Here is a 576,716-nt window from a genome sequence, read left to right on the forward strand (position 1 = left end):
TCTTGAGTTTTGGCTCCCTAGAAGCCTGAAAATGACTATAAAGATGCTCATTTTAGCTCCAAAAGTAATGATCCACATCTGAAAGTCAAAATTAGTTGAAAGATGGAAATTTTTAAAACGGACCATTTTGGTCATCTCGAAGCAATTTCGACAGGTCGCGGGTCATCGATCGTTTAGCATGAAAAATTGAACGTTCTCGCATGAACATTAATTTACTCTAAATGTTGTTTATATCTCTTCCCGCAGTGAATAAACCCGTTTTAAGCCCTCAAAGTAGGCATTTGGGTCCTTTTAAGTCACTTTTACCCTTTCGCCAATTCTTGAGTTTTGGCTCCCTAGAAGCCTGAAAATGACTATAAAGATGCTCATTTTAGCTCCAAAAGTGATGATCCACATCTGAAAGTCAAAATTAGTTGAAAGATAGAAATTTTTAAAACGGACCATTTTGGTCATCTCGGAGCAATTTCATCAGGTCGCGGGTCTTCGATCGTTTAGCATGAAAAATCGAACGTTCTCGCATGAACATTAATTTACTCTAAATGTTGTTTATATCTCTTCCCGCAGTGAATAAACCCGTTTTAAGCCCTCGGAGTGGGCATTTGGGTCCTTTTGAGTCACTTTTACCCTTTCGCCAATTCTTGAGTTTTGGCTCCCTAGAAGCCTGAAAATGACTATAAAGATGCTCATTTTAGCTCCAAAAGTGATGATCCACATCTGAAAGTCAAAATTAGTTGAAAGATAGAAATTTTTAAAACGGACCATTTTGGTCATCTCGGAGCAATTTCATCAGGTCGCGGGTCTTCGATCGTTTAGCATGAAAAATCGAACGTTCTCGCATGAACATTAATTTACTCTAAATGTTGTTTATATCTCTTCCCGCAGTGAATAAACCCGTTTTAAGCCCTCGGAGTGGGCATTTGGGTCCTTTTGAGTCACTTTTACCCTTTCGCCAATTCTTGAGTTTTGGCTCCCTAGAAGCCTGAAAATGACTATAAAGATGCTCATTTTAGCTCCAAAAGTGATGATCCACATCTGAAAGTCAAAATTAGTTGAAAGATGGAAATTTTTAAAACGGACCATTTTGGTCATCTCGGGGCAATTTCATCAGGTCGCGGGTCATCGATCGTTTAGCATGAAAAATCGAACGTTCTCGCATGAACATTTATTAGCTCTAAATGTTGTTTACATCTCTTCCCGCAGTGGATAAAGCCGCTTTAAGCCCTCGAAGTAGGCATTTGGGTCCTTTTAAGTCACTTTTACCCTTCCGCCAATTCTTGAGTTTTGGCTCCCTAGAAGCTTGAAAATGACTATAAAGATGCTCATTTTAGCTCCAAAAGTGATGATAAACATCTGAAAGTCAAAATTAGTTGTAAGATTGAAAATTTTTAAACGGACCATTTTGGTCATCTCGGAGCAATTTCATCAGGTCGCGGGTCATCGATAGTTTAGCATGAAAAATCGAACGTTCTCGCATGAACATTAATTTACTCTAAATGTTGTTTATATCTCTTCCCGCAGTGAATAAACCCGTTTTAAGCCCTCGAAGTGGGCATTTGGGTCCTTTTAAGTCACTTTTACCCTTCCGCCAATTCTTGAGTTTTGGCTCCCTAGAAGCCTGAAAACGACTATAAAGATGCTCATTTTAGCTCCGAAAGTGATGATCCACATCTGAAAGTCAAAATTAGTTAAAAGATGGACATTTTTAAAACGGACCATTTTGGTCATCTCGGAGCAATTTCATCAGGTCGCGGGTCATCGATCGTTTAGCATGAAAAATCGAACGTTCTCGCATGAACATTAATTTACTCTAAATGTTGTTTATATCTCTTCCCGCAGTGAATAAACACGTTTTAAGCCCTCGGAGTGGGCATTTGGGTCCTTTTAAGTCACTTTTACCCTTTCGCCAATTCTTGAGTTTTGGCTCCCTAGAAGCCTGAAAATGACTATAAAGATGCTCATTTTAGCTCCAAAAGTGATGATCCACATCTGAAAGTCAAAATTAGTTGAAAGATGGAAATTTTTAAAACGGACCATTTTGGTCATCTCGGAGCAATTTCATCAGGTCGCGGGTCATCGATCGTTTAGCATGAAAAATCGAACGTTCTCGCATGAACATTAATTTACTCTAAATGTTGTTTATATCTCTTCCCGCAGTGAATAAACCCGTTTTAAACCCTCAAAGTGGGCATTTGGGTCCTTTTGAGTCACTTTTACCCTTTCGTCAATTCTTGAGTTTTGGCTCCCAAGAAGCCTGAAAATGACTATAAAGATGCTCCTTTTAGCTCCAAAAGTGATGATCCACATCTGAAAGTCAAAATTAGTTGAAAGATGGAAATTTTTAAAACGGACCATTTTGGTCATCTCGGAGCAATTTCATCAGGTCGATCGTTCAGCATGAAAAATCGAACGTTCTCGCATGAACATTAATTTACTCTAAAAGTTGTGTATATCTCTTCCCGCAGTGAATAAACCTGTTTTAAGCCCTCAGAGTGGGCATTTGGGTCCTTTTAAGTCACTTTTACCCTTTCGCCAATTCTTGAGTTTTGGCTCCCTAGAAGCCTGAAAATGACTATAAAGATGCTCATTTTAGCTCCAAAAGTGATGATCCACATCTGAAAGTCAAAATTAGTTGAAAGATGGACATTTTTAAAACGGACCATTTTGGTCATCTCGGAGCAATTTCATCAGGTCGCGGGTCATCGATCGTTTAGCATGAAAAATCGAATGTTCTCGCATGAACATTAATTTACTCTAAACGTTGTTTATATCTCTTCCCGCAGTGAATAAACCCGTTTTAAGCCCTCGGGTGGGCATTTGGGTCCTTTTAAGTCACTTTTACCCTTTCGCCAATTCTTGAGTTTTGGCTCCCTAGAAGCTTGAAAATGACTATAAAGATGCTCATTTTAGCTCCAAAAGTGATGATCCACATCTGAAAGTCAAAATTAGTTGAAAGATGGAAATTTTTAAAACGGACCATTTTGGTCATCTCGGAGCAATTTCATCAGGTCGCGGGTCATCGATAGTTTAGCATGAAAAATCGAACGTTCTCGCATGAACATTAATTTACTCTAAATGTTGTTTATATCTCTTCCCGCAGTGAATAAACCCGTTTTAAGCCCTCGGAGTGGGCATTTGGGTCCTTTTAAGTTACTTCTACGCTTCCGCCAAATCTTGAGTTTTGGCTCCCTAGAAGCCTGAAAATGACTATAAAGATGCTCATTTTAGCTCCGAAAGTGATGATCCACATCTGAAAGTCAAAATTAGTTGAAAGATGGAAATTTTTAAAACGGACCATTTTGGTCATCTCGGAGCAATTTCATCAGGTCGCGGGTCATCGATCGTTTAGCATGAAAAATCGAACGTTCTCGCATGAACATTAATTTACTCTAAATGTTGTTTATATCTCTTCCCGCAGTTAATAAACCCGTTTTAAGTCCTCGAAATGGGCATTTGCGTCCTTTTAAGTCACTTTTACCCTTTCGCCAATTCTTGAGTTTTGGCTCCCTAGAAGCCTGAAAATGACTATAAAGATGCTCATTTTAGCTCCAAAAGTGATGATCCACATCTGAAAGTCAAAATTAGTTGAAAGATGGAAATTTTCAAAACGGACCATTTTGGTCATCTCGGAGCAATTTCATCAGGTCGCGGGCCATCGATCGTTTAGCATGAAAAATCAAACGTTCTCGCATGAACATTAATTTACTCTAAATGTTGTTTATATCTCTTCCCGTAGTGAATAGACCTGTTTTAAGCCCTCAAAGTGGGCATTTGGGTCCTTTTAAGTCACTTTTACCCTTCCGCCAATTCTTGAGGTTTGGCTCCCTAGAAGCTTAAAAATGACTATAAAGATGCTCCTTTTAGCTCCAAAAGTGATGATAAACATCTGAAAGTCAAAATTAGTTGAAAGATGGAAAATTTTTAAACGGACCATTTTGGTCATCTCGGAGCAATTTCATCAGGTCGCGGGTCATCGATCGTTTAGCATGAAAAATCGAACGTTCTCGCATGAACATTAATTTACTCTAAATGTTGTTTATATCTCTTCCCGCAGTGAATAAACCTGTTTTAAGCCCTCAAAGTAGGCATTTGGGTCCTTTTAAGTCACTTTTACCGTTTCGCCAATTCTTGAGTTTTGGCTCCCTAGAAGCCTGAAAATGACTATAAAAATGCTCATTTTAGCTCCAAAAGTGATGATCCACATCTGAAAGTCAAAATTAGTTGAAAGATAGAAATTTTTAAAACGGACCATTTTGGTCATCTCGGAGCAATTTCATCAGGTCGCGGGTCTTCGATCGTTTAGCATGAAAAATCGAACGTTCTCGCATGAACATTAATTTACTCTAAATGTTGTTTATATCTCTTCCCGCAGTGAATAAACCCGTTTTATGCCCTCGGAGTGGGCATTTGGGTCCTTTTAAGTCACTTTTACCCTTTCGCCAATTCTTGAGTTTTGGCTCCCTAGAAGCCTGAAAATGACTATAAAGATGCTCATTTTAGCTCCAAAAGTGATGATCCACATCTGAAAGTCAAAATTAGTTGAAAGATGGAAAGTTTTTAAACGGACCATTTTGGTCATCTCAGATCAATTTCATCAGGTCGCGGGTCATCGATCGTTTAGCATGAAAAATCGAACGTTCTCGCATGAACATTAATTTGCTCTAAATGTTGTTTACATCTCTTCCCGCAGTGAATAAAGCCGCTTTAAGCCCTCGAAGTGGGCATTTGGGTCCTTTTAAGTCACTTCTACGCTTCCGCCAATTCTTGAGTTTTGGCTCCCTAGAAGCCTGAAAATGACTATAAAGATGCTCATTTAAGCTCCAAAAGTGATGATCCACATCTGAAAGTCAAAATTAGTTGAAAGATGGAAATTTTTAAAACGGACCATTTTGGTCATCTCCGAGCAATTTCATCAGGTCGCGGGTCATCGATCGTTTAACATGAAAAATTGAACGTTCTCGCATGAACATTAATTTACTCTAAATGTTGTTTATATCTCTTCCCGCAGTGAATAAACCCGTTTTAAGCCCTCAAAATGGGCATTTGGGTCCTTTTAAGTCACTTCTACGCTTCCGCCAATTCTTGAGTTTTGGCTCCCTAGAAGCCTGAAAATGACTATAAAGATGCTCGTTTTAGCTCCAAAAGTGATGATCCACATCTGAAAGTCAAAATTAGTTGAAAGATGGAAATTTTTCAAACGGACCATTTTGGTCATCTCAGATCAATTTCATCAGGTCGCGGGTCATCGATCGTTTAGCATGAAAAATCGAACGTTCTCGTATGAACATTAATTTGCTCTAAATGTTGTTTACATCTCTTCCCACAGTGAATAAAGCCGCTTTAAGCCCTCGAAGTGGGCATTTGGGTCCTTTTAAATCACTTTTACCCTTCCGCCAATTCTTGAGTTTTGGCTCCCTAGAAGCCTGAAAATGACTATAAAGATGCTCATTTTAGCTCCAAAAGTGATGATCCACATCTGAAAGTCAAAATTAGTTGAAAGATGGAAATTTTTAAAACGGACCATTTTGGTCATCTCGGAGCAATTTCATCAGGTCGATCGTTCAGCATGAAAAATCGAACGTTCTCGCATGAACATTAATTTACTCTAAAAGTTGTTAATATCTCTTCCCGCAGTGAATAAACCTGTTTTAAGCCCTCAGAGTGGGCATTTGGGTCCTTTTAAGTCACTTTTACCCTTTCGCCAGTTCTTGAGTTTTGGCTCCCTAGAAGCCTGAAAATGACTATAAAGATGCTCATTTTAGCTCCAAAAGTGATGATCCACATCTGAAAGTCAAAATTAGTTTAAAGATGGACATTTTTAAAACGGACCATTTTGGTCATCTCGGAGCAATTTCATCAGGTCGATCGTTCAGCATGAAAAATCGAACGTTCTCGCATGAACATTAATTTACTCTAAAAGTTGTTAATATCTCTTCCTGCAGTGAATAAACCTGTTTTAAGCCCTCAGAGTGGGCATTTGGGTCCTTTTAAGTCACTTTTACCCTTTCGCCAATTCTTGAGTTTTGGCTCCCTAGAAGCCTGAAAATGACTATAAAGATGCTCATTTTAGCTCCAAAAGTGATGATCCACATCTGAAAGTCAAAATTAGTTTAAAGATGGACATTTTTAAAACGGACCATTTTGGTCATCTCGGAGCAATTTCATCAGGTTGCGGGTCTTCGATCGTTTAGCATGAAAAATCGAACGTTCTCGCATGAACATTAATTTACTCTAAATGTTGTTTATATCTCTTCCCGCAGTGAATAAACCCGTTTTAAGCCCTCGAAGTGGGCATTTGGGTCCTTTTGAGTCACTTTTACCCTTTCGCCAATTCTTGAGTTTTGGCTCCCAAGAAGCCTGAAAATGACTATAAAGATGCTCATTTTAGCTCCAAAAGTGATGATCCACATCTGAAAGTCAAAATTAGTTGAAAGATGGAAATTTTTAAAACGGACCATTTTGGTCATCTCGGAGCAATTTCATCAGGTCGCGGGTCATCGATCGTTTAGCATGAAAAATCAAACGTTCTCGCATGAACATTAATTTACTCTAAATGTTGTTTATATCTCTTCCCGCAGTGAATAAACCCGTTTTAAGCCCTCAAAGTAGGCATTTGGGTCCTTTTAAGTCACTTTTACCCTTTCGCCAATTCTTGAGTTTTGGCTCCCCTAGAAGCCTGAAAATGACTATAAAGATGCTCATTTTAGCTCCAAAAGTGATGATCCACATCTGAAAGTCAAAATTAGTTGAAAGATGGAAAAATTTTAAACGGACCATTTTGGTCATCTCGGAGCAATTTCATCAGGTCGCGGGTCATCGATCGTTTAGCATGAAAAATCGAACGTTCTCGCATGAACATTAATTTACTCTAAATGTTGTTTATATCTCTTCCCGCAGTGAATAAACCCGTTTTAAGCCCTCAAAGTAGGCATTTGGGTCCTTTTAAGTCACTTTTACCCTTTCGCCAATTCTTGAGTTTTGGCTCCCTAGAAGTCTGAAAATGACTATAAAGATGCTCATTTTAGCTCCAAAAGTGATGATCCACATCTGAATGTCAAAATTAGTTGAAAGATGGAAAAATTTTAAACGGACCATTTTGGTCATCTCAGATCAATTTCATCAGGTCGCGGGTCATCGATCGTTTAGCATGAAAAATCGAACGTTCTCGCATGAACATTAATGTACTCTAAATGTTGTTTATATCTCTTCCCGCAGTGAATAAACACGTTTTAAGCCCTCGGAGTGGGCATTTGGGTCCTTTTAAGTCACTTTTACCCTTTCGCCAATTCTTGAGTTTTGGCTCCCTAGAAGCCTGAAAATGACTATAAAGATGCTCATTTTAGCTCCAAAAGTGATGATCCACATCTGAAAGTCAAAATTAGTTGAAAGATGGAAATTTTTAAAACGGACCATTTTGGTCATCTCGGAGCAATTTCATCAGGTCGCGGGTCATCGATCGTTTAGCATGAAAAATCGAACGTTCTCGCATGAACATTAATTTACTCTAAATGTTGTTTATATCTCTTCCCGCAGTGAATAAACCCGTTTTAAGCCCTCAAAGTAGGCATTTGGGTCCTTTTAAGTCACTTTTACCGTTTCGCCAATTCTTGAGTTTTGGCTCCCTAGAAGCCTGAAAATGACTATAAAAATGCTCATTTTAGCTCCAAAAGTGATGATCCACATCTGAAAGTCAAAATTAGTTGAAAGATAGAAATTTTTAAAACGGACCATTTTGGTCATCTCGGAGCAATTTCATCAGGTCGCGGGTCTTCGATCGTTTAGCATGAAAAATCGAACGTTCTCGCATGAACATTATTTTACTCTAAATGTTGTTTATATCTCTTCCTGCAGTGAATAAACCCGTTTTAAGCCCTCGGAGTGGGCATTTGGGTCCTTTTAAGTCACTTTTACCCTTTCGCCAATTCTTGAGTTTTGGCTCCCTAGAAGCCTGAAAATGACTATAAAGATGCTCATTTTAGCTCCAAAAGTGATGATCCACATCTGAAAGTCAAAATTAGTTGAAAGATGGAAAGTTTTTAAACGGACCATTTTGGTCATCTCAGATCAATTTCATCAGGTCGCGGGTCATCGATCGTTTAGCATGAAAAATCGAACGTTCTCGCATGAACATTAATTTGCTCTAAATGTTGTTTACATCTCTTCCCGCAGTGAATAAAGCCGCTTTAAGCCCTCGAAGTGGGCATTTGGGTCCTTTTAAGTCACTTTTAACCTTCCGCCAATCCTTGAGTCTTGGCTCCCTAGAAGCCTGAAAATGACTATAAAGATGCTCATTTAAGCTCCAAAAGTGATGATCCACATCTGAAAGTCAAAATTAGTTGAAAGATGGAAATTTTTAAAACGGACCATTTTGGTCATCTCGAAGCAATTTCATCAGGTCGCGGGTCATCGATCGTTTAGCATGAAAAATTGAACGTTCTCGCATGAACATTAATTTACTCTAAATGTTGTTTATATCTCTTCCCGCAGTGAATAAACCCATTTTAAGTCCTCGAAATGGGCATTTGTGTCCTTTTAAGTCACTTTTACCCTTTCGCCAATTCTTGAGTTTTGGCTCCCTAGAAGCTTGAAAATGACTATAAAGATGCTCATTTTAGCTCCAAAAGTGATGATCCACATCTGAAAGTCAAAATTAGTTGAAAGATGGAAATTTTTAAAACGGACCATTTTGGTCATCTCGGAGCAATTTCATCAGGTCGCGGGTCATCGATCGTTTAGCATGAAAAATCGAACGTTCTCGCATGAACATTAATTTACTCTAAATGTTGTTTATATCTCTTCCCGCAGTTAATAAACCCGTTTTAAGTCCTCGAAATGGGCATTTGCGTCCTTTTAAGTCACTTTTACCCTTTCGCCAATTCTTGAGTTTTGGCTCCCTAGAAGCCTGAAAATGACTATAAAGATGCTCATTTTAGCTCCAAAAGTGATGATCCACATCTGAAAGTCAAAATTAGTTGAAAGATGGAAATTTTTAAAACGGACCATTTTGGTCATCTCGGAGCAATTTCATCAGGTCGCGGGTCATCGATCGTTTAGCATGAAAAATCGAACGTTCTCGCATGAACATTAATTTACTCTAAATGTTGTTTATATCTCTTCCCGCAGTGAATAAACCCGTTTTAAGCCCTCGGAGTGGGCATTTGGGTCCTTTTAAGTCACTTTTACCCTTTCGCCAATTCTTGAGTTTTGGCTCCCTAGAAGCCCGAAAATTACTATAAAGATGCTCATTTTAGCTCCAAAAGTGATGATCCACATCTGAAAGTCAAAATTAGTTGAAAGATGGAAATTTTTAAAACGGACCATTTTGGTCATCTCGGAGCAATTTCATCAGGTCGCGGGTCATCGATCGTTTAGCATGAAAAATCGAACGTTCTCGCATGAACATTAATTTACTCTAAATGTTGTTTATATCTCTTCCCGCAGTGAATAAACCCATTTTAAACCCTCAAAGTAGGCATTTGGGTCCTTTTAAGTCACTTTTACCCTTTCGCCAATTCTTGAGTTTTGGCTCCCTAGAAGCCTGAAAATGACTATAAAGATGCTCATTTTAGCTCCAAAAGTGATGATCCACATCTGAAAGTCAAAATTAGTTGAAAGATAGAAATTTTTTAAACGGACCATTTTGGTCATCTCGGAGCAATTTCATCAGGTCGCGGGTCATCGATCGTTTAGCATGAAAAATCAAACGTTCTCGCATAAACATTAATTTACTCTAAATGTTGTTTATATCTCTTCCCGCAGTGAATAAACCCGTTTTAAGCCCTCAAAGTAGGCATTTGGGTCCTTTTAAGTCACTTTTACCCTTTCGCCAATTCTTGAGTTTTGGCTCCCTAGAAGCCTGAAAATGACTATAAAGATGCTCATTTTAGCTCCAAAAGTGATGATCCACATCTGAAAGTCAAAATTAGTTGAAAGATGGGAAATTTTTAAACGGACCATTTTGGTCATCTCGGAGCAATTTCATCAGGTCGCGGGTCATCGATCGTTTAGCATGAAAAATCGAACGTTCTCGCATGAACATTAATTTACTCTAAATGTTGTTTATATCTCTTCCCGCAGTGAATAAACCCGTTTTAAGCCCTCAAAGTAGGCATTTGGGTCCTTTTAAGTCACTTTTACCGTTTCGCCAATTCTTGAGTTTTGGCTCCCTAGAAGCCTGAAAATGACTATAAAAATGCTCATTTTAGCTCCAAAAGTGATGATCCACATCTGAAAGTCAAAATTAGTTGAAAGATAGAAATTTTTAAAACGGACCATTTTGGTCATCTCGGAGCAATTTCATCAGGTCGCGGGTCTTCGATCGTTTAGCATGAAAAATCGAACGTTCTCGCATGAACATTAATTTACTCTAAATGTTGTTTATATCTCTTCCCGCAGTTAATAAACCCGTTTTAAGCCCTCGGAGTGGGCATTTGGGTCCTTTTAAGTCACTTTTACCCTTTCGCCAATTCTTGAGTTTTGGCTCCCTAGAAGCCTGAAAATGACTATAAAGATGCTCATTTTAGCTCCAAAAGTGATGATCCACATCTGAAAGTCAAAATTAGTTGAAAAATGGAAAGTTTTTAAACGGACCATTTTGGTCATCTCAGATCAATTTCATCAGGTCGCGGGTCATCGATCGTTTAGCATGAAAAATCGAACGTTCTCGCATGAACATTAATTTGCTCTAAATGTTGTTTACATCTCTTCCCGCAGTGAATAAAGCCGCTTTAAGCCCTCGAAGTGGGCATTCGGGTCCTTTTAAGTCACATTTACCCTTCCGCCAATTCTTGAGTTTTGGCTCCCTAGAAGCTTGAAAATGACTATAAAGATGCTCATTTTAGCTCCAAAAGTGATGATAAACATCTGAAAGTCAAAATTAGTTGTAAGATGGAAAATTTTTAAACGGACCATTTTGGTCATCTCAGATCAATTTCATCAGGTCGCGGGTCATCGATCGTTTAGCATGAAAAATCGAACGTTCTCGCATGAACATTAATTTGCTCTAAATGTTGTTTACATCTCTTCCCGCAGTGAATAAAGCCGCTTTAAGCCCTCGAAGTGGGCATTTGGGTCCTTTTAAGTCACTTTTAACCTTCCGCCAATCCTTGAGTCTTGGCTCCCTAGAAGCCTGAAAATGACTATAAAGATGCTCATTTAAGCTCCAAAAGTGATGATCCACATCTGAAAGTCAAAATTAGTTGAAAGATGGAAATTTTTAAAACGGACCATTTTGGTCATCTCCGAGCAATTTCATCAGGTCGCGGGTCATCGATCGTTTAACATGAAAAATTGAACGTTCTCGCATGAACATTAATTTACTCTAAATGTTGTTTATATCTCTTCCCGCAGTGAATAAACCCGTTTTAAGCCCTCAAAATGGGCATTTGGGTCCTTTTAAGTCACTTCTACGCTTCCGCCAATTCTTGAGTTTTGGCTCCCTAGAAGCCTGAAAATGACTATAAAGATGCTCATTTTAGCTCCAAAAGTGATGATCCACATCTGAAAGTCAAAATTAGTTGAAAGATGGAAATTTTTAAAACGGACCATTTTGGTCATCTCGAAGCAATTTCATCAGGTCGCGGGTCATCGATCGTTTAGCATGAAAAATTGAACGTTCTCGCATGAACATTAATTTACTCTAAATGTTGTTTATATCTCTTCCCGCAGTGAATAAACCCGTTTAAGTCCTTGAAATGGGCATTTGCGTCCTTTTAAGTCACTTTTACCCTTCCGCCAATTCTTGAGTTTTGGCTCCCTAGAAGCCTGAAAATGACTATAAAGATGCTCGTTTTAGCTCCAAAAGTGATGATCCACATCTGAAAGTCAAAATTAGTTGAAAGATGGAAATTTTTCAAACTGACCATTTTGGTCATCTCAGATCAATTTCATCAGGTCGCGGGTCATCGATCGTTTAGCATGAAAAATCGAACGTTCTCGCATGAACATTAATTTGCTCTAAATGTTGTTTACATCTCTTCCCGCAGTGAATAAAGCCGCTTTAAGCCCTCGAAGTGGGCATTTGGGTCCTTTTAAGTCACTTTTAACCTTCCGCCAATCCTTGAGTCTTGGCTCCCTAGAAGCCTGAAAATGACTATAAAGATGCTCATTTAAGCTCCAAAAGTGATGATCCACATCTGAAAGTCAAAATTAGTTGAAAGATGGAAATTTTTAAAACGGACCATTTTGGTCATCTCCGAGCAATTTCATCAGGTCGCGGGTCATCGATCGTTTAACATGAAAAATTGAACGTTCTCGCATGAACATTAATTTACTCTAAATGTTGTTTATATCTCTTCCCGCAGTGAATAAACCCGTTTTAAGCCCTCAAAATGGGCATTTGGGTCCTTTTAAGTCACTTCTACGCTTCCGCCAATTCTTGAGTTTTGGCTCCCTAGAAGCCTGAAAATGACTATAAAGATGCTCATTTTAGCTCCAAAAGTGATGATCCACATCTGAAAGTCAAAATTAGTTGAAAGATGGAAATTTTTAAAACGGACCATTTTGGTCATCTCGAAGCAATTTCATCAGGTCGCGGGTCATCGATCGTTTAGCATGAAAAATTGAACGTTCTCGCATGAACATTAATTTACTCTAAATGTTGTTTATATCTCTTCCCGCAGTGAATAAACCCGTTTAAGTCCTTGAAATGGGCATTTGCGTCCTTTTAAGTCACTTTTACCCTTCCGCCAATTCTTGAGTTTTGGCTCCATAGAAGCCTGAAAATGACTATAAAGATGCTCGTTTTAGCTCCAAAAGTGATGATCCACATCTGAAAGTCAAAATTAGTTGAAAGATGGAAATTTTTCAAACTGACCATTTTGGTCATCTCAGATCAATTTCATCAGGTCGCGGGTCATCGATCGTTTAGCATGAAAAATCGAACGTTCTCGTATGAACATTAATTTGCTCTAAATGTTGTTTACATCTCTTCCCACAGTGAATAAAGCCGCTTTAAGCCCTCGAAGTGGGCATTTGGGTCCTTTTATATCACTTTTACCCTTCCGCCAATTCTTGAGTTTTGGCTCCCTAGAAGCCTGAAAATGACTATAAAGATGCTCATTTTAGCTCCAAAAGTGATGATCCACATCTGAAAGTCAAAATTAGTTGAAAGATGGAAATTTTTAAAACGGACCATTTTGGTCATCTCCGAGCAATTTCATCAGGTCGCGGGTCATCGATAGTTTAGCATGAAAAATCGAACGTTCTCGCATGAACATTAATTTACTCTAAAAGTTGTTAATATCTCTTCCCGCAGTGAATAAACCTGTTTTAAGCCCTCAGAGTGGGCATTTGGGTCCTTTTAAGTCACTTTTACCCTTTCGCCAATTCTTGAGTTTTGGCTCCCTAGAAGCCTGAAAATGACTATAAAGATGCTCATTTTAGCTCCAAAAGTGATGATCCACATCTGAAAGTCAAAATTAGTTTAAAGATGGAAATTTTTAAAACGGACCATTTTGGTCATCTCCGAGCAATTTCATCAGGTCGCGGGTCATCGATAGTTTAGCATGAAAAATCGAACGTTCTCGCATGAACATTAATTTACTCTAAATGTTTTAATATCTCTTCCCGCAGTGAATAAACCCGTTTTAAGCCCTCGAAGTGGGCATTTGGGTCCTTTTAAGTCACTTTTACCCTTCCGCCAATTCTTGAGTTTTGGCTCCCTAGAAGCATAAAAATGACTATAAAGATGCTCATTTTAGCTCCAAAAGTGATTATCCACATCTGAAAGTCAAAATTAGTTGAAAGATGGAAATTTTTAAAACGGACCATTTTGGTCATCTCGGAGCAATTTCATCAGGTCGCGGGTCATCGATAGTTTAGCATGAAAAATCGAACGTTCTCGCATGAACATTAATTTACTCTAAATGTTGTTTATATCTCTTCCCGCAGTGAATAAACCCGTTTTAAGCCCACGGAGTGGGCATTTGGGTCATTTTAAGTCACTTTTACCCTTTCGCCAATTCTTGAGTTTTGGCTCCCTAGAAGCCTGAAAATGACTATAAAGATGCTCATTTTAGCTCCAAAAGTGATGATCTACATCTGAAAGTCAAAAGTAGTTGAAAGATGGAAATTTTTAAAACGGACCATTTTGGTCATCTCGGAGCAAGTTCATCAGGTCGCGGGTCATCGATCGTTTAGCATGAAAAATTGAACGTTCTCACATGAACATTAATTTACTCTAAAAGTTGTTTATATCTCTTCCCGCAGTGAATAAACCTGTTTTAAGCCCTCAGAGTGGGCATTTGGGTCCTTTTAAGTCACTTTTACCCTTTCGCCAATTCTTGAATTTTGGCTCCCTAGAAGCCTGAAAATGACTATAAAGATGCTCATTTTAGCTCCAAAAGTGATGATCCACATCTGAAAGTCAAAATTAGTTGAAAGATGGACATTTTTAAAACGGACCATTTTGGTCATCTCGGAGCAATTTCATCAGGTCGCGGGTCATTGATCGTTTAGCATGAAAAATTGAACGTTCTCGCATGAACATTAATTTACTCTAAACGTTGTTTATATCTCTTCCTGCAGTGAATAAACCCGTTTTAGGTCCTCGAAATGGGCATTTGCGTCCTTTTAAGTCACTTTTACCCTTTCGTCAATTCTTGAGTTTTGGCTCCCTAGAAGCCTGAAAATGACTATAAAGATGCTCATTTTGGCTCCAAAAGTGATTATCCACATCTGAAAGTTAAAATTAGTTGAAAGATGGAAAATTTTTAAACGGACCATTTTGGTCATCTCGGAGCAATTTCATCAGGTCGCGGGTCATCGATAGTTTAGCATGAAAAATTGAACGTTCTCGCATGAACATTAATTTGCTCTAAATGTTGTTTACATCTCTTCCCACAGTGAATAAAGCCGCTCTAAGCCCTCGAAGTGGGCATTTGGGTCCTTTTAAATCACTTTTACCCTTCCGCCAATTCTTGAGTTTTGGCTCCCTAGAAGCCTGAAAATGACTATAAAGATGCTAATTTTAGCTCCAAATGTGATGATCCACATCTGAAAGTCAAAATTAGTTGAAAGATGGAAATTTTTAAAACGGACCATTTTGGTCATCTCGGAGCAATTTCATCAGGTCGCGGGTCATCGATCGTTTAGCATGAAAAATCGAACGTTCTCGCATGAACATTAATTTACTCTAAATGTTGTTTATATCTCTTCCCGCAGTGAATAAATCCGTTTTAAGCCCTCAAAGTAGGCATTTGGGTCCTTTTAAGTCACTTTTACCCTTTCGCCAATTCTTGAGTTTTGGCTCCCTAGAAGCCTGAAAATGACTATAAAGATGCTCATTTTAGCTCCAAAAGTGATGATCCACATCTGAATGTCAAAATTAGTTGAAAGATGGAAAAATTTTAAACGGACCATTTTGGTCATCTCAGATCAATTTCATCAGGTCGCGGGTCATCGATCGCTTAGCATGAAAAATTGAACGTTCTCGCATGAACATTAATTTACTCTAAATGTTGTTTATATCTCTTCCCGCAGTTAATAAACCCGTTTTAAGTCCTCGAAATGGGCATTTGCGTCCTTTTAAGTCACTTTTACCCTTTTGCCAATTCTTGAGTTTTGGCTCCCTAGAAGCCTGAAAATGACTATAAAGATGCTCATTTTAGCTCCAAAAGTGATGATCCACATCTGAAAGTCAAAATTAGTTGAAAGATGGAAATTTTTAAAACGGACCATTTTGGTCATCTCGGAGCAATTTCATCAGGTCGCGGGTCATCAATCGTTTAGCATGAAAAATCGAACGTTCTCGCATGAACATAAATTTACTCTAAATGTTGTTTATATCTCTTCCCGTAGTGAATAGACCTGTTTTAAGCCCTCAAAGAGGGCATTTGGGTCCTTTTAAGTCACTTTTACCCTTCCGCCAATTCATGAGTTTTGGCTCCCTAGAAGCTTGAAAATGACTATAAAGATGCTCCTTTTAGCTCCAAAAGTGATGATAAACATCTGAAAGTCAAAATTAGTTGAAAGATGGAAAAATTTTAAACGGACCATTTTGGTCATCTCGGAGCAATTTCATCAGGTCGCGGGTCATCGATCGTTTAGCATGAAAAATCGAACGTTCTCGCATGAACATTAATTTACTCTAAATGTTGTTTATATCTCTTCCCGCAGTGAATAAACACGTTTTAAGCCCTCGGAGTGGGCATTTGGGTCCTTTTAAGTCACTTTTACCCTTTCGCCAATTCTTGAGTTTTGGCTCCCTAGAAGCCTGAAAATGACTATAAAGATGATCATTTTAGCTCCAAAAGTGATGATCCACATCTGAAAGTCAAAATTAGTTGAAAGATGGAAATTTTTAAAACGGACCATTTTGGTCATCTCGGAGCAATTTCATCAGGTCGCGGGTCATCGATCGTTTAGCATGAAAAATCGAACGTTCTCGCATGAACATTAATTTACTCTAAACGTTGTTTATATCTCTTCCTGCAGTGAATAAACCCGTTTTAGGTCCTCGAAATGGGCATTTGCGTCCTTTTAAGTCACTTTTACCCTTTCGTCAATTCTTGAGTTTTGGCTCCCTAGAAGCCTGAAAATGACTATAAAGATGCTCATTTTAGCTCCAAAAGTGATTATCCACATCTGAAAGTCAAAATTAGTTGAAAGATGGAAAATTTTTAAACGGACCATTTTGGTCATCTCGGAGCAATTTCATCAGGTCGCGGGTCATCGATAGTTTAGCATGAAAAATTGAACGTTCTCGCATGAACATTAATTTGCTCTAAATGTTGTTTACATCTCTTCCCACAGTGAATAAAGCCGCTCTAAGCCCTCGAAGTGGGCATTTGGGTCCTTTTAAATCACTTTTACCCTTCCGCCAATTCTTGAGTTTTGGCTCCCTAGAAGCCTGAAAATGACTATAAAGATGCTAATTTTAGCTCCAAATGTGATGATCCACATCTGAAAGTCAAAATTAGTTGAAAGATGGAAATTTTTAAAACGGACCATTTTGGTCATCTCGGAGCAATTTCATCAGGTCGCGGGTCATCGATCGTTTAGCATGAAAAATCGAACGTTCTCGCATGAACATTAATTTACTCTAAATGTTGTTTATATCTCTTCCCGCAGTGAATAAACCCGTTTTAATCCCTCAAAGTAGGCATTTGGGTCCTTTTAAGTCACTTTTACCCTTTCGCCAATTCTTGAGTTTTGGCTCCCTAGAAGCCTGAAAATGACTATAAAGATGCTCATTTTAGCTCCAAAAGTGATGATCCACATCTGAATGTCAAAATTAGTTGAAAGATGGAAAAATTTTAAACGGACCATTTTGGTCATCTCAGATCAATTTCATCAGGTCGCGGGTCATCGATCGTTTAGCATGAAAAATTGAACGTTCTCGCATGAACATTAATTTACTCTAAATGTTGTTTATATCTCTTCCCGCAGTTAATAAACCCGTTTTAAGTCCTCGAAATGGGCATTTGGGTCCTTTTAAGTCACTTTTACCCTTTTGCCAATTCTTGAGTTTTGGCTCCCTAGAAGCCTGAAAATGACTATAAAGATGCTCATTTTAGCTCCAAAAGTGATGATCCACATCTGAAAGTCAAAATTAGTTGAAAGATGGAAATTTTTAAAACGGACCATTTTGGTCATCTCGGAGCAATTTCATCAGGTCGCGGGTCATCAATCGTTTAGCATGAAAAATCGAACGTTCTCGCATGAACATAAATTTACTCTAAATGTTGTTTATATCTCTTCCCGTAGTGAATAGACCTGTTTTAAGCCCTCAAAGTGGGCATTTGGGTCCTTTTAAGTCACTTTTACCCTTCCGCCAATTCTTGAGTTTTGGCTCCCTAGAAGCTTGAAAATGACTATAAAGATGCTCCTTTTAGCTCCAAAAGTGATGATAAACATCTGAAAGTCAAAATTAGTTGAAAGATGGAAAATTTTTAAACGGACCATTTTGGTCATCTCGGAGCAATTTCATCAGGTCGCGGGTCATCGATCGTTTAGCATGAAAAATCGAACGTTCTCGCATGAACATTAATTTACTCTAAATGTTGTTTATATCTCTTCCCGCAGTGAATAAACACGTTTTAAGCCCTCGGAGTGGGCATTTGGGTCCTTTTAAGTCACTTTTACCCTTTCGCCAATTCTTGAGTTTTGGCTCCCTAGAAGCCTGAAAATGACTATAAAGATGATCATTTTAGCTCCAAAAGTGATGATCCACATCTGAAAGTCAAAATTAGTTGAAAGATGGAAATTTTTAAAACGGACCATTTTGGTCATCTCGGAGCAATTTCATCAGGTCGCGGGTCATCGATCGTTTAGCATGAAAAATCGAACGTTCTCGCATGAACATTAATTTACTCTAAATGTTGTTTATATCTCTTCCCGCAGTGAATAAACCCGTTTTAAGCCCTCAAAGTAGGCATTTGGGTCCTTTTAAGTCACTTTTACCGTTTCGCCAATTCTTGAGTTTTGGCTCCCTAGAAGCCTGAAAATGACTATAAAAATGCTCATTTTAGCTCCAAAAGTGATGATCCACATCTAAAAGTCAAAATTAGTTGAAAGATAGAAATTTTTAAAACGGACCATTTTGGTCATCTCGGAGCAATTTCATCAGGTCGCGGGTCTTCGATCGTTTAGCATGAAAAATCGAACGTTCTCGCATGAACATTAATTTACTCTAAATGTTGTTTATATCTCTTCCCGCAGTTAATAAACCCGTTTTAAGCCCTCGGAGTGGGCATTTGGGTCCTTTTAAGTCACTTTTACCCTTTCGCCAATTCTTGCGTTTTGGCTCCCTAGAAGCCTGAAAATGACTATAAAGATGCTCATTTTAGCTCCAAAAGTGATGATCCACATCTGAAAGTCAAAATTAGTTGAAAAATGGAAAGTTTTTAAACGGACCATTTTGGTCATCTCAGATCAATTTCATCAGGTCGCGGGTCATCGATCGTTTAGCATGAAAAATCGAACGTTCTCGCATGAACATTAATTTGCTCTAAATGTTGTTTACATCTCTTCCCGCAGTGAATAAAGCCGCTTTAAGCCCTCGAAGTGGGCATTCGGGTCCTTTTAAGTCACATTTACCCTTCCGCCAATTCTTGAGTTTTGGCTCCCTAGAAGCTTGAAAATGACTATAAAGATGCTCATTTTAGCTCCAAAAGTGATGATAAACATCTGAAAGTCAAAATTAGTTGTAAGATGGAAAAATTTTAAACGGACCATTTTGGTCATCTCCGAGCAATTTCATCAGGTCGCGGGTCATCGATCGTTTAACATGAAAAATTGAACGTTCTCGCATGAACATTAATTTACTCTAAATGTTGTTTATATCTCTTCCCGCAGTGAATAAACCCGTTTTAAGCCCTCAAAATGGGCATTTGGGTCCTTTTAAGTCACTTCTACGCTTCCGCCAATTCTTGAGTTTTGGCTCCCTAGAAGCCTGAAAATGACTATAAAGATGCTCGTTTTAGCTCCAAAAGTGATGATCCACATCTGAAAGTCAAAATTAGTTGAAAGATGGAAATTTTTCAAACGGACCATTTTGGTCATCTCAGATCAATTTCATCAGGTCGCGGGTCATCGATCGTTTAGCATGAAAAATCGAACGTTCTCGTATGAACATTAATTTGCTCTAAATGTTGTTTACATCTCTTCCCACAGTGAATAAAGCCGCTTTAAGCCCTCGAAGTGGGCATTTGGGTCCTTTTAAATCACTTTTACCCTTCCGCCAATTCTTGAGTTTTGGCTCCCTAGAAGCCTGAAAATGACTATAAAGATGCTCATTTTAGCTCCAAAAGTGATGATCCACATCTGAAAGTCAAAATCAGTTGAAAGATGGAAATTTTTAAAACGGACCATTTTGGTCATCTCGGAGCAATTTCATCAGGTCGATCGTTCAGCATGAAAAATCGAACGTTCTCGCATGAACATTAATTTACTCTAAAAGTTGTTAATATCTCTTCCCGCAGTGAATAAACCTGTTTTAAGCCCTCAGAGTGGGCATTTGGGTCCTTTTAAGTCACTTTTACCCTTTCGCCAATTCTTGAGTTTTGGCTCCCTAGAAGCCTGAAAATGACTATAAAGATGCTCATTTTAGCTCCAAAAGTGATGATCCACATCTGAAAGTCAAAATTAGTTTAAAGATGGAAATTTTTAAAACGGACCATTTTGGTCATCTCCGAGCAATTTCATCAGGTCGCGGGTCATCGATAGTTTAGCATGAAAAATCGAACGTTCTCGCATGAACATTAATTTACTCTAAATGTTTTAATATCTCTTCCCGCAGTGAATAAACCCGTTTTAAGCCCTCGAAGTGGGCATTTGGGTCCTTTTAAGTCACTTTTACCCTTCCGCCAATTCTTGAGTTTTGGCTCCCTAGAAGCATAAAAATGACTATAAAGATGCTCATTTTAGCTCCAAAAGTTATTATCCACATCTGAAAGTCAAAATTAGTTGAAAGATGGAAATTTTTAAAACGGACCATTTTGGTCATCTCGGAGCAATTTCATCAGGTCGCGGGTCATCGATAGTTTAGCATGAAAAATCGAACGTTCTCGCATGAACATTAATTTACTCTAAAAGTTGTTTATATCTCTTCCCGCAGTGAATAAACCTGTTTTAAGCCCTCGGAGTGGGCATTTGGGTCCTTTTAAGTCACTTTTACCCTTTCGCCAATTCTTGAATTTTGGCTCCCTAGAAGCCTGAAAATGACTATAAAGATGCTCATTTTAGCTCCAAAAGTGATGATCCACATCTGAAAGTCAAAATTAGTTGAAAGATGGACATTTTTAAAACGGACCATTTTGGTCATCTCGGAGCAATTTCATCAGGTCGCGGGTCATCGATCGTTTAGCATGAAAAATCGAACGTTCTCGCATGAACATTAATTTACTCTAAACATTGTTTATATCTCTTCCTGCAGTGAATAAACCCGTTTTAGGTCCTCGAAATGGGCATTTGCGTCCTTTTAAGTCACTTTTACCCTTTTGCCAATTCTTGAGTTTTGGCTCCCTAGAAGCTTGAAAATGACTATAAAGATGCTCCTTTTAGCTCCAAAAGTGATGATAAACATCTGAAAGTCAAAATTAGTTGAAAGATGGAAAATTTTTAAACGGACCATTTTGGTCATCTCGGAGCAATTTCATCAGGTCGCGGGTCATCGATCGTTTAGCATGAAAAATCGAACGTTCTCGCATGAACATTAATTTACTCTAAATGTTGTTTATATCTCTTCCCGCAGTGAATAAACACATTTTAAGCCCTCGGAGTGGGCATTTGGGTCCTTTTAAGTCACTTTTACCCTTTCGCCAATTCTTGAGTTTTGGCTCCCTAGAAGCCTGAAAATGACTATAAAGATGATCATTTTAGCTCCAAAAGTGATGATCCACATCTGAAAGTCAAAATTAGTTGAAAGATGGAAATTTTTAAAACGGACCATTTTGGACATCTCGGAGCAATTTCATCAGGTCGCGGGTCATCGATCGTTTAGCATGAAAAATCGAACGTTCTCGCATGAACATTAATTTACTCTAAATGTTGTTTATATCTCTTCCCGCAGTGAATAAACCCGTTTTAAGCCCTCAAAGTAGGCATTTGGGTCCTTTTAAGTCACTTTTACCGTTTCGCCAATTCTTGAGTTTTGGCTCCCTAGAAGCCTGAAAATGACTATAAAAATGCTCATTTTAGCTCCAAAAGTGATGATCCACATCTGAAAGTCAAAATTAGTTGAAAGATAGAAATTTTTAAAACGGACCATTTTGGTCATCTCGGAGCAATTTCATCAGGTCGCGGGTCTTCGATCGTTTAGCATGAAAAATCGAACGTTCTCGCATGAACATTAATTTACTCTAAATGTTGTTTATATCTCTTCCCGCAGTTAATAAACCCGTTTTAAGCCCTCAGAGTGGGCATTTGGGTCCTTTTAAGTCACTTTTACCCTTTCGCCAATTCTTGAGTTTTGGCTCCCTAGAAGCCTGAAAATGACTATAAAGATGCTCATTTTAGCTCCAAAAGTGATGATCCACATCTGAAAGTCAAAATTAGTTGAAAAATGGAAAGTTTTTAAACGGACCATTTTGGTCATCTCAGATCAATTTCATCAGGTCGCGGGTCATCGATCGTTTAGCATGAAAAATCGAACGTTCTCGCATGAACATTAATTTGCTCTAAATGTTGTTTACATCTCTTCCCGCAGTGAATAAAGCCGCTTTAAGCCCTCGAAGTGGGCATTCGGGTCCTTTTAAGTCACATTTACCCTTCCGCCAATTCTTGAGTTTTGGCTCCCTAGAAGCTTGAAAATGACTATAAAGATGCTCATTTTAGCTCCAAAAGTGATGATAAACATCTGAAAGTCAAAATTAGTTGTAAGATGGAAAATTTTTAAACGGACCATTTTGGTCATCTCAGATCAATTTCATCAGGTCGCGGGTCATCGATCGTTTAGCATGAAAAAATCGAACGTTCTCGCATGAACATTAATTTGCTCTAAATGTTGTTTACATCTCTTCCCGCAGTGAATAAAGCCGCTTTAAGCCCTCAAAGTGGGCATTTGGGTCCTTTTAAGTCACTTTTAACCTTCCGCCAATCCTTGAGTCTTGGCTCCCTAGAAGCCTGAAAATGACTATAAAGATGCTCATTTAAGCTCCAAAAGTGATGATCCACATCTGAAAGTCAAAATTAGTTGAAAGATGGAAATTTTTAAAACGGACCATTTTGGTCATCTCCGAGCAATTTCATCAGGTCGCGGGTCATCGGTCGTTTAACATGAAAAATTGAACGTTCTCGCATGAACATTAATTTACTCTAAATGTTGTTTATATCTCTTCCCGCAGTGAATAAACCCGTTTTAAGCCCTCAAAATGGGCATTTGGGTCCTTTTAAGTCACTTCTACGCTTCCGCCAATTCTTGAGTTTTGGCTCCCTAGAAGCCTGAAAATGACTATAAAGATGCTCATTTTAGCTCCAAAAGTGATGATCCACATCTGAAAGTCAAAATTAGTTGAAAGATGGAAATTTTTAAAACGGACCATTTTGGTCATCTCGAAGCAATTTCATCAGGTCGCGGGTCATCGATCGTTTAGCATGAAAAATTGAACGTTCTCGCATGAACATTAATTTACTCTAAATGTTGTTTATATCTCTTCCCGCAGTGAATAAACCCGTTTTAAGTCCTTGAAATGGGCATTTGCGTCCTTTTAAGTCACTTTTACCCTTCCGCCAATTCTTGAGTTTTGGCTCCCTAGAAGCCTGAAAATGACTATAAAGATGCTCATTTTAGCTCCAAAAGTGATGATCCACATCTGAAAGTCAAAATTAGTTTAAAGATGGAAATTTTTAAAACGGACCATTTTGGTCATCTCCGAGCAATTTCATCAGGTCGCGGGTCATCGATAGTTTAGCATGAAAAATCGAACGTTCTCGCATGAACATTAATTTACTCTAAATGTTTTAATATCTCTTCCCGCAGTGAATAAACCCGTTTTAAGCCCTCGAAGTGGGCATTTGGGTCCTTTTAAGTCACTTTTACCCTTCCGCCAATTCTTGAGTTTTGGCTCCCTAGAAGCATAAAAATGACTATAAAGATGCTCCTTTTAGCTCCAAAAGTGATGATAAACATCTGAAAGTCAAAATTAGTTGAAAGATGGAAAATTTTTAAACGGACCATTTTGGTCATCTCGGAGCAATTTCATCAGGTCGCGGGTCATCGATCGTTTAGCATGAAAAATCGAACGTTCTCGTATGAACATTAATTTGCTCTAAATGTTGTTTACATCTCTTCCCACAGTGAATAAAGCCGCTTTAAGCCCTCGAAGTGGGCATTTGGGTCCTTTTAAATCACTTTTACCCTTCCGCCAATTATTGAGTTTTGGCTCCCTAGAAGCCTGAAAATGACTATAAAGATGCTCATTTTAGCTCCAAAAGTGATGATCCACATCTGAAAGTCAAAATCAGTTGAAAGATGGAAATTTTTAAAACGGACCATTTTGGTCATCTCGGAGCAATTTCATCAGGTCGATCGTTCAGCATGAAAAATCGAACGTTCTCGCATGAACATTAATTTACTCTAAAAGTTGTTAATATCTCTTCCCGCAGTGAATAAACCTGTTTTAAGCCCTCAGAGTGGGCATTTGGGTCCTTTTAAGTCACTTTTACCCTTTCGCCAATTCTTGAGTTTTGGCTCCCTAGAAGCCTGAAAATGACTATAAAGATGCTCATTTTAGCTCCAAAAGTGATGATCCACATCTGAAAGTCAAAATTAGTTTAAAGATGGAAATTTTTAAAACGGACCATTTTGGTCATCTCCGAGCAATTTCATCAGGTCGCGGGTCATCGATAGTTTAGCATGAAAAATCGAACGTTCTCGCATGAACATTAATTTACTCTAAATGTTTTAATATCTCTTCCCGCAGTGAATAAACCCATTTTAAGCCCTCGAAGTGGGCATTTGGGTCCTTTTAAGTCACTTTTACCCTTCCGCCAATTCTTGAGTTTTGGCTCCCTAGAAGCATAAAAATGACTATAAAGATGCTCATTTTAGCTCCAAAAGTGATTATCCACATCTGAAAGTCAAAATTAGTTGAAAGATGGAAATTTTTAAAACGGACCATTTTGGTCATCTCGGAGCAATTTCATCAGGTCGCGGGTCATCGATAGTTTAGCATGAAAAATCGAACGTTCTCGCATGAACATTAATTTACTCTAAAAGTTGTTTATATCTCTTCCCGCAGTAAATAAACCTGTTTTAAGCCCTCGGAGTGGGCATTTGGGTCCTTTTAAGTCACTTTTACCCTTTCGCCAATTCTTGAATGTTGGCTCCCTAGAAGCCTGAAAATGACTATAAAGATGCTCATTTTAGCTCCAAAAGTGATTATCCACATCTGAATGTCAAAATTAGTTGAAAGATGGAAAAATTTTAAACGGACCATTTTGGTCATCTCAGATCAATTTCATCAGGTCGCGGGTCATCGATCGTTTAGCATGAAAAATTGAACGTTCTCGCATGAACATTAATTTACTCTAAATGTTGTTTATATCTCTTCCCGCAGTTAATAAACCCGTTTTAAGTCCTCGAAATGGGCATTTGCGTCCTTTTAAGTCACTTTTACCCTTTTGCCAATTCTTGAGTTTTGGCTCCCTAGAAGCTTGAAAATGACTATAAAGATGCTCCTTTTAGCTCCAAAAGTGATGATAAACATCTGAAAGTCAAAATTAGTTGAAAGATGGAAAATTTTTAAACGGACCATTTTGGTCATCTCGGAGCAATTTCATCAGGTCGCGGGTCATCGATCGTTTAGCATGAAAAATCGAACGTTCTCGCATGAACATTAATTTACTCTAAATGTTGTTTATATCTCTTCCCGCAGTGAATAAACACGTTTTAAGCCCTCGGAGTGGGCATTTGGGTCCTTTTAAGTCACTTTTACCCTTTCGCCAATTCTTGAGTTTTGGCTCCCTAGAAGCCTGAAAATGACTATAAAGATGATCATTTTAGCTCCAAAAGTGATGATCCACATCTGAAAGTCAAAATTAGTTGAAAGATGGAAATTTTTAAAACGGACCATTTTGGACATCTCGGAGCAATTTCATCAGGTCGCGGGTCATCGATCGTTTAGCATGAAAAATCGAACGTTCTCGCATGAACATTAATTTACTCTAAATGTTGTTTATATCTCTTCCCGCAGTGAATAAACCCGTTTTAAGCCCTCAAAGTAGGCATTTGGGTCCTTTTAAGTCACTTTTACCGTTTCGCCAATTCTTGAGTTTTGGCTCCCTAGAAGCCTGAAAATGACTATAAAAATGCTCATTTTAGCTCCAAAAGTGATGATCCACATCTGAAAGTCAAAATTAGTTGAAAGATAGAAATTTTTAAAACGGACCATTTTGGTCATCTCGGAGCAATTTCATCAGGTCGCGGGTCTTCGATCGTTTAGCATGAAAAATCGAACGTTCTCGCATGAACATTAATTTACTCTAAATGTTGTTTATATCTCTTCCCGCAGTTAATAAACCCGTTTTAAGCCCTCAGAGTGGGCATTTGGGTCCTTTTAAGTCACTTTTACCCTTTCGCCAATTCTTGAGTTTTGGCTCCCTAGAAGCCTGAAAATGACTATAAAGATGCTCATTTTAGCTCCAAAAGTGATGATCCACATCTGAAAGTCAAAATTAGTTGAAAAATGGAAAGTTTTTAAACGGACCATTTTGGTCATCTCAGATCAATTTCATCAGGTCGCGGGTCATCGATCGTTTAGCATGAAAAATCGAACGTTCTCGCATGAACATTAATTTGCTCTAAATGTTGTTTACATCTCTTCCCGCAGTGAATAAAGCCGCTTTAAGCCCTCGAAGTGGGCATTCGGGTCCTTTTAAGTCACATTTACCCTTCCGCCAATTCTTGAGTTTTGGCTCCCTAGAAGCTTGAAAATGACTATAAAGATGCTCATTTTAGCTCCAAAAGTGATGATAAACATCTGAAAGTCAAAATTAGTTGTAAGATGGAAAATTTTTAAACGGACCATTTTGGTCATCTCAGATCAATTTCATCAGGTCGCGGGTCATCGATCGTTTAGCATGAAAAAATCGAACGTTCTCGCATGAACATTAATTTGCTCTAAATGTTGTTTACATCTCTTCCCGCAGTGAATAAAGCCGCTTTAAGCCCTCAAAGTGGGCATTTGGGTCCTTTTAAGTCACTTTTAACCTTCCGCCAATCCTTGAGTCTTGGCTCCCTAGAAGCCTGAAAATGACTATAAAGATGCTCATTTAAGCTCCAAAAGTGATGATCCACATCTGAAAGTCAAAATTAGTTGAAAGATGGAAATTTTTAAAACGGACCATTTTGGTCATCTCCGAGCAATTTCATCAGGTCGCGGGTCATCGGTCGTTTAACATGAAAAATTGAACGTTCTCGCATGAACATTAATTTACTCTAAATGTTGTTTATATCTCTTCCCGCAGTGAATAAACCCGTTTTAAGCCCTCAAAATGGGCATTTGGGTCCTTTTAAGTCACTTCTACGCTTCCGCCAATTCTTGAGTTTTGGCTCCCTAGAAGCCTGAAAATGACTATAAAGATGCTCATTTTAGCTCCAAAAGTGATGATCCACATCTGAAAGTCAAAATTAGTTGAAAGATGGAAATTTTTAAAACTGACCATTTTGGTCATCTCGAAGCAATTTCATCAGGTCGCGGGTCATCGATCGTTTAGCATGAAAAATTGAACGTTCTCGCATGAACATTAATTTACTCTAAATGTTGTTTATATCTCTTCCCGCAGTGAATAAACCCGTTTTAAGTCCTTGAAATGGGCATTTGCGTCCTTTTAAGTCACTTTTACCCTTCCGCCAATTCTTGAGTTTTGGCTCCCTAGAAGCCTGAAAATGACTATAAAGATGCTCATTTTAGCTCCAAAAGTGATGATCCACATCTGAAAGTCAAAATTAGTTTAAAGATGGAAATTTTTAAAACGGACCATTTTGGTCATCTCCGAGCAATTTCATCAGGTCGCGGGTCATCGATAGTTTAGCATGAAAAATCGAACGTTCTCGCATGAACATTAATTTACTCTAAATGTTTTAATATCTCTTCCCGCAGTGAATAAACGCGTTTTAAGCCCTCGAAGTGGGCATTTGGGTCCTTTTAAGTCACTTTTACCCTTCCGCCAATTCTTGAGTTTTGGCTCCCTAGAAGCATAAAAATGACTATAAAGATGCTCCTTTTAGCCCCAAAAGTGATGATAAACATCTGAAAGTCAAAATTAGTTGAAAGATGGAAAATTTTTAAACGGACCATTTTGGTCATCTCGGAGCAATTTCATCAGGTCGCGGGTCATCGATCGTTTAGCATGAAAAATCGAACGTTCTCGCATGAACATTAATTTACTCTAAATGTTGTTTATATCTCTTCCCGCAGTGAATAAACACGTTTTAAGCCCTCGGAGTGGGCATTTGGGTCCTTTTAAGTCACTTTTACCCTTTCGCCAATTCTTGAGTTTTGGCTCCCTAGAAGCCTGAAAATGACTATAAAGATGATCATTTTAGCTCCAAAAGTGATGATCCACATCTGAAAGTCAAAATTAGTTGAAAGATGGAAATTTTTAAAACGGACCATTTTGGTCATCTCGGAGCAATTTCATCAGGTCGCGGGTCATCGATCGTTTAGCATGAAAAATCGAACGTTCTCGCATGAACATTAATTTACTCTAAACGTTGTTTATATCTCTTCCTGCAGTGAATAAACCCGTTTTAGGTCCTCGAAATGGGCATTTGCGTCCTTTTAAGTCACTTTTACCCTTTCGTCAATTCTTGAGTTTTGGCTCCCTAGAAGCCTGAAAATGACTATAAAGATGCTCATTTTAGCTCCAAAAGTGATTATCCACATCTGAAAGTCAAAATTAGTTGAAAGATGGAAAATTTTTAAACGGACCATTTTGGTCATCTCGGAGCAATTTCATCAGGTCGCGGGTCATCGATAGTTTAGCATGAAAAATTGAACGTTCTCGCATGAACATTAATTTGCTCTAAATGTTGTTTACATCTCTTCCCACAGTGAATAAAGCCGCTCTAAGCCCTCGAAGTGGGCATTTGGGTCCTTTTAAATCACTTTTACCCTTCCGCCAATTCTTGAGTTTTGGCTCCCTAGAAGCCTGAAAATGACTATAAAGATGCTAATTTTAGCTCCAAATGTGATGATCCACATCTGAAAGTCAAAATTAGTTGAAAGATGGAAATTTTTAAAACGGACCATTTTGGTCATCTCGGAGCAATTTCATCAGGTCGCGGGTCATCGATCGTTTAGCATGAAAAATCGAACGTTCTCGCATGAACATTAATTTACTCTAAATGTTGTTTATATCTCTTCCCGCAGTGAATAAACCCGTTTTAAGCCCTCAAAGTAGGCATTTGGGTCCTTTTAAGTCACTTTTACCCTTTCGCCAATTCTTGAGTTTTGGCTCCCTAGAAGCCTGAAAATGACTATAAAGATGCTCATTTTAGCTCCAAAAGTGATGATCCACATCTGAATGTCAAAATTAGTTGAAAGATGGAAAAATTTTAAACGGACCATTTTGGTCATCTCAGATCAATTTCATCAGGTCGCGGGTCATCGATCGTTTAGCATGAAAAATTGAACGTTCTCGCATGAACATTAATTTACTCTAAATGTTGTTTATATCTCTTCCCGCAGTTAATAAACCCGTTTTAAGTCCTCGAAATGGGCATTTGGGTCCTTTTAAGTCACTTTTACCCTTTTGCCAATTCTTGAGTTTTGGCTCCCTAGAAGCCTGAAAATGACTATAAAGATGCTCATTTTAGCTCCAAAAGTGATGATCCACATCTGAAAGTCAAAATTAGTTGAAAGATGGAAATTTTTAAAACGGACCATTTTGGTCATCTTGGAGCAATTTCATCAGGTCGCGGGTCATCAATCGTTTAGCATGAAAAATCGAACGTTCTCGCATGAACATAAATTTACTCTAAATGTTGTTTATATCTCTTCCCGTAGTGAATAGACCTGTTTTAAGCCCTCAAAGTGGGCATTTGGGTCCTTTTAAGTCACTTTTACCCTTCCGCCAATTCTTGAGTTTTGGCTCCCTAGAAGCTTGAAAATGACTATAAAGATGCTCCTTTTAGCTCCAAAAGTGATGATAAACATCTGAAAGTCAAAATTAGTTGAAAGATGGAAAATTTTTAAACGGACCATTTTGGTCATCTCGGAGCAATTTCATCAGGTCGCGGGTCATCGATCGTTTAGCATGAAAAATCGAACGTTCTCGCATGAACATTAATTTACTCTAAATGTTGTTTATATCTCTTCCCGCAGTGAATAAACACGTTTTAAGCCCTCGGAGTGGGCATTTGGGTCCTTTTAAGTCACTTTTACCCTTTCGCCAATTCTTGAGTTTTGGCTCCCTAGAAGCCTGAAAATGACTATAAAGATGATCATTTTAGCTCCAAAAGTGATGATCCACATCTGAAAGTCAAAATTAGTTGAAAGATGGAAATTTTTAAAACGGACCATTTTGGTCATCTCGGAGCAATTTCATCAGGTCGCGGGTCATCGATCGTTTAGCATGAAAAATCGAACGTTCTCGCATGAACATTAATTTACTCTAAATGTTGTTTATATCTCTTCCCGCAGTGAATAAACCCGTTTTAAGCCCTCAAAGTAGGCATTTGGGTCCTTTTAAGTCACTTTTACCGTTTCGCCAATTCTTGAGTTTTGGCTCCCTAGAAGCCTGAAAATGACTATAAAAATGCTCATTTTAGCTCCAAAAGTGATGATCCACATCTAAAAGTCAAAATTAGTTAAAAGATAGAAATTTTTAAAACGGACCATTTTGGTCATCTCGGAGCAATTTCATCAGGTCGCGGGTCTTCGATCGTTTAGCATGAAAAATCGAACGTTCTCGCATGAACATTAATTTACTCTAAATGTTGTTTATATCTCTTCCCGCAGTTAATAAACCCGTTTTAAGCCCTCGGAGTGGGCATTTGGGTCCTTTTAAGTCACTTTTACCCTTTCGCCAATTCTTGCGTTTTGGCTCCCTAGAAGCCTGAAAATGACTATAAAGATGCTCATTTTAGCTCCAAAAGTGATGATCCACATCTGAAAGTCAAAATTAGTTGAAAAATGGAAAGTTTTTAAACGGACCATTTTGGTCATCTCAGATCAATTTCATCAGGTCGCGGGTCATCGATCGTTTAGCATGAAAAATCGAACGTTCTCGCATGAACATTAATTTGCTCTAAATGTTGTTTACATCTCTTCCCGCAGTGAATAAAGCCGCTTTAAGCCCTCGAAGTGGGCATTCGGGTCCTTTTAAGTCACATTTACCCTTCCGCCAATTCTTGAGTTTTGGCTCCCTAGAAGCTTGAAAATGACTATAAAGATGCTCATTTTAGCTCCAAAAGTGATGATAAACATCTGAAAGTCAAAATTAGTTGTAAGATGGAAAAATTTTAAACGGACCATTTTGGTCATCTCCGAGCAATTTCATCAGGTCGCGGGTCATCGATCGTTTAGCATGAAAAATCGAACGTTCTCGTATGAACATTAATTTGCTCTAAATGTTGTTTACATCTCTTCCCACAGTGAATAAAGCCGCTTTAAGCCCTCGAAGTGGGCATTTGGGTCCTTTTAAATCACTTTTACCCTTCCGCCAATTCTTGAGTTTTGGCTCCCTAGAAGCCTGAAAATGACTATAAAGATGCTCATTTTAGCTCCAAAAGTGATGATCCACATCTGAAAGTCAAAATCAGTTGAAAGATGGAAATTTTTAAAACGGACCATTTTGGTCATCTCGGAGCAATTTCATCAGGTCGATCGTTCAGCATGAAAAATCGAACGTTCTCGCATGAACATTAATTTACTCTAAAAGTTGTTAATATCTCTTCCCGCAGTGAATAAACCTGTTTTAAGCCCTCAGAGTGGGCATTTGGGTCCTTTTAAGTCACTTTTACCCTTTCGCCAATTCTTGAGTTTTGGCTCCCTAGAAGCCTGAAAATGACTATAAAGATGCTCATTTTAGCTCCAAAAGTGATGATCCACATCTGAAAGTCAAAATTAGTTTAAAGATGGAAATTTTTAAAACGGACCATTTTGGTCATCTCCGAGCAATTTCATCAGGTCGCGGGTCATCGATAGTTTAGCATGAAAAATCGAACGTTCTCGCATGAACATTAATTTACTCTAAATGTTTTAATATCTCTTCCCGCAGTGAATAAACCCGTTTTAAGCCCTCGAAGTGGGCATTTGGGTCCTTTTAAGTCACTTTTACCCTTCCGCCAATTCTTGAGTTTTGGCTCCCTAGAAGCATAAAAATGACTATAAAGATGCTCATTTTAGCTCCAAAAGTGATTATCCACATCTGAAAGTCAAAATTAGTTGAAAGATGGAAATTTTTAAAACGGACCATTTTGGTCATCTCGGAGCAATTTCATCAGGTCGCGGGTCATCGATAGTTTAGCATGAAAAATCGAACGTTCTCGCATGAACATTAATTTACTCTAAAAGTTGTTTATATCTCTTCCCGCAGTGAATAAACCTGTTTTAAGCCCTCGGAGTGGGCATTTGGGTCCTTTTAAGTCACTTTTACCCTTTCGCCAATTCTTGAATTTTGGCTCCCTAGAAGCCTGAAAATGACTATAAAGATGCTCATTTTAGCTCCAAAAGTGATGATCCACATCTGAAAGTCAAAATTAGTTGAAAGATGGACATTTTTAAAACGGACCATTTTGGTCATCTCGGAGCAATTTCATCAGGTCGCGGGTCATCGATCGTTTAGCATGAAAAATCGAACGTTCTCGCATGAACATTAATTTACTCTAAACATTGTTTATATCTCTTCCTGCAGTGAATAAACCCGTTTTAGGTCCTCGAAATGGGCATTTGCGTCCTTTTAAGTCACTTTTACCCTTTCGTCAATTCTTGAGTTTTGGCTCCCTAGAAGCCTGAAAATGACTATAAAGATGCTCATTTTAGCTCCAAAAGTGATTATCCACATCTGAATGTCAAAATTAGTTGAAAGATGGAAAAATTTTAAACGGACCATTTTGGTCATCTCAGATCAATTTCATCAGGTCGCGGGTCATCGATCGTTTAGCATGAAAAATTGAACGTTCTCGCATGAACATTAATTTACTCTAAATGTTGTTTATATCTCTTCCCGCAGTTAATAAACCCGTTTTAAGTCCTCGAAATGGGCATTTGCGTCCTTTTAAGTCACTTTTACCCTTTTGCCAATTCTTGAGTTTTGGCTCCCTAGAAGCTTGAAAATGACTATAAAGATGCTCCTTTTAGCTCCAAAAGTGATGATAAACATCTGAAAGTCAAAATTAGTTGAAAGATGGAAAATTTTTAAACGGACCATTTTGGTCAACTCGGAGCAATTTCATCAGGTCGCGGGTCATCGATCGTTTAGCATGAAAAATCGAACGTTCTCGCATGAACATTAATTTACTCTAAATGTTGTTTATATCTCTTCCCGCAGTGAATAAACACGTTTTAAGCCCTCGGAGTGGGCATTTGGGTCCTTTTAAGTCACTTTTACCCTTTCGCCAATTCTTGAGTTTTGGCTCCCTAGAAGCCTGAAAATGACTATAAAGATGATCATTTTAGCTCCAAAAGTGATGATCCACATCTGAAAGTCAAAATTAGTTGAAAGATGGAAATTTTTAAAACGGACCATTTTGGTCATCTCGGAGCAATTTCATCAGGTCGCGGGTCATCGATCGTTTAGCATGAAAAATCGAACGTTCTCGCATGAACATTAATTTACTCTAAATGTTGTTTATATCTCTTCCCGCAGTGAATAAACCCGTTTTAAGCCCTCAAAGTAGGCATTTGGGTCCTTTTAAGTCACTTTTACCGTTTCGCCAATTCTTGAGTTTTGGCTCCCTAGAAGCCTGAAAATGACTATAAAAATGCTCATTTTAGCTCCAAAAGTGATGATCCACATCTAAAAGTCAAAATTAGTTAAAAGATAGAAATTTTTAAAACGGACCATTTTGGTCATCTCGGAGCAATTTCATCAGGTCGCGGGTCTTCGATCGTTTAGCATGAAAAATCGAACGTTCTCGCATGAACATTAATTTACTCTAAATGTTGTTTATATCTCTTCCCGCAGTTAATAAACCCGTTTTAAGCCCTCGGAGTGGGCATTTGGGTCCTTTTAAGTCACTTTTACCCTTTCGCCAATTCTTGCGTTTTGGCTCCCTAGAAGCCTGAAAATGACTATAAAGATGCTCATTTTAGCTCCAAAAGTGATGATCCACATCTGAAAGTCAAAATTAGTTGAAAAATGGAAAGTTTTTAAACGGACCATTTTGGTCATCTCAGATCAATTTCATCAGGTCGCGGGTCATCGATCGTTTAGCATGAAAAATCGAACGTTCTCGCATGAACATTAATTTGCTCTAAATGTTGTTTACATCTCTTCCCGCAGTGAATAAAGCCGCTTTAAGCCCTCGAAGTGGGCATTCGGGTCCTTTTAAGTCACATTTACCCTTCCGCCAATTCTTGAGTTTTGGCTCCCTAGAAGCTTGAAAATGACTATAAAGATGCTCATTTTAGCTCCAAAAGTGATGATAAACATCTGAAAGTCAAAATTAGTTGTAAGATGGAAAAATTTTAAACGGACCATTTTGGTCATCTCCGAGCAATTTCATCAGGTCGCGGGTCATCGATCGTTTAGCATGAAAAATCGAACGTTCTCGTATGAACATTAATTTGCTCTAAATGTTGTTTACATCTCTTCCCACAGTGAATAAAGCCGCTTTAAGCCCTCGAAGTGGGCATTTGGGTCCTTTTAAATCACTTTTACCCTTCCGCCAATTCTTGAGTTTTGGCTCCCTAGAAGCCTGAAAATGACTATAAAGATGCTCATTTTAGCTCCAAAAGTGATGATCCACATCTGAAAGTCAAAATCAGTTGAAAGATGGAAATTTTTAAAACGGACCATTTTGGTCATCTCGGAGCAATTTCATCAGGTCGATCGTTCAGCATGAAAAATCGAACGTTCTCGCATGAACATTAATTTACTCTAAAAGTTGTTAATATCTCTTCCCGCAGTGAATAAACCTGTTTTAAGCCCTCAGAGTGGGCATTTGGGTCCTTTTAAGTCACTTTTACCCTTTCGCCAATTCTTGAGTTTTGGCTCCCTAGAAGCCTGAAAATGACTATAAAGATGCTCATTTTAGCTCCAAAAGTGATGATCCACATCTGAAAGTCAAAATTAGTTTAAAGATGGAAATTTTTAAAACGGACCATTTTGGTCATCTCCGAGCAATTTCATCAGGTCGCGGGTCATCGATAGTTTAGCATGAAAAATCGAACGTTCTCGCATGAACATTAATTTACTCTAAATGTTTTAATATCTCTTCCCGCAGTGAATAAACCCGTTTTAAGCCCTCGAAGTGGGCATTTGGGTCCTTTTAAGTCACTTTTACCCTTCCGCCAATTCTTGAGTTTTGGCTCCCTAGAAGCATAAAAATGACTATAAAGATGCTCATTTTAGCTCCAAAAGTGATTATCCACATCTGAAAGTCAAAATTAGTTGAAAGATGGAAATTTTTAAAACGGACCATTTTGGTCATCTCGGAGCAATTTCATCAGGTCGCGGGTCATCGATAGTTTAGCATGAAAAATCGAACGTTCTCGCATGAACATTAATTTACTCTAAAAGTTGTTTATATCTCTTCCCGCAGTGAATAAACCTGTTTTAAGCCCTCGGAGTGGGCATTTGGGTCCTTTTAAGTCACTTTTACCCTTTCGCCAATTCTTGAATTTTGGCTCCCTAGAAGCCTGAAAATGACTATAAAGATGCTCATTTTAGCTCCAAAAGTGATGATCCACATCTGAAAGTCAAAATTAGTTGAAAGATGGACATTTTTAAAACGGACCATTTTGGTCATCTCGGAGCAATTTCATCAGGTCGCGGGTCATCGATCGTTTAGCATGAAAAATCGAACGTTCTCGCATGAACATTAATTTACTCTAAACATTGTTTATATCTCTTCCTGCAGTGAATAAACCCGTTTTAGGTCCTCGAAATGGGCATTTGCGTCCTTTTAAGTCACTTTTACCCTTTCGTCAATTCTTGAGTTTTGGCTCCCTAGAAGCCTGAAAATGACTATAAAGATGCTCATTTTAGCTCCAAAAGTGATTATCCACATCTGAATGTCAAAATTAGTTGAAAGATGGAAAAATTTTAAACGGACCATTTTGGTCATCTCAGATCAATTTCATCAGGTCGCGGGTCATCGATCGTTTAGCATGAAAAATTGAACGTTCTCGCATGAACATTAATTTACTCTAAATGTTGTTTATATCTCTTCCCGCAGTTAATAAACCCGTTTTAAGTCCTCGAAATGGGCATTTGCGTCCTTTTAAGTCACTTTTACCCTTTTGCCAATTCTTGAGTTTTGGCTCCCTAGAAGCTTGAAAATGACTATAAAGATGCTCCTTTTAGCTCCAAAAGTGATGATAAACATCTGAAAGTCAAAATTAGTTGAAAGATGGAAAATTTTTAAACGGACCATTTTGGTCAACTCGGAGCAATTTCATCAGGTCGCGGGTCATCGATCGTTTAGCATGAAAAATCGAACGTTCTCGCATGAACATTAATTTACTCTAAATGTTGTTTATATCTCTTCCCGCAGTGAATAAACACGTTTTAAGCCCTCGGAGTGGGCATTTGGGTCCTTTTAAGTCACTTTTACCCTTTCGCCAATTCTTGAGTTTTGGCTCCCTAGAAGCCTGAAAATGACTATAAAGATGATCATTTTAGCTCCAAAAGTGATGATCCACATCTGAAAGTCAAAATTAGTTGAAAGATGGAAATTTTTAAAACGGACCATTTTGGACATCTCGGAGCAATTTCATCAGGTCGCGGGTCATCGATCGTTTAGCATGAAAAATCGAACGTTCACGCATGAACATTAATTTACTCTAAATGTTGTTTATATCTCTTCCCGCAGTGAATAAACACGTTTTAAGCCCTCGGAGTGGGCATTTGGGTCCTTTTAAGTCACTTTTACCCTTTCGCCAATTCTTGAGTTTTGGCTCCCTAGAAGCCTGAAAATGACTATAAAGATGATCATTTTAGCTCCAAAAGTGATGATCCACATCTGAAAGTCAAAATTAGTTGAAAGATGGAAATTTTTAAAACGGACCATTTTGGACATCTCGGAGCAATTTCATCAGGTCGCGGGTCATCGATCGTTTAGCATGAAAAATCGAACGTTCTCGCATGAACATTAATTTACTCTAAATGTTGTTTATATCTCTTCCCGCAGTGAATAAACCCGTTTTAAGCCCTCAAAGTAGGCATTTGGGTCCTTTTAAGTCACTTTTACCGTTTCGCCAATTCTTGAGTTTTGGCTCCCTAGAAGCCTGAAAATGACTATAAAAATGCTCATTTTAGCTCCAAAAGTGATGATCCACATCTGAAAGTCAAAATTAGTTGAAAGATAGAAATTTTTAAAACGGACCATTTTGGTCATCTCGGAGCAATTTCATCAGGTCGCGGGTCTTCGATCGTTTAGCATGAAAAATCGAACGTTCTCGCATGAACATTAACTTACTCTAAATGTTGTTTATATCTCTTCCCGCAGTTAATAAACCCGTTTTAAGCCCTCAGAGTGGGCATTTGGGTCCTTTTAAGTCACTTTTACCCTTTCGCCAATTCTTGAGTTTTGGCTCCCTAGAAGCCTGAAAATGACTATAAAGATGCTCATTTTAGCTCCAAAAGTGATGATCCACATCTGAAAGTCAAAATTAGTTGAAAAATGGAAAGTTTTTAAACCGACCATTTTGGTCATCTCAGATCAATTTCATCAGGTCGCGGGTCATCGATCGTTTAGCATGAAAAATCGAACGTTCTCGCATGAACATTAATTTGCTCTAAATGTTGTTTACATCTCTTCCCGCAGTGAATAAAGCCGCTTTAAGCCCTCGAAGTGGGCATTCGGGTCCTTTTAAGTCACATTTACCCTTCCGCCAATTCTTGAGTTTTGGCTCCCTAGAAGCTTGAAAATGACTATAAAGATGCTCATTTTAGCTCCAAAAGTGATGATAAACATCTGAAAGTCAAAATTAGTTGTAAGATGGAAAATTTTTAAACGGACCATTTTGGTCATCTCAGATCAATTTCATCAGGTCGCGGGTCATCGATCGTTTAGCATGAAAAAATCAAACGTTCTCGCATGAACATTAATTTGCTCTAAATGTTGTTTACATCTCTTCCCGCAGTGAATAAAGCCGCTTTAAGCCCTCAAAGTGGGCATTTGGGTCCTTTTAAGTCACTTTTAACCTTCCGCCAATCCTTGAGTCTTGGCTCCCTAGAAGCCTGAAAATGACTATAAAGATGCTCATTTAAGCTCCAAAAGTGATGATCCACATCTGAAAGTCAAAATTAGTTGAAAGATGGAAATTTTTAAAACGGACCATTTTGGTCATCTCCGAGCAATTTCATCAGGTCGCGGGTCATCGGTCGTTTAACATGAAAAATTGAACGTTCTCGCATGAACATTAATTTACTCTAAATGTTGTTTATATCTCTTCCCGCAGTGAATAAACCCTTTAAGCCCTCAAAATGGCTATTTGGGTCCTTTTAAGTCACTTCTACGCTTCCGCCAATTCTTGAGTTTTGGCTCCCTAGAAGCCTGAAAATGACTATAAAGATGCTCATTTTAGCTCCAAAAGTGATGATCCACATCTGAAAGTCAAAATTAGTTGAAAGATGGAAATTTTTAAAACGGACCATTTTGGTCATCTCGAAGCAATTTCATCAGGTCGCGGGTCATCGATCGTTTAGCATGAAAAATTGAACGTTCTCGCATGAACATTAATTTACTCTAAATGTTGTTTATATCTCTTCCCGCAGTGAATAAACCCGTTTTAAGTCCTTGAAATGGGCATTTGCGTCCTTTTAAGTCACTTTTACCCTTCCGCCAATTCTTGAGTTTTGGCTCCCTAGAAGCCTGAAAATGACTATAAAGATGCTCATTTTAGCTCCAAAAGTGATGATCCACATCTGAAAGTCAAAATTAGTTTAAAGATGGAAATTTTTAAAACGGACCATTTTGGTCATCTCCGAGCAATTTCATCAGGTCGCGGGTCATCGATAGTTTAGCATGAAAAATCGAACGTTCTCGCATGAACATTAATTTACTCTAAATGTTTTAATATCTCTTCCCGCAGTGAATAAACCCGTTTTAAGCCCTCGAAGTGGGCATTTGGGTCCTTTTAAGTCACTTTTACCCTTCCGCCAATTCTTGAGTTTTGGCTCCCTAGAAGCATAAAAATGACTATAAAGATGCTCATTTTAGCTCCAAAAGTGATTATCCACATCTGAAAGTCAAAATTAGTTGAAAGATGGAAATTTTTAAAACGGACCATTTTGGTCATCTCGGAGCAATTTCATCAGGTCGCGGGTCATCGATAGTTTAGCATGAAAAATCGAACGTTCTCGCATGAACATTAATTTACTCTAAATGTTGTTTATATCTCTTCCCGCAGTGAATAAACCCGTTTTAAGCCCACGGAGTGGGCATTTGGGTCCTTTTAAGTCACTTTTACCCTTTCGCCAATTCTTGAGTTTTGGCTCCCTAGAAGCCTGAAAATGACTATAAAGATGCTCATTTTAGCTCCAAAAGTGATGATCTACATCTGAAAGTCAAAAGTAGTTGAAAGATGGAAATTTTTTAAACGGACCATTTTGGTCATCTCGGAGCAAGTTCATCAGGTCGCGGGTCATCGATCGTTTAGCATGAAAAATCGAACGTTCTCGCATGAACATTAATTTACTCTAAAAGTTGTTTATATCTCTTCCCGCAGTGAATAAACCTGTTTTAAGCCCTCGGAGTGGGCATTTGGGTCCTTTTAAGTCACTTTTACCCTTTCGGCAATTCTTGAGTTTTGGCTCCCTAGAAGCCTGAAAATGACTATAAAGATGCTCATTTTAGCTCCAAAAGTGATGATCCACATCTGAAAGTCAAAATTAGTTGAAAGATGGACATTTTTAAAACGGACCATTTTGGTCATCTCGGAGCAATTTCATCAGGTCGCGGGTCATCGATCGTTTAGCATGAAAAATCGAACGTTCTCGCATGAACATTAATTTACTCTAAACGTTGTTTATATCTCTTCCTGCAGTGAATAAACCCGTTTTAGGTCCTCGAAATGGGCATTTGCGTCCTTTTAAGTCACTTTTACCCTTTCGTCAATTCTTGAGTTTTGGCTCCCTAGAAGCCTGAAAATGACTATAAAGATGCTCATTTTAGCTCCAAAAGTGATTATCCACATCTGAAAGTCAAAATTAGTTGAAAGATGGAAAATTTTTAAACGGACCATTTTGGTCATCTCGGAGCAATTTCATCAGGTCGCGGGTCATCGATAGTTTAGCATGAAAAATTGAACGTTCTCGCATGAACATTAATTTGCTCTAAATGTTGTTTACATCTCTTCCCACAGTGAATAAAGCCGCTCTAAGCCCTCGAAGTGGGCATTTGGGTCCTTTTAAATCACTTTTACCCTTCCGCCAATTCTTGAGTTTTGGCTCCCTAGAAGCCTGAAAATGACTATAAAGATGCTAATTTTAGCTCCAAATGTGATGATCCACATCTGAAAGTCAAAATTAGTTGAAAAATGGAAATTTTTAAAACGGACCATTTTGGTCATCTCGGAGCAATTTCATCAGGTCGCAGGTCATCGATCGTTTAGCATGAAAAATCGAACGTTCTCGCATGAACATTAATTTACTCTAAATGTTGTTTATATCTCTTCCCGCAGTTAATAAACCCGTTTTAAGTCCTCGAAATGGGCATTTGCGTCCTTTTAAGTCACTTTTACCCTTTCGCCAATTCTTGAGTTTTGGCTCCCTAGAAGCCTGAAAATGACTATAAAGATGCTCATTTTAGCTCCAAAAGTGATGATCCACATCTGAAAGTCAAAATTAGTTGAAAGATCGAAATTTTTAAAACGGACCATTTTGGTCATCTCGGAGCAATTTCATCAGGTCGCGGGTCATCAATCGTTTAGCATGAAAAATCGAACGTTCTCGCATGAACATTAATTTACTCTAAATGTTGTTTATATCTCTTCCCGTAGTGAATAGACCTGTTTTAAGCCCTCGAAGTGGGCATTTGGGTCCTTTTTTCAGTCACTTTTACCCTTCCGCCAATTCTTGAGTTTTGGCTCCCTAGAAGCCTGAATATGACTATAAAGATGCTCATTTTAGCTCCAAAAGTGATGATCCACATCTGAAAGTCAAAATTAGTTGAAAGATAGAAATTTTTTAAACGGACCATTTTGGTCATCTCGGAGCAATTTCATCAGGTCGCGGGTCTTCGATCGTTTAGCATGAAAAATCGAACGTTCTCGCATGAACATTAATTTACTCTAAATGTTGTTTATATCTCTTCCCGCAGTGAATAAACCCGTTTTAAGCCCTCGGAGTGGGCATTTGGGTCCTTTTGAGTCACTTTTACCCTTTCGCCAATTCTTGAGTTTTGGCTCCCTAGAAGCCTGAAAATGACTATAAAGATGCTCATTTTTAGCTCCAAAAGTGATGATCCACATCTGAAAGTCAAAATTAGTTGAAAGATGGAAAAATTTTAAACGGACCATTTTGGTCATCTCGGAGCAATTTCATCAGGTCGCGGGTCATCGATCGTTTAGCATGAAAAATCGAACGTTCTCGCATGAACATTAATTTACTCTAAATGTTGTTTATATCTCTTCCCGCAGTGAATAAACCCGTTTTAAGCCCTCGGAGTGGGCATTTGGGTCCTTTTAAGTCACTTCTACGCTTCCGCCAATTCTTGAGTTTTGGCTCCCTAGAAGCCTGAAAATGACTATAAAGATGCTCATTTTAGCTCCAAAAGTGATGATCCACATCTGAAAGTCAAAATTAGTTGAAAGATAGAAATTTTTAAAACGGACCATTTTGGTCATCTCGAAGCAATTTCATCAGGTTGCGGGTCATCGATCGTTTAGCATGAAAAATCGAACGTTCTCGCATGAACATTAATTTACTCTAAATGTTGTTTATATCTCTTCCCGCAGTTAATAAACCCGTTTTAATTCCTCGAAATGGGCATTTGCGTCCTTTTAAGTCACTTTTACCCTTTCGCCAATTCTTGAGTTTTGGCTCCCTAGAAGCCTGAAAATGACTATAAAGATGCTCATTTTAGCTCCAAAAGTGATGATCCACATCTGAAAGTCAAAATTAGTTGAAAGATGGAAATTTTTAAAACGGACCATTTTGGTCATCTCGGAGCAATTTCATCAGGTCGCGGGTCATCAATCGTTTAGCATGAAAAATCGAACGTTCTCGCATGAACATTAATTTACTCTAAATGTTGTTTATATCTCTTCCCGTAGTGAATAGACCTGTTTTAAGCCCTCGAAGTGGGCATTTGGGTCCTTTTTTCAGTCACTTTTACCCTTCCGCCAATTCTTGAGTTTTGGCTCCCTAGAAGCCTGAAAATGACTATAAAGATGCTAATTTTAGCTCCAAAAGTGATGATCCACATCTGAAAGCCAAAATTAGTTGAAAGATTGAAATTTTTAAAACGGACCATTTTGGTCATCTCGAAGCAATTTCATCAGGTCGCGGGTCATCGATCGTTTAGCATGAAAAATCGAACGTTCTCGCATGAACATTAATTTACTCTAAATGTTGTTTATATCTCTTCCCGCAGTTAATAAACCCGTTTTAAGTCCTCGAAATGGGCATTTGCGTCCTTTTAAGTCACTTTTACCCTTTCGCCAATTCTTGAGTTTTGGCTCCCTAGAAGCCTGAAAATGACTATAAAGATGCTCATTTTAGCTCCAAAAGTGATGATCCACATCTGAAAGTCAAAATTAGTTGAAAGATGGAAATTTTTAAAACGGACCATTTTGGTAATCTCGGAGCAATTTCATCAGGTCGCGGGTCATCAATCGTTTAGCATGAAAAATCGAACGTTCTCGCATGAACATTAATTTACTCTAAATGTTGTTTATATCTCTTCCCGTAGTGAATAGACCTGTTTTAAGCCCTCGAAGTGGGCATTTGCAGCCTGATTCATGTAGGGGCCGTTTTGCGTGTCCCTAATAGCGAATCATAGCGATTCGCTATTGAGGACACGCAAAACGGCATTCATGTAGGAATTGCTACTTAAATAGCGATTCCTACATGTTCTTTATTTGCGAGTAGCAATTTGCTACTCGCAAATACTCCCCATTCATTCCTATGGGCCAAGAGGCCCATTGGAATGAATGGGGATTTGCGAGTAGCAATTTGCTACTCGCAACTGAGATAGCGATTTTAAGGGTGACAGGGGTGTCCAAAGGACGCCCTGTAGCACCCCTAAAATGCACTTTTGGACAGGTGTTGCGCACACACATGTCCAAAGGACATGTGTGTGTGCTACATGCAACTTTGAAAAATGCTTTTAAAAGCATTTTTCTGAGTTTTTGCTATTTACCGACAGGTCTGACCTGTCGGTAAATAGCGGCCCCAAATGTCCAATATCGCTATTTTGTTGTGTGTCATGAATAGCATTTAAGGAATCTCTATTAGAGATTCCTTAAATGCCATTCCACGCAAATATGCGAATTCCTAAATAGCGATTTTTGCATTTGGTATCATGAATACCAAATGCAAAAATTGCGCTCGCAAAGGGCCAGATTCTGAGAATCTGGCCCTTTGCGAGTGCAATTTAGCTACATGAATCAGGCTGTTGGGTCCTTTTTTCAGTCACTTTTACCCTTCCGCCAATTCTTGAGTTTTGGCTCCCTAGAAGCCTGAAAATGACTATAAAGATGCTCATTTTAGCTCCAAAAGTGATGATCCACATCTGAAAGTCAAAATTAGTTGAAAGATGGAAATTTTTAAAACGGACCATTTTGGTCATCTCGGGGCAATTTCATCAGGTCGCGGGTCATCGATCGTTTAGCATAAAAAATCAAACGTTCTCGCATGAACATTAATTTACTCTAAATGTTGTTTATATCTCTTCCTGCAGTGAATAAACCCGTTTTAAGCCCTCAAAGTAGTCATTTGGGTCCTTTTAAGTCACTTTTACCCTTTTGCCAATTCTTGAGTTTTGGCTCCCTAGAAGCCTGAAAATGACTATAAAGATGCTCATTTTAGCTCCAAAAGTGATGATCCACATCTGAAAGTCAAAATTAGTTGAAAGATGGAAATTTTTAAAACGGACCATTTTGGTCATCTCGGAGCAATTTCATCAGGTCGCGGGTCATCAATCGTTTAGCATGAAAAATCGAACGTTCTCGCATGAACATAAATTTACTCTAAATGTTGTTTATATCTCTTCCCGTAGTGAATAGACCTGTTTTAAGCCCTCAAAGAGGGCATTTGGGTCCTTTTAAGTCACTTTTACCCTTCCGCCAATTCATGAGTTTTGGCTCCCTAGAAGCTTGAAAATGACTATAAAGATGCTCCTTTTAGCTCCAAAAGTGATGATAAACATCTGAAAGTCAAAATTAGTTGAAAGATGGAAAATTTTTAAACGGACCATTTTGGTCATCTCGGAGCAATTTCATCAGGTCGCGGGTCATCGATCGTTTAGCATGAAAAATCGAACGTTCTCGCATGAACATTAATTTACTCTAAATGTTGTTTATATCTCTTCCCGCAGTGAATAAACACGTTTTAAGCCCTCGGAGTGGGCATTTGGGTCCTTTTAAGTCACTTTTACCCTTTCGCCAATTCTTGAGTTTTGGCTCCCTAGAAGCCTGAAAATGACTATAAAGATGATCATTTTAGCTCCAAAAGTGATGATCCACATCTGAAAGTCAAAATTAGTTGAAAGATGGAAATTTTTAAAACGGACCATTTTGGTCATCTCGGAGCAATTTCATCAGGTCGCGGGTCATCGATCGTTTAGCATGAAAAATCGAACGTTCTCGCATGAACATTAATTTACTCTAAACGTTGTTTATATCTCTTCCTGCAGTGAATAAACCCGTTTTAGGTCCTCGAAATGGGCATTTGCGTCCTTTTAAGTCACTTTTACCCTTTCGTCAATTCTTGAGTTTTGGCTCCCTAGAAGCCTGAAAATGACTATAAAGATGCTCATTTTAGCTCCAAAAGTGATTATCCACATCTGAATGTCAAAATTAGTTGAAAGATGGAAAAATTTTAAACGGACCATTTTGGTCATCTCAGATCAATTTCATCAGGTCGCGGGTCATCGATCGTTTAGCATGAAAAATTGAACGTTCTCGCATGAACATTAATTTACTCTAAATGTTGTTTATATCTCTTCCCGCAGTTAATAAACCCGTTTTAAGTCCTCGAAATGGGCATTTGCGTCCTTTTAAGTCACTTTTACCCTTTTGCCAATTCTTGAGTTTTGGCTCCCTAGAAGCTTGAAAATGACTATAAAGATGCTCCTTTTAGCTCCAAAAGTGATGATAAACATCTGAAAGTCAAAATTAGTTGAAAGATGGAAAATTTTTAAACGGACCATTTTGGTCAACTCGGAGCAATTTCATCAGGTCGCGGGTCATCGATCGTTTAGCATGAAAAATCGAACGTTCTCGCATGAACATTAATTTACTCTAAATGTTGTTTATATCTCTTCCCGCAGTGAATAAACACGTTTTAAGCCCTCGGAGTGGGCATTTGGGTCCTTTTAAGTCACTTTTACCCTTTCGCCAATTCTTGAGTTTTGGCTCCCTAGAAGCCTGAAAATGACTATAAAGATGATCATTTTAGCTCCAAAAGTGATGATCCACATCTGAAAGTCAAAATTAGTTGAAAGATGGAAATTTTTAAAACGGACCATTTTGGACATCTCGGAGCAATTTCATCAGGTCGCGGGTCATCGATCGTTTAGCATGAAAAATCGAACGTTCACGCATGAACATTAATTTACTCTAAATGTTGTTTATATCTCTTCCCGCAGTGAATAAACACGTTTTAAGCCCTCGGAGTGGGCATTTGGGTCCTTTTAAGTCACTTTTACCCTTTCGCCAATTCTTGAGTTTTGGCTCCCTAGAAGCCTGAAAATGACTATAAAGATGATCATTTTAGCTCCAAAAGTGATGATCCACATCTGAAAGTCAAAATTAGTTGAAAGATGGAAATTTTTAAAACGGACCATTTTGGACATCTCGGAGCAATTTCATCAGGTCGCGGGTCATCGATCGTTTAGCATGAAAAATCGAACGTTCTCGCATGAACATTAATTTACTCTAAATGTTGTTTATATCTCTTCCCGCAGTGAATAAACCCGTTTTAAGCCCTCAAAGTAGGCATTTGGGTCCTTTTAAGTCACTTTTACCGTTTCGCCAATTCTTGAGTTTTGGCTCCCTAGAAGCCTGAAAATGACTATAAAAATGCTCATTTTAGCTCCAAAAGTGATGATCCACATCTGAAAGTCAAAATTAGTTGAAAGATAGAAATTTTTAAAACGGACCATTTTGGTCATCTCGGAGCAATTTCATCAGGTCGCGGGTCTTCGATCGTTTAGCATGAAAAATCGAACGTTCTCGCATGAACATTAACTTACTCTAAATGTTGTTTATATCTCTTCCCGCAGTTAATAAACCCGTTTTAAGCCCTCAGAGTGGGCATTTGGGTCCTTTTAAGTCACTTTTACCCTTTCGCCAATTCTTGAGTTTTGGCTCCCTAGAAGCCTGAAAATGACTATAAAGATGCTCATTTTAGCTCCAAAAGTGATGATCCACATCTGAAAGTCAAAATTAGTTGAAAAATGGAAAGTTTTTAAACGGACCATTTTGGTCATCTCAGATCAATTTCATCAGGTCGCGGGTCATCGATCGTTTAGCATGAAAAATCGAACGTTCTCGCATGAACATTAATTTGCTCTAAATGTTGTTTACATCTCTTCCCGCAGTGAATAAAGCCGCTTTAAGCCCTCGAAGTGGGCATTCGGGTCCTTTTAAGTCACATTTACCCTTCCGCCAATTCTTGAGTTTTGGCTCCCTAGAAGCTTGAAAATGACTATAAAGATGCTCATTTTAGCTCCAAAAGTGATGATAAACATCTGAAAGTCAAAATTAGTTGTAAGATGGAAAATTTTTAAACGGACCATTTTGGTCATCTCAGATCAATTTCATCAGGTCGCGGGTCATCGATCGTTTAGCATGAAAAAATCAAACGTTCTCGCATGAACATTAATTTGCTCTAAATGTTGTTTACATCTCTTCCCGCAGTGAATAAAGCCGCTTTAAGCCCTCAAAGTGGGCATTTGGGTCCTTTTAAGTCACTTTTAACCTTCCGCCAATCCTTGAGTCTTGGCTCCCTAGAAGCCTGAAAATGACTATAAAGATGCTCATTTAAGCTCCAAAAGTGATGATCCACATCTGAAAGTCAAAATTAGTTGAAAGATGGAAATTTTTAAAACGGACCATTTTGGTCATCTCCGAGCAATTTCATCAGGTCGCGGGTCATCGGTCGTTTAACATGAAAAATTGAACGTTCTCGCATGAACATTAATTTACTCTAAATGTTGTTTATATCTCTTCCCGCAGTGAATAAACCCTTTAAGCCCTCAAAATGGCTATTTGGGTCCTTTTAAGTCACTTCTACGCTTCCGCCAATTCTTGAGTTTTGGCTCCCTAGAAGCCTGAAAATGACTATAAAGATGCTCATTTTAGCTCCAAAAGTGATGATCCACATCTGAAAGTCAAAATTAGTTGAAAGATGGAAATTTTTAAAACGGACCATTTTGGTCATCTCGAAGCAATTTCATCAGGTCGCGGGTCATCGATCGTTTAGCATGAAAAATTGAACGTTCTCGCATGAACATTAATTTACTCTAAATGTTGTTTATATCTCTTCCCGCAGTGAATAAACCCGTTTTAAGTCCTTGAAATGGGCATTTGCGTCCTTTTAAGTCACTTTTACCCTTCCGCCAATTCTTGAGTTTTGGCTCCCTAGAAGCCTGAAAATGACTATAAAGATGCTCATTTTAGCTCCAAAAGTGATGATCCACATCTGAAAGTCAAAATTAGTTTAAAGATGGAAATTTTTAAAACGGACCATTTTGGTCATCTCCGAGCAATTTCATCAGGTCGCGGGTCATCGATAGTTTAGCATGAAAAATCGAACGTTCTCGCATGAACATTAATTTACTCTAAATGTTTTAATATCTCTTCCCGCAGTGAATAAACCCGTTTTAAGCCCTCGAAGTGGGCATTTGGGTCCTTTTAAGTCACTTTTACCCTTCCGCCAATTCTTGAGTTTTGGCTCCCTAGAAGCATAAAAATGACTATAAAGATGCTCATTTTAGCTCCAAAAGTGATTATCCACATCTGAAAGTCAAAATTAGTTGAAAGATGGAAATTTTTAAAACGGACCATTTTGGTCATCTCGGAGCAATTTCATCAGGTCGCGGGTCATCGATAGTTTAGCATGAAAAATCGAACGTTCTCGCATGAACATTAATTTACTCTAAATGTTGTTTATATCTCTTCCCGCAGTGAATAAACCCGTTTTAAGCCCACGGAGTGGGCATTTGGGTCCTTTTAAGTCACTTTTACCCTTTCGCCAATTCTTGAGTTTTGGCTCCCTAGAAGCCTGAAAATGACTATAAAGATGCTCATTTTAGCTCCAAAAGTGATGATCTACATCTGAAAGTCAAAAGTAGTTGAAAGATGGAAATTTTTTAAACGGACCATTTTGGTCATCTCGGAGCAAGTTCATCAGGTCGCGGGTCATCGATCGTTTAGCATGAAAAATCGAACGTTCTCGCATGAACATTAATTTACTCTAAAAGTTGTTTATATCTCTTCCCGCAGTGAATAAACCTGTTTTAAGCCCTCGGAGTGGGCATTTGGGTCCTTTTAAGTCACTTTTACCCTTTCGGCAATTCTTGAGTTTTGGCTCCCTAGAAGCCTGAAAATGACTATAAAGATGCTCATTTTAGCTCCAAAAGTGATGATCCACATCTGAAAGTCAAAATTAGTTGAAAGATGGACATTTTTAAAACGGACCATTTTGGTCATCTCGGAGCAATTTCATCAGGTCGCGGGTCATCGATCGTTTAGCATGAAAAATCGAACGTTCTCGCATGAACATTAATTTACTCTAAACGTTGTTTATATCTCTTCCTGCAGTGAATAAACCCGTTTTAGGTCCTCGAAATGGGCATTTGCGTCCTTTTAAGTCACTTTTACCCTTTCGTCAATTCTTGAGTTTTGGCTCCCTAGAAGCCTGAAAATGACTATAAAGATGCTCATTTTAGCTCCAAAAGTGATTATCCACATCTGAAAGTCAAAATTAGTTGAAAGATGGAAAATTTTTAAACGGACCATTTTGGTCATCTCGGAGCAATTTCATCAGGTCGCGGGTCATCGATAGTTTAGCATGAAAAATTGAACGTTCTCGCATGAACATTAATTTGCTCTAAATGTTGTTTACATCTCTTCCCACAGTGAATAAAGCCGCTCTAAGCCCTCGAAGTGGGCATTTGGGTCCTTTTAAATCACTTTTACCCTTCCGCCAATTCTTGAGTTTTGGCTCCCTAGAAGCCTGAAAATGACTATAAAGATGCTAATTTTAGCTCCAAATGTGATGATCCACATCTGAAAGTCAAAATTAGTTGAAAAATGGAAATTTTTAAAACGGACCATTTTGGTCATCTCGGAGCAATTTCATCAGGTCGCAGGTCATCGATCGTTTAGCATGAAAAATCGAACGTTCTCGCATGAACATTAATTTACTCTAAATGTTGTTTATATCTCTTCCCGCAGTTAATAAACCCGTTTTAAGTCCTCGAAATGGGCATTTGCGTCCTTTTAAGTCACTTTTACCCTTTCGCCAATTCTTGAGTTTTGGCTCCCTAGAAGCCTGAAAATGACTATAAAGATGCTCATTTTAGCTCCAAAAGTGATGATCCACATCTGAAAGTCAAAATTAGTTGAAAGATCGAAATTTTTAAAACGGACCATTTTGGTCATCTCGGAGCAATTTCATCAGGTCGCGGGTCATCAATCGTTTAGCATGAAAAATCGAACGTTCTCGCATGAACATTAATTTACTCTAAATGTTGTTTATATCTCTTCCCGTAGTGAATAGACCTGTTTTAAGCCCTCGAAGTGGGCATTTGGGTCCTTTTTTCAGTCACTTTTACCCTTCCGCCAATTCTTGAGTTTTGGCTCCCTAGAAGCCTGAATATGACTATAAAGATGCTCATTTTAGCTCCAAAAGTGATGATCCACATCTGAAAGTCAAAATTAGTTGAAAGATAGAAATTTTTTAAACGGACCATTTTGGTCATCTCGGAGCAATTTCATCAGGTCGCGGGTCTTCGATCGTTTAGCATGAAAAATCGAACGTTCTCGCATGAACATTAATTTACTCTAAATGTTGTTTATATCTCTTCCCGCAGTGAATAAACCCGTTTTAAGCCCTCGGAGTGGGCATTTGGGTCCTTTTGAGTCACTTTTACCCTTTCGCCAATTCTTGAGTTTTGGCTCCCTAGAAGCCTGAAAATGACTATAAAGATGCTCATTTTTAGCTCCAAAAGTGATGATCCACATCTGAAAGTCAAAATTAGTTGAAAGATGGAAAAATTTTAAACGGACCATTTTGGTCATCTCGGAGCAATTTCATCAGGTCGCGGGTCATCGATCGTTTAGCATGAAAAATCGAACGTTCTCGCATGAACATTAATTTACTCTAAATGTTGTTTATATCTCTTCCCGCAGTGAATAAACCCGTTTTAAGCCCTCGGAGTGGGCATTTGGGTCCTTTTAAGTCACTTCTACGCTTCCGCCAATTCTTGAGTTTTGGCTCCCTAGAAGCCTGAAAATGACTATAAAGATGCTCATTTTAGCTCCAAAAGTGATGATCCACATCTGAAAGTCAAAATTAGTTGAAAGATAGAAATTTTTAAAACGGACCATTTTGGTCATCTCGAAGCAATTTCATCAGGTTGCGGGTCATCGATCGTTTAGCATGAAAAATCGAACGTTCTCGCATGAACATTAATTTACTCTAAATGTTGTTTATATCTCTTCCCGCAGTTAATAAACCCGTTTTAATTCCTCGAAATGGGCATTTGCGTCCTTTTAAGTCACTTTTACCCTTTCGCCAATTCTTGAGTTTTGGCTCCCTAGAAGCCTGAAAATGACTATAAAGATGCTCATTTTAGCTCCAAAAGTGATGATCCACATCTGAAAGTCAAAATTAGTTGAAAGATGGAAATTTTTAAAACGGACCATTTTGGTCATCTCGGAGCAATTTCATCAGGTCGCGGGTCATCAATCGTTTAGCATGAAAAATCGAACGTTCTCGCATGAACATTAATTTACTCTAAATGTTGTTTATATCTCTTCCCGTAGTGAATAGACCTGTTTTAAGCCCTCGAAGTGGGCATTTGGGTCCTTTTTTCAGTCACTTTTACCCTTCCGCCAATTCTTGAGTTTTGGCTCCCTAGAAGCCTGAAAATGACTATAAAGATGCTAATTTTAGCTCCAAAAGTGATGATCCACATCTGAAAGCCAAAATTAGTTGAAAGATTGAAATTTTTAAAACGGACCATTTTGGTCATCTCGAAGCAATTTCATCAGGTCGCGGGTCATCGATCGTTTAGCATGAAAAATCGAACGTTCTCGCATGAACATTAATTTACTCTAAATGTTGTTTATATCTCTTCCCGCAGTTAATAAACCCGTTTTAAGTCCTCGAAATGGGCATTTGCGTCCTTTTAAGTCACTTTTACCCTTTCGCCAATTCTTGAGTTTTGGCTCCCTAGAAGCCTGAAAATGACTATAAAGATGCTCATTTTAGCTCCAAAAGTGATGATCCACATCTGAAAGTCAAAATTAGTTGAAAGATGGAAATTTTTAAAACGGACCATTTTGGTAATCTCGGAGCAATTTCATCAGGTCGCGGGTCATCAATCGTTTAGCATGAAAAATCGAACGTTCTCGCATGAACATTAATTTACTCTAAATGTTGTTTATATCTCTTCCCGTAGTGAATAGACCTGTTTTAAGCCCTCGAAGTGGGCATTTGCAGCCTGATTCATGTAGGGGCCGTTTTGCGTGTCCCTAATAGCGAATCATAGCGATTCGCTATTGAGGACACGCAAAACGGCATTCATGTAGGAATTGCTACTTAAATAGCGATTCCTACATGTTCTTTATTTGCGAGTAGCAATTTGCTACTCGCAAATACTCCCCATTCATTCCTATGGGCCAAGAGGCCCATTGGAATGAATGGGGATTTGCGAGTAGCAATTTGCTACTCGCAACTGAGATAGCGATTTTAAGGGTGACAGGGGTGTCCAAAGGACGCCCTGTAGCACCCCTAAAATGCACTTTTGGACAGGTGTTGCGCACACACATGTCCAAAGGACATGTGTGTGTGCTACATGCAACTTTGAAAAATGCTTTTAAAAGCATTTTTCTGAGTTTTTGCTATTTACCGACAGGTCTGACCTGTCGGTAAATAGCGGCCCCAAATGTCCAATATCGCTATTTTGTTGTGTGTCATGAATAGCATTTAAGGAATCTCTATTAGAGATTCCTTAAATGCCATTCCACGCAAATATGCGAATTCCTAAATAGCGATTTTTGCATTTGGTATCATGAATACCAAATGCAAAAATTGCGCTCGCAAAGGGCCAGATTCTGAGAATCTGGCCCTTTGCGAGTGCAATTTAGCTACATGAATCAGGCTGTTGGGTCCTTTTTTCAGTCACTTTTACCCTTCCGCCAATTCTTGAGTTTTGGCTCCCTAGAAGCCTGAAAATGACTATAAAGATGCTCATTTTAGCTCCAAAAGTGATGATCCACATCTGAAAGTCAAAATTAGTTGAAAGATGGAAATTTTTAAAACGGACCATTTTGGTCATCTCGGGGCAATTTCATCAGGTCGCGGGTCATCGATCGTTTAGCATAAAAAATCAAACGTTCTCGCATGAACATTAATTTACTCTAAATGTTGTTTATATCTCTTCCTGCAGTGAATAAACCCGTTTTAAGCCCTCAAAGTAGTCATTTGGGTCCTTTTAAGTCACTTTTACCCTTTTGCCAATTCTTGAGTTTTGGCTCCCTAGAAGCCTGAAAATGACTATAAAGATGCTCATTTTAGCTCCAAAAGTGATGATCCACATCTGAAAGTCAAAATTAGTTGAAAGATGGAAATTTTTAAAACGGACCATTTTGGTCATCTCGGAGCAATTTCATCAGGTCGCGGGTCATCAATCGTTTAGCATGAAAAATCGAACGTTCTCGCATGAACATAAATTTACTCTAAATGTTGTTTATATCTCTTCCCGTAGTGAATAGACCTGTTTTAAGCCCTCAAAGAGGGCATTTGGGTCCTTTTAAGTCACTTTTACCCTTCCGCCAATTCATGAGTTTTGGCTCCCTAGAAGCTTGAAAATGACTATAAAGATGCTCCTTTTAGCTCCAAAAGTGATGATAAACATCTGAAAGTCAAAATTAGTTGAAAGATGGAAAATTTTTAAACGGACCATTTTGGTCATCTCGGAGCAATTTCATCAGGTCGCGGGTCATCGATCGTTTAGCATGAAAAATCGAACGTTCTCGCATGAACATTAATTTACTCTAAATGTTGTTTATATCTCTTCCCGCAGTGAATAAACACGTTTTAAGCCCTCGGAGTGGGCATTTGGGTCCTTTTAAGTCACTTTTACCCTTTCGCCAATTCTTGAGTTTTGGCTCCCTAGAAGCCTGAAAATGACTATAAAGATGATCATTTTAGCTCCAAAAGTGATGATCCACATCTGAAAGTCAAAATTAGTTGAAAGATGGAAATTTTTAAAACGGACCATTTTGGTCATCTCGGAGCAATTTCATCAGGTCGCGGGTCATCGATCGTTTAGCATGAAAAATCGAACGTTCTCGCATGAACATTAATTTACTCTAAACGTTGTTTATATCTCTTCCTGCAGTGAATAAACCCGTTTTAGGTCCTCGAAATGGGCATTTGCGTCCTTTTAAGTCACTTTTACCCTTTCGTCAATTCTTGAGTTTTGGCTCCCTAGAAGCCTGAAAATGACTATAAAGATGCTCATTTTAGCTCCAAAAGTGATTATCCACATCTGAAAGTCAAAATTAGTTGAAAGATGGAAAATTTTTAAACGGACCATTTTGGTCATCTCGGAGCAATTTCATCAGGTCGCGGGTCATCGATAGTTTAGCATGAAAAATTGAACGTTCTCGCATGAACATTAATTTGCTCTAAATGTTGTTTACATCTCTTCCCACAGTGAATAAAGCCGCTCTAAGCCCTCGAAGTGGGCATTTGCGTCCTTTTAAGTCACTTTTACCCTTTCGTCAATTCTTGAGTTTTGGCTCCCTAGAAGCCTGAAAATGACTATAAAGATGCTAATTTTAGCTCCAAATGTGATGATCCACATCTGAAAGTCAAAATTAGTTGAAAGATGGAAATTTTTAAAACGGACCATTTTGGTCATCTCGGAGCAATTTCATCAGGTCGCGGGTCATCGATCGTTTAGCATGAAAAATCGAACGTTCTCGCATGAACATTAATTTACTCTAAATGTTGTTTATATCTCTTCCCGCAGTGAATAAACCCGTTTTAAGCCCTCAAAGTAGGCATTTGGGTCCTTTTAAGTCACTTTTACCCTTTCGCCAATTCTTGAGTTTTGGCTCCCTAGAAGCCTGAAAATGACTATAAAGATGCTCATTTTAGCTCCAAAAGTGATGATCCACATCTGAATGTCAAAATTAGTTGAAAGATGGAAAAATTTTAAACGGACCATTTTGGTCATCTCAGATCAATTTCATCAGGTCGCAGGTCATCGATCGTTTAGCATGAAAAATTGAACGTTCTCGCATGAACATTAATTTACTCTAAATGTTGTTTATATCTCTTCCCGCAGTTAATAAACCCGTTTTAAGTCCTCGAAATGGGCATTTGGGTCCTTTTAAGTCACTTTTACCCTTTTGCCAATTCTTGAGTTTTGGCTCCCTAGAAGCCTGAAAATGACTATAAAGATGCTCATTTTAGCTCCAAAAGTGATGATCCACATCTGAAAGTCAAAATTAGTTGAAAGATGGAAATTTTTAAAACGGACCATTTTGGTCATCTCGGAGCAATTTCATCAGGTCGCGGGTCATCAATCGTTTAGCATGAAAAATCGAACGTTCTCGCATGAACATAAATTTACTCTAAATGTTGTTTATATCTCTTCCCGTAGTGAATAGACCTGTTTTAAGCCCTCAAAGTGGGCATTTGGGTCCTTTTAAGTCACTTTTACCCTTCCGCCAATTCTTGAGTTTTGGCTCCCTAGAAGCTTGAAAATGACTATAAAGATGCTCCTTTTAGCTCCAAAAGTGATGATAAACATCTGAAAGTCAAAATTAGTTGAAAGATGGAAAATTTTTAAACGGACCATTTTGGTCATCTCGGAGCAATTTCATCAGGTCGCGGGTCATCGATCGTTTAGCATGAAAAATCGAACGTTCTCGCATGAACATTAATTTACTCTAAATGTTGTTTATATCTCTTCCCGCAGTGAATAAACACGTTTTAAGCCCTCGGAGTGGGCATTTGGGTCCTTTTAAGTCACTTTTACCCTTTCGCCAATTCTTGAGTTTTGGCTCCCTAGAAGCCTGAAAATGACTATAAAGATGATCATTTTAGCTCCAAAAGTGATGATCCACATCTGAAAGTCAAAATTAGTTGAAAGATGGAAATTTTTAAAACGGACCATTTTGGTCATCTCGGAGCAATTTCATCAGGTCGCGGGTCATCGATCGTTTAGCATGAAAAATCGAACGTTCTCGCATGAACATTAATTTACTCTAAATGTTGTTTATATCTCTTCCCGCAGTGAATAAACCCGTTTTAAGCCCTCAAAGTAGGCATTTGGGTCCTTTTAAGTCACTTTTACCGTTTCGCCAATTCTTGAGTTTTGGCTCCCTAGAAGCCTGAAAATGACTATAAAAATGCTCATTTTAGCTCCAAAAGTGATGATCCACATCTAAAAGTCAAAATTAGTTGAAAGATAGAAATTTTTAAAACGGACCATTTTGGTCATCTCGGAGCAATTTCATCAGGTCGCAGGTCTTCGATCGTTTAGCATGAAAAATCGAACGTTCTCGCATGAACATTAATTTACTCTAAATGTTGTTTATATCTCTTCCCGCAGTTAATAAACCCGTTTTAAGCCCTCGGAGTGGGCATTTGGGTCCTTTTAAGTCACTTTTACCCTTTCGCCAATTCTTGCGTTTTGGCTCCCTAGAAGCCTGAAAATGACTATAAAGATGCTCATTTTAGCTCCAAAAGTGATGATCCACATCTGAAAGTCAAAATTAGTTGAAAAATGGAAAGTTTTTAAACGGACCATTTTGGTCATCTCAGATCAATTTCATCAGGTCGCGGGTCATCGATCGTTTAGCATGAAAAATCGAACGTTCTCGCATGAACATTAATTTGCTCTAAATGTTGTTTACATCTCTTCCCGCAGTGAATAAAGCCGCTTTGAGCCCTCGAAGTGGGCATTCGGGTCCTTTTAAGTCACATTTACCCTTCCGCCAATTCTTGAGTTTTGGCTCCCTAGAAGCTTGAAAATGACTATAAAGATGCTCATTTTAGCTCCAAAAGTGATGATAAACATCTGAAAGTCAAAATTAGTTGTAAGATGGAAAAATTTTAAACGGACCATTTTGGTCATCTCCGAGCAATTTCATCAGGTCGCGGGGTCATCGATCGTTTAACATGAAAAATTGAACGTTCTCGCATGAACATTAATTTACTCTAAATGTTGTTTATATCTCTTCCTGCAGTGAATAAACCCGTTTTAAGCCCTCAAAATGGGCATTTGGGTCCTTTTAAGTCACTTCTACGCTTCCGCCAATTCTTGAGTTTTGGCTCCCTAGAAGCCTGAAAATGACTATAAAGATGCTCGTTTTAGCTCCAAAAGTGATGATCCACATCTGAAAGTCAAAATTAGTTGAAAGATGGAAATTTTTCAAACGGACCATTTTGGTCATCTCAGATCAATTTCATCAGGTCGCGGGTCATCGATCGTTTAGCATGAAAAATCGAACGTTCTCGTATGAACATTAATTTGCTCTAAATGTTGTTTACATCTCTTCCCACAGTGAATAAAGCCGCTTTAAGCCCTCGAAGTGGGCATTTGGGTCCTTTTAAATCACTTTTACCCTTCCGCCAATTCTTGAGTTTTGGCTCCCTAGAAGCCTGAAAATGACTATAAAGATGCTCATTTTAGCTCCAAAAGTGATGATCCACATCTGAAAGTCAAAATCAGTTGAAAGATGGAAATTTTTAAAACGGACCATTTTGGTCATCTCGGAGCAATTTCATCAGGTCGATCGTTCAGCATGAAAAATCGAACGTTCTCGCATGAACATTAATTTACTCTAAAAGTTGTTAATATCTCTTCCCGCAGTGAATAAACCTGTTTTAAGCCCTCAGAGTGGGCATTTGGGTCCTTTTAAGTCACTTTTACCCTTTCGCCAATTCTTGAGTTTTGGCTCCCTAGAAGCCTGAAAATGACTATAAAGATGCTCATTTTAGCTCCAAAAGTGATGATCCACATCTGAAAGTCAAAATTAGTTTAAAGATGGAAATTTTTAAAACAGACCATTTTGGTCATCTCGGAGCAATTTCATCAGGTCGCGGGTCATCCATCGTTTAGCATGAAAAATCGAACGTTCTCGCATGAACATTAATTTACTCTAAATGTTGTTTATATCTCTTCCCGCAGTGAATAAACCCGTTTTAAGCCCTCAAAGTAGGCATTTGGGTCCTTTTAAGTCACTTTTACCCTTTCGCCAATTCTTGAGTTTTGGCTCCCTAGAAGCCTGAAAATGACTATAAAGATGCTCAATTTAGCTCCAAAAGTGATGATCCACATCTGAAAGTCAAAATTAGTTGAAAGATGGAAAAATTTTAAACGGACCATTTTGGTCATCTCAGATCAATTTCATCAGGTAGCGGGTCATCGATCGTTTAGCATGAAAAATCGAACGTTCTCGCATGAACATTAATTTGCTCTAAATGTTGTTTACATCTCTTCCCGCAGTGAATAAAGCCGCTTTAAGCCCTCGAAGTGGGCATTCGGGTCCTTTTAAGTCACATTTACCCTTCCGCCAATTCTTGAGTTTTGGCTCCCTAGAAGCTTGAAAATGACTATAAAGATGCTCATTTTAGCTCCAAAAGTGATGATAAACATCTGAAAGTCAAAATTAGTTGTAAGATGGAAAATTTTTAAACGGACCATTTTGGTCATCTCAGATCAATTTCATCAGGTCGCGGGTCATCGATCGTTTAGCATGAAAAAATCGAACGTTCTCGCATGAACATTAATTTGCTCTAAATGTTGTTTACATCTCTTCCCGCAGTGAATAAAGCCGCTTTAAGCCCTCAAAGTGGGCATTTGGGTCCTTTTAAGTCACTTTTAACCTTCCGCCAATCCTTGAGTCTTGGCTCCCTAGAAGCCTGAAAATGACTATAAAGATGCTCATTTTAGCTCCAAAAGTGTTGATCCACATCTGAAAGTCAAAATTAGTTGAAAGATGGAAATTTTTAAAACGGACCATTTTGGTCATCTCCGAGCAATTTCATCAGGTCGCGGGTCATCGGTCGTTTAACATGAAAAATTGAACGTTCTCGCATGAACATTAATTTACTCTAAATGTTGTTTATATCTCTTCCCGCAGTGAATAAACCCGTTTTAAGCCCTCAAAATGGGCATTTGGGTCCTTTTAAGTCACTTCTACGCTTCCGCCAATTCTTGAGTTTTGGCTCCCTAGAAGCCTGAAAATGACTATAAAGATGCTCATTTTAGCTCCAAAAGTGATGATCCACATCTGAAAGTCAAAATTAGTTGAAAGATGGAAATTTTTAAAACGGACCATTTTGGTCATCTCGAAGCAATTTCATCAGGTCGCGGGTCATCGATAGTTTAGCATGAAAAATCGAACGTTCTCGCATGAACATTAATTTACTCTAAATGTTTTAATATCTCTTCCCGCAGTGAATAAACCCGTTTTAAGCCCTCGAAGTGGGCATTTGGGTCCTTTTAAGTCACTTTTACCCTTTCGCCAATTCTTGAGTTTTGGCTCCCTAGAAGCATAAAAATGACTATAAAGATGCTCATTTTAGCTCCAAAAGTGATTATCCACATCTGAAAGTCAAAATTAGTTGAAAGATGGAAATTTTTAAAACGGACCATTTTGGTCATCTCGGAGCAATTTCATCAGGTCGCGGGTCATCGATAGTTTAGCTTGAAAAATCGAACGCTCTCGCATGAACATTAATTTACTCTAAATGTTGTTTATATCTCTTCCCGCAGTGAATAAACCCGTTTTAAGCCCACGGAGTGGGCATTTGGGTCCTTTTAAGTCACTTTTACCCTTTCGCCAATTCTTGAGTTTTGGCTCCCTAGAAGCCTGAAAATGACTATAAAGATGCTCATTTTAGCTCCAAAAGTGATGATCTACATCTGAAAGTCAAAAGTAGTTGAAAGATGGAAATTTTTTAAACGGACCATTTTGGTCATCTCGGAGCAAGTTCATCAGGTCGCGGGTCATCGATCGTTTAGCATGAAAAATCGAACGTTCTCGCATGAACATTAATTTACTCTAAAAGTTGTTTATATCTCTTCCCGCAGTGAATAAACCTGTTTTAAGCCCTCGGAGTGGGCATTTGGGTCCTTTTAAGTCACTTTTACCCTTTCGGCAATTCTTGAGTTTTGGCTCCCTAGAAGCCTGAAAATGACTATAAAGATGCTCATTTTAGCTCCAAAAGTGATGATCCACATCTGAAAGTCAAAATTAGTTGAAAGATGGACATTTTTAAAACGGACCATTTTGGTCATCTCGGAGCAATTTCATCAGGTCGCGGGTCATCGATCGTTTAGCATGAAAAATCGAACGTTCTCGCATGAACATTAATTTACTCTAAACGTTGTTTATATCTCTTCCTGCAGTGAATAAACCCGTTTTAGGTCCTCGAAATGGGCATTTGCGTCCTTTTAAGTCACTTTTACCCTTTCGTCAATTCTTGAGTTTTGGCTCCCTAAAGCATGAAAATGACTATAAAGATGCTCATTTTAGCTCCAAAAGTGATGATCCACATCTGAAAGTCAAAATTAGTTGAAAGATAGAAATTTTTTAAACGGACCATTTTGGTCATCTCGGAGCAATTTCATCAGGTCGCGGGTCTTCGATCGTTTAGCATGAAAAATCGAACGTTCTCGCATGAACATTAATTTACTCTAAATGTTGTTTATATCTCTTCCCGCAGTGAATAAACCCGTTTTAAGCCCTCGGAGTGGGCATTTGGGTCCTTTTGAGTCACTTTTACCCTTTCGCCAATTCTTGAGTTTTGGCTCCCTAGAAGCCTGAAAATGACTATAAAGATGCTCATTTTTAGCTCCAAAAGTGATGATCCACATCTGAAAGTCAAAATTAGTTGAAAGATGGAAAAATTTTAAACGGACCATTTTGGTCATCTCGGAGCAATTTCATCAGGTCGCGGGTCATCGATCGTTTAGCATGAAAAATCAAACGTTCTCGCATGAACATTAATTTACTCTAAATGTTGTTTATATCTCTTCCCGCAGTGAATAAACCCGTTTTAAGCCCTCGGAGTGGGCATTTGGGTCCTTTTAAGTCACTTCTACGCTTCCGCCAATTCTTGAGTTTTGGCTCCCTAGAAGCCTGAAAATGACTATAAAGATGCTCATTTTAGCTCCAAAAGTGATGATCCACATCTGAAAGTCAAAATTAGTTGAAAGATAGAAATTTTTAAAACGGACCATTTTGGTCATCTCGAAGCAATTTCATCAGGTTGCGGGTCATCGATCGTTTAGCATGAAAAATCGAACGTTCTCGCATGAACATTAATTTACTCTAAATGTTGTTTATATCTCTTCCCGCAGTTAATAAACCCGTTTTAATTCCTCGAAATGGGCATTTGCGTCCTTTTAAGTCACTTTTACCCTTTCGCCAATTCTTGAGTTTTGGCTCCCTAGAAGCCTGAAAATGACTATAAAGATGCTCATTTTAGCTCCAAAAGTGATGATCCACATCTGAAAGTCAAAATTAGTTGAAAGATGGAAATTTTTAAAACGGACCATTTTGGTCATCTCGGAGCAATTTCATCAGGTCGCGGGTCATCAATCGTTTAGCATGAAAAATCGAACGTTCTCGCATGAACATTAATTTACTCTAAATGTTGTTTATATCTCTTCCCGTAGTGAATAGACCTGTTTTAAGCCCTCGAAGTGGGCATTTGGGTCCTTTTTTCAGTCACTTTTACCCTTCCGCCAATTCTTGAGTTTTGGCTCCCTAGAAGCCTGAAAATGACTATAAAGATGCTAATTTTAGCTCCAAAAGTGATGATCCACATCTGAAAGCCAAAATTAGTTGAAAGATTGAAATTTTTAAAACGGACCATTTTGGTCATCTCGAAGCAATTTCATCAGGTCGCGGGTCATCGATCGTTTAGCATGAAAAATCGAACGTTCTCGCATGAACATTAATTTACTCTAAATGTTGTTTATATCTCTTCCCGCAGTTAATAAACCCGTTTTAAGTCCTCGAAATGGGCATTTGCGTCCTTTTAAGTCACTTTTACCCTTTCGCCAATTCTTGAGTTTTGGCTCCCTAGAAGCCTGAAAATGACTATAAAGATGCTCATTTTAGCTCCAAAAGTGATGATCCACATCTGAAAGTCAAAATTAGTTGAAAGATGGAAATTTTTAAAACGGACCATTTTGGTAATCTCGGAGCAATTTCATCAGGTCGCGGGTCATCAATCGTTTAGCATGAAAAATCGAACGTTCTCGCATGAACATTAATTTACTCTAAATGTTGTTTATATCTCTTCCCGTAGTGAATAGACCTGTTTTAAGCCCTCGAAGTGGGCATTTGCAGCCTGATTCATGTAGGGGCCGTTTTGCGTGTCCCTAATAGCGAATCATAGCGATTCGCTATTGAGGACACGCAAAACGGCATTCATGTAGGAATTGCTACTTAAATAGCGATTCCTACATGTTCTTTATTTGCGAGTAGCAATTTGCTACTCGCAAATACTCCCCATTCATTCCTATGGGCCAAGAGGCCCATTGGAATGAATGGGGATTTGCGAGTAGCAATTTGCTACTCGCAACTGAGATAGCGATTTTAAGGGTGACAGGGGTGTCCAAAGGACGCCCTGTAGCACCCCTAAAATGCACTTTTGGACAGGTGTTGCGCACACACATGTCCAAAGGACATGTGTGTGTGCTACATGCAACTTTGAAAAATGCTTTTAAAAGCATTTTTCTGAGTTTTTGCTATTTACCGACAGGTCTGACCTGTCGGTAAATAGCGGCCCCAAATGTCCAATATCGCTATTTTGTTGTGTGTCATGAATAGCATTTAAGGAATCTCTATTAGAGATTCCTTAAATGCCATTCCACGCAAATATGCGAATTCCTAAATAGCGATTTTTGCATTTGGTATCATGAATACCAAATGCAAAAATTGCGCTCGCAAAGGGCCAGATTCTGAGAATCTGGCCCTTTGCGAGTGCAATTTAGCTACATGAATCAGGCTGTTGGGTCCTTTTTTCAGTCACTTTTACCCTTCCGCCAATTCTTGAGTTTTGGCTCCCTAGAAGCCTGAAAATGACTATAAAGATGCTCATTTTAGCTCCAAAAGTGATGATCCACATCTGAAAGTCAAAATTAGTTGAAAGATGGAAATTTTTAAAACGGACCATTTTGGTCATCTCGGGGCAATTTCATCAGGTCGCGGGTCATCGATCGTTTAGCATAAAAAATCAAACGTTCTCGCATGAACATTAATTTACTCTAAATGTTGTTTATATCTCTTCCTGCAGTGAATAAACCCGTTTTAAGCCCTCAAAGTAGTCATTTGGGTCCTTTTAAGTCACTTTTACCCTTTCGCCAATTCTTGAGTTTTGGCTCCCTAGAAGCCTGAAAATGACTATAAAGATGCTCATTTTAGCTCCAAAAGTGATGATCCACATCTGAAAGTCAAAATTAGTTGAAAGATGGAAAATTTTTAAACGGACCATTTTGGTCATCTCAGATCAATTTCATCAGGTCGCGGGTCATCGATCGTTTAGCATGAAAAATCGAACGTTCTCGCATGAACATTAATTAGCTCTAAATGTTGTTTACATCTTTTCCCGCAGTGGATAAAGCCGCTTTAAGCCCTCGAAGTAGGCATTTGGGTCCTTTTAAGTCACTTTTACCCTTCCGCCAATTCTTGAGTTTTGGCTCCCTAGAAGCTTGAAAATGACTATAAAGATGCTCATTTTAGCTCCAAAAGTGATGATAAACATCTGAAAGTCAAAATTAGTTGTAAGATTGAAAATTTTTAAACGGACCATTTTGGTCATCTCGGAGCAATTTCATCAGGTCGCGGGTCATCGATCGTTTAGCATGAAAAATCGAACGTTCTCGCATGAACATTAATTAGCTCTAAATGTTGTTTACATCTTTTCCCGCAGTGGATAAAGCCGCTTTAAGCCCTCGAAGTAGGCATTTGGGTCCTTTTAAGTCACTTTTACCCTTCCGCCAATTCTTGAGTTTTGGCTCCCTAGAAGCTTGAAAATGACTATAAAGATGCTCATTTTAGCTCCAAAAGTGATGATAAACATCTGAAAGTCAAAATTAGTTGTAAGATTGAAAATTTTTAAACGGACCATTTTGGTCATCTCGGAGCAATTTCATCAGGTCGCGGGTCATCGATAGTTTAGCATGAAAAATCGAACGTTCTCGCATGAACATTAATTTACTCTAAATGTTGTTCATATCTCTTCCCGCAGTGAATAAACCCGTTTTAAGCCCTCGAAGTGGGCATTTGGGTCCTTTTAAGTCACTTTTACCCTTCCGCCAATTCTGGAGTTTTGGCTCCCTAGAAGCATAAAAATGACTATAAAGATGCTCATTTTAGCTCCAAAAGTGATTATCCACATCTGAAAGTCAAAATTAGTTGAAAGATGGAAATTTTTAAAACGGACCATTTTGGTCATCTCGGAGCAATTTCATCAGGTCGCGGGTCATCGATAGTTTAGCATGAAAAATCGAACGTTCTCGCATGAACATTAATTTACTCTAAATGTTGTTTATATCTCTTCCCGCAGTGAATAAACCCGTTTTAAGCCCTCGGAGTGGGCATTTGGGTCCTTTTAAGTCACTTCTACGCTTCTGCCAATTCTTGAGTTTTGGCTCCCTAGAAGCCTGAAAACGACTATAAAGATGCTCATTTTAGCTCCGAAAGTGATGATCCACATCTGAAAGTCAAAATTAGTTAAAAGATGGAAATTTTTAAAACGGACCATTTTGGTCATCTCTGAGCAATTTCATCAGGTCGCGGGTCATCGATCGTTTAGCATGAAAAATCGAACGTTCTCGCATGAACATTAATTTACTCTAAATGTTGTTTATATCTCTTCCCTCAGTTAATAAACCCGTTTTAAGTCCTCGAAATGGGCATTTGCGTCCTTTTAAGTCACTTTTATCCTTTCGCCAATTCTTGAGTTTTGGCTCCCTAGAAGCCTGAAAATGACTATAAAGATGCTCATTTTAGCTCCAAAAGTGATGATCCACATCTGAAAGTCAAAATTAGTTGAAAGATGGAAATTTTTAAAACGGACCATTTTGGTCATCTCGGAGCAATTTCATCAGGTCGCGGGTAAACGATCGTTTAGCATGAAAAATCGAACGTTCTCGCATGAACATTAATTTACTCTAAATGTTGTTTATATCTCTTCCCGCAGTCAATAAACCCGTTTTAAGCCCTCGGAGTGGGCATTTGGGTCCTTTTAAGTCACTTTTACCCTTTCGCCAATTCTTGAGTTTTGGCTCCCTAGAAGCCTGAAAATGACTATAAAGATGCTCATTTTAGCTCCAAAAGTGATGATCCACATCTGAAAGTCAAAATTAGTTGAAAGATGGACATTTTTAAAACGGACCATTTTGGTCATCTCGGAGCAATTTCATCAGGTCGCGGGTCATCGATCGTTTAGCATGAAAAATCGAACGTTCTCGCATGAACATTAATTTACTCTAAACGTTGTTTATATCTCTTCCCGCAGTGAATAAACCCGTTTTAAGCCCTCGGGTGGGCATTTGGGTCCTTTTAAGTCACTTTTACCCTTTCGCCAATTCTTGAGTTTTGGCTCCCTAGAAGCTTGAAAATGACTATAAAGATGCTCATTTTAGCTCCAAAAGTGATGATCCACATCTGAAAGTCAAAATTAGTTGAAAGATGGAAATTTTTAAAACGGACCATTTTGGTCATCTCGGAGCAATTTCATCAGGTCGCAGGTCATCGATAGTTTAGCATGAAAAATCGAACGTTCTCGCATGAACATTAATTTACTCTAAATGTTGTTTATATCTCTCCCCGCAGTGAATAAACCCATTTTAAGCCCTCGGAGTGGGCATTTGGGTCCTTTTAAGTCACTTCTACGCTTCCGCCAATTCTTGAGTTTTGACTCCCTAGAAGCCTGAAAATGACTATAAAGATGCTCATTTTAGCTCCGAAAGTGATGATCCACATCTGAAAGTCAAAATTAGTTGAAAGATGGAAATTTTTAAAACGGACCATTTTGGTCATCTCGGAGCAATTTCATCAGGTCGCGGGTCATCGATCGTTTAGCATGAAAAATCGAACGTTCTCGCATGAACATTAATTTACTCTAAATGTTGTTTATATCTCTTCCCGCAGTGAATAAACCCATTTTAAGTCCTCGAAATGGGCATTTGCGTCCTTTTAAGTCACTTTTACCCTTCCGCCAATTCTTGAGTTTTGGCTCCCTAGAAGCCTGAAAATGACTATAAAGATGCTCGTTTTAGCTCCAAAAGTGATGATCCACATCTGAAAGTCAAAATTAGTTGAAAGATGGAAATTTTTCAAACGGACCATTTTGGTCATCTCGGAGCTATTTCATCAGGTCGCGGGTCATCGATCGTTTAGCATGAAAAATCGAACGTTCTCGCATGAACATTAATTTACTCTAAATGTTTTTATATCTCTTCCCGCAGTGAATAAACCCGTTTTAAGCCCTCGAAGTGGGCATTTGGGTCCTTTTAAGTCACTTTTACCCTTCCGCCAATTCTTGAGTTTTGGCTCCCTAGAAGCATAAAAATGACTATAAAGATGCTCATTTTAGCTCCAAAAGTGATTATCCACATCTGAAAGTCAAAATTAGTTGAAAGATGGAAATTTTTAAAACGGACCATTTTGGTCATCTCGGAGCAATTTCATCAGGTCGCGGGTCATCGATAGTTTAGCATGAAAAATCGAACGTTCTCGCATGAACATTAATTTACTCTAAATGTTGTTTATATCTCTTCCCGCAGTGAATAAACCCGTTTTAAGCCCTCGGAGTGGGCATTTGGGTCCTTTTAAGTCACTTTTACCCGTTCGCCAATTCTTGAGTTTTGGCTCCCTAGAAGCCTGAAAATGACTATAAAGATGCTCATTTTAGCTCCAAAAGTGATGATCTACATCTGAAAGTCAAAAGTAGTTGAAAGATGGAAATTTTTAAAACGGACCATTTTGGTCATCTCGGAGCAATTTCATCAGGTCGATCGTTCAGCATGAAAAATCGAACGTTCTCGAATGAACATTAATTTACTCTAAAAGTTGTTTATATCTCTTCCCGCAGTGAATAAACCTGTTTTAAGCCCTCGGAGTGGGCATTTGGGTCCTTTTAAGTCACTTTTACCCTTTCGCCAATTCTTGAATTTTGGCTCCCTAGAAGCCTGAAAATGACTATAAAGATGCTCATTTTAGCTCCAAAAGTGATGATCCACATCTGAAAGTCAAAATTAGTTGAAAGATGGACATTTTTAAAACGGACCATTTTGGTCATCTCGGAGCAATTTCATCAGGTCGCGGGTCATCGATCGTTTAGCATGAAAAATCGAACGTTCTCGCATGAACATTAATTTACTCTAAACGTTGTTTATATCTCTTCCCGCAGTGAATAAACCCGTTTTAAGTCCTCGAAATGGGCATTTGCGTCCTTTTAAGTCACTTTTACCCTTTCGCCAATTCTTGAGTTTTGGCTCCCTAGAAGCCTGAAAATGACTATAAAGATGCTCATTTTAGCTCCACAAGTGATTATCCACATCTGAAAGTCAAAATTAGTTGAAAGATGGAAATTTTTAAAACGGACCATTTTGGTCATCTCGGAGCAATTTCATCAGGTCGCGGGTCATCAATCGTTTAGCATGAAAAATCGAACGTTCTCGCATGAACATTAATTTACTCTAAATGTTGTTTATATCTCTTCCCGTAGTGAATAGACCTGTTTTAAGCCCTCGAAGTGGGCATTTGGGTCCTTTTTTCAGTCACTTTTACCCTTCCGCCAATTCTTGAGTTTTGGCTCCCTAGAAGCTTGAAAATGACTATAAAGATGCTCATTTTAGCTCCAAAAGTGATGATAAACATCTGAAAGTCAAAATTAGTTGAAAGATGGAAATTTTTTAAACGGACCATTTTGGTCATCTCGGAGCAATTTCATCAGGTCGCGGGTCATCGATCGTTTAGCATGAAAAATCGAACGTTCTCGCATGAACATTAATTTACTCTAAATGTTGTTTATATCTCTTCCCGCAGTGAATAAACCCGTTTTAAACCCTCGGAGTGGGCATTTGGGTCCTTTTAAGTCACTTTTACCCTTTCGCCAATTCTTGAGTTTTGGCTCCCTAGAAGCCTGAAAATGACTATAAAGATGCTCATTTTAGCTCCAAAAGTGATGATCCACATCTGAAAGTCAAAATTAGTTGAAAGATGGAAATTTTTAAAACGGACCATTTTGGTCATCTCGGAGCAATTTCATCAGGTCGCGGGTCATCGATCGTTTAGCATGAAAAATCGACCGTTCTCGCATGAACATTAATTCACTCTAAATGTTGTTTATATCTCTTCCCGCAGTGAATAAATCCGTTTTAAGCTCTCAAAGTAGGCATTTGGGTCCTTTTAAGTCACTTTTACCCTTTCGCCAATTCTTGAGTTTTGGCTCCCTAGAAGCCTGAAAATGACTATAAAGATGCTCATTTTAGCTCCAACAGTGATGATCCACATCTGAAAGTCAAAATTAGTTGAAAGATAGAAATTTTTAAAACGGACCATTTTGGTCATCTCGGAGCAATTTCATCAGGTCGCGGGTCTTTGATCGTTTAGCATGAAAAATCGAACGTTCTCGCATGAACATTAATTAGCTCTAAATGTTGTTTACATCTCTTCCCCCAGTGGATAAAGCCGCTTTAAGCCCTCGAAGTAGGCATTTGGGTCCTTTTAAGTCACTTTTACCCTTCCGCCAATTCTGGAGTTTTGGCTCCCTAGAAGCTTGAAAATGACTATAAAGATGCTCATTTTAGCTCCAAAAGTGATGATAAACATCTGAAAGTCAAAATTAGTTGTAAGATTGAAAATTTTTAAACGGACCATTTTGGTCATCTCGGAGCAATTTCATCAGGTCGCGGGTCATCGATAGTTTAGCATGAAAAATCGAACGTTCTCGCATGAACATTAATTTACTCTAAATGTTGTTTATATCTCTTCCCGCAGTGAATAAACCCGTTTTAAGCCCTCGAAGTGGGCATTTGGGTCCTTTTAAGTCACTTTTACCCTTCCGCCAATTCTGGAGTTTTGGCTCCCTAGAAGCATAAAAATGACTATAAAGATGCTCATTTTAGCTCCAAAAGTGATTATCCACATCTGAAAGTCAAAATTAGTTGAAAGATGGAAATTTTTAAAACGGACCATTTTGGTCATCTCGGAGCAATTTCATCAGGTCGCGGGTCATCGATAGTTTAGCATGAAAAATCGAACGTTCTCGCATGAACATTAATTTACTCTAAATGTTTATATCTCTTCCCGCAGTGAATAAACCCGTTTTAAGCCCTCGGAGTGGGCATTTGGGTCCTTTTAAGTCACTTCTACGCTTCTGCCAATTCTTGAGTTTTGGCTCCCTAGAAGCCTGAAAACGACTATAAAGATGCTCATTTTAGCTCCGAAAGTGATGATCCACATCTGAAAGTCAAAATTAGTTAAAAGATGGAAATTTTTTAAACGGACCATTTTGGTCATCTCGGAGCAATTTCATCAGGTCGCGGGTCATCGATCGTTTAGCATGAAAAATCGAACGTTCTCGCATGAACATTAATTTACTCTAAATGTTGTTTATATCTCTTCCCTCAGTTAATAAACCCGTTTTAAGTCCTCGAAATGGGCATTTGCGTCCTTTTAAGTCACTTTTACCCTTTCGCCAATTCTTGAGTTTTGGCTCCCTAGAAGCCTGAAAATGACTATAAAGATGCTCATTTTAGCTCCAAAAGTGATGATCCACATCTGAAAGTCAAAATTAGTTGAAAGATGGAAATTTTTAAAACGGACCATTTTGGTCATCTCGGAGCAATTTCATCAGGTCGCGGGTCAACGATCGTTTAGCATGAAAAATCGAACGTTCTTGCATGAACATTAATTTACTCTAAATGTTGTTTATATCTCTTCCCGCAGTCAATAAACCTGTTTTAAGCCCTCGGAGTGGGCATTTGGGTCCTTTTAAGTCACTTTTACCCTTTCGCCAATTCTTGAGTTTTGGCTCCCTAGAAGCATGAAAATGACTATAAAGATGCTCATTTTAGCTCCAAAAGTGATGATCCACATCTGAAAGTCAAAATTAGTTGAAAGATGGAAATTTTTAAAACGGACCATTTTGGTCATCTCGAAGCAATTTCATCAGGTCGCGGGTCATCGATCGTTTAGCATGAAAAATTGAACGTTCTCGCATGAACATTAATTTACTCTAAATGTTGTTTATATCTCTTCCCGCAGTGAATAAACCCGTTTTAAGTCCTTGAAATGGGCATTTGCGTCCTTTTAAGTCACTTTTACCCTTCCGCCAATTCTTGAGTTTTGGCTCCCTAGAAGCCTGAAAATGACTATAAAGATGCTCGTTTTAGCTCCAAAAGTGATGATCCACATCTGAAAGTCAAAATTAGTTGAAAGATGGAAATTTTTCAAACGGACCATTTTGGTCATCTCAGATCAATTTCATCAGGTCGCGGGTCATCGATCGTTTAGCATGAAAAATCGAACGTTCTCGCATGAACATTAATTTGCTCTAAATGTTGTTTACATCTCTTCCCGCAGTGAATAAAGCCGCTTTAAGCCCTCGAAGTGGGCATTCGGGTCCTTTTAAGTCACATTTACCCTTCCGCCAATTCTTGAGTTTTGGCTCCCTAGAAGCTTGAAAATGACTATAAAGATGCTCATTTTAGCTCCAAAAGTGATGATAAACATCTGAAAGTCAAAATTAGTTGTAAGATGGAAAATTTTTAAACGGACCATTTTGGTCATCTCAGATCAATTTCATCAGGTCGCGGGTCATCGATCGTTTAGCATGAAAAATCGAACGTTCTCGCATGAACATTAATTTGCTCTAAATGTTGTTTACATCTCTTCCCGCAGTGAATAAAGCCGCTTTAAGCCCTCGAAGTGGGCATTTGGGTCCTTTTAAGTCACTTTTAACCTTCCGCCAATCCTTGAGTCTTGGCTCCCTAGAAGCCTGAAAATGACTATAAAGATGCTCATTTAAGCTCCAAAAGTGATGATCCACATCTGAAAGTCAAAATTAGTTGAAAGATGGAAATTTTTAAAACGGACCATTTTGGTCATCTCCAAGCAATTTCATCAGGTCGCGGGTCATCGATCGTTTAACATGAAAAATTGAACGTTCTCGCATGAACATTAATTTACTCTAAATGTTGTTTATATCTCTTCCCGCAGTGAATAAACCCGTTTTAAGCCCTCAAAATGGGCATTTGGGTCCTTTTAAGTCACTTCTACGCTTCCGCCAATTCTTGAGTTTTGGCTCCCTAGAAGCCTGAAAATGACTATAAAGATGCTCATTTTAGCTCCAAAAGTGATGATCCACATCTGAAAGTCAAAATTAGTTGAAAGATGGAAATTTTTAAAACGGACCATTTTGGTCATCTCGAAGCAATTTCATCAGGTCGCGGGTCATCGATCGTTTAGCATGAAAAATTGAACGTTCTCGCATGAACATTAATTTACTCTAAATGTTGTTTATATCTCTTCCCGCAGTGAATAAACCCGTTTTAAGTCCTTGAAATGGGCATTTGCGTCCTTTTAAGTCACTTTTACCCTTCCGCCAATTCTTGAGTTTTGGCTCCCTAGAAGCCTGAAAATGACTATAAAGATGCTCGTTTTAGCTCCAAAAGTGATGATCAACATCTGAAAGTCAAAATTAGTTGAAAGATGGAAATTTTTCAAACGGACCATTTTGGTCATCTCAGATCAATTTCATCAGGTCGCGGGTCATCGATCGTTTAGCATGAAAAATCGAACGTTCTCGTATGAACATTAATTTGCTCTAAATGTTGTTTACATCTCTTCCCACAGTGAATAAAGCCGCTTTAAGCCCTCGAAGTGGGCATTTGGGTCCTTTTAAATCACTTTTACCCTTCCGCCAATTCTTGAGTTTTGGCTCCCTAGAAGCCTGAAAATGACTATAAAGATGCTCATTTTAGCTCCAAAAGTGATGATCCACATCTGAAAGTCAAAATTAGTTGAAAGATGGAAATTTTTAAAACGGACCATTTTGGTCATCTCGGAGCAATTTCATCAGGTCGATCGTTCAGCATGAAAAATCGAACGTTCTCGCATGAACATTAATTTACTCTAAAAGTTGTTAATATCTTCCCACAGTGAATAAACCTGTTTTAAGCCCTCAGAGTGGGCATTTGGGTCCTTTTAAGTCACTTTTACCCTTTCGCCAATTCTTGAGTTTTGGCTCCCTAGAAGCCTGAAAATGACTATAAAGATGCTCATTTTAGCTCCAAAAGTGATGATCCACATCTGAAAGTCAAAATTAGTTTAAAGATGGAAATTTTTAAAACGGACCATTTTGGTCATCTCCGAGCAATTTCATCAGGTCGCGGGTCATCGATAGTTTAGCATGAAAAATCGAACGTTCTCGCATGAACATTAATTTACTCTAAATGTTTTAATATCTCTTCCCGCAGTGAATAAACCCGTTTTAAGCCCTCGAAGTGGGCATTTGGGTCCTTTTAAGTCACTTTTACCCTTCCGCCAATTCTTGAGTTTTGGCTCCCTAGAAGCATAAAAATGACTATAAAGATGCTCATTTTAGCTCCAAAAGTGATTATCCACATCTGAAAGTCAAAATTAGTTGAAAGATGGAAATTTTTAAAACGGACCATTTTGGTCATCTCGGAGCAATTTCATCAGGTCGCGGGTCATCGATAGTTTAGCATGAAAAATCGAACGTTCTCGCATGAACATTAATTTACTCTAAATGTTGTTTATATCTCTTCCCGCAGTGAATAAACCCGTTTTAAGCCCACGGAGTGGGCATTTGGGTCCTTTTAAGTCACTTTTACCCTTTCGCCAATTCTTGAGTTTTGGCTCCCTAGAAGCCTGAAAATGACTATAAAGATGCTCATTTTAGCTCCAAATGTGATGATCCACATCTGAAAGTCAAAATTAGTTGAAAGATGGAAATTTTTAAAACGGACCATTTTGGTCATCTCAGATCAATTTCATCAGGTCGCGGGTCATCGATCGTTTAGCATGAAAAATCGAACGTTCTCGCATGAACATTAATTTGCTCTAAATGTTGTTTACATCTCTTCCCGCAGTGAATAAAGCCGCTTTAAGCCCTCGAAGTGGGCATTTGGGTCCTTTTAAGTCACTTTTAACCTTCCGCCAATCCTTGAGTCTTGGCTCCCTAGAAGCCTGAAAATGACTATAAAGATGCTCATTTAAGCTCCAAAAGTGATGATCCACATCTGAAAGTCAAAATTAGTTGAAAGATGGAAATTTTTAAAACGGACCATTTTGGTCATCTCCGAGCAATTTCATCAGGTCGCGGGTCATCGATCGTTTAACATGAAAAATTGAACGTTCTCGCATGAACATTAATTTACTCTAAATGTTGTTTATATCTCTTCCCGCAGTGAATAAACCCGTTTTAAGCCCACGGAGTGGGCATTTGGGTCCTTTTAAGTCACTTTTACCCTTTCGCCAATTCTTGAGTTTTGGCTCCCTAGAAGCCTGAAAATGACTATAAAGATGCTCATTTTAGCTCCAAAAGTGATGATCTACATCTGAAAGTCAAAAGTAGTTGAAAGATGGAAATTTTTAAAACGGACCATTTTGGTCATCTGTGAGCAAGTTCATCAGGTCGCGGGTCATCGATCGTTCAGCATGAAAAATCGAACGTTCTCGCATGAACATTAATTTACTCTAAAAGTTGTTTATATCTCTTCCCGCAGTGAATAAACCTGTTTTAAGCCCTCGGAGTGGGCATTTGGGTCCTTTTAAGTCACTTTTACCCTTTCGCCAATTCTTGAATTTTGGCTCCCTAGAAGCCTGAAAATGACTATAAAGATGCTCATTTTAGCTCCAAAAGTGATGATCCACATCTGAAAGTCAAAATTAGTTGAAAGATGGACATTTTTAAAACGGACCATTTTGGTCATCTCGGAGCAATTTCATCAGGTCGCGGGTCATCGATCGTTTAGCATGAAAAATCGAACGTTCTCGCATGAACATTAATTTACTCTAAACTTTGTTTATATCTCTTCCTGCAGTGAATAAACCCGTTTTAGGTCCTCGAAATGGGCATTTGCGTCCTTTTAAGTCACTTTTACCCTTTCGTCAATTCTTGAGTTTTGGCTCCCTAGAAGCCTGAAAATGACTATAAAGATGCTCATTTTAGCTCCACAAGTGATTATCCACATCTGAAAGTCAAAATTAGTTGAAAGATGGAAATTTTTAAAACGGACCATTTTGGTCATCTCGGAGCAATTTCATCAGGTCGCGGGTCATCAATCGTTTAGCATGAAAAATCGAACGTTCTCGCATGAACATTAATTTACTCTAAATGTTGTTTATATCTCTTCCCGTAGTGAATAGACCTGTTTTAAGCCCTCGAAGTGGGCATTTGGGTCCTTTTTTCAGTCACTTTTACCCTTCCGCCAATTCTTGAGTTTTGGCTCCCTAGAAGCTTGAAAATGACTATAAAGATGCTCATTTTAGCTCCAAAAGTGATGATAAACATCTGAAAGTCAAAATTAGTTGAAAGATGGAAATTTTTTAAACGGACCATTTTGGTCATCTCGGAGCAATTTCATCAGGTCGCGGGTCATCGATCGTTTAGCATGAAAAATCGAACGTTCTCGCATGAACATTAATTTACTCTAAATGTTGTTTATATCTCTTCCCGCAGTGAATAAACCCGTTTTAAACCCTCGGAGTGGGCATTTGGGTCCTTTTAAGTCACTTTTACCCTTTCGCCAATTCTTGAGTTTTGGCTCCCTAGAAGCCTGAAAATGACTATAAAGATGCTCATTTTAGCTCCAAAAGTGATGATCCACATCTGAAAGTCAAAATTAGTTGAAAGATGGAAATTTTTAAAACGGACCATTTTGGTCATCTCGGAGCAATTTCATCAGGTCGCGGGTCATCGATCGTTTAGCATGAAAAATCGACCGTTCTCGCATGAACATTAATTCACTCTAAATGTTGTTTATATCTCTTCCCGCAGTGAATAAATCCGTTTTAAGCTCTCAAAGTAGGCATTTGGGTCCTTTTAAGTCACTTTTACCCTTTCGCCAATTCTTGAGTTTTGGCTCCCTAGAAGCCTGAAAATGACTATAAAGATGCTCATTTTAGCTCCAACAGTGATGATCCACATCTGAAAGTCAAAATTAGTTGAAAGATAGAAATTTTTAAAACGGACCATTTTGGTCATCTCGGAGCAATTTCATCAGGTCGCGGGTCTTTGATCGTTTAGCATGAAAAATCGAACGTTCTCGCATGAACATTAATTAGCTCTAAATGTTGTTTACATCTCTTCCCCCAGTGGATAAAGCCGCTTTAAGCCCTCGAAGTAGGCATTTGGGTCCTTTTAAGTCACTTTTACCCTTCCGCCAATTCTGGAGTTTTGGCTCCCTAGAAGCTTGAAAATGACTATAAAGATGCTCATTTTAGCTCCAAAAGTGATGATAAACATCTGAAAGTCAAAATTAGTTGTAAGATTGAAAATTTTTAAACGGACCATTTTGGTCATCTCGGAGCAATTTCATCAGGTCGCGGGTCATCGATAGTTTAGCATGAAAAATCGAACGTTCTCGCATGAACATTAATTTACTCTAAATGTTGTTTATATCTCTTCCCGCAGTGAATAAACCCGTTTTAAGCCCTCGAAGTGGGCATTTGGGTCCTTTTAAGTCACTTTTACCCTTCCGCCAATTCTGGAGTTTTGGCTCCCTAGAAGCATAAAAATGACTATAAAGATGCTCATTTTAGCTCCAAAAGTGATTATCCACATCTGAAAGTCAAAATTAGTTGAAAGATGGAAATTTTTAAAACGGACCATTTTGGTCATCTCGGAGCAATTTCATCAGGTCGCGGGTCATCGATAGTTTAGCATGAAAAATCGAACGTTCTCGCATGAACATTAATTTACTCTAAATGTTTATATCTCTTCCCGCAGTGAATAAACCCGTTTTAAGCCCTCGGAGTGGGCATTTGGGTCCTTTTAAGTCACTTCTACGCTTCTGCCAATTCTTGAGTTTTGGCTCCCTAGAAGCCTGAAAACGACTATAAAGATGCTCATTTTAGCTCCGAAAGTGATGATCCACATCTGAAAGTCAAAATTAGTTAAAAGATGGAAATTTTTTAAACGGACCATTTTGGTCATCTCGGAGCAATTTCATCAGGTCGCGGGTCATCGATCGTTTAGCATGAAAAATCGAACGTTCTCGCATGAACATTAATTTACTCTAAATGTTGTTTATATCTCTTCCCTCAGTTAATAAACCCGTTTTAAGTCCTCGAAATGGGCATTTGCGTCCTTTTAAGTCACTTTTACCCTTTCGCCAATTCTTGAGTTTTGGCTCCCTAGAAGCCTGAAAATGACTATAAAGATGCTCATTTTAGCTCCAAAAGTGATGATCCACATCTGAAAGTCAAAATTAGTTGAAAGATGGAAATTTTTAAAACGGACCATTTTGGTCATCTCGGAGCAATTTCATCAGGTCGCGGGTCAACGATCGTTTAGCATGAAAAATCGAACGTTCTTGCATGAACATTAATTTACTCTAAATGTTGTTTATATCTCTTCCCGCAGTCAATAAACCTGTTTTAAGCCCTCGGAGTGGGCATTTGGGTCCTTTTAAGTCACTTTTACCCTTCCGCCAATTCTTGAGTTTTGGCTCCCTAGAAGCATAAAAATGACTATAAAGATGCTCCTTTTAGCTCCAAAAGTGATGATAAACATCTGAAAGTCAAAATTAGTTGAAAGATGGAAAATTTTTAAACGGACCATTTTGGTCATCTCGGAGCAATTTCATCAGGTCGCGGGTCATCGATCGTTTAGCATGAAAAATCGAACGTTCTCGTATGAACATTAATTTGCTCTAAATGTTGTTTACATCTCTTCCCACAGTGAATAAAGCCGCTTTAAGCCCTCGAAGTGGGCATTTGGGTCCTTTTAAATCACTTTTACCCTTCCGCCAATTATTGAGTTTTGGCTCCCTAGAAGCCTGAAAATGACTATAAAGATGCTCATTTTAGCTCCAAAAGTGATGATCCACATCTGAAAGTCAAAATCAGTTGAAAGATGGAAATTTTTAAAACGGACCATTTTGGTCATCTCGGAGCAATTTCATCAGGTCGATCGTTCAGCATGAAAAATCGAACGTTCTCGCATGAACATTAATTTACTCTAAAAGTTGTTAATATCTCTTCCCGCAGTGAATAAACCTGTTTTAAGCCCTCAGAGTGGGCATTTGGGTCCTTTTAAGTCACTTTTACCCTTTCGCCAATTCTTGAGTTTTGGCTCCCTAGAAGCCTGAAAATGACTATAAAGATGCTCATTTTAGCTCCAAAAGTGATGATCCACATCTGAAAGTCAAAATTAGTTTAAAGATGGAAATTTTTAAAACGGACCATTTTGGTCATCTCCGAGCAATTTCATCAGGTCGCGGGTCATCGATAGTTTAGCATGAAAAATCGAACGTTCTCGCATGAACATTAATTTACTCTAAATGTTTTAATATCTCTTCCCGCAGTGAATAAACCCATTTTAAGCCCTCGAAGTGGGCATTTGGGTCCTTTTAAGTCACTTTTACCCTTCCGCCAATTCTTGAGTTTTGGCTCCCTAGAAGCATAAAAATGACTATAAAGATGCTCATTTTAGCTCCAAAAGTGATTATCCACATCTGAAAGTCAAAATTAGTTGAAAGATGGAAATTTTTAAAACGGACCATTTTGGTCATCTCGGAGCAATTTCATCAGGTCGCGGGTCATCGATAGTTTAGCATGAAAAATCGAACGTTCTCGCATGAACATTAATTTACTCTAAAAGTTGTTTATATCTCTTCCCGCAGTAAATAAACCTGTTTTAAGCCCTCGGAGTGGGCATTTGGGTCCTTTTAAGTCACTTTTACCCTTTCGCCAATTCTTGAATGTTGGCTCCCTAGAAGCCTGAAAATGACTATAAAGATGCTCATTTTAGCTCCAAAAGTGATTATCCACATCTGAATGTCAAAATTAGTTGAAAGATGGAAAAATTTTAAACGGACCATTTTGGTCATCTCAGATCAATTTCATCAGGTCGCGGGTCATCGATCGTTTAGCATGAAAAATTGAACGTTCTCGCATGAACATTAATTTACTCTAAATGTTGTTTATATCTCTTCCCGCAGTTAATAAACCCGTTTTAAGTCCTCGAAATGGGCATTTGCGTCCTTTTAAGTCACTTTTACCCTTTTGCCAATTCTTGAGTTTTGGCTCCCTAGAAGCTTGAAAATGACTATAAAGATGCTCCTTTTAGCTCCAAAAGTGATGATAAACATCTGAAAGTCAAAATTAGTTGAAAGATGGAAAATTTTTAAACGGACCATTTTGGTCATCTCGGAGCAATTTCATCAGGTCGCGGGTCATCGATCGTTTAGCATGAAAAATCGAACGTTCTCGCATGAACATTAATTTACTCTAAATGTTGTTTATATCTCTTCCCGCAGTGAATAAACACGTTTTAAGCCCTCGGAGTGGGCATTTGGGTCCTTTTAAGTCACTTTTACCCTTTCGCCAATTCTTGAGTTTTGGCTCCCTAGAAGCCTGAAAATGACTATAAAGATGATCATTTTAGCTCCAAAAGTGATGATCCACATCTGAAAGTCAAAATTAGTTGAAAGATGGAAATTTTTAAAACGGACCATTTTGGACATCTCGGAGCAATTTCATCAGGTCGCGGGTCATCGATCGTTTAGCATGAAAAATCGAACGTTCTCGCATGAACATTAATTTACTCTAAATGTTGTTTATATCTCTTCCCGCAGTGAATAAACCCGTTTTAAGCCCTCAAAGTAGGCATTTGGGTCCTTTTAAGTCACTTTTACCGTTTCGCCAATTCTTGAGTTTTGGCTCCCTAGAAGCCTGAAAATGACTATAAAAATGCTCATTTTAGCTCCAAAAGTGATGATCCACATCTGAAAGTCAAAATTAGTTGAAAGATAGAAATTTTTAAAACGGACCATTTTGGTCATCTCGGAGCAATTTCATCAGGTCGCGGGTCTTCGATCGTTTAGCATGAAAAATCGAACGTTCTCGCATGAACATTAATTTACTCTAAATGTTGTTTATATCTCTTCCCGCAGTTAATAAACCCGTTTTAAGCCCTCAGAGTGGGCATTTGGGTCCTTTTAAGTCACTTTTACCCTTTCGCCAATTCTTGAGTTTTGGCTCCCTAGAAGCCTGAAAATGACTATAAAGATGCTCATTTTAGCTCCAAAAGTGATGATCCACATCTGAAAGTCAAAATTAGTTGAAAAATGGAAAGTTTTTAAACGGACCATTTTGGTCATCTCAGATCAATTTCATCAGGTCGCGGGTCATCGATCGTTTAGCATGAAAAATCGAACGTTCTCGCATGAACATTAATTTGCTCTAAATGTTGTTTACATCTCTTCCCGCAGTGAATAAAGCCGCTTTAAGCCCTCGAAGTGGGCATTCGGGTCCTTTTAAGTCACATTTACCCTTCCGCCAATTCTTGAGTTTTGGCTCCCTAGAAGCTTGAAAATGACTATAAAGATGCTCATTTTAGCTCCAAAAGTGATGATAAACATCTGAAAGTCAAAATTAGTTGTAAGATGGAAAATTTTTAAACGGACCATTTTGGTCATCTCAGATCAATTTCATCAGGTCGCGGGTCATCGATCGTTTAGCATGAAAAAATCGAACGTTCTCGCATGAACATTAATTTGCTCTAAATGTTGTTTACATCTCTTCCCGCAGTGAATAAAGCCGCTTTAAGCCCTCAAAGTGGGCATTTGGGTCCTTTTAAGTCACTTTTAACCTTCCGCCAATCCTTGAGTCTTGGCTCCCTAGAAGCCTGAAAATGACTATAAAGATGCTCATTTAAGCTCCAAAAGTGATGATCCACATCTGAAAGTCAAAATTAGTTGAAAGATGGAAATTTTTAAAACGGACCATTTTGGTCATCTCCGAGCAATTTCATCAGGTCGCGGGTCATCGGTCGTTTAACATGAAAAATTGAACGTTCTCGCATGAACATTAATTTACTCTAAATGTTGTTTATATCTCTTCCCGCAGTGAATAAACCCGTTTTAAGCCCTCAAAATGGGCATTTGGGTCCTTTTAAGTCACTTCTACGCTTCCGCCAATTCTTGAGTTTTGGCTCCCTAGAAGCCTGAAAATGACTATAAAGATGCTCATTTTAGCTCCAAAAGTGATGATCCACATCTGAAAGTCAAAATTAGTTGAAAGATGGAAATTTTTAAAACTGACCATTTTGGTCATCTCGAAGCAATTTCATCAGGTCGCGGGTCATCGATCGTTTAGCATGAAAAATTGAACGTTCTCGCATGAACATTAATTTACTCTAAATGTTGTTTATATCTCTTCCCGCAGTGAATAAACCCGTTTTAAGTCCTTGAAATGGGCATTTGCGTCCTTTTAAGTCACTTTTACCCTTCCGCCAATTCTTGAGTTTTGGCTCCCTAGAAGCCTGAAAATGACTATAAAGATGCTCATTTTAGCTCCAAAAGTGATGATCCACATCTGAAAGTCAAAATTAGTTTAAAGATGGAAATTTTTAAAACGGACCATTTTGGTCATCTCCGAGCAATTTCATCAGGTCGCGGGTCATCGATAGTTTAGCATGAAAAATCGAACGTTCTCGCATGAACATTAATTTACTCTAAATGTTTTAATATCTCTTCCCGCAGTGAATAAACGCGTTTTAAGCCCTCGAAGTGGGCATTTGGGTCCTTTTAAGTCACTTTTACCCTTCCGCCAATTCTTGAGTTTTGGCTCCCTAGAAGCATAAAAATGACTATAAAGATGCTCCTTTTAGCCCCAAAAGTGATGATAAACATCTGAAAGTCAAAATTAGTTGAAAGATGGAAAATTTTTAAACGGACCATTTTGGTCATCTCGGAGCAATTTCATCAGGTCGCGGGTCATCGATCGTTTAGCATGAAAAATCGAACGTTCTCGCATGAACATTAATTTACTCTAAATGTTGTTTATATCTCTTCCCGCAGTGAATAAACACGTTTTAAGCCCTCGGAGTGGGCATTTGGGTCCTTTTAAGTCACTTTTACCCTTTCGCCAATTCTTGAGTTTTGGCTCCCTAGAAGCCTGAAAATGACTATAAAGATGATCATTTTAGCTCCAAAAGTGATGATCCACATCTGAAAGTCAAAATTAGTTGAAAGATGGAAATTTTTAAAACGGACCATTTTGGTCATCTCGGAGCAATTTCATCAGGTCGCGGGTCATCGATCGTTTAGCATGAAAAATCGAACGTTCTCGCATGAACATTAATTTACTCTAAACGTTGTTTATATCTCTTCCTGCAGTGAATAAACCCGTTTTAGGTCCTCGAAATGGGCATTTGCGTCCTTTTAAGTCACTTTTACCCTTTCGTCAATTCTTGAGTTTTGGCTCCCTAGAAGCCTGAAAATGACTATAAAGATGCTCATTTTAGCTCCAAAAGTGATTATCCACATCTGAAAGTCAAAATTAGTTGAAAGATGGAAAATTTTTAAACGGACCATTTTGGTCATCTCGGAGCAATTTCATCAGGTCGCGGGTCATCGATAGTTTAGCATGAAAAATTGAACGTTCTCGCATGAACATTAATTTGCTCTAAATGTTGTTTACATCTCTTCCCACAGTGAATAAAGCCGCTCTAAGCCCTCGAAGTGGGCATTTGGGTCCTTTTAAATCACTTTTACCCTTCCGCCAATTCTTGAGTTTTGGCTCCCTAGAAGCCTGAAAATGACTATAAAGATGCTAATTTTAGCTCCAAATGTGATGATCCACATCTGAAAGTCAAAATTAGTTGAAAGATGGAAATTTTTAAAACGGACCATTTTGGTCATCTCGGAGCAATTTCATCAGGTCGCGGGTCATCGATCGTTTAGCATGAAAAATCGAACGTTCTCGCATGAACATTAATTTACTCTAAATGTTGTTTATATCTCTTCCCGCAGTGAATAAACCCGTTTTAAGCCCTCAAAGTAGGCATTTGGGTCCTTTTAAGTCACTTTTACCCTTTCGCCAATTCTTGAGTTTTGGCTCCCTAGAAGCCTGAAAATGACTATAAAGATGCTCATTTTAGCTCCAAAAGTGATGATCCACATCTGAATGTCAAAATTAGTTGAAAGATGGAAAAATTTTAAACGGACCATTTTGGTCATCTCAGATCAATTTCATCAGGTCGCGGGTCATCGATCGTTTAGCATGAAAAATTGAACGTTCTCGCATGAACATTAATTTACTCTAAATGTTGTTTATATCTCTTCCCGCAGTTAATAAACCCGTTTTAAGTCCTCGAAATGGGCATTTGGGTCCTTTTAAGTCACTTTTACCCTTTTGCCAATTCTTGAGTTTTGGCTCCCTAGAAGCCTGAAAATGACTATAAAGATGCTCATTTTAGCTCCAAAAGTGATGATCCACATCTGAAAGTCAAAATTAGTTGAAAGATGGAAATTTTTAAAACGGACCATTTTGGTCATCTTGGAGCAATTTCATCAGGTCGCGGGTCATCAATCGTTTAGCATGAAAAATCGAACGTTCTCGCATGAACATAAATTTACTCTAAATGTTGTTTATATCTCTTCCCGTAGTGAATAGACCTGTTTTAAGCCCTCAAAGTGGGCATTTGGGTCCTTTTAAGTCACTTTTACCCTTCCGCCAATTCTTGAGTTTTGGCTCCCTAGAAGCTTGAAAATGACTATAAAGATGCTCCTTTTAGCTCCAAAAGTGATGATAAACATCTGAAAGTCAAAATTAGTTGAAAGATGGAAAATTTTTAAACGGACCATTTTGGTCATCTCGGAGCAATTTCATCAGGTCGCGGGTCATCGATCGTTTAGCATGAAAAATCGAACGTTCTCGCATGAACATTAATTTACTCTAAATGTTGTTTATATCTCTTCCCGCAGTGAATAAACACGTTTTAAGCCCTCGGAGTGGGCATTTGGGTCCTTTTAAGTCACTTTTACCCTTTCGCCAATTCTTGAGTTTTGGCTCCCTAGAAGCCTGAAAATGACTATAAAGATGATCATTTTAGCTCCAAAAGTGATGATCCACATCTGAAAGTCAAAATTAGTTGAAAGATGGAAATTTTTAAAACGGACCATTTTGGTCATCTCGGAGCAATTTCATCAGGTCGCGGGTCATCGATCGTTTAGCATGAAAAATCGAACGTTCTCGCATGAACATTAATTTACTCTAAATGTTGTTTATATCTCTTCCCGCAGTGAATAAACCCGTTTTAAGCCCTCAAAGTAGGCATTTGGGTCCTTTTAAGTCACTTTTACCGTTTCGCCAATTCTTGAGTTTTGGCTCCCTAGAAGCCTGAAAATGACTATAAAAATGCTCATTTTAGCTCCAAAAGTGATGATCCACATCTAAAAGTCAAAATTAGTTAAAAGATAGAAATTTTTAAAACGGACCATTTTGGTCATCTCGGAGCAATTTCATCAGGTCGCGGGTCTTCGATCGTTTAGCATGAAAAATCGAACGTTCTCGCATGAACATTAATTTACTCTAAATGTTGTTTATATCTCTTCCCGCAGTTAATAAACCCGTTTTAAGCCCTCGGAGTGGGCATTTGGGTCCTTTTAAGTCACTTTTACCCTTTCGCCAATTCTTGCGTTTTGGCTCCCTAGAAGCCTGAAAATGACTATAAAGATGCTCATTTTAGCTCCAAAAGTGATGATCCACATCTGAAAGTCAAAATTAGTTGAAAAATGGAAAGTTTTTAAACGGACCATTTTGGTCATCTCAGATCAATTTCATCAGGTCGCGGGTCATCGATCGTTTAGCATGAAAAATCGAACGTTCTCGCATGAACATTAATTTGCTCTAAATGTTGTTTACATCTCTTCCCGCAGTGAATAAAGCCGCTTTAAGCCCTCGAAGTGGGCATTCGGGTCCTTTTAAGTCACATTTACCCTTCCGCCAATTCTTGAGTTTTGGCTCCCTAGAAGCTTGAAAATGACTATAAAGATGCTCATTTTAGCTCCAAAAGTGATGATAAACATCTGAAAGTCAAAATTAGTTGTAAGATGGAAAAATTTTAAACGGACCATTTTGGTCATCTCCGAGCAATTTCATCAGGTCGCGGGTCATCGATCGTTTAGCATGAAAAATCGAACGTTCTCGTATGAACATTAATTTGCTCTAAATGTTGTTTACATCTCTTCCCACAGTGAATAAAGCCGCTTTAAGCCCTCGAAGTGGGCATTTGGGTCCTTTTAAATCACTTTTACCCTTCCGCCAATTCTTGAGTTTTGGCTCCCTAGAAGCCTGAAAATGACTATAAAGATGCTCATTTTAGCTCCAAAAGTGATGATCCACATCTGAAAGTCAAAATCAGTTGAAAGATGGAAATTTTTAAAACGGACCATTTTGGTCATCTCGGAGCAATTTCATCAGGTCGATCGTTCAGCATGAAAAATCGAACGTTCTCGCATGAACATTAATTTACTCTAAAAGTTGTTAATATCTCTTCCCGCAGTGAATAAACCTGTTTTAAGCCCTCAGAGTGGGCATTTGGGTCCTTTTAAGTCACTTTTACCCTTTCGCCAATTCTTGAGTTTTGGCTCCCTAGAAGCCTGAAAATGACTATAAAGATGCCCATTTTAGCTCCAAAAGTGATGATCCACATCTGAAAGTCAAAATTAGTTTAAAGATGGAAATTTTTAAAACGGACCATTTTGGTCATCTCCGAGCAATTTCATCAGGTCGCGGGTCATCGATAGTTTAGCATGAAAAATCGAACGTTCTCGCATGAACATTAATTTACTCTAAATGTTTTAATATCTCTTCCCGCAGTGAATAAACCCGTTTTAAGCCCTCGAAGTGGGCATTTGGGTCCTTTTAAGTCACTTTTACCCTTCCGCCAATTCTTGAGTTTTGGCTCCCTAGAAGCATAAAAATGACTATAAAGATGCTCATTTTAGCTCCAAAAGTGATTATCCACATCTGAAAGTCAAAATTAGTTGAAAGATGGAAATTTTTAAAACGGACCATTTTGGTCATCTCGGAGCAATTTCATCAGGTCGCGGGTCATCGATAGTTTAGCATGAAAAATCGAACGTTCTCGCATGAACATTAATTTACTCTAAAAGTTGTTTATATCTCTTCCCGCAGTGAATAAACCTGTTTTAAGCCCTCGGAGTGGGCATTTGGGTCCTTTTAAGTCACTTTTACCCTTTCGCCAATTCTTGAATTTTGGCTCCCTAGAAGCCTGAAAATGACTATAAAGATGCTCATTTTAGCTCCAAAAGTGATGATCCACATCTGAAAGTCAAAATTAGTTGAAAGATGGACATTTTTAAAACGGACCATTTTGGTCATCTCGGAGCAATTTCATCAGGTCGCGGGTCATCGATCGTTTAGCATGAAAAATCGAACGTTCTCGCATGAACATTAATTTACTCTAAACATTGTTTATATCTCTTCCTGCAGTGAATAAACCCGTTTTAGGTCCTCGAAATGGGCATTTGCGTCCTTTTAAGTCACTTTTACCCTTTCGTCAATTCTTGAGTTTTGGCTCCCTAGAAGCCTGAAAATGACTATAAAGATGCTCATTTTAGCTCCAAAAGTGATTATCCACATCTGAATGTCAAAATTAGTTGAAAGATGGAAAAATTTTAAACGGACCATTTTGGTCATCTCAGATCAATTTCATCAGGTCGCGGGTCATCGATCGTTTAGCATGAAAAATTGAACGTTCTCGCATGAACATTAATTTACTCTAAATGTTGTTTATATCTCTTCCCGCAGTTAATAAACCCGTTTTAAGTCCTCGAAATGGGCATTTGCGTCCTTTTAAGTCACTTTTACCCTTTTGCCAATTCTTGAGTTTTGGCTCCCTAGAAGCTTGAAAATGACTATAAAGATGCTCCTTTTAGCTCCAAAAGTGATGATAAACATCTGAAAGTCAAAATTAGTTGAAAGATGGAAAATTTTTAAACGGACCATTTTGGTCAACTCGGAGCAATTTCATCAGGTCGCGGGTCATCGATCGTTTAGCATGAAAAATCGAACGTTCTCGCATGAACATTAATTTACTCTAAATGTTGTTTATATCTCTTCCCGCAGTGAATAAACACGTTTTAAGCCCTCGGAGTGGGCATTTGGGTCCTTTTAAGTCACTTTTACCCTTTCGCCAATTCTTGAGTTTTGGCTCCCTAGAAGCCTGAAAATGACTATAAAGATGATCATTTTAGCTCCAAAAGTGATGATCCACATCTGAAAGTCAAAATTAGTTGAAAGATGGAAATTTTTAAAACGGACCATTTTGGTCATCTCGGAGCAATTTCATCAGGTCGCGGGTCATCGATCGTTTAGCATGAAAAATCGAACGTTCTCGCATGAACATTAATTTACTCTAAATGTTGTTTATATCTCTTCCCGCAGTGAATAAACCCGTTTTAAGCCCTCAAAGTAGGCATTTGGGTCCTTTTAAGTCACTTTTACCGTTTCGCCAATTCTTGAGTTTTGGCTCCCTAGAAGCCTGAAAATGACTATAAAAATGCTCATTTTAGCTCCAAAAGTGATGATCCACATCTAAAAGTCAAAATTAGTTAAAAGATAGAAATTTTTAAAACGGACCATTTTGGTCATCTCGGAGCAATTTCATCAGGTCGCGGGTCTTCGATCGTTTAGCATGAAAAATCGAACGTTCTCGCATGAACATTAATTTACTCTAAATGTTGTTTATATCTCTTCCCGCAGTTAATAAACCCGTTTTAAGCCCTCGGAGTGGGCATTTGGGTCCTTTTAAGTCACTTTTACCCTTTCGCCAATTCTTGCGTTTTGGCTCCCTAGAAGCCTGAAAATGACTATAAAGATGCTCATTTTAGCTCCAAAAGTGATGATCCACATCTGAAAGTCAAAATTAGTTGAAAAATGGAAAGTTTTTAAACGGACCATTTTGGTCATCTCAGATCAATTTCATCAGGTCGCGGGTCATCGATCGTTTAGCATGAAAAATCGAACGTTCTCGCATGAACATTAATTTGCTCTAAATGTTGTTTACATCTCTTCCCGCAGTGAATAAAGCCGCTTTAAGCCCTCGAAGTGGGCATTCGGGTCCTTTTAAGTCACATTTACCCTTCCGCCAATTCTTGAGTTTTGGCTCCCTAGAAGCTTGAAAATGACTATAAAGATGCTCATTTTAGCTCCAAAAGTGATGATAAACATCTGAAAGTCAAAATTAGTTGTAAGATGGAAAAATTTTAAACGGACCATTTTGGTCATCTCCGAGCAATTTCATCAGGTCGCGGGTCATCGATCGTTTAGCATGAAAAATCGAACGTTCTCGTATGAACATTAATTTGCTCTAAATGTTGTTTACATCTCTTCCCACAGTGAATAAAGCCGCTTTAAGCCCTCGAAGTGGGCATTTGGGTCCTTTTAAATCACTTTTACCCTTCCGCCAATTCTTGAGTTTTGGCTCCCTAGAAGCCTGAAAATGACTATAAAGATGCTCATTTTAGCTCCAAAAGTGATGATCCACATCTGAAAGTCAAAATCAGTTGAAAGATGGAAATTTTTAAAACGGACCATTTTGGTCATCTCGGAGCAATTTCATCAGGTCGATCGTTCAGCATGAAAAATCGAACGTTCTCGCATGAACATTAATTTACTCTAAAAGTTGTTAATATCTCTTCCCGCAGTGAATAAACCTGTTTTAAGCCCTCAGAGTGGGCATTTGGGTCCTTTTAAGTCACTTTTACCCTTTCGCCAATTCTTGAGTTTTGGCTCCCTAGAAGCCTGAAAATGACTATAAAGATGCTCATTTTAGCTCCAAAAGTGATGATCCACATCTGAAAGTCAAAATTAGTTTAAAGATGGAAATTTTTAAAACGGACCATTTTGGTCATCTCCGAGCAATTTCATCAGGTCGCGGGTCATCGATAGTTTAGCATGAAAAATCGAACGTTCTCGCATGAACATTAATTTACTCTAAATGTTTTAATATCTCTTCCCGCAGTGAATAAACCCGTTTTAAGCCCTCGAAGTGGGCATTTGGGTCCTTTTAAGTCACTTTTACCCTTCCGCCAATTCTTGAGTTTTGGCTCCCTAGAAGCATAAAAATGACTATAAAGATGCTCATTTTAGCTCCAAAAGTGATTATCCACATCTGAAAGTCAAAATTAGTTGAAAGATGGAAATTTTTAAAACGGACCATTTTGGTCATCTCGGAGCAATTTCATCAGGTCGCGGGTCATCGATAGTTTAGCATGAAAAATCGAACGTTCTCGCATGAACATTAATTTACTCTAAAAGTTGTTTATATCTCTTCCCGCAGTGAATAAACCTGTTTTAAGCCCTCGGAGTGGGCATTTGGGTCCTTTTAAGTCACTTTTACCCTTTCGCCAATTCTTGAATTTTGGCTCCCTAGAAGCCTGAAAATGACTATAAAGATGCTCATTTTAGCTCCAAAAGTGATGATCCACATCTGAAAGTCAAAATTAGTTGAAAGATGGACATTTTTAAAACGGACCATTTTGGTCATCTCGGAGCAATTTCATCAGGTCGCGGGTCATCGATCGTTTAGCATGAAAAATCGAACGTTCTCGCATGAACATTAATTTACTCTAAACATTGTTTATATCTCTTCCTGCAGTGAATAAACCCGTTTTAGGTCCTCGAAATGGGCATTTGCGTCCTTTTAAGTCACTTTTACCCTTTCGTCAATTCTTGAGTTTTGGCTCCCTAGAAGCCTGAAAATGACTATAAAGATGCTCATTTTAGCTCCAAAAGTGATTATCCACATCTGAATGTCAAAATTAGTTGAAAGATGGAAAAATTTTAAACGGACCATTTTGGTCATCTCAGATCAATTTCATCAGGTCGCGGGTCATCGATCGTTTAGCATGAAAAATTGAACGTTCTCGCATGAACATTAATTTACTCTAAATGTTGTTTATATCTCTTCCCGCAGTTAATAAACCCGTTTTAAGTCCTCGAAATGGGCATTTGCGTCCTTTTAAGTCACTTTTACCCTTTTGCCAATTCTTGAGTTTTGGCTCCCTAGAAGCTTGAAAATGACTATAAAGATGCTCCTTTTAGCTCCAAAAGTGATGATAAACATCTGAAAGTCAAAATTAGTTGAAAGATGGAAAATTTTTAAACGGACCATTTTGGTCAACTCGGAGCAATTTCATCAGGTCGCGGGTCATCGATCGTTTAGCATGAAAAATCGAACGTTCTCGCATGAACATTAATTTACTCTAAATGTTGTTTATATCTCTTCCCGCAGTGAATAAACACGTTTTAAGCCCTCGGAGTGGGCATTTGGGTCCTTTTAAGTCACTTTTACCCTTTCGCCAATTCTTGAGTTTTGGCTCCCTAGAAGCCTGAAAATGACTATAAAGATGATCATTTTAGCTCCAAAAGTGATGATCCACATCTGAAAGTCAAAATTAGTTGAAAGATGGAAATTTTTAAAACGGACCATTTTGGACATCTCGGAGCAATTTCATCAGGTCGCGGGTCATCGATCGTTTAGCATGAAAAATCGAACGTTCACGCATGAACATTAATTTACTCTAAATGTTGTTTATATCTCTTCCCGCAGTGAATAAACACGTTTTAAGCCCTCGGAGTGGGCATTTGGGTCCTTTTAAGTCACTTTTACCCTTTCGCCAATTCTTGAGTTTTGGCTCCCTAGAAGCCTGAAAATGACTATAAAGATGATCATTTTAGCTCCAAAAGTGATGATCCACATCTGAAAGTCAAAATTAGTTGAAAGATGGAAATTTTTAAAACGGACCATTTTGGACATCTCGGAGCAATTTCATCAGGTCGCGGGTCATCGATCGTTTAGCATGAAAAATCGAACGTTCTCGCATGAACATTAATTTACTCTAAATGTTGTTTATATCTCTTCCCGCAGTGAATAAACCCGTTTTAAGCCCTCAAAGTAGGCATTTGGGTCCTTTTAAGTCACTTTTACCGTTTCGCCAATTCTTGAGTTTTGGCTCCCTAGAAGCCTGAAAATGACTATAAAAATGCTCATTTTAGCTCCAAAAGTGATGATCCACATCTGAAAGTCAAAATTAGTTGAAAGATAGAAATTTTTAAAACGGACCATTTTGGTCATCTCGGAGCAATTTCATCAGGTCGCGGGTCTTCGATCGTTTAGCATGAAAAATCGAACGTTCTCGCATGAACATTAACTTACTCTAAATGTTGTTTATATCTCTTCCCGCAGTTAATAAACCCGTTTTAAGCCCTCAGAGTGGGCATTTGGGTCCTTTTAAGTCACTTTTACCCTTTCGCCAATTCTTGAGTTTTGGCTCCCTAGAAGCCTGAAAATGACTATAAAGATGCTCATTTTAGCTCCAAAAGTGATGATCCACATCTGAAAGTCAAAATTAGTTGAAAAATGGAAAGTTTTTAAACCGACCATTTTGGTCATCTCAGATCAATTTCATCAGGTCGCGGGTCATCGATCGTTTAGCATGAAAAATCGAACGTTCTCGCATGAACATTAATTTGCTCTAAATGTTGTTTACATCTCTTCCCGCAGTGAATAAAGCCGCTTTAAGCCCTCGAAGTGGGCATTCGGGTCCTTTTAAGTCACATTTACCCTTCCGCCAATTCTTGAGTTTTGGCTCCCTAGAAGCTTGAAAATGACTATAAAGATGCTCATTTTAGCTCCAAAAGTGATGATAAACATCTGAAAGTCAAAATTAGTTGTAAGATGGAAAATTTTTAAACGGACCATTTTGGTCATCTCAGATCAATTTCATCAGGTCGCGGGTCATCGATCGTTTAGCATGAAAAAATCAAACGTTCTCGCATGAACATTAATTTGCTCTAAATGTTGTTTACATCTCTTCCCGCAGTGAATAAAGCCGCTTTAAGCCCTCAAAGTGGGCATTTGGGTCCTTTTAAGTCACTTTTAACCTTCCGCCAATCCTTGAGTCTTGGCTCCCTAGAAGCCTGAAAATGACTATAAAGATGCTCATTTAAGCTCCAAAAGTGATGATCCACATCTGAAAGTCAAAATTAGTTGAAAGATGGAAATTTTTAAAACGGACCATTTTGGTCATCTCCGAGCAATTTCATCAGGTCGCGGGTCATCGGTCGTTTAACATGAAAAATTGAACGTTCTCGCATGAACATTAATTTACTCTAAATGTTGTTTATATCTCTTCCCGCAGTGAATAAACCCTTTAAGCCCTCAAAATGGCTATTTGGGTCCTTTTAAGTCACTTCTACGCTTCCGCCAATTCTTGAGTTTTGGCTCCCTAGAAGCCTGAAAATGACTATAAAGATGCTCATTTTAGCTCCAAAAGTGATGATCCACATCTGAAAGTCAAAATTAGTTGAAAGATGGAAATTTTTAAAACGGACCATTTTGGTCATCTCGAAGCAATTTCATCAGGTCGCGGGTCATCGATCGTTTAGCATGAAAAATTGAACGTTCTCGCATGAACATTAATTTACTCTAAATGTTGTTTATATCTCTTCCCGCAGTGAATAAACCCGTTTTAAGTCCTTGAAATGGGCATTTGCGTCCTTTTAAGTCACTTTTACCCTTCCGCCAATTCTTGAGTTTTGGCTCCCTAGAAGCCTGAAAATGACTATAAAGATGCTCATTTTAGCTCCAAAAGTGATGATCCACATCTGAAAGTCAAAATTAGTTTAAAGATGGAAATTTTTAAAACGGACCATTTTGGTCATCTCCGAGCAATTTCATCAGGTCGCGGGTCATCGATAGTTTAGCATGAAAAATCGAACGTTCTCGCATGAACATTAATTTACTCTAAATGTTTTAATATCTCTTCCCGCAGTGAATAAACCCGTTTTAAGCCCTCGAAGTGGGCATTTGGGTCCTTTTAAGTCACTTTTACCCTTCCGCCAATTCTTGAGTTTTGGCTCCCTAGAAGCATAAAAATGACTATAAAGATGCTCATTTTAGCTCCAAAAGTGATTATCCACATCTGAAAGTCAAAATTAGTTGAAAGATGGAAATTTTTAAAACGGACCATTTTGGTCATCTCGGAGCAATTTCATCAGGTCGCGGGTCATCGATAGTTTAGCATGAAAAATCGAACGTTCTCGCATGAACATTAATTTACTCTAAATGTTGTTTATATCTCTTCCCGCAGTGAATAAACCCGTTTTAAGCCCACGGAGTGGGCATTTGGGTCCTTTTAAGTCACTTTTACCCTTTCGCCAATTCTTGAGTTTTGGCTCCCTAGAAGCCTGAAAATGACTATAAAGATGCTCATTTTAGCTCCAAAAGTGATGATCTACATCTGAAAGTCAAAAGTAGTTGAAAGATGGAAATTTTTTAAACGGACCATTTTGGTCATCTCGGAGCAAGTTCATCAGGTCGCGGGTCATCGATCGTTTAGCATGAAAAATCGAACGTTCTCGCATGAACATTAATTTACTCTAAAAGTTGTTTATATCTCTTCCCGCAGTGAATAAACCTGTTTTAAGCCCTCGGAGTGGGCATTTGGGTCCTTTTAAGTCACTTTTACCCTTTCGGCAATTCTTGAGTTTTGGCTCCCTAGAAGCCTGAAAATGACTATAAAGATGCTCATTTTAGCTCCAAAAGTGATGATCCACATCTGAAAGTCAAAATTAGTTGAAAGATGGACATTTTTAAAACGGACCATTTTGGTCATCTCGGAGCAATTTCATCAGGTCGCGGGTCATCGATCGTTTAGCATGAAAAATCGAACGTTCTCGCATGAACATTAATTTACTCTAAACGTTGTTTATATCTCTTCCTGCAGTGAATAAACCCGTTTTAGGTCCTCGAAATGGGCATTTGCGTCCTTTTAAGTCACTTTTACCCTTTCGTCAATTCTTGAGTTTTGGCTCCCTAGAAGCCTGAAAATGACTATAAAGATGCTCATTTTAGCTCCAAAAGTGATTATCCACATCTGAAAGTCAAAATTAGTTGAAAGATGGAAAATTTTTAAACGGACCATTTTGGTCATCTCGGAGCAATTTCATCAGGTCGCGGGTCATCGATAGTTTAGCATGAAAAATTGAACGTTCTCGCATGAACATTAATTTGCTCTAAATGTTGTTTACATCTCTTCCCACAGTGAATAAAGCCGCTCTAAGCCCTCGAAGTGGGCATTTGGGTCCTTTTAAATCACTTTTACCCTTCCGCCAATTCTTGAGTTTTGGCTCCCTAGAAGCCTGAAAATGACTATAAAGATGCTAATTTTAGCTCCAAATGTGATGATCCACATCTGAAAGTCAAAATTAGTTGAAAAATGGAAATTTTTAAAACGGACCATTTTGGTCATCTCGGAGCAATTTCATCAGGTCGCAGGTCATCGATCGTTTAGCATGAAAAATCGAACGTTCTCGCATGAACATTAATTTACTCTAAATGTTGTTTATATCTCTTCCCGCAGTTAATAAACCCGTTTTAAGTCCTCGAAATGGGCATTTGCGTCCTTTTAAGTCACTTTTACCCTTTCGCCAATTCTTGAGTTTTGGCTCCCTAGAAGCCTGAAAATGACTATAAAGATGCTCATTTTAGCTCCAAAAGTGATGATCCACATCTGAAAGTCAAAATTAGTTGAAAGATCGAAATTTTTAAAACGGACCATTTTGGTCATCTCGGAGCAATTTCATCAGGTCGCGGGTCATCAATCGTTTAGCATGAAAAATCGAACGTTCTCGCATGAACATTAATTTACTCTAAATGTTGTTTATATCTCTTCCCGTAGTGAATAGACCTGTTTTAAGCCCTCGAAGTGGGCATTTGGGTCCTTTTTTCAGTCACTTTTACCCTTCCGCCAATTCTTGAGTTTTGGCTCCCTAGAAGCCTGAATATGACTATAAAGATGCTCATTTTAGCTCCAAAAGTGATGATCCACATCTGAAAGTCAAAATTAGTTGAAAGATAGAAATTTTTTAAACGGACCATTTTGGTCATCTCGGAGCAATTTCATCAGGTCGCGGGTCTTCGATCGTTTAGCATGAAAAATCGAACGTTCTCGCATGAACATTAATTTACTCTAAATGTTGTTTATATCTCTTCCCGCAGTGAATAAACCCGTTTTAAGCCCTCGGAGTGGGCATTTGGGTCCTTTTGAGTCACTTTTACCCTTTCGCCAATTCTTGAGTTTTGGCTCCCTAGAAGCCTGAAAATGACTATAAAGATGCTCATTTTTAGCTCCAAAAGTGATGATCCACATCTGAAAGTCAAAATTAGTTGAAAGATGGAAAAATTTTAAACGGACCATTTTGGTCATCTCGGAGCAATTTCATCAGGTCGCGGGTCATCGATCGTTTAGCATGAAAAATCGAACGTTCTCGCATGAACATTAATTTACTCTAAATGTTGTTTATATCTCTTCCCGCAGTGAATAAACCCGTTTTAAGCCCTCGGAGTGGGCATTTGGGTCCTTTTAAGTCACTTCTACGCTTCCGCCAATTCTTGAGTTTTGGCTCCCTAGAAGCCTGAAAATGACTATAAAGATGCTCATTTTAGCTCCAAAAGTGATGATCCACATCTGAAAGTCAAAATTAGTTGAAAGATAGAAATTTTTAAAACGGACCATTTTGGTCATCTCGAAGCAATTTCATCAGGTTGCGGGTCATCGATCGTTTAGCATGAAAAATCGAACGTTCTCGCATGAACATTAATTTACTCTAAATGTTGTTTATATCTCTTCCCGCAGTTAATAAACCCGTTTTAATTCCTCGAAATGGGCATTTGCGTCCTTTTAAGTCACTTTTACCCTTTCGCCAATTCTTGAGTTTTGGCTCCCTAGAAGCCTGAAAATGACTATAAAGATGCTCATTTTAGCTCCAAAAGTGATGATCCACATCTGAAAGTCAAAATTAGTTGAAAGATGGAAATTTTTAAAACGGACCATTTTGGTCATCTCGGAGCAATTTCATCAGGTCGCGGGTCATCAATCGTTTAGCATGAAAAATCGAACGTTCTCGCATGAACATTAATTTACTCTAAATGTTGTTTATATCTCTTCCCGTAGTGAATAGACCTGTTTTAAGCCCTCGAAGTGGGCATTTGGGTCCTTTTTTCAGTCACTTTTACCCTTCCGCCAATTCTTGAGTTTTGGCTCCCTAGAAGCCTGAAAATGACTATAAAGATGCTAATTTTAGCTCCAAAAGTGATGATCCACATCTGAAAGCCAAAATTAGTTGAAAGATTGAAATTTTTAAAACGGACCATTTTGGTCATCTCGAAGCAATTTCATCAGGTCGCGGGTCATCGATCGTTTAGCATGAAAAATCGAACGTTCTCGCATGAACATTAATTTACTCTAAATGTTGTTTATATCTCTTCCCGCAGTTAATAAACCCGTTTTAAGTCCTCGAAATGGGCATTTGCGTCCTTTTAAGTCACTTTTACCCTTTCGCCAATTCTTGAGTTTTGGCTCCCTAGAAGCCTGAAAATGACTATAAAGATGCTCATTTTAGCTCCAAAAGTGATGATCCACATCTGAAAGTCAAAATTAGTTGAAAGATGGAAATTTTTAAAACGGACCATTTTGGTAATCTCGGAGCAATTTCATCAGGTCGCGGGTCATCAATCGTTTAGCATGAAAAATCGAACGTTCTCGCATGAACATTAATTTACTCTAAATGTTGTTTATATCTCTTCCCGTAGTGAATAGACCTGTTTTAAGCCCTCGAAGTGGGCATTTGCAGCCTGATTCATGTAGGGGCCGTTTTGCGTGTCCCTAATAGCGAATCATAGCGATTCGCTATTGAGGACACGCAAAACGGCATTCATGTAGGAATTGCTACTTAAATAGCGATTCCTACATGTTCTTTATTTGCGAGTAGCAATTTGCTACTCGCAAATACTCCCCATTCATTCCTATGGGCCAAGAGGCCCATTGGAATGAATGGGGATTTGCGAGTAGCAATTTGCTACTCGCAACTGAGATAGCGATTTTAAGGGTGACAGGGGTGTCCAAAGGACGCCCTGTAGCACCCCTAAAATGCACTTTTGGACAGGTGTTGCGCACACACATGTCCAAAGGACATGTGTGTGTGCTACATGCAACTTTGAAAAATGCTTTTAAAAGCATTTTTCTGAGTTTTTGCTATTTACCGACAGGTCTGACCTGTCGGTAAATAGCGGCCCCAAATGTCCAATATCGCTATTTTGTTGTGTGTCATGAATAGCATTTAAGGAATCTCTATTAGAGATTCCTTAAATGCCATTCCACGCAAATATGCGAATTCCTAAATAGCGATTTTTGCATTTGGTATCATGAATACCAAATGCAAAAATTGCGCTCGCAAAGGGCCAGATTCTGAGAATCTGGCCCTTTGCGAGTGCAATTTAGCTACATGAATCAGGCTGTTGGGTCCTTTTTTCAGTCACTTTTACCCTTCCGCCAATTCTTGAGTTTTGGCTCCCTAGAAGCCTGAAAATGACTATAAAGATGCTCATTTTAGCTCCAAAAGTGATGATCCACATCTGAAAGTCAAAATTAGTTGAAAGATGGAAATTTTTAAAACGGACCATTTTGGTCATCTCGGGGCAATTTCATCAGGTCGCGGGTCATCGATCGTTTAGCATAAAAAATCAAACGTTCTCGCATGAACATTAATTTACTCTAAATGTTGTTTATATCTCTTCCTGCAGTGAATAAACCCGTTTTAAGCCCTCAAAGTAGTCATTTGGGTCCTTTTAAGTCACTTTTACCCTTTTGCCAATTCTTGAGTTTTGGCTCCCTAGAAGCCTGAAAATGACTATAAAGATGCTCATTTTAGCTCCAAAAGTGATGATCCACATCTGAAAGTCAAAATTAGTTGAAAGATGGAAATTTTTAAAACGGACCATTTTGGTCATCTCGGAGCAATTTCATCAGGTCGCGGGTCATCAATCGTTTAGCATGAAAAATCGAACGTTCTCGCATGAACATAAATTTACTCTAAATGTTGTTTATATCTCTTCCCGTAGTGAATAGACCTGTTTTAAGCCCTCAAAGAGGGCATTTGGGTCCTTTTAAGTCACTTTTACCCTTCCGCCAATTCATGAGTTTTGGCTCCCTAGAAGCTTGAAAATGACTATAAAGATGCTCCTTTTAGCTCCAAAAGTGATGATAAACATCTGAAAGTCAAAATTAGTTGAAAGATGGAAAATTTTTAAACGGACCATTTTGGTCATCTCGGAGCAATTTCATCAGGTCGCGGGTCATCGATCGTTTAGCATGAAAAATCGAACGTTCTCGCATGAACATTAATTTACTCTAAATGTTGTTTATATCTCTTCCCGCAGTGAATAAACACGTTTTAAGCCCTCGGAGTGGGCATTTGGGTCCTTTTAAGTCACTTTTACCCTTTCGCCAATTCTTGAGTTTTGGCTCCCTAGAAGCCTGAAAATGACTATAAAGATGATCATTTTAGCTCCAAAAGTGATGATCCACATCTGAAAGTCAAAATTAGTTGAAAGATGGAAATTTTTAAAACGGACCATTTTGGTCATCTCGGAGCAATTTCATCAGGTCGCGGGTCATCGATCGTTTAGCATGAAAAATCGAACGTTCTCGCATGAACATTAATTTACTCTAAACGTTGTTTATATCTCTTCCTGCAGTGAATAAACCCGTTTTAGGTCCTCGAAATGGGCATTTGCGTCCTTTTAAGTCACTTTTACCCTTTCGTCAATTCTTGAGTTTTGGCTCCCTAGAAGCCTGAAAATGACTATAAAGATGCTCATTTTAGCTCCAAAAGTGATTATCCACATCTGAAAGTCAAAATTAGTTGAAAGATGGAAAATTTTTAAACGGACCATTTTGGTCATCTCGGAGCAATTTCATCAGGTCGCGGGTCATCGATAGTTTAGCATGAAAAATTGAACGTTCTCGCATGAACATTAATTTGCTCTAAATGTTGTTTACATCTCTTCCCACAGTGAATAAAGCCGCTCTAAGCCCTCGAAGTGGGCATTTGCGTCCTTTTAAGTCACTTTTACCCTTTCGTCAATTCTTGAGTTTTGGCTCCCTAGAAGCCTGAAAATGACTATAAAGATGCTAATTTTAGCTCCAAATGTGATGATCCACATCTGAAAGTCAAAATTAGTTGAAAGATGGAAATTTTTAAAACGGACCATTTTGGTCATCTCGGAGCAATTTCATCAGGTCGCGGGTCATCGATCGTTTAGCATGAAAAATCGAACGTTCTCGCATGAACATTAATTTACTCTAAATGTTGTTTATATCTCTTCCCGCAGTGAATAAACCCGTTTTAAGCCCTCAAAGTAGGCATTTGGGTCCTTTTAAGTCACTTTTACCCTTTCGCCAATTCTTGAGTTTTGGCTCCCTAGAAGCCTGAAAATGACTATAAAGATGCTCATTTTAGCTCCAAAAGTGATGATCCACATCTGAATGTCAAAATTAGTTGAAAGATGGAAAAATTTTAAACGGACCATTTTGGTCATCTCAGATCAATTTCATCAGGTCGCAGGTCATCGATCGTTTAGCATGAAAAATTGAACGTTCTCGCATGAACATTAATTTACTCTAAATGTTGTTTATATCTCTTCCCGCAGTTAATAAACCCGTTTTAAGTCCTCGAAATGGGCATTTGGGTCCTTTTAAGTCACTTTTACCCTTTTGCCAATTCTTGAGTTTTGGCTCCCTAGAAGCCTGAAAATGACTATAAAGATGCTCATTTTAGCTCCAAAAGTGATGATCCACATCTGAAAGTCAAAATTAGTTGAAAGATGGAAATTTTTAAAACGGACCATTTTGGTCATCTCGGAGCAATTTCATCAGGTCGCGGGTCATCAATCGTTTAGCATGAAAAATCGAACGTTCTCGCATGAACATAAATTTACTCTAAATGTTGTTTATATCTCTTCCCGTAGTGAATAGACCTGTTTTAAGCCCTCAAAGTGGGCATTTGGGTCCTTTTAAGTCACTTTTACCCTTCCGCCAATTCTTGAGTTTTGGCTCCCTAGAAGCTTGAAAATGACTATAAAGATGCTCCTTTTAGCTCCAAAAGTGATGATAAACATCTGAAAGTCAAAATTAGTTGAAAGATGGAAAATTTTTAAACGGACCATTTTGGTCATCTCGGAGCAATTTCATCAGGTCGCGGGTCATCGATCGTTTAGCATGAAAAATCGAACGTTCTCGCATGAACATTAATTTACTCTAAATGTTGTTTATATCTCTTCCCGCAGTGAATAAACACGTTTTAAGCCCTCGGAGTGGGCATTTGGGTCCTTTTAAGTCACTTTTACCCTTTCGCCAATTCTTGAGTTTTGGCTCCCTAGAAGCCTGAAAATGACTATAAAGATGATCATTTTAGCTCCAAAAGTGATGATCCACATCTGAAAGTCAAAATTAGTTGAAAGATGGAAATTTTTAAAACGGACCATTTTGGTCATCTCGGAGCAATTTCATCAGGTCGCGGGTCATCGATCGTTTAGCATGAAAAATCGAACGTTCTCGCATGAACATTAATTTACTCTAAATGTTGTTTATATCTCTTCCCGCAGTGAATAAACCCGTTTTAAGCCCTCAAAGTAGGCATTTGGGTCCTTTTAAGTCACTTTTACCGTTTCGCCAATTCTTGAGTTTTGGCTCCCTAGAAGCCTGAAAATGACTATAAAAATGCTCATTTTAGCTCCAAAAGTGATGATCCACATCTAAAAGTCAAAATTAGTTGAAAGATAGAAATTTTTAAAACGGACCATTTTGGTCATCTCGGAGCAATTTCATCAGGTCGCAGGTCTTCGATCGTTTAGCATGAAAAATCGAACGTTCTCGCATGAACATTAATTTACTCTAAATGTTGTTTATATCTCTTCCCGCAGTTAATAAACCCGTTTTAAGCCCTCGGAGTGGGCATTTGGGTCCTTTTAAGTCACTTTTACCCTTTCGCCAATTCTTGCGTTTTGGCTCCCTAGAAGCCTGAAAATGACTATAAAGATGCTCATTTTAGCTCCAAAAGTGATGATCCACATCTGAAAGTCAAAATTAGTTGAAAAATGGAAAGTTTTTAAACGGACCATTTTGGTCATCTCAGATCAATTTCATCAGGTCGCGGGTCATCGATCGTTTAGCATGAAAAATCGAACGTTCTCGCATGAACATTAATTTGCTCTAAATGTTGTTTACATCTCTTCCCGCAGTGAATAAAGCCGCTTTGAGCCCTCGAAGTGGGCATTCGGGTCCTTTTAAGTCACATTTACCCTTCCGCCAATTCTTGAGTTTTGGCTCCCTAGAAGCTTGAAAATGACTATAAAGATGCTCATTTTAGCTCCAAAAGTGATGATAAACATCTGAAAGTCAAAATTAGTTGTAAGATGGAAAAATTTTAAACGGACCATTTTGGTCATCTCCGAGCAATTTCATCAGGTCGCGGGGTCATCGATCGTTTAACATGAAAAATTGAACGTTCTCGCATGAACATTAATTTACTCTAAATGTTGTTTATATCTCTTCCCGCAGTGAATAAACCCGTTTTAAGCCCTCAAAATGGGCATTTGGGTCCTTTTAAGTCACTTCTACGCTTCCGCCAATTCTTGAGTTTTGGCTCCCTAGAAGCCTGAAAATGACTATAAAGATGCTCGTTTTAGCTCCAAAAGTGATGATCCACATCTGAAAGTCAAAATTAGTTGAAAGATGGAAATTTTTCAAACGGACCATTTTGGTCATCTCAGATCAATTTCATCAGGTCGCGGGTCATCGATCGTTTAGCATGAAAAATCGAACGTTCTCGTATGAACATTAATTTGCTCTAAATGTTGTTTACATCTCTTCCCACAGTGAATAAAGCCGCTTTAAGCCCTCGAAGTGGGCATTTGGGTCCTTTTAAATCACTTTTACCCTTCCGCCAATTCTTGAGTTTTGGCTCCCTAGAAGCCTGAAAATGACTATAAAGATGCTCATTTTAGCTCCAAAAGTGATGATCCACATCTGAAAGTCAAAATCAGTTGAAAGATGGAAATTTTTAAAACGGACCATTTTGGTCATCTCGGAGCAATTTCATCAGGTCGATCGTTCAGCATGAAAAATCGAACGTTCTCGCATGAACATTAATTTACTCTAAAAGTTGTTAATATCTCTTCCCGCAGTGAATAAACCTGTTTTAAGCCCTCAGAGTGGGCATTTGGGTCCTTTTAAGTCACTTTTACCCTTTCGCCAATTCTTGAGTTTTGGCTCCCTAGAAGCCTGAAAATGACTATAAAGATGCTCATTTTAGCTCCAAAAGTGATGATCCACATCTGAAAGTCAAAATTAGTTTAAAGATGGAAATTTTTAAAACAGACCATTTTGGTCATCTCGGAGCAATTTCATCAGGTCGCGGGTCATCCATCGTTTAGCATGAAAAATCGAACGTTCTCGCATGAACATTAATTTACTCTAAATGTTGTTTATATCTCTTCCCGCAGTGAATAAACCCGTTTTAAGCCCTCAAAGTAGGCATTTGGGTCCTTTTAAGTCACTTTTACCCTTTCGCCAATTCTTGAGTTTTGGCTCCCTAGAAGCCTGAAAATGACTATAAAGATGCTCAATTTAGCTCCAAAAGTGATGATCCACATCTGAAAGTCAAAATTAGTTGAAAGATGGAAAAATTTTAAACGGACCATTTTGGTCATCTCAGATCAATTTCATCAGGTAGCGGGTCATCGATCGTTTAGCATGAAAAATCGAACGTTCTCGCATGAACATTAATTTGCTCTAAATGTTGTTTACATCTCTTCCCGCAGTGAATAAAGCCGCTTTAAGCCCTCGAAGTGGGCATTCGGGTCCTTTTAAGTCACATTTACCCTTCCGCCAATTCTTGAGTTTTGGCTCCCTAGAAGCTTGAAAATGACTATAAAGATGCTCATTTTAGCTCCAAAAGTGATGATAAACATCTGAAAGTCAAAATTAGTTGTAAGATGGAAAATTTTTAAACGGACCATTTTGGTCATCTCAGATCAATTTCATCAGGTCGCGGGTCATCGATCGTTTAGCATGAAAAAATCGAACGTTCTCGCATGAACATTAATTTGCTCTAAATGTTGTTTACATCTCTTCCCGCAGTGAATAAAGCCGCTTTAAGCCCTCAAAGTGGGCATTTGGGTCCTTTTAAGTCACTTTTAACCTTCCGCCAATCCTTGAGTCTTGGCTCCCTAGAAGCCTGAAAATGACTATAAAGATGCTCATTTTAGCTCCAAAAGTGTTGATCCACATCTGAAAGTCAAAATTAGTTGAAAGATGGAAATTTTTAAAACGGACCATTTTGGTCATCTCCGAGCAATTTCATCAGGTCGCGGGTCATCGGTCGTTTAACATGAAAAATTGAACGTTCTCGCATGAACATTAATTTACTCTAAATGTTGTTTATATCTCTTCCCGCAGTGAATAAACCCGTTTTAAGCCCTCAAAATGGGCATTTGGGTCCTTTTAAGTCACTTCTACGCTTCCGCCAATTCTTGAGTTTTGGCTCCCTAGAAGCCTGAAAATGACTATAAAGATGCTCATTTTAGCTCCAAAAGTGATGATCCACATCTGAAAGTCAAAATTAGTTGAAAGATGGAAATTTTTAAAACGGACCATTTTGGTCATCTCGAAGCAATTTCATCAGGTCGCGGGTCATCGATAGTTTAGCATGAAAAATCGAACGTTCTCGCATGAACATTAATTTACTCTAAATGTTTTAATATCTCTTCCCGCAGTGAATAAACCCGTTTTAAGCCCTCGAAGTGGGCATTTGGGTCCTTTTAAGTCACTTTTACCCTTTCGCCAATTCTTGAGTTTTGGCTCCCTAGAAGCATAAAAATGACTATAAAGATGCTCATTTTAGCTCCAAAAGTGATTATCCACATCTGAAAGTCAAAATTAGTTGAAAGATGGAAATTTTTAAAACGGACCATTTTGGTCATCTCGGAGCAATTTCATCAGGTCGCGGGTCATCGATAGTTTAGCTTGAAAAATCGAACGCTCTCGCATGAACATTAATTTACTCTAAATGTTGTTTATATCTCTTCCCGCAGTGAATAAACCCGTTTTAAGCCCACGGAGTGGGCATTTGGGTCCTTTTAAGTCACTTTTACCCTTTCGCCAATTCTTGAGTTTTGGCTCCCTAGAAGCCTGAAAATGACTATAAAGATGCTCATTTTAGCTCCAAAAGTGATGATCTACATCTGAAAGTCAAAAGTAGTTGAAAGATGGAAATTTTTTAAACGGACCATTTTGGTCATCTCGGAGCAAGTTCATCAGGTCGCGGGTCATCGATCGTTTAGCATGAAAAATCGAACGTTCTCGCATGAACATTAATTTACTCTAAAAGTTGTTTATATCTCTTCCCGCAGTGAATAAACCTGTTTTAAGCCCTCGGAGTGGGCATTTGGGTCCTTTTAAGTCACTATTACCCTTTCGGCAATTCTTGAGTTTTGGCTCCCTAGAAGCCTGAAAATGACTATAAAGATGCTCATTTTAGCTCCAAAAGTGATGATCCACATCTGAAAGTCAAAATTAGTTGAAAGATGGACATTTTTAAAACGGACCATTTTGGTCATCTCGGAGCAATTTCATCAGGTCGCGGGTCATCGATCGTTTAGCATGAAAAATCGAACGTTCTCGCATGAACATTAATTTACTCTAAACGTTGTTTATATCTCTTCCTGCAGTGAATAAACCCGTTTTAGGTCCTCGAAATGGGCATTTGCGTCCTTTTAAGTCACTTTTACCCTTTCGTCAATTCTTGAGTTTTGGCTCCCTAAAGCATGAAAATGACTATAAAGATGCTCATTTTAGCTCCAAAAGTGATGATCCACATCTGAAAGTCAAAATTAGTTGAAAGATAGAAATTTTTTAAACGGACCATTTTGGTCATCTCGGAGCAATTTCATCAGGTCGCGGGTCTTCGATCGTTTAGCATGAAAAATCGAACGTTCTCGCATGAACATTAATTTACTCTAAATGTTGTTTATATCTCTTCCCGCAGTGAATAAACCCGTTTTAAGCCCTCGGAGTGGGCATTTGGGTCCTTTTGAGTCACTTTTACCCTTTCGCCAATTCTTGAGTTTTGGCTCCCTAGAAGCCTGAAAATGACTATAAAGATGCTCATTTTTAGCTCCAAAAGTGATGATCCACATCTGAAAGTCAAAATTAGTTGAAAGATGGAAAAATTTTAAACGGACCATTTTGGTCATCTCGGAGCAATTTCATCAGGTCGCGGGTCATCGATCGTTTAGCATGAAAAATCAAACGTTCTCGCATGAACATTAATTTACTCTAAATGTTGTTTATATCTCTTCCCGCAGTGAATAAACCCGTTTTAAGCCCTCGGAGTGGGCATTTGGGTCCTTTTAAGTCACTTCTACGCTTCCGCCAATTCTTGAGTTTTGGCTCCCTAGAAGCCTGAAAATGACTATAAAGATGCTCATTTTAGCTCCAAAAGTGATGATCCACATCTGAAAGTCAAAATTAGTTGAAAGATAGAAATTTTTAAAACGGACCATTTTGGTCATCTCGAAGCAATTTCATCAGGTTGCGGGTCATCGATCGTTTAGCATGAAAAATCGAACGTTCTCGCATGAACATTAATTTACTCTAAATGTTGTTTATATCTCTTCCCGCAGTTAATAAACCCGTTTTAATTCCTCGAAATGGGCATTTGCGTCCTTTTAAGTCACTTTTACCCTTTCGCCAATTCTTGAGTTTTGGCTCCCTAGAAGCCTGAAAATGACTATAAAGATGCTCATTTTAGCTCCAAAAGTGATGATCCACATCTGAAAGTCAAAATTAGTTGAAAGATGGAAATTTTTAAAACGGACCATTTTGGTCATCTCGGAGCAATTTCATCAGGTCGCGGGTCATCAATCGTTTAGCATGAAAAATCGAACGTTCTCGCATGAACATTAATTTACTCTAAATGTTGTTTATATCTCTTCCCGTAGTGAATAGACCTGTTTTAAGCCCTCGAAGTGGGCATTTGGGTCCTTTTTTCAGTCACTTTTACCCTTCCGCCAATTCTTGAGTTTTGGCTCCCTAGAAGCCTGAAAATGACTATAAAGATGCTAATTTTAGCTCCAAAAGTGATGATCCACATCTGAAAGCCAAAATTAGTTGAAAGATTGAAATTTTTAAAACGGACCATTTTGGTCATCTCGAAGCAATTTCATCAGGTCGCGGGTCATCGATCGTTTAGCATGAAAAATCGAACGTTCTCGCATGAACATTAATTTACTCTAAATGTTGTTTATATCTCTTCCCGCAGTTAATAAACCCGTTTTAAGTCCTCGAAATGGGCATTTGCGTCCTTTTAAGTCACTTTTACCCTTTCGCCAATTCTTGAGTTTTGGCTCCCTAGAAGCCTGAAAATGACTATAAAGATGCTCATTTTAGCTCCAAAAGTGATGATCCACATCTGAAAGTCAAAATTAGTTGAAAGATGGAAATTTTTAAAACGGACCATTTTGGTAATCTCGGAGCAATTTCATCAGGTCGCGGGTCATCAATCGTTTAGCATGAAAAATCGAACGTTCTCGCATGAACATTAATTTACTCTAAATGTTGTTTATATCTCTTCCCGTAGTGAATAGACCTGTTTTAAGCCCTCGAAGTGGGCATTTGCAGCCTGATTCATGTAGGGGCCGTTTTGCGTGTCCCTAATAGCGAATCATAGCGATTCGCTATTGAGGACACGCAAAACGGCATTCATGTAGGAATTGCTACTTAAATAGCGATTCCTACATGTTCTTTATTTGCGAGTAGCAATTTGCTACTCGCAAATACTCCCCATTCATTCCTATGGGCCAAGAGGCCCATTGGAATGAATGGGGATTTGCGAGTAGCAATTTGCTACTCGCAACTGAGATAGCGATTTTAAGGGTGACAGGGGTGTCCAAAGGACGCCCTGTAGCACCCCTAAAATGCACTTTTGGACAGGTGTTGCGCACACACATGTCCAAAGGACATGTGTGTGTGCTACATGCAACTTTGAAAAATGCTTTTAAAAGCATTTTTCTGAGTTTTTGCTATTTACCGACAGGTCTGACCTGTCGGTAAATAGCGGCCCCAAATGTCCAATATCGCTATTTTGTTGTGTGTCATGAATAGCATTTAAGGAATCTCTATTAGAGATTCCTTAAATGCCATTCCACGCAAATATGCGAATTCCTAAATAGCGATTTTTGCATTTGGTATCATGAATACCAAATGCAAAAATTGCGCTCGCAAAGGGCCAGATTCTGAGAATCTGGCCCTTTGCGAGTGCAATTTAGCTACATGAATCAGGCTGTTGGGTCCTTTTTTCAGTCACTTTTACCCTTCCGCCAATTCTTGAGTTTTGGCTCCCTAGAAGCCTGAAAATGACTATAAAGATGCTCATTTTAGCTCCAAAAGTGATGATCCACATCTGAAAGTCAAAATTAGTTGAAAGATGGAAATTTTTAAAACGGACCATTTTGGTCATCTCGGGGCAATTTCATCAGGTCGCGGGTCATCGATCGTTTAGCATAAAAAATCAAACGTTCTCGCATGAACATTAATTTACTCTAAATGTTGTTTATATCTCTTCCTGCAGTGAATAAACCCGTTTTAAGCCCTCAAAGTAGTCATTTGGGTCCTTTTAAGTCACTTTTACCCTTTCGCCAATTCTTGAGTTTTGGCTCCCTAGAAGCCTGAAAATGACTATAAAGATGCTCATTTTAGCTCCAAAAGTGATGATCCACATCTGAAAGTCAAAATTAGTTGAAAGATGGAAAATTTTTAAACGGACCATTTTGGTCATCTCAGATCAATTTCATCAGGTCGCGGGTCATCGATCGTTTAGCATGAAAAATCGAACGTTCTCGCATGAACATTAATTAGCTCTAAATGTTGTTTACATCTTTTCCCGCAGTGGATAAAGCCGCTTTAAGCCCTCGAAGTAGGCATTTGGGTCCTTTTAAGTCACTTTTACCCTTCCGCCAATTCTTGAGTTTTGGCTCCCTAGAAGCTTGAAAATGACTATAAAGATGCTCATTTTAGCTCCAAAAGTGATGATAAACATCTGAAAGTCAAAATTAGTTGTAAGATTGAAAATTTTTAAACGGACCATTTTGGTCATCTCGGAGCAATTTCATCAGGTCGCGGGTCATCGATCGTTTAGCATGAAAAATCGAACGTTCTCGCATGAACATTAATTAGCTCTAAATGTTGTTTACATCTTTTCCCGCAGTGGATAAAGCCGCTTTAAGCCCTCGAAGTAGGCATTTGGGTCCTTTTAAGTCACTTTTACCCTTCCGCCAATTCTTGAGTTTTGGCTCCCTAGAAGCTTGAAAATGACTATAAAGATGCTCATTTTAGCTCCAAAAGTGATGATAAACATCTGAAAGTCAAAATTAGTTGTAAGATTGAAAATTTTTAAACGGACCATTTTGGTCATCTCGGAGCAATTTCATCAGGTCGCGGGTCATCGATAGTTTAGCATGAAAAATCGAACGTTCTCGCATGAACATTAATTTACTCTAAATGTTGTTCATATCTCTTCCCGCAGTGAATAAACCCGTTTTAAGCCCTCGAAGTGGGCATTTGGGTCCTTTTAAGTCACTTTTACCCTTCCGCCAATTCTGGAGTTTTGGCTCCCTAGAAGCATAAAAATGACTATAAAGATGCTCATTTTAGCTCCAAAAGTGATTATCCACATCTGAAAGTCAAAATTAGTTGAAAGATGGAAATTTTTAAAACGGACCATTTTGGTCATCTCGGAGCAATTTCATCAGGTCGCGGGTCATCGATAGTTTAGCATGAAAAATCGAACGTTCTCGCATGAACATTAATTTACTCTAAATGTTGTTTATATCTCTTCCCGCAGTGAATAAACCCGTTTTAAGCCCTCGGAGTGGGCATTTGGGTCCTTTTAAGTCACTTCTACGCTTCTGCCAATTCTTGAGTTTTGGCTCCCTAGAAGCCTGAAAACGACTATAAAGATGCTCATTTTAGCTCCGAAAGTGATGATCCACATCTGAAAGTCAAAATTAGTTAAAAGATGGAAATTTTTAAAACGGACCATTTTGGTCATCTCTGAGCAATTTCATCAGGTCGCGGGTCATCGATCGTTTAGCATGAAAAATCGAACGTTCTCGCATGAACATTAATTTACTCTAAATGTTGTTTATATCTCTTCCCTCAGTTAATAAACCCGTTTTAAGTCCTCGAAATGGGCATTTGCGTCCTTTTAAGTCACTTTTATCCTTTCGCCAATTCTTGAGTTTTGGCTCCCTAGAAGCCTGAAAATGACTATAAAGATGCTCATTTTAGCTCCAAAAGTGATGATCCACATCTGAAAGTCAAAATTAGTTGAAAGATGGAAATTTTTAAAACGGACCATTTTGGTCATCTCGGAGCAATTTCATCAGGTCGCGGGTAAACGATCGTTTAGCATGAAAAATCGAACGTTCTCGCATGAACATTAATTTACTCTAAATGTTGTTTATATCTCTTCCCGCAGTCAATAAACCCGTTTTAAGCCCTCGGAGTGGGCATTTGGGTCCTTTTAAGTCACTTTTACCCTTTCGCCAATTCTTGAGTTTTGGCTCCCTAGAAGCCTGAAAATGACTATAAAGATGCTCATTTTAGCTCCAAAAGTGATGATCCACATCTGAAAGTCAAAATTAGTTGAAAGATGGACATTTTTAAAACGGACCATTTTGGTCATCTCGGAGCAATTTCATCAGGTCGCGGGTCATCGATCGTTTAGCATGAAAAATCGAACGTTCTCGCATGAACATTAATTTACTCTAAACGTTGTTTATATCTCTTCCCGCAGTGAATAAACCCGTTTTAAGCCCTCGGGTGGGCATTTGGGTCCTTTTAAGTCACTTTTACCCTTTCGCCAATTCTTGAGTTTTGGCTCCCTAGAAGCTTGAAAATGACTATAAAGATGCTCATTTTAGCTCCAAAAGTGATGATCCACATCTGAAAGTCAAAATTAGTTGAAAGATGGAAATTTTTAAAACGGACCATTTTGGTCATCTCGGAGCAATTTCATCAGGTCGCAGGTCATCGATAGTTTAGCATGAAAAATCGAACGTTCTCGCATGAACATTAATTTACTCTAAATGTTGTTTATATCTCTCCCCGCAGTGAATAAACCCATTTTAAGCCCTCGGAGTGGGCATTTGGGTCCTTTTAAGTCACTTCTACGCTTCCGCCAATTCTTGAGTTTTGACTCCCTAGAAGCCTGAAAATGACTATAAAGATGCTCATTTTAGCTCCGAAAGTGATGATCCACATCTGAAAGTCAAAATTAGTTGAAAGATGGAAATTTTTAAAACGGACCATTTTGGTCATCTCGGAGCAATTTCATCAGGTCGCGGGTCATCGATCGTTTAGCATGAAAAATCGAACGTTCTCGCATGAACATTAATTTACTCTAAATGTTGTTTATATCTCTTCCCGCAGTGAATAAACCCATTTTAAGTCCTCGAAATGGGCATTTGCGTCCTTTTAAGTCACTTTTACCCTTCCGCCAATTCTTGAGTTTTGGCTCCCTAGAAGCCTGAAAATGACTATAAAGATGCTCGTTTTAGCTCCAAAAGTGATGATCCACATCTGAAAGTCAAAATTAGTTGAAAGATGGAAATTTTTCAAACGGACCATTTTGGTCATCTCGGAGCTATTTCATCAGGTCGCGGGTCATCGATCGTTTAGCATGAAAAATCGAACGTTCTCGCATGAACATTAATTTACTCTAAATGTTTTTATATCTCTTCCCGCAGTGAATAAACCCGTTTTAAGCCCTCGAAGTGGGCATTTGGGTCCTTTTAAGTCACTTTTACCCTTCCGCCAATTCTTGAGTTTTGGCTCCCTAGAAGCATAAAAATGACTATAAAGATGCTCATTTTAGCTCCAAAAGTGATTATCCACATCTGAAAGTCAAAATTAGTTGAAAGATGGAAATTTTTAAAACGGACCATTTTGGTCATCTCGGAGCAATTTCATCAGGTCGCGGGTCATCGATAGTTTAGCATGAAAAATCGAACGTTCTCGCATGAACATTAATTTACTCTAAATGTTGTTTATATCTCTTCCCGCAGTGAATAAACCCGTTTTAAGCCCTCGGAGTGGGCATTTGGGTCCTTTTAAGTCACTTTTACCCGTTCGCCAATTCTTGAGTTTTGGCTCCCTAGAAGCCTGAAAATGACTATAAAGATGCTCATTTTAGCTCCAAAAGTGATGATCTACATCTGAAAGTCAAAAGTAGTTGAAAGATGGAAATTTTTAAAACGGACCATTTTGGTCATCTCGGAGCAATTTCATCAGGTCGATCGTTCAGCATGAAAAATCGAACGTTCTCGAATGAACATTAATTTACTCTAAAAGTTGTTTATATCTCTTCCCGCAGTGAATAAACCTGTTTTAAGCCCTCGGAGTGGGCATTTGGGTCCTTTTAAGTCACTTTTACCCTTTCGCCAATTCTTGAATTTTGGCTCCCTAGAAGCCTGAAAATGACTATAAAGATGCTCATTTTAGCTCCAAAAGTGATGATCCACATCTGAAAGTCAAAATTAGTTGAAAGATGGACATTTTTAAAACGGACCATTTTGGTCATCTCGGAGCAATTTCATCAGGTCGCGGGTCATCGATCGTTTAGCATGAAAAATCGAACGTTCTCGCATGAACATTAATTTACTCTAAACGTTGTTTATATCTCTTCCCGCAGTGAATAAACCCGTTTTAAGTCCTCGAAATGGGCATTTGCGTCCTTTTAAGTCACTTTTACCCTTTCGCCAATTCTTGAGTTTTGGCTCCCTAGAAGCCTGAAAATGACTATAAAGATGCTCATTTTAGCTCCACAAGTGATTATCCACATCTGAAAGTCAAAATTAGTTGAAAGATGGAAATTTTTAAAACGGACCATTTTGGTCATCTCGGAGCAATTTCATCAGGTCGCGGGTCATCAATCGTTTAGCATGAAAAATCGAACGTTCTCGCATGAACATTAATTTACTCTAAATGTTGTTTATATCTCTTCCCGTAGTGAATAGACCTGTTTTAAGCCCTCGAAGTGGGCATTTGGGTCCTTTTTTCAGTCACTTTTACCCTTCCGCCAATTCTTGAGTTTTGGCTCCCTAGAAGCTTGAAAATGACTATAAAGATGCTCATTTTAGCTCCAAAAGTGATGATAAACATCTGAAAGTCAAAATTAGTTGAAAGATGGAAATTTTTTAAACGGACCATTTTGGTCATCTCGGAGCAATTTCATCAGGTCGCGGGTCATCGATCGTTTAGCATGAAAAATCGAACGTTCTCGCATGAACATTAATTTACTCTAAATGTTGTTTATATCTCTTCCCGCAGTGAATAAACCCGTTTTAAACCCTCGGAGTGGGCATTTGGGTCCTTTTAAGTCACTTTTACCCTTTCGCCAATTCTTGAGTTTTGGCTCCCTAGAAGCCTGAAAATGACTATAAAGATGCTCATTTTAGCTCCAAAAGTGATGATCCACATCTGAAAGTCAAAATTAGTTGAAAGATGGAAATTTTTAAAACGGACCATTTTGGTCATCTCGGAGCAATTTCATCAGGTCGCGGGTCATCGATCGTTTAGCATGAAAAATCGACCGTTCTCGCATGAACATTAATTCACTCTAAATGTTGTTTATATCTCTTCCCGCAGTGAATAAATCCGTTTTAAGCTCTCAAAGTAGGCATTTGGGTCCTTTTAAGTCACTTTTACCCTTTCGCCAATTCTTGAGTTTTGGCTCCCTAGAAGCCTGAAAATGACTATAAAGATGCTCATTTTAGCTCCAACAGTGATGATCCACATCTGAAAGTCAAAATTAGTTGAAAGATAGAAATTTTTAAAACGGACCATTTTGGTCATCTCGGAGCAATTTCATCAGGTCGCGGGTCTTTGATCGTTTAGCATGAAAAATCGAACGTTCTCGCATGAACATTAATTAGCTCTAAATGTTGTTTACATCTCTTCCCCCAGTGGATAAAGCCGCTTTAAGCCCTCGAAGTAGGCATTTGGGTCCTTTTAAGTCACTTTTACCCTTCCGCCAATTCTGGAGTTTTGGCTCCCTAGAAGCTTGAAAATGACTATAAAGATGCTCATTTTAGCTCCAAAAGTGATGATAAACATCTGAAAGTCAAAATTAGTTGTAAGATTGAAAATTTTTAAACGGACCATTTTGGTCATCTCGGAGCAATTTCATCAGGTCGCGGGTCATCGATAGTTTAGCATGAAAAATCGAACGTTCTCGCATGAACATTAATTTACTCTAAATGTTGTTTATATCTCTTCCCGCAGTGAATAAACCCGTTTTAAGCCCTCGAAGTGGGCATTTGGGTCCTTTTAAGTCACTTTTACCCTTCCGCCAATTCTGGAGTTTTGGCTCCCTAGAAGCATAAAAATGACTATAAAGATGCTCATTTTAGCTCCAAAAGTGATTATCCACATCTGAAAGTCAAAATTAGTTGAAAGATGGAAATTTTTAAAACGGACCATTTTGGTCATCTCGGAGCAATTTCATCAGGTCGCGGGTCATCGATAGTTTAGCATGAAAAATCGAACGTTCTCGCATGAACATTAATTTACTCTAAATGTTTATATCTCTTCCCGCAGTGAATAAACCCGTTTTAAGCCCTCGGAGTGGGCATTTGGGTCCTTTTAAGTCACTTCTACGCTTCTGCCAATTCTTGAGTTTTGGCTCCCTAGAAGCCTGAAAACGACTATAAAGATGCTCATTTTAGCTCCGAAAGTGATGATCCACATCTGAAAGTCAAAATTAGTTAAAAGATGGAAATTTTTTAAACGGACCATTTTGGTCATCTCGGAGCAATTTCATCAGGTCGCGGGTCATCGATCGTTTAGCATGAAAAATCGAACGTTCTCGCATGAACATTAATTTACTCTAAATGTTGTTTATATCTCTTCCCTCAGTTAATAAACCCGTTTTAAGTCCTCGAAATGGGCATTTGCGTCCTTTTAAGTCACTTTAACCCTTTCGCCAATTCTTGAGTTTTGGCTCCCTAGAAGCCTGAAAATGACTATAAAGATGCTCATTTTAGCTCCAAAAGTGATGATCCACATCTGAAAGTCAAAATTAGTTGAAAGATGGAAATTTTTAAAACGGACCATTTTGGTCATCTCGGAGCAATTTCATCAGGTCGCGGGTCAACGATCGTTTAGCATGAAAAATCGAACGTTCTCGCATGAACATTAATTTACTCTAAATGTTGTTTATATCTCTTCCCGCAGTCAATAAACCTGTTTTAAGCCCTCGGAGTGGGCATTTGGGTCCTTTTAAGTCACTTTTACCCTTTCGCCAATTCTTGAGTTTTGGCTCCCTAGAAGCATGAAAATGACTATAAAGATGCTCATTTTAGCTCCAAAAGTGATGATCCACATCTGAAAGTCAAAATTAGTTGAAAGATGGACATTTTTAAAATGGACCATTTTGGTCATCTTGGAGCAATTTCATCAGGTCGCGGGTCATCGATCGTTTAGCATGAAAAATCGAACGTTCTCGCATGAACATTAATTTACTCTAAACGTTGTTTATATCTCTTCCCGCAGTGAATAAACCCGTTTTAAGCCCTCGGGTGGGCATTTGGGTCCTTTTAAGTCACTTTTACCCTTTTGCCAATTCTTGAGTTTTGGCTCCCTAGAAGCTTGAAAATGACTATAAAGATGCTCATTTTAGCTCCAAAAGTGATGATCCACATCTGAAAGTCAAAATTAGTTGAAAGATGGAAATTTTTAAAACGGACCATTTTGGTCATCTCGGAGCAATTTCATCAGGTCGCAGGTCATCAATAGTTTAGCATGAAAAATCGAACGTTCTCGCATGAACATTAATTTACTCTAAATGTTGTTTATATCTCTCCCCGCAGTGAATAAACCCGTTTTAAGCCCTCGGAGTGGGCATTTGGGTCCTTTTAAGTCACTTCTACGCTTCCGCCAATTCTTGAGTTTTGGCTCCCTAGAAGCCTGAAAATGACTATAAAGATGCTCATTTTAGCTCCGAAAGTGATGATCCACATCTGAAAGTCAAAATTAGTTGAAAGATGGAAATTTTTAAAACGGACCATTTTGGTCATCTCGGAGCAATTTCATCAGGTCGCGGGTCATCGATCGTTTAGCATGAAAAATCGAACGTTCTCGCATGAACATTAATTTACTCTAAATGTTGTTTATATCTCTTCCCGCAGTGAATACACGTTTTAAGCCCTCTGAGTGGGCATTTGGGTCCTTTTAAGTCACTTTTACCCTTTCGCCAATTCTTGAGTTTTGGCTCCCTAGAAGCCCGAAAATGACTATAAAGATGCTCATTTTAGCTCCAAAAGTGATGATCCACATCTGAAAGTCAAAATTAGTTGAAAGATGGAAATTTTTAAAACGGACCATTTTGGTCATCTCGGAGCAATTTCATCAGGTCACGGGTCATCGATCGTTTAGCATGAAAAATCGAACGTTCTCGCATGAACATTAATTTACTCTAAATGTTGTTTATATCTCTTCCCGCAGTGAATAAACCCGTTTTAAGCCCTCGAAGTGGGCATTTGGGTCCTTTTGAGTCACTTTTACCCTTTCGCCAATTCTTGAGTTTTGGCTCCCAAGAAGCCTGAAAATGACTATAAAGATGCTCATTTTAGCTCCAAAAGTGATGATCCACATCTGAAAGTCAAAATTAGTTGAAAGATGGAAATTTTTAAAACGGACCATTTTGGTCATCTCGGAGCAATTTCATCAGGTCGCGGGTCATCGATCGTTTAGCATGAAAAATCAAACGTTCTCGCATGAACATTAATTTACTCTAAATGTTGTTTATATCTCTTCCCGCAGTGAATAAACCCGTTTTAAGCCCTCAAAGTAGGCATTTGGGTCCTTTTAAGTCACTTTTACCCTTTCGCGAATTCTTGAGTTTTGGCTCCCTAGAAGCCTGAAAATGACTATAAAGATGCTCATTTTAGCTCCAAAAGTGATGATCCACATCTGAAAGTCAAAATTAGTTGAAAGATGGAAAAATTTTAAACGGACCATTTTGGTCATCTCGGAGCAATTTCATCAGGTCGCGGGTCATCGATCGTTAAGCATGAAAAATCGAACGTTCTCGCATGAACATTAATTTACTCTAAATGTTGTTTATATCTCTTCCCGCAGTGAATAAACCCGTTTTAAGCCCTCGGAGTAGGCATTTGGGTCCTTTTAAGTCACTTCTACGCTTCCGCCAATTCTTGAGTTTTGGCTCCCTAGAAGCCTGAAAATGACTATAAAGATGCTCATTTTAGCTCCAAAAGTGATGATCCACATCTGAAAGTCAAAATTAGTTGAAAGATGGAAATTTTTAAAACGGACCATTTTGGTCATCTCGAAGCAATTTCATCAGGTCGCGGGTCATCGATCGTTTAGCATGAAAAATCGAACGTTCTTGCATGAACATTAATTTACTCTAAATGTTGTTTATATCTCTTCCCGCAGTGAATAAACCCATTTTAAGTCCTCGAAATGGGCATTTGCGTCCTTTGAAGTCACTTTTACCCTTCCGCCAATTCTTGAGTTTTGGCTCCCTAGAAGCCTGAAAATGACTATAAAGATGCTCGTTTTAGCTCCAAAAGTGATGATCCACATCTGAAAGTCAAAATTAGTTGAAAGATGGAAATTTTTCAAACGGACCATTTTGGTCATCTCGGAGCTATTTCATCAGGTCGATCGTTCAGCATGAAAAATCGAACGTTCTCGCATGAACATTAATTTACTCTAAATGTTGTTTATATCTCTTCCCGCAGTGAATAAACCCATTTTAAGCCCTCGGAGTGGGCATTTGGGTCCTTTTAAGTCACTTTTACCCTTTCGCCAATTCTTGAATTTTGGCTCCCTAGAAGCCTGAAAATGACTATAAAGATGCTCATTTTAGCTCCAAAAGTGATGATCCACATCTGTAAGTCAAAATTAGTTGAAAGATTGACATTTTTAAAACGGACCATTTTGGTCATCTCGGAGCAATTTCATCAGGTCGCGGGTCATCGATCGTTTAGCATGAAAAATCGAACGTTCTCGCATGAACATTAATTTACTCTAAACGTTGTTTATATCTCTTCCCGCAGTGAATAAACCCGTTTTAAGTCCTCGAAATGGGCATTTGCGTCCTTTTAAGTCACTTTTACCCTTTCGCCAATTCTTGAGTTTTGGCTCCCTAGAAGCCTGAAAATGACTATAAAGATGCTCATTTTAGCTCCAAAAGTGATTATCCACATCTGAAAGTCAAAATTAGTTGAAAGATGGAAAAATTTTAAACGGACCATTTTGGTAATCTCGGAGCAATTTCATCAGGTCGCGGGTCATCGATAGTTTAGCATGAAAAATCGAACGTTCTCGCATGAACATTAATTTGCTCTAAATGTTGTTTACATCTCTTCCCACAGTGAATAAAGCCGCTTTAAGCCCTCGAAGTGGGCATTTGGGTCCTTTTAAATCACTTTTACCCTTCCGCCAATTCTTGAGTTTTGGCTCCCTAGAAGCCTGAAAATGACTATAAAGATGCTAATTTTAGCTCCAAATGTGATGATCCACATCTGAAAGTAAAAATTAGTTGAAAGATGGAAATTTTTAAAACGGACCATTTTGGTCATCTCGAAGCAATTTCATCAGGTCGCGGGTCATCGATCGTTTAGCATGAAAAATCGAACGTTCTTGCATGAACATTAATTTACTCTAAATGTTGTTTATATCTCTTCCCGCAGTGAATAAACCCATTTTAAGTCCTCGAAATGGGCATTTGCGTCCTTTTAAGTCACTTTTACCCTTCCGCCAATTCTTGAGTCTTGGCTCCCTAGAAGCCTGAAAATGACTATAAAGATGCTCGTTTTAGCTCCAAAAGTGATGATCCACATCTGAAAGTCAAAATTAGTTGAAAGATGGAAATTTTTCAAACGGACCATTTTGGTCATCTCAGAGCTATTTCATCAGGTCGATCGTTCAGCATGAAAAATCGAACGTTCTCGCATGAACAATTATTTACTCTAAATGTTGTTTATATCTCTTCCCGCAGTGAATAAACCCATTTTAAGCCCTCGGAGTGGGCATTTGGGTCCTTTTAAGTCACTTTTACCCTTTCGCCAATTCTTGAATTTTGGCTCCCTAGAAGCCTGAAAATGACTATAAAGATGCTCATTTTAGCTCCAAAAGTGATGATCCACATCTGAAAGTCAAAATTAGTTGAAAGATGGAAATTTTTAAAACGGACCATTTTGGTCATCTCGGAGCAATTTCATCAGGTCGCGGGTCATCAATCGTTTAGCATGAAAAATCGAACGTTCTCGCATGAACATTAATTTACTCTAAATGTTGTTTATATCTCTTCCCGTAGTGAATAGACCTGTTTTAAGCCCTCGAAGTGGGCATTTGGGTCCTTTTTTCAGTCACTTTTACCCTTCCGCCAATTCTTGAGTTTTGGCTCCCTAGAAGCTTGAAAATGACTATAAAGATGCTCATTTTAGCTCCAAAAGTGATGATAAACATCTGAAAGCCAAAATTAGTTGAAAGATGGAAATTTTTTAAACGGACCATTTTGGTCATCTCGGAGCAATTTCATCAGGTCGCGGGTCATCGATCGTTTAGCATGAAAAATCGAACGTTCTCGCATGAACATTAATTTACTCTAAATGTTGTTTATATCTCTTCCCGCTGTGAATAAACCCGTTTTAAGCCCTCGGAGTGGGCATTTGGGTCCTTTTGAGTCACTTTTACCCTTTCGCCAATTCTTGAGTTTTGGCTCCCTAGAAGCCTGAAAATGACTATAAAAATGCTCATTTTAGCTCCAAAAGTGATGATCCACATCTGAAAGTCAAAATTAGTTGAAAGATGGAAATTTTTTAAACGGACCATTTTGGTCATCTCGGGGCAATTTCATCAGGTCGCGGGTCATCGATCGTTTAGCATAAAAAATCAAACGTTCTCGCATGAACATTAATTTACTCTAAATGTTGTTTATATCTCTTCCCGCAGTGAATAAACCAGTTTTAAGCCCTCAAAGTAGGCATTTGGGTCCTTTTAAGTCACTTTTACCCTTTCGCCAATTCTTGAGTTTTGGCTCCCTAGAAGCCTGAAAATGACTATAAAGATGCTCATTTTAGCTCCAAAAGTGATGATCCACATCTGAAAGTCAAAATTAGTTGAAAGATGGAAAATTATTAAACGGACCATTTTGGTCATCTCAGATCAATTTCATCAGGTCGCGGGTCATCGATCGTTTAGCATGAAAAATCGAACGTTCTCGCATGAACATTAATTAGCTCTAAATGTTGTTTACATCTCTTCCCGCAGTGGATAAAGCCGCTTTAAGCCCTCGAAGTAGGCATTTGGGTCCTTTTAAGTCACTTTTACCCTTCCGCCAATTCTTGAGTTTTGGCTCCCTAGAAGCTTGAAAATGACTATAAAGATGCTCATTTTAGCTCCAAAAGTGATGATAAACATCTGAAAGTCAAAATTAGTTGTAAGATTGAAAATTTTTAAACGGACCATTTTGGTCATCTCGGAGCAATTTCATCAGGTCGCGGGTCATCGATAGTTTAGCATGAAAAATCGAACGTTCTCGCATGAACATTAATTTACTCTAAATGTTGTTTATATCTCTTCCCGCAGTGAATAAACCCGTTTTAAGCCCTTGAAGTGGGCATTTGGGTCCTTTTAAGTCACTTCTACGCTTCTGCCAATTCTTGAGTTTTGGCTCCCTAGAAGCCTGAAAACGACTATAAAGATGCTCATTTTAGCTCCGAAAGTGATGATCCACATCTGAAAGTCAAAATTAGTTAAAAGATGGAAATTTTTAAAACGGACCATTTTGGTCATCTCGGAGCAATTTCATCAGGTCGCGGGTCAACGATCGTTTAGCATGAAAAATCGAACGTTCTCGCATGAACATTAATTTACTCTAAATGTTGTTTATATCTCTTCCCGCAGTGAATAAACCCGTTTTAAGCCCTCGGAGTGGGCATTTGGGTCCTTTTAAGTCACTTTTACCCTTTCGCCAATTCTTGAGTTTTGGCTCCCTAGAAGCCTGAAAATGACTATAAAGATGCTCATTTTAGCTCCAAAAGTGATGATCCACATCTGAAAGTCAAAATTAGTTGAAAGATGGACATTTTTAAAACGGACCATTTTGGTCATCTCGGAGCAATTTCATCAGGTCGCGGGTCATCGATCGTTTAGCATGAAAAATCGAACGTTCTCGCATGAACATTAATTTACTCTAAATGTTGTTTATATCTCTTCCTGCAGTGAATAAACCCGTTTTAAGCCCTCGGGTGGGCATTTGGGTCCTTTTAAGTCACTTTTACTCTTTCGCCAATTCTTGAGTTTTGGCTCCCTAGAAGCTTGAAAATGACTATAAAGATGCTCATTTTAGCTCCAAAAGTGATGATCCACATCTGAAAGTCAAAATTAGTTGAAAGATGGAAATTTTTAAAACGGACCATTTTGGTCATCTCGGAGCAATTTCATCAGGTCGCGGGTCATCGATAGTTTAGCATGAAAAATCGAACGTTCTCGCATGAACATTAATTTACTCTAAATGTTGTTTATATCTCTTCCCGCAGTGAATAAACCCGTTTTAAGCCCTCGGAGTGGGCATTTGGGTCCTTTTAAGTCACTTCTACGCTTCCGCCAATTCTTGAGTTTTGGCTCCCTAGAAGCCTGAAAATGACTATAAAGATGCTCATTTTAGCTCCGAAAGTGATGATCCACATCTGAAAGTCAAAATTAGTTGAAAGATGGAAATTTTTAAAACGGACCATTTTGGTCATCTCGGAGCAATTTCATCAGGTCGCGGGTCATCGATCGTTTAGCATGAAAAATCTAACGTTCTCGCATGAACATTAATTTACTCTAAATGTTGTTTATATCTCTTCCCGCAGTTAATAAACCCGTTTTAAGTCCTCGAAATGGGCATTTGCGTCCTTTTAAGTCACTTTTACCCTTTCGCCAATTCTTGAGTTTTGGCTCCCTAGAAGCCTGAAAATGACTATAAAGATGCTCATTTTAGCTCCAAAAGTGATGATCCACATCTGAAAGTCAAAATTAGTTGAAAGATGGAAATTTTTTAAACGGACCATTTTGGTCATCTCGGAGCAATTTCATCAGGTCGTGGGTCATCGATCGTTTAGCATGAAAAATCGAACGTTCTCGCATGAACATTAATTTACTCTAAATGTTGTTTATATCTCTTCCCGCAGTGAATAAACCCGTTTTAAGCCCTCGGAGTGGGCATTTGGGTCCTTTTAAGTCACTTCTACGCTTCCGCCAATTCTTGAGTTTTGGCTCCCTAGAAGCCTGAAAATGACTATAAAGATGCTCATTTTAGCTCCAAAAGTGATGAACCACATCTGAAAGTCAAAATTAGTTGAAAGATGGAAATTTTTAAAACGGACCATTTTGGTCATCTCGAAGCAATTTCATCAGGTCGCGGGTCATCGATCGTTTAGCATGAAAAATCGAACGTTCTCGCATGAACATTAATTTACTCTAAATGTTGTTTATATCTCTTCCCGCAGTGAATAAACCCATTTTAAGTCCTCGAAATGGGCATTTGCGTCCTTTTAAGTCACTTTTACCCTTCCGCCAATTCTTGAGTTTTGGCTCCCTAGAAGCCTGAAAATGACTATAAAGATGCTCGTTTTAGCTCCAAAAGTGATGATCCACATCTGAAAGTCAAAATTAGTTGAAAGATGGAAATTTTTCAAACGGACCATTTTGGTCATCTCGGAGCAATTTCATCAGGTCGCGGGTCATTGATCGTTTAGCATGAAAAATCGAACGTTCTCGCATGAACATTAATTTACTCTAAATGTTTTTATATCTCTTCCCGCAGTGAATAAACCCGTTTTAAGCCCTCGAAGTGGGCATTTGGGTCCTTTTAAGTCACTTTTACCCTTCCGCCAATTCTTGCGTTTTGGCTCCCTAGAAGCATAAAAATGACTATAAAGATGCTCATTTTAGCTCCAAAAGTGATTATCCACATCTGAAAGTCAAAATTAGTTGAAAGATGGAAATTTTTAAAACGGACCATTTTGGTCATCTCGGAGCAATTTCATCAGGTCGCGGGTCATCAATAGTTTAGCATGAAAAATCGAACGTTCTCGCATGAACATTAATTTACTCTAAATGTTGTTTATATCTCTTCCCGCAGTGAATAAACCCGTTTTAAGCCCTCGGAGTGGGCATTTGGGTCCTTTTAAGTCACTTTTACCCTTTCGCCAATTCTTGAATTTTGGCTCCCTAGAAGCCTGAAAATGACTACAAAGATGCTCATTTTAGCTCCAAAAGTGATGATCCACATCTGAAAGTCAAAATTTGTTGAAAGATGGACATTTTTAAAACGGACCATTTTGGTCATCTCGGAGCAATTTCATCAGGTCGCGGGTCATCGATCGTTTAGCATGAAAAATCGAACGTTCTCGCATGAACATTAATTTACTCTAAACGTTGTTTATATCTCTTCCCGCAGTGAATAAACCCGTTTTAAGTCCTCGAAATGGGCATTTGCGTCCTTTTAAGTCACTTTTACCCTTTCGCCAATTCTTGAGTTTTGGCTCCCTAGAAGCCTGAAAATGACTATAAAGATGCTCATTTTAGCTCCAAAAGTGAGTATCCACATCTGAAAGTCAAAATTAGTTGAAAGATGGAAAATTTTTAAACGGACCATTTTGGTCATCTCGGAGCAATTTCATCAGGTCGCGGGTCATCGATAGTTTAGCATGAAAAATCGAACGTTCTCGCATGAACATTAATTTGCTCTAAATGTTGTTTACATCTCTTCCCACAGTGAATAAAGCCGCTTTAAGCCCTCGAAGTGGGCATTTGGGTCCTTTTAAATCACTTTTACCCTTCCGCCAATTCTTGAGTTTTGGCTCCCTAGAAGCCTGAAAATGACTATAAAGATGCTAATTTTAGCTCCAAATGTGATGATCCACATCTGAAAGTCAAAATTAGTTGAAAGATGGAAATTTTTAAAACGGACCATTTTGGTCATCTCGGAGCAATTTCATCAGGTCGCGGGTCATCGATCGTTTAGCATGAAAAATCGAACGTTCTCGCATGAACATTAATTTACTCTAAATGTTGTTTATATCTCTTCCCGCAGTTAATAAACCCGTTTTAAGTCCTCGAAATGGGCATTTGCGTCCTTTTAAGTCACTTTTACCCTTTCGCCAATTCTTGAGTTTTGGCTCCCTAGAAGCCTGAAAATGACTATAAAGATGCTCATTTTAGCTCCAAAAGTGATGATCCACATCTGAAAGTCAAAATTAGTTGAAAGATGGAAATTTTTCAAACGGACCATTTTGGTCATCTCGGAGCAATTTCATCAGGTCGCGGGTCATCGATCGTTTAGCATGAAAAATCGAACGTTCTCGCATGAACATTAATTTACTCTAAATGTTTTTATATCTCTTCCCGCAGTGAATAAACCCGTTTTAAGCCCTCGAAGTGGGCATTTGGGTCCTTTTAAGTCACTTTTACCCTTCCGCCAATTCTTGCGTTTTGGCTCCCTAGAAGCATAAAAATGACTATAAAGATGCTCATTTTAGCTCCAAAAGTGATTATCCACATCTGAAAGTCAAAATTAGTTGAAAGATGGAAATTTTTAAAACGGACCATTTTGGTCATCTCGGAGCAATTTCATCAGGTCGCGGGTCATCAATAGTTTAGCATGAAAAATCGAACGTTCTCGCATGAACATTAATTTACTCTAAATGTTGTTTATATCTCTTCCCGCAGTGAATAAACCCGTTTTAAGCCCTCGGAGTGGGCATTTGGGTCCTTTTAAGTCACTTTTACCCTTTCGCCAATTCTTGAATTTTGGCTCCCTAGAAGCCTGAAAATGACTACAAAGATGCTCATTTTAGCTCCAAAAGTGATGATCCACATCTGAAAGTCAAAATTTGTTGAAAGATGGACATTTTTAAAACGGACCATTTTGGTCATCTCGGAGCAATTTCATCAGGTCGCGGGTCATCGATCGTTTAGCATGAAAAATCGAACGTTCTCGCATGAACATTAATTTACTCTAAACGTTGTTTATATCTCTTCCCGCAGTGAATAAACCCGTTTTAAGTCCTCGAAATGGGCATTTGCGTCCTTTTAAGTCACTTTTACCCTTTCGCCAATTCTTGAGTTTTGGCTCCCTAGAAGCCTGAAAATGACTATAAAGATGCTCATTTTAGCTCCAAAAGTGAGTATCCACATCTGAAAGTCAAAATTAGTTGAAAGATGGAAAATTTTTAAACGGACCATTTTGGTCATCTCGGAGCAATTTCATCAGGTCGCGGGTCATCGATAGTTTAGCATGAAAAATCGAACGTTCTCGCATGAACATTAATTTGCTCTAAATGTTGTTTACATCTCTTCCCACAGTGAATAAAGCCGCTTTAAGCCCTCGAAGTGGGCATTTGGGTCCTTTTAAATCACTTTTACCCTTCCGCCAATTCTTGAGTTTTGGCTCCCTAGAAGCCTGAAAATGACTATAAAGATGCTAATTTTAGCTCCAAATGTGATGATCCACATCTGAAAGTCAAAATTAGTTGAAAGATGGAAATTTTTAAAACGGACCATTTTGGTCATCTCGGAGCAATTTCATCAGGTCGCGGGTCATCGATCGTTTAGCATGAAAAATCGAACGTTCTCGCATGAACATTAATTTACTCTAAATGTTGTTTATATCTCTTCCCGCAGTTAATAAACCCGTTTTAAGTCCTCGAAATGGGCATTTGCGTCCTTTTAAGTCACTTTTACCCTTTCGCCAATTCTTGAGTTTTGGCTCCCTAGAAGCCTGAAAATGACTATAAAGATGCTCATTTTAGCTCCAAAAGTGATGATCCACATCTGAAAGTCAAAATTAGTTGAAAGATGGAAATTTTTAAAACGGACCATTTTGGTCATCCCGGAGCAATTTCATCAGGTCGCGGGTCATCAATCGTTTAGCATGAAAAATCGAACGTTCTCGCATGAACATTAATTTACTCTAAATGTTGTTTATATCTCTTCCCGTAGTGAATAGACCTGTTTTAAGCCCTCGAAGTGGGCATTTGGGTCCTTTTTTCAGTCACCTTTACCCTTCCGCCAATTCTTGAGTTTTGGCTCCCTAGAAGCTTGAAAATGACTATAAAGATGCTCATTTTAGCTCCAAAAGTGATGATAAACATCTGAAAGTCAAAATTAGTTGAAAGTTGGAAATTTTTTAAACGGACCACTTTGGTCATCTCGGAGCAATTTCATCAGGTCGCGGGTCATCGATCGTTTAGCATGAAAAATCGAACGTTCTCGCATGAACATTAATTTACTCTAAATGTTGTTTATATCTCTTCCCGCAGTGAATAAACCCGTTTTAAGCCCTCGGAGTGGGCATTTGGGTCCTTTTAAGTCACTTTTACCCTTTCGCCAATTCTTGAGTTTTGGCTCTCTAGAAGCCTGAAAATGACTATAAAGATGCTCATTTTAGCTCCAAAAGTGATGATCCACATCTGAAAGTCAAAATTAGTTGAAAGATGGAAATTTTTAAAACGGACCATTTTGGTCATCTCAGAGCAATTTCATCAGGTCGCGGGTCATCGATCGTTTAGCATGAAAAATCGACCGTTCTCGCATGAACATTAATTTACTCTAAATGTTGTTTATATCTCTTCCCGCAGTGAATAAACCCGTTTTAAGCCCTCAAAGTAGGCATTTGGGTCCTTTTAAGTCACTTTTACCCTTTCGCCAATTCTTGAGTTTTGGCTCCCTAGAAGCCTGAAAATGACTATAAAGATGCTCATTTTAGCTCCAAAAGTGATGATCCACATCTGAAAGTCAAAATTAGTTGAAAGATAGAAATTTTTAAAACGGACCATTTTGGTCATCTCGGAGCAATTTCATCAGGTCGCGGGTCTTTGATCGTTTAGCATGAAAAATCGAACGTTCTCGCATGAACATTAATTTACTCTAAATGTTGTTTATATCTCTTCCCGCAGTGAATAAACCCGTTTTAAGCCCTCAAAGTAGGCATTTGGGTCCTTTTAAGTCACTTTTACCCTTTCGCCAATTCTTGAGTTTTGGCTCCCTAGAAGCCTGAAAATGACTATAAAGATGCTCATTTTAGCTCCAAAAGTGATGATCCACATCTGAAAGTCAAAATTAGTTGAAAGATGGAAATTTTTAAAACGGACCATTTTGGTTATCTCAGATCAATTTCATCAGGTCGCGGGTCATCGATCGTTTAGCATGAAAAATCGAACGTTCTCGCATGAACATTAATTAGCTCTAAATGTTGTTTACATCTCTTCCCGCAGTGGATAAAGCCGCTTTAAGCCCTCGAAGTAGGCATTTGGGTCCTTTTAAGTCACTTTTACCCTTCCGCCAATTCTTGAGTTTTGGCTCCCTAGAAGCTTGAAAATGACTATAAAGATGCTCATTTTAGCTCCAAAAGTGATGATAAACATCTGAAAGTCAAAATTAGTTGTAAGATTGAAAATTTTTAAACGGACCATTTTGGTCATCTCGGAGCAATTTCATCAGGTCGCGGGTCATCGATAGTTTAGCATGAAAAATCGAACGTTCTCGCATGAACATTAATTTACTCTAAATGTTGTTTATATCTCTTCCCGCAGTGAATAAACCCGTTTTAAGCCCTCGGAGTGGGCATTTGGGTCCTTTTAAGTCACTTCTACGCTTCCGCCAATTCTTGAGTTTTGGCTCCCTAGAAGCCTGAAAATGACTATAAAGATGCTCATTTTAGCTCCAAAAGTGATGAACCACATCTGAAAGTCAAAATTAGTTGAAAGATGGAAATTTTTAAAACGGACCATTTTGGTCATCTCGAAGCAATTTCATCAGGTCGCGGGTCATCGATCGTTTAGCATGAAAAATCGAACGTTCTCGCATGAACATTAATTTACTCTAAATGTTGTTTATATATCTTCCCGCAGTGAATAAACCCATTTTAAGTCCTCGAAATGGGCATTTGCGTCCTTTTAAGTCACTTTTACCCTTCCGCCAATTCTTGAGTTTTGGCTCCCTAGAAGCCTGAAAATGACTATAAAGATGCTCGTTTTAGCTCCAAAAGTGATGATCCACATCTGAAAGTCAAAATTAGTTGAAAGATGGAAATTTTTCAAACGGACCATTTTGGTCATCTCGGAGCAATTTCATCAGGTCGCGGGTCATCGATCGTTTAGCATGAAAAATCGAACGTTCTCGCATGAACATTAATTTACTCTAAATGTTTTTATATCTCTTCCCGCAGTGAATAAACCCGTTTTAAGCCCTCGAAGTGGGCATTTGGGTCCTTTTAAGTCACTTTTACCCTTCCGCCAATTCTTGCGTTTTGGCTCCCTAGAAGCATAAAAATGACTATAAAGATGCTCATTTTAGCTCCAAAAGTGATTATCCACATCTGAAAGTCAAAATTAGTTGAAAGATGGAAATTTTTAAAACGGACCATTTTGGTCATCTCGGAGCAATTTCATCAGGTCGCGGGTCATCAATAGTTTAGCATGAAAAATCGAACGTTCTCGCATGAACATTAATTTACTCTAAATGTTGTTTATATCTCTTCCCGCAGTGAATAAACCCGTTTTAAGCCCTCGGAGTGGGCATTTGGGTCCTTTTAAGTCACTTTTACCCTTTCGCCAATTCTTGAATTTTGGCTCCCTAGAAGCCTGAAAATGACTACAAAGATGCTCATTTTAGCTCCAAAAGTGATGATCCACATCTGAAAGTCAAAATTTGTTGAAAGATGGACATTTTTAAAACGGACCATTTTGGTCATCTCGGAGCAATTTCATCAGGTCGCGGGTCATCGATCGTTTAGCATGAAAAATCGAACGTTCTCGCATGAACATTAATTTACTCTAAACGTTGTTTATATCTCTTCCCGCAGTGAATAAACCCGTTTTAAGTCCTCGAAATGGGCATTTGCGTCCTTTTAAGTCACTTTTACCCTTTCGCCAATTCTTGAGTTTTGGCTCCCTAGAAGCCTGAAAATGACTATAAAGATGCTCATTTTAGCTCCAAAAGTGATTATCCACATCTGAAAGTCAAAATTAGTTGAAAGATGGAAAAATTTTAAACGGACCATTTTGGTAATCTCGGAGCAATTTCATCAGGTCGCGGGTCATCGATAGTTTAGCATGAAAAATCGAACGTTCTCGCATGAACATTAATTTGCTCTAAATGTTGTTTACATCTCTTCCCACAGTGAATAAAGCCGCTTTAAGCCCTCGAAGTGGGCATTTGGGTCCTTTTAAATCACTTTTACCCTTCCACCAATTCTTGAGTTTTGGCTCCCTAGAAGCCTGAAAATGACTATAAAGATGCTAATTTTAGCTCCAAATGTGATGATCCACATCTGAAAGTAAAAATTAGTTGAAAGATGGAAATTTTTAAAACGGACCATTTTGGTCATCTCGAAGCAATTTCATCAGGTCGCGGGTCATCGATCGTTTAGCATGAAAAATCGAACGTTCTTGCATGAACATTAATTTACTCTAAATGTTGTTTATATCTCTTCCCGCAGTGAAAAAACCCATTTTAAGTCCTCGAAATGGGCATTTGCGTCCTTTTAAGTCACTTTTACCCTTCCGCCAATTCTTGAGTCTTGGCTCCCTAGAAGCCTGAAAATGACTATAAAGATGCTCGTTTTAGCTCCAAAAGTGATGATCCACATCTGAAAGTCAAAATTAGTTGAAAGATGGAAATTTTTCAAACGGACCATTTTGGTCATCTCGGAGCTATTTCATCAGGTCGATCGTTCAGCATGAAAAATCGAACGTTCTCGCATGAACAATTATTTACTCTAAATGTTGTTTATATCTCTTCCCGCAGTGAATAAACCTATTTTAAGCCCTCGGAGTGGGCATTTGGGTCCTTTTAAGTCACTTTTACCCTTTCGCCAATTCTTGAATTTTGGCTCCCTAGAAGCCTGAAAATGACTATAAAGATGCTCATTTTAGCTCCAAAAGTGATGATCCACATCTGAAAGTCAAAATTAGTTGAAAGATGGAAATTTTTAAAACGGACCATTTTGGTCATCTCGGAGCAATTTCATCAGGTCGCGGGTCATCAATCGTTTAGCATGAAAAATCGAACGTTCTCGCATGAACATTAATTTACTCTAAATGTTGTTTATATCTCTTCCCGTAGTGAATAGACCTGTTTTAAGCCCTCGAAGTGGGCATTTGGGTCCTTTTTTCAGTCACTTTTACCCTTCCGCCAATTCTTGAGTTTTGGCTCCCTAGAAGCTTGAAAATGACTATAAAGATGCTCATTTTAGCTCCAAAAGTGATGATAAACATCTGAAAGCCAAAATTAGTTGAAAGATGGAAATTTTTTAAACGGACCATTTTGGTCATCTCGGAGCAATTTCATCAGGTCGCGGGTCATCGATCGTTTAGCATGAAAAATCGAACGTTCTCGCATGAACATTAATTTACTCTAAATGTTGTTTATATCTCTTCCCGCTGTGAATAAACCCGTTTTAATCCCTCGGAGTGGGCATTTGGGTCCTTTTGAGTCACTTTTACCCTTTCGCCAATTCTTGAGTTTTGGCTCCCTAGAAGCCTGAAAATGACTATAAAAATGCTCATTTTAGCTCCAAAAGTGATGATCCACATCTGAAAGTCAAAATTAGTTGAAAGATGGAAATTTTTTAAACGGACCATTTTGGTCATCTCGGGGCAATTTCATCAGGTCGCGGGTCATCGATCGTTTAGCATAAAAAATCAAACGTTCTCGCATGAACATTAATTTACTCTAAATGTTGTTTATATCTCTTCCCGCAGTGAATAAACCCGTTTTAAGCCCTCAAAGTAGGCATTTGGGTCCTTTTAAGTCACTTTTACCCTTTCGCCAATTCTTGAGTTTTGGCTCCCTAGAAGCCTGAAAATGACTATAAAGATGCTCATTTTAGCTCCAAAAGTGATGATCCACATCTGAAAGTCAAAATTAGTTGAAAGATGGAAAATTATTAAACGGACCATTTTGGTCATCTCAGATCAATTTCATCAGGTCGCGGGTCATCGATCGTTTAGCATGAAAAATCGAACGTTCTCGCATGAACATTAATTAGCTCTAAATGTTGTTTACATCTCTTCCCGCAGTGGATAAAGCCGCTTTAAGCCCTCGAAGTAGGCATTTGGGTCCTTTTAAGTCACTTTTACCCTTCCGCCAATTCTTGAGTTTTGGCTCCCTAGAAGCTTGAAAATGACTATAAAGATGCTCATTTTAGCTCCAAAAGTGATGATAAACATCTGAAAGTCAAAATTAGTTGTAAGATTGAAAATTTTTAAACGGACCATTTTGGTCATCTCGGAGCAATTTCATCAGGTCGCGGGTCATCGATAGTTTAGCATGAAAAATCGAACGTTCTCGCATGAACATTAATTTACTCTAAATGTTGTTTATATCTCTTCCCGCAGTGAATAAACCCGTTTTAAGCCCTTGAAGTGGGCATTTGGGTCCTTTTAAGTCACTTCTACGCTTCTGCCAATTCTTGAGTTTTGGCTCCCTAGAAGCCTGAAAACGACTATAAAGATGCTCATTTTAGCTCCGAAAGTGATGATCCACATCTGAAAGTCAAAATTAGTTAAAAGATGGAAATTTTTAAAACGGACCATTTTGGTCATCTCGGAGCAATTTCATCAGGTCGCGGGTCAACGATCGTTTAGCATGAAAAATCGAACGTTCTCGCATGAACATTAATTTACTCTAAATGTTGTTTATATCTCTTCCCGCAGTGAATAAACCCGTTTTAAGCCCTCGGAGTGGGCATTTGGGTCCTTTTAAGTCACTTTTACCCTTTCGCCAATTCTTGAGTTTTGGCTCCCTAGAAGCCTGAAAATGACTATAAAGATGCTCATTTTAGCTCCAAAAGTGATGATCCACATCTGAAAGTCAAAATTAGTTGAAAGATGGACATTTTTAAAACGGACCATTTTGGTCATCTCGGAGCAATTTCATCAGGTCGCGGGTCATCGATCGTTTAGCATGAAAAATCGAACGTTCTCGCATGAACATTAATTTACTCTAAATGTTGTTTATATCTCTTCCTGCAGTGAATAAACCCGTTTTAAGCCCTCGGGTGGGCATTTGGGTCCTTTTAAGTCACTTTTACTCTTTCGCCAATTCTTGAGTTTTGGCTCCCTAGAAGCTTGAAAATGACTATAAAGATGCTCATTTTAGCTCCAAAAGTGATGATCCACATCTGAAAGTCAAAATTAGTTGAAAGATGGAAATTTTTAAAACGGACCATTTTGGTCATCTCGGAGCAATTTCATCAGGTCGCGGGTCATCGATAGTTTAGCATGAAAAATCGAACGTTCTCGCATGAACATTAATTTACTCTAAATGTTGTTTATATCTCTTCCCGCAGTGAATAAACCCGTTTTAAGCCCTCGGAGTGGGCATTTGGGTCCTTTTAAGTCACTTCTACGCTTCCGCCAATTCTTGAGTTTTGGCTCCCTAGAAGCCTGAAAATGACTATAAAGATGCTCATTTTAGCTCCGAAAGTGATGATCCACATCTGAAAGTCAAAATTAGTTGAAAGATGGAAATTTTTAAAACGGACCATTTTGGTCATCTCGGAGCAATTTCATCAGGTCGCGGGTCATCGATCGTTTAGCATGAAAAATCTAACGTTCTCGCATGAACATTAATTTACTCTAAATGTTGTTTATATCTCTTCCCGCAGTTAATAAACCCGTTTTAAGTCCTCGAAATGGGCATTTGCGTCCTTTTAAGTCACTTTTACCCTTTCGCCAATTCTTGAGTTTTGGCTCCCTAGAAGCCTGAAAATGACTATAAAGATGCTCATTTTAGCTCCAAAAGTGATGATCCACATCTGAAAGTCAAAATTAGTTGAAAGATGGAAATTTTTTAAACGGACCATTTTGGTCATCTCGGAGCAATTTCATCAGGTCGTGGGTCATCGATCGTTTAGCATGAAAAATCGAACGTTCTCGCATGAACATTAATTTACTCTAAATGTTGTTTATATCTCTTCCCGCAGTGAATAAACCCGTTTTAAGCCCTCGGAGTGGGCATTTGGGTCCTTTTAAGTCACTTCTACGCTTCCGCCAATTCTTGAGTTTTGGCTCCCTAGAAGCCTGAAAATGACTATAAAGATGCTCATTTTAGCTCCAAAAGTGATGAACCACATCTGAAAGTCAAAATTAGTTGAAAGATGGAAATTTTTAAAACGGACCATTTTGGTCATCTCGAAGCAATTTCATCAGGTCGCGGGTCATCGATCGTTTAGCATGAAAAATCGAACGTTCTCGCATGAACATTAATTTACTCTAAATGTTGTTTATATCTCTTCCCGCAGTGAATAAACCCATTTTAAGTCCTCGAAATGGGCATTTGCGTCCTTTTAAGTCACTTTTACCCTTCCGCCAATTCTTGAGTTTTGGCTCCCTAGAAGCCTGAAAATGACTATAAAGATGCTCGTTTTAGCTCCAAAAGTGATGATCCACATCTGAAAGTCAAAATTAGTTGAAAGATGGAAATTTTTCAAACGGACCATTTTGGTCATCTCGGAGCAATTTCATCAGGTCGCGGGTCATCGATCGTTTAGCATGAAAAATCGAACGTTCTCGCATGAACATTAATTTACTCTAAATGTTTTTATATCTCTTCCCGCAGTGAATAAACCCGTTTTAAGCCCTCGAAGTGGGCATTTGGGTCCTTTTAAGTCACTTTTACCCTTCCGCCAATTCTTGCGTTTTGGCTCCCTAGAAGCATAAAAATGACTATAAAGATGCTCATTTTAGCTCCAAAAGTGATTATCCACATCTGAAAGTCAAAATTAGTTGAAAGATGGAAATTTTTAAAACGGACCATTTTGGTCATCTCGGAGCAATTTCATCAGGTCGCGGGTCATCAATAGTTTAGCATGAAAAATCGAACGTTCTCGCATGAACATTAATTTACTCTAAATGTTGTTTATATCTCTTCCCGCAGTGAATAAACCCGTTTTAAGCCCTCAGAGTGGGCATTTGGGTCCTTTTAAGTCACTTTTACCCTTTCGCCAATTCTTGAATTTTGGCTCCCTAGAAGCCTGAAAATGACTACAAAGATGCTCATTTGAGCTCCAAAAGTGATGATCCACATCTGAAAGTCAAAATTTGTTGAAAGATGGACATTTTTAAAACGGACCATTTTGGTCATCTCGGAGCAATTTCATCAGGTCGCGGGTCATCGATCGTTTAGCATGAAAAATCGAACGTTCTCGCATGAACATTAATTTACTCTAAACGTTGTTTATATCTCTTCCCGCAGTGAAAAAACCCGTTTTAAGTCCTCGAAATGGGCATTTGCGTCCTTTTAAGTCACTTTTACCCTTTCGCCAATTCTTGAGTTTTGGCTCCCTAGAAGCCTGAAAATGACTATAAAGATGCTCATTTTAGCTCCAAAAGTGAGTATCCACATCTGAAAGTCAAAATTAGTTGAAAGATGGAAAATTTTTAAACGGACCATTTTGGTCATCTCGGAGCAATTTCATCAGGTCGCGGGTCATCGATAGTTTAGCATGAAAAATCGAACGTTCTCGCATGAACATTAATTTGCTCTAAATGTTGTTTACATCTCTTCCCACAGTGAATAAAGCCGCTTTAAGCCCTCGAAGTGGGCATTTGGGTCCTTTTAAATCACTTTTACCCTTCCGCCAATTCTTGAGTTTTGGCTCCCTAGAAGCCTGAAAATGACTATAAAGATGCTAATTTTAGCTCCAAATGTGATGATCCACATCTGAAAGTCAAAATTAGTTGAAAGATGGAAATTTTTAAAACGGACCATTTTGGTCATCTCGGAGCAATTTCATCAGGTCGCGGGTCATCGATCGTTTAGCATGAAAAATCGAACGTTCTCGCATGAACATTAATTTACTCTAAATGTTGTTTATATCTCTTCCCGCAGTTAATAAACCCGTTTTAAGTCCTCGAAATGGGCATTTGCGTCCTTTTAAGTCACTTTTACCCTTTCGCCAATTCTTGAGTTTTGGCTCCCTAGAAGCCTGAAAATGACTATAAAGATGCTCATTTTAGCTCCAAAAGTGATGATCCACATCTGAAAGTCAAAATTAGTTGAAAGATGGAAATTTTTAAAACGGACCATTTTGGTCATCCCGGAGCAATTTCATCAGGTCGCGGGTCATCAATCGTTTAGCATGAAAAATCGAACGTTCTCGCATGAACATTAATTTACTCTAAATGTTGTTTATATCTCTTCCCGTAGTGAATAGACCTGTTTTAAGCCCTCGAAGTGGGCATTTGGGTCCTTTTTTCAGTCACCTTTACCCTTCCGCCAATTCTTGAGTTTTGGCTCCCTAGAAGCTTGAAAATGACTATAAAGATGCTCATTTTAGCTCCAAAAGTGATGATAAACATCTGAAAGTCAAAATTAGTTGAAAGATGGAAATTTTTTAAACGGACCATTTTGGTCATCTCGGAGCAATTTCATCAGGTCGCGGGTCATCGATCGTTTAGCATGAAAAATCGAACGTTCTCGCATGAACATTAATTTACTCTAAATGTTGTTTATATCTCTTCCCGCAGTGAATAAACCCGTTTTAAGCCCTCGGAGTGGGCATTTGGGTCCTTTTAAGTCACTTTTACCCTTTCGCCAATTCTTGAGTTTTGGCTCTCTAGAAGCCTGAAAATGACTATAAAGATGCTCATTTTAGCTCCAAAAGTGATGATCCACATCTGAAAGTCAAAATTAGTTGAAAGATGGAAATTTTTAAAACGGACCATTTTGGTCATCTCAGAGCAATTTCATCAGGTCGCGGGTCATCGATCGTTTAGCATGAAAAATCGACCGTTCTCGCATGAACATTAATTTACTCTAAATGTTGTTTATATCTCTTCCCGCAGTGAATAAACCCGTTTTAAGCCCTCAAAGTAGGCATTTGGGTCCTTTTAAGTCACTTTTACCCTTTCGCCAATTCTTGAGTTTTGGCTCCCTAGAAGCCTGAAAATGACTATAAAGATGCTCATTTTAGCTCCAAAAGTGATGATCCACATCTGAAAGTCAAAATTAGTTGAAAGATAGAAATTTTTAAAACGGACCATTTTGGTCATCTCGGAGCAATTTCATCAGGTCGCGGGTCTTTGATCGTTTAGCATGAAAAATCGAACGTTCTCGCATGAACATTAATTTACTCTAAATGTTGTTTATATCTCTTCCCGCAGTGAATAAACCCGTTTTAAGCCCTCAAAGTAGGCATTTGGGTCCTTTTAAGTCACTTTTACCCTTTCGCCAATTCTTGAGTTTTGGCTCCCTAGAAGCCTGAAAATGACTATAAAGATGCTCATTTTAGCTCCAAAAGTGATGATCCACATCTGAAAGTCAAAATTAGTTGAAAGATGGAAATTTTTAAAACGGACCATTTTGGTTATCTCAGATCAATTTCATCAGGTCGCGGGTCATCGATCGTTTAGCATGAAAAATCGAACGTTCTCGCATGAACATTAATTAGCTCTAAATGTTGTTTACATCTCTTCCCGCAGTGGATAAAGCCGCTTTAAGCCCTCGAAGTAGGCATTTGGGTCCTTTTAAGTCACTTTTACCCTTCCGCCAATTCTTGAGTTTTGGCTCCCTAGAAGCTTGAAAATGACTATAAAGATGCTCATTTTAGCTCCAAAAGTGATGATAAACATCTGAAAGTCAAAATTAGTTGTAAGATTGAAAATTTTTAAACGGACCATTTTGGTCATCTCGGAGCAATTTCATCAGGTCGCGGGTCATCAATAGTTTAGCATGAAAAATCGAACGTTCTCGCATGAACATTAATTTACTCTAAATGTTGTTTATATCTCTTCCCGCAGTGAATAAACCCGTTTTAAGCCCTCGGAGTGGGCATTTGGGTCCTTTTAAGTCACTTCTACGCTTCCGCCAATTCTTGAGTTTTGGCTCCCTAGAAGCCTGAAAATGACTATAAAGATGCTCATTTTAGCTCCAAAAGTGATGAACCACATCTGAAAGTCAAAATTAGTTGAAAGATGGAAATTTTTAAAACGGACCATTTTGGTCATCTCGAAGCAATTTCATCAGGTCGCGGGTCATCGATCGTTTAGCATGAAAAATCGAACGTTCTCGCATGAACATTAATTTACTCTAAATGTTGTTTATATCTCTTCCCGCAGTGAATAAACCCATTTTAAGTCCTCGAAATGGGCATTTGCGTCCTTTTAAGTCACTTTTACCCTTCCGCCAATTCTTGAGTTTTGGCTCCCTAGAAGCCTGAAAATGACTATAAAGATGCTCGTTTTAGCTCCAAAAGTGATGATCCACATCTGAAAGTCAAAATTAGTTGAAAGATGGAAATTTTTCAAACGGACCATTTTGGTCATCTCGGAGCAATTTCATCAGGTCGCGGGTCATCGATCGTTTAGCATGAAAAATCGAACGTTCTCGCATGAACATTAATTTACTCTAAATGTTTTTATATCTCTTCCCGCAGTGAATAAACCCGTTTTAAGCCCTCGAAGTGGGCATTTGGGTCCTTTTAAGTCACTTTTACCCTTCCGCCAATTCTTGCGTTTTGGCTCCCTAGAAGCATAAAAATGACTATAAAGATGCTCATTTTAGCTCCAAAAGTGATTATCCACATCTGAAAGTCAAAATTAGTTGAAAGATGGAAATTTTTAAAACGGACCATTTTGGTCATCTCGGAGCAATTTCATCAGGTCGCGGGTCATCAATAGTTTAGCATGAAAAATCGAACGTTCTCGCATGAACATTAATTTACTCTAAATGTTGTTTATATCTCTTCCCGCAGTGAATAAACCCGTTTTAAGCCCTCGGAGTGGGCATTTGGGTCCTTTTAAGTCACTTTTACCCTTTCGCCAATTCTTGAATTTTGGCTCCCTAGAAGCCTGAAAATGACTACAAAGATGCTCATTTTAGCTCCAAAAGTGATGATCCACATCTGAAAGTCAAAATTTGTTGAAAGATGGACATTTTTAAAACGGACCATTTTGGTCATCTCGGAGCAATTTCATCAGGTCGCGGGTCATCGATCGTTTAGCATGAAAAATCGAACGTTCTCGCATGAACATTAATTTACTCTAAACATTGTTTATATCTCTTCCCGCAGTGAATAAACCCGTTTTAAGTCCTCGAAATGGGCATTTGCGTCCTTTTAAGTCACTTTTACCCTTTCGCCAATTCTTGAGTTTTGGCTCCCTAGAAGCCTGAAAATGACTATAAAGATGCTCATTTTAGCTCCAAAAGTGAGTATCCACATCTGAAAGTCAAAATTAGTTGAAAGATGGAAAATTTTTAAATGGACCATTTTGGTCATCTCGGAGCAATTTCATCAGGTCGCGGGTCATCGATAGTTTAGCATGAAAAATCGAACGTTCTCGCATGAACATTAATTTGCTCTAAATGTTGTTTACATCTCTTCCCACAGTGAATAAAGCCGCTTTAAGCCCTCGAAGTGGGCATTTGGGTCCTTTTAAATCACTTTTACCCTTCCGCCAATTCTTGAGTTTTGGCTCCCTAGAAGCCTGAAAATGACTATAAAGATGCTAATTTTAGCTCCAAATGTGATGATCCACATCTGAAAGTCAAAATTAGTTGAAAGATGGAAATTTTTAAAACGGACCATTTTGGTCATCTCGGAGCAATTTCATCAGGTCGCGGGTCATCGATCGTTTAGCATGAAAAATCGAACGTTCTCGCATGAACATTAATTTACTCTAAATGTTGTTTATATCTCTTCCCGCAGTTAATAAACCCGTTTTAAGTCCTCGAAATGGGCATTTGCGTCCTTTTAAGTCACTTTTACCCTTTCGCCAATTCTTGAGTTTTGGCTCCCTAGAAGCCTGAAAATGACTATAAAGATGCTCATTTTAGCTCCAAAAGTGATGATCCACATCTGAAAGTCAAAATTAGTTGAAAGATGGAAATTTTTAAAACGGACCATTTTGGTCATCCCGGAGCAATTTCATCAGGTCGCGGGTCATCAATCGTTTAGCATGAAAAATCGAACGTTCTCGCATGAACATTAATTTACTCTAAATGTTGTTTATATCTCTTCCCGTAGTGAATAGACCTGTTTTAAGCCCTCGAAGTGGGCATTTGGGTCCTTTTTTCAGTCACCTTTACCCTTCCGCCAATTCTTGAGTTTTGGCTCCCTAGAAGCTTGAAAATGACTATAAAGATGCTCATTTTAGCTCCAAAAGTGATGATAAACATCTGAAAGTCAAAATTAGTTGAAAGATGGAAATTTTTTAAACGGACCATTTTGGTCATCTCGGAGCAATTTCATCAGGTCGCGGGTCATCGATCGTTTAGCATGAAAAATCGAACGTTCTCGCATGAACATTAATTTACTCTAAATGTTGTTTATATCTCTTCCCGCAGTGAATAAACCCGTTTTAAGCCCTCGGAGTGGGCATTTGGGTCCTTTTAAGTCACTTTTACCCTTTCGCCAATTCTTGAGTTTTGGCTCTCTAGAAGCCTGAAAATGACTATAAAGATGCTCATTTTAGCTCCAAAAGTGATGATCCACATCTGAAAGTCAAAATTAGTTGAAAGATGGAAATTTTTAAAACGGACCATTTTGGTCATCTCAGAGCAATTTCATCAGGTCGCGGGTCATCGATCGTTTAGCATGAAAAATCGACCGTTCTCGCATGAACATTAATTTACTCTAAATGTTGTTTATATCTCTTCCCGCAGTGAATAAACCCGTTTTAAGCCCTCAAAGTAGGCATTTGGGTCCTTTTAAGTCACTTTTACCCTTTCGCCAATTCTTGAGTTTTGGCTCCCTAGAAGCCTGAAAATGACTATAAAGATGCTCATTTTAGCTCCAAAAGTGATGATCCACATCTGAAAGTCAAAATTAGTTGAAAGATAGAAATTTTTAAAACGGACCATTTTGGTCATCTCGGAGCAATTTCATCAGGTCGCGGGTCTTTGATCGTTTAGCATGAAAAATCGAACGTTCTCGCATGAACATTAATTTACTCTAAATGTTGTTTATATCTCTTCCCGCAGTGAATAAACCCGTTTTAAGCCCTCAAAGTAGGCATTTGGGTCCTTTTAAGTCACTTTTACCCTTTCGCCAATTCTTGAGTTTTGGCTCCCTAGAAGCCTGAAAATGACTATAAAGATGCTCATTTTAGCTCCAAAAGTGATGATCCACATCTGAAAGTCAAAATTAGTTGAAAGATGGAAATTTTTAAAACGGACCATTTTGGTTATCTCAGATCAATTTCATCAGGTCGCGGGTCATCGATCGTTTAGCATGAAAAATCGAACGTTCTCGCATGAACATTAATTAGCTCTAAATGTTGTTTACATCTCTTCCCGCAGTGGATAAAGCCGCTTTAAGCCCTCGAAGTAGGCATTTGGGTCCTTTTAAGTCACTTTTACCCTTCCGCCAATTCTTGAGTTTTGGCTCCCTAGAAGCTTGAAAATGACTATAAAGATGCTCATTTTAGCTCCAAAAGTGATGATAAACATCTGAAAGTCAAAATTAGTTGTAAGATTGAAAATTTTTAAACGGACCATTTTGGTCATCTCGGAGCAATTTCATCAGGTCGCGGGTCATCGATAGTTTAGCATGAAAAATCGAACGTTCTCGCATGAACATTAATTTACTCTAAATGTTGTTTATATCTCTTCCCGCAGTGAATAAACCCGTTTTAAGCCCTCGAAGTGGGCATTTGGGTCCTTTTAAGTCACTTTTACCCTTCCGCCAATTCTGGAGTTTTGGCTCCCTAGAAGCATAAAAATGACTATAAAGATGCTCATTTTAGCTCCAAAAGTGATTATCCACATCTGAAAGTCAAAATTAGTTGAAAGATGGAAATTTTTAAAACGGACCATTTTGGTCATCTCGGAGCAATTTCATCAGGTCGCGGGTCATCGATAGTTTAGCATGAAAAATCGAACGTTCTCGCATGAACATTAATTTACTCTAAATGTTGTTTATATCTCTTCCCGCAGTGAATAAACCCGTTTTAAGCCCTCGGAGTGGGCATTTGGGTCCTTTTAAGTCACTTCTACGCTTCTGCCAATTCTTGAGTTTTGGCTCCCTAGAAGCCTGAAAACGACTATAAAGATGCTCATTTTAGCTCCGAAAGTGATGATCCACACCTGAAAGTCAAAATTAGTTAAAAGATGGAAATTTTTAAAACGGACCATTTTGGTCATCTCGGAGCAATTTGATCAGGTCGCGGGTCATCGATCGTTTAGCATGAAAAATCGAACGTTCTCGCATGAACATTAATTTACTCTAAATGTTGTTTATATCTCTTCCCTCAGTTAATAAACCCGTTTTAAGTCCTCGAAATGGGCATTTGCGTCCTTTTAAGTCACTTTTACCCTTTCGCCAATTCTTGAGTTTTGGCTCCCTAGAAGCCTGAAAATGACTATAAAGATGCTCATTTTAGCTCCAAAAGTGATGATCCACATCTGAAAGTCAAAATTAGTTGAAAGATGGAAATTTTTAAAACGGACCATTTTGGTCATCTCGGAGCAATTTCATCAGGTCGCGGGTCAACGATCGTTTAGCATGAAAAATCGAACGTTCTCGCATGAACATTAATTTACTCTAAATGTTGTTTATATCTCTTCCCGCAGTGAATAAACCTGTTTTAAGCCCTCGGAGTGGGCATTTGGGTCCTTTTAAGTCACTTCTACGCTTCCGCCAATTCTTGAGTTTTGGCTCCCTAGAAGCCTGAAAATGACTATAAAGATGCTCATTTTAGCTCCGAAAGTGATGATCCACATCTGAAAGTCAAAATTAGTTGAAAGATGGAAATTTTTAAAACGGACCATTTTGGTCATCTCGGAGCAATTTCATCAGGTCGCGGGTCATCGATCGTTTAGCATGAAAAATCGAACGTTCTCGCATGAACATTAATTTACTCTAAATGTTGTTTATATCTCTTCCCGCAGTTAATAAACCCGTTTTAAGTCCTCGAAATGGGCATTTGCGTCCTTTTAAGTCACTTTTACCCTTTCGCCAATTCTTGAGTTTTGGCTCCCTAGAAGCCTGAAAATGACTATAAAGATGCTCATTTTAGCTCCAAAAGTGATGATCCACATCTGAAAGTCAAAATTAGTTGAAAGATGGAAAAATTTTAAACAGACCATTTTGGTCATCTCGGAGCAATTTCATCAGGTCGCGGGTCATCGATCGTTTAGCATGAAAAATCGAACGTTCTCGCATGAAAATTAATTTACTCTAAATGTTGTTTATATCTCTTCCCGCAGTGAATAAACCCGTTTTAAGCCCTCGGAGTGGGCATTTGGGTCCTTTTAAGTCACTTCTACGCTTCCGCCAATTCTTGAGTTTTGGCTCCCTAGAAGCCTGAAAATGACTATAAAGATGCTCATTTTAGCTCCAAAAGTGATGATCCACATCTGAAAGTCAAAATTAGTTGAAAGATGGAAATTTTTAAAACGGACCATTTTGGTCATCTCGAAGCAATTTCATCAGGTCGCGGGTCATCGATCGTTTAGCATGAAAAATCGAACGTTCTCGCATGAACATTAATTTACTCTAAATGTTGTTTATATCTCTTCCCGCAGTGAATAAACCTATTTTAAGTCCTCGAAATGGGCATTTGCGTCCTTTTAAGTCACTTTTACCCTTGCGCCAATTCTTGAGTTTTGGCTCCCTAGAAGCCTGAAAATGACTATAAAGATGCTCGTTTTAGCTCCAAAAGTGATGATCCACATCTGAAAGTCAAAATTAGTTGAAAGATGGAAATTTTTCAAACGGACCATTTTGGTAATCTCGGAGCAATTTCATCAGGTCGCGGGTCATCGATCGTTTAGCATGAAAAATCGAACGTTCTGGCATGAACATTAATTTACTCTAAATGTTTTTATATCTCTTCCCGCAGTGAATAAACCCGTTTTAAGCCCTCGAAGTGGGCATTTGGGTCCTTTTAAGTCACTTTTACCCTTCCGCCAATTCTTGAGTTTTGGCTCCGTAGAAGCATAAAAATGACTATAAAGATGCTCATTTTAGCTCCAAAAGTGATTATCCACATCTGAAAGTCAAAATTAGTTGAAAGATGGAAATTTTTAAAACGGACCATTTTGGTCATCTCGGAGCAATTTCATCAGGTCGCAGGTCATCGATAGTTTAGCATGAAAAATCGAACGTTCTCGCATGAACATTAATTTACTCTAAATGTTGTTTATATCTCTTCCCGCAGTGAATAAACCCGTTTTAAGCCCTCGGAGTGGGCATTTGGGTCCTTTTAAGTCACTTTTACCCTTTCGCCAATTCTTGAGTTTTGGCTCCCTAGAAGCCTGAAAATGACTATAAAGATGCTCATTTTAGCTCCAAAAGTGATGATCTACATCTGAAAGTCAAAAGTAGTTGAAAGATGGAAATTTTTAAAGCGGACCATTTTGGTCATCTCGGAGCAATTTCATCAGGTCGATCGTTCAGCATGAAAAATCGAACGTTCTCGCATGAACATTAATTTACTTTAAAAGTTGTTTATATCTCTTCCCGCAGTGAATAAACCTGTTTTAAGCCCTCGGAGTGGGCATTTGGGTCCTTTTAAGTCACTTTTACCCTTTCGCCAATTCTTGAATTTTGGCTCCCTAGAAGCCTGAAAATGACTATAAAGATGCTCATTTTAGCTCCAAAAGTGATGATCCACATCTGAAAGTCAAAATTAGTTGAAAGATGGACATTTTTAAAACGGACCATTTTGGTCATCGGAGCAATTTCATCAGGTCGCGGGTCATCGATCGTTTAGCATGAAAAATCGAACGTTCTCGCATGAACATTAATTTACTCTAAACGTTGTTTATATCTCTTCCCGCAGTGAATAAACCCGTTTTAAGTCCTCGAAATGGGCATTTGCGTCCTTTTAAGTCACTTTTACCCTTTCGCCAATTCTTGAGTTTTGGCTCCATAGAAGCCTGAAAATGACTATAAAGATGCTCATTTTAGCTCCAAAAGTGATTATCCACATCTGAAAGTCAAAATTAGTTGAAAGATGGAAAATTTTTAAACGGACCATTTTGGTCATCTCGGAGCAATTTCATCAGGTCGCGGGTCATCGATAGTTTAGCATGAAAAATCGAACGTTCTCGCATGAACATTAATTTGCTCTAAATGTTGTTTACATCTCTTCCCACAGTGAATAAAGCCGCTTTAAGCCCTCGAAGTGGGCATTTGGGTCCTTTTAAATCACTTTTACCCTTCCGCCAATTCTTGAGTTTTGGCTCCCTAGAAGCCTGAAAATGACTATAAAGATGCTAATTTTAGCTCCAAATGTGATGATCCACATCTGAAAGTCAAAATTAGTTGAAAGATGGAAATTTTTAAAACGGACCATTTTGGTCATCTCGGAGCAATTTCATCAGGTCGCGGGTCATCGATCGTTTAGCATGAAAAATCGAACGTTCTCGCATGAACATTAATTTACTCTAAATGTTGTTTATATCTCTTCCCGCAGTTAATAAACCCGTTTTAAGTCCTCGAAATGGGCATTTGCGTCCTTTTAAGTCACTTTTACCCTTTCGCCAATTCTTGAGTTTTGGCTCCCTAGAAGCCTGAAAATGACTATAAAGATGCTCATTTTAGCTCCAAAAGTGATGATCCACATCTGAAAGTCAAAATTAGTTGAAAGATGGAAATTTTTAAAACAGACCATTTTGGTCATCTCGGAGCAATTTCATCAGGTCGCGGGTCATCAATCGTTTAGCATGAAAAATCGAACGTTCTCGCATGAACATTAATTTACTCTAAATGTTGTTTATATCTCTTCCCGTAGTGAATAGACCTGTTTTAAGCCCTCGAAGTGGGCATTTGGGTCCTTTTTTCAGTCACTTTTACCCTTCCGCCAATTCTTGAGTTTTGGCTCCCTAGAAGCTTGAAAATGACTATAAAGATGCTCATTTTAGCTCCAAAAGTGATGATAAACATCTGAAAGTCAAAATTAGTTGACAGATGGAAAGTTTTTTAAACGGACCATTTTGGTCATCTCGGAGCAATTTCATCAGGTCGCGGGACATCGATCGTTTAGCATGAAAAATCGAACGTTCTCGCATGAACATTAATTTACTCTAAATGTTGTTTATATCTCTTCCCGCAGTGAATAAACCCATTTTAAGCCCTCGGAGTGGGCATTTGGGTCCTTTTAAGTCACTTTTACCCTTTCGCCAATTCTTGAGTTTTGGCTCCCTAGAAGCCTGAAAATGACTATAAAGATGCTCATTTTAGCTCCAAAAGTGATGATCCACATCTGAAAGTCAAAATTAGTTGAAAGATAGAAATTTTTAAAACGGACCATTTTGGTCATCTCGGAGCAATTTCATCAGGTCGCGGGTCTTTGATCGTTTAGCATGAAAAATCTAACGTTCTCGCATGAACATTAATTTACTCTAAATGTTGTTTATATCTCTTCCCGCAGTTAATAAACCCGTTTTAAGTCCTCGAAATGGGCATTTGCGTCCTTTTAAGTCACTTTTACCCTTTCGCCAATTCTTGAGTTTTGGCTCCCTAGAAGCCTGAAAATGACTATAAAGATGCTCATTTTAGCTCCAAAAGTGATGATCCACATCTGAAAGTCAAAATTAGTTGAAAGATGGAAATTTTTTAAACGGACCATTTTGGTCATCTCGGAGCAATTTCATCAGGTCGTGGGTCATCGATCGTTTAGCATGAAAAATCGAACGTTCTCGCATGAACATTAATTTACTCTAAATGTTGTTTATATCTCTTCCCGCAGTGAATAAACCCGTTTTAAGCCCTCGGAGTGGGCATTTGGGTCCTTTTAAGTCACTTCTACGCTTCCGCCAATTCTTGAGTTTTGGCTCCCTAGAAGCCTGAAAATGACTATAAAGATGCTCATTTTAGCTCCAAAAGTGATGAACCACATCTGAAAGTCAAAATTAGTTGAAAGATGGAAATTTTTAAAACGGACCATTTTGGTCATCTCGAAGCAATTTCATCAGGTCGCGGGTCATCGATCGTTTAGCATGAAAAATCGAACGTTCTCGCATGAACATTAATTTACTCTAAATGTTGTTTATATCTCTTCCCGCAGTGAATAAACCCATTTTAAGTCCTCGAAATGGGCATTTGCGTCCTTTTAAGTCACTTTTACCCTTCCGCCAATTCTTGAGTTTTGGCTCCCTAGAAGCCTGAAAATGACTATAAAGATGCTCGTTTTAGCTCCAAAAGTGATGATCCACATCTGAAAGTCAAAATTAGTTGAAAGATGGAAATTTTTCAAACGGACCATTTTGGTCATCTCGGAGCAATTTCATCAGGTCGCGGGTCATCGATCGTTTAGCATGAAAAATCGAACGTTCTCGCATGAACATTAATTTACTCTAAATGTTGTTTATATCTCTTCCCGCAGTGAATAAACCTGTTTTAAGCCCTCGGAGTGGGCATTTGGGTCCTTTTAAGTCACTTCTACGCTTCCGCCAATTCTTGAGTTTTGGCTCCCTAGAAGCCTGAAAATGACTATAAAGATGCTCATTTTAGCTCCGAAAGTGATGATCCACATCTGAAAGTCAAAATTAGTTGAAAGATGGAAATTTTTAAAACGGACCATTTTGGTCATCTCGGAGCAATTTCATCAGGTCGCGGGTCATCGATCGTTTAGCATGAAAAATCGAACGTTCTCGCATGAACATTAATTTACTCTAAATGTTGTTTATATCTCTTCCCGCAGTTAATAAACCCGTTTTAAGTCCTCGAAATGGGCATTTGCGTCCTTTTAAGTCACTTTTACCCTTTCGCCAATTCTTGAGTTTTGGCTCCCTAGAAGCCTGAAAATGACTATAAAGATGCTCATTTTAGCTCCAAAAGTGATGATCCACATCTGAAAGTCAAAATTAGTTGAAAGATGGAAAAATTTTAAACAGACCATTTTGGTCATCTCGGAGCAATTTCATCAGGTCGCGGGTCATCGATCGTTTAGCATGAAAAATCGAACGTTCTCGCATGAAAATTAATTTACTCTAAATGTTGTTTATATCTCTTCCCGCAGTGAATAAACCCGTTTTAAGCCCTCGGAGTGGGCATTTGGGTCCTTTTAAGTCACTTCTACGCTTCCGCCAATTCTTGAGTTTTGGCTCCCTAGAAGCCTGAAAATGACTATAAAGATGCTCATTTTAGCTCCAAAAGTGATGATCCACATCTGAAAGTCAAAATTAGTTGAAAGATGGAAATTTTTCAAACGGACCATTTTGGTCATCTCGGAGCAATTTCATCAGGTCGCGGGTCATCGATCGTTTAGCATGAAAAATCGAACGTTCTGGCATGAACATTAATTTACTCTAAATGTTTTTATATCTCTTCCCGCAGTGAATAAACCCGTTTTAAGCCCTCGAAGTGGGCATTTGGGTCCTTTTAAGTCACTTTTACCCTTCCGCCAATTCTTGAGTTTTGGCTCCGTAGAAGCATAAAAATGACTATAAAGATGCTCATTTTAGCTCCAAAAGTGATTATCCACATCTGAAAGTCAAAATTAGTTGAAAGATGGAAATTTTTAAAACGGACCATTTTGGTCATCTCGGAGCAATTTCATCAGGTCGCAGGTCATCGATAGTTTAGCATGAAAAATCGAACGTTCTCGCATGAACATTAATTTACTCTAAATGTTGTTTATATCTCTTCCCGCAGTGAATAAACCCGTTTTAAGCCCTCGGAGTGGGCATTTGGGTCCTTTTAAGTCACTTTTACCCTTTCGCCAATTCTTGAGTTTTGGCTCCCTAGAAGCCTGAAAATGACTATAAAGATGCTCATTTTAGCTCCAAAAGTGATGATATACATCTGAAAGTCAAAAGTAGTTGAAAGATGGAAATTTTTAAAGCGGACCATTTTGGTCATCTCGGAGCAATTTCATCAGGTCGATCGTTCAGCATGAAAAATCGAACGTTCTTGCATGAACATTAATTTACTTTAAAAGTTGTTTATATCTCTTCCCGCAGTGAATAAACCTGTTTTAAGCCCTCGGAGTGGGCATTTGGGTCCTTTTAAGTCACTTTTACCCTTTCGCCAATTCTTGAATTTTGGCTCCCTAGAAGCCTGAAAATGACTATAAAGATGCTCATTTTAGCTCCAAAAGTGATGATCCACATCTGAAAGTCAAAATTTGTTGAAAGATGGACATTTTTAAAACGGACCATTTTGGTCATCTCGGAGCAATTTCATCAGGTCGCGGGTCATCGATCGTTTAGCATGAAAAATCGAACGTTCTCGCATGAACATTAATTTACTCTAAACGTTGTTTATATCTCTTCCCGCAGTGAATAAACCCGTTTTAAGTCCTCGAAATGGGCATTTGCGTCCTTTTAAGTCACTTTTACCCTTTCGCCAATTCTTGAGTTTTGGCTCCATAGAAGCCTGAAAATGACTATAAAGATGCTCATTTTAGCTCCAAAAGTGATTATCCACATCTGAAAGTCAAAATTAGTTGAAAGATGGAAAATTTTTAAACGGACCATTTTGGTCATCTCGGAGCAATTTCATCAGGTCGCGGGTCATCGATAGTTTAGCATGAAAAATCGAACGTTCTCGCATGAACATTAATTTGCTCTAAATGTTGTTTACATCTCTTCCCACAGTGAATAAAGCCGCTTTAAGCCCTCGAAGTGGGCATTTGGGTCCTTTTAAATCACTTTTACCCTTCCGCCAATTCTTGAGTTTTGGCTCCCTAGAAGCCTGAAAATGACTATAAAGATGCTAATTTTAGCTCCAAATGTGATGATCCACATCTGAAAGTCAAAATTAGTTGAAAGATGGAAATTTTTAAAACGGACCATTTTGGTCATCTCGGAGCAATTTCATCAGGTCGCGGGTCATCGATCGTTTAGCATGAAAAATCGAACGTTCTCGCATGAACATTAATTTACTCTAAATGTTGTTTATATCTCTTCCCGCAGTTAATAAACCCGTTTTAAGTCCTCGAAATGGGCATTTGCGTCCTTTTAAGTCACTTTTACCCTTTCGCCAATTCTTGAGTTTTGGCTCCCTAGAAGCCTGAAAATGACTATAAAGATGCTCATTTTAGCTCCAAAAGTGATGATCCACATCTGAAAGTCAAAATTAGTTGAAAGATGGAAATTTTTAAAACAGACCATTTTGGTCATCTCGGAGCAATTTCATCAGGTCGCGGGTCATCAATCGTTTAGCATGAAAAATCGAACGTTCTCGCATGAACATTAATTTACTCTAAATGTTGTTTATATCTCTTCCCGTAGTGAATAGACCTGTTTTAAGCCCTCGAAGTGGGCATTTGGGTCCTTTTTTCAGTCACTTTTACCCTTCGCCAATTCTTGAGTTTTGGCTCCCTAGAAGCTTGAAAATGACTATAAAGATGCTCATTTTAGCTCCAAAAGTGATGATAAACATCTGAAAGTCAAAATTAGTTGAAAGATGGAAAGTTTTTTAAACGGACCATTTTGGTCATCTCGGAGAAATTTCATCAGGTCGCGGGACATCGATCGTTTAGCATGAAAAATCGAACGTTCTCGCATGAACATTAATTTACTCTAAATGTTGTTTATATCTCTTCCCGCAGTGAATAAACCCATTTTAAGCCCTCGGAGTGGGCATTTGGGTCCTTTTAAGTCACTTTTACCCTTTCGCCAATTCTTGAGTTTTGGCTCCCTAGAAGCCTGAAAATGACTATAAAGATGCTCATTTTAGCTCCAAAAGTGATGATCCACATCTGAAAGTCAAAATTAGTTGAAAGATAGAAATTTTTAAAACGGACCATTTTGGTCATCTCGGAGCAATTTCATCAGGTCGCGGGTCTTTGATCGTTTAGCATGAAAAATCTAACGTTCTCGCATGAACATTAATTTACTCTAAATGTTGTTTATATCTCTTCCCGCAGTTAATAAACCCGTTTTAAGTCCTCGAAATGGGCATTTGCGTCCTTTTAAGTCACTTTTACCCTTTCGCCAATTCTTGAGTTTTGGCTCCCTAGAAGCCTGAAAATGACTATAAAGATGCTCATTTTAGCTCCAAAAGTGATGATCCACATCTGAAAGTCAAAATTAGTTGAAAGATGGAAATTTTTTAAACGGACCATTTTGGTCATCTCGGAGCAATTTCATCAGGTCGTGGGTCATCGATCGTTTAGCATGAAAAATCGAACGTTCTCGCATGAACATTAATTTACTCTAAATGTTGTTTATATCTCTTCCCGCAGTGAATAAACCCGTTTTAAGCCCTCGGAGTGGGCATTTGGGTCCTTTTAAGTCACTTCTACGCTTCCGCCAATTCTTGAGTTTTGGCTCCCTAGAAGCCTGAAAATGACTATAAAGATGCTCATTTTAGCTCCAAAAGTGATGAACCACATCTGAAAGTCAAAATTAGTTGAAAGATGGAAATTTTTCAAACGGACCATTTTGGTCATCTCGGAGCAATTTCATCAGGTCGCGGGTCATCGATCGTTTAGCATGAAAAATCGAACGTTCTCGCATGAACATTAATTTACTCTAAATGTTTTTATATCTCTTCCCGCAGTGAATAAACCCGTTTTAAGCCCTCGAAGTGGGCATTTGGGTCCTTTTAAGTCACTTTTACCCTTCCGCCAATTCTTGCGTTTTGGCTCCCTAGAAGCATAAAAATGACTATAAAGATGCTCATTTTAGCTCCAAAAGTGATTATCCACATCTGAAAGTCAAAATTAGTTGAAAGATGGAAATTTTTAAAACGGACCATTTTGGTCATCTCGGAGCAATTTCATCAGGTCGCGGGTCATCAATAGTTTAGCATGAAAAATCGAACGTTCTCGCATGAACATTAATTTACTCTAAATGTTGTTTATATCTCTTCCCGCAGTGAATAAACCCGTTTTAAGCCCTCGGAGTGGGCATTTGGGTCCTTTTAAGTCACTTTTACCCTTTCGCCAATTCTTGAATTTTGGCTCCCTAGAAGCCTGAAAATGACTACAAAGATGCTCATTTTAGCTCCAAAAGTGATGATCCACATCTGAAAGTCAAAATTTGTTGAAAGATGGACATTTTTAAAACGGACCATTTTGGTCATCTCGGAGCAATTTCATCAGGTCGCGGGTCATCGATCGTTTAGCATGAAAAATCGAACGTTCTCGCATGAACATTAATTTACTCTAAACGTTGTTTATATCTCTTCCCGCAGTGAATAAACCCGTTTTAAGTCCTCGAAATGGGCATTTGCGTCCTTTTAAGTCACTTTTACCCTTTCGCCAATTCTTGAGTTTTGGCTCCCTAGAAGCCTGAAAATGACTATAAAGATGCTCATTTTAGCTCCAAAAGTGAGTATCCACATCTGAAAGTCAAAATTAGTTGAAAGATGGAAAATTTTTAAACGGACCATTTTGGTCATCTCGGAGCAATTTCATCAGGTCGCGGGTCATCGATAGTTTAGCATGAAAAATCGAACGTTCTCGCATGAACATTAATTTGCTCTAAATGTTGTTTACATCTCTTCCCACAGTGAATAAAGCCGCTTTAAGCCCTCGAAGTGGGCATTTGGGTCCTTTTAAATCACTTTTACCCTTCCGCCAATTCTTGAGTTTTGGCTCCCTAGAAGCCTGAAAATGACTATAAAGATGCTAATTTTAGCTCCAAATGTGATGATCCACATCTGAAAGTCAAAATTAGTTGAAAGATGGAAATTTTTAAAACGGACCATTTTGGTCATCTCGGAGCAATTTCATCAGGTCGCGGGTCATCGATCGTTTAGCATGAAAAATCGAACGTTCTCGCATGAACATTAATTTACTCTAAATGTTGTTTATATCTCTTCCCGCAGTTAATAAACCCGTTTTAAGTCCTCGAAATGGGCATTTGCGTCCTTTTAAGTCACTTTTACCCTTTCGCCAATTCTTGAGTTTTGGCTCCCTAGAAGCCTGAAAATGACTATAAAGATGCTCATTTTAGCTCCAAAAGTGATGATCCACATCTGAAAGTCAAAATTAGTTGAAAGATGGAAATTTTTAAAACGGACCATTTTGGTCATCCCGGAGCAATTTCATCAGGTCGCGGGTCATCAATCGTTTAGCATGAAAAATCGAACGTTCTCGCATGAACATTAATTTACTCTAAATGTTGTTTATATCTCTTCCCGTAGTGAATAGACCTGTTTTAAGCCCTCGAAGTGGGCATTTGGGTCCTTTTTTCAGTCACCTTTACCCTTCCGCCAATTCTTGAGTTTTGGCTCCCTAGAAGCTTGAAAATGACTATAAAGATGCTCATTTTAGCTCCAAAAGTGATGATAAACATCTGAAAGTCAAAATTAGTTGAAAGATGGAAATTTTTTAAACGGACCATTTTGGTCATCTCGGAGCAATTTCATCAGGTCGCGGGTCATCGATCGTTTAGCATGAAAAATCGAACGTTCTCGCATGAACATTAATTTACTCTAAATGTTGTTTATATCTCTTCCCGCAGTGAATAAACCCGTTTTAAGCCCTCGGAGTGGGCATTTGGGTCCTTTTAAGTCACTTTTACCCTTTCGCCAATTCTTGAGTTTTGGCTCTCTAGAAGCCTGAAAATGACTATAAAGATGCTCATTTTAGCTCCAAAAGTGATGATCCACATCTGAAAGTCAAAATTAGTTGAAAGATGGAAATTTTTAAAACGGACCATTTTGGTCATCTCAGAGCAATTTCATCAGGTCGCGGGTCATCGATCGTTTAGCATGAAAAATCGACCGTTCTCGCATGAACATTAATTTACTCTAAATGTTGTTTATATCTCTTCCCGCAGTGAATAAACCCGTTTTAAGCCCTCAAAGTAGGCATTTGGGTCCTTTTAAGTCACTTTTACCCTTTCGCCAATTCTTGAGTTTTGGCTCCCTAGAAGCCTGAAAATGACTATAAAGATGCTCATTTTAGCTCCAAAAGTGATGATCCACATCTGAAAGTCAAAATTAGTTGAAAGATAGAAATTTTTAAAACGGACCATTTTGGTCATCTCGGAGCAATTTCATCAGGTCGCGGGTCTTTGATCGTTTAGCATGAAAAATCGAACGTTCTCGCATGAACATTAATTTACTCTAAATGTTGTTTATATCTCTTCCCGCAGTGAATAAACCCGTTTTAAGCCCTCAAAGTAGGCATTTGGGTCCTTTTAAGTCACTTTTACCCTTTCGCCAATTCTTGAGTTTTGGCTCCCTAGAAGCCTGAAAATGACTATAAAGATGCTCATTTTAGCTCCAAAAGTGATGATCCACATCTGAAAGTCAAAATTAGTTGAAAGATGGAAATTTTTAAAACGGACCATTTTGGTTATCTCAGATCAATTTCATCAGGTCGCGGGTCATCGATCGTTCAGCATGAAAAATCGAACGTTCTCGCATGAACATTAATTTACTTTAAAAGTTGTTTATATCTCTTCCCGCAGTGAATAAACCTGTTTTAAGCCCTCGGAGTGGGCATTTGGGTCCTTTTAAGTCACTTTTACCCTTTCGCCAATTCTTGAATTTTGGCTCCCTAGAAGCCTGAAAATGACTATAAAGATGCTCATTTTAGCTCCAAAAGTGATGATCCACATCTGAAAGTCAAAATTAGTTGAAAGATGGACATTTTTAAAACGGACCATTTTGGTCATCTCGGAGCAATTTCATCAGGTCGCGGGTCATCGATCGTTTAGCATGAAAAATCGAACGTTCTCGCATGAACATTAATTTACTCTAAACGTTGTTTATATCTCTTCCCGCAGTGAATAAACCCGTTTTAAGTCCTCGAAATGGGCATTTGCGTCCTTTTAAGTCACTTTTACCCTTTCGCCAATTCTTGAGTTTTGGCTCCATAGAAGCCTGAAAATGACTATAAAGATGCTCATTTTAGCTCCAAAAGTGATTATCCACATCTGAAAGTCAAAATTAGTTGAAAGATGGAAAATTTTTAAACGGACCATTTTGGTCATCTCGGAGCAATTTCATCAGGTCGCGGGTCATCGATAGTTTAGCATGAAAAATCGAACGTTCTCGCATGAACATTAATTTGCTCTAAATGTTGTTTACATCTCTTCCCACAGTGAATAAAGCCGCTTTAAGCCCTCGAAGTGGGCATTTGGGTCCTTTTAAATCACTTTTACCCTTCCGCCAATTCTTGAGTTTTGGCTCCCTAGAAGCCTGAAAATGACTATAAAGATGCTAATTTTAGCTCCAAATGTGATGATCCACATCTGAAAGTCAAAATTAGTTGAAAGATGGAAATTTTTAAAACGGACCATTTTGGTCATCTCGGAGCAATTTCATCAGGTCGCGGGTCATCGATCGTTTAGCATGAAAAATCGAACGTTCTCGCATGAACATTAATTTACTCTAAATGTTGTTTATATCTCTTCCCGCAGTTAATAAACCCGTTTTAAGTCCTCGAAATGGGCATTTGCGTCCTTTTAAGTCACTTTTACCCTTTCGCCAATTCTTGAGTTTTGGCTCCCTAGAAGCCTGAAAATGACTATAAAGATGCTCATTTTAGCTCCAAAAGTGATGATCCACATCTGAAAGTCAAAATTAGTTGAAAGATGGAAATTTTTAAAACAGACCATTTTGGTCATCTCGGAGCAATTTCATCAGGTCGCGGGTCATCAATCGTTTAGCATGAAAAATCGAACGTTCTCGCATGAACATTAATTTACTCTAAATGTTGTTTATATCTCTTCCCGTAGTGAATAGACCTGTTTTAAGCCCTCGAAGTGGGCATTTGGGTCCTTTTTTCAGTCACTTTTACCCTTCGCCAATTCTTGAGTTTTGGCTCCCTAGAAGCTTGAAAATGACTATAAAGATGCTCATTTTAGCTCCAAAAGTGATGATAAACATCTGAAAGTCAAAATTAGTTGAAAGATGGAAAGTTTTTTAAACGGACCATTTTGGTCATCTCGGAGCAATTTCATCAGGTCGCGGGACATCGATCGTTTAGCATGAAAAATCGAACGTTCTCGCATGAACATTAATTTACTCTAAATGTTGTTTATATCTCTTCCCGCAGTGAATAAACCCATTTTAAGCCCTCGGAGTGGGCATTTGGGTCCTTTTAAGTCACTTTTACCCTTTCGCCAATTCTTGAGTTTTGGCTCCCTAGAAGCCTGAAAATGACTATAAAGATGCTCATTTTAGCTCCAAAAGTGATGATCCACATCTGAAAGTCAAAATTAGTTGAAAGATAGAAATTTTTAAAACGGACCATTTTGGTCATCTCGGAGCAATTTCATCAGGTCGCGGGTCTTTGATCGTTTAGCATGAAAAATCTAACGTTCTCGCATGAACATTAATTTACTCTAAATGTTGTTTATATCTCTTCCCGCAGTTAATAAACCCGTTTTAAGTCCTCGAAATGGGCATTTGCGTCCTTTTAAGTCACTTTTACCCTTTCGCCAATTCTTGAGTTTTGGCTCCCTAGAAGCCTGAAAATGACTATAAAGATGCTCATTTTAGCTCCAAAAGTGATGATCCACATCTGAAAGTCAAAATTAGTTGAAAGATGGAAATTTTTTAAACGGACCATTTTGGTCATCTCGGAGCAATTTCATCAGGTCGTGGGTCATCGATCGTTTAGCATGAAAAATCGAACGTTCTCGCATGAACATTAATTTACTCTAAATGTTGTTTATATCTCTTCCCGCAGTGAATAAACCCGTTTTAAGCCCTCGGAGTGGGCATTTGGGTCCTTTTAAGTCACTTCTACGCTTCCGCCAATTCTTGAGTTTTGGCTCCCTAGAAGCCTGAAAATGACTATAAAGATGCTCATTTTAGCTCCAAAAGTGATGAACCACATCTGAAAGTCAAAATTAGTTGAAAGATGGAAATTTTTAAAACGGACCATTTTGGTCATCTCGAAGCAATTTCATCAGGTCGCGGGTCATCGATCGTTTAGCATGAAAAATCGAACGTTCTCGCATGAACATTAATTTACTCTAAATGTTGTTTATATCTCTTCCCGCAGTGAATAAACCCATTTTAAGTCCTCGAAATGGGCATTTGCGTCCTTTTAAGTCACTTTTACCCTTCCGCCAATTCTTGAGTTTTGGCTCCCTAGAAGCCTGAAAATGACTATAAAGATGCTCGTTTTAGCTCCAAAAGTGATGATCCACATCTGAAAGTCAAAATTAGTTGAAAGATGGAAATTTTTCAAACGGACCATTTTGGTCATCTCGGAGCAATTTCATCAGGTCGCGGGTCATCGATCGTTTAGCATGAAAAATCGAACGTTCTCGCATGAACATTAATTTACTCTAAATGTTTTTATATCTCTTCCCGCAGTGAATAAACCCGTTTTAAGCCCTCGAAGTGGGCATTTGGGTCCTTTTAAGTCACTTTTACCCTTCCGCCATTTCTTGCGTTTTGGCTCCCTAGAAGCATAAAAATGACTATAAAGATGCTCATTTTAGCTCCAAAAGTGATTATCCACATCTGAAAGTCAAAATTAGTTGAAAGATGGAAATTTTTAAAACGGACCATTTTGGTCATCTCGGAGCAATTTCATCAGGTCGCGGGTCATCAATAGTTTAGCATGAAAAATCGAACGTTCTCGCATGAACATTAATTTACTCTAAATGTTGTTTATATCTCTTCCCGCAGTGAATAAACCCGTTTTAAGCCCTCGGAGTGGGCATTTGGGTCCTTTTAAGTCACTTTTACCCTTTCGCCAATTCTTGAATTTTGGCTCCCTAGAAGCCTGAAAATGACTACAAAGATGCTCATTTTAGCTCCAAAAGTGATGATCCACATCTGAAAGTCAAAATTTGTTGAAAGATGGACATTTTTAAAACGGACCATTTTGGTCATCTCGGAGCAATTTCATCAGGTCGCGGGTCATCGATCGTTTAGCATGAAAAATCGAACGTTCTCGCATGAACATTAATTTACTCTAAACGTTGTTTATATCTCTTCCCGCAGTGAATAAACCCGTTTTAAGTCCTCGAAATGGGCATTTGCGTCCTTTTAAGTCACTTTTACCCTTTCGCCAATTCTTGAGTTTTGGCTCCCTAGAAGCCTGAAAATGACTATAAAGATGCTAATTTTAGCTCCAAAAGTGAGTATCCACATCTGAAAGTCAAAATTAGTTGAAAGATGGAAAATTTTTAAACGGACCATTTTGGTCATCTCGGAGCAATTTCATCAGGTCGCGGGTCATCGATAGTTTAGCATGAAAAATCGAACGTTCTCGCATGAACATTAATTTGCTCTAAATGTTGTTTACATCTCTTCCCACAGTGAATAAAGCCGCTTTAAGCCCTCGAAGTGGGCATTTGGGTCCTTTTAAATCACTTTTACCCTTCCGCCAATTCTTGAGTTTTGGCTCCCTAGAAGCCTGAAAATGACTATAAAGATGCTAATTTTAGCTCCAAATGTGATGATCCACATCTGAAAGTCAAAATTAGTTGAAAGATGGAAATTTTTAAAACGGACCATTTTGGTCATCTCGGAGCAATTTCATCAGGTCGCGGGTCATCGATCGTTTAGCATGAAAAATCGAACGTTCTCGCATGAACATTAATTTACTCTAAATGTTGTTTATATCTCTTCCCGCAGTTAATAAACCCGTTTTAAGTCCTCGAAATGGGCATTTGCGTCCTTTTAAGTCACTTTTACCCTTTCGCCAATTCTTGAGTTTTGGCTCCCTAGAAGCCTGAAAATGACTATAAAGATGCTCATTTTAGCTCCAAAAGTGATGATCCACATCTGAAAGTCAAAATTAGTTGAAAGATGGAAATTTTTAAAACGGACCATTTTGGTCATCCCGGAGCAATTTCATCAGGTCGCGGGTCATCAATCGTTTAGCATGAAAAATCGAACGTTCTCGCATGAACATTAATTTACTCTAAATGTTGTTTATATCTCTTCCCGTAGTGAATAGACCTGTTTTAAGCCCTCGAAGTGGGCATTTGGGTCCTTTTTTCAGTCACCTTTACCCTTCCGCCAATTCTTGAGTTTTGGCTCCCTAGAAGCTTGAAAATGACTATAAAGATGCTCATTTTAGCTCCAAAAGTGATGATAAACATCTGAAAGTCAAAATTAGTTGAAAGATGGAAATTTTTTAAACGGACCATTTTGGTCATCTCGGAGCAATTTCATCAGGTCGCGGGTCATCGATCGTTTAGCATGAAAAATCGAACGTTCTCGCATGAACATTAATTTACTCTAAATGTTGTTTATATCTCTTCCCGCAGTGAATAAACCCGTTTTAAGCCCTCGGAGTGGGAATTTGGGTCCTTTTAAGTCACTTTTACCCTTTCGCCAATTCTTGAGTTTTGGCTCTCTAGAAGCCTGAAAATGACTATAAAGATGCTCATTTTAGCTCCAAAAGTGATGATCCACATCTGAAAGTCAAAATTAGTTGAAAGATGGAAATTTTTAAAACGGACCATTTTGGTCATCTCAGAGCAATTTCATCAGGTCGCGGGTCATCGATCGTTTAGCATGAAAAATCGACCGTTCTCGCATGAACATTAATTTACTCTAAATGTTGTTTATATCTCTTCCCGCAGTGAATAAACCCGTTTTAAGCCCTCAAAGTAGGCATTTGGGTCCTTTTAAGTCACTTTTACCCTTTCGCCAATTCTTGAGTTTTGGCTCCCTAGAAGCCTGAAAATGACTATAAAGATGCTCATTTTAGCTCCAAAAGTGATGATCCACATCTGAAAGTCAAAATTAGTTGAAAGATAGAAATTTTTAAAACGGACCATTTTGGTCATCTCGGAGCAATTTCATCAGGTCGCGGGTCTTTGATCGTTTAGCATGAAAAATCGAACGTTCTCGCATGAACATTAATTTACTCTAAATGTTGTTTATATCTCTTCCCGCAGTGAATAAACCCGTTTTAAGCCCTCAAAGTAGGCATTTGGGTCCTTTTAAGTCACTTTTACCCTTTCGCCAATTCTTGAGTTTTGGCTCCCTAGAAGCCTGAAAATGACTATAAAGATGCTCATTTTAGCTCCAAAAGTGATGATCCACATCTGAAAGTCAAAATTAGTTGAAAGATGGAAATTTTTAAAATGGACCATTTTGGTTATCTCAGATCAATTTCATCAGGTCGCGGGTCATCGATCGTTTAGCATGAAAAATCGAACGTTCTCGCATGAACATTAATTAGCTCTAAATGTTGTTTACATCTCTTCCCGCAGTCGATAAAGCCGCTTTAAGCCCTCGAAGTAGGCATTTGGGTCCTTTTAAGTCACTTTTACCCTTCCGCCAATTCTTGAGTTTTGGCTCCCTAGAAGCTTGAAAATGACTATAAAGATGCTCATTTTAGCTCCAAAAGTGATGATAAACATCTGAAAGTCAAAATTAGTTGTAAGATTGAAAATTTTTAAACGGACCATTTTGGTCATCTCGGAGCAATTTCATCAGGTCGCGGGTCATCGATAGTTTAGCATGAAAAATCGAACGTTCTCGCATGAACATTAATTTACTCTAAATGTTGTTTATATCTCTTCCTGCAGTGAATAAACCCGTTTTAAGCCCTCGAAGTGGGCATTTGGGTCCTTTTAAGTCACTTTTACCCTTCCGCCAATTCTGGAGTTTTGGCTCCCTAGAAGCATAAAAATGACTATAAAGATGCTCATTTTAGCTCCAAAAGTGATTATCCACATCTGAAAGTCAAAATTAGTTGAAAGATGGAAATTTTTAAAACGGACCATTTTGGTCATCTCTGAGCAATTTCATCAGGTCGCGGGTCATCGATAGTTTAGCATGAAAAATCGAACGTTCTCGCATGAACATTAATTTACTCTAAATGTTGTTTATATCTCTTCCCGCAGTGAATAAACCCGTTTTAAGCCCTCGGAGTGGGCATTTGGGTCCTTTTAAGTCACTTCTACGCTTCTGCCAATTCTTGAGTTTTGGCTCCCTAGAAGCCTGAAAACGACTATAAAGATGCTCATTTTAGCTCCGAAAGTGATGATCCACATCTGAAAGTCAAAATTAGTTAAAAGATGGAAATTTTTAAAACGGACCATTTTGGTCATCCCGGAGCAATTTCATCAGGTCGCGGGTCATCAATCGTTTAGCATGAAAAATCGAACGTTCTCGCATGAACATTAATTTACTCTAAATGTTGTTTATATCTCTTCCCGTAGTGAATAGACCTGTTTTAAGCCCTCGAAGTGGGCATTTGGGTCCTTTTTTCAGTCACCTTTACCCTTCCGCCAATTCTTGAGTTTTGGCTCCCTAGAAGCTTGAAAATGACTATAAAGATGCTCATTTTAGCTCCAAAAGTGATGATAAACATCTGAAAGTCAAAATTAGTTGAAAGATGGAAATTTTTTTAAACGGACCATTTTGGTCATCTCGGAGCAATTTCATCAGGTCGCGGGTCATCGATCGTTTAGCATGAAAAATCGAACGTTCTCGCATGAACATTAATTTACTCTAAATGTTGTTTATATCTCTTCCCGCAGTGAATAAACCCGTTTTAAGCCCTCGGAGTGGGCATTTGGGTCCTTTTAAGTCACTTTTACCCTTTCGCCAATTCTTGAGTTTTGGCTCTCTAGAAGCCTGAAAATGACTATAAAGATGCTCATTTTAGCTCCAAAAGTGATGATCCACATCTGAAAGTCAAAATTAGTTGAAAGATGGAAATTTTTTAAAACGGACCATTTTGGTCATCTCAGAGCAATTTCATCAGGTCGCGGGTCATCGATCGTTTAGCATGAAAAATCGACCGTTCTCGCATGAACATTAATTTACTCTAAATGTTGTTTATATCTCTTCCCGCAGTGAATAAACCCGTTTTAAGCCCTCAAAGTAGGCATTTGGGTCCTTTTAAGTCACTTTTACCCTTTCGCCAATTCTTGAGTTTTGGCTCCCTAGAAGCCTGAAAATGACTATAAAGATGCTCATTTTAGCTCCAAAAGTGATGATCCACATCTGAAAGTCAAAATTAGTTGAAAGATGGAAATTTTTAAAACGGACCATTTTGGTTATCTCAGATCAATTTCATCAGGTCGCGGGTCATCGATCGTTCAGCATGAAAAATCGAACGTTCTCGCATGAACATTAATTTACTTTAAAAGTTGTTTATATCTCTTCCCGCAGTGAATAAACCTGTTTTAAGCCCTCGGAGTGGGCATTTGGGTCCTTTTAAGTCACTTTTACCCTTTCGCCAATTCTTGAATTTTGGCTCCCTAGAAGCCTGAAAATGACTATAAAGATGCTCATTTTAGCTCCAAAAGTGATGATCCACATCTGAAAGTCAAAATTAGTTGAAAGATGGACATTTTTAAAACGGACCATTTTGGTCATCTCGGAGCAATTTCATCAGGTCGCGGGTCATCGATCGTTTAGCATGAAAAATCGAACGTTCTCGCATGAACATTAATTTACTCTAAACGTTGTTTATATCTCTTCCCGCAGTGAATAAACCCGTTTTAAGTCCTCGAAATGGGCATTTGCGTCCTTTTAAGTCACTTTTACCCTTTCGCCAATTCTTGAGTTTTGGCTCCATAGAAGCCTGAAAATGACTATAAAGATGCTCATTTTAGCTCCAAAAGTGATTATCCACATCTGAAAGTCAAAATTAGTTGAAAGATGGAAAATTTTTAAACGGACCATTTTGGTCATCTCGGAGCAATTTCATCAGGTCGCGGGTCATCGATAGTTTAGCATGAAAAATCGAACGTTCTCGCATGAACATTAATTTGCTCTAAATGTTGTTTACATCTCTTCCCACAGTGAATAAAGCCGCTTTAAGCCCTCGAAGTGGGCATTTGGGTCCTTTTAAATCACTTTTACCCTTCCGCCAATTCTTGAGTTTTGGCTCCCTAGAAGCCTGAAAATGACTATAAAGATGCTAATTTTAGCTCCAAATGTGATGATCCACATCTGAAAGTCAAAATTAGTTGAAAGATGGAAATTTTTAAAACGGACCATTTTGGTCATCTCGGAGCAATTTCATCAGGTCGCGGGTCATCGATCGTTTAGCATGAAAAATCGAACGTTCTCGCATGAACATTAATTTACTCTAAATGTTGTTTATATCTCTTCCCGCAGTTAATAAACCCGTTTTAAGTCCTCGAAATGGGCATTTGCGTCCTTTTAAGTCACTTTTACCCTTTCGCCAATTCTTGAGTTTTGGCTCCCTAGAAGCCTGAAAATGACTATAAAGATGCTCATTTTAGCTCCAAAAGTGATGATCCACATCTGAAAGTCAAAATTAGTTGAAAGATGGAAATTTTTAAAACAGACCATTTTGGTCATCTCGGAGCAATTTCATCAGGTCGCGGGTCATCAATCGTTTAGCATGAAAAATCGAACGTTCTCGCATGAACATTAATTTACTCTAAATGTTGTTTATATCTCTTCCCGTAGTGAATAGACCTGTTTTAAGCCCTCGAAGTGGGCATTTGGGTCCTTTTTTCAGTCACTTTTACCCTTCGCCAATTCTTGAGTTTTGGCTCCCTAGAAGCTTGAAAATGACTATAAAGATGCTCATTTTAGCTCCAAAAGTGATGATAAACATCTGAAAGTCAAAATTAGTTGAAAGATGGAAAGTTTTTTAAACGGACCATTTTGGTCATCTCGGAGCAATTTCATCAGGTCGCGGGACATCGATCGTTTAGCATGAAAAATCGAACGTTCTCGCATGAACATTAATTTACTCTAAATGTTGTTTATATCTCTTCCCGCAGTGAATAAACCCATTTTAAGCCCTCGGAGTGGGCATTTGGGTCCTTTTAAGTCACTTTTACCCTTTCGCCAATTCTTGAGTTTTGGCTCCCTAGAAGCCTGAAAATGACTATAAAGATGCTCATTTTAGCTCCAAAAGTGATGATCCACATCTGAAAGTCAAAATTAGTTGAAAGATAGAAATTTTTAAAACGGACCATTTTGGTCATCTCGGAGCAATTTCATCAGGTCGCGGGTCTTTGATCGTTTAGCATGAAAAATCTAACGTTCTCGCATGAACATTAATTTACTCTAAATGTTGTTTATATCTCTTCCCGCAGTTAATAAACCCGTTTTAAGTCCTCGAAATGGGCATTTGCGTCCTTTTAAGTCACTTTTACCCTTTCGCCAATTCTTGAGTTTTGGCTCCCTAGAAGCCTGAAAATGACTATAAAGATGCTCATTTTAGCTCCAAAAGTGATGAACCACATCTGAAAGTCAAAATTAGTTGAAAGATGGAAATTTTTAAAACGGACCATTTTGGTCATCTCGAAGCAATTTCATCAGGTCGCGGGTCATCGATCGTTTAGCATGAAAAATCGAACGTTCTCGCATGAACATTAATTTACTCTAAATGTTGTTTATATCTCTTCCCGCAGTGAATAAACCCATTTTAAGTCCTCGAAATGGGCATTTGCGTCCTTTTAAGTCACTTTTACCCTTCCGCCAATTCTTGAGTTTTGGCTCCCTAGAAGCCTGAAAATGACTATAAAGATGCTCGTTTTAGCTCCAAAAGTGATGATCCACATCTGAAAGTCAAAATTAGTTGAAAGATGGAAATTTTTCAAACGGACCATTTTGGTCATCTCGGAGCAATTTCATCAGGTCGCGGGTCATCGATCGTTTAGCATGAAAAATCGAACGTTCTCGCATGAACATTAATTTACTCTAAATGTTTTTATATCTCTTCCCGCAGTGAATAAACCCGTTTTAAGCCCTCGAAGTGGGCATTTGGGTCCTTTTAAGTCACTTTTACCCTTCCGCCAATTCTTGCGTTTTGGCTCCCTAGAAGCATAAAAATGACTATAAAGATGCTCATTTTAGCTCCAAAAGTGATTATCCACATCTGAAAGTCAAAATTAGTTGAAAGATGGAAATTTTTAAAACGGACCATTTTGGTCATCTCGGAGCAATTTCATCAGGTCGCGGGTCATCAATAGTTTAGCATGAAAAATCGAACGTTCTCGCATGAACATTAATTTACTCTAAATGTTGTTTATATCTCTTCCCGCAGTGAATAAACCCGTTTTAAGCCCTCGGAGTGGGCATTTGGGTCCTTTTAAGTCACTTTTACCCTTTCGCCAATTCTTGAATTTTGGCTCCCTAGAAGCCTGAAAATGACTACAAAGATGCTCATTTTAGCTCCAAAAGTGATGATCCACATCTGAAAGTCAAAATTTGTTGAAAGATGGACATTTTTAAAACGGACCATTTTGGTCATCTCGGAGCAATTTCATCAGGTCGCGGGTCATCGATCGTTTAGCATGAAAAATCGAACGTTCTCGCATGAACATTAATTTACTCTAAACGTTGTTTATATCTCTTCCCGCAGTGAATAAACCCGTTTTAAGTCCTCGAAATGGGCATTTGCGTCCTTTTAAGTCACTTTTACCCTTTCGCCAATTCTTGAGTTTTGGCTCCCTAGAAGCCTGAAAATGACTATAAAGATGCTCATTTTAGCTCCAAAAGTGAGTATCCACATCTGAAAGTCAAAATTAGTTGAAAGATGGAAAATTTTTAAACGGACCATTTTGGTCATCTCGGAGCAATTTCATCAGGTCGCGGGTCATCGATAGTTTAGCATGAAAAATCGAACGTTCTCGCATGAACATTAATTTGCTCTAAATGTTGTTTACATCTCTTCCCACAGTGAATAAAGCCGCTTTAAGCCCTCGAAGTGGGCATTTGGGTCCTTTTAAATCACTTTTACCCTTCCGCCAATTCTTGAGTTTTGGCTCCCTAGAAGCCTGAAAATGACTATAAAGATGCTAATTTTAGCTCCAAATGTGATGATCCACATCTGAAAGTCAAAATTAGTTGAAAGATGGAAATTTTTAAAACGGACCATTTTGGTCATCTCGGAGCAATTTCATCAGGTCGCGGGTCATCGATCGTTTAGCATGAAAAATCGAACGTTCTCGCATGAACATTAATTTACTCTAAATGTTGTTTATATCTCTTCCCGCAGTTAATAAACCCGTTTTAAGTCCTCGAAATGGGCATTTGCGTCCTTTTAAGTCACTTTTACCCTTTCGCCAATTCTTGAGTTTTGGCTCCCTAGAAGCCTGAAAATGACTATAAAGATGCTCATTTTAGCTCCAAAAGTGATGATCCACATCTGAAAGTCAAAATTAGTTGAAAGATGGAAATTTTTAAAACGGACCATTTTGGTCATCCCGGAGCAATTTCATCAGGTCGCGGGTCATCAATCGTTTAGCATGAAAAATCGAACGTTCTCGCATGAACATTAATTTACTCTAAATGTTGTTTATATCTCTTCCCGTAGTGAATAGACCTGTTTTAAGCCCTCGAAGTGGGCATTTGGGTCCTTTTTTCAGTCACCTTTACCCTTCCGCCAATTCTTGAGTTTTGGCTCCCTAGAAGCTTGAAAATGACTATAAAGATGCTCATTTTAGCTCCAAAAGTGATGATAAACATCTGAAAGTCAAAATTAGTTGAAAGATGGAAATTTTTTAAACGGACCATTTTGGTCATCTCGGAGCAATTTCATCAGGTCGCGGGTCATCGATCGTTTAGCATGAAAAATCGAACGTTCTCGCATGAACATTAATTTACTCTAAATGTTGTTTATATCTCTTCCCGCAGTGAATAAACCCGTTTTAAGCCCTCGGAGTGGGCATTTGGGTCCTTTTAAGTCACTTTTACCCTTTCGCCAATTCTTGAGTTTTGGCTCTCTAGAAGCCTGAAAATGACTATAAAGATGCTCATTTTAGCTCCAAAAGTGATGATCCACATCTGAAAGTCAAAATTAGTTGAAAGATGGAAATTTTTAAAACGGACCATTTTGGTCATCTCAGAGCAATTTCATCAGGTCGCGGGTCATCGATTGTTTAGCATGAAAAATCGACCGTTCTCGCATGAACATTAATTTACTCTAAATGTTGTTTATATCTCTTCCCGCAGTGAATAAACCCGTTTTAAGCCCTCAAAGTAGGCATTTGGGTCCTTTTAAGTCACTTTTACCCTTTCGCCAATTCTTGAGTTTTGGCTCCCTAGAAGCCTGAAAATGACTATAAAGATGCTCATTTTAGCTCCAAAAGTGATGATCCACATCTGAAAGTCAAAATTAGTTGAAAGATGGAAATTTTTTAAACGGACCATTTTGGTCATCTCGGAGCAATTTCATCAGGTCGTGGGTCATCGATCGTTTAGCATGAAAAATCGAACGTTCTCGCATGAACATTAATTTACTCTAAATGTTGTTTATATCTCTTCCCGCAGTGAATAAACCCGTTTTAAGCCCTCGGAGTGGGCATTTGGGTCCTTTTAAGTCACTTCTACGCTTCCGCCAATTCTTGAGTTTTGGCTCCCTAGAAGCCTGAAAATGACTATAAAGATGCTCATTTTAGCTCCAAAAGTGATGAACCACATCTGAAAGTCAAAATTAGTTGAAAGATGGAAATTTTTAAAACGGACCATTTTGGTCATCTCGAAGCAATTTCATCAGGTCGCGGGTCATCGATCGTTTAGCATGAAAAATCGAACGTTCTCGCATGAACATTAATTTACTCTAAATGTTGTTTATATCTCTTCCCGCAGTGAATAAACCCATTTTAAGTCCTCGAAATGGGCATTTGCGTCCTTTTAAGTCACTTTTACCCTTCCGCCAATTCTTGAGTTTTGGCTCCCTAGAAGCCTGAAAATGACTATAAAGATGCTCGTTTTAGCTCCAAAAGTGATGATCCACATCTGAAAGTCAAAATTAGTTGAAAGATGGAAATTTTTCAAACGGACCATTTTGGTCATCTCGGAGCAATTTCATCAGGTCGCGGGTCATCGATCGTTTAGCATGAAAAATCGAACGTTCTCGCATGAACATTAATTTACTCTAAATGTTTTTATATCTCTTCCCGCAGTGAATAAACCCGTTTTAAGCCCTCGAAGTGGGCATTTGGGTCCTTTTAAGTCACTTTTACCCTTCCGCCATTTCTTGCGTTTTGGCTCCCTAGAAGCATAAAAATGACTATAAAGATGCTCATTTTAGCTCCAAAAGTGATTATCCACATCTGAAAGTCAAAATTAGTTGAAAGATGGAAATTTTTAAAACGGACCATTTTGGTCATCTCGGAGCAATTTCATCAGGTCGCGGGTCATCAATAGTTTAGCATGAAAAATCGAACGTTCTCGCATGAACATTAATTTACTCTAAATGTTGTTTATATCTCTTCCCGCAGTGAATAAACCCGTTTTAAGCCCTCGGAGTGGGCATTTGGGTCCTTTTAAGTCACTTTTACCCTTTCGCCAATTCTTGAATTTTGGCTCCCTAGAAGCCTGAAAATGACTACAAAGATGCTCATTTTAGCTCCAAAAGTGATGATCCACATCTGAAAGTCAAAATTTGTTGAAAGATGGACATTTTTAAAACGGACCATTTTGGTCATCTCGGAGCAATTTCATCAGGTCGCGGGTCATCGATCGTTTAGCATGAAAAATCGAACGTTCTCGCATGAACATTAATTTACTCTAAACGTTGTTTATATCTCTTCCCGCAGTGAATAAACCCGTTTTAAGTCCTCGAAATGGGCATTTGCGTCCTTTTAAGTCACTTTTACCCTTTCGCCAATTCTTGAGTTTTGGCTCCCTAGAAGCCTGAAAATGACTATAAAGATGCTCATTTTAGCTCCAAAAGTGAGTATCCACATCTGAAAGTCAAAATTAGTTGAAAGATGGAAAATTTTTAAACGGACCATTTTGGTCATCTCGGAGCAATTTCATCAGGTCGCGGGTCATCGATAGTTTAGCATGAAAAATCGAACGTTCTCGCATGAACATTAATTTGCTCTAAATGTTGTTTACATCTCTTCCCACAGTGAATAAAGCCGCTTTAAGCCCTCGAAGTGGGCATTTGGGTCCTTTTAAATCACTTTTACCCTTCCGCCAATTCTTGAGTTTTGGCTCCCTAGAAGCCTGAAAATGACTATAAAGATGCTAATTTTAGCTCCAAATGTGATGATCCACATCTGAAAGTCAAAATTAGTTGAAAGATGGAAATTTTTAAAACGGACCATTTTGGTCATCTCGGAGCAATTTCATCAGGTCGCGGGTCATCGATCGTTTAGCATGAAAAATCGAACGTTCTCGCATGAACATTAATTTACTCTAAATGTTGTTTATATCTCTTCCCGCAGTTAATAAACCCGTTTTAAGTCCTCGAAATGGGCATTTGCGTCCTTTTAAGTCACTTTTACCCTTTCGCCAATTCTTGAGTTTTGGCTCCCTAGAAGCCTGAAAATGACTATAAAGATGCTCATTTTAGCTCCAAAAGTGATGATCCACATCTGAAAGTCAAAATTAGTTGAAAGATGGAAATTTTTAAAACGGACCATTTTGGTCATCCCGGAGCAATTTCATCAGGTCGCGGGTCATCAATCGTTTAGCATGAAAAATCGAACGTTCTCGCATGAACATTAATTTACTCTAAATGTTGTTTATATCTCTTCCCGTAGTGAATAGACCTGTTTTAAGCCCTCGAAGTGGGCATTTGGGTCCTTTTTTCAGTCACCTTTACCCTTCCGCCAATTCTTGAGTTTTGGCTCCCTAGAAGCTTGAAAATGACTATAAAGATGCTCATTTTAGCTCCAAAAGTGATGATAAACATCTGAAAGTCAAAATTAGTTGAAAGATGGAAATTTTTTAAACGGACCATTTTGGTCATCTCGGAGCAATTTCATCAGGTCGCGGGTCATCGATCGTTTAGCATGAAAAATCGAACGTTCTCGCATGAACATTAATTTACTCTAAATGTTGTTTATATCTCTTCCCGCAGTGAATAAACCCGTTTTAAGCCCTCGGAGTGGGCATTTGGGTCCTTTTAAGTCACTTTTACCCTTTCGCCAATTCTTGAGTTTTGGCTCTCTAGAAGCCTGAAAATGACTATAAAGATGCTCATTTTAGCTCCAAAAGTGATGATCCACATCTGAAAGTCAAAATTAGTTGAAAGATGGAAATTTTTAAAACGGACCATTTTGGTCATCTCAGAGCAATTTCATCAGGTCGCGGGTCATCGATCGTTTAGCATGAAAAATCGACCGTTCTCGCATGAACATTAATTTACTCTAAATGTTGTTTATATCTCTTCCCGCAGTGAATAAACCCGTTTTAAGCCCTCAAAGTAGGCATTTGGGTCCTTTTAAGTCACTTTTACCCTTTCGCCAATTCTTGAGTTTTGGCTCCCTAGAAGCCTGAAAATGACTATAAAGATGCTCATTTTAGCTCCAAAAGTGATGATCCACATCTGAAAGTCAAAATTAGTTGAAAGATAGAAATTTTTAAAACGGACCATTTTGGTCATCTCGGAGCAATTTCATCAGGTCGCGGGTCTTTGATCGTTTAGCATGAAAAATCGAACGTTCTCGCATGAACATTAATTTACTCTAAATGTTGTTTATATCTCTTCCCGCAGTGAATAAACCCGTTTTAAGCCCTCAAAGTAGGCATTTGGGTCCTTTTAAGTCACTTTTACCCTTTCGCCAATTCTTGAGTTTTGGCTCCCTAGAAGCCTGAAAATGACTATAAAGATGCTCATTTTAGCTCCAAAAGTGATGATCCACATCTGAAAGTCAAAATTAGTTGAAAGATGGAAATTTTTAAAACGGACCATTTTGGTTATCTCAGATCAATTTCATCAGGTCGCGGGTCATCGATCGTTTAGCATGAAAAATCGAACGTTCTCGCATGAACATTAATTAGCTCTAAATGTTGTTTACATCTCTTCCCGCAGTCGATAAAGCCGCTTTAAGCCCTCGAAGTAGGCATTTGGGTCCTTTTAAGTCACTTTTACCCTTCCGCCAATTCTTGAGTTTTGGCTCCCTAGAAGCTTGAAAATGACTATAAAGATGCTCATTTTAGCTCCAAAAGTGATGATAAACATCTGAAAGTCAAAATTAGTTGTAAGATTGAAAATTTTTAAACGGACCATTTTGGTCATCTCGGAGCAATTTCATCAGGTCGCGGGTCATCGATAGTTTAGCATGAAAAATCGAACGTTCTCGCATGAACATTAATTTACTCTAAATGTTGTTTATATCTCTTCCTGCAGTGAATAAACCCGTTTTAAGCCCTCGAAGTGGGCATTTGGGTCCTTTTAAGTCACTTTTACCCTTCCGCCAATTCTGGAGTTTTGGCTCCCTAGAAGCATAAAAATGACTATAAAGATGCTCATTTTAGCTCCAAAAGTGATTATCCACATCTGAAAGTCAAAATTAGTTGAAAGATGGAAATTTTTAAAACGGACCATTTTGGTCATCTCTGAGCAATTTCATCAGGTCGCGGGTCATCGATAGTTTAGCATGAAAAATCGAACGTTCTCGCATGAACATTAATTTACTCTAAATGTTGTTTATATCTCTTCCCGCAGTGAATAAACCCGTTTTAAGCCCTCGGAGTGGGCATTTGGGTCCTTTTAAGTCACTTCTACGCTTCTGCCAATTCTTGAGTTTTGGCTCCCTAGAAGCCTGAAAACGACTATAAAGATGCTCATTTTAGCTCCGAAAGTGATGATCCACATCTGAAAGTCAAAATTAGTTAAAAGATGGAAATTTTTAAAACGGACCATTTTGGTCATCCCGGAGCAATTTCATCAGGTCGCGGGTCATCAATCGTTTAGCATGAAAAATCGAACGTTCTCGCATGAACATTAATTTACTCTAAATGTTGTTTATATCTCTTCCCGTAGTGAATAGACCTGTTTTAAGCCCTCGAAGTGGGCATTTGGGTCCTTTTTTCAGTCACCTTTACCCTTCCGCCAATTCTTGAGTTTTGGCTCCCTAGAAGCTTGAAAATGACTATAAAGATGCTCATTTTAGCTCCAAAAGTGATGATAAACATCTGAAAGTCAAAATTAGTTGAAAGATGGAAATTTTTTAAACGGACCATTTTGGTCATCTCGGAGCAATTTCATCAGGTCGCGGGTCATCGATCGTTTAGCATGAAAAATCGAACGTTCTCGCATGAACATTAATTTACTCTAAATGTTGTTTATATCTCTTCCCGCAGTGAATAAACCCGTTTTAAGCCCTCGGAGTGGGCATTTGGGTCCTTTTAAGTCACTTTTACCCTTTCGCCAATTCTTGAGTTTTGGCTCTCTAGAAGCCTGAAAATGACTATAAAGATGCTCATTTTAGCTCCAAAAGTGATGATCCACATCTGAAAGTCAAAATTAGTTGAAAGATGGAAATTTTTAAAACGGACCATTTTGGTCATCTCAGAGCAATTTCATCAGGTCGCGGGTCATCGATCGTTTAGCATGAAAAATCGACCGTTCTCGCATGAACATTAATTTACTCTAAATGTTGTTTATATCTCTTCCCGCAGTGAATAAACCCGTTTTAAGCCCTCAAAGTAGGCATTTGGGTCCTTTTAAGTCACTTTTACCCTTTCGCCAATTCTTGAGTTTTGGCTCCCTAGAAGCCTGAAAATGACTATAAAGATGCTCATTTTAGCTCCAAAAGTGATGATCCACATCTGAAAGTCAAAATTAGTTGAAAGATAGAAATTTTTAAAACGGACCATTTTGGTCATCTCGGAGCAATTTCATCAGGTCGCGGGTCTTTGATCGTTTAGCATGAAAAATCGAACGTTCTCGCATGAACATTAATTTACTCTAAATGTTGTTTATATCTCTTCCCGCAGTGAATAAACCCGTTTTAAGCCCTCAAAGTAGGCATTTGGGTCCTTTTAAGTCACTTTTACCCTTTCGCCAATTCTTGAGTTTTGGCTCCCTAGAAGCCTGAAAATGACTATAAAGATGCTCATTTTAGCTCCAAAAGTGATGATCCACATCTGAAAGTCAAAATTAGTTGAAAGATGGAAATTTTTAAAACGGACCATTTTGGTTATCTCAGATCAATTTCATCAGGTCGCGGGTCATCGATCGTTCAGCATGAAAAATCGAACGTTCTCGCATGAACATTAATTTACTTTAAAAGTTGTTTATATCTCTTCCCGCAGTGAATAAACCTGTTTTAAGCCCTCGGAGTGGGCATTTGGGTCCTTTTAAGTCACTTTTACCCTTTCGCCAATTCTTGAATTTTGGCTCCCTAGAAGCCTGAAAATGACTATAAAGATGCTCATTTTAGCTCCAAAAGTGATGATCCACATCTGAAAGTCAAAATTAGTTGAAAGATGGACATTTTTAAAACGGACCATTTTGGTCATCTCGGAGCAATTTCATCAGGTCGCGGGTCATCGATCGTTTAGCATGAAAAATCGAACGTTCTCGCATGAACATTAATTTACTCTAAACGTTGTTTATATCTCTTCCCGCAGTGAATAAACCCGTTTTAAGTCCTCGAAATGGGCATTTGCGTCCTTTTAAGTCACTTTTACCCTTTCGCCAATTCTTGAGTTTTGGCTCCATAGAAGCCTGAAAATGACTATAAAGATGCTCATTTTAGCTCCAAAAGTGATTATCCACATCTGAAAGTCAAAATTAGTTGAAAGATGGAAAATTTTTAAACGGACCATTTTGGTCATCTCGGAGCAATTTCATCAGGTCGCGGGTCATCGATAGTTTAGCATGAAAAATCGAACGTTCTCGCATGAACATTAATTTGCTCTAAATGTTGTTTACATCTCTTCCCACAGTGAATAAAGCCGCTTTAAGCCCTCGAAGTGGGCATTTGGGTCCTTTTAAATCACTTTTACCCTTCCGCCAATTCTTGAGTTTTGGCTCCCTAGAAGCCTGAAAATGACTATAAAGATGCTAATTTTAGCTCCAAATGTGATGATCCACATCTGAAAGTCAAAATTAGTTGAAAGATGGAAATTTTTAAAACGGACCATTTTGGTCATCTCGGAGCAATTTCATCAGGTCGCGGGTCATCGATCGTTTAGCATGAAAAATCGAACGTTCTCGCATGAACATTAATTTACTCTAAATGTTGTTTATATCTCTTCCCGCAGTTAATAAACCCGTTTTAAGTCCTCGAAATGGGCATTTGCGTCCTTTTAAGTCACTTTTACCCTTTCGCCAATTCTTGAGTTTTGGCTCCCTAGAAGCCTGAAAATGACTATAAAGATGCTCATTTTAGCTCCAAAAGTGATGATCCACATCTGAAAGTCAAAATTAGTTGAAAGATGGAAATTTTTAAAACAGACCATTTTGGTCATCTCGGAGCAATTTCATCAGGTCGCGGGTCATCAATCGTTTAGCATGAAAAATCGAACGTTCTCGCATGAACATTAATTTACTCTAAATGTTGTTTATATCTCTTCCCGTAGTGAATAGACCTGTTTTAAGCCCTCGAAGTGGGCATTTGGGTCCTTTTTTCAGTCACTTTTACCCTTCGCCAATTCTTGAGTTTTGGCTCCCTAGAAGCTTGAAAATGACTATAAAGATGCTCATTTTAGCTCCAAAAGTGATGATAAACATCTGAAAGTCAAAATTAGTTGAAAGATGGAAAGTTTTTTAAACGGACCATTTTGGTCATCTCGGAGCAATTTCATCAGGTCGCGGGACATCGATCGTTTAGCATGAAAAATCGAACGTTCTCGCATGAACATTAATTTACTCTAAATGTTGTTTATATCTCTTCCCGCAGTGAATAAACCCATTTTAAGCCCTCGGAGTGGGCATTTGGGTCCTTTTAAGTCACTTTTACCCTTTCGCCAATTCTTGAGTTTTGGCTCCCTAGAAGCCTGAAAATGACTATAAAGATGCTCATTTTAGCTCCAAAAGTGATGATCCACATCTGAAAGTCAAAATTAGTTGAAAGATAGAAATTTTTAAAACGGACCATTTTGGTCATCTCGGAGCAATTTCATCAGGTCGCGGGTCTTTGATCGTTTAGCATGAAAAATCTAACGTTCTCGCATGAACATTAATTTACTCTAAATGTTGTTTATATCTCTTCCCGCAGTTAATAAACCCGTTTTAAGTCCTCGAAATGGGCATTTGCGTCCTTTTAAGTCACTTTTACCCTTTCGCCAATTCTTGAGTTTTGGCTCCCTAGAAGCCTGAAAATGACTATAAAGATGCTCATTTTAGCTCCAAAAGTGATGATCCACATCTGAAAGTCAAAATTAGTTGAAAGATGGAAATTTTTTAAACGGACCATTTTGGTCATCTCGGAGCAATTTCATCAGGTCGTGGGTCATCGATCGTTTAGCATGAAAAATCGAACGTTCTCGCATGAACATTAATTTACTCTAAATGTTGTTTATATCTCTTCCCGCAGTGAATAAACCCGTTTTAAGCCCTCGGAGTGGGCATTTGGGTCCTTTTAAGTCACTTCTACGCTTCCGCCAATTCTTGAGTTTTGGCTCCCTAGAAGCCTGAAAATGACTATAAAGATGCTCATTTTAGCTCCAAAAGTGATGAACCACATCTGAAAGTCAAAATTAGTTGAAAGATGGAAATTTTTAAAACGGACCATTTTGGTCATCTCGAAGCAATTTCATCAGGTCGCGGGTCATCGATCGTTTAGCATGAAAAATCGAACGTTCTCGCATGAACATTAATTTACTCTAAATGTTGTTTATATCTCTTCCCGCAGTGAATAAACCCATTTTAAGTCCTCGAAATGGGCATTTGCGTCCTTTTAAGTCACTTTTACCCTTCCGCCAATTCTTGAGTTTTGGCTCCCTAGAAGCCTGAAAATGACTATAAAGATGCTCGTTTTAGCTCCAAAAGTGATGATCCACATCTGAAAGTCAAAATTAGTTGAAAGATGGAAATTTTTCAAACGGACCATTTTGGTCATCTCGGAGCAATTTCATCAGGTCGCGGGTCATCGATCGTTTAGCATGAAAAATCGAACGTTCTCGCATGAACATTAATTTACTCTAAATGTTTTTATATCTCTTCCCGCAGTGAATAAACCCGTTTTAAGCCCTCGAAGTGGGCATTTGGGTCCTTTTAAGTCACTTTTACCCTTCCGCCAATTCTTGCGTTTTGGCTCCCTAGAAGCATAAAAATGACTATAAAGATGCTCATTTTAGCTCCAAAAGTGATTATCCACATCTGAAAGTCAAAATTAGTTGAAAGATGGAAATTTTTAAAACGGACCATTTTGGTCATCTCGGAGCAATTTCATCAGGTCGCGGGTCATCAATAGTTTAGCATGAAAAATCGAACGTTCTCGCATGAACATTAATTTACTCTAAATGTTGTTTATATCTCTTCCCGCAGTGAATAAACCCGTTTTAAGCCCTCAGAGTGGGCATTTGGGTCCTTTTAAGTCACTTTTACCCTTTCGCCAATTCTTGAATTTTGGCTCCCTAGAAGCCTGAAAATGACTACAAAGATGCTCATTTTAGCTCCAAAAGTGATGATCCACATCTGAAAGTCAAAATTTGTTGAAAGATGGACATTTTTAAAACGGACCATTTTGGTCATCTCGGAGCAATTTCATCAGGTCGCGGGTCATCGATCGTTTAGCATGAAAAATCGAACGTTCTCGCATGAACATTAATTTACTCTAAACGTTGTTTATATCTCTTCCCGCAGTGAATAAACCCGTTTTAAGTCCTCGAAATGGGCATTTGCGTCCTTTTAAGTCACTTTTACCCTTTCGCCAATTCTTGAGTTTTGGCTCCCTAGAAGCTTGAAAATGACTATAAAGATGCTCATTTTAGCTCCAAAAGTGATGATAAACATCTGAAAGTCAAAATTAGTTGAAAGATGGAAATTTTTTAAACGGACCATTTTGGTCATCTCGGAGCAATTTCATCAGGTCGCGGGTCATCGATCGTTTAGCATGAAAAATCGAACGTTCTCGCATGAACATTAATTAGCTCTAAATGTTGTTTACATCTCTTCCCGCAGTCGATAAAGCCGCTTTAAGCCCTCGAAGTAGGCATTTGGGTCCTTTTAAGTCACTTTTACCCTTCCGCCAATTCTTGAGTTTTGGCTCCCTAGAAGCTTGAAAATGACTATAAAGATGCTCATTTTAGCTCCAAAAGTGATGATAAACATCTGAAAGTCAAAATTAGTTGTAAGATTGAAAATTTTTAAACGGACCATTTTGGTCATCTCGGAGCAATTTCATCAGGTCGCGGGTCATCGATAGTTTAGCATGAAAAATCGAACGTTCTCGCATGAACATTAATTTACTCTAAATGTTGTTTATATCTCTTCCCGCAGTGAATAAACCCGTTTTAAGCCCTCGAAGTGGGCATTTGGGTCCTTTTAAGTCACTTTTACCCTTCCGCCAATTCTTGAGTTTTGGCTCCCTAGAAGCCTGAAAATGACTATAAAGATGCTCATTTTAGCTCCGAAAGTGATGATCCACATCTGAAAGTCAAAATTAGTTGAAAGATGGAAATTTTTAAAACGGACCATTTTGGTCATCTCGGAGCAATTTCATCAGGTCGCGGGTCATCGATCGTTTAGCATGAAAAATCGAACGTTCTCGCATGAACATTAATTTACTCTAAATGTTGTTTATATCTCTTCCCGCAGTTAATAAACCCGTTTTAAGTCCTCGAAATGGGCATTTGCGTCCTTTTAAGTCACTTTTACCCTTTCGCCAATTCTTGAGTTTTGGCTCCCTAGAAGCCTGAAAATGACTATAAAGATGCTCATTTTAGCTCCAAAAGTGATGATCCACATCTGAAAGTCAAAATTAGTTGAAAGATGGAAAAATTTTAAACGGACCATTTTGGTCATCTCGGAGCAATTTCATCAGGTCGCGGGTCATCGATCGTTTAGCATGAAAAATCGAACGTTCTCGCATGAAAATTAATTTACTCTAAATGTTGTTTATATCTCTTCCCGCAGTGAATAAACCCGTTTTAAGCCCTCGGAGTGGGCATTTGGGTCCTTTTAAGTCACTTCTACGCTTCCGCCAATTCTTGAGTTTTGGCTCCCTAGAAGCCTGAAAATGACTATACAGATGCTCATTTTAGCTCCAAATGTGATGATCCACATCTGAAAGTCAAAATTAGTTGAAAGATGGAAATTTTTAAAACGGACCATTTTGGTCATCTCGAAGCAATTTCATCAGGTCGCGGGTCATCGATCGTTTAGCATGAAAAATCGAACGTTCTCGCATGAACATTAATTTACTCTAAATGTTGTTTATATCTCTTCCCGCAGTGAATAAACCTATTTTAAGTCCTCGAAATGGGCATTTGCGTCCTTTTAAGTCACTTTTACCCTTCCGCCAATTCTTGAGTTTTGGCTCCCTAGAAGCCTGAAAATGACTATAAAGATGCTCGTTTTAGCTCCAAAAGTGATGATCCACATCTGAAAGTCAAAATTAGTTGAAAGATGGAAATTTTTCAAACGGACCATTTTGGTCATCTCGGAGCAATTTCATCAGGTCGCGGGTCATCGATCGTTTAGCATGAAAAATCGAACGTTCTGGCATGAACATTAATTTACTCTAAATGTTTTTATATCTCTTCCCGCAGTGAATAAACCCGTTTTAAGCCCTCGAAGTGGGCATTTGGGTCCTTTTAAGTCACTTTTACCCTTCCGCCAATTCTTGAGTTTTGGCTCCCTAGAAGCCTGAAAATGACTATAAAGATGCTCATTTTAGCTCCAAAAGTGATGATCTACATCTGAAAGTCAAAAGTAGTTGAAAGATGGAAATTTTTAAAGCGGACCATTTTGGTCATCTCGGAGCAATTTCATCAGGTCGATCGTTCAGCATGAAAAATCGAACGTTCTCGCATGAACATTAATTTACTTTAAAAGTTGTTTATATCTCTTCCCGCAGTGAATAAACCTGTTTTAAGCCCTCGGAGTGGGCATTTGGGTCCTTTTAAGTCACTTTTACCCTTTCGCCAATTCTTGAATTTTGGCTCCCTAGAAGCCTGAAAATGACTATAAAGATGCTCATTTTAGCTCCAAAAGTGATGATCCACATCTGAAAGTCAAAATTAGTTGAAAGATGGACATTTTTAAAACGGACCATTTTGGTCATCTCGGAGCAATTTCATCAGGTCGCGGGTCATCGATCGTTTAGCATGAAAAATCGAACGTTCTCGCATGAACATTAATTTACTCTAAACGTTGTTTATATCTCTTCCCGCAGTGAATAAACCCGTTTTAAGTCCTCGAAATGGGCATTTGCGTCCTTTTAAGTCACTTTTACCCTTTCGCCAATTCTTGAGTTTTGGCTCCCTAGAAGCCTGAAAATGACTATAAAGATGCTCATTTTAGCTCCAAAAGTGATTATCCACATCTGAAAGTCAAAATTAGTTGAAAGATGGAAAATTTTTAAACGGACCATTTTGGTCATCTCGGAGCAATTTCATCAGGTCGCGGGTCATCGATAGTTTAGCATGAAAAATCGAACGTTCTCGCATGAACATTAATTTGCTCTAAATGTTGTTTACATCTCTTCCCACAGTGAATAAAGCCGCTTTAAGCCCTCGAAGTGGGCATTTGGGTCCTTTTAAATCACTTTTACCCTTCCGCCAATTCTTGAGTTTTGGCTCCCTAGAAGCCTGAAAATGACTATAAAGATGCTAATTTTAGCTCCAAATGTGATGATCCACATCTGAAAGTCAAAATTAGTTGAAAGATGGAAATTTTTAAAACGGACCATTTTGGTCATCTCGGAGCAATTTCATCAGGTCGCGGGTCATCGATCGTTTAGCATGAAAAATCGAACGTTCTCGCATGAACATTAATTTACTCTAAATGTTGTTTATATCTCTTCCCGCAGTTAATAAACCCGTTTTAAGTCCTCGAAATGGGCATTTGCGTCCTTTTAAGTCACTTTTACCCTTTCGCCAATTCTTGAGTTTTGGCTCCCTAGAAGCCTGAAAATGACTATAAAGATGCTCATTTTAGCTCCAAAAGTGATGATCCACATCTGAAAGTCAAAATTAGTTGAAAGATGGAAATTTTTAAAACAGACCATTTTGGTCATCTCGGAGCAATTTCATCAGGTCGCGGGTCATCAATCGTTTAGCATGAAAAATCGAACGTTCTCGCATGAACATTAATTTACTCTAAATGTTGTTTATATCTCTTCCCGTAGTGAATAGACCTGTTTTAAGCCCTCGAAGTGGGCATTTGGGTCCTTTTTTCAGTCACTTTTACCCTTCCGCCAATTCTTGAGTTTTGGCTCCCTAGAAGCTTGAAAATGACTATAAAGATGCTCATTTTAGCTCCAAAAGTGATGATAAACATCTGAAAGTCAAAATTAGTTGAAAGATGGAAAGTTTTTTAAACGGACCATTTTGGTCATCTCGGAGCAATTTCATCAGGTCGCGGGACATCGATCGTTTAGCATGAAAAATCGAACGTTCTCGCATGAACATTAATTTACTCTAAATGTTGTTTATATCTCTTCCCGCAGTGAATAAACCCATTTTAAGCCCTCGGAGTGGGCATTTGGGTCCTTTTAAGTCACTTTTACCGTTTCGCCAATTCTTGAGTTTTGGCTCCCTAGAAGCCTGAAAATGACTATAAAGATGCTCATTTTAGCTCCAAAAGTGATGATCCACATCTGAAAGTCAAAATTAGTTGAAAGATAGAAATTTTTAAAACGGACCATTTTGGTCATCTCGGAGCAATTTCATCAGGTCGCGGGTCTTTGATCGTTTAGCATGAAAAATCGAACGTTCTCGCATGAACATTAATTTACTCTAAATGTTGTTTATATCTCTTCCCGCAGTGAATAAACCCGTTTTAAGCCCTCGGAGTGGGCATTTGGGTCCTTTTGAGTCACTTTTACCCTTTCGCCAATTCTTGAGTTTTGGCTCCCTAGAAGCCTGAAAATGACTATAAAGATGCTCATTTTAGCTCCAAAAGTGATGATCCACATCTGAAAGTCAAAATTAGTTGAAAGATGGAAATTTTTAAAACGGACCATTTTGGTCATCTCGGGGCAATTTCATCAGGTCGCGGGTCATCGATCGTTTAGCATGAAAAATCAAACGTTCTCGCATGAACATTAATTTACTCTAAATGTTGTTTATATCTCTTCCCGCAGTGAATAAACCCGTTTTAAGCCCTCAAAGTAGGCATTTGGGTCCTTTTAAGTCACTTTTACCCTTTCGCCAATTCTTGAGTTTTGGCTCCCTAGAAGCCTGAAAATGACTATAAAGATGCTCATTTTAGCTCCAAAAGTGATGATCCACATCTGAAAGTCAAAATTAGTTGAAAGATGGAAAAATTTTAAACGGACCATTTTGGTCATCTCAGATCAATTTCATCAGGTCGCGGGTCATCGATCGTTTAGCATGAAAAATCGAACGTTCTTGCATGAACATTAATTAGCTCTAAATGTTGTTTACCTCTCTTCCCGCAGTGGATAAAGCCGCTTTAAGCCCTCGAAGTAGGCATTTGGGTCCTTTTAAGTCACTTTTACCCTTCCGCCAATTCTTGAGTTTTGGCTCCCTAGAAGCTTGAAAATGACTATAAAGATGCTCATTTTAGCTCCAAAAGTGATGATAAACATCTGAAAGTCAAAATTAGTTGTAAGATTGAAAATTTTTAAACGGACCATTTTGGTCATCTCGGAGCAATTTCATCAGGTCGCAGGTCATCGATAGTTTAGCATGAAAAATCGAACGTTCTCGCATGAACATTAATTTACTCTAAATGTTGTTTATATCTCTTCCCGCAGTGAATAAACCCGTTTTAAGCCCTCGAAGTGGGCATTTGGGTCCTTTTAAGTCACTTTTACCCTTCCGCCAATTCTGGAGTTTTGGCTCCCTAGAAGCATAAAAATGACTATAAAGATGCTCATTTTAGCTCCAAAAGTGATTATCCACATCTGAAAGTCAAAATTAGTTGAAAGATGGAAATTTTTAAAACTGACCATTTTGGTCATCTCGGAGCAATTTCATCAGGTCTCGGGTCATCGATAGTTTAGCATGAAAAATCGAACGTTCTCGCATGAACATTAATTTACTCTAAATGTTGTTTACATCTCTTCCCGCAGTGAATAAACCCGTTTTAAGCCCTCGATGTGGGCATTTGGGTCCTTTTAAGTCACTTCTACGCTTCCGCCAATTCTTGAGTTTTGGCTCCCTAGAAGCCTGAAAATGACTATAAAGATGCTCATTTTAGCTCCGAAAGTGATGATCCACATCTGAAAGTCAAAATTAGTTGAAAGATGGAAATTTTTAAAAAGGACCATTTTGGTCATCTCGGAGCAATTTCATCAGGTCGCAGGTCATCGATCGTTTAGCATGAAAAATCGAACGTTCTCGCATGAACATTAATTTACTCTAAATGTTGTTTATATCTCTTCCCGCAGTTAATAAACCCGTTTTAAGTCCTCGAAATGGGCATTTGCGTCCTTTTAAGTCACTTTTACCCTTTCGCCAATTCTTGAGTTTTGGCTCCCTAGAAGCCTGAAAATGACTATAAAGATGCTCATTTTAGCTCCAAAAGTGATGATCCACATCTGAAAGTCAAAATTAGTTGAAAGATGGAAATTTTTAAAACGGACCATTTTGGTCATCTCGGAGCAATTTCATCAGGTCGCGGGTCATCGATCGTTTAGCATGAAAAATCGAACGTTCTCGCATGAACATTAATTTACTCTAAATGTTGTTTATATCTCTTCCCGCAGTGAATAAACCCGTTTTAAGCCCTCGGAGTGGGCATTTGGGTCCTTTTAAGTCACTTTTACCCTTTCGCCAATTCTTGAGTATTGGCTCCCTAGAAGCCTGAAAATGACTATAAAGATGCTCATTTTAGCTCCAAAAGTGATGATCCACATCTGAAAGTCAAAATTAGTTGAAAGATAGAAATTTTTAAAACGGACCATTTTGGTCATCTCGGAGCAATTTCATCAGGTCGCGGGTCATCGATCGTTTAGCATGAAAAATCGAACGTTCTCGCATGAACATTAATTTACTCTAAATGTTGTTTATATCTCTTCCCGCAGTGAATAAACCCGTTTTAAGCCCTCGGAGTGGGCATTTGGGTCCTTTTAAGTCACTTTTACCCTTTCGCCAATTCTTGAGTTTTGGCTCCCTAGAAGCCCGAAAATGACTATAAAGATGCTCATTTTAGCTCCAAAAGTGATGATCCACATCTGAAAGTCAAAATTAGTTGAAAGATGGAAATTTTTAAAACGGACCATTTTGGTCATCTCGGAGCAATTTCATCAGGTCGCGGGTCATCGATCGTTTAGCATGAAAAATCGAACGTTCTCGCATGAACATTAATTAGCTCTAAATGTTGTTTACATCTCTTCCCGCAGTGGATAAAGCCGCTTTAAGTCCTCGAAGTAGGCATTTGGGTCCTTTTAAGTCACTTTTACCCTTCCGCCAATTCTTGAGTTTTGGCTCCCTAGAAGCTTGAAAATGACTATAAAGATGCTCATTTTAGCTCCAAAAGTGATGATAAACATCTGAAAGTCAAAATTAGTTGTAAGATTGAACATTTTTAAACGGACCATTTTGGTCATCTCGGAGCAATTTCATCAGGTCGCGGGTCATCGATAGTTTAGCATGAAAAATCGAACGTTCTCGCATGAACATTAATTTACTCTAAATGTTGTTTATATCTCTTCCCGCAGTGAATAAACCCGTTTTAAGCCCTCGAAGTGGGCATTTGGGTCCTTTTAAGTCACTTTTACCCTTCCGCCAATTCTGGAGTTTTGGCTCCCTAGAAGCATAAAAATGACTATAAGGATGCTCATTTTAGCTCCAAAAGTGATTATCCACATCTGAAAGTCAAAATTAGTTGAAAGATGGAAATTTTTAAAACGGACCATTTTGGTCATCTCGGAGCAATTTCATCAGGTCGCGGGTCATCAATAGTTTAGCATGAAAAATCGAACGTTCTCGCATGAACATTAATTTACTCTAAATGTTGTTTATATCTCTTCCCGCAGTGAATAAACCCGTTTTAAGCCCTCGGAGTGGGCATTTGGGTCCTTTTAAGTCACTTCTACGCTTCTGCCAATTCTTGAGTTTTGGCTCCCTAGAAGCCTGAAAACGACTATAAAGATGCTCATTTTAGCTCCGAAAGTGATGATCCACATCTGAAAGTCAAAATTAGTTAAAAGATGGAAATTTTTAAAACGGACCATTTTGGTCAACTCGGAGCAATTTCATCAGGTCGCGGGTCATCGATCGTTTAGCATGAAAAATCGAACGTTCTCGCATGAACATTAATTTACTCTAAATGTTGTTTATATCTCTTCCCTCAGTTAATAAACCCGTTTTAAGTCCTCGAAATGGGCATTTGCGTCCTTTTAAGTCACTTTTACCCTTTCGCCAATTCTTGAGTTTTGGCTCCCTAGAAGCCTGAAAATGACTATAAAGATGCTCATTTTAGCTCCAAAAGTGATGATCCACATCTGAAAGTCAAAATTAGTTGAAAGATGGAAATTTTTAAAACGGACCATTTTGGTCATCTCGGAGCAATTTCATCAGGTCGCGGGTCAACGATCGTTTAGCATGAAAAATCGAACGTTCTCGCATGAACATTAATTTACTCTAAATGTTGTTTATATCTCTTCCCGCAGTGAATAAACCCGTTTTAAGCCCTCGGAGTGGGCATTTGGGTCCTTTTAAGTCACTTTTACCCTTTCGCCAATTCTTGAGTTTTGGCTCCCTAGAAGCCTGAAAATGACTATAAAGATGCTCATTTTAGCTCCAAAAGTGATGATCTACATCTGAAAGTCAAAAGTAGTTGAAAGATGGAAATTTTTAAAACGGACCATTTTGGTCATCTCGGAGCAATTTCATCAGGTCGCGGGTCATCGATAGTTTAGCATGAAAAATCGAACGTTCTCGCATGAACATTAATTTACTCTAAATGTTGTTTATATCTCTTCCCGCAGTGAATAACCCCGTTTTAAGCCCTCGGAGTGGGCATTTGGGTCCTTTTAAGTCACTTTTACCCTTTCGCCAATTCTTGAGTTTTGGCTCCCTAGAAGCCTGAAAATGACTATAAAGATGCTCATTTTAGCTCCAAAAGTGATGATCTACATCTGAAAGTCAAAAGTAGTTGAAAGATGGAAATTTTTAAAGCGGACCATTTTGGTCATCTCGGAGCAATTTCATCAGGTCGATCGTTCAGCATGAAAAATCGAACGTTCTCGCATGAACATTAATTTACTTTAAAAGTTGTTTATATCTCTTCCCGCAGTGAATAAACCTGTTTTAAGCCCTCGGAGTGGGCATTTGGGTCCTTTTAAGTCACTTTTACCCTTTCGCCAATTCTTGAATTTTGGCTCCCTAGAAGCCTGAAAATGACTATAAAGATGCTCATTTTAGCTCCAAAAGTGATGATCCACATCTGAAAGTCAAAATTAGTTGAAAGATGGACATTTTTAAAACGGACCATTTTGGTCATCTCGGAGCAATTTCATCAGGTCGCGGGTCATCGATCGTTTAGCATGAAAAATCGAACGTTCTCGCATGAACATTAATTTACTCTAAACGTTGTTTATATCTCTTCCCGCAGTGAATAAACCCGTTTTAAGTCCTCGAAATGGGCATTTGCGTCCTTTTAAGTCACTTTTACCCTTTCGCCAATTCTTGAGTTTTGGCTCCCTAGAAGCCTGAAAATGACTATAAAGATGCTCATTTTAGCTCCAAAAGTGATTATCCACATCTGAAAGTCAAAATTAGTTGAAAGATGGAAAATTTTTAAACGGACCATTTTGGTCATCTCGGAGCAATTTCATCAGGTCGCGGGTCATCGATAGTTTAGCATGAAAAATCGAACGTTCTCGCATGAACATTAATTTGCTCTAAATGTTGTTTACATCTCTTCCCACAGTGAATAAAGCCGCTTTAAGCCCTCGAAGTGGGCATTTGGGTCCTTTTAAATCACTTTTACCCTTCCGCCAATTCTTGAGTTTTGGCTCCCTAGAAGCCTGAAAATGACTATAAAGATGCAAATTTTAGCTCCAAATGTGATGATCCACATCTGAAAGTCAAAATTAGTTGAAAGATGGAAATTTTTAAAACGGACCATTTTGGTCATCTCGGAGCAATTTCATCAGGTCGCGGGTCAACGATCGTTTAGCATGAAAAATCGAACGTTCTCGCATGAACATTAATTTACTCTAAATGTTGTTTATATCTCTTCCTGCAGTGAATAAACCCGTTTTAAGCCCTCGGAGTGGGCATTTGGGTCCTTTTAAGTCACTTCTACGCTTCTGCCAATTCTTGAGTTTTGGCTCCCTAGAAGCCTGAAAACGACTATAAAGATGCTCATTTTAGCTCCGAAAGTGATGATCCACATCTGAAAGTCAAAATTAGTTAAAAGATGGAAATTTTTAAAACGGACCATTTTGGTCATCTCGGAGCAATTTCATCAGGTCGCAGGTCATCGATCGTTTAGCATGAAAAATCGAACGTTCTCGCATGAACATTAATTTACTCTAAATGTTGTTTATATCTCTTCCCGCAGTGAATAAACCCGTTTTAAGCCCTCGAAGTGGGCATTTGGGTCCTTTTAAGTCACTTTTACCCTTCCGCCAATTCTTGAGTTTTGGCTCCCTAGAAGCATAAAAATGACTATAAAGATGCTCATTTTAGCTCCAAAAGTGATTATCCACATCTGAAAGTCAAAATTAGTTGAAAGATGGAAATTTTTAAAACGGACCATTTTGGTCATCTCGGAGCAATTTCATCAGGTCGCGGGTCATCGATAGTTTAGCATGAAAAATCGAACGTTCTCGCATGAACATTAATTTACTCTAAATGTTGTTTATATCTCTTCCCGCAGTGAATAAACCCGTTTTAAGCCCTCGGAGTGGGCATTTGGGTCCTTTTAAGTCACTTTTACCCTTTCGCCAATTCTTGAGTTTTGGCTCCCTAGAAGCCTGAAAATGACTATAAAGATGCTCATTTTAGCTCCAAAAGTGATGATCTACATCTGAAAGTCAAAAGTAGTTGAAAGATGGAAATTTTTAAAACGGACCATTTTGGTCATCTCGGAGCAATTTCATCAGGTCGATCGTTCAGCATGAAAAATCGAACGTTCTCGCATGAACATTAATTTACTCTAAAAGTTGTTTATATCTCTTCCCGCAGTGAATAAACCTGTTTTAAGCCCTCGGAGTGGGCATTTGGGTCCTTTTAAGTCACTTTTACCCTTTCGCCAATTCTTGAGTTTTGGCTCCCTAGAAGCCTGAAAATGACTATAAAGATGCTCATTTTAGCTCCAAAAGTGATGATCTACATCTGAAAGTCAAAAGTAGTTGAAAGATGGAAATTTTTAAAACGGACCATTTTGGTCATCTCGGAGCAATTTCATCAGGTCGATCGTTCAGCATGAAAAATCGAACGTTCTCGCATGAACATTAATTTACTCTAAAAGTTGTTTATATCTCTTCCCGCAGTGAATAAACCTGTTTTAAGCCCTCGGAGTGGGCATTTGGGTCCTTTTAAGTCACTTTTACCCTTTCGCCAATTCTTGAGTTTTGGCTCCCTAGAAGCCTGAAAATGACTATAAAGATGCTCATTTTAGCTCCAAAAGTGATTATCCACATCTGAAAGTCAAAATTAGTTGAAAGATGGAAAATTTTTAAACGGACCATTTTGGTCATCTCGGAGCAATTTCATCAGGTCGCGGGTCATCGATAGTTTAGCATGAAAAATCGAACGTTCTCGCATGAACATTAATTTGCTCTAAATGTTGTTTACATCTCTTCCCACAGTGAATAAAGCCGCTTTAAGCCCTCGAAGTGGGCATTTGGGTCCTTTTAAATCACTTTTACCCTTCCGCCAATTCTTGAGTTTTGGCTCCCTAGAAGCCTGAAAATGACTATAAAGATGCTAATTTTAGCTCCAAATGTGATGATCCACATCTGAAAGTCAAAATTAGTTGAAAGATGGAAATTTTTTAAACGGACCATTTTGGTCATCTCGGAGCAATTTCATCAGGTCGCGGGTCATCGATCGTTTAGCATGAAAAATCGAACGTTCTCGCATGAACATTAATTTACTCTAAATGTTGTTTATATCTCTTCCCGCAGTAAATAAACCCGTTTTAAGCCCTCGGAGTGGGCATTTGGGTCCTTTTAAGTCACTTTTACCCTTTCGCCAATTCTTGAGTTTTGGCTCCCTAGAAGCCTGAAAATGACTATAAAGATGCTCATTTTAGCTCCAAAAGTGATGATCTACATCTGAAAGTCAAAAGTAGTTGAAAGATGGAAATTTTTAAAACGGACCATTTTGGTCATCTCGGAGCAATTTCATCAGGTCGATCGTTCAGCATGAAAAATCGAACGTTCTCGCATGAACATTAATTTACTCTAAAAGTTGTTTATATCTCTTCCCGCAGTGAATAAACCTGTTTTAAGCCCTCGGAGTGGGCATTTGGGTCCTTTTAAGTCACTTTTACCCTTTCGCCAATTCTTGAATTTTGGCTCCCTAGAAGCCTGAAAATGACTATAAAGATGCTCATTTTAGCTCCAAAAGTGATGATCCACATCTGAAAGTCAAAATTAGTTGAAAGATGGACATTTTTAAAACGGACCATTTTGGTCATCTCGGAGCAATTTCATCAGGTCGCGGGTCATCGATCGTTTAGCATGAAAAATCGAACGTTCTCGCATGAACATTAATTTACTCTAAACGTTGTTTATATCTCTTCCCGCAGTGAATAAACCCGTTTTAAGTCCTCGAAATGGGCATTTGCGTCCTTTTAAGTCACTTTTACCCTTTCGCCAATTCTTGCGTTTTGGCTCCCTAGAAGCCTGAAAATGACTATAAAGATGCTCATTTTAGCTCCAAAAGTGATGATCCACATCTGAAAGTCAAAATTAGTTGAAAGATAGAAATTTTTTAAACGGACCATTTTGGTCATCTCGGAGCAATTTCATCAGGTCGCGGGTCTTCGATCGTTTAGCATGAAAAATCGAACGTTCTCGCATGAACATTAATTTACTCTAAATGTTGTTTATATCTCTTCCCGCAGTGAATAAACCCATTTTAAGCCCTCGAAGTGGGCATTTGGGTCCTTTTGAGTCACTTTTACCCTTTCGCCAATTCTTGAGTTTTGGCTCCCAAGAAGCCTGAAAATGACTATAAAGATGCTCATTTTAGCTCCAAAAGTGATGATCCACATCTGAAAGTCAAAATTAGTTGAAAGATAGAAATTTTTAAAATGGACCATTTTGGTCATCTCGGAGCAATTTCATCAGGTCGCGGGTCTTTGATCGTTTAGCATGAAAAATCGAACGTTCTCGCATGAACATTAATTTACTCTAAATGTTGTTTATATCTCTTCCCGCAGTGAATAAACCCGTTTTAAGCCCTCGGAGTGGGCATTTGGGTCCTTTTGAGTCACTTTTACCCTTTCGCCAATTCTTGAGTTTTGGCTCCCTAGAAGCCTGAAAATGACTATAAAGATGCTCATTTTAGCTCCAAAAGTGATGATCCACATCTGAAAGTCAAAATTAGTTGAAAGATGGAAATTTTTAAAACGGACCATTTTGGTCATCTCGGGGCAATTTCATCAGGTCGCGGGTCATCGATCGTTTAGCATGAAAAATCAAACGTTCTCGCATGAACATTAATTTACTCTAAATGTTGTTTATATCTCTTCCCGCAGTGAATAAACCTGTTTTAAGCCCTCAAAGTAGGCATTTGGGTCCTTTTAAGTCACTTTTACCCTTTCGCCAATTCTTGAGTTTTGGCTCCCTAGAAGCCTGAAAATGACTATAAAGATGCTCATTTTAGCTCCAAAAGTGATGGTCCACATCTGAAAGTCAAAATTAGTTGAAAGATGGAAAATTTTTAAACGGACCATTTTGGTCATCTCAGATCAATTTCATCAGGTCGCGGGTCATCGATCGTTTAGCATGAAAAATCGAACGTTCTCGCATGAACATTAATTAGCTCTAAATGTTGTTTACATCTCTTCCCGCAGTGGATAAAGCCGCTTTAAGCCCTCGAAGTAGGCATTTGGGTCCTTTTAAGTCACTTTTACCCTTCCGCCAATTCTGGAGTTTTGGCTCCCTAGAAGCATAAAAATGACTATAAAGATGCTCATTTTAGCTCCAAAAGTGATTATCCACATCTGAAAGTCAAAATTAGTTGAAAGATGGAAATTTTTAAAACGGACCATTTTGGTCATCTCGGAGCAATTTCATCAGGTCGCGGGTCATCGATAGTTTAGCATGAAAAATCGAACGTTCTCGCATGAACATTAATTTACTCTAAATGTTGTTTATATCTCTTCCCTCAGTTAATAAACCCGTTTTAAGTCCTCGAAATGGGCATTTGCGTCCTTTTAAGTCACTTTTACCCTTTCGCCAATTCTTGAGTTTTGGCTCCCTAGAAGCCTGAAAATGACTATAAAGATGCTCATTTTAGCTTCAAAAGTGATGATCCACATCTGAAAGTCAAAATTAGTTGAAAGATGGAAATTTTTAAAACGGACCATTTTGGTCATCTCGGAGCAATTTCATCAGGTCGCGGGTCAACGATCGTTTAGCATGAAAAATCGAACGTTCTCGCATGAACATTAATTTACTCTAAATGTTGTTTATATCTCTTCCTGCAGTGAATAAACCCGTTTTAAGCCCTCGGAGTGGGCATTTGGGTCCTTTTAAGTCACTTCTACGCTTCTGCCAATTCTTGAGTTTTGGCTCCCTAGAAGCCTGAAAACGACTATAAAGATGCTCATTTTAGCTCCGAAAGTGATGATCCACATCTGAAAGTCAAAATTAGTTAAAAGATGGAAATTTTTAAAACGGACCATTTTGGTCATCTCGGAGCAATTTCATCAGGTCGCAGGTCATCGATCGTTTAGCATGAAAAATCGAACGTTCTCGCATGAACATTAATTTACTCTAAATGTTGTTTATATCTCTTCCCTCAGTTAATAAACCCGTTTTAAGTCCTCGAAATGGGCATTTGCGTCCTTTTAAGTCACTTTTACCCTTTCGCCAATTCTTGAGTTTTGGCTCCCTAGAAGCCTGAAAATGACTATAAAGATGCTCATTTTAGCTTCAAAAGTGATGATCCACATCTGAAAGTCAAAATTAGTTGAAAGATGGAAATTTTTAAAACGGACCATTTTGGTCATCTCGGAGCAATTTCATCAGGTCGCGGGTCAACGATCGTTTAGCATGAAAAATCGAACGTTCTCGCATGAACATTAATTTACTCTAAATGTTGTTTATATCTCTTCCTGCAGTGAATAAACCCGTTTTAAGCCCTCGGAGTGGGCATTTGGGTCCTTTTAAGTCACTTTTACCCTTTCGCCAATTCTTGAGTTTTGGCTCCCTAGAAGCCTGAAAATGACTATAAAGATGCTCATTTAAGCTCCAAAAGTGATGATCCACATCTGAAAGTCAAAATTAGTTGAAAGATGGACATTTTTAAAACGGACCATTTTGGTCATCTCGGAGCAATTTCATCAGGTCGCGGGTCATCGATCGTTTAGCATGAAAAATCGAACGTTCTCGCATGAACATTAATTTACTCTAAACGTTGTTTATATCTCTTCCCGCAGTGAATAAACCCGTTTTAAGCCCTCGGGTGGGCATTTGGGTCCTTTTAAGTCACTTTTACCCTTTCGCCAATTCTTGATGTTTGGCTCCCTAGAAGCTTGAAAATGACTATAAAGATGCTCATTTTAGCTCCAAAAGTGATAATCCACATCTGAAAGTCAAAATTAGTTGAAAGATGGACATTTTTAAAACGGACCATTTTGGTCATCTCGGAGCAATTTCATCAGGTCGCGGGTCATCGATAGTTTAGCATGAAAAATCGAACGTTCTCGCATGAACATTAATTTACTCTAAATGTTGTTTATATCTCTTCCCGCAGTGAATAAACCCGTTTTAAGTCCTCGAAATGGGCATTTGCGTCCTTTTAAGTCACTTTTACCCTTTCGCCAATTCTTGCGTTTTGGCTCCCTAGAAGCCTGAAAATGACTATAAAGATGCTCATTTTAGCTCCAAAAGTGATTATCCACATCTGAAAGTCAAAATTAGTTGAAAGATGGAAATTTTTTAAACGGACCATTTTGGTCATCTCGGAGCAATTTCATCAGGTCGCGGGTCATCGATAGTTTAGCATGAAAAATCGAACGTTCTCGCATGAACATAAATTTGCTCTAAATGTTGTTTACATCTCTTCCCACAGTAAATAAAGCCGCTTTAAGCCCTCGAAGTGGGCATTTGGGTCCTTTTAAATCACTTTTACCCTTCCGCCAATTCTTGAGTTTTGGCTCCCTAGAAGCCTGAATGACTATAAAGATGCTAATTTTAGCTCCAAATGTGATGATCCACATCTGAAAGTCAAAATTAGTTGAAAGATGGAAATTTTTAAAACGGACCATTTTGGTCATCTCGGAGCAATTTCATCAGGTCGCGGGTCATCGATCGTTTAGCATGAAAAATCGAACGTTCTCGCATGAACATTAATTTACTCTAAATGTTGTTTATATCTCTTCCCGCAGTTAATAAACTCGTTTTAAGTCCTCGAAATGGGCATTTGCGTCCTTTTAAGTCACTTTTACCCTTTCGCCACTTCTTGAGTTTTGGCTCCCTAGAAGCCTGAAAATGACTATAAAGATGCTCATTTTAGCTCCAAAAGTGATGATCCACATCTGAAAGTCAAAATTAGTTGAAAGATGGAAATTTTTAAAACGGACCATTTTGGTCATCTCGGAGCAATTTCATCAGGTCGCGGGTCATCAATCGTTTAGCATGAAAAATCGAACGTTCTCGCATGAACATTAATTTACTCTAAATGTTGTTTATATCTATTCCCGTAGTGAATAGACCTGTTTTAAGCCCTCGAAGTGGGCATTTGGGTCCTTTTTTCAGTCACTTTTACCCTTCCGCCAATTCTTGAGTTTTGGCTCCCTAGAAGCTTGAAAATGACTATAAAGCTGCTCATTTTAGCTCCAAAAGTGATGATCCACATCTGAAAGTCAAAATTAGTTGAAAGATAGAAATTTTTTAAACGGACCATTTTGGTCATCTCGGAGCAATTTCATCAGGTCGCGGGTCTTCGATCGTTTAGCATGAAAAATCGAACGTTCTCGCATGAACATTAATTTACTCTAAATGTTGTTTATATCTCTTCCCGCAGTGAATAAACCCATTTTAAGCCCTCGAAGTGGGCATTTGGGTCCTTTTGAGTCACTTTTACCCTTTCGCCAATTCTTGAGTTTTGGCTCCCAAGAAGCCTGAAAATGACTATAAAGATGCTCATTTTAGCTCCAAAAGTGATGATCCACATCTGAAAGTCAAAATTAGTTGAAAGATGGAAATTTTTAAAACGGACCATTTTGGTCATCTCGGAGCAATTTCATCAGGTCGCGGGTCATCGATCGTTTAGCATGAAAAATCGAACGTTCTCGCATGAACATTAATTTACTCTAAATGTTGTTTATATCTCTTCCCTCAGTTAATAAACCCGTTTTAAGTCCTCGAAATGGGCATTTGCGTCCTTTTAAGTCACTTTTACCCTTTCGCCAATTCTTGAGTTTTGGCTCCCTAGAAGCCTGAAAATGACTATAAAGATGCTCATTTTAGCTCCAAAAGTGATGATCCACATCTGAAAGTCAAAATTAGTTGAAAGATGGAAATTTTTAAAACGGACCATTTTGGTCATCTCGGAGCAATTTCATCAGGTCGCGGGTCATCGATCGTTTAGCATGAAAAATCGAACGTTCTCGCATGAACATTAATTTACTCTAAATGTTGTTTATATCTCTTCCCGCAGTGAATAAACCCGTTTTAAGCCCTCGGAGTGGGCATTTGGGTCCTTTTAAGTCACTTTTACCCTTTCGCCAATTCTTGAGTTTTGGCTCCCTAGAAGCCTGAAAATGACTATAAAGATGCTCATTTTAGCTCCAAAAGTGATGATCCACATCTGAAAGTCAAAATTAGTTGAAAGATGGAAATTTTTAAAACGGACCATTTTGGTCATCTCGGAGCAATTTCATCAGGTCGCGGGTCATCGATCGTTTAGCATGAAAAATCGAACGTTCTCGCATGAACATTAATTTACTCTAAATGTTGTTTATATCTCTTCCCGCAGTGAATAAACCCGTTTTAAGCCCTCGGAGTGGGCATTTGGGTCCTTTTAAGTCACTTTTACCCTTTCGCCAATTCTTGAGTTTTGGCTCCCTAGAAGCCCGAAAATGACTATAAAGATGCTCATTTTAGCTCCAAAAGTGATGATCCACATCTGAAAGTCAAAATTAGTTGAAAGATGGAAATTTTTAAAACGGACCATTTTGGTCATCTCGGAGCAATTTCATCAGGTCGCGGGTCATCGATCGTTTAGCATGAAAAATCGAACGTTCTCGCATGAACATTAATTTACTCTAAATGTTGTTTATATCTCTTCCCGCAGGGAATAAACCCGTTTTAAACCCTCAAAGTAGGCATTTGGGTCCTTTTAAGTCACTTTTACCCTTTCGCCAATTCTTGAGTTTTGGCTCCCTAGAAGCCTGAAAATGACTATAAAGATGCTCATTTTAGCTCCAAAAGTGATGATCCACATCTGAAAGTCAAAATTAGTTGAAAGATAGAAATTTTTTTAACGGACCATTTTGGTCATCTCGGAGCAATTTCATCAGGTCGCGGGTCTTCGATCGTTTAGCATGAAAAATCGAACATTCTCGCATGAACATTAATTTACTCTAAATGTTGTTTATATCTCTTCCCGCAGTGAATACACCCGTTTTAAGCCCTCGGAGTGGGCATTTGGGTCCTTTTAAGTCACTTCTACGCTTCCGCCAATTCTTTAGTTTTGGCTCCCTAGAAGCCTGAAAATGACTATAAAGATGCTCATTTTAGCTCCAAAAGTGATGATCCACATCTGAAAGTCAAAATTAGTTGAAAGATGGAAATTTTTAAAACGGACCATTTTGGTCATCTCGAAGCAATTTCATCAGGTCGCGGGTCATCGATCGTTTAGCATGAAAAATCGAACGTTCTCGCATGAACATTAATTTACTCTAAATGTTGTTTATATCTCTTCCCGCAGTGAATACACCCGTTTTAAGCCCTCGGAGTGGGCATTTGGGTCCTTTTAAGTCACTTCTACGCTTCCGCCAATTCTTTAGTTTTGGCTCCCTAGAAGCCTGAAAATGACTATAAAGATGCTCATTTTAGCTCCAAAAGTGATGATCCACATCTGAAAGTCAAAATTAGTTGAAAGATGGAAATTTTTAAAACGGACCATTTTGGTCATCTCGAAGCAATTTCATCAGGTCGCGGGTCATCGATCGTTTAGCATGAAAAATCGAACGTTCTCGCATGAACATTAATTTACTCTAAATGTTGTTTATATCTCTTCCCGCAGTGAATAAACCCGTTTTAAGCCCTCGAAGTGGGCATTTGGGTCCTTTTAAGTCACTTTTACCCTTCCGCCAATTCTTGAGTTTTGGCTCCCTAGAAGCATAAAAATGACTATAAAGATGCTCATTTTAGCTCCAAAAGTGATTATCCACATCTGAAAGTCAAAATTAGTTTAAAGATGGAAATTTTTAAAACGGACCATTTTGGTCATCTCGGAGCAATTTCATCAGGTCGCGGGTCATCGATAGTTTAGCATGAAAAATCGAACGTTCTCGCATGAACATTAATTTACTCTAAATGTTGTTTATATCTCTTCCCGCAGTGAATAAACCCGTTTTAAGCCCTCGGAGTGGGCATTTGGGTCCTTTTAAGTCACTTTTACCCTTTCGCCAATTCTTGAGTTTTGGCTCCCTAGAAGCCTGAAAATGACTATAAAGATGCTCATTTTAGCTCCAAAAGTGATGATCTACATCTGAAAGTCAAAAGTAGTTGAAAGATGGAAATTTTTAAAACGGACCATTTTGGTCATCTCGGAGCAATTTCATCAGGTCGATCGTTCAGCATGAAAAATCGAACGTTCTCGCATGAACATTAATTTACTCTAAAAGTTGTTTATATCTCTTCCCGCAGTGAATAAACCTGTTTTAAGCCCTCGGAGTGGGCATTTGGGTCCTTTTAAGTCACTTTTACCCTTTCGCCAATTCTTGAGTTTTGGCTCCCTAGAAGCCTGAAAATGACTATAAAGATGCTCATTTTAGCTCCAAAAGTGATGATCTACATCTGAAAGTCAAAAGTATTTGAAAGATGGAAATTTTTAAAACGGACCATTTTGGTCATCTCGGAGCAATTTCATCAGGTCGATCGTTCAGCATGAAAAATCGAACGTTCTCGCATGAACATTAATTTACTCTAAAAGTTGTTTATATCTCTTCCCGCAGTGAATAAACCTGTTTTAAGCCCTCGGAGTGGGCATTTGGGTCCTTTTAAGTCACTTTTACCCTTTCGCCAATTCTTGAGTTTTGGCTCCCTAGAAGCCTGAAAATGACTATAAAGATGCTAATTTTAGCTCCAAAAGTGATTATCCACATCTGAAAGTCAAAATTAGTTGAAAGATGGAAAATTTTTAAACGGACCATTTTGGTCATCTCGGAGCAATTTCATCAGGTCGCGGGTCATCGATAGTTTAGCATGAAAAATCGAACGTTCTCGCATGAACATTAATTTGCTCTAAATGTTGTTTACATCTCTTCCCACAGTGAATAAAGCCGCTTTAAGCCCTCGAAGTGGGCATTTGGGTCCTTTTAAATCACTTTTACCCTTCCGCCAATTCTTGAGTTTTGGCTCCCTAGAAGCCTGAAAATGACTATAAAGATGCTAATTTTAGCTCCAAATGTGATGATCCACATCTGAAAGTCAAAATTAGTTGAAAGATGGAAATTTTTAAAACGGACCATTTTGGTCATCTCGGAGCAATTTCATCAGGTCGCGGGTCATCGATCGTTTAGCATGAAAAATCGAACGTTCTCGCATGAACATTAATTTACTCTAAATGTTGTTTATATCTCTTCCCGCAGTAAATAAACCCGTTTTAAGCCCTCGGAGTGGGCATTTGGGTCCTTTTAAGTCACTTTTACCCTTTCGCCAATTCTTGAGTTTTGGCTCCCTAGAAGCCTGAAAATGACTATAAAGATGCTCATTTTAGCTCCAAAAGTGATGATCTACATCTGAAAGTCAAAAGTAGTTGAAAGATGGAAATTTTTAAAACGGACCATTTTGGTCATCTCGGAGCAATTTCATCAGGTCGATCGTTCAGCATGAAAAATCGAACGTTCTCGCATGAACATTAATTTACTCTAAAAGTTGTTTATATCTCTTCCCGCAGTGAATAAACCTGTTTTAAGCCCTCGGAGTGGGCATTTGGGTCCTTTTAAGTCACTTTTACCCTTTCGCCAATTCTTGAATTTTGGCTCCCTAGAAGCCTGAAAATGACTATAAAGATGCTCATTTTAGCTCCAAAAGTGATGATCCACATCTGAAAGTCAAAATTAGTTGAAAGATGGACATTTTTAAAACGGACCATTTTGGTCATCTCGGAGCAATTTCATCAGGTCGCGGGTCATCGATCGTTTAGCATGAAAAATCGAACGTTCTCGCATGAACATTAATTTACTCTAAACGTTGTTTATATCTCTTCCCGCAGTGAATAAACCCGTTTTAAGTCCTCGAAATGGGCATTTGCGTCCTTTTAAGTCACTTTTACCCTTTCGCCAATTCTTGCGTTTTGGCTCCCTAGAAGCCTGAAAATGACTATAAAGATGCTCATTTTAGCTCCAAAAGTGATGATCCACATCTGAAAGTCAAAATTAGTTGAAAGATAGAAATTTTTTAAACGGACCATTTTGGTCATCTCGGAGCAATTTCATCAGGTCGCGGGTCTTCGATCGTTTAGCATGAAAAATCGAACGTTCTCGCATGAACATTAATTTACTCTAAATGTTGTTTATATCTCTTCCCGCAGTGAATAAACCCATTTTAAGCCCTCGAAGTGGGCATTTGGGTCCTTTTGAGTCACTTTTACCCTTTCGCCAATTCTTGAGTTTTGGCTCCCAAGAAGCCTGAAAATGACTATAAAGATGCTCATTTTAGCTCCAAAAGTCATGATCCACATCTGAAAGTCAAAATTAGTTGAAAGATAGAAATTTTTAAAATGGACCATTTTGGTCATCTCGGAGCAATTTCATCAGGTCGCGGGTCTTTGATCGTTTAGCATGAAAAATCGAACGTTCTCGCATGAACATTAATTTACTCTAAATGTTGTTTATATCTCTTCCCGCAGTGAATAAACCCGTTTTAAGCCCTCGGAGTGGGCATTTGGGTCCTTTTGAGTCACTTTTACCCTTTCGCCAATTCTTGAGTTTTGGCTCCCTAGAAGCCTGAAAATGACTATAAAGATGCTCATTTTAGCTCCAAAAGTGATGATCCACATCTGAAAGTCAAAATTAGTTGAAAGATGGAAATTTTTAAAACGGACCATTTTGGTCATCTCGGGGCAATTTCATCAGGTCGCGGGTCATCGATCGTTTAGCATGAAAAATCAAACGTTCTCGCATGAACATTAATTTACTCTAAATGTTGTTTATATCTCTTCCCGCAGTGAATAAACCTGTTTTAAGCCCTCAAAGTAGGCATTTGGGTCCTTTTAAGTCACTTTTACCCTTTCGCCAATTCTTGAGTTTTGGCTCCCTAGAAGCCTGAAAATGACTATAAAGATGCTCATTTTAGCTCCAAAAGTGATGGTCCACATCTGAAAGTCAAAATTAGTTGAAAGATGGAAAATTTTTAAACGGACCATTTTGGTCATCTCAGATCAATTTCATCAGGTCGCGGGTCATCGATCGTTTAGCATGAAAAATCGAACGTTCTCACATGAACATTAATTAGCTCTAAATGTTGTTTACATCTCTTCCCGCAGTGGATAAAGCCGCTTTAAGCCCTCGAAGTAGGCATTTGGGTCCTTTTAAGTCACTTTTACCCTTCCGCCAATTCTGGAGTTTTGGCTCCCTAGAAGCATAAAAATGACTATAAAGATGCTCATTTTAGCTCCAAAAGTGATTATCCACATCTGAAAGTCAAAATTAGTTGAAAGATGGAAATTTTTAAAACGGACCATTTTGGTCATCTCGGAGCAATTTCATCAGGTCGCGGGTCATCGATAGTTTAGCATGAAAAATCGAACGTTCTCGCATGAACATTAATTTACTCTAAATGTTGTTTATATCTCTTCCTGCAGTGAATAAACCCGTTTTAAGCCCTCGGAGTGGGCATTTGGGTCATTTTAAGTCACTTCTACGCTTCTGCCAATTCTTGAGTTTTGGCTCCCTAGAAGCCTGAAAACGACTATAAAGATGCTCATTTTAGCTCCGAAAGTGATGATCCACATCTGAAAGTCAAAATTAGTTAAAAGATGGAAATTTTTAAAACGGACCATTTTGGTCATCTCGGAGCAATTTCATCAGGTCGCAGGTCATCGATCGTTTAGCATGAAAAATCGAACGTTCTCGCATGAACATTAATTTACTCTAAATGTTGTTTATATCTCTTCCCTCAGTTAATAAACCCGTTTTAAGTCCTCGAAATGGGCATTTGCGTCCTTTTAAGTCACTTTTACCCTTTCGCCAATTCTTGAGTTTTGGCTCCCTAGAAGCCTGAAAATGACTATAAAGATGCTCATTTTAGCTTCAAAAGTGATGATCCACATCTGAAAGTCAAAATTAGTTGAAAGATGGAAATTTTTAAAACGGACCATTTTGGTCATCTCGGAGCAATTTCATCAGGTCGCGGGTCAACGATCGTTTAGCATGAAAAATCGAACGTTCTCGCATGAACATTAATTTACTCTAAATGTTGTTTATATCTCTTCCTGCAGTGAATAAACCCGTTTTAAGCCCTCGGAGTGGGCATTTGGGTCCTTTTAAGTCACTTTTACCCTTTCGCCAATTCTTGAGTTTTGGCTCCCTAGAAGCCTGAAAATGACTATAAAGATGCTCATTTAAGCTCCAAAAGTGATGATCCACATCTGAAAGTCAAAATTAGTTGAAAGATGGACATTTTTAAAACGGACCATTTTGGTCATCTCGGAGCAATTTCATCAGGTCGCGGGTCATCGATCGTTTAGCATGAAAAATCGAACGTTCTCGCATGAACATTAATTTACTCTAAACGTTGTTTATATCTCTTCCCGCAGTGAATAAACCCGTTTTAAGCCCTCGGGTGGGCATTTGGGTCCTTTTAAGTCACTTTTACCCTTTCGCCAATTCTTGATGTTTGGCTCCCTAGAAGCTTGAAAATGACTATAAAGATGCTCATTTTAGCTCCAAAAGTGATAATCCACATCTGAAAGTCAAAATTAGTTGAAAGATGGAAATTTTTAAAACGGACCATTTTGGTCATCTCGGAGCAATTTCATCAGGTCGCGGGTCATCGATAGTTTAGCATGAAAAATCGAACGTTCTCGCATGAACATTAATTTACTCTAAATGTTGTTTATATCTCTTCCCGCAGTGAATAAACCCGTTTTAAGTCCTCGAAATGGGCATTTGCGTCCTTTTAAGTCACTTTTACCCTTTCGCCAATTCTTGCGTTTTGGCTCCCTAGAAGCCTGAAAATCACTATAAAGATGCTCATTTTAGCTCCAAAAGTGATTATCCACATCTGAAAGTCAAAATTAGTTGAAAGATGGAAATTTTTTAAACGGACCATTTTGGTCATCTCGGAGCAATTTCATCAGGTCGCGGGTCATCGATAGTTTAGCATGAAAAATCGAACGTTCTCGCATGAACATAAATTTGCTCTAAATGTTGTTTACATCTCTTCCCACAGTGAATAAAGCCGCTTTAAGCCCTCGAAGTGGGCATTTGGGTCCTTTTAAATCACTTTTACCCTTCCGCCAATTCTTGAGTTTTGGCTCCCTAGAAGCCTGAAAATGACTATAAAGATGCTAATTTTAGCTCCAAATGTGATGATCCACATCTGAAAGTCAAAATTAGTTGAAAGATGGAAATTTTTAAAACGGACCATTTTGGTCATCTCGGAGCAATTTCATCAGGTCGCGGGTCATCGATCGTTTAGCATGAAAAATCGAACGTTCTCGCATGAACATTAATTTACTCTAAATGTTGTTTATATCTCTTCCCGCAGTTAATAAACCCGTTTTAAGTCCTCGAAATGGGCATTTGCGTCCTTTTAAGTCACTTTTACCCTTTCGCCACTTCTTGAGTTTTGGCTCCCTAGAAGCCTAAAAATGACTATAAAGATGCTCATTTTAGCTCCAAAAGTGATGATCCACATCTGAAAGTCAAAATTAGTTGAAAGATGGAAATTTTTAAAACGGACCATTTTGGTCATCTCGGAGCAATTTCATCAGGTCGCGGGTCATCAATCGTTTAGCATGAAAAATCGAACGTTCTCGCATGAACATTAATTTACTCTAAATGTTGTTTATATCTATTCCCGTAGTGAATAGACCTGTTTTAAGCCCTCGAAGTGGGCATTTGGGTCCTTTTTTCAGTCACTTTTACCCTTCCGCCAATTCTTGAGTTTTGGCTCCCTAGAAGCTTGAAAATGACTATAAAGCTGCTCATTTTAGCTCCAAAAGTGATGATCCACATCTGAAAGTCAAAATTAGTTGAAAGATAGAAATTTTTTAAACGGACCATTTTGGTCATCTCGGAGCAATTTCATCAGGTCGCGGGTCTTCGATCGTTTAGCATGAAAAATCGAACGTTCTCGCATGAACATTAATTTACTCTAAATGTTGTTTATATCTCTTCCCGCAGTGAATAAACCCATTTTAAGCCCTCGAAGTGGGCATTTGGGTCCTTTTGAGTCACTTTTACCCTTTCGCCAATTCTTGAGTTTTGGCTCCCAAGAAGCCTGAAAATGACTATAAAGATGCTCATTTTAGCTCCAAAAGTGATGATCCACATCTGAAAGTCAAAATTAGTTGAAAGATAGAAATTTTTAAAACGGACCATTTTGGTCATCTCGGAGCAATTTCATCAGGTCGCGGGTCTTTGATCGTTTAGCATGAAAAATCGAACGTTCTCGCATGAACATTAATTTACTCTAAATGTTGTTTATATCTCTTCCCGCAGTGAATAAACCTGTTTTAAGCCCTCAAAGTAGGCATTTGGGTCCTTTTAGGTCACTTTTACCCTTTCGCCAATTCTTGAGTTTTGGCTCCCTAGAAGCCTGAAAATGACTATAAAGATGCTCATTTTAGCTCCAAAAGTGATGGTCCACATCTGAAAGTCAAAATTAGTTGAAAGATGGAAAATTTTTAAACGGACCATTTTGGTCATCTCAGATCAATTTCATCAGGTCGCGGGTCATCGATCGTTTAGCATGAAAAATCGAACGTTCTCGCATGAACATTAATTAGCTCTAAATGTTGTTTACATCTCTTCCCGCAGTGGATAAAGCCGCTTTAAGCCCTCGAAGTAGGCATTTGGGTCCTTTTAAGTCACTTTTACCCTTCCGCCAATTCTGGAGTTTTGGCTCCCTAGAAGCATAAAAATGACTATAAAGATGCTCATTTTAGCTCCAAAAGTGATTATCCACATCTGAAAGTCAAAATTAGTTGAAAGATGGAAATTTTTAAAACGGACCATTTTGGTCATCTCGGAGCAATTTCATCAGGTCGCGGGTCATCGATAGTTTAGCATGAAAAATCGAACGTTCTCGCATGAACATTAATTTACTCTAAATGTTGTTTATATCTCTTCCTGCAGTGAATAAACCCGTTTTAAGCCCTCGGAGTGGGCATTTGGGTCCTTTTAAGTCACTTCTACGCTTCTGCCAATTCTTGAGTTTTGGCTCCCTAGAAGCCTGAAAATGACTATAAAGATGCTCATTTAAGCTCCAAAAGTGATGATCCACATCTGAAAGTCAAAATTAGTTGAAAGATGGACATTTTTAAAACGGACCATTTTGGTCATCTCGGAGCAATTTCATCAGGTCGCGGGTCATCGATCGTTTAGCATGAAAAATCGAACGTTCTCGCATGAACATTAATTTACTCTAAACGTTGTTTATATCTCTTCCCGCAGTGAATAAACCCGTTTTAAGCCCTCGGGTGGGCATTTGGGTCCTTTTAAGTCACTTTTACCCTTTCGCCAATTCTTGATGTTTGGCTCCCTAGAAGCTTGAAAATGACTATAAAGATGCTCATTTTAGCTCCAAAAGTGATAATCCACATCTGAAAGTCAAAATTAGTTGAAAGATGGAAATTTTTAAAACGGACCATTTTGGTCATCTCGGAGCAATTTCATCAGGTCGCGGGTCATCGATAGTTTAGCATGAAAAATCGAACGTTCTCGCATGAACATTAATTTACTCTAAATGTTGTTTATATCTCTTCCCGCAGTGAATAAACCCGTTTTAAGCCCTCGGAGTGGGCATTTGGGTCCTTTTAAGTCACTTCTACGCTTCCGCCAATTCTTGAGTTTTGGCTCCCTAGAAGCCTGAAAATGACTATAAAGATGCTCATTTTAGCTCCGAAAGTGATGATCCACATCTGAAAGTCAAAATTAGTTGAAAGATGGAAGTTTTTAAAACGGACCATTTTGGTCATCTCGGAGCAATTTCATCAGGTCGCGGGTCATCGATCGTTTAGCATGAAAAATCGAACGTTCTCGCATGAACATTAATTTACTCTAAATGTTGTTTATATCTCTTCCCGCAGTTAATAAACCCGTTTTAAGTCCTCGAAATGGGCATTTGCGTCCTTTTAAGTCACTTTTACCCTTTCGCCAATTCTTTAGTTTTGGCTCCCTAGAAGCCTGAAAATGACTATAAAGATGCTCATTTTAGCTCCAAAAGTGATGATCCACATCTGAAAGTCAAAATTAGTTGAAAGATGGAATTTTTTAAAACGGACCATTTTGGTCATCTCGAAGCAATTTCATCACGTCGCGGGTCATTGATCGTTTAGCATGAAAAATCGAACGTTCTCGCATGAACATTAATTTACTCTAAATGTTGTTTATATCTCTTCCCGCAGTGAATAAACCCGTTTTAAGCCCTCGAAGTGGGCATTTGGGTCCTTTTAAGTCACTTTTACCCTTCCGCCAATTCTTGAGTTTTGGCTCAATAGAAGCATAAAAATGACTATAAAGATGCTCATTTTAGCTCCAAAAGTGATTATCCACATCTGAAAGTCAAAATTAGTTGAAAGATGGAAATTTTTAAAACGGACCATTTTGGTCATCTCGGAGCAATTTCATCAGGTCGCGGGTCATCGATAGTTTAGCATGAAAAATCGAACGTTCTCGCATGAACATTAATTTACTCTAAATGTTGTTTATATCTCTTCCCGCAGTGAATAAACCCGTTTTAAGCCCTCGGAGTGGGCATTTGGGTCCTTTTAAGTCACTTTTACCCTTTCGCCAATTCTTGAGTTTTGGCTCCCTAGAAGCCTGAAAATGACTATAAAGATGCTCATTTTAGCTCCAAAAGTGATGATCTACATCTGAAAGTCAAAAGTAGTTGAAAGATGGAAATTTTTAAAACGGACCATTTTGGTCATCTCGGAGCAATTTCATCAGGTCGATCGTTCAGCATGAAAAATCGAACGTTCTCGCATGAACATTAATTTACTCTAAAAGTTGTTTATATCTCTTCCCGCAGTGAATAAACCTGTTTTAAGCCCTCGGAGTGGGCATTTGGGTCCTTTTAAGTCACTTTTACCCTTTCGCCAATTCTTGAATTTTGGCTCCCTAGAAGCCTGAAAATGACTATAAAGATGCTCATTTTAGCTCCAAAAGTGATGATCCACATCTGAAAGTCAAAATTAGTTGAAAGATGGAAATTTTTAAAACGGACCATTTTGGTCATCTCGGAGCAATTTCATCAGGTCGCGGGTCATCGATCGTTTAGCATGAAAAATCGAACGTTCTCGCATGAACAGTAATTTACTCTAAACGTTGTTTATATCTCTTCCCGCAGTGAATAAACCCGTTTTAAGTCCTCGAAATGGGCATTTGCGTCCTTTTAAGTCACTTTTACCCTTTCGCCAATTCTTGAGTTTTGGCTCCCTAGAAGCCTGAAAATGACTATAAAGATGCTCATTTTAGCTCCAAAAGTGATTATCCACAACTGAAAGTCAAAATTAGTTGAAAGATGGAAAATTTTTAAACGGACCATTTTGGTCATCTCGGAGCAATTTCATCAGGTCGCGGGTCATCGATAGTTTAGCATGAAAAATCGAACGTTCTCGCATGAACATTAATTTGCTCTAAATGTTGTTTACATCTCTTCCCACAGTGAATAAAGCCGCTTTAAGCCCTCGAAGTGGGCATTTGGGTCCTTTTAAATCACTTTTACCCTTCCACCAATTCTTGAGTTTTGGCTCCCTAGAAGCCTGAAAATGACTATAAAAATGCTAATTTTAGCTCCAAATGTGATGATCCACATCTGAAAGTCAAAATTAGTTGAAAGATGGAAATTTTTAAAACGGACCATTTTGGTCATCTCGGAGCAATTTCATCATGTCGCGGGTCATCGATCGTTTAGCATGAAAAATCGAACGTTCTCGCATGAACATTAATTTACTCTAAATGTTGTTTATATCTCTTCCCGCAGTGAATAAACCCGTTTTAAGCCCTCGGAGTGGGCATTTGGGTCCTTTTAAGTCACTTTTACCCTTTCGCCAATTCTTGAGTTTTGGCTCCCTAGAAGCATGAAAATGACTATAAAGATGCTCATTTTAGCTCCAAAAGTGATGATCCACATCTGAAAGTCAAAATTAGTTGAAAGATGGAAATTTTTAAAACGGACCATTTTGGTCATCTCGGAGCAATTTCATCAGGTCGCGGGTCATCGATCGTTTAGCATGAAAAATCGAACGTTCTCGCATGAACATTAATTTACTCTAAATGTTGTTTATATCTCTTCCCGCAGTGAATAAACCCGTTTTAAGCCCTCAAAGTAGGCATTTGGGTCCTTTTAAGTCACTTTTACCCTTTCGCCAATTCTTGAGTTTTGGCTCCCTAGAAGCCTGAAAATGACTATAAAGATGCTCATTTTAGCTCCAAAAGTGATGATCCACATCTGAAAGTCAAAATTAGTTGAAAGATAGAAATTTTTAAAACAGACCATTTTGGTCATCTCGGAGCAATTTCATCAGGTCGCGGGTCTTCGATCGTTTAGCATGAAAAATCGAACGTTCTCGCATGAACATTAATTTACTCTAAATGTTATTTAAATCTCTTCCCGCAGTGAATAAACCCGTTTTAAGCCCTCGGAGTGGGCATTTGGGTCCTTTTGAGTCACTTTTACCCTTTCGCCAATTCTTGAGTTTTGGCTCCCTAGAAGCCTGAAAATGACTATAAAGATGCTCATTTTAGCTCCAAAAGTGATAATCCACATCTGAAAGTCAAAATTAGTTGAAAGATGGAAATTTTTAAAACGGACCATTTTGGTCATCTCAGATCAATTTCATCAGGTCGCGGGTCATCGATCGTTTAGCATGAAAAATCGAACGTTCTCGCATGAACATTAATTAGCTCTAAATGTTGTTTACATCTCTTCCCGCAGTGGATAAAGCCGCTTTAAGCCCTCGAAGTAGGCATTTGGGTCCTTTTAAGTCACTTTTACCCTTCCGCCAATTCTTGAGTTTTGGCTCCCTAGAAGCTTGAAAATGACTATAAAGATGCTCATTTTAGCTCCAAAAGTGATTATCCACATCTGAAAGTCAAAATTAGTTGAAAGATGGAAATTTTTTAAACGGACCATTTTGGTCATCTCGGAGCAATTTCATCAGGTCGCGGGTCATCGATAGTTTAGCATGAAAAATCGAACGTTCTCGCATGAACATAAATTTGCTCTAAATGTTGTTTACATCTCTTCCCACAGTGAATAAAGCCGCTTTAAGCCCTCGAAGTGGGCATTTGGGTCCTTTTAAATCACTTTTACCCTTCCGCCAATTCTTGAGTTTTGGCTCCCTAGAAGCCTGAAAATGACTATAAAGATGCTAATTTTAGCTCCAAATGTGATGATCCACATCTGAAAGTCAAAATTAGTTGAAAGATGGAAATTTTTAAAACGGACCATTTTGGTCATCTCGGAGCAATTTCATCAGGTCGCGGGTCATCGATCGTTTAGCATGAAAAATCGAACGTTCTCGCATGAACATTAATTTACTCTAAATGTTGTTTATATCTCTTCCCGCAGTTAATAAACCCGTTTTAAGTCCTCGAAATGGGCATTTGCGTCCTTTTAAGTCACTTTTACCCTTTCGCCACTTCTTGAGTTTTGGCTCCCTAGAAGCCTGAAAATGACTATAAAGATGCTCATTTTAGCTCCAAAAGTGATGATCCACATCTGAAAGTCAAAATTAGTTGAAAGATGGAAATTTTTAAAACGGACCATTTTGGTCATCTCGGAGCAATTTCATCAGGTCGCGGGTCATCAATCGTTTAGCATGAAAAATCGAACGTTCTCGCATGAACATTAATTTACTCTAAATGTTGTTTATATCTATTCCCGTAGTGAATAGACCTGTTTTAAGCCCTCGAAGTGGGCATTTGGGTCCTTTTTTCAGTCACTTTTACCCTTCCGCCAATTCTTGAGTTTTGGCTCCCTAGAAGCTTGAAAATGACTATAAAGCTGCTCATTTTAGCTCCAAAAGTGATGATCCACATCTGAAAGTCAAAATTAGTTGAAAGATAGAAATTTTTTAAACGGACCATTTTGGTCATCTCGGAGCAATTTCATCAGGTCGCGGGTCTTCGATCGTTTAGCATGAAAAATCGAACGTTCTCGCATGAACATTAATTTACTCTAAATGTTGTTTATATCTCTTCCCGCAGTGAATAAACCCATTTTAAGCCCTCGAAGTGGGCATTTGGGTCCTTTTGAGTCACTTTTACCCTTTCGCCAATTCTTGAGTTTTGGCTCCCAAGAAGCCTGAAAATGACTATAAAGATGCTCATTTTAGCTCCAAAAGTGATGATCCACATCTGAAAGTCAAAATTAGTTGAAAGATAGAAATTTTTAAAACGGACCATTTTGGTCATCTCGGAGCAATTTCATCAGGTCGCGGGTCTTTGATCGTTTAGCATGAAAAATCGAACGTTCTCGCATGAACATTAATTTACTCTAAATGTTGTTTATATCTCTTCCCGCAGTGAATAAACCCGTTTTAAGCCCTCGGAGTGGGCATTTGGGTCCTTTTGAGTCACTTTTACCCTTTCGCCAATTCTTGAGTTTTGGCTCCCTAGAAGCCTGAAAATGACTATAAAGATGCTCATTTTAGATCCAAAAGTGATGATCCACATCTGAAAGTCAAAATTAGTTGAAAGATGGAAATTTTTAAAACGGACCATTTTGGTCATCTCGGGGCAATTTCATCAGGTCGCGGGTCATCGATCGTTTAGCATGAAAAATCAAACGTTCTCGCATGAACATTAATTTACTCTAAATGTTGTTTATATCTCTTCCCGCAGTGAATAAACCTGTTTTAAGCCCTCAAAGTAGGCATTTGGGTCCTTTTAGGTCACTTTTACCCTTTCGCCAATTCTTGAGTTTTGGCTCCCTAGAAGCCTGAAAATGACTATAAAGATGCTCATTTTAGCTCCAAAAGTGATGGTCCACATCTGAAAGTCAAAATTAGTTGAAAGATGGAAAATTTTTAAACGGACCATTTTGGTCATCTCAGATCAATTTCATCAGGTCGCGGGTCATCGATCGTTTAGCATGAAAAATCGAACGTTCTCGCATGAACATTAATTAGCTCTAAATGTTGTTTACATCTCTTCCCGCAGTGGATAAAGCCGCTTTAAGCCCTCGAAGTAGGCATTTGGGTCCTTTTAAGTCACTTTTACCCTTCCGCCAATTCTGGAGTTTTGGCTCCCTAGAAGCATAAAAATGACTATAAAGATGCTCATTTTAGCTCCAAAAGTGATTATCCACATCTGAAAGTCAAAATTAGTTGAAAGATGGAAATTTTTAAAACGGACCATTTTGGTCATCTCGGAGCAATTTCATCAGGTCGCAGGTCATCGATCGTTTAGCATGAAAAATCGAACGTTCTCGCATGAACATTAATTTACTCTAAATGTTGTTTATATCTCTTCCCTCAGTTAATAAACCCGTTTTAAGTCCTCGAAATGGGCATTTGCGTCCTTTTAAGTCACTTTTACCCTTTCGCCAATTCTTGAGTTTTGGCTCCCTAGAAGCCTGAAAATGACTATAAAGATGCTCATTTTAGCTTCAAAAGTGATGATCCACATCTGAAAGTCAAAATTAGTTGAAAGATGGAAATTTTTAAAACGGACCATTTTGGTCATCTCGGAGCAATTTCATCAGGTCGCGGGTCAACGATCGTTTAGCATGAAAAATCGAACGTTCTCGCATGAACATTAATTTACTCTAAATGTTGTTTATATCTCTTCCTGCAGTGAATAAACCCGTTTTAAGCCCTCGGAGTGGGCATTTGGGTCCTTTTAAGTCACTTTTACCCTTTCGCCAATTCTTGAGTTTTGGCTCCCTAGAAGCCTGAAAATGACTATAAAGATGCTCATTTAAGCTCCAAAAGTGATGATCCACATCTGAAAGTCAAAATTAGTTGAAAGATGGACATTTTTAAAACGGACCATTTTGGTCATCTCGGAGCAATTTCATCAGGTCGCGGGTCATCGATCGTTTAGCATGAAAAATCGAACGTTCTCGCATGAACATTAATTTACTCTAAACGTTGTTTATATCTCTTCCCGCAGTGAATAAACCCGTTTTAAGCCCTCGGGTGGGCATTTGGGTCCTTTTAAGTCACTTTTACCCTTTCGCCAATTCTTGATGTTTGGCTCCCTAGAAGCTTGAAAATGACTATAAAGATGCTCATTTTAGCTCCAAAAGTGATAATCCACATCTGAAAGTCAAAATTAGTTGAAAGATGGAAATTTTTAAAACGGACCATTTTGGTCATCTCGGAGCAATTTCATCAGGTCGCGGGTCATCGATAGTTTAGCATGAAAAATCGAACGTTCTCGCATGAACATTAATTTATTCTAAATGTTGTTTATATCTCTTCCCGCAGTGAATAAACCCGTTTTAAGCCCTCGGAGTGGGCATTTGGGTCCTTTTAAGTCACTTCTACGCTTCCGCCAATTCTTGAGTTTTGGCTCCCTAGAAGCCTGAAAATGACTATAAAGATGCTCATTTTAGCTCCGAAAGTGATGATCCACATCTGAAAGTCAAAATTAGTTGAAAGATGGAAGTTTTTAAAACGGACCATTTTGGTCATCTCGGAGCAATTTCATCAGGTCGCGGGTCATCGATCGTTTAGCATGAAAAATCGAACGTTCTCGCATGAACATTAATTTACTCTAAATGTTGTTTATATCTCTTCCCGCAGTTAATAAACCCGTTTTAAGTCCTCGAAATGGGCATTTGCGTCCTTTTAAGTCACTTTTACCCTTTCGCCAATTCTTTAGTTTTGGCTCCCTAGAAGCCTGAAAATGACTATAAAGATGCTCATTTTAGCTCCAAAAGTGATGATCCACATCTGAAAGTCAAAATTAGTTGAAAGATGGAATTTTTTAAAACGGACCATTTTGGTCATCTCGAAGCAATTTCATCACGTCGCGGGTCATTGATCGTTTAGCATGAAAAATCGAACGTTCTCGCATGAACATTAATTTACTCTAAATGTTGTTTATATCTCTTCCCGCAGTGAATAAACCCGTTTTAAGCCCTCGAAGTGGGCATTTGGGTCCTTTTAAGTCACTTTTACCCTTCCGCCAATTCTTGAGTTTTGGCTCCCTAGAAGCATAAAAATGACTATAAAGATGCTCATTTTAGCTCCAAAAGTGATTATCCACATCTGAAAGTCAAAATTAGTTGAAAGATGGAAATTTTTAAAACGGACCATTTTGGTCATCTCGGAGCAATTTCATCAGGTCGCGGGTCATCGATAGTTTAGCATGAAAAATCGAACGTTCTCGCATGAACATTAATTTACTCTAAATGTTGTTTATATCTCTTCCCGCAGTGAATAAACCCGTTTTAAGCCCTCGGAGTGGGCATTTGGGTCCTTTTAAGTCACTTTTACCCTTTCGCCAATTCTTGAGTTTTGGCTCCCTAGAAGCCTGAAAATGACTATAAAGATGCTCATTTTAGCTCCAAAAGTGATGATCTACATCTGAAAGTCAAAAGTAGTTGAAAGATGGAAATTTTTAAAACGGACCATTTTGGTCATCTCGGAGCAATTTCATCAGGTCGATCGTTCAGCATGAAAAATCGAACGTTCTCGCATGAACATTAATTTACTCTAAAAGTTGTTTATATCTCTTCCCGCAGTGAATAAACCTGTTTTAAGCCCTCGGAGTGGGCATTTGGGTCCTTTTAAGTCACTTTTACCCTTTCGCCAATTCTTGAATTTTGGCTCCCTAGAAGCCTGAAAATGACTATAAAGATGCTCATTTTAGCTCCAAAAGTGATGATCCACATCTGAAAGTCAAAATTAGTTGAAAGATGGAAATTTTTAAAACGGACCATTTTGGTCATCTCGGAGCAATTTCATCAGGTCGCGGGTCATCGATCGTTTAGCATGAAAAATCGAACGTTCTCGCATGAACATTAATTTACTCTAAACGTTGTTTATATCTCTTCCCGCAGTGAATAAACCCGTTTTAAGTCCTCAAAATGGGCATTTGCGTCCTTTTAAGTCACTTTTACCCTTTCGCCAATTCTTGAGTTTTGGCTCCCTAGAAGCCTGAAAATGACTATAAAGATGCTCATTTTAGCTCCAAAAGTGATTATCCACAACTGAAAGTCAAAATTAGTTGAAAGATGGAAAATTTTTAAACGGACCATTTTGGTCATCTCGGAGCAATTTCATCAGGTCGCGGGTCATCGATAGTTTAGCATGAAAAATCGAACGTTCTCGCATGAACATTAATTTGCTCTAAATGTTGTTTACATCTCTTCCCACAGTGAATAAAGCCGCTTTAAGCCCTCGAAGTGGGCATTTGGGTCCTTTTAAATCACTTTTACCCTTCCACCAATTCTTGAGTTTTGGCTCCCTAGAAGCCTGAAAATGACTATAAAAATGCTAATTTTAGCTCCAAATGTGATGATCCACATCTGAAAGTCAAAATTAGTTGAAAGATGGAAATTTTTAAAACGGACCATTTTGGTCATCTCGGAGCAATTTCATCATGTCGCGGGTCATCGATCGTTTAGCATGAAAAATCGAACGTTCTCGCATGAACATTAATTTACTCTAAATGTTGTTTATATCTCTTCCCGCAGTGAATAAACCCGTTTTAAGCCCTCGGAGTGGGCATTTGGGTCCTTTTAAGTCACTTTTACCCTTTCGCCAATTCTTGAGTTTTGGCTCCCTAGAAGCATGAAAATGACTATAAAGATGCTCATTTTAGCTCCAAAAGTGATGATCCACATCTGAAAGTCAAAATTAGTTGAAAGATGGAAATTTTTAAAACGGACCATTTTGGTCATCTCGGAGCAATTTCATCAGGTCGCGGGTCATCGATCGTTTAGCATGAAAAATCGAACGTTCTCGCATGAACATTAATTTACTCTAAATGTTGTTTATATCTCTTCCCGCAGTGAATAAACCCGTTTTAAGCCCTCAAAGTAGGCATTTGGGTCCTTTTAAGTCACTTTTACCCTTTCGCCAATTCTTGAGTTTTGGCTCCCTAGAAGCCTGAAAATGACTATAAAGATGCTCATTTTAGCTCCAAAAGTGATGATCCACATCTGAAAGTCAAAATTAGTTGAAAGATAGAAATTTTTAAAACAGACCATTTTGGTCATCTCGGAGCAATTTCATCAGGTCGCGGGTCTTCGATCGTTTAGCATGAAAAATCGAACGTTCTCGCATGAACATTAATTTACTCTAAATGTTGTTTATATCTCTTCCCGCAGTGAATAAACCCGTTTTAAGCCCTCGGAGTGGGCATTTGGGTCCTTTTGAGTCACTTTTACCCTTTCGCCAATTCTTGAGTTTTGGCTCCCTAGAAGCCTGAAAATGACTATAAAGATGCTCATTTTAGCTCCAAAAGTGATAATCCACATCTGAAAGTCAAAATTAGTTGAAAGATGGAAATTTTTAAAACGGACCATTTTGGTCATCTCAGATCAATTTCATCAGGTCGCGGGTCATCGATCGTTTAGCATGAAAAATCGAACGTTCTCGCATGAACATTAATTAGCTCTAAATGTTGTTTACATCTCTTCCCGCAGTGGATAAAGCCGCTTTAAGCCCTCGAAGTAGGCATTTGGGTCCTTTTAAGTCACTTTTACCCTTCCGCCAATTCTTGAGTTTTGGCTCCCTAGAAGCTTGAAAATGACTATAAAGATGCTCATTTAGCTCCAAAAGTGATGATAAACATCTGAAAGTCAAAATTAGTTGTAAGATTGAAAATTTTTAAATGGACCATTTTGGTCATCTCGGAGCAATTTCATCAGGTCGCGGGTCATCGATCGTTTAGCATGAAAAATCGAACGTTCTCGCATGAACATTAATTTACTCTAAATGTTGTTTATATCTCTTCCCGCAGTGAATAAACCCGTTTTAAGCCCTCGGAGTGGGCATTTGGGTCCTTTTAAGTCACTTCTACGCTTCTGCCAATTCTTGAGTTTTGGCTCCCTAGAAGCCTGAAAACGACTATAAAGATGCTCATTTTAGCTCCGAAAGTGATGATCCACATCTGAAAGTCAAAATTAGTTAAAAGATGGAAATTTTTAAAACGGACCATTTTGGTCATCTCGGAGCAATTTCATCAGGTCGCGGGTCATCGATCGTTTAGCATGAAAAATCGAACGTTCTCGCATGAACATTAATTTACTCTAAATGTTGTTTATATCTCTTCCCGCAGTGAATAAACCCGTTTTAAGCCCTCAAAGTCGGCATTTGCGTCCTTTTAAGTCACTTTTACCCTTTCGCCAATTCTTGAGTTTTGGCTCCCTAGAAGCCTGAAAATGACTATAAAGATGCTCATTTTAGCTCCAAAAGTGATGATCCACATCTGAAAGTCAAAATTAGTTGAAAGATAGAAATTTTTAAAACGGACCATTTTGGTCATCTCGGAGCAATTTCATCAGGTTGCGGGTCTTCGATCGTTTAGCATGAAAAATCGAACGTTCTCGCATGAACATTAATTTACTCTAAATGTTGTTTATATCTCTTCCCGCAGTGAATAAACCCGTTTTAAGCCCTCGGAGTGGGCATTTGGGTCCTTTTAAGTCACTTTTACCCTTTCGCCAATTCTTGAGTTTTGGCTCCCTAGAAGCCTGAAAATGACTATAAAGATGCTCATTTTAGCTCCAAAAGTGATGATCCACATCTGAAAGTCAAAATTAGTTGAAAGATGGAAATTTTTAAAACGGACCATTTTGGTCATCTCGGAGCAATTTCATCAGGTCGCGGGTCAACGATCGTTTAGCATGAAAAATCGAACGTTCTCGCATGAACATTAATTTACTCTAAATGTTGTTTATATCTCTTCCCGCAGTGAATAAACCCGTTTTAAGCCCTCGGAGTGGGCATTTGGGTCCTTTTAAGTCACTTTTACCCTTTCGCCAATTCTTGAGTTTTGGCTCCCTAGAAGCCTGAAAATGACTATAAAGATGCTCATTTTAGCTCCAAAAGTGATGATCCACATCTGAAAGTCAAAATTAGTTGAAAGATGGACATTTTTAAAACGGACCATTTTGGTCATCTCGGAGCAATTTCATCAGGTCGCGGGTCATCGATCGTTTAGCATGAAAAATCGAACGTTCTCGCATGAACATTAATTTACTCTAAATGTTGTTTATATCTCTTCCCGCAGTTAATAAACCCGTTTTAAGTCCTCGAAATGGGCATTTGCGTCCTTTTAAGTCACTTTTACCCTTTCGCCAATTCTTGAGTTTTGGCTCCCTAGAAGCCTGAAAATGACTATAAAGATGCTCATTTTAGCTCCAAAAGTGATGATCCACATCTGAAAGTCACAATTAGTTGAAAGATGGAAATTTTTAAAACGGACCATTTTGGTCATCTCGGAGCAATTTCATCAGGTCGCAGGTCATCGATCGTTTAGCATGAAAAATCGAACGTTCTCGCATGAACATTAATTTACTCTAAATGTTGTTTATATCTCTTCCCGCAGTGAATAAACCAGTTTTAAGCCCTCGTAGTGGGCATCTGGGTCCTTTTAAGTCACTTTTACCCTTTCGCCAATTCTTGAGTTTTGGCTCCCTAGAAGCCTGAACATGACTATAAAGATGCTCATTTTAGCTCCAAAAGTGATGATCCACATCTGAAAGTCAAAATTAGTTGAAAGATGGAAATTTTTAAAACGGACCATTTTGGTCATCTCGGAGCAATTTCATCAGGTCGCGGGTCATCGATCGTTTAGCATGAAAAATCGAACGTTCTCGCATGAACATTAATTTACTCTAAATGTTGTTTATATCTCTTCCCGCAGTTAATAAACCCGTTTTAAGTCCTCGAAATGGGCATTTGCGTCCTTTTAAGTCACTTTTACCCTTTCGCCAATTCTTTAGTTTTGGCTCCCTAGAAGCCTGAAAATGACTATAAAGATGCTCATTTTAGCTCCAAAAGTGATGATCCACATCTGAAAGTCAAAATTAGTTGAAAGATGGAATTTTTTAAAACGGACCATTTTGGTCATCTCGGAGCAATTTCATCAGGTCGCGGGTCATCGATCGTTTAGCATGAAAAATCGAACGTTCTCGCATGAACATTAATTTACTCTAAATGTTGTTTATATCTCTTCCCGCAGTGAATAAACCCGTTTTAAGCCCTCGAAGTGGGCATTTGGGTCCTTTTAAGTCACTTTTACCCTTCCGCCAATTCTTGAGTTTTGGCTCCCTAGAAGCATAAAAATGACTATAAAGATGCTCATTTTAGCTCCAAAAGTGATTATCCACATCTGAAAGTCAAAATTAGTTGAAAGATGGAAATTTTTAAAACGGACCATTTTGGTCATCTCGGAGCAATTTCATCAGGTCGCGGGTCATCGATAGTTTAGCATGAAAAATCGAACGTTCTTGCATGAACATTAATTTACTCTAAATGTTGTTTATATCTCTTCCCGCAGTGAATAAACCCGTTTTAAGCCCTCGGAGTGGGCATTTGGGTCCTTTTAAGTCACTTTTACCCTTTCGCCAATTCTTGAGTTTTGGCTCCCTAGAAGCCTGAAAATGACTATAAAGATGCTCATTTTAGCTCCAAAAGTGATGATCTACATCTGAAAGTCAAAAGTAGTTGAAAGATGGAAATTTTTAAAACGGACCATTTTGGTCATCTCGGAGCAATTTCATCAGGTCGATCGTTCAGCATGAAAAATCGAACGTTCTTGCATGAACATTAATTTACTCTAAAAGTTGTTTATATCTCTTCCCGCAGTGAATAAACCTGTTTTAAGCCCTCGGAGTGGGCATTTGGGTCCTTTTAAGTCACTTTTACCCTTTCGCCAATTCTTGAATTTTGGCTCCCTAGAAGCCTGAAAATGACTATAAAGATGCTCATTTTAGCTCCAAAAGTGACGATCCACATCTGAAAGTCAAAATTAGTTGAAAGATGGAAATTTTTAAAACGGACCATTTTGGTCATCTCGGAGCAATTTCATCAGGTCGCGGGTCAACGATCGTTTAGCATGAAAAATCGAACGTTCTCGCATGAACATTAATTTACTCTAAATGTTGTTTATATCTCTTCCCGCAGTGAATAAACCCGTTTTAAGCCCTCGGAGTGGGCATTTGGGTCCTTTTAAGTCACTTTTACCCTTTCGCCAATTCTTGAGTTTTGGCTCCCTAGAAGCCTGAAAATGACTATAAAGATGCTCATTTTAGCTCCAAAAGTGATGATCCACATCTGAAAGTCAAAATTAGTTGAAAGATGGAAATTTTTAAAACGGACCATTTTGGTCATCTCGGAGCAATTTCATCATGTCGCGGGTCATCGATCGTTTAGCATGAAAAATCGAACGTTCTCGCATGAACATTAATTTACTCTAAATGTTGTTTATATCTCTTCCCGCAGTGAATAAACCCGTTTTAAGCCCTCGGAGTGGGCATTTGGGTCCTTTTAAGTCACTTTTACCCTTTCGCCAATTCTTGAGTTTTGGCTCCCTAGAAGCATGAAAATGACTATAAAGATGCTCATTTTAGCTCCAAAAGTGATGATCCACATCTGAAAGTCAAAATTAGTTGAAAGATGGAAATTTTTAAAACGGACCATTTTGGTCATCTCGGAGCAATTTCATCAGGTCGCGGGTCATCGATCGTTTAGCATGAAAAATCGAACGTTCTCGCATGAACATTAATTTACTCTAAATGTTGTTTATATCTCTTCCCGCAGTGAATAAACCCGTTTTAAGCCCTCAAAGTAGGCATTTGGGTCCTTTTAAGTCACTTTTACCCTTTCGCCAATTCTTGAGTTTTGGCTCCCTAGAAGCCTGAAAATGACTATAAAGATGCTCATTTTAGCTCCAAAAGTGATGATCCACATCTGAAAGTCAAAATTAGTTGAAAGATAGAAATTTTTAAAACAGACCATTTTGGTCATCTCGGAGCAATTTCATCAGGTCGCGGGTCTTCGATCGTTTAGCATGAAAAATCGAACGTTCTCGCATGAACATTAATTTACTCTAAATGTTGTTTATATCTCTTCCCGCAGTGAATAAACCCGTTTTAAGCCCTCGGAGTGGGCATTTGGGTCCTTTTAAGTCACTTTTACCCTTTCGCCAATTCTTGAGTTTTGGCTCCCTAGAAGCCTGAAAATGACTATAAAGATGCTCATTTTAGCTCCAAAAGTGATGATCCACATCTGAAAGTCAAAATTAGTTGAAAGATGGACATTTTTAAAACGGACCATTTTGGTCATCTCGGAGCAATTTCATCAGGTCGCGGGTCATCGATCGTTTAGCATGAAAAATCGAACGTTCTCGCATGAACATTAATTTACTCTAAACGTTGTTTATATCTCTTCCCGCAGTGAATAAACCCGTTTTAAGCCCTCGGGTGGGCATTTGGGTCCTTTTAAGTCACTTTTACCCTTTCGCCAATTCTTGAGTTTTGGCTCCCTAGAAGCTTGAAAATGACTATAAAGATGCTCATTTTAGCTCCAAAAGTGATGATCCACATCTGAAAGTCAAAATTAGTTGAAAGATGGAAATTTTTAAAACGGACCATTTTGGTCATCTCGGAGCAATTTCATCAGGTCGCGGGTCATCGATAGTTTAGCATGAAAAATTGAACGTTCTCGCATGAACATTAATTTACTCTAAATGTTGTTTATATCTCTTCCCGCAGTGAATAAACCCGTTTTATGCCCTCGGAGTGGGCATTTGGGTCCTTTTTAATCACTTCTACGCTTCCGCCAATTCTTGAGTTTTGGCTCCCTAGAAGCCTGAAAATGACTATAAAGATGCTCATTTTAGCTCCGAAAGTGATGATCCACATCTGAAAGTCAAAATTAGTTGAAAGATGGAAATTTTTTAAAACGGACCATTTTGGTCATCTCGGAGCAATTTCATCAGGTCGCGGGTCATCGATCGTTTAGCATGAAAAATGAACGTTCTCGCATGAACATTAATTTACTCTAAATGTTGTTTATATCTCTTCCCGCAGTTAATAAACCCGTTTTAAGTCCTCGAAATGGGCATTTGCGTCCTTTTAAGTCACTTTTACCCTTTCACCAATTCTTGAGTTTTGGCTCCCTAGAAGCCTGAAAATGACCATAAAGATGCTCATTTTAGCTCCAAAAGTGATGATCCACATCTGAAAGTCACAATTAGTTGAAAGATGGAAATTTTTAAAACGGACCATTTTGGTCATCTCGGAGCAATTTCATCAGGTCGCAGGTCATCGATCGTTTAGCATGAAAAATCGAACGTTCTCGCATGAACATTAATTTACTCTAAATGTTGTTTATATCTCTTCCCGCAGTGAATAAACCAGTTTTAAGCCCTCGTAGTGGGCATCTGGGTCCTTTTAAGTCACTTTTACCCTTTCGCCAATTCTTGAGTTTTGGCTCCCTAGAAGCCTGAACATGACTATAAAGATGCTCATTTTAGCTCCAAAAGTGATGATCCACATCTGAAAGTCAAAATTAGTTGAAAGATGGACATTTTTAAAACGGACCATTTTGGTCATCTCGGAGCAATTTCATCAGGTCGCGGGTCATCGATCGTTTAGCATGAAAAATCGAACATTCTCGCATGAACATTAATTTACTCTAAATGTTGTTTATATCTCTTCCCGCAGTTAATAAACCCGTTTTAAGTCCTCGAAATGGGCATTTGCGTCCTTTTAAGTCACTTTTACCCTTTCGCCAATTCTTTAGTTTTGGCTCCCTAGAAGCCTGAAAATGACTATAAAGATGCTCATTTTAGCTCCAAAAGTGATGATCCACATCTGAAAGTCAAAATTAGTTGAAAGATGGAATTTTTTAAAACGGACCATTTTGGTCATCTCGAAGCAATTTCATCAGGTCGCGGGTCATCGATCGTTTAGCATGAAAAATCGAACGTTCTCGCATGAACATTAATTTACTCTAAATGTTGTTTATATCTCTTCCCGCAGTGAATAAACCCGTTTTAAGCCCTCGAAGTGGGCATTTGGGTCCTTTTAAGTCACTTTTACCCTTCCGCCAGTTCTTGAGTTTTGGCTCCCTAGAAGCATAAAAATGACTATAAAGATGCTCATTTTAGCTCCAAAAGTGATTATCCACAACTGAAAGTCAAAATTAGTTGAAAGATGGAAAATTTTTAAACGGACCATTTTGGTCATCTCGGAGCAATTTCATCAGGTCGCGGGTCATCGATAGTTTAGCATGAAAAATCGAACGTTCTCGCATGAACATTAATTTGCTCTAAATGTTGTTTACATCTCTTCCCACAGTGAATAAAGCCGCTTTAAGCCCTCGAAGTGGGCATTTGGGTCCTTTTAAATCACTTTTACCCTTCCACCAATTCTTGAGTTTTGGCTCCCTAGAAGCCTGAAAATGACTATAAAAATGCTAATTTTAGCTCCAAATGTGATGATCCACATCTGAAAGTCAAAATTAGTTGAAAGATGGAAATTTTTAAAACGGACCATTTTGGTCATCTCGGAGCAATTTCATCATGTCGCGGGTCATCGATCGTTTAGCATGAAAAATCGAACGTTCTCGCATGAACATTAATTTACTCTAAATGTTGTTTATATCTCTTCCCGCAGTGAATAAACCCGTTTTAAGCCCTCGGAGTGGGCATTTGGGTCCTTTTAAGTCACTTTTACCCTTTCGCCAATTCTTGAGTTTTGGCTCCCTAGAAGCATGAAAATGACTATAAAGATGCTCATTTTAGCTCCAAAAGTGATGATCCACATCTGAAAGTCAAAATTAGTTGAAAGATGGAAATTTTTAAAACGGACCATTTTGGTCATCTCGGAGCAATTTCATCAGGTCGCGGGTCATCGATCGTTTAGCATGAAAAATCGAACGTTCTCGCATGAACATTAATTTACTCTAAATGTTGTTTATATCTCTTCCCGCAGTGAATAAACCCGTTTTAAGCCCTCAAAGTAGGCATTTGGGTCCTTTTAAGTCACTTTTACCCTTTCGCCAATTCTTGAGTTTTGGCTCCCTAGAAGCCTGAAAATGACTATAAAGATGCTCATTTTAGCTCCAAAAGTGATGATCCACATCTGAAAGTCAAAATTAGTTGAAAGATAGAAATTTTTAAAACAGACCATTTTGGTCATCTCGGAGCAATTTCATCAGGTCGCGGGTCTTCGATCGTTTAGCATGAAAAATCGAACGTTCTCGCATGAACATTAATTTACTCTAAATGTTGTTTATATCTCTTCCCGCAGTGAATAAACCCGTTTTAAGCCCTCGGAGTGGGCATTTGGGTCCTTTTGAGTCACTTTTACCCTTTCGCCAATTCTTGAGTTTTGGCTCCCTAGAAGCCTGAAAATGACTATAAAGATGCTCATTTTAGCTCCAAAAGTGATAATCCACATCTGAAAGTCAAAATTAGTTGAAAGATGGAAATTTTTAAAACGGACCATTTTGGTCATCTCAGATCAATTTCATCAGGTCGCGGGTCATCGATCGTTTAGCATGAAAAATCGAACGTTCTCGCATGAACATTAATTAGCTCTAAATGTTGTTTACATCTCTTCCCGCAGTGGATAAAGCCGCTTTAAGCCCTCGAAGTAGGCATTTGGGTCCTTTTAAGTCACTTTTACCCTTCCGCCAATTCTTGAGTTTTGGCTCCCTAGAAGCTTGAAAATGACTATAAAGATGCTCATTTAGCTCCAAAAGTGATGATAAACATCTGAAAGTCAAAATTAGTTGTAAGATTGAAAATTTTTAAACGGACCATTTTGGTCATCTCGGAGCAATTTCATCAGGTCGCGGGTCATCGATCGTTTAGCATGAAAAATCGAACGTTCTCGCATGAACATTAATTTACTCTAAATGTTGTTTATATCTCTTCCCGCAGTGAATAAACCCGTTTTAAGCCCTCGGAGTGGGCATTTGGGTCCTTTTAAGTCACTTCTACGCTTCTGCCAATTCTTGAGTTTTGGCTCCCTAGAAGCCTGAAAACGACTATAAAGATGCTCATTTTAGCTCCGAAAGTGATGATCCACATCTGAAAGTCAAAATTAGTTAAAAGATGGAAATTTTTAAAACGGACCATTTTGGTCATCTCGGAGCAATTTCATCAGGTCGCGGGTCATCGATCGTTTAGCATGAAAAATCGAACGTTCTCGCATGAACATTAATTTACTCTAAATGTTGTTTATATCTCTTCCCGCAGTGAATAAACCCGTTTTAAGCCCTCAAAGTCGGCATTTGCGTCCTTTTAAGTCACTTTTACCCTTTCGCCAATTCTTGAGTTTTGGCTCCCTAGAAGCCTGAAAATGACTATAAAGATGCTCATTTTAGCTCCAAAAGTGATGATCCACATCTGAAAGTCAAAATTAGTTGAAAGATAGAAATTTTTAAAACGGACCATTTTGGTCATCTCGGAGCAATTTCATCAGGTTGCGGGTCTTCGATCGTTTAGCATGAAAAATCGAACGTTCTCGCATGAACATTAATTTACTCTAAATGTTGTTTATATCTCTTCCCGCAGTGAATAAACCCGTTTTAAGCCCTCGGAGTGGGCATTTGGGTCCTTTTAAGTCACTTTTACCCTTTCGCCAATTCTTGAGTTTTGGCTCCCTAGAAGCCTGAAAATGACTATAAAGATGCTCATTTTAGCTCCAAAAGTGATGATCCACATCTGAAAGTCAAAATTAGTTGAAAGATGGAAATTTTTAAAACGGACCATTTTGGTCATCTCGGAGCAATTTCATCAGGTCGCGGGTCAACGATCGTTTAGCATGAAAAATCGAACGTTCTCGCATGAACATTAATTTACTCTAAATGTTGTTTATATCTCTTCCCGCAGTGAATAAACCCGTTTTAAGCCCTCGGAGTGGGCATTTGGGTCCTTTTAAGTCACTTTTACCCTTTCGCCAATTCTTGAGTTTTGGCTCCCTAGAAGCCTGAAAATGACTATAAAGATGCTCATTTTAGCTCCAAAAGTGATGATCCACATCTGAAAGTCAAAATTAGTTGAAAGATGGACATTTTTAAAACGGACCATTTTGGTCATCTCGGAGCAATTTCATCAGGTCGCGGGTCATCGATCGTTTAGCATGAAAAATCGAACGTTCTCGCATGAACATTAATTTACTCTAAATGTTGTTTATATCTCTTCCCGCAGTTAATAAACCCGTTTTAAGTCCTCGAAATGGGCATTTGCGTCCTTTTAAGTCACTTTTACCCTTTCGCCAATTCTTGAGTTTTGGCTCCCTAGAAGCCTGAAAATGACTATAAAGATGCTCATTTTAGCTCCAAAAGTGATGATCCACATCTGAAAGTCACAATTAGTTGAAAGATGGAAATTTTTAAAACGGACCATTTTGGTCATCTCGGAGCAATTTCATCAGGTCGCAGGTCATCGATCGTTTAGCATGAAAAATCGAACGTTCTCGCATGAACATTAATTTACTCTAAATGTTGTTTATATCTCTTCCCGCAGTGAATAAACCAGTTTTAAGCCCTCGTAGTGGGCATCTGGGTCCTTTTAAGTCACTTTTACCCTTTCGCCAATTCTTGAGTTTTGGCTCCCTAGAAGCCTGAACATGACTATAAAGATGCTCATTTTAGCTCCAAAAGTGATGATCCACATCTGAAAGTCAAAATTAGTTGAAAGATGGAAATTTTTAAAACGGACCATTTTGGTCATCTCGGAGCAATTTCATCAGGTCGCGGGTCATCGATCGTTTAGCATGAAAAATCGAACGTTCTCGCATGAACATTAATTTACTCTAAATGTTGTTTATATCTCTTCCCGCAGTTAATAAACCCGTTTTAAGTCCTCGAAATGGGCATTTGCGTCCTTTTAAGTCACTTTTACCCTTTCGCCAATTCTTTAGTTTTGGCTCCCTAGAAGCCTGAAAATGACTATAAAGATGCTCATTTTAGCTCCAAAAGTGATGATCCACATCTGAAAGTCAAAATTAGTTGAAAGATGGAATTTTTTAAAACGGACCATTTTGGTCATCTCGGAGCAATTTCATCAGGTCGCGGGTCATCGATCGTTTAGCATGAAAAATCGAACGTTCTCGCATGAACATTAATTTACTCTAAATGTTGTTTATATCTCTTCCCGCAGTGAATAAACCCGTTTTAAGCCCTCGAAGTGGGCATTTGGGTCCTTTTAAGTCACTTTTACCCTTCCGCCAATTCTTGAGTTTTGGCTCCCTAGAAGCATAAAAATGACTATAAAGATGCTCATTTTAGCTCCAAAAGTGATTATCCACATCTGAAAGTCAAAATTAGTTGAAAGATGGAAATTTTTAAAACGGACCATTTTGGTCATCTCGGAGCAATTTCATCAGGTCGCGGGTCATCGATAGTTTAGCATGAAAAATCGAACGTTCTCGCATGAACATTAATTTACTCTAAATGTTGTTTATATCTCTTCCCGCAGTGAATAAACCCGTTTTAAGCCCTCGGAGTGGGCATTTGGGTCCTTTTAAGTCACTTTTACCCTTTCGCCAATTCTTGAGTTTTGGCTCCCTAGAAGCCTGAAAATGACTATAAAGATGCTCATTTTAGCTCCAAAAGTGATGATCTACATCTGAAAGTCAAAAGTAGTTGAAAGATGGAAATTTTTAAAACGGACCATTTTGGTCATCTCGGAGCAATTTCATCAGGTCGATCGTTCAGCATGAAAAATCGAACGTTCTTGCATGAACATTAATTTACTCTAAAAGTTGTTTATATCTCTTCCCGCAGTGAATAAACCTGTTTTAAGCCCTCGGAGTGGGCATTTGGGTCCTTTTAAGTCACTTTTACCCTTTCGCCAATTCTTGAATTTTGGCTCCCTAGAAGCCTGAAAATGACTATAAAGATGCTCATTTTAGCTCCAAAAGTGACGACCCACATCTGAAAGTCAAAATTAGTTGAAAGATGGAAATTTTTAAAACGGACCATTTTGGTCATCTCGGAGCAATTTCATCAGGTCGCGGGTCAACGATCGTTTAGCATGAAAAATCGAACGTTCTCGCATGAACATTAATTTACTCTAAATGTTGTTTATATCTCTTCCCGCAGTGAATAAACCCGTTTTAAGCCCTCGGAGTGGGCATTTGGGTCCTTTTAAGTCACTTCTACGCTTCTGCCAATTCTTGAGTTTTGGCTCCCTAGAAGCCTGAAAACGACTATAAAGATGCTCATTTTAGCTCCGAAAGTGATGATCCACATCTGAAAGTCAAAATTAGTTAAAAGATGGAAATTTTTAAAACGGACCATTTTGGTCATCTCGGAGCAATTTCATCAGGTCGCGGGTCATCGATCGTTTAGCATGAAAAATCGAACGTTCTCGCATGAACATTAATTTACTCTAAATGTTGTTTATATCTCTTCCCGCAGTGAATAAACCCGTTTTAAGCCCTCAAAGTCGGCATTTGCGTCCTTTTAAGTCACTTTTACCCTTTCGTCAATTCTTGAGTTTTGGCTCCCTAGAAGCCTGAAAATGACTATAAAGATGCTCATTTTAGCTCCAAAAGTGATGATCCACATCTGAAAGTCAAAATTAGTTGAAAGATAGAAATTTTTAAAACGGACCATTTTGGTCATCTCGGAGCAATTTCATCAGGTTGCGGGTCTTCGATCGTTTAGCATGAAAAATCGAACGTTCTCGCATGAACATTAATTTACTCTAAATGTTGTTTATATCTCTTCCCGCAGTGAATAAACCCGTTTTAAGCCCTCGGAGTGGGCATTTGGGTCCTTTTAAGTCACTTTTACCCTTTCGCCAATTCTTGAGTTTTGGCTCCCTAGAAGCCTGAAAATGACTATAAAGATGCTCATTTTAGCTCCAAAAGTGATGATCCACATCTGAAAGTCAAAATTAGTTGAAAGATGGAAATTTTTAAAACGGACCATTTTGGTCATCTCGGAGCAATTTCATCAGGTCGCGGGTCAACGATCGTTTAGCATGAAAAATCGAACGTTCTCGCATGAACATTAATTTACTCTAAATGTTGTTTATATCTCTTCCCGCAGTGAATAAACCCGTTTTAAGCCCTCGGAGTGGGCATTTGGGTCCTTTTAAGTCACTTTTACCCTTTCGCCAATTCTTGAGTTTTGGCTCCCTAGAAGCCTGAAAATGACTATAAAGATGCTCATTTTAGCTCCAAAAGTGATGATCCACATCTGAAAGTCAAAATTAGTTGAAAGATGGACATTTTTAAAACGGACCATTTTGGTCATCTCGGAGCAATTTCATCAGGTCGCGGGTCATCGATCGTTTAGCATGAAAAATCGAACGTTCTCGCATGAACATTAATTTACTCTAAATGTTGTTTATATCTCTTCCCGCAGTTAATAAACCCGTTTTAAGTCCTCGAAATGGGCATTTGCGTCCTTTTAAGTCACTTTTACCCTTTCGCCAATTCTTGAGTTTTGGCTCCCTAGAAGCCTGAAAATGACTATAAAGATGCTCATTTTAGCTCCAAAAGTGATGATCCACATCTGAAAGTCACAATTAGTTGAAAGATGGAAATTTTTAAAACGGACCATTTTGGTCATCTCGGAGCAATTTCATCAGGTCGCAGGTCATCGATCGTTTAGCATGAAAAATCGAACGTTCTCGCATGAACATTAATTTACTCTAAATGTTGTTTATATCTCTTCCCGCAGTGAATAAACCAGTTTTAAGCCCTCGTAGTGGGCATCTGGGTCCTTTTAAGTCACTTTTACCCTTTCGCCAATTCTTGAGTTTTGGCTCCCTAGAAGCCTGAACATGACTATAAAGATGCTCATTTTAGCTCCAAAAGTGATGATCCACATCTGAAAGTCAAAATTAGTTGAAAGATGGAAATTTTTAAAACGGACCATTTTGGTCATCTCGGAGCAATTTCATCAGGTCGCGGGTCATCGATCGTTTAGCATGAAAAATCGAACGTTCTCGCATGAACATTAATTTACTCTAAATGTTGTTTATATCTCTTCCCGCAGTTAATAAACCCGTTTTAAGTCCTCGAAATGGGCATTTGCGTCCTTTTAAGTCACTTTTACCCTTTCGCCAATTCTTTAGTTTTGGCTCCCTAGAAGCCTGAAAATGACTATAAAGATGCTCATTTTAGCTCCAAAAGTGATGATCCACATCTGAAAGTCAAAATTAGTTGAAAGATGGAATTTTTTAAAACGGACCATTTTGGTCATCTCGGAGCAATTTCATCAGGTCGCGGGTCATCGATCGTTTAGCATGAAAAATCGAACGTTCTCGCATGAACATTAATTTACTCTAAATGTTGTTTATATCTCTTCCCGCAGTGAATAAACCCGTTTTAAGCCCTCGAAGTGGGCATTTGGGTCCTTTTAAGTCACTTTTACCCTTCCGCCAATTCTTGAGTTTTGGCTCCCTAGAAGCATAAAAATGACTATAAAGATGCTCATTTTAGCTCCAAAAGTGATTATCCACATCTGAAAGTCAAAATTAGTTGAAAGATGGAAATTTTTAAAACGGACCATTTTGGTCATCTCGGAGCAATTTCATCAGGTCGCGGGTCATCGATAGTTTAGCATGAAAAATCGAACGTTCTCGCATGAACATTAATTTACTCTAAATGTTGTTTATATCTCTTCCCGCAGTGAATAAACCCGTTTTAAGCCCTCGGAGTGGGCATTTGGGTCCTTTTAAGTCACTTTTACCCTTTCGCCAATTCTTGAGTTTTGGCTCCCTAGAAGCCTGAAAATGACTATAAAGATGCTCATTTTAGCTCCAAAAGTGATGATCTACATCTGAAAGTCAAAAGTAGTTGAAAGATGGAAATTTTTAAAACGGACCATTTTGGTCATCTCGGAGCAATTTCATCAGGTCGATCGTTCAGCATGAAAAATCGAACGTTCTTGCATGAACATTAATTTACTCTAAAAGTTGTTTATATCTCTTCCCGCAGTGAATAAACCTGTTTTAAGCCCTCGGAGTGGGCATTTGGGTCCTTTTAAGTCACTTTTACCCTTTCGCCAATTCTTGAATTTTGGCTCCCTAGAAGCCTGAAAATGACTATAAAGATGCTCATTTTAGCTCCAAAAGTGACGATCCACATCTGAAAGTCAAAATTAGTTGAAAGATGGAAATTTTTAAAACGGACCATTTTGGTCATCTCGGAGCAATTTCATCAGGTCGCGGGTCAACGATCGTTTAGCATGAAAAATCGAACGTTCTCGCATGAACATTAATTTACTCTAAATGTTGTTTATATCTCTTCCCGCAGTGAATAAACCCGTTTTAAGCCCTCGGAGTGGGCATTTGGGTCCTTTTAAGTCACTTTTACCCTTTCGCCAATTCTTGAGTTTTGGCTCCCTAGAAGCCTGAAAATGACTATAAAGATGCTCATTTTAGCTCCAAAAGTGATGATCCACATCTGAAAGTCAAAATTAGTTGAAAGATGGAAATTTTTAAAACGGACCATTTTGGTCATCTCGGAGCAATTTCATCATGTCGCGGGTCATCGATCGTTTAGCATGAAAAATCGAACGTTCTCGCATGAACATTAATTTACTCTAAATGTTGTTTATATCTCTTCCCGCAGTGAATAAACCCGTTTTAAGCCCTCGGAGTGGGCATTTGGGTCCTTTTAAGTCACTTTTACCCTTTCGCCAATTCTTGAGTTTTGGCTCCCTAGAAGCATGAAAATGACTATAAAGATGCTCATTTTAGCTCCAAAAGTGATGATCCACATCTGAAAGTCAAAATTAGTTGAAAGATGGAAATTTTTAAAACGGACCATTTTGGTCATCTCGGAGCAATTTCATCAGGTCGCGGGTCATCGATCGTTTAGCATGAAAAATCGAACGTTCTCGCATGAACATTAATTTACTCTAAATGTTGTTTATATCTCTTCCCGCAGTGAATAAACCCGTTTTAAGCCCTCAAAGTAGGCATTTGGGTCCTTTTAAGTCACTTTTACCCTTTCGCCAATTCTTGAGTTTTGGCTCCCTAGAAGCCTGAAAATGACTATAAAGATGCTCATTTTAGCTCCAAAAGTGATGATCCACATCTGAAAGTCAAAATTAGTTGAAAGATAGAAATTTTTAAAACAGACCATTTTGGTCATCTCGGAGCAATTTCATCAGGTCGCGGGTCTTCGATCGTTTAGCATGAAAAATCGAACGTTCTCGCATGAACATTAATTTACTCTAAATGTTGTTTATATCTCTTCCCGCAGTGAATAAACCCGTTTTAAGCCCTCGGAGTGGGCATTTGGGTCCTTTTAAGTCACTTTTACCCTTTCGCCAATTCTTGAGTTTTGGCTCCCTAGAAGCCTGAAAATGACTATAAAGATGCTCATTTTAGCTCCAAAAGTGATGATCCACATCTGAAAGTCAAAATTAGTTGAAAGATGGACATTTTTAAAACGGACCATTTTGGTCATCTCGGAGCAATTTCATCAGGTCGCGGGTCATCGATCGTTTAGCATGAAAAATCGAACGTTCTCGCATGAACATTAATTTACTCTAAACGTTGTTTATATCTCTTCCCGCAGTGAATAAACCCGTTTTAAGCCCTCGGGTGGGCATTTGGGTCCTTTTAAGTCACTTTTACCCTTTCGCCAATTCTTGAGTTTTGGCTCCCTAGAAGCTTGAAAATGACTATAAAGATGCTCATTTTAGCTCCAAAAGTGATGATCCACATCTGAAAGTCAAAATTAGTTGAAAGATGGAAATTTTTAAAACGGACCATTTTGGTCATCTCGGAGCAATTTCATCAGGTCGCGGGTCATCGATAGTTTAGCATGAAAAATTGAACGTTCTCGCATGAACATTAATTTACTCTAAATGTTGTTTATATCTCTTCCCGCAGTGAATAAACCCGTTTTATGCCCTCGGAGTGGGCATTTGGGTCCTTTTTAATCACTTCTACGCTTCCGCCAATTCTTGAGTTTTGGCTCCCTAGAAGCCTGAAAATGACTATAAAGATGCTCATTTTAGCTCCGAAAGTGATGATCCACATCTGAAAGTCAAAATTAGTTGAAAGATGGAAATTTTTTAAAACGGACCATTTTGGTCATCTCGGAGCAATTTCATCAGGTCGCGGGTCATCGATCGTTTAGCATGAAAAATGAACGTTCTCGCATGAACATTAATTTACTCTAAATGTTGTTTATATCTCTTCCCGCAGTTAATAAACCCGTTTTAAGTCCTCGAAATGGGCATTTGCGTCCTTTTAAGTCACTTTTACCCTTTCGCCAATTCTTGAGTTTTGGCTCCCTAGAAGCCTGAAAATGACCATAAAGATGCTCATTTTAGCTCCAAAAGTGATGATCCACATCTGAAAGTCACAATTAGTTGAAAGATGGAAATTTTTAAAACGGACCATTTTGGTCATCTCGGAGCAATTTCATCAGGTCGCAGGTCATCGATCGTTTAGCATGAAAAATCGAACGTTCTCGCATGAACATTAATTTACTCTAAATGTTGTTTATATCTCTTCCCGCAGTGAATAAACCAGTTTTAAGCCCTCGTAGTGGGCATCTGGGTCCTTTTAAGTCACTTTTACCCTTTCGCCAATTCTTGAGTTTTGGCTCCCTAGAAGCCTGAACATGACTATAAAGATGCTCATTTTAGCTCCAAAAGTGATGATCCACATCTGAAAGTCAAAATTAGTTGAAAGATGGACATTTTTAAAACGGACCATTTTGGTCATCTCGGAGCAATTTCATCAGGTCGCGGGTCATCGATCGTTTAGCATGAAAAATCGAACATTCTCGCATGAACATTAATTTACTCTAAATGTTGTTTATATCTCTTCCCGCAGTTAATAAACCCGTTTTAAGTCCTCGAAATGGGCATTTGCGTCCTTTTAAGTCACTTTTACCCTTTCGCCAATTCTTTAGTTTTGGCTCCCTAGAAGCCTGAAAATGACTATAAAGATGCTCATTTTAGCTCCAAAAGTGATGATCCACATCTGAAAGTCAAAATTAGTTGAAAGATGGAATTTTTTAAAACGGACCATTTTGGTCATCTCGAAGCAATTTCATCAGGTCGCGGGTCATCGATCGTTTAGCATGAAAAATCGAACGTTCTCGCATGAACATTAATTTACTCTAAATGTTGTTTATATCTCTTCCCGCAGTGAATAAACCCGTTTTAAGCCCTCGAAGTGGGCATTTGGGTCCTTTTAAGTCACTTTTACCCTTCCGCCAGTTCTTGAGTTTTGGCTCCCTAGAAGCATAAAAATGACTATAAAGATGCTCATTTTAGCTCCAAAAGTGATTATCCACATCTGAAAGTCAAAATTAGTTGAAAGATGGAAATTTTTAAAACGGACCATTTTGGTCATCTCGGAGCAATTTCATCAGGTCGCGGGTCATCGATAGTTTAGCATGAAAAATCGAACGTTCTCGCATGAACATTAATTTACTCTAAATGTTGTTTATATCTCTTCCCGCAGTGAATAAACCCGTTTTAAGCCCTCGGAGTGGGCATTTGGGTCCTTTTAAGTCACTTTTACCCTTTCGCCAATTCTTGAGTTTTGGCTCCCTAGAAGCCTGAAAATGACTATAAAGATGCTCATTTTAGCTCCAAAAGTGATGATCTACATCTGAAAGTCAAAAGTAGTTGAAAGATGGAAATTTTTAAAACGGACCATTTTGGTCATCTCGGAGCAATTTCATCAGGTCGATCGTTCAGCATGAAAAATCGAACGTTCTCGCATGAACATTAATTTACTCTAAAAGTTGTTTATATCTCTTCCCGCAGTGAATAAACCTGTTTCAAGCCCTCGGAGTGGGCATTTGGGTCCTTTTAAGTCACTTTTACCCTTTCGCCAATTCTTGAATTTTGGCTCCCTAGAAGCCTGAAAATGACTATAAAGATGCTCATTTTAGCTCCAAAAGTGATGATCCACATCTGAAAGTCAAAATTAGTTGAAAGATGGAAATTTTTAAAACGGACCATTTTGGTCATCTCGGAGCAATTTCATCAGGTCGCGGGTCATCGATCGTTTAGCATGAAAAATCGAACGTTCTCGCATGAACATTAATTTACTCTAAATGTTGTTTATATCTCTTCCCGCAGTTAATAAACCCGTTTTAAGTCCTCGAAATGGGCATTTGCGTCCTTTTAAGTCACTTTTACCCTTTCGCCAATTCTTTAGTTTTGGCTCCCTAGAAGCCTGAAAATGACTATAAAGATGCTCATTTTAGCTCCAAAAGTGATGATCCACATCTGAAAGTCAAAATTAGTTGAAAGATGGAATTTTTTAAAACAGACCATTTTGGTCATCTCGGAGCAATTTCATCAGGTCGCGGGTCTTCGATCGTTTAGCATGAAAAATCGAACGTTCTCGCATGAACATTAATTTACTCTAAATGTTGTTTATATCTCTTCCCGCAGTGAATAAACCCGTTTTAAGCCCTCGGAGTGGGCATTTGGGTCCTTTTGAGTCACTTTTACCCTTTCGCCAATTCTTGAGTTTTGGCTCCCTAGAAGCCTGAAAATGACTATAAAGATGCTCATTTTAGCTCCAAAAGTGATGATCCACATCTGAAAGTCAAAATTAGTTGAAAGATGGAAATTTTTAAAACGGACCATTTTGGTCATCTCAGATCAATTTCATCAGGTCGCGGGTCATCGATCGTTTAGCATGAAAAATCGAACGTTCTCGCATGAACATTAATTAGCTCTAAATGTTGTTTACATCTCTTCCCGCAGTGGTATAAAGCCGCTTTAAGCCCTCGAAGTAGGCATTTGGGTCCTTTTAAGTCACTTTTACCCTTCCGCCAATTCTTGAGTTTTGGCTCCCTAGAAGCTTGAAAATGACTATAAAGATGCTCATTTTAGCTCCAAAAGTGATGATAAACATCTGAAAGTCAAAATTAGTTGTAAGATTGAAAATTTTTAAACGGACCATTTTGGTCATCTCGGAGCAATTTCATCAGGTCGCGGGTCATCGATAGTTTAGCATGAAAAATCGAACGTTCTCGCATGAACATTAATTTACTCTAAATGTTGTTTATATCTCTTCCCGCAGTGAATAAACCCGTTTTAAGCCCTCAAAGTAGGCATTTGGGTCCTTTTAAGTCACTTTTACCCTTTCGCCAATTCTTGAGTTTTGACTCCCTAGAAGCCTGAAAATGACTATAAAGATGCTCATTTTAGCTCCAAAAGTGATGATCCACATCTGAAAGTCAAAATTAGTTGAAAGATAGAAATTTTTAAAACAGACCATTTTGGTCATCTCGGAGCAATTTCATCAGGTCGCGGGTCTTCGATCGTTTAGCATGAAAAATCGAACGTTCTCGCATGAACATTAATTTACTCTAAATGTTGTATATATCTCTTCCCGCAGTGAATAAACCCGTTTTAAGCCCTCGGAGTGGGCATTTGGGTCCTTTTGAGTCACTTTTACCCTTTCGCCAATTCTTGAGTTTTGGCTCCCTAGAAGCCTGAAAATGACTATAAAGATGCTCATTTTAGCTCCAAAAGTGATGATCCACATCTGAAAGTCAAAATTAGTTGAAAGATGGAAATTTTTAAAACGGACCATTTTGGTCATCTCAGATCAATTTCATCAGGTCGCGGGTCATCGATCGTTTAGCATGAAAAATCGAACGTTCTCGCATGAACATTAATTAGCTCTAAATGTTGTTTACATCTCTTCCCGCAGTGGATAAAGCCGCTTTAAGCCCTCGAAGTAGGCATTTGGGTCCTTTTAAGTCACTTTTACCCTTCCGCCGATTCTTGAGTTTTGGCTCCCTAGAAGCTTGAAAATGACTATAAAGATGCTCATTTTAGCTCCAAAAGTGATGATAAACATCTGAAAGTCAAAATTAGTTGTAAGATTGAAAATTTTTAAACGGACCATTTTGGTCATCTCGGAGCAATTTCATCAGGTCGCGGGTCATCGATAGTTTAGCATGAAAAATCGAACGTTCTCGCATGAACATTAATTTACTCTAAATGTTGTTTATATCTCTTCCCGCAGTGAATAAACCCGTTTTAAGCCCTCGAAGTGGGCATTTGGGTCCTTTTAAGTCACTTTTACCCTTCCGCCAATTCTGGAGTTTTGGCTCCCTAGAAGCATAAAAATGACTATAAAGATGCTCATTTTAGCTCCAAAAGTGATTATCCACATCTGAAAGTCAAAATTAGTTGAAAGATGGAAATTTTTAAAACGGACCATTTTGGTCATCTCGGAGCAATTTCATCAGGTCGCGGGTCATCGATAGTTTAGCATGAAAAATCGAACGTTCTCGCATGAACATTAATTTACTCTAAATGTTGTTTATATCTCTTCCCGCAGTGAATAAACCCGTTTTAAGCCCTCGGAGTGGGCATTTGGGTCCTTTTAAGTCACTTCTACGCTTCTGCCAATTCTTGAGTTTTGGCTCCCTAGAAGCCTGAAAACGACTATAAAGATGCTCATTTTAGCTCCGAAAGTGATGATCCAAATCTGAAAGTCAAAATTAGTTAAAAGATGGAAATTTTTAAAACGGACCATTTTGGTCATCTCGGAGCAATTTCATCAGGTCGCGGGTCATCGATCGTTTAGCATGAAAAATCGAATGTTCTCGCATGAACATTAATTTACTCTAAATGTTGTTTATATCTCTTCCCTCAGTTAATAAACCCGTTTTAAGTCCTCGAAATGGGCATTTGCGTCCTTTTAAGTCACTTTTACCCTTTCGCCAATTCTTGAGTTTTGGCTCCCTAGAAGCCTGAAAATGACTATAAAGATGCTCATTTTAGCTCCAAAAGTGATGATCCACATCTGAAAGTCAAAATTAGTTGAAAGATGGAAATTTTTAAAACGGACCATTTTGGTCATCTCGGAGCAATTTCATCAGGTCGCGGGTCAACGATCGTTTAGCATGAAAAATCGAACGTTCTCGCATGAACATTAATTTACTCTAAATGTTGTTTATATCTCTTCCCGCAGTGAATAAACCCGTTTTAAGCCCTCGGAGTGGGCATTTGGGTCCTTTTAAGTCACTTTTACCCTTTCGCCAATTCTTGAGTTTTGGCTCCCTAGAAGCCTGAAAATGACTATAAAGATGCTCATTTTAGCTCCAAAAGTGATGATCCACATCTGAAAGTCAAAATTAGTTGAAAGATGGACATTTTTAAAACGGACCATTTTGGTCATCTCGGAGCAATTTCATCAGGTCGCGGGTCATCGATCGTTTAGCATGAAAAATCGAACGTTCTCGCATGAACATTAATTTACTCTAAACGTTGTTTATATCTCTTCCCGCAGTGAATAAACCCGTTTTAAGCCCTCGGGTGGGCATTTGGGTCCTTTTAAGTCACTTTTACCCTTTCGCCAATTCTTGAGTTTTGGCTCCCTAGAAGCTTGAAAATGACTATAAAGATGCTCATTTTAGCTCCGAAAGTGATGATCCACATCTGAAAGTCAAAATTAGTTGAAAGATGGAAATTTTTTAAAACGGACCATTTTGGTCATCTCGGAGCAATTTCATCAGGTCGCGGGTCATCGATCGTTTAGCATGAAAAATGAACGTTCTCGCATGAACATTAATTTACTCTAAATGTTGTTTATATCTCTTCCCGCAGTTAATAAACCCGTTTTAAGTCCTCGAAATGGGCATTTGCGTCCTTTTAAGTCACTTTTACCCTTTCGCCAATTCTTGAGTTTTGGCTGCCTAGAAGCCTGAAAATGACTATAAAGATGCTCATTTTAGCTCCAAAAGTGATGATCCACATCTGAAAGTCAAAATTAGTTGAAAGATGGAAATTTTTAAAACGGACCATTTTGGTCATCTCGGAGCAATTTCATCAGGTCGCGGGTCATCGATCGTTTAGCATGAAAAATCGAACGTTCTCGCATGAACATTAATTTACTCTAAATGTTGTTTATATCTCTTCCCGCAGTGAATAAACCCGTTTTAAACCCTCAAAGTGGGCATTTGGGTCCTTTTGAGTCACTTTTACCCTTTCGCCAATTCTTGAGTTTTGGCTCCCAAGAAGCCTGAAAATGACTATAAAGATGCTCATTTTAGCTCCAAAAGTGATGATCCACATCTGAAAGTCAAAATTAGTTGAAAGATGGAAATTTTTAAAACGGACCATTTTGGTCATCTCGGAGCAATTTCATCAGGTCGCGGGTCATCGATCGTTTAGCATGAAAAATCGAACGTTCTCGCATGAACATTAATTTACTCTAAATGTTGTTTATATCTCTTCCCGCAGTGAATAAACCAGTTTTAAGCCCTCGTAGTGGGCATCTGGGTCCTTTTAAGTCACTTTTACCCTTTCGCCAATTCTTGAGTTTTGGCTCCCTAGAAGCCTGAACATGACTATAAAGATGCTCATTTTAGCTCCAAAAGTGATGATCCACATCTGAAAGTCAAAATTAGTTGAAAGATGGAAATTTTTAAAACGGACCATTTTGGTCATCTCGGAGCAATTTCATCAGGTCGCGGGTCATCGATCGTTTAGCATGAAAAATCGAACGTTCTCGCATGAACATTAATTTACTCTAAATGTTGTTTATATCTCTTCCCGCAGTGAATAAACCCATTTTAAACCCTCAAAGTGGGCATTTGGGTCCTTTTGAGTCACTTTTACCCTTTCGCCAATTCAGGAGTTTTGGCTCCCTAGAAGCCTGAAAATGACTATAAAGATGCTCATTTTAGCTCCAAAAGTGATGATCCACATCTGAAAGTCAAAATTAGTTGAAAGATGGAAAATTTTTAAACGGACCATTTTGGTCATCTCGGAGCAATTTCATCAGGTCGCGGGTCATCGATCGTTTAGCATGAAAAATCGAACGTTCTCGCATGAACATTAATTTACTCTAAATGTTGTTTATATCTCTTCCCGCAGTGAATAAACCCGTTTTAAGCCCTCGGAGTGGGCATTTGGGTCCTTTTGAGTCACTTTTACCCTTTCGCCAATTCTTGAGTTTTGGCTCCCTAGAAGCCTGAAAATGACTATAAAGATGCTCATTTTAGCTCCAAAAGTGATGATCCACATCTGAAAGTCAAAATTAGTTGAAAGATGGAAATTTTTAAAACAGACCATTTTGGTCATCTCAGATCAATTTCATCAGGTCGCGGGTCATCGATCGTTTAGCATGAAAAATCGAACGTTCTCGCATGAACATTAATTAGCTCTAAATGTTGTTTACATCTCTTCCCGCAGTGGATAAAGCCGCTTTAAGCCCTCGAAGTAGGCATTTGGGTCCTTTTAAGTCACTTTTACCCTTCCGCCAATTCTTGAGTTTTGGCTCCCTAGAAGCTTGAAAATGACTATAAAGATGCTCATTTTAGCTCCAAAAGTGATGATAAACATCTGAAAGTCAAAATTAGTTGTAAGATTGAAAATTTTTAAACGGACCATTTTGGTCATCTCGGAGCAATTTCATCAGGTCGCGGGTCATCGATAGTTTAGCATGAAAAATCAAACGTTCTCGCATGAACATTAATTTACTCTAAATGTTGTTTATATCTCTTCCCGCAGTGAATAAACCTGTTTTAAGCCCTCAAAGTAGGCATTTGGGTCCTTTTAAGTCACTTTTACCCTTTCGCCAATTCTTGAGTTTTGGCTCCCTAGAAGCCTGAAAATGACTATAAAGATGCTCATTTTAGCTCCAAAAGTGATGATCCACATCTGAAAGTCAAAATTAGTTGAAAGATGGAAAATTTTTAAACGGACCATTTTGGTCATCTCGGAGCAATTTCATCAGGTCGCGGGTCATCGATCGTTTAGCATGAAAAATCGAACGTTCTCGCATGAACATTAATTTACTCTAAATGTTGTTTATATCTCTTCCCGCAGTGAATAAACCCGTTTTAAGCCCTCGGAGTGGGCATTTGGGTCCTTTTGAGTCACTTTTACCCTTTCGCCAATTCTTGAGTTTTGGCTCCCTAGAAGCCTGAAAATGACTATAAAGATGCTCATTTTAGCTCCAAAAGTGATGATCCACATCTGAAAGTCAAAATTAGTTGAAAGATGGAAATTTTTAAAACGGACCATTTTGGTCATCTCAGATCAATTTCATCAGGTCGCGGGTCATCGATCGTTTAGCATGAAAAATCGAACGTTCTCGCATGAACATTAATTAGCTCTAAATGTTGTTTACATCTCTTCCCGCAGTGGATAAAGCCGCTTTAAGCCCTCGAAGTAGGCATTTGGGTCCTTTTAAGTCACTTCTACGCTTCCGCCAATTCTTGAGTTTTGGCTCCCTAGAAGCCTGAAAATGACTATAAAGATGCTCATTTTAGCTCCGAAAGTGATGATCCACATCTGAAAGTCAAAATTAGTTGAAAGATGGAAATTTTTTAAAACGGACCATTTTGGTCATCTCGGAGCAATTTCATCAGGTCGCGGGTCATCGATCGTTTAGCATGAAAAATGAACGTTCTCGCATGAACATTAATTTACTCTAAATGTTGTTTATATCTCTTCCCGCAGTTAATAAACCCGTTTTAAGTCCTCGAAATGGGCATTTGCGTCCTTTTAAGTCACTTTTACCCTTTCGCCAATTCTTGAGTTTTGGCTCCCTAGAAGCCTGAAAATGACTATAAAGATGCTCATTTTAGCTCCAAAAGTGATGATCCACATCTGAAAGTCAAAATTAGTTGAAAGATGGAAATTTTTAAAACGGACCATTTTGGTCATCTCGGAGCAATTTCATCAGGTCGCGGGTCATCGATCGTTTAGCATGAAAAATCAAACGTTCTCGCATGAACATTAATTTACTCTAAATGTTGTTTATATCTCTTCCCGCAGTGAATAAACCCGTTTTAAACCCTCAAAGTGGGCATTTGGGTCCTTTTGAGTCACTTTTACCCTTTCGCCAATTCTTGAGTTTTGGCTCCCAAGAAGCCTGAAAATGACTATAAAGATGCTCATTTTAGCTCCAAAAGTGATGATCCACATCTGAAAGTCAAAATTAGTTGAAAGATGGAAATTTTTAAAACGGACCATTTTGGTCATCTCGGAGCAATTTCATCAGGTCGCGGGTCATCGATCGTTTAGCATGAAAAATCGAACGTTCTCGCATGAACATTAATTTACTCTAAATGTTGTTTATATCTTTTCCCGCAGTGAATAAACCAGTTTTAAGCCCTCGTAGTGGGCATCTGGGTCCTTTTAAGTCACTTTTACCCTTTCGCCAATTCTTGAGTTTTGGCTCCCTAGAAGCCTGAACATGACTATAAAGATGCTCATTTTAGCTCCAAAAGTGATGATCCACATCTGAAAGTCAAAATTAGTTGAAAGATGGAAATTTTTAAAACGGACCATTTTGGTCATCTCGGAGCAATTTCATCAGGTCGCGGGTCATCGATCGTTTAGCATGAAAAATCGAACGTTCTCGCATGAACATTAATTTACTCTAAATGTTGTTTATATCTCTTCCCGCAGTGAATAAACCCGTTTTAAACCCTCAAAGTGGGCATTTGGGTCCTTTTGAGTCACTTTTACCCTTTCGCCAATTCTTGAGTTTTGGCTCCCAAGAAGCCTGAAAATGACTATAAAGATGCTCATTTTAGCTCCAAAAGTGATGATCCACATCTGAAAGTCAAAATTAGTTGAAAGATGGAAATTTTTAAAACGGACCATTTTGGTCATCTCGGAGCAATTTCATCAGGTCGCGGGTCATCGATCGTTTAGCATGAAAAATCAAACGTTCTCGCATGAACATTAATTTACTCTAAATGTTGTTTATATCTCTTCCCGCAGTGAATAAACCCGTTTTAAGCCCTCAAAGTAGGCATTTGGGTCCTTTTAAGTCACTTTTACCCTTTCGCCAATTCTTGAGTTTTGGCTCCCTAGAAGCCTGAAAATGACTATAAAGATGCTCATTTTAGCTCCAAAAGTGATGATCCACATCTGAAAGTCAAAATTAGTTGAAAGATGGAAAATTTTTAAACGGACCATTTTGGTCATCTCGGAGCAATTTCATCAGGTCGCGGGTCATCGATCGTTTAGCATGAAAAATCGAACGTTCTCGCATGAACATTAATTTACTCTAAATGTTGTTTATATCTCCTCCCGCAGTGAATAAACCCGTTTTAAGCCCTCGGAGTGGGCATTTGGGTCCTTTTAAGTCACTTCTACGCTTCCGCCAATTCTTGAGTTTTGGCTCCCTAGAAGCCTGAAAATGACTATAAAGATGCTCATTTTAGCTCCAAAAGTGATGATCCACATCTGAAAGTCAAAATTAGTTGAAAGATGGAAATTTTTAAAACGGACCATTTTGGTCATCTCGAAGCAATTTCATCAGGTCGCGGGTCATCGATCGTTTAGCATGAAAATCGAACGTTCTCGCATGAACATTAATTTACTCTAAATGTTGTTTATATCTCTTCCCGCAGTGAATAAACCCGTTTTAAGTCCTCGAAATGGGCATTTGCGTCCTTTTAAGTCACTTTTACCCTTCCGCCAATTCTTGAGTTTTGGCTCCCTAGAAGCCCGAAAATGACTATAAAGATGCTCGTTTTAGCTCCAAAAGTGATGATCCACATCTGAAAGTCAAAATTAGTTGAAAGATGGAAATTTTTCAAACGGACCATTTTGGTCATCTCGGAGCAATTTCATCAGGTCGCGGGTCATCGATCGTTTAGCATGAAAAATCGAACGTTCTCGCATGAACATTAATTTACTCTAAATGTTTTTATATCTCTTCCCGCAGTGAATAAACCCGTTTTAAGCCCTCAAAGTAGGCATTTGGGTCCTTTTAAGTCACTTTTACCCTTTCGCCAATTCTTGAGTTTTGGCTCCCTAGAAGCTTGAAAATGACTATAAAGATGCTCATTTTAGCTCCAAAAGTGATGATCCACATCTGAAAGTCAAAATTAGTTGAAAGATGGAAAAATTTTAAACGGACCATTTTGGTCATCTCAGATCAATTTCATCAGGTCGCGGGTCATCGATCGTTTAGCATGAAAAATCAACGTTCTCGCATGAACATTAATTAGCTCTAAATGTTGTTTACATCTCTTCCCGCAGTGGATAAAGCCGCTTTAAGCCCTCGAAGTAGGCATTTGGGTCCTTTTAAGTCACTTTTACCCTTCCGCCAATTCTTGAGTTTTGGCTCCCTAGAAGCTTGAAAATGACTATAAAAATGCTCATTTTAGCTCCAAAAGTGATGATAAACATCTGAAAGTCAAAATTAGTTGTAAGATTGAAAATTTTTAAACGGACCATTTTGGTCATCTCGGAGCAATTTCATCAGGTCGCGGGTCATCGATAGTTTAGCATGAAAAATCGAACGTTCTCGCATGAACATTAATTTACTCTAAATGTTGTTTATATCTCTTCCCGCAGTGAATAAACCCGTTTTAAGCCCTCGGAGTGGGCATTTGGGTCCTTTTAAGTCACTTCTACGCTTCTGCCAATTCTTGAGTTTTGGCTCCCTAGAAGCCTGAAAACGACTATAAAGATGCTCATTTTAGCTCCGAAAGTGATGATCCACATCTGAAAGTCAAAATTAGTTAAAAGATGGAAATTTTTAAAACGGACCATTTTGGTCATCTCGGAGCAATTTCATCAGGTCGCGGGTCATCGATCGTTTAGCATGAAAAATCGAACGTTCTCGCATGAACATTAATTTACTCTAAATGTTGTTTATATCTCTTCCCTCAGTTAATAAACCCGTTTTAAGTCCTCGAAATGGGCATTTGCGTCCTTTTAAGTCACTTTTACCCTTTCGCCAATTCTTGAGTTTTGGCTCCCTAGAAGCCTGAAAATGACTATAAAGATGCTCATTTTAGCTCCAAAAGTGATGATCCACATCTGAAAGTCAAAATTAGTTGAAAGATGGAAATTTTTAAAACGGACCATTTTGGTCATCTCGGAGCAATTTCATCAGGTCGCGGGTAAACGATCGTTTAGCATGAAAAATCGAACGTTCTCGCATGAACATTAATTTACTCTAAATGTTGTTTATATCTCTTCCCGCAGTGAATAAACCCGTTTTAAGCCCTCGGGTGGGCATTTGGGTCCTTTTAAGTCACTTTTACCATTTCGCCAATTCTTGAGTTTTGGCTCCCTAGAAGCTTGAAAATGACTATAAAGATGCTCATTTTAGCTCCAAAAGTGATGATCCACATCTGAAAGTCAAAATTAGTTGAAAGATGGAAATTTTTAAAACGGACCATTTTGGTTATCTCGGAGCAATTTCATCAGGTCGCGGGTCATCGATCGTTTAGCATGAAAAATCGAACGTTCTCGCATGAACATTAATTTACTCTAAATGTTGTTTATATCTCTTCCCGCAGTGAATAAACCCGTTTTAAGCCCTCGGAGTGGGCATTTGGGTCCTTTTAAGTCACTTCTACGCTTCCGCCAATTCTTGAGTTTTGGCTCCCTAGAAGCCTGAAAATGACTATAAAGATGCTCGTTTTAGCTCCAAAAGTGATGATCCACATCTGAAAGTCAAAATTAGTTGAAAGATGGAAATTTTTAAAACGGACCATTTTGGTCATCTCGGAGCAATTTCATCAGGTCGATCGTTCAGCATGAAAAATCGAACGTTCTCGCATGAACATTAATTTACTCTAAAAGTTGTTTATATCTCTTCCCGCAGTGAATAAACCTGTTTTAAGCCCTCGGAGTGGGCATTTGGGTCCTTTTAAGTCACTTTTACCCTTTCGCCAATTCTTGAATTTTGGCTCCCTAGAAGCCTGAAAATGACTATAAAGATGCTCATTTTAGCTCCAAAAGTGATGATCCACATCTGAAAGTCAAAATTAGTTGAAAGATGGACATTTTTAAAACGGACCATTTTGGTCATCTCGGAGCAATTTCATCAAATTGCGGGTCATCGATCGTTTAGCAGGAAAAATCGAACGTTCTCGCATGAACATTAATTTACTCTAAACGTTGTTTATATCTCTTCCCGCAGTGAATAAACCCGTTTTAAGTCCTCGAAATGGGCATTTGCGTCCTTTTAAGTCACTTTTACCCTTTCGCCAATTCTTGAGTTTTGGCTCCCTAGAAGCCTGAAAATGACTATAAAGATGCTCATTTTAGCTCCAAAAGTGATTATCCACATCTGAAAGTCAAAATTAGTTGAAAGATGGAAAATTTTTAAACGGACCATTTTGGTCATCTCAGATCAATTTCATCAGGTCGCGGGTCATCGATCGTTTAGCATGAAAAATCGAACGTTCTCGCATGAACATGAATTAGCTCTTAATGTTGTTTACATCTCTTCCCGCAGTGGATAAAGCCGCTTTAAGCCCTCGAAGTAGGCATTTGGGTCCTTTTAAGTCACTTTTACCCTTCCGCCAATTCTTGAGTTTTGGCTCCCTAGAAGCTTGAAAATGACAATAAAGATGCTCATTTTAGCTCCAAAAGTGATGATAAACATCTGAAAGTCAAAATTAGTTGTAAGATTGAACATTTTTAAACGGACCATTTTGGTCATCTCGGAGCAATTTCATCAGGTCGCGGGTCATCGATAGTTTAGCATGAAAAATCGAACGTTCTCGCATGAACATTAATTTACTCTAAATATTGTTTATATCTCTTCCCGCAGTGAATAAACCCGTTTTAAGCCCTTGGAGTGGGCATTTGGGTCCTTTTAAGTCACTTCTACGCTTCTGCCAATTCTTGAGTTTTGGCTCCCTAGAAGCCTGAAAACGACTATAAAGATGCTCATTTTAGCTCCGAAAGTGATGATCCACATCTGAAAGTCAAAATTAGTTAAAAGATGGAAATTTTTAAAACTGACCATTTTGGTCATCTCGGAGCAATTTCATCAGGTCGCGGGTCATCGATCGTTTAGCATGAAAAATCGAACGTTCTCGCATGAACATTAATTTACTCTAAATGTTGTTTATATCTCTTCCCGCAGTGAATAAACCCGTTTTAAGCCCTCGGAGTGGGCATTTGGGTCCTTTTAAGTCACTTCTATGCTTCCGCCAATTCTTGAGTTTTGGCTCCCTAGAAGCCTGAAAATGACTATAAAGATGCTCATTTTAGCTCCAAAAGTGATGATCCACATCTGAAAGTCAAAATTAGTTGAAAGATGGAAAATTTTAAAACGGACCATTTTGGTCATCTCAGATCAATTTCATCAGGTCGCGGGTCATCGATCGTTTAGCATGAAAAATCGAACGTTCTCGCATGAACATTAATTAGCTCTAAATGTTGTTTACATCTCTTCCCGCAGTGGATAAAGCCGCTTTAAGCCCTCGAAGTAGGCATTTGGGTCCTTTTAAGTCACTTTTACCCTTCCGCCAATTCTTGAGTTTTGGCTCCCTAGAAGCTTGAAAATGACTATAAAGATGCTCATTTTAGCTCCAAAAGTGATGATAAACATCTGAAAGTCAAAATTAGTTGTAAGATTGAAAATTTTTAAACGGACCATTTTGGTCATCTCGGAGCAATTTCATCAGGTCGCGGGTCATCGATAGTTTAGCATGAAAAATCGAACGTTCTCGCATGAACATTAATTTACTCTAAATGTTGTTTATATCTCTTCCCGCAGTGAATAAACCCGTTTTAAGCCCTCGAAGTGGGCATTTGGGTCCTTTTAAGTCACTTTTACCCTTCCGCCAATTCTGGAGTTTTGGCTCCCTAGAAGCATAAAAATGACTATAAAGATGCTCATTTTAGCTCCAAAAGTGATTATCCACATCTGAAAGTCAAAATTAGTTGAAAGATGGAAATTTTTAAAACGGACCATTTTGGTCATCTCGGAGCAATTTCATCAGGTCGCGGGTCATCGATAGTTTAGCATGAAAAATCGAACGTTCTCGCATGAACATTAATTTACTCTAAATGTTGTTTATATCTCTTCCCGCAGTGAATAAACCCGTTTTAAGCCCTCGGAGTGGGCATTTGGGTCCTTTTAAGTCACTTCTACGCTTCTGCCAATTCTTGAGTTTTGGCTCCCTAGAAGCCTGAAAACGACTATAAAGATGCTCATTTTAGCTCCGAAAGTGATGATCCACATCTGAAAGTCAAAATTAGTTAAAAGATGGAAATTTTTAAAACGGACCATTTTGGTCATCTCGGAGCAATTTCATCAGGTCGCGGGTCATCGATCGTTTAGCATGAAAAATCGAACGTTCTCGCATGAACATTAATTTACTCTAAATGTTGTTTATATCTCTTCCCTCAGTTAATAAACCCGTTTTAAGTCCTCGAAATGGGCATTTGCGTCCTTTTAAGTCACTTTTACCCTTTCGCCAATTCTTGAGTTTTGGCTCCCTAGAAGCCTGAAAATGACTATAAAGATGCTCATTTTAGCTCCAAAAGTGATGATCCACATCTGAAAGTCAAAATTAGTTGAAAGATGGAAATTTTTAAAACGGACCATTTTGGTCATCTCGGAGCAATTTCATCAGGTCGCGGGTCAACGATCGTTTAGCATGAAAAATCGAACGTTCTCGCATGAACATTAATTTACTCTAAATGTTGTTTATATCTCTTCCCGCAGTGAATAAACCCGTTTTAAGCCCTCGGAGTGGGCATTTGGGTCCTTTTAAGTCACTTTTACCCTTTCGCCAATTCTTGAGTTTTGGCTCCCTAGAAGCCTGAAAATGACTATAAAGATGCTCATTTTAGCTCCAAAAGTGATGATCCACATCTGAAAGTCAAAATTAGTTGAAAGATGGACATTTTTAAAACGGACCATTTTGGTCATCTCGGAGCAATTTCATCAGGTCGCGGGTCATCGATCGTTTAGCATGAAAATCGAACGTTCTCGCATGAACATTAATTTACTCTAAATGTTGTTTATATCTCTTCCCGCAGTGAATAAACCCGTTTTAAGTCCTCGAAATAGGCATTTGAGTCCTTTTAAGTCACTTTTACCCTTCCGCCAATTCTTGAGTTTTGGCTCCCTAGAAGCCCGAAAATGACTATAAAGATGCTCGTTTTAGCTCCAAAAGTGATGATCCACATCTGAAAGTCAAAATTAGTTGAAAGATGGAAATTTTTCAAACGGACCATTTTGGTCATCTCGGAGCAATTTCATCAGGTCGCGGGTCATCGATCGTTTAGCATGAAAAATCGAACGTTCTCGCATGAACATTAATTTACTCTAAATGTTTTTATATCTCTTCCCGCAGTGAATAAACCCGTTTTAAGCCCTCAAAGTAGGCATTTGGGTCCTTTTAAGTCACTTTTACCCTTTCGCCAATTCTTGAGTTTTGGCTCCCTAGAAGCTTGAAAATGACTATAAAAATGCTCATTTTAGCTCCAAAAGTGATGATAAACATCTGAAAGTCAAAATTAGTTGTAAGATTGAAAATTTTTAAACGGACCATTTTGGTCATCTCGGAGCAATTTCATCAGGTCGCGGGTCATCGATAGTTTAGCATGAAAAATCGAACGTTCTCGCATGAACATTAATTTACTCTAAATGTTGTTTATATCTCTTCCCGCAGTGAATAAACCCGTTTTAAGCCCTCGGAGTGGGCATTTGGGTCCTTTTAAGTCACTTCTACGCTTCTGCCAATTCTTGAGTTTTGGCTCCCTAGAAGCCTGAAAACGACTATAAAGATGCTCATTTTAGCTCCGAAAGTGATGATCCACATCTGAAAGTCAAAATTAGTTAAAAGATGGAAATTTTTAAAACGGACCATTTTGGTCATCTCGGAGCAATTTCATCAGGTCGCGGGTCATCGATCGTTTATCATGAAAAATCGAACGTTCTCGCATGAACATTAATTTACTCTAAATGTTGTTTATATCTCTTCCCTCAGTTAATAAACCCGTTTTAAGTCCTTGAAATGGGCATTTGCGTCCTTTTAAGTCACTTTTACCCTTTCGCCAATTCTTGAGTTTTGGCTCCCTAGAAGCCTGAAAATGACTATAAAGATGCTCATTTTAGCTCCAAAAGTGATGATCCACATCTGAAAGTCAAAATTAGTTGAAAGATGGAAATTTTTAAAACGGACCATTTTGGTCATCTCGGAGCAATTTCATCAGGTCGCGGGTAAACGATCGTTTAGCATGAAAAATCGAACGTTCTCGCATGAACATTAATTTACTCTAAATGTTGTTTATATCTCTTCCCGCAGTGAATAAACCCGTTTTAAGCCCTCGGGTGGGCATTTGGGTCCTTTTAAGTCACTTTTACCATTTCGCCAATTCTTGAGTTTTGGCTCCCTAGAAGCTTGAAAATGACTATAAAGATGCTCATTTTAGCTCCAAAAGTGATGATCCACATCTGAAAGTCAAAATTAGTTGAAAGATGGAAATTTTTAAAACGGACCATTTTGGTTATCTCGGAGCAATTTCATCAGGTCGCGGGTCATCGATCGTTTAGCATGAAAAATCGAACGTTCTCGCATGAACATTAATTTACTCTAAATGTTGTTTATATCTCTTCCCGCAGTGAATAAACCTGTTTTAAGCCCTCGGAGTGGGCATTTGGGTCCTTTTAAGTCACTTCTACGCTTCCGCCAATTCTTGAGTTTTGGCTCCCTAGAAGCCTGAAAATGACTATAAAGATGCTCGTTTTAGCTCCAAAAGTGATGATCCACATCTGAAAGTCAAAATTAGTTGAAAGATGGAAATTTTTTAAACGGACCATTTTGGTCATCTCGGAGCAATTTCATCAGGTCGCGGGTCATCGATCGTTTAGCATGAAAAATCGAACGTTCTCGCATGAACATTAATTTACTCTAAATGTTGTTTATATCTCTTCCCGCAGTGAATAAACCCGTTTTAAGCCCTCGGAGTGGGCATTTGGGTCCTTTTAAGTCACTTCTACGCTTCCGCCAATTCTTGAGTTTTGGCTCCCTAGAAGCCTGAAAATGACTATAAAGATGCTCATTTTAGCTCCAAAAGTGATTATCCACATCTGAAAGTCAAAATTAGTTGAAAGATGGAAAATTTTTAAACGGACCATTTTGGTCATCTCAGATCAATTTCATCAGGTCGCGGGTCATCGATCGTTTAGCATGAAAAATCGAACGTTCTCGCATGAACATTAATTAGCTCTAAATGTTGTTTACATCTCTTCCCGCAGTGGATAAAGCCGCTTTAAGCCCTCGAAGTAGGCATTTGGGTCCTTTTAAGTCACTTTTACCCTTCCGCCAATTCTTGAGTTTTGGCTCCCTAGAAGCTTGAAAATGACTATAAAGATGCTCATTTTAGCTCCAAAAGTGATGATAAACATCTGAAAGTCAAAATTAGTTGTAAGATTGAACATTTTTAAACGGACCATTTTGGTCATCTCGGAGCAATTTCATCAGGTCGCGGGTCATCGATAGTTTAGCATGAAAAATCGAACGTTCTCGCATGAACATTAATTTACTCTAAATGTTGTTTATATCTCTTCCCGCAGTGAATAAACCCGTTTTAAGCCCTCGGAGTGGGCATTTGGGTCCTTTTAAGTCACTTCTACGCTTCTGCCAATTCTTGAGTTTTGGCTCCCTAGAAGCTTGAAAACGACTATAAAGATGCTCATTTTAGCTCCGAAAGTGATGATCCACATCTGAAAGTCAAAATTAGTTAAAAGATGGAAATTTTTAAAACTGACCATTTTGGTCATCTCGGAGCAATTTCATCAGGTCGCGGGTCATCGATCGTTTAGCATGAAAAATCGAACGTTCTCGCATGAACATTAATTTACTCTAAATGTTGTTTATATCTCTTCCCGCAGTGAATAAACCCGTTTTAAGCCCTCGGAGTGGGCATTTGGGTCCTTTTAAGTCACTTCTATGCTTCCGCCAATTCTTGAGTTTTGGCTCCCTAGAAGCCTGAAAATGACTATAAAGATGCTCATTTTAGCTCCAAAAGTGATGATCCATATCTGAAAGTCACAATTAGTTGAAAGATGGAAATTTTTAAAACGGACCATTTTGGTCATCTCGGAGCAATTTCATCAGGTCGCGGGTCATCGATCGTTTAGCATGAAAAATCGAACGTTCTCGCATGAACATTAATTTACTCTAAATGTTGTTTATATCTCTTCCCGCAGTGAATAAACCAGTTTTAAGCCCTCGTAGTGGGCATCTGGGTCCTTTTAAGTCACTTTTACCCTTTCGCCAATTCTTGAGTTTTGGCTCCCTAGAAGCCTGAACATGACTATAAAGATGCTCATTTTAGCTCCAAAAGTGATGATCCACATCTGAAAGTCAAAATTAGTTGAAAGATGGAAATTTTTAAAACGGACCATTTTGGTCATCTCGGAGCAATTTCATCAGGTCGCGGGTCATCGATCGTTTAGCATGAAAAATCGAACGTTCTCGCATGAACATTAATTTACTCTAAATGTTGTTTATATCTCTTCCCGCAGTGAATAAACCCGTTTTAAACCCTCAAAGTGGGCATTTGGGTCCTTTTGAGTCACTTTTACCCTTTCGCCAATTCTTGAGTTTTGGCTCCCAAGAAGCCTGAAAATGACTATAAAGATGCTCATTTTAGCTCCAAAAGTGATGATCCACATCTGAAAGTCAAAATTAGTTGAAAGATGGAAATTTTTAAAACGGACCATTTTGGTCATCTCGGAGCAATTTCATCAGGTCGCGGGTCATCGATCGTTTAGCATGAAAAATCAAACATTCTCGCATGAACATTAATTTACTCTAAATGTTGTTTATATCTCTTCCCGCAGTGAATAAACCCGTTTTAAGCCCTCAAAGTAGGCATTTGGGTCCTTTTAAGTCACTTTTACCCTTTCGCCAATTCTTGAGTTTTGGCTCCCTAGAAGCCTGAAAATGACTATAAAGATGCTCATTTTAGCTCCAAAAGTGATGATCCACATCTGAAAGTCAAAATTAGTTGAAAGATGGAAAAATTTTAAACGGACCATTTTGGTCATCTCGGAGCAATTTCATCAGGTCGCGGGTCATCGATCGTTTAGCATGAAAAATCGAACGTTCTCGCATGAACATTAATTTACTCTAAATGTTGTTTATATCTCCTCCCGCAGTGAATAAACCCGTTTTAAGCCCTCGGAGTGGGCATTTGGGTCCTTTTAAGTCACTTCTACGCTTCCGCCAATTCTTGAGTTTTGGCTCCCTAGAAGCCTGAAAATGACTATAAAGATGCTCATTTTAGCTCCAAAAGTGATGATCCACATCTGAAAGTCAAAATTAGTTGAAAGATGGAAATTTTTAAAACGGACCATTTTGGTCATCTCGAAGCAATTTCATCAGGTCGCGGGTCATCGATCGTTTAGCATGAAAATCGAACGTTCTCGCATGAACATTAATTTACTCTGAATGTTTTTATATCTCTTCCCGCAGTGAATAAACCCGTTTTAAGCCCTCAAAGTAGGCATTTGGGTCCTTTTAAGTCACTTTTACCCTTTCGCCAATTCTTGAGTTTTGGCTCCCTAGAAGCCTGAAAATGACTATAAAGATGCTCATTTTAGCTCCAAAAGTGATGATCCACATCTGAAAGTCAAAATTAGTTGAAAGATGGAAAAATTTTAAACGGACCATTTTGGTCATCTCAGATCAATTTCATCAGGTCGCGGGTCATCGATCGTTTAGCATGAAAAATCAACGTTCTCGCATGAACATTAATTAGCTCTAAATGTTGTTTACATCTCTTCCCGCAGTGGATAAAGCCGCTTTAAGCCCTCGAAGTAGGCATTTGGGTCCTTTTAAGTCACTTTTACCCTTTCGCCAATTCTTGAGTTTTGGCTCCCTAGAAGCCTGAAAATGACTATAAAGATGCTCATTTTAGCTCCAAAAGTGATGATCCACATCTGAAAGTCAAAATTAGTTGAAAGATGGAAATTTTTAAAACGGACCATTTTGGTCATCTCGGAGCAATTTCATCAGGTCGCGGGTAAACGATCGTTTAGCATGAAAAATCGAACGTTCTCGCATGAACATTAATTTACTCTAAATGTTGTTTATATCTCTTCCCGCAGTGAATAAACCCGTTTTAAGCCCTCGGGTGGGCATTTGGGTCCTTTTAAGTCACTTTTACCATTTCGCCAATTCTTGAGTTTTGGCTCCCTAGAAGCTTGAAAATGACTATAAAGATGCTCATTTTAGCTCCAAAAGTGATGATCCACATCTGAAAGTCAAAATTAGTTGAAAGATGGAAATTTTTAAAACGGACCATTTTGGTTATCTCGGAGCAATTTCATCAGGTCGCGGGTCATCGATCGTTTAGCATGAAAAATCGAACGTTCTCGCATGAACATTAATTTACTCTAAATGTTGTTTATATCTCTTCCCGCAGTGAATAAACCCGTTTTAAGCCCTCGGAGTGGGCATTTGGGTCCTTTTAAGTCACTTCTACGCTTCCGCCAATTCTTGAGTTTTGGCTCCCTAGAAGCCTGAAAATGACTATAAAGATGCTCGTTTTAGCTCCAAAAGTGATGATCCACATCTGAAAGTCAAAATTAGTTGAAAGATGGAAATTTTTAAAACGGACCATTTTGGTCATCTCAGAGCAATTTCATCAGGTCGCGGGTCATCGATCGTTTAGCATGAAAAATCGAACGTTCTCGCATGAACATTAATTTACTCTAAATGTTGTTTATATCTCTTCCCGCAGTGAATAAACCCGTTTTAAGCCCTCAGAGTGGGCATTTGGGTCCTTTTAAGTCACTTCTACGCTTCCGCCAATTCTTGAGTTTTGGCTCCCTAGAAGCCTGAAAATGACTATAAAGATGCTCATTTTAGCTCCAAAAGTGATTATCCACATCTGAAAGTCAAAATTAGTTGAAAGATGGAAAATTTTTAAACGGACCATTTTGGTCATCTCAGATCAATTTCATCAGGTCGCGGGTCATCGATCGTTTAGCATGAAAAATCGAACGTTCTCGCATGAACATTAATTAGCTCTAAATGTTGTTTACATCTCTTCCCGCAGTGGATAAAGCCGCTTTAAGCCCTCGAAGTAGGCATTTGGGTCCTTTTAAGTCACTTTTACCCTTCCGCCAATTCTTGAGTTTTGGCTCCCTAGAAGCTTGAAAATGACTATAAAGATGCTCATTTTAGCTCCAAAAGTGATGATAAACATCTGAAAGTCAAAATTAGTTGTAAGATTGAACATTTTTAAACGGACCATTTTGGTCATCTCGGAGCAATTTCATCAGGTCGATGGTCATCGATAGTTTAGCATGAAAAATCGAACGTTCTCGCATGAACATTAATTTACTCTAAATGTTGTTTATATCTCTTCCCGCAGTGAATAAACCCGTTTTAAGCCCTCGGAGTGGGCATTTGGGTCCTTTTAAGTCACTTCTACGCTTCTGCCAATTCTTGAGTTTTGGCTCCCTAGAAGCTTGAAAACGACTATAAAGATGCTCATTTTAGCTCCGAAAGTGATGATCCAAATCTGAAAGTCAAAATTAGTTAAAAGATGGAAATTTTTAAAACTGACCATTTTGGTCATCTCGGAGCAATTTCATCAGGTCGCGGGTCATCGATCGTTTAGCATGAAAAATCGAACGTTCTCGCATGAACATTAATTTACTCTAAATGTTGTTTATATCTCTTCCCGCAGTGAATAAACCCGTTTTAAGCCCTCGGAGTGGGCATTGTGTCCTTTTAAGTCACTTCTATGCTTCCGCCAATTCTTGAGTTTTGGCTCCCTAGAAGCCTGAAAATGACTATAAAGATGCTCATTTTAGCTCCAAAAGTGATGATCCACATCTGAAAGTCAAAATTAGTTGAAAGATGGAAATTTTTCAAACGGACCATTTTGGTCATCTCGGAGCAATTTCATCAGGTCGCGGGTCATCGATCGTTTAGCATGAAAAATCGAACGTTCTCGCATGAACATTAATTTACTCTAAATGTTGTTTATATCTCTTCCCTCAGTTAATAAACCCGTTTTAAGTCCTCGAAATGGGCATTTGCGTCCTTTTAAGTCACTTTTACCCTTTCGCCAATTCTTGAGTTTTGGCTCCCTAGAAGCCTGGAAATGACTATAAAGATGCTCATTTTAGCTCCGAAAGTGATGATCCACATCTGAAAGTCAAAATTAGTTAAAAGATGGAAATTTTTAAAATGGACCATTTTGGTCATCTCGGAGCAATTTCATCAGGTCGCGGGTCATCGATCGTTTAGCATGAAAAATTTAACGTTCTCGCATGAACATTAATTTACTCTAAATGTTGTTTATATCTCTTCCCGCAGTGAATAAACCCGTTTTAAGCCCTCGGAGTGGGCATTTGGGTCCTTTTAAGTCACTTCTACGCTTCCGCCAATTCTTGAGTTTTGGCTCCCTAGAAGCCTGAAAATGACTATAAAGATGCTCGTTTTAGCTCCAAAAGTGATGATCCACATCTGAAAGTCAAAATTAGTTGAAAGATGGAAATTTTTAAAACGGACCATTTTGGTCATCTCGGAGCAATTTCATCAGGTCGATCGTTCAGCATGAAAAATCGAACGTTCTCGCATGAACATTAATTTACTCTAAAAGTTGTTTATATCTCTTCCCGCAGTGAATAAACCTGTTTTAAGCCCTCGGAGTGGGCATTTGGGTCCTTTTAAGTCACTTTTACCCTTTCGCCAATTCTTGAATTTTGGCTCCCTAGAAGCCTGAAAATGACTATAAAGATGCTCATTTTAGCTCCAAAAGGATGATCCACATCTGAAAGTCAAAATTAGTTGAAAGATGGACATTTTTAAAACGGACCATTTTGGTCATCTCGGAGCAATTTCATCAAATCGCGGGTCATCGATCGTTTAGCAGGAAAAATCGACTATAAAGATGCTCATTTTAGCTCCGAAAGTGATGATCCAAATCTGAAAGTCAAAATTAGTTAAAAGATGGAAATTTTTAAAACTGACCATTTTGGTCATCTCGGAGCAATTTCATCAGGTCGCGGGTCATCGATCGTTTAGCATGAAAAATCGAACGTTCTCGCATGAACATTAATTTACTCTAAATGTTGTTTATATCTCTTCCCGCAGTGAATAAACCCGTTTTAAGCCCTCGAAGTGGGCATTTGGGTCCTTTTAAGTCACTTCTATGCTTCCGCCAATTCTTGAGGTTTGGCTCCCTAGAAGCCTGAAAATGACTATAAAGATGCTCATTTTAGCTCCAAAAGTGATGATAAACATCTGAAAGTCAAAATTAGTTGTAAGATTGAACATTTTTAAACGGACCATTTTGGTCATCTCGGAGCAATTTCATCAGGTCGCGGGTCATCGATAGTTTAGCATGAAAAATCGAACGTTCTCGCATGAACATTAATTTACTCTAAATGTTGTTTATATCTCTTCCCGCAGTGAATAAACCCGTTTTAAGCCCTTGGAGTGGGCATTTGGGTCCTTTTAAGTCACTTCTACGCTTCTGCCAATTCTTGAGTTTTGGCTCCCTAGAAGCCTGAAAACGACTATAAAGATGCTCATTTTAGCTCCGAAAGTGATGATCCACATCTGAAAGTCAAAATTAGTTAAAAGATGGAAATTTTTAAAACTGACCATTTTGGTCATCTCGGAGCAATTTCATCAGGTCGCGGGTCATCGATCGTTTAGCATGAAAAATCGAACGTTCTCGCATGAACATTAATTTACTCTAAATGTTGTTTATATCTCTTCCCGCAGTGAATAAACCCGTTTTAAGCCCTCGGAGTGGGCATTTGGGTCCTTTTAAGTCACTTCTATGCTTCCGCCAATTCTTGAGTTTTGGCTCCCTAGAAGCCTGAAAATGACTATAAAGATGCTCATTTTAGCTCCAAAAGTGATGATCCACATCTGAAAGTCAAAATTAGTTGAAAGATGGAAATTTTTAAAACGGACCATTTTGGTCATCTCAGATCAATTTCATCAGGTCGCGGGTCATCGATCGTTTAGCATGAAAAATCGAACGTTCTCGCATGAACATTAATTAGCTCTAAATGTTGTTTACATCTCTTCCCGCAGTGGATAAAGCCGCTTTAAGCCCTCGAAGTAGGCATTTGGGTCCTTTTAAGTCACTTTTACCCTTCCGCCAATTCTTGAGTTTTGGCTCCCTAGAAGCTTGAAAATGACTATAAAGATGCTCATTTTAGCTCCAAAAGTGATGATAAACATCTGAAAGTCAAAATTAGTTGTAAGATTGAAAATTTTTAAACGGACCATTTTGGTCATCTCGGAGCAATTTCATCAGGTCGCGGGTCATCGATAGTTTAGCATGAAAAATCGAACGTTCTCGCATGAACATTAATTTACTCTAAATGTTGTTTATATCTCTTCCCGCAGTGAATAAACCCGTTTTAAGCCCTCGAAGTGGGCATTTGGGTCCTTTTAAGTCACTTTTACCCTTCCGCCAATTCTGGAGTTTTGGCTCCCTAGAAGCATAAAAATGACTATATTGATGCTCATTTTAGCTCCAAAAGTGATTATCCACATCTGAAAGTCAAAATTAGTTGAAAGATGGAAATTTTTAAAACGGACCATTTTGGTCATCTCGGAGCAATTTCATCAGGTCGCGGGTCATCGATAGTTTAGCATGAAAAATCGAACGTTCTCGCATGAACATTAATTTACTCTAAATGTTGTTTATATCTCTTCCCGCAGTGAATAAACCCGTTTTAAGCCCTCGGAGTGGGCATTTGGGTCCTTTTAAGTCACTTCTACGCTTCTGCCAATTCTTGAGTTTTGGCTCCCTAGAAGCCTGAAAACGACTATAAAGATGCTCATTTTAGCTCCGAAAGTGATGATCCACATCTGAAAGTCAAAATTAGTTAAAAGATGGAAATTTTTAAAACGGACCATTTTGGTCATCTCGGAGCAATTTCATCAGGTCGCGGGTCATCGATCGTTTAGCATCAAAAATCGAACGTTCTCGCATGAACATTAATTTACTCTAAATGTTGTTTATATCTCTTCCCGCAGTGAATAAACCCGTTTTAAACCCTCAAAGTGGGCATTTGGGTCCTTTTGAGTCACTTTTACCCTTTCGCCAATTCTTGAGTTTTGGCTCCCAAGAAGCCTGAAAATGACTATAAAGATGCTCATTTTAGCTCCAAAAGTGATGATCCACATCTGAAAGTCAAAATTAGTTGAAAGATGGAAATTTTTAAAATGGACCATTTTGGTCATCTCGGAGCAATTTCATCAGGTCGCGGGTCATCGATCGTTTAGCATGAAAAATCAAACGTTCTCGCATGAACATTAATTTACTCTAAATGTTGTTTATATCTCTTCCCGCAGTGAATAAACCCGTTTTAAGCCCTCAAAGTAGGCATTTGGGTCCTTTTAAGTCACTTTTACCCTTTCGCCAATTCTTGAGTTTTGGCTCCCTAGAAGCCTGAAAATGACTATAAAGATGCTCATTTTAGCTCCAAAAGTGATGATCCACATCTGAAAGTCAAAATTAGTTGAAAGATGGAAAAATTTTAAACGGACCATTTTGGTCATCTCGGAGCAATTTCATCAGGTCGCGGGTCATCGATCGTTTAGCATGAAAAATCGAACGTTCTCGCATGAACATTAATTTACTCTAAATGTTGTTTATATCTCCTCCCGCAGTGAATAAACCCGTTTTAAGCCCTCGGAGTGGGCATTTGGGTCCTTTTAAGTCACTTCTACGCTTCCGCCAATTCTTGAGTTTTGGCTCCCTAGAAGCCTGAAAATGACTATAAAGATGCTCATTTTAGCTCCAAAAGTGATGATCCACATCTGAAAGTCAAAATTAGTTGAAAGATGGAAATTTTTAAAACGGACCATTTTGGTCATCTCGAAGCAATTTCATCAGGTCGCGGGTCATCGATCGTTTAGCATGAAAATCGAACGTTCTCGCATGAACATTAATTTACTCTGAATGTTTTTATATCTCTTCCCGCAGTGAATAAACCCGTTTTAAGCCCTCAAAGTAGGCATTTGGGTCCTTTTAAGTCACTTTTACCCTTTCGCCAATTCTTGAGTTTTGGCTCCCTAGAAGCCTGAAAATGACTATAAAGATGCTCATTTTAGCTCCAAAAGTGATGATCCACATCTGAAAGTCAAAATTAGTTGAAAGATGGAAAAATTTTAAACGGACCATTTTGGTCATCTCAGATCAATTTCATCAGGTCGCGGGTCATCGATCGTTTAGCATGAAAAATCAACGTTCTCGCATGAACATTAATTAGCTCTAAATGTTGTTTACATCTCTTCCCGCAGTGGATAAAGCCGCTTTAAGCCCTCGAAGTAGGCATTTGGGTCCTTTTAAGTCACTTTTACCCTTTCGCCAATTCTTGAGTTTTGGCTCCCTAGAAGCCTGAAAATGACTATAAAGATGCTCATTTTAGCTCCAAAAGTGATGATCCACATCTGAAAGTCAAAATTAGTTGAAAGATGGAAATTTTTAAAACGGACCATTTTGGTCATCTCGGAGCAATTTCATCAGGTCGCGGGTAAACGATCGTTTAGCATGAAAAATCGAACGTTCTCGCATGAACATTAATTTACTCTAAATGTTGTTTATATCTCTTCCCGCAGTGAATAAACCCGTTTTAAGCCCTCGGGTGGGCATTTGGGTCCTTTTAAGTCACTTTTACCATTTCGCCAATTCTTGAGTTTTGGCTCCCTAGAAGCTTGAAAATGACTATAAAGATGCTCATTTTAGCTCCAAAAGTGATGATCCACATCTGAAAGTCAAAATTAGTTGAAAGATGGAAATTTTTAAAACGGACCATTTTGGTTATCTCGGAGCAATTTCATCAGGTCGCGGGTCATCGATCGTTTAGCATGAAAAATCGAACGTTCTCGCATGAACATTAATTTACTCTAAATGTTGTTTATATCTCTTCCCGCAGTGAATAAACCCGTTTTAAGCCCTCGGAGTGGGCATTTGGGTCCTTTTAAGTCACTTCTACGCTTCCGCCAATTCTTGAGTTTTGGCTCCCTAGAAGCCTGAAAATGACTATAAAGATGCTCGTTTTAGCTCCAAAAGTGATGATCCACATCTGAAAGTCAAAATTAGTTGAAAGATGGAAATTTTTAAAACGGACCATTTTGGTCATCTCAGAGCAATTTCATCAGGTCGCGGGTCATCGATCGTTTAGCATGAAAAATCGAACGTTCTCGCATGAACATTAATTTACTCTAAATGTTGTTTATATCTCTTCCCGCAGTGAATAAACCCGTTTTAAGCCCTCAGAGTGGGCATTTGGGTCCTTTTAAGTCACTTCTACGCTTCCGCCAATTCTTGAGTTTTGGCTCCCTAGAAGCCTGAAAATGACTATAAAGATGCTCATTTTAGCTCCAAAAGTGATTATCCACATCTGAAAGTCAAAATTAGTTGAAAGATGGAAAAATTTTAAACGGACCATTTTGGTCATCTCAGATCAATTTCATCAGGTCGCGGGTCATCGATCGTTTAGCATGAAAAATCGAACGTTCTCGCATGAACATTAATTAGCTCTAAATGTTGTTTACATCTCTTCCCGCAGTGGATAAAGCCGCTTTAAGCCCTCGAAGTAGGCATTTGGGTCCTTTTAAGTCACTTTTACCCTTCCGCCAATTCTTGAGTTTTGGCTCCCTAGAAGCTTGAAAATGACTATAAAGATGCTCATTTTAGCTCCAAAAGTGATGATAAACATCTGAAAGTCAAAATTAGTTGTAAGATTGAACATTTTTAAACGGACCATTTTGGTCATCTCGGAGCAATTTCATCAGGTCGCGGGTCATCGATAGTTTAGCATGAAAAATCGAACGTTCTCGCATGAACATTAATTTACTCTAAATGTTGTTTATATCTCTTCCCGCAGTGAATAAACCCGTTTTAAGCCCTCGGAGTGGGCATTTGGGTCCTTTTAAGTCACTTCTACGCTTCTGCCAATTCTTGAGTTTTGGCTCCCTAGAAGCTAGAAAACGACTATAAAGATGCTCATTTTAGCTCCGAAAGTGATGATCCAAATCTGAAAGTCAAAATTAGTTAAAAGATGGAAATTTTTAAAACTGACCATTTTGGTCATCTCGGAGCAATTTCATCAGGTCGCGGGTCATCGATCGCTTAGCATGAAAAATCGAACGTTCTCGCATGAACATTAATTTACTCTAAATGTTGTTTATATCTCTTCCCGCAGTGAATAAACCCGTTTTAAGCCGTCGGAGTGGGCATTGTGTCCTTTTAAGTCACTTCTATGCTTCCGCCAATTCTTGAGTTTTGGCTCCCTAGAAGCCTGAAAATGACTATAAAGATGCTCATTTTAGCTCCAAAAGTGATGATCCACATCTGAAAGTCAAAATTAGTTGAAAGATGGAAATTTTTAAAACGGACCATTTTGGTCATCTCGAAGCAATTTCATCAGGTCGCGGGCCATCGATCGTTTAGCATGAAAAATCGAACGTTCTCGCATGAACATTAATTTACTCTAAATGTTGTTTATATCTCTTCCCGCAGTGAATAAACCCGTTTTAAGTCCTCGAAATGGGCATTTGCGTCCTTTTAAGTCACTTTTACCCTTCCGCCAATTCTTGAGTTGTGGCTCCCTAGAAGCCTGAAAATGACTATAAAGATGCTCGTTTTAGCTCCAAAAGTGATGATCCACATCTGAAAGTCAAAATTAGTTTAAAGATGGAAATTTTTCAAACGGACCATTTTGGTCATCTCGGAGCAATTTCATCAGGTCGCGGGTCATCGATCGTTTAGCATGAAAAATCGAACGTTCTCGCATGAACATTAATTTACTCTAAATGTTGTTTATATCTCTTCCCTCAGTTAATAAACCCGTTTTAAGTCCTCGAAATGGGCATTTGCGTCCTTTTAAGTCACTTTTACCCTTTCGCCAATTCTTGAGTTTTGGCTCCCTAGAAGCCTGGAAATGACTATAAAGATGCTCATTTTAGCTCCGAAAGTGATGATCCACATCTGAAAGTCAAAATTAGTTAAAAGATGGAAATTTTTAAAACGGACCATTTTGGTCATCTCGGAGCAATTTCATCAGGTCGCGGGTCATCGATCGTTTAGCATGAAAAATTTAACGTTCTCGCATGAACATTAATTTACTCTAAATGTTGTTTATATCTCTTCCCTCAGTTAATAAACCCGTTTTAAGTCCTCGAAATGGGCATTTGCGTCCTTTTAAGTCACTTTTACCCTTTCGCCAATTCTTGAGTTTTGGCTCCCTAGAAGCCTGAAAATGACTATAAAGATGCTCATTTTAGCTCCAAAAGTGATGATCCACATCTGAAAGTCAAAATTAGTTGAAAGATGGAAATTTTTAAAATGGACCATTTTGGTCATCTCGGAGCAATTTCATCAGGTCGCGGGTAAACGATCGTTTAGCATGAAAAATCGAACGTTCTCGCATGAACATTAATTTACTCTAAATGTTGTTTATATCTCTTCCCGCAGTGAATAAACCCGTTTTAAGCCCTCGGGTGGGCATTTGGGTCCTTTTAAGTCACTTTTACCATTTCGCCAATTCTTGAGTTTTGGCTCCCTAGAAGCTTGAAAATGACTATAAAGATGCTCATTTTAGCTCCAAAAGTGATGATCCACATCTGAAAGTCAAAATTAGTTGAAAGATGGAAATTTTTAAAACGGACCATTTTGGTTATCTCGGAGCAATTTCATCAGGTCGCGGGTCATCGATCGTTTAGCATGAAAAATCGAACGTTCTCGCATGAACATTAATTTACTCTAAATGTTGTTTATATCTCTTCCCGCAGTGAATAAACCCGTTTTAAGCCCTCGGAGTGGGCATTTGGGTCCTTTTAAGTCACTTCTACGCTTCCGCCAATTCTTGAGTTTTGGCTCCCTAGAAGCCTGAAAATGACTATAAAGATGCTCGTTTTAGCTCCAAAAGTGATGATCCACATCTGAAAGTCAAAATTAGTTGAAAGATGGAAATTTTTAAAACGGACCATTTTGGTCATCTCGGAGCAATTTCATCAGGTCGATCGTTCAGCATGAAAAATCGAACGTTCTCGCATGAACATTAATTTACTCTAAAAGTTGTTTATATCTCTTCCCGCAGTGAATAAACCTGTTTTAAGCCCTCGGAGTGGGCATTTGGGTCCTTTTAAGTCACTTTTACCCTTTCGCCAATTCTTGAATTTTGGCTCCCTAGAAGCCTGAAAATGACTATAAAGATGCTCATTTTAGCTCCAAAAGGATGATCCACATCTGAAAGTCAAAATTAGTTGAAAGATGGACATTTTTAAAACGGACCATTTTGGTCATCTCGGAGCAATTTCATCAAATCGCGGGTCATCGATCGTTTAGCAGGAAAAATCGACTATAAAGATGCTCATTTTAGCTCCGAAAGTGATGATCCAAATCTGAAAGTCAAAATTAGTTAAAAGATGGAAATTTTTAAAACTGACCATTTTGGTCATCTCGGAGCAATTTCATCAGGTCGCGGGTCATCGATCGTTTAGCATGAAAAATCGAACGTTCTCGCATGAACATTAATTTACTCTAAATGTTGTTTATATCTCTTCCCGCAGTGAATAAACCCGTTTTAAGCCCTCGGAGTGGGCATTTGGGTCCTTTTAAGTCACTTCTATGCTTCCGCCAATTCTTGAGTTTTGGCTCCTTAGAAGCCTGAAAATGACTATAAAGATGCTCATTTTAGCTCCAAAAGTGATGATCCACATCTGAAAGTCAAAATTAGTTGAAAGATGGAAATTTTTAAAACGGACCATTTTGGTCATCTCGAAGCAATTTCATCAGGTCGCGGGCCATCGATCGTTTAGCATTAAAAATCGAACGTTCTCGCATGAACATTAATTTACTCTAAATGTTGTTTATATCTCTTCCCGCAGTGAATAAACCCGTTTTAAGTCCTCGAAATGGGCATTTGCGTCCTTTTAAGTCACTTTTACCCTTCCGCCAATTCTTGAGTTGTGGCTCCCTAGAAGCCTGAAAATGACTATAAAGATGCTCGTTTTAGCTCCAAAAGTGATGATCCACATCTGAAAGTCAAAATTAGTTGAAAGATGGAAATTTTTTAAACGGACCATTTTGGTCATCTCAGATCAATTTCATCAGGTCGCGGGTCATCGATCGTTTAGCATGAAAAATCGAACGTTCTCGCATGAACATTAATTAGCTCTAAATGTTGTTTACATCTCTTCCCGCAGTGGATAAAGCCGCTTTAAGCCCTCGAAGTAGGCATTTGGGTCCTTTTAAGTCACTTTTACCCTTCCGCCAATTCTTGAGTTTTGGCTCCCTAGAAGCTTGAAAATGACTATAAAGATGCTCATTTTAGCTCCAAAAGTGATGATAAACATCTGAAAGTCAAAATTAGTTGTAAGATTGAACATTTTTAAACGGACCATTTTGGTCATCTCGGAGCAATTTCATCAGGTCGCGGGTCATCGATAGTTTAGCATGAAAAATCGAACGTTCTCGCATGAACATTAATTTACTCTAAATGTTGTTTATATCTCTTCCCGCAGTGAATAAACCCGTTTTAAGCCCTTGGAGTGGGCATTTGGGTCCTTTTAAGTCACTTCTACGCTTCTGCCAATTCTTGAGTTTTGGCTCCCTAGAAGCCTGAAAACGACTATAAAGATGCTCATTTTAGCTCCGAAAGTGATGATCCACATCTGAAAGTCAAAATTAGTTAAAAGATGGAAATTTTTAAAACTGACCATTTTGGTCATCTCGGAGCAATTTCATCAGGTCGCGGGTCATCGATCGTTTAGCATGAAAAATCGAACGTTCTCGCATGAACATTAATTTACTCTAAATGTTGTTTATATCTCTTCCCGCAGTGAATAAACCCGTTTTAAGCCCTCGGAGTGGGCATTTGGGTCCTTTTAAGTCACTTCTATGCTTCCGCCAATTCTTGAGTTTTGGCTCCCTAGAAGCCTGAAAATGACTATAAAGATGCTCATTTTAGCTCCAAAAGTGATGATCCACATCTGAAAGTCAAAATTAGTTGAAAGATGGAAATTTTTAAAACGGACCATTTTGGTCATCTCAGATCAATTTCATCAGGTCGCGGGTCATCGATCGTTTAGCATGAAAAATCGAACGTTCTCGCATGAACATTAATTAGCTCTAAATGTTGTTTACATCTCTTCCCGCAGTGGATAAAGCCGCTTTAAGCCCTCGAAGTAGGCATTTGGGTCCTTTTAAGTCACTTTTACCCTTCCGCCAATTCTTGAGTTTTGGCTCCCTAGAAGCTTGAAAATGACTATAAAGATGCTCATTTTAGCTCCAAAAGTGATGATAAACATCTGAAAGTCAAAATTAGTTGTAAGATTGAAAATTTTTAAACGGACCATTTTGGTCATCTCGGAGCAATTTCATCAGGTCGCGGGTCATCGATAGTTTAGCATGAAAAATCGAACGTTCTCGCATGAACATTAATTTACTCTAAATGTTGTTTATATCTCTTCCCGCAGTGAATAAACCCGTTTTAAGCCCTCGAAGTGGGCATTTGGGTCCTTTTAAGTCACTTTTACCCTTCCGCCAATTCTGGAGTTTTGGCTCCCTAGAAGCATAAAAATGACTATAAAGATGCTCATTTTAGCTCCAAAAGTGATTATCCACATCTGAAAGTCAAAATTAGTTGAAAGATGGAAATTTTTAAAACGGACCATTTTGGTCATCTCGGAGCAATTTCATCAGGTCGCGGGTCATCGATAGTTTAGCATGAAAAATCGAACGTTCTCGCATGAACATTAATTTACTCTAAATGTTGTTTATATCTCTTCCCGCAGTGAATAAACCCGTTTTAAGCCCTCGGAGTGGGCATTTGGGTCCTTTTAAGTCACTTCTACGCTTCTGCCAATTCTTGAGTTTTGGCTCCCTAGAAGCCTGAAAACGACTATAAAGATGCTCATTTTAGCTCCGAAAGTGATGATCCACATCTGAAAGTCAAAATTAGTTAAAAGATGGAAATTTTTAAAACGGACCATTTTGGTCATCTCGGAGCAATTTCATCAGGTCGCGGGTCATCGATCGTTTAGCATGAAAAATCGAACGTTCTCGCATGAACATTAATTTACTCTAAATGTTGTTTATATCTCTTCCCTCAGTTAATAAACCCATTTTAAGTCCTCGAAATGGGCATTTGCGTCCTTTTAAGTCACTTTTACCCTTTCGCCAATTCTTGAGTTTTGGCTCCCTAGAAGCCTGAAAATGACTATAAAGATGCTCATTTTAGCTCCAAAAGTGATGATCCACATCTGAAAGTCAAAATTAGTTGAAAGATGGAAATTTTAAAAACGGACCATTGTGGTCATCTCGGAGCAATTTCATCAGGTCGCGGGTCAACGATCGTTTAGCATGAAAAATCGAACGTTCTCGCATGAACATTAATTTACTCTAAATGTTGTTTATATCTCTTCCCGCAGTGAATAAACCCGTTTTAAGCCCTCGGAGTGGGCATTTGGGTCCTTTTAAGTCACTTTTACCCTTTCGCCAATTCTTGAGTTTTGGCTCCCTAGAAGCCTGAAAATGACTATAAAGATGCTCATTTTAGCTCCAAAAGTGATGATCCACATCTGAAAGTCAAAATTAGTTGAAAGATGGACATTTTTAAAACGGACCATTTTGGTCATCTCGGAGCAATTTCATCAGGTCGCGGGTCATCGATCGTTTAGCATGAAAAATCGAACGTTCTCGCATGAACATTAATAAGCTCTAAATGTTGTTTACATCTCTTCCCGCAGTGGATAAAGCCGCTTTAAGCCCTCGAAGTAGGCATTTGGGTCCTTTTAAGTCACTTTTACCCTTCCGCCAATTCTTGAGTTTTGGCTCCCTAGAAGCTTGAAAATGACTATAAAGATGCTCATTTTAGCTCCAAAAGTGATGATAAACATCTGAAAGTCAAAATTAGTTGTAAGATTGAAAATTTTTAAACGGACCATTTTGGTCATCTCGGAGCAATTTCATCAGGTCGCGGGTCATCGATAGTTTAGCATGAAAAATCGAACGTTCTCGCATGAACATTAATGTACTCTAAATGTTGTTTATATCTCTTCCCGCAGTGAATAAACCCGTTTTACGCCCTCGAAGTGGGCATTTGGGTCCTTTTAAGTCACTTTTACCCTTCCGCCAATTCTGGAGTTTTGGCTCCCTAGAAGCATAAAAATGACTATAAAGATGCTCATTTTAGCTCCAAAAGTGATTATCCACATCTGAAAGTCAAAATTAGTTGAAAGATGGAAATTTTTAAAACGGACCATTTTGGTCATCTCGGAGCAATTTCATCAGGTCGCGGGTCATCGATAGTTTAGCATGAAAAATCGAACGTTCTCGCATGAACATTAATTTACTCTAAATGTTGTTTATATCTCTTCCCGCAGTGAATAAACCCGTTTTAAGCCCTCGGAGTGGGCATTTGGGTCCTTTTAAGTCACTTCTACGCTTCTGCCAATTCTTGAGTTTTGGCTCCCTAGAAGCCTGAAAACGACTATAAAGATGCTCATTTTAGCTCCGAAAGTGATGATCCAAATCTGAAAGTCAAAATTAGTTAAAAGATGGAAATTTTTAAAACGGACCATTTTGGTCATCTCGGAGCAATTTCATCAGGTCGCGGGTCATCGATCGTTTAGCATGAAAAATCGAACGTTCTCGCATGAACATTAATTTACTCTAAATGTTGTTTATATCTCTTCCCTCAGTTAATAAACCCGTTTTAAGTCCTCGAAATGGGCATTTGCGTCCTTTTAAGTCACTTTTACCCTTTCGCCAATTCTTGAGTTTTGGCTCCCTAGAAGCCTGAAAATGACTATAAAGATGCTCATTTTAGCTCCAAAAGTGATGATCCACATCTGAAAGTCAAAATTAGTTGAAAGATGGAAATTTTTAAAACGGACCATTTTGGTCATCTCGGAGCAATTTCATCAGGTCGCGGGTCAACGATCGTTTAGCATGAAAAATCGAACGTTCTCGCATGAACATTGATTTACTCTACATGTTGTTTATATCTCTTCCCGCAGTGAATAAACCCGTTTTAAGCCCTCGGAGTGGGCATTTGGGTCCTTTTAAGTCACTTTTACCCTTTCGCCAATTCTTGAGTTTTGGCTCCCTAGAAGCCTGAAAATGACTATAAAGATGCTCATTTTAGCTCCAAAAGTGATGATCCACATCTGAAAGTCAAAATTAGTTGAAAGATGGACATTTTTAAAACGGACCATTTTGGTCATCTCGGAGCAATTTCATCAGGTCGCGGGTCATCGATCGTTTAGCATGAAAAATCGAACGTTCTCGCATGAACATTAATTTACTCTAAACGTTGTTTATATCTCTTCCCGCAGTGAATAAACCCGTTTTAAGCCCTCGGGTGGTCATTTGGGTCCTTTTAAGTCACTTTTACCCTTTCGCCAATTCTTGAGTTTTGGCTCCCTAGAAGCTTGAAAATGACTATAAAGATGCTCATTTTAGCTCCAAAAGTGATGATCCACATCTGAAAGTCAAAATTAGTTGAAAGATGGAAATTTTTAAAACGGACCATTTTGGTCATCTCGGAGCAATTTCATCAGGTCGCGGGTCATCGATAGTTTAGCATGAAAAATCGAACGTTCTCGCATGAACATTAATTTACTCTAAATGTTGTTTATATCTCTTCCCGCAGTGAATAAACCCGTTTTATGCCCTCGGAGTGGGCATTTGGGTCCTTTTTAATCACTTCTACGCTTCCGCCAATTCTTGAGTTTTGGCTCCCTAGAAGCCTGAAAATGACTATAAAGATGCTCATTTTAGCTCCAAAAGTGATGATCCACATCTGAAAGTCAAAATTAGTTGAAAGATGGAAATTTTTAAAACGGACCATTTTGGTCATCTCGGAGCAATTTCATCAGGTCGCGGGTCATCGATCGTTTAGCATGAAAAATCGAACGTTCTCGCATGAACATTAATTTACTCTAAATGTTGTTTATATCTCTTCCCGCAGTGAATAAACCCGTGTTAAGCCCTCGTAGTGGGCATCTGGGTCCTTTTAAGTCACTTTTACCCTTTCGCCAATTCTTGAGTTTTGGCTCCCTAGAAGCCTGAACATGACTATAAAGATGCTCATTTTAGCTCCAAAAGTGATGATCCACATCTGAAAGTCAAAATTAGTTGAAAGATGGAAATTTTTAAAACGGACCATTTTGGTCATCTCGGAGCAATTTCATCAGGTCGCGGGTCATCGATCGTTTAGCATGAAAAATCGAACGTTCTCGCATGAACATTAATTTACTCTAAATGTTGTTTATATCTCTTCCCGCAGTGAATAAACCCGTTTTAAACCCTCAAAGTGGGCATTTGGGTCCTTTTGAGTCACTTTTACCCTTTCGCCAATTCTTGAGTTTTGGCTCCCAAGAAGCCTGAAAATGACTATAAAGATGCTCATTTTAGCTCCAAAAGTGATGATCCACATCTGAAAGTCAAAATTAGTTGAAAGATGGAAATTTTTAAAACGGACCATTTTGGTCATCTCGGAGCAATTTCATCAGGTCGCGGGTCATCGATCGTTTAGCATGAAAAATCAAACGTTCTCGCATGAACATTAATTTACTCTAAATGTTGTTTATATCTCTTCCCGCAGTGAATAAACCCGTTTTAAGCCCTCAAAGTAGGCATTTGGGTCCTTTTAAGTCACTTTTACCCTTTCGCCAATTCTTGAGTTTTGGCTCCCTAGAAGCCTGAAATGACTATAAAGATGCTCATTTTAGCTCCAAAAGTGATGATCCACATCTGAAAGTCAAAATTAGTTGAAAGATGGAAAATTTTTAAACGGACCATTTTGGTCATCTCGGAGCAATTTCATCAGGTCGCGGGTCATCGATCGTTTAGCATGAAAAATCGAACGTTCTCGCATGAACATTAATTTACTCTAAATGTTTATATCTCCTCCTGCAGTGAATAAACCCGTTTTAAGCCCTCGGAGTGGGCATTTGGGTCCTTTTAAGTCACTTCTACGCTTCCGCCAATTCTTGAGTTTTGGCTCCCTAGAAGCCTGAAAATGACTATAAAGATGCTCATTTTAGCTCCAAAAGTGATGATCCACATCTGAAAGTCAAAATTAGTTGAAAGATGGAAATTTTTAAAACGGACCATTTTGGTCATCTCGAAGCAATTTCATCAGGTCGCGGGTCATCGATCGTTTAGCATGAAAATCGAACGTTCTCGCATGAACATTAATTTACTCTAAATGTTGTTTATATCTCTTCCCGCAGTGAATAAACCCGTTTTAAGTCCTCGAAATGGGCATTTGCGTCCTTTTAAGTCACTTTTACCCTTCCGCCAATTCTTGAGTTTTGGCTCCCTAGAAGCCCGAAAATGACTATAAAGATGCTCGTTTTAGCTCCAAAAGTGATGATCCACATCTGAAAGTCAAAATTAGTTGAAAGATGGAAATTTTTCAAACGGACCATTTTGGTCATCTCGGAGCAATTTCATCAGGTCGCGGGTCATCGATCGTTTAGCATGAAAAATCGAACGTTCTCGCATGAACATTAATTTACTCTAAATGTTGTTTATATCTCTTCCCGCAGTGAATAAACCCGTTTTAAGCCCTCGGAGTGGGCATTTGGGTCCTTTTAAGTCACTTTTACCCTTTCGCCAATTCTTGAGTTTTGGCTCCCTAGAAGCCTGAAAATGACTATAAAGATGCTCATTTTAGCTCCAAAAGTGATGATCCACATCTGAAAGTCAAAATTAGTTGAAAGATGGACATTTTTAAAACGGACCATTTTGGTCATCTCAGAGCAATTTCATCAGGTCGCGGGTCATCGATCGTTTAGCATGAAAAATCGAACGTTCTCGCATGAACATTAATTTACTCTAAACGTTGTTTATATCTCTTCCCGCAGTGAATAAACCCGTTTTAAGCCCTCGGGTGGGCATTTGGGTCCTTTTAAGTCACTTTTACCCTTTCGCCAATTCTTGAGTTTTGGCTCCCTAGAAGCTTGAAAATGACTATAAAGATGCTCATTTTAGCTCCAAAAGTGATGATCCACATCTGAAAGTCAAAATTAGTTGAAAGATGGAAATTTTTAAAACGGACCATTTTGGTCATCTCGGAGCAATTTCATCAGGTCGCGGGTCATCGATAGTTTAGCATGAAAAATCGAACGTTCTCGCATGAACATTATTTACTCTAAATGTTGTTTATATCTCTTCCCGCAGTGAATAAACCCGTTTTATGCCCTCGGAGTGGGCATTTGGGTCCTTTTTAATCACTTCTACGCTTCCGCCAATTCTTGAGTTTTGGCTCCCTAGAAGCCTGAAAATGACTATAAAGATGCTCATTTTAGCTCCGAAAGTGATGATCCACATCTGAAAGTCAAAATTAGTTGAAAGATGGAAATTTTTTAAAACGGACCATTTTGGTCATCTCGGAGCAATTTCATCAGGTCGCGGGTCATCGATCGTTTAGCATGAAAAATGAACGTTCTCGCATGAACATTAATTTACTCTAAATGTTGTTTATATCTCTTCCCGCAGTTAATAAACCCGTTTTAAGTCCTCGAAATGGGCATTTGCGTCCTTTTAAGTCACTTTTACCCTTTCGCCAATTCTTGAGTTTTGGCTCCCTAGAAGCCTGAAAATGACTATAAAGATGCTCATTTTAGCTCCAAAAGTGATGATCCACATCTGAAAGTCAAAATTAGTTGAAAGATGGAAATTTTTAAAACGGACCATTTTGGTCATCTCGGAGCAATTTCATCAGGTCGCGGGTCATCGATCGTTTAGCATGAAAAATCGAACGTTCTTGCATGAACATTAATTTACTCTAAATGTTGTTTATATCTCTTCCCGCAGTGAATAAACCCGTTTTAAACCCTCAAAGTGGGCATTTGGGTCCTTTTGAGTCACTTTTACCCTTTCGCCAATTCTTGAGTTTTGGCTCCCAAGAAGCCTGAAAATGACTATAAAGATGCTCATTTTAGCTCCAAAAGTGATGATCCACATCTGAAAGTCAAAATTAGTTGAAAGATGGAAATTTTTAAAACGGACCATTTTGGTCATCTCGGAGCAATTTCATCAGGTCGCGGGTCATCGATCGTTTAGCATGAAAAATCGAACGTTCTCGCATGAACATTAATTTACTCTAAATGTTGTTTATATCTCTTCCCGCAGTGAATAAACCAGTTTTAAGCCCTCGTAGTGGGCATCTGGGTCCTTTTAAGTCACTTTTACCCTTTCGCCAATTCTTGAGTTTTGGCTCCCTAGAAGCCTGAACATGACTATAAAGATGCTCATTTTAGCTCCAAAAGTGATGATCCACATCTGAAAGTCAAAATTAGTTGAAAGATGGAAATTTTTAAAACGGACCATTTTGGTCATCTCGGAGCAATTTCATCAGGTCGCGGGTCATCGATCGTTTAGCATGAAAAATCGAACGTTCTCGCATGAACATTAATTTACTCTAAATGTTGTTTATATCTCTTCCCGCAGTGAATAAACCCGTTTTAAACCCTCAAAGTGGGCATTTGGGTCCTTTTGAGTCACTTTTACCCTTTCGCCAATTCTTGAGTTTTGGCTCCCAAGAAGCCTGAAAATGACTATAAAGATGCTCATTTTAGCTCCAAAAGTGATGATCCACATCTGAAAGTCAAAATTAGTTGAAAGATGGAAATTTTTAAAACGGACCATTTTGGTCATCTCGGAGCAATTTCATCAGGTCGCGGGTCATCGATCGTTTAGCATGAAAAATCAAACGTTCTCGCATGAACATTAATTTACTCTAAATGTTGTTTATATCTCTTCCCGCAGTGAATAAACCCGTTTTAAGCCCTCAAAGTAGGCATTTGGGTCCTTTTAAGTCACTTTTACCCTTTCGCCAATTCTTGAGTTTTGGCTCCCTAGAAGCCTGAAAATGACTATAAAGATGCTCATTTTAGCTCCAAAAGTGATGATCCACATCTGAAAGTCAAAATTAGTTGAAAGATGGAAAATTTTTAAACGGACCATTTTGGTCATCTCGGAGCAATTTCATCAGGTCGCGGGTCATCGATCGTTTAGCATGAAAAATCGAACGTTCTCGCATGAACATTAATTTACTCTAAATGTTGTTTATATCTCCTCCCGCAGTGAATAAACCCATTTTAAGCCCTCGGAGTGGGCATTTGGGTCCTTTTAAGTCACTTCTACGCTTCCGCCAATTCTTGAGTTTTGGCTCCCTAGAAGCCTGAAAATGACTATAAAGATGCTCATTTTAGCTCCAAAAGTGATGATCCACATCTGAAAGTCAAAATTAGTTGAAAGATGGAAATTTTTAAAACGGACCATTTTGGTCATCTCGAAGCAATTTCATCAGGTCGCGGGTCATCGATCGTTTAGCATGAAAATCGAACGTTCTCGCATGAACATTAATTTACTCTAAATGTTGTTTATATCTCTTCCCGCAGTGAATAAACCCGTTTTAAGTCCTCGAAATGGGCATTTGCGTCCTTTTAAGTCACTTTTACCCTTCCGCCAATTCTTGAGTTTTGGCTCCCTAGAAGCCCGAAAATGACTATAAAGATGCTCGTTTTAGCTCCAAAAGTGATGATCCACATCTGAAAGTCAAAATTAGTTGAAAGATGGAAATTTTTCAAACGGACCATTTTGGTCATCTCGGAGCAATTTCATCAGGTCGCGGGTCATCGATCGTTTAGCATGAAAAATCGAACGTTCTCGCATGAACATTAATTTACTCTAAATGTTTTTATATCTCTTCCCGCAGTGAATAAACCCGTTTTAAGCCCTCAAAGTAGGCATTTGGGTCCTTTTAAGTCACTTTTACCCTTTCGCCAATTCTTGAGTTTTGGCTCCCTAGAAGCCTGAAAATGACTATAAAGATGCTCATTTTAGCTCCAAAAGTGATGATCCACATCTGAAAGTCAAAATTAGTTGAAAGATGGAAAAATTTTAAACGGACCATTTTGGTCATCTCAGATCAATTTCATCAGGTCGCGGGTCATCGATCGTTTAGCATGAAAAATCAACGTTCTCGCATGAACATTAATTAGCTCTAAATGTTGTTTACATCTCTTCCCGCAGTGGATAAAGCCGCTTTAAGCCCTCGAAGTAGGCATTTGGGTCCTTTTAAGTCACTTTTACCCTTCCGCCAATTCTTGAGTTTTGGCTCCCTAGAAGCTTGAAAATGAATATAAAAATGCTCATTTTAGCTCCAAAAGTGATGATAAACATCTGAAAGTCAAAATTAGTTGTAAGATTGAAAATTTTTAAACGGACCATTTTGGTCATCTCGGAGCAATTTCATCAGGTCGCGGGTCATCGATAGTTTAGCATGAAAAATCGAACGTTCTCGCATGAACATTAATTTACTCTAAATGTTGTTTATATCTCTTCCCGCAGTGAATAAACCCGTTTTAAGCCCTCGGAGTGGGCATTTGGGTCCTTTTAAGTCACTTCTACGCTTCTGCCAATTCTTGAGTTTTGGCTCCCTAGAAGCCTGAAAACGACTATAAAGATGCTCATTTTAGCTCCGAAAGTGATGATCCACATCTGAAAGTCAAAATTAGTTAAAAGATGGAAATTTTTAAAACGGACCATTTTGGTCATCTCGGAGCAATTTCATCAGGTCGCGGGTCATCGATCGTTTAGCATGAAAAATCGAACGTTCTCGCATGAACATTAATTTACTCTAAATGTTGTTTATATCTCTTCCCTCAGTTAATAAACCCGTTTTAAGTCCTCGAAATGGGCATTTGCGTCCTTTTAAGTCACTTTTACCCTTTCGCCAATTCTTGAGTTTTGGCTCCCTAGAAGCCTGAAAATGACTATAAAGATGCTCATTTTAGCTCCAAAAGTGATGATCCACATCTGAAAGTCAAAATTAGTTGAAAGATGGAAATTTTTAAAACGGACCATTTTGGTCATCTCGGAGCAATTTCATCAGGTCGCGGGTAAACGATCGTTTAGCATGAAAAATCGAACGTTCTCGCATGAACATTAATTTACTCTAAATGTTGTTTATATCTCTTCCCGCAGTGAATAAACCCGTTTTAAGCCCTCGGGTGGGCATTTGGGTCCTTTTAAGTCACTTTTACCATTTCGCCAATTCTTGAGTTTTGGCTCCCTAGAAGCTTGAAAATGACTATAAAGATGCTCATTTTAGCTCCAAAAGTGATGATCCACATCTGAAAGTCAAAATTAGTTGAAAGATGGAAATTTTTAAAACGGACCATTTTGGTTATCTCGGAGCAATTTCATCAGGTCGCGGGTCATCGATCGTTTAGCATGAAAAATCGAACGTTCTCGCATGAACATTAATTTACTCTAAATGTTGTTTATATCTCTTCCCGCAGTGAATAAACCCGTTTTAAGCCCTCGGAGTGGGCATTTGGGTCCTTTTAAGTCACTTCTACGCTTCCGCCAATTCTTGAGTTTTGGCTCCCTAGAAGCCTGAAAATGACTATAAAGATGCTTGTTTTAGCTCCAAAAGTGATGATCCACATCTGAAAGTCAAAATTAGTTGAAAGATGGAAATTTTTAAAACGGACCATTTTGGTCATCTCGGAGCAATTTCATCAGGTCGATCGTTCAGCATGAAAAATCGAACGTTCTCGCATGAACATTAATTTACTCTAAAAGTTGTTTATATCTCTTCCCGCAGTGAATAAACCTGTTTTAAGCCCTCGGAGTGGGCATTTGGGTCCTTTTAAGTCACTTTTACCCTTTCGCCAATTCTTGAATTTTGGCTCCCTAGAAGCCTGAAAATGACTATAAAGATGCTCATTTTAGCTCCAAAAGTGATGATCCACATCTGAAAGTCAAAATTAGTTGAAAGATGGACATTTTTAAAACGGACCATTTTGGTCATCTCGGAGCAATTTCATCAAATCGCGGGTCATCGATCGTTTAGCAGGAAAAATCGAACGTTCTCGCATGAACATTAATTTACTCTAAACGTTGTTTATATCTCTTCCCGCAGTGAATAAACCCGTTTTAAGTCCTCGAAATGGGCATTTGCGTCCTTTTAAGTCACTTTTACCCTTTCGCCAATTCTTGAGTTTTGGCTCCCTAGAAGCCTGAAAATGACTATAAAGATGCTCATTTTAGCTCCAAAAGTGATTATCCACATCTGAAAGTCAAAATTAGTTGAAAGATGGAAAATTTTTAAACGGACCATTTTGGTCATCTCAGATCAATTTCATCAGGTCGCGGGTCATCGATCGTTTAGCATGAAAAATCGAACGTTCTCGCATGAACATTAATTAGCTCTAAATGTTGTTTACATCTCTTCCCGCAGTGGAAAAAGCCGTTTTAAGCCCTCGAAGTAGGCATTTGGGTCCTTTTAAGTCACTTTTACCCTTCCGCCAATTCTTGAGTTTTGGCTCCCTAGAAGCTTGAAAATGACTATAAAGATGCTCATTTTAGCTCCAAAAGTGATGATAAACATCTGAAAGTCAAAATTAGTTGTAAGATTGAACATTTTTAAACGGACCATTTTGGTCATCTCGGAGCAATTTCATCAGGTCGCGGGTCATCGATAGTTTAGCATGAAAAATCGAACGTTCTCGCATGAACATTAATTTACTCTAAATGTTGTTTATATCTCTTCCCGCAGTGAATAAACCCGTTTTAAGCCCTTGGAGTGGGCATTTGGGTCCTTTTAAGTCACTTCTACGCTTCTGCCAATTCTTGAGTTTTGGCTCCCTAGAAGCCTGAAAACGACTATAAAGATGCTCATTTTAGCTCCGAAAGTGATGATCCACATCTGAAAGTCAAAATTAGTTAAAAGATGGAAATTTTTAAAACTGACCATTTTGGTCATCTCGGAGCAATTTCATCAGGTCGCGGGTCATCGATCGTTTAGCATGAAAAATCGAACGTTCTCGCATGAACATTAATTTACTCTAAATGTTGTTTATATCTCTTCCCGCAGTGAATAAACCCGTTTTAAGCCCTCGGAGTGGGCATTTGGGTCCTTTTAAGTCACTTCTATGCTTCCGCCAATTCTTGAGTTTTGGCTCCCTAGAAGCCTGAAAATGACTATAAAGATGCTCATTTTAGCTCCAAAAGTGATGATCCACATCTGAAAGTCAAAATTAGTTGAAAGATGGAAATTTTTAAAACGGACCATTTTGGTCATCTCAGATCAATTTCATCAGGTCGCGGGTCATCGATCGTTTAGCATGAAAAATCGAACGTTCTCGCATGAACATTAATTAGCTCTAAATGTTGTTTACATCTCTTCCCGCAGTGGATAAAGCCGCTTTAAGCCCTCGAAGTAGGCATTTGGGTCCTTTTAAGTCACTTTTACCCTTCCGCCAATTCTTGAGTTTTGGCTCCCTAGAAGCTTGAAAATGACTATAAAGATGCTCATTTTAGCTCCAAAAGTGATGATAAACATCTGAAAGTCAAAATTAGTTGTAAGATTGAAAATTTTTAAACGGACCATTTTGGTCATCTCGGAGCAATTTCATCAGGTCGCGGGTCATCGATAGTTTAGCATGAAAAATCGAACGTTCTCGCATGAACATTAATTTACTCTAAATGTTGTTTATATCTCTTCCCGCAGTGAATAAACCCGTTTTAAGCCCTCGAAGTGGGCATTTGGGTCCTTTTAAGTCACTTTTACCCTTCCGCCAATTCTGGAGTTTTGGCTCCCTAGAAGCATAAAAATGACTATAAAGATGCTCATTTTAGCTCCAAAAGTGATTATCCACATCTGAAAGTCAAAATTAGTTGAAAGATGGAAATTTTTAAAACGGACCATTTTGGTCATCTCGGAGCAATTTCATCAGGTCGCGGGTCATCGATAGTTTAGCATGAAAAATCGAACGTTCTCGCATGAACATTAATTTACTCTAAATGTTGTTTATATCTCTTCCCGCAGTGAATAAACCCGTTTTAAGCCCTCGGAGTGGGCATTTGGGTCCTTTTAAGTCACTTCTACGCTTCTGCCAATTCTTGAGTTTTGGCTCCCTAGAAGCCTGAAAACGACTATAAAGATGCTCATTTTAGCTCCGAAAGTGATGATCCACATCTGAAAGTCAAAATTAATTAACAGATGGAAATTTTTAAAACGGACCATTTTGGTCATCTCGGAGCAATTTCATCAGGTCGCGGGTCATCGATCGTTTAGCATGAAAAATCGAACGTTCTCGCATGAACATTAATTTACTCTAAATGTTGTTTATATCTCTTCCCTCAGTTAATAAACCCGTTTTAAGTCCTCGAAATGGGCATTTGCGTCCTTTTAAGTCACTTTTACCCTTTCGCCAATTCTTGAGTTTTGGCTCCCTAGAAGCCTGAAAATGACTATAAAGATGCTCATTTTAGCTCCAAAAGTGATGATCCACATCTGAAAGTCAAAATTAGTTGAAAGATGGAAATTTTAAAAACGGACCATTTTGGTCATCTCGGAGCAATTTCATCAGGTCGCGGGTCAACGATCGTTTAGCATGAAAAATCGAACGTTCTCGCATGAACATTAATTTACTCTAAATGTTGTTTATATCTCTTCCCGCAGTGAATAAACCCGTTTTAAGCCCTCGGAGTGGGCATTTGGGTCCTTTTAAGTCACTTTTACCCTTTCGCCAATTCTTGAGTTTTGGCTCCCTAGAAGCCTGAAAATGACTATAAAGATGCTCATTTTAGCTCCAAAAGTGATGATCCACATCTGAAAGTCAAAATTAGTTGAAAGATGGACATTTTTAAAACGGACCATTTTGGTCATCTCGGAGCAATTTCATCAGGTCGCGGGTCATCGATCGTTTAGCATGAAAAATCGAACGTTCTCGCATGAACATTAATTTACTCTAAACGTTGTTTATATCTCTTCCCGCAGTGAATAAACCCGTTTTAAGCCCTCGGGTGGGCATTTGGGTCCTTTTAAGTCACTTTTACCCTTTCGCCAATTCTTGAGTTTTGGCTCCCTAGAAGCTTGAAAATGACTATAAAGATGCTCATTTTAGCTCCAAAAGTGATGATCCACATCTGAAAGTCAAAATTAGTTGAAAGATGGAAATTTTTAAAACGGACCATTTTGGTCATCTCGGAGCAATTTCATCAGGTCGCGGGTCATCGATCGTTTAGCATGAAAAATCGAACGTTCTCGCATGAACATTAATTTACTCTAAATGTTGTTTATATCTCTTCCCGCAGTGAATAAACCCGTTTTAAACCCTCAAAGTGGGCATTTGGGTCCTTTTGAGTCACTTTTACCCTTTCGCCAATTCTTGAGTTTTGGCTCCCAAGAAGCCTGAAAATGACTATAAAGATGCTCATTTTAGCTCCAAAAGTGATGATCCACATCTGAAAGTCAAAATTAGTTGAAAGATGGAAATTTTTAAAACGGACCATTTTGGTCATCTCGGAGCAATTTCATCAGGTCGCGGGTCATCGATCGTTTAGCATGAAAAATCGAACGTTCTCGCATGAACATTAATTTACTCTAAATGTTGTTTATATCTCTTCCCGCAGTGAATAAACCAGTTTTAAGCCCTCGTAGTGGGCATCTGGGTCCTTTTAAGTCACTTTTACCCTTTCGCCAATTCTTGAGTTTTGGCTCCCTAGAAGCCTGAACATGACTATAAAGATGCTCATTTTAGCTCCAAAAGTGATGATCCACATCTGAAAGTCAAAATTAGTTGAAAGATGGAAATTTTTAAAACGGACCATTTTGGTCATCTCGGAGCAATTTCATCAGGTCGCGGGTCATCGATCGTTTAGCATGAAAAATCGAACGTTCTCGCATGAACATTAATTTACTCTAAATGTTGTTTATATCTCTTCCCGCAGTGAATAAACCCGTTTTAAACCCTCAAAGTGGGCATTTGGGTCCTTTTAAGTCACTTTTACCCTTTCGCCAATTCTTGAGTTTTGGCTCCCAAGAAGCCTGAAAATGACTATAAAGATGCTCATTTTAGCTCCAAAAGTGATGATCCACATCTGAAAGTCAAAATTAGTTGAAAGATGGAAATTTTTAAAACGGACCATTTTGGTCATCTCGGAGCAATTTCATCAGGTCGCGGGTCATCGATCGTTTAGCATGAAAAATCGAACGTTCTCGCATGAACATTAATTTACTCTAAATGTTGTTTATATCTCCTCCCGCAGTGAATAAACCCATTTTAAGCCCTCGGAGTGGGCATTTGGGTCCTTTTAAGTCACTTCTACGCTTCCGCCAATTCTTGAGTTTTGGCTCCCTAGAAGCCTGAAAATGACTATAAAGATGCTCATTTTAGCTCCAAAAGTGATGATCCACATCTGAAAGTCAAAATTAGTTGAAAGATGGAAATTTTTAAAACGGACCATTTTGGTCATCTCGAAGCAATTTCATCAGGTCGCGGGTCATCGATCGTTTAGCATGAAAATCGAACGTTCTCGCATGAACATTAATTTACTCTAAATGTTGTTTATATCTCTTCCCGCAGTGAATAAACCCGTTTTAAGTCCTCGAAATGGGCATTTGCGTCCTTTTAAGTCACTTTTACCCTTCTGCCAATTCTTGAGTTTTGGCTCCCTAGAAGCCCGAAAATGACTATAAAGATGCTCGTTTTAGCTCCAAAAGTGATGATCCACATCTGAAAGTCAAAATTAGTTGAAAGATGGAAATTTTTCAAACGGACCATTTTGGTCATCTCGGAGCAATTTCATCAGGTCGCGGGTCATCGATCGTTTAGCATGAAAAATCGAACGTTCTCGCATGAACATTAATTTACTCTAAATGTTTTTATATCTCTTCCCGCAGTGAATAAACCCGTTTTAAGCCCTCAAAGTAGGCATTTGGGTCCTTTTAAGTCACTTTTACCCTTTCGCCAATTCTTGAGTTTTGGCTCCCTAGAAGCCTGAAAATGACTATAAAGATGCTCATTTTAGCTCCAAAAGTGATGATCCACATCTGAAAGTCAAAATTAGTTGAAAGATGGAAAAATTTTAAACGGACCATTTTGGTCATCTCAGATCAATTTCATCAGGTCGCGGGTCATCGATCGTTTAGCATGAAAAATCAACGTTCTCGCATGAACATTAATTAGCTCTAAATGTTGTTTACATCTCTTCCCGCAGTGGATAAAGCCGCTTTAAGCCCTCGAAGTAGGCATTTGGGTCCTTTTAAGTCACTTTTACCCTTCCGCCAATTCTTGAGTTTTGGCTCCCTAGAAGCTTGAAAATGACTATAAAAATGCTCATTTTAGCTCCAAAAGTGATGATAAACATCTGAAAGTCAAAATTAGTTGTAAGATTGAAAATTTTTAAACGGACCATTTTGGTCATCTCGGAGCAATTTCATCAGGTCGCGGGTCATCGATAGTTTAGCATGAAAAATCGAACGTTCTCGCATGAACATTAATTTACTCTAAATGTTGTTTATATCTCTTCCCGCAGTGAATAAACCCGTTTTAAGCCCTCGGAGTGGGCATTTGGGTCCTTTTAAGTCACTTCTACGCTTCTGCCAATTCTTGAGTTTTGGCTCCCTAGAAGCCTGAAAACGACTATAAAGATGCTCATTTTAGCTCCGAAAGTGATGATCCACATCTGAAAGTCAAAATTAGTTAAAAGATGGAAATTTTTAAAACGGACCATTTTGGTCATCTCGGAGCAATTTCATCAGGTCGCGGGTCATCGATCGTTTAGCATGAAAAATCGAACGTTCTCGCATGAACATTAATTTACTCTAAATGTTGTTTATATCTCTTCCCTCAGTTAATAAACCCGTTTTAAGTCCTCGAAATGGGCATTTGCGTCCTTTTAAGTCACTTTTACCCTTTCGCCAATTCTTGAGTTTTGGCTCCCTAGAAGCCTGAAAATGACTATAAAGATGCTCATTTTAGCTCCAAAAGTGATGATCCACATCTGAAAGTCAAAATTAGTTGAAAGATGGAAATTTTTAAAACGGACCATTTTGGTCATCTCGGAGCAATTTCATCAGGTCGCGGGTAAACGATCGTTTAGCATGAAAAATCGAACGTTCTCGCATGAACATTAATTTACTCTAAATGTTGTTTATATCTCTTCCCGCAGTGAATAAACCCGTTTTAAGCCCTCGGGTGGGCATTTGGGTCCTTTTAAGTCACTTTTACCATTTCGCCAATTCTTGAGTTTTGGCTCCCTAGAAGCTTGAAAATGACTATAAAGATGCTCATTTTAGCTCCAAAAGTGATGATCCACATCTGAAAGTCAAAATTAGTTGAAAGATGGAAATTTTTAAAACGGACCATTTTGGTCATCTCGGAGCAATTTCATCAGGTCGCGGGTCATCGATCGTTTAGCATGAAAAATGAACGTTCTCGCATGAACATTAATTTACTCTAAATGTTGTTTATATCTCTTCCCGCAGTTAATAAACCCGTTTTAAGTCCTCGAAATGGGCATTTGCGTCCTTTTAAGTCACTTTTACCCTTTCGCCAATTCTTGAGTTTTGGCTCCCTAGAAGCCTGAAAATGACTATAAAGATGCTCATTTTAGCTCCAAAAGTGATGATCCACATCTGAAAGTCAAAATTAGTTGAAAGATGGAAATTTTTAAAACGGACCATTTTGGTCATCTCGGAGCAATTTCATCAGGTCGCGGGTCATCGATCGTTTAGCATGAAAAATCGAACGTTCTCGCATGAACATTAATTTACTCTAAATGTTGTTTATATCTCTTCCCGCAGTGAATAAACCCGTTTTAAACCCTCAAAGTGGGCATTTGGGTCCTTTTGAGTCACTTTTACCCTTTCGCCAATTCTTGAGTTTTGGCTCCCAAGAAGCCTGAAAATGACTATAAAGATGCTCCTTTTAGCTCCAAAAGTGATGATCCACATCTGAAAGTCAAAATTAGTTGAAAGATGGAAATTTTTAAAACGGACCATTTTGGTCATCTCGGAGCAATTTCATCAGGTCGCGGGTCATCGATCGTTTAGCATGAAAAATCGAACGTTCTCGCATGAACATTAATTTACTCTAAATGTTGTTTATATCTCTTCCCGCAGTGAATAAACCAGTTTTAAGCCCTCGTAGTGGGCATCTGGGTCCTTTTAAGTCACTTTTACCCTTTCGCCAATTCTTGAGTTTTGGCTCCCTAGAAGCCTGAACATGACTATAAAGATGCTCATTTTAGCTCCAAAAGTGATGATCCACATCTGAAAGTCAAAATTAGTTGAAAGATGGAAATTTTTAAAACGGACCATTTTGGTCATCTCGGAGCAATTTCATCAGGTCGCGGGTCATCGATCGTTTAGCATGAAAAATCGAACGTTCTCGCATGAACATTAATTTACTCTAAATGTTGTTTATATCTCTTCCCGCAGTGAATAAACCCGTTTTAAACCCTCAAAGTGGGCATTTGGGTCCTTTTGAGTCACTTTTACCCTTTCGCCAATTCTTGAGTTTTGGCTCCCAAGAAGCCTGAAAATGACTATAAAGATGCTCCTTTTAGCTCCAAAAGTGATGATCCACATCTGAAAGTCAAAATTAGTTGAAAGATGGAAATTTTTAAAACGGACCATTTTGGTCATCTCGGAGCAATTTCATCAGGTCGCGGGTCATCGATCGTTTAGCATGAAAAATCGAACGTTCTCGCATGAACATTAATTTACTCTAAATGTTGTTTATATCTCTTCCCGCAGTGAATAAACCCGTTTTAAGCCCTCGGAGTGGGCATTTGGGTCCTTTTAAGTCACTTCTACGCTTCCGCCAATTCTTGAGTTTTGGCTCCCTAGAAGCCTGAAAATGACTATAAAGATGCTTGTTTTAGCTCCAAAAGTGATGATCCACATCTGAAAGTCAAAATTAGTTGAAAGATGGAAATTTTTAAAACGGACCATTTTGGTCATCTCGGAGCAATTTCATCAGGTCGATCGTTCAGCATGAAAAATCGAACGTTCTCGCATGAACATTAATTTACTGTAAAAGTTGTTTATATCTCTTCCCGCAGTGAATAAACCTGTTTTAAGCCCTCGGAGTGGGCATTTGGGTCCTTTTAAGTCACTTTTACCCTTTCGCCAATTCTTGAATTTTGGCTCCCTAGAAGCCTGAAAATGACTATAAAGATGCTCATTTTAGCTCCAAAAGTGATGATCCACATCTGAAAGTCAAAATTAGTTGAAAGATGGACATTTTTAAAACGGACCATTTTGGTCATCTCGGAGCAATTTCATCAAATCGCGGGTCATCGATCGTTTAGCAGGAAAAATCGAACGTTCTCGCATGAACATTAATTTACTCTAAACGTTGTTTATATCTCTTCCCGCAGTGAATAAACCCGTTTTAAGTCCTCGAAATGGGCATTTGCGTCCTTTTAAGTCACTTTTACCCTTTCGCCAATTCTTGAGTTTTGGCTCCCTAGAAGCCTGAAAATGACTATAAAGATGCTCATTTTAGCTCCAAAAGTGATTATCCACATCTGAAAGTCAAAATTAGTTGAAAGATGGAAAATTTTTAAACGGACCATTTTGGTCATCTCAGATCAATTTCATCAGGTCGCGGGTCATCGATCGTTTAGCATGAAAAATCGAACGTTCTCGCATGAACATTAATTAGCTCTAAATGTTGTTTACATCTCTTCCCGCAGTGGAAAAAGCCGTTTTAAGCCCTCGACGTAGGCATTTGGGTCCTTTTAAGTCACTTTTACCCTTCCGCCAATTCTTGAGTTTTGGCTCCCTAGAAGCTTGAAAATGACTATAAAGATGCTCATTTTAGCTCCAAAAGTGATGATAAACATCTGAAAGTCAAAATTAGTTGTAAGATTGAACATTTTTAAACGGACCATTTTGGTCATCTCGGAGCAATTTCATCAGGTCGCGGGTCATCGATAGTTTAGCATGAAAAATCGAACGTTCTCGCATGAACATTAATTTACTCTAAATGTTGTTTATATCTCTTCCCGCAGTGAATAAACCCGTTTTAAGCCCTTGGAGTGGGCATTTGGGTCCTTTTAAGTCACTTCTACGCTTCTGCCAATTCTTGAGTTTTGGCTCCCTAGAAGCCTGAAAACGACTATAAAGATGCTCATTTTAGCTCCGAAAGTGATGATCCACATCTGAAAGTCAAAATTAGTTAAAAGATGGAAATTTTTAAAACTGACCATTTTGGTCATCTCGGAGCAATTTCATCAGGTCGCGGGTCATCGATCGTTTAGCATGAAAAATCGAACGTTCTCGCATGAACATTAATTTACTCTAAATGTTGTTTATATCTCTTCCCGCAGTGAATAAACCCGTTTTAAGCCCTCGGAGTGGGCATTTGGGTCCTTTTAAGTCACTTCTATGCTTCCGCCAATTCTTGAGTTTTGGCTCCCTAGAAGCCTGAAAATGACTATAAAGATGCTCATTTTAGCTCCAAAAGTGATGATCCACATCTGAAAGTCAAAATTAGTTGAAAGATGGAAATTTTTAAAACGGACCATTTTGGTCATCTCAGATCAATTTCATCAGGTCGCGGGTCATCGATCGTTTAGCATGAAAAATCGAACGTTCTCGCATGAACATTAATTAGCTCTAAATGTTGTTTACATCTCTTCCCGCAGTGGATAAAGCCGCTTTAAGCCCTCGAAGTAGGCATTTGGGTCCTTTTAAGTCACTTTTACCCTTCCGCCAATTCTGGAGTTTTGGCTCCCTAGAAGCATAAAAATGACTATAAAGATGCTCATTTTAGCTCCAAAAGTGATTATCCACATCTGAAAGTCAAAATTAGTTGAAAGATGGAAATTTTTAAAACGGACCATTTTGGTCATCTCGGAGCAATTTCATCAGGTCGCGGGTCATCGATAGTTTAGCATGAAAAATCGAACGTTCTCGCATGAACATTAATTTACTCTAAATGTTGTTTATATCTCTTCCCGCAGTGAATAAACCCGTTTTAAGCCCTCGGAGTGGGCATTTGGGTCCTTTTAAGTCACTTCTACGCTTCTGCCAATTCTTGAGTTTTGGCTCCCTAGAAGCCTGAAAACGACTATAAAGATGCTCATTTTAGCTCCGAAAGTGATGATCCACATCTGAAAGTCAAAATTAATTAAAAGATGGAAATTTTTAAAACGGACCATTTTGGTCATCTCGGAGCAATTTCATCAGGTCGCGGGTCATCGATCGTTTAGCATGAAAAATCGAACGTTCTCGCATGAACATTATTTTACTCTAAATGTTGTTTATATCTCTTCCCTCAGTTAATAAACCCGTTTTAAGTCCTCGAAATGGGCATTTGCGTCCTTTTAAGTCACTTTTACCCTTTCGCCAATTCTTGAGTTTTGGCTCCCTAGAAGCCTGAAAATGACTATAAAGATGCTCATTTTAGCTCCAAAAGTGATGATCCACATCTGAAAGTCAAAATTAGTTGAAAGATGGAAATTTTAAAAACGGACCATTTTGGTCATCTCGGAGCAATTTCATCAGGTCGCGGGTCAACGATCGTTTAGCATGAAAAATCGAACGTTCTCGCATGAACATTAATTTACTCTAAATGTTGTTTATATCTCTTCCCGCAGTGAATAAACCCGTTTTAAGCCCTCGGAGTGGGCATTTGGGTCCTTTTAAGTCACTTTTACCCTTTCGCCAATTCTTGAGTTTTGGCTCCCTAGAAGCCTGAAAATGACTATAAAGATGCTCATTTTAGCTCCAAAAGTGATGATCCACATCTGAAAGTCAAAATTAGTTGAAAGATGGAAATTTTTAAAACGGACCATTTTGGTCATCTCGGAGCAATTTCATCAGGTCGCGGGTCATCGATCGTTTAGCATGAAAAATCGAACGTTCTCGCATGAACATTAATTTACTCTAAATGTTGTTTATATCTCTTCCCGCAGTGAATAAACCCGTTTTAAGCCCTCGGAGTGGGCATTTGGGTCCTTTTAAGTCACTTCTATGCTTCCGCCAATTCTTGAGTTTTGGCTCCCTAGAAGCCTGAAAATGACTATAAAGATGCTCATTTTAGCTCCAAAAGTGATGATCCACATCTGAAAGTCAAAATTAGTTGAAAGATGGAAATTTTTAAAACGGACCATTTTGGTCATCTCAGATCAATTTCATCAGGTCGCGGGTCATCGATCGTTTAGCATGAAAAATCGAACGTTCTCGCATGAACATTAATTAGCTCTAAATGTTGTTTACATCTCTTCCCGCAGTGGATAAAGCCGCTTTAAGCCCTCGAAGTAGGCATTTGGGTCCTTTTAAGTCACTTTTACCCTTCCGCCAATTCTTGAGTTTTGGCTCCCTAGAAGCTTGAAAATGACTATAAAGATGCTCATTTTAGCTCCAAAAGTGATGATAAACATCTGAAAGTCAAAATTAGTTGTAAGATTGAAAATTTTTAAACGGACCATTTTGGTCATCTCGGAGCAATTTCATCAGGTCGCGGGTCATCGATAGTTTAGCATGAAAAATCGAACGTTCTCGCATGAACATTAATTTACTCTAAATGTTGTTTATATCTCTTCCCGCAGTGAATAAACCCGTTTTAAGCCCTCGAAGTGGGCATTTGGGTCCTTTTAAGTCACTTTTACCCTTCCGCCAATTCTGGAGTTTTGGCTCCCTAGAAGCATAAAAATGACTATAAAGATGCTCATTTTAGCTCCAAAAGTGATTATCCACATCTGAAAGTCAAAATTAGTTGAAAGATGGAAATTTTTAAAACGGACCATTTTGGTCATCTCGGAGCAATTTCATCAGGTCGCGGGTCATCGATAGTTTAGCATGAAAAATCGAACGTTCTCGCATGAACATTAATTTACTCTAAATGTTGTTTATATCTCTTCCCGCAGTGAATAAACCCGTTTTAAGCCCTCGGAGTGGGCATTTGGGTCCTTTTAAGTCACTTCTACGCTTCTGCCAATTCTTGAGTTTTGGCTCCCTAGAAGCCTGAAAACGACTATAAAGATGCTCATTTTAGCTCCGAAAGTGATGATCCACATCTGAAAGTCAAAATTAATTAAAAGATGGAAATTTTTAAAACGGACCATTTTGGTCATCTCGGAGCAATTTCATCAGGTCGCGGGTCATCGATCGTTTAGCATGAAAAATCGAACGTTCTCGCATGAACATTATTTTACTCTAAATGTTGTTTATATCTCTTCCCTCAGTTAATAAACCCGTTTTAAGTCCTCGAAATGGGCATTTGCGTCCTTTTAAGTCACTTTTACCCTTTCGCCAATTCTTGAGTTTTGGCTCCCTAGAAGCCTGAAAATGACTATAAAGATGCTCATTTTAGCTCCAAAAGTGATGATCCACATCTGAAAGTCAAAATTAGTTGAAAGATGGAAATTTTAAAAACGGACCATTTTGGTCATCTCGGAGCAATTTCATCAGGTCGCGGGTCAACGATCGTTTAGCATGAAAAATCGAACGTTCTCGCATGAACATTAATTTACTCTAAATGTTGTTTATATCTCTTCCCGCAGTGAATAAACCCGTTTTAAGCCCTCGGAGTGGGCATTTGGGTCCTTTTAAGTCACTTTTACCCTTTCGCCAATTCTTGAGTTTTGGCTCCCTAGAAGCCTGAAAATGACTATAAAGATGCTCATTTTAGCTCCAAAAGTGATGATCCACATCTGAAAGTCAAAATTAGTTGAAAGATGGAAATTTTTAAAACGGACCATTTTGGTCATCTCGGAGCAATTTCATCAGGTCGCGGGTCATCGATCGTTTAGCATGAAAAATCAAACGTTCTCGCATGAACATTAATTTACTCTAAATGTTGTTTATATCTCTTCCCGCAGTGAATAAACCCGTTTTAAGCCCTCAAAGTAGGCATTTGGGTCCTTTTAAGTCACTTTTACCCTTTCGCCAATTCTTGAGTTTTGGCTCCCTAGAAGCCTGAAAATGACTATAAAGATGCTCATTTTAGCTCCAAAAGTGATGATCCACATCTGAAAGTCAAAATTAGTTGAAAGATGGAAAATTTTTAAACGGACCATTTTGGTCATCTCGGAGCAATTTCATCAGGTCGCGGGTCATCGATCGTTTAGCATGAAAAATCGAACGTTCTCGCATGAACATTAATTTACTCTAAATGTTGTTTATATCTCCTCCCGCAGTGAATAAACCCGTTTTAAGCCCTCGGAGTGGGCATTTGGGTCCTTTTAAGTCACTTCTACGCTTCCGCCAATTCTTGAGTTTTGGCTCCCTAGAAGCCTGAAAATGACTATAAAGATGCTCATTTTAGCTCCAAAAGTGATGATCCACATCTGAAAGTCAAAATTAGTTGAAAGATGGAAATTTTTAAAACGGACCATTTTGGTCATCTCGAAGCAATTTCATCAGGTCGCGGGTCATCGATCGTTTAGCATGAAAATCGAACGTTCTCGCATGAACATTAATTTACTCTAAATGTTGTTTATATCTCTTCCCGCAGTGAATAAACCCGTTTTAAGTCCTCGAAATGGGCATTTGCGTCCTTTTAAGTCACTTTTACCCTTCCGCCAATTCTTGAGTTTTGGCTCCCTAGAAGCCCGAAAATGACTATAAAGATGCTCGTTTTAGCTCCAAAAGTGATGATCCACATCTGAAAGTCAAAATTAGTTGAAAGATGGAAATTTTTCAAACGGACCATTTTGGTCATCTCGGAGCAATTTCATCAGGTCGCGGGTCATCGATCGTTTAGCATGAAAAATCGAACGTTCTCGCATGAACATTAATTTACTCTAAATGTTGTTTATATCTCTTCCCACAGTGAATAAACCCGTTTTAAGCCCTCGGAGTGGGCATTTGGGTCCTTTTAAGTCACTTTTACCCTTTCGCCAATTCTTGAGTTTTGGCTCCCTAGAAGCCTGAAAATGACTATAAAGATGCTCATTTTAGCTCCAAAAGTGATGATCCACATCTGAAAGTCAAAATTAGTTGAAAGATGGACATTTTTAAAACGGACCATTTTGGTCATCTCAGAGCAATTTCATCAGGTCGCGGGTCATCGATCGTTTAGCATGAAAAATCGAACGTTCTCGCATGAACATTAATTTACTCTAAACGTTGTTTATATCTCTTCCCGCAGTGAATAAACCCGTTTTAGGCCCTCGGGTGGGCATTTGGGTCCTTTTAAGTCACTTTTACCCTTTCGCCAATTCTTGAGTTTTGGCTCCCTAGAAGCTTGAAAATGACTATAAAGATGCTCATTTTAGCTCCAAAAGTGATGATCCACATCTGAAAGTCAAAATTAGTTGAAAGATGGAAATTTTTAAAACGGACCATTTTGGTCATCTCGGAGCAATTTCATCAGGTCGCGGGTCATCGATAGTTTAGCATGAAAAATCGAACGTTCTCGCATGAACATTAATTTACTCTAAATGTTGTTTATATCTCTTCCCGCAGTGAATAAACCCGTTTTATGCCCTCGGAGTGGGCATTTGGGTCCTATTTAATCACTTCTACGCTTCCGCCAATTCTTGAGTTTTGGCTCCCTAGAAGCCTGAAAATGACTATAAAGATGCTCATTTTAGCTCCGAAAGTGATGATCCACATCTGAAAGTCAAAATTAGTTGAAAGATGGAAATTTTTTAAAACGGACCATTTTGGTCATCTCGGAGCAATTTCATCAGGTCGCGGGTCATCGATCGTTTAGCATGAAAAATGAACGTTCTCGCATGAACATTAATTTACTCTAAATGTTGTTTATATCTCTTCCCGCAGTTAATAAACCCGTTTTAAGTCCTCGAAATGGGCATTTGCGTCCTTTTAAGTCACTTTTACCCTTTCGCCAATTCTTGAGTTTTGGCTCCCTAGAAGCCTGAAAATGACTATAAAGATGCTCATTTTAGCTCCAAAAGTGATGATCCACATCTGAAAGTCAAAATTAGTTGAAAGATGGAAATTTTTAAAACGGACCATTTTGGTCATCTCGGAGCAATTTCATCAGGTCGCGGGTCATCGATCGTTTAGCATGAAAAATCGAACGTACTCGCATGAACATTAATTTACTCTAAATGTTGTTTATATCTCTTCCCGCAGTGAATAAACCCGTTTTAAACCCTCAAAGTGGGCATTTGGGTCCTTTTGAGTCACTTTTACCCTTTCGCCAATTCTTGAGTTTTGGCTCCCAAGAAGCCTGAAAATGACTATAAAGATGCTCATTTTAGCTCCAAAAGTGATGATCCACATCTGAAAGTCAAAATTAGTTGAAAGATGGAAATTTTTAAAACGGACCATTTTGGTCATCTCGGAGCAATTTCATCAGGTCGCGGGTCATCGATCGTTTAGCATGAAAAATCGAACGTTCTCGCATGAACATTAATTTACTCTAAATGTTGTTTATATCTCTTCCCGCAGTGAATAAACCAGTTTTAAGCCCTCGTAGTGGGCATCTGGGTCCTTTTAAGTCACTTTTACCCTTTCGCCAATTCTTGAGTTTTGGCTCCCTAGAAGCCTGAACATGACTATAAAGATGCTCATTTTAGCTCCAAAAGTGATGATCCACATCTGAAAGTCAAAATTAGTTGAAAGATGGAAATTTTTAAAACGGACCATTTTGGTCATCTCGGAGCAATTTCATCAGGTCGCGGGTCATCGATCGTTTAGCATGAAAAATCGAACGTTCTCGCATGAACATTAATTTACTCTAAATGTTGTTTATATCTCTTCCCGCAGTGAATAAACCCATTTTAAACCCTCAAAGTGGGCATTTGGGTCCTTTTGAGTCACTTTTACCCTTTCGCCAATTCTTGAGTTTTGGCTCCCAAGAAGCCTGAAAATGACTATAAAGATGCTCATTTTAGCTCCAAAAGTGATGATCCACATCTGAAAGTCAAAATTAGTTGAAAGATGGAAATTTTTAAAACGGACCATTTTGGTCATCTCGGAGCAATTTCATCAGGTCGCGGGTCATCGATCGTTTAGCATGAAAAATCAAACGTTCTCGCATGAACATTAATTTACTCTAAATGTTGTTTATATCTCTTCCCGCAGTGAATAAACCCGTTTTAAGCCCTCAAAGTAGGCATTTGGGTCCTTTTAAGTCACTTTTACCCTTTCGCCAATTCTTGAGTTTTGGCTCCCTAGAAGCCTGAAAATGACTATAAAGATGCTCATTTTAGCTCCAAAAGTGATGATCCACATCTGAAAGTCAAAATTAGTTGAAAGATGGACATTTTTAAAACGGACCATTTTGGTCATCTCGAAGCAATTTCATCAGGTCGCGGGTCATCGATCGTTTAGCATGAAAATCGAACGTTCTCGCATGAACATTAATTTACTCTAAATGTTGTTTATATCTCTTCCCGCAGTGAATAAACCCGTTTTAAGTCCTCGAAATGGGCATTTGCGTCCTTTTAAGTCACTTTTACCCTTCCGCCAATTCTTGAGTTTTGGCTCCCTAGAAGCCCGAAAATGACTATAAAGATGCTCGTTTTAGCTCCAAAAGTGATGATCCACATCTGAAAGTCAAAATTAGTTGAAAGATGGAAATTTTTCAAACGGACCATTTTGGTCATCTCGGAGCAATTTCATCAGGTCGCGGGTCATCGATCGTTTAGCATGAAAAATCGAACGTTCTCGCATGAACATTAATTTACTCTAAATGTTTTTATATCTCTTCCCGCAGTGAATAAACCCGTTTTAAGCCCTCAAAGTAGGCATTTGGGTCCTTTTAAGTCACTTTTACCCTTTCGCCAATTCTTGAGTTTTGGCTCCCTAGAAGCCTGAAAATGACTATAAAGATGCTCATTTTAGCTCCAAAAGTGATGATCCACATCTGAAAGTCAAAATTAGTTGAAAGATGGAAAAATTTTAAACGGACCATTTTGGTCATCTCAGATCAATTTCATCAGGTCGCGGGTCATCGATCGTTTAGCATGAAAAATCAACGTTCTCGCATGAACATTAATTAGCTCTAAATGTTGTTTACATCTCTTCCCGCAGTGGATAAAGCCGCTTTAAGCCCTCGAAGTAGGCATTTGGGTCCTTTTAAGTCACTTTTACCCTTCCGCCAATTCTTGAGTTTTGGCTCCCTAGAAGCTTGAAAATGACTATAAAAATGCTCATTTTAGCTCCAAAAGTGATGATAAACATCTGAAAGTCAAAATTAGTTGTAAGATTGAAAATTTTTAAACGGACCATTTTGGTCATCTCGGAGCAATTTCATCAGGTCGCGGGTCATCGATAGTTTAGCATAAAAAATCGAACGTTCTCGCATGAACATTAATTTACTCTAAATGTTGTTTATATCTCTTCCCGCAGTGAATAAACCCGTTTTAAGCCCTCGGAGTGGGCATTTGGGTCCTTTTAAGTCACTTCTACGCTTCTGCCAATTCTTGAGTTTTGGCTCCCTAGAAGCCTGAAAACGACTATAAAGATGCTCATTTTAGCTCCGAAAGTGATGATCCACATCTGAAAGTCAAAATTAGTTAAAAGATGGAAATTTTTAAAACGGACCATTTTGGTCATCTCGGAGCAATTTCATCAGGTCGCGGGTCATCGATCGTTTAGCATGAAAAATCGAACGTTCTCGCATGAACATTAATTTACTCTAAATGTTGTTTATATCTCTTCCCTCAGTTAATAAACCCGTTTTAAGTCCTCGAAATGGGCATTTGCGTCCTTTTAAGTCACTTTTACCCTTTCGCCAATTCTTGAGTTTTGGCTCCCTAGAAGCCTGAAAATGACTATAAAGATGCTCATTTTAGCTCCAAAAGTGATGATCCACATCTGAAAGTCAAAATTAGTTGAAAGATGGAAATTTTTAAAACGGACCATTTTGGTCATCTCGGAGCAATTTCATCAGGTCGCGGGTAAACGATCGTTTAGCATGAAAAATCGAACGTTCTCGCATGAACATTAATTTACTCTAAATGTTGTTTATATCTCTTCCCGCAGTGAATAAACCCGTTTTAAGCCCTCGGGTGGGCATTTGGGTCCTTTTAAGTCACTTTTACCATTTCGCCAATTCTTGAGTTGTGGCTCCCTAGAAGCTTGAAAATGACTATAAAGATGCTCATTTTAGCTCCAAAAGTGATGACCCACATCTGAAAGTCAAAATTAGTTGAAAGATGGAAATTTTTAAAACGGACCATTTTGGTTATCTCGGAGCAATTTCATCAGGTCGCGGGTCATCGATCGTTTAGCATGAAAAATCGAACGTTCTCGCATGAACATTAATTTACTCTAAATGTTGTTTATATCTCTTCCCGCAGTGAATAAACCCGTTTTAAGCCCTCGGAGTGGGCATTTGGGTCCTTTTAAGTCACTTCTACGCTTCCGCCAATTCTTGAGTTTTGGCTCCCTAGAAGCCTGAAAATGACTATAAAGATGCTCGTTTTAGCTCCAAAAGTGATGATCCACATCTGAAAGTCAAAATTAGTTGAAAGATGGAAATTTTTTAAACGGACCATTTTGGTCATCTCGGAGCAATTTCATCAGGTCGATCGTTCAGCATGAAAAATCGAACGTTCTCGCATGAACATTAATTTACTCTAAAAGTTGTTTATATCTCTTCCCGCAGTGAATAAACCTGTTTTAAGCCCTCGGAGTGGGCATTTGGGTCCTTTTAAGTCACTTTTACCCTTTCGCCAATTCTTGAATTTTGGCTCCCTAGAAGCCTGAAAATGACTATAAAGATGCTCATTTTAGCTCCAAAAGTGATGATCCACATCTGAAAGTCAAAATTAGTTGAAAGATGGACATTTTTAAAACGGACCATTTTGGTCATCTCGGAGCAATTTCATCAAATCGCGGGTCATCGATCGTTTAGCAGGAAAAATCGAACGTTCTCGCATGAACATTAATTTACTCTAAACGTTGTTTATATCTCTTCCCGCAGTGAATAAACCCGTTTTAAGTCCTCGAAATGGGCATTTGCGTCCTTTTAAGTCACTTTTACCCTTTCGCCAATTCTTGAGTTTTGGCTCCCTAGAAGCCTGAAAATGACTATAAAGATGCTCATTTTAGCTCCAAAAGTGATTATCCACATCTGAAAGTCAAAATTAGTTGAAAGATGGAAAATTTTTAAACGGACCATTTTGGTCATCTCAGATCAATTTCATCAGGTCGCGGGTCATCGATCGTTTAGCATGAAAAATCGAACGTTCTCGAATGAACATTAATTTACTCTAAATGTTGTTTATATCTCTTCCCGCAGTGAATAAACCCGTTTTAAGCCCTCGGAGTGGGCATTTGGGTCCTTTTAAGTCACTTTTACCCTTTCGCCAATTCTTGAGTTTTGGCTCCCTAGAAGCCTGAAAATGACTATAAAGATGCTCATTTTAGCTCCAAAAGTGATGATCCACATCTGAAAGTCAAAATTAGTTGAAAGATGGACATTTTTAAAACGGACCATTTTGGTCATCTCAGAGCAATTTCATCAGGTCGCGGGTCATCGATCGTTTAGCATGAAAAATCGAACGTTCTCGCATGAACATTAATTTACTCTAAACGTTGTTTATATCTCTTCCCGCAGTGAATAAACCCGTTTTAGGCCCTCGGGTGGGCATTTGGGTCCTTTTAAGTCACTTTTACCCTTTCGCCAATTCTTGAGTTTTGGCTCCCTAGAAGCTTGAAAATGACTATAAAGATGCTCATTTTAGCTCCAAAAGTGATGATCCACATCTGAAAGTCAAAATTAGTTGAAAGATGGAAATTTTTAAAACGGACCATTTTGGTCATCTCGGAGCAATTTCATCAGGTCGCGGGTCATCGATAGTTTAGCATGAAAAATCGAACGTTCTCGCATGAACATTAATTTACTCTAAATGTTGTTTATATCTCTTCCCGCAGTGAATAAACCCGTTTTATGCCCTCGGAGTGGGCATTTGGGTCCTTTTTAATCACTTCTACGCTTCCGCCAATTCTTGAGTTTTGGCTCCCTAGAAGCCTGAAAATGACTATAAAGATGCTCATTTTAGCTCCGAAAGTGATGATCCACATCTGAAAGTCAAAATTAGTTGAAAGATGGAAATTTTTTAAAACGGACCATTTTGGTCATCTCGGAGCAATTTCATCAGGTCGCGGGTCATCGATCGTTTAGCATGAAAAATGAACGTTCTCGCATGAACATTAATTTACTCTAAATGTTGTTTATATCTCTTCCCGCAGTTAATAAACCCGTTTTAAGTCCTCGAAATGGGCATTTGCGTCCTTTTAAGTCACTTTTACCCTTTCGCCAATTCTTGAGTTTTGGCTCCCTAGAAGCCTGAAAATGACTATAAAGATGCTCATTTTAGCTCCAAAAGTGATGATCCACATCTGAAAGTCAAAATTAGTTGAAAGATGGAAATTTTTAAAACGGACCATTTTGGTCATCTCGGAGCAATTTCATCAGGTCGCGGGTCATCGATCGTTTAGCATGAAAAATCGAACGTTCTCGCATGAACATTAATTTACTCTAAATGTTGTTTATATCTCTTCCCGCAGTGAATAAACCCGTTTTAAACCCTCAAAGTGGGCATTTGGGTCCTTTTGAGTCACTTTTACCCTTTCGCCAATTCTTGAGTTTTGGCTCCCAAGAAGCCTGAAAATGACTATAAAGATGCTCCTTTTAGCTCCAAAAGTGATGATCCACATCTGAAAGTCAAAATTAGTTGAAAGATGGAAATTTTTAAAACGGACCATTTTGGTCATCTCGGAGCAATTTCATCAGGTCGCGGGTCATCGATCGTTTAGCATGAAAAATCGAACGTTCTCGCATGAACATTAATTTACTCTAAATGTTGTTTATATCTCTTCCCGCAGTGAATAAACCAGTTTTAAGCCCTCGTAGTGGGCATCTGGGTCCTTTTAAGTCACTTTTACCCTTTCGCCAATTCTTGAGTTTTGGCTCCCTAGAAGCCTGAACATGACTATAAAGATGCTCATTTTAGCTCCAAAAGTGATGATCCACATCTGAAAGTCAAAATTAGTTGAAAGATGGAAATTTTTAAAACGGACCATTTTGGTCATCTCGGAGCAATTTCATCAGGTCGCGGGTCATCGATCGTTTAGCATGAAAAATCGAACGTTCTCGCATGAACATTAATTTACTCTAAATGTTGTTTATATCTCTTCCCGCAGTGAATAAACCCGTTTTAAACCCTCAAAGTGGGCATTTGGGTCCTTTTGAGTCACTTTTACCCTTTCGCCAATTCTTGAGTTTTGGCTCCCAAGAAGCCTGAAAATGACTATAAAGATGCTCCTTTTAGCTCCAAAAGTGATGATCCACATCTGAAAGTCAAAATTAGTTGAAAGATGGAAATTTTTAAAACGGACCATTTTGGTCATCTCGGAGCAATTTCATCAGGTCGCGGGTCATCGATCGTTTAGCATGAAAAATCGAACGTTCTCGCATGAACATTAATTTACTCTAAATGTTGTTTATATCTCCTCCCGCAGTGAATAAACCCGTTTTAAGCCCTCGGAGTGGGCATTTGGGTCCTTTTAAGTCACTTCTACGCTTCCGCCAATTCTTGAGTTTTGGCTCCCTAGAAGCCTGAAAATGACTATAAAGATGCTCATTTTAGCTCCAAAAGTGATGATCCACATCTGAAAGTCAAAATTAGTTGAAAGATGGAAATTTTTAAAACGGACCATTTTGGTCATCTCGAAGCAATTTCATCAGGTCGCGGGTCATCGATCGTTTAGCATGAAAATCGAACGTTCTCGCATGAACATTAATTTACTCTAAATGTTGTTTATATCTCTTCCCGCAGTGAATAAACCCGTTTTAAGTCCTCGAAATGGGCATTTGCGTCCTTTTAAGTCACTTTTACCCTTCCGCCAATTCTTGAGTTTTGGCTCCCTAGAAGCCCGAAAATGACTATAAAGATGCTCGTTTTAGCTCCAAAAGTGATGATCCACATCTGAAAGTCAAAATTAGTTGAAAGATGGAAATTTTTCAAACGGACCATTTTGGTCATCTCGGAGCAATTTCATCAGGTCGCGGGTCATCGATCGTTTAGCATGAAAAATCGAACGTTCTCGCATGAACATTAATTTACTCTAAATGTTTTTATATCTCTTCCCGCAGTGAATAAACCCGTTTTAAGCCCTCGGAGTGGGCATTTGGGTCCTTTTAAGTCACTTCTATGCTTCCGCCAATTCTTGAGTTTTGGCTCCCTAGAAGCCTGAAAATGACTATAAAGATGCTCATTTTAGCTCCAAAAGTGATGATCCACATCTGAAAGTCAAAATTAGTTGAAAGATGGAAATTTTTAAAACGGACCATTTTGGTCATCTCAGATCAATTTCATCAGGTCGCGGGTCATCGATCGTTTAGCATGAAAAATCGAACGTTCTCGCATGAACATTAATTAGCTCTAAATGTTGTTTACATCTCTTCCCGCAGTGGATAAAGCCGCTTTAAGCCCTCGAAGTAGGCATTTGGGTCCTTTTAAGTCACTTTTACCCTTCCGCCAATTCTTGAGTTTTGGCTCCCTAGAAGCTTGAAAATGACTATAAAGATGCTCATTTTAGCTCCAAAAGTGATGATAAACATCTGAAAGTCAAAATTAGTTGTAAGATTGAAAATTTTTAAACGGACCATTTTGGTCATCTCGGAGCAATTTCATCAGGTCGCGGGTCATCGATAGTTTAGCATGAAAAATCGAACGTTCTCGCATGAACATTAATTTACTCTAAATGTTGTTTATATCTCTTCCCGCAGTGAATAAACCCGTTTTAAGCCCTCGAAGTGGGCATTTGGGTCCTTTTAAGTCACTTTTACCCTTCCGCCAATTCTGGAGTTTTGGCTCCCTAGAAGCATAAAAATGACTATAAAGATGCTCATTTTAGCTCCAAAAGTGATTATCCACATCTGAAAGTCAAAATTAGTTGAAAGATGGAAATTTTTAAAACGGACCATTTTGGTCATCTCGGAGCAATTTCATCAGGTCGCGGGTCATCGATAGTTTAGCATGAAAAATCGAACGTTCTCGCATGAACATTAATTTACTCTAAATGTTGTTTATATCTCTTCCCGCAGTGAATAAACCCGTTTTAAGCCCTCGGAGTGGGCATTTGGGTCCTTTTAAGTCACTTCTACGCTTCTGCCAATTCTTGAGTTTTGGCTCCCTAGAAGCCTGAAAACGACTATAAAGATGCTCATTTTAGCTCCGAAAGTGATGATCCACATCTGAAAGTCAAAATTAGTTAAAAGATGGAAATTTTTAAAACGGACCATTTTGGTCATCTCGGAGCAATTTCATCAGGTCGCGGGTCATCGATCGTTTAGCATGAAAAATCGAACGTTCTCGCATGAACATTAATTTACTCTAAATGTTGTTTATATCTCTTCCCTCAGTTAATAAACCCATTTTAAGTCCTCGAAATGGGCATTTGCGTCCTTTTAAGTCACTTTTACCCTTTCGCCAATTCTTGAGTTTTGGCTCCCTAGAAGCCTGAAAATGACTATAAAGATGCTCATTTTAGCTCCAAAAGTGATGATCCACATCTGAAAGTCAAAATTAGTTGAAAGATGGAAATTTTAAAAACGGACCATTTTGGTCATCTCGGAGCAATTTCATCAGGTCGCGGGTCAACGATCGTTTAGCATGAAAAATCGAACGTTCTCGCATGAACATTAATTTACTCTAAATGTTGTTTATATCTCTTCCCGCAGTGAATAAACCCGTTTTAAGCCCTCGGAGTGGGCATTTGGGTCCTTTTAAGTCACTTTTACCCTTTCGCCAATTCTTGAGTTTTGGCTCCCTAGAAGCCTGAAAATGACTATAAAGATGCTCATTTTAGCTCCAAAAGTGATGATCCACATCTGAAAGTCAAAATTAGTTGAAAGATGGACATTTTTAAAACGGACCATTTTGGTCATCTCGGAGCAATTTCATCAGGTCGCGGGTCATCGATCGTTTAGCATGAAAAATCGAACGTTCTCGCATGAACATTAATAAGCTCTAAATGTTGTTTACATCTCTTCCCGCAGTGGATAAAGCCGCTTTAAGCCCTCGAAGTAGGCATTTGGGTCCTTTTAAGTCACTTTTACCCTTCCGCCAATTCTTGAGTTTTGGCTCCCTAGAAGCTTGAAAATGACTATAAAGATGCTCATTTTAGCTCCAAAAGTGATGATAAACATCTGAAAGTCAAAATTAGTTGTAAGATTGAAAATTTTTAAACGGACCATTTTGGTCATCTCGAAGCAATTTCATCAGGTCGCGGGTCATCGATCGTTTAGCATGAAAATCGAACGTTCTCGCATGAACATTAATTTACTCTAAATGTTGTTTATATCTCTTCCCGCAGTGAATAAACCCGTTTTAAGTCCTCGAAATGGGCATTTGCGTCCTTTTAAGTCACTTTTACCCTTCCGCCAATTCTTGAGTTTTGGCTCCCTAGAAGCCCGAAAATGACTATAAAGATGCTCGTTTTAGCTCCAAAAGTGATGATCCACATCTGAAAGTCAAAATTAGTTGAAAGATGGAAATTTTTCAAACGGACCATTTTGGTCATCTCGGAGCAATTTCATCAGGTCGCGGGTCATCGATCGTTTAGCATGAAAAATCGAACGTTCTCGCATGAACATTAATTTACTCTAAATGTTTTTATATCTCTTCCCGCAGTGAATAAACCCGTTTTAAGCCCTCAAAGTAGGCATTTGGGTCCTTTTAAGTCACTTTTACCCTTTCGCCAATTCTTGAGTTTTGGCTCCCTAGAAGCCTGAAAATGACTATAAAGATGCTCATTTTAGCTCCAAAAGTGATGATCCACATCTGAAAGTCAAAATTAGTTGAAAGATGGAAAAATTTTAAACGGACCATTTTGGTCATCTCAGATCAATTTCATCAGGTCGCGGGTCATCGATCGTTTAGCATGAAAAATCAACGTTCTCGCATGAACATTAATTAGCTCTAAATGTTGTTTACATCTCTTCCCGCAGTGGATAAAGCCGCTTTAAGCCCTCGAAGTAGGCATTTGGGTCCTTTTAAGTCACTTTTACCCTTCCGCCAATTCTTGAGTTTTGGCTCCCTAGAAGCTTGAAAATGACTATAAAAATGCTCATTTTAGCTCCAAAAGTGATGATAAACATCTGAAAGTCAAAATTAGTTGTAAGATTGAAAATTTTTAAACGGACCATTTTGGTCATCTCGGAGCAATTTCATCAGGTCGCGGGTCATCGATAGTTTAGCATGAAAAATCGAACGTTCTCGCATGAACATTAATTTACTCTAAATGTTGTTTATATCTCTTCCCGCAGTGAATAAACCCGTTTTAAGCCCTCGGAGTGGGCATTTGGGTCCTTTTAAGTCACTTCTACGCTTCTGCCAATTCTTGAGTTTTGGCTCCCTAGAAGCCTGAAAACGACTATAAAGATGCTCATTTTAGCTCCGAAAGTGATGATCCACATCTGAAAGTCAAAATTAGTTAAAAGATGGAAATTTTTAAAACGGACCATTTTGGTCATCTCGGAGCAATTTCATCAGGTCGCGGGTCATCGATCGTTTAGCATGAAAAATCGAACGTTCTCGCATGAACATTAATTTACTCTAAATGTTGTTTATATCTCTTCCCTCAGTTAATAAACCCGTTTTAAGTCCTCGAAATGGGCATTTGCGTCCTTTTAAGTCACTTTTACCCTTTCGCCAATTCTTGAGTTTTGGCTCCCTAGAAGCCTGAAAATGACTATAAAGATGCTCATTTTAGCTCCAAAAGTGATGATCCACATCTGAAAGTCAAAATTAGTTGAAAGATGGAAATTTTTAAAACGGACCATTTTGGTCATCTCGGAGCAATTTCATCAGGTCGCGGGTAAACGATCGTTTAGCATGAAAAATCGAACGTTCTCGCATGAACATTAATTTACTCTAAATGTTGTTTATATCTCTTCCCGCAGTGAATAAACCCGTTTTAAGCCCTCGGGTGGGCATTTGGGTCCTTTTAAGTCACTTTTACCATTTCGCCAATTCTTGAGTTGTGGCTCCCTAGAAGCTTGAAAATGACTATAAAGATGCTCATTTTAGCTCCAAAAGTGATGACCCACATCTGAAAGTCAAAATTAGTTGAAAGATGGAAATTTTTAAAACGGACCATTTTGGTTATCTCGGAGCAATTTCATCAGGTCGCGGGTCATCGATCGTTTAGCATGAAAAATCGAACGTTCTCGCATGAACATTAATTTACTCTAAATGTTGTTTATATCTCTTCCCGCAGTGAATAAACCCGTTTTAAGCCCTCGGAGTGGGCATTTGGGTCCTTTTAAGTCACTTCTACGCTTCCGCCAATTCTTGAGTTTTGGCTCCCTAGAAGCCTGAAAATGACTATAAAGATGCTCGTTTTAGCTCCAAAAGTGATGATCCACATCTGAAAGTCAAAATTAGTTGAAAGATGGAAATTTTTTAAACGGACCATTTTGGTCATCTCGGAGCAATTTCATCAGGTCGATCGTTCAGCATGAAAAATCGAACGTTCTCGCATGAACATTAATTTACTCTAAAAGTTGTTTATATCTCTTCCCGCAGTGAATAAACCTGTTTTAAGCCCTCGGAGTGGGCATTTGGGTCCTTTTAAGTCACTTTTACCCTTTCGCCAATTCTTGAATTTTGGCTCCCTAGAAGCCTGAAAATGACTATAAAGATGCTCATTTTAGCTCCAAAAGTGATGATCCACATCTGAAAGTCAAAATTAGTTGAAAGATGGACATTTTTAAAACGGACCATTTTGGTCATCTCGGAGCAATTTCATCAAATCGCGGGTCATCGATCGTTTAGCAGGAAAAATCGAACGTTCTCGCATGAACATTAATTTACTCTAAACGTTGTTTATATCTCTTCCCGCAGTGAATAAACCCGTTTTAAGTCCTCGAAATGGGCATTTGCGTCCTTTTAAGTCACTTTTACCCTTTCGCCAATTCTTGAGTTTTGGCTCCCTAGAAGCCTGAAAATGACTATAAAGATGCTCATTTTAGCTCCAAAAGTGATTATCCACATCTGAAAGTCAAAATTAGTTGAAAGATGGAAAATTTTTAAACGGACCATTTTGGTCATCTCAGATCAATTTCATCAGGTCGCGGGTCATCGATCGTTTAGCATGAAAAATCGAACGTTCTCGCATGAACATTAATTTACTCTAAATGTTGTTTATATCTCTTCCCGCAGTGAATAAACCCGTTTTAAGCCCTCGGAGTGGGCATTTGGGTCCTTTTAAGTCACTTTTACCCTTTCGCCAATTCTTGAGTTTTGGCTCCCTAGAAGCCTGAAAATGACTATAAAGATGCTCATTTTAGCTCCAAAAGTGATGATCCACATCTGAAAGTCAAAATTAGTTGAAAGATGGACATTTTTAAAACGGACCATTTTGGTCATCTCAGAGCAATTTCATCAGGTCGCGGGTCATCGATCGTTTAGCATGAAAAATCGAACGTTCTCGCATGAACATTAATTTACTCTAAACGTTGTTTATATCTCTTCCCGCAGTGAATAAACCCGTTTTAGGCCCTCGGGTGGGCATTTGGGTCCTTTTAAGTCACTTTTACCCTTTCGCCAATTCTTGAGTTTTGGCTCCCTAGAAGCTTGAAAATGACTATAAAGATGCTCATTTTAGCTCCAAAAGTGATGATCCACATCTGAAAGTCAAAATTAGTTGAAAGATGGAAATTTTTAAAACGGACCATTTTGGTCATCTCGGAGCAATTTCATCAGGTCGCGGGTCATCGATAGTTTAGCATGAAAAATCGAACGTTCTCGCATGAACATTAATTTACTCTAAATGTTGTTTATATCTCTTCCCGCAGTGAATAAACCCGTTTTATGCCCTCGGAGTGGGCATTTGGGTCCTTTTTAATCACTTCTACGCTTCCGCCAATTCTTGAGTTTTGGCTCCCTAGAAGCCTGAAAATGACTATAAAGATGCTCATTTTAGCTCCGAAAGTGATGATCCACATCTGAAAGTCAAAATTAGTTGAAAGATGGAAATTTTTTAAAACAGACCATTTTGGTCATCTCGGAGCAATTTCATCAGGTCGCGGGTCATCGATCGTTTAGCATGAAAAATGAACGTTCTCGCATGAACATTAATTTACTCTAAATGTTGTTTATATCTCTTCCCGCAGTTAATAAACCCGTTTTAAGTCCTCGAAATGGGCATTTGCGTCCTTTTAAGTCACTTTTACCCTTTCGCCAATTCTTGAGTTTTGGCTCCCTAGAAGCCTGAAAATGACTATAAAGATGCTCATTTTAGCTCCAAAAGTGATGATCCACATCTGAAAGTCAAAATTAGTTGAAAGATGGAAATTTTTAAAACGGACCATTTTGGTCATCTCGGAGCAATTTCATCAGGTCGCGGGTCATCGATCGTTTAGCATGAAAAATCGAACGTTCTCGCATGAACATTAATTTACTCTAAATGTTGTTTATATCTCTTCCCGCAGTGAATAAACCCGTTTTAAACCCTCAAAGTGGGCATTTGGGTCCTTTTGAGTCACTTTTACCCTTTCGCCAATTCTTGAGTTTTGGCTCCCAAGAAGCCTGAAAATGACTATAAAGATGCTCCTTTTAGCTCCAAAAGTGATGATCCACATCTGAAAGTCAAAATTAGTTGAAAGATGGAAATTTTTAAAACGGACCATTTTGGTCATCTCGGAGCAATTTCATCAGGTCGCGGGTCATCGATCGTTTAGCATGAAAAATCGAACGTTCTCGCATGAACATTAATTTACTCTAAATGTTGTTTATATCTCTTCCCGCAGTGAATAAACCAGTTTTAAGCCCTCGTAGTGGGCATCTGGGTCCTTTTAAGTCACTTTTACCCTTTCGCCAATTCTTGAGTTTTGGCTCCCTAGAAGCCTGAACATGACTATAAAGATGCTCATTTTAGCTCCAAAAGTGATGATCCACATCTGAAAGTCAAAATTAGTTGAAAGATGGAAATTTTTAAAACGGACCATTTTGGTCATCTCGGAGCAATTTCATCAGGTCGCGGGTCATCGATCGTTTAGCATGAAAAATCGAACGTTCTCGCATGAACATTAATTTACTCTAAATGTTGTTTATATCTCTTCCCGCAGTGAATAAACCCGTTTTAAACCCTCAAAGTGGGCATTTGGGTCCTTTTGAGTCACTTTTACCCTTTCGCCAATTCTTGAGTTTTGGCTCCCAAGAAGCCTGAAAATGACTATAAAGATGCTCCTTTTAGCTCCAAAAGTGATGATCCACATCTGAAAGTCAAAATTAGTTGAAAGATGGAAATTTTTAAAACGGACCATTTTGGTCATCTCGGAGCAATTTCATCAGGTCGCGGGTCATCGATCGTTTAGCATGAAAAATCGAACGTTCTCGCATGAACATTAATTTACTCTAAATGTTGTTTATATCTCCTCCCGCAGTGAATAAACCCGTTTTAAGCCCTCGGAGTGGGCATTTGGGTCCTTTTAAGTCACTTCTACGCTTCCGCCAATTCTTGAGTTTTGGCTCCCTAGAAGCCTGAAAATGACTATAAAGATGCTCATTTTAGCTCCAAAAGTGATGATCCACATCTGAAAGTCAAAATTAGTTGAAAGATGGAAATTTTTAAAACGGACCATTTTGGTCATCTCGAAGCAATTTCATCAGGTCGCGGGTCATCGATCGTTTAGCATGAAAATCGAACGTTCTCGCATGAACATTAATTTACTCTAAATGTTGTTTATATCTCTTCCCGCAGTGAATAAACCCGTTTTAAGTCCTCGAAATGGGCATTTGCGTCCTTTTAAGTCACTTTTACCCTTCCGCCAATTCTTGAGTTTTGGCTCCCTAGAAGCCCGAAAATGACTATAAAGATGCTCGTTTTAGCTCCAAAAGTGATGATCCACATCTGAAAGTCAAAATTAGTTGAAAGATGGAAATTTTTCAAACGGACCATTTTGGTCATCTCGGAGCAATTTCATCAGGTCGCGGGTCATCGATCGTTTAGCATGAAAAATCGAACGTTCTCGCATGAACATTAATTTACTCTAAATGTTTTTATATCTCTTCCCGCAGTGAATAAACCCGTTTTAAGCCCTCGGAGTGGGCATTTGGGTCCTTTTAAGTCACTTCTATGCTTCCGCCAATTCTTGAGTTTTGGCTCCCTAGAAGCCTGAAAATGACTATAAAGATGCTCATTTTAGCTCCAAAAGTGATGATCCACATCTGAAAGTCAAAATTAGTTGAAAGATGGAAATTTTTAAAACGGACCATTTTGGTCATCTCAGATCAATTTCATCAGGTCGCGGGTCATCGATCGTTTAGCATGAAAAATCGAACGTTCTCGCATGAACATTAATTAGCTCTAAATGTTGTTTACATCTCTTCCCGCAGTGGATAAAGCCGCTTTAAGCCCTCGAAGTAGGCATTTGGGTCCTTTTAAGTCACTTTTACCCTTCCGCCAATTCTTGAGTTTTGGCTCCCTAGAAGCTTGAAAATGACTATAAAGATGCTCATTTTAGCTCCAAAAGTGATGATAAACATCTGAAAGTCAAAATTAGTTGTAAGATTGAAAATTTTTAAACGGACCATTTTGGTCATCTCGGAGCAATTTCATCAGGTCGCGGGTCATCGATAGTTTAGCATGAAAAATCGAACGTTCTCGCATGAACATTAATTTACTCTAAATGTTGTTTATATCTCTTCCCGCAGTGAATAAACCCGTTTTAAGCCCTCGGAGTGGGCATTTGGGTCCTTTTAAGTCACTTCTACGCTTCTGCCAATTCTTGAGTTTTGGCTCCCTAGAAGCCTGAAAACGACTATAAAGATGCTCATTTTAGCTCCGAAAGTGATGATCCACATCTGAAAGTCAAAATTAGTTAAAAGATGGAAATTTTTAAAACGGACCATTTTGGTCATCTCGGAGCAATTTCATCAGGTCGCGGGTCATCGATCGTTTAGCATGAAAAATCGAACGTTCTCGCATGAACATTAATTTACTCTAAATGTTGTTTATATCTCTTCCCTCAGTTAATAAACCCATTTTAAGTCCTCGAAATGGGCATTTGCGTCCTTTTAAGTCACTTTTACCCTTTCGCCAATTCTTGAGTTTTGGCTCCCTAGAAGCCTGAAAATGACTATAAAGATGCTCATTTTAGCTCCAAAAGTGATGATCCACATCTGAAAGTCAAAATTAGTTGAAAGATGGAAATTTTAAAAACGGACCATTTTGGTCATCTCGGAGCAATTTCATCAGGTCGCGGGTCAACGATCGTTTAGCATGAAAAATCGAACGTTCTCGCATGAACATTAATTTACTCTAAATGTTGTTTATATCTCTTCCCGCAGTGAATAAACCCGTTTTAAGCCCTCGGAGTGGGCATTTGGGTCCTTTTAAGTCACTTTTACCCTTTCGCCAATTCTTGAGTTTTGGCTCCCTAGAAGCCTGAAAATGACTATAAAGATGCTCATTTTAGCTCCAAAAGTGATGATCCACATCTGAAAGTCAAAATTAGTTGAAAGATGGACATTTTTAAAACGGACCATTTTGGTCATCTCGGAGCAATTTCATCAGGTCGCGGGTCATCGATCGTTTAGCATGAAAAATCGAACGTTCTCGCATGAACATTAATAAGCTCTAAATGTTGTTTACATCTCTTCCCGCAGTGGATAAAGCCGCTTTAAGCCCTCGAAGTAGGCATTTGGGTCCTTTTAAGTCACTTTTACCCTTCCGCCAATTCTTGAGTTTTGGCTCCCTAGAAGCTTGAAAATGACTATAAAGATGCTCATTTTAGCTCCAAAAGTGATGATAAACATCTGAAAGTCAAAATTAGTTGTAAGATTGAAAATTTTTAAACGGACCATTTTGGTCATCTCGGAGCAATTTCATCAGGTCGCGGGTCATCGATAGTTTAGCATGAAAAATCGAACGTTCTCGCATGAACATTAATTTACTCTAAATGTTGTTTATATCTCTTCCCGCAGTGAATAAACCCGTTTTACGCCCTCGAAGTGGGCATTTGGGTCCTTTTAAGTCACTTTTACCCTTCCGCCAATTCTGGAGTTTTGGCTCCCTAGAAGCATAAAAATGACTATAAAGATGCTCATTTTAGCTCCAAAAGTGATTATCCACATCTGAAAGTCAAAATTAGTTGAAAGATGGAAATTTTTAAAACGGACCATTTTGGTCATCTCGGAGCAATTTCATCAGGTCGCGGGTCATCGATAGTTTAGCATGAAAAATCGAACGTTCTCGCATGAACATTAATTTACTCTAAATGTTGTTTATATCTCTTCCCGCAGTGAATAAACCCGTTTTAAGCCCTCGGAGTGGGCATTTGGGTCCTTTTAAGTCACTTCTACGCTTCTGCCAATTCTTGAGTTTTGGCTCCCTAGAAGCCTGAAAACGACTATAAAGATGCTCATTTTAGCTCCGAAAGTGATGATCCAAATCTGAAAGTCAAAATTAGTTAAAAGATGGAAATTTTTAAAACGGACCATTTTGGTCATCTCGGAGCAATTTCATCAGGTCGCGGGTCATCGATCGTTTAGCATGAAAAATCGAACGTTCTCGCATGAACATTAATTTACTCTAAATGTTGTTTATATCTCTTCCCTCAGTTAATAAACCCGTTTTAAGTCCTCGAAATGGGCATTTGCGTCCTTTTAAGTCACTTTTACCCTTTCGCCAATTCTTGAGTTTTGGCTCCCTAGAAGCCTGAAAATGACTATAAAGATGCTCATTTTAGCTCCAAAAGTGATGATCCACATCTGAAAGTCAAAATTAGTTGAAAGATGGAAATTTTTAAAACGGACCATTTTGGTCATCTCGGAGCAATTTCATCAGGTCGCGGGTCAACGATCGTTTAGCATGAAAAATCGAACGTTCTCGCATGAACATTGATTTACTCTACATGTTGTTTATATCTCTTCCCGCAGTGAATAAACCCGTTTTAAGCCCTCGGAGTGGGCATTTGGGTCCTTTTAAGTCACTTTTACCCTTTCGCCAATTCTTGAGTTTTGGCTCCCTAGAAGCCTGAAAATGACTATAAAGATGCTCATTTTAGCTCCAAAAGTGATGATCCACATCTGAAAGTCAAAATTAGTTGAAAGATGGACATTTTTAAAACGGACCATTTTGGTCATCTCGGAGCAATTTCATCAGGTCGCGGGTCATCGATCGTTTAGCATGAAAAATCGAACGTTCTCGCATGAACATTAATTTACTCTAAACGTTGTTTATATCTCTTCCCGCAGTGAATAAACCCGTTTTAAGCCCTCGGGTGGGCATTTGGGTCCTTTTAAGTCACTTTTACCCTTTCGCCAATTCTTGAGTTTTGGCTCCCTAGAAGCTTGAAAATGACTATAAAGATGCTCATTTTAGCTCCAAAAGTGATGATCCACATCTGAAAGTCAAAATTAGTTGAAAGATGGAAATTTTTAAAACGGACCATTTTGGTCATCTCGGAGCAATTTCATCAGGTCGCGGGTCATCGATAGTTTAGCATGAAAAATCGAACGTTCTCGCATGAACATTAATTTACTCTAAATGTTGTTTATATCTCTTCCCGCAGTGAATAAACCCGTTTTATGCCCTCGGAGTGGGCATTTGGGTCCTTTTTAATCACTTCTACGCTTCCGCCAATTCTTGAGTTTTGGCTCCCTAGAAGCCTGAAAATGACTATAAAGATGCTCATTTTAGCTCCAAAAGTGATGATCCACATCTGAAAGTCAAAATTAGTTGAAAGATGGAAATTTTTTAAACGGACCATTTTGGTCATCTCGGAGCAATTTCATCAGGTCGCGGGTCATCGATCGTTTAGCATGAAAAATCGAACGTTCTCGCATGAACATTAATTTACTCTAAATGTTGTTTATATCTCTTCCCGCAGTGAATAAACCCGTGTTAAGCCCTCGTAGTGGGCATCTGGGTCCTTTTAAGTCACTTTTACCCTTTCGCCAATTCTTGAGTTTTGGCTCCCTAGAAGCCTGAACATGACTATAAAGATGCTCATTTTAGCTCCAAAAGTGATGATCCACATCTGAAAGTCAAAATTAGTTGAAAGATGGAAATTTTTAAAACGGACCATTTTGGTCATCTCGGAGCAATTTCATCAGGTCGCGGGTCATCGATCGTTTAGCATGAAAAATCGAACGTTCTCGCATGAACATTAATTTACTCTAAATGTTGTTTATATCTCTTCCCGCAGTGAATAAACCCGTTTTAAACCCTCAAAGTGGGCATTTGGGTCCTTTTGAGTCACTTTTACCCTTTCGCCAATTCTTGAGTTTTGGCTCCCAAGAAGCCTGAAAATGACTATAAAGATGCTCATTTTAGCTCCAAAAGTGATGATCCACATCTGAAAGTCAAAATTAGTTGAAAGATGGAAATTTTTAAAACGGACCATTTTGGTCATCTCGGAGCAATTTCATCAGGTCGCGGGTCATCGATCGTTTAGCATGAAAAATCAAACGTTCTCGCATGAACATTAATTTACTCTAAATGTTGTTTATATCTCTTCCCGCAGTGAATAAACCCGTTTTAAGCCCTCAAAGTAGGCATTTGGGTCCTTTTAAGTCACTTTTACCCTTTCGCCAATTCTTGAGTTTTGGCTCCCTAGAAGCCTGAAAATGACTATAAAGATGCTCATTTTAGCTCCAAAAGTGATGATCCACATCTGAAAGTCAAAATTAGTTGAAAGATGGAAAATTTTTAAACGGACCATTTTGGTCATCTCGGAGCAATTTCATCAGGTCGCGGGTCATCGATCGTTTAGCATGAAAAATCGAACGTTCTCGCATGAACATTAATTTACTCTAAATGTTGTTTATATCTCCTCCTGCAGTGAATAAACCCGTTTTAAGCCCTCGGAGTGGGCATTTGGGTCCTTTTAAGTCACTTCTACGCTTCCGCCAATTCTTGAGTTTTGGCTCCCTAGAAGCCTGAAAATGACTATAAAGATGCTCATTTTAGCTCCAAAAGTGATGATCCACATCTGAAAGTCAAAATTAGTTGAAAGATGGAAATTTTTAAAACGGACCATTTTGGTCATCTCGAAGCAATTTCATCAGGTCGCGGGTCATCGATCGTTTAGCATGAAAATCGAACGTTCTCGCATGAACATTAATTTACTCTAAATGTTGTTTATATCTCTTCCCGCAGTGAATAAACCCGTTTTAAGTCCTCGAAATGGGCATTTGCGTCCTTTTAAGTCACTTTTACCCTTCCGCCAATTCTTGAGTTTTGGCTCCCTAGAAGCCCGAAAATGACTATAAAGATGCTCGTTTTAGCTCCAAAAGTGATGATCCACATCTGAAAGTCAAAATTAGTTGAAAGATGGAAATTTTTCAAACGGACCATTTTGGTCATCTCGGAGCAATTTCATCAGGTCGCGGGTCATCGATCGTTTAGCATGAAAAATCGAACGTTCTCGCATGAACATTAATTCACTCTAAATGTTGTTTATATCTCTTCCCGCAGTGAATAAACCCGTTTTAAGCCCTCGGAGTGGGCATTTGGGTCCTTTTAAGTCACTTTTACCCTTTCGCCAATTCTTGAGTTTTGGCTCCCTAGAAGCCTGAAAATGACTATAAAGATGCTCATTTTAGCTCCAAAAGTGATGATCCACATCTGAAAGTCAAAATTAGTTGAAAGATGGACATTTTTAAAACGGACCATTTTGGTCATCTCAGAGCAATTTCATCAGGTCGCGGGTCATCGATCGTTTAGCATGAAAAATCGAACGTTCTCGCATGAACATTAATTTACTCTAAACGTTGTTTATATCTCTTCCCGCAGTGAATAAACCCGTTTTAAGCCCTCGGGTGGGCATTTGGGTCCTTTTAAGTCACTTTTACCCTTTCGCCAATTCTTGAGTTTTGGCTCCCTAGAAGCTTGAAAATGACTATAAAGATGCTCATTTTAGCTCCAAAAGTGATGATCCACATCTGAAAGTCAAAATTAGTTGAAAGATGGAAATTTTTAAAACGGACCATTTTGGTCATCTCGGAGCAATTTCATCAGGTCGCGGGTCATCGATAGTTTAGCATGAAAAATCGAACGTTCTCGCATGAACATTATTTACTCTAAATGTTGTTTATATCTCTTCCCGCAGTGAATAAACCCGTTTTATGCCCTCGGAGTGGGCATTTGGGTCCTTTTTAATCACTTCTACGCTTCCGCCAATTCTTGAGTTTTGGCTCCCTAGAAGCCTGAAAATGACTATAAAGATGCTCATTTTAGCTCCGAAAGTGATGATCCACATCTGAAAGTCAAAATTAGTTGAAAGATGGAATTTTTTTAAAACGGACCATTTTGGTCATCTCGGAGCAATTTCATCAGGTCGCGGGTCATCGATCGTTTAGCATGAAAAATGAACGTTCTCGCATGAACATTAATTTACTCTAAATGTTGTTTATATCTCTTCCCGCAGTTAATAAACCCGTTTTAAGTCCTCGAAATGGGCATTTGCGTCCTTTTAAGTCACTTTTACCCTTTCGCCAATTCTTGAGTTTTGGCTCCCTAGAAGCCTGAAAATGACTATAAAGATGCTCATTTTAGCTCCAAAAGTGATGATCCACATCTGAAAGTCAAAATTAGTTGAAAGATGGAAATTTTTAAAACGGACCATTTTGGTCATCTCGGAGCAATTTCATCAGGTCGCGGGTAAACGATCGTTTAGCATGAAAAATCGAACGTTCTCGCATGAACATTAATTTACTCTAAATGTTGTTTATATCTCTTCCCGCAGTGAATAAACCCGTTTTAAGCCCTCGGGTGGGCATTTGGGTCCTTTTAAGTCACTTTTACCATTTCGCCAATTCTTGAGTTTTGGCTCCCTAGAAGCTTGAAAATGACTATAAAGATGCTCATTTTAGCTCCAAAAGTGATGACCCACATCTGAAAGTCAAAATTAGTTGAAAGATGGAAATTTTTAAAACGGACCATTTTGGTTATCTCGGAGCAATTTCATCAGGTCGCGGGTCATCGATCGTTTAGCATGAAAAATCGAACATTCTCGCATGAACATTAATTTACTCTAAATGTTGTTTATATCTCTTCCCGCAGTGAATAAACCCGTTTTAAGCCCTCGGAGTGGGCATTTGGGTCCTTTTAAGTCACTTCTACGCTTCCGCCAATTCTTGAGTTTTGGCTCCCTAGAAGCCTGAAAATGACTATAAAGATGCTCGTTTTAGCTCCAAAAGTGATGATCCACATCTGAAAGTCAAAATTAGTTGAAAGATGGAAATTTTTAAAAACGGACCATTTTGGTCATCTCGGAGCAATTTCATCAGGTCGATCGTTCAGCATGAAAAATCGAACGTTCTCGCATGAACATTAATTTACTCTAAAAGTTGTTTATATCTCTTCCCGCAGTGAATAAACCTGTTTTAAGCCCTCAGAGTGGGCATTTGGGTCCTTTTAAGTCACTTTTACCCTTTCGCCAATTCTTGAATTTTGGCTCCCTAGAAGCCTGAAAATGACTATAAAGATGCTCATTTTAGCTCCAAAAGTGATGATCCACATCTGAAAGTCAAAATTAGTTGAAAGATGGGACATTTTTAAAACGGACCATTTTGGTCATCTCGGAGCAATTTCATCAAATCGCGGGTCATCGATCGTTTAGCAGGAAAAATCGAACGTTCTCGCATGAACATTAATTTACTCTAAACGTTGTTTATATCTCTTCCCGCAGTGAATAAACCCGTTTTAAGTCCTCGAAATGGGCATTTGCGTCCTTTTAAGTCACTTTTACCCTTTCGCCAATTCTTGAGTTTTGGCTCCCTAGAAGCCTGAAAATGACTATAAAGATGCTCATTTTAGCTCCAAAAGTGATTATCCACATCTGAAAGTCAAAATTAGTTGAAAGATGGAAAATTTTTAAACGGACCATTTTGGTCATCTCAGATCAATTTCATCAGGTCGCGGGTCATCGATCGTTTAGCATGAAAAATCGAACGTTCTCGCATGAACATTAATTTACTCTAAATGTTGTTTATATCTCTTCCCGCAGTGAATAAACCCGTTTTAAGCCCTCGGAGTGGGCATTTGGGTCCTTTTAAGTCACTTTTACCCTTTCGCCAATTCTTGAGTTTTGGCTCCCTAGAAGCCTGAAAATGACTATAAAGATGCTCATTTTAGCTCCAAAAGTGATGATCCACATCTGAAAGTCAAAATTAGTTGAAAGATGGACCATTTTTAAAACGGACCATTTTGGTCATCTCAGAGCAATTTCATCAGGTCGCGGGTCATCGATCGTTTAGCATGAAAAATCGAACGTTCTCGCATGAACATTAATTTACTCTAAACGTTGTTTATATCTCTTCCCGCAGTGAATAAACCCGTTTTAGGCCCTCGGGTGGGCATTTGGGTCCTTTTAAGTCACTTTTACCCTTTCGCCAATTCTTGAGTTTTGCTCCCTAGAAGCTTGAAAATGACTATAAAGATGCTCATTTTAGCTCCAAAAGTGATGATCCACATCTGAAAGTCAAAATTAGTTGAAAGATGGAAATTTTTAAAACGGACCATTTTGGTCATCTCGGAGCAATTTCATCAGGTCGCGGGTCATCGATAGTTTAGCATGAAAAATCGAACGTTCTCGCATGAACATTAATTTACTCTAAATGTTGTTTATATCTCTTCCCGCAGTGAATAAACCCGTTTTATGCCCTCGGAGTGGGCATTTGGGTCCTTTTTAATCACTTCTACGCTTCCGCCAATTCTTGAGTTTTGGCTCCCTAGAAGCCTGAAAATGACTATAAAGATGCTCATTTTAGCTCCGAAAGTGATGATCCACATCTGAAAGTCAAAATTAGTTGAAAGATGGAAATTTTTTAAAACGGACCATTTTGGTCATCTCGGAGCAATTTCATCAGGTCGCGGGTCATCGATCGTTTAGCATGAAAAATGAACGTTCTCGCATGAACATTAATTTACTCTAAATGTTGTTTATATCTCTTCCCGCAGTTAATAAACCCGTTTTAAGTCCTCGAAATGGGCATTTGCGTCCTTTTAAGTCACTTTTACCCTTTCGCCAATTCTTGAGTTTTGGCTCCCTAGAAGCCTGAAAATGACTATAAAGATGCTCATTTTAGCTCCAAAAGTGATGATCCACATCTGAAAGTCAAAATTAGTTGAAAGATGGAAATTTTTAAAACGGACCATTTTGGTCATCTCGGAGCAATTTCATCAGGTCGCGGGTCATCGATCGTTTAGCATGAAAAATCGAACGTTCTCGCATGAACATTAATTTACTCTAAATGTTGTTTATATCTCTTCCCGCAGTGAATAAACCCGTTTTAAAACCCTCAAAGTGGGCATTTGGGTCCTTTTGAGTCACTTTTACCCTTTCGTCAATTCTTGAGTTTTGGCTCCCAAGAAGCCTGAAAATGACTATAAAGATGCTCCTTTTAGCTCCAAAAGTGATGATCCACATCTGAAAGTCAAAATTAGTTGAAAGATGGAAATTTTAAAACGGACCATTTTGGTCATCTCGGAGCAATTTCATCAGGTCGCGGGTCATCGATCGTTTAGCATGAAAAATCGAACGTTCTCGCATGAACATTAATTTACTCTAAATGTTGTTTATATCTCTTCCCGCAGTGAATAAACCAGTTTTAAGCCCTCGTAGTGGGCATCTGGGTCCTTTTAAGTCACTTTTACCCTTTCGCCAATTCTTGAGTTTTGGCTCCCTAGAAGCCTGAACATGACTATAAAGATGCTCATTTTAGCTCCAAAAGTGATGATCACATCTGAAAGTCAAAATTAGTTGAAAGATGGAAATTTTTAAAACGGACCATTTTGGTCATCTCGGAGCAATTTCATCAGGTCGCGGGTCATCGATCGTTTAGCATGAAAAATCGAACGTTCTCGCATGAACATTAATTTACTCTAAATGTTGTTTATATCTCTTCCCGCAGTGAATAAACCCGTTTTAAACCCTCAAAGTGGGCATTTGGGTCCTTTTGAGTCACTTTTACCCTTTCGCCAATTCTTGAGTTTTGGCTCCCAAGAAGCCTGAAAATGACTATAAAGATGCTCATTTTAGCTCCAAAAGTGATGATCCACATCTGAAAGTCAAAATTAGTTGAAAGATGGAAATTTTTAAAACGGACCATTTTGGTCATCTCGGAGCAATTTCATCAGGTCGCGGGTCATCGATCGTTTAGCATGAAAATCAAACGTTCTCGCATGAACATTAATTTACTCTAAATGTTGTTTATATCTCTTCCCGCAGTGAATAAACCCGTTTTAAGCCCTCAAAGTAGGCATTTGGGTCCTTTTAAGTCACTTTTACCCTTTCGCCAATTCTTGAGTTTTGGCTCCCTAGAAGCCTGAAAATGACTATAAAGATGCTCATTTTAGCTCCAAAAGTGATGATCCACATCTGAAAGTCAAAATTAGTTGAAAGATGGAAAATTTTTAAACGGACCATTTTGGTCATCTCGGAGCAATTTCATCAGGTCGCGGGTCATCGATCGTTTAGCATGAAAAATCGAACGTTCTCGCATGAACATTAATTTACTCTAAATGTTGTTTATATCTCCTCCCGCAGTGAATAAACCCGTTTTAAGCCCTCGGAGTGGGCATTTGGGTCCTTTTAAGTCACTTCTACGCTTCCGCCAATTCTTGAGTTTTGGCTCCCTAGAAGCCTGAAAATGACTATAAAGATGCTCATTTTAGCTCCAAAAGTGATGATCCACATCTGAAAGTCAAAATTAGTTGAAAGATGGAAATTTTTAAAACGGACCATTTTGGTCATCTCGAAGCAATTTCATCAGGTCGCGGGTCATCGATCGTTTAGCATGAAAATCGAACGTTCTCGCATGAACATTAATTTACTCTAAATGTTGTTTATATCTCTTCCCGCAGTGAATAAACCCGTTTTAAGTCCTCGAAATGGGCATTTGCGTCCTTTTAAGTCACTTTTACCCTTCCGCCAATTCTTGAGTTTTGGCTCCCTAGAAGCCCGAAAATGACTATAAAGATGCTCGTTTTAGCTCCAAAAGTGATGATCCACATCTGAAAGTCAAAATTAGTTGAAAGATGGAAATTTTTCAAACGGACCATTTTGGTCATCTCGGAGCAATTTCATCAGGTCGCGGGTCATCGATCGTTTAGCATGAAAAATCGAACGTTCTCGCATGAACATTAATTTACTCTAAATGTTTTTATATCTCTTCCCGCAGTGAATAAACCCGTTTTAAGCCCTCGGAGTGGGCATTTGGGTCCTTTTAAGTCACTTCTATGCTTCCGCCAATTCTTGAGTTTTGGCTCCCTAGAAGCCTGAAAATGACTATAAAGATGCTCATTTTAGCTCCAAAAGTGATGATCCACATCTGAAAGTCAAAATTAGTTGAAAGATGGAAATTTTTAAAACGGACCATTTTGGTCATCTCAGATCAATTTCATCAGGTCGCGGGTCATCGATCGTTTAGCATGAAAAATCGAACGTTCTCGCATGAACATTAATTAGCTCTAAATGTTGTTTACATCTCTTCCCGCAGTGGATAAAGCCGCTTTAAGCCCTCGAAGTAGGCATTTGGGTCCTTTTAAGTCACTTTTACCCTTCCGCCAATTCTTGAGTTTTGGCTCCCTAGAAGCTTGAAAATGACTATAAAGATGCTCATTTTAGCTCCAAAAGTGATGATAAACATCTGAAAGTCAAAATTAGTTGTAAGATTGAAAATTTTTAAACGGACCATTTTGGTCATCTCGGAGCAATTTCATCAGGTCGCGGGTCATCGATAGTTTAGCATGAAAAATCGAACGTTCTCGCATGAACATTAATTTACTCTAAATGTTGTTTATATCTCTTCCCGCAGTGAATAAACCCGTTTTAAGCCCTCGAAGTGGGCATTTGGGTCCTTTTAAGTCACTTTTACCCTTCCGCCAATTCTGGAGTTTTGGCTCCCTAGAAGCATAAAAATGACTATAAAGATGCTCATTTTAGCTCCAAAAGTGATTATCCACATCTGAAAGTCAAAATTAGTTGAAAGATGGAAATTTTTAAAACGGACCATTTTGGTCATCTCGGAGCAATTTCATCAGGTCGCGGGTCATCGATAGTTTAGCATGAAAAATCGAACGTTCTCGCATGAACATTAATTTACTCTAAATGTTGTTTATATCTCTTCCCGCAGTGAATAAACCCGTTTTAAGCCCTCGGAGTGGGCATTTGGGTCCTTTTAAGTCACTTCTACGCTTCTGCCAATTCTTGAGTTTTGGCTCCCTAGAAGCCTGAAAACGACTATAAAGATGCTCATTTTAGCTCCGAAAGTGATGATCCACATCTGAAAGTCAAAATTAGTTAAAAGATGGAAATTTTTAAAACGGACCATTTTGGTCATCTCGGAGCAATTTCATCAGGTCGCGGGTCATCGATCGTTTAGCATGAAAAATCGAACGTTCTCGCATGAACATTAATTTACTCTAAATGTTGTTTATATCTCTTCCCTCAGTTAATAAACCCATTTTAAGTCCTCGAAATGGGCATTTGCGTCCTTTTAAGTCACTTTTACCCTTTCGCCAATTCTTGAGTTTTGGCTCCCTAGAAGCCTGAAAATGACTATAAAGATGCTCATTTTAGCTCCAAAAGTGATGATCCACATCTGAAAGTCAAAATTAGTTGAAAGATGGAAATTTTAAAAACGGACCATTTTGGTCATCTCGGAGCAATTTCATCAGGTCGCGGGTCAACGATCGTTTAGCATGAAAAATCGAACGTTCTCGCATGAACATTAATTTACTCTAAATGTTGTTTATATCTCTTCCCGCAGTGAATAAACCCGTTTTAAGCCCTCGGAGTGGGCATTTGGGTCCTTTTAAGTCACTTTTACCCTTTCGCCAATTCTTGAGTTTTGGCTCCCTAGAAGCCTGAAAATGACTATAAAGATGCTCATTTTAGCTCCAAAAGTGATGATCCACATCTGAAAGTCAAAATTAGTTGAAAGATGGACATTTTTAAAACGGACCATTTTGGTCATCTCGGAGCAATTTCATCAGGTCGCGGGTCATCGATCGTTTAGCATGAAAAATCGAACGTTCTCGCATGAACATTAATAAGCTCTAAATGTTGTTTACATCTCTTCCCGCAGTGGATAAAGCCGCTTTAAGCCCTCGAAGTAGGCATTTGGGTCCTTTTAAGTCACTTTTACCCTTCCGCCAATTCTTGAGTTTTGGCTCCCTAGAAGCTTGAAAATGACTATAAAGATGCTCATTTTAGCTCCAAAAGTGATGATAAACATCTGAAAGTCAAAATTAGTTGTAAGATTGAAAATTTTTAAACGGACCATTTTGGTCATCTCGAAGCAATTTCATCAGGTCGCGGGTCATCGATCGTTTAGCATGAAAATCGAACGTTCTCGCATGAACATTAATTTACTCTAAATGTTGTTTATATCTCTTCCCGCAGTGAATAAACCCGTTTTAAGTCCTCGAAATGGGCATTTGCGTCCTTTTAAGTCACTTTTACCCTTCCGCCAATTCTTGAGTTTTGGCTCCCTAGAAGCCCGAAAATGACTATAAAGATGCTCGTTTTAGCTCCAAAAGTGATGATCCACATCTGAAAGTCAAAATTAGTTGAAAGATGGAAATTTTTCAAACGGACCATTTTGGTCATCTCGGAGCAATTTCATCAGGTCGCGGGTCATCGATCGTTTAGCATGAAAAATCGAACGTTCTCGCATGAACATTAATTTACTCTAAATGTTTTTATATCTCTTCCCGCAGTGAATAAACCCGTTTTAAGCCCTCAAAGTAGGCATTTGGGTCCTTTTAAGTCACTTTTACCCTTTCGCCAATTCTTGAGTTTTGGCTCCCTAGAAGCCTGAAAATGACTATAAAGATGCTCATTTTAGCTCCAAAAGTGATGATCCACATCTGAAAGTCAAAATTAGTTGAAAGATGGAAAAATTTTAAACGGACCATTTTGGTCATCTCAGATCAATTTCATCAGGTCGCGGGTCATCGATCGTTTAGCATGAAAAATCAACGTTCTCGCATGAACATTAATTAGCTCTAAATGTTGTTTACATCTCTTCCCGCAGTGGATAAAGCCGCTTTAAGCCCTCGAAGTAGGCATTTGGGTCCTTTTAAGTCACTTTTACCCTTCCGCCAATTCTTGAGTTTTGGCTCCCTAGAAGCTTGAAAATGACTATAAAAATGCTCATTTTAGCTCCAAAAGTGATGATAAACATCTGAAAGTCAAAATTAGTTGTAAGATTGAAAATTTTTAAACGGACCATTTTGGTCATCTCGGAGCAATTTCATCAGGTCGCGGGTCATCGATAGTTTAGCATGAAAAATCGAACGTTCTCGCATGAACATTAATTTACTCTAAATGTTGTTTATATCTCTTCCCGCAGTGAATAAACCCGTTTTAAGCCCTCGGAGTGGGCATTTGGGTCCTTTTAAGTCACTTCTACGCTTCTGCCAATTCTTGAGTTTTGGCTCCCTAGAAGCCTGAAAACGACTATAAAGATGCTCATTTTAGCTCCGAAAGTGATGATCCACATCTGAAAGTCAAAATTAGTTAAAAGATGGAAATTTTTAAAACGGACCATTTTGGTCATCTCGGAGCAATTTCATCAGGTCGCGGGTCATCGATCGTTTAGCATGAAAAATCGAACGTTCTCGCATGAACATTAATTTACTCTAAATGTTGTTTATATCTCTTCCCTCAGTTAATAAACCCGTTTTAAGTCCTCGAAATGGGCATTTGCGTCCTTTTAAGTCACTTTTACCCTTTCGCCAATTCTTGAGTTTTGGCTCCCTAGAAGCCTGAAAATGACTATAAAGATGCTCATTTTAGCTCCAAAAGTGATGATCCACATCTGAAAGTCAAAATTAGTTGAAAGATGGAAATTTTTAAAACGGACCATTTTGGTCATCTCGGAGCAATTTCATCAGGTCGCGGGTAAACGATCGTTTAGCATGAAAAATCGAACGTTCTCGCATGAACATTAATTTACTCTAAATGTTGTTTATATCTCTTCCCGCAGTGAATAAACCCGTTTTAAGCCCTCGGGTGGGCATTTGGGTCCTTTTAAGTCACTTTTACCATTTCGCCAATTCTTGAGTTGTGGCTCCCTAGAAGCTTGAAAATGACTATAAAGATGCTCATTTTAGCTCCAAAAGTGATGACCCACATCTGAAAGTCAAAATTAGTTGAAAGATGGAAATTTTTAAAACGGACCATTTTGGTTATCTCGGAGCAATTTCATCAGGTCGCGGGTCATCGATCGTTTAGCATGAAAAATCGAACGTTCTCGCATGAACATTAATTTACTCTAAATGTTGTTTATATCTCTTCCCGCAGTGAATAAACCCGTTTTAAGCCCTCGGAGTGGGCATTTGGGTCCTTTTAAGTCACTTCTACGCTTCCGCCAATTCTTGAGTTTTGGCTCCCTAGAAGCCTGAAAATGACTATAAAGATGCTCGTTTTAGCTCCAAAAGTGATGATCCACATCTGAAAGTCAAAATTAGTTGAAAGATGGAAATTTTTTAAACAGACCATTTTGGTCATCTCGGAGCAATTTCATCAGTTCGATCGTTCAGCATGAAAAATCGAACGTTCTCGCATGAACATTAATTTACTCTAAAAGTTGTTTATATCTCTTCCCGCAGTGAATAAACCTGTTTTAAGCCCTCGGAGTGGGCATTTGGGTCCTTTTAAGTCACTTTTACCCTTTCGCCAATTCTTGAATTTTGGCTCCCTAGAAGCCTGAAAATGACTATAAAGATGCTCATTTTAGCTCCAAAAGTGATGATCCACATCTGAAAGTCAAAATTAGTTGAAAGATGGACATTTTTAAAACGGACCATTTTGGTCATCTCGGAGCAATTTCATCAAATCGCGGGTCATCGATCGTTTAGCAGGAAAAATCGAACGTTCTCGCATGAACATTAATTTACTCTAAACGTTGTTTATATCTCTTCCCGCAGTGAATAAACCCGTTTTAAGTCCTCGAAATGGGCATTTGCGTCCTTTTAAGTCACTTTTACCCTTTCGCCAATTCTTGAGTTTTGGCTCCCTAGAAGCCTGAAAATGACTATAAAGATGCTCATTTTAGCTCCAAAAGTGATTATCCACATCTGAAAGTCAAAATTAGTTGAAAGATGGAAAATTTTTAAACGGACCATTTTGGTCATCTCAGATCAATTTCATCAGGTCGCGGGTCATCGATCGTTTAGCATGAAAAATCGAACGTTCTCGCATGAACATTAATTTACTCTAAATGTTGTTTATATCTCTTCCCGCAGTGAATAAACCCGTTTTAAGCCCTCGGAGTGGGCATTTGGGTCCTTTTAAGTCACTTTTACCCTTTCGCCAATTCTTGAGTTTTGGCTCCCTAGAAGCCTGAAAATGACTATAAAGATGCTCATTTTAGCTCCAAAAGTGATGATCCACATCTGAAAGTCAAAATTAGTTGAAAGATGGACATTTTTAAAACGGACCATTTTGGTCATCTCAGAGCAATTTCATCAGGTCGCGGGTCATCGATCGTTTAGCATGAAAAATCGAACGTTCTCGCATGAACATTAATTTACTCTAAACGTTGTTTATATCTCTTCCCGCAGTGAATAAACCCGTTTTAGGCCCTCGGGTGGGCATTTGGGTCCTTTTAAGTCACTTTTACCCTTTCGCCAATTCTTGAGTTTTGGCTCCCTAGAAGCTTGAAAATGACTATAAAGATGCTCATTTTAGCTCCAAAAGTGATGATCCACATCTGAAAGTCAAAATTAGTTGAAAGATGGAAATTTTTAAAACGGACCATTTTGGTCATCTCGGAGCAATTTCATCAGGTCGCGGGTCATCGATAGTTTAGCATGAAAAATCGAACGTTCTCGCATGAACATTAATTTACTCTAAATGTTGTTTATATCTCTTCCCGCAGTGAATAAACCCGTTTTATGCCCTCGGAGTGGGCATTTGGGTCCTTTTTAATCACTTCTACGCTTCCGCCAATTCTTGAGTTTTGGCTCCCTAGAAGCCTGAAAATGACTATAAAGATGCTCATTTTAGCTCCGAAAGTGATGATCCACATCTGAAAGTCAAAATTAGTTGAAAGATGGAAATTTTTTAAAACGGACCATTTTGGTCATCTCGGAGCAATTTCATCAGGTCGCGGGTCATCGATCGTTTAGCATGAAAAATGAACGTTCTCGCATGAACATTAATTTACTCTAAATGTTGTTTATATCTCTTCCCGCAGTTAATAAACCCGTTTTAAGTCCTCGAAATGGGCATTTGCGTCCTTTTAAGTCACTTTTACCCTTTCGCCAATTCTTGAGTTTTGGCTCCCTAGAAGCCTGAAAATGACTATAAAGATGCTCATTTTAGCTCCAAAAGTGATGATCCACATCTGAAAGTCAAAATTAGTTGAAAGATGGAAATTTTTAAAACGGACCATTTTGGTCATCTCGGAGCAATTTCATCAGGTCGCGGGTCATCGATCGTTTAGCATGAAAAATCGAACGTTCTCGCATGAACATTAATTTACTCTAAATGTTGTTTATATCTCTTCCCGCAGTGAATAAACCCGTTTTAAACCCTCAAAGTGGGCATTTGGGTCCTTTTGAGTCACTTTTACCCTTTCGCCAATTCTTGAGTTTTGGCTCCCAAGAAGCCTGAAAATGACTATAAAGATGCTCCTTTTAGCTCCAAAAGTGATGATCCACATCTGAAAGTCAAAATTAGTTGAAAGATGGAAATTTTTAAAACGGACCATTTTGGTCATCTCGGAGCAATTTCATCAGGTCGCGGGTCATCGATCGTTTAGCATGAAAAATCGAACGTTCTCGCATGAACATTAATTTACTCTAAATGTTGTTTATATCTCTTCCCGCAGTGAATAAACCAGTTTTAAGCCCTCGTAGTGGGCATCTGGGTCCTTTTAAGTCACTTTTACCCTTTCGCCAATTCTTGAGTTTTGGCTCCCTAGAAGCCTGAACATGACTATAAAGATGCTCATTTTAGCTCCAAAAGTGATGATCCACATCTGAAAGTCAAAATTAGTTGAAAGATGGAAATTTTTAAAACGGACCATTTTGGTCATCTCGGAGCAATTTCATCAGGTCGCGGGTCATCGATCGTTTAGCATGAAAAATCGAACGTTCTCGCATGAACATTAATTTACTCTAAATGTTGTTTATATCTCTTCCCGCAGTGAATAAACCCGTTTTAAACCCTCAAAGTGGGCATTTGGGTCCTTTTGAGTCACTTTTACCCTTTCGCCAATTCTTGAGTTTTGGCTCCCAAGAAGCCTGAAAATGACTATAAAGATGCTCCTTTTAGCTCCAAAAGTGATGATCCACATCTGAAAGTCAAAATTAGTTGAAAGATGGAAATTTTTAAAACGGACCATTTTGGTCATCTCGGAGCAATTTCATCAGGTCGCGGGTCATCGATCGTTTAGCATGAAAAATCGAACGTTCTCGCATGAACATTAATTTACTCTAAATGTTGTTTATATCTCCTCCCGCAGTGAATAAACCCGTTTTAAGCCCTCGGAGTGGGCATTTGGGTCCTTTTAAGTCACTTCTACGCTTCCGCCAATTCTTGAGTTTTGGCTCCCTAGAAGCCTGAAAATGACTATAAAGATGCTCATTTTAGCTCCAAAAGTGATGATCCACATCTGAAAGTCAAAATTAGTTGAAAGATGGAAATTTTTAAAACGGACCATTTTGGTCATCTCGAAGCAATTTCATCAGGTCGCGGGTCATCGATCGTTTAGCATGAAAATCGAACGTTCTCGCATGAACATTAATTTACTCTAAATGTTGTTTATATCTCTTCCCGCAGTGAATAAACCCGTTTTAAGTCCTCGAAATGGGCATTTGCGTCCTTTTAAGTCACTTTTACCCTTCCGCCAATTCTTGAGTTTTGGCTCCCTAGAAGCCCGAAAATGACTATAAAGATGCTCGTTTTAGCTCCAAAAGTGATGATCCACATCTGAAAGTCAAAATTAGTTGAAAGATGGAAATTTTTCAAACGGACCATTTTGGTCATCTCGGAGCAATTTCATCAGGTCGCGGGTCATCGATCGTTTAGCATGAAAAATCGAACGTTCTCGCATGAACATTAATTTACTCTAAATGTTTTTATATCTCTTCCCGCAGTGAATAAACCCGTTTTAAGCCCTCGGAGTGGGCATTTGGGTCCTTTTAAGTCACTTCTATGCTTCCGCCAATTCTTGAGTTTTGGCTCCCTAGAAGCCTGAAAATGACTATAAAGATGCTCATTTTAGCTCCAAAAGTGATGATCCACATCTGAAAGTCAAAATTAGTTGAAAGATGGAAATTTTTAAAACGGACCATTTTGGTCATCTCAGATCAATTTCATCAGGTCGCGGGTCATCGATCGTTTAGCATGAAAAATCGAACGTTCTCGCATGAACATTAATTAGCTCTAAATGTTGTTTACATCTCTTCCCGCAGTGGATAAAGCCGCTTTAAGCCCTCGAAGTAGGCATTTGGGTCCTTTTAAGTCACTTTTACCCTTCCGCCAATTCTTGAGTTTTGGCTCCCTAGAAGCTTGAAAATGACTATAAAGATGCTCATTTTAGCTCCAAAAGTGATGATAAACATCTGAAAGTCAAAATTAGTTGTAAGATTGAAAATTTTTAAACGGACCATTTTGGTCATCTCGGAGCAATTTCATCAGGTCGCGGGTCATCGATAGTTTAGCATGAAAAATCGAACGTTCTCGCATGAACATTAATTTACTCTAAATGTTGTTTATATCTCTTCCCGCAGTGAATAAACCCGTTTTAAGCCCTCGGAGTGGGCATTTGGGTCCTTTTAAGTCACTTCTACGCTTCTGCCAATTCTTGAGTTTTGGCTCCCTAGAAGCCTGAAAACGACTATAAAGATGCTCATTTTAGCTCCGAAAGTGATGATCCACATCTGAAAGTCAAAATTAGTTAAAAGATGGAAATTTTTAAAACGGACCATTTTGGTCATCTCGGAGCAATTTCATCAGGTCGCGGGTCATCGATCGTTTAGCATGAAAAATCGAACGTTCTCGCATGAACATTAATTTACTCTAAATGTTGTTTATATCTCTTCCCTCAGTTAATAAACCCATTTTAAGTCCTCGAAATGGGCATTTGCGTCCTTTTAAGTCACTTTTACCCTTTCGCCAATTCTTGAGTTTTGGCTCCCTAGAAGCCTGAAAATGACTATAAAGATGCTCATTTTAGCTCCAAAAGTGATGATCCACATCTGAAAGTCAAAATTAGTTGAAAGATGGAAATTTTAAAAACGGACCATTTTGGTCATCTCGGAGCAATTTCATCAGGTCGCGGGTCAACGATCGTTTAGCATGAAAAATCGAACGTTCTCGCATGAACATTAATTTACTCTAAATGTTGTTTATATCTCTTCCCGCAGTGAATAAACCCGTTTTAAGCCCTCGGAGTGGGCATTTGGGTCCTTTTAAGTCACTTTTACCCTTTCGCCAATTCTTGAGTTTTGGCTCCCTAGAAGCCTGAAAATGACTATAAAGATGCTCATTTTAGCTCCAAAAGTGATGATCCACATCTGAAAGTCAAAATTAGTTGAAAGATGGACATTTTTAAAACGGACCATTTTGGTCATCTCGGAGCAATTTCATCAGGTCGCGGGTCATCGATCGTTTAGCATGAAAAATCGAACGTTCTCGCATGAACATTAATAAGCTCTAAATGTTGTTTACATCTCTTCCCGCAGTGGATAAAGCCGCTTTAAGCCCTCGAAGTAGGCATTTGGGTCCTTTTAAGTCACTTTTACCCTTCCGCCAATTCTTGAGTTTTGGCTCCCTAGAAGCTTGAAAATGACTATAAAGATGCTCATTTTAGCTCCAAAAGTGATGATAAACATCTGAAAGTCAAAATTAGTTGTAAGATTGAAAATTTTTAAACGGACCATTTTGGTCATCTCGGAGCAATTTCATCAGGTCGCGGGTCATCGATAGTTTAGCATGAAAAATCGAACGTTCTCGCATGAACATTAATTTACTCTAAATGTTGTTTATATCTCTTCCCGCAGTGAATAAACCCGTTTTACGCCCTCGAAGTGGGCATTTGGGTCCTTTTAAGTCACTTTTACCCTTCCGCCAATTCTGGAGTTTTGGCTCCCTAGAAGCATAAAAATGACTATAAAGATGCTCATTTTAGCTCCAAAAGTGATTATCCACATCTGAAAGTCAAAATTAGTTGAAAGATGGAAATTTTTAAAACGGACCATTTTGGTCATCTCGGAGCAATTTCATCAGGTCGCGGGTCATCGATAGTTTAGCATGAAAAATCGAACGTTCTCGCATGAACATTAATTTACTCTAAATGTTGTTTATATCTCTTCCCGCAGTGAATAAACCCGTTTTAAGCCCTCGGAGTGGGCATTTGGGTCCTTTTAAGTCACTTCTACGCTTCTGCCAATTCTTGAGTTTTGGCTCCCTAGAAGCCTGAAAACGACTATAAAGATGCTCATTTTAGCTCCGAAAGTGATGATCCAAATCTGAAAGTCAAAATTAGTTAAAAGATGGAAATTTTTAAAACGGACCATTTTGGTCATCTCGGAGCAATTTCATCAGGTCGCGGGTCATCGATCGTTTAGCATGAAAAATCGAACGTTCTCGCATGAACATTAATTTACTCTAAATGTTGTTTATATCTCTTCCCTCAGTTAATAAACCCGTTTTAAGTCCTCGAAATGGGCATTTGCGTCCTTTTAAGTCACTTTTACCCTTTCGCCAATTCTTGAGTTTTGGCTCCCTAGAAGCCTGAAAATGACTATAAAGATGCTCATTTTAGCTCCAAAAGTGATGATCCACATCTGAAAGTCAAAATTAGTTGAAAGATGGAAATTTTTAAAACGGACCATTTTGGTCATCTCGGAGCAATTTCATCAGGTCGCGGGTCAACGATCGTTTAGCATGAAAAATCGAACGTTCTCGCATGAACATTGATTTACTCTACATGTTGTTTATATCTCTTCCCGCAGTGAATAAACCCGTTTTAAGCCCTCGGAGTGGGCATTTGGGTCCTTTTAAGTCACTTTTACCCTTTCGCCAATTCTTGAGTTTTGGCTCCCTAGAAGCCTGAAAATGACTATAAAGATGCTCATTTTAGCTCCAAAAGTGATGATCCACATCTGAAAGTCAAAATTAGTTGAAAGATGGACATTTTTAAAACGGACCATTTTGGTCATCTCGGAGCAATTTCATCAGGTCGCGGGTCATCGATCGTTTAGCATGAAAAATCGAACGTTCTCGCATGAACATTAATTTACTCTAAACGTTGTTTATATCTCTTCCCGCAGTGAATAAACCCGTTTTAAGCCCTCGGGTGGGCATTTGGGTCCTTTTAAGTCACTTTTACCCTTTCGCCAATTCTTGAGTTTTGGCTCCCTAGAAGCTTGAAAATGACTATAAAGATGCTCATTTTAGCTCCAAAAGTGATGATCCACATCTGAAAGTCAAAATTAGTTGAAAGATGGAAATTTTTAAAACGGACCATTTTGGTCATCTCGGAGCAATTTCATCAGGTCGCGGGTCATCGATAGTTTAGCATGAAAAATCGAACGTTCTCGCATGAACATTAATTTACTCTAAATGTTGTTTATATCTCTTCCCGCAGTGAATAAACCCGTTTTATGCCCTCGGAGTGGGCATTTGGGTCCTTTTTAATCACTTCTACGCTTCCGCCAATTCTTGAGTTTTGGCTCCCTAGAAGCCTGAAAATGACTATAAAGATGCTCATTTTAGCTCCAAAAGTGATGATCCACATCTGAAAGTCAAAATTAGTTGAAAGATGGAAATTTTTTAAACGGACCATTTTGGTCATCTCGGAGCAATTTCATCAGGTCGCGGGTCATCGATCGTTTAGCATGAAAAATCGAACGTTCTCGCATGAACATTAATTTACTCTAAATGTTGTTTATATCTCTTCCCGCAGTGAATAAACCCGTGTTAAGCCCTCGTAGTGGGCATCTGGGTCCTTTTAAGTCACTTTTACCCTTTCGCCAATTCTTGAGTTTTGGCTCCCTAGAAGCCTGAACATGACTATAAAGATGCTCATTTTAGCTCCAAAAGTGATGATCCACATCTGAAAGTCAAAATTAGTTGAAAGATGGAAATTTTTAAAACGGACCATTTTGGTCATCTCGGAGCAATTTCATCAGGTCGCGGGTCATCGATCGTTTAGCATGAAAAATCGAACGTTCTCGCATGAACATTAATTTACTCTAAATGTTGTTTATATCTCTTCCCGCAGTGAATAAACCCGTTTTAAACCCTCAAAGTGGGCATTTGGGTCCTTTTGAGTCACTTTTACCCTTTCGCCAATTCTTGAGTTTTGGCTCCCAAGAAGCCTGAAAATGACTATAAAGATGCTCATTTTAGCTCCAAAAGTGATGATCCACATCTGAAAGTCAAAATTAGTTGAAAGATGGAAATTTTTAAAACGGACCATTTTGGTCATCTCGGAGCAATTTCATCAGGTCGCGGGTCATCGATCGTTTAGCATGAAAAATCAAACGTTCTCGCATGAACATTAATTTACTCTAAATGTTGTTTATATCTCTTCCCGCAGTGAATAAACCCGTTTTAAGCCCTCAAAGTAGGCATTTGGGTCCTTTTAAGTCACTTTTACCCTTTCGCCAATTCTTGAGTTTTGGCTCCCTAGAAGCCTGAAAATGACTATAAAGATGCTCATTTTAGCTCCAAAAGTGATGATCCACATCTGAAAGTCAAAATTAGTTGAAAGATGGAAAATTTTTAAACGGACCATTTTGGTCATCTCGGAGCAATTTCATCAGGTCGCGGGTCATCGATCGTTTAGCATGAAAAATCGAACGTTCTCGCATGAACATTAATTTACTCTAAATGTTGTTTATATCTCCTCCTGCAGTGAATAAACCCGTTTTAAGCCCTCGGAGTGGGCATTTGGGTCCTTTTAAGTCACTTCTACGCTTCCGCCAATTCTTGAGTTTTGGCTCCCTAGAAGCCTGAAAATGACTATAAAGATGCTCATTTTAGCTCCAAAAGTGATGATCCACATCTGAAAGTCAAAATTAGTTGAAAGATGGAAATTTTTAAAACGGACCATTTTGGTCATCTCGAAGCAATTTCATCAGGTCGCGGGTCATCGATCGTTTAGCATGAAAATCGAACGTTCTCGCATGAACATTAATTTACTCTAAATGTTGTTTATATCTCTTCCCGCAGTGAATAAACCCGTTTTAAGTCCTCGAAATGGGCATTTGCGTCCTTTTAAGTCACTTTTACCCTTCCGCCAATTCTTGAGTTTTGGCTCCCTAGAAGCCCGAAAATGACTATAAAGATGCTCGTTTTAGCTCCAAAAGTGATGATCCACATCTGAAAGTCAAAATTAGTTGAAAGATGGAAATTTTTCAAACGGACCATTTTGGTCATCTCGGAGCAATTTCATCAGGTCGCGGGTCATCGATCGTTTAGCATGAAAAATCGAACGTTCTCGCATGAACATTAATTCACTCTAAATGTTGTTTATATCTCTTCCCGCAGTGAATAAACCCGTTTTAAGCCCTCGGAGTGGGCATTTGGGTCCTTTTAAGTCACTTTTACCCTTTCGCCAATTCTTGAGTTTTGGCTCCCTAGAAGCTTGAAAATGACTATAAAGATGCTCATTTTAGCTCCAAAAGTGATGATCCACATCTGAAAGTCAAAATTAGTTGAAAGATGGAAATTTTTAAAACGGACCATTTTGGTCATCTCGGAGCAATTTCATCAGGTCGCGGGTCATCGATAGTTTAGCATGAAAAATCGAACGTTCTCGCATGAACATTATTTACTCTAAATGTTGTTTATATCTCTTCCCGCAGTGAATAAACCCGTTTTATGCCCTCGGAGTGGGCATTTGGGTCCTTTTTAATCACTTCTACGCTTCCGCCAATTCTTGAGTTTTGGCTCCCTAGAAGCCTGAAAATGACTATAAAGATGCTCATTTTAGCTCCGAAAGTGATGATCCACATCTGAAAGTCAAAATTAGTTGAAAGATGGAATTTTTTTAAAACGGACCATTTTGGTCATCTCGGAGCAATTTCATCAGGTCGCGGGTCATCGATCGTTTAGCATGAAAAATGAACGTTCTCGCATGAACATTAATTTACTCTAAATGTTGTTTATATCTCTTCCCGCAGTTAATAAACCCGTTTTAAGTCCTCGAAATGGGCATTTGCGTCCTTTTAAGTCACTTTTACCCTTTCGCCAATTCTTGAGTTTTGGCTCCCTAGAAGCCTGAAAATGACTATAAAGATGCTCATTTTAGCTCCAAAAGTGATGATCCACATCTGAAAGTCAAAATTAGTTGAAAGATGGAAATTTTTAAAACGGACCATTTTGGTCATCTCGGAGCAATTTCATCAGGTCGCGGGTAAACGATCGTTTAGCATGAAAAATCGAACGTTCTCGCATGAACATTAATTTACTCTAAATGTTGTTTATATCTCTTCCCGCAGTGAATAAACCCGTTTTAAGCCCTCGGGTGGGCATTTGGGTCCTTTTAAGTCACTTTTACCATTTCGCCAATTCTTGAGTTTTGGCTCCCTAGAAGCTTGAAAATGACTATAAAGATGCTCATTTTAGCTCCAAAAGTGATGACCCACATCTGAAAGTCAAAATTAGTTGAAAGATGGAAATTTTTAAAACGGACCATTTTGGTTATCTCGGAGCAATTTCATCAGGTCGCGGGTCATCGATCGTTTAGCATGAAAAATCGAACATTCTCGCATGAACATTAATTTACTCTAAATGTTGTTTATATCTCTTCCCGCAGTGAATAAACCCGTTTTAAGCCCTCGGAGTGGGCATTTGGGTCCTTTTAAGTCACTTCTACGCTTCCGCCAATTCTTGAGTTTTGGCTCCCTAGAAGCCTGAAAATGACTATAAAGATGCTCGTTTTAGCTCCAAAAGTGATGATCCACATCTGAAAGTCAAAATTAGTTGAAAGATGGAAATTTTTAAAACGGACCATTTTGGTCATCTCGGAGCAATTTCATCAGGTCGATCGTTCAGCATGAAAAATCGAACGTTCTCGCATGAACATTAATTTACTCTAAAAGTTGTTTATATCTCTTCCCGCAGTGAATAAACCTGTTTTAAGCCCTCAGAGTGGGCATTTGGGTCCTTTTAAGTCACTTTTACCCTTTCGCCAATTCTTGAATTTTGGCTCCCTAGAAGCCTGAAAATGACTATAAAGATGCTCATTTTAGCTCCAAAAGTGATGATCCACATCTGAAAGTCAAAATTAGTTGAAAGATGGACATTTTTAAAACGGACCATTTTGGTCATCTCGGAGCAATTTCATCAAATCGCGGGTCATCGATCGTTTAGCAGGAAAAATCGAACGTTCTCGCATGAACATTAATTTACTCTAAACGTTGTTTATATCTCTTCCCGCAGTGAATAAACCCGTTTTAAGTCCTCGAAATGGGCATTTGCGTCCTTTTAAGTCACTTTTACCCTTTCGCCAATTCTTGAGTTTTGGCTCCCTAGAAGCCTGAAAATGACTATAAAGATGCTCATTTTAGCTCCAAAAGTGATTATCCACATCTGAAAGTCAAAATTAGTTGAAAGATGGAAAATTTTTAAACGGACCATTTTGGTCATCTCAGATCAATTTCATCAGGTCGCGGGTCATCGATCGTTTAGCATGAAAAATCGAACGTTCTCGCATGAACATTAATTTACTCTAAATGTTGTTTATATCTCTTCCCGCAGTGAATAAACCCGTTTTAAGCCCTCGGAGTGGGCATTTGGGTCCTTTTAAGTCACTTTTACCCTTTCGCCAATTCTTGAGTTTTGGCTCCCTAGAAGCCTGAAAATGACTATAAAGATGCTCATTTTAGCTCCAAAAGTGATGATCCACATCTGAAAGTCAAAATTAGTTGAAAGATGGACATTTTTAAAACGGACCATTTTGGTCATCTCAGAGCAATTTCATCAGGTCGCGGGTCATCGATCGTTTAGCATGAAAAATCGAACGTTCTCGCATGAACATTAATTTACTCTAAACGTTGTTTATATCTCTTCCCGCAGTGAATAAACCCGTTTTAGGCCCTCGGGTGGGCATTTGGGTCCTTTTAAGTCACTTTTACCCTTTCGCCAATTCTTGAGTTTTGGCTCCCTAGAAGCTTGAAAATGACTATAAAGATGCTCATTTTAGCTCCAAAAGTGATGATCCACATCTGAAAGTCAAAATTAGTTGAAAGATGGAAATTTTTAAAACGGACCATTTTGGTCATCTCGGAGCAATTTCATCAGGTCGCGGGTCATCGATAGTTTAGCATGAAAAATCGAACGTTCTCGCATGAACATTAATTTACTCTAAATGTTGTTTATATCTCTTCCCGCAGTGAATAAACCCGTTTTATGCCCTCGGAGTGGGCATTTGGGTCCTTTTTAATCACTTCTACGCTTCCGCCAATTCTTGAGTTTTGGCTCCCTAGAAGCCTGAAAATGACTATAAAGATGCTCATTTTAGCTCCGAAAGTGATGATCCACATCTGAAAGTCAAAATTAGTTGAAAGATGGAAATTTTTTAAAACGGACCATTTTGGTCATCTCGGAGCAATTTCATCAGGTCGCGGGTCATCGATCGTTTAGCATGAAAAATGAACGTTCTCGCATGAACATTAATTTACTCTAAATGTTGTTTATATCTCTTCCCGCAGTTAATAAACCCGTTTTAAGTCCTCGAAATGGGCATTTGCGTCCTTTTAAGTCACTTTTACCCTTTCGCCAATTCTTGAGTTTTGGCTCCCTAGAAGCCTGAAAATGACTATAAAGATGCTCATTTTAGCTCCAAAAGTGATGATCCACATCTGAAAGTCAAAATTAGTTGAAAGATGGAAATTTTTAAAACGGACCATTTTGGTCATCTCGGAGCAATTTCATCAGGTCGCGGGTCATCGATCGTTTAGCATGAAAAATCGAACGTTCTCGCATGAACATTAATTTACTCTAAATGTTGTTTATATCTCTTCCCGCAGTGAATAAACCCGTTTTAAACCCTCAAAGTGGGCATTTGGGTCCTTTTGAGTCACTTTTACCCTTTCGTCAATTCTTGAGTTTTGGCTCCCAAGAAGCCTGAAAATGACTATAAAGATGCTCCTTTTAGCTCCAAAAGTGATGATCCACATCTGAAAGTCAAAATTAGTTGAAAGATGGAAATTTTTAAAACGGACCATTTTGGTCATCTCGGAGCAATTTCATCAGGTCGCGGGTCATCGATCGTTTAGCATGAAAAATCGAACGTTCTCGCATGAACATTAATTTACTCTAAATGTTGTTTATATCTCTTCCCGCAGTGAATAAACCAGTTTTAAGCCCTCGTAGTGGGCATCTGGGTCCTTTTAAGTCACTTTTACCCTTTCGCCAATTCTTGAGTTTTGGCTCCCTAGAAGCCTGAACATGACTATAAAGATGCTCATTTTAGCTCCAAAAGTGATGATCCACATCTGAAAGTCAAAATTAGTTGAAAGATGGAAATTTTTAAAACGGACCATTTTGGTCATCTCGGAGCAATTTCATCAGGTCGCGGGTCATCGATCGTTTAGCATGAAAAATCGAACGTTCTCGCATGAACATTAATTTACTCTAAATGTTGTTTATATCTCTTCCCGCAGTGAATAAACCCGTTTTAAACCCTCAAAGTGGGCATTTGGGTCCTTTTGAGTCACTTTTACCCTTTCGCCAATTCTTGAGTTTTGGCTCCCAAGAAGCCTGAAAATGACTATAAAGATGCTCATTTTAGCTCCAAAAGTGATGATCCACATCTGAAAGTCAAAATTAGTTGAAAGATGGAAATTTTTAAAACGGACCATTTTGGTCATCTCGGAGCAATTTCATCAGGTCGCGGGTCATCGATCGTTTAGCATGAAAAATCAAACGTTCTCGCATGAACATTAATTTACTCTAAATGTTGTTTATATCTCTTCCCGCAGTGAATAAACCCGTTTTAAGCCCTCAAAGTAGGCATTTGGGTCCTTTTAAGTCACTTTTACCCTTTCGCCAATTCTTGAGTTTTGGCTCCCTAGAAGCCTGAAAATGACTATAAAGATGCTCATTTTAGCTCCAAAAGTGATGATCCACATCTGAAAGTCAAAATTAGTTGAAAGATGGAAAATTTTTAAACGGACCATTTTGGTCATCTCGGAGCAATTTCATCAGGTCGCGGGTCATCGATCGTTTAGCATGAAAAATCGAACGTTCTCGCATGAACATTAATTTACTCTAAATGTTGTTTATATCTCCTCCCGCAGTGAATAAACCCGTTTTAAGCCCTCGGAGTGGGCATTTGGGTCCTTTTAAGTCACTTCTACGCTTCCGCCAATTCTTGAGTTTTGGCTCCCTAGAAGCCTGAAAATGACTATAAAGATGCTCATTTTAGCTCCAAAAGTGATGATCCACATCTGAAAGTCAAAATTAGTTGAAAGATGGAAATTTTTAAAACGGACCATTTTGGTCATCTCGAAGCAATTTCATCAGGTCGCGGGTCATCGATCGTTTAGCATGAAAATCGAACGTTCTCGCATGAACATTAATTTACTCTAAATGTTGTTTATATCTCTTCCCGCAGTGAATAAACCCGTTTTAAGTCCTCGAAATGGGCATTTGCGTCCTTTTAAGTCACTTTTACCCTTCCGCCAATTCTTGAGTTTTGGCTCCCTAGAAGCCCGAAAATGACTATAAAGATGCTCGTTTTAGCTCCAAAAGTGATGATCCACATCTGAAAGTCAAAATTAGTTGAAAGATGGAAATTTTTCAAACGGACCATTTTGGTCATCTCGGAGCAATTTCATCAGGTCGCGGGTCATCGATCGTTTAGCATGAAAAATCGAACGTTCTCGCATGAACATTAATTTACTCTAAATGTTTTTATATCTCTTCCCGCAGTGAATAAACCCGTTTTAAGCCCTCGGAGTGGGCATTTGGGTCCTTTTAAGTCACTTCTATGCTTCCGCCAATTCTTGAGTTTTGGCTCCCTAGAAGCCTGAAAATGACTATAAAGATGCTCATTTTAGCTCCAAAAGTGATGATCCACATCTGAAAGTCAAAATTAGTTGAAAGATGGAAATTTTTAAAACGGACCATTTTGGTCATCTCAGATCAATTTCATCAGGTCGCGGGTCATCGATCGTTTAGCATGAAAAATCGAACGTTCTCGCATGAACATTAATTAGCTCTAAATGTTGTTTACATCTCTTCCCGCAGTGGATAAAGCCGCTTTAAGCCCTCGAAGTAGGCATTTGGGTCCTTTTAAGTCACTTTTACCCTTCCGCCAATTCTTGAGTTTTGGCTCCCTAGAAGCTTGAAAATGACTATAAAGATGCTCATTTTAGCTCCAAAAGTGATGATAAACATCTGAAAGTCAAAATTAGTTGTAAGATTGAAAATTTTTAAACGGACCATTTTGGTCATCTCGGAGCAATTTCATCAGGTCGCGGGTCATCGATAGTTTAGCATGAAAAATCGAACGTTCTCGCATGAACATTAATTTACTCTAAATGTTGTTTATATCTCTTCCCGCAGTGAATAAACCCGTTTTAAGCCCTCGAAGTGGGCATTTGGGTCCTTTTAAGTCACTTTTACCCTTCCGCCAATTCTGGAGTTTTGGCTCCCTAGAAGCATAAAAATGACTATAAAGATGCTCATTTTAGCTCCAAAAGTGATTATCCACATCTGAAAGTCAAAATTAGTTGAAAGATGGAAATTTTTAAAACGGACCATTTTGGTCATCTCGGAGCAATTTCATCAGGTCGCGGGTCATCGATAGTTTAGCATGAAAAATCGAACGTTCTCGCATGAACATTAATTTACTCTAAATGTTGTTTATATCTCTTCCCGCAGTGAATAAACCCGTTTTAAGCCCTCGGAGTGGGCATTTGGGTCCTTTTAAGTCACTTCTACGCTTCTGCCAATTCTTGAGTTTTGGCTCCCTAGAAGCCTGAAAACGACTATAAAGATGCTCATTTTAGCTCCGAAAGTGATGATCCACATCTGAAAGTCAAAATTAGTTAAAAGATGGAAATTTTTAAAACGGACCATTTTGGTCATCTCGGAGCAATTTCATCAGGTCGCGGGTCATCGATCGTTTAGCATGAAAAATCGAACGTTCTCGCATGAACATTAATTTACTCTAAATGTTGTTTATATCTCTTCCCTCAGTTAATAAACCCATTTTAAGTCCTCGAAATGGGCATTTGCGTCCTTTTAAGTCACTTTTACCCTTTCGCCAATTCTTGAGTTTTGGCTCCCTAGAAGCCTGAAAATGACTATAAAGATGCTCATTTTAGCTCCAAAAGTGATGATCCACATCTGAAAGTCAAAATTAGTTGAAAGATGGAAATTTTAAAAACGGACCATTTTGGTCATCTCGGAGCAATTTCATCAGGTCGCGGGTCAACGATCGTTTAGCATGAAAAATCGAACGTTCTCGCATGAACATTAATTTACTCTAAATGTTGTTTATATCTCTTCCCGCAGTGAATAAACCCGTTTTAAGCCCTCGGAGTGGGCATTTGGGTCCTTTTAAGTCACTTTTACCCTTTCGCCAATTCTTGAGTTTTGGCTCCCTAGAAGCCTGAAAATGACTATAAAGATGCTCATTTTAGCTCCAAAAGTGATGATCCACATCTGAAAGTCAAAATTAGTTGAAAGATGGACATTTTTAAAACGGACCATTTTGGTCATCTCGGAGCAATTTCATCAGGTCGCGGGTCATCGATCGTTTAGCATGAAAAATCGAACGTTCTCGCATGAACATTAATAAGCTCTAAATGTTGTTTACATCTCTTCCCGCAGTGGATAAAGCCGCTTTAAGCCCTCGAAGTAGGCATTTGGGTCCTTTTAAGTCACTTTTACCCTTCCGCCAATTCTTGAGTTTTGGCTCCCTAGAAGCTTGAAAATGACTATAAAGATGCTCATTTTAGCTCCAAAAGTGATGATAAACATCTGAAAGTCAAAATTAGTTGTAAGATTGAAAATTTTTAAACGGACCATTTTGGTCATCTCGGAGCAATTTCATCAGGTCGCGGGTCATCGATAGTTTAGCATGAAAAATCGAACGTTCTCGCATGAACATTAATTTACTCTAAATGTTGTTTATATCTCTTCCCGCAGTGAATAAACCCGTTTTACGCCCTCGAAGTGGGCATTTGGGTCCTTTTAAGTCACTTTTACCCTTCCGCCAATTCTGGAGTTTTGGCTCCCTAGAAGCATAAAAATGACTATAAAGATGCTCATTTTAGCTCCAAAAGTGATTATCCACATCTGAAAGTCAAAATTAGTTGAAAGATGGAAATTTTTAAAACGGACCATTTTGGTCATCTCGGAGCAATTTCATCAGGTCGCGGGTCATCGATAGTTTAGCATGAAAAATCGAACGTTCTCGCATGAACATTAATTTACTCTAAATGTTGTTTATATCTCTTCCCGCAGTGAATAAACCCGTTTTAAGCCCTCGGAGTGGGCATTTGGGTCCTTTTAAGTCACTTCTACGCTTCTGCCAATTCTTGAGTTTTGGCTCCCTAGAAGCCTGAAAACGACTATAAAGATGCTCATTTTAGCTCCGAAAGTGATGATCCAAATCTGAAAGTCAAAATTAGTTAAAAGATGGAAATTTTTAAAACGGACCATTTTGGTCATCTCGGAGCAATTTCATCAGGTCGCGGGTCATCGATCGTTTAGCATGAAAAATCGAACGTTCTCGCATGAACATTAATTTACTCTAAATGTTGTTTATATCTCTTCCCTCAGTTAATAAACCCGTTTTAAGTCCTCGAAATGGGCATTTGCGTCCTTTTAAGTCACTTTTACCCTTTCGCCAATTCTTGAGTTTTGGCTCCCTAGAAGCCTGAAAATGACTATAAAGATGCTCATTTTAGCTCCAAAAGTGATGATCCACATCTGAAAGTCAAAATTAGTTGAAAGATGGAAATTTTTAAAACGGACCATTTTGGTCATCTCGGAGCAATTTCATCAGGTCGCGGGTCAACGATCGTTTAGCATGAAAAATCGAACGTTCTCGCATGAACATTGATTTACTCTACATGTTGTTTATATCTCTTCCCGCAGTGAATAAACCCGTTTTAAGCCCTCGGAGTGGGCATTTGGGTCCTTTTAAGTCACTTTTACCCTTTCGCCAATTCTTGAGTTTTGGCTCCCTAGAAGCCTGAAAATGACTATAAAGATGCTCATTTTAGCTCCAAAAGTGATGATCCACATCTGAAAGTCAAAATTAGTTGAAAGATGGAAATTTTTAAAACGGACCATTTTGGTCATCTCGGAGCAATTTCATCAGGTCGCGGGTCATCGATCGTTTAGCATGAAAAATCAAACGTTCTCGCATGAACATTAATTTACTCTAAATGTTGTTTATATCTCTTCCCGCAGTGAATAAACCCGTTTTAAGCCCTCAAAGTAGGCATTTGGGTCCTTTTAAGTCACTTTTACCCTTTCGCCAATTCTTGAGTTTTGGCTCCCTAGAAGCCTGAAAATGACTATAAAGATGCTCATTTTAGCTCCAAAAGTGATGATCCACATCTGAAAGTCAAAATTAGTTGAAAGATGGAAAATTTTTAAACGGACCATTTTGGTCATCTCGGAGCAATTTCATCAGGTCGCGGGTCATCGATCGTTTAGCATGAAAAATCGAACGTTCTCGCATGAACATTAATTTACTCTAAATGTTGTTTATATCTCCTCCTGCAGTGAATAAACCCGTTTTAAGCCCTCGGAGTGGGCATTTGGGTCCTTTTAAGTCACTTCTACGCTTCCGCCAATTCTTGAGTTTTGGCTCCCTAGAAGCCTGAAAATGACTATAAAGATGCTCATTTTAGCTCCAAAAGTGATGATCCACATCTGAAAGTCAAAATTAGTTGAAAGATGGAAATTTTTAAAACGGACCATTTTGGTCATCTCGAAGCAATTTCATCAGGTCGCGGGTCATCGATCGTTTAGCATGAAAATCGAACGTTCTCGCATGAACATTAATTTACTCTAAATGTTGTTTATATCTCTTCCCGCAGTGAATAAACCCGTTTTAAGTCCTCGAAATGGGCATTTGCGTCCTTTTAAGTCACTTTTACCCTTCCGCCAATTCTTGAGTTTTGGCTCCCTAGAAGCCCGAAAATGACTATAAAGATGCTCGTTTTAGCTCCAAAAGTGATGATCCACATCTGAAAGTCAAAATTAGTTGAAAGATGGAAATTTTTCAAACGGACCATTTTGGTCATCTCGGAGCAATTTCATCAGGTCGCGGGTCATCGATCGTTTAGCATGAAAAATCGAACGTTCTCGCATGAACATTAATTCACTCTAAATGTTGTTTATATCTCTTCCCGCAGTGAATAAACCCGTTTTAAGCCCTCGGAGTGGGCATTTGGGTCCTTTTAAGTCACTTTTACCCTTTCGCCAATTCTTGAGTTTTGGCTCCCTAGAAGCCTGAAAATGACTATAAAGATGCTCATTTTAGCTCCAAAAGTGATGATCCACATCTGAAAGTCAAAATTAGTTGAAAGATGGACATTTTTAAAACGGACCATTTTGGTCATCTCAGAGCAATTTCATCAGGTCGCGGGTCATCGATCGTTTAGCATGAAAAATCGAACGTTCTCGCATGAACATTAATTTACTCTAAACGTTGTTTATATCTCTTCCCGCAGTGAATAAACCCGTTTTAAGCCCTCGGGTGGGCATTTGGGTCCTTTTAAGTCACTTTTACCCTTTCGCCAATTCTTGAGTTTTGGCTCCCTAGAAGCTTGAAAATGACTATAAAGATGCTCATTTTAGCTCCAAAAGTGATGATCCACATCTGAAAGTCAAAATTAGTTGAAAGATGGAAATTTTTAAAACGGACCATTTTGGTCATCTCGGAGCAATTTCATCAGGTCGCGGGTCATCGATAGTTTAGCATGAAAAATCGAACGTTCTCGCATGAACATTATTTACTCTAAATGTTGTTTATATCTCTTCCCGCAGTGAATAAACCCGTTTTATGCCCTCGGAGTGGGCATTTGGGTCCTTTTTAATCACTTCTACGCTTCCGCCAATTCTTGAGTTTTGGCTCCCTAGAAGCCTGAAAATGACTATAAAGATGCTCATTTTAGCTCCGAAAGTGATGATCCACATCTGAAAGTCAAAATTAGTTGAAAGATGGAAATTTTTTAAAACGGACCATTTTGGTCATCTCGGAGCAATTTCATCAGGTCGCGGGTCATCGATCGTTTAGCATGAAAAATGAACGTTCTCGCATGAACATTAATTTACTCTAAATGTTGTTTATATCTCTTCCCGCAGTTAATAAACCCGTTTTAAGTCCTCGAAATGGGCATTTGCGTCCTTTTAAGTCACTTTTACCCTTTCGCCAATTCTTGAGTTTTGGCTCCCTAGAAGCCTGAAAATGACTATAAAGATGCTCATTTTAGCTCCAAAAGTGATGATCCACATCTGAAAGTCAAAATTAGTTGAAAGATGGAAATTTTTAAAACGGACCATTTTGGTCATCTCGGAGCAATTTCATCAGGTCGCGGGTAAACGATCGTTTAGCATGAAAAATCGAACGTTCTCGCATGAACATTAATTTACTCTAAATGTTGTTTATATCTCTTCCCGCAGTGAATAAACCCGTTTTAAGCCCTCGGGTGGGCATTTGGGTCCTTTTAAGTCACTTTTACCATTTCGCCAATTCTTGAGTTTTGGCTCCCTAGAAGCTTGAAAATGACTATAAAGATGCTCATTTTAGCTCCAAAAGTGATGACCCACATCTGAAAGTCAAAATTAGTTGAAAGATGGAAATTTTTAAAACGGACCATTTTGGTTATCTCGGAGCAATTTCATCAGGTCGCGGGTCATCGATCGTTTAGCATGAAAAATCGAACATTCTCGCATGAACATTAATTTACTCTAAATGTTGTTTATATCTCTTCCCGCAGTGAATAAACCCGTTTTAAGCCCTCGGAGTGGGCATTTGGGTCCTTTTAAGTCACTTCTACGCTTCCGCCAATTCTTGAGTTTTGGCTCCCTAGAAGCCTGAAAATGACTATAAAGATGCTCGTTTTAGCTCCAAAAGTGATGATCCACATCTGAAAGTCAAAATTAGTTAAAAGATGGAAATTTTTAAAACGGACCATTTTGGTCATCTCGGAGCAATTTCATCAGGTCGCGGGTCATCGATCGTTTAGCATGAAAAATCGAACGTTCTCGCATGAACATTAATTTACTCTAAATGTTGTTTATATCTCTTCCCTCAGTTAATAAACCCATTTTAAGTCCTCGAAATGGGCATTTGCGTCCTTTTAAGTCACTTTTACCCTTTCGCCAATTCTTGAGTTTTGGCTCCCTAGAAGCCTGAAAATGACTATAAAGATGCTCATTTTAGCTCCAAAAGTGATGATCCACATCTGAAAGTCAAAATTAGTTGAAAGATGGAAATTTTTAAAACGGACCATTTTGGTCATCTCGGAGCAATTTCATCAGGTCGCGGGTCATCGATCGTTTAGCATGAAAAATCAAACGTTCTCGCATGAACATTAATTTACTCTAAATGTTGTTTATATCTCTTCCCGCAGTGAATAAACCCGTTTTAAGCCCTCAAAGTAGGCATTTGGGTCCTTTTAAGTCACTTTTACCCTTTCGCCAATTCTTGAGTTTTGGCTCCCTAGAAGCCTGAAAATGACTATAAAGATGCTCATTTTAGCTCCAAAAGTGATGATCCACATCTGAAAGTCAAAATTAGTTGAAAGATGGAAAATTTTTAAACGGACCATTTTGGTCATCTCGGAGCAATTTCATCAGGTCGCGGGTCATCGATCGTTTAGCATGAAAAATCGAACGTTCTCGCATGAACATTAATTTACTCTAAATGTTGTTTATATCTCCTCCCGCAGTGAATAAACCCGTTTTAAGCCCTCGGAGTGGGCATTTGGGTCCTTTTAAGTCACTTCTACGCTTCCGCCAATTCTTGAGTTTTGGCTCCCTAGAAGCCTGAAAATGACTATAAAGATGCTCATTTTAGCTCCAAAAGTGATGATCCACATCTGAAAGTCAAAATTAGTTGAAAGATGGAAATTTTTAAAACGGACCATTTTGGTCATCTCGAAGCAATTTCATCAGGTCGCGGGTCATCGATCGTTTAGCATGAAAATCGAACGTTCTCGCATGAACATTAATTTACTCTAAATGTTGTTTATATCTCTTCCCGCAGTGAATAAACCCGTTTTAAGTCCTCGAAATGGGCATTTGCGTCCTTTTAAGTCACTTTTACCCTTCCGCCAATTCTTGAGTTTTGGCTCCCTAGAAGCCCGAAAATGACTATAAAGATGCTCGTTTTAGCTCCAAAAGTGATGATCCACATCTGAAAGTCAAAATTAGTTGAAAGATGGAAATTTTTCAAACGGACCATTTTGGTCATCTCGGAGCAATTTCATCAGGTCGCGGGTCATCGATCGTTTAGCATGAAAAATCGAACGTTCTCGCATGAACATTAATTTACTCTAAATGTTTTTATATCTCTTCCCGCAGTGAATAAACCCGTTTTAAGCCCTCGGAGTGGGCATTTGGGTCCTTTTAAGTCACTTCTATGCTTCCGCCAATTCTTGAGTTTTGGCTCCCTAGAAGCCTGAAAATGACTATAAAGATGCTCATTTTAGCTCCAAAAGTGATGATCCACATCTGAAAGTCAAAATTAGTTGAAAGATGGAAATTTTTAAAACGGACCATTTTGGTCATCTCAGATCAATTTCATCAGGTCGCGGGTCATCGATCGTTTAGCATGAAAAATCGAACGTTCTCGCATGAACATTAATTAGCTCTAAATGTTGTTTACATCTCTTCCCGCAGTGGATAAAGCCGCTTTAAGCCCTCGAAGTAGGCATTTGGGTCCTTTTAAGTCACTTTTACCCTTCCGCCAATTCTTGAGTTTTGGCTCCCTAGAAGCTTGAAAATGACTATAAAGATGCTCATTTTAGCTCCAAAAGTGATGATAAACATCTGAAAGTCAAAATTAGTTGTAAGATTGAAAATTTTTAAACGGACCATTTTGGTCATCTCGGAGCAATTTCATCAGGTCGCGGGTCATCGATAGTTTAGCATGAAAAATCGAACGTTCTCGCATGAACATTAATTTACTCTAAATGTTGTTTATATCTCTTCCCGCAGTGAATAAACCCGTTTTAAGCCCTCGAAGTGGGCATTTGGGTCCTTTTAAGTCACTTTTACCCTTCCGCCAATTCTGGAGTTTTGGCTCCCTAGAAGCATAAAAATGACTATAAAGATGCTCATTTTAGCTCCAAAAGTGATTATCCACATCTGAAAGTCAAAATTAGTTGAAAGATGGAAATTTTTAAAACGGACCATTTTGGTCATCTCGGAGCAATTTCATCAGGTCGCGGGTCATCGATAGTTTAGCATGAAAAATCGAACGTTCTCGCATGAACATTAATTTACTCTAAATGTTGTTTATATCTCTTCCCGCAGTGAATAAACCCGTTTTAAGCCCTCGGAGTGGGCATTTGGGTCCTTTTAAGTCACTTCTACGCTTCTGCCAATTCTTGAGTTTTGGCTCCCTAGAAGCCTGAAAACGACTATAAAGATGCTCATTTTAGCTCCGAAAGTGATGATCCACATCTGAAAGTCAAAATTAGTTAAAAGATGGAAATTTTTAAAACGGACCATTTTGGTCATCTCGGAGCAATTTCATCAGGTCGCGGGTCATCGATCGTTTAGCATGAAAAATCGAACGTTCTCGCATGAACATTAATTTACTCTAAATGTTGTTTATATCTCTTCCCTCAGTTAATAAACCCATTTTAAGTCCTCGAAATGGGCATTTGCGTCCTTTTAAGTCACTTTTACCCTTTCGCCAATTCTTGAGTTTTGGCTCCCTAGAAGCCTGAAAATGACTATAAAGATGCTCATTTTAGCTCCAAAAGTGATGATCCACATCTGAAAGTCAAAATTAGTTGAAAGATGGAAATTTTAAAAACGGACCATTTTGGTCATCTCGGAGCAATTTCATCAGGTCGCGGGTCAACGATCGTTTAGCATGAAAAATCGAACGTTCTCGCATGAACATTAATTTACTCTAAATGTTGTTTATATCTCTTCCCGCAGTGAATAAACCCGTTTTAAGCCCTCGGAGTGGGCATTTGGGTCCTTTTAAGTCACTTTTACCCTTTCGCCAATTCTTGAGTTTTGGCTCCCTAGAAGCCTGAAAATGACTATAAAGATGCTCATTTTAGCTCCAAAAGTGATGATCCACATCTGAAAGTCAAAATTAGTTGAAAGATGGACATTTTTAAAACGGACCATTTTGGTCATCTCGGAGCAATTTCATCAGGTCGCGGGTCATCGATCGTTTAGCATGAAAAATCGAACGTTCTCGCATGAACATTAATAAGCTCTAAATGTTGTTTACATCTCTTCCCGCAGTGGATAAAGCCGCTTTAAGCCCTCGAAGTAGGCATTTGGGTCCTTTTAAGTCACTTTTACCCTTCCGCCAATTCTTGAGTTTTGGCTCCCTAGAAGCTTGAAAATGACTATAAAGATGCTCATTTTAGCTCCAAAAGTGATGATAAACATCTGAAAGTCAAAATTAGTTGTAAGATTGAAAATTTTTAAACGGACCATTTTGGTCATCTCGGAGCAATTTCATCAGGTCGCGGGTCATCGATAGTTTAGCATGAAAAATCGAACGTTCTCGCATGAACATTAATTTACTCTAAATGTTGTTTATATCTCTTCCCGCAGTGAATAAACCCGTTTTACGCCCTCGAAGTGGGCATTTGGGTCCTTTTAAGTCACTTTTACCCTTCCGCCAATTCTGGAGTTTTGGCTCCCTAGAAGCATAAAAATGACTATAAAGATGCTCATTTTAGCTCCAAAAGTGATTATCCACATCTGAAAGTCAAAATTAGTTGAAAGATGGAAATTTTTAAAACGGACCATTTTGGTCATCTCGGAGCAATTTCATCAGGTCGCGGGTCATCGATAGTTTAGCATGAAAAATCGAACGTTCTCGCATGAACATTAATTTACTCTAAATGTTGTTTATATCTCTTCCCGCAGTGAATAAACCCGTTTTAAGCCCTCGGAGTGGGCATTTGGGTCCTTTTAAGTCACTTCTACGCTTCTGCCAATTCTTGAGTTTTGGCTCCCTAGAAGCCTGAAAACGACTATAAAGATGCTCATTTTAGCTCCGAAAGTGATGATCCAAATCTGAAAGTCAAAATTAGTTAAAAGATGGAAATTTTTAAAACGGACCATTTTGGTCATCTCGGAGCAATTTCATCAGGTCGCGGGTCATCGATCGTTTAGCATGAAAAATCGAACGTTCTCGCATGAACATTAATTTACTCTAAATGTTGTTTATATCTCTTCCCTCAGTTAATAAACCCGTTTTAAGTCCTCGAAATGGGCATTTGCGTCCTTTTAAGTCACTTTTACCCTTTCGCCAATTCTTGAGTTTTGGCTCCCTAGAAGCCTGAAAATGACTATAAAGATGCTCATTTTAGCTCCAAAAGTGATGATCCACATCTGAAAGTCAAAATTAGTTGAAAGATGGAAATTTTTAAAACGGACCATTTTGGTCATCTCGGAGCAATTTCATCAGGTCGCGGGTCAACGATCGTTTAGCATGAAAAATCGAACGTTCTCGCATGAACATTGATTTACTCTACATGTTGTTTATATCTCTTCCCGCAGTGAATAAACCCGTTTTAAGCCCTCGGAGTGGGCATTTGGGTCCTTTTAAGTCACTTTTACCCTTTCGCCAATTCTTGAGTTTTGGCTCCCTAGAAGCCTGAAAATGACTATAAAGATGCTCATTTTAGCTCCAAAAGTGATGATCCACATCTGAAAGTCAAAATTAGTTGAAAGATGGACATTTTTAAAACGGACCATTTTGGTCATCTCGGAGCAATTTCATCAGGTCGCGGGTCATCGATCGTTTAGCATGAAAAATCGAACGTTCTCGCATGAACATTAATTTACTCTAAACGTTGTTTATATCTCTTCCCGCAGTGAATAAACCCGTTTTAAGCCCTCGGGTGGGCATTTGGGTCCTTTTAAGTCACTTTTACCCTTTCGCCAATTCTTGAGTTTTGGCTCCCTAGAAGCTTGAAAATGACTATAAAGATGCTCATTTTAGCTCCAAAAGTGATGATCCACATCTGAAAGTCAAAATTAGTTGAAAGATGGAAATTTTTAAAACGGACCATTTTGGTCATCTCGGAGCAATTTCATCAGGTCGCGGGTCATCGATAGTTTAGCATGAAAAATCGAACGTTCTCGCATGAACATTAATTTACTCTAAATGTTGTTTATATCTCTTCCCGCAGTGAATAAACCCGTTTTATGCCCTCGGAGTGGGCATTTGGGTCCTTTTTAATCACTTCTACGCTTCCGCCAATTCTTGAGTTTTGGCTCCCTAGAAGCCTGAAAATGACTATAAAGATGCTCATTTTAGCTCCAAAAGTGATGATCCACATCTGAAAGTCAAAATTAGTTGAAAGATGGAAATTTTTAAAACGGACCATTTTGGTCATCTCGGAGCAATTTCATCAGGTCGCGGGTCATCGATCGTTTAGCATGAAAAATCGAACGTTCTCGCATGAACATTAATTTACTCTAAATGTTGTTTATATCTCTTCCCGCAGTGAATAAACCCGTGTTAAGCCCTCGTAGTGGGCATCTGGGTCCTTTTAAGTCACTTTTACCCTTTCGCCAATTCTTGAGTTTTGGCTCCCTAGAAGCCTGAACATGACTATAAAGATGCTCATTTTAGCTCCAAAAGTGATGATCCACATCTGAAAGTCAAAATTTGTTGAAAGATGGAAATTTTTAAAACGGACCATTTTGGTCATCTCGGAGCAATTTCATCAGGTCGCGGGTCATCGATCGTTTAGCATGAAAAATCGAACGTTCTCGCATGAACATTAATTTACTCTAAATGTTGTTTATATCTCTTCCCGCAGTGAATAAACCCGTTTTAAACCCTCAAAGTGGGCATTTGGGTCCTTTTGAGTCACTTTTACCCTTTCGCCAATTCTTGAGTTTTGGCTCCCAAGAAGCCTGAAAATGACTATAAAGATGCTCATTTTAGCTCCAAAAGTGATGATCCACATCTGAAAGTCAAAATTAGTTGAAAGATGGAAATTTTTAAAACGGACCATTTTGGTCATCTCGGAGCAATTTCATCAGGTCGCGGGTCATCGATCGTTTAGCATGAAAAATCAAACGTTCTCGCATGAACATTAATTTACTCTAAATGTTGTTTATATCTCTTCCCGCAGTGAATAAACCCGTTTTAAGCCCTCAAAGTAGGCATTTGGGTCCTTTTAAGTCACTTTTACCCTTTCGCCAATTCTTGAGTTTTGGCTCCCTAGAAGCCTGAAAATGACTATAAAGATGCTCATTTTAGCTCCAAAAGTGATGATCCACATCTGAAAGTCAAAATTAGTTGAAAGATGGAAAATTTTTAAACGGACCATTTTGGTCATCTCGGAGCAATTTCATCAGGTCGCGGGTCATCGATCGTTTAGCATGAAAAATCGAACGTTCTCGCATGAACATTAATTTACTCTAAATGTTGTTTATATCTCCTCCTGCAGTGAATAAACCCGTTTTAAGCCCTCGGAGTGGGCATTTGGGTCCTTTTAAGTCACTTCTACGCTTCCGCCAATTCTTGAGTTTTGGCTCCCTAGAAGCCTGAAAATGACTATAAAGATGCTCATTTTAGCTCCAAAAGTGATGATCCACATCTGAAAGTCAAAATTAGTTGAAAGATGGAAATTTTTAAAACGGACCATTTTGGTCATCTCGAAGCAATTTCATCAGGTCGCGGGTCATCGATCGTTTAGCATGAAAATCGAACGTTCTCGCATGAACATTAATTTACTCTAAATGTTGTTTATATCTCTTCCCGCAGTGAATAAACCCGTTTTAAGTCCTCGAAATGGGCATTTGCGTCCTTTTAAGTCACTTTTACCCTTCCGCCAATTCTTGAGTTTTGGCTCCCTAGAAGCCCGAAAATGACTATAAAGATGCTCGTTTTAGCTCCAAAAGTGATGATCCACATCTGAAAGTCAAAATTAGTTGAAAGATGGAAATTTTTCAAACGGACCATTTTGGTCATCTCGGAGCAATTTCATCAGGTCGCGGGTCATCGATCGTTTAGCATGAAAAATCGAACGTTCTCGCATGAACATTAATTTACTCTAAATGTTGTTTATATCTCTTCCCGCAGTGAATAAACCCGTTTTAAGCCCTCGGAGTGGGCATTTGGGTCCTTTTAAGTCACTTTTACCCTTTCGCCAATTCTTGAGTTTTGGCTCCCTAGAAGCCTGAAAATGACTATAAAGATGCTCATTTTAGCTCCAAAAGTGATGATCCACATCTGAAAGTCAAAATTAGTTGAAAGATGGACATTTTTAAAACGGACCATTTTGGTCATCTCAGAGCAATTTCATCAGGTCGCGGGTCATCGATCGTTTAGCATGAAAAATCGAACGTTCTCGCATGAACATTAATTTACTCTAAACGTTGTTTATATCTCTTCCCGCAGTGAATAAACCCGTTTTAAGCCCTCGGGTGGGCATTTGGGTCCTTTTAAGTCACTTTTACCCTTTCGCCAATTCTTGAGTTTTGGCTCCCTAGAAGCTTGAAAATGACTATAAAGATGCTCATTTTAGCTCCAAAAGTGATGATCCACATCTGAAAGTCAAAATTAGTTGAAAGATGGAAATTTTTAAAACGGACCATTTTGGTCATCTCGGAGCAATTTCATCAGGTCGCGGGTCATCGATAGTTTAGCATGAAAAATCGAACGTTCTCGCATGAACATTATTTACTCTAAATGTTGTTTATATCTCTTCCCGCAGTGAATAAACCCGTTTTATGCCCTCGGAGTGGGCATTTGGGTCCTTTTTAATCACTTCTACGCTTCCGCCAATTCTTGAGTTTTGGCTCCCTAGAAGCCTGAAAATGACTATAAAGATGCTCATTTTAGCTCCAAAAGTGATGATCCACATCTGAAAGTCAAAATTAGTTGAAAGATGGAAAATTTTTAAACGGACCATTTTGGTCATCTCGGAGCAATTTCATCAGGTCGCGGGTCATCGATCGTTTAGCATGAAAAATCGAACGTTCTCGCATGAACATTAATTTACTCTAAATGTTGTTTATATCTCCTCCCGCAGTGAATAAACCCATTTTAAGCCCTCGGAGTGGGCATTTGGGTCCTTTTAAGTCACTTCTACGCTTCCGCCAATTCTTGAGTTTTGGCTCCCTAGAAGCCTGAAAATGACTATAAAGATGCTCATTTTAGCTCCAAAAGTGATGATCCACATCTGAAAGTCAAAATTAGTTGAAAGATGGAAATTTTTAAAACGGACCATTTTGGTCATCTCGAAGCAATTTCATCAGGTCGCGGGTCATCGATCGTTTAGCATGAAAATCGAACGTTCTCGCATGAACATTAATTTACTCTAAATGTTGTTTATATCTCTTCCCGCAGTGAATAAACCCGTTTTAAGTCCTCGAAATGGGCATTTGCGTCCTTTTAAGTCACTTTTACCCTTCCGCCAATTCTTGAGTTTTGGCTCCCTAGAAGCCCGAAAATGACTATAAAGATGCTCGTTTTAGCTCCAAAAGTGATGATCCACATCTGAAAGTCAAAATTAGTTGAAAGATGGAAATTTTTCAAACGGACCATTTTGGTCATCTCGGAGCAATTTCATCAGGTCGCGGGTCATCGATTTTTTAGCATGAAAAATCGAACGTTCTCGCATGAACATTAATTTACTCTAAATGTTTTTATATCTCTTCCCGCAGTGAATAAACCCGTTTTAAGCCCTCAAAGTAGGCATTTGGGTCCTTTTAAGTCACTTTTACCCTTTCGCCAATTCTTGAGTTTTGGCTCCCTAGAAGCCTGAAAATGACTATAAAGATGCTCATTTTAGCTCCAAAAGTGATGATCCACATCTGAAAGTCAAAATTAGTTGAAAGATGGAAAAATTTTAAACGGACCATTTTGGTCATCTCAGATCAATTTCATCAGGTCGCGGGTCATCGATCGTTTAGCATGAAAAATCAACGTTCTCGCATGAACATTAATTAGCTCTAAATGTTGTTTACATCTCTTCCCGCAGTGGATAAAGCCGCTTTAAGCCCTCGAAGTAGGCATTTGGGTCCTTTTAAGTCACTTTTACCCTTCCGCCAATTCTTGAGTTTTGGCTCCCTAGAAGCTTGAAAATGACTATAAAAATGCTCATTTTAGCTCCAAAAGTGATGATAAACATCTGAAAGTCAAAATTAGTTGTAAGATTGAAAATTTTTAAACGGACCATTTTGGTCATCTCGGAGCAATTTCATCAGGTCGCGGGTCATCGATAGTTTAGCATGAAAAATCGAACGTTCTCGCATGAACATTAATTTACTCTAAATGTTGTTTATATCTCTTCCCGCAGTGAATAAACCCGTTTTAAGCCCTCGGAGTGGGCATTTGGGTCCTTTTAAGTCACTTCTACGCTTCTGCCAATTCTTGAGTTTTGGCTCCCTAGAAGCCTGAAAACGACTATAAAGATGCTCATTTTAGCTCCGAAAGTGATGATCCACATCTGAAAGTCAAAATTAGTTAAAAGATGGAAATTTTTAAAACGGACCATTTTGGTCATCTCGGAGCAATTTCATCAGGTCGCGGGTCATCGATCGTTTAGCATGAAAAATCGAACGTTCTCGCATGAACATTAATTTACTCTAAATGTTGTTTATATCTCTTCCCTCAGTTAATAAACCCGTTTTAAGTCCTCGAAATGGGCATTTGCGTCCTTTTAAGTCACTTTTACCCTTTCGCCAATTCTTGAGTTTTGGCTCCCTAGAAGCCTGAAAATGACTATAAAGATGCTCATTTTAGCTCCAAAAGTGATGATCCACATCTGAAAGTCAAAATTAGTTGAAAGATGGAAATTTTTAAAACGGACCATTTTGGTCATCTCGGAGCAATTTCATCAGGTCGCGGGTAAACGATCGTTTAGCATGAAAAATCGAACGTTCTCGCATGAACATTAATTTACTCTAAATGTTGTTTATATCTCTTCCCGCAGTGAATAAACCCGTTTTAAGCCCTCGGGTGGGCATTTGGGTCCTTTTAAGTCACTTTTACCATTTCGCCAATTCTTGAGTTTTGGCTCCCTAGAAGCTTGAAAATGACTATAAAGATGCTCATTTTAGCTCCAAAAGTGATGATCCACATCTGAAAGTCAAAATTAGTTGAAAGATGGAAATTTTTAAAACGGACCATTTTGGTTATCTCGGAGCAATTTCATCAGGTCGCGGGTCATCGATCGTTTAGCATGAAAAATCGAACGTTCTCGCATGAACATTAATTTACTCTAAATGTTGTTTATATCTCTTCCCGCAGTGAATAAACCCGTTTTAAGCCCTCGGAGTGGGCATTTGGGTCCTTTTAAGTCACTTCTACGCTTCCGCCAATTCTTGAGTTTTGGCTCCCTAGAAGCCTGAAAATGACTATAAAGATGCTTGTTTTAGCTCCAAAAGTGATGATCCACATCTGAAAGTCAAAATTAGTTGAAAGATGGAAATTTTTAAAACGGACCATTTTGGTCATCTCGGAGCAATTTCATCAGGTCGATCGTTCAGCATGAAAAATCGAACGTTCTCGCATGAACATTAATTTACTCTAAAAGTTGTTTATATCTCTTCCCGCAGTGAATAAACCTGTTTTAAGCCCTCGGAGTGGGCATTTGGGTCCTTTTAAGTCACTTTTACCCTTTCGCCAATTCTTGAATTTTGGCTCCCTAGAAGCCTGAAAATGACTATAAAGATGCTCATTTTAGCTCCAAAAGTGATGATCCACATCTGAAAGTCAAAATTAGTTGAAAGATGGACATTTTTAAAACGGACCATTTTGGTCATCTCGGAGCAATTTCATCAAATCGCGGGTCATCGATCGTTTAGCAGGAAAAATCGAACGTTCTCGCATGAACATTAATTTACTCTAAACGTTGTTTATATCTCTTCCCGCAGTGAATAAACCCGTTTTAAGTCCTCGAAATGGGCATTTGCGTCCTTTTAAGTCACTTTTACCCTTTCGCCAATTCTTGAGTTTTGGCTCCCTAGAAGCCTGAAAATGACTATAAAGATGCTCATTTTAGCTCCAAAAGTGATTATCCACATCTGAAAGTCAAAATTAGTTGAAAGATGGAAAATTTTTAAACGGACCATTTTGGTCATCTCAGATCAATTTCATCAGGTCGCGGGTCATCGATCGTTTAGCATGAAAAATCGAACGTTCTCGCATGAACATTAATTAGCTCTAAATGTTGTTTACATCTCTTCCCGCAGTGGAAAAAGCCGTTTTAAGCCCTCGAAGTAGGCATTTGGGTCCTTTTAAGTCACTTTTACCCTTCCGCCAATTCTTGAGTTTTGGCTCCCTAGAAGCTTGAAAATGACTATAAAGATGCTCATTTTAGCTCCAAAAGTGATGATAAACATCTGAAAGTCAAAATTAGTTGTAAGATTGAACATTTTTAAACGGACCATTTTGGTCATCTCGGAGCAATTTCATCAGGTCGCGGGTCATCGATAGTTTAGCATGAAAAATCGAACGTTCCCGCATGAACATTAATTTACTCTAAATGTTGTTTATATCTCTTCCCGCAGTGAATAAACCCGTTTTAAGCCCTTGGAGTGGGCATTTGGGTCCTTTTAAGTCACTTCTACGCTTCTGCCAATTCTTGAGTTTTGGCTCCCTAGAAGCCTGAAAACGACTATAAAGATGCTCATTTTAGCTCCGAAAGTGATGATCCACATCTGAAAGTCAAAATTAGTTAAAAGATGGAAATTTTTAAAACTGACCATTTTGGTCATCTCGGAGCAATTTCATCAGGTCGCGGGTCATCGATCGTTTAGCATGAAAAATCGAACGTTCTCGCATGAACATTAATTTACTCTAAATGTTGTTTATATCTCTTCCCGCAGTGAATAAACCCGTTTTAAGCCCTCGGAGTGGGCATTTGGGTCCTTTTAAGTCACTTCTATGCTTCCGCCAATTCTTGAGTTTTGGCTCCCTAGAAGCCTGAAAATGACTATAAAGATGCTCATTTTAGCTCCAAAAGTGATGATCCACATCTGAAAGTCAAAATTAGTTGAAAGATGGAAATTTTTAAAACGGACCATTTTGGTCATCTCAGATCAATTTCATCAGGTCGCGGGTCATCGATCGTTTAGCATGAAAAATCGAACGTTCTCGCATGAACATTAATTAGCTCTAAATGTTGTTTACATCTCTTCCCGCAGTGGATAAAGCCGCTTTAAGCCCTCGAAGTAGGCATTTGGGTCCTTTTAAGTCACTTTTACCCTTCCGCCAATTCTTGAGTTTTGGCTCCCTAGAAGCTTGAAAATGACTATAAAGATGCTCATTTTAGCTCCAAAAGTGATGATAAACATCTGAAAGTCAAAATTAGTTGTAAGATTGAAAATTTTTAAACGGACCATTTTGGTCATCTCGGAGCAATTTCATCAGGTCGCGGGTCATCGATAGTTTAGCATGAAAAATCGAACGTTCTCGCATGAACATTAATTTACTCTAAATGTTGTTTATATCTCTTCCCGCAGTGAATAAACCCGTTTTAAGCCCTCGAAGTGGGCATTTGGGTCCTTTTAAGTCACTTTTACCCTTCCGCCAATTCTGGAGTTTTGGCTCCCTAGAAGCATAAAAATGACTATAAAGATGCTCATTTTAGCTCCAAAAGTGATTATCCACATCTGAAAGTCAAAATTAGTTGAAAGATGGAAATTTTTAAAACGGACCATTTTGGTCATCTCGGAGCAATTTCATCAGGTCGCGGGTCATCGATAGTTTAGCATGAAAAATCGAACGTTCTCGCATGAACATTAATTTACTCTAAATGTTGTTTATATCTCTTCCCGCAGTGAATAAACCCGTTTTAAGCCCTCGGAGTGGGCATTTGGGTCCTTTTAAGTCACTTCTACGCTTCTGCCAATTCTTGAGTTTTGGCTCCCTAGAAGCCTGAAAACGACTATAAAGATGCTCATTTTAGCTCCGAAAGTGATGATCCACATCTGAAAGTCAAAATTAATTAAAAGATGGAAATTTTTAAAACGGACCATTTTGGTCATCTCGGAGCAATTTCATCAGGTCGCGGGTCATCGATCGTTTAGCATGAAAAATCGAACGTTCTCGCATGAACATTAATTTACTCTAAATGTTGTTTATATCTCTTCCCTCAGTTAATAAACCCGTTTTAAGTCCTCGAAATGGGCATTTGCGTCCTTTTAAGTCACTTTTACCCTTTCGCCAATTCTTGAGTTTTGGCTCCCTAGAAGCCTGAAAATGACTATAAAGTTGCTCATTTTAGCTCCAAAAGTGATGATCCACATCTGAAAGTCAAAATTAGTTGAAAGATGGAAATTTTAAAAACGGACCATTTTGGTCATCTCGGAGCAATTTCATCAGGTCGCGGGTCAACGATCGTTTAGCATGAAAAATCGAACGTTCTCGCATGAACATTAATTTACTCTAAATGTTGTTTATATCTCTTCCCGCAGTGAATAAACCCGTTTTAAGCCCTCGGAGTGGGCATTTGGGTCCTTTTAAGTCACTTTTACCCTTTCGCCAATTCTTGAGTTTTGGCTCCCTAGAAGCCTGAAAATGACTATAAAGATGCTCATTTTAGCTCCAAAAGTGATGATCCACATCTGAAAGTCAAAATTAGTTGAAAGATGGACATTTTTAAAACGGACCATTTTGGTCATCTCGGAGCAATTTCATCAGGTCGCGGGTCATCGATCGTTTAGCATGAAAAATCGAACGTTCTCGCATGAACATTAATTTACTCTAAACGTTGTTTATATCTCTTCCCGCAGTGAATAAACCCGTTTTAAGCCCTCGGGTGGGCATTTGGGTCCTTTTAAGTCACTTTTACCCTTTCGCCAATTCTTGAGTTTTGGCTCCCTAGAAGCTTGAAAATGACTATAAAGATGCTCATTTTAGCTCCAAAAGTGATGATCCACATCTGAAAGTCAAAATTAGTTGAAAGATGGAAATTTTTAAAACGGACCATTTTGGTCATCTCGGAGCAATTTCATCAGGTCGCGGGTCATCGATCGTTTAGCATGAAAAATCGAACGTTCTCGCATGAACATTAATTTACTCTAAATGTTGTTTATATCTCTTCCCGCAGTGAATAAACCCGTTTTAAACCCTCAAAGTGGGCATTTGGGTCCTTTTGAGTCACTTTTACCCTTTCGCCAATTCTTGAGTTTTGGCTCCCAAGAAGCCTGAAAATGACTATAAAGATGCTCATTTTAGCTCCAAAAGTGATGATCCACATCTGAAAGTCAAAATTAGTTGAAAGATGGAAATTTTTAAAACGGACCATTTTGGTCATCTCGGAGCAATTTCATCAGGTCGCGGGTCATCGATCGTTTAGCATGAAAAATCAAACGTTCTCGCATGAACATTAATTTACTCTAAATGTTGTTTATATCTCTTCCCGCAGTGAATAAACCCGTTTTAAGCCCTCAAAGTAGGCATTTGGGTCCTTTTAAGTCACTTTTACCCTTTCGCCAATTCTTGAGTTTTGGCTCCCTAGAAGCCTGAAAATGACTATAAAGATGCTCATTTTAGCTCCAAAAGTGATGATCCACATCTGAAAGTCAAAATTAGTTGAAAGATGGAAAATTTTTAAACGGACCATTTTGGTCATCTCGGAGCAATTTCATCAGGTCGCGGGTCATCGATCGTTTAGCATGAAAAATCGAACGTTCTCGCATGAACATTAATTTACTCTAAATGTTGTTTATATCTCCTCCCGCAGTGAATAAACCCGTTTTAAGCCCTCGGAGTGGGCATTTGGGTCCTTTTAAGTCACTTCTACGCTTCCGCCAATTCTTGAGTTTTGGCTCCCTAGAAGCCTGAAAATGACTATAAAGATGCTCATTTTAGCTCCAAAAGTGATGATCCACATCTGAAAGTCAAAATTAGTTGAAAGATGGAAATTTTTAAAACGGACCATTTTGGTCATCTCGAAGCAATTTCATCAGGTCGCGGGTCATCGATCGTTTAGCATGAAAATCGAACGTTCTCGCATGAACATTAATTTACTCTAAATGTTGTTTATATCTCTTCCCGCAGTGAATAAACCCGTTTTAAGCCCTCGGAGTGGGCATTTGGGTCCTTTTAAGTCACTTTTACCCTTTCGCCAATTCTTGAGTTTTGGCTCCCTAGAAGCCTGAAAATGACTATAAAGATGCTCATTTTAGCTCCAAAAGTGATGATCCACATCTGAAAGTCAAAATTAGTTGAAAGATGGACATTTTTAAAACGGACCATTTTGGTCATCTCAGAGCAATTTCATCAGGTCGCGGGTCATCGATCGTTTAGCATGAAAAATCGAACGTTCTCGCATGAACATTAATTTACTCTAAACGTTGTTTATATCTCTTCCCGCAGTGAATAAACCCGTTTTAGGCCCTCGGGTGGGCATTTGGGTCCTTTTAAGTCACTTTTACCCTTTCGCCAATTCTTGAGTTTTGGCTCCCTAGAAGCTTGAAAATGACTATAAAGATGCTCATTTTAGCTCCAAAAGTGATGATCCACATCTGAAAGTCAAAATTAGTTGAAAGATGGAAATTTTTAAAACGGACCATTTTGGTCATCTCGGAGCAATTTCATCAGGTCGCGGGTCATCGATAGTTTAGCATGAAAAATCGAACGTTCTCGCATGAACATTAATTTACTCTAAATGTTGTTTATATCTCTTCCCGCAGTGAATAAACCCGTTTTATGCCCTCGGAGTGGGCATTTGGGTCCTTTTTAATCACTTCTACGCTTCCGCCAATTCTTGAGTTTTGGCTCCCTAGAAGCCTGAAAATGACTATAAAGATGCTCATTTTAGCTCCGAAAGTGATGATCCACATCTGAAAGTCAAAATTAGTTGAAAGATGGAAATTTTTTAAAACGGACCATTTTGGTCATCTCGGAGCAATTTCATCAGGTCGCGGGTCATCGATCGTTTAGCATGAAAAATGAACGTTCTCGCATGAACATTAATTTACTCTAAATGTTGTTTATATCTCTTCCCGCAGTTAATAAACCCGTTTTAAGTCCTCGAAATGGGCATTTGCGTCCTTTTAAGTCACTTTTACCCTTTCGCCAATTCTTGAGTTTTGGCTCCCTAGAAGCCTGAAAATGACTATAAAGATGCTCATTTTAGCTCCAAAAGTGATGATCCACATCTGAAAGTCAAAATTAGTTGAAAGATGGAAATTTTTAAAACGGACCATTTTGGTCATCTCGGAGCAATTTCATCAGGTCGCGGGTCATCGATCGTTTAGCATGAAAAATCGAACGTTCTCGCATGAACATTAATTTACTCTAAATGTTGTTTATATCTCTTCCCGCAGTGAATAAACCCGTTTGAAACCCTCAAAGTGGGCATTTGGGTCCTTTTGAGTCACTTTTACCCTTTCGCCAATTCTTGAGTTTTGGCTCCCAAGAAGCCTGAAAATGACTATAAAGATGCTCATTTTAGCTCCAAAAGTGATGATCCACATCTGAAAGTCAAAATTAGTTGAAAGATGGAAATTTTTAAAACGGACCATTTTGGTCATCTCGGTGCAATTTCATCAGGTCGCGGGTCATCGATCGTTTAGCATGAAAAATCGAACGTTCTCGCATGAACATTAATTTACTCTAAATGTTGTTTATATCTCTTCCCGCAGTGAATAAACCAGTTTTAAGCCCTCGTAGTGGGCATCTGGGTCCTTTTAAGTCACTTTTACCCTTTCGCCAATTCTTGAGTTTTGGCTCCCTAGAAGCCTGAACATGACTATAAAGATGCTCATTTTAGCTCCAAAAGTGATGATCCACATCTGAAAGTCAAAATTAGTTGAAAGATGGAAATTTTTAAAACGGACCATTTTGGTCATCTCGGAGCAATTTCATCAGGTCGCGGGTCATCGATCGTTTAGCATGAAAAATCGAACGTTCTCGCATGAACATTAATTTACTCTAAATGTTGTTTATATCTCTTCCCGCAGTGAATAAACCCGTTTTAAACCCTCAAAGTGGGCATTTGGGTCCTTTTGAGTCACTTTTACCCTTTCGCCAATTCTTGAGTTTTGGCTCCCAAGAAGCCTGAAAATGAGTATAAAGATGCTCATTTTAGCTCCAAAAGTGATGATCCACATCTGAAAGTCAAAATTAGTTGAAAGATGGAAATTTTTAAAACGGACTATTTTGGTCATCTCGGAGCAATTTCATCAGGTCGCGGGTCATCGATCGTTTAGCATGAAAAATCAAACGTTCTCGCATGAACATTAATTTACTCTAAATGTTGTTTATATCTCTTCCCGCAGTGAATAAACCCGTTTTAAGCCCTCAAAGTAGGCATTTGGGTCCTTTTAAGTCACTTTTACCCTTTCGCCAATTCTTGAGTTTTGGCTCCCTAGAAGCCTGAAAATGACTATAAAGATGCTCATTTTAGCTCCAAAAGTGATGATCCACATCTGAAAGTCAAAATTAGTTGAAAGATGGACATTTTTAAAACGGACCATTTTGGTCATCTCGAAGCAATTTCATCAGTTCGCGGGTCATCGATCGTTTAGCATGAAAATCGAACGTTCTCGCATGAACATTAATTTACTCTAAATGTTGTTTATATCTCTTCCCGCAGTGAATAAACCCGTTTTAAGTCCTCGAAATGGGCATTTGCGTCCTTTTAAGTCACTTTTACCCTTCCGCCAATTCTTGAGTTTTGGCTCCCTAGAAGCCCGAAAATGACTATAAAGATGCTCGTTTTAGCTCCAAAAGTGATGATCCACATCTGAAAGTCAAAATTAGTTGAAAGATGGAAATTTTTCAAACGGACCATTTTGGTCATCTCGGAGCAATTTCATCAGGTCGCGGGTCATCGATCGTTTAGCATGAAAAATCGAACGTTCTCGCATGAACATTAATTTACTCTAAATGTTTTTATATCTCTTCCCGCAGTGAATAAACCCGTTTTAAGCCCTCAAAGTAGGCATTTGGGTCCTTTTAAGTCACTTTTACCCTTTCGCCAATTCTTGAGTTTTGGCTCCCTAGAAGCCTGAAAATGACTATAAAGATGCTCATTTTAGCTCCAAAAGTGATGATAAACATCTGAAAGTCAAAATTAGTTGAAAGATGGAAAAATTTTAAACGGACCATTTTGGTCATCTCGGAGCAATTTCATCAGGTCGCGGGTCATCGATAGTTTAGCATGAAAAATCGAACGTTCTCGCATGAACATTAATTTACTCTAAATGTTGTTTATATCTCTTCCCGCAGTGAATAAACCCGTTTTAAGCCCTCGGAGTGGGCATTTGGGTCCTTTTAAGTCACTTCTACGCTTCTGCCAATTCTTGAGTTTTGGCTCCCTAGAAGCCTGAAAACGACTATAAAGATGCTCATTTTAGCTCCGAAAGTGATGATCCACATCTGAAAGTCAAAATTAGTTAAAAGATGGAAATTTTTAAAACGGACCATTTTGGTCATCTCGGAGCAATTTCATCAGGTCGCGGGTCATCGATCGTTTAGCATGAAAAATCGAACGTTCTCGCATGAACATTAATTTACTCTAAATGTTGTTTATATCTCTTCCCTCAGTTAATAAACCCGTTTTAAGTCCTCGAAATGGGCATTTGCGTCCTTTTAAGTCACTTTTACCCTTTCGCCAATTCTTGAGTTTTGGCTCCCTAGAAGCCTGAAAATGACTATAAAGATGCTCATTTTAGCTCCAAAAGTGATGATCCACATCTGAAAGTCAAAATTAGTTGAAAGATGGAAATTTTTAAAACGGACCATTTTGGTCATCTCGGAGCAATTTCATCAGGTCGCGGGTAAACGATCGTTTAGCATGAAAAATCGAACGTTCTCGCATGAACATTAATTTACTCTAAATGTTGTTTATATCTCTTCCCGCAGTGAATAAACCCGTTTTAAGCCCTCGGGTGGGCATTTGGGTCCTTTTAAGTCACTTTTACCATTTCGCCAATTCTTGAGTTTTGGCTCCCTAGAAGCTTGAAAATGACTATAAAGATGCTCATTTTAGCTCCAAAAGTGATGACCCACATCTGAAAGTCAAAATTAGTTGAAAGATGGAAATTTTTAAAACGGACCATTTTGGTTATCTCGGAGCAATTTCATCAGGTCGCGGGTCATCGATCGTTTAGCATGAAAAATCGAACGTTCTCGCATGAACATTAATTTACTCTAAATGTTGTTTATATCTCTTCCCGCAGTGAATAAACCCGTTTTAAGCCCTCGGAGTGGGCATTTGGGTCCTTTTAAGTCACTTCTACGCTTCCGCCAATTCTTGAGTTTTGGCTCCCTAGAAGCCTGAAAATGACTATAAAGATGCTCGTTTTAGCTCCAAAAGTGATGATCCACATCTGAAAGTCAAAATTAGTTGAAAGATGGAAATTTTTAAAACGGACCATTTTGGTCATCTCAGAGCAATTTCATCAGGTCGATCGTTCAGCATGAAAAATCGAACGTTCTCGCATGAACATTAATTTACTCTAAAAGTTGTTTATATCTCTTCCCGCAGTGAATAAACCTGTTTTAAGCCCTCGGAGTGGGCATTTGGGTCCTTTTAAGTCACTTTTACCCTTTCGCCAATTCTTGAATTTTGGCTCCCTAGAAGCCTGAAAATGACTATAAAGATGCTCATTTTAGCTCCAAAAGTGATGATCCACATCTGAAAGTCAAAATTAGTTGAAAGATGGACATTTTTAAAACGGACCATTTTGGTCATCTCGGAGCAATTTCATCAAATCGCGGGTCATCGATCGTTTAGCAGGAAAAATCGAACGTTCTCGCATGAACATTAATTTACTCTAAACGTTGTTTATATCTCTTCCCGCAGTGAATAAACCCGTTTTAAGTCCTCGAAATGGGCATTTGCGTCCTTTTAAGTCACTTTTACCCTTTCGCCAATTCTTGAGTTTTGGCTCCCTAGAAGCCTGAAAATGACTATAAAGATGCTCATTTTAGCTCCAAAAGTGATTATCCACATCTGAAAGTCAAAATTAGTTGAAAGATGGAAAATTTTTAAACGGACCATTTTGGTCATCTCAGATCAATTTCATCAGGTCGCGGGTCATCGATCGTTTAGCATGAAAAATCGAACGTTCTCGCATGAACATTAATTTACTCTAAATGTTGTTTATATCTCTTCCCGCAGTGAATAAACCCGTTTTAAGCCCTCGGAGTGGGCATTTGGGTCCTTTTAAGTCACTTTTACCCTTTCGCCAATTCTTGAGTTTTGGCTCCCTAGAAGCCTGAAAATGACTATAAAGATGCTCATTTTAGCTCCAAAAGTGATGATCCACATCTGAAAGTCAAAATTAGTTGAAAGATGGACATTTTTAAAACGGACCATTTTGGTCATCTCAGAGCAATTTCATCAGGTCGCGGGTCATCGATCGTTTAGCATGAAAAATCGAACGTTCTCGCATGAACATTAATTTACTCTAAACGTTGTTTATATCTCTTCCCGCAGTGAATAAACCCGTTTTAGGCCCTCGGGTGGGCATTTGGGTCCTTTTAAGTCACTTTTACCCTTTCGCCAATTCTTGAGTTTTGGCTCCCTAGAAGCTTGAAAATGACTATAAAGATGCTCATTTTAGCTCCAAAAGTGATGATCCACATCTGAAAGTCAAAATTAGTTGAAAGATGGAAATTTTTAAAACGGACCATTTTGGTCATCTCGGAGCAATTTCATCAGGTCGCGGGTCATCGATAGTTTAGCATGAAAAATCGAACGTTCTCGCATGAACATTAATTTACTCTAAATGTTGTTTATATCTCTTCCCGCAGTGAATAAACCCGTTTTATGCCCTCGGAGTGGGCATTTGGGTCCTTTTTAATCACTTCTACGCTTCCGCCAATTCTTGAGTTTTGGCTCCCTAGAAGCCTGAAAATGACTATAAAGATGCTCATTTTAGCTCCGAAAGTGATGATCCACATCTGAAAGTCAAAATTAGTTGAAAGATGGAAATTTTTTAAAACGGACCATTTTGGTCATCTCGGAGCAATTTCATCAGGTCGCGGGTCATCGATCGTTTAGCATGAAAAATGAACGTTCTCGCATGAACATTAATTTACTCTAAATGTTGTTTATATCTCTTCCCGCAGTTAATAAACCCGTTTTAAGTCCTCGAAATGGGCATTTGCGTCCTTTTAAGTCACTTTTACCCTTTCGCCAATTCTTGAGTTTTGGCTCCCTAGAAGCCTGAAAATGACTATAAAGATGCTCATTTTAGCTCCAAAAGTGATGATCCACATCTGAAAGTCAAAATTAGTTGAAAGATGGAAATTTTTAAAACGGACCATTTTGGTCATCTCGGAGCAATTTCATCAGGTCGCGGGTCATCGATCGTTTAGCATGAAAAATCGAACGTTCTCGCATGAACATTAATTTACTCTAAATGTTGTTTATATCTCTTCCCGCAGTGAATAAACCCGTTTTAAACCCTCAAAGTGGGCATTTGGGTCCTTTTGAGTCACTTTTACCCTTTCGCCAATTCTTGAGTTTTGGCTCCCAAGAAGCCTGAAAATGACTATAAAGATGCTCCTTTTAGCTCCAAAAGTGATGATCCACATCTGAAAGTCAAAATTAGTTGAAAGATGGAAATTTTTAAAACGGACCATTTTGGTCATCTCGGAGCAATTTCATCAGGTCGCGGGTCATCGATCGTTTAGCATGAAAAATCGAACGTTCTCGCATGAACATTAATTTACTCTAAATGTTGTTTATATCTCTTCCCGCAGTGAATAAACCAGTTTTAAGCCCTCGTAGTGGGCATCTGGGTCCTTTTAAGTCACTTTTACCCTTTCGCCAATTCTTGAGTTTTGGCTCCCTGGAAGCCTGAACATGACTATAAAGATGCTCATTTTAGCTCCAAAAGTGATGATCCACATCTGAAAGTCAAAATTAGTTGAAAGATGGAAATTTTTAAAACGGACCATTTTGGTCATCTCGGAGCAATTTCATCAGGTCGCGGGTCATCGATCGTTTAGCATGAAAAATCGAACGTTCTCGCATGAACATTAATTTACTCTAAATGTTGTTTATATCTCTTCCCGCAGTGAATAAACCCGTTTTAAACCCTCAAAGTGGGCATTTGGGTCCTTTTGAGTCACTTTTACCCTTTCGCCAATTCTTGAGTTTTGGCTCCCAAGAAGCCTGAAAATGACTATAAAGATGCTCATTTTAGCTCCAAAAGTGATGATCCACATCTGAAAGTCAAAATTAGTTGAAAGATGGAAATTTTTAAAACGGACCATTTTGGTCATCTCGGAGCAATTTCATCAGGTCGCGGGTCATCGATCGTTTAGCATGAAAAATCAAACGTTCTCGCATGAACATTAATTTACTCTAAATGTTGTTTATATCTCTTCCCGCAGTGAATAAACCCGTTTTAAGCCCTCAAAGTAGGCATTTGGGTCCTTTTAAGTCACTTTTACCCTTTCGCCAATTCTTGAGTTTTGGCTCCCTAGAAGCCTGAAAATGACTATAAAGATGCTCATTTTAGCTCCAAAAGTGATGATCCACATCTGAAAGTCAAAATTAGTTGAAAGATGGAAAATTTTTAAACGGACCATTTTGGTCATCTCGGAGCAATTTCATCAGGTCGCGGGTCATCGATCGTTTAGCATGAAAAATCGAACGTTCTCGCATGAACATTAATTTACTCTAAATGTTGTTTATATCTCCTCCCGCAGTGAATAAACCCGTTTTAAGCCCTCGGAGTGGGCATTTGGGTCCTTTTAAGTCACTTCTACGCTTCCGCCAATTCTTGAGTTTTGGCTCCCTAGAAGCCTGAAAATTACTATAAAGATGCTCATTTTAGCTCCAAAAGTGATGATCCACATCTGAAAGTCAAAATTAGTTGAAAGATGGAAATTTTTAAAACGGACCATTTTGGTCATCTCGAAGCAATTTCATCAGGTCGCGGGTCATCGATCGTTTAGCATGAAAATCGAACGTTCTCGCATGAACATTAATTTACTCTAAATGTTGTTTATATCTCTTCCCGCAGTGAATAAACCCGTTTTAAGTCCTCGAAATGGGCATTTGCGTCCTTTTAAGTCACTTTTACCCTTCCGCCAATTCTTGAGTTTTGGCTCCCTAGAAGCCCGAAAATGACTATAAAGATGCTCGTTTTAGCTCCAAAAGTGATGATCCACATCTGAAAGTCAAAATTAGTTGAAAGATGGAAATTTTTCAAACGGACCATTTTGGTCATCTCGGAGCAATTTCATCAGGTCGCGGGTCATCGATCGTTTAGCATGAAAAATCGAACGTTCTCGCATGAACATTAATTTACTCTAAATGTTTTTATATCTCTTCCCGCAGTGAATAAACCCGTTTTAAGCCCTCAAAGTAGGCATTTGGGTCCTTTTAAGTCACTTTTACCCTTTCGCCAATTCTTGAGTTTTGGCTCCCTAGAAGCCTGAAAATGACTATAAAGATGCTCATTTTAGCTCCAAAAGTGATGATCCACATCTGAAAGTCAAAATTAGTTGAAAGATGGAAAAATTTTAAACGGACCATTTTGGTCATCTCAGATCAATTTCATCAGGTCGCGGGTCATCGATCGTTTAGCACGAAAAATCAACGTTCTCGCATGAACATTAATTAGCTCTAAATGTTGTTTACATCTCTTCCCGCAGTGGATAAAGCCGCTTTAAGCCCTCGAAGTAGGCATTTGGGTCCTTTTAAGTCACTTTTACCCTTCCGCCAATTCTTGAGTTTTGGCTCCCTAGAAGCTTGAAAATGACTATAAAAATGCTCATTTTAGCTCCAAAAGTGATGATAAACATCTGAAAGTCAAAATTAGTTGTAAGATTGAAAATTTTTAAACGGACCATTTTGGTCATCTCGGAGCAATTTCATCAGGTCGCGGGTCATCAATAGTTTAGCATGAAAAATCGAACGTTCTCGCATGAACATTAATTTACTCTAAATGTTGTTTATATCTCTTCCCGCAGTGAATAAACCCGTTTTAAGCCCTCGGAGTGGGCATTTGGGTCCTTTTAAGTCACTTCTACGCTTCTGCCAATTCTTGAGTTTTGGCTCCCTAGAAGCCTGAAAACGACTATAAAGATGCTCATTTTAGCTCCGAAAGTGATGATCCACATCTGAAAGTCAAAATTAGTTAAAAGATGGAAATTTTTAAAACGGACCATTTTGGTCATCTCGGAGCAATTTCATCAGGTCGCGGGTCATCGATCGTTTAGCATGAAAAATCGAACGTTCTCGCATGAACATTAATTTACTCTAAATGTTGTTTATATCTCTTCCCTCAGTTAATAAACCCGTTTTAAGTCCTCGAAATGGGCATTTGCGTCCTTTTAAGTCACTTTTACCCTTTCGCTAATTCTTGAGTTTTGGCTCAATAGAAGCCTGAAAATGACTATAAAGATGCTCATTTTAGCTCCAAAAGTGATGATCCACATCTGAAAGTCAAAATTAGTTGAAAGATGGAAATTTTTAAAACGGACCATTTTGGTCATCTCGGAGCAATTTCATCAGGTCGCGGGTAAACGATCGTTTAGCATGAAAAATCGAACGTTTTCGCATGAACATTAATTTACGCTAAATGTTGTTTATATCTCTTCCCGCAGTGAATAAACCCGTTTTAAGCCCTCGGGTGGGCATTTGGGTCCTTTTAAGTCACTTTTACCATTTCGCCAATTCTTGAGTTTTGGCTCCCTAGAAGCTTGAAAATGACTATAAAGATGCTCATTTTAGCTCCAAAAGTGATGACCCACATCTGAAAGTCAAAATTAGTTGAAAGATGGAAATTTTTAAAACGGACCATTTTGGTTATCTCGGAGCAATTTCATCAGGTCGCGGGTCATCGATCGTTTAGCATGAAAAATCGAACGTTCTCGCATGAACATTAATTTACTCTAAATGTTGTTTATATCTCTTCCCGCAGTGAATAAACCCGTTTTAAGCCCTCGGAGTGGGCATTTGGGTCCTTTTAAGTCACTTCTACGCTTCCGCCAATTCTTGAGTTTTGGCTCCCTAGAAGCCTGAAAATGACTATAAAGATGCTCGTTTTAGCTCCAAAAGTGATGATCCACATCTGAAAGTCAAAATTAGTTGAAAGATGGAAATTTTTAAAACGGACCATTTTGGTCATCTCGGAGCAATTTCATCAGGTCGATCGTTCAGCATGAAAAATCGAACGTTCTCGCATGAACATTAATTTACTCTAAAAGTTGTTTATATCTCTTCCCGCAGTGAATAAACCTGTTTTAAGCCCTCGGAGTGGGCATTTGGGTCCTTTTAAGTCACTTTTACCCTTTCGCCAATTCTTGAATTTTGGCTCCCTAGAAGCCTGAAAATGACTATAAAGATGCTCATTTTAGCTCCAAAAGTGATGATCCACATCTGAAAGTCAAAATTAGTTGAAAGATGGACATTTTTAAAACGGACCATTTTGGTCATCTCGGAGCAATTTCATCAAATCGCGGGTCATCGATCGTTTAGCAGGAAAAATCGAACGTTCTCGCATGAACATTAATTTACTCTAAACGTTGTTTATATCTCTTCCCGCAGTGAATAAACCCGTTTTAAGTCCTCGAAATGGGCATTTGCGTCCTTTTAAGTCACTTTTACCCTTTCGCCAATTCTTGAGTTTTGGCTCCCTAGAAGCCTGAAAATGACTATAAAGATGCTCATTTTAGCTCCAAAAGTGATTATCCACATCTGAAAGTCAAAATTAGTTGAAAGATGGAAAATTTTTAAACGGACCATTTTGGTCATCTCAGATCAATTTCATCAGGTCGCGGGTCATCGATCGTTTAGCATGAAAAATCGAACGTTCTCGCATGAACATTAATTAGCTCTAAATGTTGTTTACATCTCTTCCCGCAGTGGAAAAAGCCGTTTTAAGCCCTCGAAGTAGGCATTTGGGTCCTTTTAAGTCACTTTTACCCTTCCGCCAATTCTTGAGTTTTGGCTCCCTAGAAGCTTGAAAATGACTATAAAGATGCTCATTTTAGCTCCAAAAGTGATGATAAACATCTGAAAGTCAAAATTAGTTGTAAGATTGAACATTTTTAAATGGACCATTTTGGTCCTCTCGGAGCAATTTCATCAGGTCGCGGGTCATCGATAGTTTAGCATGAAAAATCGAACGTTCTCGCATGAACATTAATTTACTCTAAATGTTGTTTATATCTCTTCCCGCAGTGAATAAACCCGTTTTAAGCCCTTGGAGTGGGCATTTGGGTCCTTTTAAGTCACTTCTACGCTTCTGCCAATTCTTGAGTTTTGGCTCCCTAGAAGCCTGAAAACGACTATAAAGATGCTCATTTTAGCTCCGAAAGTGATGATCCACATCTGAAAGTCAAAATTAGTTAAAAGATGGAAATTTTTAAAACTGACCATTTTGGTCATCTCGGAGCAATTTCATCAGGTCGCGGGTCATCGATCGTTTAGCATGAAAAATCGAACGTTCTCGCATGAACATTAATTTACTCTAAATGTTGTTTATATCTCTTCCCGCAGTGAATAAACCCGTTTTAAGCCCTCGGAGTGGGCATTTGGGTCCTTTTAAGTCACTTCTATGCTTCCGCCAATTCTTGAGTTTTGGCTCCCTAGAAGCCTGAAAATGACTATAAAGATGCTCATTTTAGCTCCAAAAGTGATGATCCACATCTGAAAGTCAAAATTAGTTAAAAGATGGAAATTTTTAAAACGGACCATTTTGGTCATCTCGGAGCAATTTCATCAGGTCGCGGGTCATCGATCGTTTAGCATGAAAAATCGAACGTTCTCGCATGAACATTAATTTACTCTAAATGTTGTTTATATCTCTTCCCTCAGTTAATAAACCCGTTTTAAGTCCTCGAAATGGGCATTTGCGTCCTTTTAAGTCACTTTTACCCTTTCGCCAATTCTTGAGTTTTGGCTCCCTAGAAGCCTGAAAATGACTATAAAGATGCTCATTTTAGCTCCAAAAGTGATGATCCACATCTGAAAGTCAAAATTAGTTGAAAGATGGAAATTTTAAAAACAGACCATTTTGGTCATCTCGGAGCAATTTCATCAGGTCGCGGGTCAACGATCGTTTAGCATGAAAAATCGAACGTTCTCGCATGAACATTAATTTACTCTAAATGTTGTTTATATCTCTTCCCGCAGTGAATAAACCCGTTTTAAGCCCTCGGAGTGGGCATTTGGGTCCTTTTAAGTCACTTTTACCCTTTCGCCAATTCTTGAGTTTTGGCTCCCTAGAAGCCTGAAAATGACTATAAAGATGCTCATTTTAGCTCCAAAAGTGATGATCCACATCTGAAAGTCAAAATTAGTTGAAAGATGGACATTTTTAAAACGGACCATTTTGGTCATCTCGGAGCAATTTCATCAGGTCGCGGGTCATCGATCGTTTAGCATGAAAAATCGAACGTTCTCGCATGAACATTAATTTACTCTAAACGTTGTTTATATCTCTTCCCGCAGTGAATAAACCCGTTTTAAGCCCTCGGGTGGGCATTTGGGTCCTTTTAAGTCACTTTTACCCTTTCGCCAATTCTTGAGTTTTGGCTCCCTAGAAGCTTGAAAATGACTATAAAGATGCTCATTTTAGCTCCAAAAGTGATGATCCACATCTGAAAGTCAAAATTAGTTGAAAGATGGAAATTTTTAAAACGGACCATTTTGGTCATCTCGGAGCAATTTCATCAGGTCGCGGGTCATCGATAGTTTAGCATGAAAAATCGAACGTTCTCGCATGAACATTAATTTACTCTAAATGTTGTTTATATCTCTTCCCGCAGTGAATAAACCCGTTTTATGCCCTCGGAGTGGGCATTTGGGTCCTTTTTAATCACTTCTACGCTTCCGCCAATTCTTGAGTTTTGGCTCCCTAGAAGCCTGAAAATGAGTATAAAGATGCTCATTTTAGCTCCGAAAGTGATGATCCACATCTGAAAGTCAAAATTAGTTGAAAGATGGAAATTTTTTAAAACGGACCATTTTGGTCATCTCGGAGCAATTTCATCAGGTCGCGGGTCATCGATCGTTTAGCATGAAAAATGAACGTTCTCGCATGAACATTAATTTACTCTAAATGTTGTTTATATCTCTTCCCGCAGTGAATAAACCCGTTTTAAACCCTCAAAGTGGGCATTTGGGTCCTTTTGAGTCACTTTTACCCTTTCGCCAATTCTTGAGTTTTGGCTCCCAAGAAGCCTGAAAATGACTATAAAGATGCTCATTTTAGCTCCAAAAGTGATGATCCACATCTGAAAGTCAAAATTAGTTGAAAGATGGAAATTTTTAAAACGGACCATTTTGGTCATCTCGGAGCAATTTCATCAGGTCGCGGGTCATCGATCGTTTAGCATGAAAAATCAAACGTTCTCGCATGAACATTAATTTACTCTAAATGTTGTTTATATCTCTTCCCGCAGTGAATAAACCCGTTTTAAGCCCTCAAAGTAGGCATTTGGGTCCTTTTAAGTCACTTTTACCCTTTCGCCAATTCTTGAGTTTTGGCTCCCTAGAAGCCTGAAAATGACTATAAAGATGCTCATTTTAGCTCCAAAAGTGATGATCCACATCTGAAAGTCAAAATTAGTTGAAAGATGGAAAATTTTTAAACGGACCATTTTGGTCATCTCGGAGCAATTTCATCAGGTCGCGGGTCATCGATCGTTTAGCATGAAAAATCGAACGTTCTCGCATGAACATTAATTTACTCTAAATGTTGTTTATATCTCCTCCCGCAGTGAATAAACCCGTTTTAAGCCCTCGGAGTGGGCATTTGGGTCCTTTTAAGTCACTTCTACGCTTCCGCCAATTCTTGAGTTTTGGCTCCCTAGAAGCCTGAAAATGACTATAAAGATGCTCATTTTAGCTCCAAAAGTGATGATCCACATCTGAAAGTCAAAATTAGTTGAAAGATGGAAATTTTTAAAACGGACCATTTTGGTCATCTCGAAGCAATTTCATCAGGTCGCGGGTCATCGATCGTTTAGCATGAAAATCGAACGTTCTCGCATGAACATTAATTTACTCTAAATGTTGTTTATATCTCTTCCCGCAGTGAATAAACCCGTTTTAAGTCCTCGAAATGGGCATTTGCGTCCTTTTAAGTCACTTTTACCCTTCCGCCAATTCTTGAGTTTTGGCTCCCTAGAAGCCCGAAAATGACTATAAAGATGCTCGTTTTAGCTCCAAAAGTGATGATCCACATCTGAAAGTCAAAATTAGTTGAAAGATGGAAATTTTTCAAACGGACCATTTTGGTCATCTCGGAGCAATTTCATCAGGTCGCGGGTCATCGATCGTTTAGCATGAAAAATCGAACGTTCTCGCATGAACATTAATTTACTCTAAATGTTTTTATATCTCTTCCCGCAGTGAATAAACCCGTTTTAAGCCCTCAAAGTAGGCATTTGGGTCCTTTTAAGTCACTTTTACCCTTTCGCCAATTCTTGAGTTTTGGCTCCCTAGAAGCCTGAAAATGACTATAAAGATGCTCATTTTAGCTCCAAAAGTGATGATCCACATCTGAAAGTCAAAATTAGTTGAAAGATGGAAAAATTTTAAACGGACCATTTTGGTCATCTCAGATCAATTTCATCAGGTCGCGGGTCATCGATCGTTTAGCACGAAAAATCAACGTTCTCGCATGAACATTAATTAGCTCTAAATGTTGTTTACATCTCTTCCCGCAGTGGATAAAGCCGCTTTAAGCCCTCGAAGTAGGCATTTGGGTCCTTTTAAGTCACTTTTACCCTTCCGCCAATTCTTGAGTTTTGGCTCCCTAGAAGCTTGAAAATGACTATAAAAATGCTCATTTTAGCTCCAAAAGTGATGATAAACATCTGAAAGTCAAAATTAGTTGTAAGATTGAAAATTTTTAAACGGACCATTTTGGTCATCTCGGAGCAATTTCATCAGGTCGCGGGTCATCGATAGTTTAGCATGAAAAATCGAACGTTCTCGCATGAACATTAATTTACTCTAAATGTTGTTTATATCTCTTCCCGCAGTGAATAAACCCGTTTTAAGCCCTCGGAGTGGGCATTTGGGTCCTTTTAAGTCACTTCTACGCTTCTGCCAATTCTTGAGTTTTGGCTCCCTAGAAGCCTGAAAACGACTATAAAGATGCTCATTTTAGCTCCGAAAGTGATGATCCACATCTGAAAGTCAAAATTAGTTAAAAGATGGAAATTTTTAAAACGGACCATTTTGGTCATCTCGGAGCAATTTCATCAGGTCGCGGGTCATCGATCGTTTAGCATGAAAAATCGAACGTTCTCGCATGAACATTAATTTACTCTAAATGTTGTTTATATCTCTTCCCTCAGTTAATAAACCCGTTTTAAGTCCTCGAAATGGGCATTTGCGTCCTTTTAAGTCACTTTTACCCTTTCGCTAATTCTTGAGTTTTGGCTCCCTAGAAGCCTGAAAATGACTATAAAGATGCTCATTTTAGCTCCAAAAGTGATGATCCACATCTGAAAGTCAAAATTAGTTGAAAGATGGAAATTTTTAAAACGGACCATTTTGGTCATCTCGGAGCAATTTCATCAGGTCGCGGGTAAACGATCGTTTAGCATGAAAAATCGAACGTTTTCGCATGAACATTAATTTACGCTAAATGTTGTTTATATCTCTTCCCGCAGTGAATAAACCCGTTTTAAGCCCTCGGGTGGGCATTTGGGTCCTTTTAAGTCACTTTTACCATTTCGCCAATTCTTGAGTTTTGGCTCCCTAGAAGCTTGAAAATGACTATAAAGATGCTCATTTTAGCTCCAAAAGTGATGACCCACATCTGAAAGTCAAAATTAGTTGAAAGATGGAAATTTTTAAAACGGACCATTTTGGTTATCTCGGAGCAATTTCATCAGGTCGCGGGTCATCGATCGTTTAGCATGAAAAATCGAACGTTCTCGCATGAACATTAATTTACTCTAAATGTTGTTTATATCTCTTCCCGCAGTGAATAAACCCGTTTTAAGCCCTCGGAGTGGGCATTTGGGTCCTTTTAAGTCACTTCTACGCTTCCGCCAATTCTTGAGTTTTGGCTCCCTAGAAGCCTGAAAATGACTATAAAGATGCTCGTTTTAGCTCCAAAAGTGATGATCCACATCTGAAAGTCAAAATTAGTTGAAAGATGGAAATTTTTAAAACGGACCATTTTGGTCATCTCGGAGCAATTTCATCAGGTCGATCGTTCAGCATGAAAAATCGAACGTTCTCGCATGAACATTAATTTACTCTAAAAGTTGTTTATATCTCTTCCCGCAGTGAATAAACCTGTTTTAAGCCCTCGGAGTGGGCATTTGGGTCCTTTTAAGTCACTTTTACCCTTTCGCCAATTCTTGAATTTTGGCTCCCTAGAAGCCTGAAAATGACTATAAAGATGCTCATTTTAGCTCCAAAAGTGATGATCCACATCTGAAAGTCAAAATTAGTTGAAAGATGGACATTTTTAAAACGGACCATTTTGGTCATCTCGGAGCAATTTCATCAAATCGCGGGTCATCGATCGTTTAGCAGGAAAAATCGAACGTTCTCGCATGAACATTAATTTACTCTAAACGTTGTTTATATCTCTTCCCGCAGTGAATAAACCCGTTTTAAGTCCTCGAAATGGGCATTTGCGTCCTTTTAAGTCACTTTTACCCTTTCGCCAATTCTTGAGTTTTGGCTCCCTAGAAGCCTGAAAATGACTATAAAGATGCTCATTTTAGCTCCAAAAGTGATTATCCACATCTGAAAGTCAAAATTAGTTGAAAGATGGAAAATTTTTAAACGGACCATTTTGGTCATCTCAGATCAATTTCATCAGGTCGCGGGTCATCGATCGTTTAGCATGAAAAATCGAACGTTCTCGCATGAACATTAATTAGCTCTAAATGTTGTTTACATCTCTTCCCGCAGTGGAAAAAGCCGTTTTAAGCCCTCGAAGTAGGCATTTGGGTCCTTTTAAGTCACTTTTACCCTTCCGCCAATTCTTGAGTTTTGGCTCCCTAGAAGCTTGAAAATGACTATAAAGATGCTCATTTTAGCTCCAAAAGTGATGATAAACATCTGAAAGTCAAAATTAGTTGTAAGATTGAACATTTTTAAATGGACCATTTTGGTCCTCTCGGAGCAATTTCATCAGGTCGCGGGTCATCGATAGTTTAGCATGAAAAATCGAACGTTCTCGCATGAACATTAATTTACTCTAAATGTTGTTTATATCTCTTCCCGCAGTGAATAAACCCGTTTTAAGCCCTTGGAGTGGGCATTTGGGTCCTTTTAAGTCACTTCTACGCTTCTGCCAATTCTTGAGTTTTGGCTCCCTAGAAGCCTGAAAACGACTATAAAGATGCTCATTTTAGCTCCGAAAGTGATGATCCACATCTGAAAGTCAAAATTAGTTAAAAGATGGAAATTTTTAAAACTGACCATTTTGGTCATCTCGGAGCAATTTCATCAGGTCGCGGGTCATCGATCGTTTAGCATGAAAAATCGAACGTTCTCGCATGAACATTAATTTACTCTAAATGTTGTTTATATCTCTTCCCGCAGTGAATAAACCCGTTTTAAGCCCTCGGAGTGGGCATTTGGGTCCTTTTAAGTCACTTCTATGCTTCCGCCAATTCTTGAGTTTTGGCTCCCTAGAAGCCTGAAAATGACTATAAAGATGCTCATTTTAGCTCCAAAAGTGATGATCCACATCTGAAAGTCAAAATTAGTTAAAAGATGGAAATTTTTAAAACGGACCATTTTGGTCATCTCGGAGCAATTTCATCAGGTCGCGGGTCATCGATCGTTTAGCATGAAAAATCGAACGTTCTCGCATGAACATTAATTTACTCTAAATGTTGTTTATATCTCTTCCCTCAGTTAATAAACCCGTTTTAAGTCCTCGAAATGGGCATTTGCGTCCTTTTAAGTCACTTTTACCCTTTCGCCAATTCTTGAGTTTTGGCTCCCTAGAAGCCTGAAAATGACTATAAAGATGCTCATTTTAGCTCCAAAAGTGATGATCCACATCTGAAAGTCAAAATTAGTTGAAAGATGGAAATTTTAAAAACAGACCATTTTGGTCATCTCGGAGCAATTTCATCAGGTCGCGGGTCAACGATCGTTTAGCATGAAAAATCGAACGTTCTCGCATGAACATTAATTTACTCTAAATGTTGTTTATATCTCTTCCCGCAGTGAATAAACCCGTTTTAAGCCCTCGGAGTGGGCATTTGGGTCCTTTTAAGTCACTTTTACCCTTTCGCCAATTCTTGAGTTTTGGCTCCCTAGAAGCCTGAAAATGACTATAAAGATGCTCATTTTAGCTCCAAAAGTGATGATCCACATCTGAAAGTCAAAATTAGTTGAAAGATGGACATTTTTAAAACGGACCATTTTGGTCATCTCGGAGCAATTTCATCAGGTCGCGGGTCATCGATCGTTTAGCATGAAAAATCGAACGTTCTCGCATGAACATTAATTTACTCTAAACGTTGTTTATATCTCTTCCCGCAGTGAATAAACCCGTTTTAAGCCCTCAGGTGGGCATTTGGGTCCTTTTAAGTCACTTTTACCCTTTCGCCAATTCTTGAGTTTTGGCTCCCTAGAAGCTTGAAAATGACTATAAAGATGCTCATTTTAGCTCCAAAAGTGATGATCCACATCTGAAAGTCAAAATTAGTTGAAAGATGGAAATTTTTAAAACGGACCATTTTGGTCATCTCGGAGCAATTTCATCAGGTCGCGGGTCATCGATAGTTTAGCATGAAAAATCGAACGTTCTCGCATGAACATTAATTTACTCTAAATGTTGTTTATATCTCTTCCCGCAGTGAATAAACCCGTTTTATGCCCTCGGAGTGGGCATTTGGGTCCTTTTTAATCACTTCTACGCTTCCGCCAATTCTTGAGTTTTGGCTCCCTAGAAGCCTGAAAATGAGTATAAAGATGCTCATTTTAGCTCCGAAAGTGATGATCCACATCTGAAAGTCAAAATTAGTTGAAAGATGGAAATTTTTTAAAACGGACCATTTTGGTCATCTCGGAGCAATTTCATCAGGTCGCGGGTCATCGATCGTTTAGCATGAAAAATGAACGTTCTCGCATGAACATTAATTTACTCTAAATGTTGTTTATATCTCTTCCCGCAGTTAATAAACCCGTTTTAAGTCCTCGAAATGGGCATTTGCGTCCTTTTAAGTCACTTTTACCCTTTCGCCAATTCTTGAGTTTTGGCTCCCTAGAAGCCTGAAAATGACTATAAAGATGCTCATTTTAGCTCCAAAAGTGATGATCCACATCTGAAAGTCAAAATTAGTTGAAAGATGGAAATTTTTAAAACGGACCATTTTGGTCATCTCGGAGCAATTTCATCAGGTCGCGGGTCATCGATCGTTTAGCATGAAAAATCGAACGTTCTCGCATGAACATTAATTTACTCTAAATGTTGTTTATATCTCTTCCCGCAGTGAATAAACCAGTTTTAAGCCCTCGTAGTGGGCATCTGGGTCCTTTTAAGTCACTTTTACCCTTTCGCCAATTCTTGAGTTTTGGCTCCCTAGAAGCCTGAACATGACTATAAAGATGCTCATTTTAGCTCCAAAAGTGATGATCCACATCTGAAAGTCAAAATTAGTTGAAAGATGGAAATTTTTAAAACGGACCATTTTGGTCATCTCGGAGCAATTTCATCAGGTCGCGGGTCATCGATCGTTTAGCATGAAAAATCGAACGTTCTCGCATGAACATTAATTTACTCTAAATGTTGTTTATATCTCTTCCCGCAGTGAATAAACCCGTTTTAAACCCTCAAAGTGGGCATTTGGGTCCTTTTGAGTCACTTTTACCCTTTCGCCAATTCTTGAGTTTTGGCTCCCAAGAAGCCTGAAAATGACTATAAAGATGCTCATTTTAGCTCCAAAAGTGATGATCCACATATGAAAGTCAAAATTAGTTGAAAGATGGAAATTTTTAAAACGGACCATTTTGGTCATCTCGGAGCAATTTCATCAGGTCGCGGGTCATCGATCGTTTAGCATGAAAAATCAAACGTTCTCGCATGAACATTAATTTACTCTAAATGTTGTTTATATCTCTTCCCGCAGTGAATAAACCCGTTTTAAGCCCTCAAAGTAGGCATTTGGGTCCTTTTAAGTCACTTTTACCCTTTCGCCAATTCTTGAGTTTTGGCTCCCTAGAAGCCTGAAAATGACTATAAAGATGCTCATTTTAGCTCCAAAAGTGATGATCCACATCTGAAAGTCAAAATTAGTTGAAAGATGGAAAATTTTTAAACGGACCATTTTGGTCATCTCGGAGCAATTTCATCAGGTCGCGGGTCATCGATCGTTTAGCATGAAAAATCGAACGTTCTCGCATGAACATTAATTTACTCTAAATGTTGTTTATATCTCCTCCCGCAGTGAATAAACCCATTTTAAGCCCTCGGAGTGGGCATTTGGGTCCTTTTAAGTCACTTCTACGCTTCCGCCAATTCTTGAGTTTTGGCTCCCTAGAAGCCTGAAAATGACTATAAAGATGCTCATTTTAGCTCCAAAAGTGATGATCCACATCTGAAAGTCAAAATTAGTTGAAAGATGGAAATTTTTAAAACGGACCATTTTGGTCATCTCGAAGCAATTTCATCAGGTCGCGGGTCATCGATCGTTTAGCATGAAAATCGAACGTTCTCGCATGAACATTAATTTACTCTAAATGTTGTTTATATCTCTTCCCGCAGTGAATAAACCCGTTTTAGGTCCTCGAAATGGGCATTTGCGTCCTTTTAAGTCACTTTTACCCTTCCGCCAATTCTTGAGTTTTGGCTCCCTAGAAGCCCGAAAATGACTATAAAGATGCTTGTTTTAGCTCCAAAAGTGATGATCCACATCTGAAAGTCAAAATTAGTTGAAAGATGGAAATTTTTCAAACGGACCATTTTGGTCATCTCGGAGCAATTTCATCAGGTCGCGGGTCATCGATCGTTTAGCATGAAAAATCGAACGTTCTCGCATGAACATTAATTTACTCTAAATGTTTTTATATCTCTTCCCGCAGTGAATAAACCCGTTTTAAGCCCTCAAAGTAGGCATTTGGGTCCTTTTAAGTCACTTTTACCCTTTCGCCAATTCTTGAGTTTTGGCTCCCTAGAAGCCTGAAAATGACTATAAAGATGCTCATTTTAGCTCCAAAAGTGATGATCCACATCTGAAAGTCAAAATTAGTTGAAAGATGGAAAAATTTTAAACGGACCATTTTGGTCATCTCAGATCAATTTCATCAGGTCGCGGGTCATCGATCGTTTAGCATGAAAAATCAACGTTCTCGCATGAACATTAATTAGCTCTAAATGTTGTTTACATCTCTTCCCGCAGTGGATAAAGCCGCTTTAAGCCCTCGAAGTAGGCATTTGGGTCCTTTTAAGTCACTTTTACCCTTCCGCCAATTCTTGAGTTTTGGCTCCCTAGAAGCTTGAAAATGACTATAAAAATGCTCATTTTAGCTCCAAAAGTGATGATAAACATCTGAAAGTCAAAATTAGTTGTAAGATTGAAAATTTTTAAACGGACCATTTTGGTCATCTCGGAGCAATTTCATCAGGTCGCGGGTCATCGATAGTTTAGCATGAAAAATCGAACGTTCTCGCATGAACATTAATTTACTCTAAATGTTGTTTATATCTCTTCCCGCAGTGAATAAACCCGTTTTAAGCCCTCGGAGTGGGCATTTGGGTCCTTTTAAGTCACTTCTACGCTTCTGCCAATTCTTGAGTTTTGGCTCCCTAGAAGCCTGAAAACGACTATAAAGATGCTCATTTTAGCTCCGAAAGTGATGATCCACATCTGAAAGTCAAAATTAGTTAAAAGATGGAAATTTTTAAAACGGACCATTTTGGTCATCTCAGAGCAATTTCATCAGGTCGCGGGTCATCGATCGTTTAGCATGAAAAATCGAACGTTCTCGCATGAACATTAATTTACTCTAAATGTTGTTTATATCTCTTCCCTCAGTTAATAAACCCGTTTTAAGTCCTCGAAATGGGCATTTGCGTCCTTTTAAGTCACTTTTACCCTTTCGCCAATTCTTGAGTTTTGGCTCCCTAGAAGCCTGAAAATGACTATAAAGATGCTCATTTTAGCTCCAAAAGTGATGATCCACATCTGAAAGTCAAAATTAGTTGAAAGATGGAAATTTTTAAAACGGACCATTTTGGTCATCTCGGAGCAATTTCATCAGGTCGCGGGTAAACGATCGTTTAGCATGAAAAATCGAACGTTCTCGCATGAACATTAATTTACTCTAAATGTTGTTTATATCTCTTCCCGCAGTGAATAAACCCGTTTTAAGCCCTCGGGTGGGCATTTGGGTCCTTTTAAGTCACTTTTACCATTTCGCCAATTCTTGAGTTTTGGCTCCCTAGAAGCTTGAAAATGACTATAAAGATGCTCATTTTAGCTCCAAAAGTGATGATCCACATCTGAAAGTCAAAATTAGTTGAAAGATGGAAATTTTTAAAACGGACCATTTTGGTTATCTCGGAGCAATTTCATCAGGTCGCGGGTCATCGATCGTTTAGCATGAAAAATCGAACGTTCTCGCATGAACATTAATTTACTCTAAATGTTGTTTATATCTCTTCCCGCAGTGAATAAACCCGTTTTAAGCCCTCGGAGTGGGCATTTGGGTCCTTTTAAGTCACTTCTACGCTTCCGCCAATTCTTGAGTTTTGGCTCCCTAGAAGCCTGAAAATGACTATAAAGATGCTTGTTTTAGCTCCAAAAGTGATGATCCACATCTGAAAGTCAAAATTAGTTGAAAGATGGAAATTTTTAAAACGGACCATTTTGGTCATCTCGGAGCAATTTCATCAGGTCGATCGTTCAGCATGAAAAATCGAACGTTCTCGCATGAACATTAATTTACTCTAAAAGTTGTTTATATCTCTTCCCGCAGTGAATAAACCTGTTTTAAGCCCTCGGAGTGGGCATTTGGGTCCTTTTAAGTCACTTTTACCCTTTCGCCAATTCTTGAATTTTGGCTCCCTAGAAGCCTGAAAATGACTATAAAGATGCTCATTTTAGCTCCAAAAGTGATGATCCACATCTGAAAGTCAAAATTAGTTGAAAGATGGACATTTTTAAAACGGACCATTTTGGTCATCTCGGAGCAATTTCATCAAATCGCGGGTCATCGATCGTTTAGCAGGAAAAATCGAACGTTCTCGCATGAACATTAATTTACTCTAAACGTTGTTTATATCTCTTCCCGCAGTGAATAAACCCGTTTTAAGTCCTCGAAATGGGCATTTTTTTGTCCTTTTAAGTCACTTTTACCCTTTCGCCAATTCTTGAGTTTTGGCTCCCTAGAAGCCTGAAAATGACTATAAAGATGCTCATTTTAGCTCCAAAAGTGATTATCCACATCTGAAAGTCAAAATTAGTTGAAAGATGGAAAATTTTTAAACGGACCATTTTGGTCATCTCAGATCAATTTCATCAGGTCGCGGGTCATCGATCGTTTAGCATGAAAAATCGAACGTTCTCGCATGAACATTAATTAGCTCTAAATGTTGTTTACATCTCTTCCCGCAGTGGAAAAAGCCGTTTTAAGCCCTCGAAGTAGGCATTTGGGTCCTTTTAAGTCACTTTTACCCTTCCGCCAATTCTTGAGTTTTGGCTCCCTAGAAGCTTGAAAATGACTATAAAGATGCTCATTTTAGCTCCAAAAGTGATGATAAACATCTGAAAGTCAAAATTAGTTGTAAGATTGAACATTTTTAAACGGACCATTTTGGTCATCTCGGAGCAATTTCATCAGGTCGCGGGTCATCGATAGTTTAGCATGAAAAATCGAACGTTCTCGCATGAACATTAATTTACTCTAAATGTTGTTTATATCTCTTCCCGCAGTGAATAAACCCGTTTTAAGCCCTTGGAGTGGGCATTTGGGTCCTTTTAAGTCACTTCTACGCTTCTGCCAATTCTTGAGTTTTGGCTCCCTAGAAGCCTGAAAACGACTATAAAGATGCTCATTTTAGCTCCGAAAGTGATGATCCACATCTGAAAGTCAAAATTAGTTAAAAGATGGAAATTTTTAAAACTGACCATTTTGGTCATCTTGGAGCAATTTCATCAGGTCGCGGGTCATCGATCGTTTAGCATGAAAAATCGAACGTTCTCGCATGAACATTAATTTACTCTAAATGTTGTTTATATCTCTTCCCGCAGTGAATAAACCCGTTTTAAGCCCTCGGAGTGGGCATTTGGGTCCTTTTAAGTCACTTCTATGCTTCCGCCAATTCTTGAGTTTTGGCTCCCTAGAAGCCTGAAAATGACTATAAAGATGCTCATTTTAGCTCCAAAAGTGATGATCCACATCTGAAAGTCAAAATTAGTTGAAAGATGGAAATTTTTAAAACGGACCATTTTGGTCATCTCAGATCAATTTCATCAGGTCGCGGGTCATCGATCGTTTAGCATGAAAAATCGAACGTTCTCGCATGAACATTAATTAGCTCTAAATGTTGTTTACATCTCTTCCCGCAGTGGATAAAGCCGCTTTAAGCCCTCGAAGTAGGCATTTGGGTCCTTTTAAGTCACTTTTACCCTTCCGCCAATTCTTGAGTTTTGGCTCCCTAGAAGCTTGAAAATGACTATAAAGATGCTCATTTTAGCTCCAAAAGTGATGATAAACATCTGAAAGTCAAAATTAGTTGTAAGATTGAAAATTTTTAAACGGACCATTTTGGTCATCTCGGAGCAATTTCATCAGGTCGCGGGTCATCGATAGTTTAGCATGAAAAATCGAACGTTCTCGCATGAACATTAATTTACTCTAAATGTTGTTTATATCTCTTCCCGCAGTGAATAAACCCGTTTTAAGCCCTCGAAGTGGGCATTTGGGTCCTTTTAAGTCACTTTTACCCTTCCGCCAATTCTGGAGTTTTGGCTCCCTAGAAGCATAAAAATGACTATAAAGATGCTCATTTTAGCTCCAAAAGTGATTATCCACATCTGAAAGTCAAAATTAGTTGAAAGATGGAAATTTTTAAAACGGACCATTTTGGTCATCTCGGAGCAATTTCATCAGGTCGCGGGTCATCGATAGTTTAGCATGAAAAATCGAACGTTCTCGCATGAACATTAATTTACTCTAAATGTTGTTTATATCTCTTCCCGCAGTGAATAAACCCGTTTTAAGCCCTCGGAGTGGGCATTTGGGTCCTTTTAAGTCACTTCTACGCTTCTGCCAATTCTTGAGTTTTGGCTCCCTAGAAGCCTGAAAACGACTATAAAGATGCTCATTTTAGCTCCGAAAGTGATGATCCACATCTGAAAGTCAAAATTAGTTAAAAGATGGAAATTTTTAAAACGGACCATTTTGGTCATCTCGGAGCAATTTCATCAGGTCGCGGGTCATCGATCGTTTAGCATGAAAAATCGAACGTTCTCGCATGAACATTAATTTACTCTAAATGTTGTTTATATCTCTTCCCTCAGTTAATAAACCCGTTTTAAGTCCTCGAAATGGGCATTTGCGTCCTTTTAAGTCACTTTTACCCTTTCGCCAATTCTTGAGTTTTGGCTCCCTAGAAGCCTGAAAATGACTATAAAGATGCTCATTTTAGCTCCAAAAGTGATGATCCACATCTGAAAGTCAAAATTAGTTGAAAGATGGAAATTTTAAAAACGGACCATTTTGGTCATCTCGGAGCAATTTCATCAGGTCGCGGGTCAACGATCGTTTAGCATGAAAAATCGAACGTTCTCGCATGAACATTAATTTACTCTAAATGTTGTTTATATCTCTTCCCGCAGTGAATAAACCCGTTTTAAGCCCTCGGAGTGGGCATTTGGGTCCTTTTAAGTCACTTTTACCCTTTCGCCAATTCTTGAGTTTTGGCTCCCTAGAAGCCTGAAAATGACTATAAAGATGCTCATTTTAGCTCCAAAAGTGATGATCCACATCTGAAAGTCAAAATTAGTTGAAAGATGGACATTTTTAAAACGGACCATTTTGGTCATCTCGGAGCAATTTCATCAGGTCGCGGGTCATCGATCGTTTAGCATGAAAAATCGAACGTTCTCGCATGAACATTAATTTACTCTAAACGTTGTTTATATCTCTTCCCGCAGTGAATAAACCCGTTTTAAGCCCTCGGGTGGGCATTTGGGTCCTTTTAAGTCACTTTTACCCTTTCGCCAATTCTTGAGTTTTGGCTCCCTAGAAGCTTGAAAATGACTATAAAGATGCTCATTTTAGCTCCAAAAGTGATGATCCACATCTGAAAGTCAAAATTAGTTGAAAGATGGAAATTTTTAAAACGGACCATTTTGGTCATCTCGGAGCAATTTCATCAGGTCGCGGGTCATCGATCGTTTAGCATGAAAAATCGAACGTTCTCGCATGAACATTAATTTACTCTAAATGTTGTTTATATCTCTTCCCGCAGTGAATAAACCCGTTTTAAACCCTCAAAGTGGACATTTGGGTCCTTTTGAGTCACTTTTACCCTTTCGCCAATTCTTGAGTTTTGGCTCCCAAGAAGCCTGAAAATGACTATTAAGATGCTCATTTTAGCTCCAAAAGTGATGATCCACATCTGAAAGTCAAAATTAGTTGAAAGATGGAAATTTTTAAAACGGACCATTTTGGTCATCTCGGAGCAATTTCATCAGGTCGCGGGTCATCGATCGTTTAGCATGAAAAATCAAACGTTCTCGCATGAACATTAATTTACTCTAAATGTTGTTTATATCTCTTCCCGCAGTGAATAAACCCGTTTTAAGCCCTCAAAGTAGGCATTTGGGTCCTTTTAAGTCACTTTTACCCTTTCGCCAATTCTTGAGTTTTGGCTCCCTAGAAGCCTGAAAATGACTATAAAGAAGCTCATTTTAGCTCCAAAAGTGATGATCCACATCTGAAAGTCAAAATTAGTTGAAAGATGGAAAATTTTTAAACGGACCATTTTGGTCATCTCGGAGCAATTTCATCAGGTCGCGGGTCATCGATCGTTTAGCATGAAAAATCGAACGTTCTCGCATGAACATTAATTTACTCTAAATGTTGTTTATATCTCCTCCCGCAGTGAATAAACCCGTTTTAAGCCCTCGGAGTGGGCATTTGGGTCCTTTTAAGTCACTTCTACGCTTCCGCCAATTCTTGAGTTTTGGCTCCCTAGAAGCCTGAAAATGACTATAAAGATGCTCATTTTAGCTCCAAAAGTGATGATCCACATCTGAAAGTCAAAATTAGTTGAAAGATGGAAATTTTTAAAACGGACCATTTTGGTCATCTCGAAGCAATTTCATCAGGTCGCGGGTCATCGATCGTTTAGCATGAAAATCGAACGTTCTCGCATGAACATTAATTTACTCTAAATGTTGTTTATATCTCTTCCCGCAGTGAATAAACCCGTTTTAAGTCCTCGAAATGGGCATTTGCGTCCTTTTAAGTCACTTTTACCCTTCCGCCAATTCTTGAGTTTTGGCTCCCTAGAAGCCCGAAAATGACTATAAAGATGCTCGTTTTAGCTCCAAAAGTGATGATCCACATCTGAAAGTCAAAATTAGTTGAAAGATGGAAATTTTTCAAACGGACCATTTTGGTCATCTCGGAGCAATTTCATCAGGTCGCGGGTCATCGATCGTTTAGCATGAAAAATCGAACGTTCTCGCATGAACATTAATTTACTCTAAATGTTGTTTATATCTCTTCCCGCAGTGAATAAACCCGTTTTAAGCCCTCGGAGTAGGCATTTGGGTCCTTTTAAGTCACTTTTACCCTTTCGCCAATTCTTGAGTTTTGGCTCCCTAGAAGCCTGAAAATGACTATAAAGATGCTCATTTTAGCTCCAAAAGTGATGATCCACATCTGAAAGTCAAAATTAGTTGAAAGATGGACATTTTTAAAACGGACCATTTTGGTCATCTCAGAGCAATTTCATCAGGTCGCGGGTCATCGATCGTTTAGCATGAAAAATCGAACGTTCTCGCATGAACATTAATTTACTCTAAACGTTGTTTATATCTCTTCCCGCAGTGAATAAACCCGTTTTAGGCCCTCGGGTGGGCATTTGGGTCCTTTTAAGTCACTTTTACCCTTTCGCCAATTCTTGAGTTTTGGCTCCCTAGAAGCTTGAAAATGACTATAAAGATGCTCATTTTAGCTCCAAAAGTGATGATCCACATCTGAAAGTCAAAATTAGTTGAAAGATGGAAATTTTTAAAACGGACCATTTTGGTCATCTCGGAGCAATTTCATCAGGTCGCGGGTCATCGATAGTTTAGCATGAAAAATCGAACGTTCTCGCATGAACATTAATTTACTCTAAATGTTGTTTATATCTCTTCCCGCAGTGAATAAACCCGTTTTATGCCCTCGGAGTGGGCATTTGGGTCCTTTTTAATCACTTCTACGCTTCCGCCAATTCTTGAGTTTTGGCTCCCTAGAAGCCTGAAAATGACTATAAAGATGCTCATTTTAGCTCCGAAAGTGATGATCCACATCTGAAAGTCAAAATTAGTTGAAAGATGGAAATTTTTTAAAACGGACCATTTTGGTCATCTCGGAGCAATTTCATCAGGTCGCGGGTCATCGATCGTTTAGCATGAAAAATCGAACGTTCTCGCATGAACATTAATTTACTCTAAATGTTGTTTATATCTCTTCCCGCAGTTAATAAACCCGTTTTAAGTCCTCGAAATGGGCATTTGCGTCCTTTTAAGTCACTTTTACCCTTTCGCCAATTCTTGAGTTTTGGCTCCCTAGAAGCCTGAAAATGACTATAAAGATGCTCATTTTAGCTCCAAAAGTGATGATCCACATCTGAAAGTCAAAATTAGTTGAAAGATGGAAATTTTTAAAACGGACCATTTTGGTCATCTCGGAGCAATTTCATCAGGTCGCGGGTCATCGATCGTTTAGCATGAAAAATCGAACGTTCTCGCATGAACATTAATTTACTCTAAATGTTGTTTATATCTCTTCCCGCAGTGAATAAACCCGTTTTAAACCCTCAAAGTGGGCATTTGGGTCCTTTTGAGTCACTTTTACCCTTTCGCCAATTCTTGAGTTTTGGCTCCCAAGAAGCCTGAAAATGACTATAAAGATGCTCATTTTAGCTCCAAAAGTGATGATCCACATCTGAAAGTCAAAATTAGTTGAAAGATGGAAATTTTTAAAACGGACCATTTTGGTCATCTCGGAGCAATTTCATCAGGTCGCGGGTCATCGATCGTTTAGCATGAAAAATCGAACGTTCTCGCATGAACATTAATTTACTCTAAATGTTGTTTATATCTCTTCCCGCAGTGAATAAACCAGTTTTAAGCCCTCGTAGTGGGCATCTGGGTCCTTTTAAGTCACTTTTACCCTTTCGCCAATTCTTGAGTTTTGGCTCCCTAGAAGCCTGAACATGACTATAAAGATGCTCATTTTAGCTCCAAAAGTGATGATCCACATCTGAAAGTCAAAATTAGTTGAAAGATGGAAATTTTTAAAACGGACCATTTTGGTCATCTCGGAGCAATTTCATCAGGTCGCGGGTCATCGATCGTTTAGCATGAAAAATCGAACGTTCTCGCATGAACATTAATTTACTCTAAATGTTGTTTATATCTCTTCCCGCAGTGAATAAACCCGTTTTAAACCCTCAAAGTGGGCATTTGGGTCCTTTTGAGTCACTTTTACCCTTTCGCCAATTCTTGAGTTTTGGCTCCCAAGAAGCCTGAAAATGACTATAAAGATGCTCATTTTAGCTCCAAAAGTGATGATCCACATCTGAAAGTCAAAATTAGTTGAAAGATGGAAATTTTTAAAACGGACCATTTTGGTCATCTCGGAGCAATTTCATCAGGTCGCGGGTCATCGATCGTTTAGCATGAAAAATCAAACGTTCTCGCATGAACATTAATTTACTCTAAATGTTGTTTATATCTCTTCCCGCAGTGAATAAACCCGTTTTAAGCCCTCAAAGTAGGCATTTGGGTCCTTTTAAGTCACTTTTACCCTTTCGCCAATTCTTGAGTTTTGGCTCCCTAGAAGCCTGAAAATGACTATAAAGATGCTCATTTTAGCTCCAAAAGTGATGATCCACATCTGAAAGTCAAAATTAGTTGAAAGATGGAAATTTTTAAAACGGACCATTTTGGTCATCTCGAAGCAATTTCATCAGGTCGCGGGTCATCGATCGTTTAGCATGAAAATCGAACGTTCTCGCATGAACATTAATTTACTCTAAATGTTGTTTATATCTCTTCCCGCAGTGAATAAACCCGTTTTAAGTCCTCGAAATGGGCATTTGCGTCCTTTTAAGTCACTTTTACCCTTCCGCCAATTCTTGAGTTTTGGCTCCCTAGAAGCCCGAAAATGACTATAAAGATGCTCGTTTTAGCTCCAAAAGTGATGATCCACATCTGAAAGTCAAAATTAGTTGAAAGATGGAAATTTTTCAAACGGACCATTTTGGTCATCTCGGAGCAATTTCATCAGGTCGCGGGTCATCGATCGTTTAGCATGAAAAATCGAACGTTCTCGCATGAACATTAATTTACTCTAAATGTTTTTATATCTCTTCCCGCAGTGAATAAACCCGTTTTAAGCCCTCAAAGTAGGCATTTGGGTCCTTTTAAGTCACTTTTACCCTTTCGCCAATTCTTGAGTTTTGGCTCCCTAGAAGCCTGAAAATGACTATAAAGATGCTCATTTTAGCTCCAAAAGTGATGATCCACATCTGAAAGTCAAAATTAGTTGAAAGATGGAAAAATTTTAAACGGACCATTTTGGTCATCTCAGATCAATTTCATCAGGTCGCGGGTCATCGATCGTTTAGCATGAAAAATCAACGTTCTCGCATGAACATTAATTAGCTCTAAATGTTGTTTACATCTCTTCCCGCAGTGGATAAAGCCGCTTTAAGCCCTCGAAGTAGGCATTTGGGTCCTTTTAAGTCACTTTTACCCTTCCGCCAATTCTTGAGTTTTGGCTCCCTAGAAGCTTGAAAATGACTATAAAAATGCTAATTTTAGCTCCAAAAGTGATGATAAACATCTGAAAGTCAAAATTAGTTGTAAGATTGAAAATTTTTAAACGGACCATTTTGGTCATCTCGGAGCAATTTCATCAGGTCGCGGGTCATCGATAGTTTAGCATGAAAAATCGAACGTTCTCGCATGAACATTAATTTACTCTAAATGTTGTTTATATCTCTTCCCGCAGTGAATAAACCCGTTTTAAGCCCTCGGAGTGGGCATTTGGGTCCTTTTAAGTCACTTCTACGCTTCTGCCAATTCTTGAGTTTTGGCTCCCTAGAAGCCTGAAAACGACTATAAAGATGCTCATTTTAGCTCCGAAAGTGATGATCCACATCTGAAAGTCAAAATTAGTTAAAAGATGGAAATTTTTAAAACGGACCATTTTGGTCATCTCGGAGCAATTTCATCAGGTCGCGGGTCATCGATCGTTTAGCATGAAAAATCGAACGTTCTCGCATGAACATTAATTTACTCTAAATGTTGTTTATATCTCTTCCCTCAGTTAATAAACCCGTTTTAAGTCCTCGAAATGGGCATTTGCGTCCTTTTAAGTCACTTTTACCCTTTCGCCAATTCTTGAGTTTTGGCTCCCTAGAAGCCTGAAAATGACTATAAAGATGCTCATTTTAGCTCCAAAAGTGATGATCCACATCTGAAAGTCAAAATTAGTTGAAAGATGGAAATTTTTAAAACGGACCATTTTGGTCATCTCGGAGCAATTTCATCAGGTCGCGGGTAAACGATCGTTTAGCATGAAAAATCGAACGTTCTCGCATGAACATTAATTTACTCTAAATGTTGTTTATATCTCTTCCCGCAGTGAATAAACCCGTTTTAAGCCCACGGGTGGGCATTTGGGTCCTTTTAAGTCACTTTTACCATTTCGCCAATTCTTGAGTTTTGGCTCCCTAGAAGCTTGAAAATGACTATAAAGATGCTCATTTTAGCTCCAAAAGTGATGACCCACATCTGAAAGTCAAAATTAGTTGAAAGATGGAAATTTTTAAAACGGACCATTTTGGTTATCTCGGAGCAATTTCATCAGGTCGCGGGTCATCGATCGTTTAGCATGAAAAATCGAACGTTCTCGCATGAACATTAATTTACTCTAAATGTTGTTTATATCTCTTCCCGCAGTGAATAAACCCGTTTTAAGCCCTCGGAGTGGGCATTTGGGTCCTTTTAAGTCACTTCTACGCTTCCGCCAATTCTTGAGTTTTGGCTCCCTAGAAGCCTGAAAATGACTATAAAGATGCTCGTTTTAGCTCCAAAAGTGATGATCCACATCTGAAAGTCAAAATTAGTTGAAAGATGGAAATTTTTAAAACGGACCATTTTGGTCATCTCGGAGCAATTTCATCAGGTCGATCGTTCAGCATGAAAAATCGAACGTTCTGGCATGAACATTAATTTACTCTAAAAGTTGTTTATATCTCTTCCCGCAGTGAATAAACCTGTTTTAAGCCCTCGGAGTGGGCATTTGGGTCCTTTTAAGTCACTTTTACCCTTTCGCCAATTCTTGAATTTTGGCTCCCTAGAAGCCTGAAAATGACTATAAAGATGCTCATTTTAGCTCCAAAAGTGATGATCCACATCTGAAAGTCAAAATTAGTTGAAAGATGGACATTTTTAAAACGGACCATTTTGGTCATCTCGGAGCAATTTCATCAAATCGCGGGTCATCGATCGTTTAGCAGGAAAAATCGAACGTTCTCGCATGAACATTAATTTACTCTAAACGTTGTTTATATCTCTTCCCGCAGTGAATAAACCCGTTTTAAGTCCTCGAAATGGGCATTTGCGTCCTTTTAAGTCACTTTTACCCTTTCGCCAATTCTTGAGTTTTGGCTCCCTAGAAGCCTGAAAATGACTATAAAGATGCTCATTTTAGCTCCAAAAGTGATTATCCACATCTGAAAGTCAAAATTAGTTGAAAGATGGAAAATTTTTAAACGGACCATTTTGGTCATCTCAGATCAATTTCATCAGGTCGCGGGTCATCGATCATTTAGCATGAAAAATCGAACGTTCTCGCATGAACATTAATTTACTCTAAATGTTGTTTATATCTCTTCCCGCAGTGAATAAACCCGTTTTAAGCCCTCGGAGTGGGCATTTGGGTCCTTTTAAGTCACTTTTACCCTTTCGCCAATTCTTGAGTTTTGGCTCCCTAGAAGCCTGAAAATGACTATAAAGATGCTCATTTTAGCTCCAAAAGTGATGATCCACATCTGAAAGTCAAAATTAGTTGAAAGATGGACATTTTTAAAACGGACCATTTTGGTCATCTCAGAGCAATTTCATCAGGTCGCGGGTCATCGATCGTTTAGCATGAAAAATCGAACGTTCTCGCATGAACATTAATTTACTCTAAACGTTGTTTATATCTCTTCCCGCAGTGAATAAACCCGTTTTAGGCCCTCGGGTGGGCATTTGGGTCCTTTTAAGTCACTTTTACCCTTTCGCCAATTCTTGAGTTTTGGCTCCCTAGAAGCTTGAAAATGACTATAAAGATGCTCATTTTAGCTCCAAAAGTGATGGTCCACATCTGAAAGTCAAAATTAGTTGAAAGATGGAAATTTTTAAAACGGACCATTTTGGTCATCTCGGAGCAATTTCATCAGGTCGCGGGTCATCGATAGTTTAGCATGAAAAATCGAACGTTCTCGCATGAACATTAATTTACTCTAAATGTTGTTTATATCTCTTCCCGCAGTGAATAAACCCGTTTTATGCCCTCGGAGTGGGCATTTGGGTCCTTTTTAATCACTTCTACGCTTCCGCCAATTCTTGAGTTTTGGCTCCCTAGAAGCCTGAAAATGACTATAAAGATGCTCATTTTAGCTCCGAAAGTGATGATCCACATCTGAAAGTCAAAATTAGTTGAAAGATGGAAATTTTTTAAAACGGACCATTTTGGTCATCTCGGAGCAATTTCATCAGGTCGCGGGTCATCGATCGTTTAGCATGAAAAATGAACGTTCTCGCATGAACATTAATTTACTCTAAATGTTGTTTATATCTCTTCCCGCAGTTAATAAACCCGTTTTAAGTCCTCGAAATGGGCATTTGCGTCCTTTTAAGTCACTTTTACCCTTTCGCCAATTCTTGAGTTTTGGCTCCCTAGAAGCCTGAAAATGACTATAAAGATGCTCATTTTAGCTCCAAAAGTGATGATCCACATCTGAAAGTCAAAATTAGTTGAAAGATGGAAATTTTTAAAACGGACCATTTTGGTCATCTCGGAGCAATTTCATCAGGTCGCGGGTCATCGATCGTTTAGCATGAAAAATCGAACGTTCTCGCATGAACATTAATTTACTCTAAATGTTGTTTATATCTCTTCCCGCAGTGAATAAACCCGTTTTAAACCCTCAAAGTGGGCATTTGGGTCCTTTTGAGTCACTTTTACCCTTTCGCCAATTCTTGAGTTTTGGCTCCCAAGAAGCCTGAAAATGACTATAAAGATGCTCCTTTTAGCTCCAAAAGTGATGATCCACATCTGAAAGTCAAAATTTGTTGAAAGATGGAAATTTTTAAAACGGACCATTTTGGTCATCTCGGAGCAATTTCATCAGGTCGCGGGTCATCGATCGTTTAGCATGAAAAATCGAACGTTCTCGCATGAACATTAATTTACTCTAAATGTTGTTTATATCTCTTCCCGCAGTGAATAAACCAGTTTTAAGCCCTCGTAGTGGGCATCTGGGTCCTTTTAAGTCACTTTTACCCTTTCGCCAATTCTTGAGTTTTGGCTCCCTAGAAGCCTGAACATGACTATAAAGATGCTCATTTTAGCTCCAAAAGTGATGATCCACATCTGAAAGTCAAAATTAGTTGAAAGATGGAAATTTTTAAAACGGACCATTTTGGTCATCTCGGAGCAATTTCATCAGGTCGCGGGTCATCGATCGTTTAGCATGAAAAATCGAACGTTCTCGCATGAACATTAATTTACTCTAAATGTTGTTTATATCTCTTCCCGCAGTGAATAAACCCGTTTTAAACCCTCAAAGTGGGCATTTGGGTCCTTTTGAGTCACTTTTACCCTTTCGCCAATTCTTGAGTTTTGGCTCCCAAGAAGCCTGAAAATGACTATAAAGATGCTCATTTTAGCTCCAAAAGTGATGATCCACATCTGAAAGTCAAAATTAGTTGAAAGATGGAAATTTTTAAAACGGACCATTTTGGTCATCTCGGAGCAATTTCATCAGGTCGCGGGTCATCGATCGTTTAGCATGAAAAATCAAACGTTCTCGCATGAACATTAATTTACTCTAAATGTTGTTTATATCTCTTCCCGCAGTGAATAAACCCGTTTTAAGCCCTCAAAGTAGGCATTTGGGTCCTTTTAAGTCACTTTTACCCTTTCGCCAATTCTTGAGTTTTGGCTCCCTAGAAGCCTGAAAATGACTATAAAGATGCTCATTTTAGCTCCAAAAGTGATGATCCACATCTGAAAGTCAAAATTAGTTGAAAGATGGAAAATTTTTAAACGGACCATTTTGGTCATCTCGGAGCAATTTCATCAGGTCGCGGGTCATCGATCGTTTAGCATGAAAAATCGAACGTTCTCGCATGAACATTAATTTACTCTAAATGTTGTTTATATCTCCTCCCGCAGTGAATAAACCCGTTTTAAGCCCTCGGAGTGGGCATTTGGGTCCTTTTAAGTCACTTCTACGCTTCCGCCAATTCTTGAGTTTTGGCTCCCTAGAAGCCTGAAAATGACTATAAAGATGCTCATTTTAGCTCCAAAAGTGATGATCCACATCTGAAAGTCAAAATTAGTTGAAAGATGGAAATTTTTAAAACGGACCATTTTGGTCATCTCGAAGCAATTTCATCAGGTCGCGGGTCATCGATCGTTTAGCATGAAAATCGAACGTTCTCGCATGAACATTAATTTACTCTAAATGTTGTTTATATCTCTTCCCGCAGTGAATAAACCCGTTTTAAGTCCTCGAAATGGGCATTTGCGTCCTTTTAAGTCACTTTTACCCTTCCGCCAATTCTTGAGTTTTGGCTCCCTAGAAGCCCGAAAATGACTATAAAGATGCTCGTTTTAGCTCCAAAAGTGATGATCCACATCTGAAAGTCAAAATTAGTTGAAAGATGGAAATTTTTCAAACGGACCATTTTGGTCATCTCGGAGCAATTTCATCAGGTCGCGGGTCATCGATCGTTTAGCATGAAAAATCGAACGTTCTCGCATGAACATTAATTTACTCTAAATGTTTTTATATCTCTTCCCGCAGTGAATAAACCCGTTTTAAGCCCTCAAAGTAGGCATTTGGGTCCTTTTAAGTCACTTTTACCCTTTCGCCAATTCTTGAGTTTTGGCTCCCTAGAAGCCTGAAAATGACTATAAAGATGCTCATTTTAGCTCCAAAAGTGATGATCCACATCTGAAAGTCAAAATTAGTTGAAAGATGGAAACATTTTAAACGGACCATTTTGGTCATCTCAGATCAATTTCATCAGGTCGCGGGTCATCGATCGTTTAGCATGAAAAATCAACGTTCTCGCATGAACATTAATTAGCTCTAAATGTTGTTTACATCTCTTCCCGCAGTGGATAAAGCCGCTTTAAGCCCTCGAAGTAGGCATTTGGGTCCTTTTAAGTCACTTTTACCCTTCCGCCAATTCTTGAGTTTTGGCTCCCTAGAAGCTTGAAAATGACTATAAAAATGCTCATTTTAGCTCCAAAAGTGATGATAAACATCTGAAAGTCAAAATTAGTTGTAAGATTGAAAATTTTTAAACGGACCATTTTGGTCATCTCGGAGCAATTTCATCAGGTCGCGGGTCATCGATAGTTTAGCATGAAAAATCGAACGTTCTCGCATGAACACTAATTTACTCTAAATGTTGTTTATATCTCTTCCCGCAGTGAATAAACCCGTTTTAAGCCCTCGGAGTGGGCATTTGGGTCCTTTTAAGTCACTTCTACGCTTCTGCCAATTCTTGAGTTTTGGCTCCCTAGAAGCCTGAAAACGACTATAAAGATGCTCATTTTAGCTCCGAAAGTGATGATCCACATCTGAAAGTCAAAATTAGTTAAAAGATGGAAATTTTTAAAACGGACCATTTTGGTCATCTCGGAGCAATTTCATCAGGTCGCGGGTCATCGATCGTTTAGCATGAAAAATCGAACGTTCTCGCATGAACATTAATTTACTCTAAATGTTGTTTATATCTCTTCCCTCAGTTAATAAACCCGTTTTAAGTCCTCGAAATGGGCATTTGCGTCCTTTTAAGTCACTTTTACCCTTTCGCCAATTCTTGAGTTTTGGCTCCCTAGAAGCCTGAAAATGACTATAAAGATGCTCATTTTAGCTCCAAAAGTGATGATCCACATCTGAAAGTCAAAATTAGTTGAAAGATGGAAATTTTTAAAACGGACCATTTTGGTCATCTCGGAGCAATTTCATCAGGTCGCGGGTAAACGATCGTTTAGCATAAAAAATCGAACGTTCTCGCATGAACATTAATTTACTCTAAATGTTGTTTATATCTCTTCCCGCAGTGAATAAACCCGTTTTAAGCCCTCGGGTGGGCATTTGGGTCCTTTTAAGTCACTTTTACCATTTCGCCAATTCTTGAGTTTTGGCTCCCTAGAAGCTTGAAAATGACTATAAAGATGCTCATTTTAGCTCCAAAAGTGATGACCCACATCTGAAAGTCAAAATTAGTTGAAAGATGGAAATTTTTAAAACGGACCATTTTGGTTATCTCGGAGCAATTTCATCAGGTCGCGGGTCATCGATCGTTTAGCATGAAAAATCGAACGTTCTCGCATGAACATTAATTTACTCTAAATGTTGTTTATATCTCTTCCCGCAGTGAATAAACCCGTTTTAAGCCCTCGGAGTGGGCATTTGGGTCCTTTTAAGTCACTTCTACGCTTCCGCCAATTCTTGAGTTTTGGCTCCCTAGAAGCCTGAAAATGACTATAAAGATGCTCGTTTTAGCTCCAAAAGTGATGATCCACATCTGAAAGTCAAAATTAGTTGAAAGATGGAAATTTTTAAAACGGACCATTTTGGTCATCTCGGAGCAATTTCATCAGGTCGATCGTTCAGCATGAAAAATCGAACGTTCTCGCATGAACATTAATTTACTCTAAAAGTTGTTTATATCTCTTCCCGCAGTGAATAAACCTGTTTTAAGCCCTCGGAGTGGGCATTTGGGTCCTTTTAAGTCACTTTTACCCTTTCGCCAATTCTTGAATTTTGGCTCCCTAGAAGCCTGAAAATGACTATAAAGATGCTCATTTTAGCTCCAAAAGTGATGATCCACATCTGAAAGTCAAAATTAGTTGAAAGATGGACATTTTTAAAACGGACCATTTTGGTCATCTCGGAGCAATTTCATCAAATCGCGGGTCATCGATCGTTTAGCAGGAAAAATCGAACGTTCTCGCATGAACATTAATTTACTCTAAACGTTGTTTATATCTCTTCCCGCAGTGAATAAACCCGTTTTAAGTCCTCGAAATGGGCATTTGCGTCCTTTTAAGTCACTTTTACCCTTTCGCCAATTCTTGAGTTTTGGCTCCCTAGAAGCCTGAAAATGACTATAAAGATGCTCATTTTAGCTCCAAAAGTGATTATCCACATCTGAAAGTCAAAATTAGTTGAAAGATGGAAAATTTTTAAACGGACCATTTTGGTCATCTCAGATCAATTTCATCAGGTCGCGGGTCATCGATCGTTTAGCATGAAAAATCGAACGTTCTCGCATGAACATTAATTAGCTCTAAATGTTGTTTACATCTCTTCCCGCAGTGGAAAAAGCCGTTTTAAGCCCTCGAAGTAGGCATTTGGGTCCTTTTAAGTCACTTTTACCCTTCCGCCAATTCTTGAGTTTTGGCTCCCTAGAAGCTTGAAAATGACTATAAAGATGCTCATTTTAGCTCCAAAAGTGATGATAAACATCTGAAAGTCAAAATTAGTTGTAAGATTGAACATTTTTAAATGGACCATTTTGGTCATCTCGGAGCAATTTCATCAGGTCGCGGGTCATCGATAGTTTAGCATGAAAAATCGAACGTTCTCGCATGAACATTAATTTACTCTAAATGTTGTTTATATCTCTTCCCGCAGTGAATAAACCCGTTTTAAGCCCTTGGAGTGGGCATTTGGGTCCTTTTAAGTCACTTCTACGCTTCTGCCAATTCTTGAGTTTTGGCTCCCTAGAAGCCTGAAAACGACTATAAAGATGCTCATTTTAGCTCCGAAAGTGATGATCCACATCTGAAAGTCAAAATTAGTTAAAAGATGGAAATTTTTAAAACTGACCATTTTGGTCATCTCGGAGCAATTTCATCAGGTCGCGGGTCATCGATCGTTTAGCATGAAAAATCGAACGTTCTCGCATGAACATTAATTTACTCTAAATGTTGTTTATATCTCTTCCCGCAGTGAATAAACCCGTTTTAAGCCCTCGGAGTGGGCATTTGGGTCCTTTTAAGTCACTTCTATGCTTCCGCCAATTCTTGAGTTTTGGCTCCCTAGAAGCCTGAAAATGACTATAAAGATGCTCATTTTAGCTCCAAAAGTGATGATCCACATCTGAAAGTCAAAATTAGTTAAAAGATGGAAATTTTTAAAACGGACCATTTTGGTCATCTCGGAGCAATTTCATCAGGTCGCGGGTCATCGATCGTTTAGCATGAAAAATCGAACGTTCTCGCATGAACATTAATTTACTCTAAATGTTGTTTATATCTCTTCCCTCAGTTAATAAACCCGTTTTAAGTCCTCGAAATGGGCATTTGCGTCCTTTTAAGTCACTTTTACCCTTTCGCCAATTCTTGAGTTTTGGCTCCCTAGAAGCCTGAAAATGACTATAAAGATGCTCATTTTAGCTCCAAAAGTGATGATCCACATCTGAAAGTCAAAATTAGTTGAAAGATGGAAATTTTAAAAACAGACCATTTTGGTCATCTCGGAGCAATTTCATCAGGTCGCGGGTCAACGATCGTTTAGCATGAAAAATCGAACGTTCTCGCATGAACATTAATTTACTCTAAATGTTGTTTATATCTCTTCCCGCAGTGAATAAACCCGTTTTAAGCCCTCGGAGTGGGCATTTGGGTCCTTTTAAGTCACTTTTACCCTTTCGCCAATTCTTGAGTTTTGGCTCCCTAGAAGCCTGAAAATGACTATAAAGATGCTCATTTTAGCTCCAAAAGTGATGATCCACATCTGAAAGTCAAAATTAGTTGAAAGATGGACATTTTTAAAACGGACCATTTTGGTCATCTCGGAGCAATTTCATCAGGTCGCGGGTCATCGATCGTTTAGCATGAAAAATCGAACGTTCTCGCATGAACATTAATTTACTCTAAACGTTGTTTATATCTCTTCCCGCAGTGAATAAACCCGTTTTAAGCCCTCGGGTGGGCATTTGGGTCCTTTTAAGTCACTTTTACCCTTTCGCCAATTCTTGAGTTTTGGCTCCCTAGAAGCTTGAAAATGACTATAAAGATGCTCATTTTAGCTCCAAAAGTGATGATCCACATCTGAAAGTCAAAATTAGTTGAAAGATGGAAATTTTTAAAACGGACCATTTTGGTCATCTCGGAGCAATTTCATCAGGTCGCGGGTCATCGATATTTTAGCCTGAAAAATCGAACGTTCTCGCATGAACATTAATTTACTCTAAATGTTGTTTATATCTCTTCCCGCAGTGAATAAACCCGTTTTATGCCCTCGGAGTGGGCATTTGGGTCCTTTTTAATCACTTCTACGCTTCCGCCAATTCTTGAGTTTTGGCTCCCTAGAAGCCTGAAAATGAGTATAAAGATGCTCATTTTAGCTCCGAAAGTGATGATCCACATCTGAAAGTCAAAATTAGTTGAAAGATGGACATTTTTTAAAACGGACCATTTTGGTCATCTCGGAGCAATTTCATCAGGTCGCGGGTCATCGATCGTTTAGCATGAAAAATGAACGTTCTCGCATGAACATTGATTTACTCTAAATGTTGTTTATATCTCTTCCCGCAGTTAATAAACCCGTTTTAAGTCCTCGAAATGGGCATTTGCGTCCTTTTAAGTCACTTTTACCCTTTCGCCAATTCTTGAGTTTTGGCTCCCTAGAAGCCTGAAAATGACTATAAAGATGCTCATTTTAGCTCCAAAAGTGATGATCCACATCTGAAAGTCACAATTAGTTGAAAGATGGAAATTTTTAAAACGGACCATTTTGGTCATCTCGGAGCAATTTCATCAGGTCGCGGGTCATCGATCGTTTAGCATGAAAAATCGAACGTTCTCGCATGAACATTAATTTACTCTAAATGTTGTTTATATCTCTTCCCGCAGTGAATAAACCAGTTTTAAGCCCTCGTAGTGGGCATCTGGGTCCTTTTAAGTCACTTTTACCCTTTCGCCAATTCTTGAGTTTTGGCTCCCTAGAAGCCTGAACATGACTATAAAGATGCTCATTTTAGCTCCAAAAGTGATGATCCACATCTGAAAGTCAAAATTAGTTGAAAGATGGAAATTTTTAAAACGGACCATTTTGGTCATCTCGGAGCAATTTCATCAGGTCGCGGGTCATCGATCGTTTAGCATGAAAAATCAAACGTTCTCGCATGAACATTAATTTACTCTAAATGTTGTTTATATCTCTTCCCGCAGTGAATAAACCCGTTTTAAGCCCTCAAAGTAGGCATTTGGGTCCTTTTAAGTCACTTTTACCCTTTCGCCAATTCTTGAGTTTTGGCTCCCTAGAAGCCTGAAAATGACTATAAAGATGCTCATTTTAGCTCCAAAAGTGATGATCCACATCTGAAAGTCAAAATTAGTTGAAAGATGGAAAATTTTTAAACGGACCATTTTGGTCATCTCGGAGCAATTTCATCAGGTCGCGGGTCATCGATCGTTTAGCATGAAAAATCGAACGTTCTCGCATGAACATTAATTTACTCTAAATGTTGTTTATATCTCCTCCCGTAGTGAATAAACCCGTTTTAAGCCCTCAGAGTGGGCATTTGGGTCCTTTTAAGTCACTTCTACGCTTCCGCCAATTCTTGAGTTTTGGCTCCCTAGAAGCCTGAAAATGACTATAAAGATGCTCATTTTAGCTCCAAAAGTGATGATCCACATCTGAAAGTCAAAATTAGTTGAAAGATGGAAATTTTTAAAACGGACCATTTTGGTCATCTCGAAGCAATTTCATCAGGTCGCGGGTCATCGATCGTTTAGCATGAAAATCGAACGTTCTCGCATGAACATTAATTTACTCTAAATGTTGTTTATATCTCTTCCCGCAGTGAATAAACCCGTTTTAAGTCCTCGAAATGGGCATTTGAGTCCTTTTAAGTCACTTTTACCATTCCGCCAATTCTTGAGTTTTGGCTCCCTAGAAGCCCGAAAATGACTATAAAGATGCTCGTTTTAGCTCCAAAAGTGATGATCCACATCTGAAAGTCAAAATTAGTTGAAAGATGGAAATTTTTCAAACGGACCATTTTGGTCATCTCGGAGCAATTTCATCAGGTCGCGGGTCATCGATCGTTTAGCATGAAAAATCGAACGTTCTCGCATGAACATTAATTTACTCTAAATGTTTTTATATCTCTTCCCGCAGTGAATAAACCCGTTTTAAGCCCTCAAAGTAGGCATTTGGGTCCTTTTAAGTCACTTTTACCCTTTCGCCAATTCTTGAGTTTTGGCTCCCTAGAAGCCTGAAAATGACTATAAAGATGCTCATTTTAGCTCCAAAAGTGATGATCCACATCTGAAAGTCAAAATTAGTTGAAAGATGGAAAAATTTTAAACGGACCATTTTGGTCATCTCAGATCAATTTCATCAGGTCGCGGGTCATCGATCGTTTAGCATGAAAAATCAACGTTCTCGCATGAACATTAATTAGCTCTAAATGTTGTTTACATCTCTTCCCGCAGTGGATAAAGCCGCTTTAAGCCCTCGAAGTAGGCATTTGGGTCCTTTTAAGTCACTTTTACCCTTCCGCCAATTCTTGAGTTTTGGCTCCCTAGAAGCTTGAAAATGACTATAAAAATGCTCATTTTAGCTCCAAAAGTGATGATAAACATCTGAAAGTCAAAATTAGTTGTAAGATTGAAAATTTTTAAACAGACCATTTTGGTCATCTCGGAGCAATTTCATCAGGTCGCGGGTCATCGATAGTTTAGCATGAAAAATCGAACGTTCTCGCATGAACATTAATTTACTCTAAATGTTGTTTATATCTCTTCCTGCAGTGAATAAACCCGTTTTAAGCCCTCGGAGTGGGCATTTGGGTCCTTTTAAGTCACTTCTACGCTTCTGCCAATTCTTGAGTTTTGGCTCCCTAGAAGCCTGAAAACGACTATAAAGATGCTCATTTTAGCTCCGAAAGTGATGATCCACATCTGAAAGTCAAAATTAGTTAAAAGATGGAAATTTTTAAAACGGACCATTTTGGTCATCTCGGAGCAATTTCATCAGGTCGCGGGTCATCGATCGTTTAGCATGAAAAATCGAACGTTCTCGCATGAACATTAATTTACTCTAAATGTTGTTTATATCTCTTCCCTCAGTTAATAAACCCGTTTTAAGTCCTCGAAATGGGCATTTGCGTCCTTTTAAGTCACTTTTACCCTTTCGCCAATTCTTGAGTTTTGGCTCCCTAGAAGCCTGAAAATGACTATAAAGATGCTCATTTTAGCTCCAAAAGTGATGATCCACATCTGAAAGTCAAAATTAGTTGAAAGATGGAAATTTTTAAAACGGACCATTTTGGTCATCTCGGAGCAATTTCATCAGGTCGCGGGTAAACGATCGTTTAGCATGAAAAATCGAACGTTCTCGCATGAACATTAATTTACTCTAAATGTTGTTTATATCTCTTCCCGCAGTGAATAAACCCGTTTTAAGCCCTCGGGTGGGCATTTGGGTCCTTTTAAGTCACTTTTACCATTTCGCCAATTCTTGAGTTTTGGCTCCCTAGAAGCTTGAAAATGACTATAAAGATGCTCATTTTAGCTCCAAAAGTGATGATCCACATCTGAAAGTCAAAATTAGTTGAAAGATGGAAATTTTTAAAACGGACCATTTTGGTTATCTCGGAGCAATTTCATCAGGTCGCGGGTCATCGATCGTTTAGCATGAAAAATCGAACGTTCTCGCATGAACATTAATTTACTCTAAATGTTGATTATATCTCTTCCCGCAGTGAATAAACCTGTTTTAAGCCCTCGGAGTGGGCATTTGGGTCCTTTTAAGTCACTTCTACGCTTCCGCCAATTCTTGAGTTTTGGCTCCCTAGAAGCCTGAAAATGACTATAAAGATGCTCGTTTTAGCTCCAAAAGTGATGATCCACATCTGAAAGTCAAAATTAGTTGAAAGATGGAAATTTTTAAAACGGACCATTTTGGTCATCTCGGAGCAATTTCATCAGGTCGCGGGTCATCGATCGTTTAGCATGAAAAATCGAACGTTCTCGCATGAACATTAATTTACTCTAAATGTTGTTTATATCTCTTCCCGCAGTGAATAAACCCGTTTTAAGCCCTCGGAGTGGGCATTTGGGTCCTTTTAAGTCACTTCTACGCTTCCGCCAATTCTTGAGTTTTGGCTCCCTAGAAGCCTGAAAATGACTATAAAGATGCTCATTTTAGCTCCAAAAGTGATTATCCTCATCTGAAAGTCAAAATTAGTTGAAAGATGGAAAATTTTTAAACGGACCATTTTGGTCATCTCAGATCAATTTCATCAGGTCGCGGGTCATCGATCGTTTAGCATGAAAAATCGAACGTTCTCGCATGAACATTAATTAGCTCTAAATGTTGTTTACATCTCTTCCCGCAGTGGATAAAGCCGCTTTAAGCCCTCGAAGTAGGCATTTGGGTCCTTTTAAGTCACTTTTACCCTTCCGCCAATTCTTGAGTTTTGGCTCCCTAGAAGCTTGAAAATGACTATAAAGATGCTCATTTTAGCTCCAAAAGTGATGATAAACATCTGAAAGTCAAAATTAGTTGTAAGATTGAACATTTTTAAACGGACCATTTTGGTCATCTCGGAGCAATTTCATCAGGTCGCGGGTCATCGATAGTTTAGCATGAAAAATCGAACGTTCTCGCATGAACATTAATTTACTCTAAATGTTGTTTATATCTCTTCCTGCAGTGAATAAACCCGTTTTAAGCCCTCGGAGTGGGCATTTGGGTCCTTTTAAGTCACTTCTATGCTTCCGCCAATTCTTGAGTTTTGGCTCCCTAGAAGCCTGAAAATGACTATAAAGATGCTCATTTTAGCTCCAAAAGTGATGATCCACATCTGAAAGTCACAATTAGTTGAAAGATGGAAATTTTTAAAACGGACCATTTTGGTCATCTCGGAGCAATTTCATCAGGTCGCGGGTCATCGATCGTTTAGCATGAAAAATCGAACGTTCTCGCATGAACATTAATTTACTCTAAATGTTGTTTATATCTCTTCCCGCAGTGAATAAACCAGTTTTAAGCCCTCGTAGTGGGCATCTGGGTCCTTTTAAGTCACTTTTACCCTTTCGCCAATTCTTGAGTTTTGGCTCCCTAGAAGCCTGAACATGACTATAAAGATGCTCATTTTAGCTCCAAAAGTGATGATCCACATCTGAAAGTCAAAATTAGTTGAAAGATGGAAATTTTTAAAACGGACCATTTTGGTCATCTCGGAGCAATTTCATCAGGTCGCGGGTCATCGATCGTTTAGCATGAAAAATCGAACGTTCTCGCATGAACATTAATTTACTCTAAATGTTGTTTATATCTCTTCCCGCAGTGAATAAACCCGTTTTAAACCCTCAAAGTGGGCATTTGGGTCCTTTTGAGTCACTTTTACCCTTTCGCCAATTCTTGAGTTTTGGCTCCCTAGAAGCCTGAAAATGCCTATAAAGATGCTCATTTTAGCTCCAAAAGTGATGATCCACATCTGAAAGTCAAAATTAGTTGAAAGATGGAAAATTTTTAAACGGACCATTTTGGTCATCTCGGAGCAATTTCATCAGGTCGCGGGTCATCGATCGTTTAGCATGAAAAATCGAATGTTCTCGCATGAAAATTAATTTACTCTAAATGTTGTTTATATCTCCTCCCGCAGTGAATAAACCCGTTTTAAGCCCTCGGAGTGGGCATTTGGGTCCTTTTAAGTCACTTCTACGCTTCCGCCAATTCTTGAGTTTTGGCTCCCTAGAAGCCTGAAAATGACTATAAAGATGCTCATTTTAGCTCCAAAAGTGATTATCCTCATCTGAAAGTCAAAATTAGTTGAAAGATGGAAAAATTTTAAACGGACCATTTTGGTCATCTCAGATCAATTTCATCAGGTCGCGGGTCATCGATCGTTTAGCATGAAAAATCAACGTTCTCGCATGAACATTAATTAGCTCTAAATGTTGTTTACATCTCTTCCCGCAGTGGATAAAGCCGCTTTAAGCCCTCGAAGTAGGCATTTGGGTCCTTTTAAGTCACTTTTACCCTTCCGCCAATTCTTGAGTTTTGGCTCCCTAGAAGCTTGAAAATGACTATAAAAATGCTCATTTTAGCTCCAAAAGTGATGATAAACATCTGAAAGTCAAAATTAGTTGTAAGATTGAAAATTTTTAAACGGACCATTTTGGTCATCTCGGAGCAATTTCATCAGGTCGCGGGTCATCGATAGTTTAGCATGAAAAATCGAACGTTCTCGCATGAACATTAATTTACTCTAAATGTTGTTTATATCTCTTCCCGCAGTGAATAAACCCGTTTTAAGCCCTCGGAGTGGGCATTTGGGTCCTTTTAAGTCACTTCTACGCTTCTGCCAATTCTTGAGTTTTGGCTCCCTAGAAGCCTGAAAACGACTATAAAGATGCTCATTTTAGCTCCGAAAGTGATGATCCACATCTGAAAGTCAAAATTAGTTAAAAGATGGAAATTTTTAAAACGGACCATTTTGGTCATCTCGGAGCAATTTCATCAGGTCGCGGGTCATCGATCGTTTAGCATGAAAAATCGAACGTTCTCGCATGAACATTAATTTACTCTAAATGTTGTTTATATCTCTTCCCTCAGTTAATAAACCCGTTTTAAGTCCTCGAAATGGGCATTTGCGTCCTTTTAAGTCACTTTTACCCTTTCGCCAATTCTTGAGTTTTGGCTCCCTAGAAGCCTGAAAATGACTATAAAGATGCTCATTTTAGCTCCAAAAGTGATGATCCACATCTGAAAGTCAAAATTAGTTGAAAGATGGAAATTTTTAAAACGGACCATTTTGGTCATCTCGGAGCAATTTCATCAGGTCGCGGGTAAACGATCGTTTAGCATGAAAAATCGAACGTTCTCGCATGAACATTAATTTACTCTAAATGTTGTTTATATCTCTTCCCGCAGTGAATAAACCCGTTTTAAGCCCTCGGAGTGGGCATTTGGGTCCTTTTAAGTCACTTCTACGCTTCTGCCAATTCTTGAGTTTTGGCTCCCTAGAAGCTTGAAAACGACTATAAAGATGCTCATTTTAGCTCCGAAAGTGATGATCCACATCTGAAAGTCAAAATTAGTTAAAAGATGGAAATTTTTAAAACTGACCATTTTGGTCATCTCGGAGCAATTTCATCAGGTCGCGGGTCATCGATCGTTTAGCATGAAAAATCGAACGTTCTCGCATGAACATTAATTTACTCTAAATGTTGTTTATATCTCTTCCCGCAGTGAATAAACCCGTTTTAAGCCCTCGGAGTGGGCATTTGGGTCCTTTTAAGTCACTTCTATGCTTCCGCCAATTCTTGAGTTTTGGCTCCCTAGAAGCCTGAAAATGACTATAAAGATGCTCATTTTAGCTCCAAAGGTGATGATCCACATCTGAAAGTCAAAATTAGTTGAAAGATGGAAATTTTTAAAACGGACCATTTTGGTCATCTCGAAGCAATTTCATCAGGTCGCGGGCCATCGATCGTTTAGCATGAAAAATCGAACGTTCTCGCATGAACATTAATTTACTCTAAATGTTGTTTATATCTCTTCCCGCAGTGAATAAACCCGTTTTAAGTCCTCGAAATGGGCATTTGCGTCCTTTTAAGTCACTTTTACCCTTCCGCCAATTCTTGAGTTTTGGCTCCCTAGAAGCCCGAAAATGACTATAAAGATGCTCGTTTTAGCTCCAAAAGTGATGATCCACATCTGAAAGTCAAAATTAGTTGAAAGATGGAAATTTTTCAAACGGACCATTTTGGTCATCTCGGAGCAATTTCATCAGGTCGCGGGTCATCGATCGTTTAGCATGAAAAATCGAACGTTCTCGCATGAACATTAATTTACTCTAAATGTTTTTATATCTCTTCCCGCAGTGAATAAACCCGTTTTAAGCCCTCAAAGTAGGCATTTGGGTCCTTTTAAGTCACTTTTACCCTTTCGCCAATTCTTGAGTTTTGGCTCCCTAGAAGCCTGAAAATGACTATAAAGATGCTCATTTTAGCTCCAAAAGTGATGATCCACATCTGAAAGTCAAAATTAGTTGAAAGATGGAAAAATTTTAAACGGACCATTTTGGTCATCTCAGATCAATTTCATCAGGTCGCGGGTCATCGATCGTTTAGCATGAAAAATCAACGTTCTCGCATGAACATTAATTAGCTCTAAATGTTGTTTACATCTCTTCCCGCAGTGGATAAAGCCGCTTTAAGCCCTCGAAGTAGGCATTTGGGTCCTTTTAAGTCACTTTTACCCTTCCGCCAATTCTTGAGTTTTGGCTCCCTAGAAGCTTGAAAATGACTATAAAAATGCTCATTTTAGCTCCAAAAGTGATGATAAACATCTGAAAGTCAAAATTAGTTGTAAGATTGAAAATTTTTAAACAGACCATTTTGGTCATCTCGGAGCAATTTCATCAGGTCGCGGGTCATCGATAGTTTAGCATGAAAAATCGAACGTTCTCGCATGAACATTAATTTACTCTAAATGTTGTTTATATCTCTTCCTGCAGTGAATAAACCCGTTTTAAGCCCTCGGAGTGGGCATTTGGGTCCTTTTAAGTCACTTCTACGCTTCTGCCAATTCTTGAGTTTTGGCTCCCTAGAAGCCTGAAAACGACTATAAAGATGCTCATTTTAGCTCCGAAAGTGATGATCCACATCTGAAAGTCAAAATTAGTTAAAAGATGGAAATTTTTAAAACGGACCATTTTGGTCATCTCGGAGCAATTTCATCAGGTCGCGGGTCATCGATCGTTTAGCATGAAAAATCGAACGTTCTCGCATGAACATTAATTTACTCTAAATGTTGTTTATATCTCTTCCCTCAGTTAATAAACCCGTTTTAAGTCCTCGAAATGGGCATTTGCGTCCTTTTAAGTCACTTTTACCCTTTCGCCAATTCTTGAGTTTTGGCTCCCTAGAAGCCTGAAAATGACTATAAAGATGCTCATTTTAGCTCCAAAAGTGATGATCCACATCTGAAAGTCAAAATTAGTTGAAAGATGGAAATTTTTAAAACGGACCATTTTGGTCATCTCGGAGCAATTTCATCAGGTCGCGGGTAAACGATCGTTTAGCATGAAAAATCGAACGTTCTCGCATGAACATTAATTTACTCTAAATGTTGTTTATATCTCTTCCCGCAGTGAATAAACCCGTTTTAAGCCCTCGGGTGGGCATTTGGGTCCTTTTAAGTCACTTTTACCATTTCGCCAATTCTTGAGTTTTGGCTCCCTAGAAGCTTGAAAATGACTATAAAGATGCTCATTTTAGCTCCAAAAGTGATGATCCACATCTGAAAGTCAAAATTAGTTGAAAGATGGAAATTTTTAAAACGGACCATTTTGGTTATCTCGGAGCAATTTCATCAGGTCGCGGGTCATCGATCGTTTAGCATGAAAAATCGAACGTTCTCGCATGAACATTAATTTACTCTAAATGTTGTTTATATCTCTTCCCGCAGTGAATAAACCTGTTTTAAGCCCTCGGAGTGGGCATTTGGGTCCTTTTAAGTCACTTCTACGCTTCCGCCAATTCTTGAGTTTTGGCTCCCTAGAAGCCTGAAAATGACTATAAAGATGCTCGTTTTAGCTCCAAAAGTGATGATCCACATCTGAAAGTCAAAATTAGTTGAAAGATGGAAATTTTTAAAACGGACCATTTTGGTCATCTCGGAGCAATTTCATCAGGTCGCGGGTCATCGATCGTTTAGCATGAAAAATCGAACGTTCTCGCATGAACATTAATTTACTCTAAATGTTGTTTATATCTCTTCCCGCAGTGAATAAACCCGTTTTAAGCCCTCGGAGTGGGCATTTGGGTCCTTTTAAGTCACTTCTACGCTTCCGCCAATTCTTGAGTTTTGGCTCCCTAGAAGCCTGAAAATGACTATAAAGATGCTCATTTTAGCTCCAAAAGTGATTATCCTCATCTGAAAGTCAAAATTAGTTGAAAGATGGAAAATTTTTAAACGGACCATTTTGGTCATCTCAGATCAATTTCATCAGGTCGCGGGTCATCGATCGTTTAGCATGAAAAATCGAACGTTCTCGCATGAACATTAATTAGCTCTAAATGTTGTTTACATCTCTTCCCGCAGTGGATAAAGCCGCTTTAAGCCCTCGAAGTAGGCATTTGGGTCCTTTTAAGTCACTTTTACCCTTCCGCCAATTCTTGAGTTTTGGCTCCCTAGAAGCTTGAAAATGACTATAAAGATGCTCATTTTAGCTCCAAAAGTGATGATAAACATCTGAAAGTCAAAATTAGTTGTAAGATTGAACATTTTTAAACGGACCATTTTGGTCATCTCGGAGCAATTTCATCAGGTCGCGGGTCATCGATAGTTTAGCATGAAAAATCGAACGTTCTCGCATGAACATTAATTTACTCTAAATGTTGTTTATATCTCTTCCTGCAGTGAATAAACCCGTTTTAAGCCCTCGGAGTGGGCATTTGGGTCCTTTTAAGTCACTTCTATGCTTCCGCCAATTCTTGAGTTTTGGCTCCCTAGAAGCCTGAAAATGACTATAAAGATGCTCATTTTAGCTCCAAAAGTGATGATCCACATCTGAAAGTCACAATTAGTTGAAAGATGGAAATTTTTAAAACGGACCATTTTGGTCATCTCGGAGCAATTTCATCAGGTCGCGGGTCATCGATCGTTTAGCATGAAAAATCGAACGTTCTCGCATGAACATTAATTTACTCTAAATGTTGTTTATATCTCTTCCCGCAGTGAATAAACCAGTTTTAAGCCCTCGTAGTGGGCATCTGGGTCCTTTTAAGTCACTTTTACCCTTTCGCCAATTCTTGAGTTTTGGCTCCCTAGAAGCCTGAACATGACTATAAAGATGCTCATTTTAGCTCCAAAAGTGATGATCCACATTTGAAAGTCAAAATTAGTTGAAAGATGGAAATTTTTAAAACGGACCATTTTGGTCATCTCGGAGCAATTTCATCAGGTCGCGGGTCATCGATCGTTTAGCATGAAAAATCGAACGTTCTCGCATGAACATTAATTTACTCTAAATGTTGTTTATATCTCTTCCCGCAGTGAATAAACCCGTTTTAAACCCTCAAAGTGGGCATTTGGGTCCTTTTGAGTCACTTTTACCCTTTCGCCAATTCTTGAGTTTTGGCTCCCTAGAAGCCTGAAAATGCCTATAAAGATGCTCATTTTAGCTCCAAAAGTGATGATCCACATCTGAAAGTCAAAATTAGTTGAAAGATGGAAAATTTTTAAACGGACCATTTTGGTCATCTCGGAGCAATTTCATCAGGTCGCGGGTCATCGATCGTTTAGCATGAAAAATCGAATGTTCTCGCATGAAAATTAATTTACTCTAAATGTTGTTTATATCTCCTCCCGCAGTGAATAAACCCGTTTTAAGCCCTCGGAGTGGGCATTTGGGTCCTTTTAAGTCACTTCTACGCTTCCGCCAATTCTTGAGTTTTGGCTCCCTAGAAGCCTGAAAATGACTATAAAGATGCTCATTTTAGCTCCAAAAGTGATTATCCTCATCTGAAAGTCAAAATTAGTTGAAAGATGGAAAAATTTTAAACGGACCATTTTGGTCATCTCAGATCAATTTCATCAGGTCGCGGGTCATCGATCGTTTAGCATGAAAAATCAACGTTCTCGCATGAACATTAATTAGCTCTAAATGTTGTTTACATCTCTTCCCGCAGTGGATAAAGCCGCTTTAAGCCCTCGAAGTAGGCATTTGGGTCCTTTTAAGTCACTTTTACCCTTCCGCCAATTCTTGAGTTTTGGCTCCCTAGAAGCTTGAAAATGACTATAAAAATGCTCATTTTAGCTCCAAAAGTGATGATAAACATCTGAAAGTCAAAATTAGTTGTAAGATTGAAAATTTTTAAACGGACCATTTTGGTCATCTCGGAGCAATTTCATCAGGTCGCGGGTCATCGATAGTTTAGCATGAAAAATCGAACGTTCTCGCATGAACATTAATTTACTCTAAATGTTGTTTATATCTCTTCCCGCAGTGAATAAACCCGTTTTAAGCCCTCGGAGTGGGCATTTGGGTCCTTTTAAGTCACTTCTACGCTTCTGCCAATTCTTGAGTTTTGGCTCCCTAGAAGCCTGAAAACGACTATAAAGATGCTCATTTTAGCTCCGAAAGTGATGATCCACATCTGAAAGTCAAAATTAGTTAAAAGATGGAAATTTTTAAAACGGACCATTTTGGTCATCTCGGAGCAATTTCATCAGGTCGCGGGTCATCGATCGTTTAGCATGAAAAATCGAACGTTCTCGCATGAACATTAATTTACTCTAAATGTTGTTTATATCTCTTCCCTCAGTTAATAAACCCGTTTTAAGTCCTCGAAATGGGCATTTGCGTCCTTTTAAGTCACTTTTACCCTTTCGCCAATTCTTGAGTTTTGGCTCCCTAGAAGCCTGAAAATGACTATAAAGATGCTCATTTTAGCTCCAAAAGTGATGATCCACATCTGAAAGTCAAAATTAGTTGAAAGATGGAAATTTTTAAAACGGACCATTTTGGTCATCTCGGAGCAATTTCATCAGGTCGCGGGTAAACGATCGTTTAGCATGAAAAATCGAACGTTCTCGCATGAACATTAATTTACTCTAAATGTTGTTTATATCTCTTCCTGCAGTGAATAAACCCGTTTTAAGCCCTCGGAGTGGGCATTTGGGTCCTTTTAAGTCACTTCTACGCTTCTGCCAATTCTTGAGTTTTGGCTCCCTAGAAGCTTGAAAACGACTATAAAGATGCTCATTTTAGCTCCGAAAGTGATGATCCACATCTGAAAGTCAAAATTAGTTAAAAGATGGAAATTTTTAAAACTGACCATTTTGGTCATCTCGGAGCAATTTCATCAGGTCGCGGGTCATCGATCGTTTAGCATGAAAAATCGAACGTTCTCGCATGAACATTAATTTACTCTAAATGTTGTTTATATCTCTTCCCGCAGTGAATAAACCCGTTTTAAGCCCTCGGAGTGGGCATTTGGGTCCTTTTAAGTCACTTCTATGCTTCCGCCAATTCTTGAGTTTTGGCTCCCTAGAAGCCTGAAAATGACTATAAAGATGCTCATTTTAGCTCCAAAGGTGATGATCCACATCTGAAAGTCAAAATTAGTTGAAAGATGGAAATTTTTAAAACGGACCATTTTGGTCATCTCGAAGCAATTTCATCAGGTCGCGGGCCATCGATCGTTTAGCATGAAAAATCGAACGTTCTCGCATGAACATTAATTTACTCTAAATGTTGTTTATATCTCTTCCCGCAGTGAATAAACCCGTTTTAAGTCCTCGAAATGGGCATTTGCGTCCTTTTAAGTCACTTTTACCCTTCCGCCAATTCTTGAGTTGTGGCTCCCTAGAAGCCTGAAAATGACTATAAAGATGCTCGTTTTAGCTCCAAAAGTGATGATCCACATCTGAAAGTCAAAATTAGTTGAAAGATGGAAATTTTTCAAACGGACCATTTTGGTCATCTCGGAGCAATTTCATCAGGTCGCGGGTCATCGATCGTTTAGCATGAAAAATCGAACGTTCCCTCATGAACATTAATTTACTCTAAATGTTGTTTATATCTCTTCCCGCAGTGAATAAACCCGTTTTAAGCCCTCAAAGTGGGCATTTGGGTCCTTTTAAGTCACTTTTACCCTTCCGCCAATTCTTGAGTTTTGGCTCCCTAGAAGCATAAAAATGAATATAAAGATGCTCATTTTAGCTCCAAAAGTGATTATCCACATCTGAAAGTCAAAATTAGTTGAAAGATGGAAAAATTTTAAACGGACCATTTTGGTCATCTCAGATCAATTTCATCAGGTCGCGGGTCATCGATCGTTTAGCATGAAAAATCGAACGTTCTCGCATGAACATTAATTTGCTCTAAATGTTGTTTACATCTCTTCCCACAGTGAATAAAGCCGCTTTAAGCCCTCGAAGTGGGCATTTGCGTCCTTTTAAGTCATTTTACCCTTTCGCCAATTCTTGAGTTTTGGCTCCCTAGAAGCCTGAAAATGACTATAAAGATGCTCATTTTAGCTCCAAATGTGATGATCCACATCTGAAAGTCAAAATTAGTTGAAAGATGGAAATTTTTAAAACAGACCATTTTGGTCATCTCGGAGCAATTTCATCAGGTCGATCGTTCAGCATGAAAAATCGAACGTTCTCGCATGAACATTAATTTACTCTAAAAGTTGTTTATATCTCTTCCCGCAGTGAATAAACCTGTTTTAAGCCCTCGGAGTGGGCATTTGGGTCCTTTTAAGTCACTTTTACCCTTTCGCCAATTCTTGAGTTTTGGCTCCCTAGAAGCCGGAAAATGACTATAAAGATGCTCATTATAGCTCCAAAAGTGATGATCCACATCTGAAAGTCAAAATTAGTTGAAAGATGGACATTTTTAAAACTGACCATTTTGGTCATCTCGGAGCAATTTCATCAGGTCGCGGGTCATCGATCGTTTAGCATGAAAAATCGAACGTTCTCTCATGAACATTAATTTACTCTAAACTTTGTTTATATCTCTTCCCGCAGTGAATAAACCCGTTTTAAGCCCTCGGGGTGGGCATTTGAGTCCTTTTAAGTCACTTTTACCCTTTCGCCAATTCTTGAGTTTTGGCTCCCTAGAAGCTTGAAAATGACTATAAAGATGCTCATTTTAGCTCCAAAAGTGATTATCCACATCTGAAAGTCAAAATTAGTTGAAAGATGGAAATTTTTTAAACGGACCATTTTGGTCATCTCGGAGCAATTTCATCAGGTCGCGGGTCATCGATAGTTTAGCATGAAAAATCGAACGTTCTCGCATGAACATTAATTTACTCTAAATGTTGTTTATATCTCTTCCCGTAGTGAATAAACCCGTTTTAAGCCCTCGGAGTGGGCATTTGGGTCCTTTTAATTCACTTTTACCCTTTCGCCAATGCTTGAGTTTTGGCTCCCTAGAAGCCTGGAAATGACTATAAAGATGCTCATTTTAGCTCCAAAAGTGATGATCCACATCTGAAAGTCAAAATTAGTTGAAAGATGGAAATTTTTAAAACGGACCATTTTGGTCATCTCGGAGCAATTTCATCAGGTCGCGGGTCATCAATCGTTTAGCATGAAAAATAGAACGTTCTCGCATGAACATTAATTTACTCTAAATGTTGTTTATATCTCTTCCCGCAGTGAATAAACCCGTTTTAAGCCCTCGAAGTGGGCATTTGGGTCCTTTTAAGTCACTTTTACCCTTCCGCCAATTCTGGAGTTTTGGCTCCCTAGAAGCATAAAAATGACTATAAAGATGCTCATTTTAGCTCCAAAAGTGATTATCCACATCTGAAAGTCAAAATTAGTTGAAAGATGGAAATTTTTAAAACGGACCATTTTGGTCATCTCGGAGCAATTTCATCAGGTCGCGGGTCATCGATCGTTTAGCATGAAAAATCGAACGTTCTCGCATGAACGTTAATTTACTCTAAACGTTGTTTATATCTCTTCCCGCAGTGAATAAACCCGTTTTAAGCCCTCGGGGTGGGCATTTGGGTCCTTTTAAGTCACTTTTACCCTTTCGCCAATTCTTGAGTTTTGGCTCCCTAGAAGCTTGAAAATGACTATAAAGATGCTCATTTTAGCTCCAAAAGTGATGATCCACATCTGAAAGTCAAAATTAGTTGAAAGATGGAAATTTTTAAAACGGACCATTTTGGTCATCTCGGAGCAATTTCATCAGGTCGCGGGTCATCAATCGTTTAGCATGAAAAATCGAACGTTCTCGCATGAACATTAATTTACTCTAAATGTTTTTTATATCTCTACCTGCAGTGAATAAACCCTATTTAAGCCCTCGGAGTGGGCATTTGGGTCCTTTTAAGTCACTTTTACCCTTTTGCCAATTCTTGAGTTTTGGCTCCCTAGAAGCCTGAAAATGACTACAAAGATGCTCATTTTAGCTCCAAAAGTGATGATCCACATCTGAAAGTCAAAATTAGTTGAAAGATGGAAATTTTTAAAACGGACCATTTTGGTCATCTTGGAGCAATTTCATCAGGTCGCGGGTCATCAATCGTTTAGCATGAAAAATCGAACGTTCTCGCATGAACATTAATTTACTCTAAATGTTGTTTATATCTCTTCCCGCAGTGAATAAACCAGTTTTAAGCCCTCGGAGTAGGCATTTGGATCCTTTTAAGTCACTTTTACCCTTTCACCAATTCTTGAGTTTTGGCTCCCTAGAAGCCTGAAAATGACTATAAAGATGCTCATTTTAGCTCCAAAAGTGATGATCCACATCTGAAAGTCAAAATTAGTTAAAAGATGGAAATTTTTAAAACGGACCATTTTGGTCATCTCAGAGCAATTTCATCAGGTCGCGGGTCATCAATCGTTTAGCATGAAAAATCGAACGTTCTCGCATGAACATTAATTTACTCTAAATGTTGTTTATATCTCTTTCCGTAGTGAATAGACCTGTTTTAAGCCCTCGAAGTGGGCATTTGGGTCCTTTTAAGTCACTTTTACCCTTCCGCCAATTCTTGAGTTTTGGCTCCCTAGAAGCTTGAAAATGACTATAAAGATGCTCATTTTAGCTCCAAAAGTGATGATAAATAATCTGAAAGTCAAAATTAGTTGAAAGATGGAAATTTTTTAAACGGACCATTTTGGTCATCTCGGAGCAATTTCATCAGGTCGCTGGTCATCGATCGTTTAGCATGAAAAATCGAACGTTCTCGCATGAACATTAATTTACTCTAAATGTTGTTTATATCTCTTCCCGCAGTGAATAAACCCGTTTTAAGTCCTCGAAATGGGCATTTGCGTCCTTTTAAGTCACTTTTACCCTTCCGCCAATTCTTGAGTTTTGGCTCCCTAGAAGCCTGAAAATGACTATAAAGATGCTTGTTTTAGCTCCAAAAGTGATGATCCACATCTGAAAGTCAAAATTAGTTGAAAGATGGAAATTTTTCAAACGGACCATTTTGGTCATCTCGGAACAATTTCATCAGGTCGCGGGTCATCGATCGTTTAGCATGAAAAATCGAACATTCTCTCATGAACATTAATTTACTCTAAATGTTGTTTATATCTCTTCCCGCAGTGAATAAACCCGTTTTAATCACTCGAAGTGGGCATTTGGGTCCTTTTAAGTCACTTTTACCCTTCCGCCAATTCTTGAGTTTTGGCTCCCTAGAAGCATAAAAATGACTATAAAGATGCTCATTTTAGCTCCAAAAGTGATTATCCACATCTGAAAGTCAAAATTAGTTGAAAGATGGAAAATTTTTAAACGGACCATTTTGGTCATCTCGGAGCAATTTCATCAGGTCGCGGGTCATCGATAGTTTAGCATGAAAATTCGAACGTTCTCGCATGAACATTAATTTGCTCTAAATGTTGTTTACATCTCTTCCCACAGTGAATAAAGCCACTTTAAGCCCTCGAAGTGGGCATTTGGGTCCTTTTAAGTCACTTTTACCCTTTCGCCAATTCTTGAGTTTTGGCTCCCTAGAAGCTTGAAAATGACTATAAAGATGCTCATTTTAGCTCCAAAAGTGATTATCCACATCTGAAAGTCAAAATTAGTTGAAAGATGGAAATTTTTAAAACGGACCATTCTGGTCATCTCGGAGCAATTTCATCAGGTCGCGGGTCATCGATAGTTTAGCATGAAAAATCGAACGTTCTCGCATGAACATTAATTTACTCTAAATGTTGTTTATATCTCTTCCCGTAGTGAATAAACCAGTTTTAAGCCCTCGGAGTGGGCATTTGGGTCCTTTTAAGTCACTTTTACCCTTTCGCCAATTCTTGAGTTTTGGCTCCCTAGAAGCCTGAAAATGACTATAAAGATGCTCATTTTAGCTCCAAAAGTGATTATCCACATCTGAAAGTCAAAATTAGTTGAAAGATGGAAATTTTTAAAACGGACCATTCTGGTCATCTCGGAGCAATTTCATCAGGTCGCGGGTCATCGATCGTTCAGCATGAAAAATCGAACGTTCTCGCATGAACATTAATTTACTCTAAAAGTTGTTTATATCTCTTCCCGCAGTGAATAAACCCGTTTTAAGCCCTCGGGGTGGGCATTTGAGTCCTTTTAAGTCACTTTTACCCTTTCGCCAATTCTTGAGTTTTGGCTCCCTAGAAGCTTGAAAATGACTATAAAGATGCTCATTTTAGCTCCAAAAGTGATTATCCACATCTGAAAGTCAAAATTAGTTGAAAGATGGAAATTTTTAAAACGGACCATTCTGGTCATCTCGGAGCAATTTCATCAGGTCGCGGGTCATCGATAGTTTAGCATGAAAAATCGAACGTTCTCGCATGAACATTAATTTACTCTAAATGTTGTTTATATCTCTTCCCGTAGTGAATAAACCAGCTTTAAGCCCTCGGAGTGGGCATTTGGGTCCTTTTAAGTCACTTTTACCCTTTCGCCAATTCTTGAGTTTTGGCTCCCTAGAAGCCTGAAAATGACTATAAAGATGCTCATTTTAGCTCCAAAAGTGATGATCCACATCTGAAAGTCAAAATTAGTTGAAAGATGGAAAATTTTTAAACGGACCATTTTGGTCATCTCGGAGCAATTTCATCAGGTCGCGGGTCATCGATCGTTTAGCATGAAAAATCGAACGTTCTCGCATGAACATTAATTTACTCTAAATGTTGTTTATATCTCCTCCCGCAGTGAATAAACCCGTTTTAAGCCCTCGGAGTGGGCATTTGGGTCCTTTTAAGTCACTTCTACGCTTCCGCCAATTCTTGAGTTTTGGCTCCCTAGAAGCCTGAAAATGACTATAAAGATGCTCATTTTAGCTCCAAAAGTGATGATCCACATCTGAAAGTCAAAATTAGTTGAAAGATGGAAATTTTTAAAACGGACCATTTTGGTCATCTCGAAGCAATTTCATCAGGTCGCGGGTCATCGATCGTTTAGCATGAAAATCGAACGTTCTCGCATGAACATTAATTTACTCTAAATGTTGTTTATATCTCTTCCCGCAGTGAATAAACCCGTTTTAAGTCCTCGAAATGGGCATTTGCGTCCTTTTAAGTCACTTTTACCCTTCCGCCAATTCTTGAGTTTTGGCTCCCTAGAAGCCCGAAAATGACTATAAAGATGCTCGTTTTAGCTCCAAAAGTGATGATCCACATCTGAAAGTCAAAATTAGTTGAAAGATGGAAATTTTTCAAACGGGCCATTTTGGTCATCTCGGAGCAATTTCATCAGGTCGCGGGTCATCGATCGTTTAGCATGAAAAATCGAACGTTCTCGCATGAACATTAATTTACTCTAAATGTTTTTATATCTCTTCCCGCAGTGAATAAACCCGTTTTAAGCCCTCAAAATAGGCATTTGGGTCCTTTTAAGTCACTTTTACCCTTTTGCCAATTCTTGAGTTTTGGCTCCCTAGAAGCCTGAAAATGACTATAAAGATGCTCATTTTAGCTCCAAAAGTGATGATCCACATCTGAAAGTCAAAATTAGTTGAAAGATGGAAAAATTTTAAACGGACCATTTTGGTCATCTCAGATCAATTTCATCAGGTCGCGGGTCATCGATCGTTTAGCATGAAAAATCAACGTTCTCGCATGAACATTAATTAGCTCTAAATGTTGTTTACATCTCTTCCCGCAGTGGATAAAGCCGCTTTAAGCCCTCGAAGTAGGCATTTGGGTCCTTTTAAGTCACTTTTACCCTTCCGCCAATTCTTGAGTTTTGGCTCCCTAGAAGCTTGAAAATGACTATAAAGATGCTCATTTTAGCTCCAAAAGTGATGATAAACATCTGAAAGTCAAAATTAGTTGTAAGATTGAAAATTTTTAAACGGACCATTTTGGTCATCTCGGAGCAATTTCATCAGGTCGCGGGTCATCGATAGTTTAGCATGAAAAATCGAACGTTCTTGCATGAACATTAATTTACTCTAAATGTTGTTTATATCTCTTCCCGCAGTGAATAAACCCGTTTTAAGCCCTCGGAGTGGGCATTTGGGTCCTTTTAAGTCACTTCTACGCTTCTGCCAATTCTTGAGTTTTGGCTCCCTAGAAGCCTGAAAACGACTATAAAGATGCTCATTTTAGCTCCGAAAGTGATGATCCACATCTGAAAGTCAAAATTAGTTAAAAGATGGAAAATTTTAAAACGGACCATTTTGGTCATCTCGGAGCAATTTCATCAGGTCGCGGGTCATCGATCGTTTAGCATGAAAAATCGAACGTTCTCGCATGAACATTAATTTACTCTAAATGTTGTTTATATCTCTTCCCTCGGTTAATAAACCTGTTTTAAGTCCTCGAAATGGGCATTTGCGTCCTTTTAAGTCACTTTTACCCTTTCGCCAATTCTTGAGTTTTGGCTCCCTAGAAGCCTGAAAATGACTATAAAGATGCTCGTTTTAGCTCCAAAAGTGATGATCCACATCTGAAAGTCAAAATTAGTTGAAAGATGGAAATTTTTAAAACGGACCATTTTGGTCATCTCGGAGCAATTTCATCAGGTCGCGGGTCATCGATCGTTTAGCATGAAAAATCGAACGTTCTCGCATGAACATTAATTTACTCTAAATGTTGTTTATATCTCTTCCCGCAGTGAATAAACCCGTTTTAAGCCCTCGGAGTGGGCATTTGGGTCCTTTTAAGTCACTTCTACGCTTCCGCCAATTCTTGAGTTTTGGCTCCCTAGAAGCCTGAAAATGACTATAAAGATGCTCATTTTAGCTCCAAAAGTGATTATCCTCATCTGAAAGTCAAAATTAGTTGAAAGATGGAAAATTTTTAAACGGACCATTTTGGTCATCTCAGATCAATTTCATCAGGTCGCGGGTCATCGATCGTTTAGCATGAAAAATCGAACGTTCTCGCATGAACATTAATTAGCTCTAAATGTTGTTTACATCTCTTCCCGCAGTGGATAAAGCCGCTTTAAGCCCTCGAAGTAGGCATTTGGGTCCTTTTAAGTCACTTTTACCCTTCCGCCAATTCTTGAGTTTTGGCTCCCTAGAAGCTTGAAAATGACTATAAAGATGCTCATTTTAGCTCCAAAAGTGATGATAAACATCTGAAAGTCAAAATTAGTTGTAAGATTGAACATTTTTAAACGGACCATTTTGGTCATCTCGGAGCAATTTCATCAGGTCGCGGGTCATCGATAGTTTAGCATGAAAAATCGAACGTTCTCGCATGAACATTAATTTACTCTAAATGTTGTTTATATCTCTTCCTGCAGTGAATAAACCCGTTTTAAGCCCTCGGAGTGGGCATTTGGGTCCTTTTAAGTCACTTCTATGCTTCCGCCAATTCTTGAGTTTTGGCTCCCTAGAAGCCTGAAAATGACTATAAAGATGCTCATTTTAGCTCCAAAAGTGATGATCCACATCTGAAAGTCAAAATTAGTTGAAAGATGGAAATTTTTAAAACGGACCATTTTGGTCATCTCGGAGCAATTTCATCAGGTCGCGGGTCATCGATCGTTTAGCATGAAAAATCGAACGTTCTCGCATGAACATTAATTTACTCTAAATGTTGTTTATATCTCTTCCCGCAGTGAATAAACCCGTTTTAAACCCTCAAAGTGGGCATTTGGGTCCTTTTGAGTCACTTTTACCCTTTCGCCAATTCTTGAGTTTTGGCTCCCTAGAAGCCTGAAAATGCCTATAAAGATGCTCATTTTAGCTCCAAAAGTGATGATCCACATCTGAAAGTCAAAATTAGTTGAAAGATGGAAAATTTTTAAACGGACCATTTTGGTCATCTCGGAGCAATTTCATCAGGTCGCGGGTCATCGATCGTTTAGCATGAAAAATCGAATGTTCTCGCATGAAAATTAATTTACTCTAAATGTTGTTTATATCTCCTCCCGCAGTGAATAAACCCGTTTTAAGCCCTCGGAGTGGGCATTTGGGTCCTTTTAAGTCACTTCTACGCTTCCGCCAATTCTTGAGTTTTGGCTCCCTAGAAGCCTGAAAATGACTATAAAGATGCTCATTTTAGCTCCAAAAGTGATTATCCTCATCTGAAAGTCAAAATTAGTTGAAAGATGGAAAAATTTTAAACGGACCATTTTGGTCATCTCAGATCAATTTCATCAGGTCGCGGGTCATCGATCGTTTAGCATGAAAAATCAACGTTCTCGCATGAACATTAATTAGCTCTAAATGTTGTTTACATCTCTTCCCGCAGTGGATAAAGCCGCTTTAAGCCCTCGAAGTAGGCATTTGGGTCCTTTTAAGTCACTTTTACCCTTCCGCCAATTCTTGAGTTTTGGCTCCCTAGAAGCTTGAAAATGACTATAAAAATGCTCATTTTAGCTCCAAAAGTGATGATAAACATCTGAAAGTCAAAATTAGTTGTAAGATTGAAAATTTTTAAACGGACCATTTTGGTCATCTCGGAGCAATTTCATCAGGTCGCGGGTCATCGATAGTTTAGCATGAAAAATCGAACGTTCTCGCATGAACATTAATTTACTCTAAATGTTGTTTATATCTCTTCCCGCAGTGAATAAACCCGTTTTAAGCCCTCGGAGTGGGCATTTGGGTCCTTTTAAGTCACTTCTACGCTTCTGCCAATTCTTGAGTTTTGGCTCCCTAGAAGCCTGAAAACGACTATAAAGATGCTCATTTTAGCTCCGAAAGTGATGATCCACATCTGAAAGTCAAAATTAGTTAAAAGATGGAAATTTTTAAAACGGACCATTTTGGTCATCTCGGAGCAATTTCATCAGGTCGCGGGTCATCGATCGTTTAGCATGAAAAATCGAACGTTCTCGCATGAACATTAATTTACTCTAAATGTTGTTTATATCTCTTCCCTCAGTTAATAAACCCGTTTTAAGTCCTCGAAATGGGCATTTGCGTCCTTTTAAGTCACTTTTACCCTTTCGCCAATTCTTGAGTTTTGGCTCCCTAGAAGCCTGAAAATGACTATAAAGATGCTCATTTTAGCTCCAAAAGTGATGATCCACATCTGAAAGTCAAAATTAGTTGAAAGATGGAAATTTTTAAAACGGACCATTTTGGTCATCTCGGAGCAATTTCATCAGGTCGCGGGTAAACGATCGTTTAGCATGAAAAATCGAACGTTCTCGCATGAACATTAATTTACTCTAAATGTTGTTTATATCTCTTCCCGCAGTGAATAAACCCGTTTTAAGCCCTCGGAGTGGGCATTTGGGTCCTTTTAAGTCACTTCTACGCTTCTGCCAATTCTTGAGTTTTGGCTCCCTAGAAGCTTGAAAACGACTATAAAGATGCTCATTTTAGCTCCGAAAGTGATGATCCACATCTGAAAGTCAAAATTAGTTAAAAGATGGAAATTTTTAAAACTGACCATTTTGGTCATCTCGGAGCAATTTCATCAGGTCGCGGGTCATCGATCGTTTAGCATGAAAAATCGAACGTTCTCGCATGAACATTAATTTACTCTAAATGTTGTTTATATCTCTTCCCGCAGTGAATAAACCCGTTTTAAGCCCTCGGAGTGGGCATTTGGGTCCTTTTAAGTCACTTCTATGCTTCCGCCAATTCTTGAGTTTTGGCTCCCTAGAAGCCTGAAAATGACTATAAAGATGCTCATTTTAGCTCCAAAGGTGATGATCCACATCTGAAAGTCAAAATTAGTTGAAAGATGGAAATTTTTAAAACGGACCATTTTGGTCATCTCGAAGCAATTTCATCAGGTCGCGGGCCATCGATCGTTTAGCATGAAAAATCGAACGTTCTCGCATGAACATTAATTTACTCTAAATGTTGTTTATATCTCTTCCCGCAGTGAATAAACCCGTTTTAAGTCCTCGAAATGGGCATTTGCGTCCTTTTAAGTCACTTTTACCCTTCCGCCAATTCTTGAGTTGTGGCTCCCTAGAAGCCTGAAAATGACTATAAAGATGCTCGTTTTAGCTCCAAAAGTGATGATCCACATCTGAAAGTCAAAATTAGTTGAAAGATGGAAATTTTTCAAACGGACCATTTTGGTCATCTCGGAGCAATTTCATCAGGTCGCGGGTCATCGATCGTTTAGCATGAAAAATCGAACGTTCCCTCATGAACATTAATTTACTCTAAATGTTGTTTATATCTCTTCCCGCAGTGAATAAACCCGTTTTAAGCCCTCAAAGTGGGCATTTGGGTCCTTTTAAGTCACTTTTACCCTTCCGCCAATTCTTGAGTTTTGGCTCCCTAAAAGCATAAAAATGAATATAAAGATGCTCATTTTAGCTCCAAAAGTGATTATCCACATCTGAAAGTCAAAATTAGTTGAAAGATGGAAAAATTTTAAACGGACCATTTTGGTCATCTCAGATCAATTTCATCAGGTCGCGGGTCATCGATCGTTTAGCATGAAAAATCGAACGTTCTCGCATGAACATTAATTTGCTCTAAATGTTGTTTACATCTCTTCCCACAGTGAATAAAGCCGCTTTAAGCCCTCGAAGTGGGCATTTGCGTCCTTTTAAGTCATTTTACCCTTTCGCCAATTCTTGAGTTTTGGCTCCCTAGAAGCCTGAAAATGACTATAAAGATGCTCATTTTAGCTCCAAATGTGATGATCCACATCTGAAAGTCAAAATTAGTTGAAAGATGGAAATTTTTAAAACAGACCATTTTGGTCATCTCGGAGCAATTTCATCAGGTCGATCGTTCAGCATGAAAAATCGAACGTTCTCGCATGAACATTAATTTACTCTAAAAGTTGTTTATATCTCTTCCCGCAGTGAATAAACCTGTTTTAAGCCCTCGGAGTGGGCATTTGGGTCCTTTTAAGTCACTTTTACCCTTTCGCCAATTCTTGAGTTTTGGCTCCCTAGAAGCCGGAAAATGACTATAAAGATGCTCATTATAGCTCCAAAAGTGATGATCCACATCTGAAAGTCAAAATTAGTTGAAAGATGGACATTTTTAAAACTGACCATTTTGGTCATCTCGGAGCAATTTCATCAGGTCGCGGGTCATCGATCGTTTAGCATGAAAAATCGAACGTTCTCTCATGAACATTAATTTACTCTAAACTTTGTTTATATCTCTTCCCGCAGTGAATAAACCCGTTTTAAGCCCTCGGGGTGGGCATTTGAGTCCTTTTAAGTCACTTTTACCCTTTCGCCAATTCTTGAGTTTTGGCTCCCTAGAAGCTTGAAAATGACTATAAAGATGCTCATTTTAGCTCCAAAAGTGATTATCCACATCTGAAAGTCAAAATTAGTTGAAAGATGGAAATTTTTTAAACGGACCATTTTGGTCATCTCGGAGCAATTTCATCAGGTCGCGGGTCATCGATAGTTTAGCATGAAAAATCGAACGTTCTCGCATGAACATTAATTTACTCTAAATGTTGTTTATATCTCTTCCCGTAGTGAATAAACCCGTTTTAAGCCCTCGGAGTGGGCATTTGGGTCCTTTTAATTCACTTTTACCCTTTCGCCAATGCTTGAGTTTTGGCTCCCTAGAAGCCTGGAAATGACTATAAAGATGCTCATTTTAGCTCCAAAAGTGATGATCCACATCTGAAAGTCAAAATTAGTTGAAAGATGGAAATTTTTAAAACGGACCATTTTGGTCATCTCGGAGCAATTTCATCAGGTCGCGGGTCATCAATCGTTTAGCATGAAAAATAGAACGTTCTCGCATGAACATTAATTTACTCTAAATGTTGTTTATATCTCTTCCCGCAGTGAATAAACCCGTTTTAAGCCCTCGAAGTGGGCATTTGGGTCCTTTTAAGTCACTTTTACCCTTCCGCCAATTCTGGAGTTTTGGCTCCCTAGAAGCATAAAAATGACTATAAAGATGCTCATTTTAGCTCCAAAAGTGATTATCCACATCTGAAAGTCAAAATTAGTTGAAAGATGGAAATTTTTAAAACGGACCATTTTGGTCATCTCGGAGCAATTTCATCAGGTCGCGGGTCATCGATCGTTTAGCATGAAAAATCGAACGTTCTCGCATGAACGTTAATTTACTCTAAACGTTGTTTATATCTCTTCCCGCAGTGAATAAACCCGTTTTAAGCCCTCGGGGTGGGCATTTGGGTCCTTTTAAGTCACTTTTACCCTTTCGCCAATTCTTGAGTTTTGGCTCCCTAGAAGCTTGAAAATGACTATAAAGATGCTCATTTTAGCTCCAAAAGTGATGATCCACATCTGAAAGTCAAAATTAGTTGAAAGATGGAAATTTTTAAAACGGACCATTTTGGTCATCTCGGAGCAATTTCATCAGGTCGCGGGTCATCAATCGTTTAGCATGAAAAATCGAACGTTCTCGCATGAACATTAATTTACTCTAAATGTTTTTTATATCTCTACCTGCAGTGAATAAACCCTATTTAAGCCCTCGGAGTGGGCATTTGGGTCCTTTTAAGTCACTTTTACCCTTTTGCCAATTCTTGAGTTTTGGCTCCCTAGAAGCCTGAAAATGACTACAAAGATGCTCATTTTAGCTCCAAAAGTGATGATCCACATCTGAAAGTCAAAATTAGTTGAAAGATGGAAATTTTTAAAACGGACCATTTTGGTCATCTTGGAGCAATTTCATCAGGTCGCGGGTCATCAATCGTTTAGCATGAAAAATCGAACGTTCTCGCATGAACATTAATTTACTCTAAATGTTGTTTATATCTCTTCCCGCAGTGAATAAACCAGTTTTAAGCCCTCGGAGTAGGCATTTGGATCCTTTTAAGTCACTTTTACCCTTTCACCAATTCTTGAGTTTTGGCTCCCTAGAAGCCTGAAAATGACTATAAAGATGCTCATTTTAGCTCCAAAAGTGATGATCCACATCTGAAAGTCAAAATTAGTTAAAAGATGGAAATTTTTAAAACGGACCATTTTGGTCATCTCAGAGCAATTTCATCAGGTCGCGGGTCATCAATCGTTTAGCATGAAAAATCGAACGTTCTCGCATGAACATTAATTTACTCTAAATGTTGTTTATATCTCTTTCCGTAGTGAATAGACCTGTTTTAAGCCCTCGAAGTGGGCATTTGGGTCCTTTTAAGTCACTTTTACCCTTCCGCCAATTCTTGAGTTTTGGCTCCCTAGAAGCTTGAAAATGACTATAAAGATGCTCATTTTAGCTCCAAAAGTGATGATAAATAATCTGAAAGTCAAAATTAGTTGAAAGATGGAAATTTTTTAAACGGACCATTTTGGTCATCTCGGAGCAATTTCATCAGGTCGCTGGTCATCGATCGTTTAGCATGAAAAATCGAACGTTCTCGCATGAACATTAATTTACTCTAAATGTTGTTTATATCTCTTCCCGCAGTGAATAAACCCGTTTTAAGTCCTCGAAATGGGCATTTGCGTCCTTTTAAGTCACTTTTACCCTTCCGCCAATTCTTGAGTTTTGGCTCCCTAGAAGCCTGAAAATGACTATAAAGATGCTTGTTTTAGCTCCAAAAGTGATGATCCACATCTGAAAGTCAAAATTAGTTGAAAGATGGAAATTTTTCAAACGGACCATTTTGGTCATCTCGGAACAATTTCATCAGGTCGCGGGTCATCGATCGTTTAGCATGAAAAATCGAACATTCTCTCATGAACATTAATTTACTCTAAATGTTGTTTATATCTCTTCCCGCAGTGAATAAACCCGTTTTAATCACTCGAAGTGGGCATTTGGGTCCTTTTAAGTCACTTTTACCCTTCCGCCAATTCTTGAGTTTTGGCTCCCTAGAAGCATAAAAATGACTATAAAGATGCTCATTTTAGCTCCAAAAGTGATTATCCACATCTGAAAGTCAAAATTAGTTGAAAGATGGAAAATTTTTAAACGGACCATTTTGGTCATCTCGGAGCAATTTCATCAGGTCGCGGGTCATCGATAGTTTAGCATGAAAATTCGAACGTTCTCGCATGAACATTAATTTGCTCTAAATGTTGTTTACATCTCTTCCCACAGTGAATAAAGCCACTTTAAGCCCTCGAAGTGGGCATTTGGGTCCTTTTAAGTCACTTTTACCCTTTCGCCAATTCTTGAGTTTTGGCTCCCTAGAAGCTTGAAAATGACTATAAAGATGCTCATTTTAGCTCCAAAAGTGATTATCCACATCTGAAAGTCAAAATTAGTTGAAAGATGGAAATTTTTAAAACGGACCATTCTGGTCATCTCGGAGCAATTTCATCAGGTCGCGGGTCATCGATAGTTTAGCATGAAAAATCGAACGTTCTCGCATGAACATTAATTTACTCTAAATGTTGTTTATATCTCTTCCCGTAGTGAATAAACCAGTTTTAAGCCCTCGGAGTGGGCATTTGGGTCCTTTTAAGTCACTTTTACCCTTTCGCCAATTCTTGAGTTTTGGCTCCCTAGAAGCCTGAAAATGACTATAAAGATGCTCATTTTAGCTCCAAAAGTGATTATCCACATCTGAAAGTCAAAATTAGTTGAAAGATGGAAATTTTTAAAACGGACCATTCTGGTCATCTCGGAGCAATTTCATCAGGTCGCGGGTCATCGATCGTTCAGCATGAAAAATCGAACGTTCTCGCATGAACATTAATTTACTCTAAAAGTTGTTTATATCTCTTCCCGCAGTGAATAAACCCGTTTTAAGCCCTCGGGGTGGGCATTTGAGTCCTTTTAAGTCACTTTTACCCTTTCGCCAATTCTTGAGTTTTGGCTCCCTAGAAGCTTGAAAATGACTATAAAGATGCTCATTTTAGCTCCAAAAGTGATTATCCACATCTGAAAGTCAAAATTAGTTGAAAGATGGAAATTTTTAAAACGGACCATTCTGGTCATCTCGGAGCAATTTCATCAGGTCGCGGGTCATCGATAGTTTAGCATGAAAAATCGAACGTTCTCGCATGAACATTAATTTACTCTAAATGTTGTTTATATCTCTTCCCGTAGTGAATAAACCAGCTTTAAGCCCTCGGAGTGGGCATTTGGGTCCTTTTAAGTCACTTTTACCCTTTCGCCAATTCTTGAGTTTTGGCTCCCTAGAAGCCTGAAAATGACTATAAAGATGCTCATTTTAGCTCCAAAAGTGATGATCCACATCTGAAAGTCAAAATTAGTTGAAAGATGGAAAATTTTTAAACGGACCATTTTGGTCATCTCGGAGCAATTTCATCAGGTCGCGGGTCATCGATCGTTTAGCATGAAAAATCGAACGTTCTCGCATGAACATTAATTTACTCTAAATGTTGTTTATATCTCCTCCCGCAGTGAATAAACCCGTTTTAAGCCCTCGGAGTGGGCATTTGGGTCCTTTTAAGTCACTTCTACGCTTCCGCCAATTCTTGAGTTTTGGCTCCCTAGAAGCCTGAAAATGACTATAAAGATGCTCATTTTAGCTCCAAAAGTGATGATCCACATCTGAAAGTCAAAATTAGTTGAAAGATGGAAATTTTTAAAACGGACCATTTTGGTCATCTCGAAGCAATTTCATCAGGTCGCGGGTCATCGATCGTTTAGCATGAAAATCGAACGTTCTCGCATGAACATTAATTTACTCTAAATGTTGTTTATATCTCTTCCCGCAGTGAATAAACCCGTTTTAAGTCCTCGAAATGGGCATTTGCGTCCTTTTAAGTCACTTTTACCCTTCCGCCAATTCTTGAGTTTTGGCTCCCTAGAAGCCCGAAAATGACTATAAAGATGCTCGTTTTAGCTCCAAAAGTGATGATCCACATCTGAAAGTCAAAATTAGTTGAAAGATGGAAATTTTTCAAACGGGCCATTTTGGTCATCTCGGAGCAATTTCATCAGGTCGCGGGTCATCGATCGTTTAGCATGAAAAATCGAACGTTCTCGCATGAACATTAATTTACTCTAAATGTTTTTATATCTCTTCCCGCAGTGAATAAACCCGTTTTAAGCCCTCAAAATAGGCATTTGGGTCCTTTTAAGTCACTTTTACCCTTTTGCCAATTCTTGAGTTTTGGCTCCCTAGAAGCCTGAAAATGACTATAAAGATGCTCATTTTAGCTCCAAAAGTGATGATCCACATCTGAAAGTCAAAATTAGTTGAAAGATGGAAAAATTTTAAACGGACCATTTTGGTCATCTCAGATCAATTTCATCAGGTCGCGGGTCATCGATCGTTTAGCATGAAAAATCAACGTTCTCGCATGAACATTAATTAGCTCTAAATGTTGTTTACATCTCTTCCCGCAGTGGATAAAGCCGCTTTAAGCCCTCGAAGTAGGCATTTGGGTCCTTTTAAGTCACTTTTACCCTTCCGCCAATTCTTGAGTTTTGGCTCCCTAGAAGCTTGAAAATGACTATAAAGATGCTCATTTTAGCTCCAAAAGTGATGATAAACATCTGAAAGTCAAAATTAGTTGTAAGATTGAAAATTTTTAAACGGACCATTTTGGTCATCTCGGAGCAATTTCATCAGGTCGCGGGTCATCGATAGTTTAGCATGAAAAATCGAACGTTCTTGCATGAACATTAATTTACTCTAAATGTTGTTTATATCTCTTCCCGCAGTGAATAAACCCGTTTTAAGCCCTCGGAGTGGGCATTTGGGTCCTTTTAAGTCACTTCTACGCTTCTGCCAATTCTTGAGTTTTGGCTCCCTAGAAGCCTGAAAACGACTATAAAGATGCTCATTTTAGCTCCGAAAGTGATGATCCACATCTGAAAGTCAAAATTAGTTAAAAGATGGAAAATTTTAAAACGGACCATTTTGGTCATCTCGGAGCAATTTCATCAGGTCGCGGGTCATCGATCGTTTAGCATGAAAAATCGAACGTTCTCGCATGAACATTAATTTACTCTAAATGTTGTTTATATCTCTTCCCTCGGTTAATAAACCTGTTTTAAGTCCTCGAAATGGGCATTTGCGTCCTTTTAAGTCACTTTTACCCTTTCGCCAATTCTTGAGTTTTGGCTCCCTAGAAGCCTGAAAATGACTATAAAGATGCTCATTTTAGCTCCAAAAGTGATGATCCACATCTGAAAGTCAAAATTAGTTGAAAGATGGAAATTTTTAAAACGGACCATTTTGGTCATTTCGGAGCAATTTCATCAGGTCGCGGGTCAACGATCGTTTAGCATGAAAAATCGAACGTTCTCGCATGAACATTAATTTACTCTAAATGTTGTTTATATCTCTTCCCGCAGTGAATAAACCCGTTTTAAGCCCTCGGGTGGGCATTTGGGTCCTTTTAAGTCACTTTTACCATTTCGCCAATTCTTGAGTTTTGGCTCCCTAGAAGCTTGAAAATGACTATAAAGATGCTCATTTTAGCTCCAAAAGTGATGATCCACATCTGAAAGTCAAAATTAGTTGAAAGATGGAAATTTTTAAAACGGACCATTTTGGTTATCTCGGAGCAATTTCATCAGGTCGCGGGTCATCGATCGTTTAGCATGAAAAATCGAACGTTCTCGCATGAACATTAATTTACTCTAAATGTTGTTTATATCTCTTCCCGCAGTGAATAAACCCATTTTAAGCCCTCGGAGTGGGCATTTGGGTCCTTTTAAGTCACTTCTACGCTTCCGCCAATTCTTGAGTTTTGGCTCCCTAGAAGCCTGAAAATGACTATAAAGATGCTCGTTTTAGCTCCAAAAGTGATGATCCACATCTGAAAGTCAAAATTAGTTGAAAGATGGAAATTTTTAAAACGGACCATTTTGGTCATCTCGGAGCAATTTCATCAGGTCGCGGGTCATCGATCGTTTAGCATGAAAAATCGAACGTTCTCGCATGAACATTAATTTACTCTAAATGTTTTTATATCTCTTCCCGCAGTGAATAAACCCGTTTTAAGCCCTCGAAGTGGGCATTTGGGTCCTTTTAAGTCACTTTTACCCTTCCGCCAATTCTTGAGTTTTGGCTCCCTAGAAGCATAAAAATGACTATAAAGATGCTCATTTTAGCTCCAAAAGTGATTATCCACATCTGAAAGTCAAAATTAGTTCAAAGATGGAAATTTTTAAAACGGACCATTTTGGTCATCTCGGAGCAATTTCATCAGGTCGATCGTTCAGCATGAAAAATCGAACGTTCTCGCATGAACATTAATTTACTCTAAAAGTTGTTTACATCTCTTCCCGCAGTGGATAAAGCCGCTTTAAGCCCTCGAAGTAGGCATTTGGGTCCTTTTAAGTCACTTTTACCCTTCCGCCAATTCTTGAGTTTTGGCTCCCTAGAAGCTTGAAAATGACTATAAAGATGCTCATTTTAGCTCCAAAAGTGATGATAAACATCTGAAAGTCAAAATTAGTTGTAAGATTGAACATTTTTAAACGGACCATTTTGGTCATCTCGGAGCAATTTTATCAGGTCGCGGGTCATCGATAGTTTAGCATGAAAAATCGAACGTTCTCGCATGAACATTAATTTACTCTAAATGTTGTTTATATCTCTTCCCGCAGTGAATAAACCCATTTTAAGCCCTCGAAGTGGGCATTTGGGTCCTTTTAAGTCACTTTTACCCTTCCGCCAATTCTGGAGTTTTGGCTCCCTAGAAGCATAAAAATGACTATAAAGATGCTCATTTTAGCTCCAAAAGTGATTATCCACATCTGAAAGTCAAAATTAGTTGAAAGATGGAAATTTTTAAAACGGACCATTTTGGTCATCTCGGAGCAATTTCATCAGGTCGCGGGTCATCGATAGTTTAGCATGAAAAATCGAACGTTCTCGCATGAACATTAATTTACTCTAAATGTTGTTTATATCTCTTCCCGCAGTGAATAAACCCGTTTTAAGCCCTCGGAGTGGGCATTTGGGTCCTTTTAAGTCACTTCTACGCTTCTGCCAATTCTTGAGTTTTGGCTCCCTAGAAGCCTGAAAACGACTATAAAGATGCTCATTTTAGCTCCGAAAGTGATGATCCACATCTGAAAGTCAAAATTAGTTAAAAGATGGAAATTTTTAAAACTGACCATTTTGGTCATCTCGGAGCAATTTCATCAGGTCGCGGGTCATCGATCGTTTAGCATGAAAAATCGAACGTTCTCGCATGAACATTAATTTACTCTAAATGTTGTTTATATCTCTTCCCGCAGTGAATAAACCCGTTTTAAGCCCTCGGAGTGGGCATTTGGGTCCTTTTAAGTCACTTCTATGCTTCCGCCAATTCTTGAGTTTTGGCTCCCTAGAAGCCTGAAAATGACTATAAAGATGCTCATTTTAGCTCCAAAAGTGATGATCCACATCTGAAAGTCAAAATTAGTTGAAAGATGGACATTTTTAAAACGGACCATTTTGGTCATCTCGAAGCAATTTCATCAGGTCGCGGGCCATCGATCGTTCAGCATGAAAAATCGAACGTTCTCGCATGAACATTAATTTACTCTAAATGTTGTTTATATCTCTTCCCGCAGTGAATAAACCCGTTTTAAGTCCTCGAAATGGGCATTTGCGTCCTTTTAAGTCACTTTTACCCTTCCGCCAATTCTTGAGTTGTGGCTCCCTAGAAGCCTGAAAATGACTATAAAGATGCTCGTTTTAGCTCCAAAAGTGATGATCCACATCTGAAAGTCAAAATTAGTTGAAAGATGGAAATTTTTCAAACGGACCATTTTGGTCATCTCGGAGCAATTTCATCAGGTCGCGGGTCATCGATCGTTCAGCATGAAAAATCGAACGTTCTCGCATGAACATTAATTTACTCTAAAAGTTGTTTATATCTCTTCCCGCAGTGAATAAACCCGTTTTAAGCCCTCGGGGTGGGCATTTGAGTCCTTTTAAGTCACTTTTACCCTTTCGCCAATTCTTGAGTTTTGGCTCCCTAGAAGCTTGAAAATGACTATAAAGATGCTCATTTTAGCTCCAAAAGTGATTATCCACATCTGAAAGTCAAAATTAGTTGAAAGATGGAAATTTTTAAAACGGACCATTTTGGTCATCTCGGAGCAATTTCATCAGGTCGCGGGTCATCGATAGTTTAGCATGAAAAATCGAACGTTCTCGCATGAACATTAATTTACTCTAAATGTTGTTTATATCTCTTCCCGTAGTGAATAAACCAGTTTTAAGCCCTCGGAGTGGGCATTTGGGTCCTTTTAAGTCACTTTTACCCTTTCGCCAATTCTTGAGTTTTGGCTCCCTAGAAGCCTGAAAATGACTATAAAGATGCTCATTTTAGCTCCAAAAGTGATGATCCACATCTGAAAGTCAAAATTAGTTGAAAGATGGAAAATTTTTAAACGGACCATTTTGGTCATCTCGGAGCAATTTCATCAGGTCGCGGGTCATCGATCGTTTAGCATGAAAAATCGAACGTTCTCGCATGAACATTAATTTACTCTAAATGTTGTTTATATCTCCTCCCGCAGTGAATAAACCCGTTTTAAGCCCTCGGAGTGGGCATTTGGGTCCTTTTAAGTCACTTCTACGCTTCCGCCAATTCTTGAGTTTTGGCTCCCTAGAAGCCTGAAAATGACTATAAAGATGCTCATTTTAGCTCCAAAAGTGATGATCCACATCTGAAAGTCAAAATTAGTTGAAAGATGGAAATTTTTAAAACGGACCATTTTGGTCATCTCGAAGCAATTTCATCAGGTCGCGGGTCATCGATCGTTTAGCATGAAAATCGAACGTTCTCGCATGAACATTAATTTACTCTAAATGTTGTTTATATCTCTTCCCGCAGTGAATAAACCCGTTTTAAGTCCTCGAAATGGGCATTTGCGTCCTTTTAAGTCACTTTTACCCTTCCGCCAATTCTTGAGTTTTGGCTCCCTAGAAGCCCGAAAATGACTATAAAGATGCTCGTTTTAGCTCCAAAAGTGATGATCCACATCTGAAAGTCAAAATTAGTTGAAAGATGGAAATTTTTCAAACGGGCCATTTTGGTCATCTCGGAGCAATTTCATCAGGTCGCGGGTCATCGATCGTTTAGCATGAAAAATCGAACGTTCTCGCATGAACATTAATTTACTCTAAATGTTTTTATATCTCTTCCCGCAGTGAATAAACCCGTTTTAAGCCCTCAAAATAGGCATTTGGGTCCTTTTAAGTCACTTTTACCCTTTTGCCAATTCTTGAGTTTTGGCTCCCTAGAAGCCTGAAAATGACTATAAAGATGCTCATTTTAGCTCCAAAAGTGATGATCCACATCTGAAAGTCAAAATTAGTTGAAAGATGGAAAAATTTTAAACGGACCATTTTGGTCATCTCAGATCAATTTCATCAGGTCGCGGGTCATCGATCGTTTAGCATGAAAAATCAACGTTCTCGCATGAACATTAATTAGCTCTAAATGTTGTTTACATCTCTTCCCGCAGTGGATAAAGCCGCTTTAAGCCCTCGAAGTAGGCATTTGGGTCCTTTTAAGTCACTTTTACCCTTCCGCCAATTCTTGAGTTTTGGCTCCCTAGAAGCTTGAAAATGACTATAAAGATGCTCATTTTAGCTCCAAAAGTGATGATAAACATCTGAAAGTCAAAATTAGTTGTAAGATTGAAAATTTTTAAACGGACCATTTTGGTCATCTCGGAGCAATTTCATCAGGTCGCGGGTCATCGATAGTTTAGCATGAAAAATCGAACGTTCTCGCATGAACATTAATTTACTCTAAATGTTGTTTATATCTCTTCCCGCAGTGAATAAACCCGTTTTAAGCCCTCGGAGTGGGCATTTGGGTCCTTTTAAGTCACTTCTACGCTTCTGCCAATTCTTGAGTTTTGGCTCCCTAGAAGCCTGAAAACGACTATAAAGATGCTCATTTTAGCTCCGAAAGTGATGATCCACATCTGAAAGTCAAAATTAGTTAAAAGATGGAAATTTTTAAAACGGACCATTTTGGTCATCTCGGAGCAATTTCATCAGGTCGCGGGTCATCGATCGTTTAGCATGAAAAATCGAACGTTCTCGCATGAACATTAATTTACTCTAAATGTTGTTTATATCTCTTCCCTCGGTTAATAAACCCGTTTTAAGTCCTCGAAATGGGCATTTGCGTCCTTTTAAGTCACTTTTACCCTTTCGCCAATTCTTGAGTTTTGGCTCCCTAGAAGCCTGAAAATGACTATAAAGATGCTCATTTTAGCTCCAAAAGTGATGATCCACATCTGAAAGTCAAAATTAGTTGAAAGATGGAAATTTTTAAAACGGACCATTTTGGTCATTCCGGAGCAATTTCATCAGGTCGCGGGTCAACGATCGTTTAGCATGAAAAATCGAACGTTCTCGCATGAACATTAATTTACTCTAAATGTTGTTTATATCTCTTCCCGCAGTGAATAAACCCGTTTTAAGCCCTCGGGTGGGCATTTGGGTCCTTTTAAGTCACTTTTACCATTTCGCCAATTCTTGAGTTTTGGCTCCCTAGAAGCTTGAAAATGACTATAAAGATGCTCATTTTAGCTCCAAAAGTGATGATCCACATCTGAAAGTCAAAATTAGTTGAAAGATGGAAATTTTTAAAACGGACCATTTTGGTTATCTCGGAGCAATTTCATCAGGTCGCGGGTCATCGATCGTTTAGCATGAAAAATCGAACGTTCTCGCATGAACATTAATTTACTCTAAATGTTGTTTATATCTCTTCCCGCAGTGAATAAACCCGTTTTAAGCCCTCGGAGTGGGCATTTGGGTCCTTTTAAGTCACTTCTACGCTTCCGCCAATTCTTGAGTTTTGGCTCCCTAGAAGCCTGAAAATGACTATAAAGATGCTCGTTTTAGCTCCAAAAGTGATGATCCACATCTGAAAGTCAAAATTAGTTGAAAGATGGAAATTTTTAAAACGGACCATTTTGGTCATCTCGGAGCAATTTCATCAGGTCGCGGGTCATCGATCGTTTAGCATGAAAAATCGAACGTTCTCGCATGAACATTAATTTACTCTAAATGTTTTTATATCTCTTCCCGCAGTGAATAAACCCGTTTTAAGCCCTCGAAGTGGGCATTTGGGTCCTTTTAAGTCACTTTTACCCTTCCGCCAATTCTTGAGTTTTGGCTCCCTAGAAGCATAAAAATGACTATAAAGATGCTCATTTTAGCTCCAAAAGTGATTATCCACATCTGAAAGTCAAAATTAGTTCAAAGATGGAAATTTTTAAAATGGACCATTTTGGCCATCTCGGAGCAATTTCATCAGGTCGATCGTTCAGCATGAAAAATCGAACGTTCTCGCATGAACATTAATTTACTCTAAAAGTTGTTTACATCTCTTCCCGCAGTGGATAAAGCCGCTTTAAGCCCTCGAAGTAGGCATTTGGGTCCTTTTAAGTCACTTTTACCCTTCCGCCAATTCTTGAGTTTTGGCTCCCTAGAAGCTTGAAAATGACTATAAAGATGCTCATTTTAGCTCCAAAAGTGATGATAAACATCTGAAAGTCAAAATTAGTTGTAAGATTGAACATTTTTAAACGGACCATTTTGGTCATCTCGGAGCAATTTTATCAGGTCGCGGGTCATCGATAGTTTAGCATGAAAAATCGAACGTTCTCGCATGAACATTAATTTACTCTAAATGTTGTTTATATCTCTTCCCGCAGTGAATAAACCCATTTTAAGCCCTCGAAGTGGGCATTTGGGTCCTTTTAAGTCACTTTTACCCTTCCGCCAATTCTGGAGTTTTGGCTCCCTAGAAGCATAAAAATGACTATAAAGATGCTCATTTTAGCTCCAAAAGTGATTATCCACATCTGAAAGTCAAAATTAGTTGAAAGATGGAAATTTTTAAAACGGACCATTTTGGTCATCTCGGAGCAATTTCATCAGGTCGCGGGTCATCGATAGTTTAGCATGAAAAATCGAACGTTCTCGCATGAACATTAATTTACTCTAAATGTTGTTTATATCTCTTCCCGCAGTGAATAAACCCGTTTTAAGCCCTCGGAGTGGGCATTTGGGTCCTTTTAAGTCACTTCTACGCTTCTGCCAATTCTTGAGTTTTGGCTCCCTAGAAGCCTGAAAACGACTATAAAGATGCTCATTTTAGCTCCGAAAGAGATGATCCACATCTGAAAGTCAAAATTAGTTAAAAGATGGAAATTTTTAAAACTGACCATTTTGGTCATCTCGGAGCAATTTCATCAGGTCGCGGGTCATCGATCGTTTAGCATGAAAAATCGAACGTTCTCGCATGAACATTAATTTACTCTAAATGTTGTTTATATCTCTTCCCGCAGTGAATAAACCCGTTTTAAGCCCTCGGAGTGGGCATTTGGGTCCTTTTAAGTCACTTCTATGCTTCCGCCAATTCTTGAGTTTTGGCTCCCTAGAAGCCTGAAAATGACTATAAAGATGCTCATTTTAGCTCCAAAAGTGATGATCCACATCTGAAAGTCAAAATTAGTTGAAAGATGGACATTTTTCAAACGGGCCATTTTGGTCATCTCGGAGCAATTTCATCAGGTCGCGGGTCATCGATCGTTTAGCATGAAAAATCGAACGTTCTCGCATGAACATTAATTTACTCTAAATGTTTTTATATCTCTTCCCGCAGTGAATAAACCCGTTTTAAGCCCTCAAAATAGGCATTTGGGTCCTTTTAAGTCACTTTTACCCTTTTGCCAATTCTTGAGTTTTGGCTCCCTAGAAGCCTGAAAATGACTATAAAGATGCTCATTTTAGCTCCAAAAGTGATGATCCACATCTGAAAGTCAAAATTAGTTGAAAGATGGAAAAATTTTAAACGGACCATTTTGGTCATCTCAGATCAATTTCATCAGGTCGCGGGTCATCGATCGTTTAGCATGAAAAATCAACGTTCTCGCATGAACATTAATTAGCTCTAAATGTTGTTTACATCTCTTCCCGCAGTGGATAAAGCCGCTTTAAGCCCTCGAAGTAGGCATTTGGGTCCTTTTAAGTCACTTTTACCCTTCCGCCAATTCTTGAGTTTTGGCTCCCTAGAAGCTTGAAAATGACTATAAAGATGCTCATTTTAGCTCCAAAAGTGATGATAAACATCTGAAAGTCAAAATTAGTTGTAAGATTGAAAATTTTTAAACGGACCATTTTGGTCATCTCGGAGCAATTTCATCAGGTCGCGGGTCATCGATAGTTTAGCATGAAAAATCGAACGTTCTCGCATGAACATTAATTTACTCTAAATGTTGTTTATATCTCTTCCCGCAGTGAATAAACCCGTTTTAAGCCCTCGGAGTGGGCATTTGGGTCCTTTTAAGTCACTTCTACGCTTCTGCCAATTCTTGAGTTTTGGCTCCCTAGAAGCCTGAAAACGACTATAAAGATGCTCATTTTAGCTCCGAAAGTGATGATCCACATCTGAAAGTCAAAATTAGTTAAAAGATGGAAATTTTTAAAACGGACCATTTTGGTCATCTCGGAGCAATTTCATCAGGTCGCGGGTCATCGATCGTTTAGCATGAAAAATCGAACGTTCTCGCATGAACATTAATTTACTCTAAATGTTGTTTATATCTCTTCCCTCGGTTAATAAACCCGTTTTAAGTCCTCGAAATGGGCATTTGCGTCCTTTTAAGTCACTTTTACCCTTTCGCCAATTCTTGAGTTTTGGCTCCCTAGAAGCCTGAAAATGACTATAAAGATGCTCATTTTAGCTCCAAAAGTGATGATCCACATCTGAAAGTCAAAATTAGTTGAAAGATGGAAATTTTTAAAACGGACCATTTTGGTCATTCCGGAGCAATTTCATCAGGTCGCGGGTCAACGATCGTTTAGCATGAAAAATCGAACGTTCTCGCATGAACATTAATTTACTCTAAATGTTGTTTATATCTCTTCCCGCAGTGAATAAACCCGTTTTAAGCCCTCGGGTGGGCATTTGGGTCCTTTTAAGTCACTTTTACCATTTCGCCAATTCTTGAGTTTTGGCTCCCTAGAAGCTTGAAAATGACTATAAAGATGCTCATTTTAGCTCCAAAAGTGATGATCCACATCTGAAAGTCAAAATTAGTTGAAAGATGGAAATTTTTAAAACGGACCATTTTGGTTATCTCGGAGCAATTTCATCAGGTCGCGGGTCATCGATCGTTTAGCATGAAAAATCGAACGTTCTCGCATGAACATTAATTTACTCTAAATGTTGTTTATATCTCTTCCCGCAGTGAATAAACCCGTTTTAAGCCCTCGGAGTGGGCATTTGGGTCCTTTTAAGTCACTTCTACGCTTCCGCCAATTCTTGAGTTTTGGCTCCCTAGAAGCCTGAAAATGACTATAAAGATGCTCGTTTTAGCTCCAAAAGTGATGATCCACATCTGAAAGTCAAAATTAGTTGAAAGATGGAAATTTTTAAAACGGACCATTTTGGTCATCTCGGAGCAATTTCATCAGGTCGCGGGTCATCGATCGTTTAGCATGAAAAATCGAACGTTCTCGCATGAACATTAATTTACTCTAAATGTTTTTATATCTCTTCCCGCAGTGAATAAACCCGTTTTAAGCCCTCGAAGTGGGCATTTGGGTCCTTTTAAGTCACTTTTACCCTTCCGCCAATTCTTGAGTTTTGGCTCCCTAGAAGCATAAAAATGACTATAAAGATGCTCATTTTAGCTCCAAAAGTGATTATCCACATCTGAAAGTCAAAATTAGTTCAAAGATGGAAATTTTTAAAATGGACCATTTTGGCCATCTCGGAGCAATTTCATCAGGTCGATCGTTCAGCATGAAAAATCGAACGTTCTCGCATGAACATTAATTTACTCTAAAAGTTGTTTACATCTCTTCCCGCAGTGGATAAAGCCGCTTTAAGCCCTCGAAGTAGGCATTTGGGTCCTTTTAAGTCACTTTTACCCTTCCGCCAATTCTTGAGTTTTGGCTCCCTAGAAGCTTGAAAATGACTATAAAGATGCTCATTTTAGCTCCAAAAGTGATGATAAACATCTGAAAGTCAAAATTAGTTGTAAGATTGAACATTTTTAAACGGACCATTTTGGTCATCTCGGAGCAATTTTATCAGGTCGCGGGTCATCGATAGTTTAGCATGAAAAATCGAACGTTCTCGCATGAACATTAATTTACTCTAAATGTTGTTTATATCTCTTCCCGCAGTGAATAAACCCATTTTAAGCCCTCGAAGTGGGCATTTGGGTCCTTTTAAGTCACTTTTACCCTTCCGCCAATTCTGGAGTTTTGGCTCCCTAGAAGCATAAAAATGACTATAAAGATGCTCATTTTAGCTCCAAAAGTGATTATCCACATCTGAAAGTCAAAATTAGTTGAAAGATGGAAATTTTTAAAACGGACCATTTTGGTCATCTCGGAGCAATTTCATCAGGTCGCGGGTCATCGATAGTTTAGCATGAAAAATCGAACGTTCTCGCATGAACATTAATTTACTCTAAATGTTGTTTATATCTCTTCCCGCAGTGAATAAACCCGTTTTAAGCCCTCGGAGTGGGCATTTGGGTCCTTTTAAGTCACTTCTACGCTTCTGCCAATTCTTGAGTTTTGGCTCCCTAGAAGCCTGAAAACGACTATAAAGATGCTCATTTTAGCTCCGAAAGAGATGATCCACATCTGAAAGTCAAAATTAGTTAAAAGATGGAAATTTTTAAAACTGACCATTTTGGTCATCTCGGAGCAATTTCATCAGGTCGCGGGTCATCGATCGTTTAGCATGAAAAATCGAACGTTCTCGCATGAACATTAATTTACTCTAAATGTTGTTTATATCTCTTCCCGCAGTGAATAAACCCGTTTTAAGCCCTCGGAGTGGGCATTTGGGTCCTTTTAAGTCACTTCTATGCTTCCGCCAATTCTTGAGTTTTGGCTCCCTAGAAGCCTGAAAATGACTATAAAGATGCTCATTTTAGCTCCAAAAGTGATGATCCACATCTGAAAGTCAAAATTAGTTGAAAGATGGACATTTTTAAAACGGACCATTTTGGTCATCTCGAAGCAATTTCATCAGGTCGCGGGCCATCGATCGTTTAGCATGAAAAATCGAACGTTCTCGCATGAACATTAATTTACTCTAAATGTTGTTTATATCTCTTCCCGCAGTGAATAAACCCGTTTTAAGTCCTCGAAATGGGCATTTGCGTCCTTTTAAGTCACTTTTACCCTTCCGCCAATTCTTGAGTTGTGGCTCCCTAGAAGCCTGAAAATGACTATAAAGATGCTCGTTTTAGCTCCAAAAGTGATGATCCACATCTGAAAGTCAAAATTAGTTGAAAGATGGAAATTTTTCAAACGGACCATTTTGGTCATCTCGGAGCAATTTCATCAGGTCGCGGGTCATCGATCGTTCAGCATGAAAAATCGAACGTTCTCGCATGAACATTAATTTACTCTAAATGTTGTTTATATCTCTTCCCGTAGTGAATAAACCAGTTTTAAGCCCTCGGAGTGGGCATTTGGGTCCTTTTAAGTCACTTTTACCCTTTCGCCAATTCTTGAGTTTTGGCTCCCTAGAAGCCTGAAAATGACTATAAAGATGCTCATTTTAGCTCCAAAAGTGATGATCCACATCTGAAAGTCAAAATTAGTTGAAAGATGGAAAATTTTTAAACGGACCATTTTGGTCATCTCGGAGCAATTTCATCAGGTCGCGGGTCATCGATCGTTTAGCATGAAAAATCGAACGTTCTCGCATGAACATTAATTTACTCTAAATGTTGTTTATATCTCCTCCCGCAGTGAATAAACCCGTTTTAAGCCCTCGGAGTGGGCATTTGGGTCCTTTTAAGTCACTTCTACGCTTCCGCCAATTCTTGAGTTTTGGCTCCCTAGAAGCCTGAAAATGACTATAAAGATGCTCATTTTAGCTCCAAAAGTGATGATCCACATCTGAAAGTCAAAATTAGTTGAAAGATGGAAATTTTTAAAACGGACCATTTTGGTCATCTCGAAGCAATTTCATCAGGTCGCGGGTCATCGATCGTTTAGCATGAAAATCGAACGTTCTCGCATGAACATTAATTTACTCTAAATGTTGTTTATATCTCTTCCCGCAGTGAATAAACCCGTTTTAAGTCCTCGAAATGGGCATTTGCGTCCTTTTAAGTCACTTTTACCCTTCCGCCAATTCTTGAGTTTTGGCTCCCTAGAAGCCCGAAAATGACTATAAAGATGCTCGTTTTAGCTCCAAAAGTGATGATCCACATCTGAAAGTCAAAATTAGTTGAAAGATGGAAATTTTTCAAACGGGCCATTTTGGTCATCTCGGAGCAATTTCATCAGGTCGCGGGTCATCGATCGTTTAGCATGAAAAATCGAACGTTCTCGCATGAACATTAATTTACTCTAAATGTTTTTATATCTCTTCCCGCAGTGAATAAACCCGTTTTAAGCCCTCAAAGTAGGCATTTGGGTCCTTTTAAGTCACTTTTACCCTTTCGCCAATTCTTGAGTTTTGGCTCCCTAGAAGCCTGAAAATGACTATAAGGATGCTCATTTTAGCTCCAAAAGTGATGATCCACATCTGAAAGTCAAAATTAGTTGAAAGATGGAAAAATTTTAAACGAACCATTTTGGTCATCTCAGATCAATTTCATCAGGTCGCGGGTCATCGATCGTTTAGCATGAAAAATCAACGTTCTCGCATGAACATTAATTAGCTCTAAATGTTGTTTACATCTCTTCCCGCAGTGGATAAAGCCGCTTTAAGCCCTCGAAGTAGGCATTTGGGTCCTTTTAAGTCACTTTTACCCTTCCGCCAATTCTTGAGTTTTGGCTCCCTAGAAGCTTGAAAATGACTATAAAGATGCTCATTTTAGCTCCAAAAGTGATGATAAACATCTGAAAGTCAAAATTAGTTGTAAGATTGAAAATTTTTAAACGGAGCATTTTGGTCATCTCGGAGCAATTTCATCAGGTCGCGGGTCATCGATAGTTTAGCATGAAAAATCGAACGTTCTCGCATGAACATTAATTTACTCTAAATGTTGTTTATATCTCTTCCCGCAGTGAATAAACCCGTTTTAAGCCCTCGGAGTGGGCATTTGGGTCCTTTTAAGTCACTTCTACGCTTCTGCCAATTCTTGAGTTTTGGCTCCCTAGAAGCCTGAAAACGACTATAAAGATGCTCATTTTAGCTCCGAAAGTGATGATCCACATCTGAAAGTCAAAATTAGTTAAAAGATGGAAATTTTTAAAACGGACCATTTTGGTCATCTCGGAGCAATTTCATCAGGTCGCGGGTCATCGATCGTTTAGCATGAAAAATCGAACGTTCTCGCATGAACATTAATTTACTCTAAATGTTGTTTATATCTCTTCCCTTGGTTAATAAACTCGTTTTAAGTCCTCGAAAGGGGCATTTGCGTCCTTTTAAGTTACTTTTACCCTTTCGCCAATTCTTGAGTTTTGGCTCCCTAGAAGCCTGAAAATGACTATAAAGATGCTCATTTTAGCTCCAAAAGTGATGATCCACATCTGAAAGTCAAAATTAGTTGAAAGATGGAAATTTTTAAAACGGACCATTTTAGTCATCTCGGAGCAATTTCATCAGGTCGCGGGTCAACGATCGTTTAGCATGAAAAATCGAACGTTCTCGCATGAACATTAATTTACTCTAAATGTTGTTTATATCTCTTCCCGCAGTGAATAAACCTGTTTTAAGCCCTCGGGTGGGCATTTGGGTCCTTTTAAGTCACTTTTACCATTTCGCCAATTCTTGAGTTTTGGCTCCCTAGAAGCTTGAAAATGACTATAAAGATGCTCATTTTAGCTCCAAAAGTGATGATCCACATCTGAAAGTCAAAATTAGTTGAAAGATGGAAATTTTTAAAACGGACCATTTTGGTTATCTCGGAGCAATTTCATCAGGTCGCGGGTCATCGATCGTTTAGCATGAAAAATCGAACGTTCTGGCATGAACATTAATTTACTCTAAATGTTTTTATATCTCTTCCCGCAGTGAATAAACCCGTTTTAAGCCCTCGAAGTGGGCATTTGGGTCCTTTTAAGTCACTTTTACCCTTCCACCAATTCTTGAGTTTTGGCTCCCTAGAAGCATAAAAATGACTTTAAAGATGCTCATTTTAGCTCCAAAAGTGATTATCCACATCTGAAAGTCAAAATTAGTTCAAAGATGGAAATTTTTAAAACGGACCATTTTGGTCATCTCGGAGCAATTTTATCAGGTCGCGGGTCATCGATAGTTTAGCATGAAAAATCGAACGTTCTCGCATGAACATTAATTTACTCTAAATGTTGTTTATATCTCTTCCCGCAGTGAATAAACCCGTTTTAAGCCCTCGGAGTGGGCATTTGGGTCCTTTTGAGTCACTTTTACCCTTTCGCCAATTCTTGAGTTTTGGCTCCCTAGAAGCCTGAAAATGACTATAAAGATGTTCATTTTAGCTCCAAAAGTGATGATCCACATCTGAAAGTCAAAATTAGTTGAAAGATGGAAATTTTTAAAACGGACCATTTTGGTCATCTCGGAGCAATTTCATCAGGTCGATCGTTCAGCATGAAAAATCGAACGTTCTCGCATGAACATTAATTTACTCTAAAAGTTGTTTACATCTCTTCCCGCAGTGGATAAAGCCGCTTTAAGCCCTCGAAGTAGGCATTTGGGTCCTTTTAAGTCACTTTTACCCTTCCGCCAATTCTTGAGTTTTGGCTCCCTAGAAGCTTGAAAATGACTATAAAGATGCTCATTTTAGCTCCAAAAGTGATGATAAACATCTGAAAGTCAAAATTAGTTGTAAGATTGAACATTTTTAAACGGACCATTTTGGTCATCTCGGAGCAATTTCATCAGGTCGCGGGTCATCGATAGTTTAGCGTGAAAAATCGAACGTTCTCGCATGAACATTAATTTACTCTAAATGTTGTTTATATCTCTTCCAGCAGTGAATAAACCCATTTTAAGCCCTCGAAGTGGGCATTTGGGTCCTTTTAAGTCACTTTTACCCTTCCGCCAATTCTGGAGTTTTGGCTCCCTAGAAGCATAAAAATGACTATAAAGATGCTCATTTTAGCTCCAAAAGTGATTATCCACATCTGAAAGTCAAAATTAGTTGAAAGATGGAAATTTTTAAAACGGACCATTTTGGTCATCTCGGAGCAATTTCATCAGGTCGCGGGTCATCGATAGTTTAGCATGAAAAATCGAACGTTCTCGCATGAACATTAATTTACTCTAAATGTTGTTTATATCTCTTCCCGCAGTGAATAAACCCGTTTTAAGCCCTCGGAGTGGGCATTTGGGTCCTTTTAAGTCACTTCTATGCTTCTACCAATTCTTGAGTTTTGGCTCCCTAGAAGCCTGAAAACGACTATAAAGATGCTCATTTTAGCTCCGAAAGTGATGATCCACATCTGAAAGTCAAAATTAGTTAAAAGATGGAAATTTTTAAAACTGACCATTTTGGTCATCTCGGAGCAATTTCATCAGGTCGCGGGTCATCGATCGTTTAGCATGAAAAATCGAACGTTCTCGCATGAACATTAATTTACTCTAAATGTTGTTTATATCTCTTCCCGCAGTGAATAAACCCGTTTTAAGCCCTCGGAGTGGGCATTTGGGTCCTTTTAAGTCACTTCTATGCTTCCGCCAATTCTTGAGTTTTGGCTCCCTAGAAGCCTGAAAATGACTATAAAGATGCTCATTTTAGCTCCAAAAGTGATGATCCACATCTGAAAGTCAAAATTAGTTGAAAGATGGAAATTTTTAAAACGGACCATTTTGGTCATCTCGAAGCAATTTCATCAGGTCGCGGGCCATCGATCGTTTAGCATGAAAAATCGAACGTTCTCGCATGAACATTAATTTACTCTAAATGTTGTTTATATCTCTTCCCGCAGTGAATAAACCCGTTTTAAGTCCTCGAAATGGGCATTTGCGTCCTTTTAAGTCACTTTTACCCTTCCGCCAATTCTTGAGTTGTGGCTCCCTAGAAGCCTGAAAATGACTATAAAGATGCTTGTTTTAGCTCCAAAAGTGATGATCCACATCTGAAAGTCAAAATTAGTTGAAAGATGGAAATTTTTCAAACGGACCATTTTGGTCATCTCGGAGCAATTTCATCAGGTCGCGGGTCATCGATCGTTTAGCATGAAAAATCGAACGTTCCCGCATGAACATTAATTTACTCTAAATGTTGTTTATATCTCTTCCCGCAGTGAATAAACCCGTTTTAAGCCCTCAAAGTGGGCATTTGGGTCCTTTTAAGTCACTTTTACCCTTCCGCCAATTCTTGAGTTTTGGCTCCCTAGAAGCATAAAAATGAATATAAAGATGCTCATTTTAGCTCCAAAAGTGATTATCCACATCTGAAAGTCAAAATTAGTTGAAAGATGGAAAAATTTTAAACGGACCATTTTGGTCATCTCAGATCAATTTCATCAGGTCGCGGGTCATCGATCGTTTAGCATGAAAAATCGAACGTTCTCGCATGAACATTAATTTGCTCTAAATGTTGTTTACATCTCTTCCCACAGTGAATAAAGCCGCTTTAAGCCCTCGAAGTGGGCATTTGCGTCCTTTTAAGTCACTTTTACCCTTTCGCCAATTCTTGAGTTTTGGCTCCCTAGAAGCCTGAAAATGACTATAAAGATGCTCATTTTAGCTCCAAATGTGATGATCCACATCTGAAAGTCAAAATTAGTTGAAAGATGGAAATTTTTAAAACGGACCATTTTGGTCATCTCGGAGCAATTTCATCAGGTCGATCGTTCAGCATGAAAAATCGAACGTTCTCGCATGAACATTAATTTACTCTAAAAGTTGTTTATATCTCTTCCCGCAGTGAATAAACCTGTTTTAAGCCCTCGGAGTGGGCATTTGGGTCCTTTTAAGTCACTTTTACCCTTTCGCCAATTCTTGAGTTTTGGCTCCCTAGAAGCCTGAAAATGACTATAAAGATGCTCATTATAGCTCCAAAAGTGATGATCCACATCTGAAAGTCAAAATTAGTTGAAAGATGGACATTTTTAAAACTGACCATTTTGGTCATCTCGGAGCAATTTCATCAGGTCGCGGGTCATCGATAGTTTAGCATGAAAAATCGAACGTTCTCGCATGAACATTAATTTACTCTAAATGTTGTTTATATCTCTTCCCGCAGTGAATAAACCCGTTTTAAGCCCTCGAAGTGGGCATTTGGGTCCTTTTAAGTCACTTTTACCCTTCCGCCAATTATGGAGTTTTGGCTCCCTAGAAGCTTGAAAATGACTATAAAGATGCTCATTTTAGCTCCAAATGTGATGATCCACATCTGAAAGTCAAAATTAGTTGAAAGATGGAAATTTTTAAAACGGACCATTTTGGTCATCTCGGAGCAATTTCATCAGGTCGATCGTTCAGCATGAAAAATCGAACGTTCTCGCATGAACATTAATTTACTCTAAAAGTTGTTTATATCTCTTCCCGCAGTGAATAAACCTGTTTTAAGCCCTCGGAGTGGGCATTTGGGTCCTTTTAAGTCACTTTTACCCTTTCGCCAATTCTTGAGTTTTGGCTCCCTAGAAGCCTGAAAATGACTATAAAGATGCTCATTATAGCTCCAAAAGTGATGATCCACATCTGAAAGTCAAAATTAGTTGAAAGATGGACATTTTTAAAACTGACCATTTTGGTCATCTCGGAGCAATTTCATCAGGTCGCGGGTCATCGATAGTTTAGCATGAAAAATCGAACGTTCTCGCATGAACATTAATTTACTCTAAATGTTGTTTATATCTCTTCCCGTAGTGAATAAATCCGTTTTAAGCCCTCGGAGTGTGCATTTGGGTCCTTTTAAGTCACTTTTACCCTTTCGCCAATGCTTGAGTTTTGGCTCCCTAGAAGCCTGGAAATGACTATAAAGATGCTCATTTTAGCTCCAAAAGTGATGATCCACATCTGAAAGTCAAAATTAGTTGAAAGATGGAAATTTTTAAAACGGACCATTTTGGTCATCTCGGAGCAATTTCATCAGGTCGCGGGTCATCAATCGTTTAGCATGAAAAATAGAACGTTCTCGCATGAACATTAATTTACTCTAAATGTTGTTTATATCTCTTCCCGCAGTGAATAAACCCGTTTTAAGCCCTCGAAGTGGGCATTTGGGTCCTTTTAAGTCACTTTTACCCTTCCGCCAATTATGGAGTTTTGGCTCCCTAGAAGCTTGAAAATGACTATAAAGATGCTCATTTTAGCTCCAAAAGTGATGATCCACATCTGAAAGTCAAAATTAGTTGAAAGATGTAAATTTTTAAAACGGACCATTTTGGTCATCTCGGAGCAATTTCATCAGGTCGCGGGTCATCAATCGTTTAGCATGAAAAATCGAACGTTCTCGCATGAACATTAATTTACTCTAAATGTTGTTTATATCTCTACCTGCAGTGAATAAACCCTATTTAAGCCCTCCTAGTGGGCATTTGGGTCCTTTTAAGTCACTTTTACCCTTTTGCCAATTCTTGAGTTTTGGCTCCCTAGAAGCCTGAAAATGACTACAAAGATGCTCATTTTAGCTCCAAAAGTGATGATCCACATCTGAAAGTCAAAATTAGTTGAAAGATGGAAATTTTTAAAACGGACCATTTTGGTCATCTCGGAGCAATTTCATCAGGTCGCGGGTCATCAATCGTTTAGCATGAAAAATCGAACGTTCTCGCATGAACATTAATTAACTCTAAATGTTGTTTATATCTCTTCCCGCAGTGAATAAACCAGTTTTAAGCCCTCGGAGTGGGCATTTGGATCCTTTTAAGTCACTTTTACCCTTTCACCAATTCTTGAGTTTTGGCTCCCTAGAAGCCTGAAAATGACTATAAAGATGCTCATTTTAGCTCCAAAAGTGATGATCCACATCCGAAAGTCAAAATTAGTTGAAAGATGGAAATTTTTAAAACGGACCATTTTGGTCATCTCAGAGCAATTTCATCAGGTCGCGGGTCATCAATCGTTTAGCATGAAAAATCGAACGTTCTCGCATGAACATTAATTTACTCTAAATGTTGTTTATATCTCTTTCCGTAGTGAATAGACCTGTTTTAAGCCCTCGAAGTGGGCATTTGGGTCCTTTTAAGTCACTTTTACCCTTCCGCCAATTCTTGAGTTTTGGCTCCCTAGAAGCTTGAAAATGACTATAAAGATGCTCATTTTAGCTCCAAAATGGAAAGGGGCGACCAACTCGGTCCCCCCGAACTTATGGCAGAGTGCCTCGATCCCCCCGGGAAGCCATTGTTGGGCGGGGGGCGCGTCTCGGCTGGTATGCCCGAAGCGGCGTAGCTGGGGCGCGCCCGTTCCCGCCCTAGAGTGGGCTGGCCTAGACACTGACGCAGCCAGCCACGCCCTCGGGGCAGGCAGGGGCGGGTATACGCCCGCCCTGAAGACGGATAAAAGGGGACGCAAGACCAGAAGACATCCTCTTGTTCGTGTGCCCTGAAGCTGCACCTCCTCGCTGCACGTGAGCTCGGGACAGAACAAAGAGCCAATTTTGAGCGTTTTAATCTTTCTTTTTGTCTTCTAGATACTTCGTTTGAAAGATGCCCAAGAAAGGCGCGAAGAGAATGACGACTGACCAGATGGTTCGGGTCCTCATGAAGGAGATGTCCGAAATAAAGAAGCGGTTGGCGGAGCGAGACGGGGGGGAGGGATCGGGGCGTCCACCGGCTGGAGGGAAGCCAAAGAGGCCGAGAAGGGGGCCAGCCGGGGGAGATGTCCCGGTCCCCTGTTCCCCGCTCGAGGCGCCAGCCCCGGTACCGGCCCCGGTACCGAAGGAAGGGAATCCGATTCCCGTCGTAGTCACCCCGACATCCACTGAGGATATGCCTCCCGAGTTGGCGGCACAGTTAGCAGCGTGGTTGGGGGACAGTAGCGAGGGCGCCACGGCTGCCGAAGCGCAAGCACTGATGAAACAGTTGCGCGAGAAACGTGATACAGCCAAGGTACCCGCGCCGGCTGCGGTGATAGACAAGCCACGAGTGGCGGAAGCAGCGTTCGGTGCAGGTAAGCGGCCATTGCCGATCGCGAGGGATGAGTCAACACCCTCTCGTAGAGAAAAATTGGGGCAACATGTTCCTTTGACAATAAAGGAGAAGATTTGGGCGGGGGAATATGTAAACATTTTCTCCTTGCTTGTTGATCATTATGAGGTTGAAACTGTTAAGAGTCAAAAGGATCTGATGCATCCAAGTGTTTGGCGCGCAAAAATGGCCGCCTTTAAAGTGAATGAGAATATTGGCAACTGGGGCAATGCATGGGGAATTTTTACGTCAATTTTGGGGGAACGTAGGCCTGAATTGCTCCCTGAGTTTCCAGTATATCAGTCACGAATTATGGGGTACTCGACATCGCACCAAGGTAACCAATGGTTCTGTTATGACAACCTTTTCAGGAAAGCGATGGAGCATAACAAAAGTTTAACCTGGGACTGTTATGATTCTTTGACATGGGATAAAATGAAAGAGTCAGGGATGTTGAAAATGCCGTTGGTGGGGAGTACTGTTGGTGAATCCTCCCGCCAATATGGGGGGACGCCCTTTCGGTCGGGTACGGGTACCGACGATTATCCGAGGCCCGCCGGCAATGCAGGGAAGAAGGGTTTCTGTTTCAATTTCAACAAAGGTAAATGTACTAGGCCCCCGGGATCGTGTAAGTTCAAGCACGAATGTAGTGGTTGCGGGGCACCCCATCCTGAGTCCTCGTGCAGAGCCAGAACGGGTGAGAATGGGGGTAGAGGAGGCGCCAAACAGGTCTAATGTGGTCCGAGGGGCGCCTTTACCAACCCCGATTGATACCTTGGCGATGATTCCCTGGCTCAGCGAATACCCAGATCGTACTTCTGCTGGGGTGCTGCGGAACGGTTTTTCATATGGTTTCCGCATCCCGGTGGGGGACTTTCAGGGTGTCGGGACGTGCAAAAATCAACTTTCCGTCTTGCAGCATACGACTGTAGTGCAGGATAAGATCCGGAAAGAGGTTATCCGAGGTCGGGTTGCCGGCCCGTTTAGTGTTCCCCCGGTACAGAATTTTGTCTGTTCTCCTTTAGGGGTGGTCCCCAAGAAGGACCCAGGTGAGTTTCGATTGATCCATAATTTATCAGCTCCTCATGGCCTTTCTGTGAACGATGCAATTGATCCAGAGGTATGTTCGGTGCGGTACGCATCATTCGATGAGGCCGTAGCCATTTTGAATCGCTTGGGGCCCGGGACGCTGATGGCGAAATCAGATATCGAGTCAGCGTTCCGTTTGCTCCCGGTACACCCGGACGACCAACGTCTTCTGGGATTCATGTTTCAAGGTTCGTATTACATGGATAGGTGTATGCCGATGGGGTGCTCTATATCTTGTGCATATTTCGAGAAATTCAGTAGTTTTCTACAATGGGTTTACACGAAGGAAACGGGTTTTCGAAATGTGATGCATTACCTTGATGACTTTCTGTTCCTTGGGGCCGCTGGGGATGACGAATGTGCCCGGGCCTTGACTGAATTTTGTGAATTAATGGATCGATTTGGCGTGCCATTGGCACCAGGTAAAACTGTGGGTCCCACGACTTGCCTCGAGTTTCTGGGGATCGAGTTGGACTCTAGTGAGGGTTGTTTTCGTTTACCAGCTGCCAAAGTGTCGAAATTCAGGGCAGCCCTGCAAATGTGTATAAATGCATCTAAAGTTACGCTGCATCAATTGCAGCAATTGGTGGGGAAGTTGAATTTTGCCCTGAGGGTGATCCCAATGGCCCGCCCCTTTTCCCGTTCAATTGCCCAGGCGATGGTCGGCCTAAAGGAGGGTCATCATCGCACGAGACTATCGGCTGAGGTCCGCCAAGACATGCGTATTTGGTTAGCATTTTTGGCGGATTTCAATGGTCGAGTCGTTTGGAACAAACCAGCCTTGTCCTCTGAAGAGCTTGGTCTATGGACGGATTCAGCGGGAAGCATGGGCTTTGGCGCCATCTTCGGCACAAAATGGTCGGCACAAAGGTGGCCAACATGGTGGCATGAAAAGGGGCTGACGAGTAATATTGCTTTCCTTGAACTGTTTCCCATTTGGGTGGCCCTCAGAACCTGGCCCGATGGATTCAAAAATCACTCTGTCATATTTTGGTCTGACAATATGACCGTTGTAGAATGCATCAATAGTCAGGCAGCACGTTGTAAAATGATTTTAAGGCTGCTTAAAGAAATTGTCTTACTGTGTATGCAACTGAACGTGGTATTCAGAGCGAAACATGTCCCAGGGGTGATGAATCAGGCGGCTGATGCACTGTCTCGTTTTCAAATGCAGGCTTTCTCGGGTTTCCTTCCCTCAGCGGACCCAGAGCCGGCACCCTTTCCCGAAGCTCTCTGGTCTCTCGGTGCCCCGAACTTCGTTACCTCGTGGGAGAGAGTCTAGCACCAAGGACGAGGAAGGCATACGAAGGGGCGTTTCGGGCCTATTTAGCCTTTTTGGGGACTGAGAGAGGGGGGCTTTGGGGGCATGAGGATTGGGTAGTACATTTTCTGATGTCCTTGCGTAGGGCTGGGAAGTCGGTGGCTACAGCCCAGAGGCATCGTGCTGCCATTTCCTTTGTTGCCAGGGCTCATAATATCCAGGACCCGACAGCGTCTTTCGTGGTACAGAAAGCGCTGCGTGGGTGGCAACGCCTTGAGGGTCGCAGAGTAGATGAGAGGCGCCCGATAGGTCTGGATAGGTTGTCCCAGTTGCTGGCCACACTCCCCGCCACATGCTCGTCTCAGTTCGAGGCCTGTTTGTTCCGAGCTGCTTTTACGCTTGCATTTCACGGGGCGATGAGGATAAGTGAGCTGGTGGCAAGGAACAAACGGGATGTGGTGGGGGGTTTGTGCCGGGAACACGTTCAGATCTGGGGTGAGACGATGACTGTATCCTTTGTCAAGTCCAAAACCGATCAAGGTGGGGTAGGGGACTGCATAGTCATTCGCAGGATTCCAGGGTCCTCCATGTGTCCGGTAAAGTGTTTAGAAGACTACCTAGCACGAAGGGTGGCATCATGGGGAGGGACATTGTTGAGACACGCGGACGCCACCCCACTGACGAAATTTCAGTTTCAGCGGGTGCTCGCGATGTCAATTACCGCAGCGGGCTTGGACCCGGGCGAGTTTGGGACCCATTCCTTTCGGATAGGGGCTGCCACTGAAGCTACAGCCAGGGGTCTCAATGTGGAACAAGTGAAACGTGTGGGGCGCTGGTCCTCCAATTGTTATAAGAGGTATGTGCGGTTGCACATGTTGTGAAGCTATGACAATGTACTCACGCTTCTTGTCTTTTGTTTGGTTTTCAGTTACGCAAGCCTTCGAGGCGGGGCGGACTATGCAGTCGACCCAACACCAGGCCAGCGGTCAGACATCACCGGCTGTGAGGAAAGAGGTGTGGGTCGTGGGCCACTCATACGTGAGGCGTGCCACTGACGTATTCAAAGCAGGTGACATGATTCACGTAGCTGGGGAATACGGGTACAGGGTGTCCTTCTACGGAAGGGGCGGTCTCTGTATTGACCAGTTTCAGGCATTCTTTGAGGGTTTGTTAGGGCGGACGAGGTCACCGCCGTCTATAGTCATAGTACATTTAGGGGGCAATGATTTGGTCACCACCGGTAGACGACTTCTCCTAGAGGCGATGCTTTCCACTGTAAGTTGGTTGGCGAGGAAAGTTCCGGGGTGCATAATTGCGTGGTCTCATATGATCCCACGAAAAGTGTGGCGGGGGGCTGTTTCGATTCCTGCTTTGAACCATTCTGTTAGAAAACTTAATAACAAAGTGAGTAGGTTGTTCCGCTCCAGGACATTGCATTCTATCTCGCATGGTTGTATTAATGATGACAGTATGTATCTAGGGGATGGTGTGCATTTGTCTCAGGTGGGAAATGAGTTACTCATAGGAGACTTCTTAGCATGGTTAAAAACGTTGAAACATGACCTTTAGGTAGGAGTTTTGTGGGGGTCCGGATAGCCGGTCAACTATCCGGCCTGTGGCGGTAAGGTCATGATCGGTGAGCACTAATTAGTAGATCCCTATGAGTGGGCGTCACCCAACACGGATGGGAGCGCTCGGGAGAGGTGGCCATTGGCCCCTCAATGGGGAGGCGGTCCCTTCTAAGGATGGGTCGCCGGAAGTAAAGGAAAAGGCGGTCAAGGCCCCTTCCTTTGTAGGAGGGGTTACAGCCCCCTCCTGGGGAATTTCCCGGGGCCAGTGACATCTGCGACGGCAGATGCGGTAAGTTGTGTGGGGTTGGGATAAGGTCTACGATACCTTCTAGATACCTCACACGAGTATTCGAACGACCTTTAACTGGCGTCGAGTCTTTAGGTGCCCCCGTCAAGTCAAGGGAAATTGGTAGTAGTTGCACTTGAGGTACGCCTCCGTGCTGTCGCCCCTCCCAAGTGGGAGGGGTAAGTCGGGTTAGGGATCTTGACACCGGTTATGACCTTGCCGTTGGCCCTTAAACGTTAGGATGTACAATTTCAATATGTCAAGAAAATGTTTGTAGGATGCTAGTTCGGCTAGGAGAACCTCTGTATTAGAGAATCTGTTAAGGTTAGCCAAACATCGCAATGTGGTAATGAAATTGTACATAGCATGAAACGTTTAATGTTTTAATTTCGTTTTAATAAATACGGCCGGGATGGTCACTCCATCCCACTTCCAAAAACTTCAAGAACTGTTTCCGGTTTCCCTCCTTTTGGGGATTGTGTTGAGAGGGGGTGGCGGGTATCTCGGCCATATGGAAAGGGGCGACCAACTCGGTCCCCCCGAACTTATGGCAGAGTGCCTCGATCCCCCCGGGAAGCCATTGTTGGGCGGGGGGCGCGTCTCGGCTGGTATGCCCGAAGCGGCGTAGCTGGGGCGCGCCCGTTCCCGCCCTAGAGTGGGCTGGCCTAGACACTGACGCAGCCAGCCATGCCCTCGGGGCAGGCAGGGGCGGGTATACGCCCGCCCTGAAGACGGATAAAAGGGGACGCAAGACCAGAAGACATCCTCTTGTTCGTGTGCCCTGAAGCTGCACCTCCTCGCTGCACGTGAGCTCGGGACAGAACGAAGAGCCAATTTTGACCCACCCACCAGCCCCTGAAGACAGACAGTTGTTTGTAATAAAGTTGATTAATTTTGCTTCCATTTCGTTTACAGGTTGTGGAGTCATGTTGATGTTGAGTATAATAAAGAATGGTCGGTTTGAGTACGTTTTGCCATTAAAGAGATTCAGATATAGTGTTGCATTTTAAGGATGCTCTTTCGGTCATAGTGGCCAATGTATTCTTAGGTTTAGTTAGCATTGTCGTATTTATTTTGGTAGGCGGTAAGGTCATGATCGGTGAGCACTAATTAGTAGATCCCTATGAGTGGGCGTCACCCAACACGGATGGGAGCGCTCGGGAGAGGTGGCCATTGGCCCCTCAATGGGGAGGCGGTCCCTTCTAAGGATGGGTCGCCGGAAGTAAAGGAAAAGGCGGTCAAGGCCCCTTCCTTTGTAGGAGGGGTTACAGCCCCCTCCTGGGGAATTTCCCGGGGCCAGTGACATCTGCGACGGCAGATGCGGTAAGTTGTGTGGGGTTGGGATAAGGTCTACGATACCTTCTAGATACCTCACACGAGTATTCGAACGACCTTTAACTGGCGTCGAGTCTTTAGGTGCCCCCGTCAAGTCAAGGGAAATTGGTAGTAGTTGCACTTGAGGTACGCCTCCGTGCTGTCGCCCCTCCCAAGTGGGAGGGGTAAGTCGGGTTAGGGATCTTGACACCGGTTATGACCTTGCCGTTGGCCCTTAAACGTTAGGATGTACAATTTCAATATGTCAAGAAAATGTTTGTAGGATGCTAGTTCGGCTAGGAGAACCTCTGTATTAGAGAATCTGTTAAGGTTAGCCAAACATCGCAATGTGGTAATGAAATTGTACATAGCATGAAACGTTTAATGTTTTAATTTCGTTTTAATAAATACGGCCGGGATGGTCACTCCATCCCACTTCCAAAAACTTCAAGAACTGTTTCCGGTTTCCCTCCTTTTGGGGATTGTGTTGAGAGGGGGTGGCGGGTATCTCGGCCATAGTGATGATAAATAATCTGAAAGTCAAAATTAGTTGAAAGATGGAAATTTTTTAAACGGACCATTTTGGTCATCTCGAAGCAATTTCATCAGGTCGCTGGTCATCGATCGTTTAGCATGAAAAATCGAACGTTCTCGCATGAACATTAATTTACTCTAAATGTTGTTTATATCTCTTCCCGCAGTGAATAAACCCGTTTTAAGTCCTCGAAATGGGCATTTGCGTCCTTTTAAGTCACTTTTACCCTTCCGCCAATTCTTGAGTTTTGGCTCCCTAGAAGCCTGAAAATGACTATAAAGATGCTTGTTTTAGCTCCAAAAGTGATGATCCACATCTGAAAGTCAAAATTAGTTGAAAGATGGAAATTTTTCAAACGGACCATTTTGGTCATCTCGGAACAATTTCATCAGGTCGCGGGTCATCGATCGTTTAGCATGAAAAATCGAACGTTCTCTCATGAACATTAATTTACTCTAAATGTTGTTTATATCTCTTCCCGCAGTGAATAAACCCGTTTTAATCACTCGAAGTGGGCATTTGGGTCCTTTTAAGTCACTTTTACCCTTCCTCCAATTCTTGAGTTTTGGCTCCCTAGAAGCATAAAAATGACTATAAAGATGCTCATTTTAGCTCCGAAAGTGATTATCCACATCTGAAAGTCAAAATTAGTTGAAAGATGGAAAATTTTTAAACGGACCATTTTGGTCATCTCGGAGCAATTTCATCAGGTCGCGGGTCATCGATAGTTTAGCATGAAAATTCGAACGTTCTCACATGAACATTAATTTGCTCTAAATGTTGTTTACATCTCTTCCCACAGTGAATAAAGCTGCTTTAAGCCCTCGAAGTGGGCATTTGGGTCCTTTTAAATCACTTTTACCCTTCCGCCAATTCTTGAGTTTTGGCTCCCTAGAAGCCTGAAAATGACTATAAAGATGCTCATTTTAGCTCCAAATGTGATGATCCACATCTGAAAGTCAAAATTAGTTGAAAGATGGAAATTTTTTAAACGGACCATTTTGGTCATCTCGGAGCAATTTCATCAGGTCGATCGTTCAGCATGAAAAATCGAACGTTCTCGCATGAACATTAATTTACTCTAAAAGTTGTTTATATCTCTTCCCGCAGTGAATAAACCCGTTTTAAGCCCTCGGGGTGGGCATTTGAGTCCTTTTAAGTCACTTTTACCCTTTCGCCAATTCTTGAGTTTTGGCTCCCTAGAAGCTTGAAAATGACTATAAAGATGCTCATTTTAGCTCCAAAAGTGATTATCCACATCTGAAAGTCAAAATTAGTTGAAAGATGGAAATTTTTAAAACGGACCATTTTGGTCATCTCGGAGCAATTTCATCAGGTCGCGGGTCATCGATAGTTTAGCATGAAAAATCGAACGTTCTCGCATGAACATTAATTTACTCTAAATGTTGTTTATATCTCTTCCCGTAGTGAATAAACCCGTTTTAAGCCCTCGGAGTGGGCATTTGGGTCCTTTTAAGTCACTTTTACCCTTTCGCCAATTCTTGAGTTTTGGCTCCCTAGAAGCCTGAAAATGACTATAAAGATGCTCATTATAGCTCCAAAAGTGATGATCCACATCTGAAAGTCAAAATTAGTTGAAAGATGGACATTTTTAAAACTGACCATTTTGGTCATCTCGGAGCAATTTCATCAGGTCGCGGGTCATCGATCGTTTAGCATGAAAAATCGAACGTTCTCGCATGAACATTAATTTACTCTAAACTTTGTTTATATCTCTTCCCGCAGTGAATAAACCCGTTTTAAGCCCTCGGGGTGGGCATTTGAGTCCTTTTAAGTCACTTTTACCCTTTCACCAATTCTTGAGTTTTGGCTCCCTAGAAGCTTGAAAATGACTATAAAGATGCTCATTTTAGCTCCAAAAGTGATTATCCACATCTGAAAGTCAAAATTAGTTGAAAGATGGAAATTTTTAAAACGGACCATTTTGGTCATCTCGGAGCAATTTCATCAGGTCGCGGGTCATCGATAGTTTAGCATGAAAAATCGAACGTTCTCGCATGAACATTAATTTACTCTAAATGTTGTTTATATCTCTTCCCGTAGTGAATAAACCCGTTTTAAGCCCTCGGAGTGGGCATTTGGGTCCTTTTAAGTCACTTTTACCCTTTCGCCAATTCTTGAGTTTTGGCTCCCTAGAAGCCTGGAAATGACTATAAAGATGCTCATTTTAGCTCCAAAAGTGATGATCCACATCTGAAAGTCAAAATTAGTTGAAAGATGGAAATTTTTAAAACGGACCATTTTGGTCATCTCGGAGCAATTTCATCAGGTCGCGGGTCATCAATCGTTTAGCATGAAAAATAGAACGTTCTCGCATGAACATTAATTTACTCTAAAAGTTGTTTATATCTCTTCCCGCAGTGAATAAACCCGTTTTAAGCCCTCGGGGTGGGCATTTGAGTCCTTTTAAGTCACTTTTACCCTTTCGCCAATTCTTGAGTTTTGGCTCCCTAGAAGCTTGAAAATGACTATAAAGATGCTCATTTTAGCTCCAAAAGTGATTATCCACATCTGAAAGTCAAAATTAGTTGAAAGATGGAAATTTTTAAAACGGACCATTTTGGTCATCTCGGAGCAATTTCATCAGGTCGCGGGTCATCGATAGTTTAGCATGAAAAATCGAACGTTCTCGCATGAACATTAATTTACTCTAAATGTTGTTTATATCTCTTCCCGTAGTGAATAAACCCGTTTTAAGCCCTCGGAGTGGGCATTTGGGTCATTTTAAGTCACTTTTACCCTTTCGCCAATTCTTGAGTTTTGGCTCCCTAGAAGCCTGAAAATGACTATAAAGATGCTCATTATAGCTCCAAAAGTGATGATCCACATCTGAAAGTCAAAATTAGTTGAAAGATGGACATTTTTAAAACTGACCATTTTGGTCATCTCGGAGCAATTTCATCAGGTCGCGGGTCATCGATCGTTTAGCATGAAAAATCGAACGTTCTCGCATGAACATTAATTTACTCTAAACTTTGTTTATATCTCTTCCCGCAGTGAATAAACCCGTTTTAAGCCCTCGGGGTGGGCATTTGAGTCCTTTTAAGTCACTTTTACCCTTTCACCAATTCTTGAGTTTTGGCTCCCTAGAAGCTTGAAAATGACTATAAAGATGCTCATTTTAGCTCCAAAAGTGATTATCCACATCTGAAAGTCAAAATTAGTTGAAAGATGGAAATTTTTAAAACGGACCATTTTGGTCATCTCGGAGCAATTTCATCAGGTCGCGGGTCATCGATAGTTTAGCATGAAAAATCGAACGTTCTCGCATGAACATTAATTTACTCTAAATGTTGTTTATATCTCTTCCCGTGGTGAATAAACCCGTTTTAAGCCCTCGGAGTGGGCATTTGGGTCCTTTTAAGTCACTTTTACCCTTTCGCCAATTCTTGAGTTTTGGCTCCCTAGAAGCCTGGAAATGACTATAAAGATGCTCATTTTAGCTCCAAAAGTGATGATCCACATCTGAAAGTCAAAATTAGTTGAAAGATGGAAATTTTTAAAACGGACCATTTTGGTCATCTCGGAGCAATTTCATCAGGTCGCGGGTCATCAATCGTTTAGCATGAAAAATAGAACGTTCTCGCATGAACATTAATTTACTCTAAATGTTGTTTATATCTCTTCCCGCAGTGAATAAACTCGTTTTAAGCCCTCGAAGTGGGCATTTGGGTCCTTTTAAGTCACTTTTACCCTTCCGCCAATTCTGGAGTTTTGGCTCCCTAGAAGCATAAAAATGACTATAAAGATGCTCATTTTAGCTCCAAAAGTGATTATCCACATCTGAAAGTCAAAATTAGTTGAAAGATGGAGATTTTTAAAACGGACCATTTTGGTCATCTCGGAGCAATTTCATCAGGTCGCGGGTCATCGATCGTTTAGCATGAAAAATCGAACGTTCTCGCATGAACATTAATTTACTCTAAACGTTGTTTATATCTCTTCCCGCAGTGAATAAACCTGTTTTAAGCCCTCGGGGTGGGCATTTGGGTCCTTTTAAATCACTTTTACCCTTTCGCCAATTCTTGAGTTTTGGCTCCCTAGAAGCTTGAAAATTACTATAAAGATGCTCATTTTAGCTCCAAAAGTGATGATCCACATCTGAAAGTCAAAATTAGTTGAAAGATGGAAATTTTTAAAACGGACCATTTTGGTCATCTCGGAGCAATTTCATCAGGTCGCGGGTCATCAATCGTTTAGCATGAAAAATTGAACGTTCTCGCATGAACATTAATTTACTCTAAATGTTGTTTATATCTCTACCTGCAGTGAATAAACCCTATTTAAGCCCTCGGAGTGGGCATTTGGGTCCTTTTAAGTCACTTTTACCCTTTTGCCAATTCTTGAGTTTTGGCTCCCTAGAAGCCTGAAAATGACTACAAAGATGCTCATTTTAGCTCCAAAAGTGATGATCCACATCTGAAAGTCAAAATTAGTTGAAAGATGGAAAAATTTTAAACGGACCATTTTGGTCATCTCAGATCAATTTCATCAGGTCGCGGGTCATCAATCGTTTAGCATGAAAAATCAACGTTCTCGCATGAACATTAATTAGCTCTAAATGTTGTTTACATCTCTTCCCGCAGTGGATAAAGCCGCTTTAAGCCCTCGAAGTAGGCATTTGGGTCCTTTTAAGTCACTTTTACCCTTCCGCCAATTCTTGAGTTTTGGCTCCCTATAAGCTTGAAAATGACTATAAAGATGCTCATTTTAGCTCCAAAAGTGATGATAAACATCTGAAAGTCAAAATTAGTTGTAAGATTGAAAATTTTTAAACGGACCATTTTGGTCATCTCGGAGCAATTTCATCAGGTCGCGGGTCATCGATAGTTTAGCATGAAAAATCGAACGTTCTCGCATGAACATTAATTTACTCTAAATGTTGTTTATATCTCTTCCCGCAGTGAATAAACCCGTTTTAAGCCCTCGGAGTGGGCATTTGGGTCCTTTTAAGTCACTTCTACGCTTCTGCCAATTCTTGAGTTTTGGCTCCCTAGAAGCCTGAAAACGACTATAAAGATGCTCATTTTAGCTCCGAAAGTGATGATCCACATCTGAAAGTCAAAATTAGTTAAAAGATGGAAATTTTTAAAACGGACCATTTTGGTCATCTCGGAGCAATTTCATCAGGTCGCGGGTCATCGATCGTTTAGCATGAAAAATCGAACGTTCTCGCATGAACATTAATTTACTCTAAATGTTGTTTATATCTCTTCCCTCAGTTAATAAACCCGTTTTAAGTCCTCGAAATGGGCATTTGCGTCCTTTTAAGTCACTTTTACCCTTTCGCCAATTCTTGAGTTTTGGCTCCCTAGAAGCCTGAAAATGACTATAAAGATGCTCATTTTAGCTCCAAAAGTGATGATCCACATCTGAAAGTCAAAATTAGTTGAAAGATGGAAATTTTTTAAACGGACCATTTTGGTCATCTCGGAGCAATTTCATCAGGTCGCGGGTCAACGATCGTTTAGCATGAAAAATCGAACGTTCTCGCATGAACATTAATTTACTCTAAATGTTGTTTATATCTCTTCCCGCAGTGAATAAACCCGTTTTAAGCCCTCGGGTGGGCATTTGGGTCCTTTTAAGTCACTTTTACCATTTCGCCAATTCTTGAGTTTTGGCTCCCTAGAAGCTTGAAAATGACTATAAAGATGCTCATTTTAGCTCCAAAAGTGATTATCCACATCTGAAAGTCAAAATTAGTTGAAAGATGGAAATTTTTAAAACGGACCATTTTGGTCATCTCGGAGCAATTTCATCAGGTCGCGGGTCATCGATAGTTTAGCATGAAAAATCGAACGTTCTCGCATGAACATTAATTTACTCTAAATGTTGTTTATATCTCTTCCCGTAGTGAATAAACCAGTTTTAAGCCCTCGGAGTGGGCATTTGGGTCCTTTTAAGTCACTTTTACCCTTTCGCCAATTCTTGAGTTTTGGCTCCCTAGAAGCCTGAAAATGACTATAAAGATGCTCATTTTAGCTCCAAAAGTGATGATCCACATCTGAAAGTCAAAATTAGTTGAAAGATGGAAAATTTTTAAACGGACCATTTTGGTCATCTCGGAGCAATTTCATCAGGTCGCTGGTCATCGATCGTTTAGCATGAAAAATCGAACGTTCTCGCATGAACATTAATTTACTCTAAATGTTGTTTATATCTCCTCCCGCAGTGAATAAACCCGTTTTAAGCCCTCGGAGTGGGCATTTGGGTCCTTTTAAGTCACTTCTACGCTTCCGCCAATTCTTGAGTTTTGGCTCCCTAGAAGCCTGAAAATGACTATAAAGATGCTCATTTTAGCTCCAAAAGTGATGATCCACATCTGAAAGTCAAAATTAGTTGAAAGATGGAAATTTTTAAAACGGACCATTTTGGTCATCTCGAAGCAATTTCATCAGGTCGCGGGTCATCAATCGTTTAGCATGAAAATCGAACGTTCTCGCATGAACATTAATTTACTCTAAATGTTGTTTATATCTCTTCCCGCAGTGAATAAACTCGTTTTAAGCCCTCGAAGTGGGCATTTGGGTCCTTTTAAGTCACTTTTACCCTTCCGCCAATTCTGGAGTTTTGGCTCCCTAGAAGCATAAAAATGACTACAAAGATGCTCATTTTAGCTCCAAAAGTGATGATCCACATCTGAAAGTCAAAATTAGTTGAAAGATGGAAAAATTTTAAACGGACCATTTTGGTCATCTCAGATCAATTTCATCAGGTCGCGGGTCATCAATCGTTTAGCATGAAAAATCAACGTTCTCGCATGAACATTAATTAGCTCTAAATGTTGTTTACATCTCTTCCCGCAGTGGATAAAGCCGCTTTAAGCCCTCGAAGTAGGCATTTGGGTCCTTTTAAGTCACTTTTACCCTTCCGCCAATTCTTGAGTTTGGCTCCCTATAAGCTTGAAAATGACTATAAAGATGCTCATTTTAGCTCCAAAAGTGATGATAAACATCTGAAAGTCAAAATTAGTTGTAAGATTGAAAATTTTTAAACGGACCATTTTGGTCATCTCGGAGCAATTTCATCAGGTCGCGGGTCATCGATAGGTTTAGCATGAAAAATCGAACGTTCTCGCATGAACATTAATTTACTCTAAATGTTGTTTATATCTCTTCCCGCAGTGAATAAACCCGTTTTAAGCCCTCGGAGTGGGCATTTGGGTCCTTTTAAGTCACTTCTACGCTTCTGCCAATTCTTGAGTTTTGGCTCCCTAGAAGCCTGAAAACGACTATAAAGATGCTCATTTTAGCTCCGAAAGTGATGATCCACATCTGAAAGTCAAAATTAGTTAAAAGATGGAAATTTTTAAAACGGACCATTTTGGTCATCTCGGAGCAATTTCATCAGGTCGCGGGTCATCGATCGTTTAGCATGAAAAATCGAACGTTCTCGCATGAACATTAATTTACTCTAAATGTTGTTTATATCTCTTCCCTCAGTTAATAAACCCGTTTTAAGTCCTCGAAATGGGCATTTGCGTCCTTTTAAGTCACTTTTACCCTTTCGCCAATTCTTGAGTTTTGGCTCCCTAGAAGCCTGAAAATGACTATAAAGATGCTCATTTTAGCTCCAAAAGTGATGATCCACATCTGAAAGTCAAAATTAGTTGAAAGATGGAAATTTTTTAAACGGACCATTTTGGTCATCTCGGAGCAATTTCATCAGGTCGCGGGTCAACGATCGTTTAGCATGAAAAATCGAACGTTCTCGCATGAACATTAATTTACTCTAAATGTTGTTTATATCTCTTCCCGCAGTGAATAAACCCGTTTTAAGCCCTCGGGTGGGCATTTGGGTCCTTTTAAGTCACTTTTACCATTTCGCCAATTCTTGAGTTTTGGCTCCCTAGAAGCTTGAAAATGACTATAAAGATGCTCATTTTAGCTCCAAAAGTGATTATCCACATCTGAAAGTCAAAATTAGTTGAAAGATGGAAATTTTTAAAACGGACCATTTTGGTCATCTCGGAGCAATTTCATCAGGTCGCGGGTCATCGATAGTTTAGCATGAAAAATCGAACGTTCTCGCATGAACATTAATTTACTCTAAATGTTGTTTATATCTCTTCCCGTAGTGAATAAACCAGTTTTAAGCCCTCGGAGTGGGCATTTGGGTCCTTTTAAGTCACTTTTACCCTTTCGCCAATTCTTGAGTTTTGGCTCCCTAGAAGCCTGAAAATGACTATAAAGATGCTCATTTTAGCTCCAAAAGTGATGATCCACATCTGAAAGTCAAAATTAGTTGAAAGATGGAAAATTTTTAAACGGACCATTTTGGTCATCTCGGAGCAATTTCATCAGGTCGCGGGTCATCGATCGTTTAGCATGAAAAATCGAACGTTCTCGCATGAACATTAATTTACTCTAAATGTTGTTTATATCTCCTCCCGCAGTGAATAAACCCGTTTTAAGCCCTCGGAGTGGGCATTTGGGTCCTTTTAAGTCACTTCTACGCTTCCGCCAATTCTTGAGTTTTGGCTCCCTAGAAGCCTGAAAATGACTATAAAGATGCTCATTTTAGCTCCAAAAGTGATGATCCACATCTGAAAGTCAAAATTAGTTGAAAGATGGAAATTTTTAAAACGGACCATTTTGGTCATCTCGAAGCAATTTCATCAGGTCGCGGGTCATCAATCGTTTAGCATGAAAATCGAACGTTCTCGCATGAACATTAATTTACTCTAAATGTTGTTTATATCTCTTCCCGCAGTGAATAAACCCGTTTTAAGTCCTCGAAATGGGCATTTGCGTCCTTTTAAGTCACTTTTACCCTTCCGCCAATTCTTGAGTTTTGGCTCCCTAGAAGCCCGAAAATGACTATAAAGATGCTCGTTTTAGCTCCAAAAGTGATGATCCACATCTGAAAGTCAAAATTAGTTGAAAGATGGAAATTTTTCAAACGGGCCATTTTGGTCATCTCGGAGCAATTTCATCAGGTCGCGGGTCATCGATCGTTTAGCATGAAAAATCGAACGTTCTCGCATGAACATTAATTTACTCTAAATGTTTTTATATCTCTTCCCGCAGTGAATAAACCCGTTTTAAGCCCTCAAAGTAGGCATTTGGGTCCTTTTAAGTCACTTTTACCCTTTCGCCAATTCTTGAGTTTTGGCTCCCTAGAAGCCTGAAAATGACTATAAGGATGCTCATTTTAGCTCCAAAAGTGATGATCCACATCTGAAAGTCAAAATTAGTTGAAAGATGGAAAAATTTTAAACGAACCATTTTGGTCATCTCAGATCAATTTCATCAGGTCGCGGGTCATCGATCGTTTAGCATGAAAAATCAACGTTCTCGCATGAACATTAATTAGCTCTAAATGTTGTTTACATCTCTTCCCGCAGTGGATAAAGCCGCTTTAAGCCCTCGAAGTAGGCATTTGGGTCCTTTTAAGTCACTTTTACCCTTCCGCCAATTCTTGAGTTTTGGCTCCCTAGAAGCTTGAAAATGACTATAAAGATGCTCATTTTAGCTCCAAAAGTGATGATAAACATCTGAAAGTCAAAATTAGTTGTAAGATTGAAAATTTTTAAACGGAGCATTTTGGTCATCTCGGAGCAATTTCATCAGGTCGCGGGTCATCGATAGTTTAGCATGAAAAATCGAACGTTCTCGCATGAACATTAATTTACTCTAAATGTTGTTTATATCTCTTCCCGCAGTGAATAAACCCGTTTTAAGCCCTCGGAGTGGGCATTTGGGTCCTTTTAAGTCACTTCTACGCTTCTGCCAATTCTTGAGTTTTGGCTCCCTAGAAGCCTGAAAACGACTATAAAGATGCTCATTTTAGCTCCGAAAGTGATGATCCACATCTGAAAGTCAAAATTAGTTAAAAGATGGAAATTTTTAAAACGGACCATTTTGGTCATCTCGGAGCAATTTCATCAGGTCGCGGGTTATCGATCGTTTAGCATGAAAAATAGAACGTTCTCGCATGAACATTAATTTACTCTAAATGTTGTTTATATCTCTTCCCTTGGTTAATAAACTCGTTTTAAGTCCTCGAAATGGGCATTTGCGTCCTTTTAAGTTACTTTTACCCTTTCGCCAATTCTTGAGTTTTGGCTCCCTAGAAGCCTGAAAATGACTATAAAGATGCTCATTTTAGCTCCAAAAGTGATGATCCACATCTGAAAGTCAAAATTAGTTGAAAGATGGAAATTTTTAAAACGGACCATTTTGGTCATCTCGGAGCAATTTCATCAGGTCGCGGGTCAACGATCGTTTAGCATGAAAAATCGAACGTTCTCGCATGAACATTAATTTACTCTAAATGTTGTTTATATCTCTTCCCGCAGTGAATAAACCCGTTTTAAGCCCTCGGGTGGGCATTTGGGTCCTTTTAAGTCACTTTTACCATTTCGCCAATTCTTGAGTTTTGGCTCCCTAGAAGCTTGAAAATGACTATAAAGATGCTCATTTTAGCTCCAAAAGTGATGATCCACATCTGAAAGTCAAAATTAGTTGAAAGATGGAAATTTTTAAAACGGACCATTTTGGTTATCTCGGAGCAATTTCATCAGGTCGCGGGTCATCGATCGTTTAGCATGAAAAATCGAACGTTCTGGCATGAACATTAATTTACTCTAAATGTTGTTTATATCTCTTCCCGCAGTGAATAAACCCGTTTTAAGCCCTCGGAGTGGGCATTTGGGTCCTTTTAAGTCACTTCTACGCTTCCGCCAATTCTTGAGTTTTGGCTCCCTAGAAGCCTGAAAATGACTATAAAGATGCTCGTTTTAGCTCCAAAAATGATGATCCACATCTGAAAGTCAAAATTAGTTGAAAGATGGAAATTTTTAAAACGGACCATTTTGGTCATCTCGGAGCAATTTCATCAGGTCGCGGGTCATCGATCGTTTAGCATGAAAAATCGAACGTTCTCGCATGAACATTAATTTACTCTAAATGTTTTTATATCTCTTCCCGCAGTGAATAAACCCGTTTTAAGCCCTCGAAGTGGGCATTTGGGTCCTTTTAAGTCACTTTTACCCTTCCACCAATTCTTGAGTTTTGGCTCCCTAGAAGCATAAAAATGACTATAAAGATGCTCATTTTAGCTCCAAAAGTGATTATCCACATCTGAAAGTCAAAATTAGTTCAAAGATGGAAATTTTTAAAACGGACCATTTTGGTCATCTCGGAGCAATTTCATCAGGTCGCGGGTCATCGATAGTTTAGCATGAAAAATCGAACGTTCTCGCATGAACATTAATTTACTCTAAATGTTGTTTATATCTCTTCCCGCAGTGAATAAACCCGTTTTAAGCCCTCGGAGTGGGCATTTGGGTCCTTTTGAGTCACTTTTACCCTTTCGCCAATTCTTGAGTTTTGGCTCCCTAGAAGCCTGAAAATGACTATAAAGATGTTCATTTTAGCTCCAAAAGTGATGATCCACATCTGAAAGTCAAAATTAGTTGAAAGATGGAAATTTTTAAAACGGACCATTTTGGTCATCTCGGAGCAATTTCATCAGGTCGATCGTTCAGCATGAAAAATCGAACGTTCTCGCATGAACATTAATTTACTCTAAAAGTTGTTTACATCTCTTCCCGCAGTGGATAAAGCCGCTTTAAGCCCTCGAAGTAGGCATTTGGGTCCTTTTAAGTCACTTTTACCCTTCCGCCAATTCTTGAGTTTTGGCTCCCTAGAAGCTTGAAAATGACTATAAAGATGCTCATTTTAGCTCCAAAAGTGATGATAAACATCTGAAAGTCAAAATTAGTTGTAAGATTGAACATTTTTAAACGGACCATTTTGGTCATCTCGGAGCAATTTCATCAGGTCGCGGGTCATCGATAGTTTAGCTTGAAAAATCGAACGTTCTCGCATGAACATTAATTTACTCTAAATGTTGTTTATATCTCTTCCAGCAGTGAATAAACCCATTTTAAGCCCTCGAAGTGGGCATTTGGGTCCTTTTAAGTCACTTTTACCCTTCCGCCAATTCTGGAGTTTTGGCTCCCTAGAAGCATAAAAATGACTATAAAGATGCTCATTTTAGCTCCTCAAGTGATTATCCACATCTGAAAGTCAAAATTAGTTGAAAGATGGAAATTTTTAAAACGGACCATTTTGGTCATCTCGGAGCAATTTCATCAGGTCGCGGGTCATCGATAGTTTAGCATGAAAAATCGAACGTTCTCGCATGAACATTAATTTACTCTAAATGTTGTTTATATCTCTTCCCGCAGTGAATAAACCCGTTTTAAGCCCTCGGAGTGGGCATTTGGGTCCTTTTAAGTCACTTCTACGCTTCTGCCAATTCTTGAGTTTTGGCTCCCTAGAAGCCTGAAAACGACTATAAAGATGCTCATTTTAGCTCCGAAAGTGATGATCCACATCTGAAAGTCAAAATTAGTTAAAAGATGGAAATTTTTAAAACTGACCATTTTGGTCATCTCGGAGCAATTTCATCAGGTCGCGGGTCATCGATCGTTTAGCATGAAAAATCAAACGTTCTCGCATGAACATTAATTTACTCTAAATGTTGTTTATATCTCTTCCCGCAGTGAATAAACCCGTTTTAAGCCCTCGGAGTGGGCATTTGGGTCCTTTTAAGTCACTTCTATGCTTCCGCCAATTCTTGAGTTTTGGCTCCCTAGAAGCCTGAAAATGACTATAAAGATGCTCATTTTAGCTCCAAAAGTGATGATCCACATCTGAAAGTCAAAATTAGTTGAAAGATGGAAATTTTTAAAACGGACCATTTTGGTCATCTCGAAGCAATTTCATCAGGTCGCGGGCCATCGATCGTTTAGCATGAAAAATCGAACGTTCTCGCATGAACATTAATTTACTCTAAATGTTGTTTATATCTCTTCCCGCAGTGAATAAACCCGTTTTAAGTCCTCGAAATGGGCATTTGCGTCCTTTTAAGTCACTTTTACCCTTCCGCCAATTCTTGAGTTGTGGCTCCCTAGAAGCCTGAAAATGACTATAAAGATGCTTGTTTTAGCTCCAAAAGTGATGATCCACATCTGAAAGTCAAAATTAGTTGAAAGATGGAAATTTTTCAAACGGACCATTTTGGTCATCTCGGAGCAATTTCATCAGGTCGCGGGTCATCGATCGTTTAGCATGAAAAATCGAACGTTCCCGCATGAACATTAATTTACTCTAAATGTTGTTTATATCTCTTCCCGCAGTGAATAAACCCGTTTTAAGCCCTCAAAGTGGGCATTTGGGTCCTTTTAAGTCACTTTTACCCTTCCGCCAATTCTTGAGTTTTGGCTCCCTAGAAGCATAAAAATGAATATAAAGATGCTCATTTTAGCTCCAAAAGTGATTATCCACATCTGAAAGTCAAAATTAGTTGAAAGATGGAAAAATTTTAAACGGACCATTTTGGTCATCTCAGATCAATTTCATCAGGTCGCGGGTCATCGATCGTTTAGCATGAAAAATCGAACGTTCTCGCATGAACATTAATTTGCTCTAAATGTTGTTTACATCTCTTCCCACAGTGAATAAAGCCGCTTTAAGCCCTCGAAGTGGGCATTTGCGTCCTTTTAAGTCACTTTTACCCTTTCGCCAATTCTTGAGTTTTGGCTCCCTAGAAGCCTGAAAATGACTATAAAGATGCTCATTTTAGCTCCAAATGTGATGATCCACATCTGAAAGTCAAAATTAGTTGAAAGATGGAAATTTTTAAAACGGACCATTTTGGTCATCTCGGAGCAATTTCATCAGGTCGATCGTTCAGCATGAAAAATCGAACGTTCTCGCATGAACATTAATTTACTCTAAAAGTTGTTTATATCTCTTCCCGCAGTGAATAAACCTGTTTTAAGCCCTCAGAGTGGGCATTTGGGTCCTTTTAAGTCACTTTTACCCTTTCGCCAATTCTTGAGTTTTGGCTCCCTAGAAGCCTGGAAATGACTATAAAGATGCTCAATTTAGCTCCAAAAGTGATGATCCACATCTGAAAGTCAAAATTAGTTGAAAGATGGAAATTTTTAAAACGGACCATTTTGGTCATCTCGGAGCAATTTCATCAGGTCGCGGGTCATCAATCGTTTAGCATGAAAAATAGAACGTTCTCGCATGAACATTAATTTACTCTAAATGTTGTTTATATCTCTTCCCGCAGTGAATAAACCCGTTTTAAGCCCTCGAAGTGGGCATTTGGGTCCTATTAAGTCACTTTTACCCTTCCGCCAATTATGGAGTTTTGGCTCCCTAGAAGCTTGAAAATGACTATAAAGATGCTCATTTTAGCTCCAAAAGTGATGATCCACATCTGAAAGTCAAAATTAGTTGAAAGATGGAAATTTTTAAAACGGACCATATTGGTCATCTCGGAGCAATTTCATCAGGTCGCGGGTCATCAATCGTTTAGCATGAAAAATCGAACGTTCTCGCATGAACATTAATTTACTCTAAATGTTGTTTATATCTCTACCTGCAGTGAATAAACCCTATTTAAGCCCTCCTAGTGGGCATTTGGGTCCTTTTAAGTCACTTTTACCCTTTTGCCAATTCTTGAGTTTTGGCTCCCTAGAAGCCTGAAAATGACTACAAAGATGCTCATTTTAGCTCCAAAAGTGATGATCCACATCTGAAAGTCAAAATTAGTTGAAAGATGGAAATTTTTAAAACGGACCATTTTGGTCATCTCGGAGCAATTTCATCAGGTCGCGGGTCATCAATCGTTTAGCATGAAAAATCGAACGTTCTCGCATGAACATTAATTAACTCTAAATGTTGTTTATATCTCTTCCCGCAGTGAATAAACCAGTTTTAAGCCCTCGGAGTGGGCATTTGGATCCTTTTAAGTCACTTTTACCCTTTCACCAATTCTTGAGTTTTGGCTCCCTAGAAGCCTGAAAATGACTATAAAGATGCTCATTTTAGCTCCAAAAGTGATGATCCACATCTGAAAGTCAAAATTAGTTGAAAGATGGAAATTTTTAAAACGGACCATTTTGGTCATCTCAGAGCAATTTCATCAGGTCGCGGGTCATCAATCGTTTAGCATGAAAAATCGAACGTTCTCGCATGAACATTAATTTACTCTAAATGTTGTTTATATCTCTTTCCGTAGTGAATAGACCTGTTTTAAGCCCTCGAAGTGGGCATTTGGGTCCTTTTAAGTCACTTTTACCCTTCCGCCAATTCTTGAGTTTTGGCTCCCTAGAAGCTTGAAAATGACTATAAAGATGCTCATTTTAGCTCCAAAAGTGATGATAAATAATCTGAAAGTCAAAATTAGTTGAAAGATGGAAATTTTTTAAACGGACCATTTTGGTCATCTCGAAGCAATTTCATCAGGTCGCTGGTCATCGATCGTTTAGCATGAAAAATCGAACGTTCTCGCATGAACATTAATTTACTCTAAATGTTGTTTATATCTCTTCCCGCAGTGAATAAACCCGTTTTAAGTCCTCGAAATGGGCATTTGCGTCCTTTTAAGTCACTTTTACCCTTCCGCCAATTCTTGAGTTTTGGCTCCCTAGAAGCCTGAAAATGACTATAAAGATGCTTGTTTTAGCTCCAAAAGTGATGATCCACATCTGAAAGTCAAAATTAGTTGAAAGATGGAAATTTTTCAAACGGACCATTTTGGTCATCTCGGAACAATTTCATCAGGTCGCGGGTCATCGATCGTTTAGCATGAAAAATCGAACGTTCTCTCATGAACATTAATTTACTCTAAATGTTGTTTATATCTCTTCCCGCAGTGAATAAACCCGTTTTAATCACTCGAAGTGGGCATTTGGGTCCTTTTAAGTCACTTTTACCCTTCCGCCAATTCTTGAGTTTTGGCTCCCTAGAAGCATAAAAATGACTATAAAGATGCTCATTTTAGCTCCGAAAGTGATTATCCACATCTGAAAGTCAAAATTAGTTGAAAGATGGAAATTTTTTAAACGGACCATTTTGGTCATCTCGGAGCAATTTCATCAGGTCGCGGGTCATCGATAGTTTAGCATGAAAATTCGAACGTTCTCGCATGAACATTAATTTGCTCTAAATGTTGTTTACATCTCTTCCCACAGTGAATAAAGCTGCTTTAAGCCCTCGAAGTGGGCATTTGGGTCCTTTTAAATCACTTTTACCCTTCCGCCAATTCTTGAGTTTTGGCTCCCTAGAAGCCTGAAAATGACTATAAAGATGCTCATTTTAGCTCCAAATGTGATGATCCACATCTGAAAGTCAAAATTAGTTGAAAGATGGAAATTTTTTAAACGGACCATTTTGGTCATCTCGGAGCAATTTCATCAGGTCGATCGTTCAGCATGAAAAATCGAACGTTCTCGCATGAACATTAATTTACTCTAAAAGTTGTTTATATCTCTTCCCGCAGTGAATAAACCCGTTTTAAGCCCTCGGGGTGGGCATTTGAGTCCTTTTAAGTCACTTTTACCCTTTCGCCAATTCTTGAGTTTTGGCTCCCTAGAAGCTTGAAAATGACTATAAAGATGCTCATTTTAGCTCCAAAAGTGATTATCCACATCTGAAAGTCAAAATTAGTTGAAAGATGGAAATTTTTAAAACGGACCATTTTGGTCATCTCGGAGCAATTTCATCAGGTCGCGGGTCATCGATAGTTTAGCATGAAAAATCGAACGTTCTCGCATGAACATTAATTTACTCTAAATGTTGTTTATATCTCTTCCCATAGTGAATAAACCCGTTTTAAGCCCTCGGAGTGGGCATTTGGGTCCTTTTAAGTCACTTTTACCCTTTCGCCAATTCTTGAGTTTTGGCTCCCTAGAAGCCTGAAAATGACTATAAAGATGCTCATTATAGCTCCAAAAGTGATGATCCACATCTGAAAGTCAAAATTAGTTGAAAGATGGACATTTTTAAAACTGACCATTTTGGTCATCTCGGAGCAATTTCATCAGGTCGCGGGTCATCGATCGTTTAGCATGAAAAATCGAACGTTCTCGCATGAACATTAATTTACTCTAAACTTTGTTTATATCTCTTCCCGCAGTGAATAAACCCGTTTTAAGCCCTCGGGTGGGCATTTGAGTCCTTTTAAGTCACTTTTACCCTTTCACCAATTCTTGAGTTTTGGCTCCCTAGAAGCTTGAAAATGACTATAAAGATGCTCATTTTAGCTCCAAAAGTGATTATCCACATCTGAAAGTCAAAATTAGTTGAAAGATGGAAATTTTTAAAACGGACCATTTTGGTCATCTCGGAGCAATTTCATCAGGTCGCGGGTCATCGATAGTTTAGCATGAAAAATCGAACGTTCTCGCATGAACATTAATTTACTCTAAATGTTGTTTATATCTCTTCCCGTAGTGAATAAACCCGTTTTAAGCCCTCGGAGTGGGCATTTGGGTCCTTTTAAGTCACTTTTACCCTTTCGCCAATTCTTGAGTTTTGGCTCCCTAGAAGCCTGGAAATGACTATAAAGATGCTCATTTTAGCTCCAAAAGTGATGATCCACATCTGAAAGTCAAAATTAGTTGAAAGATGGAAATTTTTAAAACGGACCATTTTGGTCATCTCGGAGCAATTTCATCAGGTCGCGGGTCATCAATCGTTTAGCATGAAAAATAGAACGTTCTCGCATGAACATTAATTTACTCTAAATGTTGTTTATATCTCTTCCCGCAGTGAATAAACCCGTTTTAAGCCCTCGAAGTGGGCATTTGGGTCCTTTTAAGTCACTTTTACCCTTCCGCCAATTCTGGAGTTTTGGCTCCCTAGAAGCATAAAAATGACTATAAAGATGCTCATTTTAGCTCCAAAAGTGATTATCCACATCTGAAAGTCAAAATTAGTTGAAAGATGGAGATTTTTAAAACGGACCATTTTGGTCATCTCGGAGCAATTTCATCAGGTCGCGGGTCATCGATCGTTTAGCATGAAAAATCGAACGTTCTAGCAGGAACATTAATTTACTCTAAACGTTGTTTATATCTCTTCCCGCAGTGAATAAACCTGTTTTAAGCCCTCGGGGTGGGCATTTGGGTCCTTTTAAATCACTTTTACCCTTTCGCCAATTCTTGAGTTTTGGCTCCCTAGAAGCTTGAAAATTACTATAAAGATGCTCATTTTAGCTCCAAAAGTGATGATCCACATCTGAAAGTCAAAATTAGTTGAAAGATGGAAATTTTTAAAACGGACCATTTTGGTCATCTCGGAGCAATTTCATCAGGTCGCGGGTCATCAATCGTTTAGCATGAAAAATCGAACGTTCTCGCATGAACATTAATTTACTCTAAATGTTGTTTATATCTCTACCTGCAGTGAATAAACCCTATTTAAGCCCTCGGAGTGGGCATTTGGGTCCTTTTAAGTCACTTTTACCCTTTTGCCAATTCTTGAGTTTTGGCTCCCTAGAAGCCTGAAAATGACTACAAAGATGCTCATTTTAGCTCCAAAAGTGATGATCCACATCTGAAAGTCAAAATTAGTTGAAAGATGGAAAAATTTTAAACGGACCATTTTGGTCATCTCAGATCAATTTCATCAGGTCGCGGGTCATCGATCGTTTAGCATGAAAAATCAACGTTCTCGCATGAACATTAATTAGCTCTAAATGTTGTTTACATCTCTTCCCGCAGTGGATAAAGCCGCTTTAAGCCCTCGAAGTAGGCATTTGGGTCCTTTTAAGTCACTTTTACCCTTCCGCCAATTCTTGAGTTTTGGCTCCCTATAAGCTTGAAAATGACTATAAAGATGCTCATTTTAGCTCCAAAAGTGATGATAAACATCTGAAAGTCAAAATTAGTTGTAAGATTGAAAATTTTTAAACGGACCATTTTGGTCATCTCGGAGCAATTTCATCAGGTCGCGGGTCATCGATAGTTTAGCATGAAAAATCGAACGTTCTCGCATGAACATTAATTTACTCTAAATGTTGTTTATATCTCTTCCCGCAGTGAATAAACCCGTTTTAAGCCCTCGGAGTGGGCATTTGGGTCCTTTTAAGTCACTTCTACGCTTCTGCCAATTCTTGAGTTTTGGCTCCCTAGAAGCCTGAAAACGACTATAAAGATGCTCATTTTAGCTCCGAAAGTGATGATCCACATCTGAAAGTCAAAATTAGTTAAAAGATGGAAATTTTTAAAACGGACCATTTTGGTCATCTCGGAGCAATTTCATCAGGTCGCGGGTCATCGATCGTTTAGCATGAAAAATCGAACGTTCTCGCATGAACATTAATTTACTCTAAATGTTGTTTATATCTCTTCCCTCAGTTAATAAACCCGTTTTAAGTCCTCGAAATGGGCATTTGCGTCCTTTTAAGTCACTTTTACCCTTTCGCCAATTCTTGAGTTTTGGCTCCCTAGAAGCCTGAAAATGACTATAAAGATGCTCATTTTAGCTCCAAAAGTGATGATCCACATCTGAAAGTCAAAATTAGTTGAAAGATGGAAATTTTTAAAACGGACCATTTTGGTCATCTCGGAGCAATTTCATCAGGTCGCGGGTCAACGATCGTTTAGCATGAAAAATCGAACGTTCTCGCATGAACATTAATTTACTCTAAATGTTGTTTATATCTCTTCCCGCAGTGAATAAACCCGTTTAAGCCCTCGGGTGGGCATTTGGGTCCTTTTAAGTCACTTTTACCATTTCGCCAATTCTTGAGTTTTGGCTCCCTAGAAGCTTGAAAATGACTATAAAGATGCTCATTTTAGCTCCAAAAGTGATGATCCACATCTGAAAGTCAAAATTAGTTGAAAGATGGAAATTTTTAAAACGGACCATTTTGGTTATCTCGGAGCAATTTCATCAGGTCGCGGGTCATCGATCGTTTAGCATGAAAAATCGAACGTTCTCGCATGAACATTAATTTACTCTAAATGTTGTTTATATCTCTTCCCGCAGTGAATAAACCCGTTTAAAGCCCTCGGAGTGGGCATTTGGGTCCTTTTAAGTCACTTATACGCTTCCGCCAATTCTTGAGTTTTGGCTCCCTAGAAGCCTGAAAATATCTATAAAGATGCTCGTTTTAGCTCCAAAAGTGATGATCCACATCTGAAAGTCAAAATTAGTTGAAAGATGGAAATTTTTAAAACGGACCATTTTGGTCATCTCGGAGCAATTTCATCAGGTCGCCTGGTCATCGATCGTTTAGCATGAAAAATCGAACGTTCTCGCATGAACATTAATTTACTCTAAATGTTTTTATATCTCTTCCCGCAGTGAATAAACCCGTTTTAAGCCCTCGAAGTGGGCATTTGGGTCCTTTTAAGTCACTTTTACCCTTCCGCCAATTCTTGAGTTTTGGCTCCCTAGAAGCATAAAAATGACTATAAAGATGCTCATTTTAGCTCCAAAAGTGATTATCCACATCTGAAAGTCAAAATTAGTTCAAAGATGGAAATTTTTAAAACGGACCATTTTGGTCATCTCGGAGCAATTTCATCAGGTCGCCTGGTCATCGATAGTTTAGCATGAAAAATCGAACGTTCTCGCATGAACATTAATTTACTCTAAATGTTGTTTATATCTCTTCCCGCAGTGAATAAACCCGTTTTAAGCCCTCGGAGTGGGCATTTGGGTCCTTTTGAGTCACTTTTACCCTTTCGCCAATTCTTGAGTTTTGGCTCCCTAGAAGCCTGAAAATGACTATAAAGATGCTCATTTTAGCTCCAAAAGTGATGATCCACATCTGAAAGTCAAAATTAGTTGAAAGATGGAAATTTTTAAAACGGACCATTTTGGTCATCTCAGAGCAATTTCATCAGGTCGATCGTTCAGCATGAAAAATCGAACGTTCTCGCATGAACATTAATTTACTCTAAAAGTTGTTTATATCTCTTCCCGCAGTGAATAAACCTGTTTTAAGCCCTCGGAGTGGGCATTTGGGTCCTTTTAAGTCACTTTTACCCTTTCGCCAATTCTTGAATTTTGGCTCCCTAGAAGCCTGAAAATGACTATAAAGATGCTCATTTTAGCTCCAAAAGTGATGATCCACATCTGAAAGTCAAAATTAGTTGAAAGATGGACATTTTTAAAACGGACCATTTTGGTCATCTCAGATCAATGTCATCAGGTCGCGGGTCATCGATCGTTTAGCATGAAAAATCGAACGTTCTCGCATGAACATTAATTAGCTCTAAATGTTGTTTACATCTCTTCCCGCAGTGGATAAAGCCGCTTTAAGCCCTCGAAGTAGGCATTTGGGTCCTTTTAAGTCACTTTTACCCTTCCGCCAATTCTTGAGTTTTGGCTCCCTAGAAGCTTGAAAATGACTATAAAGATGCTCATTTTAGCTCCAAAAGTGATGATAAACATCTGAAAGTCAAAATTAGTTGTAAGATTGAACATTTTTAAACGGACCATTTTGGTCATCTCGGAGCAATTTCATCAGGTCGCGGGTCATCGATAGTTTAGCATGAAAAATCGAACGTTCTCGCATGAACATTAATTTACTCTAAATGTTGTTTATATCTCTTCCCGCAGTGAATAAACCCATTTTAAGCCCTCGAAGTAGGCATTTGGGTCCTTTTAAGTCACTTTTACCCTTCCGCCAATTCTGGAGTTTTGGCTCCCTAGAAGCATAAAAATGACTATAAAGATGCTCATTTTAGCTCCAAAAGTGATTATCCACATCTGAAAGTCAAAATTAGTTGAAAGATGGAAATTTTTAAAACGGACCATTTTGGTCATCTCGGAGCAATTTCATCAGGTCGCGGGTCATCGATAGTTTAGCATGAAAAATCGAACGTTCTCGCATGAACATTAATTTACTCTAAATGTTGTTTATATCTCTTCCCGCAGTGAATAAACCCGTTTTAAGCCCTCGGAGTGGGCATTTGGGTCCTTTTAAGTCACTTCTACGCTTCTGCCAATTCTTGAGTTTTGGCTCCCTAGAAGCCTGAAAACGACTATAAAGATGCTCGTTTTAGCTCCAAAAGTGATGATCCACATCTGAAAGTCAAAATTAGTTGAAAGATGGAAATTTTTCAAACGGACCATTTTGGTCATCTCGGAGCAATTTCATCAGGTCGCGGGTCATCGATCGTTTAGCATGAAAAATCAAACGTTCCCGCATGAACATTAATTTACTCTAAATGTTGTTTATATCTCTTCCCGCAGTGAATAAACCCGTTTTAAGCCCTCAAAGTGGGCATTTGGGTCCTTTTAAGTCACTTTTACCCTTCCGCCAATTCTTGAGTTTTGGCTCCCTAGAAGCATAAAAATGAATATAAAGATGCTCATTTTAGCTCCAAAAGTGATTATCCACATCTGAAAGTCAAAATTAGTTGAAAGATGGAAAAATTTTAAACGGACCATTTTGGTCATCTCAGATCAATTTCATCAGGTCGCGGGTCATCGATCGTTTAGCATGAAAAATCGAACGTTCTCGCATGAACATTAATTTGCTCTAAATGTTGTTTACATCTCTTCCCACAGTGAATAAAGCCGCTTTAAGCCCTCGAAGTGGGCATTTGCGTCCTTTTAAGTCACTTTTACCCTTTCGCCAATTCTTGAGTTTTGGCTCCCTAGAAGCCTCAAAACGACTATAAAGATGCTCGTTTTAGCTCCAAAAGTGATGATCCACATCTGAAAGTCAAAATTAGTTGAAAGATGGAAATTTTTCAAACGGACCATTTTGGTCATCTCGGAGCAATTTCATCAGGTCGCGGGTCATCGATCGTTTAGCATGAAAAATCGAACGTTCCCGCATGAACATTAATTTACTCTAAATGTTGTTTATATCTCTTCCCGCAGTGAATAAACCCGTTTTAAGCCCTCAAAGTGGGCATTTGGGTCCTTTTAAGTCACTTTTACCCTTCCGCCAATTCTTGAGTTTTGGCTCCCTAGAAGCATAAAAATGAATATAAAGATGCTAATTTTAGCTCCAAAAGTGATTATCCACATCTGAAAGTCAAAATTAGTTGAAAGATGGAAAAATTTTAAACGGACCATTTTGGTCATCTCAGATCAATTTCATCAGGTCGCGGGTCATCGATCGTTTAGCATGAAAAATCGAACGTTCTCGCATGAACATTAATTTGCTCTAAATGTTGTTTACATCTCTTCCCACAGTGAATAAAGCCGCTTTAAGCCCTCGAAGTGGGCATTTGCGTCCTTTTAAGTCACTTTTACCCTTTCGCCAATTCTTGAGTTTTGGCTCCCTAGAAGCCTGAAAATGACTATAAAGATGCTCATTTTAGCTCCAAATGTGATGATCCACATCTGAAAGTCAAAATTAGTTGAAAGATGGAAATTTTTAAAACGGACCATTTTGTTCATCTCGGAGCAATTTCATCAGGTCGATCGTTCAGCATGAAAAATCGAACGTTCTCTCATGAACATTAATTTACTCTAAAAGTTGTTTATATCTCTTCCCGCAGTGAATAAACCTGTTTTAAGCCCTCGGAGTGGGCATTTGGGTCCTTTTAAGTCACTTTTACCCTTTCGCCAATTCTTGAGTTTTGGCTCCCTAGAAGCCTGAAAATGACTATAAAGATGCTCATTATAGCTCCAAAAGTGATGATCCACATCTGAAAGTCAAAATTAGTTGAAAGATGGACATTTTTAAAACTGACCATTTTGGTCATCTCGGAGCAATTTCATCAGGTCGCGGGTCATCGATAGTTTAGCATGAAAAATCGAACGTTCTCGCATGAACATTAATTTACTCTAAATGTTGTTTATATCTCTTCCCGTAGTGAATAAATCCGTTTTAAGCCCTCGGAGTGGGCATTTGGGTCCTTTTAAGTCACTTTTACCCTTTCGCCAATGCTTGAGTTTGGGCTCCCTAGAAGCCTGGAAATGACTATAAAGATGCTCATTTTAGCTCCAAAAGTGATGATCCACATCTGAAAGTCAAAATTAGTTGAAAGATGGAAATTTTTAAAACGGACCATTTTGGTCATCTCGGAGCAATTTCATCAGGTCGCGGGTCATCAATCGTTTAGCATGAAAAATAGAACGTTCTCGCATGAACATTAATTTACTCTAAATGTTGTTTATATCTCTTCCCGCAGTGAATAAACCCGTTTTAAGCCCTCGAAGTGGGCATTTGGGTCCTTTTAAGTCACTTTTACCCTTCCGCCAATTCTGGAGTTTTGGCTCCCTAGAAGCATAAAAATGACTATAAAGATGCTCATTTTAGCTCCAAAAGTGATTATCCACATCTAAAAGTCAAAATTAGTTGAAAGATGGAAATTTTTAAAACGGACCATTTTGGTCATCTCGGAGCAATTTCATCAGGTCGCGGGTCATCGATCGTTTAGCATGAAAAATCGAACGTTCTCGCATGAACATTAATTTACTCTAAACGTTGTTTATATCTCTTCCCGCAGTGAATAAACCCGTTTTAAGCCCTCGGGGTGGGCATTTGGGTCCTTTTAAGTCACTTTTACCCTTTCGCCAATTCTTGAGTTTTGGCTCCCTAGAAGCCTGAAAATGACTATAAAGATGCTCATTTTAGCTCCAAATGTGATGTTCCACATCTGAAAGTCAAAATTAGTTGAAAGATGGAAATTTTTTAAACGGACCATTTTGGTCATCTCGGAGCAATTTCATCAGGTCGATCGTTCAGCATGAAAAATCGAACGTTCTCGCATGAACATTAATTTACTCTAAAAGTTGTTTATATCTCTTCCCGCAGTGAATAAACCCGTTTTAAGCCCTCGGGGTGGGCATTTGAGTCCTTTTAAGTCACTTTTACCCTTTCGCCAATTCTTGAGTTTTGGCTCCCTAGAAGCTTGAAAATGACTATAAAGATGCTCATTTTAGCTCCAAAAGTGATTATCCACATCTGAAAGTCAAAATTAGTTGAAAGATGGAAATTTTTAAAACGGACCATTTTGGTCATCTCGGAGCAATTTCATCAGGTCGCGGGTCATCGATAGTTTAGCATGAAAAATCGAACGTTCTCGCATGAACATTAATTTACTCTAAATGTTGTTTATATCTCTTCCCGTAGTGAATAAACCCGTTTTAAGCCCTCGGAGTGGGCATTTAGGTCCTTTTAAGTCACTTTTACCCTTTCGCCAATTCTTGAGTTTTGGCTCCCTAGAAGCCTGAAAATGACTATAAAGATGCTCATTATAGCTCCAAAAGTGATGATCCACATCTGAAAGTCAAAATTAGTTGAAAGATGGACATTTTTAAAACTGACCATTTTGGTCATCTCGGAGCAATTTCATCAGGTCGCGGGTCATCGACCAATTAGCATGAAAAATCGAACGTTCTCGCATGAACATTAATTTACTCTAAACTTTGTTTATATCTCTTCCCGCAGTGAATAAACCCGTTTTAAGCCCTCGGGGTGGGCATTTGAGTCCTTTTAAGTCACTTTTACCCTTTCACCAATTCTTGAGTTTTGGCTCCCTAGAAGCTTGAAAATGACTATAAAGATGCTCATTTTAGCTCCAAAAGTGATTATCCACATCTGAAAGTCAAAATTAGTTGAAAGATGGAAATTTTTAAAACGGACCATTTTGGTCATCTCGGAGCAATTTCATCAGGTCGCGGGTCATCGATAGTTTAGCATGAAAAATCGAACGTTCTCGCATGAACATTAATTTACTCTAAATGTTGTTTATATCTCTTCCCGTAGTGAATAAACCCGTTTTAAGCCCTCGGAGTGGGCATTTGGGTCCTTTTAAGTCACTTTCACCCTTTCGCCAATTCTTGAGTTTTGGCTCCCTAGAAGCCTGGAAATGACTATAAAGATGCTCATTTTAGCTCCAAAAGTGATGATCCACATCTGAAAGTCAAAATTAGTTGAAAGATGGAAATTTTTAAAACGGACCATTTTGGTCATCTCGGAGCAATTTCATCAGGTCGCGGGTCATCAATCGTTTAGCATGAAAAATAGAACGTTCTCGCATGAACATTAATTTACTCTAAATGTTGTTTATATCTCTTCCCGCAGTGAATAAACCCGTTTTAAGCCCTCGAAGTGGGCATTTGGGTCCTTTTAAGTCACATTTACCCTTCCGCCAATTCTGGAGTTTTGGCTCCCTAGAAGCATAAAAATGACTATAAAGATGCTCATTTTAGCTCCAAAAGTGATTATCCACATCTGAAAGTCAAAATTAGTTGAAAGATGGAGATTTTTAAAACGGACCATTTTGGTCATCTCGGAGCAATTTCATCAGGTCGCGGGTCATCGATCGTTTAGCATGAAAAATCGAACGTTCTCGCATGAACATTAATTTACTCTAAACGTTGTTTATATCTCTTCCCGCAGTGAATAAACCTGTTTTAAGCCCTCGGGGTGGGCATTTGGGTCCTTTTAAATCACTTTTACCCTTTCGCCAATTCTTGAGTTTTGGCTCCCTAGAAGCTTGAAAATTACTATAAAGATGCTCATTTTAGCTCCAAAAGTGATGATCCACATCTGAAAGTCAAAATTAGTTGAAAGATGGAAATTTTTAAAACGGACCATTTTGGTCATCTCGGAGCAATTTCATCAGGTCGCGGGTCATCAATCGTTTAGCATGAAAAATCGAACGTTCTCGCATGAACATTAATTTACTCTAAATGTTGTTTATATCTCTACCTGCAGTGAATAAACCCTATTTAAGCCCTCGGAGTGGGCATTTGGGTCCTTTTAAGTCACTTTTACCCTTTTGCCAATTCTTGAGTTTTGGCTCCCTAGAAGCCTGAAAATGACTACAAAGATGCTCATTTTAGCTCCAAAAGTGATGATCCACATCTGAAAGTCAAAATTAGTTGAAAGATGGAAATTTTTAAAACGGACCATTTTGGTCATCTCAGAGCAATTTCATCAGGTCGCGGGTCATCAATCGTTTAGCATGAAAAATCGAACGTTCTCGCATGAACATTAATTTACTCTAAATGTTGTTTATATCTCTTCCCGCAGTGAATAAACCCGTTTTAAGTCCTCGAAATGGGCATTTGCGTCCTTTTAAGTCACTTTTACCCTTCCGCCAATTCTTGAGTTTTGGCTCCCTAGAAGGCTGTAAATGACTATAAAGATGCTCGTTTTAGCTCCAAAAGTGATGATCCACATCTGAAAGTCAAAATTAGTTGAAAGATGGAAATTTTTCAAACGGACCATTTTGGTCATCTCGGAGCAATTTCATCAGGTCGCGGGTCATCGATCGTTTAGCATGAAAAATCGAACGTTCTCGCATGAACATTAATTTACTCTAAATGTTGTTTATATCTCTTCCCGCAGTGAATAAACCCGTTTTAAGCCCTCGAAGTGGGCATTTGGGTCCTTTTAAGTCACTTTTACCCTTCCGCCAATTCTTGAGTTTTGGCTCCCTAGAAGCCTGAAAACGACTATAAAGATGCTCATTTTAGCTCCGAAAGTGATGATCCACATCTGAAAGTCAAAATTAGTTAAAAGATGGAAATTTTTAAAACGGACCATTTTGGTCATCTCGGAGCAATTTCATCAGGTCGCGGGTCATCGATCGTTTAGCATGAAAAATCGAACGTTCTCGCATGAACATTAATTTACTCTAAATGTTGTTTATATCTCTTCCCTCAGTTAATAAACCCGTTTTAAGTCCTCGAAATGGGCATTTGCGTCCTTTTAAGTCACTTTTACCCTTTCGCCAATTCTTGAGTTTTGGCTCCCTAGAAGCCTGAAAATGACTATAAAGATGCTCATTTTAGCTCCAAAAGTGATGATCCACATCTGAAAGTCAAAATTAGTTGAAAGATGGAAATTTTTAAAACGGACCATTTTGGTCATCTCGGAGCAATTTCATCAGGTCGCGGGTCAACGATCGTTTAGCATGAAAAATCGAACGTTCTCGCATGAACATTAATTTACTCTAAATGTTGTTTATATCTCTTCCCGCAGTGAATAAACCCGTTTAAGCCCTCGGGTGGACATTTGGGTCCTTTTAAGTCACTTTTACCATTTCGCCAATTCTTGAGTTTTGGCTCCCTAGAAGCTTGAAAATGACTATAAAGATGCTCATTTTAGCTCCAAAAGTGATGATCCACATCTGAAAGTCAAAATTAGTTGAAAGATGGAAATTTTTAAAACGGACCATTTTGGTTATCTCGGAGCAATTTCATCAGGTCGCGGGTCATCGATCGTTTAGCATGAAAAATCGAACGTTCTCGCATGAACATTAATTTACTCTAAATGTTGTTTATATCTCTTCCCGCAGTGAATAAACCCGTTTAAAGCCCTCGGAGTGGGCATTTGGGTCCTTTTAAGTCACTTCTACGCTTCCGCCAATTCTTGAGTTTTGGCTCCCTAGAAGCCTGAAAATATCTATAAAGATGCTCGTTTTAGCTCCAAAAGTGATGATCCACATCTGAAAGTCAAAATTAGTTGAAAGATGGAAATTTTTAAAACGGACCATTTTGGTCATCTCGGAGCAATTTCATCAGGTCGCCTGGTCATCGATCGTATAGCATGAAAAATCGAACGTTCTCGCATGAACATTAATTTACTCTAAATGTTTTTATATCTCTTCCCGCAGTGAATAAACCCGTTTTAAGCCCTCGAAGTGGGCATTTGGGTCCTTTTAAGTCACTTTTACCCTTCCGCCAATTCTTGAGTTTTGGCTCCCTAGAAGCATAAAAATGACTATAAAGATGCTCATTTTAGCTCCAAAAGTGATTATCCACATCTGAAAGTCAAAATTAGTTCAAAGATGGAAATTTTTAAAACGGACCATTTTGGTCATCTCGGAGCAATTTCATCAGGTCGCCTGGTCATCGATAGTTTAGCATGAAAAATCGAACGTTCTCGCATGAACATTAATTTACTCTAAATGTTGTTTATATCTCTTCCCGCAGTGAATAAACCCGTTTTAAGCCCTCGGAGTGGGCATTTGGGTCCTTTTGAGTCACTTTTACCCTTTCGCCAATTCTTGAGTTTTGGCTCCCTAGAAGCCTGAAAATGACTATAAAGATGCTCATTTTAGCTCCAAAAGTGATGATCCACATCTGAAAGTCAAAATTAGTTGAAAGATGGAAATTTTTAAAACGGACCATTTTGGTCATCTCAGAGCAATTTCATCAGGTCGATCGTTCAGCATGAAAAATCGAACGTTCTCGCATGAACATTAATTTACTCTAAAAGTTGTTTATATCTCTTCCCGCAGTGAATAAACCTGTTTTAAGCCCTCGGAGTGGGCATTTGGGTCCTTTTAAGTCACTTTTACCCTTTCGCCAATTCTTGAATTTTGGCTCCCTAGAAGCCTGAAAATGACTATAAAGATGCTCATTTTAGCTCCAAAAGTGATGATCCACATCTGAAAGTCAAAATTAGTTGAAAGATGGACATTTTTAAAACGGACCATTTTGGTCATCTCAGATCAATGTCATCAGGTCGCGGGTCATCGATCGTTTAGCATGAAAAATCGAACGTTCTCGCATGAACATTAATTAGCTCTAAATGTTGTTTACATCTCTTCCCGCAGTGGATAAAGCCGCTTTAAGCCCTCGAAGTAGGCATTTGGGTCCTTTTAAGTCACTTTTACCCTTCCGCCAATTCTTGAGTTTTGGCTCCCTAGAAGCTTGAAAATGACTATAAAGATGCTCATTTTAGCTCCAAAAGTGATGATAAACATCTGAAAGTCAAAATTAGTTGTAAGATTGAACATTTTTAAACGGACCATTTTGGTCATCTCGGAGCAATTTCATCAGGTCGCGGGTCATCGATAGTTTAGCATGAAAAATCGAACGTTCTCGCATGAACATTAATTTACTCTAAATGTTGTTTATATCTCTTCCCGCAGTGAATAAACCCATTTTAAGCCCTCGAAGTAGGCATTTGGGTCCTTTTAAGTCACTTTTACCCTTCCGCCAATTCTGGAGTTTTGGCTCCCTAGAAGCATAAAAATGACTATAAAGATGCTCATTTTAGCTCCAAAAGTGATTATCCACATCTGAAAGTCAAAATTAGTTGAAAGATGGAAATTTTTAAAACGGACCATTTTGGTCATCTCGGAGCAATTTCATCAGGTCGCGGGTCATCGATAGTTTAGCATGAAAAATCGAACGTTCTCGCATGAACATTAATTTACTCTAAATGTTGTTTATATCTCTTCCCGCAGTGAATAAACCCGTTTTAAGCCCTCGGAGTGGGCATTTGGGTCCTTTTAAGTCACTTCTACGCTTCTGCCAATTCTTGAGTTTTGGCTCCCTAGAAGCCTGAAAACGACTATAAAGATGCTCGTTTTAGCTCCAAAAGTGATGATCCACATCTGAAAGTCAAAATTAGTTGAAAGATGGAAATTTTTCAAACGGACCATTTTGGTCATCTCGGAGCAATTTCATCAGGTCGCGGGTCATCGATCGTTTAGCATGAAAAATCGAACGTTCCCGCATGAACATTAATTTACTCTAAATGTTGTTTATATCTCTTCCCGCAGTGAATAAACCCGTTTTAAGCCCTCAAAGTGGGCATTTGGGTCCTTTTAAGTCACTTTTACCCTTCCGCCAATTCTTGAGTTTTGGCTCCCTAGAAGCATAAAAATGAATATAAAGATGCTCATTTTAGCTCCAAAAGTGATTATCCACATCTGAAAGTCAAAATTAGTTGAAAGATGGAAAAATTTTAAACGGACCATTTTGGTCATCTCAGATCAATTTCATCAGGTCGCGGGTCATCGATCGTTTAGCATGAAAAATCGAACGTTCTCGCATGAACATTAATTTGCTCTAAATGTTGTTTACATCTCTTCCCACAGTGAATAAAGCCGCTTTAAGCCCTCGAAGTGGGCATTTGCGTCCTTTTAAGTCACTTTTACCCTTTCGCCAATTCTTGAGTTTTGGCTCCCTAGAAGCCTGAAAACGACTATAAAGATGCTCGTTTTAGCTCCAAAAGTGATGATCCACATCTGAAAGTCAAAATTAGTTGAAAGATGGAAATTTTTCAAACGGACCATTTTGGTCATCTCGGAGCAATTTCATCAGGTCGCGGGTCATCGATCGTTTAGCATGAAAAATCGAACGTTCCCGCATGAACATTAATTTACTCTAAATGTTGTTTATATCTCTTCCCGCAGTGAATAAACCCGTTTTAAGCCCTCAAAGTGGGCATTTGGGTCCTTTTAAGTCACTTTTACCCTTCCGCCAATTCTTGAGTTTTGGCTCCCTAGAAGCATAAAAATGAATATAAAGATGCTAATTTTAGCTCCAAAAGTGATTATCCACATCTGAAAGTCAAAATTAGTTGAAAGATGGAAAAATTTTAAACGGACCATTTTGGTCATCTCAGATCAATTTCATCAGGTCGCGGGTCATCGATCGTTTAGCATGAAAAATCGAACGTTCTCGCATGAACATTAATTTGCTCTAAATGTTGTTTACATCTCTTCCCACAGTGAATAAAGCCGCTTTAAGCCCTCGAAGTGGGCATTTGCGTCCTTTTAAGTCACTTTTACCCTTTCGCCAATTCTTGAGTTTTGGCTCCCTAGAAGCCTGAAAATGACTATAAAGATGCTCATTTTAGCTCCAAATGTGATGATCCACATCTGAAAGTCAAAATTAGTTGAAAGATGGAAATTTTTAAAACGGACCATTTTGTTCATCTCGGAGCAATTTCATCAGGTCGATCGTTCAGCATGAAAAATCGAACGTTCTCGCATGAACATTAATTTACTCTAAAAGTTGTTTATATCTCTTCCCGCAGTGAATAAACCTGTTTTAAGCCCTCGGAGTGGGCATTTGGGTCCTTTTAAGTCACTTTTACCCTTTCGCCAATTCTTGAGTTTTGGCTCCCTAGAAGCCTGAAAATGACTATAAAGATGCTCATTATAGCTCCAAAAGTGATGATCCACATCTGAAAGTCAAAATTAGTTGAAAGATGGACATTTTTAAAACTGACCATTTTGGTCATCTCGGAGCAATTTCATCAGGTCGCGGGTCATCGATAGTTTAGCATGAAAAATCGAACGTTCTCGCATGAACATTAATTTACTCTAAATGTTGTTTATATCTCTTCCCGTAGTGAATAAATCCGTTTTAAGCCCTCGGAGTGGGCATTTGGGTCCTTTTAAGTCACTTTTACCCTTTCGCCAATGCTTGAGTTTGGGCTCCCTAGAAGCCTGGAAATGACTATAAAGATGCTCATTTTAGCTCCAAAAGTGATGATCCACATCTGAAAGTCAAAATTAGTTGAAAGATGGAAATTTTTAAAACGGACCATTTTGGTCATCTCGGAGCAATTTCATCAGGTCGCGGGTCATCAATCGTTTAGCATGAAAAATAGAACGTTCTCGCATGAACATTAATTTACTCTAAATGTTGTTTATATCTCTTCCCGCAGTGAATAAACCCGTTTTAAGCCCTCGAAGTGGGCATTTGGGTCCTTTTAAGTCACTTTTACCCTTCCGCCAATTCTGGAGTTTTGGCTCCCTAGAAGCATAAAAATGACTATAAAGATGCTCATTTTAGCTCCAAAAGTGATTATCCACATCTAAAAGTCAAAATTAGTTGAAAGATGGAAATTTTTAAAACGGACCATTTTGGTCATCTCGGAGCAATTTCATCAGGTCGCGGGTCATCGATCGTTTAGCATGAAAAATCGAACGTTCTCGCATGAACATTAATTTACTCTAAACGTTGTTTATATCTCTTCCCGCAGTGAATAAACCCGTTTTAAGCCCTCGGGGTGGGCATTTGGGTCCTTTTAAGTCACTTTTACCCTTTCGCCAATTCTTGAGTTTTGGCTCCCTAGAAGCCTGAAAATGACTATAAAGATGCTCATTTTAGCTCCAAATGTGATGTTCCACATCTGAAAGTCAAAATTAGTTGAAAGATGGAAATTTTTTAAACGGACCATTTTGGTCATCTCGGAGCAATTTCATCAGGTCGATCGTTCAGCATGAAAAATCGAACGTTCTCGCATGAACATTAATTTACTCTAAAAGTTGTTTATATCTCTTCCCGCAGTGAATAAACCCGTTTTAAGCCCTCGGGGTGGGCATTTGAGTCCTTTTAAGTCACTTTTACCCTTTCGCCAATTCTTGAGTTTTGGCTCCCTAGAAGCTTGAAAATGACTATAAAGATGCTCATTTTAGCTCCAAAAGTGATTATCCACATCTGAAAGTCAAAATTAGTTGAAAGATGGAAATTTTTAAAACGGACCATTTTGGTCATCTCGGAGCAATTTCATCAGGTCGCGGGTCATCGATAGTTTAGCATGAAAAATCGAACGTTCTCGCATGAACATTAATTTACTCTAAATGTTGTTTATATCTCTTCCCGTAGTGAATAAACCCGTTTTAAGCCCTCGGAGTGGGCATTTAGGTCCTTTTAAGTCACTTTTACCCTTTCGCCAATTCTTGAGTTTTGGCTCCCTAGAAGCCTGAAAATGACTATAAAGATGCTCATTATAGCTCCAAAAGTGATGATCCACATCTGAAAGTCAAAATTAGTTGAAAGATGGACATTTTTAAAACTGACCATTTTGGTCATCTCGGAGCAATTTCATCAGGTCGCGGGTCATCGACCGTTTAGCATGAAAAATCGAACGTTCTCGCATGAACATTAATTTACTCTAAATGTTGTTTATATCTCTTCCCGTAGTGAATAAACCCGTTTTAAGCCCTCGGAGTGGGCATTTGGGTCCTTTTAAGTCACTTTCACCCTTTCGCCAATTCTTGAGTTTTGGCTCCCTAGAAGCCTGGAAATGACTATAAAGATGCTCATTTTAGCTCCAAAAGTGATGATCCACATCTGAAAGTCAAAATTAGTTGAAAGATGGAAATTTTTAAAACGGACCATTTTGGTCATCTCGGAGCAATTTCATCAGGTCGCGGGTCATCAATCGTTTAGCATGAAAAATAGAACGTTCTCGCATGAACATTAATTTACTCTAAATGTTGTTTATATCTCTTCCCGCAGTGAATAAACCCGTTTTAAGCCCTCGAAGTGGGCATTTGGGTCCTTTTAAGTCACTTTTACCCTTCCGCCAATTCTGGAGTTTTGGCTCCCTAGAAGCATAAAAATGACTATAAAGATGCTCATTTTAGCTCCAAAAGTGATTATCCACATCTGAAAGTCAAAATTAGTTGAAAGATGGAGATTTTTAAAACGGACCATTTTGGTCATCTCGGAGCAATTTCATCAGGTCGCGGGTCATCGATCGTTTAGCATGAAAAATCGAACGTTCTCGCATGAACATTAATTTACTCTAAACGTTGTTTATATCTCTTCCCGCAGTGAATAAACCCGTTTTAAGCCCTCGAAGTGGGCATTTGGGTCCTTTTAAATCACTTTTACCCTTCCGCCAATTCTTGAGTTTTGGCTCCCTAGAAGCCTGGAAATGACTATAAAGATGCTCATTTTAGCTCCAAAAGTGATGATCCACATCTGAAAGTCAAAATTAGTTGAAAGATGGAAATTTTTAAAACGGACCATTTTGGTCATCTCGGAGCAATTTCATCAGGTCGATCGTTCAGCATGAAAAATCGAACGTTCTCGCATGAACATTAATTTACTCTTAAAGTTGTTTATATCTCTTCCCGCAGTGAATAACCCTGTTTTAAGCCCTCGGAGTGGGCATTTGGGTCCTTTTAAGTCACTTTTACCTTTTCGCCAATTCTTGAGTTTTGGCTCCCTAGAAGCCTGAAAATGACTATAAAGATGCTCATTTTAGCTCCAAAAGTGATGATCCACATCTGAAAGTCAAAATTAGTTGAAAGATGGACATTTTTAAAACGGACCATTTTGGTCATCTCGGAGCAATTTCATCAGGTCGCGGGCCATCGCTCGTTTAGCATGAAAAATCGAACGTTCTCGCATGAACATTAATTTACTCTAAACGTTGTTTATATCTCTTCCCGCAGTGAATAAACCCGTTTTAAGCCCTCGGGGTGGGCATTTGGGTCCTTTTAAGTCAGTTTTACCCTTTCGCCAATTCTTGAGTTTTGGCTCCCTAGAAGCTTGAAAATGACTATAAAGATGCTCATTTTAGCTCCAAAAGTGATGATCCACATCTGAAAGTCAAAATTAGTTGAAAGATGGAAATTTTTAAAACGGACCATTTTGGTAATCTCGGAGCAATTTCATCAGGTCGCGGGTCATCAATCGTTTAGCATTAAAAATCGAACGTTCTCGCATGAACATTAATTTACTCTAAATGTTGTTTATATCTCTTTCCGTAGTGAATAGACCTGTTTTAAGCCCTCGAAGTGGGCATTTGGGTCCTTTTAAGTCACTTTTACCCTTCCGCCAATTCTTGAGTTTTGGCTCCCTAGAAGCTTGAAAATGACTATAAAGATGCTCATTTTAGCTCCAAAAATGATGATAAACATCTGAAAGTCAAAATTAGTTGAAAGATGGAAAATTTTTAAACGGACCATTTTGGTCATCTCGGAGCAATTTCATCAGGTCGCGGGTCATCGATCGTTTAGCATGAAAAATCGAACGTTCTCGCATGAACATTAATTTACTCTAAATGTTGTTTATATCTCTTCCCGCAGTGAATAAACCCGTTTTAAGCCCTCGGAGTGGGCATTTGGGTCCTTTTAAGTCACTTCTACGCTTCCGCCAATTCTTGAGTTTTGGCTCCCTAGAAGCCTGAAAATGACTATAAAGATGCTCATTTTAGCTCCAAAAGTGATGATCCACATCTGAAAGTCAAAATGAGTTGAAAGATGGAAATTTTTAAAACGGACCATTTTGGTCATCTCGAAGCAATTTCATCAGGTCGCGGGTCATCGATCGTTTAGCATGAAAAATCGAACGTTCTCGCATGAACATTAATTTACTCTAAATGTTGTTTATATCTCTTCCCGCAGTGAATAAACCCGTTTTAAGTCCTCGAAATGGGCATTTGCGTCCTTTTAAGTCACTTTTACCCTTCCGCCAATTCTTGAGTTTTGGCTCCCTAGAAGCCTGAAAATGACTATAAAGATGCTCGTTTTAGCTCCAAAAGTGATGATCCACATCTGAAAGTCAAAATTAGTTGAAAGATGGAAATTTTTCAAACGGACCATTTTGGTCATCTCGGAGCAATTTCATCAGGTCGCGGGTCATCGATCGTTTAGCATGAAAAATCGAACGTTCTCGCATGAATATTAATTTACTCTAAATGTTGTTTATATCTCTTCCCGTAGTGAATAAACCCGTTTTAAGCCCTCGGAGTGGGCATTTGGGTCCTTTTAAGTCACTTTTACCCTTTCGCCAATTCTTGAGTTTTGGCTCCCTAGAAGCCTGAAAATGACTATAAAGATGCTCATTATAGCTCCAAAAGTGATGATCCACATCTGAAAGTCAAAGTTAGTTGAAAGATGGACATTTTTAAAACTGACCATTTTGGTCATCTCGGAGCAATTTCATCAGGTCGCGGGTCATCGATAGTTTAGCATGAAAAATCGAACGTTCTCGCATGAACATTAATTTACTCTAAATGTTGTTTATATCTCTTCCCGTAGTGAATAAACCCGTTTTAAGCCCTCGGAGTGGGCATTTGAGTCCTTTTAAGTCACTTTTACCCCTCTGCCAATTCTTGAGTTTCGGCTCCCTAGAAGCCTGGAAATGACTATAAAGATGCTCATTTTAGCTCCAAAAGTGATGATAAATAATCTGAAAGTCAAAATTAGTTGAAAGATGGACATTTTTTAAACGGACCATTTTGGTCATCTCGGAGCAATTTCATCAGGTCGCTGGTCATCGATCGTTTAGCATGAAAAATCGAACGTTCTCGCATGAACATTAATTTACTCTAAATGTTGTTTATATCTCTTCCCGCAGTGAATAAACCCATTTTAAGTCCTCGAAATGGGCATTTGCGTCCTTTTAAGTCACTTTTACCCTTCCGCCAATTCTTGAGTTTTGGCTCCCTAGAAGCCTGAAAATGACTATAAAGATGCTTGTTTTAGCTCCAAAAGTGATGATCCACATCTGAAAGTCAAAATTAGTTGAAAGATGGAAATTTTTCAAACGGACCATTTTGGTCATCTCGGAACAATTTCATCAGGTCGCGGGTCATCGATCGTTTAGCATGAAAAATCGAACGTTCTCTCATGAACATTAATTTACTCTAAATGTTGTTTATATCTCTTCCCGCAGTGAATAAACCCGTTTTAATCACTCGAAGTGGGCATTTGGGTCCTTTTAAGTCACTTTTACCCTTCCGCCAATTCTTGAGTTTTGGCTCCCTAGAAGCATAAAAATGACTATAAAGATGCTCATTTTAGCTCCAAAAGTGATTATCCACATCTGAAAGTCAAAATTAGTTGAAAGATGGAAAATTTTTAAACGGACCATTTTGGTCATCTCGGAGCAATTTCATCAGGTCGCGGGTCATCGATAGTTTAGCATGAAAATTCGAACGTTCTCGCATGAACATTAATTTGCTCTAAATGTTGTTTACATCTCTTCCCACAGTGAATAAAGCCGCTTTAAGCCCTCGAAGTGGGCATTTGGGTCCTTTTAAATCACTTTTACCCTTCCGCCAATTCTTGAGTTTTGGCTCCCTAGAAGCCTGAAAATGACTATAAAGATGCTCATTTTAGCTCCAAATGTGATGATCCACATCTGAAAGTCAAAATTAGTTGAAAGATGGAAATTTTTTAAACGGACCATTTTGGTCATCTCGGAGCAATTTCATCAGGTCGATCGTTCAGCATGAAAAATCGAACGTTCTCGCATGAACATTAATTTACTCTAAAAGTTGTTTATATCTCTTCCCGCAGTGAATAAACCCGTTTTAAGCCCTCGGAGTGGGCATTTGGGTCCTTTTAAGTCACTTCTACGCTTCTGCCAATTCTTGAGTTTTGGCTCCCTAGAAGCCTGAAAACGACTATAAAGATGCTCATTTTAGCTCCGAAAGTGATGATCCACATCTGAAAGTCAAAATTAGTTAAAAGATGGAAATTTTTAAAACGGACCATTTTGGTCATCTCGGAGCAATTTCATCAGGTCGCGGGTCATCGATCGTTTAGCATGAAAAATCGAACGTTCTCGCATGAACATTAATTTACTCTAAATGTTGTTTATATCTCTTCCCTCAGTTAATAAACCCGTTTTAAGTCCTCGAAATGGGCATTTGCGTCCTTTTAAGTCACTTTTACCCTTTCGCCAATTCTTGAGTTTTGGCTCCCTAGAAGCCTGAAAATGACTATAAAGATGCTCATTTTAGCTCCAAAAGTGATGATCCACATCTGAAAGTCAAAATTAGTTGAAAGATGGAAATTTTTAAAACGGACCATTTTGGTCATCTCGGAGCAATTTCATCAGGTCGCGGGTCAACGATCGTTTAGCATGAAAAATCGAACGTTCTCGCATGAACATTAATTTACTCTAAATGTTGTTTATATCTCTTCCCGCAGTGAATAAACCCGTTTTAAGCCCTCGGGTGGGCAATTGGGTCCTTTTAAGTCACATTTACCATTTCGCCAATTCTTGAGTTTTGGCTCCCTAGAAGCTTGAAAATGACTATAAAGATGCTCATTTTAGCTCCAAAAGTGATGATCCACATCTGAAAGTCAAAATTAGTTGAAAGATGGAAATTTTTAAAACGGACCATTTTGGTCATCTCGGAGCAATTTAATCAGGTCGCGGGTCATCGATCGTTTAGCATGAAAAATCGAACGTTCTCGCATGAACATTAATTTACTCTAAATGTTTTTATATCTCTTCCCGCAGTGAATAAACCCGTTTTAAGCCCTCGAAGTGGGCATTTGGGTCCTTTTAAGTCACTTTTACCCTTCCGCCAATTCTTGAGTTTTGGCTCCCTAGAAGCCTGAAAATGACTATAAAGATGCTCATTTTAGCTCCAAAAGTGATGATCCACATCTGAAAGTCAAAATTAGTTGAAAGATGGAAATTTTTAAAACGGACCATTTTGGTCATCTCGGAGCAATTTCATCAGGTCGATCGTTCAGCATAAAAAATCGAACGTTCTCGCATGAACATTAATTTACTCTAAAAGTTGTTTATATCTCTTCCCGCAGTGAATAAACCTGTTTTAAGCCCTCGGAGTGGGCATTTGGGTCCTTTTAAGTCACTTTTACCCTTTCGCCAATTCTTGAATTTTGGCTCCCTAGAAGCCTGAAAATGACTATAAAGATGCTCATTTTAGCTCCAAAAGTGATGATCCACATCTGAAAGTCAAAATTAGTTGAAAGATGGACATTTTTAAAACGGACCATTTTGGTCATCTCAGATCAATTTCATCAGGTCGCGGGTCATCGATCGTTTAGCATGAAAAATCGAACGTTATCGCATGAACATTAATTAGCTCTAAATGTTGTTTACATCTCTTCCCGCAGTGGATAAAGCCGCTTTAAGCCCTCGAAGTAGGCATTTGGGTCCTTTTAAGTCACTTTTACCCTTCCGCCAATTCTTGAGTTTTGGCTCCCTAGAAGCTTGAAAATGACTATAAAGATGCTCATTTTAGCTCCAAAAGTGATGATAAACATCTGAAAGTCAAAATTAGTTGTAAGATTGAACATTTTTAAACGGACCATTTTGGTCATCTCGGAGCAATTTCATCAGGTCGCGGGTCATCGATAGTTTAGCATGAAAAATCGAACGTTCTCGCATGAACATTAATTTACTCTAAATGTTGTTTATATCTCTTCCCGCAGTGAATAAAGCCATTTTAAGCCCTCGAAGTGGGCATTTGGGTCCTTTTAAGTCACTTTTACCCTTCCGCCAATTCTGGAGTTTTGGCTCCCTAGAAGCATAAAAATGACTATAAAGATGCTCATTTTAGCTCCAAAAGTGATTATCCACATCTGAAAGTCAAAATTAGTTGAAAGATGGAAATTTTTAAAACGGACCATTTTGGTCATCTCGGAGCAATTTCATCAGGTCGCGGGTCATCGATAGTTTAGCATGAAAAATCGAACGTTCTCGCATGAACATTAATTTACTCTAAATGTTGTTTATATCTCTTCCCGCAGTGAATAAACCCGTTTTAAGCCCTCGGAGTGGGCATTCGGGTCCTTTTAAGTCACTTCTATGCTTCCGCCAATTCTTGAGTTTTGGCTCCCTAGAAGCCTGAAAATGACTATAAAGATGCTCATTTTAGCTCCAAAAGTGATGATCCACATCTGAAAGTCAAAATTAGTTGAAAGATGGAAATTTTTAAAACGGACCATTTTGGTCATCTCGAAGCAATTTCATCAGGTCGCGGGCCATCGATCATTTAGCATGAAAAACCGAACGTTCTCGCATGAACATTAATTTACTCTAAATGTTGTTTATATCTCTTCCCGCAGTGAATAAACCCGTTTTAAGTCCTCGAAATGGGCATTTGCGTCCTTTTAAGTCACTTTTACCCTTCCGCCAATTCTTGAGTTGTGGCTCCCTAGAAGCCTGAAAATGACTATAAAGATGCTTGTTTTAGCTCCAAAAGTGATGATCCACATCTGAAAGTCAAAATTAGTTGAAAGATGGAAATTTTTAAAACGGACCATTTTGGTCATCTCGAAGCAATTTCATCAGGTCGCGGGCCATCGATCATTTAGCATGAAAAATCGAACGTTCTCGCATGAACATTAATTTACTCTAAATGTTGTTTATATCTCTTCCCGCAGTGAATAAACCCGTTTTAAGCCCTCAAAGTGGGCATTTGGGTCCTTTTAAGTCACTTTTACCCTTCCGCCAATTCTTGAGTTTTGGCTCCCTAGAAGCATAAAAATGAATATAAAGATGCTCATTTTAGCTCCAAAAGTGATTATCCACATCTGAAAGTCAAAATTAGTTGAAAGATGGAAAAATTTTAAACGGACCATTTTGGTCATCTCAGATCAATTTCATCAGGTCGCGGGTCATCGATCGTTTAGCATGAAAAATCGAACGTTCTCGCATGAACATTAATTTGCTCTAAATGTTGTTTACATCTCTTCCCACAGTGAATAAAGCCGCTTTAAGCCCTCGAAGTGGGCATTTGCGTCCTTTTAAGTCACTTTTACCCTTTCGCCAATTCTTGAGTTTTGGCTCCCTAGAAGCCTGAAAATGACTATAAAGATGCTCATTATAGCTCCAAAAGTGATGATCCACATCTGAAAGTCAAAATTAGTTGAAAGATGGACATTTGTAAAACTGACCATTTTGGTCATCTCGGAGCAATTTCATCAGGTCGCGGGTCATCGATAGTTTAGCATGAAAAATAGAACGTTCTCGCATGAACATTAATTTACTCTAAATGTTGTTTATATCTCTTCCCGCAGTGAATAAACCCGTTTTAAGCCCTCGAAGTGGGCATTTGGGTCCTTTTAAGTCACTTTTACCCTTCCGCCAATTCTGGAGTTTTGGCTCCCTAGAAGCATAAAAATGACTATAAAGATGCTCATTTTAGCTCCAAAAGTGATTATCCACATCTAAAAGTCAAAATTAGTTGAAAGATGGAAATTTTTAAAACGGACCATTTTGGTCATCTCGGAGCAATTTCATCAGGTCGCGGGTCATCGATCGTTTAGCATGAAAAATCGAACGTTCTCGCAGGAACATTAATTTACTCTAAACGTTGTTTATATCTCTTCCCGCAGTGAATAAACCCGTTTTAAGCCCTCGGGGTGGGCATTTGGGTCCTTTTAAGTCACTTTTACCCTTTCGCCAATTCTTGAGTTTTGGCTCCCTAGAAGCTTGAAAATGACTATAAAGATGCTCATTTTAGCTCCAAAAGTGATGATCCACATCTGAAAGTCAAAATTAGTTGAAAGATGGAAATTTTTAAAACGGACCATTTTGGTCATCTCGGAGCAATTTCATCAGGTCGCGGGTCATCAATCGTTTAGCATGAAAAATCGAACGTTCTCGCATGAACATTAATTTACTCTAAATGTTGTTTATATCTCTACCTGCAGTGAATAAACCCTATTTAAGCCCTCCTAGTGGGCATTTGGGTCCTTTTAAGTCACTTTTACCCTTTTGCCAATTCTTGAGTTTTGGCTCCCTAGAAGCCTGAAAATGACTACAAAGATGCTCATTTTAGCTCCAAAAGTGATGATCCACATCTGAAAGTCAAAATTAGTTGAAAGATGGAAATTTTTAAAACGGACCATTTTGGTCATCTCGGAGCAATTTCATCAGGTCGCGGGTCATCAATCGTTTAGCATGAAAAATCGAACGTTCTCGCATGAACATTAATTTACTCTAAATGTTGTTTATATCTCTTCGCGCAGTGAATAAACCAGTTTTAAGCCCTCGGAGTGGGCATTTGGATCCTTTTAAGTCACTTTTACCCTTTCACCAATTCTTGAGTTTTGGCTCCCTAGAAGCCTGAAAATGACTATAAAGATGCTCATTTTAGCTCCAAAAGTGATGATCCACATCTGAAAGTCAAAATTAGTTGAAAGATGGAAATTTTTAAAACGGACCATTTTTGTCATCTCAGAGCAATTTCATCAGGTCGCGGGTCATCAATCGTTTAGCATGAAAAATCGAACGTTCTCGCATGAACATTAATTTACTCTAAATGTTGTTTATATCTCTTTCCTTAGTGAATAGACCTGTTTTAAGCCCTCGAAGTGGGCATTTGGGTCCTTTTAAGTCACTTTTACCCTTCCGCCAATTCTTGAGTTTTGGCTCCCTAGAAGCTTGAAAATGACTATAAAGATGCTCATTTTAGCTCCAAAAGTGATGATAAATAATCTGAAAGTCAAAATTAGTTGAAAGATGGAAATTTTTAAAACGGACCATTTTTGTCATCTCAGAGCAATTTCATCAGGTCGCGGGTCATCAATCGTTTAGCATGAAAAATCGAACGTTCTCGCATGAACATTATTTACTCTAAATGTTGTTTATATCTCTTCCCGCAGTGAATAAACCCATTTTAAGTCCTCGAAATGGGCATTTGCGTCCTTTTAAGTCACTTTTACCCTTCCGCCAATTCTTGAGTTTTGGCTCCCTAGAAGCCTGAAAATGACTATAAAGATGCTTGTTTTAGCTCCAAAAGTGATGATCCACATCTGAAAGTCAAAATTAGTTGAAAGATGGAAATTTTTCAAACGGACCATTTTGGTCATCTCGGAACAATTTCATCAGGTCGCGGGTCATCGATCGTTTAGCATGAAAAATCGAACGTTCTCGCATGAACATTAATTTACTCTAAATGTTGTTTATATCTCTTCCCGCAGTGAATAAAGCCATTTTAAGCCCTCGAAGTGGGCATTTGGGTCCTTTTAAGTCACTTTTACCCTTCCGCCAATTCTGGAGTTTTGGCTCCCTAGAAGCATAAAAATGACTATAAAGATGCTCATTTTAGCTCCAAAAGTGATTATCCACATCTGAAAGTCAAAATTAGTTGAAAGATGGAAATTTTTAAAACGGACCATTTTGGTCATCTCGGAGCAATTTCATCAGGTCGCGGGTCATCGATAGTTTAGCATGAAAAATCGAACGTTCTCGCATGAACATTAATTTACTCTAAATGTTGTTTATATCTCTTCCCGCAGTGAATAAACCCGTTTTAAGCCCTCGGAGTGGGCATTCGGGTCCTTTTAAGTCACTTCTATGCTTCCGCCAATTCTTGAGTTTTGGCTCCCTAGAAGCCTGAAAATGACTATAAAGATGCTCATTTTAGCTCCAAAAGTGATGATCCACATCTGAAAGTCAAAATTAGTTGAAAGATGGAAATTTTTAAAACGGACCATTTTGGTCATCTCGAAGCAATTTCATCAGGTCGCGGGCCATCGATCATTTAGCATGAAAAACCGAACGTTCTCGCATGAACATTAATTTACTCTAAATGTTGTTTATATCTCTTCCCGCAGTGAATAAACCCGTTTTAAGTCCTCGAAATGGGCATTTGCGTCCTTTTAAGTCACTTTTACCCTTCCGCCAATTCTTGAGTTGTGGCTCCCTAGAAGCCTGAAAATGACTATAAAGATGCTTGTTTTAGCTCCAAAAGTGATGATCCACATCTGAAAGTCAAAATTAGTTGAAAGATGGAAATTTTTAAAACGGACCATTTTGGTCATCTCGAAGCAATTTCATCAGGTCGCGGGCCATCGATCATTTAGCATGAAAAATCGAACGTTCTCGCATGAACATTAATTTACTCTAAATGTTGTTTATATCTCTTCCCGCAGTGAATAAACCCGTTTTAAGCCCTCAAAGTGGGCATTTGGGTCCTTTTAAGTCACTTTTACCCTTCCGCCAATTCTTGAGTTTTGGCTCCCTAGAAGCATAAAAATGAATATAAAGATGCTCATTTTAGCTCCAAAAGTGATTATCCACATCTGAAAGTCAAAATTAGTTGAAAGATGGAAAAATTTTAAACGGACCATTTTGGTCATCTCAGATCAATTTCATCAGGTCGCGGGTCATCGATCGTTTAGCATGAAAAATCGAACGTTCTCGCATGAACATTAATTTGCTCTAAATGTTGTTTACATCTCTTCCCACAGTGAATAAAGCCGCTTTAAGCCCTCGAAGTGGGCATTTGCGTCCTTTTAAGTCACTTTTACCCTTTCGCCAATTCTTGAGTTTTGGCTCCCTAGAAGCCTGAAAATGACTATAAAGATGCTCATTATAGCTCCAAAAGTGATGATCCACATCTGAAAGTCAAAATTAGTTGAAAGATGGACATTTGTAAAACTGACCATTTTGGTCATCTCGGAGCAATTTCATCAGGTCGCGGGTCATCGATAGTTTAGCATGAAAATTCGAACGTTCTCGCATGAACATTAATTTGCTCTAAATGTTGTTTACATCTCTTCCCACAGTGAATAAAGCCGCTTTAAGCCCTCGAAGTGGGCATTTGGGTCCTTTTAAATCACTTTTACCCTTCCGCCAATTCTTGAGTTTTGGCTCCCTAGAAGCCTGAAAATGACTATAAAGATGCTCATTTTAGCTCCAAATGTGATGATCCACATCTGAAAGTCAAAATTAGTTGAAAGATGGAAATTTTTTAAACGGACCATTTTGGTCATCTCGGAGCAATTTCATCAGGTCGATCGTTCAGCATGAAAAATCGAACGTTCTCGCATGAACATTAATTTACTCTAAAAGTTGTTTATATCTCTTCCCGCAGTGAATAAACCCGTTTTAAGCCCTCGGAGTGGGCATTTGGGTCCTTTTAAGTCACTTCTACGCTTCTGCCAATTCTTGAGTTTTGGCTCCCTAGAAGCCTGAAAACGACTATAAAGATGCTCATTTTAGCTCCGAAAGTGATGATCCACATCTGAAAGTCAAAATTAGTTAAAAGATGGAAATTTTTAAAACGGACCATTTTGGTCATCTCGGAGCAATTTCATCAGGTCGCGGGTCATCGATCGTTTAGCATGAAAAATCGAACGTTCTCGCATGAACATTAATTTACTCTAAATGTTGTTTATATCTCTTCCCTCAGTTAATAAACCCGTTTTAAGTCCTCGAAATGGGCATTTGCGTCCTTTTAAGTCACTTTTACCCTTTCGCCAATTCTTGAGTTTTGGCTCCCTAGAAGCCTGAAAATGACTATAAAGATGCTCATTTTAGCTCCAAAAGTGATGATCCACATCTGAAAGTCAAAATTAGTTGAAAGATGGAAATTTTTAAAACGGACCATTTTGGTCATCTCGGAGCAATTTCATCAGGTCGCGGGTCAACGATCGTTTAGCATGAAAAATCGAACGTTCTCGCATGAACATTAATTTACTCTAAATGTTGTTTATATCTCTTCCCGCAGTGAATAAACCCGTTTTAAGCCCTCGGGTGGGCAATTGGGTCCTTTTAAGTCACATTTACCATTTCGCCAATTCTTGAGTTTTGGCTCCCTAGAAGCTTGAAAATGACTATAAAGATGCTCATTTTAGCTCCAAAAGTGATGATCCACATCTGAAAGTCAAAATTAGTTGAAAGATGGAAATTTTTAAAACGGACCATTTTGGTCATCTCGGAGCAATTTAATCAGGTCGCGGGTCATCGATCGTTTAGCATGAAAAATCGAACGTTCTCGCATGAACATTAATTTACTCTAAATGTTTTTATATCTCTTCCCGCAGTGAATAAACCCGTTTTAAGCCCTCGAAGTGGGCATTTGGGTCCTTTTAAGTCACTTTTACCCTTCCGCCAATTCTTGAGTTTTGGCTCCCTAGAAGCCTGAAAATGACTATAAAGATGCTCATTTTAGCTCCAAAAGTGATGATCCACATCTGAAAGTCAAAATTAGTTGAAAGATGGAAATTTTTAAAACGGACCATTTTGGTCATCTCGGAGCAATTTCATCAGGTCGATCGTTCAGCATAAAAAATCGAACGTTCTCGCATGAACATTAATTTACTCTAAAAGTTGTTTATATCTCTTCCCGCAGTGAATAAACCTGTTTTAAGCCCTCGGAGTGGGCATTTGGGTCCTTTTAAGTCACTTTTACCCTTTCGCCAATTCTTGAATTTTGGCTCCCTAGAAGCCTGAAAATGACTATAAAGATGCTCATTTTAGCTCCAAAAGTGATGATCCACATCTGAAAGTCAAAATTAGTTGAAAGATGGACATTTTTAAAACGGACCATTTTGGTCATCTCAGATCAATTTCATCAGGTCGCGGGTCATCGATCGTTTAGCATGAAAAATCGAACGTTATCGCATGAACATTAATTAGCTCTAAATGTTGTTTACATCTCTTCCCGCAGTGGATAAAGCCGCTTTAAGCCCTCGAAGTAGGCATTTGGGTCCTTTTAAGTCACTTTTACCCTTCCGCCAATTCTTGAGTTTTGGCTCCCTAGAAGCTTGAAAATGACTATAAAGATGCTCATTTTAGCTCCAAAAGTGATGATAAACATCTGAAAGTCAAAATTAGTTGTAAGATTGAACATTTTTAAACGGACCATTTTGGTCATCTCGGAGCAATTTCATCAGGTCGCGGGTCATCGATAGTTTAGCATGAAAAATCGAACGTTCTCGCATGAACATTAATTTACTCTAAATGTTGTTTATATCTCTTCCCGCAGTGAATAAAGCCATTTTAAGCCCTCGAAGTGGGCATTTGGGTCCTTTTAAGTCACTTTTACCCTTCCGCCAATTCTGGAGTTTTGGCTCCCTAGAAGCATAAAAATGACTATAAAGATGCTCATTTTAGCTCCAAAAGTGATTATCCACATCTGAAAGTCAAAATTAGTTGAAAGATGGAAATTTTTAAAACGGACCATTTTGGTCATCTCGGAGCAATTTCATCAGGTCGCGGGTCATCGATAGTTTAGCATGAAAAATCGAACGTTCTCGCATGAACATTAATTTACTCTAAATGTTGTTTATATCTCTTCCCGCAGTGAATAAACCCGTTTTAAGCCCTCGGAGTGGGCATTCGGGTCCTTTTAAGTCACTTCTATGCTTCCGCCAATTCTTGAGTTTTGGCTCCCTAGAAGCCTGAAAATGACTATAAAGATGCTCATTTTAGCTCCAAAAGTGATGATCCACATCTGAAAGTCAAAATTAGTTGAAAGATGGAAATTTTTAAAACGGACCATTTTGGTCATCTCGAAGCAATTTCATCAGGTCGCGGGCCATCGATCATTTAGCATGAAAAACCGAACGTTCTCGCATGAACATTAATTTACTCTAAATGTTGTTTATATCTCTTCCCGCAGTGAATAAACCCGTTTTAAGTCCTCGAAATGGGCATTTGCGTCCTTTTAAGTCACTTTTACCCTTCCGCCAATTCTTGAGTTGTGGCTCCCTAGAAGCCTGAAAATGACTATAAAGATGCTTGTTTTAGCTCCAAAAGTGATGATCCACATCTGAAAGTCAAAATTAGTTGAAAGATGGAAATTTTTAAAACGGACCATTTTGGTCATCTCGAAGCAATTTCATCAGGTCGCGGGCCATCGATCATTTAGCATGAAAAATCGAACGTTCTCGCATGAACATTAATTTACTCTAAATGTTGTTTATATCTCTTCCCGCAGTGAATAAACCCGTTTTAAGCCCTCAAAGTGGGCATTTGGGTCCTTTTAAGTCACTTTTACCCTTCCGCCAATTCTTGAGTTTTGGCTCCCTAGAAGCATAAAAATGAATATAAAGATGCTCATTTTAGCTCCAAAAGTGATTATCCACATCTGAAAGTCAAAATTAGTTGAAAGATGGAAAAATTTTAAACGGACCATTTTGGTCATCTCAGATCAATTTCATCAGGTCGCGGGTCATCGATCGTTTAGCATGAAAAATCGAACGTTCTCGCATGAACATTAATTTGCTCTAAATGTTGTTTACATCTCTTCCCACAGTGAATAAAGCCGCTTTAAGCCCTCGAAGTGGGCATTTGCGTCCTTTTAAGTCACTTTTACCCTTTCGCCAATTCTTGAGTTTTGGCTCCCTAGAAGCCTGAAAATGACTATAAAGATGCTCATTATAGCTCCAAAAGTGATGATCCACATCTGAAAGTCAAAATTAGTTGAAAGATGGACATTTGTAAAACTGACCATTTTGGTCATCTCGGAGCAATTTCATCAGGTCGCGGGTCATCGATAGTTTAGCATGAAAAATAGAACGTTCTCGCATGAACATTAATTTACTCTAAATGTTGTTTATATCTCTTCCCGCAGTGAATAAACCCGTTTTAAGCCCTCGAAGTGGGCATTTGGGTCCTTTTAAGTCACTTTTACCCTTCCGCCAATTCTGGAGTTTTGGCTCCCTAGAAGCATAAAAATGACTATAAAGATGCTCATTTTAGCTCCAAAAGTGATTATCCACATCTAAAAGTCAAAATTAGTTGAAAGATGGAAATTTTTAAAACGGACCATTTTGGTCATCTCGGAGCAATTTCATCAGGTCGCGGGTCATCGATCGTTTAGCATGAAAAATCGAACGTTCTCGCAGGAACATTAATTTACTCTAAACGTTGTTTATATCTCTTCCCGCAGTGAATAAACCCGTTTTAAGCCCTCGGGGTGGGCATTTGGGTCCTTTTAAGTCACTTTTACCCTTTCGCCAATTCTTGAGTTTTGGCTCCCTAGAAGCTTGAAAATGACTATAAAGATGCTCATTTTAGCTCCAAAAGTGATGATCCACATCTGAAAGTCAAAATTAGTTGAAAGATGGAAATTTTTAAAACGGACCATTTTGGTCATCTCGGAGCAATTTCATCAGGTCGCGGGTCATCAATCGTTTAGCATGAAAAATCGAACGTTCTCGCATGAACATTAATTTACTCTAAATGTTGTTTATATCTCTACCTGCAGTGAATAAACCCTATTTAAGCCCTCCTAGTGGGCATTTGGGTCCTTTTAAGTCACTTTTACCCTTTTGCCAATTCTTGAGTTTTGGCTCCCTAGAAGCCTGAAAATGACTACAAAGATGCTCATTTTAGCTCCAAAAGTGATGATCCACATCTGAAAGTCAAAATTAGTTGAAAGATGGAAATTTTTAAAACGGACCATTTTGGTCATCTCGGAGCAATTTCATCAGGTCGCGGGTCATCAATCGTTTAGCATGAAAAATCGAACGTTCTCGCATGAACATTAATTTACTCTAAATGTTGTTTATATCTCTTCGCGCAGTGAATAAACCAGTTTTAAGCCCTCGGAGTGGGCATTTGGATCCTTTTAAGTCACTTTTACCCTTTCACCAATTCTTGAGTTTTGGCTCCCTAGAAGCCTGAAAATGACTATAAAGATGCTCATTTTAGCTCCAAAAGTGATGATCCACATCTGAAAGTCAAAATTAGTTGAAAGATGGAAATTTTTAAAACGGACCATTTTTGTCATCTCAGAGCAATTTCATCAGGTCGCGGGTCATCAATCGTTTAGCATGAAAAATCGAACGTTCTCGCATGAACATTAATTTACTCTAAATGTTGTTTATATCTCTTTCCTTAGTGAATAGACCTGTTTTAAGCCCTCGAAGTGGGCATTTGGGTCCTTTTAAGTCACTTTTACCCTTCCGCCAATTCTTGAGTTTTGGCTCCCTAGAAGCTTGAAAATGACTATAAAGATGCTCATTTTAGCTCCAAAAGTGATGATAAATAATCTGAAAGTCAAAATTAGTTGAAAGATGGAAATTTTTAAAACGGACCATTTTTGTCATCTCAGAGCAATTTCATCAGGTCGCGGGTCATCAATCGTTTAGCATGAAAAATCGAACGTTCTCGCATGAACATTATTTACTCTAAATGTTGTTTATATCTCTTCCCGCAGTGAATAAACCCATTTTAAGTCCTCGAAATGGGCATTTGCGTCCTTTTAAGTCACTTTTACCCTTCCGCCAATTCTTGAGTTTTGGCTCCCTAGAAGCCTGAAAATGACTATAAAGATGCTTGTTTTAGCTCCAAAAGTGATGATCCACATCTGAAAGTCAAAATTAGTTGAAAGATGGAAATTTTTCAAACGGACCATTTTGGTCATCTCGGAACAATTTCATCAGGTCGCGGGTCATCGATCGTTTAGCATGAAAAATCGAACGTTCTCGCATGAACATTAATTTACTCTAAATGTTGTTTATATCTCTTCCCGCAGTGAATAAAGCCATTTTAAGCCCTCGAAGTGGGCATTTGGGTCCTTTTAAGTCACTTTTACCCTTCCGCCAATTCTGGAGTTTTGGCTCCCTAGAAGCATAAAAATGACTATAAAGATGCTCATTTTAGCTCCAAAAGTGATTATCCACATCTGAAAGTCAAAATTAGTTGAAAGATGGAAATTTTTAAAACGGACCATTTTGGTCATCTCGGAGCAATTTCATCAGGTCGCGGGTCATCGATAGTTTAGCATGAAAAATCGAACGTTCTCGCATGAACATTAATTTACTCTAAATGTTGTTTATATCTCTTCCCGCAGTGAATAAACCCGTTTTAAGCCCTCGGAGTGGGCATTCGGGTCCTTTTAAGTCACTTCTATGCTTCCGCCAATTCTTGAGTTTTGGCTCCCTAGAAGCCTGAAAATGACTATAAAGATGCTCATTTTAGCTCCAAAAGTGATGATCCACATCTGAAAGTCAAAATTAGTTGAAAGATGGAAATTTTTAAAACGGACCATTTTGGTCATCTCGAAGCAATTTCATCAGGTCGCGGGCCATCGATCATTTAGCATGAAAAACCGAACGTTCTCGCATGAACATTAATTTACTCTAAATGTTGTTTATATCTCTTCCCGCAGTGAATAAACCCGTTTTAAGTCCTCGAAATGGGCATTTGCGTCCTTTTAAGTCACTTTTACCCTTCCGCCAATTCTTGAGTTGTGGCTCCCTAGAAGCCTGAAAATGACTATAAAGATGCTTGTTTTAGCTCCAAAAGTGATGATCCACATCTGAAAGTCAAAATTAGTTGAAAGATGGAAATTTTTAAAACGGACCATTTTGGTCATCTCGAAGCAATTTCATCAGGTCGCGGGCCATCGATCATTTAGCATGAAAAATCGAACGTTCTCGCATGAACATTAATTTACTCTAAATGTTGTTTATATCTCTTCCCGCAGTGAATAAACCCGTTTTAAGCCCTCAAAGTGGGCATTTGGGTCCTTTTAAGTCACTTTTACCCTTCCGCCAATTCTTGAGTTTTGGCTCCCTAGAAGCATAAAAATGAATATAAAGATGCTCATTTTAGCTCCAAAAGTGATTATCCACATCTGAAAGTCAAAATTAGTTGAAAGATGGAAAAATTTTAAACGGACCATTTTGGTCATCTCAGATCAATTTCATCAGGTCGCGGGTCATCGATCGTTTAGCATGAAAAATCGAACGTTCTCGCATGAACATTAATTTGCTCTAAATGTTGTTTACATCTCTTCCCACAGTGAATAAAGCCGCTTTAAGCCCTCGAAGTGGGCATTTGCGTCCTTTTAAGTCACTTTTACCCTTTCGCCAATTCTTGAGTTTTGGCTCCCTAGAAGCCTGAAAATGACTATAAAGATGCTCATTATAGCTCCAAAAGTGATGATCCACATCTGAAAGTCAAAATTAGTTGAAAGATGGACATTTGTAAAACTGACCATTTTGGTCATCTCGGAGCAATTTCATCAGGTCGCGGGTCATCGATAGTTTAGCATGAAAAATAGAACGTTCTCGCATGAACATTAATTTACTCTAAATGTTGTTTATATCTCTTCCCGCAGTGAATAAACCCGTTTTAAGCCCTCGAAGTGGGCATTTGGGTCCTTTTAAGTCACTTTTACCCTTCCGCCAATTCTGGAGTTTTGGCTCCCTAGAAGCATAAAAATGACTATAAAGATGCTCATTTTAGCTCCAAAAGTGATTATCCACATCTAAAAGTCAAAATTAGTTGAAAGATGGAAATTTTTAAAACGGACCATTTTGGTCATCTCGGAGCAATTTCATCAGGTCGCGGGTCATCGATCGTTTAGCATGAAAAATCGAACGTTCTCGCAGGAACATTAATTTACTCTAAACGTTGTTTATATCTCTTCCCGCAGTGAATAAACCCGTTTTAAGCCCTCGGGGTGGGCATTTGGGTCCTTTTAAGTCACTTTTACCCTTTCGCCAATTCTTGAGTTTTGGCTCCCTAGAAGCTTGAAAATGACTATAAAGATGCTCATTTTAGCTCCAAAAGTGATGATCGTCAAAATTAGTTGAAAGATGGAAAAATTTTAAACGGACCATTTTGGTCATCTCAGATCAATTTCATCAGGTCGCGGGTCATCGATCGTTTAGCATGAAAAATCAACGTTCTCGCATGAACATTAATTACCTCTAAATGTTGTTTACATCTCTTCCCGCAGTGGATAAAGCCGCTTTAAGCCCTCGAAGTAGGCATTTGGGTCCTTTTAAGTCACTTTTACCCTTCCGCCAATTCTTGAGTTTTGGCTCCCTAGAAGCTTGAAAATGACTATAAAGATGCTCATTTTAGCTCCAAAAGTGATGATAAACATCTGAAAGTCAAAATTAGTTGTAAGATTGAAAATTTTTAAACGGACCATTTTGGTCATCTCGGAGCAATTTCATCAGGTCGCGGGTCATCGATAGTTTAGCATGAAAAATCGAACGTTCTCGCATGAACATTAATTTACTCTAAATGTTGTTTATATCTCTTCCCGCAGTGAATAAACCCGTTTTAAGCCCTCGGAGTGGGCATTTGGGTCCTTTTAAGTCACTTCTACGCTTCTGCCAATTCTTGAGTTTTGGCTCCCTAGAAGCCTGAAAACGACTATAAAGATGCTCATTTTAGCTCCGAAAGTGATGATCCACATCTGAAAGTCAAAATTAGTTAAAAGATGGAAATTTTTAAAACGGACCATTTTGGTCATCTCGGAGCAATTTCATCAGGTCGCGGGTCATCGATCGTTTAGCATGAAAAATCGAACGTTCTCGCATGAACATTAATTTACTCTAAATGTTGTTTATATCTCCTCCCGCAGTGAATAAACCCGTTTTAAGCCCTCGGAGTGGGCATTTGGGTCCTTTTAAGTCACTTCTACGCTTCCGCCAATTCTTGAGTTTTGGCTCCCTAGAAGCCTGAAAATGACTATAAAGATGCTCATTTTAGCTCCAAAAGTGATGATCCACATCTGAAAGTCAAAATTAGTTGAAAGATGGAAATTTTTAAAACGGACCATTTTGGTCATCTCGAAGCAATTTCATCAGGTCGCGGGTCATCGATCGTTTAGCATGAAAATCGAACGTTCTCGCATGAACATTAATTTACTCTAAATGTTGTTTATATCTCTTCCCGCAGTGAATAAACCCGTTTTAAGTCCTCGAAATGGGCATTTGCGTCCTTTTAAGTCACTTTTACCCTTCCGCCAATTCTTGAGTTTTGGCTCCCTAGAAGCCCGAAAATGACTATAAAGATGCTCGTTTTAGCTCCAAAAGTGATGATCCACATCTGAAAGTCAAAATTAGTTGAAAGATGGAAATTTTTCAAACGGGCCATTTTGGTCATCTCGGAGCAATTTCATCAGGTTGCGGGTCATCGATCGTTTAGCATGAGAAATCGAACGTTCTCGCATGAACATTAATTTACTCTAAATGTTTTTATATCTCTTCCCGCAGTGAATAAACCCGTTTTAAGCCCTCAAAATAGGCATTTGGGTCCTTTTAAGTCACTTTTACCCTTTTGCCAATTCTTGAGTTTTGGCTCCCTAGAAGCCTGAAAATGACTATAAAGATGCTCATTTTAGCTCCAAAAGTGATGATCCACATCTGAAAGTCAAAATTAGTTGAAAGATGGAAAAATTTTAAACGGACCATTTTGGTCATCTCAGATCAATTTCATCAGGTCGCGGGTCATCGATCGTTTAGCATGAAAAATCAACGTTCTCGCATGAACATTAATTACCTCTAAATGTTGTTTACATCTCTTCCCGCAGTGGATAAAGCCGCTTTAAGCCCTCGAAGTAGGCATTTGGGTCCTTTTAAGTCACTTTTACCCTTCCGCCAATTCTTGAGTTTTGGCTCCCTAGAAGCTTGAAAATGACTATAAAGATGCTCATTTTAGCTCCAAAAGTGATGATAAACATCTGAAAGTCAAAATTAGTTGTAAGATTGAAAATTTTTAAACGGACCATTTTGGTCATCTCGGAGCAATTTCATCAGGTCGCGGGTCATCGATAGTTTAGCATGAAAAATCGAACGTTCTCGCATGAACATTAATTTACTCTAAATGTTGTTTATATCTCTTCCCGCAGTGAATAAACCCGTTTTAAGCCCTCGGAGTGGGCATTTGGGTCCTTTTAAGTCACTTCTACGCTTCTGCCAATTCTTGAGTTTTGGCTCCCTAGAAGCCTGAAAACGACTATAAAGATGCTCATTTTAGCTCCGAAAGTGATGATCCACATCTGAAAGTCAAAATTAGTTAAAAGATGGAAATTTTTAAAACGGACCATTTTGGTCATCTCGGAGCAATTTCATCAGGTCGCGGGTCATCGATCGTTTAGCATGAAAAATCGAACGTTCACGCATGAACATTAATTTACTCTAAATGTTGTTTATATCTCTTCCCTCGGTTAATAAACCCGTTTTAAGTCCTCGAAATGGGCATTTGCGTCCTTTTAAGTCACTTTTACCCTTTCGCCAATTCTTGAGTTTTGGCTCCCTAGAAGCCTGAAAATGACTATAAAGATGCTCATTTTAGCTCCAAAAGTGATGATCCACATCTGAAAGTCAAAATTAGTTGAAAGATGGAAATTTTTAAAACAGACCATTTTGGTCATTCCGGAGCAATTTCATCAGGTCGCGGGTCAACGATCGTTTAGCATGAAAAATCGAACGTTCTCGCATGAACATTAATTTACTCTAAATGTTGTTTATATCTCTTCCCGCAGTGAATAAACCCGTTTTAAGCCCTCGGGTGGGCATTTGCGTCCTTTTAAGTCACTTTTACCATTTCGCCAATTCTTGAGTTTTGGCTCCCTAGAAGCTTGAAAATGACTATAAAGATGCTCATTTTAGCTCCAAAAGTGATGATCCACATCTGAAAGTCAAAATTAGTTGAAAGATGGAAATTTTTAAAACGGACCATTTTGGTTATCTCGGAGCAATTTCATCAGGTCGCGGGTCATCGATCGTTTAGCATGAAAAATCGAACGTTCTCGCATGAACATTAATTTACTCTAAATGTTGTTTATATCTCTTCCCGCAGTGAATAAACCCGTTTTAAGCCCTCGGAGTGGGCATTTGGGTCCTTTTAAGTCACTTCTACGCTTCCGCCAATTCTTGAGTTTTGGCTCCCTAGAAGCCTGAAAATGACTATAAAGATGCTCGTTTTAGCTCCAAAAGTGATGATCCACATCTGAAAGTCAAAATTAGTTGAAAGATGGAAATTTTTAAAACGGACCATTTTGGTCATCTCGGAGCAATTTCATCAGGTCGCGGGTCATCGATCGTTTAGCATGAAAAATCGAACGTTCTCGCATGAACATTAATTTACTCTAAATGTTTTTATATCTCTTCCCGCAGTGAATAAACCCGTTTTAAGCCCTCGAAGTGGGCATTTGGGTCCTTTTAAGTCACTTTTACCCTTCCGCCAATTCTTGAGTTTTGGCTCCCTAGAAGCATAAAAATGACTATAAAGATGCTCATTTTAGCTCCAAAAGTGATTATCCACATCTGAAAGTCAAAATTAGTTCAAAGATGGAAATTTTTAAAACGGACCATTTTGGTCATCTCGGAGCAATTTCATCAGGTCGATCGTGCAGCATGAAAAATCGAACGTCTCGCATGAACATTAATTTACTCTAAAAGTTGTTTACATCTCTTCCCGCAGTGGATAAAGCCGCTTTAAGCCCTCGAAGTAGGCATTTGGGTCCTTTTAAGTCACTTTTACCCTTCCGCCAATCCTTGAGTTTTGGCTCCCTAGAAGCTTGAAAATGACTATAAAGATGCTCATTTTAGCTCCAAAAGTGATGATAAACATCTGAAAGTCAAAATTAGTTGTAAGATTGAACATTTTTAAACGGACCATTTTGGTCATCTCGGAGCAATTTTATCAGGTCGCGGGTCATCGATAGTTTAGCATGAAAAATCGAACGTTCTCGCATGAACATTAATTTACTCTAAATGTTGTTTATATCTCTTCCCGCAGTGAATAAACCCATTTTAAGCCCTCGAAGTGGGCATTTGGGTCCTTTTAAGTCACTTTTACCCTTCCGCCAATTCTGGAGTTTTGGCTCCCTAGAAGCATAAAAATGACTATAAAGATGCTCATTTTAGCTCCAAAAGTGATTATCCACATCTGAAAGTCAAAATTAGTTGAAAGATGGAAATTTTTAAAACGGACCATTTTGGTCATCTCGGAGCAATTTCATCAGGTCGCGGGTCATCGATAGTTTAGCATGAAAAATCGAACGTTCTCGCATGAACATTAATTTACTCTAAATGTTGTTTATATCTCTTCCCGCAGTGAATAAACCCGTTTTAAGCCCTCGGAGTGGGCATTTGGGTCCTTTTAAGTCACTTCTACGCTTCTGCCAATTCTTGAGTTTTGGCTCCCTAGAAGCCTGAAAACGACTATAAAGATGCTCATTTTAGCTCCGAAAGTGATGATCCACATCTGAAAGTCAAAATTAGTTAAAAGATGGAAATTTTTAAAACTGACCATTTTGGTCATCTCGGAGCAATTTCATCAGGTCGCGGGTCATCGATCGTTTAGCATGAAAAATCGAACGTTCTCGCATGAACATTAATTTACTCTAAATGTTGTTTATATCTCTTCCCGCAGTGAATAAACCCGTTTTAAGCCCTCGGAGTGGGCATTTGGGTCCTTTTAAGTCACTTCTATGCTTCCGCCAATTCTTGAGTTTTGGCTCCCTAGAAGCCTGAAAATGACTATAAAGATGCTCATTTTAGCTCCAAAAGTGATGATCCACATCTGAAAGTCAAAATTAGTTGAAAGATGGACATTTTTAAAACGGACCATTTTGGTCATCTCGAAGCAATTTCATCAGGTCGCGGGCCATCGATCGTTTAGCATGAAAAATCGAACGTTCTCGCATGAACATTAATTTACTCTAAATGTTGTTTATATCTCTTCCCGCAGTGAATAAACCCGTTTTAAGTCCTCGAAATGGGCATTTGCGTCCTTTTAAGTCACTTTTACCCTTCCGCCAATTCTTGAGTTGTGGCTCCGTAGAAGCCTGAAAATGACTATAAAGATGCTCGTTTTAGCTCCAAAAGTGATGATCCACATCTGAAAGTCAAAATTAGTTGAAAGATGGAAATTTTTCAAACGGACCATTTTGGTCATCTCGGAGCAATTTCATCAGGTCGCGGGTCATCGATCGTTCAGCATGAAAAATCGAACGTTCTCGCATGAACATTAATTTACTCTAAAAGTTGTTTATATCTCTTCCCGCAGTGAATAAACCCGTTTTAAGCCCTCGGGGTGGGCATTTGAGTCCTTTTAAGTCACTTTTACCCTTTCGCCAATTCTTGAGTTTTGGCTCCCTAGAAGCTTGAAAATGACTATAAAGATGCTCATTTTAGCTCCAAAAGTGATTATCCACATCTGAAAGTCAAAATTAGTTGAAAGATGGACATTTTTAAAACGGACCATTTTGGTCATCTCGGAGCAATTTCATCAGGTCGCGGGTCATCGATAGTTTAGCATGAAAAATCGAACGTTCTCGCATGAACATTAATTTACTCTAAATGTTGTTTATATCTCTTCCCGTAGTGAATAAACCCGTTTTAAGCCCTCGGAGTGGGCATTTGGGTCCTTTTAAGTCACTTCTACGTTTCGGCCAATTCTTGAGTTTTGGCTCCCTAGAAGCCTGAAAATGACTATAAAGATGCTCATTTTAGCTCCAAAAGTGATGATCCACATCTGAAAGTCAAAATTAGTTGAAAGATGGAAATTTTTAAAACGGACCATTTTGGTCATCTCGAAGCAATTTCATCAGGTCGCGGGTCATCGATCGTTTAGCATGAAAAATCGAACGTTCTCGCATGAACATTAATTTACTCTAAATGTTGTTTATATCTCTTCCCGCAGTGAATAAACCCGTTTTAAGCCCTCGGAGTGGGCATTTGGGTCCTTTTAAGTCACTTCTACGCTTCCGCCAATTCTTGAGTTTTGGCTCCCTAGAAGCCTGAAAATGACTATAAAGATGCTCGTTTTAGCTCCAAAAGTGATGATCCACATCTGAAAGTCAAAATTAGTTGAAAGATGGAAATTTTTAAAACGGACCATTTTGGTCATCTCGGAGCAATTTCATCAGGTCGCGGGTCATCGATCGTTTAGCATGAAAAATCGAACGTTCTCGCATGAACATTAATTTACTCTAAATGTTTTTATATCTCTTCCCGCAGTGAATAAACCCGTTTTAAGCCCTCGAAGTGGGCATTTGGGTCCTTTTAAGTCACTTTTACCCTTCCGCCAATTCTTGAGTTTTGGCTCCCTAGAAGCATAAAAATGACTATAAAGATGCTCATTTTAGCTCCAAAAGTGATTATCCACATCTGAAAGTCAAAATTAGTTCAAAGATGGAAATTTTTAAAACGGACCATTTTGGTCATCTCGGAGCAATTTCATCAGGTCGATCGTGCAGCATGAAAAATCGAACGTTCTCGCATGAACATTAATTTACTCTAAAAGTTGTTTACATCTCTTCCCGCAGTGGATAAAGCCGCTTTAAGCCCTCGAAGTAGGCATTTGGGTCCTTTTAAGTCACTTTTACCCTTCCGCCAATCCTTGAGTTTTGGCTCCCTAGAAGCTTGAAAATGACTATAAAGATGCTCATTTTAGCTCCAAAAGTGATGATAAACATCTGAAAGTCAAAATTAGTTGTAAGATTGAACATTTTTAAACGGACCATTTTGGTCATCTCGGAGCAATTTTATCAGGTCGCGGGTCATCGATAGTTTAGCATGAAAAATCGAACGTTCTCGCATGAACATTAATTTACTCTAAATGTTGTTTATATCTCTTCCCGCAGTGAATAAACCCATTTTAAGCCCTCGAAGTGGGCATTTGGGTCCTTTTAAGTCACTTTTACCCTTCCGCCAATTCTGGAGTTTTGGCTCCCTAGAAGCATAAAAATGACTATAAAGATGCTCATTTTAGCTCCAAAAGTGATTATCCACATCTGAAAGTCAAAATTAGTTGAAAGATGGAAATTTTTAAAACGGACCATTTTGGTCATCTCGGAGCAATTTCATCAGGTCGCGGGTCATCGATAGTTTAGCATGAAAAATCGAACGTTCTCGCATGAACATTAATTTACTCTAAATGTTGTTTATATCTCTTCCCGCAGTGAATAAACCCGTTTTAAGCCCTCGGAGTGGGCATTTGGGTCCTTTTAAGTCACTTCTACGCTTCTGCCAATTCTTGAGTTTTGGCTCCCTAGAAGCCTGAAAACGACTATAAAGATGCTCATTTTAGCTCCGAAAGTGATGATCCACATCTGAAAGTCAAAATTAGTTAAAAGATGGAAATTTTTAAAACTGACCATTTTGGTCATCTCGGAGCAATTTCATCAGGTCGCGGGTCATCGATCGTTTAGCATGAAAAATCGAACGTTCTCGCATGAACATTAATTTACTCTAAATGTTGTTTATATCTCTTCCCGCAGTGAATAAACCCGTTTTAAGCCCTCGGAGTGGGCATTTGGGTCCTTTTAAGTCACTTCTATGCTTCCGCCAATTCTTGAGTTTTGGCTCCCTAGAAGCCTGAAAATGACTATAAAGATGCTCATTTTAGCTCCAAAAGTGATGATCCACATCTGAAAGTCAAAATTAGTTGAAAGATGGACATTTTTAAAACGGACCATTTTGGTCATCTCGAAGCAATTTCATCAGGTCGCGGGCCATCGATCGTTTAGCATGAAAAATCGAACGTTCTCGCATGAACATTAATTTACTCTAAATGTTGTTTATATCTCTTCCCGCAGTGAATAAACCCGTTTTAAGTCCTCGAAATGGGCATTTGCGTCCTTTTAAGTCACTTTTACCCTTCCGCCAATTCTTGAGTTGTGGCTCCGTAGAAGCCTGAAAATGACTATAAAGATGCTCGTTTTAGCTCCAAAAGTGATGATCCACATCTGAAAGTCAAAATTAGTTGAAAGATGGAAATTTTTCAAACGGACCATTTTGGTCATCTCGGAGCAATTTCATCAGGTCGCGGGTCATCGATCGTTCAGCATGAAAAATCGAACGTTCTCGCATGAACATTAATTTACTCTAAAAGTTGTTTATATCTCTTCCCGCAGTGAATAAACCCGTTTTAAGCCCTCGGGGTGGGCATTTGAGTCCTTTTAAGTCACTTTTACCCTTTCGCCAATTCTTGAGTTTTGGCTCCCTAGAAGCTTGAAAATGACTATAAAGATGCTCATTTTAGCTCCAAAAGTGATTATCCACATCTGAAAGTCAAAATTAGTTGAAAGATGGACATTTTTAAAACGGACCATTTTGGTCATCTCGGAGCAATTTCATCAGGTCGCGGGTCATCGATAGTTTAGCATGAAAAATCGAACGTTCTCGCATGAACATTAATTTACTCTAAATGTTGTTTATATCTCTTCCCGTAGTGAATAAACCCGTTTTAAGCCCTCGGAGTGGGCATTTGGGTCCTTTTAAGTCACTTCTACGTTTCGGCCAATTCTTGAGTTTTGGCTCCCTAGAAGCCTGAAAATGACTATAAAGATGCTCATTTTAGCTCCAAAAGTGATGATCCACATCTGAAAGTCAAAATTAGTTGAAAGATGGAAATTTTTAAAACGGACCATTTTGGTCATCTCGAAGCAATTTCATCAGGTCGCGGGTCATCGATCGTTTAGCATGAAAATTGAACGTTCTCGCATGAACATTAATTTACTCTAAATGTTGTTTATATCTCTTCCCGCAGTGAATAAACCCGTTTTAAGTCCTCGAAATGGGCATTTGCGTCCTTTTAAGTCACTTTTACCCTTCCGCCAATTCTTGAGTTTTGGCTCCCTAGAAGCCCGAAAATGACTATAAAGATGCTCGTTTTAGCTCCAAAAGTGATGATCCACATCTGAAAGTCAAAATTAGTTGAAAGATGGAAATTTTTCAAACGGGCCATTTTGGTCATCTCGGAGCAATTTCATCAGGTCGCGGGTCATCGATCGTTTAGCATGAAAAATCGAACGTTCTCGCATGAACATTAATTTACTCTAAATGTTTTTATATCTCTTCCCGCAGTGAATAAACCCGTTTTAAGCCCTCAAAGTAGGCATTTGGGTCCTTTTAAGTCACTTTTACCCTTTCGCCAATTCTTGAGTTTTGGCTCCCTAGAAGCCTGAAAATGACTATAAGGATGCTCATTTTAGCTCCAAAAGTGATGATCCACATCTGAAAGTCAAAATTAGTTGAAAGATGGAAAAATTTTAAACGGACCATTTTGGTCATCTCAGATCAATTTCATCAGGTCGCGGGTCATCGATCGTTTAGCATGAAAAATCAACGTTCTCGCATGAACATTAATTAGCTCTAAATGTTGTTTACATCTCTTCCCGCAGTGGATAAAGCCGCTTTAAGCCCTCGAAGTAGGCATTTGGGTCCTTTTAAGTCACTTTTACCCTTCCGCCAATTCTTGAGTTTTGGCTCCCTAGAAGCTTGAAAATGACTATAAAGATGCTCATTTTAGCTCCAAAAGTGATGATAAACATCTGAAAGTCAAAATTAGTTGTAAGATTGAAAATTTTTAAACGGAGCATTTTGGTCATCTCGGAGCAATTTCATCAGGTCACGGGTCATCGATAGTTTAGCATGAAAAATCGAACGTTCTCGCATGAACATTAATTTACTCTAAATGTTGTTTATATCTCTTCCCGCAGTGAATAAACCCGTTTTAAGCCCTCGGAGTGGGCATTTGGGTCCTTTTAAGTCACTTCTACGCTTCTGCCAATTCTTGAGTTTTGGCTCCCTAGAAGCCTGAAAACGACTATAAAGATGCTCATTTTAGCTCCGAAAGTGATGATCCACATCTGAAAGTCAAAATTAGTTAAAAGATGGAAATTTTTAAAACGGACCATTTTGGTCATCTCGGAGCAATTTCATCAGGTCGCGGGTCATCGATCGTTTAGCATGAAAAATCGAACGTTCTCGCATGAACATTAATTTACTCTAAATGTTGTTTATATCTCTTCCCTTGGTTAATAAACTCGTTTTAAGTCCTCGAAATGGGCATTTGCGTCCTTTTAAGTTACTTTTACCCTTTCGCCAATTCTTGAGTTTTGGCTCCCTAGAAGCCTGAAAATGACTATAAAGATGCTCATTTTAGCTCCAAAAGTGATGATCCACATCTGAAAGTCAAAATTAGTTGAAAGATGGAAATTTTTAAAACGGACCATTTTGGTCATCTCGGAGCAATTTCATCAGGTCGCGGGTCAACGATCGTGTAGCATGAAAAATCGAATGTTCTCGCATGAACATTAATTTACTCTAAATGTTGTTTATATCTCTTCCCGCAGTGAATAAACCCGTTTTAAGCCCTCGGGTGGGCATTTGGGTCCTTTTAAGTCACTTTTACCATTTCGCCAATTCTTGAGTTTTGGCTCCCTAGAAGCTTGAAAATGACTATAAAGATGCTCATTTTAGCTCCAAAAGTGATGATCCACATCTGAAAGTCAAAATTAGTTGAAAGATGGAAATTTTTAAAACGGACCATTTTGGTCATCTCGGAGCAATTTCATCAGGTCGCGGGTCATCGATAGTTTAGCATGAAAAATCGAACGTTCTCGCATGAACATTAATTTACTCTAAATGTTGTTTATATCTCTTCCCGCAGTGAATAAACCCGTTTTAAGCCCTCGGAGTGGGCATTTGGGTCCTTTTAAGTCACTTCTACGCTTCTGCCAATTCTTGAGTTTTGGCTCCCTAGAAGCCTGAAAACGACTATAAAGATGCTCATTTTAGCTCCGAAAGTGATGATCCACATCTGAAAGTCAAAATTAGTTAAAAGATGGAAATTTTTAAAACTGACCATTTTGGTCATCTCGGAGCAATTTCATCAGGTCGCGGGTCATCGATCGTTTAGCATGAAAAATCGAACGTTCTCGCATGAACATTAATTTACTCTAAATGTTGTTTATTTCTCTTCCCGCAGTGAATAAACCCGTTTTAAGCCCTCGGAGTGGGCATTTGGGTCCTTTTAAGTCACTTCTATGCTTCCGCCAATTCTTGAGTTTTGGCTCCCTAGAAGCCTGAAAATGACTATAAAGATGCTCATTTTAGCTCCAAAAGTGATGATCCACATCTGAAAGTCAAAATTAGTTGAAAGATGGAAATTTTTAAAACGGACCATTTTGGTCATCTCGAAGCAATTTCATCAGGTCGCGGGCCATCGATCGTTTAGCATGAAAAATCGAACGTTCTCGCATGAACATTAATTTACTCTAAATGTTGTTTATATCTCTTCCCGCAGTGAATAAACCCGTTTTAAGTCCTCGAAATGGGCATTTGCGTCCTTTTAAGTCACTTTTACCCTTCCGCCAATTCTTGAGTTGTGGCTCCCTAGAAGCCTGAAAATGACTATAAAGATGCTTGTTTTAGCTCCAAAAGTGATGATCCACATCTGAAAGTCAAAATTAGTTGAAAGATGGAAATTTTTCAAACGGACCATTTTGGTCATCTCGGAGCAATTTCATCAGGTCGCGGGTCATCGATCGTTTAGCATGAAAAATCGAACGTTCCCGCATGAACATTAATTTACTCTAAATGTTGTTTATATCTCTTCCCGCAGTGAATAAACCCGTTTTAAGCCCTCAAAGTGGGCATTTGGGTCCTTTTAAGTCACTTTTACCCTTCCGCCCATTCTTGAGTTTTGGCTCCCTAGAAGCATAAAAATGAATATAAAGATGCTCATTTTAGCTCCAAAAGTGATTATCCACATCTGAAAGTCAAAATTAGTTGAAAGATGGAAAAATTTTAAACGGACCATTTTGGTCATCTCAGATCAATTTCATCAGGTCGCGGGTCATCGATCGTTTAGCATGAAAAATCGAACGTTCTCGCATGAACATTAATTTGCTCTAAATGTTGTTTACATCTCTTCCCACAGTGAATAAAGCCGCTTTAAGCCCTCGAAGTGGGCATTTGCGTCCTTTTAAGTCACTTTTACCCTTTCGCCAATTCTTGAGTTTTGGCTCCCTAGAAGCCTGAAAATGACTATAAAGATGCTCATTTTAGCTCCAAATGTGATGATCCACATCTGAAAGTCAAAATTAGTTGAAAGATGGAAATTTTTAAAACGGACCATTTTGGTCATCTCGGAGCAATTTCATCAGGTCGATCGTTCAGCATGAAAAATCGAACGTTCTCGCATGAACATTAATTTACTCTAAAAGTTGTTTATATCTCTTCCCGCAGTGAATAAACCTGTTTTAAGCCCTCGGAGTGGGCATTTGGGTCCTTTTAAGTCACTTTTACCCTTTCGCCAATTCTTGAGTTTTGGCTCCCTAGAAGCCTGAAAATGACTATAAAGATGCTCATTATAGCTCCAAAAGTGATCCACATCTGAAAGTCAAAATTAGTTGAAAGATGGACATTTTTAAAACTGACCATTTTGGTCATCTCGGAGCAATTTCATCAGGTCGCGGGTCATCGATAGTTTAGCATGAAAAATCGAACGTTCTCGCATGAACATTAATTTACTCTAAATGTTGTTTATATCTCTTCCCGTAGTGAATAAATCCGTTTTAAGCCCTCGGAGTGTGCATTTGGGTCCTTTTAAGTCACTTTTACCCTTTCGCCAATGCTTGAGTTTTGGCTCCCTAGAAGCCTGGAAATGACTATAAAGATGCTCATTTTAGCTCCAAAAGTGATGATCCACATCTGAAAGTCAAAATTAGTTGAAAGATGGAAATTTTTAAAACGGACCATTTTGGTCATCTCGGAGCAATTTCATCAGGTCGCGGGTCATCAATCGTTTAGCATGAAAAATAGAACGTTCTCGCATGAACATTAATTTACTCTAAATGTTGTTTATATCTCTTCCCGCAGTGAATAAACCCGTTTTAAGCCCTCGAAGTGGGCATTTGGGTCCTTTTAAGTCACTTTTACCCTTCCGCCAATTATGGAGTTTTGGCTCCCTAGAAGCTTGAAAATGACTATAAAGATGCTCATTTTAGCTCCAAAAGTGATGATCCACATCTGAAAGTCAAAATTAGTTGAAAGATGGAAATTTTTTAAACGGACCATTTTGGTCATCTCGGAGCAATTTCATCAGGTCGCGGGTCATCAATCGTTTAGCATGAAAAATCGAACGTTCTCGCATGAACATTAATTTACTCTAAATGTTGTTTATATCTCTACCTGCAGTGAATAAACCCTATTTAAGCCCTCCTAGTGGGCATTTGGGTCCTTTTAAGTCACTTTTACCCTTTTGCCAATTCTTGAGTTTTGGCTCCCTAGAAGCCTGAAAATGACTACAAAGATGCTCATTTTAGCTCCAAAAGTGATGATCCACATCTGAAAGTCAAAATTAGTTGAAAGATGGAAATTTTTAAAACGGACCATTTTGGTCATCTCGGAGCAATTTCATCAGGTCGCGGGTCATCAATCGTTTAGCATGAAAAATCGAACGTTCTCGCATGAACATTAATTAACTCTAAATGTTGTTTATATCTCTTCCCGCAGTGAATAAACCAGTTTTAAGCCCTCGGAGTGGGCATTTGGATCCTTTTAAGTCACTTTTACCCTTTCACCAATTCTTGAGTTTTGGCTCCCTAGAAGCCTGAAAATGACTATAAAGATGCTCATTTTAGCTCCAAAAGTGATGATCCACATCTGAAAGTCAAAATTAGTTGAAAGATGGAAATTTTTAAAACGGACCATTTTGGTCATCTCAGAGCAATTTCATCAGGTCGCGGGTCATCAATCGTTTAGCATGAAAAATCGAACGTTCTCGCATGAACATTAATTTACTCTAAATGTTGTTTATATCTCTTTCCGTAGTGAATAGACCTGTTTTAAGCCCTCGAAGTGGGCATTTGGGTCCTTTTAAGTCACTTTTACCCTTCCGCCAATTCTTGAGTTTCGGCTCCCTAGAAGCTTGAAAATGACTATAAAGATGCTCATTTTAGCTCCAAAAGTGATGATAAATAATCTGAAAGTCAAAATTAGTTGAAAGATGGAAATTTTTTAAACGGACCATTTTGGTCATCTCGAAGCAATTTCATCAGGTCGCTGGTCATCGATCGTTTAGCATGAAAAATCGAACGTTCTCGCATGAACATTAATTTACTCTAAATGTTGTTTATATCGCTTCCCGCAGTGAATAAACCCGTTTTAAGTCCTCGAAATGGGCATTTGCGTCCTTTTAAGTCACTTTTACCCTTCCGCCAATTCTTGAGTTTTGGCTCCCTAGAAGCCTGAAAATGACTATAAAGATGCTTGTTTTAGCTCCAAAAGTGATGATCCACATCTGAAAGTCAAAATTAGTTGAAAGATGGAAATTTTTCAAACGGACCATTTTGGTCATCTCGGAACAATTTCATCAGGTCGCGGGTCATCGATCGTTTAGCATGAAAAATCGAACGTTCTCTCATGAACATTAATTTACTCTAAATGTTGTTTATATCTCTTCCCGCAGTGAATTAACCCGTTTTAATCACTCGAAGTGGGCATTTGGGTCCTTTTAAGTCACTTTTACCCTTCCGCCAATTCTTGAGTTTTGGCTCCCTAGAAGCATAAAAATGACTATAAAGATGCTCATTTTAGCTCCGAAAGTGATTATCCACATCTGAAAGTCAAAATTAGTTGAAAGATGGAAAAATTTTAAACGGACCATTTTGGTCATCTCGGAGCAATTTCATCAGGTCGCGGGTCATCGATAGTTTAGCATGAAAATTCGAACGTTCTCGCATGAACATTAATTTGCTCTAAATGTTGTTTACATCTCTTCCCACAGTGAATAAAGCTGCTTTAAGCCCTCGAAGTGGGCATTTGGGTCCTTTTAAATCACTTTTACCCTTCCGCCAATTCTTGAGTTTTGGCTCCCTAGAAGCCTGAAAATGACTATAAAGATGCTCATTTTAGCTCCAAATGTGATGATCCACATCTGAAAGTCAAAATTAGTTGAAAGATGGAAATTTTTTAAACGGACCATTTTGGTCATCTCGGAGCAATTTCATCAGGTCGATCGTTCAGCATGAAAAATCGAACGTTCTCGCATGAACATTAATTTACTCTAAAAGTTGTTTATATCTCTTCCCGCAGTGAATAAACCCGTTTTAAGCCCTCGGGGTGGGCATTTGAGTCCTTTTAAGTCACTTTTACCCTTTCGCCAATTCTTGAGTTTTGGCTCCCTAGAAGCTTGAAAATGACTATAAAGATGCTCATTTTAGCTCCAAAAGTGATGATCCACATCTGAAAGTCAAAATTAGTTGAAAGATGGACATTTTTAAAACTGACCATTTTGGTCATCTCGGAGCAATTTCATCAGGTCGCGGGTCATCGATCGTTTAGCATGAAAAATCGAACGTTCTCGCATGAACATTAATTTACTCTAAACTTTGTTTATATCTCTTCCCGCAGTGAATAAACCCGTTTTAAGCCCTCGGGGTGGGCATTTGAGTCCTTTTAAGTCACTTTTACCCTTTCACCAATTCTTGAGTTTTGGCTCCCTAGAAGCTTGAAAATGACTATAAAGATGCTCATTTTAGCTCCAAAAGTGATTATCCACATCTGAAAGTCAAAATTAGTTGAAAGATGGAAATTTTTAAAACGGACCATTTTGGTCATCTCGGAGCAATTTCATCAGGTCGCGGGTCATCGATAGTTTAGCATGAAAAATCGAACGTTCTCGCATGAACATTAATTTACTCTAAATGTTGTTTATATCTCTTCCCGTAGTGAATAAACCCGTTTTAAGCCCTCGGAGTGGGCATTTGGGTCCTTTTAAGTCACTTTTACCCTTTCGCCAATTCTTGAGTTTTGGCTCCCTAGAAGCCTGGAAATGACTATAAAGATGCTCATTTTAGCTCCAAAAGTGATGATCCACATCTGAAAGTCAAAATTAGTTGAAAGATGGAAATTTTTAAAACGGACCATTTTGGTCATCTCGGAGCAATTTCATCAGGTCGCGGGTCATCAATCGTTTAGCATGAAAAATAGAACGTTCTCGCATGAACATTAATTTACTCTAAATGTTGTTTATATCTCTTCCCGCAGTGAATAAACCCGTTTTAAGCCCTCGAAGTGGGCATTTGGGTCCTTTTAAGTCACTTTTACCCTTCCGCCAATTCTGGAGTTTTGGCTCCCTAGAAGCATAAAAATGACTATAAAGATGCTCATTTTAGCTCCAAAAGTGATTATCCACATCTGAAAGTCAAAATTAGTTGAAAGATGGAGATTTTTAAAACGGACCATTTTGGTCATCTCGGAGCAATTTCATCAGGTCGCGGGTCATCGATCGTTTAGCATGAAAAATCGAACGTTCTCGCATGAACATTAATTTACTCTAAACGTTGTTTATATCTCTTCCCGCAGTGAATAAACCTGTTTTAAGCCCTCGGGGTGGGCATTTGGGTCCTTTTAAATCACTTTTACCCTTTCGCCAATTCTTGAGTTTTGGCTCCCTAGAAGCTTGAAAATTACTATAAAGATGCTCATTTTAGCTCCAAAAGTGATGATCCACATCTGAAAGTCAAAATTAGTTGAAAGATGGAAATTTTTAAAACGGACCATTTTGGTCATCTCGGAGCAATTTCATCAGGTCGCGGGTCATCAATCGTTTAGCATGAAAAATCGAACGTTCTCGCATGAACATTAATTTACTCTAAATGTTGTTTATATCTCTACCTGCAGTGAATAAACCCTATTTAAGCCCTCGGAGTGGGCATTTGGGTCCTTTTAAGTCACTTTTACCCTTTTGCCAATTCTTGAGTTTTGGCTCCCTAGAAGCCTGAAAATGACTACAAAGATGCTCATTTTAGCTCCAAAAGTGATGATCCACATCTGAAAGTCAAAATTAGTTGAAAGATGGAAAAATTTTAAACGGACCATTTTGGTCATCTCAGATCAATTTCATCAGGTCGCGGGTCATCGATCGTTTAGCATGAAAAATCAACGTTCTCGCATGAACATTAATTAGCTCTAAATGTTGTTTACATCTCTTCCCGCAGTGGATAAAGCCGCTTTAAGCCCTCGAAGTAGGCATTTGGGTCCTTTTAAGTCACTTTTACCCTTCCGCCAATTCTTGAGTTTTGGCTCCCTATAAGCTTGAAAATGACTATAAAGATGCTCATTTTAGCTCCAAAAGTGATGATAAACATCTGAAAGTCAAAATTAGTTGTAAGATTGAAAATTTTTAAACGGACCATTTTGGTCATCTCGGAGCAATTTCATCAGGTCGCGGGTCATCGATAGTTTAGCATGAAAAATCGAACGTTCTCGCATGAACATTAATTTACTCTAAATGTTGTTTATATCTCTTCCCGCAGTGAATAAACCCGTTTTAAGCCCTCGGAGTGGGCATTTGGGTCCTTTTAAGTCACTTCTACGCTTCTGCCAATTCTTGAGTTTTGGCTCCCTAGAAGCCTGAAAACGACTATAAAGATGCTCATTTTAGCTCCGAAAGTGATGATCCACATCTGAAAGTCAAAATTAGTTAAAAGATGGAAATTTTTAAAACGGACCATTTTGGTCATCTCGGAGCAATTTCATCAGGTCGCGGGTCATCGATCGTTTAGCATGAAAAATCGAACGTTCTCGCATGAACATTAATTTACTCTAAATGTTGTTTATATCTCTTCCCTCAGTTAATAAACCCGTTTTAAGTCCTCGAAATGGGCATTTGCGTCCTTTTAAGTCACTTTTACCCTTTCGCCAATTCTTGAGTTTTGGCTCCCTAGAAGCCTGAAAATGACTATAAAGATGCTCATTTTAGCTCCAAAAGTGATGATCCACATCTGAAAGTCAAAATTAGTTGAAAGATGGAAATTTTTAAAACGGACCATTTTGGTCATCTCGGAGCAATTTCATCAGGTCGCGGGTCAACGATCGTTTAGCATGAAAAATCGAACGTTCTCGCATGAACATTAATTTACTCTAAATGTTGTTTATATCTCTTCCCGCAGTGAATAAACCCGTTTTAAGCCCTCGGGTGGGCATTTGGGTCCTTTTAAGTCACTTTTACCATTTCGCCAATTCTTGAGTTTTGGCTCCCTAGAAGCTTGAAAATGACTATAAAGATGCTCATTTTAGCTCCAAAAGTGATGATCCACATCTGAAAGTCAAAATTAGTTGAAAGATGGAAATTTTTAAAACGGACCATTTTGGTTATCTCGGAGCAATTTCATCAGGTCGCGGGTCATCGATCGTTTAGCATGAAAAATCGAACGTTCTCGCATGAACATTAATTTACTCTAAATGTTGTTTATATCTCTTCCCGCAGTGAATAAACCCGTTTAAAGCCCTCGGAGTGGGCATTTGGGTCCTTTTAAGTCACTTCTACGCTTCCGCCAATTCTTGAGTTTTGGCTCCCTAGAAGCCTGAAAATATCTATAAAGATGCTCGTTTTAGCTCCAAAAGTGATGATCCACATCTGAAAGTCAAAATTAGTTGAAAGATGGAAATTTTTAAAACGGACCATTTTGGTCATCTCGGAGCAATTTCATCAGGTCGCCTGGTCATCGATCGTTTAGCATGAAAAATCGAACGTTCTCGCATGAACATTAATTTACTCTAAATGTTTTTATATCTCTTCCCGCAGTGAATAAACCCGTTTTAAGCCCTCGAAGTGGGCATTTGGGTCCTTTTAAGTCACTTTTACCCTTCCGCCAATTCTTGAGTTTTGGCTCCCTAGAAGCATAAAAATGACTATAAAGATGCTCATTTTAGCTCCAAAAGTGATTATCCACATCTGAAAGTCAAAATTAGTTCAAAGATGGAAATTTTTAAAACGGACCATTTTGGTCATCTCGGAGCAATTTCATCAGGTCGCGGGTCATCGATAGTTTAGCATGAAAAATCGAACGTTCTCGCATGAACATTAATTTACTCTAAATGTTGTTTATATCTCTTCCCGCAGTGAATAAACCCGTTTTAAGCCCTCGGAGTGGGCATTTGGGTCCTTTTGAGTCACTTTTACCCTTTCGCCAATTCTTGAGTTTTGGCTCCCTAGAAGCCTGAAAATGACTATAAAGATGCTCATTTTAGCTCCAAAAGTGATGATCCACATCATAAAGTCAAAATTAGTTGAAAGATGGAAATTTTTAAAACGGACCATTTTGGTCATCTCGGAGCAATTTCATCAGGTCGATCGTTCAGCATGAAAAATCGAACGTTCTCGCATGAACATTAATTTACTCTAAAAGTTGTTTATATCTCTTCCCGCAGTGAATAAACCTGTTTTAAGCCCTCGGAGTGGGCATTTGGGTCCTTTTAAGTCACTTTTACCCTTTCGCCAATTCTTGAATTTTGGCTCCCTAGAAGCCTGAAAATGACTATAAAGATGCTCATTTTAGCTCCAAAAGTGATGATCCACATCTGAAAGTCAAAATTAGTTGAAAGATGGACATTTTTAAAACGGACCATTTTGGTCATCTCAGATCAATGTCATCAGGTCGCGGGTCATCGATCGTTTAGCATGAAAAATCGAACGTTCTCGCATGAACATTAATTAGCTCTAAATGTTGTTTACATCTCTTCCCGCAGTGGATAAAGCCGCTTTAAGCCCTCGAAGTAGGCATTTGGGTCCTTTTAAGTCACTTTTACCCTTCCGCCAATTCTTGAGTTTTGGCTCCCTAGAAGCTTGAAAATGACTATAAAGATGCTCATTTTAGCTCCAAAAGTGATGATAAACATCTGAAAGTCAAAATTAGTTGTAAGATTGAACATTTTTAAACGGACCATTTTGGTCATCTCGGAGCAATTTCATCAGGTCGCGGGTCATCGATAGTTTAGCATGAAAAATCGAACGTTCTCGCATGAACATTAATTTACTCTAAATGTTGTTTATATCTCTTCCCGCAGTGAATAAACCCATTTTAAGCCCTCGAAGTGGGCATTTGGGTCCTTTTAAGTCACTTTTACCCTTCCGCCAATTCTGGAGTTTTGGCTCCCTAGAAGCATAAAAATGACTATAAAGATGCTCATTTTAGCTCCAAAAGTGATTATCCACATCTGAAAGTCAAAATTAGTTGAAAGATGGAAATTTTTAAAACGGACCATTTTGGTCATCTCGGAGCAATTTCATCAGGTCGCGGGTCATCGATAGTTTAGCATGAAAAATCGAACGTTCTCGCATGAACATTAATTTACTCTAAATGTTGTTTATATCTCTTCCCGCAGTGAATAAACCCGTTTTAAGCCCTCGGAGTGGGCATTTGGGTCCTTTTAAGTCACTTCTACGCTTCTGCCAATTCTTGAGTTTTGGCTCCCTAGAAGCCTGAAAACGACTATAAAGATGCTCATTTTAGCTCCGAAAGTGATGATCCACATCTGAAAGTCAAAATTAGTTAAAAGATGGAAATTTTTAAAACTGACCATTTTGGTCATCTCGGAGCAATTTCATCAGGTCGCGGGTCATCGATCGTTTAGCATGAAAAATCGAACGTTCTCGCATGAACATTAATTTACTCTAAATGTTGTTTATATCTCTTCCCGCAGTGAATAAACCCGTTTTAAGCCCTCGGAGTGGGCATTTGGGTCCTTTTAAGTCACTTCTATGCTTCCGCCAATTCTTGAGTTTTGGCTCCCTAGAAGCCTGAAAATGACTATAAAGATGCTCATTTTAGCTCCAAAAGTGATGATCCACATCTGAAAGTCAAAATTAGTTGAAAGATGGAAATTTTTAAAACGGACCATTTTGGTCATCTCGAAGCAATTTCATCAGGTCGCGGGCCATCGATCGTTTAGCATGAAAAATCGAACGTTCTCGCATGAACATTAATTTACTCTAAATGTTGTTTATATCTCTTCCCGCAGTGAATAAACCCGTTTTAAGTCCTCGAAATGGGCATTTGCGTCCTTTTAAGTCACTTTTACCCTTCCGCCAATTCTTGAGTTGTGGCTCCCTAGAAGCCTGAAAATGACTATAAAGATGCTCGTTTTAGCTCCAAAAGTGATGATCCACATCTGAAAGTCAAAATTAGTTGAAAGATGGAAATTTTTCAAACGGACCATTTTGGTCATCTCGGAGCAATTTCATCAGGTCGCGGGTCATCGATCGTTTAGCATGAAAAATCGAACGTTCCCGCATGAACATTAATTTACTCTAAATGTTGTTTATATCTCTTCCCGCAGTGAATAAACCCGTTTTAAGCCCTCAAAGTGGGCATTTGGGTCCTTTTAAGTCACTTTTACCCTTCCGCCAATTCTTGAGTTTTGGCTCCCTAGAAGCATAAAAATGAATATAAAGATGCTCATTTTAGCTCCAAAAGTGATTATCCACATCTGAAAGTCAAAATTAGTTGAAAGATGGAAAAATTTTAAACGGACCATTTTGGTCATCTCAGATCAATTTCATCAGGTCGCGGGTCATCGATCGTTTAGCATGAAAAATCGAACGTTCTCGCATGAACATTAATTTGCTCTAAATGTTGTTTACATCTCTTCCCACAGTGAATAAAGCCGCTTTAAGCCCTCGAAGTGGGCATTTGCGTCCTTTTAAGTCACTTTTACCCTTTCGCCAATTCTTGAGTTTTGGCTCCCTAGAAGCCTGAAAATGACTATAAAGATGCTCATTTTAGCTCCAAATGTGATGATCCACATCTGAAAGTCAAAATTAGTTGAAAGATGGAAATTTTTAAAACGGACCATTTTGTTCATCTCGGAGCAATTTCATCAGGTCGATCGTTCAGCATGAAAAATCGAACGTTCTCGCATGAACATTAATTTACTCTAAAAGTTGTTTATATCTCTTCCCGCAGTGAATAAACCTGTTTTAAGCCCTCGGAGTGGGCATTTGGGTCCTTTTAAGTCACTTTTACCCTTTCGCCAATTCTTGAGTTTTGGCTCCCTAGAAGCCTGAAAATGACTATAAAGATGCTCATTATAGCTCCAAAAGTGATGATCCACATCTGAAAGTCAAAATTAGTTGAAAGATGGACATTTTTAAAACTGACCATTTTGGTCATCTCGGAGCAATTTCATCAGGTCGCGGGTCATCGATAGTTTAGCATGAAAAATCGAACGTTCTCGCATGAACATTAATTTACTCTAAATGTTGTTTATATCTCTTCCCGTAGTGAATAAATCCGTTTTAAGCCCTCGGAGTGGGCATTTGGGTCCTTTTAAGTCACTTTTACCCTTTCGCCAATGCTTGAGTTTGGGCTCCCTAGAAGCCTGGAAATGACTATAAAGATGCTCATTTTAGCTCCAAAAGTGATGATCCACATCTGAAAGTCAAAATTAGTTGAAAGATGGAAATTTTTAAAACGGACCATTTTGGTCATCTCGGAGCAATTTCATCAGGTCGCGGGTCATCAATCGTTTAGCATGAAAAATAGAACGTTCTCGCATGAACATTAATTTACTCTAAATGTTGTTTATATCTCTTCCCGCAGTGAATAAACCCGTTTTAAGCCCTCGAAGTGGGCATTTGGGTCCTTTTAAGTCACTTTTACCCTTCCGCCAATTCTGGAGTTTTGGCTCCCTAGAAGCATAAAAATGACTATAAAGATGCTCATTTTAGCTCCAAAAGTGATTATCCACATCTAAAAGTCAAAATTAGTTGAAAGATGGAAATTTTTAAAACGGACCATTTTGGTCATCTCGTAGCAATTTCATCAGGTCGCGGGTCATCGATCGTTTAGCATGAAAAATCGAACGTTCTCGCATGAACATTAATTTACTCTAAACGTTGTTTATATCTCTTCCCGCAGTGAATAAACCCTATTTAAGCCCTCCTAGTGGGCATTTGGGTCCTTTTAAGTCACTTTTACCCTTTTGCCAATTCTTGAGTTTTGGCTCCCTAGAAGCCTGAAAATGACTACAAAGATGCTCATTTTAGCTCCAAAAGTGATGATCCACATCTGAAAGTCAAAATTAGTTGAAAGATGGAAATTTTTAAAACGGACCATTTTGGTCATCTCGGAGCAATTTCATCAGGTCGCGGGTCATCAATCGTTTAGCATGAAAAATCGAACGTTCTCGCATGAACATTAATTTACTCTAAATGTTGTTTATATCTCTTCCCGCAGTGAATAAACCAGTTTTAAGCCCCCGGAGTGGGCATTTGGATCCTTTTAAGTCACTTTTACCCTTTCACCAATTCTTGAGTTTTGGCTCCCTAGAAGCCTGAAAATGACTATAAAGATGCTCATTTTAGCTCCAAAAGTGATGATCCACATCTGAAAGTCAAAATTAGTTGAAAGATGGACATTTTTAAAACGGACCATTTTGGTCATCTCAGAGCAATTTCATCAGGTCGCGGGTCATCAATCGTTTAGCATGAAAAATCGAACGTTCTCGCATGAACATTAATTTACTCTAAATGTTGTTTATATCTCTTTCCGTAGTGAATAGACCTGTTTTAAGCCCTCGAAGTGGGCATTTGGGTCCTTTTAAGTCACTTTTACCCTTCCGCCAATTCTTGAGTTTTGGCTCCCTAGAAGCTTGAAAATGACTATAAAGATGCTCATTTTAGCTCCAAAAGTGATGATAAATAATCTGAAAGTCAAAATTAGTTGAAAGATGGAAATTTTTTAAACGGACCATTTTGGTCATCTCGGAGCAATTTCATCAGGTCGCTGGTCATCGATCGTTTAGCATGAAAAATAGAACGTTCTCGCATGAACATTAATTTACTCTAAATGTTGTTTATATCTCTTCCCGCAGTGAATAAACCCGTTTTAAGCCCTCGAAGTGGGCATTTGGGTCCTTTTAAGTCACTTTTACCCTTCCGCCAATTCTGGAGTTTTGGCTCCCTAGAAGCATAAAAATGACTATAAAGATGCTCATTTTAGCTCCAAAAGTGATTATCCACATCTAAAAGTCAAAATTAGTTGAAAGATGGAAATTTTTAAAACGGACCATTTTGGTCATCTCGGAGCAATTTCATCAGGTCGCGGGTCATCGATCGTTTAGCATGAAAAATCGAACGTTCTCGCATGAACATTAATTTACTCTAAACGTTGTTTATATCTCTTCCCGCAGTGAATAAACCCGTTTTAAGCCCTCGGGGTGGGCATTTGGGTCCTTTTAAGTCACTTTTACCCTTTCGCCAATTCTTGAGTTTTGGCTCCCTAGAAGCTTGAAAATGACTATAAAGATGCTCATTTTAGCTCCAAAAGTGATGATCCACATCTGAAAGTCAAAATTAGTTGAAAGATGGAAATTTTTAAAACGGACCATTTTGGTCATCTCGGAGCAATTTCATCAGGTCGCGGGTCATCAATCGTTTAGCATGAAAAATCGAACGTTCTCGCATGAACATTAATTTACTCTAAATGTTGTTTATATCTCTTCCTGCAGTGAATAAACCCGTTTTAAGTCCTCGAAATGGGCATTTGCGTCCTTTTAAGTCACTTTTACCCTTCCGCCAATTCTTGAGTTTTGGCTCCCTAGAAGCCTGAAAATGACTATAGAGATGCTCGTTTTAGCTCCAAAAGTGATGATCCACATCTGAAAGTCAAAATTAGTTGAAAGATGGAAATTTTTCAAACGGACCATTTTGGTCATCTCGGAGCAATTTCATCAGGTCGCGGGTCATCGATCGTTTAGCATGAAAAATCGAACGTTCTCGCATGAATATTAATTTACTCTAAATGTTGTTTATATCTCTTCCCGTAGTGAATAAACCCGTTTTAAGCCCTCGGAGTGGGCATTTGGGTCCTTTTAAGTCACTTTTACCCTTTCGCCAATTCTTGAGTTTTGGCTCCCTAGAAGCCTGAAAATGACTATAAAGATGCTCATTATAGCTCCAAAAGTGATGATCCACATCTGAAAGTCAAAGTTAGTTGAAAGATGGACATTTTTAAAACTGACCATTTTGGTCATCTCGGAGCAATTTCATCAGGTCGCGGGTCATCGATAGTTTAGCATGAAAAATCGAACGTTCTCGCATGAACATTAATTTACTGTAAATGTTGTTTATATCTCTTCCCGTAGTGAATAAACCCGTTTTAAGCCCTCGGAGTGGGCATTTGAGTCCTTTTAAGTCACTTTTACCCTTTCGCCAATTCTTGAGTTTTGGCTCCCTAGAAGCCTGGAAATGACTATAAAGATGCTCATTTTAGCTCCAAAAGTGATGATAAATAATCTGAAAGTCAAAATTAGTTGAAAGATGGAAATTTTTTAAACGGACCATTTTGGTCATCTCGGAGCAATTTCATCAGGTCGCTGGTCATCGATCGTTTAGCATGAAAAATCGAACGTTCTCGCATGAACATTAATTTACTCTAAATGTTGTTTATATCTCTTCCCGCAGTGAATAAACCCATTTTAAGTCCTCGAAATGGGCATTTGCGTCCTTTTAAGTCACTTTTACCCTTCCGCCAATTCTTGAGTTTTGGCTCCCTAGAAGCCTGAAAATGACTATAAAGATGCTTGTTTTAGCTCCAAAAGTGATGATCCACATCTGAAAGTCAAAATTAGTTGAAAGATGGAAATTTTTCAAACGGACCATTTTGGTCATCTCGGAACAATTTCATCAGGTCGCGGGTCATCGATCGTTTAGCATGAAAAATCGAACGTTCTCTCATGAACATTAATTTACTCTAAATGTTGTTTATATCTCTTCCCGCAGTGAATAAACCCGTTTTAATCACTCGAAGTGGGCATTTGGGTCCTTTTAAGTCACTTTTACCCTTCCGCCAATTCTTGAGTTTTGGCTCCCTAGAAGCATAAAAATGACTATAAAGATGCTCATTTTAGCTCCAAAAGTGATTATCCACATCTGAAAGTCAAAATTAGTTGAAAGATGGAAAATTTTTAAACGGACCATTTTGGTCATCTCGGAGCAATTTCATCAGGTCGCGGGTCATCGATAGTTTAGCATGAAAATTCGAACGTTCTCGCATGAACATTAATTTGCTCTAAATGTTGTTTACATCTCTTCCCACAGTGAATAAAGCCGATTTAAGCCCTCGAAGTGGGCATTTGGGTCCTTTTAAATCACTTTTACCCTTCCGCCAATTCTTGAGTTTTGGCTCCCTAGAAGCCTGAAAATGACTATAAAGATGCTCATTTTAGCTCCAAATGTGATGATCCACATCTGAAAGTCAAAATTAGTTGAAAGATGGAAATTTTTTAAACGGACCATTTTGGTCATCTCGGAGCAATTTCATCAGGTCGATCGTTCAGCATGAAAAATCGAACATTCTCGCATGAACATTAATTTACTCTAAAAGTTGTTTATATCTCTTCCCGCAGTGAATAAACCCGTTTTAAGCCCTCGGGGTGGGCATTTGAATCCTTTTAAGTCACTTTTACCCTTTCGCCAATTCTTGAGTTTTGGCTCCCTAGAAGCTTGAAAATGACTATAAAGATGCTCATTTTAGCTCCAAAAGTGATGATCCACATCTGAAAGTCAAAATTAGTTGAAAGATGGAAATTTTTAAAACGGACCATTTTGGTCATCTCGGAGCAATTTCATCAGGTCGCGGGTCATCAATCGTTTAGCATGAAAAATCGAACGTTCTCGCATGAACATTAATTTACTCTAAATGTTGTTTATATCTCTACCTGCAGTGAATAAACCCTATTTAAGCCCTCCTAGTGGGCATTTGGGTCCTTTTAAGTCACTTTTACCCTTTTGCCAATTCTTGAGTTTTGGCTCCCTAGAAGCCTGAAAATGACTACAAAGATGCTCATTTTAGCTCCAAAAGTGATGATCCACATCTGAAAGTCAAAATTAGTTGAAAGATGGAAATTTTTAAAACGGACCATTTTGGTCATCTCGGAGCAATTTCATCAGGTCGCGGGTCATCAATCGTTTAGCATGAAAAATCGAACGTTCTCGCATGAACATTAATTTACTCTAAATGTTGTTTATATCTCTTCCCGCAGTGAATAAACCAGTTTTAAGCCCCCGGAGTGGGCATTTGGATCCTTTTAAGTCACTTTTACCCTTTCACCAATTCTTGAGTTTTGGCTCCCTAGAAGCCTGAAAATGACTATAAAGATGCTCATTTTAGCTCCAAAAGTGATGATCCACATCTGAAAGTCAAAATTAGTTGAAAGATGGACATTTTTAAAACGGACCATTTTGGTCATCTCAGAGCAATTTCATCAGGTCGCGGGTCATCAATCGTTTAGCATGAAAAATCGAACGTTCTCGCATGAACATTAATTTACTCTAAATGTTGTTTATATCTCTTTCCGTAGTGAATAGACCTGTTTTAAGCCCTCGAAGTGGGCATTTGGGTCCTTTTAAGTCACTTTTACCCTTCCGCCAATTCTTGAGTTTTGGCTCCCTAGAAGCTTGAAAATGACTATAAAGATGCTCATTTTAGCTCCAAAAGTGATGATAAATAATCTGAAAGTCAAAATTAGTTGAAAGATGGAAATTTTTTAAACGGACCATTTTGGTCATCTCGGAGCAATTTCATCAGGTCGCGGGTCATCGATCGTTTAGCATGAAAAATAGAACGTTCTCGCATGAACATTAATTTACTCTAAATGTTGTTTATATCTCTTCCCGCAGTGAATAAACCCGTTTTAAGCCCTCGAAGTGGGCATTTGGGTCCTTTTAAGTCACTTTTACCCTTCCGCCAATTCTGGAGTTTTGGCTCCCTAGAAGCATAAAAATGACTATAAAGATGCTCATTTTAGCTCCAAAAGTGATTATCCACATCTAAAAGTCAAAATTAGTTGAAAGATGGAAATTTTTAAAACGGACCATTTTGGTCATCTCGGAGCAATTTCATCAGGTCGCGGGTCATCGATCGTTTAGCATGAAAAATCGAACGTTCTCGCATGAACATTAATTTACTCTAAACGTTGTTTATATCTCTTCCCGCAGTGAATAAACCCGTTTTAAGCCCTCGGGGTGGGCATTTGGGTCCTTTTAAGTCACTTTTACCCTTTCGCCAATTCTTGAGTTTTGGCTCCCTAGAAGCTTGAAAATGACTATAAAGATGCTCATTTTAGCTCCAAAAGTGATGATCCACATCTGAAAGTCAAAATTAGTTGAAAGATGGAAATTTTTAAAACGGACCATTTTGGTCATCTCGGAGCAATTTCATCAGGTCGCGGGTCATCAATCGTTTAGCATGAAAAATCGAACGTTCGCGCATGAACATTAATTTACTCTAAATGTTGTTTATATCTCTTCCCGCAGTGAATAAACCCGTTTTAAGTCCTCGAAATGGGCATTTGCGTCCTTTTAAGTCACTTTTACCCTTCCGCCAATTCTTGAGTTTTGGCTCCCTAGAAGCCTGAAAATGACTATAGAGATGCTCGTTTTAGCTCCAAAAGTGATGATCCACATCTGAAAGTCAAAATTAGTTGAAAGATGGAAATTTTTCAAACGGACCATTTTGGTCATCTCGGAGCAATTTCATCAGGTCGCGGGTCATCGATCGTTTAGCATGAAAAATCGAACGTTCTCGCATGAATATTAATTTACTCTAAATGTTGTTTATATCTCTTCCCGTAGTGAATAAACCCGTTTTAAGCCCTCGGAGTGGGCATTTGGGTCCTTTTAAGTCACTTTTACCCTTTCGCCAATTCTTGAGTTTTGGCTCCCTAGAAGCCTGAAAATGACTATAAAGATGCTCATTATAGCTCCAAAAGTGATGATCCACATCTGAAAGTCAAAGTTAGTTGAAAGATGGACATTTTTAAAACTGACCATTTTGGTCATCTCGGAGCAATTTCATCAGGTCGCGGGTCATCGATAGTTTAGCATGAAAAATCGAACGTTCTCGCATGAACATTAATTTACTGTAAATGTTGTTTATATCTCTTCCCGTAGTGAATAAACCCGTTTTAAGCCCTCGGAGTGGGCATTTGAGTCCTTTTAAGTCACTTTTACCCTTTCGCCAATTCTTGAGTTTTGGCTCCCTAGAAGCCTGGAAATGACTATAAAGATGCTCATTTTAGCTCCAAAAGTGATGATAAATAATCTGAAAGTCAAAATTAGTTGAAAGATGGAAATTTTTTAAACGGACCATTTTGGTCATCTCGGAACAATTTCATCAGGTCGCGGGTCATCGATCGTTTAGCATGAAAAATCGAACGTTCTCTCATGAACATTAATTTACTCTAAATGTTGTTTATATCTCTTCCCGCAGTGAATAAACCCATTTTAAGTCCTCGAAATGGGCATTTGCGTCCTTTTAAGTCACTTTTACCCTTCCGCCAATTCTTGAGTTTTGGCTCCCTAGAAGCCTGAAAATGACTATAAAGATGCTTGTTTTAGCTCCAAAAGTGATGATCCACATCTGAAAGTCAAAATTAGTTGAAAGATGGAAATTTTTCAAACGGACCATTTTGGTCATCTCGGAACAATTTCATCAGGTCGCGGGTCATCGATCGTTTAGCATGAAAAATCGAACGTTCTCTCATGAACATTAATTTACTCTAAATGTTGTTTATATCTCTTCCCGCAGTGAATAAACCCGTTTTAATCACTCGAAGTGGGCATTTGGGTCCTTTTAAGTCACTTTTACCCTTCCGCCAATTCTTGAGTTTTGGCTCCCTAGAAGCCTGAAAATGACTATAAAGATGCTCATTTTAGCTCCAAATGTGATGATCCACATCTGAAAGTCAAAATTAGTTGAAAGATGGAAATTTTTTAAACGGACCATTTTGGTCATCTCGGAGCAATTTCATCAGGTCGATCGTTCAGCATGAAAAATCGAACGTTCTCGCATGAACATTAATTTACTCTAAAAGTTGTTTATATCTCTTCCCGCAGTGAATAAACCCTCGGAGTGGGCATTTGGGTCCTTTTAAGTCACTTTTACCCTTTCGCCAATTCTTGAGTTTTGGCTCCCTAGAAGCCTGAAAATGACTATAAAGATGCTCATTATAGCTCCAAAAGTGATGATCCACATCTGAAAGTCAAAATTAGTTGAAAGATGGACATTTTTAAAACTGACCATTTTGGTCATCTCGGAGCAATTTCATCAGGTCGCGGGTCATCGATCGTTTAGCATGAAAAATCGAACGTTCTCGCATGAACATTAATTTACTCTAAACTTTGTTTATATCTCTTCCCGCAGTGAATAAACCAGTTTTAAGCCCTCGGGGTGGGCATTTGAGTCCTTTTAAGTCACTTTTACCCTTTCACCAATTCTTGAGTTTTGGCTCCCTAGAAGCTTGAAAATGACTATAAAGATGCTCATTTTAGCTCCAAAAGTGATTATCCACATCTGAAAGTCAAAATTAGTTGAAAGATGGAAATTTTTAAAACGGACCATTTTGGTCATCTCGGAGCAATTTCATCAGGTCGCGGGTCATCGATAGTTTAGCATGAAAAATCAAACGTTCTCGCATGAACATTAATTTACTCTAAATGTTGTTTATATCTCTTCCCGTAGTGAATAAACCCGTTTTAAGCCCTCGGAGTGGGCATTTGGGTCCTTTTAAGTCACTTTCACCCTTTCGCCAATTCTTGAGTTTTGGCTCCCTAGAAGCTTGAAAATTACTATAAAGATGCTCATTTTAGCTCCAAAAGTGATGATCCACATCTGAAAGTCAAAATTAGTTGAAAGATGGATATTTTTAAAATGGACCATTTTGGTCATCTCGGAGCAATTTCATCAGGTCGCGGGTCATCAATCGTTTAGCATGAAAAATCGAACGTTCTCGCATGAACATTAATTTACTCTAAATGTTGTTTATATCTCCACCTGCAGTGAATAAACCCTATTTAAGCCCTCGGAGTGGGCATTTGGGTCCTTTTAAGTCACTTTTACCCTTTTGCCAATTCTTGAGTTTTGGCTCCCTAGAAGCCTGAAAATGACTACAAAGATGCTCATTTTAGCTCCAAAAGTGATGATCCACATCTGAAAGTCAAAATTAGTTGAAAGATGGAAATTTTTAAAACGGACCATTTTGGTCATCTCGGAGCAATTTCATCAGGTCGCGGGTCATCGATAGTTTAGCATGAAAAATAGAACGTTCTCTCATGAACATTAATTTACTCTAAATGTTGTTTATATCTCTTCCCGCAGTGAATAAACCCGTTTTAAGCCCTCGAAGTGGGCATTTGGGTCCTTTTAAGTCACTTTTACCCTTCCGCCAATTCTGGAGTTTTGGCTCCCTAGAAGCATAAAAATGACTATAAAGATGCTCATTTTAGCTCCAAAAGTGATTATCCACATCTAAAAGTCAAAATTAGTTGAAAGATGGAAATTTTTAAAACGGACCATTTTGGTCATCTCGGAGCAATTTCATCAGGTCGCGGGTCATCGATCGTTTAGCATGAAAAATCGAACGTTCTCTCATGAACATTAATTTACTCTAAATGTTGTTTATATCTCTTCCCGCAGTGAATAAACCCGTTTTAAGCCCTCGGGGTGGGCATTTGGGTCCTTTTAAGTCACTTTTACCCTTTCGCCAATTCTTGAGTTTTGGCTCCCTAGAAGCATAAAAATGACTATAAAGATGCTCATTTTAGCTCCAAAAGTGATGATCCACATCTGAAAGTCAAAATTAGTTGAAAGATGGAAATTTTTCAAACGGACCATTTTGGTCATCTCGGAACAATTTCATCAGGTCGCGGGTCATCGATCGTTTAGCATGAAAAATCGAACGTTCTCTCATGAACATTAATTTACTCTAAATGTTGTTTATATCTCTTCCCGCAGTGAATAAACCCGTTTTAAGCCCTCGGGGTGGGCATTTGGGTCCTTTTAAGTCACTTTTACCCTTTCGCCAATTCTTGAGTTTTGGCTCCCTAGAAGCATAAAAATGACTATAAAGATGCTCATTTTAGCTCCAAAAGTGATGATCCACATCTGAAAGTCAAAATTAGTTGAAAGATGGAAATTTTTCAAACGGACCATTTTGGTCATCTCGGAACAATTTCATCAGGTCGCGGGTCATCGATCGTTTAGCATGAAAAATCGAACGTTCTCTCATGAACATTAATTTACTCTAAATGTTGTTTATATCTCTTCCCTCAGTGAATAAACCCGTTTTAATCACTCGAAGTGGGCATTTGGGTCCTTTTAAGTCACTTTTACCCTTCCGCCAATTCTTGAGTTTTGGCTCCCTAGAAGCATAAAAATGACTATAAAGATGCTCATTTTAGCTCCAAAAGTGATTATCCACATCTGAAAGTCAAAATTAGTTGAAAGATGGAAAAATTTTAAACGGACCATTTTGGTCATCTCGGAGCAATTTCATCAGGTCGCGGGTCATCGATAGTTTAGCATGAAAATTCGAACGTTCTCGCATGAACATTAATTTGCTCTAAATGTTGTTTACATCTCTTCCCACAGTGAATAAAGCCGATTTAAGCCCTCGAAGTGGGCATTTGGGTCCTTTTAAATCACTTTTACCCTTCCGCCAATTCTTGAGTTTTGGCTCCCTAGAAGCCTGAAAATGACTATAAAGATGCTCATTATAGCTCCAAAAGTGATTATCCACATCTGAAAGTCAAAATTAGTTGAAAGATGGAAAATTTTTAAACGGACCATTTTGGTCATCTCGGAGCAATTTCATCAGGTCGCGGGTCATCGATCGTTTAGCATGAAAAATCGAACGTTCTCGCATGAACATTAATTTGCTCTAAATGTTGTTTACATCTCTTCCCACAGTGAATAAAGCCGATTTAAGCCCTCGAAGTGGGCATTTGGGTCCTTTTAAATCACTTTTACCCTTCCGCCAATTCTTGAGTTTTGGCTCCCTAGAAGCCTGAAAATGACTATAAAGATGCTCATTATAGCTCCAAAAGTGATGATCCACATCTGAAAGTCAAAATTAGTTGAAAGATGGAAATTTTTTAAACGGACCATTTTGGTCATCTCGGAGCAATTTCATCAGGTCGCGGGTCATCGATAGTTTAGCATGAAAAATAGAACGTTCTCGCATGAACATTAATTTGCTCTAAATGTTGTTTACATCTCTTCCCACAGTGAATAAAGCCGATTTAAGCCCTCGAAGTGGGCATTTGGGTCCTTTTAAATCACTTTTACCCTTCCGCCAATTCTTGAGTTTTGGCTCCCTAGAAGCCTGAAAATGACTATAAAGATGCTCATTATAGCTCCAAAAGTGATTATCCACATCTGAAAGTCAAAATTAGTTGAAAGATGGAAATTTTTCAAACGGACCATTTTGGTCATCTCGGAACAATTTCATCAGGTCGCGGGTCATCGATCGTTTAGCATGAAAAATCGAACGTTCTCGCATGAACATTAATTTGCTCTAAATGTTGTTTACATCTCTTCCCACAGTGAATAAAGCCGATTTAAGCCCTCGAAGTGGGCATTTGGGTCCTTTTAAATCACTTTCACCCTTTCGCCAATTCTTGAGTTTTGGCTCCCTAGAAGCTTGAAAATTACTATAAAGATGCTCATTTTAGCTCCAAAAGTGATGATCCACATCTGAAAGTCAAAATTAGTTGAAAGATGGATATTTTTAAAATGGACCATTTTGGTCATCTCGGAGCAATTTCATCAGGTCGCGGGTCATCAATCGTTTAGCATGAAAAATCGAACGTTCTCGCATGAACATTAATTTACTCTAAATGTTGTTTATATCTCTACCTGCAGTGAATAAACCCTATTTAAGCCCTCGGAGTGGGCATTTGGGTCCTTTTAAGTCACTTTTACCCTTTTGCCAATTCTTGAGTTTTGGCTCCCTAGAAGCCTGAAAATGACTACAAAGATGCTCATTTTAGCTCCAAAAGTGATGATCCACATCTGAAAGTCAAAATTAGTTGAAAGATGGAAATTTTTAAAACGGACCATTTTGGTCATCTCGGAGCAATTTCATCAGGTCGCGGGTCATCGATCGTTTAGCATGAAAAATCGAACGTTCTCGCATGAACATTAATTTGCTCTAAATGTTGTTTACATCTCTTCCCACAGTGAATAAAGCCGATTTAAGCCCTCGAAGTGGGCATTTGGGTCCTTTTAAATCACTTTTACCCTTCCGCCAATTCTTGAGTTTTGGCTCCCTAGAAGCCTGAAAATGACTATAAAGATGCTCATTATAGCTCCAAAAGTGATTATCCACATCTGAAAGTCAAAATTAGTTGAAAGATGGAAAATTTTTAAACGGACCATTTTGGTCATCTCGGAGCAATTTCATCAGGTCGCGGGTCATCGATAGTTTAGCATGAAAATTCGAACGTTCTCGCATGAACATTAATTTGCTCTAAATGTTGTTTACATCTCTTCCCACAGTGAATAAAGCCGATTTAAGCCCTCGAAGTGGGCATTTGGGTCCTTTTAAATCACTTTTACCCTTCCGCCAATTCTTGAGTTTTGGCTCCCTAGAAGCCTGAAAATGACTATAAAGATGCTCATTATAGCTCCAAAAGTGATGATCCACATCTGAAAGTCAAAATTAGTTGAAGATGGAAATTTTTTAAACGGACCATTTTGGTCATCTCGGAGCAATTTCATCAGGTCGCGGGTCATCGATCGTTTAGCATGAAAAATCGAACGTTCTCGCATGAACATTAATTTGCTCTAAATGTTGTTTACATCTCTTCCCACAGTGAATAAAGCCGCTTTAAGCCCTCGAAGTGGGCATTTGCGTCCTTTTAAGTCACTTTTACCCTTTCGCCAATTCTTGAGTTTTGGCTCCCTAGAAGCCTGAAAATGACTATAAAGATGCTCATTTTAGCTCCAAAAGTGATTATCCACATCTGAAAGTCAAAATTAGTTGAAAGATGGACATTTTTAAAACTGACCATTTTGGTCATCTCGGAGCAATTTCATCAGGTCGCGGGTCATCGATAGTTTAGCATGAAAAATCGAACGTTCTCTCATGAACATTAATTTACTCTAAATGTTGTTTATATCTCTTCCCGCAGTGAATAAACCCGTTTTAAGCCCTCGGGGTGGGCATTTGGGTCCTTTTAAGTCACTTTTACCCTTTCGCCAATTCTTGAGTTTTGGCTCCCTAGAAGCATAAAAATGACTATAAAGATGCTCATTTTAGCTCCAAAAGTGATGATCCACATCTGAAAGTCAAAATTAGTTGAAAGATGGAAATTTTTAAAACGGACCATTTTGGTCATCTCGGAGCAATTTCATCAGGTCGCGGGTCATCGATCGTTTAGCATGAAAAATCGAACGTTCTCTCATGAACATTAATTTACTCTAAATGTTGTTTATATCTCTTCCCGCAGTGAATAAACCCGTTTTAAGCCCTCGGGGTGGGCATTTGGGTCCTTTTAAGTCACTTTTACCCTTTCGCCAATTCTTGAGTTTTGGCTCCCTAGAAGCATAAAAATGACTATAAAGATGCTCATTTTAGCTCCAAAAGTGATGATCCACATCTGAAAGTCAAAATTAGTTGAAAGATGGAAATTTTTCAAACGGACCATTTTGGTCATCTCGGAACAATTTCATCAGGTCGCGGGTCATCGATCGTTTAGCATGAAAAATCGAACGTTCTCTCATGAACATTAATTTACTCTAAATGTTGTTTATATCTCTTCCCGCAGTGAATAAACCCGTTTTAATCACTCGAAGTGGGCATTTGGGTCCTTTTAAGTCACTTTTACCCTTCCGCCAATTCTTGAGTTTTGGCTCCCTAGAAGCATAAAAATGACTATAAAGATGCTCATTTTAGCTCCAAAAGTGATTATCCACATCTGAAAGTCAAAATTAGTTGAAAGATGGAAAATTTTTAAACGGACCATTTTGGTCATCTCGGAGCAATTTCATCAGGTCGCGGGTCATCGATAGTTTAGCATGAAAAATCGAACGTTCTCGCATGAACATTAATTTGCTCTAAATGTTGTTTACATCTCTTCCCACAGTGAATAAAGCCGATTTAAGCCCTCGAAGTGGGCATTTGGGTCCTTTTAAATCACTTTTACCCTTCCGCCAATTCTTGAGTTTTGGCTCCCTAGAAGCCTGAAAATGACTATAAAGATGCTCATTATAGCTCCAAAAGTGATTATCCACATCTGAAAGTCAAAATTAGTTGAAAGATGGAAAATTTTTAAACGGACCATTTTGGTCATCTCGGAGCAATTTCATCAGGTCGCGGGTCATCGATCGTTTAGCATGAAAAATCGAACGTTCTCGCATGAACATTAATTTGCTCTAAATGTTGTTTACATCTCTTCCCACAGTGAATAAAGCCGCTTTAAGCCCTCGAAGTGGGCATTTGCGTCCTTTTAAGTCACTTTTACCCTTTCGCCAATTCTTGAGTTTTGGCTCCCTAGAAGCCTGAAAATGACTATAAAGATGCTCATTATAGCTCCAAAAGTGATGATCCACATCTGAAAGTCAAAATTAGTTGAAAGATGGACATTTTTTAAACTGACCATTTTGGTCATCTCGGAGCAATTTCATCAGGTCGCGGGTCATCGATAGTTTAGCATGAAAAATAGAACGTTCTCGCATGAACATTAATTTACTCTAAATGTTGTTTATATCTCTTCCCGCAGTGAATAAACCCGTTTTAAGCCCTCGAAGTGGGCATTTGGGTCCTTTTAAGTCACTTTTACCCTTCCGCCAATTCTGGAGTTTTGGCTCCCTAGAAGCATAAAAATGACTATAAAGATGCTCATTTTAGCTCCAAAAGTGATTATCCACATCTAAAAGTCAAAATTAGTTGAAAGATGGAAATTTTTAAAACGGACCATTTTGGTCATCTCGGAGCAATTTCATCAGGTCGCGGGTCATCGATCGTTTAGCATGAAAAATCGAACGTTCTCGCAGGAACATTAATTTACTCTAAACGTTGTTTATATCTCTTCCCGCAGTGAATAAACCCGTTTTAAGCCCTCGGGGTGGGCATTTGGGTCCTTTTAAGTCACTTTTACCCTTTCGCCAATTCTTGAGTTTTGGCTCCCTAGAAGCTTGAAAATGACTATAAAGATGCTCATTTTAGCTCCAAAAGTGATGATCCACATCTGAAAGTCAAAATTAGTTGAAAGATGGAAATTTTTAAAACGGACCATTTTGGTCATCTCGGAGCAATTTCATCAGGTCGCGGGTCATCAATCGTTTAGCATGAAAAATCGAACGTTCTCGCATGAACATTAATTTACTCTAAATGTTGTTTATATCTCTTTCCGTAGTGAATAGACCTGTTTTAAGCCCTCGAAGTGGGCATTTGGGTCCTTTTAAGTCACTTTTACCCTTCCGCCAATTCTTGAGTTTTGGCTCCCTAGAAGCCTGAAAATGACTATAAAGATGCTCATTTTAGCTCCAAAAGTGATGATCCACATCTGAAAGTCAAAATTAGTTGAAAGATGGAAATTTTTAAAACGGACCATTTTTGTCATCTCAGAGCAATTTCATCAGGTCGCGGGTCATCAATCGTTTAGCATGAAAAATCGAACGTTCTCGCATGAACATTAATTTACTCTAAATGTTGTTTATATCTCTTTCCGTAGTGAATAGACCTGTTTTAAGCCCTCGAAGTGGGCATTTGGGTCCTTTTAAGTCACTTTTACCCTTTCGCCAATTCTTGAGTTTTGGCTCCCTAGAAGCCTGAAAATGACTATAAAGATGCTCATTTTAGCTCCAAAAGTGATGATCCACATCTGAAAGTCAAAATTAGTTGAAAGATGGAAATTTTTAAAACGGACCATTTTTGTCATCTCAGAGCAATTTCATCAGGTCGCGGGTCATCAATCGTTTAGCATGAAAAATCGAACGTTCTCGCATGAACATTAATTTACTCTAAATGTTGTTTATATCTCTTTCCGTAGTGAATAGACCTGTTTTAAGCCCTCGAAGTGGGCATTTGGGTCCTTTTAAGTCACTTTTACCCTTCCGCCAATTCTTGAGTTTTGGCTCCCTAGAAGCCTGAAAATGACTATAAAGATGCTTGTTTTAGCTCCAAAAGTGATGATCCACATCTGAAAGTCAAAATTAGTTGAAAGATGGAAATTTTTCAAACGGACCATTTTGGTCATCTCGGAACAATTTCATCAGGTCGCGGGTCATCGATCGTTTAGCATGAAAAATCGAACGTTCTCTCATGAACATTAATTTACTCTAAATGTTGTTTATATCTCTTCCCGCAGTGAATAAACCCGTTTTAATCACTCGAAGTGGGCATTTGGGTCCTTTTAAGTCACTTTTACCCTTCCGCCAATTCTTGAGTTTTGGCTCCCTAGAAGCATAAAAATGACTATAAAGATGCTCATTTTAGCTCCAAAAGTGATTATCCACATCTGAAAGTCAAAATTAGTTGAAAGATGGAAAATTTTTAAACGGACCATTTTGGTCATCTCGGAGCAATTTCATCAGGTCGCGGGTCATCGATAGTTTAGCATGAAAATTCGAACGTTCTCGCATGAACATTAATTTGCTCTAAATGTTGTTTACATCTCTTCCCACAGTGAATAAAGCCGATTTAAGCCCTCGAAGTGGGCATTTGGGTCCTTTTAAATCACTTTTACCCTTCCGCCAATTCTTGAGTTTTGGCTCCCTAGAAGCCTGAAAATGACTATAAAGATGCTCATTATAGCTCCAAAAGTGATGATCCACATCTGAAAGTCAAAATTAGTTGAAAGATGGAAATTTTTTAAACGGACCATTTTGGTCATCTCGGAGCAATTTCATCAGGTCGCGGGTCATCGATCGTTTAGCATGAAAAATCGAACGTTCTCGCATGAACATTAATTTGCTCTAAATGTTGTTTACATCTCTTCCCACAGTGAATAAAGCCGCTTTAAGCCCTCGAAGTGGGCATTTGCGTCCTTTTAAGTCACTTTTACCCTTTCCCCAATTCTTGAGTTTTGGATCCCTAGAAGCCTGAAAATGACTATAAAGATGCTCATTATAGCTCCAAAAGTGATGATCCACATCTGAAAGTCAAAATTAGTTGAAAGATGGACATTTTTAAAACTGACCATTTTGGTCATCTCGGAGCAATTTCATCAGGTCGCGGGTCATCGATAGTTTAGCATGAAAAATAGAACGTTCTCGCATGAACATTAATTTACTCTAAATGTTGTTTATATCTCTTCCCGCAGTGAATAAACCCGTTTTAAGCCCTCGAAGTGGGCATTTGGGTCCTTTTAAGTCACTTTTACCCTTCCGCCAATTCTGGAGTTTTGGCTCCCTAGAAGCATAAAAATGACTATAAAGATGCTCATTTTAGCTCCAAAAGTGATTATCCACATCTAAAAGTCAAAATTAGTTGAAAGATGGAAATTTTTAAAACGGACCATTTTGGTCATCTCGGAGCAATTTCATCAGGTCGCGGGTCATCGATCGTTTAGCATGAAAAATCGAACGTTCTCGCAGGAACATTAATTTACTCTAAACGTTGTTTATATCTCTTCCCGCAGTGAATTAACCCATTTTAAGCCCTCGGGGTGGGCATTTGGGTCCTTTTAAGTCACTTTTACCCTTTCGCCAATTCTTGAGTTTTGGCTCCCTAGAAGCTTGAAAATGACTATAAAGATGCTCATTTTAGCTCCAAAAGTGATGATCCACATCTGAAAGTCAAAATTAGTTGAAAGATGGAAATTTTTAAAACGGACCATTTTGGTCATCTCGGAGCAATTTCATCAGGTCGCGGGTCATCAATCGTTTAGCATGAAAAATCGAACGTTCTCGCATGAACATTAATTTACTCTAAATGTTGTTTATATCTCTACCTGCAGTGAATAAACCCTATTTAAGCCCTCCTAGTGGGCATTTGGGTCCTTTTAAGTCACTTTTACCCTTTTGCCAATTCTTGAGTTTTGGCTCCCTAGAAGCCTGAAAATGACTACAAAGATGCTCATTTTAGCTCCAAAAGTGATGATCCACATCTGAAAGTCAAAATTAGTTGAAAGATGGAAATTTTTAAAACGGACCATTTTTGTCATCTCAGAGCAATTTCATCAGGTCGCGGGTCATCAATCGTTTAGCATGAAAAATCGAACGTTCTCGCATGAACATTAATTTACTCTAAATGTTGTTTATATCTCTTCGCGCAGTGAATAAACCAGTTTTAAGCCCTCGGAGTGGGCATTTGGATCCTTTTAAGTCACTTTTACCCTTCCGCCAATTCTTGAGTTTTGGCTCCCTAGAAGCCTGAAAATGACTATAAAGATGCTCATTTTAGCTCCAAAAGTGATGATCCACATCTGAAAGTCAAAATTAGTTGAAAGATGGAAATTTTTAAAACGGACCATTTTGGTCATCTCGGAGCAATTTCATCAGGTCGCGGGTCATCAATCGTTTAGCATGAAAAATCGAACGTTCTCGCATGAACATTAATTTACTCTAAATGTTGTTTATATCTCTACCTGCAGTGAATAAACCCTATTTAAGCCCTCCTAGTGGGCATTTGGGTCCTTTTAAGTCACTTTTACCCTTTTGCCAATTCTTGAGTTTTGGCTCCCTAGAAGCCTGAAAATGACTACAAAGATGCTCATTTTAGCTCCAAAAGTGATGATCCACATCTGAAAGTCAAAATTAGTTGAAAGATGGAAATTTTTAAAACGGACCATTTTTGTCATCTCAGAGCAATTTCATCAGGTCGCGGGTCATCAATCGTTTAGCATGAAAAATCGAACATTCTCGCATGAACATTAATTTACTCTAAATGTTGTTTATATCTCTTCGCGCAGTGAATAAACCTGTTTTAAGCCCTCGAAGTGGGCATTTGGGTCCTTTTAAGTCACTTTTACCCTTCCGCCAATTCTTGAGTTTTGGCTCCCTAGAAGCTTGAAAATGACTATAAAGATGCTCATTTTAGCTCCAAAAGTGATGATCCACATCTGAAAGTCAAAATTAGTTGAAAGATGGAAATTTTTAAAACGGACCATTTTTGTCATCTCAGAGCAATTTCATCAGGTCGCGGGTCATCAATCGTTTAGCATGAAAAATCGAACGTTCTCGCATGAACATTAATTTACTCTAAATGTTGTTTATATCTCTTTCCGTAGTGAATAGACCTGTTTTAAGCCCTCGAAGTGGGCATTTGGGTCCTTTTAAGTCACTTTTACCCTTCCGCCAATTCTTGAGTTTTGGCTCCCTAGAAGCCTGAAAATGACTATAAAGATGCTTGTTTTAGCTCCAAAAGTGATGATCCACATCTGAAAGTCAAAATTAGTTGAAAGATGGAAATTTTTCAAACGGACCATTTTGGTCATCTCGGAACAATTTCATCAGGTCGCGGGTCATCGATCGTTTAGCATGAAAAATCGAACGTTCTCTCATGAACATTAATTTACTCTAAATGTTGTTTATATCTCTTCCCGCAGTGAATAAACCCGTTTTAATCACTCGAAGTGGGCATTTGGGTCCTTTTAAGTCACTTTTACCCTTCCGCCAATTCTTGAGTTTTGGCTCCCTAGAAGCATAAAAATGACTATAAAGATGCTCATTTTAGCTCCAAAAGTGATTATCCACATCTGAAAGTCAAAATTAGTTGAAAGATGGAAAATTTTTAAACGGACCATTTTGGTCATCTCGGAGCAATTTCATCAGGTCGCGGGTCATCGATAGTTTAGCATGAAAATTCGAACGTTCTCGCATGAACATTAATTTGCTCTAAATGTTGTTTACATCTCTTCCCACAGTGAATAAAGCCGATTTAAGCCCTCGAAGTGGGCATTTGGGTCCTTTTAAATCACTTTTACCCTTCCGCCAATTCTTGAGTTTTGGCTCCCTAGAAGCCTGAAAATGACTATAAAGATGCTCATTATAGCTCCAAAAGTGATTATCCACATCTGAAAGTCAAAATTAGTTGAAAGATGGAAAATTTTTAAACGGACCATTTTGGTCATCTCGGAGCAATTTCATCAGGTCGCGGGTCATCGATCGTTTAGCATGAAAAATCGAACGTTCTCGCATGAACATTAATTTGCTCTAAATGTTGTTTACATCTCTTCCCACAGTGAATAAAGCCGCTTTAAGCCCTCGAAGTGGGCATTTGCGTCCTTTTAAGTCACTTTTACCCTTTCGCCAATTCTTGAGTTTTGGCTCCCTAGAAGCCTGAAAATGACTATAAAGATGCTCATTATAGCTCCAAAAGTGATGATCCACATCTGAAAGTCAAAATTAGTTGAAAGATGGACATTTTTAAAACTGACCATTTTGGTCATCTCGGAGCAATTTCATCAGGTCGCGGGTCATCGATAGTTTAGCATGAAAAATAGAACGTTCTCGCATGAACATTAATTTACTCTAAATGTTGTTTATATCTCTTCCCGCAGTGAATAAACCCGTTTTAAGCCCTCGAAGTGGGCATTTGGGTCCTTTTAAGTCACTTTTACCCTTCCGCCAATTCTGGAGTTTTGGCTCCCTAGAAGCATAAAAATGACTATAAAGATGCTCATTTTAGCTCCAAAAGTGATTATCCACATCTAAAAGTCAAAATTAGTTGAAAGATGGAAATTTTTAAAACGGACCATTTTGGTCATCTCGGAGCAATTTCATCAGGTCGCGGGTCATCGATCGTTTAGCATGAAAAATCGAACGTTCTCGCAGGAACATTAATTTACTCTAAACGTTGTTTATATCTCTTCCCGCAGTGAATAAACCCGTTTTAAGCCCTCGGGGTGGGCATTTGGGTCCTTTTAAGTCACTTTTACCCTTTCGCCAATTCTTGAGTTTTGGCTCCCTAGAAGCTTGAAAATGACTATAAAGATGCTCATTTTAGCTCCAAAAGTGATGATCCACATCTGAAAGTCAAAATTAGTTGAAAGATGGAAATTTTTAAAACTGACCATTTTGGTCATCTCGGAGCAATTTCATCAGGTCGCGGGTCATCAATCGTTTAGCATGAAAAATCGAACGTTCTCGCATGAACATTAATTTACTCTAAATGTTGTTTATATCTCTACCTGCAGTGAATAAACCCTATTTAAGCCCTCCTAGTGGGCATTTGGGTCCTTTTAAGTCACTTTTACCCTTTTGCCAATTCTTGAGTTTTGGCTCCCTAGAAGCCTGAAAATGACTACAAAGATGCTCATTTTAGCTCCAAAAGTGATGATCCACATCTGAAAGTCAAAATTAGTTGAAAGATGGAAATTTTTAAAACGGACCATTTTGGTCATCTCGGAGCAATTTCATCAGGTCGCGGGTCATCAATCGTTTAGCATGAAAAATCGAACGTTCTCGCATGAACATTAATTTACTCTAAATGTTGTTTATATCTCTTCGCGCAGTGAATAAACCAGTTTTAAGCCCTCGGAGTGGGCATTTGGATCCTTTTAAGTCACTTTTACCCTTTCACCAATTCTTGAGTTTTGGCTCCCTAGAAGCCTGAAAATGACTATAAAGATGCTCATTTTAGCTCCAAAAGTGATGATCCACATCTGAAAGTCAAAATTAGTTGAAAGATGGAAATTTTTAAAACGGACCATTTTTGTCATCTCAGAGCAATTTCATCAGGTCGCGGGTCATCAATCGTTTAGCATGAAAAATCGAACGTTCTCGCATGAACATTAATTTACTCTAAATGTTGTTTATATCTCTTTCCGTAGTGAATAGACCTGTTTTAAGCCCTCGAAGTGGGCATTTGGGTCCTTTTAAGTCACTTTTACCCTTCCGCCAATTCTTGAGTTTTGGCTCCCTAGAAGCTTGAAAATGACTATAAAGATGCTCATTTTAGCTCCAAAAGTGATGATAAATAATCTGAAAGTCAAAATTAGTTGAAAGATGGAAATTTTTTAAACGGACCATTTTGGTCATCTCGGAGCAATTTCATCAGGTCGCTGGTCATCGATCGTTTAGCATGAAAAATCGAACGTTCTCGCATGAACATTAATTTACTCTAAATGTTGTTTATATCTCTTCCCGCAGTGAATAAACCCATTTTAAGTCCTCGAAATGGGCATTTGCGTCCTTTTAAGTCACTTTTACCCTTCCGCCAATTCTTGAGTTTTGGCTCCCTAGAAGCCTGAAAATTACTATAAAGATGCTTGTTTTAGCTCCAAAAGTGATGATCCACATCTGAAAGTCAAAATTAGTTGAAAGATGGAAATTTTTCAAACGGACCATTTTGGTCATCTCGGAACAATTTCATCAGGTCGCGGGTCATCGATCGTTTAGCATGAAAAATCGAACGTTCTCTCATGAACATTAATTTACTCTAAATGTTGTTTATATCTCTTCCCGCAGTGAATAAACCCGTTTTAATCACTCGAAGTGGGCATTTGGGTCCTTTTAAGTCACTTTTACCCTTCCGCCAATTCTTGAGTTTTGGCTCCCTAGAAGCATAAAAATGACTATAAAGATGCTCATTTTAGCTCCAAAAGTGATTATCCACATCTGAAAGTCAAAATTAGTTGAAAGATGGAAACTTTTTAAACGGACCATTTTGGTCATCTCGGAGCAATTTCATCAGGTCGCGGGTCATCGATAGTTTAGCATGAAAATTCGAACGTTCTCGCATGAACATTAATTTGCTCTAAATGTTGTTTACATCTCTTCCCACAGTGAATAAAGCCGCTTTAAGCCCTCGAAGTGGGCATTTGGGTCCTTTTAAATCACTTTTACCCTTCCGCCAATTCTTGAGTTTTGGCTCCCTAGAAGCCTGAAAATTACTATAAAGATGCTCATTTTAGCTCCAAATGTGATGATCCACATCTGAAAGTCAAAATTAGTTGAAAGATGGAAATGTTTTAAACGGACCATTTTGGTCATCTCGGAGCAATTTCATCAGGTCGATCGTTCAGCATGAAAAATCGAACGTTCTCGCATGAACATTAATTTACTCTAAAAGTTGTTTATATCTCTTCCCGCAGTGAATAAACCCGTTTTAAGCCCTCGGGGTGGGCATTTGAGTCCTTTTAAGTCACTTTTACCCTTTCGCCAATTCTTGAGTTTTGGCTCCCTAGAAGCTTGAAAATGACTATAAAGATGCTTATTTTAGCTCCAAAAGTGATTATCCACATCTGAAAGTCAAAATTAGTTGAAAGATGGAAATTTTTAAAAGGGACCATTTTGGTCATCTCGGAGCAATTTCATCAGGTCGCGGGTCATCGATAGTTTAGCATGAAAAATCGAACGTTCTCGCATGAACATTAATTTACTCTAAATGTTGTTTATATCTCTTCCCGTAGTGAATAAACCCGTTTTAAGCCCTCGGAGTGGGCATTTGGGTCCTTTTAAGTCACTTTTACCCTTTCGCCAATTCTTGAGTTTTGGCTCCCTAGAAGCCTGAAAATGACTATAAAGATGCTCATTTTAGCTCCAAAAGTGATGATCCACATCTGAAAGTCAAAATTAGTTGAAAGATGGAAATTTTTAAAACGGACCATTTTGGTCATCTCGGAGCAATTTCATCAGGTCGCGGGTCATCAATCGTTTAGCATGAAAAATCGAACGTTCTCGCATGAACATTAATTTACTCTAAATGTTGTTTATATCTCTACCTGCAGTGAATAAACCCTATTTAAGCCCTCCTAGTGGGCATTTGGGTCCTTTTAAGTCACTTTTACCCTTTTGCCAATTCTTGAGTTTTGGCTCCCTAGAAGCCTGAAAATGACTACAAAGATGCTCATTTTAGCTCCAAAAGTGATGATCCACATCTGAAAGTCAAAATTAGTTGAAAGATGGAAATTTTTAAAACGGACCATTTTTGTCATCTCAGAGCAATTTCATCAGGTCGCGGGTCATCAATCGTTTAGCATGAAAAATCGAACGTTCTCGCATGAACATTAATTTACTCTAAATGTTGTTTATATCTCTTCGCGCAGTGAATAAACCTGTTTTAAGCCCTCGAAGTGGGCATTTGGGTCCTTTTAAGTCACTTTTACCCTTCCGCCAATTCTTGAGTTTTGGCTCCCTAGAAGCTTGAAAATGACTATAAAGATGCTCATTTTAGCTCCAAAAGTGATGATCCACATCTGAAAGTCAAAATTAGTTGAAAGATGGAAATTTTTAAAACGGACCATTTTTGTCATCTCAGAGCAATTTCATCAGGTCGCGGGTCATCAATCGTTTAGCATGAAAAATCGAACGTTCTCGCATGAACATTAATTTACTCTAAATGTTGTTTATATCTCTTTCCGTAGTGAATAGACCTGTTTTAAGCCCTCGAAGTGGGCATTTGGGTCCTTTTAAGTCACTTTTACCCTTCCGCCAATTCTTGAGTTTTGGCTCCCTAGAAGCCTGAAAATGACTATAAAGATGCTTGTTTTAGCTCCAAAAGTGATGATCCACATCTGAAAGTCAAAATTAGTTGAAAGATGGAAATTTTTCAAACGGACCATTTTGGTCATCTCGGAACAATTTCATCAGGTCGCGGGTCATCGATCGTTTAGCATGAAAAATCGAACGTTCTCTCATGAACATTAATTTACTCTAAATGTTGTTTATATCTCTTCCCGCAGTGAATAAACCCGTTTTAATCACTCGAAGTGGGCATTTGGGTCCTTTTAAGTCACTTTTACCCTTCCGCCAATTCTTGAGTTTTGGCTCCCTAGAAGCATAAAAATGACTATAAAGATGCTCATTTTAGCTCCAAAAGTGATTATCCACATCTGAAAGTCAAAATTAGTTGAAAGATGGAAAATTTTTAAACGGACCATTTTGGTCATCTCGGAGCAATTTCATCAGGTCGCGGGTCATCGATAGTTTAGCATGAAAATTCGAACGTTCTCGCATGAACATTAATTTGCTCTAAATGTTGTTTACATCTCTTCCCACAGTGAATAAAGCCGATTTAAGCCCTCGAAGTGGGCATTTGGGTCCTTTTAAATCACTTTTACCCTTCCGCCAATTCTTGAGTTTTGGCTCCCTAGAAGCCTGAAAATGACTATAAAGATGCTCATTATAGCTCCAAAAGTGATTATCCACATCTGAAAGTCAAAATTAGTTGAAAGATGGAAAATTTTTAAACGGACCATTTTGGTCATCTCGGAGCAATTTCATCAGGTCGCGGGTCATCGATCGTTTAGCATGAAAAATCGAACGTTCTCGCATGAACATTAATTTGCTCTAAATGTTGTTTACATCTCTTCCCACAGTGAATAAAGCCGCTTTAAGCCCTCGAAGTGGGCATTTGCGTCCTTTTAAGTCACTTTTACCCTTTCGCCAATTCTTGAGTTTTGGCTCCCTAGAAGCCTGAAAATGACTATAAAGATGCTCATTATAGCTCCAAAAGTGATGATCCACATCTGAAAGTCAAAATTAGTTGAAAGATGGACATTTTTAAAACTGACCATTTTGGTCATCTCGGAGCAATTTCATCAGGTCGCGGGTCATCGATAGTTTAGCATGAAAAATAGAACGTTCTCGCATGAACATTAATTTACTCTAAATGTTGTTTATATCTCTTCCCGCAGTGAATAAACCCGTTTTAAGCCCTCGAAGTGGGCATTTGGGTCCTTTTAAGTCACTTTTACCCTTCCGCCAATTCTGGAGTTTTGGCTCCCTAGAAGCATAAAAATGACTATAAAGATGCTCATTTTAGCTCCAAAAGTGATTATCCACATCTAAAAGTCAAAATTAGTTGAAAGATGGAAATTTTTAAAACGGACCATTTTGGTCATCTCGGAGCAATTTCATCAGGTCGCGGGTCATCGATCGTTTAGCATGAAAAATCGAACGTTCTCGCAGGAACATTAATTTACTCTAAACGTTGTTTATATCTCTTCCCGCAGTGAATAAACCCGTTTTAAGCCCTCGGGGTGGGCATTTGGGTCCTTTTAAGTCACTTTTACCCTTTCGCCAATTCTTGAGTTTTGGCTCCCTAGAAGCTTGAAAATGACTATAAAGATGCTCATTTTAGCTCCAAAAGTGATGATCCACATCTGAAAGTCAAAATTAGTTGAAAGATGGAAATTTTTAAAACGGACCATTTTGGTCATCTCGGAGCAATTTCATCAGGTCGCGGGTCATCAATCGTTTAGCATGAAAAATCGAACGTTCTCGCATGAACATTAATTTACTCTAAATGTTGTTTATATCTCTACCTGCAGTGAATAAACCCTATTTAAGCCCTCCTAGTGGGCATTTGGGTCCTTTTAAGTCACTTTTACCCTTTTGCCAATTCTTGAGTTTTGGCTCCCTAGAAGCCTGAAAATGACTACAAAGATGCTCATTTTAGCTCCAAAAGTGATGATCCACATCTGAAAGTCAAAATTAGTTGAAAGATGGAAATTTTTAAAACGGACCATTTTGGTCATCTCGGAGCAATTTCATCAGGTCGCGGGTCATCAATCGTTTAGCATGAAAAATCGAACGTTCTCGCATGAACATTAATTTACTCTAAATGTTGTTTATATCTCTTCGCGCAGTGAATAAACCAGTTTTAAGCCCTCGGAGTGGGCATTTGGATCCTTTTAAGTCACTTTTACCCTTTCACCAATTCTTGAGTTTTGGCTCCCTAGAAGCCTGAAAATGACTATAAAGATGCTCATTTTAGCTCCAAAAGTGATGATCCACATCTGAAAGTCAAAATTAGTTGAAAGATGGAAGTTTTTAAAACGGACCATTTTTGTCATCTCAGAGCAATTTCATCAGGTCGCGGGTCATCAATCGTTTAGCATGAAAAATCGAACGTTCTCGCATGAACATTAATTTACTCTAAATGTTGTTTATATCTCTTTCCGTAGTGAATAGACCTGTTTTAAGCCCTCGAAGTGGGCATTTGGGTCCTTTTAAGTCACTTTTACCCTTCCGCCAATTCTTGAGTTTTGGCTCCCTAGAAGCCTGAAAATGACTATAAAGATGCTTGTTTTAGCTCCAAAAGTGATGATCCACATCTGAAAGTCAAAATTAGTTGAAAGATGGAAATTTTTCAAACGGACCATTTTGGTCATCTCGGAACAATTTCATCAGGTCGCGGGTCATCGATAGTTTAGCATGAAAATTCGAACGTTCTCGCATGAACATTAATTTGCTCTAAATGTTGTTTACATCTCTTCCCACAGTGAATAAAGCCGATTTAAGCCCTCGAAGTGGGCATTTGGGTCCTTTTAAATCACTTTTACCCTTCCGCCAATTCTTGAGTTTTGGCTCCCTAGAAGCCTGAAAATGACTATAAAGATGCTCATTTTAGCTCCAAAAGTGATTATCCACATCTGAAAGTCAAAATTAGTTGAAAGATGGAAAATTTTTAAACGGACCATTTTGGTCATCTCGGAGCAATTTCATCAGGTCGCGGGTCATCGATAGTTTAGCATGAAAATTCGAACGTTCTAGCATGAACATTAATTTGCTCTAAATGTTGTTTACATCTCTTCCCACAGTGAATAAAGCCGATTTAAGCCCTCGAAGTGGGCATTTGGGTCCTTTTAAATCACTTTTACCCTTCCGCCAATTCTTGAGTTTTGGCTCCCTAGAAGCCTGAAAATGACTATAAAGATGCTCATTATAGCTCCAAAAGTGATTATCCACATCTGAAAGTCAAAATTAGTTGAAAGATGGAAAATTTTTAAACGGACCATTTTGGTCATCTCGGAGCAATTTCATCAGGTCGCGGGTCATCGATCGTTTAGCATGAAAAATCGAACGTTCTCGCATGAACATTAATTTGCTCTAAATGTTGTTTACATCTCTTCCCACAGTGAATAAAGCCGCTTTAAGCCCTCGAAGTGGGCATTTGCGTCCTTTTAAGTCACTTTTACCCTTTCGCCAATTCTTGAGTTTTGGCTCCCTAGAAGCCTGAAAATGACTATAAAGATGCTCATTATAGCTCCAAAAGTGATGATCCACATCTGAAAGTCAAAATTAGTTGAAAGATGGACATTTTTAAAACTGACCATTTTGGTCATCTCGGAGCAATTTCATCAGGTCGCGGGTCATCGATAGTTTAGCATGAAAAATAGAACGTTCTCGCATGAACATTAATTTACTCTAAATGTTGTTTATATCTCTTCCCGCAGTGAATAAACCCGTTTTAAGCCCTCGAAGTGGGCATTTGGGTCCTTTTAAGTCACTTTTACCCTTCCGCCAATTCTGGAGTTTTGGCTCCCTAGAAGCATAAAAATGACTATAAAGATGCTCATTTTAGCTCCAAAAGTGATTATCCACATCTAAAAGTCAAAATTAGTTGAAAGATGGAAATTTTTAAAACGGACCATTTTGGTCATCTCGGAGCAATTTCATCAGGTCGCGGGTCATCGATCGTTTAGCATGAAAAATCGAACGTTCTCGCAGGAACATTAATTTACTCTAAACGTTGTTTATATCTCTTCCCGCAGTGAATAAACCCGTTTTAAGCCCTCGGGGTGGGCATTTGGGTCCTTTTAAGTCACTTTTACCCTTTCGCCAATTCTTGAGTTTTGGCTCCCTAGAAGCTTGAAAATGACTATAAAGATGCTCATTTTAGCTCCAAAAGTGATGATCCACATCTGAAAGTCAAAATTAGTTGAAAGATGGAAATTTTTAAAACGGACCATTTTGGTCATCTCGGAGCAATTTCATCAGGTCGCGGGTCATCAATCGTTTAGCATGAAAAATCGAACGTTCTCGCATGAACATTAATTTACTCTAAATGTTGTTTATATCTCTACCTGCAGTGAATAAACCCTATTTAAGCCCTCCTAGTGGGCATTTGGGTCCTTTTAAGTCACTTTTACCCTTTTGCCAATTCTTGAGTTTTGGCTCCCTAGAAGCCTGAAAATGACTACAAAGATGCTCATTTTAGCTCCAAAAGTGATGATCCACATCTGAAAGTCAAAATTAGTTGAAAGATGGAAATTTTTAAAACGGACCATTTTGGTCATCTCGGAGCAATTTCATCAGGTCGCGGGTCATCAATCGTTTAGCATGAAAAATCGAACGTTCTCGCATGAACATTAATTTACTCTAAATGTTGTTTATATCTCTTCGCGCAGTGAATAAACCAGTTTTAAGCCCTCGGAGTGGGCATTTGGATCCTTTTAAGTCACTTTTACCCTTTCACCAATTCTTGAGTTTTGGCTCCCTAGAAGCCTGAAAATGACTATAAAGATGCTCATTTTAGCTCCAAAAGTGATGATCCACATCTGAAAGTCAAAATTAGTTGAAAGATGGAAGTTTTTAAAACGGACCATTTTTGTCATCTCAGAGCAATTTCATCAGGTCGCGGGTCATCAATCGTTTAGCATGAAAAATCGAACGTTCTCGCATGAACATTAATTTACTCTAAATGTTGTTTATATCTCTTTCCGTAGTGAATAGACCTGTTTTAAGCCCTCGAAGTGGGCATTTGGGTCCTTTTAAGTCACTTTTACCCTTCCGCCAATTCTTGAGTTTTGGCTCCCTAGAAGCTTGAAAATGACTATAAAGATGCTCATTTTAGCTCCAAAAGTGATGATAAATAATCTGAAAGTCAAAATTAGTTGAAAGATGGAAATTTTTTAAACGGACCATTTTGGTCATCTCGGAGCAATTTCATCAGGTCGCTGGTCATCGATCGTTTAGCATGAAAAATGGAACGTTCTCGCATGAACATTAATTTACTCTAAATGTTGTTTATATCTCTTCCCGCAGTGAATAAACCCATTTTAAGTCCTCGAAATGGGCATTTGCGTCCTTTTAAGTCACTTTTACCCTTCCGCCAATTCTTGAGTTTTGGCTCCCTAGAAGCCTGAAAATTACTATAAAGATGCTTGTTTTAGCTCCAAAAGTGATGATCCACATCTGAAAGTCAAAATTAGTTGAAAGATGGAAATTTTTCAAACGGACCATTTTGGTCATCTCGGAACAATTTCATCAGGTCGCGGGTCATCGATCGTTTAGCATGAAAAATCGAACGTTCTCTCATGAACATTAATTTACTCTAAATGTTGTTTATATCTCTTCCCGCAGTGAATAAACCCGTTTTAATCACTCGAAGTGGGCATTTGGGTCCTTTTAAGTCATTTTTACCCTTCCGCCAATTCTTGAGTTTTGGCTCCCTAGAAGCATAAAAATGACTATAAAGATGCTCATTTTAGCTCCAAAAGTGATTATCCACATCTGAAAGTCAAAATTAGTTCAAAGATGGAAACTTTTTAAACGGACCATTTTGGTCATCTCGGAGCAATTTCATCAGGTCGCGGGTCATCGATAGTTTAGCATGAAAATTCGAACGTTCTCGCATGAACATTAATTTGCTCTAAATGTTGTTTACATCTCTTCCCACAGTGAATAAAGCCGCTTTAAGCCCTCGAAGTGGGCATTTGGTTCCTTTTAAATCACTTTTACCCTTCCGCCAATTCTTGAGTTTTGGCTCCCTAGAAGCCTGAAAATGACTATAAAGATGCTCATTTTAGCTCCAAATGTGATGATCCACATCTGAAAGTCAAAATTAGTTGAAAGATGGAAATGTTTTAAACGGACCATTTTGGTCATCTCGGAGCAATTTCATCAGGTCGATCGTTCAGCATGAAAAATCGAACGTTCTCGCATGAACATTAATTTACTCTAAAAGTTGTTTATATCTCTTCCCGCAGTGAATAAACCCGTTTTAAGGCCTCGGGGTGGGCATTTGAGTCCTTTTAAGTCACTTTTACCCTTTCGCCAATTCTTGAGTTTTGGCTCCCTAGAAGCTTGAAAATGACTATAAAGATGCTTATTTTAGCTCCAAAAGTGATTATCCACATCTGAAAGTCAAAATTAGTTGAAAGATGGAAATTTTTAAAAGGGACCATTTTGGTCATCTCGGAGCAATTTCATCAGGTCGCGGGTCATCGATAGTTTAGCATGAAAAATCGAACGTTCTCGCATGAACATTAATTTACTCTAAATGTTGTTTATATCTCTTCCCGTAGTGAATAAACCCGTTTTAAGCCCTCGGGGTGGGCATTTGAGTCCTTTTAAGTCACTTTTACCCTTTCACCAATTCTTGAGTTTTGGCTCCCTAGAAGCTTGAAAATGACTATAAAGATGCTAATTTTAGCTCCAAAAGTGATGATCCACATCTGAAAGTCAAAATTAGTTGAAAGATGGAAATTTTTAAAACGGACCATTTTGGTCATCTCGGAGCAATTTCATCAGGTCGCGGGTCATCAATCGTTTAGCATGAAAAATAGAACGTTCTCGCATGAACATTAATTTACTCTAAATGTTGTTTATATCTCTTCCCGCAGTGAATAAACCCGTTTTAAGCCCTCGAAGTGGGCATTTGGGTCCTTTTAAGTCACTTTTACCCTTCCGCCAATTCTGGAGTTTTGGCTCCCTAGAAGCATAAAAATGACTATAAAGATGCTCATTTTAGCTCCAAAAGTGATTATCCACATCTGAAAGTCAAAATTAGTTGAAAGATGGAGATTTTTAAAACGGACCATTTTGGTCATCTCGGAGCAATTTCATCAGGTCGCGGGTCATCGATCGTTTAGCATGAAAAATCGAACGTTCTCGCATGAACATTAATTTACTCTAAACGTTGTTTATATCTCTTCCTGCAGTGAATAAACCTGTTTTAAGCCCTCGGGGTGGGCATTTGGGTCCTTTTAAATCACTTTTACCCTTTCGCCAATTCTTGAGTTTTGGCTCCCTAGAAGCTTGAAAATTACTATAAAGATGCTCATTTTAGCTCCAAAAGTGATGATCCACATCTGAAAGTCAAAATTAGTTGAAAGATGGAAATTTTTAAAACGGACCATTTTGGTCATCTCGGAGCAATTTCATCAGGTCGCGGGTCATCAATCGTTTAGCATGAAAAATCGAACGTTCTCGCATGAACATTAATTTACTCTAAATGTTGTTTATATCTCTACCTGCAGTGAATAAACCCTATTTAAGCCCTCGGAGTGGGCATTTGGGTCCTTTTAAGTCACTTTTACCCTTTTGCCAATTCTTGAGTTTTGGCTCCCTAGAAGCCTGAAAATGACTACAAAGATGCTCATTTTAGCTCCAAAAGTGATGATCCACATCTGAAAGTCAAAATTAGTTGAAAGATGGAAATTTTTAAAACGGACCATTTTGGTCATCTCAGAGCAATTTCATCAGGTCGCGGGTCATCAATCGTTTAGCATGAAAAATCGAACGTTCTCGCATGAACATTAATTTACTCTAAATGTTGTTTATATCTCTTCTCGCAGTGAATAAACCCGTTTTAAGTCCTCGAAATGGGCATTTGCGTCCTTTTAAGTCACTTTTACCCTTCCGCCAATTCTTGAGTTTTGGCTCCCTAGAAGCCTGAAAATGACTATAAAGATGCTCGTTTTAGCTCCAAAAGTGATGATCCACATCTGAAAGTCAAAATTAGTTGAAAGATGGAAATTTTTCAAACGGACCATTTTGGTCATCTCGGAGCAATTTCATCAGGTCGCGGGTCATCGATCGTTTAGCATGAAAAATCGAACGTTCTCGCATGAACATTAATTTACTCTAAATGTTGTTTATATCTCTTCCCGCAGTGAATAAACCCGTTTTAAGCCCTCGAAGTGGGCATTTGGGTCCTTTTAAGTCACTTTTACCCTTCCGCCAATTCTTGAGTTTTGGCTCCCTAGAAGCATAAAAATGACTATAAAGATGCTCATTTTAGCTCCAAAAGTGATTATCCACATCTGAAAGTCAAAATTAGTTGAAAGATGGAAAAATTTTAAACGGACCATTTTGGTCATCTCGCAGCAATTTCATCAGGTCGCGGGTCATCGATAGTTTAGCATGAAAATTTGAACGTTCTCGCATGAACATTAATTTGCTCTAAATGTTGTTTACATCTCTTCCCACAGTGAATAAAGCCGCTTTAAGCCCTCGAAGTGGGCCTTTGGGTCCTTTTAAGTCACTTTTACCCTTCCGCCAATTCTTGAGTTTTGGCTCCCTAGAAGCCTGGAAATGACTATAAAGATGCTCATTTTAGCTCCAAAAGTGATGATCCACATCTGAAAGTCAAAATTAGTTGAAAGATGGAAATTTTTAAAACGGACCATTTTGGTCATCTCGGAGCAATTTCATCAGGTCGATCGTTCAGCATGAAAAATCAAACGTTCTCGCATGAACATTAATTTACTCTAAAAGTTGTTTATATCTCTTCCCGCAGTAATTAACCCTGTTTTAAGCCCTCGGAGTGGGCATTTGGGTCCTTTTAAGTCACTTTTACCTTTTCGCCAATTCTTGAGTTTTGGCTCCCTAGAAGCCTGAAAATGACTATAAAGATGCTCATTTTAGCTCCAAAAGTGATGATCCACATCTGAAAGTCAAAATTAGTTGAAAGATGGACATTTTTTAAACGGACCATTTTGGTCATCTCGGAGCAATTTCATCAGGTTGCGGGCCATCGCTCGTTTAGCATGAAAAATCGAACGTTCTCGCATGAACATTAATTTACTCTAAACGTTGTTTATATCTCTTCCCGCAGTGAATACACCCGTTTTAAGCCCTCGGGGTGGGCATTTGGGTCCTTTTAAGTCAGTTTTACCCTTTCGCCAATTCTTGAGTTTTGGCTCCCTAGAAGCTTGAAAATGACTATAAAGATGCTCATTTTAGCTCCAAAAGTGATGATCCACATCTGAAAGTCAAAATTAGTTGAAAGATGGAAATTTTTAAAACGGACCATTTTGGTAATCTCGGAGCAATTTCATCAGGTCGCGGGTCATCAATCGTTTAGCATTAAAAATCGAACGTTCTCGCATGAACATTAATTTACTCTAAATGTTGTTTATATCTCTTTCCGTAGTGAATAGACCTGTTTTAAGCCCTCGAAGTGGGCATTTGGGTCCTTTTAAGTCACTTTTACCCTTCCGCCAATTCTTGAGTTTTGGCTCCCTAGAAGCTTGAAAATGACTATAAAGATGCTCATTTTAGCTCCAAAAGTGATGATAAACATCTGAAAGTCAAAATTAGTTGAAAGATGGAAAATTTTTAAACGGACCATTTTGGTCATCTCGGAGCAATTTCATCAGGTCGCGGGTCATCGATCGTTTAGCATGAAAAATCGAACGTTCTCGCATGAACATTAATTTACTCTAAATGTTGTTTATATCTCTTCCCGCAGTGAATAAACCCGTTTTAAGCCCTCGGAGTGGGCATTTGGGTCCTTTTAAGTCACTTCTACGCTTCCGCCAATTCTTGAGTTTTGGCTCCCTAGAAGCCTGAAAATGACTATAAAGATGCTCATTTTAGCTCCAAAAGTGATGATCCACATCTGAAAGTCAAAATTAGTTGAAAGATGGAAATTTTTAAAACGGACCATTTTGGTCATCTCGAAGCAATTTCATTAGGTCGCGGGTCATCGATCGTTTAGCATGAAAAATCGAACGTTCTCGCATGAACATTAATTTACTCTAAATGTTGTTTATATCTCTTCCCGCAGTGAATAAACCCGTTTTAAGTCCTCGAAATGGGCATTTGCGTCCTTTTAAGTCACTTTTACCCTTCTGCCAATTCTTGAGTTTTGGCTCCCTAGAAGCCTGAAAATGACTATAAAGATGCTCGTTTTAGCTCCAAAAGTGATGATCCACATCTGAAAGTCAAAATTAGTTGAAAGATGGAAATTTTTCAAACGGACCATTTTGGTCATCTCGGAGCAATTTCATCAGGTCGCGGGTCATCGATCGTTTAGCATGAAAAATCGAACGTTCTCGCATGAATATTAATTTACTCTAAATGTTGTTTATATCTCTTCCCGTAGTGAATAAACCCGTTTTAAGCCCTCGGAGTGGGCATTTGGGTCCTTTTAAGTCACTTTTACCCTTTCGCCAATTCTTGAGTTTTGGCTCCCTAGAAGCCTGAAAATGACTATAAAGATGCTCATTATAGCTCCAAAAGTGATGATCCACATCTGAAAGTCAAAGTTAGTTGAAAGATGGACATTTTTAAAACTGACCATTTTGGTCATCTCGGAGCAATTTCATCAGGTCGCGGGTCATCGATAGTTTAGCATGAAAAATCGAACGTTCTCGCATGAACATTAATTTACTCTAAATGTTGTTTATATCTCTTCCCGTAGTGAATAAACCCGTTTTAAGCCCTCGGAGTGGGCATTTGAGTCCTTTTAAGTCACTTTTACCCTTTCGCCAATTCTTGAGTTTTGGCTTCCTAGAAGCCTGGAAATGACTATAAAGATGCTCATTTTAGCTCCAAAAGTGATGATAAATAATCTGAAAGTCAAAATTAGTTGAAAGATGGAAATTTTTTAAACGGACCATTTTGGTCATCTCGGAGCAATTTCATCAGGTCGCTGGTCATTGATCGTTTAGCATGAAAAATCGAACGTTCTCGCATGAACATTAATTTACTCTAAATGTTGTTTATATCTCTTCCCGCAGTGAATAAACCCATTTTAAGTCCTCGAAATGGGCATTTGCGTCCTTTTAAGTCACTTTTACCCTTCCGCCAATTCTTGAGTTTTGGCTCCCTAGAAGCCTGAAAATGACTATAAAGATGCTTGTTTTAGCTCCAAAAGTGATGATCCACATCTGAAAGTCAAAATTAGTTGAAAGATGGAAATTTTTCAAACGGACCATTTTGGTCATCTCAGAACAATTTCATCAGGTCGCGGGTCATCGATCGTTTAGCATGAAAAATCGAACGTTCTCTCATGAACATTAATTTACTCTAAATGTTGTTTATATCTCTTCCCGCAGTGAATAAACCCGTTTTAATCACTCGAAGTGGGCATTTGGGTCCTTTTAAGTCACTTTTACCCTTCCGCCAATTCTTGAGTTTTGGCTCCCTAGAAGCATAAAAATGACTATAAAGATGCTCATTTTAGCTCCAAAAGTGATTATCCACATCTGAAAGTCAAAATTAGTTGAAAGATGGAAAATTTTTAAACGGACCATTTTGGTCATCTCGGAGCAATTTCATCAGGTCGCGGGTCATCGATAGTTTAGCATGAAAATTCGAACGTTCTCGCATGAACATTAATTTGCTCTAAATGTTGTTTACATCTCTTCCCACAGTGAATAAAGCCGCTTTAAGCCCTCGAAGTGGGCATTTGGGTCCTTTTAAATCACTTTTACCCTTTCGCCAATTCTTGAGTTTTGGCTCCCTAGAAGCCTGAAAATGACTATAAAGATGCTCATTTTAGCTCCAAATGTGATGATCCACATCTGAAAGTCAAAATTAGTTGAAAGATGGAAATTTTTTAAACGGACCATTTTGGTCATCTCGGAGCAATTTCATCAGGTCGATCGTTCAGCATGAAAAATCGAACGTTCTCGCATGAACATTAATTTACTCTAAAAGTTGTTTATATCTCTTCCCGCAGTGAATAAACCCGTTTTAAGCCCTCGGGGTGGGCATTTGAGTCCTTTTAAGTCACTTTTACCCTTTCACCAATTCTTGAGTTTTGGCTCCCTAGAAGCCTGAAAATGACTATAAAGATGCTCATTATAGCTCCAAAAGTGATGATCCACATCTGAAAGTCAAAATTAGTTGAAAGATGGACATTTTTAAAACTGACCATTTTGGTCATCTCGGAGCAATTTCATCAGGTCGCGGGTCATCGATCGTTTAGCATGAAAAATCGAACGTTCTCGCATGAACATTAATTTACTCTAAACTTTGTTTATATCTCTTCCCGCAGTGAATAAACCCGTTTTAAGCCCTCGGGGTGGGCATTTGAGTCCTTTTAAGTCACTTTTACCCTTTCACCAATTCTTGAGTTTTGGCTCCCTAGAAGCTTGAAAATGACTATAAAGATGCTCATTTTAGCTCCAAAAGTGATTATCCACATCTGAAAGTCAAAATTAGTTGAAAGATGGAAATTTTTAAAACGGACCATTTTGGTCATCTCGGAGCAATTTCATCAGGTCGCGGGTCATCGATAGTTTAGCATGAAAAATCGAACGTTCTCGCATGAACATTAATTTACTCTAAATGTTGTTTATATCTCTTCCCGTAGTGAATAAACCCGTTTTAAGCCCTCGGAGTGGGCATTTGGGTCCTTTTAAGTCACTTTTACCCTTTCGCCAATTCTTGAGTTTTGGCTCCCTAGAAGCCTGGAAATGACTATAAAGATGCTCATTTTAGCTCCAAAAGTGATGATCCACATCTGAAAGTCAAAATTAGTTGAAAGATGGAAATTTTTAAAACGGACCATTTTGGTCATCTCGGAGCAATTTCATCAGGTCGCGGGTCATCAATCGTTTAGCATGAAAAATAGAACGTTCTCGCATGAACATTAATTTACTCTAAATGTTGTTTATATCTCTTCCCGCAGTGAATAAACCCGTTTTAAGCCCTCAAAGTGGGCATTTGGGTCCTTTTAAGTCACTTTTACCCTTCCGCCAATTCTGGAGTTTTGGCTCCCTAGAAGCATAAAAATGACTATAAAGATGTTCATTTTAGCTCCAAAAGTGATTATCCACATCTGAAAGTCAAAATTAGTTGAAAGATGGAGATTTTTAAAACGGACCATTTTGGTCATCTCGGAGCAATTTCATCAGGTCGCGGGTCATCGATCGTTTAGCATGAAAAATCGAACATTCTCGCATGAACATTAATTTACTCTAAACGTTGTTTATATCTCTACCCGCAGTGAATAAACCTGTTTTAAGCCCTCGGGGTGGGCATTTGGGTCCTTTTAAATCACTTTTACCCTTTCGCCAATTCTTGAGTTTTGGCTCCCTAGAAGCTTGAAAATTACTATAAAGATGCTCATTTTAGCTCCAAAAGTGATGATCCACATCTGAAAGTCAAAATTAGTTGAAAGATGGAAATTTTTAAAACGGACCATTTTGGTCATCTCGGAGCAATTTCATCAGGTCGCGGGTCATCAATCGTTTAGCATGAAAAAGCGAACGTTCTCGCATGAACATTAATTTACTCTAAATGTTGTTTATATCTCTACCTGCAGTGAATAAACCCTATTTAAGCCCTCGGAGTGGGCATTTGGGTCCTTTTAAGTCACTTTTACCCTTTTGCCAATTCTTGAGTTTTGGCTCCCTAGAAGCCTGAAAATGACTACAAAGATGCTCATTTTAGCTCCAAAAGTGATGATCCACATCTGAAAGTCAAAATTAGTTGAAAGATGGAAATTTTTAAAACGGACCATTTTGGTCATCTCAGAGCAATTTCATCAGGTCGCGGGTCATCAATCGTTTAGCATGAAAAATCGAACGTTCTCGCATGGACATTAATTTACTCTAAATGTTGTTTATATCTCTTCCCGCAGTGAATAAACCCGTTTTAAGTCCTCAAAATGGGCATTTGCGTCCTTTTAAGTCACTTTTACCCTTCCGCCAATTCTTGAGTTTTGGCTCCCTAGAAGCCTGAAAATGACTATAAAGATGCTCGTTTTAGCTCCAAAAGTGATGATCCACATCTGAAAGTCAAAATTAGTTGAAAGATGGAAATTTTTCAAACGGACCATTTTGGTCATCTCGGAGCAATTTCATCAGGTCGCGGGTCATCGATCGTTTAGCATGAAAAATCGAACGTTCTCGCATGAACATTAATTTACTCTAAATGTTGTTTATATCTCTTCCCGCAGTGAATAAACCCGTTTTAAGCCCTCGAAGTGGGCATTTGGGTCCTTTTAAGTCACTTTTACCCTTCCGCCAATTCTTGAGTTTTGGCTCCCTAGAAGCATAAAAATGACTATAAAGATGCTCATTTTAGCTCCAAAAGTGATTATCCACATCTGAAAGTCAAAATTAGTTGAAAGATGGAAAAATTTTAAACGGACCATTTTGGTCATCTCGCAGCAATTTCATCAGGTCGCGGGTCATCGATAGTTTAGCATGAAAATTTGAACGTTCTCGCATGAACATTAATTTGCTCTAAATGTTGTTTACATCTCTTCCCACAGTGAATAAAGCCGCTTTAAGCCCTCGAAGTGGGCATTTGGGTCCTTTTAAATCACTTTTACCCTTCCGCCAATTCTTGAGTTTTGGCTCCCTAGAAGCCTTGAAATGACTATAAAGATGCTCATTTTAGCTCCAAAAGTGATGATCCACATCTGAAAGTCAAAATTAGTTGAAAGATGGAAATTTTTAAAACGGACCATTTTGGTCATCTCGGAGCAATTTCATCAGGTCGATCGTTCAGCATGAAAAATCGAACGTTCTCGCATGAACATTAATTTACTCTAAAAGTTGTTTATATCTCTTCCCGCAGTAATTAACCCTGTTTTAAGCCCTCGGAGTGGGCATTTGGGTCCTTTTAAGTCACTTTTACCTTTTCGCCAATTCTTGAGTTTTGGCTCCCTAGAAGCCTGAAAATGACTATAAAGATGCTCATTTTAGCTCCAAAAGTGATGATCCACATCTGAAAGTCAAAATTAGTTGAAAGATGGACATTTTTTAAACGGACCATTTTGGTCATCTCGGAGCAATTTCATCAGGTTGCGGGCCATCGCTCGTTTAGCATGAAAAATCGAACGTTCTCGCATGAACATTAATTTACTCTAAACGTTGTTTATATCTCTTCCCGCAGTGAATACACCCGTTTTAAGCCCTCGGGGTGGGCATTTGGGTCCTTTTAAGTCAGTTTTACCCTTTCGCCAATTCTTGAGTTTTGGCTCCCTAGAAGCTTGAAAATGACTATAAAGATGCTCATTTTAGCTCCAAAAGTGATGATCCACATCTGAAAGTCAAAATTAGTTGAAAGATGGAAATTTTTAAAACGGACCATTTTGGTAATCTCGGAGCAATTTCATCAGGTCGCGGGTCATCAATCGTTTAGCATTAAAAATCGAACGTTCTCGCATGAACATTAATTTACTCTAAATGTTGTTTATATCTCTTTCCGTAGTGAATAGACCTGTTTTAAGCCCTCGAAGTGGGCATTTGGGTCCTTTTAAGTCACTTTTACCCTTCCGCCAATTCTTGAGTTTTGGCTCCCTAGAAGCTTGAAAATGACTATAAAGATGCTCATTTTAGCTCCAAAAGTGATGATAAACATCTGAAAGTCAAAATTAGTTGAAAGATGGAAAATTTTTAAACGGACCATTTTGGTCATCTCGGAGCAATTTCATCAGGTCGCGGGTCATCGATCGTTTAGCATGAAAAATCGAACGTTCTCGCATGAACATTAATTTACTCTAAATGTTGTTTATATCTCTTCCCGCAGTGAATAAACCCGTTTTAAGCCCTCGGAGTGGGCATTTGGGTCCTTTTAAGTCACTTCTACGCTTCCGCCAATTCTTGAGTTTTGGCTCCCTAGAAGCCTGAAAATGACTATAAAGATGCTCATTTTAGCTCCAAAAGTGATGATCCACATCTGAAAGTCAAAATTAGTTGAAAGATGGAAATTTTTAAAACGGACCATTTTGGTCATCTCGAAGCAATTTCATTAGGTCGCGGGTCATCGATCGTTTAGCATGAAAAATCGAACGTTCTCGCATGAACATTAATTTACTCTAAATGTTGTTTATATCTCTTCCCGCAGTGAATAAACCCGTTTTAAGTCCTCGAAATGGGCATTTGCGTCCTTTTAAGTCACTTTTACCCTTCTGCCAATTCTTGAGTTTTGGCTCCCTAGAAGCCTGAAAATGACTATAAAGATGCTCGTTTTAGCTCCAAAAGTGATGATCCACATCTGAAAGTCAAAATTAGTTGAAAGATGGAAATTTTTCAAACGGACCATTTTGGTCATCTCGGAGCAATTTCATCAGGTCGCGGGTCATCGATCGTTTAGCATGAAAAATCGAACGTTCTCGCATGAATATTAATTTACTCTAAATGTTGTTTATATCTCTTCCCGTAGTGAATAAACCCGTTTTAAGCCCTCGGAGTGGGCATTTGGGTCCTTTTAAGTCACTTTTACCCTTTCGCCAATTCTTGAGTTTTGGCTCCCTAGAAGCCTGAAAATGACTATAAAGATGCTCATTATAGCTCCAAAAGTGATGATCCACATCTGAAAGTCAAAGTTAGTTGAAAGATGGACATTTTTAAAACTGACCATTTTGGTCATCTCGGAGCAATTTCATCAGGTCGCGGGTCATCGATAGTTTAGCATGAAAAATCGAACGTTCTCGCATGAACATTAATTTACTCTAAATGTTGTTTATATCTCTTCCCGTAGTGAATAAACCCGTTTTAAGCCCTCGGAGTGGGCATTTGAGTCCTTTTAAGTCACTTTTACCCTTTCGCCAATTCTTGAGTTTTGGCTTCCTAGAAGCCTGGAAATGACTATAAAGATGCTCATTTTAGCTCCAAAAGTGATGATAAATAATCTGAAAGTCAAAATTAGTTGAAAGATGGAAATTTTTTAAACGGACCATTTTGGTCATCTCGGAGCAATTTCATCAGGTCGCTGGTCATTGATCGTTTAGCATGAAAAATCGAACGTTCTCGCATGAACATTAATTTACTCTAAATGTTGTTTATATCTCTTCCCGCAGTGAATAAACCCATTTTAAGTCCTCGAAATGGGCATTTGCGTCCTTTTAAGTCACTTTTACCCTTCCGCCAATTCTTGAGTTTTGGCTCCCTAGAAGCCTGAAAATGACTATAAAGATGCTTGTTTTAGCTCCAAAAGTGATGATCCACATCTGAAAGTCAAAATTAGTTGAAAGATGGAAATTTTTCAAACGGACCATTTTGGTCATCTCAGAACAATTTCATCAGGTCGCGGGTCATCGATCGTTTAGCATGAAAAATCGAACGTTCTCTCATGAACATTAATTTACTCTAAATGTTGTTTATATCTCTTCCCGCAGTGAATAAACCCGTTTTAATCACTCGAAGTGGGCATTTGGGTCCTTTTAAGTCACTTTTACCCTTCCGCCAATTCTTGAGTTTTGGCTCCCTAGAAGCATAAAAATGACTATAAAGATGCTCATTTTAGCTCCAAAAGTGATTATCCACATCTGAAAGTCAAAATTAGTTGAAAGATGGAAAATTTTTAAACGGACCATTTTGGTCATCTCGGAGCAATTTCATCAGGTCGCGGGTCATCGATAGTTTAGCATGAAAATTCGAACGTTCTCGCATGAACATTAATTTGCTCTAAATGTTGTTTACATCTCTTCCCACAGTGAATAAAGCCGCTTTAAGCCCTCGAAGTGGGCATTTGGGTCCTTTTAAATCACTTTTACCCTTTCGCCAATTCTTGAGTTTTGGCTCCCTAGAAGCCTGAAAATGACTATAAAGATGCTCATTTTAGCTCCAAATGTGATGATCCACATCTGAAAGTCAAAATTAGTTGAAAGATGGAAATTTTTTAAACGGACCATTTTGGTCATCTCGGAGCAATTTCATCAGGTCGATCGTTCAGCATGAAAAATCGAACGTTCTCGCATGAACATTAATTTACTCTAAAAGTTGTTTATATCTCTTCCCGCAGTGAATAAACCCGTTTTAAGCCCTCGGGGTGGGCATTTGAGTCCTTTTAAGTCACTTTTACCCTTTCGCCAATTCTTGAGTTTTGGCTCCCTAGAAGCTTGAAAATGACTATAAAGATGCTCATTTTAGCTCCAAAAGTGATTATCCACATCTGAAAGTCAAAATTAGTTGAAAGATGGAAATTTTTAAAACGGACCATTTTGGTCATCTCGGAGCAATTTCATCAGGTCGCGGGTCATCGATAGTTTAGCATGAAAAATCGAACGTTCTCGCATGAACATTAATTTACTCTAAATGTTGTTTATATCTCTTCCCGTAGTGAATAAACCCGTTTTAAGCCCTCGGAGTGGGCATTTGGGTCCTTTTAAGTCACTTTTACCCTTTCGCCAATTCTTGAGTTTTGGCTCCCTAGAAGCCTGAAAATGACTATAAAGATGCTCATTATAGCTCCAAAAGTGATGATCCACATCTGAAAGTCAAAATTAGTTGAAAGATGGACATTTTTAAAACTGACCATTTTGGTCATCTCGGAGCAATTTCATCAGGTCGCGGGTCATCGATCGTTTAGCATGAAAAATCGAACGTTCTCGCATGAACATTAATTTACTCTAAACTTTGTTTATATCTCTTCCCGCAGTGAATAAACCCGTTTTAAGCCCTCGGGGTGGGCATTTGAGTCCTTTTAAGTCACTTTTACCCTTTCACCAATTCTTGAGTTTTGGCTCCCTAGAAGCTTGAAAATGACTATAAAGATGCTCATTTTAGCTCCAAAAGTGATTATCCACATCTGAAAGTCAAAATTAGTTGAAAGATGGAAATTTTTAAAACGGACCATTTTGGTCATCTCGGAGCAATTTCATCAGGTCGCGGGTCATCGATAGTTTAGCATGAAAAATCGAACGTTCTCGCATGAACATTAATTTACTCTAAATGTTGTTTATATCTCTTCCCGTAGTGAATAAACCCGTTTTAAGCCCTCGGAGTGGGCATTTGGGTCCTTTTAAGTCACTTTTACCCTTTCGCCAATTCTTGAGTTTTGGCTCCCTAGAAGCCTGGAAATGACTATAAAGATGCTCATTTTAGCTCCAAAAGTGATGATCCACATCTGAAAGTCAAAATTAGTTGAAAGATGGAAATTTTTAAAACGGACCATTTTGGTCATCTCGGAGCAATTTCATCAGGTCGCGGGTCATCAATCGTTTAGCATGAAAAATAGAACGTTCTCGCATGAACATTAATTTACTCTAAATGTTGTTTATATCTCTTCCCGCAGTGAATAAACCCGTTTTAAGCCCTCAAAGTGGGCATTTGGGTCCTTTTAAGTCACTTTTACCCTTCCGCCAATTCTGGAGTTTTGGCTCCCTAGAAGCATAAAAATGACTATAAAGATGTTCATTTTAGCTCCAAAAGTGATTATCCACATCTGAAAGTCAAAATTAGTTGAAAGATGGAGATTTTTAAAACGGACCATTTTGGTCATCTCGGAGCAATTTCATCAGGTCGCGGGTCATCGATCGTTTAGCATGAAAAATCGAACATTCTCGCATGAACATTAATTTACTCTAAACGTTGTTTATATCTCTACCCGCAGTGAATAAACCTGTTTTAAGCCCTCGGGGTGGGCATTTGGGTCCTTTTAAATCACTTTTACCCTTTCGCCAATTCTTGAGTTTTGGCTCCCTAGAAGCTTGAAAATTACTATAAAGATGCTCATTTTAGCTCCAAAAGTGATGATCCACATCTGAAAGTCAAAATTAGTTGAAAGATGGAAATTTTTAAAACGGACCATTTTGGTCATCTCGGAGCAATTTCATCAGGTCGCGGGTCATCAATCGTTTAGCATGAAAAAGCGAACGTTCTCGCATGAACATTAATTTACTCTAAATGTTGTTTATATCTCTACCTGCAGTGAATAAACCCTATTTAAGCCCTCGGAGTGGGCATTTGGGTCCTTTTAAGTCACTTTTACCCTTTTGCCAATTCTTGAGTTTTGGCTCCCTAGAAGCCTGAAAATGACTACAAAGATGCTCATTTTAGCTCCAAAAGTGATGATCCACATCTGAAAGTCAAAATTAGTTGAAAGATGGAAATTTTTAAAACGGACCATTTTGGTCATCTCAGAGCAATTTCATCAGGTCGCGGGTCATCAATCGTTTAGCATGAAAAATCGAACGTTCTCGCATGGACATTAATTTACTCTAAATGTTGTTTATATCTCTTCCCGCAGTGAATAAACCCGTTTTAAGTCCTCAAAATGGGCATTTGCGTCCTTTTAAGTCACTTTTACCCTTCCGCCAATTCTTGAGTTTTGGCTCCCTAGAAGCCTGAAAATGACTATAAAGATGCTCGTTTTAGCTCCAAAAGTGATGATCCACATCTGAAAGTCAAAATTAGTTGAAAGATGGAAATTTTTCAAACGGACCATTTTGGTCATCTCGGAGCAATTTCATCAGGTCGCGGGTCATCGATCGTTTAGCATGAAAAATCGAACGTTCTCGCATGAACATTAATTTACTCTAAATGTTGTTTATATCTCTTCCCGCAGTGAATAAACCCGTTTTAAGCCCTCGAAGTGGGCATTTGGGTCCTTTTAAGTCACTTTTACCCTTCCGCCAATTCTTGAGTTTTGGCTCCCTAGAAGCATAAAAATGACTATAAAGATGCTCATTTTAGCTCCAAAAGTGATTATCCACATCTGAAAGTCAAAATTAGTTGAAAGATGGAAAAATTTTAAACGGACCATTTTGGTCATCTCGCAGCAATTTCATCAGGTCGCGGGTCATCGATAGTTTAGCATGAAAATTTGAACGTTCTCGCATGAACATTAATTTGCTCTAAATGTTGTTTACATCTCTTCCCACAGTGAATAAAGCCGCTTTAAGCCCTCGAAGTGGGCATTTGGGTCCTTTTAAATCACTTTTACCCTTCCGCCAATTCTTGAGTTTTGGCTCCCTAGAAGCCTTGAAATGACTATAAAGATGCTCATTTTAGCTCCAAAAGTGATGATCCACATCTGAAAGTCAAAATTAGTTGAAAGATGGAAATTTTTAAAACGGACCATTTTGGTCATCTCGGAGCAATTTCATCAGGTCGATCGTTCAGCATGAAAAATCGAACGTTCTCGCATGAACATTAATTTACTCTAAAAGTTGTTTATATCTCTTCCCGCAGTGAATAACCCTGTTTTAAGCCCTCGGAGTGGGCATTTGGGTCCTTTTAAGTCACTTTTACCTTTTCGCCAATTCTTGAGTTTTGGCTCCCTAGAAGCCTGAAAATGACTATAAAGATGCTCATTTTAGCTCCAAAAGTGATGATCCACATCTGAAAGTCAAAATTAGTTGAAAGATGGACATTTTTAAAACGGACCATTTTGGTCATCTCGGAGCAATTTCATCAGGTCGCGGGCCATCGCTCGTTTAGCATGAAAAATTGAACGTTCTCGCATGAACATTAATTTACTCTAAACGTTGTTTATATCTCTTCCCGCAGTGAATAAACCCGTTTTAAGCCCTCGGGGTGGGCATTTGGGTCCTTTTAAGTCAGTTTTACCCTTTCGCCAATTCTTGAGTTTTGGCTCCCTAGAAGCTTGAAAATGACTATAAAGATGCTCATTTTAGCTCCAAAAGTGATGATCCACATCTGAAAGTCAAAATTAGTTGAAAGATGGAAATTTTTAAAACGGACCATTTTTGTCATCTCAGAGCAATTTCATCAGGTCGCGGGTCATCAATCGTTTAGCATGAAAAATCGAACGTTCTCGCATGAACATTAATTTACTCTAAATGTTGTTTATATCTCTTTCCGTAGTGAATAGACCTGTTTTAAGCCCTCGAAGTGGGCATTTGGGTCCTTTTAAGTCACTTTTACCCTTCCGCCAATTCTTGAGTTTTGGCTCCCTAGAAGCTTGAAAATGACTATAAAGATGCTCATTTTAGCTCCAAAAGTGATGATAAATAATCTGAAAGTCAAAATTAGTTGAAAGATGGAAATTTTTTAAACGGACCATTTTGGTCATCTCGGAGCAATTTCATCAGGTCGCTGGTCATCGATCGTTTAGCATGAAAAATCGAACGTTCTCGCATGAACATTAATTTACTCTAAATGTTGTTTATATCTCTTCCCGCAGTGAATAAACCCATTTTAAGTCCTCGAAATGGGCATTTGCGTCCTTTTAAGTCACTTTTACCCTTCCGCCAATTCTTGAGTTTTGGCTCCCTAGAAGCCTGAAAATGACTATAAAGATGCTTGTTTTAGCTCCAAAAGTGATGATCCACATCTGAAAGTCAAAATTAGTTGAAAGATGGAAATTTTTCAAACGGACCATTTTGGTCATCTCGGAACAATTTCATCAGGTCGCGGGTCATCGATCGTTTAGCATGAAAAATCGAACGTTCTCTCATGAACATTAATTTACTCTAAATGTTGTTTATATCTCTTCCCGCAGTGAATAAACCCGTTTTAATCACTCGAAGTGGGCATTTGGGTCCTTTTAAGTCACTTTTACCCTTCCGCCAATTCTTGAGTTTTGGCTCCCTAGAAGCATAAAAATGACTATAAAGATGCTCATTTTAGCTCCAAAAGTGATTATCCACATCTGAAAGTCAAAATTAGTTGAAAGATGGAAAATTTTTAAACGGACCATTTTGGTCATCTCGGAGCAATTTCATCAGGTCGCGGGTCATCGATAGTTTAGCATGAAAATTCGAACGTTCTCGCATGAACATTAATTTGCTCTAAATGTTGTTTACATCTCTTCCCACAGTGAATAAAGCCGCTTTAAGCCCTCGAAGTGGGCATTTGGGTCCTTTTAAATCACTTTTACCCTTCCGCCAATTCTTGAGTTTTGGCTCCCTAGAAGCCTGAAAATGACTATAAAGATGCTCATTTTAGCTCCAAATGTGATGATCCACATCTGAAAGTCAAAATTAGTTGAAAGATGGAAATTTTTTAAACGGACCATTTTGGTCATCTCGGAGCAATTTCATCAGGTCGATCGTTCAGCATGAAAAATCGAACGTTCTCGCATGAACATTAATTTACTCTAAAAGTTGTTTATATCTCTTCCCGCAGTGAATAAACCCGTTTTAAGCCCTCGGGGTGGGCATTTGAGTCCTTTTAAGTCACTTTTACCCTTTCACCAATTCTTGAGTTTTGGCTCCCTAGAAGCTTGAAAATGACTATAAAGATGCTCATTTTAGCTCCAAAAGTGATGATCCACATCTGAAAGTCAAAATTAGTTGAAAGATGGAAATTTTTAAAACGGACCATTTTGGTCATCTCGGAGCAATTTCATCAGGTCGCGGGTCATCGATCGTTTAGCATGAAAAATCGAACGTTCTCGCATGAACATTAATTTACTCTAAACTTTGTTTATATCTCTTCCCGCAGTGAATAAACCCATTTTAAGCCCTCGGGGTGGGCATTTGAGTCCTTTTAAGTCACTTTTACCCTTTCACCAATTCTTGAGTTTTGGCTCCCTAGAAGCTTGAAAATGACTATAAAGATGCTCATTTTAGCTCCAAAAGTGATGATCCACATCTGAAAGTCAAAATTAGTTGAAAGATGGAAATTTTTAAAACGGACCATTTTGGTCATCTCGGAGCAATTTCATCAGGTCGCGGGTCATCAATCGTTTAGCATGAAAAATAGAACGTTCTCGCATGAACATTAATTTACTCTAAATGTTGTTTATATCTCTTCCCGCAGTGAATAAACCCGTTTTAAGCCCTCGAAGTGGGCATTTGGGTCCTTTTAAGTCACTTTTACCCTTCCGCCAATTCTGGAGTTTTGGCTCCCTAGAAGCATAAAAATGACTATAAAGATGCTCATTTTAGCTCCAAAAGTGATTATCCACATCTGAAAGTCAAAATTAGTTGAAAGATGGAGATTTTTAAAACAGACCATTTTGGTCATCTCGGAGCAATTTCATCAGGTCGCGGGTCATCGATCGTTTAGCATGAAAAATCGAACGTTCTCGCATGAACATTAATTTACTCTAAACGTTGTTTATATCTCTTCCCGCAGTGAATAAACCTGTTTTAAGCCCTCGGGGTGGGCATTTGGGTCCTTTTAAATCACTTTTACCCTTTCGCCAATTCTTGAGTTTTGGCTCCCTAGAAGCTTGAAAATTACTATAAAGATGCTCATGTTAGCTCCAAAAGTGATGATCCACATCTGAAAGTCAAAATTAGTTGAAAGATGGAAATTTTTAAAACGGACCATTTTGGTCATCTCGGAGCAATTTCATCAGGTCGCGGGTCATCAATCGTTTAGCATGAAAAATCGAACGTTCTCGCATGAACATTAATTTACTCTAAATGTTGTTTATATCTCTACCTGCAGTGAATAAACCCTATTTAAGCCCTCGGAGTGGGCATTTGGGTCCTTTTAAGTCACGTTTACCCTTTTGCCAATTCTTGAGTTTTGGCTCCCTAGAAGCCTGAAAATGACTACAAAGATGCTCATTTTAGCTCCAAAAGTGATGATCCACATCTGAAAGTCAAAATTAGTTGAAAGATGGAAATTTTTAAAACGGACCATTTTGGTCATCTCAGAGCAATTTCATCAGGTCGCGGGTCATCAATCGTTTAGCATGAAAAATCGAACGTTCTCGCATGAACATTAATTTACTCTAAATGTTGTTTATATCTCTTCCCGCAGTGAATAAACCCGTTTTAAGTCCTCGAAATGGGCATTTGCGTCCTTTTAAGTCACTTTTACCCTTCCGCCAATTCTTGAGTTTTGGCTCCCTAGAAGCCTGAAAATGACTATAAAGATGCTCGTTTTAGCTCCAAAAGTGATGATCCACATCTGAAAGTCAAAATTAGTTGAAAGATGGAAATTTTTCAAACGGACCATTTTGGTCATCTCGGAGCAATTTCATCAGGTCGCGGGTCATCGATCGTTTAGCATGAAAAATCGAACGTTCTCGCATGAACATTAATTTACTCTAAATGTTGTTTATATCTCTTCCCGCAGTGAATAAACCCGTTTTAAGCCCTCGAAGTGGGCATTTGGGTCCTTTTAAGTCACTTTTACCCTTCCGCCAATTCTTGAGTTTTGGCTCCCTAGAAGCATAAAAATGACTATAAAGATGCTCATTTTAGCTCCAAAAGTGATTATCCACATCTGAAAGTCAAAATTTGTTGAAAGATGGAAAAATTTTAAACGGACCATTTTGGTCATCTCGCAGCAATTTCATCAGGTCGCGGGTCATCGATAGTTTAGCATGAAAATTTGAACGTTCTCGCATGAACATTAATTTGCTCTAAATGTTGTTTACATCTCTTCCCACAGTGAATAAAGCCGCTTTAAGCCCTCGAAGTGGGCATTTGGGTCCTTTTAAATCACTTTTACCCTTCCGCCAATTCTTGAGTTTTGGCTCCCTAGAAGCCTGGAAATGACTATAAAGATGCTCATTTTAGCTCCAAAAGTGATGATCCACATCTGAAAGTCAAAATTAGTTGAAAGATGGAAATTTTTAAAACGGACCATTTTGGTCATCTCGGAGCAATTTCATCAGGTCGATCGTTCAGCATGAAAAATCGAACGTTCTCGCATGAACATTAATTTACTCTAAAAGTTGTTTATATCTCTTCCCGCAGTGAATAACCCTGTTTTAAGCCCTCGGAGTGGGCATTTGGGTCCTTTTAAGTCACTTTTACCTTTTCGCCAATTCTTGAGTTTTGGCTCCCTAGAAGCCTGAAAATGACTATAAAGATGCTCATTTTAGCTCCAAAAGTGATGATCCACATCTGAAAGTCAAAATTAGTTGAAAGATGGACATTTTTAAAACGGACCATTTTGGTCATCTCGGAGCAATTTCATCAGGTCGCCGGCCATCGCTCGTTTAGCATGAAAAATCGAACGTTCTCGCATGAACATTAATTTACTCTAAACGTTGTTTATATCTCTTCCCGCAGTGAATACACCCGTTTTAAGCCCTCGGGGTGGGCATTTGGGTCCTTTTAAGTCAGTTTTACCCTTTCGCCAATTCTTGAGTTTTGGCTCCCTAGAAGCTTGAAAATGACTATAAAGATGCTCATTTTAGCTCCAAAAGTGATGATCCACATCTGAAAGTCAAAATTAGTTGAAAGATGGAAATTTTTAAAACGGACCATTTTGGTAATCTCGGAGCAATTTCATCAGGTCGCGGGTCATCAATCGTTTAGCATTAAAAATCGAACGTTCTCGCATGAACATTAATTTACTCTAAATGTTGTTTATATCTCTTTCCGTAGTGAATAGACCTGTTTTAAGCCCTCGAAGTGGGCATTTGGGTCCTTTTAAGTCACTTTTACCCTTCCGCCAATTCTTGAGTTTTGGCTCCCTAGAAGCTTGAAAATGACTATAAAGATGCTCATTTTAGCTCCAAAAGTGATGATAAACATCTGAAAGTCAAAATTAGTTGAAAGATGGAAAATTTTTAAACGGACCATTTTGGTCATCTCGGAGCAATTTCATCAGGTCGCGGGTCATCGATCGTTTAGCATGAAAAATCGAACGTTCTCGCATGAACATTAATTTACTCTAAATGTTGTTTATATCTCTTCCCGCAGTGAATAAACCCGTTTTAAGCCCTCAGAGTGGGCATTTGGGTCCTTTTAAGTCACTTCTACGCTTCCGCCAATTCTTGAGTTTTGGCTCCCTAGAAGCCTGAAAATGACTATAAAGATGCTCATTTTAGCTCCAAAAGTGATGATCCACATCTGAAAGTCAAAATTAGTTGAAAGATGGAAATTTTTAAAACGGACCATTTTGGTCATCTCGAAGCAATTTCATCAGGTCGCGGGTCATCGATCGTTTAGCATGAAAAATCGAACGTTCTCGCATGAACATTAATTTACTCTAAATGTTGTTTATATCTCTTCCCGCAGTGAATAAACCCGTTTTAAGTCCTCGAAATGGGCATTTGCGTCCTTTTAAGTCACTTTTACCCTTCCGCCAATTCTTGAGTTTTGGCTCCCTAGAAGCCTGAAAATGACTATAAAGATGCTCGTTTTAGCTCCAAAAGTGATGATCCACATCTGAAAGTCAAAATTAGTTGAAAGATGGAAATTTTTCAAACGGACCATTTTGGTCATCTCGGAGCAATTTCATCAGGTCGCGGGTCATCGATCGTTTAGCATGAAAAATCGAACGTTCTCGCATGAATATTAATTTACTCTAAATGTTGTTTATATCTCTTCCCGTAGTGAATAAACCCGTTTTAAGCCCTCGGAGTGGGCATTTGGGTCCTTTTAAGTCACTTTTACCCTTTCGCCAATTCTTGAGTTTTGGCTCCCTAGAAGCCTGAAAATGACTATAAAGATGCTCATTATAGCTCCAAAAGTGATGATCCACATCTGAAAGTCAAAGTTAGTTGAAAGATGGACATTTTTAAAACTGACCATTTTGGTCATCTCGGAGCAATTTCATCAGGTCGCGGGTCATCGATAGTTTAGCATGAAAAATCGAACGTTCTCGCATGAACATTAATTTACTCTAAATGTTGTTTATATCTCTTCCCGTAGTGAATAAACCCGTTTTAAGCCCTCGGAGTGGGCATTTGAGTCCTTTTAAGTCACTTTTACCCTTTCGCCAATTCTTGAGTTTTGGCTCCCTAGAAGCCTGGAAATGACTATAAAGATGCTCATTTTAGCTCCAAAAGTGATGATAAATAATCTGAAAGTCAAAATTAGTTGAAAGATGGAAATTTTTTAAACGGACCATTTTGGTCATCTCGGAGCAATTTCATCAGGTCGCTGGTCATCGATCGTTTAGCATGAAAAATCGAACGTTCTCGCATGAACATTAATTTACTCTAAATGTTGTTTATATCTCTTCCCGCAGTGAATAACCCCATTTTAAGTCCTCGAAATGGGCATTTGCGTCCTTTTAAGTCACTTTTACCCTTCCGCCAATTCTTGAGTTTTGGCTCCCTAGAAGCCTGAAAATGACTATAAAGATGCCTGTTTTAGCTCCAAAAGTGATGATCCACATCTGAAAGTCAAAATTAGTTGAAAGATGGAAATTTTTCAAACGGACCATTTTGGTCATCTCGGAACAATTTCATCAGGTCGCGGGTCATCGATCGTTTAGCATGAAAAATCGAACGTTCTCTCATGAACATTAATTTACTCTAAATGTTGTTTATATCTCTTCCCGCAGTGAATAAACCCGTTTTAATCACTCGAAGTGGGCATTTGGGTCCTTTTAAGTCACTTTTACCCTTCCGCCAATTCTTGAGTTTTGGCTCCCTAGAAGCATAAAAATGACTATAAAGATGCTCATTTTAGCTCCAAAAGTGATTATCCACATCTGAAAGTCAAAATTAGTTGAAAGATGGAAAATTTTTAAACGGACCATTTTGGTCATCTCGGAGCAATTTCATCAGGTCGCGGGTCATCGATAGTTTAGCATGAAAATTCGAACGTTCTCGCATGAACATTAATTTGCTCTAAATGTTATTTACATCTCTTCCCACAGTGAATAAAGCCGCTTTAAGCCCTCGAAGTGGGCATTTGGGTCCTTTTAAATCACTTTTACCCTTCCGCCAATTCTTGAGTTTTGGCTCCCTAGAAGCCTGAAAATGACTATAAAGATGCTCATTTTAGCTCCAAATGTGATGATCCACATCTGAAAGTCAAAATTAGTTGAAAGATGGAAATTTTTTAAACGGACCATTTTGGTCATCTCGGAGCAATTTCATCAGGTCGATCGTTCAGCATGAAAAATCGAACGTTCTCGCATGAACATTAATTTACTCTAAAAGTTGTTTATATCTCTTCCCGCAGTGAATAAACCCGTTTTAAGCCTTCGGGGTGGGCATTTGAGTCCTTTTAAGTCACTTTTACCCTTTTGCCAATTCTTGAGTTTTGGCTCCCTAGAAGCTTGAAAATGACTATAAAGATGCTCATTTTAGCTCCAAAAGTGATTATCCACATCTGAAAGTCAAAATTAGTTGAAAGATGGAAATTTTTTAAACGGACCATTTTGGTCATCTCGGAGCAATTTCATCAGGTCGCGGGTCATCGATAGTTTAGCATGAAAAATCGAACGTTCTCGCATGAACATTAATTTACTCTAAATGTTGTTTATATCTCTTCCCGTAGTGAATAAACCCGTTTTAAGCCCTCAGAGTGGGCATTTGGGTCCTTTTAAGTCACTTTTACCCTTTCGCCAATTCTTGAGTTTTGGCTCCCTAGAAGCCTGAAAATGACTATAAAGATGCTCATTATAGCTCCAAAAGTGATGATCCACATCTGAAAGTCAAAATTAGTTGAAAGATGGACATTTTTAAAACTGACCATTTTGGTCATCTCGGAGCAATTTCATCAGGTCGCGGGTCATCGATCGTTTAGCATGAAAAATCGAACGTTCTCGCATGAACATTAATTTACTCTAAACTTTGTTTATATCTCTTCCCGCAGTGAATAAACCCGTTTTAAGCCCTCGGGGTGGGCATTTGAGTCCTTTTAAGTCACTTTTACCCTTTCACCAATTCTTGAGTTTTGGCTCCCTAGAAGCTTGAAAATGACTATAAAGATGCTCATTTTAGCTCCAAAAGTGATTATCCACATCTGAAAGTCAAAATTAGTTGAAAGATGGAAATTTTTAAAACGGACCATTTTGGTCATCTCGGAGCAATTTCATCAGGTCGCGGGTCATCGATAGTTTAGCATGAAAAATCGAACGTTCTCGCATGAACATTAATTTACTCTAAATGTTGTTTATATCTCTTCCCGTAGTGAATAAACCCGTTTTAAGCCCTCGGAGTGGGCATTTGGGTCCTTTTAAGTCACTTTTACCCTTTCGCCAATTCTTGAGTTTTGGCTCCCTAGAAGCCTGGAAATGACTATAAAGATGCTCATTTTAGCTCCAAAAGTGATGATCCACATCTGAAAGTCAAAATTAGTTGAAAGATGGAAATTTTTAAAACGGACCATTTTGGTCATCTCGGAGCAATTTCATCAGGTCGCGGGTCATCAATCGTTTAGCATGAAAAATAGAACGTTCTCGCATGAACATTAATTTACTCTAAATGTTGTTTATATCTCTTCCCGCAGTGAATAAACCCGTTTTAAGCCCTCGAAGTGGGCATTTGGGTCCTTTTAAGTCACTTTTACCCTTCCGCCAATTCTGGAGTTTTGGCTCCCTAGAAGCATAAAAATGACTATAAAGATGCTCATTTTAGCTCCAAAAGTGATTATCCACATCTGAAAGTCAAAATTAGTTGAAAGATGGAGATTTTTAAAACGGACCATTTTGGTCATCTCGGAGCAATTTCATCAGGTCGCGGGTCATCGATCGTTTAGCATGAAAAATCGAACGTTCTCGCATGAACATTAATTTACTCTAAACGTTGTTTATATCTCTTCCCGCAGTGAATAAACCTGTTTTAAGCCCTCGGGGTGGGCATTTGGGTCCTTTTAAATCACTTTTACCCTTTCGCCAATTCTTGAGTTTTGGCTCCCTAGAAGCTTGAAAATTACTATAAAGATGCTCATTTTAGCTCCAAAAGTGATGATCCACATCTGAAAGTCAAAATTAGTTGAAAGATGGAAATTTTTAAAACGGACCATTTTGGTCATCTCGGAGCAATTTCATCAGGTCGCGGGTCATCAATCGTTTAGCATGAAAAATCGAACGTTCTCGCATGAACATTAATTTACTCTAAATGTTGTTTATATCTCTACCTGCAGTGAATAAACCCTATTTAAGCCCTCGGAGTGGGCATTTGGGTCCTTTTAAGTCACTTTTACCCTTTTGCCAATTCTTGAGTTTTGGCTCCCTAGAAGCCTGAAAATGACTACAAAGATGCTCATTTTAGCTCCAAAAGTGATGATCCACATCTGAAAGTCAAAATTAGTTGAAAGATGGAAATTTTTAAAACGGACCATTTTGGTCATCTCAGAGCAATTTCATCAGGTCGCGGGTCATCAATCGTTTAGCATGAAAAATCGAACGTTCTCGCATGGACATTAATTTACTCTAAATGTTGTTTATATCTCTTCCCGCAGTGAATAAACCCGTTTTAAGTCCTCGAAATGGGCATTTGCGTCCTTTTAAGTCACTTTTACCCTTCCGCCAATTCTTGAGTTTTGGCTCCCTAGAAGCATAAAAATGACTATAAAGATGCTCATTTTAGCTCCAAAAGTGATTATCCACATCTGAAAGTCAAAATTAGTTGAAAGATGGAAAAATTTTAAACAGACCATTTTGGTCATCTCGCAGCAATTTCATCAGGTCGCGGGTCATCGATAGTTTAGCATGAAAATTTGAACGTTCTCGCATGAACATTAATTTGCTCTAAATGTTGTTTACATCTCTTCCCACAGTGAATAAAGCCGCTTTAAGCCCTCGAAGTGGGCATTTGGGTCCTTTTAAATCACTTTTACCCTTCCGCCAATTCTTGAGTTTTGGCTCCCTAGAAGCCTTGAAATGACTATAAAGATGCTCATTTTAGCTCCAAAAGTGATGATCCACATCTGAAAGTCAAAATTAGTTGAAAGATGGAAATTTTTAAAACGGACCATTTTGGTCATCTCGGAGCAATTTCATCAGGTCGATCGTTCAGCATGAAAAATCGAACGTTCTCGCATGAACATTAATTTACTCTAAAAGTTGTTTATATCTCTTCCCGCAGTGAATAACCCTGTTTTAAGCCCTCGGAGTGGG

This window comes from Lissotriton vulgaris, chromosome 6 (genome assembly GCF_964263255.1).
Source record: "Lissotriton vulgaris chromosome 6, aLisVul1.2, whole genome shotgun sequence".
In the NCBI taxonomy this organism is placed as follows: Eukaryota; Metazoa; Chordata; class Amphibia; order Caudata; family Salamandridae; genus Lissotriton; species Lissotriton vulgaris.